General features: G+C 41.3%; 9 protein-coding genes and 2 long non-coding RNA genes across 34 annotated transcripts; 6 read left to right on the forward strand and 5 right to left on the reverse strand.

Moving 5' to 3' along the window:
• Nucleotides 1–208: 208 nt before the first annotated feature.
• UFSP2 (UFM1 specific peptidase 2) lies at nucleotides 209–22,124 on the reverse strand. Of its 4 annotated transcripts, none has more exons than XM_075421853.1 (13): nucleotides 22,017–22,091; nucleotides 20,575–20,685; nucleotides 20,404–20,482; nucleotides 18,346–18,526; nucleotides 18,197–18,263; nucleotides 11,091–11,248; nucleotides 10,101–10,293; nucleotides 8,448–8,594; nucleotides 7,836–8,000; nucleotides 6,358–6,482; nucleotides 3,514–3,590; nucleotides 1,901–2,025; nucleotides 209–470 (listed from the first exon to the last, which is right to left on the reverse strand). In XM_075421853.1, the coding sequence occupies exons 3-13, from the start codon at nucleotides 20,465–20,467 to the stop codon at nucleotides 384–386; spliced, it is 1,389 nt and encodes a 462-aa protein (XP_075277968.1). In that variant the 5' UTR covers nucleotides 20,468–20,482; nucleotides 20,575–20,685; nucleotides 22,017–22,091; the 3' UTR covers nucleotides 209–383. The 4 variants fall into 4 exon arrangements, with proteins under 4 accessions (XP_075277968.1, XP_075277969.1, XP_075277967.1 ...); XM_075421854.1 differs by having other exon boundaries at nucleotides 20,575–20,682; nucleotides 22,017–22,090; XM_075421852.1 differs by lacking the exon at nucleotides 20,575–20,685 and having other exon boundaries at nucleotides 11,091–11,245; nucleotides 22,017–22,124.
• A 229-nt stretch (nucleotides 22,125–22,353) lies between these two features.
• On the forward strand, nucleotides 22,354–33,872 carry CFAP96 (cilia and flagella associated protein 96). The gene is made up of 8 exons (XM_075420145.1): nucleotides 22,354–22,553; nucleotides 23,860–24,046; nucleotides 25,077–25,296; nucleotides 28,061–28,198; nucleotides 28,287–28,362; nucleotides 29,565–29,744; nucleotides 31,778–31,950; nucleotides 33,751–33,872. Exons 2-8 carry the CDS (start codon nucleotides 23,950–23,952, stop codon nucleotides 33,797–33,799), a joined length of 933 nt encoding a protein of 310 aa, XP_075276260.1. The 5' UTR covers nucleotides 22,354–22,553; nucleotides 23,860–23,949; the 3' UTR covers nucleotides 33,800–33,872.
• A 14,726-nt stretch (nucleotides 33,873–48,598) lies between these two features.
• On the reverse strand, nucleotides 48,599–73,361 carry PDLIM3 (PDZ and LIM domain 3). Of its 3 annotated transcripts, XM_075421855.1 has the most exons (8): nucleotides 72,960–73,340; nucleotides 66,690–66,841; nucleotides 64,862–64,946; nucleotides 58,226–58,293; nucleotides 55,413–55,676; nucleotides 52,634–52,761; nucleotides 51,404–51,515; nucleotides 48,599–50,586 (listed from the first exon to the last, which is right to left on the reverse strand). In XM_075421855.1, the coding sequence occupies exons 1-8, from the start codon at nucleotides 73,050–73,052 to the stop codon at nucleotides 50,397–50,399; spliced, it is 1,092 nt and encodes a 363-aa protein (XP_075277970.1). In that variant the 5' UTR covers nucleotides 73,053–73,340; the 3' UTR covers nucleotides 48,599–50,396. The 3 variants fall into 3 exon arrangements, with proteins under 3 accessions (XP_075277970.1, XP_075277972.1, XP_075277973.1); XM_075421857.1 differs by lacking the exons at nucleotides 55,413–55,676; nucleotides 58,226–58,293 and adding an exon at nucleotides 58,736–58,923 and having other exon boundaries at nucleotides 72,960–73,361; XM_075421858.1 differs by lacking the exon at nucleotides 55,413–55,676 and having other exon boundaries at nucleotides 72,960–73,343.
• A 16,534-nt stretch (nucleotides 73,362–89,895) lies between these two features.
• Nucleotides 89,896–336,367, reverse strand: SORBS2 (sorbin and SH3 domain containing 2). Of its 7 annotated transcripts, none has more exons than XM_075421859.1 (26): nucleotides 263,705–263,909; nucleotides 240,976–241,099; nucleotides 181,031–181,080; nucleotides 166,522–166,614; nucleotides 164,909–164,935; nucleotides 163,780–163,904; nucleotides 162,170–162,787; nucleotides 154,386–154,865; nucleotides 149,301–149,445; nucleotides 146,764–146,939; nucleotides 141,160–141,226; nucleotides 140,037–140,081; nucleotides 138,639–138,825; nucleotides 135,445–135,559; nucleotides 121,295–121,347; nucleotides 119,861–120,048; nucleotides 116,153–117,712; nucleotides 112,996–113,087; nucleotides 111,141–111,187; nucleotides 108,862–108,976; nucleotides 108,636–108,764; nucleotides 106,691–106,894; nucleotides 98,620–98,727; nucleotides 95,005–95,054; nucleotides 92,665–92,771; nucleotides 89,896–91,879 (listed from the first exon to the last, which is right to left on the reverse strand). In XM_075421859.1, the coding sequence occupies exons 3-26, from the start codon at nucleotides 181,038–181,040 to the stop codon at nucleotides 91,818–91,820; spliced, it is 4,803 nt and encodes a 1,600-aa protein (XP_075277974.1). In that variant the 5' UTR covers nucleotides 181,041–181,080; nucleotides 240,976–241,099; nucleotides 263,705–263,909; the 3' UTR covers nucleotides 89,896–91,817. The 7 variants fall into 7 exon arrangements, with proteins under 7 accessions (XP_075277974.1, XP_075277975.1, XP_075277976.1 ...); XM_075421860.1 differs by lacking the exon at nucleotides 263,705–263,909 and adding an exon at nucleotides 263,370–263,430; XM_075421861.1 differs by lacking the exon at nucleotides 240,976–241,099.
• LOC142361464 (uncharacterized) lies at nucleotides 101,475–106,677 on the reverse strand. The gene has a single exon (XM_075421866.1). It carries the CDS (start codon nucleotides 103,470–103,472, stop codon nucleotides 102,651–102,653), a length of 822 nt encoding a protein of 273 aa, XP_075277981.1. The 5' UTR covers nucleotides 103,473–106,677; the 3' UTR covers nucleotides 101,475–102,650.
• Nucleotides 336,368–365,296: 28,929 nt separating the features above from the next.
• On the forward strand, nucleotides 365,297–376,382 carry TLR3 (toll like receptor 3). The gene is made up of 6 exons (XM_075421867.1): nucleotides 365,297–365,462; nucleotides 367,523–367,595; nucleotides 368,312–368,760; nucleotides 370,176–370,367; nucleotides 371,983–373,808; nucleotides 374,463–376,382. The coding sequence occupies exons 3-6, from the start codon at nucleotides 368,317–368,319 to the stop codon at nucleotides 374,689–374,691; spliced, it is 2,691 nt and encodes an 896-aa protein (XP_075277982.1). The 5' UTR covers nucleotides 365,297–365,462; nucleotides 367,523–367,595; nucleotides 368,312–368,316; the 3' UTR covers nucleotides 374,692–376,382.
• A 19,986-nt stretch (nucleotides 376,383–396,368) lies between these two features.
• FAM149A (family with sequence similarity 149 member A) lies at nucleotides 396,369–413,872 on the forward strand. 6 transcript variants are annotated; one of them, XR_012764099.1, is made up of 13 exons: nucleotides 396,369–396,450; nucleotides 398,256–398,366; nucleotides 399,353–399,485; nucleotides 401,415–401,557; nucleotides 404,924–405,049; nucleotides 405,199–405,375; nucleotides 407,190–407,380; nucleotides 408,825–408,967; nucleotides 409,262–409,365; nucleotides 409,593–409,820; nucleotides 410,126–410,246; nucleotides 411,027–411,155; nucleotides 411,557–411,641. XR_012764099.1 is itself a non-coding variant. In XM_075421868.1 (13 exons), exons 1-13 carry the CDS (start codon nucleotides 396,392–396,394, stop codon nucleotides 412,569–412,571), a joined length of 1,698 nt encoding a protein of 565 aa, XP_075277983.1. In that variant the 5' UTR covers nucleotides 396,369–396,391; the 3' UTR covers nucleotides 412,572–413,872. The 6 variants fall into 6 exon arrangements, 3 of the variants coding, with proteins under 3 accessions (XP_075277983.1, XP_075277984.1, XP_075277985.1); XR_012764100.1 differs by having other exon boundaries at nucleotides 409,593–409,735; XM_075421868.1 differs by lacking the exon at nucleotides 411,027–411,155 and adding an exon at nucleotides 412,498–413,872 and having other exon boundaries at nucleotides 411,557–411,644.
• A 6,626-nt stretch (nucleotides 413,873–420,498) lies between these two features.
• Nucleotides 420,499–436,537, forward strand: CYP4V2 (cytochrome P450 family 4 subfamily V member 2). Its single transcript, XM_009940190.2, has 11 exons — nucleotides 420,499–420,802; nucleotides 424,020–424,132; nucleotides 425,123–425,208; nucleotides 427,344–427,534; nucleotides 427,955–428,024; nucleotides 429,263–429,389; nucleotides 431,199–431,390; nucleotides 432,745–432,847; nucleotides 433,199–433,333; nucleotides 433,506–433,685; nucleotides 435,449–436,537. Exons 1-11 carry the CDS (start codon nucleotides 420,592–420,594, stop codon nucleotides 435,622–435,624), a joined length of 1,584 nt encoding a protein of 527 aa, XP_009938492.2. The 5' UTR covers nucleotides 420,499–420,591; the 3' UTR covers nucleotides 435,625–436,537.
• A 3,342-nt stretch (nucleotides 436,538–439,879) lies between these two features.
• Nucleotides 439,880–443,574, reverse strand: LOC142361465 (uncharacterized). The gene is made up of 4 exons (XR_012764103.1): nucleotides 443,246–443,574; nucleotides 443,020–443,150; nucleotides 442,258–442,794; nucleotides 439,880–440,580 (listed from the first exon to the last, which is right to left on the reverse strand). It is a non-coding gene; the product is annotated as an uncharacterized LOC142361465 (long non-coding RNA).
• Nucleotides 443,575–443,644: 70 nt separating this feature from the next.
• Nucleotides 443,645–485,486, forward strand: LOC104334543 (coagulation factor XI). 8 transcript variants are annotated; one of them, XM_075421873.1, is made up of 15 exons: nucleotides 443,645–443,720; nucleotides 444,306–444,364; nucleotides 447,051–447,213; nucleotides 447,886–447,992; nucleotides 449,581–449,740; nucleotides 450,314–450,423; nucleotides 453,617–453,776; nucleotides 454,549–454,658; nucleotides 454,747–454,906; nucleotides 455,028–455,143; nucleotides 455,669–455,843; nucleotides 457,801–457,976; nucleotides 458,285–458,380; nucleotides 460,014–460,153; nucleotides 484,228–485,486. In XM_075421873.1, the coding sequence occupies exons 2-15, from the start codon at nucleotides 444,307–444,309 to the stop codon at nucleotides 484,240–484,242; spliced, it is 1,746 nt and encodes a 581-aa protein (XP_075277988.1). In that variant the 5' UTR covers nucleotides 443,645–443,720; nucleotide 444,306; the 3' UTR covers nucleotides 484,243–485,486. The 8 variants fall into 8 exon arrangements, 7 of the variants coding, with proteins under 7 accessions (XP_075277988.1, XP_009938490.1, XP_075277991.1 ...); XM_009940188.2 differs by lacking the exon at nucleotides 484,228–485,486 and adding an exon at nucleotides 461,559–461,913; XM_075421872.1 differs by lacking the exons at nucleotides 443,645–443,720; nucleotides 484,228–485,486 and adding exons at nucleotides 443,723–443,779; nucleotides 461,559–461,913.
• A 47,651-nt stretch (nucleotides 485,487–533,137) lies between these two features.
• On the forward strand, nucleotides 533,138–544,526 carry LOC142361466 (uncharacterized). Its single transcript, XR_012764104.1, has 3 exons — nucleotides 533,138–536,367; nucleotides 537,077–537,318; nucleotides 542,148–544,526. It is a non-coding gene; the product is annotated as an uncharacterized LOC142361466 (long non-coding RNA).
• Nucleotides 544,527–576,716: the final 32,190 nt, after the last annotated feature.

Raw genomic sequence — 576,716 nt, forward strand, 5'->3', positions numbered from 1 at the left:
GCTGGCTGTATGGAACCTGACAGGCACGGGACAGTTCCTCCTTTTGGCAAGAAAGAATTCCATAAAAATAAAAGGACTGGGCATTTAATCTGTAAATAATTTCGCATAATAAAAAATGCTACATAAACAAAGTTGTCCTAGCCAAAAGAAAACAGTATTAGTCACTTAATAAATATATTCGTAAGAAATACAGTTCATAGCAGAACTCTTATTTTTAGAGGGTTTAATTTAAAAAGTAAATTCATAATTTAAATTACTCAAGCAACATTTCTATTTCAGCTAGGTTTTGACTGACTTAAAGCATTATTCTGATAAACAACAAGACAGTTATATCTCGATCAGCTAGTATTCTGGCTTAGCATGTTCCACCGTAAGAGCAGAATTTAAATAGTTTTTGGTCGCTGAGGTAGGCACAGATTGTAGTAGGCGTCCTTGCTCCAGAACTCCGGGCCCTTCCATCCACACCAGCCCTGTCCAAGAAAAAAGCAAGACAGCGTTTAAATCTAATAGGAATTCTGTTTTTCCTATCTACTGCTATTGGATCTATTTTACTCATATTAATCTAAGATGTAGGAATTATTTTCAAGTATCTACAGAATGCAATGCTGCACCATGTTCAGGAAGTTCTCTGTGTGCCTGGAAACGCACCAACGGAAAACCCCGTACGGAGTCTCTCTCCCCCACCCTGGCTCACTTCCTAAGCAGCAGCAGCATCTCTTTGCCCCCCATCCCCCCACCTTCTACAGAGAAACTAACGCTATTCCGAAACTCTCTCATCCCCACAGTTTCCACCTCTCTTGTCCTGAAGGATCCTTGCCCGCTTTGGCAGCAGCTGTTGTTTCAGAGCCAGACAGAGCTCTTCATGTCAAAAGCTGTGCTCTGGATTGTGATTTAGCAGAACAGTCTAACCAAGCTCTCAGGTTTGCGGAGTACCACGTAATGGTGTGAGGTGTTTTTGAAGAGAAGACCCACAAACTTTTGGCCCACCTCAGTTCCTCCCCTGCCACTTCTGATGAGGAAGGGGAGTTCTGCTCGTATTTTATCCTCCTGGAGCATTCCTGAACGCCTCGTAGCTGAAACAGCCTTTGGTTCTGTGTGCTCTTTGGAAATGGTTTCTTTCTGTATTCATTTCAAGTTTTGATCATTACGGGGCTAGCAAAATGTTTCTCCAACAGCTTTTCTAGTTGAGCCCAACCCAAGGGTATTAAAAAAAGATACGAAATAAAAGTCTTACTTGCAACTTCATATGAAGAACAGAAAAGTAATTGATTACTTCACACCTACAGGACGATTTAGCCACTTTCACAGTTCCAGTTTCTGACACTGTTTACTGTTTTGTAACGTGCTACATCATCCCTTTAGTAGCTTTAAATATGGAAATAACATTACAAACCCTTTAGTTCTTTAGAGTTTTCCCAGATTTTCAAAACCACTCAGTACCCGCCCTTTAAACTCAGTTCAAGGCCTGATCTGAGAATGCCTTGTGTTGGATGTTTAAATTTTTTTTAAAAAAATTTTAAATAAATGGTTATCTTCTCTGCTTCAGTAACAGCATTTTACAGGCTGAACAGATTTTTCTGTTCCATTCAAAATACCAAATGTATTTATTGTATATACTACTGGGTAAAAGGCAACACTGTTTAATTCAGAGACAGTAAGGAGCATTTCTTTGTACTATAACAACTTTATGTAGTTGCTGACCAAACGTATCCTCTCCAAAGACATAAAGTTTCAGACACTAAGTAGCTCATACACAGGTTAACTGGGATCAGCACCTCCTCCGTGAGGAACGGAGGAGCAACAGAACAGCCAGGTTGTATTTGGCTGTACATTATTTCTTTAAAGCCAAAATATATGTATATACATACACGTGTATCTATATGCGTGCATCAAGCCTTACCTTTTCCAAAATAACATGCAGATCTTCTCCTCCAGTGTAATGTGGGTCTAGAATCAAATACTTGATGTGCCCTGTAACCTCATTCCAAGCCACTCCTAATATTGTGTGAGCCAAGACACCTCCACCTAAAACAGGAGGAACACAAATTGCTAAAGATTTTTCACCGAGATGGTCTAAATGTGCAAATCGAAAATAAAAGTACATCAACGCTTTCTATTAACAGATTAGCTTGGTTATCAGAATGATTCTGAAGCTGTCCTGCATGAGATTCTTCACGGTATTAAACTGCGTATCTTTACTACAGCTAGGGAAGATTACTTATTTTACTTTACTTACTACAGCTAAAGAATTTACTTTCCAAATTTCTTCTATGTCAGTAAGGTGGCTTAAATCCTCAACGCGTCCACCAGATGACGTCAAGAATATTTCCAACATCTGTTTTACTCGCTTTTTCTTTAAAGGAATTCAACTGTAGAAAAGGAATCTGGAAAACCTCCTCACTGTAAAAGGACTAAAATTCAAACAGAAACCAAAATTTCTGGATAAGGGTTATCTGCTGCTGTCTACTAAGTTCCACCAATGGATATTAGGGGCAGAGAAGTAATTTCTGACTCCCCTTCCTCTAAGCTGCAAACAGGGAAAGGGGGTGTTTCGATGAGCTGGCTCTTGCGGGTTTCTTTCAGGCAGCACGAGGAGCTGGCGCCCGTGGGATATTGCAGTAATGACTCCATACAACAGACAGGAATTGCAAAAACCCCCAACAGAACAGAAGCAAAAAAGAAAAAAAAAAATCCCCCAAACCCACCCCAAAAAGCCAACCTCGGCCGCTCCAACAAAAACAAAAATTAAACCAATCTACAAGAGAGCATTAGAGGGAAGGATTAAGTTACAGACCAAAACATTTTTCAGTATAGGATTCTAAGTTCTTGAAATTCAGACAGAACGGGTGCTGAAAGGCCAAGAATATTTCATACCAAAATCTGGACTTCTGGCACCTCTCGTTTGAGAGAGTAACACTATAGGTATGGAGTGCCAAATACGGATTGCAAAAATTGCCAAAATTAAAATTTTATTAAAGGTAAGAATGATATTTTCAATATTCTTCACTTTCTAAACCACAGATGTGTTGGAAAGAGTTCAATTAAAGTTACGGTGTTCTTACGAATGGCATTTCTGGTGTTACCAACATTCCAGATTATTAAGACTGGTCTTAAAAGAATTTGGATAATACTCTTCTCTTCAAAGCCAGATAAACTTCTTCCAGATGCTCTTCCCATGTAACTCTTCTGCGATGGGAAGTTTTGGGGAAGTGTATGAACTTGTGCTCTCGAGTTCTGACTTGAACAGCAGCTTTTAAGAACACCGAGACAATTAGGATCGAGTTTCATTACCAGGTTTAATACTGAGCTTGGGAGGAATTCTGAGTGAAAAGATACCAGCCAGACCAAACGGTATCGTTTCCCAGGTTCCTTTGGGAAAAGCATGATTTTTTAATTCATCTAGAGTTTTGATTATCTCTTGTACAGTAAACAGAATGAGTTCTAGTGGAAATGAAATTCAGCCTTGGGAGGCCACGCGCTTTCATTGGCATTCTTCGACACTCGAGCACTTACCGATCATAACTGGAGTTCCCTCAGTCTTGAAATGATTCGCAAGCTCTCTCCCCTGCAACGCTAGCTCAGAACCCTGGCTAGGTAAGAAAAACAGCAATAGATTGGTCATTCTCACTAGGCTTACTTCTCTAATGAACCATTATCAAAGAATCACAGAATGGTCGGGGTTGGAAGGGACCTCTGTGGGTCATCTAGTCCAACCCTCCTGCCGAAGCAGGGTCACCTACAGCAGGCTGCACAGGACCGCGTCCAGGTGGGTCTTGAATATCTCCAGAGAAGGAGACTCCACAACCTCCCTGGGCAGCCTGTTCCAGTGCTCCGTCACCCTCAGAGGTAAGAAGTTCTTCCTCATGTTCAGGTGGAACTTCCTGTGCTTCAGTTTGTGCCCGTTGGCCCTTGTCCTGTCGCTGGGCACCACTGAAAAGAGTCTGGCCCCATCCTCCTGACACCCACCCTTGAGATATTTATAAGCATTTATTAGGTCCCCTCGCAGCCTTCTCCTCTTCAGGCTGAACAAGCCCAGCTCCCTCAGCCTTTCCTCGTAGGAGAGATGCTCCAGTCCCCTCACCATTCTTGCAGCCCTCCGCTGGACTCTCTCCAGTAGCTCCTCATCTTTCTTGAACTGGGGAGCCCAGAACTGGACAGAGTACTCCAGATGGTGCCTCACTAGGGCAGTGTAGAGGGGAAGGAGAACCTCCCTCGACCTGCTGGCCACACTCCTCCTAATGCACCCCAGGATGCCATTGGCCTTCTTGGCAGCCAGGGCACACTGCTGGCTCACGGTCAGCCTGTCATCCACCAGGACACCCACGTCCCTGTCCACAGAGCTGCTCTCCAGCAGGTCCGCCCCAAGCCTGTACTGGTTATTATACTCGTTAACTGCATAGTTAACTGATTAGAAAGCAGCTTAGAGTTTTTCTGTGTAAACACCCTGGGGCAATCTGCAAAAAAGTTTAATGCAGTGTACAGCTTCTGGCTGGGCCAGTGAATCTGCTGGAAGCCTCGTTGCCACTGGAGCGCCCGGAGTCACCCAGCTCCCGCAGCTCGTCTCCCACCGTGGGGACAGCTGGTGAGCCCCAGCGGCTCCATCAGCATAGGGGAGCCTGAAGTAACAGAACTTCATCAGGAACGTAACAAAAATAAAATGCCCTTATCAGCGCCTGTAATGACATCTCTGAAGATAGGCTTCCACTGTAACTGCACAAGCAATCGCAGTACTCATACCCAAAGCTGGCTTTACAAATCAAATCTCCAATAACATTAGTAACCTGTTCAAAGCAACACCGAGCTTAGCTTTGTTATAGCCTTGCTGTCCTTTTCAACTCCAGGGACCAGCCACAGACAAAAGCACTCTACATGGAAGAGAAAGGCATGCACAGGCACGTAACTCCAGGAGTCAGTGCTGAAGACATAGGTCTAACGGAGACCGCTGTTCCCCTCAGAAGACTGACAGCACTCCCAAGAGTGGTGACAGACACTACACAAGGAAGTTAACACAGATATTTTTAATATCTTGTCTTTGTATTTCTTCATATGGTGGATAACCCTTTGAAAAGCCAAAGAAAGCCTGTGTGCCTGCTTCTCAAGTTCCTGGAGAGATGGATTAGATGCAGAACTGGAACTCTGGGAAACGGTGCATTTACAAGAATGGATTCAGTACCAGTGTTGCTGGTGCAGCTGTGAAGTCTTATTTCCATAAAGAGTTAGAGGTGCTAGCTGGAAATAAACCCGAGACAAAAATGCTCTCCACTGCCAGTGACCAGCTGAAGAAGCTGCAGGACATTTCTTCTGCTCAGCATGGCAGTGATGCTGGCTTTTCATAATCCTGGAAAAAAAAACAACTGGTGCTCCCTTGTAGCAGCACTACGAGCAATTCTACTCAGCTCACAAAGGAATCTATTCTATATTCTTATGCACAGGAATAAAAACCTTCATACTGGCAGGGCCTGTCACAGCTGCTATAAATAATAGGAGGATCATCTGTAAATATAAGCTCTGGAACAAAAAAGATTAAAAATGGCTATATCAAGCTTTACAAAATATTGAAGAACTGAACTATTTTCCTACCATTAAGAATCACCATGGTCACATGCTCTTTTAGAATATCTGCAGCAGAATTTACTCTCAATAAACGTAACTCGGGAGCAGTATTTTGTTTGACTAGCATTTTCACACATGGTAAGTTAGTATATATTCTTTATTTCATGACTGTGTTTATCACAACACATTCAGGGATTTGTTAGTTTGCTTAGTGCTGCCTAAATGGTAAAAATCCAGTGATTTTACTTCTGATAAATGCTGAACATTATTGTCTTTCTCACAAAAATATCTTGTAGGGTGTATAAGAGCGTCAGGTTGTCAGAATGGAAACAAATCCCTTGTTTTATCCATCACACGAACCCAGAAAGAGAACACCATTTCCAGGCCGCTCAGCGATTTGCCTCAACCCTGAACTGACGGGTCAGCTCTGTGGACAAAGCAGTCGCTCCCTGTCAGCGTGCACTCAGCTCGCTCTGACCGCCAGCCTGCGTGCCCACTCCACAAGTTAGGTCTGTGGTGCAAAGAAGCAGGCCAAATTCCACATCACTTTGCGTATCATTAAGCAATTTATAGCAACTGCAAACTGGAATCCCAAGCCCACAAGAAATTTAGCAGCACCTTCATTTGTAAGCACTTAGCACAACCACAGGCAGGAATGCAGGATTTATGAAGAAGGAACCCTTAAAAGATTTATTATCTCTTTTATTATCTCCATTATCCCATGTATGGTAATGGTAATTTTCATTTTACGGCCTTCAGTCTTTTTAGTAATTACTGAGCTATTAAACAGATATTGATTCTTACCTGACAAATAGTATTTTTGATGTTATTCCAAAAAGCTGATTCAAAACCAGCTGTACCTCAATCGAACCAATCCATTGCCGTGACCCAACAAATGCCGCAGGCTTGTCTCCAGCATCGACCAGTGCCTTTGCAGCATCACGATGAAGAAGGAAAACAAGTGTCAACCACGTATAGCAGGCAATTCCAGAACTTTTTGTGAAAAAGGTTGGGTTTTTTATATATATATATGGGAATATGTTTTGAACCTAGCCGGTTAAGAGCAGACAAAGAGATGTTGAACTCATTCACTGCGGTTCTGTTTTGGAAATGGCACGTGGCCACTCATACGAGTGGCCCACGAGCACAGAATGTGACCCCAGGTCCGCAGCCCGACTTCATGCTGGGACGGCGAGCACTGAGCTCTCTAATACCGGAGTGCATCAATTGCACGGCAGAATCCACCTCACAGACTGAAGTACCTGGATGTCCGTTCAAAGCGTCTCAGAAAAGGATCCACAAAATAGCGCTCCGAGGAAGAGGCCACTGAAGTACTCAGAAGGGTGTGGTTTATTTTAAACTATTCTCCTTTCTGGGGCTTATTGTTACATGTAGCCTTGAGAGGGGCCTTCTCCACTCAGGATACAAAGCCCACAAGGGCTCCTGAAGGCTACTGCCCTCTTCTAGATGTCTCAAAACACTCCAGGAGTGTATGGACTTTGGTTGCTTTCAGGTTTAGGTGTGGACTGAGAAACGTTCAGGAAATGCAGTTGTAACTACTCAAGTAGTTAAGCGATGGAAGTTGCTTTATGGACTGAATCAAACTTTGCAAAAGTGTTCAGTAAATAAATATAGCGCAAAGAACTATTTATAGAAGCCTGAAGATAACTGCGGTGTTTCTGGCTAGGCACACAGTATTAGCTGCCCAAGCCCACAGTTTTTCTTCAGTGCTGTTAACAGACAAACACATTCAGGGATTCATTCAAACCTCACAATAGCAAGACAAACGAAGGAGAGTTTGAAAACCAGGAAAAGCCCACTACTCTCAAAGGCAGAGTTGCAAAAGCAAGCAGTAAATTAACGCGTAGCATCTGGGGACTAATCCTACTGTCACTGAAGACAAAAGTCAGTTTTAAAACCAATTTACTAGGACACATTGGGTTCTTTGTTTTCTTTCATTTGGCAAAACCAGTGAAAGTGTCATAATCTGGGTTTCTTATAGAACATTAATCCAAGTAAATATTTAGAAGACTATTTTAATGAGTCTCATTTGTACAGATAACATCACTTGGCACTGATAAACATTTGGAGGCAGAACTCCTGTAATAAAGCTTGTTAAAAATAGTAGTTTGGAACTACTGTCGTTCAATTTAAGAGACAAATTAAAAACACCACACAAATCTGAAGTCTAAAATATATGAATTTGATATTTTAAAAACAATCAATACAAACTTTTCTAGACAAATATGCATAAAAAATTCATCAGCCTCAATGTTCCGTACCTGTTGAATTTCCCTGTGTGTCGGTATAGGTGTATCAACGTATCCTTGGTGCTTGAACCAAGAACAGATTGTCTGCAAAGAGCGATAGGCACAGCCCCACCCACTGTCATCGACCCGATCCTGCAGATAGTGGTGATAGCTGTACACACCGTGTACTAAATACACCTGCACAGAGAGAGATAACACCAATTAGTCTGAGCACACCTGCATCAGTTTTCAGAGAAGTTGCAGGGCTTGTCACTTGCACTGTGAAAGCTTTCAGCTGGAGATTGCAAATCTCTGGAAGAATTGAAGGGTTGTTATTCACACACGAATCCTCCCCCTGTTTTTGTGTCCTAAACATCTCTGTTCATAGATTTAGTTTTTTGTCTTGGCTCTGAGAGACTTTCGAAATACACTCTAAAAACGTCTACATCCTTTTCCAAGAAAACTCAGTTTCTCTGGGGCAAATACAATTACAGCAATGCCATTTTGTGCAGAGAAGCCCCTTTGCTCAAAAGGCCAAGTCATTTACTTCACTTTCTCATCTACACAATATTGACCATCTAAATTACTTAACAACAAATCTCAAGTAAAATAAAAAGTACTTTCTTATTTTCAATTTAAACTTACCATACCAGACTCCATACCAGGTGAATTAAGATGTAAATGTGGATTTCTGAGATATCCATCTTTATATGGCTCATCGGGAAAATGATAAGCGTTTGCTCTCTTGAAATACGGTCTGTCACAAGGCAGACTGAATAACCCGTGCAATTCCTACATGCAAGTTAGAACAAAAATAAACAGCACAATTCAAATTTGGGATTAGAAGAAATCACATTGTAAGTAACAACAAAGACATAAAGAATTTTAACAGCATAGTTTAGCAAATTAATATTCTAAAACCTGCTTAATTAAGCACTGTATGTTTACTACTAGACCTCGCCCCTCAAGGGCAGCTCACGCAGGCTCACTGCGTATCTGAAGGGCCCGCTATTTGATGCGGTCCTGTTACTTAACGCCTGCCGCTGGAGCCCCACCGCTGATATCCTGAGTGACAAGTGTCTTCGGACAGTATGATAAACTACACCATAACAGAAAAGGATTACAGTTTTACCTATGTAGTAGTATAGCTACACACATTCTGAATTATAATTTTAATATTGAAGACATACAAATACCACATACTGAGGCAAGGCAAAGACACTGAGCTTATGGTTTAAGCAGATTCAGTATTTTTAAATCTCTCTGTTTATGACTCAGCAGCCACATTTAAAGAGATATATTGTCTTATTTCCCAGACCTCACAGTGAAAGGAATGATGATCTCACCTAGGCCAGTGTGTGTAACACAGGTAATACATTGTACACAGATGACCCAGCACCAAACCCAACTACACCAGCTGCAGCACCACTCAGCAATCGGTGGGTAAGAGCAAACAGAGGACAGACAGCAGGAAAGACTTCACGTGCCACCAGTGCCCGAGGCCTCCACAAATGCAAGGGACAGATCAGGTTTTGTACGCCCAGTAATGCTTCACGTGGAAGAAGAAAATGACAAATCCCCACAGCTTCTACACCTCTAAAGGCAGTAGAAGATTCTCTCCCCACTCTCAGCATGCGTAACCGTGTGAGCCGAGCTGGTATCAGCCAGGCACACGCCTCGATCCCAAAGGACTGCCACATCCGAACGTTCTCCCACCTCATCCCTATTCCTTTTTCTAGATGAGCCAACCCAGAGGGCAAAACCCAACCAAACAAAAGCTAGCTAAGGCTGGTGGGTCAGCTGTGAGCCACAAAAAGCAGCACCCCCCAACACAAAGAAACAAAACCCCAACACCACGCAACCCCAAGAAAGAAACAAAACCAAACCAAAAAACCCCAACCTTTTCAGGACACATGTTCAAGCCTGAAAGCAGTAACATGCTACAAGTAATCTGATATTCTACCGTGGAAGCGGAGAAATTCAAAGAATACAGTACCAGAAGTATAATTTAGATAAAATCTATTTAAAACAAATCCTATGTAGTTCTAATGTTTCTGCTGTTCCCTTACAAAAATGAGATCTGAAACAATTTATAAAATAAATTCTAATAAAACAAGCTTCCACATTCCATATACTGATTCAGTTATAATAAAAATAAATTTTAAAAAAATAGCAGTATCTGTTAGTATTTATTCCACTTTGGCTAAATGAAAAGCTTTACCACTGCTTCAGTTACATTGATAATTTAAAAAAAAAAAAAAAAAAAGCGCAGATTCTGTTAGTATTTGTTGGCTTTACCTTTCTGTAACTTTCCAGTTGGTCATCTGAAATACCTGTAGGATACGAGATTGTTACAAGGTGATTTTTTCCTGGTAACATGAAATGAAACTGTTCCGGTACCACAATTGATGTTCCCTTCATATATTTCATGATACATCTTTCCATGTCAGTTAATTGCCTGTGAATTGCTTTCACCAGGAGATTTTGTACCCTGAAAAGTATATGGGAGAATATTTAAGAAGTAAAACAGCGATGGTGGATTTTTTTCTCTCGTAGCTCTGATACTAAGTTCATCAGACCAGGTACAAATATGCATGTAAGTGTCGTATAACTGTTTCCATGCTTCCACTCCCACAGAGAAAGACAGAACCTCACAGTGCTTTACTCAAAGCACATCTCTACTCCCTAGGGATCCAACCCTCAAAATGCAGGTTCCCTGGTCTCATACCAGAAACACAACCATTACGAGCATTTGCCAAAATAAAAGTTACACATATGACTCCACAGGGGTTTTTTTGCATTTTATTCACCGCATTTAGCATCCTTCAGAGTCAAATTCGACAGAATAAATGCAAGGAAAAAATACAGAGGAAGACTCTAACATTTTCCATGTTCACCTACCCAGCTGCAGCCCCTAACATAGTACTCAGACTACAAAGACTCATCAAATACACTCCAGCTCTCACTTTTATACACACTCACACGCTTACACAAGAATTTTTAGAACATTTTCCCAACCTTCTGCATTCCTTGCTAAGCCATGGTTATGAGTTATCAAAACTATCAGACATTGATAAACTGGATTTTTTGTAAATAGCAAAAGGATTGTGTCTCAAGATCATTAAATCTTACAGCTGCCTACAGGAGCTTTTATTTACACAGTTAAATTTCATTACAAAAATACTATGTGCTACTTCATTAAACTGATTAATGATATAGCTTTACCGCATTATTTCAAGAAAAAGCAGAAATTAAGCTGAAAAGTTACAAGTTCGGGATAACACTTACTTTCCCCATGTTTCTTCTGGAGAAACTGATACAACAACATCAACTGGTAACGTCATATTAATGTAGTGGTGTTCCTTATTTTCCCTTTCAATGACTGGAGCCAGAGCAGGTAGCGAAGACGTCATTTCCAACATGAGGTCTATGTTGACTATCTCCTGCTGCGGAGAATGAAGACACCAACAGTATGTCTCCAACACCACGTGTACCAGCAAGGCACAAGTAAGGCTTTGATACTAAATATCTACACTCAGTAATGAAATACTTGGGTTAAAAAAAAACTAGGGATGTTATAGAAACTTCTACTGATGTACTGTAGATGGATCTCTGCATTCACATTGAGTCTCAATGACTTTAAAATGATTCTTTTAAGTCACATCAATGTTTATTTGTGTACATGTCCTGGGTTTGGCCAGGACAGGGTTAATTTTCACCGGACTCCAGGAAGGGGCACAGCCAGGGGGTGGGGGCTGACCCCACCTGGCCAAACAGAGCAATACCATGTGACGTCACGCTGGGTTCTGGTGGGGGGGGCGGCGCGGCGGGAACGCACTCGCGGCTTGAGGGGGCGTGGCGCCGGTCCTGTTTCGGGAGAGCGGCTGTCTGGGTCGTACGGTTCGTTGTTGTGTTTTCTCCTTATTTGTATCGTTGTTGTTCCTGTTTTCCCTCTGTTTGCTGTTCTGTTAAACTGCCCTTATCCCGACCCACCAGTTTCTGCCTCTTTCTTTTCATTCTCCTCCGCACGCCGGCAGGGGGAGGGGCGGCCGCGTGGCGCTTTTGTTGCCGGCGGCAGCCGAAACCAAAACATTTAATTGGCGCCCAACGTGGGGTGGGGATAACGGCAGGGCTGAGCAGCGGGTGTTAAAACTGCTTTCTTAGATTTTGTTAAATTTTGTTATAGGCATTTTTCTGTGTTAGTTAAATAGTCGCCGGTAAAAATGTTGCTGACTTTGTTTAGATGGCTGTGGTTTTTGAACCCTTATTTGCAGTATGTGTTTACTGCCATGCTGTTCATCATCACTGGAAAAAGGATTAAGATGATGATTTTGCTGTACTGTACGATATCGACTTATGATATGATAACATCACTGTGCATGAAATTAGTCTTGTATTTGCATGCGGCACTGCGGTCATTTCCGTACCTCGGATCCTATGTCTTAGATTTGGTTAATAATCAAACCCAGTCTGTGGGGAAAACCGAAGGGGATACCTTCCCCCACTCTTTCGCCCCCCCTCTCTTCCTCAGGCTGGTCCTAACTGCTTTTGAGTACCGTGGGATGCTCAGGGCAGCACTCTCCTTTTGTTATGCCTCCTGAACGGGTTCTGGGTTTTGTTTAGGGTTAAGCAAGTCGTTAAGAACATCCTGCAGAGACCTGCCCCGGGGCTGGATAGCTGTGAGTGGCTGGGTGTGTGGGACAGCATGGGCAGATGTCTAGAGCAGTGGGCACCTGCGGTGTGTTTTAAACTCACCCCTGAACAAATACAGAATCTGGACAATCTGGTAAAATATCTGAAAAAAGTGTGCTGCCACCCTGGGAACTCCAGAGAGACACAGATCACCACAATGTGCTGGGGTCTGGCCCATGCCTACCGAGCCATGTTCAACACTCTTCAGTGCCTTAAAGGGGAAAGGGGGGGAAACGAAGCGGCAGGCGCTGCAACTGGCGCTGCCCCCCCCAGCCGGCCCTGCAGCCCCTCCAGCCCAGCAGGCAGTCACAGCCCCCCAGATCGGCACCGCCGCTGCCACAGCTGCAGGGTCTGCCTCGGTTTCCCTGGCAGGCACAGCAGCTGCTCCAGCCCCAGCTCCAGCTGCAGGCAGCGTGGCTGAGCCCAATGACCAACCTGTGCCGGTAGCAGTCGCCCCTGTAAAACTAAAGAAAGACGCAAAGAGAGCAGATCGCTCCGGGAGGGATGACGATGAGCCAGGGTCATCACGGGAGATAGAGATCATCACCCGGACCCTGTCCCTGGGCGAGCTGCGAGACATGCGGAAAGACTTCAGCCACCACCCAGGAGAGCACATTGCCACCTGGCTGCTGCGGTGCTGGGATAACGGGGCCAGCAACTTGGAATTAGAGGGCAAGGAAGCCAAGCAGCTAGGATCCCTGGCCAGGGACGGGGGCATTGACAAGGCCATTGGGAAAAAGGAACAAATCCTCAGCCTCTGGAGGAGACTTCTGTCAGGCGTGAGGGAGAGATACCCCTTCAGTGACGATTTTGTATGCTATCCTGGCAAGTGGACCAATATGGAAAGGGGTATTCAGTACTTGAGGGAATTAGCTGTGCGGGAGCTGGTTTACTGTGACACAGACGATGAGCAGGTACCCACAGACCCAGATGAACTCCAGTGCTCACAATCCATGTGGAGGAAGTTTGTGCGGAGCGCACCCTCCTCACATGCCAACTCACTGACAGTTGTAAACTGGAAAGGTAAAGAGGCACCAACAGTGGACGAGGTGGCTGTCAGACTCCGCCAATATGAGGAAAGTCTGTCTTCCTCCCTTGTCTCAGCTGTGAATAAATTGTCCCAACAGTTCCAGCAATTCAAAGAGGATATGTCCTACTCCCCACCTGTGTGGGCCCGCATCTCAGCTATTAGGGGCAGGCGTTTCTCTGCTCAGGAGAGGGAATACAGAGGCTATACACCCCGGGGCACCCTGTGGTTCTACCTGCGTGACCACGGAGAGGACATGAGGAAGTGGGATGGAAAACCCACCTCAAGTCTAGAGGCACGAGTACGTGAGTTGCGAGGTAAAACAATCACCAAAGGGGATTCTATTAGGAAAAGTGCCGCTCCAGTTTCCAGCAGCCAGCTCTCCAGACCAGGTAGACAGTTTGACCTTGATTCCAATCCTCTGGAGGGGACCTCCAAGTCATTTTTACAGCAGGTGAGCAGCAAATTCTCTGACGAGGATTAGAGGGGCCCTGCCTCCAGCCAGGTGGAGGAAAGGGACAACCATGTCTATTGGACGGTGTAGATTCGGTGGCCTGGCACGTCAGATCCACAAGAGTATAAAGCTCTAGTGGACACTGGTGCACAGTGTACTTTAATGCCATCAGAGTTCAAAGGGTCAGAGCCCATTTGCATTTCGGGAGTGACAGGGGGGTCCCAAGAGCTGAGTGTACTGGAGGCTGAAGTGAGCCTCACTGGGCAGCACTGGCAGAAGCACCCCATTGTAACTGGCCCCGAGGCTCCGTGCATCCTTGGGATAGACTATCTTAGGAGAGGCTATTTCAAGGACCCAAAGGGGTATCGGTGGGCTTTTGGCATAGCTGCTGTGGAGACGGAAGAAATTAAACAGCTGTCCATTTTGCCTGGTCTCTCGGAGGATCCTTCCGTTGTGGGGTTGCTGAGGGTTGAAGAACAACAGGTACCCATCGCCACCACAACGGTGCACCGGCGACAGTATCGTACCAACCAAGACTCCCTTCTCCCCATTCATCAGCTGATCCGCCAGCTGGAGAGTCAAGGAGTGATCAGCAAAACTCGCTCACCCTTTAATAGTCCCATATGGCCAGTGAGAAAATCTACTGGAGAGTGGAGACTGACAATAGACTACCGTGGCCTGAATGAAGTCACACCACCGCTGAGTGCTGCCGTGCCAGACATGCTAGAACTTCAGTATCAGCTGGAGTCAAAGGCAGCCAAGTGGTACGCTACAATTGACATCGCTAACGCATTCTTCTCCATCCCTTTGGCAGCAGAGTGCAGGCCACAGTTTGCTTTCACCGGGAGGGGCATCCAGTACACCTGGAATTGACTGCCCCAGGGGTGGAAACACAGTCCCACCATTTGCCATGGACTAATCCAGGCTGCACTGGAAAAAGGTGAAGCTCCAGAACATCTGCAGTACATCGACGACATCATTATATGGGGCGACACAGCGGAGGAGGTTTTCGAGAAAGGGGAGAAAATAGCTCAGATCCTTCTGAAAGCCGGTTTCGCCATTAAGCGAAGTAAAGTAAAGGGACCTGCGCAAGAGATCTAGTTTTTGGGAATAAAATGGCAGGATGGACGCCGTCAAATCCCAATGGATGTCATCAACAAAATAGCAGCTATGTCTCCACCAACCAGCAAAAAGGAAGCACAGGCCTTCCTGGGTGTTGTGGGTTTTTGGAGGATGCACATCCCAAATTACACCCAAATTGTGAGTCCTCTGTACCATGTGACCCGGAAGAAGAATGATTTTGAATGGGGCCCTGAGCAACGACAGGCATTTGAACAGATTAAACGGGAGATAGTTCATGCCATAGCCCTTGGTCCAGTCCGGTCAGGGCAAGATGTTAAAAATGTGCTCTACACCGCAGCCAGGGAGAATGGCCCAACCTGGAGTCTCTGGCAGAAAGCACCAGGGGAGACTCGAGGTCGACCCCTGGGGTTCTGGAGCCGGGGATACAAAGGATCCGAGGCCCGCTATACTCCCACTGAAAAAGATTCTGGCAGCATATGAAGGCGTTCGAGCTGCTTCAGAAGTGGTCGGCACTGAAGCACAGCTCCTCCTAGCACCACGATTGCCGGTCCTGGGCTGGATGTTCAAAGAGAGGGTCCCCTCTACGCATCATGCCACCGATGCTACGTGCAGTAAGTGGGTTGTGCTGATCACCCAGCGCGCCCGAATGGGAAACCCCAGTCGCCCAGGAATTCTGGAAGTAATCGTGGACTGGCCAGAAGGCAAAGATTTTGGAGCATCGCCAGAGGAGGAGGTGACACGTGCTGAAGAGGCCCCACTGTATAACCAGCTGCCAGAAGATAAGAAACAGTATGCCCTGTTCACGGATGGGTCCTGTCGCATTGTGGGGAAGCAGCGGAGGTGGAAGGCTGCTGTATGGAGCCCTACACGACAAGTCGCAGAAACTGCCAAGGGAGAAGGTGAGTCCAGCCAGTTTGCAGAGGTGAAAGCCATCCAGCTGGCTTTAGACATTGCCAGTCGAGAGAAGTGGCCAGTGCTCTATCTTTACACCGACTTTTGGATGGTGGCCAATGCCTTGTGGGGGTGGCTGCAGCAATGGAAGAAGAACAACTGGCAGCGCAGAGGCAAACCTATCTGGGCTGCCCCATTGTGGCAAGATATTGCTGCCCGGCTGGAGCAGTTGGTTGTAAAAGTCCATCACGTGGACGCCCACGCCCCTAAGAGTCGGGCCACTGAAGAACATCAAAACAACCACCAGGTAGATCAGGCTGCTAAGATTGAAGTGGCTCAGGTGGATCTGGACTGGCAACATAAGGGTGAACTGTTTATAGCTCGGTGGGCCCATGACACCTCAGGCCGCCAAGGAAGAGACGCGACATACCGATGGGCTCGTGACCGAGGGGTGGACTTGACCATGGACACTATTGCACAGGTTATCCATGACTGTGAAACATGCGCTGCAATCAAGCAAGCCAAGCAGGTAAAGCCTCAGTGGTATGGAGGACGATGGCTAAAATATAAATATGGGGAGGCTTGGCAGATTGACTATATCACACTGCCACAGACCCGCCAAGGCAAGCGCTATGTGCTCACAATGGTGGAGGCCACCACCGGATGGCTGGAAACCTACCCTGTGCCCCATGCCACCGCCTGGAATACCATCCTGGGCCTGGAAAAACAAGTCCTGTGGCGACATGGCACTCCCGAAAGAATCGAGTCGGACAACGGGACTCACTTTCGCAACAGCCTCATAGACACCTGGGCCAAAGAACACGGTATTGAGTGGGTGTATCACATCCCCTACCATGCACCAGCCTCGGGAAAGATCGAACGTTACAATGGGCTGCTAAAAACCACTTTGAGGGCAATGGGGGGTGGGACTTTCAAAAATTGGGATACCCATTTAGCAAAGGCCACCTGGTTGGTTAACACCAGAGGGTCCACCAACCGGGCTGGTCCTGCCCAGTCAAAACCTCAGCGCCCCGTAGAAAGGGATAAAATCCCTGTAGTGCACATGCGGAACATGTTAGGGAAGACGGTTTGGGTTAGTCCTGCCTCGGGCAAAGGCAAGCCCGTCCGCGGGATTGCTTTTGCTCAAGGACCTGGGTGTACCTGGTGGGTAATGCGAAAGGATGGGGAAGTCCGATGTGTACCTCATGGGGATTTAATTTTGGGCGAGAATAGTCCATAAATAAATTGTATAAAGTTAGTTGTTAAATAACCCTGTCACTGTCTGTTATCACTGTTATAATTGTTATATTTTGTACCAGTAGTAGCATAGTAAGAATTCTCCAGATTAAAGAAGGATGGACTTTTTCGATGAAAACCTAGCAGAGCACAGCAATGATGGAACTGGACCTGGTTTTCAACAACTGGCATCCAGCAACTTCATCAAGATCAACATCTCCTGCAGACTGTGGGCACGGGCCGCACCAGATACATGAGCCGTGAGCTCCGGATGCAGCAAGTGACCGCCCATCACCACACATCACCTCTCCTGCCACGGAAGACCATTACGACAGATGGAGCCTGAAGTCATGGATTAAATGAACTCAATGGACACTTTAGAGTGATGATCCATAGACTAAGGGAATGATATCTGGAGACAGGAGAAGTGGTGGTGATCAACTGGACAATGGGGGACTTGGGCATGACGTAGATGGTATGGAATAAGGGGTGGATAATGTCCTGGGTTTGGCCAGGACAGGGTTAATTTTCACCGGACTCCAGGAAGGGGCACAGCCAGGGGGTGGGGGCTGACCCCACCTGGCCAAACAGAGCCCGGAGTTCCATACCCTGTGACATCACGCTGGGTTCCTGGGGGGGGGGGGGGGGGGGGAGCGCGGGGGGAACTCACTCATGGCTTGGAGGGGCGCGGCGCCAGTCCTGTTTCAGGAGAGCGGCTGTCTGGGTTGTACGGTTCGTTGTTGTGTTTTCTCCTTATTTGTATCGTTGTTGTTCCTGTTTTCCCTCTGTTTGCTGTTCTGTTAAACTGCCCTTATCCCGACCCACCAGTTTCTGCCTGTTTCTTTTCATTCTCCTCCGCATGCCGGCAGGGGGAGGGGCGGCCGCATGGCGCTTTTGTTGCCGGCGGCAGCCGAAACCAAAACAGTACAGAAAAGCCTACAGAGGGCAGGTCTAAAGCTGCTTACATGACAGGCTGTGTGATATAATTTATTAGCATGGTGAGACACATACCGTATCTTGCAGCTTTTTATCCTTTTTTTTGCCAAGCTTCCGTTTGGTCTCATCATCTTGATCAAATCTGAAGTATCAACAGAAAGAGAAACTTCTATAATGCAAAATTAATCTATTAAAAAACCCCATCTATTTTAAATTATACTCACTGTATAAATTGTCTTATCTCCTTACAAGCAGAATCATCAGTCAGCTCTGGGACAGTGTTCGTACCATTGTTAGGCCACACATAGACTGAGCTGTGGCAAATTCTTAATACAAGAACATCCGAGGACAGTTTGTTTGCAAGATCACTGAAAACATATCCTAACGCCTTTTTTGTTGATGCCTCTGAAACACAACAAGGATACAATTAGCCTAGAAAACTCCCTCAGTTTTGTTATAGCTGCTGGGCATACGTTGTTAAAAAAAATGGTATGTTTTGACTTGGAATAAAAACATAAGCGCTGTTATGATCTGGAAAATAGCTATACAAACAAAAACAGAGATAAGATTTCACTTAGCAGGTCTGTCTCAAACATTCCCACTCCTACCTGACTGAACAAAAGCATAGTGTTTCTCTCAGATGCTGTCAAATATGAAACGCTGAATGAATTACAGAAGAACAACCCAGACTGTAGTCAATTCTCACATCACTAACTCTTAACCAAGCCCACAGCTGCAAACAAACTTCTATGTACAAACTTCTATATATGGTTATATTTAGTCTTTTGAGTAAATACTGGAAAGATTCAACCCAAGTCATACGTTTCTGACTTCATACCAGAAATACAAACCAAAAATGTACAATGTTTTTGGAAAAGCAGGGCCTACACTCCAGCTGCAGACCAAATTTTGGCCAACGCACATCTGTAACTGCAAGCCACACCCTGGTCGGCCTGAATCTTTACTCCCAGTACAGATGTCTGTCTTTTGGAGCTCGACTTGACTTCCTCCAGTCTCACCCACTCCTTAACAGCCTGAACCCATACTGGGTATGACAAAGCAACTTTTGCACATTACCAGCATTGTTTTCCTCACCGATGAGATTAACGACCATTACTTTGAATGCAACAAGCTATACAAAGCCTAACAAGCTATTAAAGACTATGCTGAATTGTATTTCTTTAACACATTAACTTAGATTTGGCCACTATTAGTTGACTTCTGTGCTAGCAGTCTATAAAAGCTACAGCATCAGAAAAATCAAACAAACCCCAATGTATTTAGCTAAGTCTCCTCCAAAAGAAAAACCTCACTGCCTTCACAGGAGTGCTGCGCCACATTCACGTACTATTCCTCTGTAGCATATTATGCTGCACTCGGACAACCTCAGTATCACTCTGCTTCGCTGTGGTTAAAATTCACTACACTGTAATCAAAGTCAAATAAATACTTTTTCTCTGAGGATGCAATTCACAAAAAGTTGCTTTGCATTAGGCCAAACTATTCAATACTTTTATTCCACATCACGAACTGAAACATTCCTTTTCAAGGTTCACTAGCAGTGAATTCAGAGTTTCTAGTAAAGACAGTGCCTTTAAACTGCAAAACGAGCCACAGCTGAGCTCAAGACACCCTCCTTCTGCACTCCACCCTGTGACAGCTCGATGGCCACCAATAGCCTTGAGCAGACCTTCTGAAATGAAATTCCCATTACTGTAAGGACTCGGGACTAGAGCAGCCTCTTAACGCCATATAGTATGGCCCCTTGTTATCCCGTGGAACTGCAGCAGCCAGTCCCACCTAAATTCAGCAACCAGTTAGCTTGTTCATCTTCTCCACTGCTCTAGAAAGACTAGGTCACAATCTCAAAACTGTATTATTGATATAATCCTGCTGTAATCAAATTTATTAAGTTATGCTGTTTGCTTAGAATTTCAGGGTCAATTTTGGATTAAAACTGAAGAGTGATCCCAATACCATACCTGTAAGCAGGAAAAATACGTAAATAAAATGACCTAAAAATGCCAATTTAAACTTTACTTCAAATTAAAATAAAAATCAAATATATATCAATATAAATCAAAAATAAAAATGGAAAGACTGTCAGAAAATTAATGGAGGTAAAGAGTAATATTTTTTGTACTTAATCTTCATGGGTTTGGGAAGAAGCACTTAACATCTGGTGAAATGCCAAGAAAATAAACATTGTAAGCAGTTAATTAATAAAAGCTTATTTATGTCAGTGTTAAGAAATCTGTTATATTGTAGTCTTATAGACACACCATCAGTAGTTGCCAGCTGAAATGCAAGATCCAAACCTCCTCTTACTCTAAAGAGTATGTCCATAGCTTCTAGAATTACCTAAGGAGGAAAAAGAAGCAATAAAAGTGATTAGCTGTTTCAGCATGCTTTTTCTCCAGTTACAATTACCATACTACAGCACGCAAGCATACCGGTAATCGCTGCAGTTGCTCGGGGTCTGAACGGCCAGCGAAGGAACAGGGAAGCAAGCGGCACAGCAGCGCGCAGTTGCCAGAGCTGGTACTTCAATTACATGAGTGCTGCTAGAAACACAGCCCATAAAACACACTTCCTATCTAAACAAGAAAGTCTTAATTCTATACTTGTATCATTTACAAATATTTTGGGTAAAATGTCATTGTTTCCACCCAAATTTCATGTATCCCATCTTATGAGTCTTCTTCCAGTCCAAGTAAACCAAGGACTGCTCCGAGCATTAGAGCAGAGATTAAGCACATGTGTAATTCAGCACATTTGTAAGTGTGCATTCATCCTGGTCAGGAAGTCACAGCTTCAGGGAAAGAAAACCTGCTCATCCTGATAGAAAACCGCCCTCTTATTGAGACGAGACTTTTTCAGCCAGATCAGCTCCCAGGGAAGTTCAACATGCCGCTACCCAAGGGGCTGTGCCAGGACGGAGAGGAAGAAAAGGCGACAGCCCAGAAGAGCGTGGGTATTGCTCAACCCAACAGCTCACTAAAAGCAAAGCTCCACAGCCTTAACTGCTCTAAAAAAATAACCCGCCCAACACCTGCAAGAATAATCACACCAAGATCCTTTGGGAAGAGTTACTGTGTAACTGTTTGGTAACAAAGCACAGGAAACTTCCAGGTGCAATCCAATTGTTATTCATGAAAGGAAAGCATCAAAATGAAAGCATCCTGCTTCGGTAAGGGGGTTGGACTAGATGACCCACAGAGGTCCCTTCCAACCCCCACCATTCTGTGATTCTGTGATATGTAGGGTTAATTTTCCAATCAGAAATACATAGAAAGACATGCAACGCCTGGTGAAAACACAAGCGTCAACACTCTTCGCTTTGGGTGAAGTACAGTTGGGTTTCCACGATTCTGGAGTGCCAAAGCTTACTCCAAGAAACCAAAAAAGGCAAGACAGCACGGCCTAACACTTCGGTCCCTGAGGCGCAGCCCCGGAACAGCTCAGACTATGCAGCTGTCCGCACTAACAGGGCCGCGGAGTACAGGTTCCACCAGTGCCAGCATGCAGGAAAAAAAGCCTGCCCGGGCTGACTGGAAGATGTTTTTTATTTGGACTATGACACAGTAAGAACAACGCCCGTGACCGAAAAGCCGAGCTCTGAAGGAGGAGCGGGCGACGATTCGGCCTCCCGACGGCGCCTTGCCACGGGGCGACCAGGTCTACCCACGGATCCCCGGCAAGGCCGCGCTCCCCGGGGGCTGGAGGCCCCGACGCCCTCGCCACAGGACGGGGCAGCGCCGCAGGCCGCTCCCCCGCGGCCGGCTGGGGTGTGAGGAGGAACGGCCGTGGGGCCCATGGGGCAAGACCCCGGCCCCGTCGCTACCCCGGAGCCCCCCCCCAGCCGGTGAGAGCCCCGGGGGCGGGGCGCACTCACCACATCCGTCAGCGCCGCAGCAGGGGCCGAGCCCGGCCGCATCCTCCCCACGCATGCGCGCTCCCAACTCGGGGAGGGGGGGAGCGGACAATCTTCCCCCCCGCCCCCCGGTAGGAACGTTCGGCGGGAGCCACGTGACGGCCGGCACCCCGCCCCCCCCCCCCCCCGCGGTGCTGCGCAGCCGCGGCCGCCTCGGGCCGTACCAATGCAGGGAGCCACGGGGGGGGGGAAGGCGGACTTGCCTCCTCTGCCTATTGGGCTTTCCCGGCTCCAGGGCAACCGGCATCAACAGTGGGCGGGCGGGTGGCCCCGGGCCCAGCCGCTCGGCCCTCGGCCCTGGCAGCGCCGGTCGCATCGAGGGATGTACCGGCTCCGGCAAGTGGGCTCTGCTCGGTTCCCTCGCTACTCGCCCGGCCGCCCGTGCCCCTGAGGTGCTGCCGCTGGGTCTCCTGAGTCGTGTCGGGCTGCCGAGGGCGCCAGGTCACTCCCGTTCATCCCTGCACCGGCGACCTTTGCCTCTGTAGAATTTAATTCCAGGTCTGTTCATTTTCGGTAAATTACTCCTATCCTCCCCGTCAGTAATGCCAAGGAGCTTCAAAAAAGAAAGAATTACTTCAAACTTTTTAAAACTTCTGTGGGCTGAGCATGAGCAAAACGTGGCTCGACCTTGCATAGCGTTCCAGCAGATTATTTTTTATAATAAAATATATAAAATCCATATTATTATACATATTTCCACTGCTGTGCCGCTGCTGCTTCCCGCTCTGCGCCGCCCTGCCACACGCAGCTAAGGCGTGACAGGATCTCTCCCAGTTCTCTGCTGCCTGGGGTATTTCTGTTCCTATTTTCCATCTTGCGTTTGCCCCCGTAGTTAATACCAACACGGGACTGATCGGCGTTGTCTTTAGTCTGTCTTCCACCTCGCTGTCTTGACTTCCCTGCTCTCTTTCGAGCTGTAGGGATGCAGTTACTTCAGGTATTTGTTTGCATATCCTTGTTTTTTTGGATAGTTCTTGTATTTCGTGACTTTCAAGTAGCTCTCCTACCAGATTAACCGATTTCTTCTACCTTCATTTCCATTCCTGGTGAGCTTGCCATATATTGTTACCTCCTCATCAAGGCAGTTCTTCCTCTCGCTGATTTCGGTTCCCATCTCTACAAGTTGTCACTTGGGGAATCAGATCCCTGGTAATCCTAGTGCTGAGCCGGCAATCTGTTCAAGCCCTTGACTCCCTTACGCTTGTTGACTGCGCATTTTCCTTAGTTCTGTCAGGCTCCAATGAGGGCGATGATGAGGAAAAACTAACGTTTACTGGACATCATTTGCATTAAAACCAAGAAGAAGCTGGAGATATTTACCATGACCGAGTCTTGGATTAGTTAGAGGGCTTCCAAAACTCCACTTTTGTGTTTTACCCCAGATTTGTCCATATGCTGACCTTCTCTACCATTATTAGGAAGTGACTGAAAACCATTGCCGGAGATAACCCACAAAATGAAGGAGGAGGCTGCTCGGAATGTTTTATTACTAGCTGATAACACCGCCGAAACCTCTCATCTTAGCACTCAGAGATACCTGTTAAAAATTTTGACCCAAACCACATAAATTCAGTAAGACTTGCACCAATTGTACTACAAATGCATTTGGTTTTCTCTCTCCGCTTATATGTTTGAAATTTAACAGAGGTGATATAACGGGGTCTAAATCCCACATAGTCTACATGTCCTATAAGCACTAAAGCTGCCAGTCATATTGTAGATTACTTCCTTTGGATTCCATTTATTGCTAACATTTTTCACCAAAACTTCTTGCATTTTACTTACATAAACTTTTTGTTTACAGTTGTGGACTGCTTATAGAATCTGAGGTAGAACACATAAACCGGAATACGTCAACGCTTCTAGTGCAGTGCTCTGTCACACAGATCCCACCATGCCTGTGGAAGGGAAAAGCGATATGGAGAGGATTGGCCTCTTCAGTGAAATGGGTTATATTACCATTGGAGATAAATATGTATCACATTATGTACGTAAGTATATTTAATTTTAATCACTGTTTAGTGATAGGGACCACCTCTAGTACCCAGCTACTTTCAGAATCACTATTTTCTAATATATATTTTTTTCCTATTAGAAGGAACTGCTTTTTCATGCATGGCCTTTGCTCAGGTCTGTATTATTAAGAGAAAGGCTTGATATGTTGCAATGTATATATCGAAGAAAGGAAAAATGGAGCAAAACTGAAAAATATGTATGCATAATAGATGGATAAAACCTTTTAGTGCATACAATTCTTTTTAATATTAATTATTTCCAAGTTACCAGTAGTCTCCTGCTTTTGCAAAAAACAGTAGTTTTTTGTGTGCTCTTTCAGCAGGTTTTTTGTAACTGACAGTTACACTGTCATTGTTTTTAAATTAGTGTTGCAATTTTTTTTCTCTTCTGATCTGACTCACATGTGTGAGATTCCTGTCCAGTTTTTTTAAAGAATATTTTCCTTTTCTCGTTGTTTAATAGGAATACTCATTGAGAAAGGTAATTTTTGTAATTAGTAAGGTTACAGAGGCTAACCCTCCGTAGTTGCTTTGAAGTGATAATGCAGAATAATCCTGGCTTCTCAATACAATATTGTCATTATTTTTAAATTAGTGTTGCAATTTTTTTTCTGACACATTTCTACCGCACTGAGCTGCTGGGGATTCAAAACCCAACTGGAGGCACTTAAGCCATTCTACCTGGTCTGTAATCAATGAGAGAGAGAGATGCTCCGCTGTAATATGTGTTACTCGTAGTATATGAATAGGCGTCAGCTCTAACTCGGATTGTAGTCTCTCCATTGCCTGTAAAGGAAGTGCAGGGATTAGAAAAATAAAACTAGATGCTTTGGATACCTTCTAATAGCATTGTCTTTCAGACACAATCATTTACATGCGTGATTTACAAGTTAAATGCTCTGTACTGCATTCTTTGAGTCACCCAGATCCAGACCTTAGTTTTTTAACGTAGGCTAAGAGAAGCACTAACATCGAACAGTTATTTACAGTGCTTGCTTTTTTAAAGGCCCTTTTAACGAAGCTGCGAGCAAGAACAGACAGATGTTACCTGAGGGGACCAAAACAATGTCAGCTCTGCAGGCAGGTTATTTTGAGCCTCAGTTTGTGAGGATTTTCGATGGTGAAGCCTACTCAGACCCTGTTCAGCTAAGGAGACGCTATAGATTGGCAGAATCAAAGAAAAATTTGGGCAAAGCTTTCCTTCCCACTAATGGAGACAAACTGCAGTAAGTGTTGTGAAAATGTTTTAAATTGACCTTTTTTCTATTCTATATGCTAAAGAAGACTTTCACAGATTATTTCTTTTAAAACCTGTAATAAGAGTACAATATTGTTGTTTTATACAGTGTAGTGTTAGTCAGTACTAAGCAAAGAATTTTGAGCAGCAACGCAGGGAAGGCTGAACACAGCTAGAAATCAGGTCCTGATGCTTGCTCTTAACTTCTGTTTTTTTACTGTAAACAGTTTTCTTACCCTTTAGCTTTGTATTTTCAATGAAAGTGAAGACGGCTATAGGAAAAGGGTGTGGATAATTAACAAATGAATATTTCATTTTAATTTAGGAGGAAACCTGTTGGAACTTGACAAATACAATATCTTCTCCCTCACATTTCTAAGCCTCCCAAAATAGAGATGGCATAGATATTGCATCAATAGTAGGGCCATTATCCAGGTGCAGCTTTTTCCTCTCAGAGAATCCTTATCCATTCTTTTTTTTGCTAGACAAAATACCAGTTATCCTATAGGATAATCAGAAGATGTTACAGAGTTGAGGAATATATGCAGAATATTAAAATAAATGCATCTCTGCTATTTGCACAACATTAATTGCATTACTATTAGTATTCACTTGTGAAAAACAGATAGAGCCTGATTGGTCATTTACAACTATAGAATTTGTTTTGTTCTTGTTGCAGCAATAAGAGACAGGACGATTCAGTCTGTGTACAGGGCCTAGTTCTTACAGTCTCATGGTTCTATTTGGTCATATCTTCCTGCAGCTTTGTTTTTGGAAAGTTTGGAGAGCAACCTCTTGTGTATGTTATATACATATATTTTAGGATGCAAGGATTAGCTATGTGCTGTTGCCTGTTACAGGAACATCTTAGCTTTTAATAGGAAAGTAAGACATGGTGTGTAGGCTTTCTGTTGGATATACGTGTGCTATATCTGATGGGACAGACAATGTGTGAGCCCTGTGTTCAAAACCTTCTTTCAACTACAACTTTATAGCAACCAAATTATTTATCAGGGTTTAACTGTTAGAAACACCTAGGCACTGATTTCAAATCTGTGTCAGTAAGAGTCTGGTTCACTTATGTTCTGGGTTCTGAATTCAACAGTGGAAGTCTTGCTTACAATGAAGACCTCTCTTCCATGTGCTGCCTCCACAAATGCACTTGTTGGCTGTGGGTGCAGCAGCTCCTGCTCTTATTCTTGTTGGAAGACTTTTGAATTATTCTAGAGAGGTACTTTAGGACAGGTTCTTTATTGTCTCTATCCTCCCCTAAATCTGTACTGGCAAAGTAGTACAAAGCAGAGGCTGGGAAAGTGGTTAGGTTGTCTTTTAATGGAATTCTGAAGCAGCTATGGAGAGAAATTACTCATTTCTTAGATCCAAAACTGGCTCCCGTTGTAACCAAGGAACTAGCGCAGAGCTCTGTTGCTGTTCATTGAGTTGTTCTTGGCTGCCTGAATGATGAACAGCTCTTGGGAATCTTTGCTTTACATTGGAGGCACATTTGTTGTTGGCTGCAAATGGAAAGGTTGCAAAGATACCATATTCTGAAGATGTGACTGAAACCTGGGCCTTTCTTCATATGTCTGTTCTCTTTTACTTTGTTACTGGCATATAAAAAGCCTACACACAGAAGTGACGTTTAAAAAATACGAGATAAAGCAGTTAAGAGCCAGGAAACTCCACGATGAAGGTTGTCTGTGCACTGTCAGTTTACCTGTTTTTTTCTATATATGGGTGTATGAAGTCCCTAATTAAAGGAAGGGCAGGTTAGCGTTCTGTGCAAAGATGACAGATGTTATCTTGGCATCCTAATCCTGTCAGTATTCATTAATGGCCCTTTTAAGTAGGAACTCATTGAGACACTTTACGCTCTCCCCACAACAACTGCAGACAGTACAGGCAAAGCAGATGATCTCAGCTATCTGGAGTAGTTGACAGATCTCATACAGTAGCTGCTGTTTATTTTTTTCTGTTCTGTTTTGGGTTTTTGGGGCGTGGGGAAGGAGGGCTGGTTGGCTGGGGTTTTGCTGGACCGCTGTAGCTGAGTGGACCAAATTGCCATTCAGCTATTTCATTAGTTTGTCTCGGTCCTTTTCTCCTCTAATGGCTGTACGATCATGTACTTTGAGACCATGTCATACACTTGTCAGCAAATACTGATTTTCAAGCTGGTCTTTAACAAGCAGTCTTTGTGAATTCCTGAACGTTTGTAGGCAGAGGTATTTCTCCTAAATGAGCTTTTACTTTCTTTCTGTGACAAGACAGAAAGTTAACTAGTTCTAACATCTCCCACAAAAAAACCCTTTCAGACAGGCACCCCACGTTGCCTGCCACGCCATGATCATACCAGCACTGACTTACTGGTCTCTGTAAACTTGTGGGAAAGCCTGTCTTCTCATCATCAAGCATCATGTCTGTTTAACCTGTTCCTCTGGGTCTCTGTTTGTGAATCTGCCTCTAACAGTGTTACTTCACCTTTTTGGTGCAAAATTAAAACAACCTCTGCTAATTATATTATGAAGATACCTTAAAACTTCATCTCTGCTGCCGTCTTGTTTCTTTTCTGTACATAACACGGAATCGCTGTAGTAATAGATCCATGGACAGGAGATCTGATCTGGTTTCGTATTTAGCTTTTGAGATACATGTATTGTTTGGGTTTTCCACTTACTGTCATTTTAGCACACTAGATATGGAAAGCCTGAAATACTTGCAAAACATTAATTAGTGTGTTCATTTGCTATTTTTAGGTGTGGACTTGGCAGCTATTATGGAACCATAGGAGGTTCGTATGCATACTTCAGTCCACAACTGAAAGCCAAAGGAAGATACATTCCTCCTGGAAAGAATTTTTATACTAATCCTGGAAAGAAAGGAACTGGATATGGGTAACTTCACAATATTGCTTCTTGCAGAGTATTTTATTAAATGTTTCTTGAGGTTTGAACACTTAAGTAATTCATTTTGGTTTTACAGTTATGCAAACGTTACCATAGGTGAACAATATCCGCATGAAGCTGATGGGTATGAAGTAGAAAGAATAAATGCAAAGGTAAAAATATTTGTCTTTATTATGTATTAGTGTTATGATTATTTATTACAATTTACATGAATGTTTTGTTCCCCGTGGTGTTTCCTTTAGCTTGAAATCACTAATGTCTATTTAGAAAGTGGAGGAAGGAAAGCAAATTAATGACCATCTTGTGTAAAAAAGATTTAGGTATTGTTCATTTATTATTTTTTCTTTGAGATATCTGGCAGTATCCCATACAAGTTCTACTGTTCAGGATTTGACCTTAATTTTTTAGTTGGAGATCTTAAGCTACAATGCAATAATGACCAATCAATGTCAATAGTGGGAATAATAATACTTCTGTGTTGTTGTCAGAAGAGTGCGACCTCATTATCCTAGACGCTGTGTAAAAAAAACCTGTTCCTTTTTTCATATCTATTCATAAATCTAAGAAACCTTGTACATTTGCTTACACTGATTTTAGTTATCCTGTGTATTTTCGTCATATGTAGTGAAAAATGGCAACAGGAGGGCATTTTTGGTCTGGGGTAAGAGCAAGATTAGAAGAAACAATTCAGCTACCTGCAGTTGAGACAAATTCAGAATCAAAACTAGGCATCCAGGGCAGAAAATGAGAAGAACAGAGAAAAGAGGGAGGCGGGATTGTTTCCACTGGATAGAAAAGAGGAATTTGCTCTGAGACTTTAGCATGAATTACCAGGCGATACTGTATTACTGATGGTACCTTTTATGCTTGTCTTTTAATTGCTTGTAATGTTTTAAACTATTTTATTTTAAGATGGAGTCTGGGAAGAATAGTCAACATCTCCCATGTTGATTGTGTTCTTTGTTCCAAAGAACCAATTCCTAGATAAGCTCAGCTTAGTAAAGTGCTCAGAATCTGGGAAACGTAGTGGCCAGGGTTCCCAAGTGTGAGCAGCTGGGATGCATGCAGGCAGAATTTTCAAGCCTGTATGTATGCATGTAAGCCCAAGATACAGGTATACAATACTGTTAGCCACATCTTAAATGCACAGCGCTTTTCCTGACATTTTCCTACTGTACTCTCATACTGATTGCTGTGCTTCCTGGTCAGTGAAGCTATGTTCCATTACACATGGTGGGTATATAAAATACCTCGATCATCGAACAAGAGCAAAGTCAATGTCAACATTTTTCTCTTAGAATAACATACAGTAAAAGTCCTCAAGACTGTTTCTTTCAATGTATTTGTTTTACAGAAAGAGCAAGAGAAGCATAAACAGCTGGTTAAAGGAGGGCCTTTCAGGTTAAATCTACATCCCCAGGAGTATTTTGACATGAATCCCTATTTCAATGACAAACCTTTGCCACCGGTGAAGAAACCACCTCCAGTGAAACGAGTTGCACCACCTTTCAAACCAAGTTCTCCTGCTAAAAAGGTTCGTTTGTCTTATAGCTACTGGAGACAAAAGATAAATATTCAGATATTTCCTGTTAAAAGCTTTTCTTACAGTACATAAGATAGAAATAAATGTTTGGTTTTGCTATTAATTTCTTATTTTTCTTACAAAAGATATTATTCCATTTAGAATCATGGAATCATAGAATGATTCACTTTGTTTTCAATTTACAAAGCAATGGAATCTTGTTTGACCCAACAACAACTGCTAACCAGTTTCAAGTAACCTAAAAAGCGTTTCACTTTAAAATCTCCAAAGTGCTGTTAATGTGCAGTTAATTGACTGCACGCACCACAAAAAGATATAAAGCAGAAAGTTACGCAATAAACGACAGTAAGACTAGATTGCTGTAGTGAAATGAAATGCTCTCCTATTTTGGACCCTGTCAGTCACTCATACCGTTTTTGAACCCACTAATTAGCCTATATAGACAAACATTGAAAAGATAATTCCTAGAAATGTCACAGGAATGGATAGCTGGGAGAAGCAGAAAAGCTCAGGTTAGTCCCTCTGCTCAGGGAAAGGCTGCAGAATAAACCCCGGAGTAATCTATGGCTTTTCCATCAGCAGACAGAAATTTGGGATGGGCTTTAGAATTTGCCAACTCTTCAGTAGTTAGGAGAAAAGGAGGAAAAGGATGGGAATAAATACACGTGGAAGGGCTTAGAGAACATAAGAAATAAAGCCTGGAGTTAATATGAAGGATATCTAGGAACACAGTTCATTAGTTCCAGTTGCTTAGTGTCATTATTTCTTAAAATCTAAATGGACATTTTTCCATTCCATAAAGCGTTCCATCCTGATATATTTTTTTGATATGAGATACTGAATTTATGGCATTCATCTTAGGTTAAACCTTAATTTCACTTTGAAATGGGTTTAAGATGCATAAATATCTCTCTGTCAAATGACTCCAGATACCCATGTACAGTAACACCCCTTACTCTTTCATTTTTCAGCTCTTCATTTTGGACTTCCAGTGTCAGTCATTTAATATTGTCCTGTGCTAACTACTATTTTCCTATTATTATGTCCTTCATCCTTGACTTATTTGACTGACATTGATTAATCTGAGGAAAATGATGGTAGCAAGGAAAATCTAACTGCTCAGAAAGAGACAGCAAAAATGCCTACGGACAAATAATTGTGTTGGATGTCTGGCCTCAGAGATGAGGCAGCAAAGATCTTTCAGAATATAACTCTGTTTAGAAAAGTTACCTGCTAGAAAGTCAGCACCTCGTCTGGCTGACAGTGCTGGTGATCCTGCTCCAGGCTTCCCATCCTTCACTCCATATATGCTTTCCCTGTATATTTAAATTATGTGTACTTCCCAAGCTACTGCACACTTTCCCTCTCTGCTCTATAAATTCTTACGGGAAAAACTGCTTTATTGTTGATTGAATCACTTACTGCTGCACTTTTCAGGAATGCAGCCTCAGCAGACTGTGGGGTTTAGCTGTACTAGGGGATTGCAAAGAATTAATCAGATCTCTGTGTGTTTTTTAACTAAAATTTGCTGCTCTTGTAGTATTAGTGGACATGATGTTTCCGGAAAAGCCAACGCTGTACTCAGTCCTATAGGTCAGAAAGCATATTGATAATAATGCCCAAGCCCTGCTGCACGTAGCAGTCCCTACACCAGTACTGGGCATGGAGGTGTACTAGTAAACTAGTAGTGACATAGGAATTCCCTTTTTTTGGCATAACATAGCTCATTTTAGTGAGTTATGTTTTTACTGTTTCTGTCACATTTTTAAGATCATTTCCTCAAAATCCAGACTTACAAAAGAACATGTAAAACTAACAATTCATCAAAATAATGACTAAAATTTTCTTCAAAGTTTCCATTGCAAATTAAAGGAATATTTTGGTTTTGCTTTTTTATATAATGTGTCTGCTATTCAGTATTCAGTCTGCTATTCAATATTCTTACTTGCTTTTGCATGAAAAATATTTTAATTAACTCAATTATATTGTAGATTGGCACTTGTAAAAGTTCTTCTTTTTTTCAGTCAGGGGGCATGAAAGGAGGTACATTTGATCCTTACCCAAGCCATTCCGCTGACCCGTATGTAATTAAAAAATCTGAGGCTGTCCCAACTAATAAAGAACGACAGATTTTTCATCCTTCTCCTGGACCAAAGAGCAGGCCTGTTACAAGCATAATAACTTTAAATGTTACAAGGTAAGCTCCTTTAATTTGAGTTCATGTTTCATGTATGCTGTCTACCAAAAGTCATTAGCACAGCTGTTTACTACTGTCTAAAATAACTGAATCAATGAAGGAACGAATTAATAACAAAAGGATAAGAAATGTATAAGGACCTTGGCTTTCGAAATTTGTTCCTACTCTCTTAAGTAAATTCAGGTTACTTTATAAGGCTATAAGTATCATAGTGACCTTCAAAATCATGCTATACAGATATCACTGAAAAATTATTATGTTTTATTCTTTTCTGACTTGATAAATGTAAAAAGGCCAGGAATGTTCCTGTTAAAAACAAAATCTGGTTTTGTTTTCCCTTGTGTTTATAGAATAAAATTGGCTCCCTCTGCTGGCAAACATAATATTAGGTAGTCTAAGCCTGTGAAGCTTTTGGAACGATGGCACTCAAGTTGGATTCCTAACTACAAACATGTCATTGTGCAGAGTTAGAAGAGAATTATAGTACACAGTGTATGTATATAGGTAGATAAGCACATAATTCTTTACTTTTTTGTCTCCCTGAGCTATAACCCTTGTCTTTAAACAAATTTATTTTCTGGTTTTGGCTCATAATTCAAGCAGAAAAACTGTGTTCTTTAGAGTTATTTAGAGAAATCAGTTTCAAATGCAGACTTCTAAGATTGCATGTAGAATAGTTGAGGCTATTATTTTGCATACTCCATGAGTAACATGAAATATTTTAGAAATACTTGATTAAAATTTGAAAAACTCTTAGAGGAATCTGCTTCACATTTTTGATTTGTCTTTTACATATCATATGTGAAGTCTAAGAAATACGTCTTCCTTATTCACCCATCGCTGTTCTATTTACTTCATTTCACCATGTATCAGCATTTGCATAATCACTTTTTAAGCTGCAGGGGTAGTTTACAGTTTGTATTTACACTGACAAGGCAGAAACAGAAGCTACATGTTACTCCACATTGCTTTTCGTTACTAATGGAAAGTAAGAAAGAAAAATAAGCAGGGTAACTACCAACACTGATGTAAGAAAGTAGAAGCTTCTGTGTATGCACTGGAGTTTGTAACCTAGTAAAAGGTAAAAAGAATGGTATGTTGATCTGAGTAGCCTTCTTATCGGTGTAATTGTTTGTATTATTGTTTTGTCAACAGAATAAAAATTAATGTTCGCAAATGAAATGCTTTTATTGGAAAAAACCCCTAACTGTGTGTGAAGTAGGTTTCAAAACTGAAAGGGGGGCACTGATTGTGAAGTATCACAATGTGCTCACAGATACAGTTATGATGGACTCATTAAAAATGTTTGTAAGGAACAACAGAAATTTCACAGAGAGAAATTAAAAATAGTACTTCAAATTCTCCACTACTGTTTTCCTCCTAAGAATTTTAAAGACTGTAATTATTTTTGGTTCATTATTCCTGGGTTTAACAGAAGGAGAATTATGAACTGAATTTACTATAAGTGTGAAGCTCATAGCTCACAGATTTTAAGAAATGTAGTATGACATTTTTCAAATAATCTGCTTCCCCACTGAACTACAGTTCTTTATGTACTTTGCAATGGAAAGCGTATCTTCTGATATTTGGACCGTAATCCTGTAATTGGATTTGCTAGTGTAGATTCCTGCTCTCATGCAGAGCTGCATTGACATAAATTTGACTTCAGGAAGATTCAAGTCATGAAATCTAATTACAGGACTGGGTGTACCACAGTTTTACATTTTTACAAAAGTTCTTGTAATTTGTACAGTGATATTCTACAAAAATCTAGTAAGTCTCTCTTCATTTACATTTCAGATCGTTAAATATAAAGAACTACAAGACTGCACAGCTGACATCTTATTAGGCACAAAAGGGGAAAAGAAGGGTCCAGTTTTCAGACTCTGTAAACTGTTACCAAAGCAAATAAAAATGTGAAAAGTGGAATTCAAGTTCATAGCGTAATCCAATCTCTTTAATTATTGAGAATGCAATCTTTTGTTTCTAAATGTAAAGCTATAATAAATAATTTAAGGTAATTTATTTATTAAGTCCAAGGTTGTATTTTTATATAAATTTTCATCTTAATGCTTAACTGGACTTTTGAAATGCACTTTTATTTTATTGTAATGAGTAATTTGGGTCGCAGATTGACTATATATTGCAGTGGAAGAAAGTACATGTATTTTAAAGTGAGTATCAGTGTATGTATTAACCAAGTTAGTCACATGTGGCCCACAGTGAAACTAAGGTCATTATTTCCCTTTAGTAGAATTACAACTTGTACTTTATTTCAACTATAATTTTGTGTAAGAACTGTCTTAAAAATATATAATTTTTAGTTTTGATGACCTTCTCAAACTGGCTAATACCAAGCACTGTTCAAGACCAGACTACAAGCAGGCTGTTATGAAGGGAGGAGTCATCCTCATTTATTTACCGCTGACTGGATCTCTTTTAATCTGGGAAGTGCTACAACAGGTAAATGTGAAACCTAATGTCACTTTAAAGGGTTTGGTGAAAAAACCCAACAAATCCCAAGAACTGCTCTGAGATGTGCTGGCTACACAGCAGCACGCTTGAAGTCTTATGGAGACGAGCCTGAGGTAATAGGGGCCAACAGGGAAACACCAGTGAAATCCCTCAAAGGAATGAAGGGGAGTTCCCCTAAGAAGGCGACACGGCTGACAGCTCAGCTGCAGTGCCCCCACACCAACGCACGCAGCGTGGGCAACAAACAGGAGGAGCTGGAAGCCACCGAGCTGCTAGAAAGCTATGACCTAGTTGCCATTACTGAAACCTGGTGGGAGGAGTCCTGTGTCTTGAGTGCAGCTACCGATGGCTACAGCCTGTTCAGCAGGGACAGAAGGTGAGGAAGGAGGGGAGGAGTTTTAAATCGTTAATTTGCATATTACATTTTGATCTTTCACTAGAAGCCATGCCAAGGCCCATGGAGGACAGGGAGGTGACTGGGGACAGCCAGCATGTCTTCACCAAGGGCAAGTCCTGCCTGACCAATGTAGTGGCCTTCTGTGATGGAGTGACTACATCAGTGGACAAGGGAAGAGCTATGGATGCCATCTATCTGGACTTCTGTAAGGCCTTAGACACGGTCTCCCACAATACCCATCTCTCTATATTGGAGAGAGAGGAATTTGATGGGTGGACTTTTTGGTGGCTATGAAATTGGTTGGATGGTCACATCCAGAGGGTAGTGTTCAATGGCTCAATGTCCAGATGCAGACTGGTGACAAAGGGTGTCCCTTAGGGGTCCGTATTGGGACCAGTACTGTCTAATATATTAATCGGTGACATGGACAGCAGGACTCTGAGCAAGTGTGCTGATGACACCAAGCTGAGTGGTGCAGTGGACACACCTGAGGTTCGGAATGCCGTCCAGAGGGACCTGGACAAGCTCAAGAAATGAGCCCATGGGAACCTCATGAGGCTCAACAAGGCCAAGTGCAAGGTCCTGCATCTGGGTCAGGGCAACCCCTGGTATCAACACAGGCTGGGGGATGAAGGGGTTGAGAGCAGCCCTGAGGAGAACGACATGGGAGTACTGAAGGATGAAAGGCTGGGCATAACCCATCAATGTGTGCTCGCAGCCCAGCAGGCCAACCGTACCCTGGGCTGCATCCCCAGCAGCGTGGCCAGCAGGGCGAGGGAGGGGATTCTGCCCCTCTGCTCCGTTCTGGTGAGACACCCTCAGGAGTCCTGCATCCAGCTCTGGAGCCCTCAGCACAGGGCAGACATGGACCTGTTGGAGTGGGGCCAAAAGAGGCCACAGAAATGATCAGAGGGCTGGAACCCCACTGCTGTGAGGAAAGGCTGAGAGAGTTGGGGCTGTTCAGCCTCCAGAAGAGAAGGCTCCAGGGAGACCTTACTGCGGCCTTCCAGTACCTGAAGAGGCCTACAGGAAAGATGGGGACAAACTTTTTATCAGGGTCTGTTGCGATAGGACAAGAGGTAATGGGTTTAAACTGAAAGAGGGCAGATTTATACTGGATAGAAGGAAGAAATGTTTTACAGTGAGAGCGGTGAAACCCTGGCCCAGGTTGCCCGGAGAGGTGGTCGATGCCCAGTCCCTGGAAACATTCCAGGCCAGGTTGGATGGGGCTCTGAGCACCCTGACCCAGTTGAAGCTGTCCCTGCTCACTGCAGGGGGGTTGGGCTACGTGACCTCTAAAGGTCCCTTCCAACCCAAACCATCCTACGATTCTGTGATTCTAGGATTGTGGGGTGAAAGTATGTAAGTGCTTGGTCTCATCACCGGAAAATAATTCCTGCTTTGTGGACAGGTGAATTAGATGTGGAAGCAAAATCTCACCTTGAAAAGAGAAAGTAAATAACTATTTTTTGAGAAAGAGTACCTATTCCAGGCCTCAGGAAGAGTATATAAAGTGCAGAGCAAGCTCAAATAAATGAAGAAGGTCATTTGCAAAATGTCTTTTTTGGATAAATACATGTACAAAGCAGTCAGTGGGTTGCCAGGAAGTTCCTCCCTTGATGGGTTTACCAGACACGAGCAGACAGAGGGAGGGGATGGGAGAAGCCTTTAGGTGTCATCTCAAAGGAGCAGAAAGTAAGGATCCATGTGCAAGCCATCAGAGTCTTGTCTGAACAACACACCAGAGTCATCCTCTCAAATATATTTGTATTTTGTATCTCACGGATTTTAGACTGTACCTGAAAAAGATTGAGACTGCTTACAGAAAACTTCAATGTAGAAATGCTTCAAATTCTCCAAAACTATCCTGTTACCCAAGAAGTTCTCTCTGAGGAAGGACAGACCAGACGGAAGTGGCGTGTAGGAACACGGAGTTGTTTATAACCAACCAAGTGTAAAGATAAATGTCCTTCCAGCATCTTTTATACAAAGAACCAGATAAAACGATGGCAGAAAAAACGCTCCTGGAAAGGTGGCTTGGCATTTGGGGAAACATGGCGGTTTGCAACAATAGAACAGGCTCTGCTGACAGTGACGTGAAGTGGCATTAACTTCTTCGCAAACAGCAGAGCTTCCTTGAGTTGGCGGTGATAGAAATGAGAGAAGGATCTAGTCCTTCCCTCCCTTTTTCTTCCTAACTTGGTTTTGGTTTTCCTCTTTTTCTGAGGTTTTATATAGCTTTTCTAAGGCCCCGAATGATACTGTGACTACGAAAGAGCAAAAACCTAGAAGTGAGATTGTCTTATCAGCTATTTTAAGAAGGACAGGTGATTAAATGTACACTTAATGTACACAGTAGATCTTACTTAAAACAACTATGGTAGTATCTGAAGTGCAGCAGGAGGCTTTTGGATTTTAAGAGTGTTTGTGTCCTACCTTTACCGTGTTAATATTCTCCAGAGTTTGTTGCCAAAATGCCTGAAACAATTCCAGCCGTTGCTGAAGAATCTAAAATGTATAAAATAAAGATCAGAAAACTGGTAGGCGGAGGGGGTTGTTGTTTTTTTTTTTAAATATCGTGATGAGCTGGGATACTTTGCTAGTCATTACTCCAGTGGAAATTGTAGCTTGCAAGCAACGCTGACAATTTCAGAATGCTTCAGCAAGCCGTGTTTCTTACTGAAAAACACCAGGAAGAAGCGAGAGCTCCTCCTGTACGGCCCGAGCCCTGCAGACAGGCAGAAGTCTCCTGAGACAACCCAATGTGTTTCCAGTCGCATGGACCCTCTGGCGTTTGTTGTGCAATGTAGAAGAGACTGGCTTTAAAGTGGAGAAGTCTGAGAAGTACCAGGTCGCCCTGGCAGCTCCTGCAGTGGGGCAACTGTGACCGGTGGCCATGGGTGGATGGACGGATGGACGGATGGATGGACAGACGGACAGATCACTACCATTACGGTCTCATTCCTGCGCTCTGCGTATTTCTGCCCGATGCTGGCGAGGCTGAGCCGCCCCGGCTGCTCTGGGCGGTCTGGTGCTGGCCATGCCCGTGGCGTTGGGGCACATCCACAGACTCCACCGGACCTACCCGAGGGACCTTTTGCGGGCCCAGACTCCTGCCGCCCCGTGTACCTGGAGGGGCTCCTGCCCGGGGGGCTACCCCGCCGCCCCGACCCCGCCGCCCCGACCCCGCTCCGCCCACCGCCGCTCAGCCCGGAGGCTCTGGGTGGGCCGGCTCTGCAGCGCAGTCGCATCCATGACACGAGGTTTTCTCCGATACCTTTTAAAAGCCATATTTGGCTATATGTTGTTTAAATCGAAACGGATCGCATAAGTGTAGTTTCATCGTGCTGGAAAAAGGAAAGAAAATAGTTTCCCTGCCCAAATAATCAGAGCTCCTAAACTGTATATGAAGAATATAAAGCAGGCGCCCAGTGGGAGTAACTGGCGTTTGCATGCGCCGGCTCGCTGCCGGACCCCGCGCGTGGGTCGGGGGCTCAGGCGAGCGAAGCCCCGAGCACTGGGTGCCGGTGGCGGGGCCCGGCTGCTGCTCGTAGAGCGCCTGCGAGGCTGATGGACGTGGGAAACCCTTGGTGGCAAAAGCAGCTGCTAGCGTATGTCATCAGCTGCATATTGGAAAGCAGCGCTCCCAGAGGTAAAGCGGGGGTTTTTTGGATTTTAATTTCGTTCTGTGTCAGGTTTGGAAGTTAAAGCTTGTGTAGCAGTGAGTTGGTGGAAGCTGTGTCGTGGAATCCTAGAATGGGTCGGATGGGACCTTACAGATCGTCTAGTTCCAACCCCCCAGCCATGGACCTGGACACCTTCCACTGAAGCGTACATTTTTCTAAGCCCAGTATTGCGTAAAAGCTAGAGACCTGCTGGGGTTTGTTGATGAAAGAACAAATTCAACCTCAACATTTTCACTTCACATTCTAATTGTGTGCAGTTTTTTAAGTTCTATTTTCCTTTTTTTGATAACAGGAAGTGGATGGAATCCATAATATAATTGGTTAACTAGTTTAGTGGTGGGAGCTGCTGAAGAGATTTAAGGGTTTTCATATTCAGTCATGGGACTTGTCGTTCGGTGCTTCTGCTAAAAGTTTACATGTGTGCTTGTAGCATGGGAAGATTACAGTTCCACAGCCGAACAACGACTCTGGCAGTGGTGCGTTTGGACGTCGCTGTGGAAGGTTAGCTTGCAGTTACGTAGGCAGAAGAGCTAAGTGGGGATCGTGACTCGCAGTCCTTAAGCATGGCATAGTGGTAATATTCGAGGTTTTCAGGCTCTCCAAATAGTTGTAGCGTGTTTGTGCAGAGGTACAAAGTTGGTGAAAGTGTCTGACACCTGTCGAGGGACAGCTGGGGAGTTTGGTGGCTGGAATTAACCCAGCAATATTACACAACACCAGCAAACAGAAATCTTATATTTAGCTGCTTCCTTTCCAACCCAGCAATAATTTTTTTTTCTTTTTTCATTTTTGTGGCATCAGAAGGGGAAACTCAAGTTTTGGCTTATGTTTGCAGTCCATAATTAATAGAACATAAAATCTGCCCCTGTAATCTGGCCCCGCTTACAATGTTTTGACGTTTTTTGGGATCCTGTTCTAACAGGAGTGGCAATGTTGTCTCTAGAGGTTTTTCTTCAGTACTCTTCCATGGACTAGAATCAGAGCCTTTTACTGGGAGTGACTGGTGGAGAAATTTGCCGTTAACACTTTGATTTTTGATTCAGGCATTTCAGCTGTCCTTAAGCTATGCTAGCAAATGAAATGTGATTTTTTTTTTTACATTGGGCTGTTTTGTCCAAGAGAACTTACAAAATGTTTGCAAGTTGCGGAAGCCCGTATTAGACCATGAAAGATCTGGAAGACAGCAGAAGGCTTTGCAGCCAAGGGAGAAGAATGAACTAGTGATGGAAGAGAAATTCACCTCTTGAATAAATGTAAAAATAATTTTCAGACTCAGCTCCTTCATGATTCTGGTATAAGCCATCCAAATTGTGTAAATTTCTCAGAATATTGCATCTTCTGTGTCAGTGACGACAGAACCATGAAGACCAGTGAGTTCTGCCGCTGATACGTGTAGGAATTGACATAGCCAGCACATGGAGTTAGTGTTACCGAGAGTCTGCGCGTGTCTGTCGGTCAGAGAAAGAGTAAATCCTGTGGTATACTACCAGTTAAAGACCAAAGAAGGGTTCTAAATAATGAAACTCTAAATCTACCCTGAAAAAGAACATGCACTTGGAAGATTCTTCGAGGGGTGTTCTGCTGCCCGTTTGCGCCATGAGGGGGTGCGTGTGCTGTGGAGACCGTTCTTAGTGCATCTGCTTTGCGATCTTCCTGGGTTGCTGAAAAGCCAGTAAGAACAGTAAGGACAGCAACAAAAGCCTTCTGGAGCTGTCAGCTCCTGTTTACAGTTAAATGAACCAGATCAGCTATTTGAAAAGGGAGAATAAAAGCTTCCTAAATAGAGAGAAGCATCTAGTCCCAAAGTGGAGACCAGTGGAGAATGGGTATGGAAGTCTTGGCCTGAAAACAATATGATCCTTGTTCGTGTTTATCTGAAACAAGACCAGCACCTTGTTTTGTGTAGAAATAAACTCTCCTGTGCACTTCACTGTATATAAACACTTGTCTGGAAACTGACCCATGAGAGGTGCCTCTGTATTTCTCCAGCAAGAAAAGCAGTGAAAAATAACAGATTGTTCTTTTTGGCTTTCTTATGCAATGCGCAGGAGAATTTTCCAGTGCAGAGCAGAGTGCCAGGACATGAAACATTGCACAAAATCACAGAAAACAACCATGGGCCATTAGATAACTGTCTGCCCATGGAGGACTTGTTTAGCTGGCTTGAGTTAGTTCTGTGTTAGCAGTCAGTGGAGATACACGTAGCTGTCCTGCCTTCTCTCGTGAGCTCTTCCCCGTAATATATTGGTTACCTGCTGTTAAGATAAAGCGTCCTCTAAACTGCAGCTCCAACACAACAGGCTTCTTATTAAAACTGCCCAAAAATCTTCACAAGAGATGTGGAGGGAAAAGAAACTGAAAACCAAGAAGAGGAGTGGGTAAAATAGAGCAGCCACTAAAAATTGAGTGCATCTGAAAATTGCCAGAAGCACAGCAATGAGTGGACGCAATTCAGGACGCGCCGACAGGTAAAAAGAGCAAAGGAGTAGTCAGGCTGGTGAGATACGGGATTTGTTCAGCAGCACGCAGTTACCTGTGTAAGGATAAGGCAATTAGTTCCGAGAGTGTATTACTAAGTTCAAGGAATAATGTAGTGTTTGAGGAGAAAAAAAATACTTCCAAAAAGTATCAATTTTATACTACATTTAAAAGATGAAGAAATTTATGAAGCATTTTTAACACTTTTCAAGCTGTTGAGTGGGCTTGGAAGAGCTGATAGAATCCATAATTCAGCCTCAAATTTTAATGGTGACCACAGAGTGAAAACCAGGGAAAAAGTCTGGTAGCAGAAGCCTAAAGTTCACTTTAAAGATGCTATTTTGGAATTTGCCAGGCTTCATAACTAAAGTTTATCAGTAGTTTATCAGATTGCAGTCTTGGGAGAGACAACAGAAAAGCAAACCTGCTGAAACATGCAGGGGCAAGGCAAAGTAGGAGTTGTAAGGAGGAGATGACATGATGCAAGCAGGTACATCGTAGGGAAGAGCTAGGCATGCACTTAAAGGCCGTAAATAAACAAGTGCAGTGACCAGCTGGTATGTACAAGAGCACAAACCATCTTACCAAAGCCAGCAACCAGGGCCAGTGCAAAGCTGTAAAGAAACAACGTACAGCACCTTGTGCAAGGAAGAGTGTTTCAAGGGTGACTTTCCAGACCTCCCTCCCAGCTGCTCATGACCTGGGCCATGGAGGTTCTTCAGAGAGCTTGCTGGACCAGGACTACTGTGGCCACCGAAGCAGGATGAGGGGAGAAATGTCTCAGCAGAACCCTCGTTGCACAGTCCCACTCCCTGCGTACAGGTAGTGGAGACCCCCTTTGTGCCCCGGAAGATGGTTCTGGCGTTAGTTTCTGAAGGAGGCTGTGTAGATGGCATTGTGCTGGTGTGGGAGCTAGGGTGGCCTGCTCACCTCATTCCCCACTGATTGCCCTAAGAGCTGTGAAGTGCTACAACAGGCGAATGTGAAACGTAATGTCACATTAAAGGGTTTGCTGGGGGAGGGGGGAGAGAGAACGTAAATACCTATTTTTTGGCAAAAAGTACCTATTCCAGGCCTCAAGAAGAGTATATAAAGTGTAGAACAAGTTCCAGTAAATGAGGAAGGTCATTTTCAAAATGTCTTTTTTGGATAAATACATGTACAAAGCAGTCAGTGGGTTGTCAGGAAGTTCCTCCCTTGGTGGGTTTACCAGACACGAGCAGATAGAGGGAGGGGGTGGGAGAAGCCTTTAGGTGTCATCTCAAAGGAGCAGAAAGTAAGCACCCATTGCATATTCCTGCCTCTTGCAGCTATAGTCCTTTAGCTGTGAACATCAAAACCTCTGTGATGCTTAAAAGAATGTGTATCTGTCTTGGATGAAAACATTCTTCTTTGCGGGAGGGGCAAGTGATAGATTGTGCATGAATATTTTGCCTGGGAAGAGTCCTGTGCTTGCTTGACCCTTGTCTGGAGTTACTCAGCTAAGCAGGACAAAGAAACTTTTGGAAGAGATTGGTAATAGCCGCTGATGTGAAGCAGCATTTCATCTTATAAGTTTTTCTCTTACCTGTTACAGGTGGTCATTTTATGGTGGAACAGACATTCTCTGAAGATGAAGGTAAATTGTTTCTGCTTGAAGATCTGAGAAGAATTGTGCTTTTCCTTTCTTTTTTTTGATGATTCCAATAAGCAGATATGATTAGAAGCTAATAGTTTGAAAAAAAACCAGTAGTGTATTATTAAAAAAATATGTTTATGCATTCCCCACCCTTAATAAGATTGCAAAAATACTGATTTATTTTACAAAACACTTCAACGTCATCTAATGCAAAACTTGAGAAAAATGGCAGGCATGACTATTTTAATTGGAGGGTGCAAGAAGTGCCAAGAATTGCTAGTGTTTTCCTTAACCATGATTTGACATTATTTCTTCCTCAAAGAGAGTTTTCACAGAAGGAGTCAGCAACAGTATTGACTAACTGTTTTTATTAAAAAAAAAGAATAAAAAGGAGAGAGACATATCTGGAAACAGTAATTGTTCTCATAACTTGCAGTATCGGATGCCAACCTGTCTTGAGACTGCATGGCTTGGGTCTTTATAGCCCCATGAATCTTCTTAGGGAAATGTGAGTTAAATATGAACAGCTAATTAAATCTGTCTGTGTCCCTAAATATGATAGAAATGTTATTATCAGCTACAGGGCCAGCTGTCACCTCTTGATTATTGTGAGACGATGAGTGGACATGTTCTGTGAACCTTTGAACAGGTGTAACCCAGACAGGTTTATTAAAACACGATAGCAGTAAGCGTACAAGTATTTGAGGCATTGAGATTTGACAGGGTGATCGTAGAGACAGAATATGTTAAATACTCAGAGATGTCAGTTTGGTTCTCTAACTGAAGAGGCAATGCACAAGTCAGAGCTACTGTCAGTTTATGTACATTGATGTCTTTCAGGGAGGTCTGAACTATCAAAGGCAGAGTCATTTAAGATATACATGCAAAAGAGGATTCTTTTATCACCACTGTGGCAAACGTGCCCACTTTTATGTGTAGGAATCTGTATGAGTGTAACTCTTACCTTGCTCTACTAATTCATTTTTACCGTGTATCCAGTATCCTCTGTTATTGGTATGCAAGATATAAAGTTAGACACTTAACATTTTTGCCTGACCTTGGAATCTGGGGGAAAAAGAGATTTTCCTACTTTCAGATTACTATATTATCTTTTGTATCGTGGTGAGAATAGGAGTTTGAGCTCTTTCAGCATTCAGGAGGAGAGGTTGTTCTCAGGAAATTTGATTGCTGTGAAAACCCTTTTGGCAAACAGCAATGAGATCCAGAGCAGCACTGCAGTCTGAGTGCTGCAGAGGTTTTGCCTTTTTCCTTGCATGCCGCCGTAGAACCAATTGATTTGACAGTTCGTTGTTTGCCCAGGTGCTACCACTGTAAAGCGTGTTTTACTCAGTCCTTACTTCTCCCCAGAGCAGGGCGATAGCTGATACAATTTTTGCAAACAGACATCAAAAGCTACGTACGTCTGTGTTCAGGTGTGACTTCCAGAGAACAGCCTTTATGTCACATGGTCGTTAGAACTCCACACTTATTAAAGGGACTTACCTCATTAGCGTTTTTGTGGACCTATGAGGAATGACAGCACAGTATCTCAGTGTGTCCTTTCTGAAAGGCGACACTTTCATACGCTGAGAAAGGTGAGAATAGCTCTTGATTCAGGAAGGCCAGTTGTTAATAAGAGGTCAATAGGAAGTATGTAGGAAAGGCAATTAGCAGAGCCCTGTGGTGCGTATATTCATAGAGAAGGGCCTCATAACAAGTCATAGTGAGAATGGAAAAGGACAGATGAATTAGGAGTCAGAGAAAAAATAAGTGAACATTTTTCGAATTATAGTCCTGTATTAGGATCAAAGAATCTCCTGAAATCCTTGAGACTGTGTAGTCATAAATTAATTTGTACTCAAACAGGGGTGGAAAGAACTAGTCCTGTTAACACAGTGCAGGATCCTTACCTGGTCACTCATATTTCTGATTCATTGGAGTTTAGGGAAGAGAGAAATTGTTATAAGCCAGCCAGCTACTGGATCAGCTCATAAAAAGATCTTGCTGGTGTCTTGGTGTATGACCAGTTTTTACACATTTTACTCTGAGTGTTCTTTATTTGTGCTGAATGGTTATTTGTGCCCTTTTCTCTCACTTTTTAACTCTTACAGCTTCTTTATTTCAACCTCATTCCACTAACCTTCTGTGAAAAAAAAGCAAAAGAACAAAGTGTTTATAAATTATTTAGCCATTTATCCTCATATTGTGTTGTTTCCCTTCCACAATACAACTGCCTTGTCTGCTTAGTCTGAATTTTAAACTGTGGGCTACCAGTTATATCTTATTCTCTATGCAGTGGCTGATACAGTTGGGCTGTCTCTGCTTCTGAGTGTTCTTGTAATATATGCTTTTCTTATAATTAATAAAATGAGATAAGGTAGACAGTGGAAGAATCTGACTTTGAAACAATTATACTTCTCACCTCATACATCCTACTTGCGTATAGTTTTGAAATGACTTGCTTAAGGAGGTGCAGGAGATCTAGAGCAGTGAACAGGAGCTCTCTGTAAAAGTGACCATGGTTTGGAATTTATGGGTGTTCTTGCAGTGAAAACAGAATGAAGTTGAGGGAATTTGCAAGAGGAAAACAGCAGAACAGGATGTAATTCTTGGAAAATATTAGAAAGCTAAAATAAAATTGTCTTAGTTCTAAGTGTCTCATATTTGACAGTTTTAACCTACTCCCAACTTGCTTAAATGTGCAAGCTGTAAAAGTAAAAATGTTGCAAGTCCACTCTCCACAAAGTGTAGCAGTGGTGAGAATTATTTGTGACACTGCCAATTAGAGAGATTTCAGTCAGAAATATGATTACTAAATAGATAGCGTTCATTTATAATTAATGGGTTGAATAAGTTCCACACACGAACTGAATAACCAGTCTGTGAAAAGGATGTTTTACCTGTAAGTAGACCGAAAGACTGATTGAAATTTGCTCAGTCACAGCTTCTCTTTGGGATTTACGCTTGCGCAAAGAAAACTACCTATGCTGGTGCTTTGTGTATGTACACAACCTGCAAGCACCTTACAACACACTGGCTGCAAAGCTGGTGCTGGGCAACTTCGGTTCCTTTCTGTATCCAAATGGACTGAATATTTCTGTGCCTTGTGGCAGGGGTGTAAGGTGTTGCTACTGACACCCCACAGGCTTTGCAAAACGTGGTTTTGGCCTGAATGTGCTGAAAAAATTTGGCTGCAAGTATTTCTTTTTTTTTTTTCCCTTTTTTTTTTTTTTGCCATTGAACATATTGTTCCAGTCATATCTCTTTAGTGTATCTGGTCTAATTAATATTTAACTTTTTATAGGCTGCTGGTTTAGCAGCATAATTAAGAATATACTGAGACATCCATGACAAATCTGGTTTTGAACAGTGTCTGGAAAAGAAAGATTTGACAAGCTTGCAAGAGATTTTTCCTCTTGCTCAGAATCCTCTTGGTATTTACTGAATATTTTGTTTTCTGAGTAATAAATTATAATCTTTGACTACTCTACTGTTTCTGTGTTTCTGGATTCGTCACTCCAACACAGCTGTAATTTTATCAGCACATGAAGTGTATGTAACAGTGTTTCTTGAAAGTTTAATTTTGGACAACAGTCCTAGCCTGTGCCAAAGAGAGCATTTTTTTTCCAGAGTAATATCGTATACAATCTTTCAAGACTCTCCTATAAGCTTTACTGGTCTTTGGATCATGCCCTGGTGTGGGGAGAGGGAGGATTAGGTAGACTGAGTGTAATTAAAAACACTCACTCAGTATGCTAAAACAAATGTGTGCTTTACCATACATAGAAACAAAATCCTTTGTGAACTTGGACATTGTGTAGATAATAATACTTATCAAGCATATACTGTGGAGACAAAGATTTTAGTTGGTGGTACTCAGTGTATGTTGAAGACTCGTGTGCGTTTTTTTTTAAAAACTTCATGTATTAAGAAAAAAGGAATAATTTCCATGTGGAAGTTTCTTGTTAGCAATTTCGAAAGAAGCTATCTGAATGCCTTACTTGGGTGAGAGGAGAGAAAAAGAAACACACAAGGGCAAATCTGCAGGGTATGGTTGCCTTTAGAGATAAAATTTGTCGTACGGTTGCCAACAAACATGTTTCATTTCCCACCATTTCGTTTATAAATGTATGAAACCACTAGGTAAAGAATAATATTGCCCTTTTGAATCCTTACCACCCTCAATAGAGTTTAAATCCGGTGCATGTGTTTTACATGCAAGTCAGGTCTATACCCAAATGCACAGTTGTTCACTTTTATATTGCTTATAGAAATTTGAATGAGAGTTCTTGATCAAGCACCTCTGAGCTTTGGAACATCTGAAGCCAGGTCCAAATTTTGAGACTGGGTATATGTCTAGTTTTAAACAGTCTATAATTTAATTTCTGTTACGAAACTTTTTCTCAATGAAGGTTGCAATAAATGCTTCAAGCTATGTCTGCGTTAGCAGGCAGCGTGGTGCAGCAGGAGCGGATCAGTCGGTATTGAGGACCTGGCATCCACCTCATGTGTTTGAGGGAGGGGCTGTTTAGCTCTGGTTTGGTTCTATGGGCTGAATTCCCATTAGTGGTTGGTGTGCATTAGCAGTGCTCCCAGAGATCATCTGCTAGTTGAATTTCGTCGTGAAGGAAACCCCTTTGTGCCTTCCGAAGCTGTTGTGTGATGTGAACCGAAATGCAGGGGGTGGGAGTGACGGGGGGTTTACTTTGAAGAGCATACTTCTGATCTGAACAGAAGTGCGTCTCATTTTTAAGTGCTGAAATGTGATTGAAAAACTGAAAAAAGTAACTGACTTGATGGGAACAATGTAGTTTCTTTTAACTACTTTAGAGAAGTTTTTAGGTTTCAAATTGTGGGCAACACTTCAGCATTACTTAAAAGCCCAAAAGCATATGTCTTGGAACAATTAATACAGAAGTACCATATAAATTATTCTGTGTGTTTTCAGATGCAATTCTTGTTTTACTCATTTTGAGAATTGCAGTTTCATATAGATTTTTACCATCTCCCAGGAGAGCCCTGCTGTTTATGCAGCAGTAGCCTAGCTGAGGAAAGCTTTTTCACACCTGTTGATCAGCGTCTGAAGAGTTGAGATTACAAGCATGTGAAGTCACACTTACTGTCTTTCTCTCCATCTAAAAATAAATGCCATGGCTCTCTTCGGCTTGTAATATATATCTAAAACAGCCTGGACACAGCTGAGGGGCATTGTAGCATTAAGCTATCATGATTTACTGGCTATGCCATTCTTAAGCCAGCAGATAAAGTAGATGACATTTCTTTAGCTGGATGCTTTGTAAAGACTTTGTGCCAGGAACTGCTGACATTCTACTGAGATAAAGAATTTGGCCTTGAGTATGCAATAGAGAGAATTGCTATATCTTTCTCTCACATTTAGATCTCTGTGTTCAATTCCCCGAGACTGAAGTGACCGTAGGATGAGATATCCTGTTTTTCTTCTCTATCAGGATCAAGGGTTTTAGAATCTGCATTAACTGAAAATCTTTGTTTCCTTATGTTATATCAGTGTAAAGCTTTTCATGTAGGTTGGTAGTGGCAATTAGATAGGCGTACCTTCTCATTCTATTGAAGTCATGCCCGACCTCAAACGTCTCAAAATAGATGATGCAATACCACTGAACTTTCCCCAAAGTACTGGCATCAGGTCATGTTCTGTGACTTTCTTTTAACCTAACAGTTCTTGTATCTACATTTCTGAGAGTTTCCCCACATTTCAGATTGGCGTGTTTGGCTTGTTGAAGAGAGATTGGTTTGGGGTCTTCAGTTTTGAAAGTACATGATCTCATTCAGTTTTAGAAAGCTAATTTTGCCCAGATTATATACTCCAGTGCCTGATACATTCTTGCCAGCGGTTTGATAAATCTGAAGCATACTCCTCTGTCAGGCTGAAAATGCCAACCTTCTATTACTGTCAAGTCACTTGACACTCACACTTTGTCATTTTTCATACCAGTTGAAAAGAAATACAGAATCTTTATCGTATGTAGTAGATTTATTTTTACCTTCAGTTACTCTACAAAGAAATGAACATTAAGCAAGTATTTTAAAACACCGATGACATTTTAGGTTTGTAAAAATAGACATTATGTGGACTCTCAAAAGGATTTTCAGATTTATTTTATGAGCTTTATCAGAGGAAAAATGTAAATGCTACACATAGCCTCCATGATACATGAGGAGCAGAATTATGTTTTGTGCCCAAAAATAATTCAGGAACTAAACTTTAAAAAGGTGCAAGACTTTTGTTATGTCTGCTTTTGATATGCAGACAGAAATTATAAATACAGTGACAAAAAAGTTTTTAAAAAATTTAAATTCTGAAATAATACTTTAAGACATTTTTAAAAGTCTTTGAATATGTGGACATTGTATTTCAAGCTTTAGGATTCATCCGGATTTTAAAAATAAATTTAAAGTACGTAGAGCTTCTTATTTTGATTCTATATTCTTCTTACATTTTAAGCTTCTTATATTGTAGAATGAGAAAAGTATATAAGATTGTTTGCCACTGAATTGTTAATTTCTGCTAGTCTTGTAGACTTGATGTAAAATTTTGTAGCTTTTTCTACTTTAAAGCAGGTTCAAAATACCCCAATAAATCAGTTATGAATAGTGTTGATATTTTTTTAAAAATGGTAAGGTTCGCTTTGTCGGTCAGGTGTGTGTATGTATGTAGCTGGCACCTACCTGAAAGCAATGTAGCCCATAAAAAGTTTCAGAAATGGATTTAAAAACTGTATTCTTTCAGCTTTTTTTTTTCCTTAGGACTTCACCAGGCCTTTTAGAAAAGATCTTTCCTTTGCATATTTTAATTAACATTTATTTTTAAAGTTGTCCAAGTTTTAATTTAGCAGTGATAAAGATATTATGATGATATTTCCCTATTGTTTCTATTATGGAAATTGAAAGACAGAGATGCAAGAAAGCAGTACCATTTTCTGCAGAAATGTTTTAAAATTTACTTTCAATTGGCAGTGAGTTTCTGTTTGTGTGGTTTGATTTTTTTTTTTCAAAAACTAGTGTATGTGTGTGCATCCCTTACAACAAATTTCTGCTAAGTGATGTGAAAGCTGATTTCACTGCAAATCATTAAAACAACGTAGAACTTCTGTTTTGCTTCTTACTAAACAGTCTTTATTACATGAGTCATTTTACTGTATGACTTGATATTTATTCCTTATCACAGTTGCTGCATCAGAAAATTAAGTCAATATAACCCCAAATTCAAAGCAAAGTAAGCAAAATCTATTTGGGGCATACATCACTGGTAGTTGAATAATACATGGTGGAAGCAGACCTGAACAACTGCTTGGTTTGTACTATCCATGTAAAATAGCTGCTCTTCTAATGATCTGTCAAGTTTCTACATTTGTTAGGGCCCAACCTGTAACACTTTGATGGCTTTGGTGTTTGCACAGATACTTGCACAGATCTATGTTAAAAATACTATCTTGATTACAGCACTTATGTATATGCTGTAGCAATCATGTAATACCTCAGCTGTTTCACTTTTTGTATTCCAGTACGGCTATTTTCATGTATAATTCATTGAGTGGTATTGGCAACTTCAAAGACAACATTTTAACAGAATTTTACTGGTATAATATGCTACTGGTGGCTAGCAGGGACTTCCACCTCCCTCAGAATCCCACACGAAAAGGTTTAAAAGCTGCTACTTTGGAATCAGGCAGAAGTCCTGACAGTTGTACTGCAGTTCTAAGCTGTTCATGGCGTTTTGTGTGCATGCATATATTCGTGTGTTAACAGAAGACTAGCATTTTGGGTACACGGTGACTGCTTCATATCCCTCTGGTGGCCTCATGCGAGCCCGTGCGTGAGCTTCACAGTATAGCTGGCCCTCCACAAAGAAGTAGCCTTTTTGTTTCAGGTTGAGATTGCAGTCAGAGCACACAAAACATTCTGGGTGCCGGTATTTATCACGGGCTTTCACCACTGTTCCTCTATAAGGAAACAATAAAAAGAAAAAAATAATTAATTCATATGAATTTAAACTGGGAAGAAACTACAATATGACACAAAGTAAGTTCTATGTTTATCTTAAGGCTTTCAGGTTGTTCGTCTGGTGGTTCTGCCAACTGCTGTAAAACTTAAGGTTGGAAGCTGAGTTTGAGTAAGTGACAGAAAATGCAGTAGAGTTGATCACACAGTTCAATCGTTCATTGGAAAACTAGAGTTTGAAAAAACACATTTGGTTACAACACAGAAAGTACAGTCTAACCAATCAAAATGGTGACAAAAAGAGGTTAAAAAACACATTTCCTCAGTTACTGTGTTCTCTGAGCTCATCAATGTCTGTGTTCTTTGCTGAAGTTAGTGAAGTCATTCAGATAGAAATCTGGTAGTTTTAAAACAGGCCTCCAGAGCTTTCTGGACACTGCCACGGGGTTGGGAGAAGGATCTTTGCACTACCAAGAAACTTTAGAGACTTCACAGCCTGAGACAATGCAGCACACAGGTAACTGCTGGTTTTATAGTGTATGTGTTCATGATTGACTTGCAAAAGGTCCTGAGAAATCTTATTTACAGCCTTGATGGTACATTGTCAAAACTGAAATAAACTGTAGCGAAAGTGTCTAAAGTACAGGTTAATAATTTGGGATTTAGAAAAATACATTTTTATATCTCTGTTCTCTAGAAGCTTTTTTCTACTGGTGGAGACGAAGACCGTCACTTAGAAAGCATTCCTGTAGCCTGCGGTGGTGTTTGAGGGTATGTGCTTGAGCTAAAGATTCTTAAAACAAAAAAGAAACGACTTACAGAATCCCATTCCCACACTTGTCGCACAGTGGCACTTTCTGGGCACCAGGCATGGCAGTAGGTATCTTTGTCACAGGTGCTTTCACACTTCTTGTACCCACAGGGCGTCCATCTGAGTACCAAAACAATCCGGTTATGCACAGACTAATAGAAAAGCATCTGATGCAGTTAAATACTTTTCCTATAAATATACTTCTGGATGCATTAATAGGCTTTCACTTATATCAACAATGAAGTTTCTCTATACAAGTTTAGTGGGCTAGATTCCACCTCTTTGGAATCAGGAAAAATATTGTGTAGCTGTAGCCAAAAAGCAAGGACAAAAGTGATTATAGATATAGTGCTCTCTGTCTCATGGACGTCGCCTGATTCTCTGATAGTAGGTCTTGGGTGTAGCAGGAGAGGGAGGAGGATTTGGCTTTAACATAGCAACAAAACATAGTCAAGACCTATTGTTAGAAAGTTTCTTATTTATATAGCTAACCATACAACAAATTTAGAAAGATTAGTAACATGATACAAACACAGAATTATAGCGAAACACAAGAAAATTCCAGGCAAAAAACCTACAATGATATTTATAGACAATTAGATGTATTTATCCCTTCTCTGGTAAATACTGAGATATAAAAATTAAAATTTTAATTATTTACCTTTTAGGTTAATTTTGGTTGCATTTTATTTTTTACACACTGTAAATATAACAAACTTGCAGCCTTTAGTAATGATATTTCAAAACTTCTTAGTTTGAAGGAAATATGACAGTAAATTATATTGTCCTCTTCAGATTTACATTTCAAATGAAGAGGACATGGGTGAAAATTATTTTAGGAGTTGGTTTAAATTTCTCTTTTCCTGGATGTGGAGGAAAGTGTTTTCTTTCTTGGGGTCATGAGTATATGCAGCTTGTCCCAAAAATTCTATCGCATAAAACTTTTTATCATTCAGTTAAAGTCAAGTTTGTATATTAACGATTTTAATATCTGAGAAGAAATTCTGAAAAGTGTGACTAACACCCCCGTTTTATTCACACAGGAGATTGCGATTGCTAGCTATAAAAGCAAGGAGGAAAAATGTTAGGAGATTGGTGTACTATCTGTAAGATTCAGAATGATTTGGGCTTTCAGAAATTCTTATAGCTCTGGTCTCTCATATTTTCTTCTCAGATTCCCCCTTCCCACAAACATTTAAAAATGCTTTGAACAGGTAGAATATGTCATTATTAACCACCTTCCTCGGAGACTAAATTCTGGAGCACCTTAAAGGAGCCAGACTGGCGAGGTTGAGTGGGCTCCTCCTGGTTGGTGTGCAGCATCTTGTACACGTCCGACTGAGGCACTGAGTTGGGAGCTGGGTCACTGTGTCACAGGGAGGAAGAGCAGATAAAGCGCTTTAACAAACACGACTTTCAACCAAGAGCTCTACCAGGCACAGAATATGATTCAGGAAACAAACGTAAAGACCATGTGTTTCTGCAGCTACCCAGGTAGCATTGCTTTATGTAGCCTAGTCTTGATCTAAAAAGTGCTGAAGAAAATACCTGTGTGATTGTTGTAAAAACAGATCTACACACTCATGAGAGTATTTCTGCAATGACTGTTCCGGCTCTAACGGCATTTGGAAGCAGGCCAGTACCTGTGTTTCACCTCAGAGCAGTTGCATTCCTATAACTGCTGTGTTACCAGGTGCTCTTTGGTACGGCATCCAGAAGTTCCATTTTCACAGCGGCTGGCCTCAAGAATGTTGTGAAAATCCCAGCTCATATCTTTACATATGTCAGCCAAAACCGAAGCAAACAAATCTTTTGGGAGAAGATCATGACGTGAAGGTGTTTTTACTTTTCTGTGTTGGCTCGATCACTAGTTCCTGTAGTGATTATTTGGCTAAGATAATTGTTACTTATTTAACTTACGGAGATGACCAAAAAGAGTGAAAGAGGCATTGTATAGTAGGAAGCATCGTAAGGTGAACACTGATGGATGGAAATTCTATTTCTCAATTTAATTAGAGTGGGACATGGCTTACTTTTTGTAATGCCAATTTTATGATAAAAATATAAAGTAAATTGTTGTCCAAACAACAGCTGATGGTTGAATTTCCAATAACCCGTGAGTGAAGATTTTACCAAGAATATTTCATGGTGTTTTAAACTGTGCTAAATGTTCTAAATTGATCATGAGATCTGAGAACTAACAACTTGAGTCACTGAGAGGAAGAGTAGATGAGTATATGCACTGGCAGGAATTAGGCTGAGCGTGTGGCATCTGCAGATTTCAAACTGCTACTGGGACTAATTAGAAAGGCCTAAGTTTACATAAATATCCAGTTCAAATTTCCTGTTACAACTGGCCTCCTACTGTCTGTTCAACCTTAGGTAAGTTTCCACTGGAAATAAGCAACTAATTCCACAAGGAGTTAGACTGGGCTTTCATTCACATGGTTTGGTGTGTTTCCCAGGGCAGCATCTAAGCTGTCAAACAGCAGAGTAAAGGCAGTGGCAGCTGGGCACTGACCCCTGTTGCTCCTGTTAATTGTTTGCATCTTCATCAATCAACAGATTGCTCTGAGCCGTCTTTAAGCTGGTGAAGACACTACCACTTTCTTTTCCTGTCATAAGCTTTTAATGAATAGAAGGAGCTTAGTTTTTACAATTCTCACCAATAGCAAATTAAAACCTTGATTCTCTCCTCTACTAAAATATACTAAAATATACTAAAATATTTCTAAATATCAAACAAGTGATAAGACATTTACATACAGAATGCAATAAATAAGACACAAAGATGTGAGAGAACGTTTCTAAAAGCATACATACTGAAAACCAGTCCCATGATAAAAGAGACATTTCCCACCTGTGTAGAGAGTCAGTTCTCAAACTGGGAGTGCCACAAGCATATGTGAAATCTGATTACCCTGGGCTTAATCTATGATTTCAGAATAAAGAAAAAGCAAATTTTTCTTTTATTCTTCTGTAATTATAGTGATTGAGGATAGTATTCATGCAGTAGATTAACATCACTCTGCAAAGACTTCATGAACTACAGTATTCATCAGATAAGGTGAACTTAAATACTTCTATATAAATAGGAGTTTTATGGTTAGTAAGAGCCCAATTCTACAAGGTGCTGAAGAAGGCTTATTGGTGCCAGTGATTATTGCTTATTTAAAATATTAGTAATTAGCTTTAGTTTACACCATACATATTATGAATTATTAACTTAAATACTGTTGTAAAACAGAAAAATAAGTTGCTATTATAAAAAGGTAAAGATGAAGAAATATGAATGATGAATTGTCCCTTGAGAAAAATGAATAGTGCTTTAAAACTTTTTATTGTATAATCATTGTTGTTACCCAGATACATAAGGTTCCTACCTGACTTTTAGTTATTGCAGTGGATAAAATTCATAAGTCAGAGGTGGCTTAGCAGGCTGACAAGGAAAATTCTGTCTCTTTTTGGACAAGAGCTAGTGGTACTGAATGAATTGTCCTAAATGGGAGTTAGGTATCTACAACACTATAAAATTCTACAAGATGTCCTAAGCTTCATAACCTGAATTTCAACAGTTGAAATAAATTTGAGTTAATAATAACAATAATATTGTATAAATTCTTAATAAGTTGTTAAATGGTTATTAAATAAATAGTTATGATAACAATAATAAATAGTTTTGAATTTTGGAGGGAATCAGAATCGCTTGATTTGGAGTGATCAGTCAGCTAATAGTCCAGGTAGTATCATCTGTTTTTATTTATTAGCTACAAATACAAGATTATTTCCTATGAAATATTTATTTGTAAATTCTGAAAGACTCCTTTAATACTTTGGGTTAAAAATCGTAAGTTACTAATACTTTAATTGAAATATTGAATGGCTTTAAATGACTTAGGTTCTCTCTAACCCATTTACCCATTTTTGTAGAAACAGTGTGATATTATTAAAGCTCATGATTTTTGGTAAATTCTAAATTTGTATATCCATTAATATTAAAGATACTGCTCTAATTACCTTATTATGGGTGTTTCCCCCAGAGCTGTAGAAACTTGGCCTTGCAGTGTTTCCATGATATTGTCATCTGAGTACAACTGCATAGGTGTGTTAAACTGAGCGTGTACGATCTTGACACCGGGAAGCTCCATTTCCAAGGGAATGTTAGGGGCCATCTTAGACACTGCTTTCAGCTCGGTAGGGCAGATGGAGCTAACCGTGCTAATTGAAGAGGGGGTGCTGCGTCCACTGCCACAGTCAATCCCCGAAGGAGTGCTGCATCCACTGTGTTAATAGCCAGGTTACAGAAGAGTGTGCAACGCGTATCGGATTATAGAGAATAGAGAGAAAAGTACAGGAATACGGTGATGTTAACAGGGCTGAAAAGCAGAAATAGAACCGATACGGAAAAGCAAAAGTAGAGAAAGTAGAGAAAAGCAAAAGTATGTGTATTCACTGAAAAGTATTTTCCTGTAAAAAGTATCAATGCCAGTTATAAAGCAGTCCTTAAAATTCTGGCATGCATTTGCTTTCAAGATCGTAAAAATTCTTTGATAGATTGAATAATTCACAACATAATATTACTTCACATTTTTAATGCCAGATTTTGTTGAGGATTAACTAAGCCTCCCTAAAATTCTTTGTTCTAGATGAGTAACTCTTAACATCTGCAAACAGGCACCATACAAAGGTTGTGCGAGTTGTCCGTGCCAGTGACAGAGTAAACACCTGCAGTACTGGAATCCTAGACACATCGTCCCAACCCTGTACCTCACCATCATCTTAGTCCACAGTTGAAGAGACTGGAATGGTGTGAAGTAACGAATGTGACATTTCCTGTATTTCCTTAAATTCTACATTAAGACAGTTATTAATCTTTTAAAATTAGTTTAACAACACATTTCATGTTTTTAATATTTGTTGAACATTTCAAAGAAGAAAAGATACTAAAACAGCCAGGCATACTTTTGCATTTCTCAATCACACTGTTTCCAGTAGAATGTGAAGTGGTCCTTCACAAGAGCAATGGGTCTGTATTCAGAGAGTTAATTATACTGCTTTTGAAGTAGATTTTACATATAATTTATATATAATAAAAAAGATGTACAGTTTTTTAGAAATATTAATGTTGCTTGACGTTACTGAAGTAAAGTTACTGCACACCAATTTGACATCTCTGGAAAAGGATTAGTAAAATAATGTGAAGGTTAAGCCCAAAGGCTTCTTCAGTGTCACTGTTTTAACACTTCAGTCTTTTTTCTCTATAGCACCTCAGAGGCTTCCTTTCTTATGGGATATTTCTTTGCTGTTGCAGTGTAACAGCACATAACCCAGGCTTCCCACAGTCATTGGTCATCATTTACTTGATGTTCAGGGCTGTGAGATGGTAGATGCTTAATCTCTTCCTCCAACCTGTGTAGCAGGGTTGTGGTTAGTTCTTTGCAAGCTGAATGATTCTGTGTAAACCTGGGAGAATACTCATTTCCTAGTTTGATAGTACAGTACTCTGCCCAGTAGCTACTCTTGGGTGGAGAAGATGATCCAAAATTCTCCCTTTGATTCAGAGGGTGATTTGTGTAGGACCACTTTCTCAAAAATGTAGAGAGAAATACATACATTCAAAAATGCATTAAAAGAAAGCTAATTCCAGAAATTGCCTTAAAGCAAAAGTACAGTTCTGCATCACTGCCTAGCATGAGCCAGCCAAAAATTTCACATGGGGGCAACTTATAAATTTGTAGTCTTTTCTTTTAGAAGAATCAAGACCACCTTTAGATCCTTCATTAGAGTAAGTTTTGTCAGTGCTGGTAGTGTTAGTAAATGGAAAGTAGCAGGCAAAGGCCAGCACAACTCTTGCTATGAGCAGCCAAAGTAATGTTAAAACAGAAGAAATTATAAATATGAATAACATATAATCATAGATTAAATATAATTTCCAGTTAGTTTTGCCAGAGTAAAGTCCAAAATCACGGCTAATGTCAAATCCATTAGCTCAAACCCACAGGCCAGAATCAGCTCTTCTTTTAGTCAAAGTCCAAACAGTGTGACAACCAAGGTTTTCTAGATGTAATGCCCTCTGTCAGAGATTCTGCAGTTTGTAACCACAGACTGCTCCAGTGCTTGAACACCTGACAGACAATATCTCGCATCAGTCAGGTGCTGTTGAGCTTCCCTGCATTTTTAGCCTCAGAATTTGCATTGTTTTTTCCCCTCTGTATTTAATAATGTAAACAACAGCAGCATTTCATCCCCAGTTACAATAGAGGAATATTACACTAAAATGGTGGATCTAGATATATAAGCCTTTCTGCATTTTAGAGCTTTATGTGTCTGTGGCATCAGATGGTTCTCCTATTTTAGCTCTGCATTAGGTTGCATTCTGAATAGAGGTCTGCTGAAAAGCGAACGTAAAATCTCTGAATGGCCTAGATGACAACTTATACAACTAGCTATCTTGTCTTTAGCAAGTTAACAAATGACATGCATTTGCATTTGGACAGAATAATTTCAGAGTGCCACAGATTTGTAAGTGTACAATATGTGGTGCTACGCTGCAAGCTGAATCAGGTTCATGAATACAGTTATTTCAGACTCATATCTGTATAACTGAGAGGGGAGTGTGGACCCGCTTTCTTTTGGAAAGAGAGATTTGAATTTCAAGCCTGATCTCTGCAAGTCAACCATTTCAGGTTTTTTTTTCATTTCAGTGTTAGGCTACATAACTATAAGTAAGTTTCAAATGCATCAGTAGGCTTTATTAATGTGAATGGTGAATATCCATTAAAAAATAACACCATGCATCCAAATCCAGCACAGCACTCAGAGTTTATAACCTGCTTCGGCCTGAGACTACGAAAGGTTTGGGCCGAATATTATGCTTGTGTTCAAAGTAGTTCATATCCTGTAAAGAAAAGAGGGTTAAATTAACTTTCTTTGGCCTGTAAATGCTTATTTCTAGTTAAAAAACAGCTATAAAAGTATTAAAATTGTAACCATGAAGTAACCGTGTTTAATTTGTACATTCCTGGTACTCAAAATACAATCCCTTTAGTGTTCAGAAACATTTGGAGTAAAGTGCAGTTAGAAGAGAGAATGGTACGTAGTGTTGCAGCCCAACATAGAAGGCAAAGATTAGCTACCTGCAGCGTTGCTACTACAGGAATATGAATGGATAGTTTCCTGTGTTGGAAAAAATTGCTTCATTTATCACTGTTTTTTTGGATAATCAATAAACTCCTGATGATCAGAAAAAAACAGCAAGAGCTGGACTTTGTAATTGAAAACAGAGCATATAGTGATATACCACAGATAACTACGTATTACAAGTAAATACCAGTACTCACTGTTGCGATGAGTTGGGAATGAGACCCCTCAGTTGTCCGTGAAGCGCATCTTGAATATTGCCAGATGAATACAGCCCAATTGGAGAATTATAGGAGGAGCTCACTACCTGTCTTTTGTCATCAATATTTGCTGCTGCAACAAAAGGCTGGGCCCTTCTGTTGTGAGCTGTACCAATAGGCTTGAATTCCTGTACGTGATAGGCAGACAAAACACACAAAGCTACAATGCACACCAAAGCTAGTCATGAGTACAACTGACAACATCAGTATTGTTAATCTCTGCATTTTTTACTTTTGCGACTTGGTTATTTTTTAACTGGTGCAAGCATACTATATTTTTCCATGAATTTTCTATACGCTGCTGAAGCCAGACACATTCAGAGAGAATGATTTTCCTGCCTCAGGGCAAACAGAAGGCATTCCACATTTGTAAATAGTGTGCAACTTTAAGAAGAAATGAGAAAGATGAATATTATAGTAACCTGTTGGATTGCTCTCCAGGTTTTGCAGTTTGCGTGCTTTTAGAAACATTTGATGGACAGTTAGCTTAATTGCTCTCCTTTAGTGCTATTCTCTGGCTTCTGCTTTTTTGTTACATACTGATGGAGGGACTCACAGGTGTATGAAGATTTTATTCTAAATATCTTGTCTAGAAAACGTATTTTTTAACACTTCTTTTAGCTGAAATGGTCTTGAATGTGTATCAGATTGAGAACATTCTTCTGAACTTATTCCATATTTTGAAGCATACCTTCTTCATCAAAAATTGTGATGCTGTATAATTTAAAGACAATGTGAAATCGTCACAAATAATTAAAACCCAGAAATGGGTAAACTGGAAATAATTCTGCATATGTTTCTTTATTTCTGGAGTATGATTTTGTTTATTGTTGGCCCAGATAATTTCCTCTAGTTGTGAAATTCATAGAGATAAGATCTGGAAACAAAATCTCTGATGACCTTTCAGATAACTTTCAATGTTCTTCTGTAGTGATTGGCCAGGAATGATGAAGACTCTTGACTGTGTGAAAATTTACTTATTTGTATTGTGCATATTTAGTGCAGTCCCCGTCAGCTCAGGTCCATCTCTAATCCACAGAAACACAGACTGTGGAAAAAATAGTGCTGTCATCTGTGGAGGGTTGGTTTTTTTTCCTTCTGCACTAAGTGGGTGAGGAATGTTTGCTGCTGCAGTCCGTTAGCTTTTCCTGATGTCCTGCAGCGCTCTTTGGAGACAGTGCTGCAAGAGCACTTGAACTTCCATCCACATGGAATAAAAAGCTCTGGTTCCTAACGAATAGGTTTCTAGAATAGGAACTGGTCTCTCTTTAGAGACTGGAACTTGCAATGTTAAGATAGCAGAGATCACTAATACTGCAACTTTCATAGAGATCTTTGCCAATTCTCTGATTTGGCTTTGTTTTTGAGTGTGATAGGTGTACCAGGAATACATCTCCACTACTATAGACTATTTCTGTATTTATGTTGCTATCCCCCTGTGTCGTATGACCTGTAGGCAGTTTTAAATTCTGATTCTGCTGAATGAGATTTATTTCAGATTATTGAAGCTTGTATCTTGGGTACCAGAGCTTTTGGCTTAATTACTGTGTATAATTTATGCTGTCTGGTATTTGCTATCACATATTTTTAATGGTGACACACCCAACATCTTCAGCTTTAAAATTATTCAGGTGTAATTGTAGTCTTCCATTTATGTCTTTCAAGCTGCACAAAACAGTCTCCTTGTTCTACTAAATGAAACTCTAAACAAAGTGGAGTTTGATGCAGAAATGCCTCTTTTAGATTACCTTAGCCTTTAGGAATGCTAGAAAAATTTCCAGTTAGAACAAATACAACCTATAACCAAAAAACAAAGCAGATATTTGAATACTCAAATCCACAGAATAAATCAAGATAATAAGAGCAGATTAGGTAAGCATGGACCCATTTTTCATATCTGTAGATTTTCATTCATTCTCAGAGCATTATTTCATTTCTCAGACAATATCAAGTCTGTTCAAAGTTTTGGTGAATAATTTGCAAAAATTATGGAAACCTGAATGTGAATTGGCCCTTTTGTTTTCATTTTAAACAACAGCTTCAGAAATATATTTAGGAACAGAGCTAAGGAAAAGTCATGGTTATATAGAATGTGCAACCAGAAAACGCAAACAGTAAAAAGCAGTTTTGTTAAATGAAAATGTTTAGCAGCGTTGCACTGTAAGAGGCTACTCAAAGCAGCAATCAGATAAATGAGCACAAAGATTTTATTTGCAGTTCCTTATTTCTGTCCGATAGATGTGGGTTGCAATTAACAATATGTATTAGTAAATGTAAATGATCTTCTAGTGTTTAGGATCATGTCTACTTAATGAAAATTATTAATGTCAAAGTATTTAAGATTTATTTAAATCCATGTATGATACAAAACAAACAAAAACAACTGTCAACATTGTCATTTCATCCCCTATTTTTATTTCTTGTTGACAAATGAACAGCACAGAAGATGTGGCACCATAATAGCATGTTTACAATATAACAGTTGTGAAACAAATATTTGCAGTTAGTTAGACTTAAATTCCATTTTCTTTTTAACTCATCTATTCATATAAAATGTCAGTGACAGAACATACAGCAGCAAAAATAGTCCAGCTCTTGTGTTTATTGGATCTCACTGAATCTGTGAAAAGTCCTCCTTTAGTTCAGAAGCTAAATGAGAACCGGAGGTCGTTGAAATTCCTAATCAGGAATATTCAAGAATCACAGTATTTAATTCCTTAAATTTTTCCTAGCTTACTGATGTCCTTTTTGCATGGCTAACTACATTTGGCATTGATACAGGTGTCAGGAGTATAATGAATGTAGCCCCCAAAGTCTGTTGAAATGCATCCAGCACGGATCATGTGATGGCGTTCCCTGGGGATAGCTGCTGTGACGGAACACAGCTGTTTACATTGTGGAGGTATCATGGGACTAAAATCTTGATCTCCAAATGCTGTTATGGAAGAAGGGGTAGGTTCTTGAAACTAGACTAGCACAATTATGTTGTTTCAAAACTTGATTGTAAGTGGTAATAGACTATAAACTTACTTTTTAGAATAGTGTGGGGTTTCTCTCCATAGATTTTTATACTTACCTATGTGTACAGTATATTTATATCTCCCAGGAATGTATAATATCTTTCATGGCCAAAAGCCTAGCCACACTGAACAAAATGTTCAAAGGCAAAGATAGAAGCAAAAAAGAAAAGCCTAAATAAAAACAATTAAAGAAATTGTGGTAATGGAAATAAATTCATTTTAGATGAGGTTAAAGGGATTGTAACTGAGAAAAAAAGTTACAGGTCATAGTGTTGTTTTACACTGACAATACAGCTGAAAGGATTTTAAAAATAATTTTATAGGATACAGTTTGCCATTTAGATTGTTTTATTTTCTCTTCCTAATTATATTCTTTGAGAACGTTATGTTCTAAATTGTTTTTATACAGAATACGATGTGGTCGTATTAGTAATACTTCAAGTAGTCTGTTACTTCCTATTATTTATCCATCACTCTATAGGTTGCTACAGACTAATGAAATTAGGTGGCTGGATTTTATGTGGGAATGTGTAGCTTTCAAGAGTGGCTCTTGGTCAGCCACTTACTGCTGCAAGTTATTTACTAGAATTGTTGCCTCGGTTTCCTCTTCCCAGAGGACAAAATAGAGAGAGCCTTCATTGTGCTGTGGCAATTGCCTGTATCAGTCTCCAAATGACTCTTTGGAGATGCTCAACCTAATGCAAAAGTTCGCTGCAGTGTAAAGGTTCCTTCTTCCATAGCTGCAAGAAGATACGTATTTAGTTGTTTATCAGCTTTCACATAACCATTTCCAAGCATCTGTAGAATAATTTTCATTCATTTAAGCTAAAGTAAGCATTCTTTGGCCAAATATTTGGCCAAATTGCTGAACAATTTAAAATATGTTTTACTTTCATTTATAACTATCTTTTATTAGCTTGTAAATATAAATTAGATACTTACTGAGAAGACTGCGTAAGTCTAAATCTATTATTGTTATTTAGCTGGCTTATAATGTATTTTAAATTATCGACTTTCTTTTGTGAAACTTTCTTAGTGAACTTCAAAATGTCTATCTGGCTCGAATGAAAAAATCTGACTACATTTATAGCATCTGTGACCTTTTGAGTAATTTTAATTTTTGTATAAATGGAGGAAATGCTTTTTATAGAACTCAGTGATTTTCCATTTCTGCACACCAGTCAATGTGTACAATACTTTTGGATAAAAGGGTTTCAAATTTGAAGGACTACTGTACTGCTTTTGGATTTTTTTGCATTCATTTGGGCTTCAATGCCTTTATTTATTGTTGGATTTCAGCAGACTCTGATACAACCTAAAGAGCACAGATTATAGTTGTGCAATAATTTGTCATCTGAGGTTAAAGAAACTTTGATGTTGTACAGTTTTCACTACTGGTATACACACTGCTGGGTCTCGTGTGTTGCGACTAAATATGCAGTAAAATTTAATTTAAAATTTCAGCAATTGTAGAAAAAAAGGCTATACTTTTTTCCACAGGGACATCAGAGTGATGGATGTTCTTGGATGGAAGAATTTAATCTAAAATGTAAATAATTCCTAGAATGGTTTAGCATATTTTTTTTTTACAAGCATTGCTACTCTCTGGGGCCTATTATTTATTAAATATACTCAGTATTCCTGATTTTCCTAGGAAGGAAAGAGGGAGACATACTAAAACAAAGAGGTTGGCTATTTAATCTAGGAGAAACAGTTTTTCTGATTGCCCAGTGGAGACTGCTTTTCGGTAGCCTGCCAAATAGCACTTAGGGAACTCTTGTGATTTTTTCTTTTTGAGTAACTATCTTTTTTAGGAACACAGCTTTCATTCAAAGGGATTACTCTTCTGTCATACATGCCTACATGGTTTTCTCCATAGTTTTTTTTAGTGATTTTGTTCCATTGCTATTTATTTTATGTATATCCTAGCTATTCCACAAAAATATGCATTTAAAATAGTTTTGTTTCTTCCCCATACTATCTCCTACTGCTGAAGAGGCTATATTATTTCTGATGAAGTTTGCTGTATCACTGAATGCAAGTTTCTAAATTGGAGAGAAGAGAGAGAACTGAAACACTGAAATGCCATATTCATGTTTGGGAGTGTCTGTGCGAAAGCTGAATTGGTGGAAATATTTATTGCGTAGGATTTACTGAAATGGAATCTGCACTTACGTTTTTCTTGGATAGCACAGAAAGAAATACTTTGACATATTTGCTTTGATCCTGGAAGGCCAAGATCAGCAGAATGCTCTTCCCTTCCCCTTCTTGAGAGAACAGCAAATGTTCAAGTAGGTTAGAGAGGAATGACAAAGAAATAAAGCTCTAGTTGTAGGCAGTAACTAGCTAATTAACTATTAACAGTACTGAGACTTCGGCTCATAGCTTTGCACGAGGGGCTGGGTGTGAGTTTGAAGAGTGAGGAGGATTTCAACTGGTAGGATTTGCTTTGTGTATACACAAGGCTCAAGACTTTCCTGGTCCGAAGCGGTGAATGGCTTGCTTATTGATCAGTAAATGGGTTTTGTAGAAAATGGTAACTTTCAGCTCAGTGGGGTAGTATAGAAATGTATGGAAGTAAAGAGACCCAGTATTAAGGGATCTCGCTGTTTAACTGACCGTTACATGAAAATGGCTTTTGTGACGTGAGGAGTGCGTTGCTTTGGCACTTGACATTTATTCCTGGTTGAAGAACTTCCTCATATGATGAAGAATCTCTACAAGAGTTGAAGTAACTTAAACTGTATCAGAATAAAAGGAGATATTTTCTTTCCATAACAAAGCTATGGTGATACGTACAGTTGTAAAGGAAAATGGGAATCTGTTGTAACTTGTTAATGTTTTGTTTCAGTTACATGTGAAAAATCAGAAACAGACAGTCAGATAAAGTGATGTTCATACATATCATAACTGTGATGGTTAGTATTAGCTTCAACTGGCCGATAATGGATGAAGTGCTATTCAAAGAATTTTAATGACCATAAAGGAGATCATTTAGAGTGTAAAAAGGCGAACGGAAATGGGTAGGTAACTTAACAATCCATACCTGTGGTTCAGCTTCCAAATTTATCTTGAAAGGGTGCGCTTTGCCATCTTCTGAAACTTGTGGGGACCATAATTTAGTTCCTGCCCTAGAAAGAAAGGCAGAATTTAAATAACTTGAATTCTTATAGAGTTGCATGCCTCCCTGTAGAATACAATGGAGCTTGAAAATCTGCAGTTTGTTCTATGCTTTTTTAATGTTTTGGCATAAAAATACTTCAATGATACATAATGTGTTTTATATGTAAACAATATATAGAAAGTGTATTTGCTTTTTTAAAAAATACATATACTGTGAACAATTGGAAATAACTTGTTAGTAGTTATCAAATGCAAAGGGAAAGGGAAATTAGTGCTTTTCTGACCTGAGCTGACCAAACTTTTTTACAGGGCTTTTTTTTAATGGTTGATAGAATGAACGTTGGGTCCTCAGAATATTTTGCACAAGTAAGTGAATATATTAGGAATAATGCTAAACCAAAACAACATAATTTTCTTTTTTTATGACCACAATATCCATACAAAGCCTGCTTTCCTATGTAGGAGGGGTGCAATCTAGGTGTGCAAAGTGTATGTGCAAGCATAAATAGAACACATGATTCTTTCAGTCACTGAAGCAGAGATAACAAACATGGAAATATCAGTTACAATTCTGTTTTCATTGACAAAGTGAAATATGGCAGCAAATTTTGAAATAGTGTAGTGTTGATGTTAAATATTAATCTAACACTGTTTGTTACATAAGTACAAATATTTAGCATTTAAAAATATGCACATATTTCATAGGCACAATTGCACTTACCATATTTTGAAAATTGCTTCCTAAGAGAGTTGCTAAATGGCACATATCCATCTGTGACAGAACCTCAAATTAACTTTTTTTAAAAGTAGGAACTTTTAACCACAGTGCATGCTCTAGTGCTTAGACAACGCTCCTCTCACAGAAGCCCCCCCTTCTGTGTTTGGAAAGCAGCATTGTGGTCAGCTGTGACGAAGGGCTGTGCCTCCTTGAGGGCCTTGGGTCAATCAGAGCTGTCTGATTCTTGGGGACAGCTGAAAGAGTGCGCTCACTGATTCTGATTAAAGGCTGAGTGATATTGGGTTGTTTCTCTTGCTGGCTTTAGCTGAGAGAAATAAACACAAAAATTTTCTGGACTCCTGCAGTTTAGGTAAGAGATGGTTTTTTTAGTTTTGTTTTGTTTTTAAATTGCTTTGAGAATCCTGTATTTGGTTTAATACATTGTGACCAAAGAGGTTGGCTTAAACCCTTTCCTTTGTCTCCCCTTACGAATGTGTGACGTGACATCGCTGTCTTTAACTGGGAGGATGTGCTAACAGCGTTGTCTGTGGCTTTCCTGAACTGGGAGGATGTGCTAGCAGCCTTGTTTGTGACTGGGAGTGGGAGGCAATGAGAAGCAGCTGTGGCCACGGGACCGTTAGAGCAGAGAGGCAGCTTTACAAGTGACAGCTAGCTGTGGGTTGTATTATTTCCCCAAAAGATGGAGAACTGTTTGATTACTGACAGCAAACATAGGACTTGTGGAATCAGTAGGTGGTATGGTTCAGAGCTTGGAGGCAGTAGGTGGTGTGGTTCAGAGCTCAGAAAATGTGGTGAGTAGCCTGAGGGAAGCTATTCTTGTGTCTGTGAAGTAACGTTCTGAGGAGTCTTGCCTGATCTGGAGTTGCTGAGGTGGGTCTGGGTGCTGTAATTTTAAAGGTTTTGTGAAATTTGTAAAACTACTTAAAATAGTTATGCTATGTAGTAGTTGTACTGTATCATCAGTTGGTTGGGTAGGATCTTCTTTCAGAAGTAAGCAGACATACACGCATACCTCTCTATTTTCAAACAGAGCTGATGTGCAGCTGCTTTAATTCTCTCCTGGGCATCGTTATGTGTCATGTTCTCTGTGCTTAGACCATCAATAGCTACAATAACATCGCCAGGGCACAGGTTGGCAGCTGAAGCCTTGCTTCCAGGTGTAATCTGAAAAAAGCAAAATTTAACTGCATAAGCACCATGCATACCTTAAAACTGATAGAGAAAATAAACTTCACCATGCTTCCCTATTTCCTGTTGGGCTGTGGAGGGAGGGAGTGGGCCTGTAAACAGCTTGATGATTGCTTACAGAAAAAGTGAGCTCTTAATTCTGCCAGACCCTCTGCAGTTCTATTGTTGGATCACCATATAAATGCTTTATTCATCATAATTTCAAATTAGATGGAAATTATCTTCACAACTCTACATTAAATAGTTTCCACTCTGACTTCTATAGTCATTGTAGATTGTCTTTGAATCTTCTGTCTCAACTGTTTTTTTTCAAGCAAATAACACAATGGCAGTTAAGTTTTTCCCTTACAACTCTAGGCAACAGCAGAAGAATAGAACTGTTAAGAAATTGTGCTACTTGACGTTCAGTGTGTGATGTGCCATTGACTGGATAATGTAGAAAGCCACTTGTGGCCTTATCACATTTAAGGACAAATACAGCAGTTGGTGTGTTTTCTGCTAGCCTGGCCTCTCATGTTGTATCGTTGAGTAATCAGAAATATTCTAATAATACTGAAATGACATTTTGCTCTTTATTCATGTGTAATCCAGACCCTGAACTCCTCAAAGTGTTTCGATTTAAGCCCCATTGCATTTGAATAACAGTGGCCCTGATCCTTCAAGGTGATCTGTGTGGTGCAGTTCATACCTCACGGAAATGTACCAATGTCAGTGATATTCACAGAAATTGCCCAAAGCTTATCTTTCTATGCTTGCTTTTTTTTTTTTTTTGTCTTGTTGATAATCATTCTGCGTCATGGTTAAAATAATTGAAATGCAACATAATGCTGGAGAGGGACTTTTTACAAGGGCCTGTGGTGATAGGGCAAGGGGTAATGGTTTTAAATTGAAAGAGGGTTGGTTTAGATTAGATATAAGGAAGAAATTCTTTACTCTGAGGCTGGTGAGGTCCTGAAACAGGTTGCCCAGAGAAGCTGTGGCTGCCCCCTCCCTGGCAGTGTTCAAGACCAGGCTGGATGGGGCTTTGAGCAGCCTGGTCTAGTGGAAGGTGTCCCTGCCCATGGCAGGGGGGCTGGAACTAGATGGTCTAGAAAGTCCCTTCTCACCCAAACTATCCTAAGATTCTATGATTCTCTTTGAAAATAACTGTTGTAGAGAGGCCATGACCTTAGCTAAAGCTTATTCTAGAATTGCAGGCCTTTATGTGCAAACAGGGGACTTCTCATACCACCACACCATTTAAACAGGTCTTTGGTCACTGAGTGGGATTCGGGACCCTTAGGTGTGTATTGCCATTTTGGGTGACCCTCGATAACCAAGACAGCAACATGAAATCGATGGATGTAGCACATAAGGTTCTGGAATTCAGCTCTTCTGGAACAGCAGATCAAAGGGGACAGGTTGATTCACCTAAAATAACACTAGCTGCTTATTTTTAAATAAATGAATCCTAACGTGAAGGACAGAAATGTCAATATAGTCTTATAAGAGCAGTTCTCTGATCTGTGCTGTGTATGAAGTAAAAAAGCTATTGGGAAGAATTTATGTCACCATGGATTCTGTTACAGCCAAAGCCAGTGCTATCTCAATTATTAAAAGTAATTATGTGTTATGGACAACTGGAACATATGCTGTGGAGATGAGAGTAAGCTGCCCAGTATACCTCCGGTATGTTCTGAACCCCAGCTATGGTGAACCTGGTACTAACTGTCAGCATAAAAGCCAAATAGAAATGTTCTTTTTGATATGTGTTGCACTGTATTAGTATTGACACAATGGCAAAAATCAGCCAAATAGTCATTCTCTCCTCTTTCCAGCCGTCCTTCTCTGTTAGGCGGGTCTGAACGCTCAAAGAGTTTGTTTTGTGGGCTTTTTTCTGCGTTCCAGCACGCAAACTGACTTTTGATTTCACTGTAACAAACTGCAATGCATGTGCTGTTAGCAAGTCAGGCAAACTTTCCCAATGGGTACTTGTGGCCAGCTGGAGGCTTTTACCCCCTCACCCTCCAAAAGAATTGACTTGTGTATCACAGAATCACAGAATAGTAGGGGTTGGAACGTGCTTAACATGTGTGCTTAACAAAGTGTTAAGGCGCCTAAATAATCTGTTTGAGTATAGATCGAGGAAGTTGCTCATAAATTCTAAGCCTGAAGTCTCCATAATTGTCTGTTTGTCAAACTTCAACAGCTGTAAGTATGAATGAACTACACTAACACCGCTGACATTAGTGTAATAAGACAGGGGCAGAGGTATGATTGCGCTTCTCCCGTTTACCTGGAACGGCTCCTGACTTCGCTTAGCATGTTGTGGACGCACGTGGAATGACAAACTGCTGCAGAATTCCTAGCGTTCAAGTGTGACTGTTGATGCCTTCATACCCAAAATGGGCAAAACCAGCCGTTCTTGGTTCCATCTCAGGAGTAAGCTTGCATGAATAACCCTTATATAGGTTGCTTGGTAGGTTATGCTTTTTACATAACACAAATCATCTTCTGTATCTGTGGCATACTGCAGCAATGCACTGAGATAACGATCCTGCCTTATAAAGTAGCATATCTGCCTAGCATGGTACGTTCCCAGCTGTGCTGCTAGTTGGACCTGTCCTACTCTGTGTTGCTGGTAATACTGCACAATTCCTTGGATTTTCTTAGTGTATTGTCACCAGCTGCAATGGTACCGCTAAGTGGTTGGACGGGGTTACCATTGTTTGGTGGGAGCAGGGATGGAAAGGGCCAGGAGTCTGTATTTCCTGTTCCTTAGCTGAATTGATTATTGCCAGGCTTCTGGGACACGTCTGTTGGGCCTTAACACCGTCATGGGGGTGCTGAGCTCCACTTGCCCAGGCTTTCTGGGGTCCAGAACTGCCTGCCCTCGTGTAATACTCTCCCTCATCTGCCTTTCCTGGGTTTGATGGAAAGAGCTGGAGATCTGCTAGGATGGGGCAGGAGCAATGTGGCTGAGTGCCAGCTCTTCTCTCCCCTCAGTATTTCAGGGGGAAATCCTGACTGTTGCTTGTGGGGAAGGGGGGGCAGACACAAGTGTCGCAGCCTGCATTTCGTAGAAAGGGACTGGGTTGTGCATTGCAAGATCCCACCTTCTCATGGGTATAATATTGATATTGTGAGTACCTCAATAATGTAAGTGATACTGTTTCTTAAGGAACTTACTAGTGATGAATTAAATGTGTAACACTTAGGATCATATGGTGACTGTAGTGTTTGTTGCTTGCTCACCCATGCTTCATGAAGCAGATTCCATTTGCCTTGCTATTCAGGACATGTCTGTATGGTATGCCTGTTGATCCTCTATCCTACGTATCTCAGATTTGGATGAATACAAGGAGAAGTGTTGAGCATTTAGATGTTGTCAGAGACTAGATAACTATTTAACCACATGAGGGGCAATGTCTTCTACGAAACTTTGAAGAAAATCTCTCTGCATCTGTTAATCGACATGCGAAGCCCATCATGGCATGCCTTCAGAAGTATTTCAGGCTCTGTGTTTTCTGCAAAGAGTTATGAATATTTGCGTACAGAGTGGCTAAATATAAAACTGAGTTCATATAAATACTTGCGCTGTGATCTGTAAAGGTTTATATAAAAATAGAACTTAAATCTAGAGTTGATAATATTTCTAGAGTTGATAATATTTCACTATTCCCTCCAACCTCTACAAGTTTTAATTATTTCTGTAACACTTTATTCAATGTGACTTAAATTCTAGGACTGCATTCCTCTAAACACTTAACCCAAAATATTATCTTCTGGTCAGAATAAACTGAGATTACTGTTTCCTTGAGGCTAGGGTTTTGATCAGTGTCATTGATGTAATTTCTTCGCATCTATGTAAAGTTCCAAGGATTTCAAGAAATGTTTTCCTCATTTCTAGTTAATTTGTTGTTTCTGACCCTAATAGAATCCGAGTAGGTCTATTTTTAGTCCCCTCCTGTTCTTCCTACCCTCCCAGTGATTATGATCTGCGGTTTTTGCATTTGCTTGAAACCGTCAAGAGAATTGCCTTGCTTGGGAAACCACAGATGGGTTTTTGAGATGACATCTGTTCTTTAGACAGGTGGATGATGATGTCTTATGTTATCTGTCTCTCTTGACAAGTCCTGGTAAATGCTTTCTCTTGTTGAACAAGGACTATAGCCAACCAAACTGAACACCTGTCCAATTATTTTATTCAAAATGTGTTTGAAAAGAGTTTCCATTTATTGTTTTAATGGCTAATATTTTTTTCTTGTCAGGACAGTTAAGCCAAATGTGAATGGGCTGCTGGTGATACCTTTTGTGAAGGGAACACCGAGGCCCCAAAAACCAAGGCATATGAATCTTGCAAAATATTCACTACTTCTTAAGGGGTACTACATGAATGCTTATTTAGAGACTCTTCTAAAGTTATGCTGTGGCAACAAAAATATTAATTTTAAGTGAATCTACCATTAATATTCTTGAACTTCAGCTAAGCAAACTTAAACGTGACATTTTTCCTTATATATATATTTTATTTCATAGTTCTACTTGAGATATGATTTTGAGCATTTCTGTAATATACTAGAAAGAAATGGTTTATGTCTTGTGAGGCATTTGGTAGGTATGAGTCAATTGCAAAATAATTTATTCTTTAGAAAGTTACATTTATAGTAACATCCTTTGTTACTGCAGTTTTAAACTTCATTGCACTTTAAATCTAAACACAAAGAAAATACAAACCAGACACCGCTAAGATATTTTTCATGAGAGATAATGGAAACTATTTTTCTTTTGGAGGCCCATAAAAGGTAATGAAGGCCCCAAAACATCCAGAGATTTTTTTCTTTTTTATGCAGTGTTTTTATCTCCTGTTTCTCCAAAGGTTTTGCTGTGTCCTATGAGTATTTGTTATGAAGCTGAATACAGCTAAATAATAGCATTTTGGTTTACTTCTGTTTAAAGTAAGTAAAATCTTTTATGCTTATATAGACCTGGAAGAAGTGATTAAATTAAATGAGTTTTTACTCGTATTATATGTGAAAGGTTGGTCCTTAAACTTCCTATAGACTCTTGTTTAGAAGCATATTTACTGCAAGGCATCACCAGCGGTATCCATCCTTCAAGGCTCTTGATGTTTACTTAATACCAGGCATAGTGTGTGGATTGAGTCATAGTGCAGGGCTTTAAAAAAATAAAGGCACTCGGTGTGTCTGAGGTTCTGAAGAGCAGCAGAAGTATAAGAAGAACTAATTCTAGTCTGAGGTGCATTGAACACGGTTTTCAAAGTGTACAAATGATCAATATACGTGTCCTGTCTTTTGAGTAGATCTGTGTCTTTAGATGTAGGGCAGCTGACAGTGTTTTATATGCTCCATTCATTGGGTAACTGTTTTTTTGAATAAATTGCAATTAATAGCTCAAAATCCATTAACAAATGAAGGCTGGGATTCTTGCCCTTAATTAGGGGGTAAGGTAAATTTGTCTGTTTCTGAATATGGCAGAAAACACCAAAGAATTATCTCCTTCATGTTCAGGACTGGATAACTTTCTAGTAATTCACCAATTTAAAATTCATGAAAGTGAAAACCTTTACAAATGTAAAAAGAGGTGCCATTGCCTTTGCTGCCAATACTTAGAACTTGATTTAATTAAACGAGAGTCAGATTAATCTTGTAAAGTTGGCACAGAGTTTGCAAGGCACAAACTTCCAGACACGAGGAGCTGTTGCCAAGCAGTCTTCTCCCCCAGTGATCACAGAGGCTAGTCATGAAAATGATAAAAACGGGGTCTGGCCTTTAGTAGGCTCAAAACTAGTTTTCTCATCTGAATGCCTGGGGAGATCATGCCAGAGTTTTTCTGCGGCCAAGGCACTTAAATTCAATTTTTGAGGCGTAAGTAGAAATGCAGTTAAAGTTGCTTAGACCAATAAAGCAATCCCAGAAACGTGTCACACAAAACTTGTAAAAGCTGCTAGCGTTCAGCTGGCTCTCCTCCGAACTAGCAGCTACTTGCTAATCTACTCACAGCTTTGTCCACACCTCTGAACTCCAGAAAAGGGCAAAAATCCGAAGTAACTACTAAATGTAATAAATCGAAAGGAAAGGGAAAGAGTACCTACCCTGGTTATGATTAAGGGTTGGTTGAAATCTATTCCTCCAGAGAGCCTGAATCCCCAGGGTGCCGGTCCTTGGAGAATAACGTTTTGTGGCATTCTGCAGAGTTTTTTTTTTTTTCCTCGGCTACTGTTCTTTTTCCCTTAGGTCTGTGCGAGGAGCTGAGCTGTAGGAGGAAGGGTGCTGTGCGCAGGGCACCTGCCAGCCGGGGCAGCCGACCTCGTGTACCTCTTGGGAAGCTGTACTCATCCTGCAGCTGCGGGCACCGTGCTTTATCCCTGCGCTTTGGGTGACGTCAGCCCGTCCCTCGGCTTCTCCACCCACAGAGGGGAGTATCAAACTCGGACAAATAAAGCCTGGATGCTGGAAAGTTTACAACAAGTACATCAGCTTTATCTGCTGCTTCAGCGTCCCCCTCAGCCCGGCAATCGGGAAGCTTTAGTCCCTCTGGTTTCTTAAAGCAACCCTGTTGCTCGTTTGGTATCGTGCTGATTGCACTGCCGGTGCTTGTGTCAGCCTTGCAATGCGCTGCTCTGGCTTTTGTACACGATTCTATTTGATGTAAACAGAAATATTGACAAGGAGATTTCCCTCTCAAGCTCTTGTTTTACACCTTGTCCTGTTTGTAACGTAATAGTTTAATGCGCTAAAAAAGTCCTTCCAGCCCTTCGGCTGAGTTTTTCGGCGACAGTCACTTGAGACCATGGCATGCACCAACTCTAGTGGCTTGAAAAATCTGGACTGATGTCATGCATAGTTCTCATACTGAGGGAGAGAGACGCAGTGTTAGGTGATGATGCCTCTTCTCTTTGTAGAAATCTTTGCTTTTTTTAAGGTAGTTGCAGATACCTTCTGATTGGTCTTACTGAATAAATACTTTGCATTCTGTTTGGTTTTCTTGTATCAGCTTGATCAGCTTCATTCTGACATCTGTACCCCTAATATTTTGTTCAAAAAGATAGGGAGAATTTTTCAGTGATGGTATATGTGTTTACTCACTTTCTTATCACGGTGTTACAGATTTTTCTTAATATGTGATATTAGCAAAGTTAATATATGCATGGGTAATGTTCTTTAAGCATCTCTTTGTCCAAAGTTTGGCCTGTTCTAGGACTGTCTACAGCTCTCATCAGGCAGCGTGGTGGGTTGTTTGGTGTCCACCCCCCCAAAGGAGTCAACAGCAGGTCAGCGGGAGCTTTGAGAGAATACCAACTGGTGACTTGGATATGTATTTTGGTGTGAGAACAGTACACATAATTTTTCTGCCTTTGAGGAAAATTTCTGGTTGGTGGTTTTGTGTGTTTTGTGGCTTTGCTGGTGGTGTTTTGTGTGTTTTGCTATTTTGTTTTTTGAGTTTTTTATTTTTTTGTTCCTTATGGCAGAGGACTTACCCGCTTTTGTTCACTCTGTGTGCTTTCCTTTCTTACTAGCTGTAGCTTGCTTAGAAGTCTCTGATGGACAAGAAAGAGCAGTAAGCGAGATAGAAGAATAAAATGCAGGTTCATACCATTCATATAATTTCTGGTATGGGTAATTCATTTATCTGTAGATTTCGATATAGAATTGGCTTCCACCTCTTTGGCTTATTGAATGTCCTTACGTGTGTCTGCTGCTAATGTCTGTGTGGTTAAAGTTCTTCCTGGTAAGATATCCTGAGTTTTGGTGACGTTTTGTTGGATTCTTGAAAAAAATGTTTTTTTTTTTTTAGTTTTATGAAGGTTAGCCTCAAACTTTTTTTTGTGTTTGTCCTTTATTTGTGTCTTGCTAGTAGATAGTAGTGTTCATCATGGATTTTTGTATTCGTGTTCTTGCCTAGAATATAATATAGCATCACAGAATGTTCGGGATTGGAAGGGACCCCTGTGGGTCATCTAGTCCAACCCCCCTGCCAAAGCAGGGTCACCTACAGCAGGCTGCACAGGACCTTGTCCAGGCGGGTCTTGAATATCTCCAGAGAAGGAGACTCCACAACCTCCCTGGGCAGCCTGGGCCAGGGCTCCGTCACCCTCAGAGGGAAGAAGTTCTTCGTCATGTTCAGCTGGAACTTCCTATGCTTCAGTTTGTGCCTGTTGCCCCTTGTCCTGTTGCTGAGCACCACTGAAAAGAGTCTGTCCCTGTCCTCCTGACACCCACCCTTCAGATATTTGTAAGCATTTATAAGGTCCCCTCGCAGCCTTCTCTTCTTCAGGCTGAACAAGCCCAGCTCCCTCAGCCTTTCCTCATAGGAGAGATGCTCCAGTCCCCTCCTCATCCTCGTAGCCCTCCGCTGGACTGTCTCCAGTAGCTCTTCATCTTTCTTGAACTGGGGAGCCCAGAACTGGACACAGTACTCCAGATGGGGCCTCACCAGGGCAGAGTAGAGGGGAGGAGACCCTCCCTCGACCTGCTGGCCACAATTCTCCTAATGCACCCCAGGATCCCATTGGCCTTTTTGGCAGCCAGGGCACACTGCTGGCTCATGGTCAACCTGTCATCCACCAGCACTGCCAGGTCCCTCTCCGCAGAGCTGCTCTCAAGGAGGTCGGCCCCAGCCTGTACAGGTGCATGGGGTTGTTCCTCCCCAGGTGCAGGACCCTGCACTTGCGCTTGTTGAATCTCATCAGGTTCCTCTCTGCCCAGCTCTCCAGCCTGTCCAGGCCTCGCTGAATGGCAGCACAGCCTGCTGGTGTGCCCACCACTCCTCCCAGTTTGGTGTCATAACATTCTCTATCATTACAGTGTATTTCACACCCAGATTGGAATAAAATAAATAGTAGCAACTCCTTCAGAGTAAACTATCAGGAAACATCTGTATCACAAAGAGCTTGCAGTGTGACAGCTGTCCTGAGCTGGTGGGGACATAGCTTACAGCAGGGATGTGAAGGAAGATGGGCACAATTAAACAAATAAGGCAAGGCATGTCTATAGCTCCGGGTGTATCAATCGTGGTAGCTCAAATATTTTGAAGCTGAGGAAAAAAACCCCCTCTCGTTGCTTGTGAGCAGTGTGTGTACTGTGGTATTTTCTGACATGGTTTGAGCTCGATTTGATGTATGCCTTCAATGTATTGACGCTCTGTTTATGCAGTTCATGCTGCTAGATTCCATTGTGTGCTCAAGGTCAGAATTTATCACTAAGTAGTGCTTCAATTTCCTACCTTTTCTCTTCCTCCCTGATACCCGTTTTGAGTGAAAACACTCCTGTATTTAGCAGTGCTTTTTCCACCTCTTTTCCTAGTGAATCCTGTAATTTCTTTTGATTAGTAGCTGGAAATGCATGCGTACATGTATTAGATGTATTAAAGAATTCCTTCATGTGCAGTTTACATTTTCTTTTTCACTGAGTACTGGCAATCGCAAATAGTGAATCCTTCAGTGCTCTGTAATAGAAGAGGATTCAGAAATATAAAATTTCTGTATTAGGTCAAACCCATGATCAGACTATGAGTTTCCAGTATCAAAAATTAGATCACAGAATCACAGAATGGTAGGGGTTGGAAGGGACCTCTGTGGGTCATCGGGTCCAACCCCCTGAAACTTGTATTAAACTTGTTCCCTTGGGAGGTTTTTTCCAAATTCCTATTAGTAAGTTCCTGGTTTATATCTTAATATTAGGCTTTCTTTTTTTTTTAAGTGCTAGTTGGTGAAAATAACTTGAGATTGCTTAAGTGTCTGTAAAGTTTGTTCATGTCTATTATATTGAGATCTGCTCCTATGTCTTTTCTAATCTTGTTAGATATACACATAGGGGGAGGGCAGGCTTCACCTGTTTCTAGGCAGGTGATTGCTCTTCATTTGGGTGGAAGTCATATGCTGGTGTGTTAACTGAGCTCGGGATCACAGATCTTTTCCTGCCTGGGTTTCTGGCAGGGCCCCTTGCTCTCCAAGGTGCTGCTGTTCCAGGCAGCGGCTGCTCGATCCCCTTCCACTGGTGTGTCAGGGGTTGAGCTTCAAGTCTATGCACTCTTTTTTATTTTTTCCTTCCCCCCCCTCCCACTTTCTGTAATTCTGAGAAGGAAAAAAAAAAAAAAGAATTTGAAAGGCAGTACTGAATTGAGACTTGTGACACAAGGCTGTTTCCTTGTTCCTTTTTAGTGACTCCTGTTAAGAAAGTCCTTCACCCATTTAGAGACTGTGTACGTTTTTTTTTTTTAATCTCCCTAAGGCCTTTGTTTTGTTTTTTTTCATACTAGACCAAAATGACCAGCTGAGCTGGACTGAAGCTAGAGCCTATTATCCACTTAATAAAGGTATATTTCTGTCAGTGAAATAAAGGCTATTTTCTTTTCTTCTGTCTGGTTTTAAGGCATCTTACATAGAAGAATACTGTCCCAGGACAGGCTAGACATACTGAGCAGCTTCTAAGTAAGCAAATCCTGAAACTAAAGATTCATTGTAATGAAACAATACGAAAATGAGTAAGATGAGCCTTCCAAGATAATGATGGCACAGATTTGAAACTACATACCTAGCTACAGCTTTCTCTGCTCATCATTTTGGCTTCCATAATAGCTCTAGCTATAGAAATGGATTTTTGTAAATATGCAGCAGTGTGACATTTAAAGTGGTGTTTGTTTTTTTTTTTTTTCCTTGTGCCATTGAAGCTTCCATATAAGAAAACACTTGGGCATCAGAGCAGTAGCACAGTGCACAAACCCGTCCTTGCGTACCACCCCACCTCGCTGGCTGTGGGCAGTCCAACTCCTGTGCCTGCGGCGTGGGCTCATTTTCCCCAGGCCGTAGCGAAAGGCACGCTTCTGAACTTTGTCAGAGCCTTTCTGGATGTCAGCTTCCTATTTTCTTTCCCAGCATATCCCTGCCTTGGTGGAAGGAAATGTTGCTTTCCTGACAAGTTGGCAGACCGAGAGTTGAAAAATAAGTTATAAGTAACGAATGTTTAAAACCAGTTCATCGCTCTGTGAACTCATGGAGTGCTCTGTTGCAGGCTGCAGAACTAAATAAACCCTGGTAGAGGCACAAACAGAATAAACCTCTTCAGACTACGCATTTTAAGTCGTAACTCTCCTGTCCTATTTTGGAGCCTAGTCTCTGTCATGATAAACTGTACTGACTGGGCCACTGTTGGTGAAGTTCAGACAGTAACAGCCTGGAATACGAACGGGAGCTTGAAAATCCCTTGCAGATGTGGAACAGCGTGTACTTAGACTGGCTCTCCGTAGGCGAAAGGCCAGAGTATTCCCTACTGCACAGCCTGTTTGCTACTTCAAATCACGTGAGTAGATGGGAAATCTCCTTATCATAAATGCTACTTCTTTAAAAACTGTTTCCCAAAGCAGTAAGATATGACTGTTTATGTGCAGTTTGAAGTTTTTCCTAGCTGCACAGCCAGGGAGCAGGAATGGTTAATGATGTGGATCCTGGTGAGATTTTTGTGTCAGCTTTTGGTTCGTGGATGTCTGATTAATTAGCAGTACCCTTTCTTTTCCTGGCAAAGGAGAAATCCTCTTTCTTTTTCCTAGCTGGTATGACAAGCAGCTCTGGTATTTTTCTCGTGCACCTGGCAAAGAGAGGAGGAGTGAGGCTCTAGTACTGTACCCTTCTCCCCGGCGTTGGAAGCTTCTAGGCTGGAAATACATGTGAGGTGGAGCAGGACATTCCTACAACCCCTCCCCACCCGCCCCAGCTTCGTGGCTGTTTTGAAACAGCGATTTGGCTCAACTGCCCTCTCATTTTAAATGTTTGGTTATCTTTTCACATAGGTCTGGTACTTTTTGCTGCTGTTTAGGTTCTGAGTAGTAAAATATAACTGATGAGCATTTTATTAAACTTTCTGTCTGCAGACTCAGGAAGCCAGGAATGTACTGTCTTGTGACTTTTTTTTTTTTCCCTTCTCATTAATCTTTCAAGGGTGATAAATTTGTTCTGAAAATACTGCAGAAACTGAAGACTTAAGCCTACTCACCTTCTCCAAGAAGCTTCCTACTTAGCAAGTGGGGCATAGGTGTTTTAGAGCCTGTTAAGCCCTTTGTTAAGGACCTGATCTAAATCAACAAGCAAATAAGTGAAATGCAATTTTTTTTTTTACTGAAATTGTATATTTCAGAACTGTTTCATAAACTTCTAAGCAAGTTGAAGGTAGAAACTGGAATCTTCTATTCTAAAAAACTTACTTCACTAACTACAGATGTGCTGTTTTCTTTCCATCTTTGGTGAAACTCGTGCACTGATTTTACTTGTTTTCCTTTTGCATTTTAAAAATTGGGGGTGTATATAAGATAATGACTGGTGCTTCAAAGAAATCTAAAGAGCCTTTTGCATGGAACGAGATGCTTAAGTCATATTAAGGCCTTGAAAATACTGTTCACCTTCATTTTGAAAACTCATAACTTGTTTGCAAACTGGCATGTGCATGTATGGACTTTCCATCTAAGTTGCCAAGATTCTGATTAGTGAATGGGCTACCTGGAGTGGTGCTTCTGTCACAGTATTTCTGCCGTGCCTTTGCCTGTTTTACAGGGGTTAGATGATGTTGTGACTAGGGAAGGAATCTGTTATCTTTTATTGGACTCTTTGTGTGCCCGCCGCAATGTCAGCTCATATTTTAATTATGGTTCCTAGCCAAAAAGCAAGTTGCAAAGCACTTCTCAGACTTCGTGCTTAATTGCTGCACTTCTCAGATTTCATGCTGAAGTATTTTTATGAGAGTTGAATGTTTTCTGAAAGGATGTGTTTTCCTGTTGTGTATGGCAAAGGATTTGCCCTTTTGTTCTGACAGCCTGTAGAAGTTCTGATGGAGAATCTCAGCGCTGACTGTGAGGAAGGAGTTGTTTTTCTTTTGAGTTCGCTCACTCATCAGTGGTTCTGCTCCCTTTAATAGCTGCAGTCAGACGTCACCTCCAGATCTGGCAAGCCGATGCCTTATTTGGTTGAAAGTTAAAGCCCATTTTGGCACTGGAAACTGAATAAGCTCATTCCAAAAGAGCAGAGTTGGAATGAAGTTAGCAAGGCTCTGTGCCAGTAGATAAGTCCAGTATGCTTCATAAATTAACGTGCTGATGCCTGCATAATTTTTTAAACAATATCAGCCAGCTGTTAAACAACTCTCTGATGTGCTTGCCATTCAACATCACCTGAACAAAGAATGCAGAGAAGTTGTTAGATTTATGAACTCTCTTTCATGATACACAGTACAGAGCAGCATGCAGGAAACAGTTAAAATACTTCCTTAGGTGCGTAATGGCATGTATCTACAAGAACCACAACAGAACTCTTCAGACACCCAGCAGTGCCTCTAATAAAAGCAAAGTCTCGTTTTGTATTTCTACAATTAGTCCTATGTCTTGATTTCCTCTGTGGTTGTATGCATTTAGCTATCATTTAATCTTTTTTTGCTACATGGAAACTTCCTTATCTTTTCCGGAGAAAAGCTTGTCATATTTATTCAAGGGATGGTGAAGAGATCAAGTGGGATCAAAAGGCTTATCTCCTGTTCTTTCGAAACTATAGGGGTACAATGTGGACGTTACAACTGAGTTATTTGCAGTAGCTTGTGGTGATTCTTACAAATGAGCTTTCCTCTGGCCGTGCCTATAAACAGGCATGAAGGTGTGTCCTGGCAGCTTGTTGCCCCATATACCACTAACAAGCAGATGTTGCTACCTTGCCTGTGGGCCCTGGTGAAAGTGGATGGCAGTGCTTTTTGGTGGCTTTATTACTGCTTGTCTGAGACACTTTGGAGTAGTTGGGGCAGTTTTCCACCCCAGACGTCTTAGGAAGGCAGAGACTGTAGAGCATCAGCTGTTGTTGTGCTTTTCCTGGGTCCATGGGCTGAAAACACGAGGGGTGCCTGTGTCTGTGTAGGCCAAAAGAAGTGTACGAGTGCTTTGAGTATGCCAGTGGTAGCTAACCATACATCTTTTCTTGTGCTGGATTACATGACACAAATCGAGTGTGGGCAATGCACAGAAGAGAAGAGGCTGTCTGATGGTCCTTCTCGGGGAAGTGAGGTGGTGAGGTTCAGGGCAAGGGGCGGTGGAAGTGATGGAGGTAACGTCTGCTCTTCTGAGGGGGTATGTTAACTTGCAATTCAGAAAATAGCAGTCATTTTGGATCCTGAGAAGCTGTTGGCTGACTGTGTTTCAGGTGTGACCCAGTCAGATTCTGCTGTGTACATCTTGCTTGGACATCACATCCTTTCTCTTCAGACAGAGCATTTTGCCATTGCTATCCGAGTCTGTCAGGGGACATGAATTACTGCATCCGCACTATTCAGAGACTAAAACTGGTACAGAACGCTGTGTTATGTCCCTGCTATGTTAGTTTATAGGAATATATGCTGTAAATGTAAAAGTGTGATTTTAATGTGGAGTGGCTATGAGCCCTGCAGAATTAGCCACTTTTTACTCCTTAACTAATCAAGATAAAAGGTGAAGTACAGGAAAAGGAATGTTTGTGTGGAGATTACCTATGCTGCTACTAGAGAAGGAGATGATTTTATTCAGTAGCACTTGATGTGACAAACATTTCAGAGAATTTTGCAAAGGTCAAGGCTTCAAGAACAGATCTGTAGTACAAATGTGTGACTGGAGAAACCTGTCGGGCAGGAGGTAGTAGCAGTGCTACTTTAGGAAAAACTGCTTTTTGAAGAGATCAACATTTCTTCTAGTCATTAATGGATGATAAGACAAAGCTTGTCCTCCTCAGAGGGGTAAAACTGTCAGCTCAAGGTCCTGTGTGTAGTTGTGTGTCCCTCCCCATGGAAACACTTGCGTGTGTGTATGTTTTCTCCCTTCTTCTAGTTTATTTTTGTCAGTGAAAGTTTATATCTGGAAAAAGATCTGAATTGAAGTGTCCAAAAAAGAACAGCGATTTCTTGGTAAAGAAGAAAACACTTATGCTTGTATGGCTGTAATTTGTACTTTATTCCTGGTCTAAGCGTCAGCCTTCCTCTAGATGATTTTTAAGGTAGATTTTTTTTAATTTTCCTGTCTATAATTTTAAAATTATTATCATACTTTTTGACTTATTGAGAATGTCTTCCATTTTAAATAACAGATAATAAAAGTCTGGAGATGCTACTACTCCCTACAAAGGACCTTTATGGAAGACAGAAGTGAGGTATGAGGCAAAGCTGCCTATGCTGTCTGGAGCTTCTTCTGAAGTCTCTCCCAGTTTTCATTCTAAGTAGTTTTTTTTTTTTTTGGTTTTTCTTTTTTTCAGTCCATGTCTTTATCCTCAGCTGTAAAATAGTGACCTTTGATAGGGCTGTTCAGATTTAGTGAAGCAGAGCAAAGTGCTTATGTACAACTGTGTGAATGCCATTGAGAGTGTGTCCCTGGTGTTTCCCTTGGACTTGCTGCAGGTTTTTGGAGGCATCTAGGCAATCGGAGGCGGTAAGGACTTACAGTATCGTTCATGGTGGTTTATTCTGCATCACTGAAGGTGACAGGTTTTTCCATTGACTGCTCTCTGTGCGTTTGTGCATATTTATGTCTATGAGAGAAAGATACCTTCAGTAATAGATATTTACAATTGTTTTGTATTATTCTACCGACCCAAAACATCTATCTGGGAAGCTTAGAAGGAAGAAGGGAAAAAAAAAAGTTTATTCTGCCTTAAGTCTGAAAGAATACACGGATTTTTCTATGTACAGAGCAGTCCAGGACTTCTCCAAAGCATGTGTCAAACTTTTAGGTCAATACCTTGATCTATTTTGTGATCTCCCGAGAGATGAGACTTCATACACAAACAAATGATGAGACCACAGTCATTTGTAGTCCAAGTGCCAAAAGTTGTGAGCATTTCTCTCTAAGAAAGAGGCATCAGAATTTCTTTTACTATACAATCGTTGTCTGGCATTCCATAAAACACTGTATTCATTATCTATTTCTCTTTCACCTTGTGGCTTGGGTTTAGCATTTTAACAGCAGTTGCTATGGAACAGCGAGCCATGTTTATTGGGTCATGACAAATGGCAGCAGCTGAAAGGCCGCCACAGCTGCTGTTCCAAGTGTAAGGTGGGCCCTGAGCCAGGGATCGGCAGCTTCAGCACGCAGCTCGCCGCAGAGCTGGAGCCTCGGAGCCTGACGCACGCTGGCGATGCTCAGGCGTAATGCTTAAATTTAGCTGATACTTCAAGTATCTTCCTTGGTGCAATTTTAATTTTTTTGTACTTGTTGAAAGGATGCTGTCAGCTTGTCCACGCCGATGAATTAATTTCTTAATAGTGAAAGGAAATACTGAATGGAAGTAAACTATTATGCCCTTCACACCTTGCCCTGACTGGACTTGTTGCTTTCTTGTGTTCAGGGAGTGTGGGAGTAGGTGCACAGGTTTGAGAAAACATTTGCAAAAGCTGGCTCTATCGTGAGAAAGCAGCCAACCACAGCAGGGATGAAGCCAGCAGAGACTGAACTGGGACAAGCTTCTCGGTTTTATTGACATGTAATTACTGGATCCGAAATCCATATATATAGTCCGGTGTGTGGGGAGTGAATAGAGTTCATGCCATTGCTGGGAACTTTGCTCTGGAAGTTTTCTGGTACTGTAGAAATCCAGGCCAGAATTTGAGTGTAATCTCTCCTTAGCTTTTCAAAGGATAATCCTCTCTCTACGATGTGAAGACAGGTAAACCATGGTATATACAGCTAGTGCTTTGAAGTGTGAGTAAACCTCTCCTGAAAAAGATCTGTCTGGAAATAAAAATCTGGAAACTCTCTTGCTTTACAATCCTGACCACCACTCCCCTCAAAAAAAACCCAAAGCAAGCCCCCCAGAAAAACCTGAAAACAAAAACCATCCAGAAAAGCAAAAAACCCACACATTTTCAATGAAGGCTGAGTTTTGATCTGGCCTGTCCCCTGAGTTTTAGCAGTTTGTGTTTTGCACTTCCCAGACCTTAAAAGTAACCTGCCAAAGTCTCCTCAGGTGAGGGAATGTCAGGGTGTTTAAAGTCAGGACCTTCGAACCAACACCGCTCACATGCTGTGGGAGCTGATAGCCAGCACACGTTTTATGGCCTGAGGCAGGAGGCCTCTTCTGTCTTTGGAAGTACTGGATTTTCAGTAATGACGACTGAGATGCCGCAGGTGATGCTTTTGGTAGACATACGGATAACGTAAGGCAAGAGCCAGAGCGCAAGACCTTGAGCAGGTTAAAATAGACTTGCGATATTTTTCAGTTGTAAACATTTTCGTGCTTCCATGGCGGGCTGCGTTTCCTGCGGTAGTCCTCTTGCCTCCGGGGTGGACAGGAGGAGAAGGGGTCTCCGTCTGAACATGAGGAAGAACTTCTTCACTCTGAGGGTGACAGAGCCCTGGCCCAGGCTGCCCAGGGAGGTTGTGGAGTCTCCTTCTCTGGAGATATTCAAGACCCGCCTGGACGCGGTCCTCTGCAGCCTGCTGTAGGTGACCCTGCTTTGGCAGGAGGGTTGGACCAGATGACCCACAGAGGTCCCTTCCAACCTCGAACATTCTGTGATTCTGTGGTTGGTGGGACAGGAGGGGAAAGTAGGACAGGCTGCCCCTTCAGGGCGGGCAGCAAGAAGCCCATGGAGCCTGGAGAACTTCAGAAATGGCTTGACTTCCGACAAGCTTGCCATAGCAGTTTGCATCTTCCCCTGCTGAGCTTGCTCTTGTCTCTGCGTAGCCTGGTCTGACTTGAGCAGTTGCTTTACTGAGGCTTCCTGGGGGAGACAGCATTTGTGGAAGCACTGGGGTGTGGTGAAGGAAAAGGATTGGCAAAGCTGGCTCTGTGAAATGGGCGAAGTATCCCGTTTCCAGGGCCTGAAACAGCTCTCCCTGGTCTCGTCTGCCTCTGGCGTGCCAAATCAATGGCTCTTTCTCCACCAGTAATCACCCTGCCTCTCTGGTTTTGGGGTTTTTTTTTGGGGGGGGTGGGGTGGGGTTGGAAGACTGACTTCACCTGCATTTCTGAAACATCTGCTGTTTCTGTATCTAGGTGCAGGATGTGCCTGTGAACAAATGCCTATAAGTGACACAATTTATTTTAATCTAATGATTCCACTCCTCCCCCCCCCCCCCCCCATATTAAAGCAATGGCTAAGACCTTACAGCACCAAGGTCCTCCTAGGATGAGTGCTGTATCAATCAGCTGCAGAAGGCTGATTCCTGTCTCGGAGCCTGCATTGCTTACGACCACACAATGAAATTAAGGAAGGAAGAGTGTGTTTGCAAAAAATGAAGAGGGCTCGGGTAGTAGGCAGTAGTTTCAGGAAGCCACCATTTCTCAGTGATATGTGCTACTGAAAAGTCAGTTTTCTGCAACAGCATAAACCCCAGTGGTTTTGCAATTAAAACGGTGATGATCAGAAATGATTATCTGATGCTGACGTGGGTTTGGGCCAATTTCTTTCTCTGCCCACTCTTCTTCAGAACTCCTTTTGACTTAAATGGGAGGTACGAAAATTTTGCACCCCTCTATAGCGGTCTGCTGGCTTCAGAACATAGGTATGGATTGGTGGCTAGCAGAGGGGTTTTTTAGGTGTCTGAGATGTTTCCCTGTGGTTTTGGTGGCACATGGCTGTCATACTTCCCGCTTCAGATTGTGTGTAGTGCTGCTCTGTGCCTTGTATCTGGGGGCTGGCTGCAGGAGCAGATGAAGTGGATCTATAAATAGTTCCTAGAGCTCTTCAGTGGTGTAGAAGTATTGCCCTCTCCTGCCTCAGGCACACTGGACACCTCCATTTGTTCTCTTTTATGGTTTAAGGAGGGAGGGGGTGGATTCTCACCTGTCCGAATACTTCCAGTTACATGTGAAAAAAAACCGCTATCTATAACAGATGAATCAGTGGCAGTGTAAGAAAAGCCTTGAGTGGGTCTGGAGCCAGGCAGTGTTTGTACCTGTTTCACGTTACAGTTTGTAGCGTTAACCTGGGGAGGCACCAGCTGGGCCGCTGCATGCTGGGGGTTTAGCCAGCAAATCACAGCGACAGAAGCAGGGTGATGACCCGCTTAGAACGACATGTTCCATCTCGCCAGCGTTCCCTCTCTGCAGTGCTGGTTTCAGTTGTACGCTTAACCCTCTGTCGAGAAAAAAAGTCTTGATGCAAATGGCTGAAGGTTTGATTATTATTTTAATATGACCATTGCCTTGGTTCTCAAGTGGCACTTGTAGAAAGCCTTGAAATAAAATGTCGCTGTTCTATTTCAATGTCAGACAGACAAAAAAGTCTTAAAGAACCAGATCCTTTCAGATATTTAAGTAGTAAACTGGAGAGGGGACTGGAGCATCTCTCCTATGAGGAGAGGCTGAGGGAGCTGGGCTTGTTCAGCCTGAAGAAGAGAAGGCTGCGAGGGGACTTAATAAATGCTTATAAATATCTGAAGGGTGGGTGTCAGGAGGACGGGGCCAGACTCTTTCCAGTGGTGCCCAGCAACAGGACAAGGGGCAATGGGCACAAACTGAAGCATAGGAAGTTCCAGCTGAACATGACGAAGAACTTCTTCCCTCTGAGGGTGACGGAGCCCTGGCACAGGCTGCCCAGGGAGGTTGTGGAGTCTCCTTCTCTGGAGATATTCCAGACCCGCCTGGACAAGGTCCTGTGCAGCCTGCTGTAGGTGACCCTGCTTCGGCAGGGGGTTGGACTGGGTGACCCACAGAGGTCCCTTCCAACCCCTGCGGTTCTGCGATTCTGTGATTCTGTTCAAATCGGTAGCAGCTAGAGCTAGGCACCCGAAGCAGACCCATGTGAATACAGGACCCTGTCCTGCAAAGGGAACTGTGGCTTGCAACAGAGAATGGTACCTTCATCTTTTCGGAGGGAAGCATGAAGAGTCACTGAGTGTAACACTCTGGTAATTCTTCACTGGTAGAAATAAATAATTACATGATTCTTGGGGTATTTTTTTGAAGTGGTTTACTCATTTCTCGGATGGATGGAAAACGTGGGAGGATTACTTTGTTATGTGTGTATGTGGGTGATGAAATAATGGCTTCCAAGTTTGTTATTTGTGTTGGCAGCAAGAAACATAAATTGTTGCGATGTATCTGCACTGAGGATAAACCTAGCAACGCGTTTCTGGTTGTCAGTCAACATCCCCCCCCTTCCGGCCGCGGTGTCCCGTGTGACGTAACGGCGTCCTGCTGGAGCGACCCTCCGCGTGCCGGCTCTGTAATTAGATGTGACATCACTGTACGAAGGCTGCTCAAAGAACGGCTGCGCGGCAGTTACGGTGGGCGTTAGAGCTGCTTCAGTCAGAGTGCTTTCTGCTTTCTGACAGTATTAAATAGCCTGTTAACACAGAACCTTGCTCCTTCCCTATGACTCCCGAAGAGACAGACGTTGAATACTAGAAGGTGTCATTCTGTAACGCTTTGTGTGTGGGATCCACATTGATGGAAATGAGAAAGGAGCTGGGAGCTTTGGGTGCAGAACTGCGAAAGAGCAACAGCGCAGTGTAACGAAGAGTTGTGCCTGCGGGATTGTTCAGGCTCTTCACTGGTTTCATCGCTCCCAATAAACGAGAAACTTCCGTTATTCTTTTTGTCACAAAATGCACGAGTGAGAGCCTGTGTGCCACCAGTATCACTTTAGCCTAAATAGGACCTGACTCAGGGCAGTGCAAGCAGGAGTTCATTCATTCTTTTGTTTCCCTTTCCGTGGATTTCTGTCATATTCTGCATAGATATATATATAAATATTTTTAATTTTCAAAGGAATATAATTTCACTTATATTGATGGGAATAATAGATTCTATTCACTAATTTTTAGCTAGGACTTGGGAACTTAACTATCTGGCCATTAGGAAGAGGATAAAAGTAAAATGGCATTATTTTCATCCAGTCAAATAAATAGTGTGATATTGATTGATTACTCGTAGAGCTGCAGAAGGAAGCCTTATAAATCCACCTGCCCTGCTTACTGTGTGTGGACGAGGTACCAGTTTCTCCACGTTGGTCTGGCAAGTTCCCTGTGCTGTGAAATGGGTGAATTCCAGTCTTGGTCTGATCGAGATTTGCTGGACCTAACAAGGGGTTTTGCTGTATAACCATGTTTAAAAATTGAATTACTGGCCCTTTCAATATGCTTTTGCAACTTCGGAGCCACATATGATTTGACTTTCAGTTAGCTTGCCAGTGAGGTGCTAGAGGAGGGACCGATCTGCTGTGCTGTGCAGCGGGAGCAGGTAGAGCAGCAGTTTCTGGTCTCTTCCTGCGCTCACACGTTTCAATGTAATATAATTAAACCAAGCCAAACTGGACATTCAGGTGTTTCAGCGCTTCTCTTGGGCAGTTTTTTGGTCAAGCTAATAGAAACAGCATTACCCAGAGTGTGGGATCTGTTGGCTTCCCTGCAGGTTGCTGTTAACTGGAGCACAGGCCGGGTTTTGCCGCGTAGCTATAAGCGCTGTAAGGGGATATACTTAGCGATGAGCTCAGGTCCTTCTGGAGCTGCTGACCGCATGTTCCTGGCCTCCCGCTGGCACGGGCACTGCTGTGCCAAAGGCGTAGGAAGCACCTCGTGTTCCTGCCCGGGGGCTGCACGGCAGCGTTCAAGAGGCAGCTAGTAAATGCCCGGCGTGGCAGAGCGACCACGTGCTTTGCTTTGGCGCGGGTGGCAGAACGCTAAGGCTGCTGGGGTGACCCTTCGCTTAGTTTGGGACAGAGGTCGTTACCCTGACCGGCTCATGCTTGGTCTCCCTCGCTTGTTGGTGTCCTGGAGGTTTGCTAGTTTTGGGAGGCCTTCGCCTCAGCCGCAAACACAGGGCTCGCTGCAGGGTGGGCAGTGGGATCTGGTGCTGTTTAGGGACACAAGGGCTACATTACCTGTTTGTCTGTAACGTGGCGCAGCTCTGCCACGTTTCGTGTGGACTGGCACAGACTTTTCTGTCTGCCAACGCGGCTGCCGTGTCACAGCATTAAAAGAAAATCCTAACAGAAGTCGAGATGTGTGCTACATATCCTGGCAAGGTAAAAGGAAACTGGTTTGATACGTGGTTTTCTAGCAAAATCTGTGACTAACCGAGGCTTTTAGTTGATTCGTTCTGGCCTCTTCCTAGGAATTCAACTGGCTGGCCTCTGATTCCCAGGTCTCTTCCTCTGGCCTGAAGGATGAAGCACTGCCTGGCCCTGCGAGGTCTCTGGCATTAGTTTGTAGGGGAGCACACAAGGAAGCTCAAACAGTCCCTCAGTCTGTTCCTTAAATAGCGTAGGTGGGATTTCAGCAGGCTTTGCCATTTTCAATATATTTGATTTACTGGGATGTAACGTTACTGTTTCTCTACTTTTTGGCTAAAACATTACTGCCACAGTTTTTCCTAAAAGTGTCAAAGACTTTTCATCTCCTTTGCACTTAGCAAGGAGGATGCTGTTTCACCCTTTAACAACTCAGACCCTTAACAATCCAGATTTTTTTTTATATTGGAGAGACTACACCAACCAGTTGAAGTTACTAGGCTGGCTGTTACAGAAAAAGGCTGTTAAAGCACAGCACTTCCTACTTCTCACACTTCCTACGGCTATCTCTGGCACAAAGCAGTGCCTCAGTGGGGTAATTCAGTTTTGCAGGCAGAATCCCCAGTGAGCTGCTCCCCAAATATCCGTATTCTCCTTAAATCTGGATTCTATGCTGTCACTTTACAGAGCCGTTCTTGTTCTACTTTTGCTGGAGGATCAGGGTGTGGGAACTCCTGCCAGGTATAAAGGGCTTACCCTTGTGTGTTTTACCTCTGTGCTTTGGGAGTGAAGGGGGCTCTGGCAACAGAAAAATGATCTCCAGCTGGTACTGGCAATGCAGAACGTTCCAGAACGTTGGTTTTGGATTCAAGCACTTTAGGGGTGGAGCTGGGTGGGCAATGCTCACTGCCCTGATGCGTAACCAGTCTACGTGTGCTGGTGGGGAAAAAATCTCCGTACAAGGTAAAACTATTAGCATATATGCTTGAAGAGTGAAGCGCTTTGCAACACTGAATTGGTATGTTATGCGTATTGTATGTTATGTGTCTTGTGAGAAATGATGGGGGAAACAGTTTTGTACTCCAAGCAAAATTTATTAGAAGTCTATTCAAGAAAAAAAAACCACAGAGACCTTTTGCTTGTAGGAATTCAAAGTCAGTTACCTGAAAGCCAGGTATGAAAAACCTGTATTCTTCTAAAATCAGTTACAGAGTAGAAACAGTACTTTTTAAATATCACAGGCAACAGATATTTAAGTCTTCAATCATAAATGGCATCAAAGATAGGTATTAATCTCACAGCAAAGCTGCATGCAGATCTAGTTTAAAATTGAAAGCCTTTGAATATAAAGCTTTTGCCATGAAATCTGCAATAATAAAGGTATGCTGCACAAAGATGTTTCTTTACCTTTGTCTTCATGACATTTCTCAGTAATAAAGACATATGTACATTTAGATTTGGCTGGTAAACCATATTTAATTAATAAAATTTTGCATAAAATGCTATCTTACAGAATTGCACTATCCAGATGTGCTTATGGTAAATAGAGCAAGAAAAGAAAAATGCATTGAAATGTTTTGTATGTGAAGAGGGCAAATATCAAATAAGGAACTTAATTTTTGTTAAAATCAACAACCAAATGGCTCTGTACAAAAAAGCAAACATATGTACAAAATGCTACAGAGACTACATACATTTTGACAGTTTCAATCCTTTACCCATGAGAAATGCAGTAGGAGCTTTTGCCATCTATAAGGTGCTGAAGAAACCAAATCTGAATTTTTATTTTTATAAAGCCATAGTCGTTATCATCCTGTGCCTTAATTTCATTTGCTATCTATGCTTACCATTGCTTATGGAAAATGTATGTTTTTCCAATACTTGTTTCATTCAGGGGAAAAAAACCACCCCACCTCTAAAATGCATCAGATTTTAATACTTGTGACTCTTTTTTCTGTACTAAATTCCTAAAAAGAACGTGTAACTCAGGTTTCGTTAACATACGTGTATATATAGCGAAGTAAATCAGTACATGATACTTGTGAATATTTTTCAGGTGGCTATGTTAGGAAAAAAAGAACACCCAACAACCCTTTGCACTAACACTGTTTGCTTCCTGCGTCTTAAAACTCCTGTGATACGTAAAAACACCAGCCTCTCCAATTTCATGTTACGTACTCTCACGTTTTGATGACAACCGTTTAATGCCAGCCATCAGTAGCAGGTTCCTGTTGTCTATGCTTATGTGACTGCCTGTCTCGTCGCTGAATCCTCTTTCCTGAGGCTTTGTGCCTCTGGCACTTCTTGCCTTTTAACAGAAAACGCTACGACTTTATTAGGGGAAAAAAGGTTGAGCCGATACCGTCGCACCCGCTCAGGACGCTCGCAGTTCTTCCACCTTTCACTACGCTTGCTTGAGGTTTTACAGTCACTGGGCATATGTTACAACAGACAAGTGCAGGCAAAAAATCCACTTCGTAATTTGTCATACATCGTAAACCAGTACAATAGGCAAACGGCAGAGTGAAAGCAACAAATGTTGCCAAGCTAATAAGAATGTGGAAACTCAATTTTTAAAAAAATAGTAAACAGCAACCTCCCCCTGCCTTACACGCATGCTGAAAAATCCCACCAGGCTCATGGTAGTACCACAGACGTCCAAACCAAGAACGGTTTCTCCTCCTCCCCGCCCCGCCGTGGCAATTCATCTGCGTACCTGGCACCAGGCTTTTCCTAGCGTGTTTCAAAGGAAAAAGACTTTAAAGCGGGGAGGACTGAAATGCTGCAAGGATTCCTCTTGCTTCAGAAAGGCTCAGTGACTCACACCGTGGCCGCTGCTGTAATACTGCTGGAGCGGGCTGGCGGGTGGGATGGGATGAGGATGAGCTAGGTGGCCTCCAGCTGAGACTGCAAGCATGACAACGGAAGGCCAGCGTAGCGTGTTTTCTAGCAGCTTTATGCAGATGTGTTGCGGAGATGCAGCATAAATAAGTAGGAAAAAAAAAAATTCACAGGCTCTTGACATAGTTTCCAGGGAAAGTACCAAAGAATTTGGTTCTTCTTGAGGTTCCTGAAATTAGAAGCAATAGATGAAAGATGGGAATAACAACAGGAAATCACTGTGTAAGCATGGCTGTTAAATTTTTGCGTCACAAATGGAAATATCTACAATTTCTTATAACTTTAAAAAGTTCTTTTGAATTTCACTTGCAAGTTGTGAATTTCAACAAATTATAACTGCGGGAAGGAAAAAGCAAATAAAGAGGCAGAGTTGATTAAAGTGTTAGGCCTGATTCAAATCGGTGCTGAAACTTTGACTTGGTACGCAGAAATAATTAATTTCAACACCATCAAATCTTCAAATAATTTGAATTTTTGAAATGCTGAGGACTAGTCAGATGATTAAATTAGCCACTGTGTGCATGAAGGTTTATGGAATGATTAAGCCACCTTATCTAGGCCTAGTTCTGAGATCTCCGTTCGTTCGGGAATACCTGGCTCTCACAAGGGCTCAGTTCTGTAGATGGATCTGTGCAAGCGCCTTTCTCATCACCTGGTCTTTAAGAAAAGAGCAGCACTGCACAGCCCATTCCGTGGCACGCGAGAATGGGAACGGTGCTGCACAACCAGCTGGAGGCACGTGTTGGGTTGTGCCCGGCCATTCCAAAAGAGAAGTGAAAAACTGCCTGCTCATTTCAGTGCATTTTTGGTTGGGATTTCTCCTGATAAAGCCAGGTTCAGGTTTTTTTATGTCGAATACCAAAAATTAATTTGGTTGAAGGGCACCAAGCAAAGAGGGCAGCAAAGGTCGGGTGGGGGAGGACGGGGAGAATAAGCAACCAAATGAAAACATACCCACAAACCATCCATCATCACATTTTTCCATCACATCAATGACATCTCCCTCTCTCAGCTCCAATTCATCTTCGTTCCTAGGAGTATAGTTATATAGAGCCTGAAACCTTAAATAGGACAAATGATGCATTTTAAAAAGAAGTAAGAGATTTTTGCACCTTTGCTGAAGTAAAGGAGCAGGTTTAAACATTAACTAATAAGTAACACTTCTTGCAAATATAGGGGAAAAGGGTTTATTTTGCCTGGGGGACTTCAGGGCTAGGCACAAATTATAGTAAATAAAACTTTATCGGAAAGGTAACTCATCAGACACTAAAGACTGGGGATGCAAGGCAAGGCTGATGGCTCCTCAACCGGTTGCTCTGAACACAGAATTCTAGTAAACTTTTTTTTTTAGCATCATTTTATAGTTGAATCACCGAAACTGAGGACTTCTAGAGGGGAGTCTGTAGAGGCGGTAGCCCTTAACCCCTCAGTCAGCACCTGAAACTGTGGCTCCGACAGCTGAACCCCACGTGTGTGTATGGGTTCTCTGCCCCGGTGGGACAGGGTGCCCGGGAGAGCAGCTCTGTATCATTCAGGCAAAGTTTCCATGGCTTAAATTAGGTCTTTTTTTCAGCAAAAAAATCCCTGCTCCTGACAGTCTGATTTGAAAATCCTACATACAGACTGGTGCTAGGCTCAGTGTAATCATGGTCTTTTTCAACACACCATGCTTACTTTTCACACTGCTTGTCTGGAAGAAGAAAAGTCACTGTTCCAAGAAAAAAATTATTTTAACTTAATTTCTCATGACTGGCAGTTATCTCGCCAAATCTGAAAAGCCTAATTTCATATTGTAATCATCCTAACAAAAGGGAACAGGACTGGTTATTTAAGCAATTACCTTTGGTAATTTGTGTAGCAGGAGTAAGAACAATCTGTGCCAAAATTAAACGGCAATAACATTTTTTGCCATGCTTATCATTATTCCAGGAAAGCAGAGCTGTGATGCTGTTCCAAAACTGATTACACGTAGCTTCCAGGGGTGCAGGAGTTGCAGATGCCACGTGTCACGATTAGGGTTCAAGCCAATTACTCAAATACAGTAACAAGGTCTTCCCAATTAGCACTCTTTGTACTTTAGAAATCTAACCTTAGTAATTTCTAGATAATCCATTTTAGTAATTCCTCTGTAGTCATTTTGTTCTCTCTGTGCTAATCAAAGAATTTCTTAAATATGAAAACTCAACTACCATTTACAACACTAACAGGATATTCAAGACAAAGAGTGGCCGGTTGGCAACTTAAAGATATTTCTATTTTTAATTTTAGGAATAAGTAACTTCAGTCATGAACTACCTGAACTGTGTTGAATTACTGCTTACAAAACAGAGTTTGATGCTTCAGCATGCCCAAAAGAACCAACAGGAGCATGTGGTTTTAGTGAGACTGAAGCCACAGTGTCCAATTTTCATTATGTATTATCTGTGGTACAGTTATTTGGTGACTTTCTGCCCCTCTCTTCTCTCTTGCCATTTCTTCCAGTGACTAACAGGTTAACTTTTAAATATTTTTACATGCTGAGCCTTAGTTACGTTTAGGAGAATTCATCTCATGGGGCATACTCCAAAGTGCTCTGATGCTAGAGGAGGAATGGCTCCTGGTTTCAGTGACCACTCAAGCAGGAACCCAGTGCAAGATTGAGGAGAGGGGGAAAAAAAAACCACACCAACCCCCCAAAACCTGGAGCTTGCATTTTAGCAGTCAGTACTGCAATAGCCTTCCACGCCCGACATGTTTTATCCCAGGTGCTTGCATTGTTTGTCAGAATAAGACTTGAGAGCTAGGTTCTTCTCCAGGTTTCAGAAAGGCTTTCTTGTGGCTAGTTTTTAAGTTGCACGTGTAAATGGCACCAAAACGCATGAGCCTGTGTTCCTGCGATCAGTGGTGTGACGTTCTTTTTTTCTCTCTATTCACATCCAGAACTGCTTCTGAATAATTTGTGTCAAGTTAGTAAAGCCGATGAATTGAGTCAATGTTGAATATTTAATTGGCATTCTGCTGAGATGTAAAAATGGAGAGAATAAAAAAGGAGAACTTTAATTTTACAAAATTATTATCCCTTTTCAGTATAAACGGTGGAGAACTGTAAGTTGTCACGTCTGCCTGAGTTTGATGTAAATTAAACAACCAAGGCTTTGACCTCTGGGACCTTCTTGGACGTCTTCCTACATCATGCGGTTATCTGCAAATTTCTGAAATCTCTTCATAATTGTACTTGGCAGGTTAACAAATGACGATGCGCTGGCTCTTGCTTAAATGTTAGGTTTTGATTTAGTAGCCAAGAAGTATACTTACGGTTCCCCCCCACTGTGTATGTTTTCATGAGCAAGCACAGGGCGCTGTGGCTGAAATGAAATGGTTTGAAATGTAATAAAGATTTACAGACTAAGACCCAAATAGCTGGACAGGGGCACGATACATCGTTGCTTGAGAGTTCACATTCTACCTTGTGTAAAACAGCACCTCCCTCGCCCCCCTCCCAACTCCCAATAAATTCTTAAGAGACAGGGCAAGCAACAGAATTTTGGCAGGATTAAAGATCCAATTTTTGGAGGACGTAATAAAAACTAAAACAAAACCGTGAACTTTATCAACAGACCATTCTATTTATAGTCTAGGAGAAAGTTTGGAATAGAACCCTGCTGCCTCTTCACTGTGAAACAGAAATAGCATTAGAAAAATCAGATGCAACTGATGAACATTGTACATTCCTTGGGTGAAGTATATTTTTAGATAAGCAGAAATAAAATCTCCTATACATAATGGCAGAATTTAGAATATTCAGAGACAAACAACATACCAATTTACATTACACACACAGAGTACTAACTTGGCAGGCACAACATGCTAGGCTTTAATGAATTCTGTTTCATCTCAAGGAGGAGCACAAAGCCATGCAGGCTCTTGGGAGGCGAACAGCAGAAAGAATTTTTGAACGAATGCATGTAACTGTGTGAAAATAACAATTAACACTTTTATTTCAGAGGAAAAAGTAGTTTGTATTTCCAGTGCAAAGCTTTATGAAAGGAGCCACTTTCCTTCTTAACGGAGTGTTACCCACCACTACCCTCCAATACATCTGGACGGAATGGAAATGAAAAATATTAGCGTCCTACAGAAACCATACCCTGCTCAGAAAGACGCTGACTTACACCGATTAGATCTGGCGGGCGCAGGAGCAGCTGCTGTGGAGAGCCCCTGATGTGAGCAGGGATGATGCTCTCTGACTGGGGCTGCCCTGTGGTCTGCTGTGGAGACATGCTTGGGAGCTCTGTCTGTCTGGGAGCGTGGGTATCGAACGCAGCTCACAGCATGATCTTGCATGAGTTACTGAGTAAGCTGCGACCTGATCTTGAAGCCATGGGATGTGTCTTATTGCACCGCGGTTCTCTCTTTCCCAGGTTTGACTATTTCAGTACATTTGGCTTCAGTGTACTCTTGAAGATGACACAGGCTTCCATGACAGAAGGCTGTGGTAAAGAACCTACAGCCTGATGATACCAATCGGATGTTAAAATCCACTATATCGTGTGTTTGTGTGCCCCCCAATGAAACTGAAGTAGTTAAGCTTCATCATGTTTGTATGTGTACCTGCAGAAAATATTGTGAACATTCTCCACTTCATTTTTACAGTCTGTAGGGCCTAGTTTTAAAAAGGTGCCTAGAGATGCAGGCAGGTAGATTACAGAGCTTTTATTCATATTAATGACAGCTAGGTGAGAAAGAGGTTTTCAAAGTCCAAAAAAAATTTGTTTATACTCTTTTGAGTCTCGTCTCTTCCTCATTTAACTCTCCTCTGCCAGTGTACAAGAAAGATGGATAACTTTTACTGAAGAATCCAACAATAACGATTGCAAATTAGACATTTCAGTTCTCAGCAAGCCCCCTTCAACAGTTGGCTTGTCAAGTTAGAAGACAGTATTCCACTGGGCAGACTGCTTGGTATTTGGGTTGGAATCTGACCTGACTCCCTGCTAATCTTTCATCGGGTCCGAAACCGAGCTGAATGCCAAGGGTAGTCAGAGATGCAAGAGAACTCAAGCGGGGTTAAGGACTGTTCTTGCAAACAATAAAAGTCAATGTCTGAAACAGCACTGCACATGACTTAACGTTTAGAACATGCTCCAAGCCAGGAAGAAATTAGGTAGGTCAGTATTATCTTCTTTTCCTGCAAATGATTCAATGCTTTAAAATGTTTTATTGCTTGTTAACTACTGTAGAAACCGATGATAGAAAATCAAGGCGCGTGAAGATTTTCAACTCTGCCTTACTGCTGCAGTGAAAACTTTAACAGAATTAGAACCTGGGAAAACCAGGGTGAAGTAATCTGTGCTGTGCCTGAAGAGGGAGACCTCGGAGGTCTCCCTCTATCCGAGCGCATTCCTCAGTAGTACCCCGGCTGACATCAAGAAGCTTTCTCCCCGTTTTCTTTCCCTGAGCTCTCAATCCCCCGTACAGTGGCAGTGGCTAGAGTGAGGGCTGCTGCTTGGTCTGGCTACTTGTGCTGAAGAGATCTCACAAAATGCATCACCCTGCGGGTAGCTCTTGGTGCTTGGGATTTCTAGTTTCCAGCTATGGCTCAGTTCACTACACTATCCTGTTTTCCTGGGAAAAAATGTAGGGCCTAATCCCAAAAAACATTAAAAAGTGTGCAGTCAAGGCAGTGGTCCCAGTTGTACACCTGATTTTCATGCATGACTGATATGTGCTTGTGTAGAACAGTTCTGTACAGTCCTGAATATGCAAACTAGGTGTACGATTTGTGCTCTTGTAGTTCTGGAATTAAAGACATAAATGCACTAAACATTGAGCAGCAGAGTCCTCTCAATATATTGACTACATGCCATTCATTTGGAGTAACATGCAAAATTAAAATAGGGCTAAATCCCTTCTTTTAATGGGTCCTATTCCCAGTAGGACTTTCTTTGGGATGGTGTTGATCCACGACTACAGGAATCCTGGCCTTCCTAGGACTGAATTTTCTCTCTTCAGTAATGAATAAAGCACTGCCCCTCACACCTGGTAGCAAACAGAGGCCTGACAAAAAAAACCAAGACTTGGAAAAGTTAAACAAACCTGCATATCTTAAATTAAAATTTTAAAAAGAGAACCACCAGAAAGATGATAATCTAAAATCAGCAAAACCAGCACGGAAAACAGTTCATCCCATTATCATTTTAAAGAGCCAAATGTTAAGAAACCAATGAAAAGAATAATTTAGTCCTAAACTGAAAGCAAAACATCACAGCCTGTAAATTCTCATTCTCATATGGTTTAGGTTGGTATTTTTTTAATAATTTAGATCACCTTTTTGAGTGAAACACATGCAAACTCTGAACAACCTGACTTTCTGGCTAGGTAAAATTGTTACAGTTATGTTACTGGTATGCTACAGGTATGAAGGGAAAGGCTAAGGAGCGTGTCTGGAGTAACAGTGCTTGATAAAGAGGACAGTATTGAGAGAGTGTAATAGAGCAGCAACCAAACTGTTTGAGAAGAAGGACATGGATTCAAAACCAAGAATTGAGCCTGTATACGTGCAATGAAGTATAAACTTTTGACTCGTAGAAGCTATGGTTTTAATAAACTAGAAATGCTTTGAAACAGAGGAGTAATTTAGGAAAAACCAGGCTAAATATAAAGACCTTTTATCTCTTACATCTTGCAGCACTGGAAATACTACGCAGTAATGCAGAGATACAATACGCTAATGGGTTTATAAAATAAGTTTTGGCGCACACAGACCTGTTGGCTTTACTCAGACGTAGCACAGAAGCACAACAGGAAGAAAACACGGCATACAGATAGAGTTGAGACACTTGGGCAAAAGCAAAATACCAACAGACTAGACACTTGAGCTCCTTTTCTGTGGAAACGCTGTGACTGCACCCCGGGCAGCCGGTACCATACCCTGTGTGAATAGCTGTGACCTCTGACAGGGGAGCTGCACGATCTCTTAGTCATCACTGGGCTACGAGGAGGTTTGCCCATAACAAATCTCTCTCTCTTTAAATTAGCCTAGAAAAACCACAAAAACTGTGTCAAGCGAGAGTTTAAGAATGAAGCCTCCCGGGATTTTTGGTGCTCCATTCCCACATGCAAACTGGACATGCTTTTCTGGGTAACAACAAGCAGGTGTGTTACAGGTGCACACAATGGTACCATCAGTGTACGGCGTTCTCAGTGTTGCCACCGTAATCTTTTTCCAGGAGTTTGCTGCTCTGGCACATGCCCTTACACATTACAGTTAAAAGATGAAGCACGCACAGTGTGTGGAGCTGGGGTAAGAACAGTTATCGCAAGTGTACCCACTGAAGCAGCCCAGTTAATAATACAGAGAAAAGCTCAACAGCACAGAGGAGAAATACTGTCTTAGAAATACCAATGACAAATACTGTAATTCCTTGCTGTTAAACAGAACATGGACCCTGAATTTGCATTTAGAAAGGAAGTAAATGCCTGATGGGAAGTACTTAAAGGAAAAAAAAAAATCTTTGTTTCATTAATATCACTGTAAATCAGCTAAATACTTGTCAGAGTTCGGCTCCTAAGGGGGCGGTGTACAGAAAATGTGCACTCTCAGGGGCAAGTCGTAGGGAATGTCAGAGGAATTGGAAACCTTTTATTTGCTATCTGTGACTGTTTGCCAGTAGAACGTGGCAAGAGAGAAGAGCCCCCTTTAAGGAGCTGAGAGCGTGAATAACAAAAAAAAAAAAAAAAAGAATACTAAGGAAGGTCAAGGAGGCATGAAAACATCAACATTTCTCCTTGGGAAGTGTCTTCAGAGTTCTTCCTTTGGAGGACATGTCCCTGCCACCAACATGGAGCAAACTGATGCTTCCCACCCACAGCTCCTTGTATTCTACTGCTCAAATTCCCTGGCCATGCTTTAGATTTGAGCCACGTTCCAAATATATACCTACACACATATACATATGTATGTATATATTTTTGCATCCACAAAAATTGCCAAAGTATCAGTACACAGTTTCAAGAACTCTCTGAAGAACCTCTCTTCATGTGTGATACCTGAGTCCTGGAAATGTCTCACGTTCATTCTGCTGTAGCAGTTGAGAGGAGACTTTAATCATGGACAACATGCACAAACAGCAGAGGATAGGAACTGCCCCTGCTCCTCAAGTCCCGTCCGTAGACTATGTAGTAGGAAATCGTGACAGCCAAACCTGGCTACACGTCTTTGAATGCGGCTCTCTATCCTGGCAATGCAGTCAGTGTTGACTGCTGAAAAAAAGGTTGCTTACCTTTGGGAGGAAATAAATCTTTATCTCATTTTGGAAATACTGTGCAAAAAATCTGTTGTCAGTAGGAGTGTATCTAAGAATATCAACAATTTTCAAATAGCTAAGTCTATACTGATGAATGTTACAAAGGAATCTGTTCCCTAGACTTAAAAAAAAAAAATCAGATTTGAAATGGTTTGAAAATAATTAAGAGCTAGAACTCTGTAACAACCTCCCCCACCTCTAGCTCTTCTCGGTACTCAGGCTCTCGCGTCTGCAAGATGGAGTCATCTCCTTTGGTTACCTGCAGCCCTGCTTTCTGCCGTGCCCAGGGAAGAGCAGCGCGCTGGCTGGGAGGTTCCCAGGAGCAGCTCTTTTAACTCTCGAAACAGAAGTTCCCTTGATTTATTTTCAGCTGGGATTAACATGCCTTGCTCAAACAAGAGCAAGAAATATCAGGGTCACTTAAAAAGAATTTCAGCATAGATGAGGAATTTTCTGAGTTTTGTCAGTTAGGCTAAGCGAAAAAGTACCCACCAAAAGCACTGCACAACTGAGAAATTATTTAAGTGGCAGAAACAAGTGCAATACTCTGTTTTACCCCTTCTTTGAGGTGAAACATGCCTAAGCCCCTGACAGATTCATGCCCTGGAAAGAACCCTTACGTCTCTGCCCTACTTCAGAAAAAAGCAGCAGGTCTGGTGGACCTTTAGCCTTCTTGAAGCCCATTAGGTCTGGTTTCCCATGAATACACACTGTAAGAAGTGGATTTTTTTTTTTTAAAAAGGTGTCTTTTTGTTTGTGGGGGGTTTTTTTTTGGCCATAGATGTAATGATCACTTTTTCTAGGATAGCTTCCCAGACTTTTTACACGACTTTTTCTCCTTTTCATGAGCAAATGTACTCTCTGGAAGTCAGCACTGGAAAATGACTTTGGGTCTAAACTGCCCTGGGAACTGACGTTGTCCCTCTAGAGCAACAGGCTTTCCAGATGTCATTCTTCTGCCGTGGAGCTGCAATGCTGACACAAAGTGTAGTCCTGAAGAGGGAACAGTCTTTTTCCAGTCCTTGACTGGCAGAACTGGTACTTAGAACATGACCCTCTGCCGTGGTGCTTTATTGTGAACCTTCTGACTGTTCTCCCAGGCTTTGGACTGAAAGTGAAAACACTTCTCAACTACTAAGGTTACTTAGTTTCTGTGTGCTTGAATACGAGCCAGTTTCTTTCAATTAAAGAAGAGTTACTGATGTCCTGCTGTGGACTTGAAATTGAGCTGAAGGCTTTCTGCTGTCCTGTCACTGGTATCTTCTTTCCATTGTATCATAATGGCTGTAGTTTTACCTTGCGTTTCATTAGAAGGCGGCCTATCTTAATACTCCATGTGCTACGTTATTTAATATTAGTAAAGGAAACAATACATCTGAAAAGACCAAACTCAGTGTTAGCCTTGCAGTTATTTAATATGCACAAAGATTTGCAACAATCCATGCTCAAGAGGTGCAGTTACCTTTAACTTTGGTGAGTCTCTCTCCGAGTGGTGTAAGGCTTTAGGAAGGAGAGGAGGTGAGGGGGAAGCAGCAGACGGGGATGTTGTAGGAACAGAGTGAGAAGTTGGTGCCTTGGCAGAGTGAAATGGAAGATTAGAAGAAAGGTGGAAAGGAGGATCAGTCTCCTGATGTTCCCATAAAAAGCAGAGCTGGCTTAATTGTTTTGAGAAAATTGAGAAGTAATTGTGCTATAAAACCAGCTGTGAAGGACATAAAATGCTTGGAAAAGAGTCATGTAACTAACCTGAACAGCCAGAAATATGATGCTAATTTTATAATTAGTAAGTCTGCTATTCTGGAAGAAAATTCTTCCGCCAGAAATCAAACCAAGTTGCTGTTTGCGGCAGAGGATTTCACCTCTATTCTTACGGTTTTCTCCTGTGTTTTTCAGGTCAATTCAGGGCAGGGGCAGCTTGCAAAATCTTTCTAATTAACTAGTTCTACATTTGGCCTGAAACATATCGTCCTAAGTATCTGGTTTACATGTTTGCATGTAAGCCAAAGCAACTGCCTGCACAGCCCGTTGAAGCAAGTACTGGACAGAAAAGGTCTGTTCTAAAACTTTGCCTAGAAACCACACCAGCTGCGTAGCGGTCCCGTGGCATTCAGTGGCCAGCGGACATTTGGGATAGCTCGGTGCCGGACTGTCCCGAAGAGGAACTGCGGAGGGCTTTAGGAGGAAGCATTTGTTCAACTGCCAAACATAACCTGCTCTGTTATTATTAGTCACATTCTCGTAACAGAGTCTGCTGTAAATACGTCAGCTGGTGCGGAGACCCCGGTGAAGTACCAGCGGCTGCGTCTCTGCCGGAGGCTGGGGACAGCATTTGCTTGCTGGGGGCTCTGGCTCACAGGGGCTGGCATGCAATGGGCCAGCGAGGAGAAAGGTTCACCAGCTTCTCCCATCACAAGCTGGACGGCAGCTAACAGGGGCCACAGGGAAGGGACCAGCAGAACTGATACACCATAGGACTTGCAGTGGTGTATACGGCTACTTCTGAGAAGGGACTGTCCCCTAATGCTGACAATTTTTATCCAGGGCAATGGTATAAAACTGTGCCTGTGCACAACACAAACATGTAAACACAAGAAAAGGCAGAGGATAATTATACTGAGTAAGCTATCTGAATACAGAAGCCATTTTTTTCAGAAATTAAAATACCTTATCAGTATTTGGTGAAGAGTGTCCTCCATAACATACCGTGGAGTGTCCTCCACTTGCTATGGGGAATTCTACATTGTCATGTCCCAGATCCTCCTCTATATAGAGTCTTGTCAGTTCCTCTGTTGTGTCTTGTGCTCCTCTGCAGACATCTGATTCCTGAGGCTCTGACTGATCCCCTACATTAACCAACAGATCCACAGTACAGATTTCCTCTTCGTTTTCAGCAGTCACAGCTAGTGCTCTGGAGTTGGAGCCACCTCCATGTGCTGAAGGGATATTACTGATAGCACCAACATGGTCACCTTCTGTTGTAGTATCTGACAGGTCTCGAGGTACTTCGATAGCTGAAGAGTCAAGTACACTTCTCAAGTCTTGATCTTTTCCTGGTTTGGTGTTGTTGCTGGTATGCTTATATGCTGTGTCGTGAGATGAGCTGGCTGAGGATGAGATGGGGGCAGAAACAAGAAAGGGCAGAGGAAGAGCTGTAGGAGAGCTGAGGGAGACCTCTGCATTTGGAATAAAGTGATCATCCTGAACTCGGTGAAGGCTGTTACCTGGGGAGATTGCTACAGACTGGGGTGCTGTTAATGCCAAAGAACTGAGTTCTTCTAAGTCACAAAGAAAACTGTCTGGAAACGGTGGAGGAGGTACGATGCACATGCTTGAATGTGAAAAACCATCAGTCCTTGAAAACCAGTCATTAGTGGCAGCCTGGAGAACGTTTTGATCAATGTGTGACCAAGAGGAGGAAAGGTGTCTGGAAAGTGGGGACAGTGCTTGGGAAGGAAGCTTCAAAAATAAGAAGAACATGGGAATTTAAATAAATAAATAAGCATGACAGAGAACTAGGAGATGAGTAGACTGGAAAAGAAAAAATGTCTGTGCCATCATCTGGATTACAGGGTATCATTTCAGTGAGCACGGGTGTCTGAAATCACTACTACATGAATCAGAATGGCAGGAAAGACATTTGAAAAATGAAACTGTATCAGGTTTTGGCCTGGGCCTTAAATGTCAAACATGAAGACAGATCTGAATCATTACATTCACGAAGGCGACCTGCATTTGATCTGCGAACGTTATGTTACTCGTGGCGCTCTGTTAGTGAGCCTGTCACAGGCTATTAAATCTTACAATTAATATTAACGTAACTTTCCCCAAACCATTACTGTTATCTTCAGAACAGTATTTTCAGAAGTACGCTTCAGGCGTCATTAAGTATTTTCTTTTAAACTATAACAACCGAGGTGATTTCTAGTTATCCTAATGTCAATACTTCTACTTTTTCGTAGTCCTTCTGAGTAAATGCTTAAGAAACATCTTTAATACATTGCATACTTTTATTAAGGCACGAGCAGCTACAGAATGCATTTTTCTTCAAAAGTAACCCTATTAGTTCAAAATGACAGCAACATTTGTGAAAGGTGGGCAGTCAACAATGCTTTCAAAATAGTGACAGCACAGCACACAGCAGTATATTTCAAGTACCGTTACACAATATTGATTGAAGTATCCTTCTGGTAAAAGAAACGTCCCTTTGTAAGAATCAGAGACTGGTGAGTCATACGTACACAGCATCAGTAGATATCCATTGCTTCAGTAAATACTGAAAATGCATTTTTGTTACTATTAATCCTCAAAATTAAAACTGCATGAAAATATTTTGATCTCATTGTTAGAATTAAACAGAGTAATTAGATGTACATCTCCAAGTTACCTGGACTACTTCAGACTTTAAGTATTACTCTAGAATAGGAAAATAATTTCAAAAGGCTAAATTAATGTCGCAGAACGGAAGGTTAATTTACTTACCTTCTGCTTGAGTTTTCTTGAGGCAAATAGCTTTATTTTATAGTTAGACAAACCTTTGTTACAGTCCCTTTTGTACCAGAGTAAACAGTCTATAGACTGATGCAATGCAGTCTGCTCAAACACAGCTAGGCTGTTTCAAGCCGTACGCGATGTCTTCCCCTCACCTTTCCTCTTGAACAGGGGCCCCTCACCTGTGCTTCTAAGGTCAGTAACACTGCCAAGGAGCTGTTGCCATTTTTAGTTTCCTGTGGCTACAGGCTGCACTGAAGTTAAAGATATAGATGGTCTGGGACAAGCTAAGGAGAGCAAAGCTTGCTCCTGACTGGCATTGCTCATTTATTGTTATTGCCATTAGTCCAGAGAAGTTTAGTGCAATGCTAAAGAACTCCAGAGGAGTAGGAAAAGTGGTATCGGTAGTTGTGGTAGACTCCACAACACCTTCGGGACTGCTAACGTCCTTCTAGGTAGTCAGGAACAAGATGTCTTCTTACATGGCACTGCCTTTTCTGAATAAAACTGAATTCAGAAACAAGATGTCTGTTTAAGAGTGGCAGTGGAGGTCCTTTTTTAAGTGACTTTTTATTTATGCTAGAACCACGATTGCAAAAGTTTCCTATGTTACAAAGAAGGCTTCTTCCACTTTCCTCCCCTGCAGAACTAATCTAATAATAACTAACTTAATAACAGTGGCAGGACAGTTTTGTAGTCTGAATGTAAATGGTCTGAAGCATCATCTGTGCTCATCAAGGGCTACAGGGGTTACAGGAGCCACAGCTTTGGCTGCCGGATGCCTCAGAGACAAGCCTGCTCCACAGAAAATGGGGAGAGAGGCATCTCCAAACACGGGGCACCTAAGCTGCCTGATGCTCTTGAGTTGCCTTCAGGAACCTCGGGATTCTGTAACAATAAGGGGCCCTGGCTTACGAACACCTCACTCTGCAGCTGCAGAATTTAATGCTACTCCAGTTCAACAGTTTTGCTGGAGTGGAAGAGAGAGGATCTGGTTCTCTGTTGTGACGCATTCTGGAAAACCAGACAAGACCTGTTCTAGCAACTATCCGAAACCAGCTAATATTCTTTAGTCATAAGCAGTATTTACAGAGGCCACTGTTGTCTACAAATGACATCTTTTGGTAGCTGTCCCCAAAGCTGTAAATAAACATGGAACTTGTCTCAGAGCTGAAGGATCTAAATGAACACCAGAATGGAAGTATATTAAAGTAGAAAAGGGGGCAAACCCAACTGAAACAAACAGAGGTTAACAGCAGGATAAGAAGCTTATAGTTACACAGAAAACCCACCGCCCATGCTGAAGAGACAGACAACAAATGTAAAGAGGAAGATTTAGGAAAGTTTCCATGTTGAGCATTCAGAATCATCGCTAATACATTAATGCTAATGACTGTTTGCATGCAGAAATTTTCTTAGTTTCTGTCACTGCCAGAGAGGCTATGTTCCCCACATGGGTGCCTCTGAAACCTCACGAGTGAATGAGAAATTGGAACACAGGAGTCTTTTTGCAACATCATGTGGTCTGATTTGTGGTGATTAGGAAGGAAAGGAATTCAGAACCTGCGACAGACATTTGGTGTGAAAAAACACAACTGTAAAGGTCTGAATCCAAGCTCATTGACAATGTGATGAGATTTGCCTCACTACTAAGTGAAACAATGCTGTCACACCACGCCAAAGAACCTCCGTCGTACCAGCAGGCTCCTTCCAGAATGGCGAAAGGAGGAAGGTTACAGCACAGAACGGTGAGCTGTTCTCCTCTACTTTGAAAGGCACGGAACTGCTCCTGGCGAGCTGTGCCCCCACGCACGCTGCCCTCCCTTGCCCTCTGCGCCCTTGCGGGACTGCAGGCTTTTAGGACAGCTGCGCTGCTAAGAGTCTGCTAGATGTTATCCTTGATGCTCAAAGGCTGTCTAACACTCCCAAATAAATTCTGTTCTGTTGGTTTGACTTTTCTGGCCTGGCCCCATTCTCAATAATGTAAAAGCTAATGAAGAAAAGCGCAAAAATCTAGTGGAATGTAAGAGACACACTCAGCTATTAAAATACTTCAATAACGAGTTAGTAGTGCAATTCTACCTATGCAGGAAAGAAAATGTAGTGTAGTTAATGCATAAATTATGTATTATCTTATGTTAACAAAAAAATTACAAGTCCTTCTAAACCCATTCTAGGGGTGATAGCAAAGAAAAAAAACTCCTTACCTTAGTTGAACTTAAATGGTGTATTCTGTCACTAGAATAGCTTTGGGGTATCGGAGGATCAGGGTAGTCATCAACACTTTTTGATGCATTCTTTTTGATGACTTCTACGTAGGAAACTGGGAAGATGCCTTGTCTGTTGGTTCCGGGTATTTTACCTTCATACCAGTTTTGATCAACTCGCTTAAGAAGAATTACTCTGTCTCCCTGAAATACATTATGAACAGGAGTTATCAGCAGATACACTGTAAGTTAATTTTTTTGATAGCAAATATTATTTTAAAGCATAGTATTATCTTCCCTGCAGTGCTGTTTCCCATCAGCCTTGAGAACTGTCTCCATCGTAACACTTCTCCTCTGATTTATAATAACCATGTGTAAAACTACCGTTCCAGCAAAATGGGGGACCAGTCACGGACTGCAAATGCTATTTTTTCATCAGAGGGGAATCTCACGTGGTCTCCTACTCTTGTTTGGGGGATTAACATTCAAACTTTTCCTGGGAACATAACCTGTTTTAATTGTTGGCCAAAGTACTAGCTAACACCCTTAACTGTAATACGCAATAGCGACTGCTGTGCCCATTTTTCCTTAAAAGCGCATGAAATCCGTGCAAGTGCTTTGTTCTCAGTATAATTGGAATAAGTGGAGGTAGAAAGCTGAAAAATGGCTTCATTGGAAAGATGAAAGAAATGCTTTTCCTGTGTAAAAAAGATGGGCAGTTGCTCACTTACTGTTTTGAGAGAGGTTAGCGACTGAAATGGAAAATAAACAACTTTCAATTAATACTTCTCTCTGTAGTGAAACTTCATGAGCTACCCCTTCTTTCTTTTACATGACGTGCTTTTTACAACAAATCCTTCCCTATTATTTTTGTGTTCTCCTGGGTTTCTGTAATTTTGTTTCTGTAGTTGATTTGTGGAGTGCCCTACAATTATCTACAGCAGGCTGGAACAAAAGAAAATCAGTACAAGTTAACTTTTAAAAACAAAACAAAATGGGGCTGTCAACATTATGACCACAATAAGCACAAAAGAGAATTTTAAAACGAAATAAATCATCAAACTACCCCCAGCCCTTAGTTCTCTTCAGTTGCTATTCCTGATTTATTTTTAGACCTCTTTGATGTTTACCAATCTCAAATGAGTGGAAAAACTCCCATTATCTTCAGTGATGCTGGATTAGGCTCTAGGTCAGCATCAGAAAAACTGTATCCTTGCTCTTATTTCGAAAGAAAAACAAACCACTGAATAACTTCTATGAATTCTATTTCTTTAAAAAAAATAAGAGGCAGAACTTTCCAGTGGATGAAAAGTATACACTACTTACAACTAACTATATAATATCTGCAATAATAAAGTTCCTCTACAGTGGTAATATTCCAGTGTCTAACAAACCTCAGAAATTAAAAGATCTATTTTGCTCATGTGCAATGAAGTATAACTACCAAGACGTGCATAGAAATATAAGACAATATTATAAAAAGCAGACTTACTAAATGAAATATTGGCAAGAACTAGTGGTACACACACAAAAATGTGTCTGAGCCTTTTTCTCTGTATTTTTCTATTTTCTGTATTTTTCTATTTCTTCTGCATTAAAAACCTTACCATAATAATTGTGACAGCAACAAATAATTATTAAAAGTAGAGAATGGATAATTGAAGTGAAAACTAGAAATTTAGGTGGGCAGTTAGCAGATGCTTGCATGTGGTCATCTACCGCAATCCAGTTTACAGGCACAACACATCTGAAGTACTTGCAGGGAGCTGTGAAGGACTGCAAGCCCAGGAGCTGTTCTGTTAGTAGCTTCCTACCATCACATTGCTTTGTGCGTAGCAAATACTGAATGCAGAGCGCACGACAGCACAGTATGTACCTAGATATTAATTCTGTGCAGCAGTTGACGCCATACTGGTATTTTGATAAAGATAGTTCTAAGCAGTACCTTTCTAAGCGATAACTCCACATTTGTGTCTGCGCTGAAATTGTATTTGGCAAGAGCTTCTCCAATCTCTCCAACCTGTGCAGGGGGAGGTGGCCTGGCAGGCTGTGCTTTTTCTGGGGGAGAAAGTTTCTAAGGAAAAAGAAAAAAAAACAGATTTTCATCATTGCCATGCAGTTTGTGGACCTATTACCCAAACTAATTCAAGGAATTAAGACAGAGAACAAACCTCGACATATGAAATTGGGAATATTCCAACTCTTCCGTGGTGCTCACCCTCATACCAGTTTTGATCAATTTTCCTGAGGATATAGACAGTATCTCCTTTCTTAAAGGACAGCTCTCTGTAACAAATTGATTTAGATCAGATGTGTACAGCTTTACATTTAGCTCCTCTACCTGCACGGTTTCTCAGCTCTTTACAGTTTGGAACTGAAACAGAATGTAGCAGCTAAACATTTGAAGACGAAGTGTCACAGCTGTGGAACATTTACCAGTTGATTATACCATATAAAATGAAATGATGCCCATTTATGAATCCCAGGTACTGTCTGTAAGCTATGCAGGCCTGCTTCACACTTTGATTCCAAGAAAGCACTGCTAGTTATTACCAGATCACTCAGTATAGGGGCTGCATGCAAGCATGATGTCTTCTGGATCACCTGTTTAGATGCTGCTTTTACGACAGGCATCTGAGGGGTATTTGATGTTCTTCATGAAATCAGTAGGGAAAACAACAGAACATATCCTATGTGTCTGTGGCCTGTTCGTACCTTTTTTGCAGCAGCACAGCTTGGTGTGCTTCTGCTCTACGCATTTTTCTTTCAAGGTAGCTGTTCAGAAGCATGAACACAGGATTATGTTTTCATTATTTCTCATACTCGGGGGCTGTGACATGCTGAATGTTGGATACCAAAAAGGCAATTATCCAAATCACAGAATCATAGAATGCTTTGGGTTGGGAAAGACTTTTAAAGGTCATCTAGTCCAACGCCCCTGCCATGGACAGGGACATCTTCAACCAGACCAGGTTGCTCAGAGCCCTGTCCAAGCTGGCCTTGAACACTTCCAGGGATGGGGCATCAACCAGCTCTCTGGGCAACCTGGGCCAGGGCTTCACCACCCTCATGGTGAAGAATTTCTTCCTTATATCCAGTCTAAATCTGCCCTCTTTTAGTTTAAACCCATTACCCCTTGTCCTGTCGCATCAGACCCTGCTAAATAGTCCGTCCCCATCTTTCCTGTAGGGCCCCTTTAAGTACTGGAAGGCTGCAATCAGGTCTCCCTGGAGCCTTCTCTTCTCCAGGCTGAACAGCCCCAACTCTCTCAGCCTTTCCTCACAGCAGAGGGGTTCCAGCCCTCTGATCATTTCTGTGGCCTCCTCTGGTCCCACTCCAACAGGTCCATGTCTGCCTTGCGCTGAGGTCTCCAGAGCTGGATGCAGGACTCCCGGTGGGGTCTCACCAGAGTGGAGCAGAGGGGCAGAATCTCCTCCCTCGCCCTGCTGGCCACGCTGGTGGGGATGCAGCCCAGGGTACGGCTGGCCTTCTGGGCTGTGACCACACGTTGACAGGTCGTGTCCAGCTTTTCATCCCCCAGTACCCCCAAGTCCTTCTTGTCAGGACTCCTCTCAATCCCTTCATCCCCCAGCCTGTGTTGATAGTGGGCGTTGCCCCGACCCAGGTGCAGGACCCTGTACTTGGCCTTGTTGAGCCTCATGAGGCTTTCATGGAGCCTGTCCAGGTCCCTCTGGATGGCATCCTGCCCCTCAGGTGTGTCAAATCATTAAGAACATTTTCAGGTCCTGGCGTGGCAGTTCTTTGCCGTACCATCCATTTGGTTTTTCAAGAGCTAATCTGCTGTTCTAGTAATTGAAGTTGTGAGTTTTCTACCAGACACAGCTAATGTAATTCTAGTGGCAATGTCTGGCCGCGTCTAAAGATCATTTAAATGCTCTGGATCATCAGAACAGCAGGAATGAAATACAGGCACTCTGTTGTGACTCTCTCATATCCTAGAACAGTGTTTCCTGATTTTGTTTCTCTTATGGACCACTGTGGTTTGTCTTGGTATGGGGCATGTCACATCCTGCAGAAAGCCTGTGTATGTCAAGACAGACAGGAGGATGCTGGAGCATTATACAGAATTTGCTAAGCACACTATTTATGACAGTATTCAAAGCGCTGTACCTTGTGTAACCTAAATACAGTTCACAACAAACGCAGAGCATTCAGTGGGTGACCCTCAGGACCCATGGTCTAGAAAGCTGAAGATGCCATTCACATGTTCAAACAAATACAATGGAGAATATAACAATTGAAGACATTTTTATTACAAAATAACTTCTCACACAGTTTGCTAATGCAGAGACTACGTGACAGCAGGCAGAGTCCTCTGCTGCCATGGCATTTCCTTTTTAAACTGGCTAGAACAGCAGTGAGCTGCCACAAGTGCTAGAAAGTTTTCTCGAAATATGAATTCTTAAATGAACAAAAGTCTAGTACTTACTTAGAAGTCTGAGCTTTAAAGTCATATACCGCTCTAGCTGGCAGTTTCTGAAAAGTACGCAAAGTGATTAATACATTCAGGTAATATTACTATGTGGTAAACATCTTTCAGCTTTTGAAAAGGTGACCAGGACCCAAACCAGAAAGGACATGGGCCTTACAGTGGTTCTTGCAGCAACAGGCAATTAAATACACAGCTTCTCTTTTAAAGGCAGGTAGGTGTTTGCGACTTAGTGTTTTAAAAATAGAAATAGCAGCTAAATTTTAATACAGACAGCTTTGCAATTTTATGTTTAAGAGAACTACAAAAGTAAAAAAAAAAAGTTAACTAAATGCCAGTGTGACTTCTAGGCAACTAGAGCTCTAGGTACAAGGGAAACTCACATGCTTAATACTCTCTAGTACTTTCGATGAGTCTTCTGCTACACTTCTTATCTTTAGGCTAATTTCATCTGCAAATACTGCATCACTTTTTTCATTTTATATATATATATATATAAAGGAAAAATTACTTTGACAGCTGAAAAAGGTTGGGAATATTTTAAATTTCTACAACCACATTCATAGTTTTAAGAAAGTCTGAGAAAGGCAGGACTGGAAGTGATCTCCTGAGTTATCTGTGCAGATCTCCTGCTGTCACGGGCAATCACATCATAACTTTTGTATATTTACCAAGTTCTATCACTGAGTATCTGTAGGCTCCAGATTTTTTTCTTGGTTGCACTGGGTACTTCAGAGGAAGGTGCAAGAAGTGATTAGCAGTATTATGTGAGGATATTTGGCAAAGGGATTTAGTCTTTCTCTGGAAGTACTTGCGCAGATGAGATTGCTATATTTCAAAAGTCTCTCTCTAGGATATACTAGGGACTAGAATGAGCTGACTGCGTGGCTTCTGAGAGAGACTATTTGTAATGATGCAAGGGCACGCATCTTTTTAGAACAGGAATAAAAAGAGACACTTGCAAGTTTTCCATTTTACCTGGGTAGATGGCCCAGAACACAAACTTAAATATTAGCTATTAAAATACAGTACTCTCTGATGCTGCCATTATTTCGTGCAATATTTTAATAAAAAACAATGGAAAATGTTAACAATCTATGGTCTGTAGATGTTGGTTAATATAAATGTATTTACTTTATGATTAAAGAAAATCCCTGAAGCCTGTTTGGAGGGCATTTATAGTTCTAGATCTGGAAAGATTCTTAAGACACAGTATGATGTACTCCATTTTTCTGTGTACACTTTCCAGTGATACTTTGTGTTACTTTAAAGGTTGTATGCCTGCTTCCATTTCCTCTTCCAAAGCATGAATATAATATACATATACAATTACAAGCACCAACTGTTATGGAAATTAGAGATTGCTCTCAGGAGAAGTAGCTTTGTCTAGCACACTAACAGCAGTGTTTTTAATTTTTATGAACAAAAAATAATGGTGAAATACAGATGTTCTTTATAGCAATTTTGAAACTACTGAGGCAGTTTCTTTGTGCAATGCTCTGGTTCTCAGCAGAGCCTTTCCCCAGCACATTTGTCATTTTCCTCTGTCCCAAACACCCACTCCGGTCAACTCTGACGGAGCCTATCGATGACTGGTAAACTTCTGCCCATATCTGTTTAAACATAAATAGAAGATGCAGCTTATCTTACAAAGCTTGATATTCTTTTAATTTCTTGAAATACTAATCTCCTTAATGAAAAGGAAGGATGCTGCTCATCTGATGCTACGGTGGTAAGTAACCGTTCCTCTGGTCTGCATCATTACAGTGTCTTAAAACCAGCCCAGATCTTGTCTCAGATATGTTACCAATTTTCCATATGGATATTCCTCCATTATTCATTGCTGTTTCACTACCTCTTTATCTGTAGCTCCTCTTCTGTCCCTTGGAGTACATCGTCCCACATCAGTGAAAGCAGAAGAATAGCTTCCAGGAGACTCCTGGTCTACTGAAAACAGAAATAATGTGAAACTATGGTAAATTAAACAAAATCCTTCAAATCTGTGATGCTGCTAGGTTTCATTTAGGGGGGTGAAGATATATTGAAATCTATTATATTACTTTTAATAGAAAGAAAAGCACATGATATGATGGCTAAAGTGCACCTTTAAAGAAAAAAAAAAAGATACTGACTCTGAAGCAAAGGCAGAGGCTGTCCTCTGATCCACAGCAGGAGAACATATGAGAGAGGATCGAGAGAGCAAAACTACGCCTCGCTGTACGAAGGGGTGCAGCCCTGCTGCACCAAACGGGAGACATGACAGCAGTACTGGGACTTCACCAGGTTGCAAGACACTGTTTCGGAATGCCAACAATATAAACACATAATTACATGCACAAAACATGATTAACGCATGCTTCGATGAGAAAGCAGTGAAGAAAAATTGATTCCTCCTAAGTGATCTAAGATGCATTTCTACTCTACCAGGGACACTTGTTAGGCAGCACAAGGGAATATGACAGGATGTTATTTCATAAAAATAACACTGTCTAAGAGATGGAGTACAAATCATTACTCACCAATCAATGTGGCAGGTTTTCTCTAAAGCACAGTTTACCAATGTTTATTACAGAATGGTATATTATAGGACAGTGAATACATCTTTTCATGATTTAATATAAATAAAATCAAAATCTAACACTATTTATAGCTCTGCAAGTTATTAATGTGAAATCAAAATGTAAAAGAATTATTTCAGACCAGAGGGTGACATGAACTGCCTCTTGGCTTCTGAGATTTACTGTTTTAGTCTCCTACTGCCACAGTGCTACCTGCTAGTGGAGACATGACCGATGTTTGTCTTCCTTTGACTTCATTCACACAGTCTGTTCTTACCGAGCCCACACATTTCTAAAGCAGTACAAATGGAAAAAGAAGAACTGAAAGCATCTTGTCCATTATGTTGGGGTCTTACAGAAGAAAGATGTAAATGGTCTCCAGCGGGCTGTAGGCTAAGCCACAAAAACTTGAGGCTATTGATAAATACAGTGGACACAACAAATGAGCTAACTGTAGTATTTACGTCACTGAATGCAAGCACGTCATCCCCAACAAGTATATCACAGCCCCAGTTCTGGACAGCTTTCCTGAGATGACACGTGTCTGTGAATAGAATCTACGCTCACTGGATAAACCTAAAGATATAACGCCTCCAAACACATCTATTCATTTTTTCTTTACACTCTAGCTGAAAGAGAAGGAGATGGGAGGGAAGGAGTGAAAACGTAGCAGCTTTTGGAAGAACAACTTCCTTTATTTCTATACAGCTCCTTATGCAGTCAATATTGGTAGTTTTGGTGGTTTTTTCTATGACCTTACGGTGTCTGCGTGGATAGTGGCTGTAAGAGACACACAGAGATCCAACAAAACACGGAACTTTATTAGAAGCAGCGCTCAGCCATGACTGGTGCTGATGGAAGTCAATGGAACATTCTGCTGTCCTCAGTCTCCACGCTACGTTAGGGATATTAATGTTGACAGAGTGCACCACCTTCCTCCTGCCAGACTCCTTCGCAGCTGCAGAAGCTATTAGGAATCCACGTTTACTCTGCACGGTGGATGGCCTTATTTTCTGGACTGGAAAATTCTCATTTAGCAACTGTGATAGGTGACCAGCGCAATTAGCCACGACTTCCGTCTCGCCGTGCCGTACAGCCTGACAGGGTTAATCATGATCAGGCCTCAAGTATGACTAACGGAATCCTGAACTGCGTTTTATAGCTTTTCTTGTTACCAAATTCTCTGTTCTCAATGTGTCTATTTTAACTAGTTAAGAAGAGATGGTAACAGCTCCAGTTCTGGTTTCTGTTGACATACGTATGTACTAGTATGGTACTTGCAAAACTGACAGAAAAAGATGCGAGATTATCAATAAGTAAGATGGGTCTGATCAAATACTGCCTAATTGATATATAAAGACATTCTCTCTTACATGCATTTGTGATTTCAAGAATAGGTTTGTAATGTCATTAAGTTCTCACAGACGGTCTGTCACAGAGGACTGTATGTCTAGAAGCAGAATTCTTTAACACAGAAATTTTACCATTTAGAAAGAGAAATAAATGACAGACTTGCCAAAGATATTAAGCTAAATCATCTGGGATACACCTTTGTGCACTCCTGCTATGAATCTACTTTGCTTCTTTTAATATTTCAAGGTTAAACTTTAAAAACATTTTAAGCTCAAGCAATTATTTTTGAGAAAAAGAGCAGCAGTGCAACGAACAACTCAAAGCAGTCACTTTAAAACCAGATCACTGTCAAGACAGACTTTTTTACAAGTTACACTCACCCTGACAGTTTTGTTCAAGTTTTGATTATTGAGAATTTCCTTTCTATGAGGACAGGATATTTCTCAAAAGGTCACAGATACGTTAAAATTCTATCAGAAGAACTAATTTTTCTGCCACAGAAATTGGAAATTGTATTGTTTGAACAATGGAAATGGAAACTTCCTAAAATGACCTTAGGGTCTATTCACAAAAAGTAATATAAAGCAGAGGAATTGGTGTATTTTCATAAGAAAACAAAATCAACTTTCTATTATTCTGGCAGAATTAATAAGATTTTTATCATTTACATGTAACAACACTATACAGTACAACATGTTTTAGATGCAGGGTTTTTTTTTAAATAATAAAGGGCTATTTGCACATTGTTTTCTGTTTGACCTGCATCTTATGGTGCATGCATTCACCTTCTGCAAAGTCTTTTTCTTGGGGAAACCCCCCCATTGCCTAATTTAATAACTCCATTGTAATTCATAGCAGTAATAATCTATTAGTTGAAATATGCCATTACTCCAGTTGTCCAGATTACTGTGTTTTGTGAACAGACAGCAAATTTATCTATCCTCATCATCTATGTAAAAATGACATCCTACATGAAGACTTTTGTGGGATGAAAGCTTCTTACAGACGACACGAATAAAAATGGAATGAGAAAGGGTGGGAAATACGGGGAGGAAGGTTGGATAAGTGAATCACAAGGACAGAGGAAGAAAGTTAATCCACCTTGGAAACACAGCGCACTATCATTGTTGTTAGTTGCGTCCATGTCTGGAAAAGAGGCACTAAGAGGTAATCTTCCACAATCATTCTGGTAGAGCGGGCAATGGATAGCACCATCTGGAGGCAGTGGATGAGAAGGCTGGTGCATGGGACTCTTTTTCAGAGCTTTGAGAGATGAATTCCTTTCTGGAATGTCTGGAAGCAGCTCAGTAATAAGTCTGTGTAATATACTGTTGTCTGGCAAGCTTCCCCTTCTTTTCTCAGCTTTAATTTGGTCACAGATGTCTTTAAGTGCAGAATCTAGTGCTTCAAATACAGATGACTTGCACTTTTTCTTTTCAGTTTGTTTTTTAGGAGCTGCACTTTTTTTCCTCCGGAAAGGCACGGGACTGACGAGGAAAGCTATCTTAGAAAGGCCAGATTCTGCTTCCTGTCTCCTGGGATCTTCAGCGGTTTCTTGTTTAGCCCTTTCATGTTTTAGCATGGTGGTGAAGCGGGTGTAGGACGCCGGGCATCGCCCTTTGCAGGAGCTGATGAGATGCCTGTGGTGGTGGTGGTGGTGGTGGTGGTGATGGCCTGATCCATAAAAGCTTTCAGAGGATGTGAAGGAAAAGTGGTCAAAGTCACTTTCACTACAAAAGGATGAGCCCTCTATCTGGATGAAGTCACTGAGGTCAGAAACCATTCCATCTTGATCACTGTCTGAAAAATCCATATGCGATCGTTGTGGCTCATCGCTGGTCACTTCAATATGAATTGGCACCAGGGTTTTAGACTTGTAGCTCCGTTGTACCTGAGAAGGATGTCTGCCTTGATTTTCTTCTTCCAGCAAGGATTCGATAGAAAATCGCCTCTTTGGACATAAGCCATTTTTAGGAGGCTCTAGCGTAACAGTTGACAACATTTCATCACCCAGGTTCGGCATTGATTTTGACTTCTGAATTAATTTTTCAAATTCAGATATTCTGGTTGGCACCATGTCTCGGGGCACCTCTTCAGTAGAAGACTCTCTCCAGCCTTGAAGAATACCTTTGTGCTGTTCTTTTTCATACTGCAGTATTCTGGACTTCACAGAACAAATCATCTCAGAATTCATCAAGTCCTTGCGATTGATGCGGTGCATCTTTTTGTACATTTTTAGGAAACCTGGGGCATCGTGTGCTGATCTGTGACGAACTCTTGACCTACTGCTGCCACGGCCCTCAACATATGGGGAGGCCCAGTTCATTGAGCAAACTTCTTTGGAGTCCTCCTCACCTAACAGAGAGCCCATGCTTTCAGACTTGGCCTGGGCATCAGGAAAGCTATCGCGATCGTCTGTTAACAGATCATCACAGCTGCGAGATTTTCTCTTTGGAGAAGCATTTTCTTCTGTGCTGCTCCAGACTTCTGCATTTTGACGAGTCATTTGCCAGCCATTCTTGTAGCTGACTGCCCTTCTTGAATCGTTTGGAACAGCCAAATGTTGCCCGTAAGTGCTACAGTAATCTAATTCGTTTGAGGTGTTGTGGTTGTGCACTGAATAACTTAAAAGGGATGGATATACTTTGCTAATATCCCCACCTTTATAATCCATTGAGCAGCATGGTAAAAAAGAGACATTGCCAGAAATTAAAAGATTCAGAAAGTTGGAATTAACATCAGTAAGTATTAGAAAGACTAGAAAAGAGACAGAAATTAATGCATCTGTCAGCTTAGGTCAGTACATAGGTTGCTACAGCAATCTGAACATCAAAAGAATTCCTTACGAGTTGTTAGCCCCCTCCCCCAGCAAAAGCAACATAAGAAAACAAGCAATACTGATTCTGAAGCAGGTCAACAGACAAGAAAAGCTGCAAAGGATTTAAAGATGAAGCCAAACAACAAATCTAGACCTCAGTCAAACACTGACTTTTCCATCTGTGCATTCTGGAAGAAGCCATTCAGAATTTTTGAGCTGAATAATAGAGAGTTCACATCAACTGCGTATTCTAAGACAAGATAAATCTTTTTATAAGATGAAGTGGGAACTTTCTCCCCCTTGTTGACAGAGCATAGGTAGCCCGCTCTTTCCCTGCCTGATGGCACTGAAGGGAGTGGTGTTTTCTGCAGCTTGCTGAGGGCAGAACAAGGTGGCTGAGGAACTGCTGGACGGGTGTAAAGGCAGATGTATCAATTTGCTGAGCCTAACCAGCACGTAGCAGAAACAACAACCCTTAGCTGGACTTCCATAACAAAGCCTGAGTTTTCAAGCAAGTTTTAAGACATATTTGTATGCGTATGCTAGATCTAGATGTCACTATGAGACAAATTTGGAACTGTGGTCTCTGACACTTGCACTGAACTTTCAAAAACGGTCTCAGGTGGCAACGTTCAGTTCAGGACACACGCTTCCAACAGCTCAGTCTGCTTTCTAGGGGAACAACCTGAATTTGGATCAGAAACTGAAACACTCGAGTTCAAAATCCACACTGATCAGACAGCTTCTGATGTGCTGCTTCTTTAACAAAATGGTTAATTCCAACCAAAATTAACACTCTAGCAGGTTTCGTAATGCTGGGAGAGAACGGAGTGACGCAGCTAGCTCACCTCCCGAACGTTAATTAGCTGTGGCTGGTGTTCTTAAGGGAAGGATTTTCAAACGCAAGAAGCATTTAAGTTATGGTCAGTGCTCATTATCGTGATGTAGTCAAAGGTAAACGCAGGTAAATGGAGTTACCGGCTTTTCACTGCCTGGCCTGGTACACCAAACGGATGCATTTACCCACTTTTTAACTGCTCTAACACTGGGTTTCAAATACATTTGCTTTTCTGTTACTTCACTCTTAATATTCCTCACTGCTTTTCTTTGTCTGGTGTTTCTGTTGCAGCCTGGATATTACATTCCTTCCAGTGGGAACTGACTTTTATAAGGGTTTATATAGTCCCTAATACAGGTATAGGCTGATTAGAAAGTATAGCTACAAAATACAGCAATTAAGTGAACAAAATAACTTAAATAGGAGACATACTGTATATGATATTACTCTATTACTTCCATCTTATGTTTTACGGGAAATTTTTTTTCTTGCTAAAACAACCCAGCCAAAACCCCAAACCCAAACCAACAACTGATTCAATTATCTTTTTTCTGGAGAGCCATGAAGAACAGTAACGGAATGGTGAGTTACTTGGAAAAAGAAGCTAATTAGATTGTATATCCTGTACTAAATGCTTCAAGGATTTACACAATCAAAAATCAGACTACGGATGTCTGCTTGATGAAATTGGGTCCTGATAACTGACAGTGTCTAAGACATCAGCTGTAGATTTGAAAGGTCTGCTATTCTGGAAACACATCTTTAATCTTCCACGCTATTTGTCTTGATGTACTTTCTGTATATACTGAAAACAGTTTTAAAATCACAATAATCTAGTAAGAGAGTAGTGGAGTTGTTAAAACTTTATGGGCTTATATACTGGGGTACAAATCATGGTCTTCATTTAGTCAATTTTCTTTTGTTAGAATAAGCAGTTGAAACTGGAAAATCCTTGTTGCAAATCCTGCTTTTCAGTTCAAAATGACACATGTAAGAATAAACAAGTTAGCCTTTCACGAAAGGCTTAAGGCTCAAAGCTGCTGCTTCATACAGTAAATCTCCCAGCGAAGTGCACTGAGCAACAGCAGACAGCTGCACTTACTACCAGTGTATTGTACGACGCCTCGTCGGGAGTTTCCTGCTGTCCTCTTACCTTTTGCTCTTGATGGAGAAGAAGGAGACGAGCTAGTCAAAGGCTTTCTAAGGGTGGTATACGGGCCTTGCATATCCATACGGCCCAGGCTAGGCCTGTTGGCGTTCTGATCGCTGTGCACCCTCTGATGACTCACAGCAGGTTCCGACTTCCTTCGTTTTCGGTAGTCACTCGCCGTACTTGCAGAGCTACAGAAATAAGCAGTATTAGCAGCAGTATAATCCTGAGGTCAGAATTCAGCAATTTAAAAAGTAAGCTTATAATTATAGCGTTGGATAATAGATTAAACAATGCCAGAAAAAATACATCAAAAACACGTAAAGGGGTGGAGCACTGGTCTCAGACATCTTACAGCGTATTTCACAGAGAAGAGCTAATTTCTTCTTCAGCTGACGGTTTTAAAGTTTTACACAAAATTGCTAATGTCATTTTCACAGTGAAGGAGTTGAAATAAATGCATCAAGTTTTTTTCTGAAATACTCTAAAAATATCAACAACAAATGAAATAGTTTTAAACTGTTTCCATAACCATTTTGCTAAAATAGCAATAACACATTGTATTTAAAAATCAAATACAGTTGTTGATTGAAAAGCCTTTTCATTCACGTTTTTCCATACTCCTACCGTTTTTAAGCATTTGGCCTTTCCTGTTTTACCACGGGCTGGCACTCTCCCATCCTCCTGGTACTTTAACTGGGGAGAAGCCCCCCAGACCTGGTACTGACACAGCACTAGGTGCTGCCTGGGCAGTGCGACGAATCTCGTCTTTTGCTGGCCACAGACCTTGGGTGACGCATCAGTCACAATGTAAATCAAGATGATAAACATTAAAGAAAATCCTTGCGAAAGGGCAGGAGATTTGGCTACCAAGATATGCGCACCATAGTGGGACCTACATGGACATGTGACACAGCCTGGTTGGTCAGGATGCTGACTAGCTTATTATGGGAGTTACTTTTATGAGTAGGCAATAACCAAGTAAGTAGGGGCTATAGAAAATAAAAAGGCAGCTACAGAGAAAAGTTTGAGTGCTAAGTTGCCTTTAGTACTAGAAGTACTAGAAGTTCAGTCCAAAGATAGGAAAAAGAGAGTGAGAACAGCGGAAGCAGCGAGCTTAGGGAAGTGCTGCCGGCAGTGAGGTGAAATGAGAGATTGCTGCAGCGGAGACGGAAGCCTGGGGACGTCAGTGGAAAGACCCAGCATACAGCATGGCTTACTTTGAATGTAAACAGCAAGTTCTTGTAATACAAAAGGAAGAATTGCACTTCGGTGTCAAAATACGAACGCCCTCTCCATGCACCTCTCTGTTTTGTCAGTAGCTCACAAAGTGAACAGTAAAATCTGACTCTGCAGCATCCGCGGGCTGCAGGTCAGAAAGAAACCCCTCAGGCTGTATAATCTGTGTCTACTGAAATCACGGATCGTACTTCTTACCTAGAGGGCCTGTCCAAGCCTCTGTCTGTTGAATAGTGATGATATAAGGAAGTCTGTGAAAACAAATACATCAATCTGTTATATGTCTGTATTTGAAAAAAGGGTGATGATCTCTGCTTATCGTGTTTGATTATGATTGTTCCTCTGTGGCAAATCCTATAAAAACAGACCACGATGACTGACATCCTGGGCACTCCAGCACAGATACTGCAATATTTCATGAGAATAGTGACACAGTTTTTAAAAAGCATCACTAGATTTAATTTCATATTCTACTTCAGCAATGTTTTTTTCTTTTAAAGCACCACTAAATAACAACCCAAAGTCATGTTTCTCTGTACCCTTTTCAAAAATAGATACAGAACAGCTGAAATGAACTTTTACTACGAAAACATAAAAATCTGAAAACAGTTCCTTCATGTGCAAATGAGGTCTGCAGAGCTTCTCCTCCTGCCCAGTCACTCATCAAAATCCCACCATCAATTAGAACTTTTTGTAAAACCCATGATGTCTGCGGCCAGCTGTTGACCACCTTATGTTCCTGGGAAGAACAGAACACTAACACAGGACATTAGGCGTTGGTATGGACTTACAGAAGTAGCTACTGGATGAACCATGGAAGATGGAATGGAGTACTGCTCCATAATTTATTATTAACACAAAGTCAACCTTAAATGACCATTAATTATATATCAACCATTTCACACATTTCAAGCCTGCAGACAGAATTAGGCAATACTACACTTCTGGTAACTAGGTATGAACCTGGAATGGACGGCATGGTCCCTGGGGCGTTTCTTCACGGGTACAAAGCAGCGTGGTTCAAAGGTTAAATTGGTTTTACATTCCTGGCCTGTAATTTCAGAGCTAACCTGAGGGACTGGCAATAGAACTATCGTGCACCTTTGTAAGCAGCAGGAACGATTCTTCTGTGTACAGAAGCCTTCTAGACTTTCTCTGTATGGAAAAATCTTTACAGACTTTTCTCTGTGCAGGACTACAGAAGTAAGAGCACTCGTGGCCTGTGTAAGTGCTTTTTTTGTCAGATATACTCTTTTTTCCCAGTCATGTGAATTGCAAGCTCATGAATAGGACTTCACCAGATTTGTTAACTGACACTTATGTACACTTCTAGAAGTCACACTAAGAATATTTGGGAGCAGTTTCATGAGACTGTATACTTTAATGATATTCCAGAGTGACTGTTGAAGCTACTTTTACAGGTGGGGCACTATGCAGACAATACGATCATTCAGTTAGAGTTCATTTGTCAGCAGGCTTCGTTATTTAAGACCTCCATCACATACTAAGTGATGCCATCAGGACATTGAAGTTCTGATTTCTGGACTATACTGAAATTTTTTCTACTCTGTGGCATGGAAAACCCCATTGCTTCAGTCATTTCTGTGTTTCAGCTTGCTAGTCTTTGCATCTGCTCAGAATGGATGCAATGCAAGATGCGGGTAACACCTCTAAGAAAGAGTCACATGCTCTAGAAGTGATGCGTCTTTGCAAGGTTTTAGTCTTTTTTTTTTTTTTTAATATTCTGTCACCACATTAGATGCAAAGCTGAGGCAGTCTGCGGCTGCTGCTGCAATTCCCACCTGATGGACACTGTTACACTGTTCCTGTCAGAGCTCAATTAGCCCCAAACCTCTGAAACAGTTCTAAACAATGAATGTGATGCTATTGTCATGTGCTACGTTGTTCTGTATGACAAATACTTTGCTTTACAATAAAAGGGGAAACCAAAAGAATAGATTTCCTCTTTTTCCCATCCTTATCCTTCCACTGCTGCACTGGATTTCCAGTTGTGGAAACTGATGCTCAGGTTCTGGCAGCACACAGCTGCTTCAGTGACTGACGCTGTGGATGAAAGAGGGGAGCTCGATATAAAAGCTCCAAAAATTATTTTAGTGCTACGCTAAAAAACAAGGACTACTTGTCAAGCAGTCGTTTTCAGCTCATCCAATACACCCTCCAGACACAGAGAGGAGACAGGTGGCTTTCTGTGCAGTGGTGCTCCACATACATATTTTTCCATGATGGGAGAGTATACAAGACTGTGGAATACAACTAGGTTTTACCACAGCATCTGAATTTTATTTGCTGAAACCAACCTATTTTTCTGCAAACAAAAGTGAAGTTGTTTCTTAGAAGTTTCATTTTCTCAGCAAAACACATATTTCAAAGTTTGGGCTTTTTAAAGTCATCTGTCATTGCATTGTTCTTAGGTGATAAACAAACTGTGCATGGCACTTTAAAATGAAAAACTGATTGGTGGATTTGTATGTGAAGAACAGAAACTGGTAATTGTTGACTGAAGGATTTTAAGTACTGTAACCTAGCTCATACAGTCAGTGGACTTAAACATTAGAGAGAAGGGGTACGGTGAAACAAAACCGTACCATCTGCTCTAGGAAAGGAGTGAAGGATCAAACCTCCTTTCCACAGGCAGATTAAATAGAAGCCTGTGTTTTGGAGCCAGTTGTGTTATGGAGATGTGCTGATGACCACCAGATCTTCTCAGGCAGACATCAAACCTGCTGCTATCACTCAGCAAATTATCTCTATTATAATTTCTCAGTATTTGGAATGCATATGGGACTCATGATGACTGCATTAAAGTTAACCTATTCTGTCTAAAAAATATCATGGTATTCATTTTTGAAAAACATATTCTGAAGAAGATATTTATTCCCGAGTCTTTACTGTTCATACAGTTCATATTTTCAAGTTTTCCTCTGAAAGCTGAAGACTACTTTATGACAATTCTCCCATCACTATCCAACTTCAATGATTTTAAGATAGATGTCTAATATTATGAGTCTGTCTGCAATATGACCATAAAAGCCAGCAGCAGAGCTGCTCACACCAACAGCTAGTGTAACCACAGTTCCCCTCGCACTTCTACGCAATGGTGAAGCAAAGGCCTCAGGTCTATGTGCTTCTCTACACTACTCACTAAACACACACTGAGGCTGTTCTGGAAAGTGTCAGAGTCTTATTTCAAGACTTGCCACAATTATCAACTTCATCGTTGTTGACCAGTCACCGCCACGGTCCAGAACCAGCAGGGGAAGGAAACTCAGGCTCACAGGTGATCTCTGTCAGAACTGTTGCATGAGGCGATGCAAACATTGATGATTAATTGTCATTGTGGGGTTTCTTGCACAGGTGCCAACCCCTTCCATTACCAACTGGACTGAGACCATCTGCCACATGATACTGGCCAAACAGCCATGAGGCAGTGACTACTTTCCACCACTTGTAATGGCTCCAGGGCTCCATCACAGCCCGCGGTGTAAATCCCATGGGTGATGCACGTCCCCATTGCCTCCTCTGGCAGGCAGTGGGTAAATCACGCAACTGAAACCAAACCGTAGAGAACTTCTTTACCCACAGCATTCCCTACGCCATAAATAGTGTGTTAGTGAGCAGCCGAAGACAGCAAGAAGTGTGTGTCATGCCAAAACTGACTGCTGGGTTACTATATGGCTTTTGCTTTACGTCCTTTAAGATACTCTTATCATCTTGAGTGTAACTCGCCCTTTTGCCCTTTCTTTGATGCCTTCTTTTCAGTTCTTTCTATATGAAAGATACTGTATGTTGCACATTCCACAATAGTAATTTTTACCACAGGCATACGGTATTACATATAGGCTGTGTGGAGTTTATACCTTCTACCCACAGGCAGAGCCGCACCGACACGGCGTGTAGCAGAAAGGTGAAAGCAAATGGCGGATATGGTCAGTTTTTGCTGCCAGGAGTGGATACCACTGTTTGCAGCTGTCCTGTCAGCTCTCAGCTCATGGGCATTTTGACCCATGAGCCCTCCAAGCCCCTTCCAGGTGGCCCAACAGAATTGTAGAATCATAGAATGGTTTGGGTTGGAACACATCTTCCCCGCTCCCTCACCTCCACAGCTAATTAGGCATCTTCCAGAATATTCAGCACTGCCCTCTATTGATAAAGGCTGCTAGATAAAAATAATTCAATATTGGAGACAACCACCCCAAACTACCAAATACAGACTTTGTTGAATTCGGTTCTACTCAAAAAAAAGATATATATTTACAATGAATGCAATGTTTTAGCTGTTTTCATGCATTACGGCTTTAATGGTGACTGAAAATGAAGTTAGGAAAAGTAGGCAAAAGTTGTAGTTATCAAACAAGTTTGTTTGCATGATGGTTCTAATATTTTAACAAGTTATTTTGAAATATTTCCGCCTCCTGGACAAATAGTTAACTTGCTGTAATTTGTGAACATGATTTATCGTATTTAAAGATTTTAAAAGTTTAAAAAGAAAAGATAAATGTCTTTGTAAATTAAACAAAGAGAAAACCAGTATTACTTACCAGCCATTTTACCCAGACCTATTGAATATGGTAATATTTCAAATAATCATGCTAAGACTTTTAAAATTGTCTTCTCCGATACATCGAGTACTCTCACGCATTAGTGAAGGCCTAGAAGCTTATTGTCTTGGAGAACTGGGCCCAAATTTCACAACCATAAGGTTATTCCAGATTCATAGTGCTTAAAACCAAACCAGAGTAACTTGCAAACAGTTAACAATTTAAGGCCACGCTTTGCATTTAATTTTTGGAGCGACTGCGGAAGATGAGAGTGAATCACGAATATGAATGAAGTAAAGCCACCATGTGAAGTCAAGTCGTCATGACAGGATTCACTGCCTTCTGCCCTAACACTCTAAAAATGGGGTGGAAGGGGACAGGGGATGAACGCCTGAATCTCTCCCGCTCAGAGCAGGGCAATGACAGCCTGCTGCCTGATCTTTGTGCCTTTTACTTGGAGTAATGACAGTGACTGCCAATCCTGCAGTTATAAATTTACAACAGCATTATTAATTGCTGTATTTCCTGATTAGCAACCTTGGTCATAAATACTTCATTGGAGAAATGATAGCTTAGCCACAAAGGCTTTCTCTTGACGTAAAGAATTTGCAGTCAGATATTTTAATAATAAAATATTACTGGGTTGATGTATTGATTGTGTCTGAAAGCAATGCACTTGCCCAACTCTGAAGAAGTGGGAATTTGTCACAGAGTTAGAGACGTATGGGCTGTTGCGTAATTCTGAGTGTTAATCTCGGAGAAGTTTTGGGGAGAAGGACTCACAGTTCCTAGGATAATAAGATCAACATCCAAATGCACTAGTGATCTGGAAAGATACGAAGACAAAGATACAATGATTGTGAATTAGCAACACCTCATAGCTATCAGAAGGAAACCACCAAATTTTAACAAACTTCAGACATAAATGGCGAGCGCTCCAACCCTTCTTCCCAAGAGAACCATCCAAACAAGAATCAGTCATTTACCTCATTGGAAACACCAGAAGAACTGTCTTGAACATAGTCCAAAAGCTTTTTAGGTGGCTGCATCATAAAAGCAGAAGTGCAGAGATGAAATGGAGTAGAATCAATGGCAGCAAGGAATGAAGCATGTGGAGAAGGTGAGATGGTTAGAAACTAAGTGTTGACAACGGCAGATACAAAGAGTGACACGTATGGGTAGAATGGAAAGAAGAATGTGTCATAATATTTTTTAAATTATAAGCATCTTCTTAAAACGTTAGTAACTTTAGGTGGTAAAATTTACAACTGGAACGGCTGAATCAATACTAGCAGTTTTTAATACTGATGAGAGAGAAGAGTGTAAAGCGTCACAGTTCTGTTCTGCTGGGCAAATCTCAATACACTTTATCTTATAGGAGACACTGTTCTCAGGTTATCACTATCAGTAGAATACTGTTGACACAGAGCTCATCAGAAGAATGTATCTGGACTGTTTCTGCCCACCTAGAGGGAGGAATGACAAAACAGCTTGCGTGGCTAGATAAAAGGAGATGAGAGGGAATCAGTGACAATGTGATACACTATAGATCACTGGACAACAAATTAAACCCAGATACGTTTAACTTTTTTTTTAATTTTATTTTGAGATTCTATTCAATGGGCAATTTTTTGAAATGTTACGATTAAAAAGTCAAGGTTTTAAAAGAAGTGGTTCACTTTCTCTTCTTCTCTCGCTGAAGCAGCTGGGAGTTCTGACTTTGGCTTACGGCTGGCTACAAAAAGAGATGAAGGCACCTGGTTTCCAGAGAGCCCCCCAGGGCCCTGTGTCCAGCGCTCCGGCTCCTCGTGTAGCCTGGCACGCCAGCAATTAGCACGCTGACGGGGGTCCAGAGAATTGCTAGCTAACAGGGAAGGATAAGGATGGGAACGTTTTAAACCCTGACATGCTCAAGCTCGGCTGCCACATCTGTCTGGGATCTCCTGCCTGCGGGCAGGCGCTTTTGGTTTTTCCCTCAAACTGCCCAGGGTCCTGGGGAGGTGTGAGAACGGGGACTGGAACTCCCACCTTCCACCTGCCTGGAAAGTACTCTGACCACCATGTTAGACATCTGTCTGGGATGAAGACATTTCTTCTCCTTTTTCCTAAAGATGTTAGAGCGTGCAGGAAAGCTTCTGAGCTCCACGGAGCCAGGGAGGGTGTGTGCCAAAGCAAGAGCAGGTGGCATCTCCAACCACGTCACTAAGGCACGGTGCAGGGAGGAAGGGAATCCTAGTTCTCAGTCTTGCTTCGAGGACAACATTGCTGTTTTATCCGTGTATAAAATACATAAACAGCCTTTGGGGCTTGCATCCAATTAAGGCCGTGGTATTTGCAGGAGAATTGCAAGTGCCTAGGCAACCAAAGGTGAAAAACGGAGGTATCTCTGCTGTCTACGTGTTTCAGCCAAATGGAGCTTTTCAGGTTTATAATTTTAAATGTAAATTCTTGCAGTAGGACTAAGGTAGAACCTATTTGCCTGAGTCTTTTTTTTGGACCTGGCTATTTGTAAAAATGGGAGCGGAACTGAAGTCTGTTCGTTCAAGCAGGTGTCCAGCTTGGAGACAGAGCAAACCTGTATCTCTGTGTTCAGGTACAAAATGCGTATTCTGCATGTATGCATCTAAGAGAGGGAAAAAAGGAAAAAACTTCCAGTATTTATTGCCATAAGCAATTTGTACATGGCTGCATGCATTTAAATTTAGACACATTCCTTCAAGTAAAATACATGATCTGTAACTTCGCATCCCTAATGCAAACTGACATGTTTTTCTGTTGTGAAAGACAGTTCAAAAATAATCCAGCCAAATGCAAAATATTTAGGGGGGACTAGTAAACATCCCTGTTTAACATGCAATTTGTCTTGTTCTCAAATATTTACAAACTACTATTTGTCTAACATGTAGTCCGTGTTAAAGCTATTAAAGCCAGTACTCTGGCTGGTCAAGGGCCCACTTGAAAAATAATAGTTATATGCATGAGATGACTTTATTGACCTTTCTTAAAAAAAATCGTATTAACTTTACTGGCATACATTTGCTGAATTTGGTAATTTATCAATTCCTCATTATAAAAATATGTTTCCTAATGTTTAAATATTAATAGTCTGTCCTCACTTACCGGACGTCCAAACTCCAGTTCTGAAAAGAATTTATACCAGGGTTCGTTTTCTAAATCTATGTCATCTGGGTTTATGCGATCAGTCTGGAACAGTTGTGAAGGAAAAGGGAAGGAAAAGGCACACACTGAGCAAAGTGCTAGCACCGCCATGTCACTTTAACAGCAGACAGACACAAACAGAAAACAAATATGGGGAAAGGAATGGAATAAAATCAAAGAATGAAGATGGCATTTAAGATAGAGAATATTCTTGTTCAAGAGCTGTCACTGACTGGTAGCTTTAATATTTTTCTTTTTGTCGCTGTTCTTCCAATGACTGGAAGATGTTGAACATTTTAAAACTACCCTTTTAAAGCTAAGAGGGCTCTTTGACCACTTCTGTAAACATCACTGCATTACTCAAGTACATTTAACGCTACTAAAGACTCCTTGTTAAGAAGATGGATTGAATGATTGTCATCTTCAGCACAGGCAAGAAATTGTCCATCTGCTCAGCAATAAAACCATAATTTTATCAGTATTGCTTTTGGTCATTCCTTGTCTTCTCAGAAAGCATGTTAATTCTGGATCTTGCTGTCTTGAAGCAAGCGCTGAGCAGAGAGAAACAACAAGCATCATGCAGGCACGACTATATTAAAAAGCCACTTCAGCATATGACATGGAACCAGTATATCTTAAATCCTACTGTCAAAAATTAAGGAACAAAAAATTATGCATTCTATAATATTAGTTTTAGCAGTATTTTGTAATTCTTTCTCTCTCAGAGACTTGTTGACATAATGAAGCACTTTTTCCACAGTGAAATACATTGTTTTCATCTGAAAATTCTCACAGCAAAGGGATAAAGTAGCAATTGAAGATAGCGTTAAGAAAATTTTTCAATGAACAGAAGAATAATTGACAGATTTATTCAAGCAGCATGAAAACATGACAGCGCAAAACAGTAGAGCTCCCAACGGGATATCTAGTCAGCTGTAAATTTGGCTGCATTAATTATTTTCTAAATAGCTCCATTTCCTTTGTAGGATCTGATGTAAGCTGTCATGCAGCATAGAATGACAGTGAACTGTTGGCTTAAAAATCTCCGAAACAGAGAAAGCCTCTTGTTAAAGCTATTTCTGAGTTTAAAATTTGGTCCTCTACAACTGTAATTATCAGAACTTCAACACTAATTATGGTGTGACCTAGAAAGCAATCCTCAAAGAAGACAACAGGGTCCTGCATAAAGACTGATACTGGTGCCTAAGTATGTAACGCTTTTTCCTCCCGAGTCAAGCTGTCACCAATACACCACAGCAGTCACATACAGCTATTTCTGTTTTCTGCAAGAGATAACAGCATACTTTTGACCATTTCAGGTAATTAAACATCTCACAGCACTTTTCTTGCTGCCTTTGATGTTAGAGGAACAGACTGCCAACCTCGCTCTACCGAAAGGTCAACAAACCTTTCGAACTACCTTGGTCCTCACATATCTATGAGCTGTTCATGCAGTATCTGGACACCAAATGTGGTTTTACAGATTTATCTTCATGATGCCTCTTTCCAGTAAGGGAAGTACCACTCCTGTGAACAGAGTGGGAAGTGAACGCCAGCGAGGAACAACTTGCCTGCATGCCATAGCAGGGTTAGGAGTCAAGCTGCTTTGGAGTTTTGCCCCTACATTTCCACCATCCACCGACATAATTCAGCACTGCTAATGGCAACTGTTTCAACTCAACTGTACATACCAAAGTCTTTAGCAGAAAAACACCACGGAAACTAGTTTCATGAACTGACCAGTAAAGATTTGTGACCTTAATAGAGACTATAACTGATTTAAGAAAAAACACGATTCTCTTCTACAGAGAGATGAAGGCATGAGGGCAAAAATTGACAGATTGACAATCCAGAAGATAAGTTCATTACATATCAACTTGCTTCCCATTACAGAGAATGCCTGAAGTATTCAGAATTTTTTGCTTAACCTAAAAAAACCCTCTACAATTTAAATCTGGACAATTTGAGAAGACAGCACTAAACAATCACTTTTTCATCATTTCCCCAAACTAAGTTACAGGATGTTGAAGTATTTATAGCATGTTTTCATCTTTATATGATACCAGTGAATTAATTTCCACAGACAGGGATGTTAATATCAACAACTGGATGCATCTACATAAAATAAATCAATAAACCCCTTGAAATGCAGATGGTGTGGGAACCGTGGGGCTGTTGGCACCACCAGTCCAGGGCCCCTGACACGGCTTGCTCGGGCAGCCAGCGTCAGCCGTGGGAGCCTCGGGGTCCCCTGGGGAGCAGCAGCCCCACATGCGCACACTGATGGACTCCTGTCCCTTCTTGCAGGGAGCTTCCACCCAGCTAGGCAGGGAGACAGAAACGGGAACGGGAGCCGGCTCCTCTTCTGTTTTCACATACTCTTGCAATTAGTTGAATTGCAATTAGTTGAATTGCAAGATTTCTGCTTGTAAAGAACAAGCTAGAAATAGTGTGTTGCACGTCGTTTCAAAGTTTCCGAGTTCTTCTCGTGTATCAGTGTGCAAATAAAATGAGAGCATAAGAGAGTGTGCAAACTCCACGCACCCAGCTCGAGCCGCAGAGGGCAGCAAGCGAGCGGAGCTGAGCCCCGGGCTCTGCAGGGTGCTGCGGCCGGGCAGCGCGAGGGACGGCCGCGTTCCCTGCCACCGGGATCACAGCCAACGATTTTGCTCGGCTTTCGGATTCAGTTTTGCTGATGGACCTTTCTCTATTATCTCCCCTTCTAAGAGACTTAAAATGAACAAATCATTCTGACTTAAAAAACTGATCTTGGCTTGGTCTCGCAAAGTATCTCCCAAACTGCTTGAACAGAGGCTAAAAGCAGTAAGAAGGTACATTCCCTTTTTATGACTTGTCAGTCAAACCAAGTCACTTCCTATACTCTTAGCCTTTATCTAGTCATTTAGCAACATTACTTGTAGAAAATATACTACTAACGACCATTAAGGAGCTTCACTCTTTTTGCCATTTGCATCAGATGGTCAGTGCAGCGCTGCATCAACATACTCAAGTATAAAAACACACTGATGTAGCTTTAAAAAAAATACATCTACAGTGCTACAGGCAGCTTTGCCTGTGCTTGATTCGATACACCCAGGTAGGCATTCACAGGCAATAACAACAAGTGTCCATTTAAACTGGTGAGTAAAATGGGTCTTATACAACCTGCATAATCAAATTAATCTTTTGCATTTGCAAGCTCAGACACCACACAGAAGCCTCTTTGGAACAACAGACTGAGACGTCTGTCGTCTGTTTGGCTTTGGCATTTTATGAGCTCTAAAGAAGATTGCTTTTTCCTTTTCCTTTTTTTTTTTTTGGCTACTTTAAAACAGTTGTTCTAGCTCCAAGTCCACTAACAGATTGATTAAGTGTCTCCATATCTTAATGAGAAGACATATTTTTAATGTCCTATCAAAACATAACTAAATGTGGAATTCCTGATTTCATTTTAAAACACCATGAGAAAATTGTTTAAGTTAACAAAGTGTTCCTCGAGTAACTCAACTAACACTGCATGGAATATTCTGATAACCAGCTTGAGATGTCAAAGGAGATCAAATTTGCATATTCTAAAGGAAACTTCAAATTTTCTACTAAAATAAAAAACCCCCAAAACCCCAACAAACAACAGATGTACATCATGATGCAAGCCCAGTCTATTTCTGCTATTTGACAAAACAGTAATGTTTTGTAATTTATTCTGACCATGAAATCCTCTTGCATATAAAGTCAGTAGAAAATTTGTATATGGAACATATATAAAAAAATCTAGAACTAAAATGTAATATGACAGTTTTAGGTGACTAGCACGTGTGTACTTCCATGCTTAGACTAAAATACCTAATGACAATAAACGCATCTATTGCTTGTCCCAATTTCACAAATTCTTTCTTTACAGCAACACCAAGATTTTTCCTTACTTGCTTTACTGCAGAAAGAGAGAAATGTACAGGTGCGAAGGAAGTACTTCCCATATACAAGGTTGAAGCTGGTAAAGAATAAAAGTTTGATTTCATATCCCTATGAGCAGGATTCAATTATTACACTGCAATTTACTTATTTACTGAAAGTAAACACCCGTTTTAGGAAACAAATCCACGGTTCAGATGGTCTTAGAGAAAAAGAAGAGCGTTTTATTGAATAGCAGGCATTGGAGATGGAAACATTCCTCACAAAAAACTTATGTACCACCTTGTAAAATGGTAATCTCTTATGGGCTTACTGAAATGGGAAAAAAGCAGCTGCCACATCATTGCTTAGAAGAGTATTCAACAGCTTAATGTCCCCTACTTTTAGATATAATCACAAAGCACCAACCTCAAGCCCCTCCTTTTTGTCAACGTTTTATACACTTACAAGTTCAAAGAAGAAAAAACATTAATTTCCTGTTTCGTGGCAGAAGGCTGCTACACGATACTGCAACGTGAAATTACACTCCTCTTGTTATATCCACGACAAAGATAATAATCTATCCCTAACCAATTTATCCATTTCATGTTTATTACTAGGTCATTTTTTTTTAGGTTTATTATTTCTTACATTCTTTGGATCTACTGAATAATAGTTCCCACTAAATGTTAGTTTTACATTGAATCTCATTTTACTATATTCTTCCAATGTTTCTAATTTCCACATTAATCACAACTGATTCCAATGTAGTATCTACATCAATAATGGGAATGCTGATCTTTCAAACCTTATCTGTCCTGTTTAGTATCATGTAAGGTAGTTGCAAATATTTTTTCTTTTCTTTTCAGAACATTCTGCCATCAAAACTGCATGAAAATTATTTAATTTCAGCAAAAAATTTTAAGATTTGGAATGTTGGAAAAGCTCCCTATGACTTTTCTGGTTTTAGCAAAATTGATAAAGTAAGAATTTCTAATTCAGATGTTAGAAATGCTTTTACAATATTAATAAACTATTTTTATATTCCATATTTTGATTAATATTTTCTTTCAGTGACGTCAGAACAATTTTTTAGACATTAAAAATCAAATCTTTTGAGATTATCAAGTTGAAAGACTTAACTCATGCAGTACTGGCACAGCTGAGAATTTGGAGTTTTCATCTGACTCATGAACAGTCGGCCAAGCTCACTTTTTGTCATTTCATTAGTTTGATGAAATTGAAAAATTGCATCTATCATCATATTCATCAGCACTGTAATTCCTATACATATTTTTTTTATATTACATTAGTAGGAAATGTAATTTATTAGAAAAGTGAGGCCATTCTTGAAACATCACCTTAATTTTCTAATTTTTAACTTGAATCTGCTGTTATTCTTTGGTGTTGGGAGACTGGTAAATGGCCGCAGTGTGTATAATCCAGCTATGGCAATCAAAAAAGTGCTCAGAACAAATGCCATCACCTTTTAAATAAAATTATTTGTTAAGTTCAGCTTCACAATAAATACAAAGTCCCACTTAATTATACTGATTTAATAGCAGTTCATCTAGAAATGCAAATTTCCTCTTCGAAAAATGCATCAGTTCTGCAGGAACTTAATTTCACAGAAATGCAGGTTAGTATTTCCTAGCTAACAAAAACTACTTTCCTGAGAAATCCACAAAAACACAAGGCAAAGGTGCTTAGTGCAGGTGTTTCACACTGTTGACATAGTACATATTCTGGGATTCGATTATTTGCTTAATTTATTTTAAATTAGTAAAACAAACTGTGTGAACAATCATGTAATACAGTAGCAAATAATAATCCCATATTGCTTACACAAACCCCTTCTTTAAAACTGGACTCCCTCAGCCACTTCAACCTCAAAGTAAAAGTGCAAGAAAAGAAAATATTGCCATTGATACATAATAGTCTTCTAACAGACTATACTGAGATAGCATAAAGGTAAATTAGAAAGGCTGGGTGAATGTGTCTCAGCAAATAACAAATTCCGCTACTGGTCATTTTGCTTGCATTAAGTGTAGCCCTGTCAGACACGCTTGTGAAAAAATCCACAATGGCAATCATTATTCAGAAAGCAGGAATAAAGACTTCTAATTACACGTTAATGTGCACTCGTTAATCACAGAGTAATTGAGGCTGGAAAGGACCTCCAGAGGTCATCTAGTCCAACCTCCTGCTAAGAGCAGGTCTAATCAGGTCAGGCTGCTCAGGGCTGATCCAGGTGAGTCTTGAACACCTCCAGAAATGGAGATTCCACAGCCTCTCGGGGCAACCTTGACCAGTATTTGACCAGAACCTCCTTAAGTGTACAATTAGGCACATCCTAAACATGCAAAGAGTTTATTTTTATGCATTAATTAATCAGATATCATATGTGCTGTTAATACGACTGCAAAGGAGTGCTGGACACGCATGCCAGTTAGAAAAAGCAGTTTCCATTAGTTCACAGTTCTGCTCGTCATCTGTTAGGTTTGCAGAGTGGTGGTTTGATTTCTTGGAAATGCCAGAAGATCTAAGTTTAGCAAATAAGCCAAACTCACATTTTCAACACAACCATCAGGATATAGCAAAGACAAATTGCTGTCAAATCATATTTGAAAAAGGACCTTCAATATTCCTCTAAGTAGTCATAATCCGTAGTACACAACAAACAGATGACCTCTCACCAAAGCGCTCTACTGCGTTACCCCTTTCCCCTCTGGGCCTTACCGGTCTTTCGTGCTCGAGGATTGATGACTTTCCCGGCTCATATTCAAAAATGCTTCTTGGTTCGGAACGGAACTTGCGGGTATCTACCTTTCTGTCTGGGGGATCCCACTCATTTCTAAATAACAAATAGGACAGATTGAGTTAATTACCGTCATTGCCAGCTGCTTTCCAGCTCCGTGCAAGAGACACATGCAGACCCGAACGAATTTCAGCATGGTGTCTCTTTCCAGATTTCAGCTGCGATATGTCTGGCCTACCACCCCGATGTTTTAACCACTGCATCACCTTAACCTGCTTACAGCAGGGATACGCAGTACAGCAGGAGAAATGCTAGAGATGTGCAGCCTGTGTGATCGCTCAGACCTCTGTTCTAACTGGTGGACCAGTTTAAAATCGTCCCTGACATACCGTGTCAAAATACCATGACACAGCTTCTCCAGCTGCAAATTTACTGTACTTGTTTTATGCACTGTACGAATATAGGCAGTGGTAGATATTTTCGTCATCATACAATAAGACAGTGAGTCCGTATTGAAAAAGTTATTAAATTTTCTGAGATAAAACCCGAGGAATTATTTTAAAAGACAGTGTGAAAGTCAAATAGATGCTCTTTAACCTCATCTGTAGTAGAACTGCTTCTGAATATCCTTGTAAGCAGTACTCTCTTTCCTCGGAATTTTGAATAGATTAACAAGAACAAGAATTTGGCACTTGACTTTGGGACAGAAATTTATCCATTTTCTCTATAATTATAAATTTCCTTTCAATTTAATAGTGCAAAGAACAAAAAGTAACCCCTACTACTATATTTTTTCAGTCATTTACCATGTTCTATTAATAGGTTCCTATATGTTTTTGGGGGATAGTTAGTTAGTTACCATCACAGTGAGAGCTCCCTTTGCATGGCAGTTTTTGTAGTCATTGCCTACATTGCAGTTGGAAAACTGTAGCTCACACATCTTTTTGTTTAGCTCTGTGTAAAATGACTCACTAGTGACTCAAAGAATGTGGGAAAGGAAAGTGGAAATTGTATCATCTATTGTCTGTATTTACAATAAGAAAGACTATACACTGATTAAATTCTATCAGTTCTATCAGCCTTTCTGATGAGACTGGGTTTGATGTGACCTGATATAATAAGGCACATGCCATGTGTCTTAAAAAAAAAAATCTATGGGGTAGCTTGTGTTTACAATTTGTTTGTGAGTGCAATTTCTGGGACACAGGCACCTCTATCTATAAATTGCCCTCCATTTCACGCGAAGTAGTTCTGCATGGCTCTATTGTTTATTTCCACTGAGGAAAAAACGAGTTGCAGAGCAGAGAAGGTTGTATTTTTTGAGAACTGAATGGGAAAATGGGAGTGTTCTGATCAAGCTGCATTATACTGCAAGTCACTGAAGAAAAAAGGATGCTGCTGAAATTCTGATTCACGCTCAGTTCACTTAATTTACAGCCTTCAGCCTGTAATCCCTTACGGACTATGTTTTTGAACCCAACTATTAATGCAAACCGTATCTTGCCTCCCAGCTATGAAACTGTGATACATGTGGACCTAAGCCTCTTATGTGAGATTTTAAATACCCAGGCTTTATAGGCAATTAAAAAAAGAATCTCCCAATGGCAGGAAAAGATTGATGAGCTATAGCTGTCAGCAGCAGGCAAAGCATAACTAACGTGTTTGGCATCCCCTGGCCTGGAGAACACGGATTTCCACTGCCTGTCTTATCGTGCAGGAGATTAAAAAGAGAGGCTGAACATCCAAATTCAGCGCTGAAGAAGTTATTTTCAAGCTTGACAAGAGGAACTATAACAGCCACCAGTTTCTGTGACCAAGGCATTTGGCCTAGCAGAGGATGATGACTCATATCACCTCAGAGATCAAACCTAAGCAGATCCGCATTTTGGTGCCTTGCTAACAAAATCTACGCTTCCATACGACTTGCTACCAAACTCCCAGCCTCATGGCCTTTGGGAGGGAGCCCAGCTCTAACCCCCAGCATCTCCTTTTGACAGCCTGCCCGCAGCAACCGGAGTAGTCCAGATTAACCACCAAGCAATCTCATTTTTCTCTGCAATATGTGTATCTGCTGGATTGTGTTTTGGATTGACACTACCTACAGATTTTTCAAAAAGCCATGGTTATAGTCTTCATTTTAAACACTGACTATGGTCTTTTCTCATAATATTTTACGCAAACTGCAAATTATTTGAAACTGCCTGGTGTAATTCAATTTCTACATATAAAAATGTTTACAGTGTCCAAGCTGACAAAATGGGCAAATTCGGCTTTGTTGCTTGAGTGTAACCTAGAGAGGTAGGCTTGTAGCCACAAACGGAATAAAAAATGACCTTTTTCATACATAAAATATATGCGTACGTAGATATACATGCACATACACATGTGTAATAATACAGTATTATATTAACATGTAGTATTCATTCACACTAAAGAAAAAGCTTTTGGTTTGAGCCAGGAGCTACAGATACGCTGAAGAATCTATAAAGTTTGTGCACAGCGCACTTTGCATGTCTTTATCAGAAGAATAAGCACGTCTTTCCTGAGTTAAGCGTTAACATTTTCCAGACTGGACTCTAAACACCGGGACCTGGTTTTGTGTAGCAAGTTTGAAGCTGGAAACCCATGAGAAAACTGAAATGCCCCTTTAGTCTGTAAACACCTTCTTGGTCTACCAAAATGGAGAATGGGATTTAAAAACCGGGGATATAAAGTGCTTCTGAGCTCTGGGGAAACGTGGGTTGACTGTTACACACTTACAGTTTTGCTATTCCTTGAATTTCAATTTACAACATCATTTAGATACTTTTTCTTTGCTACTGGATACCGTAAATGGCCTTTCCTACTCAGAGACTAAAATTCAAGACAGCTGCTAGAGCACAAACTGCTCTGAAACACAACAAGCAGGGCAATCCTACTAATGAGAATTAAAATCTTAAATGCTCGCAGCGGTATCACTTGTAAGAATAAGCACTTCTCTAGCACGCTGAAGAACTGGCAGCACCACGCATGACACCCACACTACTGATCAAGATCACTCCTCGTCACCTGACTGCCCCTTGAATACAGCCCTTGAAGTCCTGGTGTTCTACAGCTGCTATTTTGTCCTCTGTGACATCCTGTAACGGGGTTACTATAGGTACCAAGAACGCTTTTTGAAAATATGCTGACTTACTTTTCAGGTGTAGACCTGTCCCGCAGACGATGTGGTGGTACTGGAGGTGGCACATGTGGAGGTGGCAATGGGGATGAGACCTTAAAGGCATCAGAGCTGCTGTCGGAGGCGCTTTTAGACAACGGTCTGTAGGTCTGCGTCTTTGCAGCTGGGTGTGCCTGAGCAGAGAAGGACGGACTGTAGCCACCTAACATAAAACAAAACCAGAAACAGTCACAGCGTGAGAATGACTTTTAATAAAACTGAACACAGAGCGCTACAAGGAACGCAGGCTTACCCAATAAAGCTCACAACAATGCGCAAATGCATTTTTAAATGTACATTGCTGTATCCTATGTAGCTCAGTAGAAAACTTTTTATATATTTCTATATAAAAGCCCAAACACACAGATAAAGTCCAGTATAGTTAAAATAAATTAAAGATGAATTTGAGAGTGGGGGAGAAGTTCACTCTATCCATCAGAGCTGTTAATGACAGCCTGGTCTGAATCCCCAGGCTCATCCTGCCTTTCAGGTGTTCTGTGTTCAGAAGGAAGAGAAGAGGCAGGCAATGCACATTTTTTTCATTGTTTTAGTAATTACTGTTAGTTGAGGACAACAAGGCCATAGCGTATCTCGAAGATGATAACAAGAGTCCAGACATATCTCCCACAACTGACCCACAACAAATGCTGTCAGCAGCACACAAAAAGGCGGTATGAGAGCATGCCGAGTACAGCAAACACTGAGATGGAAGAATTTGGAATGGCATTTTTGCACCAGGCACTACAGGTTGGTTATTTTTTTGCACGTATAGTCTTTCACACTTTCACTTTTGCTCTTGTAAGCAATTTTACCACATGCTTATAATCTTCTGAAAGACACAATAATTATGTATCTATGAGATGAATATGTCTTTCTTGCAGCGAAGTAACGTCAACACCAGTGCCTATCGCAGAAATGAACACGTTCATAAAACAGAGACATCTTTATTAGGTGCTCTTACTGCATCTTTTAAAAAGGTGTTTTCAGTACAACCTTTCTGTCTTCCCATCTATGTAATTAGCATTTGTACTTTCACACAGCAGTTCCCTTTTCCTTTTGATGAGGAAAGGCTGCGCTACTCACAACCATTAGTGAAAATAAATGCAAGGTAATCAGAAACTGCAGTATTACAATGTGTCCCATCTGCAGTAAGAGGCCCACAGCTGCAATTCATTTCTGTGGTAAGAATGAAACCAAAATTAAACTTTGTTTCCTTTTGGGAAAAAAGGCACGAAAAAACTCCAACTGAGATCAAACAAGACAACAAAAAGTGTTTATATAAGCATTATAAAAGCAAGCACGAATAGTTAACTACCCCTGTTACTTGCTGACATTAACAAAAGACTCATTTTGAAGTGAGGGAATGATTCCTACCAGTACTGTATGCATATGCAGTATTATACATGTCTGTGTCGTCATCTACAAAAAGAAACGTACAGGTTACAGTAGTGCAATATGCAGCTTTGGCTTTGCAAAGACAAACAGAAGACTGGCAGGCAATCAAGCGCTGTATTTCTTTTCCTCATCTCATAGGTGTTTTCTGAAGACTCTCTTTTCCCATTATACTTACCATAGGCTCTTTTTACCATCTGACTGGTAAAATGGTATCTTCTTGTCATGTCACCCATATTGTGTACTTACTGGTTAGCACTGAATTACAAATTACAGCTTTTTGTCTGTTCTTCTCCCTTCCCCAAGCTCAACTGCTTCCTTTTGTCAGCTCTCCTCTACTGGAGACTATTAAAGTTGTTGTTCCTATGACAAAAAGCAACCTCAAATACCTGCTATGTGACTAATGTTCAAAATAGATCTTGTACGCCAAAATTTTCCCACTTAGATTTTTTATTCTCTCACTAATTCTGTACGCCCATACTGAATGCAAGCTCTACCTCAGGCGAATACAGCCTCCTTCCTTCCGGAGGTGTAATGAGCATAATTACGTTTATACAGCTTCTTGGTATCCTCGGGGACAATCATGATAAAGGACGTTAACTCCAAAGCTAGTAATGTCTCCAAAGCTCCATTTCAGCCAAACTTAGTAAAACATTCTATGGACAAAATGCAATTCAGACAGGAAATGTATCCTCCAACCAGGCTGTTCATGAGCCTGTGCCGTTCCAACACGAGCTCTCCGAAAGCAAGCTGGTATGGTAGGAGACTTACAGTGGCAAATCCCTCATCCCTCAAACTGGAGATGAGGATCACTTCGCTGAGCTCCCCAGTGACATGGAATCATACTGGTTGCACACCTATCCTAACCACGTCAATTTGTATTTAGTTTTAGTAATAAAATAAACCCATTAGAAATTTTCAGCGTTTAGCAGAGAAAAATAGCTCTCTCCAGTAAAATCCATCGTCAGATTTACCCATTTGATTTGATTCATTACCTGACCCTCGGTGAACACCTGTATTTTCACACCGTAGACAATCAAAATTCAGCAAAGTGCATTTTTTAACACCACTGAGAACCAGCCAGCCAAGACAAAAGCAAACTTACCAGGCTTATGAACCATATGGATTTGCTTGAACATCGTCTTGTACCAATCCTTCGGCCTGTCAACTGTCTAAACAAGACACAGTTTATAACAATTAACAAAAAAATAAATATACCTGTGTGTACAGATCTGATCAGACATTTGATGTTCTTCTAGACACAAAGGCTATTGTGTTTTGTCCCCTATTTAATATAAGCATTTTCATAGCATCTATTTGAAATGGTGCATTTATGCTTTTTATCCAGGAATTCCTGTAACAAGTTCTGGAAGACACTGAAGACTGAGTCAGTTTTGGACTCTGACCTCGGAAGGTGCAATGGTTAGGAGCATAGGAATTAGTGCCAGATCAGGAGTTTATCTTCTTAGCGCCCTATATTTGACAACAACGAATGCTAGATACTTTACAGGAAAATACAAACAGCTCAGCAATTACAAGCATGTGAGAAGAGCTTCTTTGGAACTCCTGGCAATTTCCAACTTCAATTATCTTCAAAATGTAATTGTTAAATAACGCAGAAAAACTTTGGAACTTACTACCAAGGAAAGAATTAAGACAACACTATATGGAAGAGTTAATGTTTGGATTGTAAACAAGCAGTACTTCCTTTCATCAGTTTTAAATTCCCTTTCCAGGCAACGTAATTTTAACTTATTTTTCTATTTTGAGAAAAGTGAATACAATACACCTTTCAATAACCCCTCATTAAATTATACCTACCCTTATTTTTGAAAACTAAGCAATCCCAAAGTTATCAAACTCTCCTCATATCAACATTTGCTTGTGCTTCTACTTATTTTTATCTCTTACCCTTCTGCACTTTCTCTTTTGCTGCATTTTTCTTTGAGATAGGATGATAATATTTCAGAAAAGAAGACAACACAGACAAACACGTTTTCAGTATTCTTCTTAAGTCCGAAAATCGTACTTGTTCCACATTAGTGAGAAAATTAGAAGTTTTAATGCAGATGTACAAAATTATCTTCAAACCTCATGGCGCACAGGGATGGTTCACAGGACCCCTCTTGATGTGCATCACCTTGCACTAGCTAATACTAAACCTGCAATCGCTCTGCCCATTCCTCTGTGCCATGAAAAGTGAAAATCCACAAATTCCTCTCTACTAAATAACCAACAGATCTAATGGTGTTCACCTGGCTCCATGTCATCTTTAGTGAATCACACTTTTGCCCTAAATACTTGTTACAGTTACTGTACATAATTAATCTGTTTCGTAACAAAGGCAAACCCTTACTCTAAGGGACTAAGCAGAAAATGCTCCTGTATTTTGAGGAATCAATATGAGTTCTCATAAAATTGCTCCTAAATGACATTAAAAAAAAAAAAAAAGTTTAAAAGAAGAGCTGACCATCAACTGAAGGACTCGGGGATCTTCTGGGGAAGAAAGAAATTTAAGCAGAAGGTGATGCTTTTTACCCAGACCTGCTTTCAAGATAGAGATGAAGGAGATGGCGTTTTGTATCAAGATCAGGTCCCTTACCCCATCTACCATCATCCCTGACTTCTGCCAAAGAGAAGATATTCAGAAGCAGATATGGACCATTTTAACATTGTTTCCCTAAAGGTATTAAATATGTATACTAGTGGAACTCTGGTAAGAATAATTTAGCTGGATTTCAAGCAAGTATGCTGTTTGGTGGTCCAAGATCATCTATGTTCAAAAGTTTACAAGGAAGTCTGGAAGGTTTGAAGGAATTCATGCTGATGGGCATAACCTCCAGGGTAGTCCTTGCTTCCCACAGGAGTAGAAACCTGCAGTGTTGTCCCATGATACCGCAGCTGCCTTTTGGATCGTATTGGCCATGAAGAGTCTCCCAACAGAGCTCCAATCAGTGGCAGGTGAAGAGATTCAAAACGGCGCATAAATATTGCTGCTACGACCATACCGCTTGGCAAGTGACAAAGGTGCATGTATATCTCTGCCAGGTCCTCCTCACCTGTCAGGTCCTCCACAAATCCACAGGAGGCTTCCACATAGAGGCCAGCTGTGGAGACGCTCCCATGGGACCAGAGAAGGTCTCCCAACATCTTTCTGGACATTTGAACATTTTTCTCTCATCATCTCCTCCCCAGCCCCCACCTTGGGGTTTAGAACCTCAGCCAATAATTTGGCTTTACATTATAAGCCAGATAGGATTAGTTAAGGAATATAATAAATTCACTTTAAAATACATTTTCTCAATTTACATTCACTAATCCCACATACCAACATTTGTTTGAGGAATGAGCAGTATTGACAATGCACCAAGCCATTCAGAATCACCGAATCACCGAATGTTAGGGATTGGCAGGGACCTGTGTGGGTCATCTGGTCCAACCCCCCTGCCAAAGCAGGGTCACCTACAGCAGGCTGCACAGGACCTTGTCCAGGCAGGTCTTGAGTATCTCCAGAGAAGGAGACTCCACAGCCTCCCTGGCCAGCCTGTTCCAGGGCTCCGTCACCCTCAGAGGGAAGAAGTTCTTCCTCATGTTCAGACGGAACTTCCTGTGCTTCAGTTTGTGCCTGCTGCCCCTTGTCCTGTCACCGGGGACCGCTGAACAGAGTCTGGCCCCATCCTCCTGACACCCAACCTTAAGATATTTATAGGCATTTGTAAGGTCCCCTCTCAGCCTTCTCTTCTTCAGGCTAAACAAGCCCAGCTCCCTCAGCCTTTCAGATGCCATTCTGCTTTGCATACATTATAGCTATTGCAGTTACACGTGGGAACATGGTATCATCATATGTGAGCGAATAATCAGCCCAATAGCACTAAGAGTATAGGAAGTACCTGTGGTTGGTACTTACGAGAGTCCATAACCATTGCAGTATTCTAATAATCCATCAGAAAGTATGCATTTAAAGGAGGTATTTATGACTTTTGGTGGACCTTCTGTGTTTTTTCTTTTCAAGCTGAAATATTACATCACTAAGTATGGAAAAGAACTCTGGTGGACTTGACTATTTTTCATTCTTAGCAAACAGAGGCCTTTTCAGTCTACAGATTAATTCTGATAGACTTGAAGCAATCTTTTTGGACAGTCTAAAACAGTGCAGTCATACTGCTTTCTGTGAATCTGTTTTTTCCTTTCCTAGGACCCTGTCGGTGGTAAACTCTGGTGGTGCCATTTGACTGAAGGCTTTCCTGAGCGAACAGCATTTTACCCTCTCTTTTCCAAAGACTTCATTTTTAATGTCTTGGAATTTCACCATCTTTGGGGCAGGGCTTGGCACGGCGGCAGAACTTAACAACGATCTGAGTTTTCAGGCTTCAGACTTGCACTTCCCAGAGCTGGCAGGATCCCAAGTGGTATGGAGGGAGCACGCTAACATGGGATGGGGGTTCTGAGAGACAGAAAAGCTTTATAGGAATCCTTCCCCTCTCAGCAGCTCTGGACAGAGAGGGTTTGCAGGAACAGACTGAGAAGAGAACATTGCTCTGCTTTCCTTGGCTAAACAGCTGTCACGAACCATGTTCTGAGAGTAAAGACAGACTTGGAGGAGATAATCACAGCTTGAAATACCTCTCTTCCTGAAAAGCACTCCAAATCCAGAACACAGATAGTCCCAAATTCTTACAAGCTTACCTTTGGGTAGCATAATGTTTCAGAACATAGTGTGTATGTTACCTGTCACCGTAAATCTGCATTTACTGCTTTTTTTGATAGACTGTTGCCATTTTCATAAAGATGGAAGAGTAAGAAACTTAACTTGCACGATAATTAATCTGAAAACTTCTTTCTCTCTCCAGATGGAGCGAGGCTGAACTTTCTGGGAGGAGATGCCTGTTTGGATTGCTCACTGACCTTGGAGAAAGAGCAAGTGACACACCCTACCTTCTACTGTCCATTGGAAATGCAGTTCCAGCACTTTCGCACGTTTCTGCGTAGTACTGCACTTCTGAGAGGTGCCAAGGTGCAGCACGTTTTGAGTCTTTTGCTGACAGCTCTGTCACCTTTGCTCTTACACGACCGGGGTACATGGGGCTCAAATACACTTGTGCACATTTAAAACGTAATCTCAAATCGGTGTCTTGAAAACAATCTCACTACCAGCTAAGTCCTAAGGAAGCAGAATAAGGACACAAAGTGGCACGAGACACACGCTCACACACACACACACATGCTAGCGTAATCTTTTAACTCATTGTGAGAATCATTTCTGTAATACTAAGTTTAAAAGCTATAAGATATTTTGACGTTGAAACATAACAAAATCCAGAGCAAATCCAGCTGACATACATCCTAATTCAAATTATATTATGTTTTTAGGAGAAAATCTGAGAGACTCAGACCATAGGAACCAAAAGTTAAATATAGGTTGGCAGATTGCCAACTCTGTGAAGCACACTTGAGGGAGATTTCTGTTACAATCTTGTATAGCTGATATGAACCCTATTAGAACAATCTGCAATTAAAACAACAGAACAAAAATAATTATCTTATATAAAAGATAGGGACATATTTACTTAAAAAGAGGGTAGGAAGCTAGAGCATTGTGGCAAAGAAATTTCTTAATTTTTAAAAGATTCTGATCATATTCCTTTTTATGCCAAAAATAAAGCAAGAAATGCCAGAGTTTCCCCCCATTCTTATCAAAATCGTCCCCATCTTACCACTTATTTTGAACATCTCCTATTGCTTTTCTCCATCAATTCCTGATTTCCCCCTTAATTTTTCAATCCACTGAAGCATTTCTTGGCAACACAACACAGCCCCATCTGTCAGTACGGGCAGAGAGGCCACATCCCACAGCTGCTACATCCTTGCACCTCCCAAAGACTTCACCTGCAAGGGCTCTGCCGCTTTCATCCTGGCTCCCAACTCTTCTCACTCTTTCTCCGCCTAGCAGAGAGCTGCTTCTCCAGCTGGGAAGGCCGGCAAGCGCTCCCTTCGCAGAGCTAGGGCAGCTGCCACCGCGCTCTCGGGACCAGCCAGAAGAGGCTGCCCTGACAGCAGAGTGGAAAGAATGCTTCAGCGTAGGGAAAACAAAACGCTTCAGTTCGGCATCCCGGGACCGCTCAGGCAGTCACTAGTGGCAGATGATCAAAACTCTGCTGGGCACAATGAAAGGGTTTCCACACTGTGCGTTTACACGTCACTCAAGGGCACAATGATTATAGATTGCACTTCCATGAAAATGCTTGTCACTTAGATTATGATCAGAACAAAACTATTCATTTCTACGCTACTCTGATGACATGAGAACCACTGCCCCCAAAAATGCAGAAACATGAGATTTTTATACACACACACACACACATATGTATACATGTATACTTGCATGCAGGCATATGTGTAGTATGTATAAAGTAGAAATAACAGAACAAATGCAATTACTGCATACCTCCAAAAGGCAAGAACTGCAAGCGAAGCAAGAAAGAGACACGGAGTTTTCACTACCTCTAATTAAAACTAGAAACATGAGGGTGCCCAATTATGCTCCCATCAGCATTCTCCTTTTCCGTCAACACACAATATCATATTCATGAGCTCGCTGCTTACGCACACTGTATTCCGCATTATATAAGACCAGAAGAATGTGAAAAACCCATTACCAACAATCAATTCATTGTATGAGTTCATACACAGATTCCCCAGAATTTCCTACCGTTCTAATTGCTGTAGGGATTCCAGATTCATCTACCGGGCCAATCCCTGCATAATGTGGAGCTTTAATGACTGTAATTTTTTTTTCTTCTTCTGAGGATCTACAGATTGGTATTGTACTGGTGGTGGTCATGCTGCCAACACTCTGAACATGCTGTGAGTATGTCTCTGTGGACTCTGTAAAGATAACACGACAGAATATTGTATAATGGTACAGTAATCATACTTGGCAGTTGCAACATGCTTCCCCATTTCAGCCTGCTGTACAAAGACTGACAACAATCTTAACCACATACATATAAAACACTTAAAAAAAAATTATCTTAGCTGGGGCTTTGCGCTACTTAATGTTACATTAACAGAACTATAAACTTATTTAAGGACCAGACAGGCTATCCAACTCAAATCATCTTATATCAGAGGTACTTTATCACAGCATCTTGCTTACAAAAAAAAACCCCTACAAACCCAGCAAAATCTATTGAGAAATAGTGACAGCAGCCTTTTCCCTATAAATCAAACTCTTGCACCTTTCCTATACATTCCTTGAAACTAATGACATAATTTCAAAACTTCTCCCCCCCACCAAGAGCAGCAAATTATAGAAAATTGCTAGTAAATTCTGTAAGCACAGCAACAGATTCCAAATAGCCCTCCACAAAGACTTACGTGATACATGTCTAGAAACATCAAGTTTTGATGCATGAATATTTAAAAATACCCATATTCTCATGTACAATTTTCATACCTTAAATTAATGTTGGTATGTTTAAGACCCTCTACATAGAATCCACAAAAACAGAGCTCAGTAACGTGGCATCTGCAGAGCAATCTGCTGACCCACCTACAGCACTTTAAGTGAACTGTGCGGGCTGCTACTGATTTGTGGTGATTTGGAGTATTTCTACCCCTCTCCCCCAAATCTTCCTTTATAATTAAGGAAAGTAATATGTCACTACTACCATTTCCCTCTAAAATTCAGAGTCATTTATTTAACAAAAACCACCTCACTGCTGGGACGTGTTGTGTGAGAACTTGTACTGCTGCAGACGATGCACTTCTCTGCTGTCTGCAGGGAAATGAGCCCTGCTCCTTCAGGCAGCACGGGCCAGTAAATCAGCGGCCTGCTATCACAAAGTAGCTTGTTTTGCAAGAGCAGGTACAGCACTGGTGAGACATTTCCACCACCAGATAAATGAGTGTAGGGAGTAAAAATAAATATTCTGACACTACAGGTGAAGATTATAATTGCCTTTTGTGTGACATTAACATTCGTTGATTCCTCTGAAGGAAAATGTATGAATTGTAATATAAATCAGAAAAAGGTGCTCTGGCGACTGAAAGCTCTAATTTTATTTTGAATATTCCTGCTCACTCCTGCTGCAGAGAGCTGGATTTGGCATGGATGTTTCAGCTGTTTACTCAAGTCTGAAATCCCGTAAATAATCCAGTGCTACACATATATGGCGAGGGGCAACTCTGCATGGCAAACGTCTGAATACTTGGGCCTTTTTCCCAAAATGCATGATGTTAAATTTAGAAAACATTTTGGATTTGATCCTTCATTCTTCATAGGCCTCAAACTGAGGCCATCAGTGGGATTTTTGCATGAGCAAGGAGAATTAAATCAGGCTGTTATTGTGGAACACAGAACTTCAGCATCACACAAGAGTAAAAGTCACTGGAAAACACTTTACCTACTTCAGGTATATGCAAACCAGAATTGATAGGCCTTTAGATCAGGAAACTGGAAGCAATCAAAGAATCCAGAATTCTGGCATGTAGAGAAACCCATGTATACAGTTTTTGTACGCTATGACAGGGATAGCAGCATTTGTCTAAGCCGTAAGTCTCAAACCGAGAACTGTCACCTAATTTCCCTGCATGCACAACAAAAAAATAAACTCCAGGATCACATTCAAATTATTTTGCATATATAGTCTTCTCTGAATATGCAAAACACTGGTAGAAAAAGCAGCAAGCAAACAATTGTTCTGGAAAAACTGGATTATACAGGCAACGCGCCTTTCTAAGGCTGATCATGTATTTAAAAAAAAATGATTAACAATGCCCTACAAAAAATACGTAAACAAATTATAGACTGACATGGCTTTAGGTGTTTAAAAGCCCAGAGTCCCTCCCTTTGTTGGCAGTATTTCTACTGAAGATTACGGAAGCTGCGGGGAGAACCAATGTAGAAAGTTGGCCCTTGGTTTCTTAAAGAAGGCAAAACCTGAAGCGGCTGCACAGGTTGAGCTATTTTGATATATCCTCTTTCCTTGGTAAAGCTAGTAGAAAGGTGGCAAGAGGTCACTCTCACGTGCATAAGTAATAAAACTTAAGAGTGACTGCAGTTCAGGATCACTACTGTATCTAACAATAAATGCTATTACGTTTTTGCATTTACTTCCCAAGATAAATGAACAGACAATATCTTCATTATGGCTGTGAAGCACTCTGCAACTGTTCGCAATCTCTGCCACATCAACTGGAATATGTTGCATAATGTATAAAGCAAACATTCTGTGTGAGGCTTACCCATCATCCTGCCATGCTGCATGATAACAATGTTGGAATTGAGCGAAGCTGGTGGAGGGTAAGCTGAAGAAGGGGAAAAAGGCCTTTGAAAGTGACTCACTGGGCTGGCAGCAGTGCCAGAGTTCCCATTCACTGTGATCTGAGCCTGGGAGAAACAAAACAATATCCCATTAAACGACACACAAAGCCCTCCGACTGCCATCCCAAACAAAGAGCGATGCAAGGCTGCAATCCACACAACAATTACCAGTTGTCAGGTACCTAGCCATAATGGCATCTGCATTCACCGAAACACAGCACTCATCATGAGGGGAGCAGAACGTGTCCCTTATCTACCTTGGACCTCCCCTCTTTTCTCCTTGTATGTGCTGTCTGTGCAGCATGCTAAAGTCATGGGAAGGTGAAAGAAAGATCACGGTCAAGGCAATGAAGATAGCACAAACAAGGTCTGCAGAGGTCCGAGAGCAATATAAAACGAAGACGGCAGTAAAAGTTCCTCTTGTTGTGTGACAAAGGCTGCCTGCCACAGACCACTTGCTCCAAGAGACACGTTCCCTTAATGCACATGCTCAAGCCCTACTGGTATTAATGGGAACTTCTGTGCAGACCAAAGGGAGAAGTGTCATGAAGATCAATCAAAGAGAGCAAGCCAAAGCTGCTTTAAAAAATGGAAGCCAGCTGGAGTGACTATGGGATGCTGATACGTAATCTATCACAATAAATAGCGACACTAAAAAAAACCACAACCACAAAACAACAGAACAAAATCAAATAAATAAAATGGGAAAGCTAAATAAACTGGCAGTATGGCAGGAGCACAAGCCATTGAGGCTTAGTCACGAGAGGTACTTCTGAAACCATCTGCTTCCCTGCCCCCAGGTTTAGAATCCCCCATATCTGGGCTGTAGAACTTTCATGCGGAGTATTGAAAGGATCAAAACAGAGATATTGAGAAAGCCTTGAATGAAATGAGAGGGTAGCGAATATTTCAGCAGAAAAAGGAGGGAAACTGTCCTTTTAATGCAGAACTCTTTTTTAAATCTGAACAAAATCAGAAGTGTTACAAACTTTGCTTGATTTCATATAACAAAAGAAAAGAACTAAACATGCTGTAAATGTAAAACATGAGCCTATTTGAAGCAGCAAAAAATACGTAAAAAACGTATTAAAAGGCATATTTTAACCTTATAAAATCAAATGGTTCATGACCTCTTGTATACATTTGTATTTTGGAGATTACTGATTTGATTTGAAATTTTTAATGTCTCGGCCTCCAACAGCTAGGACAGCAAAACAAATTCTGGCTCCTATGCAGACATCGTGTGAACTCCTAGATGGATTCAGGGGTTTCTTATATCACGGATGCCTTTTTTCAGAACTGAGCTGAAAAGTTTGTGTTGTAGTGACATCTCCATTAAAACTTGTGCGTTTAGATGTTTTCTCTCTCAGTAAAGTCAAGAACCAAAAACATAAACTAAGTTGGCTTTTCTCACACCATCCTCCCCTCCAAAAGAGCTTGGAGCTGTAAGAATACAAAAACTACATGAGCCCAATGACAGCATTTCAAGAGGTATGAAGCCATGCTTTCAGATGAGGTTCCCAGATGTGGCCAGCCATCTCTACCTGACTTCAGGGGTTCACCCCTTCTCTTTTCCTGCCTGTTGTCTTTTGGGGAAAGCTTGTTTCTAGGGAAGGCAGGGTGCAACTACGTCCAGAACCTTAGACCTTCTTACTCATTTATCATGGCTTTTGTTTTTCTGAAGAGAGGTCAGTTCTTTGTAGACTGGGAAGCTACTCCTATGAATTTCTGTAAGAAAAAATTAAGATACTCCTACGATGAGCTTTACCAAACAGCTAGGTTAGATGGTAAGGCTCTGACACTAAGTAGTACACAATACTATGAAAACAGGATCCACACAAGTAGCTGATGGACATCGGTCATAAATGTATATGTGGTGTGTCCATATATGACATTTTTGGGTTTGCTTCTAAAGGTTTAAGGGAGGCTATCAGCTCAGCCATAATTTCTTAGTTCCTAATGACTCTCTCTTTAAGGAAAGTTTCCATGAAGGTGCCTATTGCATTTGTTTATCTGACACATCTTGCACTGGTGAGAGGGTTAGCTGTAACAGTTAGTTTTGTGAATTTTCAAGTTCCAAAGGCCTTTCCTGCCCTTGGAATCATTTGAGAGCTATTCACATTTCAGTCTGAGAATGGGATGCTTTAGTTCCAGGTGACAGAGTTTGTTCCCACGTTTTACAAGGACGTGAAATCTTTAAGATGCCTATTCAGGAATCAGACCTTTTGCTTTCCTAGGTAATCTCCTTTGGGGGAAAATATGATGATACAGAAAATAACTATTTCACCCAAATGCACTTATTTCCCATCTTAATGGGAAGATAATCCTCATCTCTTTCATGCTGTTCACTTCCCTAGGCTCCTCCATTTATTTTTTTTCTCCAGTACACTTTACCTGTGCTCCACCACTAGCAGACCCACCTACTTCTGCTGCTAGGCAGTCAAACTCTTGTAAAGATTCCTCCCAGGTACCACATTTAACCCTCCTTTAATTTCCCTGAGCATCAGAAAGAGCAGCTCTCTGGACTTCCGAATCAGAGCAGAGAACAGCATCCATTCGGGACAGGAGCTGCTTTCTAACTGTCTCTCTGCTCAGGCAGGCAGCAAAGGGAAAGAGGGCCCCTTACCGATGGGCAGCAATGCTGCACAGCACACCTCAAGACATTGAATTGGGCTAAAATACTCAGGATCAATTCTTGAAGCTCAAGACAGTCCTGAAACTCGGGAAAAGGCAAAAATCTAATGTGTACTTTCATTTCCAAGTTTCCATTAGATTCTACAATTTAAACTGCATAAACAAAAAGAACCCATGAAAATTACTTTATAAGGGCAATGTTCATAATTGGAATAGAATCACAAAAAATAGTTTCCAAAACCAGATGTTCTCCAATTTTAAATCCAATTCTAAGCATAAGCCCAAATAAGAATTATAATTCTCATACTTCAGGTTTTCAAAAAAGCTGTAATCTGTCATGAAAAGTATGGCAAATTAACCACAGTTTTATGTTTAGCTCTGCCTTTTGCCTGGAATATTTTATAATTTTGTTGATTCAGCTCTTCCTGATACTGTTTCTTCTTCTCAGAAGATCCGCTGTAAAACCTTTTTGCCTACGTTCTCATTAAGGACCTCAAGAATAAACAAACATCTCCAATGTGGACATAATGTCTTTGATAGCACGGTTCCATCTTGTGCGGACACAGTGCTGGATGGCACAGTCCTATAATACTTTTATTCTTCTCTCAGTGGTTTTCATCCATGAAACCAACAGATTCTTCTCTGAGAGTGAAGATCAGTCCAGGAGCAGAGCCACCAGAAGCACACGTGTGTGTGCCACCAGATTCCCCAGCATTTTCTCATTTCACGGATACGTTTATAGTTACCTGGCCCTTCTCTACAGAGAATGGGAGATGAAAACTTTCCTACACTGCAGAGGTGGGTCTTGCTAGCAGTTTAATTTATGTGGGGCTCTTAGGACTGTTTGGGGATTTTTGCCCTTTGGTGGGAGACTCATCCTTTCTCTTTGTCCATTAATGGTGAACAACGGTTATGCTCATCCCTGCCACGTCTAAGAGAGAAGGCGGTGGTCAGACCTGACCATAACATACCCCTCTACAGGGAGACTACTTACAAAAGGAAAGAAGGAAGGACTGCTCACGTTAGCTTACAAAAATGGTGCTCAAAGAAAACAAATACAGTTAGGTCATTATTTTTAAAATAGGTTAGAAGAAAATATAAATGTTCCATGCTTCCCATAGCTAGTAAATGGTCACGTAGTGATTGTGCCGTATTTACATGTACCAGTCTATGTTGGTGGCAGTCTGTATCTTTGGTTACAACTCCTGGGCTGTATGCAGATTCACAGTACTGACTCTTTAGGGAAAAAAAACCCCACACATTTCAGAACTGTGTTACAAGAGTTAGGAATGACAGCTTTTACATGCTTATTATTATTTTTTTAACAGCATCCAGAGCACTGACAACAGATTGTTGCCTCTCCAGGTGACTATGTGCAAGTTTGGGCTCCAAATACTCTTTATAAAATATACAAGAAACTTTAAAAATATATACACTGTTTGTTCTTTTCAGACTTGAAAATGATAGCATGCTACAGTATTTGTACAAAGTCTGAACACTGTTGTGACCCAGTAAAACTTTGGTCTCAGAACATCTCTTTCGTAATTCAGCAACCAATTGCTCAATTTAAATGAAGGCTTTGTTCTGACTCATTTTAATCATGCAGATAATCTCAAAAGAAATCAGAAGTGATCTGGATTTGACCCAAATTCCATACCTTCTTTTGACCCATATATAAGCCTACTAAGGTACAGAAAAGTGAATGTACATATAAAATGTCTAATTGCATGCTGGTTTTTTCCATGACTTAACCAAGAGAAAAGTAACAGGACACTTGGGTACTACAAGATTATTTATGAAGTTCACTCCTGTAAGAAACTGTGCTTAGGAGAGGAAAAGGTTAGTTAGAGGAGAGAGAAAAGTTTCGTGCAGTCAGTGGCCATAGCTGGGGAAAAAGCTGCATTAAATAGTGCCAATATTTACTACGAATTTACAACTTATATTATTGAAATCTGTACCTCAGAAAAAACCAAAAATGGCGGTAGCCCAGAGGCTACAACCTCCACAAACCCGTACGTTGCTAACAATTTTTTAAACAAATCTCTTCAAACTCTACAGACCGCTTGCTTTTAATGTGTTTGGAACAGACGTTTATTGAATTTATTTCCATTCATTTTAAGCCAAGTGTTCGATAGACCTTAGCTGACCACACAACCGTGCAACAACTTTGCACCATCTTCCTATTGCCAAATCTCTTATGTCAATGATTTTGCTTTAAACAACTGTTGCAAAATGTCCTGTCACTGCAAACACAGAAAACTACTAACGGAATGCTTCTCTGCGTAACGGGATAATGGACAAGTCTGAATTCTTTTCCCCTTTGACAACCTGTTCAAACAAAATGGAGGAGGAAAAAAAGGAAGCATAATTACATGAGAAGTGGCAGCAGTGTTGGTTAAGGTGGTGCCATCTGACACAGCAGACATCTGGCTCAAGGTTGGGGAAGGTGTTTCAGAGCAGTCAGTAGTATCATAGCTACAAGTCTGCAGCTCATCTAGAATGGCTGTGGAGGACTCACTCACTGTGCGGGAGGAGCACTCACTCATGGCAGAATCTGTGCTTACAGAGGCCGTTTCGTTCCTGTGGATAACGCTTTCAGAAGCTAGGTATGGGCATTTATATGAAAACTGGGAAAGGGCTGGGGTTTTATAAAAGCGTGAAGGCAAAAAATCATCCAGCGTTGGCAAAGAATATGGTACTAGATGGGTGCCACTGTCTGGTGAGAAAGAGGCTCTGTTAACTGGTACCACAGGAGGAGGAAGAGGCAGTGGAGAAGCTTCTGTTGCTGTTTGTCTGTGTGTCTGTGAAGCATTTACCTCCATCACAGGGGCAGTTACTTTCTGGTTTCCAAGCTGAGATTTGAGGAAAAAAAAAAATAAGAAAAGAAACAGATTACCAAATGAATAAAAAACTTTTCCCTTTGCCTCTTGCTGTGTGTAGGAGAATTACAAAAGCGTAAGTTTTTCAGCAGCCCGAGGAAGTTCACATTCACATGGATTAGGAAACAAATCAACCACGCTCTATATTAAAGTAGGAAAACACGAAAGAAATGAATGCATCAAATACTAGTGGAAGCAATGCCAGAAACCATAGTGTGCTGGGGATGAATATTCATAATGTACTGCACATATTAATGACCTCAGTTGTGCATTGAGAAGGTTCATGCTATTTTATCCTTTACATAAATATGAGGCTAGAGAACATCATGTTCATTTCTATCGTAAAAGTAAAAAAGGATCTGCAAGTCTGATCTCCGTAAATGTTGCTCTCTCTTTTGTCAAAGGACAGGTATAATTTTGAAATTAACTGTGATATAAAGATGGGCAGGACTGCAAGCTAAATGGAAACACTAATATCAAATGTTCATATGACCTGCAAGCCATAGGTTGTGGAGTTTTTTGCCTCTTGTGACTGAATACATCTTCTCCACTGCCCCTCTAATAAAAATGTTTGGATGACCTTCGAATTTCCAAGCACCCTGGAAGCACCCTGTCAGCCCACTGGATAAGATGTACGCATGGGAGCCTTTTCAACATTAGAGGACACAAGGATTCTTAGGGTAACTGGTACAAATCTGAGGAACAACAAAGACTGGGAGCAGAACAACAAGACAGGGATGACTTCATACTGAAACAAAACATGCCAGCTGTTAGTCTTCAGTATAATTCCTTAAAAATATAAGGGAATGTCCTCATGAGAGTGCTTCTGAAAACTGCCACACCATGCATCAGCTTTATGTTCTGTTATTTCAAATCAGATACAGGACACTGCGTTTAAACTAGTCCTGAATCTGGCTTTTTGCATCTGCTACTTCTTTTTGAATGCAAGATACATAAAAAGCATGTTGGCATCCAATCTTTGTTAAACAGCTACACAAATCCTTCTACATGGCCTATCAGCCACAAGCTTTCAATCAGTTCCTGAAGTACATCAAAACACTGCCTACTTCAGCACCAATGGTTTCACTTTTGATAGGGCCGAGGAACTCTGGAATAGCTGCAGGGAAAGAGTGCTTGGGATTTAAAATTGACATAAAATAGAGGACAGTAAGATACCATATGCAGTAATTACTACTTAAAAAAGCCACATTTACTCACAGGTGTTACCAATGATATTATGGTTATTTCCTATGCTCAAAATAGGCAGATGTCTTTAACTCTAATCATTCAAAAAATGTTTCAAGCCATCAGATTAAAATGCCACTTTGGCATTTTAATCCAAAATCAGAAAATATCTTCTAAAGCCCTTATGGAAGACTTGGAACACAACCCAGATTGTGCTGCTTATGAGAGGTCACTGGGGGTCCAGTTCCATAATTCTTGCTGAGATCAACTAGAATTTAAACAAATAACCTTACTGAGGTCAATGGGACCGTCCCTATGAATAAGCATTTCAGAAAAGAATCTTAAAACATGTGAACAGATACCCGTCCCTTGTTCCAAATGGTTCGAAAGAACTCTTTGGCACTACTGGACATCTGGGGTACACAAAAATAGCCAGAAGCTGCTGTTAAAATTTGCAGCTAAAACAGTAAAGAAACTCGGTCAAACAGCTTAAAATCCAAATCTTATTCGCAGCAAAGTTTCAAATCTACGATTAAAAAACAAAAAAAATCTTTCCATGGGGTAAATCTGCACAGATTACTTCTTAATCAGAAAATCAATAATTCAGTGTATGACTATAAAAGGAGATATGATTCTTAGAGATAACTAATTTGCCAATGAAAAACTTTAAAAGAACAGTGAAATACTATTAAAATAATTTCATGAAAAGCAATCACATGCAGATGTGGAACAGCCGGTTACACAGCAGAGCATATCAGAGGTTTAAGATCTGTGCATTGTTGTACACATACAAGAAACAGTAATTTCACCTCACAGATACAGAGGGGCAGGACAGAACCACTATCCATGGTGAGTTTCATCATCCATGTCATAATTCAAGATCTCCAGCAAAAGACATGAACCAGGAGATCATAATGCAATTATGAGGCAGAGCCAATGTGAAGCTCTGAAGTTCTTGAGACCAAATACCCTCTCAGTTCCCCTAAAAGAAAAGTTATATACGACTGAGCCAAAATATGTAAACTGATCTCTAAATTCTTAAAAGAACAGGAAATTTTGGAGACTTGAGAAACTTAGTAAGCCTTCTCGCTTTGAACTGAGGAGGTTGCCTGCATGCTGGAGAAAAGAAGGGATGGACAACACAGGAACACATATTCAGGGTGCATCCAGAGAGCTAGTGAAATTGAGTTGTTAAAGAATTAAATTCACTGTGTTTGGCAAATAATAGCTGATTTCGTCGAACCAAATTCTTAAAAAGAACATAAAAGTTATCATTCTTACAACGTGTGTAGAAGGAATGCATCAATTCTAGGTACTGATTCCCAACATGAAGTTTTTCAGCTTTGTAGGGTAAAACTTGAATATTCTGCCTGGTTCTAGAATTCTGTCATAGGTACAACCAGCATTCTGAGAAAGAGTGGCCGAAATGGTGATTTAAAACAGCATTATTTTTGAAATCTGATTCCACCATTTAAAAAACATGGAGCGCTGGTAAACCCTAAACAGATGCGTTTGGCTACTACTGATCTATACATTTCATCAGTGTGAAAAACAGGAGAAGGACGAGGCTGAATGCATTCTAGAAAACTTTTAATACCAGCTCCATTCAGTGTGCTTCAGATTAGGTTTGTAATTGTTATAGTGCAAGAAATGCTAGCAGAAGTCAGGCAGATTAAATGCCAAACAAGTACTTAATAGATTAGAATGATGAAAAACTAGTTAGACTACGCATATAATTGTATCTTGGGTTGTGGAGCAATGCTTGAGAAATAAATGTCATTACAGCCCTGAAGTGAATTGAAGGTCTCAAGTGCAGCTTTCTGCTGGTCCTTAGAAATGATCACCTTCCATGAAACAGTAAAATATCAAGCCTGAAAAATACAGTTGCTACCCAATTCACATGAAGCAGACAGGTGACCCTAGTACAGGTTTCAAAACCAGTGATCTATCATTTTAATGCAAGATCTGTGGGGAGTGCTGTGAGATTGCAAATGACACCAAAGTGCTGGCCTTGCTTCAACAGTCAAGACACAGATAAAGAGACTCAGAGATAAGCGAATAAACTCATTTTGTTAATGCATAGCAGAGTTTAGTAGTCAACAATCAAATTACACCCACACGCTTGCACAAATGGGTAAAAATACCTCTATTTTTGTTAAAAGCTGATGTCAGAATCTCCAAACTGATGCTGCAAGTTCTACTCCCATGTCCATTTTTACTACCTAGCCCTGTAATTCTAAACTCCATATAAGCAGGTGGAATTCAGCCCTTGTGCAAAACCAAACTAGCGATACAGAAATTAAAATGAAAATTATGTGCTCTATCTTCTTTGCTGGCCGTCTGTCCCCAAAACACTGAAACCTGTCTTCTCTCCCTTCTACATCACTCAATGTATTGTCAATACCTAACAAACGGTAATGTATTAGATCAACTGATTCAGAAACAATTTTTTGAATTCCAGGCTTGTTTCCCTTGATTCACTTGTCTACAGCTGTAAGGCTGGCAAAAGAAACACTTTCATGAACATCAAGTACAGTAATTTTTCTTCCTCTAGGACACCAGGACTAGACCAAGTCTTCACTCCTCCGTGGCATTCAAACAGGGCAAATGTTTTGCATCCTCAGTTATAGAGATCAGTATCTATAAAAAGAGGACACTTATGAATCCAGGAACGAAATGAACACAAAAATACCAGGTGTTTATTTCAGAAGATGCAGATCAGAATTCTTCACCTGTTCAGAACTTTTTCTTATAAGAAATTTGGACAGCAGAATTTACCTCCATCAGTCTCATACTAACAAATACTAATTTCTCTGTTGAAATAGGTTATTTCTTCCACATCTGCAGTATGGTACAGAGCAGCAGCATCTCTTGAGACTGTAATAATGTAAACTAATGAAAATTAGTACTGAGTAACTTGAATGCTCCTCTTTTCATACATACTTTTAAGGGGTTTAACCTGTCTCAGTAGGAGTGTTTACAAAATGTTACTTGGTGAGTCACACCACACTTCTGCTTGCTCCTGAGGTTTCAGCAGATAAGCTCTGAAACAAAGTGCAAATAGGAGCACAAACATAAAAAGATACATTACAAAATACTGCAAAATTGTTGTGCATGAACTTGGACCATACAAGCTCTCTCGGCTGTGTTTTTCCACGCTTTGTGACATAACACAGTTGTACATGTTCCCTACACACATGGATACCCACACATGCACAGTATTTCTCATTCACCACCTCTGAAGGAGTGACAATTAGCCAATCTTACCTCATTCCCCTCCACATGCATAAACTGAGATTCAGAGTCGTTTGTTTTCACAGTGCCTTTCTAAATGTATTTGGTTTTTGAGAGTTTTTGTGGCAGCTTTGAACGTTGCTGGTGGCCCTAATCTACAGTCTGAGAGCATCCTTAGAGGATATAGCTTAACATAACAACCATGATCTGCATATACAAAAGTATTTTAAGTAGTATACAAAGTTCTGTAGAACTTGCAAGTCTAAAACAATTTTAAAAATAAAAGAACTATCTTGCATAGTATACTGAAAGTTAATTTGTCTATGTGAGAGAAATCATGAACTTTGCAAATACCATGAGATATAGCACTAAAGGGGATAAAAATTTTTGGCATTAGTTAGAACAGTTCCAACATTTCAACCAGAGATCTGAGTCCGAAAGAAATCTTTTTAGACATATAGCTATAGCCTTTATTTCTAATCGTTGCCCATGGCATCTTGGCTTTGGGACCTCCCCTGATGCAGAAGTTTACACCACCTCACAAGCTGATTTGTACTCTAGTTTTAGTTATGTATTTTAACACAGAGCTAGCAAAACCCACTGGCTCCATGACTCGATTATGATGCCTGATACACCTCTTCATCCTAATGTTTAGAATTTATTTGAAAGTTGAACATCAGGGAGGATGCCAGCTGAATTTTGCAGCCAAGACCAATAAATGGATGCAGTCTGAAAACCTGGCTACATTCCTTAATGGTTCTTGTAATCAACTGAAATTTTCATCATTTTGTTCAAAGAAACCTAGTTACCAAATTTCTGATCGTTCTTCCCACACACTGAAACCAAGGAGAAGGCAGAAAATAAGTGCAGAATTGCCAAACAAATCACAGCTACTTTTCTGACTTTTGTCAGCTTGTCGTGAAACTAAGATTCTAAAATAAATTCTAAAATGGGCTTTGACTTTTAAAATAAAAAAAAAAAGTAGCTAGAATTTTTAGTCATTCTGATTACAGTTTGAGTATTATTCTGGATACTAAAAAAAGGTATTTCTCCTAATTCTTGTTAGCTGTCATAAAACCACTTTCTGTTTGAGAGACACTTTGATTTATCTGGGTATATATAATGCATCATATTGCTAACAGGCTGGACAACTATTTTTAAGTAAAAATCAAACATAGATGCATAAGTTGTATTGGCCACACCTACACGTGTTCTACTGTGACCATATTCCTTGATGCTGATATTTAAAAGGCTTGCGAGCCTGCCTCTGCTAATCTTCATACCTACCCTATCTACCAGAAAAACCTCTTGCTCAGTCTTCGTTACTGTTTCCGACATGATTTCTTTTCTGTGGCTCTTGCTTCAACTGACTTGCTCTACTTGACAAAAATCACTGAGTTGCAAAATGGTTCTTATCAAGGGTAAAGCAACTTGTCTTTTTCAAAATGTGCTAAATTTTAGGTAGCCTAATAGAAGGGTTTAACATGATAGTTTTGTCTCTAATCTTCAGAAGGACGAATGTGATTACTTCTTCTGCCCTCCCATTTGTTAGTGCAGTGAATTCAAAAGGAGCACTGCAAATTGTTGCCACATAATTTCACAGAGCTTTGCTCTGATCAAAACTTTTACTTGGAGCTGACAGGGGGAACTGCCATTACAGCTCATAAAGCTATCCTATAGGTAACGCAGATACCTGTGGCTTCCAGAGTAAAGACCTGGTTGAACGGGATGCTCTGAAAGAACCACAGGCTGAAAGAGCAGATGTGTCACCACTATTGACAACAGGGCTCTCAATGGATTTTACGTGTGCAAGATTGTTCCGTATTTACTTCCGAGTAGCCCCATTGATTTCAGCAGAACTAGATGAACACATATCTGCCATGATGGGACCCTCGCTCAGACAAAGCTCTGAGGCACGTACGCCTAGACCTACAGCAATCCCTGCCTCCAACTGAAGGGCCTTCAAACTCAGATAAGCTGGTATATTGGTAGATATACTAGAATAATTAACTTTTAAAATAGAAAAATCTTAATGTGACTAGGTAAAGCAGAGTAGAAATTGCAACATTTACTGGGAGCTCTCCTTTTGCCTTGTATGTATTTGCCGCTCCTTTCTTGCTCCCAGGGTTATTTTATTTCACTCAGCAACTTTCTGAATGGCGATAAACCCTGCTCAGACTCCTCTGGTCCTATACTGTGTGCTTGTTCTCCTAGATGACATCAGTATAGTTAACAAAGAATTTTCATCTCAATAGGCACAGGGTATAGGGGAAACAGAGGGACTTAAAAGTTCAGTGCCTTGTGATGTGTCATGTAGAGTGGCTGACAAAAGATTTTATCAAAATGTCTTTAAAAAGAGCTATTGCCCAGGAGACATAGGAGACAGCAGTGACTCGCCTTGCAGCAAGCACCAACTGAGAAAATATATTTTTTGGTGGCCCTAGCAAACTGGCAGAACTAAATTTGTAGAACTCCCCCAACCCAACCCTTTTCTATCCATATTTGATCATTCCAGAACCTACGGCAGCATAAGGCTTTAATGCAACCCTCTCCAGGAAGAGTCACTTAAACAGATGCATTGTCTACAATTCACTAATCTCCTATTGTGCATTTGCACTTCATGGAGTGCTCACAGAGGAACAAAGAAGTCTACCTCCCATCTCAGCTGGGTTATTTATCATTTTTTTAAATACCCTTCCGAAAACTTCAGGTTTTGTTCAGTTCTGTTTTGATCCATGTGACAGGTAGTTTTACCCAGAAAACACAAGGTCTAACTTTGATAGTGTAAGTATAACTAAACAGAGGGTTAAAGTAATCCATGAATGATCTAAAATAAAAGATGGAAAAATTAAATATACCACATGGCATTCTGCAGCCTGTGAAGAAGGAAGAACTGTAGACTTTTGTCCCAAATCCTTTGAAGACATCTTTGAAGTGTCTGGAGAAATACTAGGTGGATGTTCTTGGATTTCAGGCTCTGCTTTACTGTCAGGGGTGGGAGCTATCTGAATGGAAAGAGATGCTGTGTGTATCTCAGGCACGGGGTTACAGGCAGGTGAGACAGGCCTTTGTGAAAACACCGGCACCTCAACAGGCTGGAGCTGCTGCTGTGCATTACAATGAACGCTACTCGCTGGGTCACGGGTCCGGGTTAATTTCAGGGTAGATACCCTACGTTTCTGAGACTGCTGCCTTTGGCCTTGATGGAGAGTAGTACTGATACCAGCTGCTGTGCTTGTGCCTGCACTGGAGATTGAGGTCAGTGGTTTAGTGATTTTTTGTGCATAGGACACACTGGTGTTAGATATTTGAGAAGACATTGCCTTTTGGACAGACTTCTCGTTAGTGTAATAGGCAGTATCTGTGGGAAGGTGTTTAGCTGGGCTGGTTGTTACTGCCTGGAGATTAATTTCATTTTTGTGGTTAGTTACTCTCGCTTTCTGAAAACTTTCTTTTCTAGGGGGTGGCAGAGGTGCCTTAGTTGCCAAAAGCATCCACACACAGCAAAATAACATTGAAGAAGAAACAGAAAGAAAGTAAACGTTAGCAGGAGATATAACTCAGTTCAACTTTCATCTTTAAGCAAAGGAACTAGCATCTTAAGAGGCTTCATCCCAACATTCCTCAATTCAATGGACAATTGAATTGGTCAGGTTCCCACCACCTTTTGCCGTGCAGGGCTGTACAGCCTGTGTTTAGAAAGCCAAGATGTTCCATTTGCTCTGAGTAATCCGGGATCAGAAGGGAGCCCACAATAGTCCATTTTCTTTTAAGAAAATAATTACCACACTGAATAAGAATTATTACTGTGAAATTGTTCAGATATGTAAGTAATTTCCAAAATGTACTCCATGATCTTAGATAACAAGCTATTCTTCACAGGTAACACAAATATATAAAACACACAAAGCCTCTTAAACCTTTGAATTAAAATAGTAACAGAGACAGTATTGACATTGGTATGTTGTTCTTTTTGGACAGACAAATAAGTTTCCAAGTTAAGTGCGTTTTTTTCAGTGTGCTCTAATTATATTGTCTGTAAAACAGGCAGAAACATTGTCTACCTTGTAATTAATAAACCTTTACCCTTAGATATTATTTTGATGACCGATGCATTTCTCCAAGTGTAAAATATCAATAAATACTCTTTGAAGTCTGGGAACACTCCTAGAAAGCTTTTATTTGTGTATGACCTACTTTTATTTAGCTGGCTGACTTGTTCATTGAAAGCAGTTTCTGGGAATGAACCTGCAGGCGTGCATCCTGTGTGGAGTATACTTTATCTATGCAGTAAAACAGTTTGTAACAACCCCTATCAGGTCGACCTGTAATGACCAATAGGTGATTCACACTATCTGAAAGACATCAGGACAATGTTCCATAGAGGTATCCCATCTATATATGCTATCCTCCAAGAATAACCCATACACAAATGCCAAAGCATGAAACTTTGTGTGTTCACTTTTACCTGAGTTGGTGATTTTTTATCCTGTAGATTTGGGCGTACGCTCCTAAAACCTTTTGCTGTAAGAGATGAACAGCTAGCATCTCCATTCAGCGTCTCTCTACTTCCATCATTGTAAGATCGCCAAGCTTTTGTGAGGAAAAAAGAATCAAACCATTTTTTTTGTGATTAGCAGATCTCTGTATTGCTGTCATCATAGCAACCCAGCTATTCAACAAACTGTGGAAAAGTTTAGCTACTACACAACCAACATTGATGCGGTTATCACCATGGAAGTTGTAAGAACAGGGCTAAAGCTGCCACTTTACAAAATATTTATCTTTAAAATTTAAAAAATTCAAGCACTGACAATACGGATGGCAGCAGTTTGATACTTCCCCACAACATTCATTTAGAATGCGGATTTTAACCTTGGGAGTCCTTCTGAGGTGTTGGCATTTCAGCCCCTGTATTAAGCAGGCTGAGGTACTTTCATCGATTAGGCTCTTGAACTTTACAGCTGCATTGGATTTTGAAAAACATGCCAGCTCACATAAAGTTAATTGGTCATAGCAGTTTCACCAAAATTCACCACAATATCTGATTACTTGTTCCAATAATGCAGCTTATTTCCAAATCTGAATAACACCTTGATTTTCCAACCAACCAACCGTGTTTTGTCTGTATCCTCAGAGCTGAAAAGCCCTCGAGGCATGGTCCAAACATAGAGGGAGATACTATCCTGCCTCAATAAGTTACAGATTTGAAGACAAAATATTGTAAGAGGCTGGGAAAAGTAACACATTATGTGAGCAGGCTGCTAAGTGGGGTGGGCAGAACTTGCAATCCTGAGTAAGGGACTAAAAATGAAACAGCAAGTGCCACTGAAGCTAAAGGTGGCAAATTAGCAGCCTGTATTCTCCCACACAATTCGTTTTCTGACAACAAATACTGTTAAAGGAAAAACTGCTTTCAAATGAGACCTGAATTTGAGGTCTTACCCACTTGCAATTATTATTACCATTTCAGTGGTGCTTTCCTTAAATAATGTGGATGGTATGGAGTAATCAAATCAAATAAATGGAAAATTGTTATAATTCACCCACTTCCATGGTATTACACTGATGCATAAATAACACAGTGTTTTAGTTACCTGAATCTGGAGACTGAGAATCCGACCCTGGAAAAGAAACATCCAATATTAACTTGTGTTAGAAATAAAAACATGATGACACAACTTGAAAAATATGTAGGAGTCTCTTTGTTCGGTCACCTAATTCCCTCCTGTTACCCAAGGACACCTCCGAATATTAGACCCTAGGTAACTGCGCAATGCTTATTGCACAAGTTCTACAGAAGGCTACAGTGTGCTGCAAGTTACTGTTATTTAATCACTGCTATTTCAGACAGCCAATAATAAACAAACATTTGCTGTGGATTTTTTTCCAGTAAATACTGTGATATACTGCCATCTGAAATCTAGATATCAAAAGAAATATGATTCCTTTAAGATGAGCTGGGAAGGTTTAATTCAAAACCAAGAAAGATGCCTACAGATTCTGTCAGGATTTTCTCTCCCCCTTCGCACCAGAATGTGTGATGCTTTCTTCATCGCTTCAAAGCAAAACACAGAAACTGATACATACACACTCCCAGCACAGAACAGATTTGAAATTCTGGTGTTTTTTCTGCATCACTTGTAGATATATTAGTGATTTTTCTCCTAACAAAACTAAAATTACACCATATCTAAAGAAATTAGAAATATTTTTAATGTACAATAATTATAGTACTAAGAGCATTCCTTATCACCAATTTTAAGTGCAACAAAGCAAGACATGAAGAGGCTTGTATTGAAGGCTTAAATGATAAAAATTTGTTAGAAGGGTTGCTAAGAAATAAGAACCCAATGTTTTCTTAAATTTACATACATAGAGTACTATCCTTACGAAGAGTAGCAATCAAATTTTTCACTTGCTTCATAATTTCTAACAGTTCTTATTTCTTTTCTTCTATTTGAAAAGATCTATAAAACAAAGACTTCATCTTGCAATATTTTCTGGCTCATTCTTTATTCAGCTTCCTGTATTATACTTGTTTGGTGTGAACACTGCATGTTCAGAGTGGTGTAAATTAGTCTACACCACTCAAGATTCTTTACTGATTTATACCTACAACTACTTAATTCACCAGTGAATCCGGGCAGCTGATACTCATTAAGATTTAATTTTGCAAAACCAGGCATGAGCATTGCTGAGAAGCACTTCTGCCTGTCTGCTGAATATTCTGCATTTTTTATTGTTTTAAACATTTTTAGGAAAACATGCCTGATAAATGTTTTTTAAAAAGGTAATCTGGCTTCTGACGATTGTTTTAGAACAACATTCAGATCCTTTTCCTTTGAGAACAGCTTTTAAAGCAAGTTGCAATAAACAAAGTTTGTAATAAACAAAAGCTACTTTTCATGCTGTGTTATCTTGAAAAAAAACCAGGGGATTTGAGACCCAAAATATGTATCGAGGGCAAAATTAATTTAGAAATAACTGATTTTTCCTACGCCTTCCTCATTTTTGTCATTAATGGCTACTAAGCATAGGCAGAGAGAAATTCAGACTACTTTTCAAAGAGCACTGCAGAGGTAACAGACCTGTCAGTGGAACAGAACATACGGTTACCCTTCTCCTCTTTGCCGAGTAACACAGCAGGAAGGCAGAACCCTAGAGAAAAGCCTTTGGGGAGCAGCGTCTCACTGGTTAGCGGTTATACCTGAGGCCAATAGGTTTGGAGAACTCTGAACTCTCTTCACAGCTGTTAATGTGACAGACATTGCAGCACGTTTGCGAGCACACCCACCGCTATCTGGAAGCACAAAACAACACAGACAGCAGCGCAGACAAAGGGAGCAAGCCCATGCAACGCGTCACGGTGTGAGATAACGCCAAACACACATGAAAATAAGCGTGCAGTTAGGGAACCGCTGCAGGCACGCCCACGTCTGCAAGTGTCGCAGATTAGCACAATACATAACATTTCACAAGCCTTAAACAACAAGAAACCTCACAGAAAATAAGAAAGCAATGTTTAATACTTAATCCACTAGGGAAATATATACATTCTGTTACCTGAAAGACTGCTTAATTATAGCTAATTAGTAAAACCAAACAAGTAATTAAGATGAAGGATTAAGCATTCCAGAGTAATATTAATCAATAATCTGCAGTGTAAAATCATTCCATTGTATGCATTAGAAAGACACCATTCATAAACTAAGCTTATGTTTGATCAGCTGACAGAGTGCTTTTTCTCAGTCTTTCAGATCCTTTAAGCTCAAGAAACAAAACTACTAAGGATGGCATAATTGTTTTGTTGTTCTGGTGGAACATCCTTGTTCTCCCTCCCCCTTCTTCTTTTTTATCTCACATAAGATTAAAAAAATGTATGGCTGGAACCCAGTAAGATCCTGACGGAATGACTAGAAATCCAAAATCACTCCAAACAACCAGGAATGGAAAAAAATCATTTTTCTGGATCTTGCATGACTCCTTTCTTTCCTCACTCTCTGCTCCTCTCTCCATTGGAGCTGTCATTCTCTTTTATAAATATTTTGTTATTATTAGACGGTAGCTTTCCACAACTTGGCTTTTTAGCAACTCTATCATAGTTGTAAAAGCAAGTTAATAAATATTCTTCCTGATTATATTTAACTAGAATATTTTTCTGCTCTTCAATATAATAATCATTTTAATGTTCATATTTGATATTACTGACATTTCATACAGGGCCCCACTGAAGTCAAGCAGAACTACTACTACAATAGAGGCCCTGACGCGTTTTGTGTCTGTGTCCTACAACAGGGAGTTCTATAAAAATATGCTTAAGAAAGACCTGCAACCTATCAGTAGAAAGGATTTCCTGTGATAGCAGTAATTCGAGCCACAGAGACATCTTCAACCCACGCCTGCAAGAAAAACGAGCTCCTGGTATTCCTTAGCTGGTTCCAACGCTCCCCAGAATAGCAGAGCCCCCTGGCCAGGTCTGGCAGGCTGCGCACTGAGGAGCTGGGAGCGCTGGTGAACATCAGAGCCGCTGCCCCGGGTGCAGGCGGCTCCACGGACTCGCTGCCAATGCCCCGTCCCACGGCAAGAGGCCAGGTCGAAAGCAATCCGTTACCTGCAACTACCTGCTGGTGTTGTACGTGTGAAACGAAGACAGTGGCTGTCCAACCTGCACATCTGTTTTAGTTTGCTGACATAAATAAGGAATGGCAACAGTAACTGAAATCACATTTTCCATCCCCATGCACCAGCAGTAATTCCAAGGAGATGTGATGACGTGTTGATATTGAGGTTCTGCTCTTATCCGAATACCGGCAGACTTTGATAGCATACTTTGTTTGATTAATGCAAGCTAACAGGCAAACAATTTTGTCACACTGTCACTTCTTCTATTCCAACAAAGTGATGCTTTATTTGTATTTTTTCAAGAGCTAACTTCCTGAATTTCAGGATAACAAAACTGAAGTGGGAGGAAAAGACGACGAGAAAACCAACTACAAATATTTCATCACTGTCACTTCACAAAATTCTGCTTCAAATTAATTTTTAATGTAACTGAACTGAGTCAGAGTTTTATACTTAGTCGACCCATTATCTAGCAAAGTGTTTGATGTGGCTTCACACAATATAGCTACAATAGACGTTGTGACTATATACATACACACATACAACATTTACCCCTATGTACAGAAGCCCATATGCCCGTCTGTACCTGCAATAACATTCTCAGTATCCGCACATAATAATGAGTGTCAATTAACACTCTGTTAAGACATAACCACACAAATATACTATGCTGAGTTGTGCAAGATTTCTAATACAATACTCATGATTGTGGGCAAGCGCATATTTATGCATGATGGACTCCATCTTCTGATCTTTGTTCCCATCAAGTCACGGGCATCATATCTGAACGGGGATCAGAAGCATCTGCATGTTGCCTGATAGGAGGCAGTTTTCAAACTGCTTCCCTTATCTGCACAACCTCAACTTCCAGGGGCTTATTCCAGCCTGTATTCCTTTTTCACGTTTGCCAGCAAATACTAACTATATGCACCCAGATTCTTGAAGTCCAAATAATACCAAAAAGCCCTAAGTCTAGTGAATAGAGAATTCAAAAATAGTAAGGGAGGGTGAGTTAATGATCAACCGCTCATTTCACTTGCAAACTATAAACAATTAATATTGCACAGTTGTTACTTAAGGAAAAAATGTGGATATGTGAAACAATCTATACGAAACGTATGCAAACGTACAAAAATGACAGGTGTGCAAATATGTATACACACATGCACAATTCTCTACGCTTTTGATGTGACAAATTCTTCAGGAGTGAGTGTCCCATCTTCCCAGGCATTGTTTTAACATTGGAGCAAAGCGGACCTGAATCAGCTAAGGTCTGCAGGCAATAATGGAATACAAAGTTGGGCAATAACAGCTGCCTAAAATGCAAGTCCAGCTCAAACCAGGACTTCGCATGGTTGGTGCCTAGCTATTCTTTTGCAAGCCCTACATCCTCTCATCAAATCAGGAAAAGACAAAAAACCCTTCTTAGCAGGTACTGCAGAAAATGAAGGAGAAAGGGGAGGTAAGGAGTAGCTGGTGTGACATGTTTCTGATATATCTTGCAGAGCGAGGGCCATACAGGGACGAACTCCTGAATGCCAGGATCAGTGCTGCAGACTTCTCTTTAAAAAGAGAGAAACAGCAAGAGTCAGACAGCGACTGGAAAAGACAGGCGAGGCGGTGGCTTGCCCTCCAGCTAGGAGGATGTGGGTATTTGCGGATGGATCCCAACGCTTGCTTCCTCTTGCTAGCTCACCATCCCGCTCCTCTCCTTTTGCCAGTTCCCCTCCTACAGTTTTTCTCTTCTGGCTTTCTCCATTCCTCACCTTTCCTCACTTCTTTCTCTCTCCCTCCCTTAATTCTGTTTCTCTCCACAAAAAAAGTGCTTTAACCCTTTCCCCCTAAATCTACAATCCCAACAACTGCTGCCACCACAGACAGCATCCCTAAGTGAGCTGTATCTCTATTTGACAAACAGCCTGTTGGTCAGGTCCCGCTCCAAAGCAGAATGGAGGCAATTCAAAACACCACTTTCATTTAGGAAAGTGGAGTGGTCTGTTTGTTTTTTTTTTTTTTTTCTTTTTTTTAAAGACTGTTTCAGAGAGTCAGTAAAAGCAATGGCGTAAACTAAATTGGCAAAGATGGAAGGATGGTGACCTCTTGTGAGGAGGTGAGAGAGAACAGACAGGGGCAGGAAATCTTTAATAAGCTCTTCCAGCTCAAAGAAAAGAACAATGGCACCCAAACATAATGTTTGCTGATCATTATTCTACCTATCGTACTTGTGCATCGTACGATTTTCCCCTTTGCACAGTGAGTTCAAATTTGGAACTCTTTAGACTTTAGGGATTCTTACCCCCTATTTGCATTCTGACCTTCTGAGGCAAATATATAGTGCTGGATCCAACCGGCCAAGACAGATGAAGCTGCTGCCTCTCCATGTCCCCAGGTCCAACCAGAAGTGGGCCTGGAGATGTGTTCCCAGCAGACACGTGCACAGGAGTACATGTACACACCACATGCGTGTACGTGGCTGGCCACACAGATCCCAGACACTCAGAGCACTCCCACTCACACAAACATGCACGGCACAATGGCCTCATCCCCCTCTCCTCTCTGGCTGCAGGACGACGGTCCACTAGTGAGAATATACACACACACACAAGTACAAGGTGGATCCCCCTCCAGTAACTGGGCTCAGACATTGAGGCTGCCATTCATTCCACACCTGGACTCCAGGGCTGATGCTCTCCTAGGACAGTCCTGGGAGAAGCCTGGCCAAGGGAGGCCCTTGTGCCTCCCTTTGTTCCTTGGGAGTCCTTAATTTGGGTTCCTGCCTGCTCTTCTGCCGCTGCACTCCTCATGGCTTGTGGAGATGGGCCTTTGATGGCTCCTGTGATGGGCCCGGGAGCAGCCTCACAGGGTAGGCTATTCTTTGGGCTTCCCCTCCTGCCACTCGGAGGTTCTCCGAGCTCCTCTGTGGCTGGGCGGATGAGCTTTCATCACATAACCCAACGCTGACTATGCAAGCGAACCTACTACTATTTGTTTCCTTGATGCTGCTAAAGTACCACAAGTAATGATTGAAAAGTAATTTTTTTGTAGAATGCCTGAAACACTCAAGCCTACCTAATTTGCTTTAGTGACCTAAAAGTGGCTTCACAATCTATTCACAGCTCTGCAGGGTGTCCTGGGTTTGGCCAGAACAGGGTTAATTTTCACCGGACTCCAGGAAGGGGCACAGCCGGGGGGTGGGGGCTGACCCCACCTGGCCAAACAGAGCCCAGTATTCCATACCATGTGACGTCACGCTGGGTTCCGGTGGGGGGGGCGGCGCGGCGGGAACGGACTCGCGGTTTGGGCGGGCGCAGCGCCGGTCCGGTTTCGGGAGAGCGGCTGTTGTACGGTTCGTGGTTGTGTTTTCTCCTTATTTGTATCGTTGTTGTTCCTGTTTTCCCTCTGTTTGCTGTTCTGTTAAACTGCCCTTATCCCGACCCACCAGTTTCTGCCTCTTTCTTTCCATTCTCCTCCGCACGCCGGCGGGGGGAGGGGCGGCCGCGTGGCGCTTTTGTTGCCGGCGGCAGCCGAAACCAAAACATTAAATTGGCGCCCAAGCGTGGGGCAGGGATAACGGCAGGGCTGAGCAGCGGGTGTTAAAACTGTTTTCTTAGATTTGCTTAAATTTTGTTATACGCATTTACTGTGTTAGTTAAAGTTTCCGGCAAAAATGTTTCTGACTTTGATCAAATATCTCTGCTACGTAAATCCTTACTTCCTGTATGTGTTTGTGGCCGTGCTGTTTGTTACCTCGGGAAAAAAGATCAGGATGATGATTTTGCTGTACTGTACGATATCGACTTATGATATGATAACATCACTGTGCATGAAATTAGTCTTGTATTTGCATGCGGCACTGCGGTCATTTCCGTACCTCGGATCCTATGTCTTAGATTTTGTTAATAATCAAACCCAGTCTGTGGGGAAAACCGAAGGGGATACCTTCCCCCACTCTTTCGCCCCCCCTCTCTCCCTCAGGCTGGTCCTAACGGCTTTTGAGAATTTCGAGTACCCGTGGGATGCTCAGGCCAGCACTCTCCTTTTGTTCTGCCTCCTGAATGGGTTTCAGCTTTTGTTTAGGGTTAAGCAAGTCGTTAAGAACATCGTGCAGAGACCTGCCCCGGGGCTGGATAGCTGTGAGTGGCTGGGTGTGTGGGACAGCATGGGCAAGTACCTAGGGCAGTGGGCACCTCCGGTGTTTTTTAAACTCACCCCTGAGGAAGTACAGGATCCGGACAAACTAGTAAAGTATCTGCAAAAAGTGTGCTGCCACCCTGGGAACTCCAGAGAGACACAGATCACCGCAACGTGCTGGGGTCTGGCCCATGCCTACCGAGCCCTGTTCAACACTGTTCAGTGCCTTAAGGGGGAAAGGGGGGGAAACGAAGCAGCAGGCACTGCAGCTGGCGCTGCCCCCCCAGTCGGCCCTGCAGCCCCTCCAGCCCAGCAGGCAGTCCCAGCCCCCCCGACCGGCACCACGGCTGCTGCAGCCACAGCTGCAGGGTCTGCCTCGGTTTCCCCAGCGGACACAGCAGCTGCTCCAGCTCCAGCCACAGGCACAGTGACCGAGCCCAATGACCAACCTGTGCAGGTAGCAGTCGCCCCCGTAAAACTAAAGAAAGACGCAAAGAGAGCAGATCGCTCCGGGAGGGATGATGATGAGCCAGGGTCATCACGGGAGATAGAGACAGAGATCATCACCCGGTCCCTGTCCCTGGGCGAGCTGCGAGACATGCGGAAAGATTTCAGCCGCCACCCAGGCGAGCACATTGCCACCTGGCTGCTGCGGTGCTGGGATAATGGGGCTAGCAGCTTGGAATTAGAGGGCAAGGAAGCCAAGCAGCTGGGATCCCTGGCCAGGGATGGGGGCATTGACAAGGCCATTGGGAAAAAGGAACAAGTCCTCAGCCTCTGGAGGAGACTTCTCTCAGGCGTGAGGGAGAGGTATCCCTTCAGTGACGATTTTGTATGCTATCCTGGCAAGTGGACCAATATGGAAAGGGGTATTCAGTACTTGAGGGAATTGGCTGTGCGGGAGCTGGTTTACTGTGACACAGACGATGAGCAGGTACCTACAGACCCAGATGAACTCCAGTGCTCACAATCCATGTGGAGGAAGTTTGTGCGGAGTGCACCCTCCTCGCATGCCAACTCACTGGCAGTTGTAAACTGGAAAGGTAAAGACACACCAACAGTGGACGAGGTGGCTGTCAGACTCCGCCAATATGAGGAAAGTCTCTCTTCCTCCCTTGTCTCAGCTGTGGAGAAACTGGCCCGGGAGGTGCGGCAAATCAAAGAGAACATGTCCTACTCGCCACCTGTACGGGCCAGTGTCTCAGCTATTAGGGGCAAGCGTTTCCCTGCTCAGGAGAGGGAATACAGAGGCTATACACCCCGAGGCACCCTGTGGTTTTACCTGCGTGACCACGGAGAGGACATGAGGAAGTGGGATGGAAAACCCACCTCAAGTCTAGAGGCCCGAGTACGTGAGTTGCGAGGTAAAACAATCACAAAAGGGGACTCTGTTAGGAAAAATGCCGCTCCAGTTTCCAAAAGCCAGCTCTCCAGACCAGGTAGACAGTTCGACCTTGATTCCGATCCTCTGGAGGGGACCTCCAAGTCATTTTTACAGCAGGTGAGCAGCAATTTCTCTGACGAGGATTAGAGGGGCCCTGCCTCCAGCCAGGTGGAGGAAAGGGACAACCGTGTCTATTGGACGGTGTGGATTCGGTGGCCTGGCACGTCAGATCCACAAGAGTATAAAGCTCTAGTGGACACTGGTGCACAGTGTACTTTAATGCCATCAGAGTTCAAAGGGTCAGAGTCCATTTGCATTTCGGGAGTGACAGGGGGGTCCCAAGAGCTGAGTCTACTGGAGGCTGAAGTGAGCCTCACTGGGCAGGACTGGCAGAAGCACCCCATTGTAACTGGCCCCGAGGCTCCGTGCATCCTTGGGATAGACTATCTTAGGAGAGGCTATTTCAAGGACCCAAAGGGGTATCGGTGGGCTTTTGGCATAGCTGCTGTGGAGACGGAAGAAATTAAACAGCTGTCCATTTTGCCTGGTCTCTCGGAGGATCCTTCCGTTGTGGGGTTGCTGAGGGTTGAAGAACAACAGGTACCCATCGCGACCACAACGGTGCACCGGCGACAGTATCGTACCAACCGAGACTCCCTTCTCCCCATTCATCAGCTGATCCGCCAGCTGGAGAGTCAAGGAGTGATCACCAAAACTCGCTCACCCTTTAATAGTCCCATATGGCCAGTGAGAAAATCTACTGGAGAGTGGAGACTGACAATAGACTACCGTGGCCTGAATGAAGTCACACCACCACTGAGTGCTGCCGTGCCAGACATGCTAGAACTTCAATATCAGCTGGAGTCAAAGGCAGCCAAGTGGTACGCTACAATTGACATCGCTAATGCATTCTTCTCCATCCCTTTGGCAGCAGAGTGCAGGCCACAGTTTGCTTTCACCTGGAGGGGCATCCAGTACACCTGGAATCGACTGCCCCAGGGGTGGAAACACAGTCCCACCATTTGCCATGGACTAATCCAGACTGCACTGGAAAAGGGTGAAGCCCCAGAACATCTGCAGTACATCGATGACATCATTATATGGGGCGACACAGCGGAGGAGGTTTTCGAGAAAGGGGAGAAAATAGTTCAGATCCTTCTGAAAGCCGGTTTCGCCATTAAGCGAAGTAAAGTCAAGGGACCTGCGCAAGAGATCCAGTTTTTGGGAATAAAATGGCAGGATGGGCGCCGTCAAATCCCAATGGATGTCATCAACAAAATAGCAGCTATGTCTCCACCAACCAGCAAAAAGGAAGCACAGGCCTTCCTGGGTGTTGTGGGTTTTTGGAGGATGCACATCCCAAATTATAGCCAGATTGTAAGTCCTCTGTACCACGTGACCCGGAAGAAGAATGATTTTGAATGGGGCCCTGAGCAACGACAGGCATTTGAACAGATTAAACGGGAGATAGTTCATGCCGTAGCCCTTGGTCCAGTCCGGTCAGGGCAAGATGTTAAAAACGTGCTCTACACCGCAGCCGGGGAGAATGGCCCAACCTGGAGTCTCTGGCAGAAAGCACCAGGGGAGACTCGAGGTCGACCCCTGGGGTTCTGGAGCCGGGGATACAAAGGATCCGAGGCCCGCTATACTCCCACTGAAAAAGAGATTCTGGCAGCATATGAAGGCGTTCGAGCTGCTTCAGAAGTGGTCGGCACTGAAGCACAGCTCCTCCTAGCACCACGATTGCCGGTCCTGGGCTGGATGTTCAAAGAGAGGGTCCCCTCTACGCATCATGCCACCGATGCTACGTGGAGTAAGTGGGTCGCTCTGATCACCCAGCGTGCTCGAATGGGAAACCCCAGTCGCCCAGGAATTCTGGAGGTAATCATGGACTGGCCAGAAGGCAAAGATTTTGGAGCATCGCCAGAGGAGGAGGTGACACGTGCTGAAGAGGCCCCACTGTATAACCAGCTGCCAGAAGATAAGAAACAGTATGCCCTGTTCACGGATGGGTCCTGTCGCATTGTGGGGAAGCAGCGGAGGTGGAAGGCTGCTGTATGGAGCCCTACACGACAAGTCGCGGAAACGGCCGAGGGAGAAGGTGAGTCCAGCCAGTTTGCAGAGGTGAAAGCCATCCAGCTGGCTTTAGACATTGCCAGTCGAGAGAAGTGGCCAGTGCTCTATCTTTACACTGACTCTTGGATGGTGGCCAATGCCTTGTGGGGGTGGCTGCAGCAATGGAAGAAGAACAACTGGCAGCGCAGAGGCAAACCTATCTGGGCTGCCCCATTGTGGCAAGATATTGCTGCCCGGCTAGAGCAGTTGCCTGTAAAAGTCCGTCACGTGGACGCCCACGTCCCTAAGAGTCGGGCCACTGAAGAACATCAAAACAACCACCAGGTAGATCAGGCTGCTAAGATTGAAGTGGCTCAGGTGGATCTGGACTGGCAACATAAGGGTGAACTGTTTATAGCTCGGTGGGCCCATGACACCTCGGGCCACCAAGGAAGAGACGCGACATACAGATGGGCTCGTGACCGAGGGGTGGACTTGACCATGGACACTATTGCACAGGTTATCCATGAATGTGAGACATGCGCTGCAATCAAGCAAGCTAAGCGGGTAAAGCCTCAGTGGTATGGAGGACGATGGCTAAAATATAAATATGGGGAGGCTTGGCAGATTGACTACATCACACTGCCACAAACCCGCCAAGGCAAGCGCTATGTGCTCACAATGGTGGAGGCCACCACCGGATGGCTGGAAACCTACCCTGTGCCCCATGCCACCGCCCGGAATACCATCCTGGGCCTGGAAAAACAAGTCCTGTGGCGACATGGCACTCCCGAAAGAATCGAGTCAGACAACGGGACTCACTTTCGCAACAGCCTCATAGACACCTGGGCCAAAGAACACGGTATTGAGTGGGTGTATCACATCCCCTACCATGCACCAGCCTCGGGAAAGATTGAACGTTACAATGGGCTGCTAAAAACCACTTTGAGGGCAATGGGGGGTGGGACTTTCAAAAATTGGGATACCCATTTAGCAAAGGCCACCTGGTTGGTTAACACCAGAGGGTCCACCAACCGGGCTGGTCCTGCCCAGTCAAAACCTCAGCGCCCCGTAGAAGGGGATAAAGTCCCTGTAGTGCACATGCGGAACATGTTAGGGAAGACGGTTTGGGTCAGTCCTGCCTCGGGCAAAGGCAAGCCCGTCCGCGGGATTGCTTTTGCTCAAGGACCTGGGTGTACCTGGTGGGTAATGCGGAAGGATGGGGAAGTCCGATGTGTACCTCATGGGGATTTAATTTTGGGCGAGAATAGTCCATAAATAAATTGTATAAAGTTAGTTGTTAAATAACCCTGTCACTGTCTGTTATCACTGTTATAATTGTTATATTTTGTACCAGTAGTAGCATAGTAAGAATCGTCCAGATTAAAGAAGGATGGACTTTTTCGATGAAAACCTAGCAGAGCACAGCGATGATGGAACTGGACCTGGTTTTCAACAACTGGCATCCAGCAACTTCATCAAGATCAACATCTCCTGCAGACTGTGGGCACGGGCCACACCAGATACATCAGCCGTGAGCTCCGGATGCAGCAAGTGACCACCCATCACCACACATCACCTCCCCTGCCACGGAAGACCATAACGACAGATGGAGCCTGAAGTCATGGATTAAATGAACTCAATGGACACTTTAGAGTGATGATCCATAGACTAAAGGAATGATATCTGGAGACAGGAGAAGTGGTGGTGATCAACCGGACAGTGGGGGACCTGGGCATGACGTAGATGGTATGGAATAAGGGGTGGATAATGTCCTGGGTTTGGCCAGAACAGGGTTAATTTTCACCGGACTCCAGGAAGGGGCACAGCCGGGGGGTGGGGGCTGACCCCACCTGGCCAAACAGAGCCCAGTATTCCATACCATGTGACGTCACGCTGGGTTCCGGTGGGGGGGGCGGCGCGGCGGGAACGGACTCGCGGTTTGGGCGGGCGCAGCGCCGGTCCGGTTTCGGGAGAGCGGCTGTTGTACGGTTCGTGGTTGTGTTTTCTCCTTATTTGTATCGTTGTTGTTCCTGTTTTCCCTCTGTTTGCTGTTCTGTTAAACTGCCCTTATCCCGACCCACCAGTTTCTGCCTCTTTCTTTCCATTCTCCTCCGCACGCCGGCGGGGGGAGGGGCGGCCGCGTGGCGCTTTTGTTGCCGGCGGCAGCCGAAACCAAAACACAGGGATCCAAGAATTTCTATTCTTGTCTCCCAGACAAAATGTAAGAGATCAGTCTGTGTGATGACTTCCATTAATAATTTTAACAAACACAAAATATTTGTAGTCTTCCAGAACTGCATACTTTTTCGCTCTTGGCTGCTCTTTATGTGCTTCACCTACTGCAAACAGCTAACTTGCTTAATAATTTTAAAATTAGATGCATTTACCAAGTATTATCTGTGTGAAACTCAGCCAAAATATTTACAGATGGACACTAAGAATCTGTTTTAGCATATTAGTGTGTATCCATTCATTATTCCTCAATGCAATTACCTCTCCTCCAACGTCAGTTATGCATGCACACATACAATATGAACAATAAGCACATTTATCCTATGTTTTAATCTGCTGTGAGCTTCATGGGTTGCTCAGGTTTTCTGTGATCTGGTTTCTCATCAAACCTGTAAAGTACTTGAAGACTTGTTGATGAAACGCTGTATGTATAGTTTAAAAATATTACTATTGGTGCTTGCTTGGTTTGGGTTTAAAAAGGCACACTTTCTGTTAGACTACTGTTTGTAAATTATGACAGCATTTGAACACCAAAAGGAACTATGAGCCAAAGTACCTCTGGTCCTCCTAAAAAGCTCCCCTACATCTTACACCTATTTCTTTGCTTTTGCAAACATATTTCACTGCCTTATGCCGTTCAATATTCCTTCCTAACATGTGGTACAGAATTAACCTCAAATGCCAAAAAATCCCTCCCATATATGGTAGAGTATTGAAAACCAAAGCTCTTCAAAACATTTTCTCTGTAGACAAAAATATCTTCCGCAGGGCTGGCCGAGACAGACTGCCAAGTCTGCAGCCACAGGGAACACTGGATTAGAGGAGCCCGCTCTAAGCAGCAGATTTACTTTTTCTTTTTAAAGCTGCATATATGCTAGCTTTGCGACTTCAGCAGTCACTGGTATCAAACTAGAGTGTTCATTTATCTGTAGAAGTAATTAATGAAATGTACATTTTTAAAACAAACTAGTGGCAAATCAGTAGTATCTGGGAACTTCCAATTATGTCATGCACAAATACGTGTTATGAAACAGTGAAATATATATATAAAAAAGAACTGCAGTAATCATTTTTGTTCAAAGACAACTTAGTGTAAAAAAAAAAAAAGAAGAAAAAAAAGAAAAACAAAACAACTAGACCAGAACACCACACAGAACAGCTTCCACCTCAGTCACTCTCTTCCTTAGTAAAGTGATGCTTTGTCAACAGATAGGTGCAAGATGTTCACTTTTACTCCCTACTCGCTGGATTTTTAAAAAAATTTTTTTTTTTTCAGTCAGGAAACAATCTACGTCAATAGAAGTCATAGGAAGTACCAGTTTTACACCCTACTCACTGGATTTTTTTTTACTTTTTTTTTTTTTTTTTAAATCAAGAAACAATCTACATCACTATATAGAACTGATAGGAAGTACCACATTTTTTATCAAAGGTACCACATTTTTTGTCAATACCTCCTTTTTAGTGCAGTGGGTAACATGCACATTAATATCAAGCATGCACAAGATGAAAAATGTTTTCGCTGTGTAAGTGCAGAGTACATTAAAGTTCAGCTTGCAATCATGATATTCTTAGGTAACTGGAAAGGATTTCAGGTGTGTTCAGGTATTTTAAGTCAGTTTTCAAGGCTCCTGTGTGATCAGAAGACTCCCAATCCCCAACAGAAGTCATTCAGCCACGTAGATAACTTAAATTTTATGTCTATTTCTCTCGAGAATTTCTAGCTTACATGAAAAATCACAGAGCAAAGTCATACTTCAGAGCCGCAGTAGCACAAACTGGCAATTTACTGCTCTGACACTATCCACATTTTTCAAAGTAGAAGCAATAAAATGACATCTATCATATGATTTTAGCTCATATGATTGCAATGCACAATGTAATCACAGTCAAATGTATGATGATTAGCTGAGTTACTTCTGAAATTACAGTTCCATGAAGCAAGCAGAATTTCAGTACTACCTTAAGTATACAGACTGACATGTTTAGGAAAGACGTCTTCACTAAAAATGCAAGAGGATAGGACAAATTTGAAATAGCATTTCCATAAATGAAAAACACCCCACCCCGGTTAGTGTCTGTAAGGTAATTAAGAACAACCAAAACTTTGGGGATAAAATCCACAAACTCAACTGAAAAATTTCATTTCTCCTGCTTATTATATTTACAAATGTAGTGCTTTCAAGCAAGCCAATATATTTTTCTATGATTCCACATTTTAACTCTGTATTAAAAAATCTATTCAAGAACGCAATCCTACTGAGTTCCAGTCATTGTCTGAGACAATGGGAAGCCCGATTCATACGCTGGTCTAGATAATGGCAGCCTATGTGATGGAAAAGCTAATCCCTTCGAGCATGCCGCTCAAACACCCAAACTGGCTTCAAAGGTAGTTCAGGTCCTCAGGTCCCACATAATACGTTTTGCTTATTTTAAGTTGCCACGTCAGTTGTCATGGTGCAGCACCACGGTCAATGATAAAACCAACTGGTTTGGAAGGGATGGATATGCCTCTCCTTGTGCCACAGTTAATCGGCAAACCAGACAGTTCACCTACGGAGTATAAAGAGTTGACTGCAACTGAAAATTTACACCTGACATGAGCGATGCCAGGATTTCACCAGTCTGCTTTCGAGAGGCCGATTCCCACTTCCAGCCAAAACAGCAGCACTACCGACGGACTTCAGTGATTCACGAGCAAATATCGGTACGTTGTCACAGAGCGTGAAGATAACTTCCAACAGAGCGCTTTGTTTGGGCAATACATCTGTCACAGCAACTTGCGAGAAAATACTAACCACTCTAAGTACAAAATAGTTATCCTCATGTGATCGTGCACGTGTAGCTAATGATACAGGGTAGTATTTATGTGCCCCTTGATTTAATGACAGTAGAGAATGAGAACAAAGCATTTTTATAGCATGTGCATTTTCACAGGGAAATGTGATGCTTTCACACCACTTTTCCATAGCTGTTCTGTCCTGATACTACATATTTTTGCACAAAACATACACATACAAAACTCATAACTTAAGCACAGAAAGCTACACATGCACGTATATTTCACATATCCATATATATATCCACACATAGAAAAACATGTATGTAAATTTTATATATGGACTAAAAATGCACATAAGCAGACATACTATGAAAATATCTTGCTTAATTTGAGTTCAGCACCAACTAAAGTACAATTTGTTCATGAAAATTTAAATAAATTTGGGACCTTCTCTGCTTACTAAACAACATGTAAGAGTAAAGAAAAAATCTCACAGAAGCAGCATACCTGTGTTCATTCTGACACTGGAGGATTTGCTACAAAAGTCTTCAGATTTCCTGTAGAAAATAAAACGATCTATTAATTTGCACAAGACAAGAATGCGTGGTACAAAATGGCAGCAGGACTTCTCGGCGGGGTGGGGAATCACTGTGATACAAATGACAGTCCTATTTTAACACAGCTTTAATTAAATTGGTACCGCTTGTCCTTCCAAAGTTAAAGATGAGCTGTCGCTTCCATTATAAGCTACTCTATTTTCAAGTGTTTAGTATCTCTGTGGTAAACATTTGCTCTAGGATAAAAATCTAGCGATTGATTTTTGGTTTTGAAACTATGAACTAAAAATTACTCCCGTAGATGAACGGGGAAATATTTTTAAAGGCTGCTTATAAGCTTTATTTACTCCTTTGTGCAAACTGAATAATATAAAGGGTAGGTCTCTCCAAATATGTGTTAAGCAGCCAAAGTTACCAGGTGTTTTTCAACAGTTTATAAGCAAATACTATGTAATAATATATATTATATACAAAATAATATAATATTATATATAATATATATAATACATAAGCGGAGATGTGGCTGTTCTTGTCCAGGATTTAACGTGTCTCTGCAGACAACATTGATGCTCTTAATGTTCTTCACTGTATTGCTCTGCACAGAATCAGAGCACGCGCCTTGGCACCCACAGGAATCCATTTCAAAACTCCCACAGGAGTCAGCAGGTAGGGAATCAGGTCACTATACATCAATGCACTTTTGAAAGGTAATAATTTGCAACAAAATGCTGTAAAATGCACACAAAAGTTGAATCTCTTTATTTAGATAACCCAGCTCTATACAGTAATTACAAACAAACAAACAAACAGTAAAACCTCACAAAACCAAACTACAAGTGTAGCAAAAGCATGGCAGCCGACATTAACAGGTGACTTGAACCTACTGTGGGTATGTCACAGGACAAGCAGACAGTATTTTCCACCTAATGCCAATTTATGTCACAGCTTTATCTTAGGATCAGGAGCTTTAATACCTCCTCAGGGTTTTCAGAGATAAAAAGCTAAATGCAGAAGAGATTTCCAATGGCATTCTGCATACTGGCCAGTCTCAGCTGTATCATTACATGTGCTGCCCACTATAATTTACTTCACTGACTGGGCAGACACACTGGAGGCCAAAATACTGAGGGCTAAAAAAAGTCATTCTCCCTCTGCACTGTTCCCACATCAAGTTTAGGACAAAACAAAGGGAAAGTAAGAATTTTTAATGTAATACAGATTCAAAAGGTAAACTAAAAATATAAACTGCCCGCCCACGATGGAGTAAGTTGGAAGGTATGCCTGAAGGACCCTTTATAATGGGAGACTCAAGATACTGATTAATACCAGTAAACAAAATATCGAAACAGGATTCCAGCTCCATTCAACAGGAACCCAGAATTAACCATACTTCTGAGGTAACATGTACATTGCTGAATTCTCTTCTATTCATAAGGAGGCCACGTTCTCTACTGCTTGAAAAACTTAGTTTTTCAGAAACTATGTGAACTCTGCTGCAAGTCACAGTCACAAATTTTTCAGTCAGTTTTGTGACAAAAATCCATACATGTTAAACTTCTTCAGAACTATGGAAATGGATATGTGGCAGTGAATAAAGTTTTATTGCGTTATTGTTATGCGGCAGCTATCCGCAAACTACCTCTGAGAATTTCTAAAAGATCTTTTAAAAATTAAAGCAAATTCTATTTTATTCATTTTTTGATAAATTGACTGAAATTTTGGACTTCTGTAACAGCTACAGAATATTCTTCAAGCCTCAAATTCTTACAGTGTTTTCAGGCTGCTAGAGGAGACACCATTTTCGAGCCTTCTTTTAGCTTGGAACTGAATCACTGATGGTACCACATGCAAGCTACGAAATGCAATATGTATTTACTTTCAGACCCAACAAGTACAGAACTCCTGGAACACTGCAGAGCCAAAATGATTTCTAGCAGGTGGCTTTGATATATTTACTTAAAGCGTGCTTAACTCTTACTCAAGTTTTAACAGACGACACTTAATTTTAGCACTACAGCTTTGTCCTCCTAAGAGTTTTTCTATCTGACCAGCTTAGGCTGCATTGCTGACACTCAGCGACGGATTGCACACACATCACTAACATTTCCACATCATTCTCATTTTGCTGAAGAATGGATTATTCTTGCATACCTGAAATCTATGTGTGTAAATCAGGAAATATAACTGGCACTCATGCAAACAGGAAACCTTCCATTTAATACAAAAATTATTTGGAATTCTCTGCTTCAAAGGAGCTAAAGTAGCATTTAAATACTCAATGGCAGTAGGATCCAAATGAATGCAATGAACTTAGTCATATGCCTGAAAGCAATTTACTCAGCATTGTTTCAAGCAGTCTTTAAGATCCTTCCTTCAAGAAAGTGGAGGGGAGCGGGGAGAAAAGGGCTTTGTTTGCTTTGTACTTCTGTTCCTACTTCACGGCCTCCTGCACATTGCTTTGTGAATGGATTTGTAAGGAGCTCTAATACAGACGCCTGACAGAAGTGAGATAAATGTTCCCCTGGAAGCATCAGACACTCCTCACTGCCAAAAAGGATGCCCAGCGATCAGCTAAGACACCCAGCTCACAGACAGCTAACACTGCGACGGAAGGAATGCCTGTCATCATTGTGCAGACACAAAGCGCTACTGGCATGCGTGAGTTTGCAAAATCTGAGACTGCTGCTCAGTTACCTAGATCAGGCAGGTTTTCTACTAAGCTCACTCCTGATCTTAGCTGCTGAGGTACAAGAACACTAAGTTTAATCACAGTAGAGTGCCTAACTTTTGCAGAGGGAGATCCAGGATTAATCTTGATGGCATTCTTCTATAGTTGGCTTCATCTGGCAGAGGTAATGCAGTAGGAAATGAATGACTGTGCTAACGCATAAAAAGGGATCTGTCAGGTTGAATACAGCTGCAGTTACCATTGCTATAGTTTCACCAATTTATCTTGCTGTGTTATTTCTTGGTAAGTCCCTCTATTTCTTGATAGCGCTACAAAGATTACCTCATCTCAGCACTGCTTTGCATTGAGAGCAGCTACTGAAAAGACGTGTGGGAATCTCACGGACACCTGCTCTGTTTTCTCCAAGAGACCCTGATAGCTAGTTGTGATCACTTCTTCTGTTCCTGCTAAGTTCTGAAGTGTGGGGGGCTGCAGGCAGCCATTCTGTCACCCCTTCTGTTCCACATTTATATGGAGCTATAAAAAGGGTTAGTGAGAAGTCAAGGAAGGTTTCCCCGCCCTCAGTTTATTCATGAATACAAGACGTGTGTCTTTACTGATAGAGGCTTAATTCCGTCATTGATCAGATGTTAGAGCACCTACAGCCGTAAGGTAGGAGCTCTAACATCCAACCAAACATCAGCTAAATAAATGTGAGCAAGTGCTTTGTGAATCAAGGCCTAAAGGAGTAGTAACATGCTACTACCTGCTTGTACCTCATTCAAAGAATTAAGTCAAACATTGTTGATAACCATAATCCATAACTACCTAAGGATCGAGACCATCAGAAGTCAGAACATCCTTTGCATGTAAAATTCTGAAAAGAACTGGGAGGCAGAGGAAAGGAGATTTTGGTTTTTTTCTGGAAGCACATATAGAAACTCCAAAAACTATTGTTACAGTTTTATTAGTAACTTAATATATTGCAAATCCCTAAATGCCACATAGGAGTATCAGATCAAAGGCATCCAAGCTCATGGATAACTTTCGGGGTCCTTCTAGCCCCTGCTCTGTAGCCATGGAGTCTAGAGCCCTTTGAAATCCCGGGCCTGCCAGCTGCGTAGCAAACCGGGGGCAAACTCCAGCATGCTGGTTGTCTGCTTGCTTACACGGGTTTTGAAAGGCTCTTGAAGAACAAGGTGGTAAGTTACCTTCTCTGGTATGTTTGGAATCAGAGCATACAAACTCTATTGCTGTTTCAAAACAAGCTGGCAGTTTCTACATAGATTGTGTCTGAAAATATTTTTGACCTATTCTACTTAATATAGTCAGAGTACGAAAGAGGCTCAAAGAGAAAATATTTCTTAGTACAAGCCCCTTTCCCACCAACAGCAGCCCCTACAGTTATATTACAGGCATTCTTGTTGCCATGTACTGCAGGGTAAACCAGGAGTCTGATTGACTTGAACCAACTAAATGTTTTCCTCCAAGGTATTCAAGACAACTTTTATTAGATGCAAGAGATCAACGAGACAGTGTTAATGGACTAACGACTTTTTTTTTTAACAGATTCCAAGTTACCTATTATTTACTCGTTTCCATTTCACAAGCAATATTATAAAAAGCAGGTTTAAAATGTAATTTTCTGATACAGTATTTATATTAATTTTAAAAGTAATTTTAGTATGTGCTCTTTATAGTTACCATCCTTTGTAATGAATTCTACCCCAAGGAGCTTTGGTGAGAGGAGCAACTGGTTTACAATACAGAGCGCAGATGGCTCAACAGCAGGATAGATGTGTGTGTGATCTGGCTGGAAAATGGTGGATTTTCACTGTCTTAGGTAGAGAGCAGTGCCCAGACATTGGGAGAGGATAGAAGCTTTCCAGATTTGTGTGAGAAGGAGTGTTAGACTTGCATTAATGGTGTTTGCCAGCTTCATGGTTTAAGGTAGAAGCAATAATCCACTTGAGACAATATCTGTAAAATTAAGGAGCCAAATCAGTCACTGATTTTACTCCAAGGATTGTTTATTCAGGCAGTTTAAACTTGGCAGGTTCTCTACAAACACTTATTTATTACCAGGCAGGATTCTATATCCTAATTTGCATCTGGTAGCAAATTCTTTTAACCCAAATCATTAAGACTCTGCAGAGCATTCCTACTCTCATCTCTGCAATAGGCCAACATACTTTATAAGTCAACTCATGGATTCAGTGAAGGAGGGGAAAAAAGGTATGAAGCATTGGTTCTGGAAAACAGTGAAGCTAACTATTTTATCTCTCTCAGCTTTTAAAAGAAATTGTTTCCGATGTTTAGCTGCAGCAGGACGACTATAGCAATGAGAATGCAATGAGAGCTTGACAGACTGCAGAATGTTTAGATTGTGGCAACAGTGACTCATATGCAGAAAAAAACCTGTCCCAAAGCTTCCTTGGGAGCAGAGGTCTCTCCTGCGGAGCCCCTAAGCAGAAGGAAGGTGTACATGCAAATGTATTGTTCACATGAAAAGACATTTGATGGAGCATAGCTAGATGGGGCTTATAATAAAAAATTGAGAAGGTACTGAAGAAGGTTCCACCATGTTTCAATTTCATTAACATGCAACGAGATGACAACAAAATGGCAGGAGACTGTACTAAGATCCAATCCAGTAAGGCATATGCTGAGCATATGCTTTATGTAGGCCCCACAGACCTATGTCCATCCTTAATGTTAAACATGAGCATAAATACTGTTTGCCCCAGACCATATTGCCTCACCCTATGAGGAGCTGAATACTCCTGTTCTAACAAAAGTGTTTTCAAATAGACAGGCACACAACTGCCACCATAGTTTCTGCAATTTTAACTTTTAAATTTTGCTTACGGGATTGCAAAGACATCCTCATGGTAAGTGCAGTGTCATCGTACACGTTACCTACGCAAATCACCTGCAAATGCACTGATCAAGTCAAACAATTGGGATGTCCGAGTAACTTGTACATGGCCAGCAACTTCTACTGGAAGGCAACAGATAGGCTGCATCGTGGTCAGCAGCAGTAAGTGCATGATCAGGGATATCTGTACAGACAAAAGCTCTGTTTACTGGATCATCTGGGGAGACACAAAATACTAGGAGACATGTCTGGGCTGCAAAGAGCATGAGCTGGTTTAACTGACGAGGAGAGGCTGAGCAGATCTGTGTCTGCAGAGATTTTTTCAGAAGTAGGAATGGGATGGGTAGTTACCCTGCTTTAGCTGTTGAGAAATTTTTGTTATGAGTGATATTTGAGTAGAAAACCGCTGATTTCTGAGCAGTGTGGAAAGGCAGCAGAACAGACATGGAATTGGGATTTATGATTTTTTGCTGTGTTTGTCAGGTTGTAATTAGGAATAAAAACTTGAAGATATTCCAACTGCCTACAGTATTATTAAGAAACTAACTTAGGTGGATATCTAACTTATGACACATCAGACTTATAAGCCTACTTCCCGTAGCAAATACAATACTAACAAGGCACTGGTAAGGTCTTGTTCTGAGAAAAATCACGAGTGGTTCTAGTTCCCATAAGCAAGAGTTCAAAGAGCATCAGGTACAGGAGAATCCATCACAGGAGTCTACGGCTGATCATTCTCTATAAAGACATGAAGAGATTGGACAAAAGTGGAGGAAGTAAAGGAACAGTGTTGGCACAAGAGCTATTATTAACCGTTTCATTCATCTAAAATGTAAGTTGAAAAATCGTAAGGTAGTTTCTATCCATGACAGTCATTAAGGTCTAGAGCACTTTCACCAGGAATGCTGTGGTCAAACTTAAGAGCCTGAACTTGACAAGCGTATGTGAAAAATGTGGCTCTTTGAAGGCAGGGGAATAAATCTGATGACACAGGAATTTCTTTCCAGACCTTGGATTCTTTTCCTAATGTCATTTTTCTGGGAATGCTATAAATGCAAGATTAAAAGAAACTGCTATTATGTCCTCCTTTCCCTCTGTTTCTACATGAACTGAGAAAATTAACTAAATATCTGACGAGAGAGAAGAGCAAAGACTACATGTTTCTAAACACAAGGCTCCTTACAGCAATCTGTGCTATTGCATACAGCATCAGTAGAAACAGTTCAAACATTTGTATTCCAATCGGTATCAACTTAAAAGTAAGCTTCTCTAGAGAAAAGACTTGCAGCCTAAAATTTCTCCTGTTATAGGATGATTTTTACTAGATATTTATTCTTTTGACTAGCTATGCACTGAAAAACAAACTTAAGTTAAACTTCTGCGCTTAGTTCTAAATAGATACTTGCTGTTACCTCAAAATACCTCTCTTACGCTTCAGTATCAGAACATTTTCCTAAAATGTAACTGCAAGTATAGAAGGATACCAAGAAAGCTGTTCAAGCTGACAACATTCTGTACATATTACTGGTTATTTTTACAGCTGCAAAAGAAAGGAGGAGGACAGACTGCTGCTTTTATGTTCTGCATCTCCTTAAAACTAAAGGAAATTTTATTAATAATTCCAGTCGTGCTTGTGGTGTTTGTGATTTTTTTCATTATTTTTATTGCTGAAGTATAAAGACAAAAAAAGTCCCCATAACTGCTGACTGTATTTCGAATTTCTTACCCTTTTCTCCAGGCATCTGCTATTGTATTTAATAACATAAAATTGTAAATTACTAGCCTTTAGTGGTAGTTATTTTTGCCCTCTGCTTTTGGCTTCCTCCTTTGCCGTTGCCTTACAAGAACTACGTTTGTTCAAAGTAAGCCATTCTGCAGGCTGGAAATGATTGACAATTACTGAGTGAGAGCATGTCACTGAAGCAGATACGCAGTAGTTCAGTGTCCACAGACATAATTACAAAAAACTCCACACTCAAGACAGAGTGCCTAAAATACATTATGCACCTTCTCAGTCCTCCTGGCAGTTCCCTAGCCGGGTGAACACAGGTGTTACAGGCGCACAAAGGAGCCCGTCGGGTGGCCAGAGCCCACACAGGGGACGGGTGCCTGTGGCACGCATTTACACGTTGCTTCGCCTTGGGATGGGTAGCAAGGCAGTTCTGCTCAGGCACAGACACCGGGGGAGAGATCTCAGCATCTCAGAAGACAGTGGCGTTCACTGTGCCCCTGGCTTAGTACTCAGGTATCCACAACCTGCCCAATTTTCTCCCTGGTGGAACAGGGAACTCCGGAGCACCACCAGTATAGCAGCTTTCTAGATCACCCTTTGGAAACGTAGAAACCAGTGACAGAAAAGAAGCCTGAAGAGGAAGCGCCAATCGTTTCACCATGATGAAGTATCTGTCTTTCAGTAAACACACTACTTAGCGTTGGTACCGAGAATTCATCTTACTGCCAATATTTTAGACATTCTTTAAAATTTTACCTCTCATTTTTATTTCCCAGAAGATCCAAATATTCCCAGAAGATCCAACTATTTCTCTATCTTTCTCAAGACATGAACCACAAGTATCATCAGAACTATGTTCCTGTTTAAAATACATCATTCAAAGGTTAAATTTGGGTTCATTAGCCTTCAGTAACTACTAAAGACATTAGGAACATAAGCAAGTTCTAGTTTCATCACTCATTTCCAGGACTTTGCAAACTACTGATCACTTGAATACTTCAAGTATTGCCAAATTTTCCATGTTTATACAGTATGACAAACAATGCATTCCTGCTTCTTTCTAGCAGGTATGTAATACGTACCAATTTGAGAATGAACATGCATAAGTCTCCACCTAAACAGAATTCCTTCCAATAGGTATTTTCTTTCATGAGTCAGTACCACTCCCATCAGAATCAGTGGGAATAGTGTTCATTCATGAAAGAAAAATTCTTTTCTGTTTCCTTCCATTGGTTTTGTCTTAAATACAAAAATATGCTTCCCTGAACTACAGTTAGGTAATGTTACATCTAGCTGACAGAGTCAGACCAATGTGTGGGGTGATAGAAGACTCCTTAATATAGTCTTAGTAAGAATGCTGAAGCAGCAGGATTTGGTTTCAACTTTTTGTAGCATGCTCATAAAGACAGAAAGAATCCCTATAACTTAAAAAATTAACCAAGAGGATATTCAATGGGATATTTTAATCCTTATTATTTTCTAAGATAGAAGTTTGATGGGATCACACAGGGAAACTGTCAGTACCCCTGCTAAGTACTTAGAACTTTCAGCCAATTTTGGCTGTTTGACAGAGATGCAGAGGTCTCGTAACATTGAAGGCTTACGAGTTTCATAAGGAATTCCCATGGAGAATACAGACCTTATTGAGGCCAAATGGGCAACATACCCTTAGTGTCATTAGATATAAGTGAATTCATACAGGAAGGAAGAGTTAGGAGCTATGTGTGGATAAATCCACAGACCTTACAACACCAGTCACAAAACTCCCCCACTCCTATCCCCCCAATTTAATTTGCCTTGTTAGGCACCAGGCAATCAACAAAAATAACCAAAAGGTTTCTGCTGTCTAAAAAGGTGCATACTGGAACCCAAGCTTTTCCCATTATGAAAGCATTCATGTCAAGCTCTGCATGGATTCGCTGATGACTAACACGGTTTGAACTCACAGAACAGCCTTGGTGTGATGCAGTTCCAAATGGTGTGACAACATTAACAAGTAGGAGCGACTTCCCACAGCAAAAGAGTAGGTGTTGATGCCTGACATCTGCAGCGGGGCTTGACTTCAGACCAGCTCTACTCCAGTCCTGCCAAATGGGTGCCTTTCAGCACAACAAGCATGTCAGCCACCTTGCCTGAGCCCACCTTCCCGTTTAGCTTTGTTGGTAGGTGTGCAGATCTACTCTGTGAACCCACAATGACATGAAACAAAGAGCAAAAAAATGGGGACTGACCAGAAGGTTTTAGTTCAGATTAAGGAGCATAGTTGTGCAGCAAAAGCTAGAGCAGATTTATTCACTGTTGATCTGAATAGAAGTAAGGTTTCTTCAGTTCTGCTGCTCAAGGAACTACTTGCAGTCTTTCAGTCTTCATACTGTCATGTATCGGACTTCAGTGACAGAAAGATCAAGAAACAGTTAAGGGACACTGTACTTAAAACACAAACCAGTAAGACTCATCACGAGTCACAAGCTGCCTTTTGGAAGAGTAAGTTCTTTCAGCTTCTGTTAATATTAAGACTTCAGATACCTAAATGACTTGGCACTTAAGAGGCCTCAAAGCAAGTCAAATGCTATAAACTTCCATCCTCCTGCCCTGCTGCAAAGCCTGCCTTACACCACGCTGTTCATCTCATTAACTCTTAGCACATTTTCCCACTTCTGAAGAATTGTAGCACTGCTGTACGTGACTGTAGTCCCATTAGAGACTTAACTGTTTACAGGAAAGAAAATATTTAGCAGCAGCAATACTATGTGCTCTCAAAACAAAGGAAAACTCCTTATGTACAAGACACGAAAAACAGAATAATCAGCTTTGCAAGCTTGCATTTGTATGTTTTGCTGATACTGTATTTTGCCCTTTGATCACCAATTTTCATTTCAAATAGCTTCACTCCCCTTCTCCATATAAAGCGCATCAAAATAATGCAGCTTCTACTCTTTACAGCTCCAGTATGCGCACTGTACTGTCACCTGGTTTCATACCTAATGAAGTCCAACATGCCTCAATGTTATATACAACAAAGTTACAATTTTTCCTAATATAAATAGTCAAAGAAATAACTACTGACCATTATAACTGGGAACACAGTTAAACTCATGTGATTAAGAACTGCTACCTCTACCTACTGAGTTTCAAAAGTTCTAGAGACTTGGTTAATTTTTCAAAGATTGGATGCTTATCTTTCTCCCTCTCATTTCTTAATTGTCCACCAGCACATTTAAGATTTCTGCTACTGAGCTCATCCTGTACTGATCCTAGAGCAAGTCAGACACAGTATAACATTAAAACTCACAAGAGTTAAGCAGAGTGGTATAGAAACAATTAGGAGAGAAAGCATACAGAAAAGCTCAGTCTTCAGAGAAACGTGGGAAGAAAACAAATAATTTTAAAATTGGGACAAACCTGGATTTGACAGAAACAGCTGGAATGAGAACAAGCAAGCACATAAGAAAGCGGAATGATACTCCCTGATGTCTGAGGGGCTGTCAAATGACTCAACAGCAAACGTGAATCTACAAAACAAACTCAGAACACACTTAAGAGCACGAAGGAAAAAATATAGTAGTTCTTTTCCACATGCCTTTCATGCCACTGCACCTTGAAAATATATTAAATTGTCAATGCGTTTTATTAAAATACATTGCAGAGATGTATACTACTGACAGGCAGTTATCAGGCAATCTTAATTCCAAAGGCAGACTGCTCTACCTTTCTTGGTTCTGATCATGAAGCAGGAGTCACTGAGATAATCTGGAAAACTTGAGGACCTTGAAAAGAAAACGTCAAGCTTTGAACGGGAAATGGAATCTGCCTATATAGTGGGAGAGAGACTATCAGGCCCTTGACTGATGGTTATCAAATCCTGCTGCTGAAAACCACTAATGGGAAAAGGTCCCACCTTCTCAGAGCTCTCCAATGATCCACTAAGCAAAAAAAAAAAAAAAAAGAAAAAAAAATCAGGAAAACAAAGGAAATTTATGCTTCCATTTGCTGCAAGTTAAGATCTGTTTGTGGAGGGGGTTTCATGAAATGGGTGCACTATTAAACCTATTAAAGTTACAGCCATTCTCATGACTTCAGATGCCAATTAAATCTACTCATCTACCTAAAAGAAAGAGCATTGGACTTGCTTATTTTCAAGAATTCTACCCATTTCCCTGCCATTTTAACTTCTCAGTGGCATTTCAAGGACAGAACTGAACTATTTTTTCACGTAGTCTTACATGCTCTGAGGCTTCTTTAGGCCAGGTGCCATATGGTATAGCGGATTATCCCCTCTAATAAGGCATTAACATGTGGTTTCTACACCTGGCTCCGCCACTGATTTTCAACAGATCATTTCACCTTTGCCAGCTCAGTTTCTCTCACCCTCCTTTGATGCTATTGCAGAGGGACTGGCTCCACTCAGCTGTTTCCACAGACACAGCAGGATGGGATCCCAGTCTCTGCTAAGGTGTCGCTCTTCCTCAGGGGCTGGAGGCTGCTTGGGACTATTGCCAATAAACACTGCTTCCTCGTATTTCAGTTGTTACCTTCCTCTGTTACTTTTTCATTTTAGACTATAAATTCTTGGGAAAGGAGACCAGTTTAGATCTGACTCTGTATGCCTTACAGAGTAACGGGATGCTGGTCCTTCATTAGAGGTCCTTATGTACTGTGATAGCATATATAATAAGGCACAGTAAAATATACCATAGCAATGTTAAGTTAGAAGATTTCAAAAGATCAGCCAAACCAAGAGAGATAGTTTAACCAGAGAACATGGGTTCCAGATATTTGCAATGGTGGTCAAGAAACTAACAAAGAAAATCAGTAAACTATAGAAAGATTTTTTTGAAAAATGTTGATCAAATACAAAGGAAATGTCAGAAGTTTCACTAACTATACCTGTTCATCGTTTTGATTACAGGATAAATAGTAGCTGCTAATGGCTACCAGCTGCTAAGAGAAGACATTCACGAGTTGATAATAAAATCACTGTAAAATTCTACAACTACAAAACTGTGCCAACACTACTGAAATAAAACTTTGTTTAAAACCAAGTTTTTAAAACTAATATTTCCCAAGATTATTACTATTACTGTTCTTTAGATAAGAATTCATCTAACCGTTACTTATAAAGTATACGGTTTCTACTACAAAAATTGATATCCATACACCCATACAACTGTTATCTGTTAGAACTTATAAAGATTGTATTTTCTGCCTGCAAGAAGTATTAATTTCTGTAAAGGCCAAATTTACAATTACCAGATTTAACTTCAGTAATCAGAGGACTAATTTTCCCCCTCTCAGTTTTCTCCAAGAATGACAGATAGTATATTCTTACTGATGGGGTAAAATATTAAATCACTCGGTTAAATACGTTAACCACTAATCATGCTATTTCATTACCCCTTGCTCAGTTCCTGCTTCTGTATGCACCTACCTGAGCATATTACTCCAACATCTGATTTTCCAGCATGGGGATAAAGTATTAGCATGTGACTCTCACTCTTGCTACTCTTCCTGCTCTTAAATGAGAAAGAAATCACTCAATACATTGGTTCAGCATTCCAGACAGTGAAGGTCAGAGACAAGATCATCCTGCCTCAACACAAGATTGCCTCTCCTCAGTTCGGACTGTATAATAACAATAGGCTGAATAATAGATAATTCTATGAGCCATATCATATATCCATAATAACCTCAAGAACATTTAAATGGAATTCTCATTCAGCTCAGAGAGGATGTAATTGCACTGACCACACACATTCTGCAAAATGAAAAGACTTGTCTCTAAGGAATACTTCTTTTTCTGAACCTAGTGTAACACTCCGTATTTCTTAGTGAGGAAATGGGCTCAGGGAAAACACGTACAGCCAGTGCCTGTACATGTACATACATATGCACATGCCTGCACCTTTCACCTGCAATCTACACATCTGCGTAACTTTGAATAATGTATAATTAAAGAATTTCAGTGGTGTATTTTGACTGCTTTAAAAAAGACCCACAATTAATTTGCCTGTGTACAGAAAGAATTCTTCCTGTAAGGAGCTATGCCATGTTTGACCACTATCCAGCACGCAGCCTTCAGCCTTACTTACAACTGCTAGTTTCTGCCAAGGTTTTACTTAAACATTGATCACTGCAATAGCTACGCATGTCAAACAAGCCACTGTACCCTCACTGAAGTGACAGACAGACTGAATATGAAGATCTCAGTAACTCTGGGTAACGGACATGAAGATACTTTGGGTCCAGCTGGTCAGAACACTCTGAATGTTAACAGTGCTAATCAAACCCACCCTTCACTGCAACTGCGGGGATGCGTGCTTAGCGCTTCCGCAGACCAGGCGTTGGTCCCAGGTGTGCAGCCAACACGGAAGGAAGTTAGGGAGCACCCGAGCGGTGGCCGGGCCCCTGCGCAGCACTGCCCAGCACGGCCACGCAGTGGGAGCCGAGCTGCCCACCGGCCAGGCACAGGTGGGAGCTTTCCGTGCTCCCCCACAGCGATGCGCAACACCTACTGCCACAGGAGCGAAGCAGCAGGGTCACAAACCAGGACGAGTAATCGGTCTCCTACTTCATCCCCTACTCCCAACACAAACTGGGTCAGCAAACAGAAGAAGGGTCCTAAAGAGTCCACAACTGACCCCGTTCCTTACCCAAACCTACTCCCACATCCCACGAGGAGATCCAGCCTGTGCTCTGGATGAGGCCACAGATTTGCAGAAACAAGTGGATATAAAACTATCGAAATGACTGCATCCACACAGAGGGAACAAACTGAAGCAGCAATGGTAGCTTTAACTGGCACTTCCTACCCGCAGCCTTCACAATGCTAATGTACATCTTTCTCAAGTCACCTTCTAGATTTTCTTTCCTTCTGAGCGGAAGGGGAAAAACTGGAGTCTCGTTTATCTGGCACCACAGGGACACCTGAATCACTTTTCTAGAGCCACTAAACAAATTTCCGCCTTTTCAGCCAGAAGTCAGGCCGCCGCAGGAAGCCTGCAGCTCTCAGCCCCGGATTCCTTCCTGGCCAGTCTTACCTTTATCTGTTTAACTTGCTGAAATCCCAGTTCTCCTGCCACTGCCCTCCAAACCAAACTCCCCCTTCCCCTGCCAGAGGCAATTTGTCACAGCCTACTGCTCTTATTCCCTCAGTCTTCAGGCCAAGCAGCTTTTTCCTCTTCAGTCTATAGTGGGTCTGAAAGAATAACAAACACCATCAGCTTATTTTCAGCTTGCTCTAGCGCTCACTGCAGTAACAATTACATGAATAGTTCCCTACACTACCCCCAGCACTCAGAAGTATTCAAGCACTCAATTCTAATTTTCTGTTTACGCGCAAGGGAAGGGATCTTCAGATATTCTGCTTTTGCCAAATCTCCGCTGAGCATCTACACACAGATTTCTCAGAGGCACACAATTTTGGTAACGGGAGGTAAAAGTCACACTCCTAACAAAGCTGGGTTAAAGCTGACGGCTGTATTCCTCACACCGAGCCCTAACCTTGCTGAACTAGAGATGACCAGAATTTTTAATGCGAACAAAACAATTACATTGTAGAATCATGGCCTCTAGCTTTTGACAAGAAACTTGAAAGAGGATCTGCAAACAGAGAATGACAAGTGACTTCATTAATAATAGGTACTATCAGTCCACACCAGCTAGTTTACAGGGTTTAATAACGCAGCTCTAAAGAAAATGCTTGAATATTTTGAAGTTTTGAGACGAGGTTTGTTTCATTAGCATCACGCCATGTTGCCTGTTTTGCTTTCTAAACCAGCTAGTGAAATTTTGCCAAGGGTACGTCCCCAGGAGCGCTGACGCCGACAGGATCCTTAATTGCCTGAGCGAGTTCAGTACCGGTCCCATCTGAAACGCTGCTTCGAGGTTACCAGATCAGTTTAAACGCACCTGCAGCAGGCACAGCGCTAACGCCGCCACGAGCGCGATTCAGGGCTCGTCGTTCTGCACTGCGAGCGTCGCTCAGCTAACTCACGGAGTGCCAGCACACGAGGTGCTCTCTGTTGCACGAAAACACGCAGATCAGTTACACACCGTGCTGTAATACCAGCGACTCAACCGCATCAAGTGCGGCGTGAGTAACAGAAAGAGGACAGGTAACCTAGCGGAGCATCACAGAGTATTTTCCTTCATGAACCACCGCTCAATTTACTTAATATATTTATTAAAACTATGTCCTCATCTTAACCTGGTGTATGTAATATTTTAATGCTATTTTTACAGCATTAGGCTTTAAAAAAAAAAAAAATTGCAGCAGTGTCATTCCCTTAGCAGATGTTCCCACACAATTATAGTTTCGTAACTGCAGTCACCTACCATACAGTGCACTGCATTGTGTCATTTTAGAAGTCTGTTACTTGTTCATTAAATTCCTCTATTATGTAGAGCGCAACTGATTTCAACTGTATGCCAGCCCACACTCATGTAACAAGGAGACAGGCTTCACCTTCAACACGTGTTTCACAGGAATGTACACATGCTACCACACGGATTTTGTTTAGGAATGTTCAGAAAAAGAAAATATCGTTAGGGTAAATGACGCTCCATGATTTTAATTCATACGCTGGTGGTTAAATGATATAACAAGTTACAGTAATTTTTCCTCTGAAAAGCTATTTCAAATAGCTTGGAAAATGGAAATCTAACTGTGAACACATTTCACTGTCATCAAACTAGAGGGACTGGGAACGATGGGTAAGGTTGTTACCTTTCTGTTGTTTTCACTCCCAACTGTATGAAAACCAGACATTTTAAACAGGATCCAGACCTTATACCGATCACTGATGGAATCAGTGTTGGCTTCAATACCGTCACAGCAGCCTGTCGCCTCCTCCTTTCAGCTCAGCCGTACGAAGAACCACGGGGTTTTGGTCAGGAAGAAGTGTCGGGGAGCTCTGGCAGCTCTCGGTTTGCACAGCAGATTTCTGGGGGGATTCTCAGCGCTCATAAATCCCAAAGGCTCTCACGCTGAAGCAGCAGCCCAGCGAGCCCCACAATGGAGTACAGCATCTGTAGTGTTACCATTTTCAGATTTTTCTGCAGACCGAAGAGTAATGCCAAGATCTGCAGAGGTAATTGGTAAATTTTTTATTATCTTGCAAATGGTGGTCCTATACAGGAGATTGGTGACTTTCTAAACGTCTTTTAAATATCATGAGGCTATAGGCAGGAAAATATGGTAACTGTGGGACTCGTCAGTAAGTTCTACTCCTGCTTTTTTATGATTTTTATACTGAACAGTCCAGCTTATAGCAACGTTATTTACAACTTTGTTATTTCACAGTCATTCAATTTCAAAAACACATTTTTGAACTTTATTTGCATTTAAAAATGCATAAATATTCACAGGAAACTGTAAGACAGATCTGTATGGCAGATGGATAGAGAAGCAAGCTTCTCCTTTCTTAAAGGACCAAACCAATCACTCAGCATTTAAAGGGCCAACATTAAATAAGATCTAAGGAATTTAGAGTTCTCAATATTTTACCTGAACTTTCTGAAGGAAAGGGAAAAGGGTTAAAAACCACACCGTACTTATTTTTAAAAATGTATCTTTTTCCTCCAGTAAAGAATTATGCTAACTAGCCTTGAAGTTTCCTGAATTCATGACATGGCTATCCGTGAAAAGCTGTCAAATTAATAAAGGTAATGAACTGAAAACACAATTGCTTTTTCATTTCTTGCAGCAGTTACTGGTGCTGCTTACTGAACACAGCATATAAGAATCCAGAAGCCTAAAAAAAAGGATTTTAAATGTAAAAAGCTATTTAAATATCCCCACAAAGCCGTCACCTTACAATTGGTCCTAGGTGATGTAAATACTTCATCTGAAGATCAGCAACATTCGAGGTAGTAAGATGTTCTTTCCCACATTTACATAAAATGGAATCAGAGTGCTTCCAATCAAAAACCAAGCTCATTCGGAAAGTCCGCACATAAGCAAAGCATAGAACATAGGAATTCATCTGCTTTTGAAAGGAAATTCTTGACCAAGACAGTCTAATGTTCTGATTTCTTTTTCAAATCATTAAAAATGAACTGATCTACTTCTTGAGAAACTAACAGCTTTAGAGAATAAATGATCTGTATTATCACTGCTGCATGCCTAGTTGTTTCTTTGTATTCCACATTCTTGCTGAAATTCTCTACTTCCCTTCTTTCAGTGCTATAATCCTTTTCGTACTCAGTTTTCACCAATGCCTCTAACCCCACTTTGTCTCACTTTCCCAACTTATCCTTATTTCTGAAGACTGATCTCAGATAAATTTGCTCATCTCCACTTGCTCTAAGTACCATCAACAGCTTGAGTAGACCAGTTCCTAAGTAAAGGCCTTCCATCTCAAAGGTATGGCTGTGAACTTCTGATACCTTTCTGATACTTTCTGATATCTCGGCTATAATGTCATCCCATTCACTCCTACCCCTTGGAAGCCACCCTTGCTTACTCAAAATCCCATTCTTCAGCACCACCTCTGTTGCTAAAGAATGGACACTTCTTGTTTGTAAGATTAGTGCTAATAAACATTATGCGTGTATCTCTCATAAACTTGATAAGGTCAGAATTATCATCCAAAACCAATGTTTTGTAGAAAAATGCTGTTTTACAGAAAAAGTAGTGTAAAAATAGTAGCAATTCTGGTAAACGGTTTTGCACATAAGTTGCAAAATTGTTGAGGGGTCCTGTTTTAACTTTCCTTTTTTTTTTTTTTTTTGCAAAATGACATTTTTTGGCCAGTCTAAGTTGATATTTAGAAGTAAGTTAGTTTACAGTAAATTGTCTCAAAAGAGCAACACAAACTAAGTGTTTGAAAAAATGATCTTCATCTGGTCTTTCCATTTGCAGAAAATTGACATTGGCATTCTGGTTTTGATTTGTTTCGGAAGTCAGGAAGACTTCCTGAAATTTCAAAACAATTCCTGTAAAGTAACGATTTCCCATGTAACCCCGCTCTGCTCTGTAGCTTTGCCCTGTGATTCACCTCAATTTAAATACCCATTTGGCAACAGCACCTTGCCTTCAAGCATGGTTTAACATAGCATTAGGTACCTTGCAGAAACCACAAGGCAAACACCAGGTTTAAGTGAAGATGAGCTTTGTGGTTTTCTCCTAGTCACTTCTGCTCTCTACCTCTTCTTTATAACAATTTCTACCTACTTGAAACTAGCTGCTGCAGATTGTTTTTTATGTTCATGCTTCATTTTTAAAGACCTTCTACACGGCTTCCACCTGTGGTAAATCATTTTGAATTTGGTATTTTTTGAAAGAGCTCAGTAATCTAATTTAACTCATTACTTGCTTGGGGAAGGGACGTCTGCTTTCTATGCACTTTCTAACTCATTTGTAAGTGTCTGTCACACTGTTTTGCAGTGTAATTATTTCACTGTTTCTTATTAAAGAGACACTTGTGCTCACCGCTTACAAAATAATGCAAAAACTGTCATCTCAACACAGCCACTACAATGAAAGGCAGTACAACAGATAAATCATTCTTGCTAGAAACGCTTGGTAAGCCAATGCTAATACCACAAAACTGAGTATTTTGAAAATCAACACTGTCACTCTGAACTAAATAGGAAAAAAAAAGGGGGGGGGGGGGAATACATGCATTCTTGGTTTGCTTTGACAACTGACATCAAATTTGATCCATTAGTCATGCCATAAAAGCAAATAACACTGCTGCATAAAATTCTTACTGTGGTGTTAAGCCTCGATATTTTAAAACATTTACTCCATCTTATTAAAGACATTAGAATATATGTCAGATAAAGAGAATTCTACTTCCACCTTTTGTAGTTGTTCAAAAACTTCTAATGGTGGTAAAGAAGTACATTGTACAACCAAATATATATTGTCAAACTTTTGTGATATACACAAACATTTTGTGTCCTAAATTGGGCCACAGAACCATAAAAAAATGAAAAGTGGATAAAAAAGACTTTATTCCAAATTTAAATAAACTGTAAGTAAGTACACATTTGAAAATGAAACCATCAGTAGCTATTAAAAATGACTGTCCAGACGCAAAACCTGCTGTAACACACTCCTAAGCTACTGGCAACTGGAAGTTCAGGGGAAATACTGGCGCAAGCATCACTTCAACCCTTACACCTACCTAAAACACGCGCTCCTAGACAGAGTCACAGACAAGGTACATGAGTAGATGGAATTGATCCAAAGCACCAGAATTCTTGTTTCACATACATCGATGCTTGTTTAGAGTTAAATCCTACACCTTCCTCGCAATGAAAGGGTGGAAAAGTTTGCATTTCCATTTCACCCTTCAGCATTCCAGGATGGCAACAAGCTGCTGCACTGCAGCGAAAGCAGATGATGAATTCGGTTTTATGCTTTTATTGGGGGTGGGGGAAGGGATGACTGTGGAAGCCATACAGAGTTCTCAAGTCTTTCTCAATGGTCTCCTTCTTCGTATTTTTGTTTTAAAGTTCTCTTGATCCTAGGTGAAATACAGCTGCAGGACAGATCCCCTCAACAGAGTAAGGAATTGATTCACATAGCTTCAGCAAAAGGATCACGTATATTGGATACACACATTGCCCTTGAAGAGCAGAGATCTGAGAAACTTAGAGTTCTCTCGTTTGCAGTAAGTAAACGAAAGCAATAACAGCCAAGACTCCCTAGAACCTATGCTAATGGGAAGCAGGTGCTCTAAGAACGACCGCTTCACAAAACGCTCTGTTAGTGATCAGGTCAGTGAACTTCTTGGACATCCTGAGCTTTCAGAAAGTGAGCCAGTCAGTCAATCAATTAAAAAAAGGGCACAAAATCAAGTTTCACATAAAATCGTTTTAGTGAAAAATGTCTTTATTTAAACAAATCTGTCCCCTTCCTAATGCTAGCATTTACTAAGCACCAGTTCAAGATGTTTGGATTTATTACTCACTCTCCCAGTAAGAAAACCTGCTATTTTCAAACAACAGTCACCTTCAGGAACACTCCATTACTAGACATGGTAGTAGGTGTGGTTTCCTTTGTGGGTGTCTAAGGAAAGCTATAAGCTGAACCTGTGCTCTAGTGCAGGACTGCTCCGTGCTGTCTTCAGCTGAGTGACATCCACATAAACAAAAAGTAGAGTGGAAGAGAAGGCCTAACAAGGGGATCATCAGTGAACTATCAACTAAGGCCATGCCATCCAAAAAACACTGAATTTTTATGAAGTGCACAAACTCTGAAACAGCAAATGCTTCCGAATATTAAGTGAACCACAACTGTAGGTTTCAAGAATGATTATCTGCTCCCTTGTGCCCTTGGCACTCCTGTTTTATATTGAACATCCTATTGTCTTGCATGGCCCCAGTGCTTGTTGTCAAGTACAATTCACCCTTCCGCTCCATCCAGCATCTTTCGAGATTGGATGATTTGATTCAGTTCAGCAGATTTTAGAAGTACTGATACCAGATGAAGCTATGACCCAGTAAATGAGCAAGAAAGACACAAATACGTACCTCAGTCATATACTCCATGACAATTAAGTGGCTGTAGAAGGCAGCTATTATGTACCCCATTTCTAGTGAATATCAGGCAAACATCTCCCAAATACCTGCACTTGGACAGAAGCTGCCCATGCATGCATAAAACCTCTTTATTTCCGTAAGCATATAGAAATAAATGCTACGTGCTAGATTCCTTGAAGGAGAAACCCTGCACTTAGTGTAAGCACGCAGCACCAAGTCCTCTGCTTTTCTGCTAAAAAAGTAAGGAGGCTGTGCTTAAACTTGATGGCCTCAGAAGTTTTGCACAAGAGTAGTGTAGCAGTCTCATTTAAATGGCACCCAATCAATGCTTAAATGAATTGAGAGTAAAAAGCGAGTCGGAGTTAATAAATGCCTATTTGGATAATAAGAAAGAGTCCTACCCAAACTAAAACTAACCATCTTCTTTAACACTCCTGTAAATTTTTCTGTTTATCCTCCAGTCACAGCTCTTATCTCTATACTGTAGTCTTAGAAATAGCGAAGAATACAAACATTTCCTGCTGTTTCCTCAGCTGCTATCAACCAGTGCAGTTCAGCTGAGGTCAATGCTGCCCCTTTACTCTAGTTTTGGATTCAACCCCTTAATCATCGCACATTAAAAAAATGCTTCAGACGAAAACAGCCCTGTGTAAATAGACACTATATGCTTATGACATTGAACATAATACAGGCTTTTACAGGCTTGCTTGTTTTTTTAATTTAAGCCTTAAGAGACTACAGAAATACAAACTACTCCTATGCATTAGTAAGTCACCTACGCGCAACCACTGAACTACATGGCTACCCTTAACGTTGTTGGGTAAATCAAAATTTGTAGTGGCCTGTCAACATTAATGGGGAACGATCTATACTGCTGTATTACCATGCAGCAAGTGGAGCGTGACAGAACAACTATTACGATACAAAAGGTCTACCTTTCTGCCTATAGACAGCAGATACAAGGTGTATGTGCAGTATTTTGAACACTGCCATATGAAGACTTGCTTCTTGAAGCACCACAAAGCAGACACAAGATGTTTGCTGGCTCTAAAATAATTATAAAATATATATAAATAAAAAAATATATATTATATATAAATAAAAATCAGATAATTCACAATTTTGTTTTGTGATAAATACCCTTATAACAAGGGACCAGCATTTGTCTTAAATTATCATACACAGAGCATGCTCAGTGATTTAATACAAGTTCTATACTCATTTTTATGCAAAAGTCTCCAGAATATCACCTTATTATGAAATTCAAGTGACCTATGCCAAAAATGCTGCAGCTATCAACCACTGCCAGAAAGCAATTTTGTCACCTTTTTTCCCTACGCATCAGTTAAGGTTTATAGTATGGTTTGCACGTGCAAAGCACATTGTACATATCAATGATTATCAAATCCACGCAAATGTCTTACGCTGGTTTAATCTTGTCCCATTACAAAAGTACTATTTCCACACCACCAAGTATATCTAATGGTTTCCTGACTTCACAACATGAACACAGCCTGATTCAGAGGCAAAGCATTTTTGTTTGTGCTATCTCCAAGCAACAAAACCTATCACTCATTTTTCCCCACTAAACATAATTCCACAGCTAAAGATTTATATTCTAAAAGAGCAAACGATGCAGTTTTTAACTGAATGTAGTGAGCGCAGCTGTAGACGTACCTGAAACAGATGAGCAAGGCTCCCGCATTGCTGCACTCTGTCGGCTTCTGTGCTCTGAAAACCTAACCATAGCAGCTTATTTTAAGAACTTCACTTGTACTTTTAATATACAAATCCACTCTCTTTAAGAGCTAACCATTATCAGCATATCTATAAATCTGAACCAGGTCTTGAGGACTTCACAATATTATTTTTATTTTAAATATTTATTTCACATTATAAATTATTATAGTATACTTAATAATAATTTAATATTATATTTATAATTATTACTATATTTATATTATTTTTATTATGTTTTTAAAATATTTTTTATATTTATTTTTTTAAAGGAACCAAGACTGTTCTTGTCACTTGTTACATAAAGATCACCACATACGCAAGTAAACAATACTGCTTTTTTTTCCAAGCCTTGTTCCAAGACACAGGAGGAGGAAAAGCCCTCCCTCCACTGATCTCAATCTTTTATCTGTGAGAATTTCTGCACTATACACGAGCTGATAAGCTTTATAAGAAAGTTGCTACGTTAAAAAGCCTCACAACATCTACCAAGCTAGAGGACTCTAGGAAATTTGAGATGCAGAGTCACAGAAAAGCAGTCCTACCTTTGCCAAAATGATACTCTCTAAATTTTTCTTATAAAAAGTTACGCACCACAGGACTTCAAGTTTGTAATTCATCCCCACAGTGGTGCGAAGGTTATCAAACCACTTGCTTCTTTCTCCAAAAATGCTAGGCTGGGTGAATACAAAGCTAAATTCTAATGAACTGCCACACTCCAGTGCCTCTCGGCTAACTATGTTTAGCACTATTTAATTCCACGCAGCTTTGCACGTGTGACTCCTACGTGAAGCGGATGGACATTAACAGCGACAGGTCATGCCGTCGGCAGCCGCTACTGCTGGGCTGCCGCAGCCCGCTTTGCAAGCCGCCGGCCCACACGGAGCCGATTTCCTTGCAGCCCGGCAGCAGGAAAGGAATCTGGGTGTAGCTGCGCAGCCACGCATTGTTCGAGCTTCCACTGAGTTAGCGAGTCGCCCAGGGGTCAGGGCCCTCGCTGCGTCCCACCAGCTGGGCACTGCTGCTCCGTCGTGTTTGATTCACCTCCGCGGCTCCAGGCAGAGGGACACGGGAAGCGCTTAACGCCAGGGAAGGCAGGCAGGGGTCTGTAACAGTCATTTTCTCTGCGTTGCTCTCGAGGAGACTTTTAGAAGGCGTCTGAGAGAAGGCTGGGAAATTCGTCCCAGGGGGAAAAAGTGGTAATTTTGAGACATGAACTAACTCACAGTAGCCACAAGGGACAATGTGGAGCACATGCTAATAAACTTTTCACTGTGTTAATTTAGACTGCTAAGGCTTCCTTTAAGCAAATTATCTATAAAAGGTCTCAGTGTAAATTAACCGTATGGTTTTAGGTACTGGACTGCACCTCAGGGTACCTGGACCCATTTCTCAATGTGAGAACAAAGAATCAATATGAACTCAGGCAAAGTGTCATTTTGTTAAATATATGAAACAAAATATTCTGCAAGGGAGCAAGACAAAATGCTTGCCAGAAATTCTGTATGGAACTTTCTGGAATCTCATCTAAGTTTGGCACAAAAAGACAGGTTACTAGTCTTATAGTTTGGCCCTTTATTAAAAAAAATAAATACTCCTTAAAATAAGTGTAGCTGGCTTTTCATGGGTCATTAGGCACCTTGGCAATAGTACCAAACAAATTCAAGTTCATGGAAGTGACCAGACTTTGGAAGCTCCTGTTACAGTGGAGGGACCCTTCAAACACCAGAGGAACAGGCTGACAGGAACCTCATGGAATCCAACAAACGCAAAGTCCTGCCCCAGGGATGGAATAACCCCATGCAGCACATCCAGCCTGCGCAGCAGCTCTGCAGAAAGGATCTGGGAACCATGGTGGACATCAAGGTGAACTGAGTTAGCTGCATGCCTTTAGAGCAATGAGGTTTACCCACGTACGAGCTACACTAGCAAGAGCATCAGAAGCAGGTCAAAGGAAGCAGTCATTTCCCTCACACCATGTCCTGGTGAGGCCACACCTGCAGTACTCCATCTAATTTTGACCACCCCCGTACTAGATGGATACTGAAAAACTGGAGAGAGTCCAGCAGAGCCTGCACTAACAAGCTGAGGGCATGAAGCACACAACACATGCAGAAAAGCTGAGGGAACCGTGGGTGTTCAGCCTGGAAAAGAGAATACCCAAGGGACCTAACTGGTGTCTTCGCTCACTTGAATAAAAGCTAGAGAGAACACAAGAGCCAGATTTCTTCTTGGAAAGGCCAGCGAAAGGACAAGGTGCAACAGACATGCTGCAACACAGGGGATTGTGAATCTCCAGCTTGGAAAAGTGAGCTTCACGAGAGTAGTCAAGCACCAGAACGGGGCCAGCCATGCAGTTCCATGCGTAGCGACAGCCAAAGCTCAGCCACGCAAAGTCTTGTGCAACCTGATCCAACTTATGTTGTACTTATGTTAGCACAATATGGAAATATTTTTGCTGTTGTTCTTACCTCAATTTAAGACGCACGATTATAAGAACATGAGCAAGTACCCCTGCTCTAAGTGTATAGGTCAGCTTCAGTTACACTTCAGCTCTCTTCACAGAGAAAACCCTTTTGAAAAAAACTTTGATTTCACCAGCCATTAAGTGAACTTTACTGTCATCTTCTGAGTAGTCTTTTGAAGTCATGGGGCTTGGGGAGATCAGCAATGAGACATACCAATAAAAGTTACAGATTGGGCCTGCATCCACATAGTAACTCTTCCGTACATTCTACCTCCGTGCTTTGGAAATACAGGTGGGCAGCCCGTCTGAGCTCGGGAACTTCCAGAGCTTCAGGTCTGAACAGCATTACTCCACATATCAAGAGAAAACAGGCAGTGTTAAAAACAAGGGGTTTTGCCCTTAAAAATAAAAAAAAAAAGACTGCAGGAGATGAGTGAATAGCACAAAATGACCTTGACACCTCACCAAGAAAATGGCAGTCAGAAATAAACGAGCTTGGGAAGAAGAATGGGTTTAGCCATTCCCTAGAGTGCATCCTGAGCAACTGCACTGTGTACCATCAGCGGAGCGAGAGTGAACGCTGCATAGATAAGGGAGAATTGAATTTTCTGTAGCTCAGCTTTAGAGTATAACTTCCAAGTTTCATCTACAATAAACTGTACTGGGATCTGTTTATAGCGCATTGACACAAAATGTTAATATGCACAAGCTCATTTTTGGCATGCGCTTAAGTCTACTGACGATGTTTTTTTCTTAGAGCTGTTTTTGCATTAGCCAACTAAAGTTCCTACAAAGATGTCCATAAAAAATCATGAAGCAAAAGAATCAAAATCTTTGATTACAGATTGGTTTTTTGACAAATGGCTATTGGCCTCTGCCACCACATACAACCCTACCTGGACCAATGTGAGCATTATAGGAATTTTAGTATTCCAGCCCTCCCGACAGAAAGGCCATACAGACATACCCAGTCAGAGTAAATTCAGAAAGATTCCCATTCTCCCCTGTAAAAGTACATAAATACATTGGCAAATAGCTTTTGAGACTCATGTTCAAGAGCTGTAGCTAATTTGTTACCTGCCAAAGCTACCACATCATGTAACCAGCTCACAGTGCAGGTGGTAACACAGGCAAATGGCCAGGGATACAACCGTCCTAGTTAGCTTTTCACTATACGCTTTCACTGGGCATTTGTGATGACAGGAGGTTGGTTGATTTTTGACAGTAACTATTTCCTCAATTTATTAATATAAGTAGCAAAACACCCAAAAAACCCCAAACCACCCACAAATTGGTAGCTGAAAACAGATGTAAGGCTTGAGTCAAGGCAAAACATGACTAAAACACAGGCCTGAAGTTGTTCTCTTCGTTTCCATAAACACATCTAAAGCACTTATTAATTATGAAGATAATTTTGTCTAGCTTTTGAAAGAGACCATGTTAAGCCTGTTTTTAATGGGGGGGGGGGATCACATTTTTTCAATCTGCTAAAACAATGTTTCATTTAAGACTAAGGGCAGACTAAACACATCACAGATTATCACATAGATTTGAAAGCAGCAAAGACAGAAATAGGTAGTTTAACTACATTTCCTTTTTCTCAGTAGAACTGTCAAACGCTTTAACTCACAGTTCCTCTACCCACCAGCTGGGATCAGTTTGCTCATTGATGTCTGATCAAATTTCTTTTTTTCATGGGACCTATTTGCTGCCACATGTTCAGCTTTTACATTTGCATTCTTCTGTTGCAACTAAGGTTTTCTCTTTTCTAAGAGAGAGAAGAATTAACATCCAAAGGCCATCCCAAATCTCCCTGACTTCTCTATTTTTACATCTATACTTAGCTATCTAAAAACTGGACGAAGAGCCAACTATTGCAAGGACTGCATTCCAAGATGTAAAAATGATACATACCTATATTAATTTGCTTCTTATGACTTAGGATTTTCCTGTGACTAGGATTTTCAAAAGCTCATAAACATTGACACGAATGGCAGCTAGAAGGATAGGCACCTTTTGAACATCCCATTGTGTGGCTATCTGCATCTTTAGCTAATCACATAACTTGAAATAGTAGTCCCCATGCACTCAGAATAAACCTTTGTGAAACCTCAAATATACCACCGGATGCTATCAGTAATTCTTCAAAGTTTTATTCTGGTTTTGGGCTGCCTTCTGAAGTGGTCTCCCTAACAAGCACGAGATCCTGCTCGACCGAGGTGCGCTGATGCGGGTGCAGGCTGTGCGCGGCAGGAAGCAGCAGCTGTCAGCCATCCCCTGGGCAAGGACCAGCACCTCCGCAGTCCAGAGACCGTCTTCCCCAACTTTAAAAGGCAGCCTAAGGGCAACAGTCCTATGACTGTACCTTGCCATTCATGTACTGGCTGGAGATGGGAAAATCATGTATCTCTGCTAGGTCCAACTTGCAACAACCGTTTGGCTGAGAACCCATACCGTACCGCATCCCATGTATTCTGTTTTTCTGTTCCAGTCCTTGCTAGGGCCTCGAGAAGTAAGTTTAGTTTCCATCCCACAATTCTGAACGCCATTTGAGATCCATTGTTGTTCCTCAATCTGGAGGTGCTTTCCCCATCAAAAATTAAAGCTACTATTTCAGTAACCATGCTACACACTCAGCAGAAAGGCAGTATAAACAGCCAAAGCATATTTCACACCACTCTTTCCAACTTCTCTCTTATTCCTGGTATTACCAGGTGCTGCCAATACCATCTCACAATCATGTGAGGCTTGTAACAGAACGTTTTCACCTGTGCACACTATCTTTCTCTCATTCCCTTCATAACTCAGCTACAGCTAAGTCTTTACATCTCATCCTTCAGAATACTGACGGAGAATAGCAGATTATTTCAACAGTCAAAATTCTCATAAGCAGCCTGTACCCCCTCCACTGAGCCCCACTGACTTTCCTGAAATTCACTATACCTCTTTTAGGTCCTATTTAAGTTTCATGGTAGAAGTACTCCAGTAATCACGCCTTCAGTTGCTCTCCAATCCTGGCTGAAAATGTGCAAATTCCTCTTTAACTCTACCCAGTTTTAGTAACTCACACTGATGTTACCAGTCAGGGTGATGACAACACTTTAATTCACTTAACAGCCTCTTTCACAGTAACTGATGTTTTATCTGTGCTGTTTTTTGGGTTTGATTGATTGATTGGTATTTTTTTTTGTAAACAGAGCAGGCTTTTCCCACCTCGCACACAAACCAGCCGTCTCTTCGGATCAGCTCCTGTTGAGGGGCACACCAGCACGGACAGTGTTCTCAGCCTTTGTCGTGTTTTCACACGGCTGAGCCCAACAGCGTGCCGGTGGAGAATTAAGATTCCCAGAAATCTCATCTTAAGGAAAATCATGTTTGGAACCTGCTGGTACTGGTAACATATAGCTAGCTACTGTAGTTATTAACTAACCAGATGTAGGTCTCTCATATTGCAATGCAAAATATGAAACAATTCATTAGTATATACCAAATGTTCAATTCTACCAGGATAATCAGATAACAAAACATGTCATAAAACTATAAGCAAAGCACCCCTGTTTTGAATTTTTCACAATTCCACAATCACTGCCAGCACGATCAGTTCTGCTACCCAGGACAGAAAACTTATTTTCTAGTTTCAGTCTTTTTAGATCTAGATCTCAGCATCTAATTAAAAACAAGAAAAATTTAGGCAAGCTTTTTAGCAAGGCCTTGTGCTAAGCAATTATCTTTTTAATGGAAAATTTTCAGCAGGGATCCCTTGTCTGTGGACTAGTCCTGTGAGTACTACAAATGCCTCCTGATACCATGCGTGTCTAATTAGATGACTGTGGGTCCTGTTCAGAAACATCCCCAGCCCGCATATGTGCAAATAGCTTTTTGTATGTAAACAACTGTTTCACGAAATTCATTAAACCCTTTCATTAAAACCTTGTCACCCTGCATGTTCTAAGAGGAAATGTTCAGACCGTACTTGAGAAAGGTGTATCAGAAAGTCCCAGCCTCGCACAATTTTAAAAGTGCACAAAAGCAGAGGAACATGTTTTGAATGTCTGCTTTCTCATGAAAGAAGGAATTTAGCAAATGCAGAGGAAGGCCACAAGGCACCAGAAGCAAGATTAGCAGCCATGCTAAGATAGGTATGCTTATTATTTCATAATTTGCTTTTTTTTCCAGAGTAAATACTGAATCAGAGAAAAGGTATTAAATTCCAAGTACTACAGAAACTCTACAGCGTCACCTGACTGTCTCAATAACGGAATAATTTACACTTATTATAGCAATTTCCAGGCTTTCTTGTTTCTTGGCATACAGTCACTTCACCAGACATTTTCCGTAGGCCAGCGTCGGCCAACAGCGCAGCGCTTCGACACGCCGGCCAGCGAGAGGTGAGCTGTCGGGAGGGCAGCAAGGCACTGCTCCTGCCTTGCCTGCAGTCGGCACGGCTCGCCAGCACAGTTCCTAGGCGGATTATCCCCCTGCAAAGGCATGGCAGCCCCAGCGGATCTCAGTGCTCTGACTGCAGGCATCTCCGCTGAAAATCCGTCCTCCCTTCCCCAGGACAGTTACAGAAAGGGTCCTGCACCTGGGGAGGAAAAACCCCATGCATCAGTACAGGCTTGGGGTGGACCTGCTGGAGAGCAGCTCTGCGGAGAGGGACCTGGGTGTCCTGGTAGATGACAGGTTGACCATGAGCCAGCAGTGTGCCCTGGCTGCCAAGAGGGCCAATGGGATCCTGGGGTGCATTAGGAGGAGTGTGGCCAGCAGGTCGAGGGAGGTTCTCCTTCCCCTCTACTCTGCCCTGGTGAGGCCTCATCTGGAGTACTGTGTCCTGTTCTGGGGTCCCCAGTTCAAGAAAGATGAGGAGCTACTGGAGAGAGTCCAGTGGAGGGCTATGAGGATGGTGAGGGGACTGGAACATCTCTCCTACGAGGAGAGGCTGAGGGAGCTGGGCTTGTTCAGCCTGAAGAAGAGAAGGCTGAGAGGGGACTTAGTATATACTTACAAATATCTGAAGGGTGGGTGTCAGGAGGATGGGGCCAAGCTCTTTTCAGTGGTGCCCAGCGACAGAACAAGGGGCAATGGGCACAAACTGAGGCACAGGAAGTTTCGTCTGAACATGAGGAAGAACTTCTTCCCTCTGAGGGTGACGGAGCCCTGGCACAGGCTGCCCAGGGAGGTGGTGGAGTCTCCTTCTCTGGAGATATTCAAGACCCGCCTGGATGCGGTCCTGTGCAGCCTGCTGTAGGTGACCCTGCTTCGGCAGGGGGGTTGGACTAGATGACTCACAGAGGTCCCTTCCAACCCCTACCATTCTGTGATTCTGTGATTCTGTGGAAAGAGTGTGCATGAGAGCTGGATAAAGGAAAAGCCTGAAGCAGGTTTCCTTCGCTGTCTTAAGACAGATGAGGCCATTACACATTTTAGAAGCCATACCTGAAGGATGCAAAGGTCCCAAAATAAACTCTGATTTCCACAGGTTCTCAAATGAGGCCACTGTAGCTTCAAGGCTTTGTGCTAATACTATGTCATGTTGCTGTGTTACGTTACGATGCCACAACATTACAGCAACGCCACAGCACCGAGGCCGCATCTGTTCTGAAGCAACCGCCGCAGAGCGCTGTCTGGGGCTCCGCGCACCCCCCGCCAGGCACCTTGTGCTCCCACCACTGTGCGGGCAGGGTACGTGGAATGTGGCACAGAATCCAGCGGCCACGGGTGAGCTTTGCTTCCAGAGTGGCAAATAGAATCAGCAGCCTAAGAACTGCCTACTTATCAATTTTAGCCTGATTAAAAAAGCTTAGAGTGAAATAAGAATAACTGTTCCATATGACAACAGTTTGCTAACGTAAGACAACCTGCAAGAAGTTAAGAAATTAGGAAAATCAAAGCAAAGAACCCCTACTGCTTTCAGATAACTTTTTTTTTTCTATTAACAACTGTGTTGATGTATTCCCCGTTCCAGACATTGTTATGGCGTATTTTGTAGACACGGATGCTGTGCATACTGTGGAGGAATTCAGTTTTCTGATTCAAATATCTGAAGCTGTAATACTGGCTAATACCAGACCTGCAGCAGGTTTCCACTCTTCGCTTTCTCATTAAAAACATTAGGGCTCTGATTCAAAGTCCTTAATATATGCTCATAACATCTGTGGTCTGTGAGATATAAGCACATGCTTTTCTGTATAAGGATGGGATTATTCCCAAACTAAAAGTAAACACGCGCTGTAGAGATCTGCTAGATTTAGGCCTAAGGAAAAAACCTCCCGTTAAACAGATTTTCAGCACTGATTTTGCATGTTAGAAAGCAGACATTTTCTGCTTGCACACTGTTAACTGAGCACAGTGACCTTATCTTAAAAGGAGCCTAAACAATTTTCTGGCTACCGTAGGAACTGGAAAAGCAGTTTTAACTCTGCAGTTTTGCAATGGAGCAAGTTCAGGGATATTTTTATACTTTCTGCTTTGTCAAGCATTTTATACACACTATTTCTTTTCTTTAATTCCTTCCACAAATGTCCACTCCAAATATTTTCACCATATCTAGCCACAAGATGTTGTTTCTTTTCTAAGAATAAACAATATTTCAGTTTACAAAAATGTCAGTCAAACTCCTTGACGTGAACATATCTTTATATAGTAAAAACATCCAAAAGCCTTCTTGTCTGGTATGTGGTTACAAAGGGGCAGCCCTAGTAGGTGGGAACCTATAAAGTCAGATTTCCCTACATACCTGATGGGTCATACTTCCAGAAATTCCTAGTGGAAGCCACAAGATTATTTTTCCTTTGCTTCTTTGCTCTTTTTTCCTCCTTGCATTAAACAAGAACTCATTTATATCTTTGACCGCTAATACACTGAATATGGTTGCTTATGCAAAAAAATCCTTTCGATACCATGTCAAATTTGCATTTCCAGCTGGAGTCAGAGGATTCAGCCACCAGAAAATTAAAAGTTGTAGCATCACATGAGGTGGGGGGAAGGGGCTTGCAAATTAGCTGTCAAGTTGAATAAAAAGAATAATAATTTAAGGAGCTTGCAGTTAGCATTTGATACTGCATTACTGATCATGCCTTATGGTAAAGATTACATTATGTTAATATTGAAAAACTGCTTGCATCTATTGCAATACAGAAGCAATTAAAAAACCTAAAACAAGTCTAATGCACCTCTGAAGTTAGAAAGGTGCAACGGTCTTCCTCTCAGAGTAATAAAAATGTTATGCATTAAAAAGTTAGCCATTTATTTTAATGCTATTAAACATTTGGCACATGGCACAGCCTAATAGATGGTTTCTGAAGCCAGGCATCATGCATATTGTGGGCTATTTACGTGCTTATAGCTATGCTCTGCTGACAAACTACTACTAGTAGTTTTAGAAAAGAAGCATTTAACGTATACAGGAAAATAAAGGAAAATTATACCAAATACTATGTAGATTCTTTTATTGGTATATTTTTGCCCAAAGGCTCTCAAACACAAAAACCTTTGCTACTGCTTTACATGGTTCTGTCTCACTTCTGTCTTTATAAAGTACATTAAAGGTTGTATTTATGGTAATAGGAAAAGAAGACAGCAGATGTAGATGAGGGTGTCTGGCTCATTTGAAGAGCTGACAAAAAAATAATTTTCTTCAGACCCTCCCCCCACCTTATTTCACACATAAAGTATCTGCAACACCAAGAAACTCACAACATCCATGACAAAATGACAAAACCTCAGAGCTGAACAGGGATGGCTTGCTAAGATTTAATATTCTCTGCCTTTGATAAATTCCAAATGCCAGATTTTGTTGATACATTCACTTTTATCCAGCCTCTTAATTTATCCTTCCTATCTTACATGCAAGAATTGCTCATTATACATTTAAATGCCATGCTCTGTAGACACTTTACTGTATGTTTCAAATTAAAAAAATGTTAGCAGTATACATTTCATGAGATGAGCAAGCATCCTGATGGCTGCAAGAAGAAACACCACCCCCACCTCCCCTCTACCCTCTGCAATGGGTTAAGTAACAACACTTATAAAATATAGATGACAGAAAACTCAAGCCCTTGAGAGAACAAGATGATGGCATCATGTGCAGCTTACACTGTTTGCGGGAAAAATGCACATAAACGCAGTTCATTCTGTACATTTAGTATTTTTGTATCGCATAAAAATATTTCACTAGCTGCTCAAAGAAGAGAAATAAAAAAGGGTTGTTCATTTTAAAAAAGAAAAACAAATAGTTATCTATAAAGTTAAGCATTGGGATAATTTCTTGCGTGTCAGTTATGGGGGGGAGCTGGAGCTGTTAGATACCTTCTTTTTAGAATGCTTTCTGTAACTGATCAACGTCACAAATATCAGATACGCTTGCGAGAGAAACCAAGGGGCATAAATACACAGACCACTGAAAAAGTCTTGCTGAATAAAATCAAATTCAGAACACAACAGCCAACAAGAGTAAACAAATATTTGACTAAACTTTTAATAATAGTAACAGAGATACAGTGCTGTCTGTTAATGAGACAGAGCACACAGCAGGAAATTCTCTTTAACAAGAGATGTATGTGTGAGCCAACACCTGCTATCCAATTTCTTGCAGGATTCCCAGGGAGGCCAGGCACCTAAGTACAGAAACAACAGAACTGGGATACAACCTTTAGACTGGGATTCCAAGTCACCTGAAGAACCCAGACACATAATAACTGAACTGCTGAGTTTAGCGTGTCCAGCTTTCCAAGCGTACGTTTGTAACATGCAATTGCCACGGCGCAGAAACCTCCAGCTGGCATCACTCTGAACTCTCAGGTTTCTAACGCACACTACAACACAAAATATAATTTAATCCTAAGAGTAGCATAGCTCCAACATTTTGCCCATGCACATCTTGCAAGCTCAGGCACGGTGCCATGTCTACATGTTGTCTGTTCTAGAATAGTTCCGTGCTGCTTGTTCAGGTATCTGAATCCTCATTGCACATATGCTTTTATTCCATGGGCCCTAAAGGAAGTTCAGAAATTTCAAGCTCACTGTCCCGTCTCGGTTCCCTATAGCATACAGCAGAGGCTGGATTTCTAAACTGAAGTAAATTATGGCAGCAGCAACTTGGACCCTGGCTCTGTAACATTTTGGAAGCAGCTTGGCCCAAGTCATGCAGTGAAGAGTGTTTCTCTACCCTGAACAGTCAGAGCGGTCTCAGGAAAAAGCATGCAAATGCGTCACAGCTAAATTGTAGAGCTCCTTTTGCTCTTTATTTACATTTTTCGCTAAGGCTAAAGATGCAGATGTTCTAGCCAAATTCTTTAATAAGATTATAGAATCAAAGGGAAAGCTATGAGTTTGGACAAGCATTTTTAAAATAAACAAAATCCGCAGGTCACCCATCTTCTTGCACTGCACAACTTTGTGAAGCCAGGGAAAATTACACATCTCCTTGCACACGGCAGAAACACCAAAATGTCCAGGAATGTCAACAAACATGGACGATTCCATGGATTCATAACAGTGAGATTTCACCTTAGGGTTTTGAATTTGGACTCCTTACAAAGTAAAAAGGAAACTAGTTTGTGTTTAACAACTATATGCAATATTCAGTGTAGTTAGCCTTGCTGAGTCTCAATAGGGTCCTGCACTTGGGTCACACCAACCCCACGCAATGCTACAGGCTTGGGGAGGAGTGGCTGGAGAGCTGCCTGGTGGAAAAAGACCTGGGGGTGCTTGTCGACAGCCGGCTGAACATGAGCCAGCAGTGTGCCCAGGTGGCCAAGGCGGCCAACGGCATCCTGGCTTGGATCAGGAATGGTGTAGACAGCAGGAGCAGGGAGGGGATTGTGCCCCTGTACTCGGCACTGGTGAGACCCCACCTGGAGTACTGTGTTCAGCTTTGGGCCCCTCACTACAAGCAGGACATTGAGGGGCTGGAGCATGTCCAGAGAAGAGCAATGAGGCTGGTGAGGGATCTGGAGAACAAGTCTGATAAGGAACAGCTGAGGGAGCTGGGGTTGTTCAGTCTGGAGAAGAGGAGGCTGAGGGGAGACCTTATTGCTCTCTACAGCTACCTGAAAGGAGGGTGTAGTGAGGTGGGTGTCACCACATAATAAAGCTATAGCACAAGAGGAATGGCCTCAGGTTGCACCAGGGGAGGTTTAGATTGGACATTAACAAAAATTTCTTCACTGAAAGGGTTGTCAAGCACTGGAACAGGCTGCCCAGGGAAGTGGTGGAGTCACCATCCTTCGAGGTACTTAAAAGATGTGTAGATGTGGTGTTCAGGGACATTGTGGACTTGTTGGTGTTAGGTTAACAGTTAGACTTGATGATCTTAAATGTCCTTTCCAACCTAAATGATTCTGTGGTTCTATATGACTACAGTATCTACATGCACCCTGTAACTCGAAGCATATAAACCATTTACAAACATTTTCCACGGAAAACATGCATATAAGCAGTATAGTAAATCTATATGCAGCATACCAACATCAGACTTGCCTGAAGGACCAGGACCACAGTCATGATTTACCTATTATAACGCACATGGTATTTTTATCCAGAAGACAAAGCCTCATTTAGCATAGTATTGGAGAAAAAAACCTAAAACTCCCCAGTCATCTTAGGGAAATCTCTGGATACAATTCTAAACTCTAATTGAGGTTTTAACACTGTTACAGCACGGAACGAGTTAACATGTCACATATGTTCCAGGCCAGGGCCAACACACAATCACTACCACTTGATAGCTCCCACTCAGGGGAGGGCAATCAAATCTCACAGGATGGTTAAGCTCAGGATTAACCTCTCTTCTGACTCTAAACTGCTGAGAGATGAAAGTGGTGAAAAATGCCAAAGTAATAGGTCACCTAGTGCACAGGTGAACAGAGCAACTCAGAATTGTTTTCAGTTGCTTTTTTAGAAAAAAGATCTCAGAATGAGGAGGAGGAGTAAAGTTTGCTAAAGAGTGAAAGACATCACGAATCAGAAAAGCCAGACTCAAGCCTTATCTAAGACAAAACGAAGACTGAGGAAAGAGCTGATGAAGACACCTGTAGGCATTTTGGCAAGATCTGTATATTCTCGGGCTAGCTCTGCATCCTATTAAGACCAGGAGACATTTAAGAGCATATTTAACTTCACATAATGGGATAGAAGTATGGTAGTATAATACGAGCCTTAGTAGAGCTCTGCTGCTGTAGCACTCTCTGGGAAAGTAACAGAACCCTACACACACTCAACAGTGCCTATGGCAGGGGTTTGGACTAGATGATCTGTAAGATCCCTTCCAACCCAAACCATTCTGTGATTCTATGAACAGTTTTCCCTGACAGCTCTTCAAATGCATCCAGTTAGGCAAAAGAGTTAAAGCTGATGTCTGCCAAGCAAACGCACAGACCTAAAGTCGTCACCCAGAAGGCAGTGAGAAATACACTTAAAACAGCAGCAAAAACCAGACATTAGCTATTGCTATAATAAATGCAAAGATCTCAACTAACAGCACGGCTAAGGTAAAAATACACGTTCAGTTCTGAAATAGAGACAAGAAACACAGAACCACAGAATGGTAGCAGTTGGAATGGACCTCTGTGGGTCACCCAGTACAACCCTCCTGCCAAAGCAGGGTCACCTACAGCAGGCTGCACAGGACTGCGTCCAGGCAGGGTTTGAATATCTCCAGAGAAGGAGACTCCACAACCTCCCTGGGCAGCCTGTGCCAGGGCTCCGTCACCCTCAGAGGGAAGAAGTTCTTCCTCATGTTCAGCTGGAAATTCCTCTGCTTCAGTTTGTGCCCATTGCCCCTTGTCCTGTCACTGGGCACCACTGAAAAGAGTCTGGCCCCGTCCTCCTGACACCCACCCTTCAGATATTTATAAGCATTTATAAGGTCCCCTCTCAGCCTTCTCTTCTTCAGGCTGAACAAGCCCAGCTCCCTCAGCCTCTCCTCGTAGGAGAGATGCTCCAGTCCTCTCATCATCCTCGTAGGCCTCCACTGGACTCTCTCCAGTACCTCCCGATCTTTCCTGAACTGGGGAGCCCAGAACTGGACACAGTACTCGAGATGGGGCCTCACCAGGGCAGAGCAGAGGGGGAGGAGAATCTCCCTCGACCTGCTGGCCACACTCTTCTTAATGAACCTGAAGATAACACTGGTCTTCTTGGCAGTGAGGGCACACTGCTGGCTCATGGAGAAAGATTTCACCTCTGGATTTTTTTTTCTTGGTTTTGACTGATCTTCTAGTTTGGAAAGGAGATTAAGAATCAAAACCATTGACACAAATTGGAGGGAGGCATGTAAACAGAGGCAAGTTTTTAAAAAAGTCTATTGTCTTTATCTTCTTGACCTATATAACTTTTGAGTGCTAAGAATTCAAACTTAATTCAGCTATAAACCATACTGTGGTGTCAAGAATTTTGTTTAAAATTACCTATTTCCATCACAACTAATGTACTACCCTGTCATTCTAGGAACAGAGGCACACTTAAAAAGATCAATATATTCTATTTCAAAACTATCCATATGATTTGCAAAAGTATCTCAGAACTGAACTTGTAAAAAGACTATTTCAAACAATAAGATTTACAATGAGTCAGCAATTTCCCAGGAAAAACAGAAATGAAAAGTTAATGCACTACTCCAGGGTTGCTCTCATTGTTTATTGTAAGTTATGAGCAAAATCAGGACAGATACAGGCCTCAATTTTTAACATCAATTGCTCTTTTCCCCAAATTTTGAAGCAACCTCCTTCGAGGAGAACAGGAAATTATCCCACAAAGGTAAAAGGCATTTCAAACGAACTGTGTCTTGTCAGAATCAAGTTTTTCTAGAATATCTAGCATACACTTGCATCCATGCCATTAATCACTTGAAAGGATTGTCCAATCATCTCAATTTATAGGTAACTTGCCAACAAAGGGTGTTTTGTACAGTAGTAAACGGAAATTTACCGTTTACTTGGACATATTAAGAGTGGTAAGTCACTTTACTCTTCAGCTTTTATTTCGCTTTGTGTTTGGGAACATAATGCCTCTGTGACTATACAGGATTGCAAACAGTCGTCATTTCCTATTGACAAGCTCATTGTGCAGCTCAGAGCATGTCAAGGTCATATTTTTATGCCAAGCCATAGCCCTGAAGGTAGCACGCAGTGCTTCATTAGCCACATTGAGTTGTACAGAATATTACCAATACCTAGTTGACAAATCTGCTTTAAATCAATGCAGTACCTGAGATACTTTTTCTGGAATGCACAAGAACTGAGAAAAAGAATAATTTAAAACGTTATGGTTTGGCTATGCGAAATATTTTGTCTAATAATTTTTTTCATAACCAAAACATATACCCTTATCAAGTTGTAATAACTGGGTATGATTTTGAGACAACCTTGACCCAGCCCGTAGATGAGCACAGCCTGGAACAAACAACGGCCCCTCGCTGTGTTTCGGATGATTGCGTGAAAGCCACAAAATTTGCATACGCACAAAGAAAAGTCATATATAAATTGCACACTTGGGTAAACATGAGAACCAGCATGCCAGAAATTATGTATGCAATTAGTATCACATACATGAAATGGTGCGTATAATTATAGGCCATGTTTGAAAATGCATCCTCTGCCTTGACAGGCATTCTGTGTGCTTCTGTGCTCCCTCTCTGCTCACCAGGACCTCAAGTGCCGGTCCTCGCAGAACACTGAGCGTCACTTTACACCCACTGCTCCAGCTGTCGCGAGCTTTGCCTTCCAGCTATCATTCTCCGATACTCATCAGACACGCTTATTCCAATTTAGTCTACGGAGTGTGAGCGGTTCAGCTGCTGTCCTCAGTGTGGAGCTTTTAAGCAGCAGCAGCTGTTAGAGCAGTGATGATATTAAATCTATATTTCTAAAGAAAAAATTGACAAGTATGCTTTGTTTTACAAAGGTCTCAGTTCTCACATTTTTCTGGTCCTAAGGCTGCAATGTCAGAAACTTTCACACAGACTTTTCTCACACAGAAGAGGGAAAAGTATGTTCACAAATGTGGAGAAGACAATTTCCTCTTAATTTTACACCAGCGTACAGTATCTGACATACTGTGTGATTCCAGTACGTTTTGCTTTTTTTTTTAAACAGTGAAATAAGACTATAACTATTATCTACTAAAGAGTACTTTCACCATAACACCAATCTCAATGTTAAATTTACCTGTACATAATTCTATTTAAAAGTTCTTTTTGGACAGTGTTTTGTATGTTTTTTTCTCCTTGGTAAAAACTGTCGATCTTGAACTTAAATTCTCTTTAGAGGTCAATACAGTATGGCATCTTGTAACCCAGCTTTAAAAATAAGCGTCTAAGCTCTGTAACTAAGCCTCCCTCAGAATTACCATCCTGAACTGCGCTCTTGCTGATCACAGCAATCTGAAGTTTGCTATAAACAGAAGTTTCAATTGAAAGGTTAATTAGAAATGAACTTTCTCCAAAATCACTGAGAGAACTGGAGGTCTCATAACCAAATGTTAGTAAGAAGAAATTAGGAAATCAATAGCAAGCACGCTCCACAGAGAAAGTCTCCCATGAGATTCACTTTGGTAAACAGTGAAAGGGAAGGGAATACGGTTGTATACAGCATTAGGCAACCAACACCACCAAAATGAGTAGCTTCCAGTTAGACACCAGAAATTCTCAGATTTGAGGCATCTCCTAAATGGGCTCTTCATCCCCAGACTGAAGATGGTAGAGAAGCCACAGGAAACTTCACATTTCTGTGCCTGTCTTGCCAGGCCCACAGTACCCCAGTAAATGAAATTCTTGCGATTACTAGTAAAAAGCAACAAGCTTTGCATTGACCTGTTCAACTGAACTTAAAACATCAACAGACTAACAATATGGGCTGCATCCCCAGCAGCGTGGCCAGCAGGGCGATGGGGCGGATTCTGCCCCTCTGCTCTGCTCTGGTGAGACCCCCCCAGGAGTCCTGCGTCCAGCTCTGGAGCCCTCAGCGCAGGGCAGACATGGACCTGTTGGAGCGGGGCCAGAGGAGGCCACAGCAATGATCAGAGGGCTGGAACCCCACTGCTGTGAGGAAAGGCTGAGAGAGTTGGGGCTGTTCAGCCTCCAGAAGAGAAGGCTCCCCGGAGACCTTATTGCGGCCTTTCAGTCCTTACAGGGGGCTTACAAGTAAGATGGGGAGAGACTTTTTAGTAGGGTCTGTAGTGACAGGACAAGGGATAATGATTTTAAACTAAAGGAGGGTAAATTAGAATAGATATAAGGAAGAAATTTTTTACAGTGAGGGTGGTGAAACACTGGAACATGTTGACTGGAGAGGTGGTCAATGCCCCATCCCTGGAAACATTCAAGGCCAGGTTGGATGGGGCTCTGAGCAACCTGATCTAGTGGAAGATGTCCCTGCCCATGGCAAGAGGGTTGGGCTAGATGACCTTCCAACTCAAACCTGTGATTCTATGAACAAATTCCTGTTTCTGCACCTTTTGTCTGAGAAAGTAAATCGTAAGTATGACACCAGGAACCATGAAATATTTGCCTAGGTTGGTAAGAGGTGGCAAGCTTCTGAGTAACTGCTGTTTTGTATTATCCAAATACTGTCCCCAGATATAATGAAAATTTCCACACACAAATCTCTACCCCTGCTACCAGCACTCATGTAGCTTCTGCATTTTAATAGTTTATCTCCTAGACAAACTCCGAAACTCCATATTGAGTGGCATCACTACTAAGTTACAAAGTAGGTATCTGCTGTATCTCAGGTACAGTTTTCCAAGTAGAATAAAATTTGTATAAAAACAAAAATGTTCTCGTACTGTGACAACTTTTTGGAAACATCCTTCCCTCAACAGCCACAAAAAATTTCCCATGCACATTTTTTCTTAGAGCAATTACCTTATTTTACCTGGTTTTGTTCTGAGGAGGTCTTAACGTCACTAACCTAGTGCACTAGGAGAAAGTTAATACAATTAACTGGAAAGCACTCAGGAATCAGACTCAACAGGATGAAAAGCACTACACAAAAACTTGGGGCGGGGTTTCTTGAGCATCTGGGAACACCTAGCTAACATTAAGAATTCTCAGTGACTTAACACCGCCAAGCACTTCTGTTCTGGCTTCTTTACAAACACCTTGGGCTAATATTATGCCTATCCTTGTGCTAAATTAGTTACCAAATTGCATGCATTTGGGGGCTCTGAATGCAAACAGCTAGGCTGCATTCACAAATAGATCACACAAATCATTTACCCAGAGAGAAAACATCTATGGGTTTGTATGCACTGGTCCATCCAAAGATAGCACTTACATTACAGTGCCTTTACTAAACCTGAAAAACTGCAGTCTCTTCTCACTTGTTACTTCAGTGCTGAACAGGGTGGCTGTTGGGATCACAAGCGCTATTCACCGTGGGTTGTTGACAAACACAGATTTTACCCAGAGAAGAACTTAACAGCTAGTACTTCAGTGTCTTTTATGTGGACCCTCTAGTTTTTGAACTCATCACTTTACTAGCAGGGATGAAACTACCCCATTACCTTTTTAAGGATGATTAGGAGACTGAAACTGAAATGTCATCAACATGCTACACTCACAGCCATCAGGCCACTCTCAGAGAGCTTTCTCCTTCCACTATTCCTCAACAATTTTAGAGGGACAGAAACAACTGCTTTCTATAGCTTCAGTAGTATACCAAGCACCACTAGAAAAATATAGCCAGAAAATAGTTGACCCAATTCCAACCCTTCCATTTACATTTAAAGCTTTGAAGGGGGTGCCACAGGCTACAATGCTTAATTTTATCTTCATGAGTTTGCAAAGATAATTTCTTTGGGGTTTGGAGACTAAGCACAGAAACCAACTCCCTTTAAGCAGTGCTTCTTGGTTTTTCGAAACAGACAGCCCTAATCTTGAAATATCTTCTTAAAAAGAATTCAGATTGCCCTATGATCACTGCTCGTTGGTACAAATCTAGAGATCTGTCCCGAAACCAAAACAAGATCCTATTCTAGAACTAAGACTTGACAAAAAATTGATTGCAACTCTTCCTTCTAAATCCTGTGACATAGGTAAAGCTTTGGCATCCATCTAGAGAATGTTAAACAGCTGATGAGTAAGTCTGGACCACTGCTGGCTGAAGCATTTCCTCCGTTCAGCTTATCCACACCATCTTGTTCCTTTATACTTGATTTTATCTGTTTATCTCTACCGAAGATGCAATAAAGCACTGCAGCTTGAAAATGAGACAATTCTGAACTAGAGTGATAGTTCCAGCCCTCAGTAAGAAGAAAAGAACAGTGTTTGTTTAAAACATTGAAGGTCACATCTTGCAGCTATACAACAAAGTTTTATTCTCAATAGTGACTGACTTCCAGTAAATCAACAAGAAACATGTCTTAAAAACAAGGGACAGAATTTAGCCAATAGGCTATAACACAAAAAGCCTAGGCTATAATTCATATTTAGTTTTCTTACCTGGGTTCTTAGATGTTTCTTGTTTGGTTCAGCACACAAGCTCTTCATGGGTTAACCACTTTCTCATCATCTCACTTACCAATTTCCCCATACTTGCATTTACTACAGATGAAAAACAATACTTAAGAATGTATGAGGAGATACAATACCCTTAAACACCCTAATCTATCAATTTAACTAGACAGTCTTCAAAAAAATTTTTGATGCAGGTATCTGAGAACGATGGAAAAATGATACACTATGTAAATCAAACTTTTACTCTAGCTGAAAAATGATCCACAAGGTAAAAAACTCCGTGCAGATTTATTCAGTCATGCATGCCTCATATGTTACTACTACAGCACATTACCCACAAACAATTTCTCTATTACTGAATACACTCATCTATCAGTACTTAATAAATACTTGATCCTAATTAAACCTAATGAATTTCTCCACTCCCGAGATGCTGCTACAGATCAAAAAGAGACTTTTTTTAGCACAAGCCTTGATTTAAAAGCAAAATTCTGAGAATATGGTGTGAATTCTGTTTAAAGATAAGTCAATATGTAAAAAGTGTGTTTTGTCTATCAAAAGATTCTAAAAGTGGAAAATTAGTTATGCAAAGGTGTTGCTTTTCAGAAGACTGCATTAGATACATCCCTGCCACCAAAAAAACTGTAACTGACAATCAAAAGCCACTCAGCACCCTTGGGCCACTAAGTCTTCATACATAAAATAATTTCTCAACATATTCTATACTTGATTACAGATTTATAACCAGAGATAGCTTGTTACTTTGATCTGTTTTGCCAAGTTATTTCTTTAATTAAGGAAGAGATTTTGGATTTTGCATGTTTATTTCAGCATCCACTCGCATTTTTCTATGTTCTGTTGGATCAGAAAATTAAGGATGTTTCCTTTTTAAAGACGTCTGCCATTGCATAAAGAGGATTCTTGCATTTTCCTTAAAAACAGAACATTCCACAACATTTTTTTAAATTAAAATCTTTGTTCCAGTTTTGTGAAAATTCATCTGCTTCCCTCAGGAATTGAAAGGTTACCATCAGGACCAGAAAGTTCATTCCACCAAGCCAGGCACACAGGATTTAGGGTGGCCAGCACTGCTTGGTGGAGGTAGCAGTAGGGAAAGAAATTCTCTCGTCTATCAAAAGAAATGTTAACATATTGCTTTGAACACTTCCCAGGGATGGCTCTGCCATCCTGAAGTCAAATACGTTGCAACAAGTAAAATACTGTCATATTTTAAGCTAATTTCACAGCTGTTCCTTTGCTGTTATTTCACACCTCACACTCAGGTTCAGAATCTTTCCTTCTGAGCAATTACTGACACCTTCCCCATTTTACAAAAAACCTCACAACTTCTCATACTGTGGAATGGATTTGTTTGTACATGGCTTATTTCCTAGCTATCAAAAAGAGAATCATCATCTTAACTGGCACTGATTGGTGGCCCCAGCACAGATGGGATTTGCATGCTTGCTTAGATAGAGAGCTTCCCCCGAGACACGCTCCATAGAGGTGTCATGCCAAGGGAGAAGCATCCTGTGCTTCTGCGACTTCTGCTGCTGCCTCAGAGAACTTATATTTTGGGGACTCGATCCTTTACCCTTCCAAGAGGGGACATTTCACACATTATCCTCCAGCCTATCAAGGAAGAAAGTCAGATGATTTGTGAAGTCAATATATGGAGCCACTTTAATGTTTAACAAACATGTTAGGGTATAGCAATTTGAGATGCACCCATTTTGGGTAAGCAATTCCAAAAAGTCGACATAAGCTATGGATATTTTACTTTCTAGGAACACTCTTGATTTTTAAAGCTCCAGTGCAAAACTATCAAAACAGTATTTTGGATCTGTTTGTTTTTGCTGCACAGTAAAATTTAATTTGAAGTTTGAAATTCACTGCTATCTCTATTTTTTTAATTTTATATTGAACACATTCTGCTTTTTAGGGCATGGTAGCGTGGGGTTTTTTTTAAGAAAACAATGGCTAACCTATTATTGCATTAGTAAGTTATATATCAATAAACTATACAGCTAAACACTGGTTTTGCATAACTATTATATGATTTGACACAAAAGCTGGCTAAAACTATGTTTTTAAGGAAGCAGCATAACAACGACCACATTTATGACTAAATAGCAGCCTTGTAACCAGCCCAGTATATGAAGTAGTACAATTGCCTTGACAGAAGAGTAAATGGGTACTTATCTCTGCTCAGGGAACTGGGAAAGCTGACAATCATCTGTTATCTAGTGTGATGAATATCCCGTTGCTTACCACATGTCTACTAATTTTTAATGTGCAGTGATGTAAAATGACTGTCTAGACCAGCTTTTCTTCCATCGTATTAGTTCACTCAGAGTTCACCTGAGCAGCTTGAAGAAGGCACTGCATAGTAAAAATCTCTTTGATCACTTTCAATTCACAATTACAGCAGAAAAAACAGGGCACTTTAATAATGTGTGAAGATGTGGTTTCTTTGGGGGACTTCTCTGTGTACTCCAGGGTGCTTCTGTTGACTTTCTGTAATCCTGTACCTCGTGACTGCTTTTATCTGAGCACTGCTCTCCTGCTGCCTGTGCTGAAACAGAGAAAGGAGTTGAGCTGGCAATTTCATTGATGTGAAGGTCAAGCAGTAGAGGTCATCATACCCAACTAGATCCCACTGAAGAGAACAAATGAATAAAAGCACCCTATATAAAACCAATTTACTCCATATTTCTTCAAATACAATCCTTCGGGAAAAAAATTATCCCAGCAGAAGAAAAAAAAGATAGAGTTAAATAATGGACTCGTTTTGGCAGAAGAGCTATTGAAGAGCTGTCTGCCTTCCCTGTCAGTCCAATCCCAGTGCTAGAGTTCATCACCTTCTTGACTGGTGTAGCATAACTTTTTACGAAATAAGTTACAAACATCACTGATACGAGCTGCATTCAAAGTACCGCACAAGCAGTTACATGGTGCAAAACCAGCTTGTACTGACAAAACTTTAACAGCATTAAGAATTACTACTTTTGAAACATAAGAGCGAAAAATTTGGAGGAAAGGGGAAGATTCAGATACAGCTTTGGCAGTAGAGAAAAATAAAATATAACCTTATAACTGTCTTTTTTCTTATTTTTTTAAAAAACAAAACCCTAACAAACAACAAAATGAAACCAAACTCAACACTCTGGGACTAATTGAGAGTCATTAATGACTTCAGGTGAGAGGGATTCCATAGCTCAAGAAAAGCAAAGAGCTTGTCTCCAAGTTCCTGTGTCTCTAACTACAGCACAGGGCATATTCGCCATGGTACACCCTGGTCCCCAGGTCATCCAGACACGTGCAGATGGTGGGACAAGGCAAGTCCCACCACTAGACTGCAGTTCCATGTGCCAGCCATGAAGCATCTCATGCAGTACCCTGCCCCACCATGCAGAAAAAGCCTCTCAGGTGGAAGATGTCCAAGTAGTAAAGATGTCCAGATAGTAAAACATACAAGAAAACTTGCACTTAGGTGCAAGGAGGTTTCATATTGCGTATTTTAAATTCACACGGTTGCTTGGGCTCAGGCAAATGTATTTTCTGCCTGACAGTCATGGTAGCATATACTACATAACAGTGATTTCTTTGAATCTTTAAGTCATCTGTTCTTCCTGAGGTAAAGGGAAAAGCAGGTTTGTGTGGGCCATGCCGTGGCACGAAGGGAAATAACTCAGGCTAACTTCTGGTGAGGACAGCTAGTTTCCCCAGGTTTCTTCCCTGTCTGTGGAAAGAGACTCAGCAAAGCCTTCTACAGAGGGCAACCACAGACAAACATCAGAACCTGCCTGGTCCTTTGACAGCCCTACTCTTTCACACATTAAAGCAGCCACCTGGGGAGAATGGCCCAAGTAGGATAGAGTTCTTATTTCTTAACACCACCCTTTTCTTCTGCTGTAACAATTAATGGTATGAAGTATTCAAAAAATACTATTGGAATCTAATTCTTACTCCTCAGGATGCAGACTCTGTCAAACTGTACATCTCTGCGGATTCTTACAATAACACTCCGTGGTGTATACATATGGTTAAGATTACTCATCTGAAACTACCAGGGCATATTAGGTCTGAAGGCTGTGAACAAAAAAAGTCATTTTTATGTTTCCTACAAAGGCTACCGAGGACAAGTTCTCCAGTTCTAAAGATGGTTCAACTCAGTCTAGGACCATGCCTTCACCACAGGAAAGGTGCATCTCCTTTCCCTGTCCCTTCTGCTTCTCCTGTGACAGATCTACTAATTACTCGATACGGAGTTGAGTTGGACTCCAAATATGCTCCAAATATGAACTCATCCTGCAACTAAGATTAAAAACTAACACCTGTTTTTGCATATACATTTTCAGTTAGGTAAGTATTAAACTGACTTAAAACTGATAGTGCACACGCAGGACTAGTTGGCCTGCAGTTCATATGGACTTCATATATGCAAGCTGGTCATTTACAAAGACTAAGAGTTCACTACTTCTCTAGCCTAATGTGCATAATTACACCACTGAAAAAAAGGAACTACTCAGACAGCAGACCTTGTCTGAGACCTTGGTGTCAGCCATCAACCTAGAATTTCTGTCTAGGTCAGGACTTCTTCATTCCAAAGAGTCAGCAAGCCAAGGAAGCCTAGGAAGGACAACTGAGTAGCCACATAAGTTGCTTCATACAGTGATACAGCACTGAAAATTTTTCAAAGGCAGTTTTCCTTAATGTTACAAATGATACCATCTCCTGTAAGAATGTTGTAATAATTTTTTTTTTCTAATGTAACACACTGTAGCCTGCAGCTTCAAGCAAATAGTAATAAAAAAGGTGACAAAAGCCTACTATCACCTGCTATTTACAGAGTATCAGAAAGTAATAAGCTGGTTCTGCAACTGAAGATCATCTTAAGCAGACCTGAGTCATCTGGATAGTTCATTTTCTGCACACCTGCTGTAATGGTGCAGTGAAACACTACCACATAAAACATTACAATTCACAAAATACTGTTCCAGAAATAAAACTGTAATATTTTTACACGTTATACCAATTTCAAATTAAGGATTCCAGTAAGCTAAAGCCTACTTTCCCGTCACCACTAGAACTAAAACCTACTTTGGTATAAAAGCACAACAATGAGACTACCAAGATCAGCCCAGTGTAATTTCTGTCATTCTTCCCTCAGATTTACACATTCGCCAATTCAATCAGTGGACTCCTTTCGAAAGAAAAGTATTCTCAGTATGAAAACTGCAGAACTGGACAGTATTTTGTTTCAGAAGGTATAAAGTGAATGAAGTTTATTAACATGCATGGATGACCACCTTCTCCCAGTGTGAGAAAACACAGTTTTTGCTATTGTTTCTACAGCTTCCTTACCTTTAACCACACAGACGTGTTACGAGCAAGTAATTTGGAAAAGAAACAGAAATGTAACTAGGAAGACATCTGCACTATTTGCTACAAGGGCTATTGAATTTAATAATGATTCGTGGCAGAGGAATGTCACAAAATTGCAATTATCATGGGCAATTTATACACATATTTAGACAAACTGATAACATTCCCATAGTAAAGCCAGGATACCACTCCCAGAATGTAAGAACTTTCCTTTCCTGGATTATGTTGAATTTTTTAAGCAGGATCAAGAAACTGCATAAAGCAACATGCAGGGATGGGAGGAATAGTTTTTTAGTGTCTTTAGCAATTTATCATAATAATGTTCAACTCATCCCTGGTCTTATTCTGCTCTTAGCTATACAGCCTTTATGCTGCTCTAGACATCGATTTCAATAATATTCCTACTGCTCTGTAACAGCAAAAGGAGGAGGCTGGGAAATGGGCACAAAAGTGAATAAAGGTATTTAAATAAATTCTGACATTAGGAACAGGGACAAACTACATTACTCAGCCATACTCAGAAGAAAAATCCACCTCATGCTTCCAAAGGAGAATGGTCTGTGCATTTATTACAAATACTATGCTCTGTGTGGAAAGGGCAGTACAAAGCCCAAAATAGTACTAGTTTTAAAAACAGTTTTCATCATTGGTATTGACAGAAGATACATCATTGCTGCATTAAAGCTACTCCCAATCTCTAAAATACAGCAACAAGAAACCTAACAACTTGCCAAATAAGGTCCAGTTTAAAAGGTAACTTGAAACTAAGTTACAGAGTTAGCAGTAAGAAATAAGTTCTAGTATCCTGCCTGGTCAAAACAAATTCCCCACAAAGACTGTTTTAATTCCCACTATGAAGTATCTGTCGATGTGAAAGAATACTCTTGAAAAATAAATATTGACTAACATAGGGTCAGTTTTTCTAGACTATCAAGGTGCCCACAGCACAACACACAAACATGGCAGCAAATTGGAATCCTGCACCTGCAAGAATCAAGCAATTGAAAGCTTTAACTGACAAAGTCTACTTCGCAACTGTTTCTGTTCATCCAGGTATCCCTGAAGTATCTGACAAATTCCTTCAGAGATCAGATACCATGTCCACTGTAAGGTTAAAATCCCCTTAATTTCAACCAAGATTAAACCTGGTCATCGGTGCTTCAGCCATGGGGGCGGAAGGGAGGAGGAAATTAAAAACATAAAAATCACACTGTATCAATACTGCGAGAATCTCTCTGGCTTATGCAAAGGCTTGTGTTCACACATATACGTAAATGTCCATTTGACAAATGCTGAAATCCCTGCACTGTTAAAAAGTCTGAGACAATTTCCCACTTCCTTCCTTCCTTCCTTTCAATTACGCTTTCCCCACACTTTACAAACTTTACCGCTTAGATACTGACGGCTGCTGCAGGACTTGCGATGAGTCTCACTGCAAGGTTCCCTCTGAGGACGTGCTTGTATCCCGAGGCACCACAGCTGCCGAGGCAGCGGCCCGCTCCTCGCCTCTGCAAAGCAAAGCAGCTTGTCGCGTCCCAGCGTTCTCCCAGGCGCAGCTCCCGAAAGCCACTCTGAAGCTTCCGAGATGACAGACTGAACATCAGTACAGAAAAACAGATGACCATACCAAAGGTTTTAATGAAGCTAATGAAGTTCTCCATCTTTCAGGCAATGAACTTTCATATTTGATGGTACCACCACAGTGTAGTTTAGTCTTTCCTAGGACAGGCTTCCATTACAGAAACAATGGATTATCTCAAAATTAAAGATGACTTAGCCTAAAAACTCTAATTGTCTAAGATACAGAAACATCCTCTGCCACAAAAGCAGCCAAAGTTCTTACAGTCATGATAAACATTTGTCCTACTTCATAACCTTATCGGTATCAATCAAGTCTGTCAAATCACACTGAAGTACAGGACAGTTGTTCTCAAGACTGACTCAATTTTTAATCCAGATTTAACAGTTCTTATAGGACTCTCTTGTTACAAATACGCATATTTCAAGAGTCTTTATTTTGATAACAAGTACATGTAATTTTAGCATGTTTAAGCAAAAAGCAAATTTTTGCACTTGTGCATTTTCCTTCACAAACAGAATGACATGCACGTATCAGATGAACAAAAAGAGCAGACACAGTTTCTAAAAAATGATCTGCTAATAAGCAGTCTCATTGTCAGCTTTCTTCATTCTCCAGTTCAAGCATTAGAGATAACGCACAATTAGACAACTTGACCTACAACAGGTTAAGTTTATTGTCCTTCCTACCACCTCTCTAGTGACAATCCAACACCGGTAGAAATGAACTACTAGCTAAGCATACCATTGCCGAACGAAAGGTTTGGGATCCAGCTCCCTACCTGCCTGGTTCTGCAGCACTCTACCAATTCAAATAAAGCAGCTAGCAGTAACATCTCTGGTAAAATGCTTTCTCAGAACAGTGCATTTCTCTTGGTTACAAGAAAACTGTTTCTCTCTAGAATCTTGGTAGGCAGGCACAGCAGACATGAAAGTGAAGGAAACCCTTTAAATGATCAAAAGAATGCTAAACACATTCTCACTGGGAGCTGAATTGTGAAAAGCCAATTATTAACAAGCTAAGATCTGTGGTAGGCTTTCTGGGCAGGTAGTGTACTTGTAACCCAAGGACTGAAACTGTTCCTGAACACTGACCAATAATGGTAGTGTTGACAGAAAATGATGAAGTCAGCGCCAGAGTTAGGGCACTGACTTGCCTCTAGACTGGAAAATCGAGAGACCTAGTTTGATGTCTCATAGCTCTCAGGAAGAACACAGACAAAGTATGAACATTGCAATATGCACCTGCAATACAGATGAGAAAATGCAGCATGCGTTTGAGTAACAATATTTTAATAGTCGAAACAGTCCTCAAATTCATCAGTAGCTAGAAAAAAAAATTATTTAGGGAAGATTTTTTTAGTTTTCTGTTTCACTCTCATGACTGATTTTCTATTTCCTCTATTTGTCTAGCTATCACATCCACAGAATGATAAACACCGTCCAAACAGCTGAGCCTTCACTGCATGCCCTCAAATAATTCTGTCTTGTTATGGCTCCAGCTAGTCAAGTTATTTTCAGCAAAGGTCATCAAGTTCTGGAGTCCATTAGAAAGCAAGAAAAACAAAAAATCCCAGTATGTCAGTTTTGTATCTATTGCAGCTGTCAAGGCACAATTATTCTAAAAAGATATTTGATGAGCAGTCTGAATTGAAGTGTTGAGATAAGCCCATTCTTTTGGAGAAACAGATTTTTGTTGTTGTTATAGCTTGTTGTCCTTTTCTCTTCCCATAAATCTACATCCACAGCTAAACCTATGACCTAACTCAGAAATCAGATAATTCTCATGCAAGTCATTATGGTCAGAAACACAACTATTTAACAAAAATCCAAAGACATCTGGTTCAAAAGGAGGTCTTTATGTCGCAAATTTTGAGGTATGACACATCAGGTTAGTTCTCCCTACTCTGACTGTACCTACACTTCTTCCAATTGAGTGCAACTCTAGTGTGAAGCTTTACTCAATCACAATTAGTCTAACGTGCCTTCCTGTGAATATGCACTTGGATTTTGGAATGTAATTATGCCTCATACATTGCCTAGAAAAAAAATTAAGTGCTGTATTTTTTCCACATAAAATATCTGGAATGAATAGTAAAAACAAAACCATCCTAGCTTCACTTGATAAATATACCTTGGGCTGACCCCGTAGGGACAGAGAGATAGAGTAGTTTAAATTCCTTTCTTATTCCAGACACAGAAGAAAGAGGTCACGGCCAGACTGGAACACCATGAGGTCTCATCTCAGGAGATACTGCTTTGCCAGCAGAGAAGTAGCTGCGTCAAATAGACTAAAGCATTTAACTGACTTCACATAGACCAAATTGCTGCGCTACCGTAAACAGTGCGCGAGCATTACTTTCCTAGATTAGACTGAAACTAGCAACCTAGGCCTATACAGGCTATTATCTATTTTTTTGGCCTGATTACTTCCCCATACATTGTTTGCAGTCAAAACTTTTATTAGTTAAAATGCAGCAATCTATGGTTAGTAATTCCTTTAGTCTCTAGTTCAGAGTAACATGATTTGTCATACCTTGCTTCTATGTGGAATAGAACAATTTTACTAGACAGTACATGCAAACATTATACAGAAGATAATCACACTGCGACTTTTATCAGTGTCCATGTGAAAGGCAGTGACACTTAGCCAATAACAGCATAAAATGGAAGAAGCTGTCGAAGAACTGACTGAAAAACGAAGGTTTGACATGTCACAGTTCCTGTCAGTAGCACAGCTACATCTGAAGGGCCAAGCCAGCTACTATGGTCTAAACTGAATGGTCTTACACTGAACTTTGAGCTTGTTTTCTTTATTTGTCCACTTGCCCAAAGCAGGACAGTGATTTGCATGGTTACGCTAGCAGTCTTGGTATTAATTATTAGAACTAGTAGCTCTCAGTGCCAGGGCTGCCATCACTGGACAGCACCAAGTCTAATGAAGCAAACAAGAGCATACCAGTTTTCTTTGTTCGTCACCTTTACAGCAGTGACAGATAGGGTGGACTTGTCCTTAATTTTGTATTATTGCAGATTTCCAGGAATAATATCTGTTTCATATAAGGGATAGGAAAATTTCTGTATCATTTGGCTAACTATACCAGAATCAATGCATTTCCATTGACTTAGAAGTGCATTTAGGAGATATGATCACAAATGCTCATTCCACAATTTAATGAAAAGTTAGCCCATGCAATCATCATCTTTTTCTCACTTGAGGAAGACAGTTACTGCTGCGATTTTTCAGAAAAGAATATACAAGTGCTAAGCATCAGAGCGTGTAACTCATGCAACAGAATATGAAAGTTATTTGCAAAAATTATAAAATAACACAGGGTAACAACAGAGAAAGAACTATACATCAAACATGTCTGCTTAAGATACTGTAGTTACAAAGGCAAATGAAAACAGGAAGGTTTACACATGGAAAGGTTATTGCCAGAAAAATCAGTGAATAGATCAGGTGCACGCACTCCACGCAGGATGTTGCGGTTTTAATTCTGTTGAGATTTCCTGTTTTGTTCGCCACAGAACACAGCCTGCTGCTACTGTGCATGGTAACGCACTGGGATGTAACAGCTTTCATGCAATTCAGATGGATGCACCAGAGCACCAAGTGCGAAACTGAAAGGGGGAGGAAACGAAAAAAAACTGAGTATGAGAACAAAACACAAAGTATCAGTCAGTGCCTACTCTGCCAGAATCAGAGGGGTTACTTACGAAGGATCCAGGTTTTTAAATGTATTAAGTGGTTCATTCCAATATTATTACGGTTGTATAACAGATGGCAAAGATGTTCTCTTTGCAGAAAGAGATACTGATTTTAAAACCTGCCTCATCTCTATTTGGTGAGGAGTATGTGATCAAGGAAAGCACATATGATCGCAGAAACAAAAATAATCCTGAAACCTCAAAAGAAAAACAAATTTAGAATTTCTTAATCAGCCTAAACTTTTTTCTCAATCTAAATGAGACAATTTATGCAAAGGCCTACAGACAGTAGTTTGGGTTCATACTCAACAAGGGAGTAACATTTAAAATAACTTAAAAGACTTACACTACCTATCACTTAGTGTGATTCCCAACAAACATTTTGTCCATGTCCTTTTGATTTTGTCAGCGTTTGTTCATCCTCAAAGATCAGACTAAACATCAGGTCGTGTAATTTGTGACCAGACAGGTAGCCAGTTTGTAGCACTGAATACTCAAGTATTCTGCAAGGGAGTAGTAGCAGCTGTTTGTGACAGTCCAGTGGGCCCAGGCACATACATGAACCTTGTAGAGCCTTAAGAGTAAGAACAAGCTTTGTCCAGGTCACTCTGCTTTGCCAGATAATTGACAGAAAAGCTATTAAATTCAATGAATAAACATTTTGTAATAAGTAGTTCAACCAGCTGACTCAGAGGTCTTACAAACTTGTACTGTTGTGTTTGCTGGCCTGTAAAGGACTTCACTCAAAGGAGCCCAGATGTCCACTGGAAATGGTTCTCCAGCTCTACATTAACATTTTGGTCAAGCATATACTATTGCTAAGAGTGGAACTAACTTCAAAATTTAGAGCTTTATTTTGATTACTGCTTTTTATTTCACTTGGGCCCGAGGAACACAAAGATCTGAAAGTTTAACAAAAGCATGCTCGTTACCAATGTCACATAATAGTATTTTCAATCTGAAATAAGTAGACAAGTTTTATTCAAATTCTGATTAGAAGTCAGCTCTTGGTTCATTTCAGCTGTTCTACCCATTCCTTATTACTACTATATATATTTTAACACATATCTAGACAGACACAAACATTTCTTGACCAATCATTTGGTTTTACAAGCAAGTATTTGGCACATCTCACTACAGAAATCTAGGCACTGGAAGTCACTTGGATGAGACTTCCAAGACCACAGGAAGATAGATCAACACCATGCTGACCTGCCGCCTGTCACTTAAGCGTTTTGCTAGGAAACCACCATGCAGTCAGCTGCTACAAAGCAAGAAACCACACAATTATTTCCAAGTCAGTGGATTTACGTTTATCCTATTTACATAGAGGAGGGAAATCCAATAAGTGCGGGGAGGCCAGCGTACAGCAACCCTTGCCCCTAGCATATACAAACTTCACAAGACATCAGGTTCTGGAGTTCAAAGTAATTCAGTACGGCCCCTTTGCAGTATAGCTATACACTCCAGAAATTCTGACATGTTTGCCTAGTTCCATTTTTTGAGCCTTTGAAGTCCAAGTTATTTTTTTTTTTTAATTAAATGGGCAGCTGATGATGGTGCTTTTCAGAGGCATCATCCTTAAGACAAAATTAAATTCCAGTTCAAACAGTAGATTAAACTGTACATCTGCTCAATTTTAATAAATCATCCTTCGTTTCATGCAAAGACATGACTGTAAAACACTTTGTGTCAATGTATTACTGTTAGCTACTCCAAGAGGTATCAGTGTGAAGAGGTGATCTAGCTTTAAGCATGCAGAACTTAGATTGCGGGTAGGCTTCCAGGAACCTGCCTGCAGATACAGTTGGGACACACATTAAAGGAAAATTCTTTGAAAGCTTTCAGTATTAGCTTAGTTCTCTTCCAGAAGTCTAAGGTAAGTTTTAATCACTGTTTCTGTCACAGGCAAAAGCAGAGTCTTTAAGTACATCGCAATGTTCCCAGACTTTAAGTGACAGCATCTAAGTTTTTTGTTTAACACACACATTTCATATCCTCACTTTTAAAAAAGTGTTACAGAAGTTTTATTCTCACTTTTAAACTGTTACTTTGGGCTTGAGCTGTAAAATTCAAAAAAATCAGCCATCAGCTTCCCTTTTCAGCACTGGAAAGCTTTGTGCCGGACCCGGAGGGAAAGTAGAAACAAAAAGGTCATATTACACCATTTGGAGATCCAGTGGACCTCTCACAGCAAGTTCCAATTGCCTTTATTTGGCAAACCATCACTGTGGAAAGATTGACTAGCTAATTCTATATATTGAAGGCTATGAAAACGATTGAAAAATTCCTTCTACTGATAAGAACTTAACTGAAAAACTAAGAGTTATCAAGACTGAGGAACTGGCTCTCCAAATCAACTGTCCCTTCACATGAGGAACACAGGTATCTTCCCATTCTTGCCTCCTCCGCTTCCTTCCCTCCCAGGAAGTAAATAAGATAATAGTATCTTATTAGATACACACTATTTATCTCCGCTGTTCTCACTTCTACTTCCTTTTATTTTGCAGAATAAATCCGCTGCTTTCCAGAAGATCCAGAGACCTGACAGAGATTCAGGGTCGCACATACAGTTCTGCTGCAGCCAGCTGCACCACACCTCTTAGTTCACATAGATCTATTGAGATGAATCACTTGGGTGAGTGAATCCTACACAGGTGCCTCGTGGAGCACTTCCCAAGGTTGAGAACCTTCTTGCACACAGGAACTTGTTGCTCGGGCATACTTTTAACTTCATAAAGATGGAGCCACTAATACATTTGTTGTTTTTGCACAGGCTAGGGAAGATATACATGTTAAGAGTCTCCTTTGCACCAGGTTATTCCTTTTTAAATGCCTTTTGTATTAGATTATTTTTTTATAGGGAACAAAAAACCTTTCTGTGGGACAAGTCATTAGCAGTCTCAAGTGTGGAAGCAGCCCAAACGCTGAAGTTGCCTCCGAGAGTAAAGACAACACACCCTTCTGAACAGCATTAAGCATTTAGGGACATAAGTCACTAATTAAACATACTAATTCTTAAGCCACTAATATATGCAGACAAATACAGTCTTACACACAAACATAAGCAGGTAATGCCTTATGTGATTCAAAATGTAGATGTATGGTTAAGTGCTTACTTAGGAAGAGACAGTGCATGAGCACACTTCTCTCTTTAAAGTACAAGCACACAGGTGACTAAACAGGAAAATTCTCTACTATATATTATGCAACTTTATTACCAAGTAAGTATTTTTCAAACACAAGTTAGAGTCAAATGAAACTCAAAAATTGAGGCAGAAGTAAAAATTAATCTACTCCTGTATGTTTCATATGCAAAAAATACCTGTCAACTTTTTTTTAAATGGAAAATTAATAGTTCTGAGGTTGCAGAATCTGAAAAACTTCTGTCTTAAAAGACAGCGGGTTTTTTTAGAAAGGTTAAGCAACTAAAAGCTTGGACATTACAGTTAAAACTAGTAACCTTACAGTCAAAACTAGTAATCCTGACAGAAGATGCTCATTGCTATACCTAATTATTAATGAAGTGATTAATTTCACCCTCTTCCCCAAACTGCAGGTCAATGATGACGAGCAAAGGCTACTGTGAGAATCTGGGAATCCCACCAGTTCCTAGTTCATTTGGATCTATCAGAAGGTCAGAGCACAGCCTAAGCCCCGGAGCCGATAAAGAGGCATTGCCACCTTTCGTTACTGCAGACAGAAGCTAAGCAGGATGCCATAAAAAACTGCACCCCGTCACACACAGAATCACATCATAAACTTTTTCCAGAGCTATCTGCTGCCATTTGAGAACAGCACATGGCCAGGTAAGTCCAGTGCAGACACAGCTCATGGGCCTCACATAAGAATACACACACTCTCAGCACCTCCACTTCGGGGTATCCCCAGTTTGAGGCTAACGCAAGGAAGAGGCACCTGCATGATGGCCTTCCACTCAGATTAATTTCCTCTATCACCAGGTCTTACTCTTCAGTTTTCAAAACACCTTTTTATTCTCTGCATTGTCACATATTAAACCCACACAGTTTCAACATATTACTATGATCTGCTGATATAATCCTGTCACTTTGGAATTCTGCTCATGGATGAGAATCCCATACAGAACCAATACCATAAAACCCTGCTGCCATCAATAAGCGAACTGAACTTAGACCACACAGTGGAAGCAACACGGACACATTGTGACTAAACAGCATAGTAATTTAAGATCTTTATCAGTATGATAAAGCTCATTATGATCAGCTCTTACTTGACAAGAAATCCAAGCTATCACGACCTGTTGTTTCTCAAAGTAACAGTTCAGTAACATTATACATTGCTTGGAAAACACTTCTACCGGCCAGAAGTAAACAGTTGCTGAGACACTGATCAAATAATTCCATCATAAAATGCTTATAGATACACTTTCCTCCCACCCCTCTATCTGAGCTCGCAAAGGCAATAAGGAGGGAGCACATTTATTTATGTAACCTGAATCATTCCAAGTGAGCCTTTATTCTTCACATCCAAAGAATTACAAACAACAGTGTTAGGCCATTCCAGACTTCACGGGTTCCCTGGGACCATATCACTAAGTAAAATGAAAAATCCAAATAAGAAAGTTTATTTTTTTCAATGTATTTGACACCACCTTTGGGAAGTGAACAAAGACGCACTGTGGAAAGCAGAAACCTGCACAAAATGTCACTGTTTGTTCCCCGTGAATGCAGAGGTATACTTACTCCAAGAAAGAAATTCCACCACTCTCCGGAGATTTCCTCCCTTTAGTTGAATCTAGTGCCAAGTTCACTCGGCTAAAGTTTGAGTTGTGTTAGCACGCCAGATACCAGTTCCTGTAAGTCAGGTCTGTTACTCAGCCAAAAACTAAGTGCCAAGCAAAAACTTGGTCTTACAATGTCACTTCAACGTTACATGAACTAAAAAATGACCAGTAACAGACCATCCTTGGCCCTTACTTCACACAATTCAGGCACTGCTTTTAACTGAAAATACTTGGTAAATATTTTATCTATTATGCAGCCTGATTTTTGTAATTTCTCCTCCAGCTATGTCTTTTGGACATGTTAAGGGAACACAAATTTCTGCATTGCTCAAGCAGTAACTACAGTATGGCTGCTGAAGTGTCTAAAGTTCCTTCAGAGGCTTCAGCTTCTTCTGAAGTCAGTCTCAGGTGACAAATTCTTGTTATACGAAAGCCATCAGTGTAAGACAAGTATTCATTAAAGTGTGGTCAAAAGAACTTAGGAAGTACAAGGACAGGGTGACTGATCTGCAGTCAGGAGGGAAGCAGCTACGTATGTGACAGCAAGAGAGGAACAGGGAAGATCTTAAACCAAAAGCAATACAATTTAATTAAAAATGAGAGGCAAAAAGAACAAATTAATTTGAAACAAAGTACGCCTGGCACCGAAAATCTCATGGTTTCAAGAGGATACATACATTACACTATCAGCATCTGCTATTGTAAGGAAGAACAAGCAGACTCAGATCCATGATTCTCAAATATCAGAATAAAACACCACTGCAAACATTACAACTGAACCAGACTTGGTTTTACTTTTTCTGAAAAACTGTTAAAGAAAATTCTTGATTTTTACACAAAATTTTTTAACAAAAAGATCTGCTATACGAAATGTATACATAGACTTCAGATCTTGTCTCTTTAACCAAAAATAAGGTGGAAAGTTTCCTACTAAAATATCAACGAATTGGAAAGATCCCAAGCAGCTTTTATGTAAAAGCACTGATCTGTTTTTTTTCCCCTACGAAAATATAATGCATAACTACTGCTTTACATTAAATGTACAACTACTTTTAAATCGGACATGAGTTTTCAATATATTTTTAAAATAAACGAACGTTAAGGCAAAGACTGCAGAATGAACTATGCAGAAGTAGGGCACGCAGTACATAAGTACACAGTAATTGTGGTAAGGCAAAGCACCACAGCATACGTGATCAGATGGAGCAGGTATATATAGGCTGCCACTTAGTGCTAGCCAATTGCTTAGAAAAGCAACACCACTGAGTAAAAATCTTTTGCTCTTCATAGATTCTCTTGATTTGAATCACAATAAAGAATAAAAATAGAAGGTAGAGGACAAAACTTTCTTTTGTTTTGGTTGTACTCAGTTAACGCTTCATATTCAAAGAAAAAGGATTTGTTTGAAGCAGTGCAATCACAACCTGAAAAAACTCTGTAGGCCACATATATCTTTAATAGATCTGTTACAGAATTATATTGTCGAATGAAAGACTACTGACAAGCATTCTTACTGTCCTATGAAACAGGCACATCAACAAGAAAGATACACCACTGCATCAATAACATGAACCTCTTTTAGCTATGCAAGACGAAACCAGCAAGCAATGAGACATGAATGAATTGCTGGCTGAGTTTATTTTTAAACTCTGACTTGACACAGAATATACTTTGCAATAAAAAGTCTGAAGTTAATTCATTAAAAACTGCAAGACAGAACAATCACCAGTTTTGCTTTAAAACATTTAATGATTTCATTACAGCAAACAGAATAAACTACTAGATAAACAATTAAAACCCCATTTATACCAAAGTATCAGATAGAATCATAGGTACTATTTTGAAGTTTGCAAAAGCAGCACATTAATGCCTTTGCCGATTCGTCTTCATACTTCATGCAGAGTACGCAGCAGAACTACTAGCAAACAGAAGCTGCTTTTCTCTGAACACTGATTAGAAACTCAAGAATGCAAGTCATAAGGGAAGGAAGAAAGGCAAATCCTTAAGAAAAATACGGCTTACCAGACAGACGAGTTTAGCTGTGTCACAAGTGCAGAAGAACAACTTTCTGTGTATGTAGAACTTGTTTATTTAGCCCTTTATGAAAGTTTCTCTCAAGAAATTAATTTAAATCACATGCAGGAGTCTGCAAAAGAGAAAGAGAAAGAATCTGAGCTGCTGAGCTGCTGGTTTTTGTTCTAAGTACATTCGAGCTATTTTCAGCAGCAATGGGCTTGCCTACAATCAAAATGAAAATGCAATACAGAATAACCAGCCTCCCAACTCCAGCTCAAAAAAAAAAAAAAAAAAAGAAAAAAAAATCAGGAAATCCATAGCAAAAAAAAGACAAACCTTGTTCATTGTCCAAATTTTTATTTAAAGAAACAGAAAGAGCAGGGAACAAGCACTGTGGATGATGAATGAGAATCCTGTTAAAAGGAAATCTGGGACCTTGAAGCCTATTACCTGTATCTCAGGAAATGAACCACCACAGATGCTTTGCCTTCTTCACACAAGGACTCATTTGGGATGGAATTTGCATTATATTTGCATATAAGTGCATCATACCTGGCTGATATACACATCTGAGGACCGGACAAACCAATTTACCACGACAGAAGCCAGTAGTCTGTTTCTAGCTTGCATTTTAAGTTTCCAGTTTCAGCACCAGTGCTATTCTGGAAGCTTAGTGACCTGACGCTGCTGGCACTCCCTTTTTTCTACCAGGGCCATTCAGTGACATGATGAAGATCTCACTCTGTTCCGCCACATCCCCGACAGCCAGCTTACCCTGCCCACAATGTAAAAATACTGGGAAACATAAAACACCAATACAAATTATGACTATAGGAAAAGACCCCAAAACATCTTGATGGGTACACAAAAGCTAATTACTTTGAAGTTTCAGACAACACAGGTGAGTTAAGTCAGTGGAAAGCTGCCTTTGTTATTCAACTTCTTGCAGCTTCTGCTGGTAGAGGAAGAAGCTTCCAAGATGTCCCTCTATGTATCTCAGCAATTCTGACAGACATAACTTTGCTTCACCAGAACAACTTTTCATATACGTCCACACTGTTAGGCACTGCCACTGCAAAACTTGTTACTTTTGTTCAAGGAAAAATTATGACATTTGAAGTTACTCTCTACTCAAAACCTTGAACAGGCTGGTGTGGTGAAATTACAAAATCTTTCAATATCTATTAAATTTCCAATCATGTCTACTTAAGCACAGTCATTTGAAAATGTTTTAGAACATCATGGGTCACCTTAATTTCTGATTTATTTGTGAACAGTAACTATTTGAAAGTTGTACTGACACATAAAACAGGATGCCAGACACACAAGCTTTTTCGTAAACTATTCAAATAGTAAAGCAATGCTCATTGTTAAAAACAAACACAAAAAGCATATTTGTTCCTGAAGACTCCTATAAAACTCATTAGCTATAATACACTTATAACAATAATGAAAAAGCTGCCAAGTGTGAAAATACAGCACAAATTCTTTCTGCATCAGCTCAAAGTCATCCATTTCTTTTGATCCCAACTATTTTTACTAGTTATTTAGTGTTACTGTAGTTAAAAGCAGCTACAACAAAAAACACCACCACACAAACTCTACATACTATCATTAAATGCACTTGGCATTCTAGCCAGGTTACTTCTTAACACATCCTGATCCCCTATGGCATCATGCATACCTCAGCCTCATGTAGTGGCAGTAGCTTAAGAATTGTGACATTAGAATAACAGCACATGACTACAAATACACATGCATTTTTCTTTAGTTGGATATGTATAAAAAGGTATTTAGGAAATTTTCTAGACCATCATCTGAAAAAGAAGAACTCCTGAAAAACCTTCAGCATTAAAAAACTCACATAAACAACATATCCTGAATTTCAGTCTCTGCCACAGTTTCATTTGAGCTACACATTGAAGGTGGATCATCTATTGAAAAACAAGTTGACTCATGCTTTCAGAACACAGGATTCAACATTGCAGGAAAGAACATGTAGGCAGCCAAGTTACTGTGATAGTTACATCTGACATTTCTAAGAAGCTAAGTTACCTCAGTGAACTACCCATGGTGACAATGTTAAAATACTTCAAAAATTCTCCCAGCGTGGCTACGAAGCACGTCTTGCTCTTACATACATATCTGTCCCAGCACGCATGGCAACAGACTCTTTGATCAAGACATTTCAAGAAGTGGGAAATTACCTACATCCCTCAGGGACAATGAATTGCAACCTGTGTGGATAGTACAGAAGTGACACACGTAGCATTTCTCACTGCTTTGTGGCTTCATAATCCCCACACTGAAGCTCTGGTTAGAGAACTCTCATCTTTAACAAAACTTTCAAAGGAGAGTGAAGTTTGTTGAATTACATGCAACAGAATTTTTTTTTTTTTAGTTGCTCTGTTGGCACGTTGGTTTCACACATAAGCAATTCTGTTCTGCAGTATCTCAGTATATCCTAATTAAGCTCTCCACATTAAAAAAGCAGAGCACTCCACCCCAACTAAAGAGTTTTCCCCATCATTTCCTTCAAACAATCAATGGTGGATGGGCCACCTCACTAATAATATTAGGTAATAATAAAGTAGCTAAACTTTTCTCTCCAGGTTTGGTATAACAGCGTTTCACCCCTAAATAACTCATTAGAAAAACTTGGAAACTGGGAAGGAAGACCAAAGAGAGGAAGCCTGGAATTGTGGGGTTTTTGGCTTGTGTTCCTCAGAAAGCACTCAAGAGCCAGCCAAAAGCTATCAGGCAATCTCTGATCCAGCAGAGTATCCACGAAGCCTTCTGAATTTGTTACAGAAGCACTTTATTGATAACTCACACATTTGATAGACAAGACATCAAGTATGAAGAATCATGCTCTCACTTCTTTAACACCAACTGATGTTTGTGCAAAATGGCAGATGTTTGAGGAAGAGATGCCTCTGCTGTTGTTCTTTCGAACAGCAGATCTGTGTTCTCTTTTAAAAGACACCATTTGTCGTTAGCTATATTCAGTTCTCATTTTTGATTTTGGAATTTATTAAGTCTATTCCTTTCCTCCCTCTCGCTCCCCCAGTTATAATAAAATTTTGTCTGGTGATAAAAAGAAATTATGTAAGACTAAAACCCATAGCCAGATTTTTGTAGAAGAAGTTTTGTAAATAAGCAGTTCTGCTATCACAGTAAATTGAGTTTACCATACAACTTAAAATGTGCTTTTCAGGAATCCTGATATATATGAGAACTTTCACAAAAGCTACAAAGTGTCACTGTCTTCATCAGTTAGATGTTTCTGAAGATGTACAAGGCTTTGACAGAGAGTCAGCATCTATGAATTTGTGACCTTCTTTATGCTTGAGATCTAATATATTAAACCCCAAACAATCCAAGATGCTTATCAAGACAATACATCTCTGGAAAATCAATCTGTTCTCTAAACAGAAGTTGGAAATGGCTAGCTCCAGATTCTCTGCCAGTCATCTTCGGCAAAAACGGACTGAATTTCACTGCTGCAGACTTAGTTTGATATCTACGGACTCAAAACCAACGTTTTGTCGGTCATTGAAATGGTTATAATTTTTAATACGCTTAATACCAGCATTATATAATATAGACTCCTTAAAAATTACAGTATCTTTGACCACCAAATAAATACATTAAAACACAAGGAGACTCTCAAGCCTGAAGTGAAATCATGTGCATTAAAACCCCCAACTACTAAAAGCATATTATCTAAAGATTTAAAGCCTCTCGGTCATCTGTTGTAACCAATTCCAATACTTACACCAATTTCCTATAACTGGCAGCAAACCCTATAACTGGTCTCCTCATGGTGTGAAAAGTGACTACAGTCACTGCAGCTATCACAGTGAAACCGGACCAAGAGAATGATCTGCTTGCTAAGAGCGCTATTTTGCTAGTAAAACTAACTTCCTCTGTTCCAAGAGTCAACAGTTAAAAAAGTATGGGGAAATAAATACGAAAAGGCCTTTTCAGGAAATGGAGAACAGAAGCATATTGTTTATCTTGCTCTTGATACACAATGCTAGTCCATTGTTTCAAGAACTTTGTACAAGGTTATTTGTCTTTCAGACTAATTTTCTGCTAGAATGTGTTGAACTACTGTGTAAGACCAGGGGGATTTTTTGGGAGGCTGCTGGGGGCATCAGGGAGCTGGGTTTCCCTGAAGGCCTAAACTTCGGACATGTAAACAAGCCAGGACTCTAAATCTGCATGCTCATTGTGACTTACCAACTCAAATGACTGGGTTTGTTGAACTAGCTGCTCAAAAGCATTTCTGAGCCCAAATCCAAAGCGTCAATCTTGAAAATACCCATTTTACATATACTCAAATTCCTAAGCATCTGTATAACTTTTAACAGTAAAGTTCCCAGTTATCAAAAATTCTCCTGATGGACCAATTAAGTGGTGTCTCATCTCGATGAAACCACTTTGGTGACTGCTGTCATGTACCATCTTGTGTTTTATAAACCTTCCGTCTGAGGCACAAACATCCATAACATGTTCTTGGGTTACTTTCACTCTTCACAAAAACTGTGAAAGATGGTGTTACCCCACCACATATGATTTTTAAAAAGAAACACCTTACTGATGGTCATTAAAACATTTGCCACAGACACTGAAAAGCTGGATTAAATTTCCGGAAGGATTTACAGTCACATCTCCCACTTTGCTGACAAAGAACACTAAGCATCAAGCTACTGTCTGGTCTTTTGAGGACACTGGCCCATCTTTCAGGTTAATTACAGACTTCATGCGGCTCACAGAGCAAGAGCCTAACTCTCTCTCTGTAGCTTAATAAAGAGAAAAATTTGAGTTACTCCTCCAGTTCCTCTGAAATATTACCACCCGAACAACATACAATATTAACATCTTCAGGCAGTTGGCCATGGATAGGACTCCGTCCCCTTCCCAGGGGAGAACTGCCATTGCTAGGCTCTAAGGCCATGCACGCTCCTGTGCACAGCTGCCCCTCAGTCTCAAGCTAGCCGGTCCATGCAAAGCAAAAGAAATTCATAGAAGAAACACAAATCCCATTTCCCTCCTCTCATTTCACGAAGATTAATGTTACAGAGCACACAAGGCCTAATGCCATTCTGTTCTGTCTTAAACCACCAGATTTTGGCCAGGCCAGCTTTACACCTCCACACTCCGCATTCAGTCTCTGTTCCAATTACCAGGAGTAAATCCACACAGGAATTCAGGCTTCTCAATAATTAACACAATGGTGTTCAGCCAATTTGCTAAGCTGCCAATTTAGTAAAGAAAAAATAAGATGCTTATATGAAAAACAGTTCTTAGCTTTACCAATCCAGTAATTTTAACATGTTCTGCTACTCACACCACAGAAGGTAGGGAACAGCAGACCTACGGCAACTGAGGCTTTCAGGCACTGAACACCAGGGTGAAGAGAATGATACTTGTCACCTCAACTGAGTACAAAACCTCTCATTAGAAGTCAAACAGGTAAAAGCAGTGTAGAGAACTGTATTTCCTTAAATTTTCCTTTAGTCAGTTTATCCATTTTGCTGCTATAATCCACTTCACTGAAAACACAACCTAAAGACATAAGCAACTGTGCAAAGCTTTGAAGGCTTCCAGCTATGGGTACATAACACTTCAGCATTACAGAATACAAGCTAATACTGACAGTCTGATATTTTTCTATCTTTTTTTTTTTTTTTTTTCCAAGAGACTGAGCTCACAGGCAATGTCTGGTTTTCAGCAAAACCCAACATTTGCATTTGGGTTTCCTACCTCTAATTGCAGCATAGGCTATTAACATCATAAAAAAAAGCTAAAGCCAGCCAAAGCTCATTGAGATATGATTGCCTCACCAACTCTCAGTTTGCTGCTCACATTTTCACACAATCATGACAGTTATTAACCCTCCAGGCTGCAAAGAAGGTAGTTATTTCAAGAGCTCAGGTACGTGCCCCCACTGGACTCAAGCCATTTGCAGCTACACTGCCTCCACCTTTGCTCACTACCATGTTGCTTATTGGTGAGAGAAGGTGCTGCCAAAATGCCTGAGCCTATCAAGCCAGCTCCTGCTCCCAGCAAGGACTCCAAGCATGCTGCCACCAAAACCTGAAAGAAGGGCTACAAGCAGCATAAGAATAGCAGAAAGAAGAGTTACCGCATCCATCAGTACAAGGTGCTGAAGAAGATCCATCCTGATACCGGTAATCTAACCAAGGCCATGGGCATCAGGAACTCCTTTGTCAATGACGCTATTAAATGTATCATGCTGAAAGCATGTCGTCTGGCACATCACAAGGAATTCTTGACCATCAGTTCCTCAGAGGTGGAATCTGAGCCATCAGTGTGCACTCGCAGCCCAGAGGGCCAACTGTATCCTGAGCTGCATCCCCAGCAGCGTGGCCAGCAGGGCGAGGGAGGGGATTCTGCTTCTCTGTCCCGCTCTGGTGAGACCCCACTGGGAGTCCTGCATCCAGCTCTGGAGCCCCCAGCACAGGGCAGACATGGACCTGTTGGAGCGGGGCCAGAGGAGGCCACAGCAATGATCAGAGGGCTGGAGCACCTCTACTGTGAGGAAAGGCTGAGAGAGTTGGGGCTGTTCAGCCTGGAGAAGAGAAGGCTGCAGGGAGACCTGATTGCAGCCTTTCCGTATTTAAAGGGGGCTTATAAGAAAGATGACAGACTTTTTAGTAGGGCCTGTAGTGATAGCACAAGGGATAATGGTTTTAAACCAAAAGAGGGCAGATTTAGACCAGATCTAAGCAAGCAATTTTTTTACAGTGAGGGTGGTGAAACCCTGGCCCAGGTTGCCCAGACAGGTGGTGGATGCCCCATCCCTGGAAACATTCAAGCCCAGGTTGGACGGGGCTCTGAGCACCCTGGTCCAGCTGAAGATGTCCTGCTCATTGCAGGGGGGCTGGACTAGATGACCTTTAAAGGTCCCTTCCAACCCAAAGTATTCTATGATTCTGTCTGCATGACATTCTGGCAGAACCTGAAATCAACCTGAACTGTCCTTATGACCACATTCTTTCACCCCAAACCACACATTCTTATGCCTTCGCATGAGTTGTTTCTATAGACTGATTCTGAAGGGATTTTTGCTGGGATAGCAGCGACAGGCTGGTTATTCACGAAGGGTGTGAAAACAAATCTGGCTACAAACCAAGCCATGTCAGCTTACAGGAAATCACAACCCATTCTGACTTTGGGCAATATCAGAAGCAGCAGACTGAATTTGAGTCAGTTCTCCTATGGTCCCTCCCAGCATCAAAGAGAAGGGATCTTCAGGTCATCTTGTCCATCTGCTTCATAACAGCAAAACTGACAGTAAGTGTGTCATTCCCCAGACTTCTGATCAGCCTGTTTCAGAGGGCTTCCAGCAAGAAAGATATCCCGACTTCTTTAGGCACTCCAGTACTTCATCATCCTTGGCACATTTTCCCTAGCTCTAACCAAAGTGTCCTTTCCTGTAATTTAAGCTTGAAATATAGCAGTTCAGGTGATTCAAGCTCAAATTCCAAACATGCACAAGTGTATGCCCAAGAGCTTCACAATTGTCAGCCTACACCTTCTTCATATTGCATGGCACACAGACAGCACAGCAAGTCTGAGGGCCTGCAGAGTAGCCACAGATATCAGTGAGGCTCACCCAACAGATAACACTAAAGGAAGTAATATGACTTAAAGAAAATACTACGTTAGATAGGGACCCAGCTCAAAATCTCTTACAGATGTAGAAATTACCTTATTCAAGAGTAGAGCTGAATCACTGCTTTCTTTAAAGGTGGCATGAACCCCCTTTATAATCAGCTCAGTAGGCCTGTACAGTAAAGCTGTTTCTCACCCTTCCACTTCTAATAAGCTAGAACTGGCCTGTCAAGCTTGTGGCTTCATGGTATTGGCAGGCACAGACTTAATTTATGAAGCTAGGCCTACAGAATAAAGGCAATAGATAAATTATACACAGCATGAACTCCGATTCCTGCAGAAGTTCAAAAGCTCTAGGGCTGCAAGAGCCACAATGGAAAGCCCAGGGCATCAGAGTGTGATCAGTATCAGCGTACCTCGTATGTAGAAACATCAAGGCTCTCATCAAGGCCTTATAAAATTGAGCATGACCCCAAAAATAGGCTTTAACATGTATCAAATTGATGGTGATTCCCAGAGAGATGCAGACAGTAGCTGCATCATGTTTTCTTTCCCACTCACACACCAGTAGATAAATGTCAGGACTGAACACGTCAGTTCATCTCTGTCGTGGTTTAGGCTGGCTGGACACCAGGTGCCCACCAAAGCTGCTCTATCACTCCCCCTCCTCAGCTGCACAGGGGAGATAAAACAGAATGAAAGGCTCAGGGGTTGAGACAAGGACAGGGAGAGATCACTCAGCCATTACCGTCAGAGGCAAAACAGACTTGACTTGGAGAAATTAGTTTAATTTATTGCCAATCAAATCAGAGTAGGGTAATGAGAAATAAAACCAAATCCTCAAAACATTTTCCCCCCTCCCTTCTTCCCGGGCCTGACTTCACTCCCGAATTCTCTCCCTCCTCCCATCGGGCAGCGCAGGGGGACGGGGAATGGGGGTTATGGTCAGTTCATCACACGTTGGCTCTGCCACTCCTTCCTCCTCAGGGGAGGACTCCTCACCCTCTGCCCCTGCTCCAGTGTGGGGTCCCACCCACGGCAGACAGTTCCCCACAAACTTCTCCAGCATGAGTCCTTCCCACGGGCTGCAGTTCTTCACAAACTGCTCCAGCGTGGGTCCCTTCCACAGGGTGCAGTCCTTCAGGTACAGGCTGCTCCAGTGTGGGACCCCCAAGGGGTCACAAGCCCTGCGAGAAAACCTCCTCTCCCCACGGGGCCACAGGTCCTGGCAGGTGTCTGCTCCAGCACAGGCTCCCCATGGGGTCACAGACTCCTTCAGGCATCCACCTGCTCCAGTGTGGGGTCCTACCTGGGCTGCAGGTGGGAATCTGCTACACCATGGACCTCCATGGGCTGCAGGGGCACAGCCTGCCTCACCACAGTCTGCTCCACAGGCTGCAGGGGAACCTCTGCTCTGGCGCCTGGAGCACCTCCTCCCCTCCTTCTGCACTGACCTTGGTGGCTGCAGAGTTGTTGCTCTCACATACTCTCACTCCTCCATCCTTATGGATGATGGAGATGGGCTCGGTCTTGGCCAGCAGTGGGTCCATCTTGGAGCCTGGTGGTACTGGCTCTATTGGACATGGGGGAAGCTTCCAGCAGCTTCTCACAGAAGCCACCCTTGTAGCGCTCCCACTACCAGAACCTTGCCACGCAAACCCAGTACAGCCTGCACCTGATCAGAGCAGTATCATCAGTGGATGTGTACAGCTGGGTGTTTTACACAGCAACATGCTCATACTGTCTTGAAAGGCCAAAGCTACAATCTTGTTAACTGCACACATTTGGCTCAGAATTCTACAAGAAAGTCTCATGCCCTGGAGAACTGGCACCTGATTTTTTGGATTTGAAAATCTTGACAACCCCAATTACAGTATTATTGAAACTCATGCTTTCCAGACTATCCAAATAGAGACTGTTGTAACTTTGAGGACAGATAAGTTAGAGAAGTATGTTAGAGAAGGGGAATGATATAGCAGCAAGAAGCTGCTAAATGATGTTTCTTTTTTCAGTGATGGCAAATCAGCTGGGCAATCTCCTCTTCTGCAGTATGATGCATCGTGATTGGCAGGAAGCCCCTAAAGCAGAAAACTGATCTCTTTCTGTTCAAAGGTCTCTGTTCCTGAAGATCACTTCTCTAGATTTGCCAGTTCCTCACACTAATATCCTGGAGGGAATGGAGGACTTGGTTTCTAGAAAGTTCTTCAGCTTCCAAAGGTGAAGTTTTAGCACAATGCCAACATCCCCCAGAGGATACTCCATATCCAAATTAGCCCTAGCCCATGGGGGGCATGGCTCAGGAAATCAGTGCTGAGTTTTGTTTGTTTTGCCTTCTTGTTAACAGAAGCACATTAGTATGTAGTCATTTATCATGTATCGCTTCAGCTAAGAGAAAATGAGAGATGTTCTACAGTTTTGTTTGCTATTTGTGTTCTCTGTGGTACCATTAATTGCAGAACAGGCTATTAGTTTGAAACACTCGTTTGAGATATATTCATGCTTTTCCCAGCTGCGGAAAGACAAGCTGATGTTTGCTGTGTTTAAGGCAACACCAGATGTTACACCTGTATTGCCAGTCAGTTGTTCAATGTTGAATTCTTTGCGGGCCAGAACTAATTTTTCACCTAACAGATCTAGACCCTCGTTTAAGTGGCAGGGCAGAAGTTGTTGTTGGTGATGTTACTTAGAGGATTTTTAGCAATTTCCTAATTCTCCTCCCTCAGTACACTTTCATTGCTGATCAGTGGACATCATTAATTAATAAAGAATCTACAACTGCAGACGTTTTCCACCAAAGGTTTTCTCCCTGCGTAGAAAAATTCCTCCACATGCAAGACAGTCTACAGGCACAATTCTAAAATAACACTTCCTTGCTATCTGCATTTTTGGTAGCCAATATGACAAATGCTGAAGGGCTACACACACTTTTCAAGAGATGCAGGGTATGCTTCTTATGAAAATCAGGCCTTTTAAGACATCCCAGTTCATATAACAAAGGCCAGTGCCAACTAGGAAGGTCAAGACAAAAGTCCTCAAAAATATTCTCAACAGCAACAAACTGACAGTTGGAACAACACGACTGTATGTATTTTGCACTTTGGGTAAACAAAGCAGCACCTGTGTCCATACCATAAACCAAAATCCACGGCAGTTGAAGTTCTACAGAAGGCAGCCCAAAGAGCAGAAACGAAAACATCACAATCACATTCAGGCAGCCCTTAAGCTACGTGAGAACTGGAAGTCAAAGGTAATATAATTTGAAGTAGCTATTTTTTATACCTGAAGTGTTACACTTATTAGGTAATTTCCTATTTTGGAAAAGAAAACATATGGAAAGGCGGATTTCCCTTCCTAGAAATTGTTTTACTTCCTCAGAACTTTAACATCCTCTGTTTTTCAGAGTCATCCATCTATTAATATACAAAGCTCAAAAGACCCTTTTTTGCCTCAAGGTTTTTCAATTTTTCATGAGCTCGGTCTGGTTCAAATTCTAACCCTTAGACAAAGATCACTACAAGCAACAATGGACTAATGAATGTTTGCACTCGAGAAAATCAAAGGATGAAGTCAGCGACTTCTGCTATCCTCTGCTTCTAAAATGGCTTGAAAGCTTTACATACATGGAAAAGCAAAATTGAGAAGTTAAAAGGTAAATTTTCTCTACTATATTTATACCCGATGGTTAATCATCCCAGTTTTCTACCTTACCTCCTGAAAGAGAATGTAGAGATAAAAAAAGTTGTCAAATTACAATGGTGTACATAAAAAGCATTAAAAATACAGACATATATTAGAAATATAATTATTACAAATGCAGTGTCCTGAACACATTAAGCTCCTTACCTTTCCTTGTCTTCTACTATGCACTTCTTGACTTGCAACTTAAGCTCACAGACATTTGATTCCTACAGCAATTACACTAATTGCTCATAAGGCAAACAGCAGAAAAGCATTTCACATTAATTTTTTAGCCTTTGCATTTGATCAGCAAGGTGAAAAGAAATGACGTGATCGACAGTTATCTGAAGGCTATAGTTTGAAACCAGAGTACAACAAAAGAGTGGGGGAAATCACTAATAGTTTTACGTGTATCTGTACAGTTTTTGGTTATTTATAACAAAATCAGCTTACGACAGACTGATAGCATGAACCAGAAACGTGAGTCGAGATCAAAGTCTAAAGTGTCCCTAAGTTGAGTACTTCGAACCGTTTTTATAGTACTTTTTAAAATACAAATAGCAATGAAATATAAACAGACCAAGACTCTCTGCTAACAACTATTATGTGATCTGTACCTAAAGAAGTCAACATATGAAATCTTTCTATGATACATATTCAAATATTGCTGCCTTTGTAATGACAATAAGCTATCTCTATATCCTGATTCATCCTCTTCAGGAAACTAAGTTGACTCCTTACCTTGATTTAGATGGTGACATTTCAAACTTTCAGGTGTGTCTGATACAGACAGCAGAGAAAGTTAAGCATGATAACCCACCAAAACTACACTGACCTCAGTTTTCAAGTCTGGTTAGCCTTTGTAGGATCCCAGTTTGAAATGCACAATGTAATTTGAAAGCAACTTCTGATGTTCATCAAGTTTAAGAGTCATAACTATGTATCTACCTTGACATCCAAAAAACACGATAAAATTTGTGTGTATACACATGTAAAGTCACTTCCAGTAATAAATATACTATAAATAAGGCTAGTAGATTCATTCAGATGGTGCCAATCTTTTCAGCACAGATCTTACCAATGATAATAAGACTTAAATGACTATGCGAATTAAACCCCCCACCCATTATTTCAAGTAACAGAAATAGGCACAAGTGCAACACTTTTCATCTTTTATTTAAATCTTCCCAGTATTCTCCAAGAGGCATTTACTAGGCACTTTGAGCTGAACGTAAAACTAGAATGGTAAAAAGCGGGATACTAGCTTTTTCAGTGGGATTTTAAAAGCATACAAATTTCCTGTAACTATTTTTATTGACAGGGAGGACTTCCCTCATTCCCTTCAAAGGGAGAGCTGCTGAAAATACTATAGCAATCATTTCATTTGTAAGCTTTATTTTGCTAAACTTCTATCTGTCCTTTTCAAATAAGCAAATATTTAAATAAAATCTAAGTTCCTTGTTTAGAATGCGTCCTTGGAAAGAATACCATACACGCCCAGGTTTGAGGTAAGTCACAGAAGAATGACTACCTTGAAGTCATGACCTTGCTTTTAAGAGTCTTACTCAGACTAGATTCTTACAAGCCTAGACTTGAATTTTAATTTCGGCACTTACAGCAGGAGATACTAATTTAGGATTATGAGAAACAGGAAATAAGATTTCACAGTTTTGCAAATCTAAGGGTACAAATTTTACAGTCGGATACTGTACCCACCAAAAGGAGGTAGGGGCCTCAGAGTATAGTTCCAAACCTATCCCTAAGGAAGTTCATAAACAAAACTATTTGCTTTTGGGCACTGATAAGCTAAAAATCCTTCTAGCTCTTTAAAAAAGTCCTCAGCAGAAACTATCCACACGCCAACACTAGAGAAAATAAGTCCAATAACAAAAGGATTGGCTTCTTTTAAGACGATTTAATTGACACACATGATTAGAATGCTTTTATTAGAATCTTTTGGGTATTGAATGTGAAGCTTTCACAGCATTATCTGCAATTAGTTCAGAAAAAAACCACACTTTTAATGAATGTAAAGAGAAACTGTTCCTAAACATGTTGGAAGATAAAGTCCATAGAAGTCTAACTAAAATTTACACAATACTAAAGATGACAGCAGAGTTACACAGATTTCCGAGAGGACTACACACAAGAAAGCTTGCTACATAATTATTCTTTTAAGCCATGTCTGAACTCATGCCACCTTCAAACTTCCAGCTCAGCTGATAATTTGAAAACCAGGTATGTGCACTGGACACCTTCAATAAAGAATTTGCAGTCCTAATACACAGGTCTGAAAAGCAAAACACACAAGATCTCCCACTAACATTCTAACCATTTGCCCCAGTTAAAATAACTCGGTACAAAACCAATGGACAGGAATAAGAATGGAGGATTGTCCGCAGAGATACAGAGCAGAAGGAGCAGACAGCTCAGAGTGTAAATAGCTGGTTTCATAGTTGTTTTGGGGTACTGATTTCAGAACCAGAGAATCAAGATCCCTCTTCTACAGCGGCCAGCTAAACTGAGAACCACAGCAACTTCTTTCGTGAAGTGGCCTCCGCGTTACTCCATTGCTGGTGGAGGACAGCTAGAGAGAACCCTGTTCCCATAATCGATATTCACATATCTATTTGAAAACATGGGTCAACCTTCTAATGCTTCATACAAAATACTCAAAAACAACAAAAACTTCACCATGTGGGTCGCCCAAGAACAAAACTGAACATAAAGAATAAAACCACAGAAAGGAATCCATGTGTACATATGAACAGTAAACACAATTAGAAAAACATCTGTGGGAAGTCCTGACACACTGTGTATAGGTTAGAAATTAGACTAGAATGCAAATACAATTACTTTTTTTTTTTTTTTTAAAGACTGCAAGAGACCTTGGATACTCAACCATGTGAATTCCTCAAGGACCTGGCTCATTTTTCCTCACACCTGCTTCCCCTTCGCTCTCCTAAGCAGTGTGTTGTAGCTTTTCCCAAGAGGCCTGATTTCTCCATGGCATTTTTGAAATCGGATTTTTTTTTTTTTTTAATGTTCCCCATCAGGAATGCTATTGTTTGGGCCTCCATCATCACACAATTTAACTACAGTATCTGAGCCTGCATATTTTTAGGTAATGCTTTCTGATCTATGTAAGATGCACCCCATGAGACCAGTCTAGTGTTTTGGTTTTTTTTTTTCCTTTGAAGCCATCATACCTGTCCAAGCCTCAGAACAGTGGGCACATACAGCTGGCTCCTTGTCTTCTCAATGCCACAGTTATATCTTTCTCCTCTTCCCTTTCAAGCTCTTTCATAATTATCTTCTTGTCTCCTTTTGCAACTCCCAAAAACTCTCATCACAATTTTGGACAATATCTGCTCAGATTTTCCCACGTAAGTTTCGTAAGACAGAGTAGCCTTTTACCATAAGAACGCTTCCCAAATTTATCTACAGAGCTACTATTCGCTTGTTCCTCAAATCCCTTTTAAATCTTCATTTCCGCAACAGGAAATCTGGAAACCACGGGTATCATGGTCAAGTAGTGGTCAAAGCCATCCGTTAATAAACGTGCTCTTCAGCTTACCTGTGCACTCAAGTGTGGCCCATCTTTTACATTCAACACCTACTACAAAGAGAACTTGACCCCAATCCTTTCTTCACATGGTGATGATCTAATATTGACAGAAACAATTACTTAAAATCAAGAGCTTCCCTTCAAATAGCAACTCAGATGACAGTCTTTTTATCCATTCATTAGGAAATCATTAATCTGCCCTTTCTCTTCTGCTGGCTAGCGACACAGAGAGTGAATGCCAGAACTGAAAATGGAATGCATCTACACAGAAATAGCATAACACCTATTTGCTCTTGTACTGTAACACCTATTTGCTGTTGTACCTTCTGTAGCTCTCTCTTAGTCATACTGATATGTTTTTTCTCATTTGTGTTTTTAGCCAAGTAGTGACTTATTTACACTTTAGCAAAATGTATTTAAGATGATTACACCACTAAATATTACAAAAAGTAAACAAACTCACACACCTGGATTAATTTAGCATAATATCTCTGCAATTATTTTTGTCTTGCTCATAAGAAAACTGTTGCCTCAAGCTGGAAGGCATCCTCCTAACGCTTCACTGTGCTATGTGTTAACTAGAATAGGTGCAGACTTCCAAACAATTTCTACAGAGTTTGCAGTCCTGACAATAAAGTCTGTCCTGAATCTGGCCTTTGCTCAAGACCATTAATCAGTCACCTGTGAATCAAAAGCCACTGTCAGAAGCATGTGAACGTGTAGATCTACAGCTATGCAAATAAGGAATTAAAAACCTCTCTCGTGCACTTGTTTAAAAGTAGAATGATAATCTGCAAGGCTCAGATTACATGATCCGTATCAGTAAAGTGACCCTTATAGAAGAGGTCTTTCAAAAGACTTGAATTTGCCTGATTATCTGCATGTATGTCAAAACAAAGTCTTTGGTTTGGTCTTTATTCTACTGTCAAACCTGTCAGCGTCTTACTTAGCTCTCATACAGTAGCACTTCATTTGATTAGCCTCTTTTGTATTTTACTTATTCAGAGTAAACCCTTCGATTGCATCAGTCACACTGAAATTATTATTTCCTCAAGCTTCCTAACAAATACAGATTTCTCCAAAAGAAAAACAGTGCAATCACCATGAATTTGATTATCTGGGAGAATGCCACTGCTTAGAGTTCCACATTCATTAAATATTCACTAGAAATTAAACAAAATAAAAATTGTGCTGGCTTCTGTCAGAATTTGCTTATTAAAATGTATAAAATGCATAATTGGCTAGAAGGAGCAGTGTGATGTGCATGATCAATATACAACTTAAATGATACATACTGAGTGTTCTCCACTGGCATCCCTTTGATTTGCTACTGCTTGCTCATCTCTAAAATCCTTACTACTAGTAGTAAAAAATACAGGGTTCATACCTAAATCAGACAACAGCTGCTTAAGGTTTCAAGAAGTGTAAAGCACAAACCACACAGCAGTCGGTAGCATGACCTCTATGTTCAAAAGGGAATTATTTATTATACACTTCATCTAGGCAAATTACTACAGTTTAGGACTGCCTCAAAAGGTACAGTCTTTTTGAAATTCAAAACTTACATAGATATCTTATGATGTTTAAAAACAGCAACTGAAATACCAAGCCAAAGCTGGGGCCACCTAATCCATTAACCCACCCCTCACAATTGCCCATACTGGCTGCTTCACATTCTGTGCTAGAGATCTACAAAACAGCCTTCCTAAAATACAATTCTTTGTCACTCTCACCAACTAGTATTCACCTCATGCCAATTATTTATTCATCCTTATTTATCCTAGTTCACAGAACTACAAAAACTCTAATTACCAGTGTAACAGAATATAGAATTTGAGGTTCTCCAATGAACATGAAATTCAGTGAGAAACAAGCATTTAGTACCTTACAAATGTCGGCACCAAGTTTTCAAGCAGCTGCAAAAAGACAATATCTTGATTTCAGATTATGTTTATGCTTACAAAAAAAAGAAATATTTTTGGTTTTATAATTGTGTCTGATTTTTTGATATTAAGAGAAAATGAACAAGGACAGATAACATTCAAGCACCCAATTTAACTGTCTACCCCACACTTTGTTCTGTTGCCCTGAATCACTACTTTTCCCTTATGGTCACTTTAAATAGTGCAAATACTGCTCATAGACATAAAGACTTCTCTAGCAATGCGTAATTTCTAGTTCATGTGTTTTTTTCAGACATCATAACTGATCCAGACAACTGAATTATGGACAGTAACCCCCCCCTCATTTGCTAAAACTCAACTTCAGCAATGTACTAGCTTTTAGGAAGTCAGTCCTAATGGATATCCTTGTTCTAGTCATATTCAAAGCAGTTTATGAGGTTAGCTGGAAACACCCATGAGATGTTTTGTTTATATTTGTATTTTATTCTAATCAAAAGACCAAAAGCAGTCTTAATCCTGTTACGAACTGAAATTTGCACTTTTACAGGTTTTGTGTTATAGTCTACAATGCTTTTGCACTTCCTCTAATTAATCATAGTAAAACTACAAATCTGACCACTCTGCTGTCATAACTCATTCTAACTGTCCTGTATGTGATAAACTCAAGTCCTAACATCTCTTCTACAATTTACATTTCAAAAATCCATACCTCCATTCTTTTATTGGTATTCCTTATTGCTAAATCCAGTGACAGATCACTGTATTTCATCAAGAACACCTCCCAGATCTCTGTAATTAGCTAATTGGACTTTCAGATTCTTACCTCAGGTACAAACATTTATATCCTGTTGACACAGGAAACCTCGTTGCACCTTCTGCACCTTCATCGCTTACTACTGACGTGAAGTTTTAGTAGTATCTGTGCCTTCTTGGCACACTGCTTTCTGTGGCTTTGCACAGTTGTGCCTATCCCACCGAGAAATATGTGGCTTTATTAAACACGGTAACACTCAAGGTACACTATGGTGATGAAGCTTTACATTCAGGCTACAGTTAATGAGTCCTCAGACAACATGGCAACGCACTGAAAAGAACACTCTGTGGCTGCTCTTGACACAGTCCCTATCCCTTCTCATCATGGGCTACCCCATCCAACCCCAAGCCTCTCCAGAAGCGTTACGACGACCTTTCAGCCTTGCTGCAGTTGAACTGGGGCCTCACCTAATGATGCTGCTAAAAAAAAAAAAAAAATCAGTAAGGAACCAGACCTATTTGTTTTAAAACTGTTTGAAAAAACACAAAGACCCTTCTACAAACAAATGTAACCTTTAGAAATCAATGCACTTTACTGCTTTCATAAGCCTTGACGAATTTGATTTTCATTTATGAGGACTGCAGTTACTGATTCCATTTCCCTTGGGTTTTCTTATGCATCCTTTCCTTTTCTCTTGGGTCCTGAAGAAGCACAAGAGTAAAAACACCACACCTGTGGACAAATATAGCTAATCAGCAACTGCTGCTAAACTAAGGATAGCTTTAGTTACACATCAAACAGTTCAGTCGTACACTGCTTTAATACTTGTACATTAAATGCAAGACAAGTGCCCTAACAATAAGTAAAGCTTTCATTATTCTATGCCTCAGCATTATTTAACAGCTATTTTTTGAAAAGGCTAATGAAAGACTTTACTGAATAGTTCGATCATAGCAAATATTAGAGAAAGAAGGGTTGCTTCTCCTTCCATCATATTTATTCCCCCATCCTTTGAGGACTGGGATCTTCAGCACCAACTCTTAAAAAAAGCATACTATGTTACTCAGGTTACTTAAGAATACAGAACCACATCTGTGCTATTCAACCCCCTGATGGTGGCTGGTGAGGTTTTTAAGGGTGGATGAATCAGAACACTATCTTTATTCATTACAGAAAGATGAAAAAAAAAAAAAATCTATTTAGGGAAAGAAGTTAGAAACAACAGAAGAAAAGGCTCAGTCTTCAGAATTTCCTGCTTTACAGCAGCATTAGCTATGATGTATCACTGTTATGGAACAATACATCTGAACAGAAAAATACATTTCATGCTTCAAAAAAGCTGAAAGCAGGAGTAGATCTAGAATGTGGTCACCCAGCATGTCTTTACTCAAAGACACATGCTGTCCTCATAAGTATTTACTTCTCTCCCTTCTCCCTCCCATACATGAGGTTTTCCACTATATCGGTGCCTTTGAAAGTCTTTTTAGCTTTTCTTTTAGTCCTCAAACATTAAGAAGCTTCATAATTTCAGAAAGGTCAACTTTTGTTAAAACACTTTCATGAAAAGACGCCACACTATTTGAAGAAATGTGAACACAGACAGCGTATCTATGGTACAGTCACCTCTCAAATAGGAAGCTATACACCGCATCCACTAATGAAGGAAGAAAACACAAACTGGCAATCAGTAACACGCTTAATGCAATACTGAAACAGTGACATAGGAAAGGATCGATGTCAGGGTAGCAGGACACAATACCAAAGTGTACATTTGTAAAATTCTAGTTTACAAACAAGCAGGAATTGTCAACTTTCATTTCCATGTTTGTGCAGACAGCATCCCTGGAGCAGAAATATTGTTCCAAGGTCACATCTGATGCAGTTTGCCTGCTCCAGATGCAACTTCATTATTTGTGTATTGTATTCAATACCTGATCCTTTCGATCTAGAAGTGACATTTGGCCATTGCACAGTGTAATATTCTACTGTGTACCCTAATTTGATATATGTGTTCCCTGGGCACGTGCCATCTGTATTGTTACTCACACGTTGGACATATATGTAAGTCTGCAGAGAACAGTCCACAGGCTGAGGGTAGATAACATGTTCCCACACTAGCTTCCTCATAAGGTTACTGTGCTCCGCAGACCACATGACTGTTTGATGCTTATCACTGTTTGCTCAAAGCTGATTATTTTAAACAAACAACATACCAAAAACTGTCACACCGCTTGATTCTACCTTCTTTGGTCATCCTGTTCTCTCCTTTCTCTTACTATTTGCACCTGCTACTGTGCCACCGCGTTCTAGGATTCATCTGCCTGCTTTTGCTTTGTTGGTATCCTGTTTGTGAGCACAACACACGGGCCCAGAGTCACCTTCGAAGGTCATCTGTCTAAAAAAATGTTTGAAGTGACTGTAATGTTAAAGCATGACAGCTGATGTTATTCACGTCACTGCTGACCAAGAGAGAGACTGAGTTTGCATAACCTATACACTTTCAAATCATGTATAGTCATAGTCATCTCTTGGACAGAAACCGTGCCTTCACAGAAAGCTGAAAAACTTCTAGACTTCAACCGGAAATTGATGTCATCTTTACCAACGCAGAAATACCCAATTTGTCCTGTGTCATATTATTGTCAAGGTCTTCTTTTAAATCTTCTGTTTACAAGTACACTTCAGTTTACCATGAGCTGAAAAATGTTCCTCTCCCTCCATGCCTATTTGATTCCTACATCAGTGACCCAATTCTATGCCTATATACCTTACATCTTTTGGAATTAGTTCATACTGGATACATTCTTTACTTAGTTGCTGTTTCTTACCTCTAACTCATTTAAATTCTTCCTCCACAACATATTCTATTGCAGCACCTCCATGGCCATTACTGACAGTCACCAATTTGATTTACAAATAGCTTTGAGGGGATCAGATGTTGTCAAAGAGGCAGTAAGGAAACAGAGGGAAGCTGGAATTGATATGAGAAAAAAGACAAAGGGAGAATAGCAGAATGGAGAGTACAGAATATTGCTTTAAACAATAGAGACTCATAAGATGCATCTACCAGCACCCAATGGGTGCACGCTGCTCGGTGATTAGTCATAGCTAGTCTTCACTAGTCTTCTTACCCTATAAATTCTTCATACTGAAATTATGTCCAGCTTGAACTGCAAAATCCTTCACTTTTTCCATACTGCCATATCCATATTCCTTATTGTTACAACAAAAGCTCTCTATCTCTTTGTTAGAGGCTTACAAACACCTTAAAGGAAATGCCAGCTCTGCTTGTTTATCATTTTCATCATAATTACAGACTCAGTCATAAATATTCATGCAGTACTATGCTGTAACTGTGCATTCCACTTTATAGAACACAAATGAAAGCAGTTCTCTAAAGAACTTACTGTGTGACCCCTACACAGAGGTACAGAAACAGAAGCTGGGGTGTGCATTCACCGAACAACAAAATCCTGGAATGATTCAAGTAAGATGGAGCTTTTCTAATGGAGAAAATGCATAGTAACAATCCATTTAATATATTGCTGCTTCCAAATGCAGTGTCTCATTTGGGGGATAGCTGCTGAACATGCTTGTCCAAATACCTTTGCAGGACATATATACAGAAATAACACACTGGAATTTGGCTCCCAATTACAGAGCGCTGGTTACTAATTTAACTATAAAGATACCAGACCTCAAATTCTTGATTTCATGCCCATTCAACTGTCCAAACAAATGGCTCATTCTCAGTGTGATTTAAATACACCTAATTTTTTAAATAAGAGTTAAGACTGAAATATCATTTCATTTTGTATAGATGCAAGGTGAATCAGAATGTATGGTTTAGTTGTCAGAATAATTTAACGCGTTTCAGTATTAGCTAATTAAGAAACTACTTTTAATACAAACGTTATCTGTTACTGAGGGATTGTGGTTTTATTGACCTAGGTCTAACTGTGATTTTAATCTGTAAAGTAGACTATTCAGAACAATTCATTTCACACTGAAAATCTACAGCATTGACACAAAGTCCCTCTCGGAAGACGTCTCCCATTTCAATTACTCCCTGACATTTGTCCTGGTGTTTTTATTTTCGCTACGTTCTCTAGCCTATCTCAGAATCACTGAGACCGTTCAATAAAAGTTTAACCGTCTCGTGCTGTTAATGTGCTCGTGCTCCGTGCTGAGTGCTGGTTTCCTTCCTTTTACTGAACGCCACACGGAGGGACACAATGGGCGTGTTGTGCTCCGTCTCGCACGGTATGTGCGAGATCTTTAAAAAGGAGGTGTGAGCTGGCTGCAACACCACTACTCTTAACAGCAGAAGTACCACCAACTAACCGACCGCAGCACTGGGGCATGCAGTCCATTGAAAGCCGGTGAAAAAGCTGCTTTTTATTATGACCTACATACTGCACACCAGCAGTTGGGCAATTTAAATCTAGTTACGTTGAGGCTGAACACAATGAGTGAATTCCACTAACGATCACCTCGATGATTTCAGGCTTTTCAAATATGCTCATAAGTTCGATAATGTTTTATAACCCATGCTAGCCTGATGGTAAAAAGCACAGTGAAAAATAAAAAAAGCCTTTTAGCAGAAAACAGAACTATAAAATTTTATCAGCTACTGGAAACACCATCCTGTGTCAGCAACCACATGGAACAGCACACTGAAATGTCTAAGCGAAACGCCATCCGCCCGATCAATTCCGCGACCGCTCCGAACGAGCCACTGACCAAAGCCGCCCTCCGAGCGCAAAGATCCCGCAAGCAGCTGATTTCTGGCACGAAGCCTCGCTCGGTTTCACCTCGGCCACCCGACAGAGCCCGCGCAAAGGCGTACCTCTCCCGCACAAGCCGAGCAGCTCCCGTTCGGGCAGGGTTCCGCGGCCGGGGCTGCCGAGCCCCCGCAGCAAGCGGCCCCCGCCCGGCCCCGCCCCGCCCCGGGCCGCGCACCTGCCCGCCCGCCAGCGCCCGCTCCCACCCGGCGAGCTGCTGAGGTAACGCTGCAGAGCAACCTTGCCTTCGGCAGGCACAACGCCGCTCCGCCGCCTGACAGCAGACACCCAGCGTTATCACCCCGCGTTCCGCCGCCTCCACCCGGCCAGCAGCGACGGCGGCCGCCAGCTCGCCCAAAATGGCAGCCCGCGAGCCCGCGACGCCGCGGCGATTCCTCACCGATGCGCCCCGCTCCTCCCGCTTCCCCCGACGAGGCTTTCGCTCGTTCCCCCGGTGCAGCAGCACGGCGCAGCGTGTCACATTGTTTCCCGTCAGCAAAATGGCTGGTCCCCTCCGCGCCGCCGCGCCCGGCTGGCGGGGCTCCCCCGGCTTTGCGGAGCCATGGCAACAGCCAACGGGCCGCCCGCCCGGCCCCGCCGCCCCCCGCGGGGCTGCCCCGAGCGCGGCGGGGCGGGAGCGGCGCGCGCTGCCGGAGGCTGCGCCTCGCCGGGCCGGCGCGTGCGGCCAGGCGCTCCCCTGAGGGGCTCGGTCCCAGCACGAAAACCACCGGCCCGGGGCCAGCGACCCGCCGTGCCTCGGACCGGGGGTCACCACCGTGCCCCGGCCCGCCGGCTCTCCAGCTGCGCAGCCCGGACCCCGCTCGACCGCCAGCAGCGGGCCCCGGCGTCACCGCAGCTACCGCCGGTGTTCACACACACCTTTCGGGGTCCGGGCGGGTTAAAGGGGGCTGTTCGTGAGATGGGTGTCAAAGACCGTGTAAATCACCACACAAAGCAGTTCTCCTACTCAGAATAACGCAATTCTCCATTTCAATTAAGAGTAGGAAGAAAAGGAGACATTTGCGAACAATGCAAAACTGCTCAAAAATCCCCGCTCTTCCAGAGCTGTCATTATCTAATACTTCAACTGCCCGAGGAGTCAGGAATAAAAGCTAGAAAGCACACGCAGCACTCTCCGACCTAAAGTTCTCTGAAAAATCTTTTAGAAACGTCAAACATCTAACTGGGCACACCGCATTTCACACAGAAAAATTAGGAGTATGGGTTTGAGGAAGATTTTTCTGTCCCTTCTGAGCCATCAGCAAGGACTGGCTTTGCGCGTATAGCAGATCACAGAATCACAGAATGTTCAGGGTTGGAAGGGACCTCTGTGGGTTACCCAGTCCAACCCCCCTGCCGAAGCAGGGTCACCTACAGCAGGCTGCACAGGACCTTGTCCAGGTGGGTCTGGAATATCTCCAGAGAAGGAGACTCCACAACCTCCCTGGGCAGCCTGTTCCAGGGCTCCGTCACCCTCAGAGGGAAGAAGTTCTTCCTCATGTTCAGACGGAACTTCCTCTGCTTCAGTTTGTGCCCGTTGCCCCTTGTCCTGTCGCTGGGCACCACTGAAAAGAGTCTGTCCCCGTCCTCCTGACACCCACCCTGCAGATATTTATAAGCATTTATAAGGTCCCCTCTGAGCCTTCTCTTCTCCAGGCTGAACAAGCCCAGCTCCCTCAGCCTTTCCTCACAGGAGAGATGCTCCAGTCCCCTCATCATCCTCGTAGCCCTCCGCTGGACTCTCTCCAGTAGTTCCTCATCTTTCTTGAACTGGGGAGCCCAGGCCCAGAACCGGACACAGTACTCCAGATGGGGCCTCACTTGCTGTGCTTTTCCAGAGCTACAGCAGGTTTTCCACCTCTGAGGACAGCTTGCGGACAAAGCTCTGCTGCTCCACCACTCCAGGCGGAGTTTCTGTCCCTGGGGTCCAAGGGCAGCGGTGTCCCAGTGGAGCCCCAGGCAGAGAACCACGCTCTGCTGCGGTGGATTTTACACAGTTCTTTCCTCAGCATCTTCACCCTGCTTCCCTTGTGTAAGCGCTGGTGTCTCTGAACGCGAGTATCGCACAAGGAAAGTGGCCTGGGAAGGCTCACCAGGAAACAAGTAGGTGAATTCTGGTTAGATTTCTAACAAACATTTTGGTACATTTAAACAGGTGCTCCAATAGTCACATGAATTGGGTCTTGTTTCTTCCTCTCTCAGTCTTCTTTAGCAAGACCGAGGATGTCCACATCCCTCAAACTGTGACTGGGGCTAAGAATCTGTGCTAGCACCAGGCAGAAGTACCTCCAGCTCCCATTACCCAAACTTTCTGTGCCATGATTATTGTCCAACAGAGCTTTCTGATCAAAACATTATGTCTGCTGACTTGGCAACCTGATTCTGAAGCTTTTGGCTGGAAAACATTAAACTGCTGAACTAATTATTTACACACAAAGTAAGTGTTAAAACAAAACCAGTCTGCATTACAAGAATACCGTTTCACTATGATTAGTTCACTAACTTTTTTGTTAATAAGCAACACGAAACAGATTGCACATCCCGTCCCTTGCTTCTTCATGTATCAGTACAGTCACTGATTCTACAAAAAAGAAAAATCTTTTTCAGTAAGTGAAGACACAAGCAGGTTTTCTATCACTTTAACGCACTAACCTACTATAGTTACTCACTACAGGCAGGCTAAAACCTCAGCTTTTGAAAAAGTAGAGGTTATGAGTTTTTAAACAATAGGTTAGAGCTTGGAAAGGTGTTCAGATGTTTGTCCATATCTATGTATCTATATATAACAGGTATCTTAACAGGCAGTGGAAGCACAGTATTTTCATAAAAATGTTCTTGAAGATTTTGTGGTTTTTTTAAATAAAGAAAATCTGAAGACTACAGCTTCATAATTCAACCTATGTTTGTAAAGTAGGATCTCTGAAAAAAGGATCTATGTTTGTAAAGTAGGCACACTGCCATCCAGTTAAGACTGACGGAGCTCTTGCCTGCAGTGTGCACACGGGACTTAGCTGTATACATGCACATGAAACCTTTCCTTCTCCGCAGTGACGTCAGCGCTCAGGCGGACGAGGCTTAATCCAAGTGCAGATTACGCTTCCAATTCAGCAAACAATTAAAGCGCAAAGTGTGAGAACCGAACCTGTCTGACATTACCTAAAGGCTCCACAGAAGTCCTAGACACAGGCTCTGCTGCATGCTCTGTGCAGCCATAAAACTTCTCCTGGCAAAACCTACTGAACTCACGACATGGAGGATGGGAACTGGACCCACAGGGCAGCTGCCAGAGACTGCATACCCTCCGACAAGCCCCCAGGGCTCAGCTACATTGGTATGTCAGCGTGTCTAGGAACCGTCCAGAATCCGACAGCTGAAATGGTGGCTGCCAGCATACTCTCCTTATATAAAAATCTAAGCGCAAGGCAGAGTCAGACTGACCCTACAATGGGTATTTCAGTGCTTAAAGATAACCACTTGCCTGCTGTCTTAGAACAGATCTGAAAATAGAACACATCATTTGGTACCTTTGCTGAAATCCTACTCCCACGTTAATTCAAACGAGCTTCCTGACCTCACTGTAGTACCTGGAGGACAGCCGCTCACATCAAAAGCCAGCAGAGCTGAAAGAAAACTAGCACTCACCGATCATTCACCAGAACATTGCTAACAGTCTTTGGTTTTGAGACAGAAATAACAAGCGTTGTTCTCAGCTTATCTGTAGGTACTGTATGAACATATAATTTACCACTGTAATTTAGCCGTTCCTGCTATTTTCCTTCACAAACTAGTTCCCAGCTGTCTCAAACCAGCTCCACAGAATATAAAACTTACACCTCCATTAAAGGAACATTTCATTCTTATGACTTCTTGAATCGACTCAAGAACTGTTATTTCCACACCTTTCATTAAAATTCATTGTTTCGCAAAAATAAATTTATATTCTGAAACTGTTTTAAAAGCGTGAACTATAACAAATATTAAAAGATACTGGCACCCATGGACAGGAAATGTCAAAAGACCAAATCCAAGCTAAGAAGCAATTACTATATTCAAATCAGCATTTTACTCCCTGTATTGCGTTGTAATTGTTCCTAGATATATCTGACTATCCAAATAGGAAAACACCTTCTGTTCAGCCATCCTGAACATTATTAACAATTACAGATCTTTCTGATTCTTGTTCAATTTCTGTAATCACTTGATGGTATATCTAAATGAAAAAGGCTCTATTATGAAGGGAAATTGGACTGTTCTAATCATAAAGAAAGCATCACCTATCAATAAAAACCACCAGATGGTCTCCAATTTAAAGACTGAAATGTTCTTTTGATATTGGTTGGTCAACCTGCTTAAATGCAAAGCAGTATGTAAACAGAATGCATATTTGTAGGTTACTATGCCGAAGTATAGTCTAGTTAACATCATTTTTCCAAAGTTCCAGGTGATCACAAGCCTGACCCCCCCCCCGATGTCCCATTTGCAAGACCTCACTATCGCTAACTACCTGAGACACAACCTGTAGAAGAGTGAACTGGAATTCAAACATAAAGAGTTAATCTTATCCAGGGTCAAACTTGTTTGTAGCTCCTCCAGCTACTGAACACGGAGTACCAGTCCAGCCATTGGCCTTGTATTTTCAGGTTCTCACCAGTAACAACTCTGATCAATTTTCTGCACTGTGGATTCAGTCAGATACTTGGCAAAGACGCTGACAGAGAATTCTGTCTAGACTGTATAAAGTAATGGGTTGATTTAAGTATTTAAGTCTTAAGTATTTAAGACTGCTTTTAAGTAGAACAATCGCAAAAGCATTTTAGAAACGTTTTCTAAGGTGTATTTAGGAAAGTTTTATCACAGGAAGTCTGTCCTTTTTTCACCACTGCCCTTTGAGACATTCTACTCATCGCCAGTAGTACAGCCACAAAACGGGGTAGAAAAGATGAGAAAAGTAACTCTGATTTTCCTAAAAGCAAAAAAGCAAATATTTAAAAATTTAAAAGGAAACCCTGCAGCTCTTTTGTAATTAGAGATGAAAGTGTCTTAACCTAATAAGACTAGATCCCTCATGTCTTACAGCAGCGTTAAAAATGCTGCTGAAGTCCTGGAGCAATTTCCGCACAGTTTCCCATCCCATATTCAGCATTTTACTTTCTGATATGATATAGTAAAAAATGCAATAATGAAGGTATTGCTGCCTAATCTTAAATATGAAATATTACTAAAATTATATTAATCTGCTTTTTAGCTGTTTGTACATTCAGTTTTAGATTAACTTTAGCTGAATTTTAAGTAAAGATGAAAATGAGCCTGAAACAGAGACTCTTTATTTTTCTTTTTTATTTGCTTGGTTACCAATTGGATTTATTAACATTTCATGTATTACAGTACCTATATACTTTGTTGTCACTTATCCCAAGAAATATCTCAAATTTTATGATATATTGAGCAGACATGTGAACTAAAGTATGAATGAGTGTTCTGTTTTGCAGGTCTTTAGGACAGTATTTCAGAGAAAAAGGTGAACCTGAGCTCATGAAGACATAATGTACAAGATTCTCCCAAAAATGAATGCTTAAATGTCCAGTTTTAACAGAAAACAGCAAAACTCCAAAACAAAACTAACACACAGATGAGTAAGTGTCTTAAAGGTTACCCTCCCAATTCTTGAAATATCACAAAGACATCAACTGTAAGTGAAACAGAAAAACCCGAGAAACTGCTACTGAAATGCACTATGCTTTCAGAGTATGCCAAGAACATTGCCAAGACAATTAATAGTTTATCTGGTCGATTTGTACTTGAAAGTTTTCCAGTCGTGATTGTGTCATGTACTGACAGTCCCATTAAGCAGCTACATTAATTCATAGACCTAAGCAGGAATTCAGGTTGAGTTGATTTAAGTTCTGAAGAACACCCCATGCCACCTACCTTCCAGCACCTGCCAAAAATCAAGTTTTGTCTCCATTCTGAACTGGAGATCCCTACAAGCCTGAGTTCCTGTGAACATCAAATGTCAGTTTGAGCAGTAACACTCTGTCAAAATGCACAGAGGCCTGAACTCACGGTCCCTCTTCTTCCTTAAATCATTGCTTCGGATGCGCAGCTCCTTGAGCGCAGCTGCCGGAAAGGCTCAGGCCCAGGCATCCCAATGTGGCAACTTCTTACTACTGTCCCTTCATTTCAAAAGCTTGTTTCATATCATTTTTTTGCACCTTATTACCACTACATTTATAAACTACTCTTTCATACTGTAGTAATTGGGACATGCATTCTTCTTCTCCCGTTTGAGAAACAATTCTTAACTTCTAATCACTATATTTATAGAATATTGGCTGTGAGAAATGGAAAAAAAATTGATAGGAAGAGGAGTTCACTGGTGGGAAAGCGGAGCAGCAGCATGGATTTTCAAGTGTTGCCTACAATTTTTCTCACAAATGCTTTGCAAAAGGCTTTCACAACCCACCTGGAGCTCCTCATCAATCCTGCTTCAGGCCTGGCTGGAGCAGAGGCCCAGACCAACAAGAATCAATTCAAATCGTGTTATTTCCGTGCAGCTTGAAATATACAGGAATAGCTGAGTCATTGCTAGTAATTAGGGTGTGAGGTTTTTTATGAAGATCCATTTGTCCGTATCTATAGTCCTTTTTCCCTGAAGCTTCAATCTTTTTCAGCCACCTGCATGTTTTTATATTATTCTACCCCATGCACTACCACCCAACAAACTATGTCCGTTTCTTCATATGCCTCTTTGACCAGTTCGATTTTGTTCAATCTGGCATAGGAAAAACAAAACAGAAATTAAGTAACAAAATCCACCCCAAGTGATCTCTTTCCAGCTCCCCCATCCCATACTTTCAGCACTGTGTGATGCTGAGAGTCAGATAACCAGCTGCCTAAAAATAGAGAACACTTCCCTAGACACACAACCATACTTGTGGCTCTTGACTCAAAAAAATTGTTCTTGCCTGATTAGATTGGCTTATTAAGTGATAGAAAGCTTGTTGGGCTGGTCATATCTGCCTCTGACACTCCTCAGAGCTAACCAGAGTACGTTTAAAAGTGTGCCCTTCCTTATGGATTAGAACAGACACAACTTGCTTGCACAGTTTTGCTCTTCTGCGCAGTCCTACTGGAAAAATAGCTATCCAAAACCCAAGCTCAAAAGCATCTGCAAGAAATGCTATCAGCTATGATATTTGGGATCATCGGTTGTTAAAAGCAGCAAGATTTGGGAAGAGCAGATGGTCAAGAGCATCAGTAGCAAATAGATATGATAAAGCTAGTAAGCCATCGTATTTTCCAGAGTTCTTTGAAGCCAGGAAGTTTTAAATAAACTCCTTGTAAAGTGGGCTTACATTTTATCAATTCTGAGACCTTGGCAGCACCTCTCTATGCCAGATGAGGTCACAAATCAATCTCAGAACACCTCTGACAGAGCATAAATACCACAGCAGAGTATGTGTAAGTCACACTAACATGTCTGGCTGGCATAACTACAATAGCAAAGTTGATAAGGTACCAACCAGCTTATCCACAGCATTCTTTTCATGAAGAGGTCATTTCTTCTTTTGTGCTAGGAAGTGAAACAATGCCAAAGCATTCTAGAATGCTTAAACAAATAGCAGCAGCATCTACCTCTGCTTACAGGTTAACAGCTTGTACTTCTTTGGTAACTTTTTCATTTTCTTTAGAGTGTAGCATAACACAACAGGAACTTTAGCACTTCACCTGCCAAATACACCCTTTATCCTAGGAAGTAAATGAACTTGTTCTGACAAGACATCTAGATTCCAGTTGCCTTGTAGCTCGAACCATGATTGGGCTCCTTAAACTTAATGTTCACTTCCTTTTTTTCCTTCAGTGATTTTCTGCTCTGTCCTCAATTTTTGTCCTAAACAGTGTTAAAGCAGTACGTATAAAATTATGAAACAGGATTATTTTAAAAAGTCTGCTGCCACTTTTTCCATCAAGCACCCCACTTACATTTAAGGAAATTACTTATCATACAACCTTAAAGTAGATTTAGCACTAAAGAGGGGAAAGCTGAAACGTTCAAACAGCAACAACTTGATAGCAACATCAATCTTCACCTGTACTAGCTAGCAATGTAAGCTCGCAGCAAAGCGAGCTAACAGGGTCCTGGGCTGCGGCAAGAGTGCTGCCAGCAGGTCGAGGAAGGGGCTCCTTCCCCTCCGTGCAGCGCTGGTGGGGCCACCCCTGCAGCACTGCGTCCAGTCCTGGGCTCCTCTGTACAAGAGAGGCAGTGACATACCAGAGAGTCCCGCGAAGGCGCACAAAGATGATTAAGGCTCTGGAACATATCTCCTGCGAGGAAAGGCTGAGAGAGCTGGGACTGTTCAGCCTAGAAATAGCTGGGGGGGGAGGGGGGGCTGCAGTGGAAATCTCATTGATGTGTACACATACGCTGAAGGAAGGGTGTGAAGAAAACTGAGCCAGGTTACTTCCAGTGGTGCCCAGTGACAGGACCAGAGACAAAACTGCAACATAGGAGAGTCCGTCTGAACGTCAGAAAGCATTTATTTAATGTGAGGGTGACTGAGCACCGCCACAGGTTGCCCAGAGGGGCTGTGGAGTCTCTGTCACAGGAGATATTCAAAATCCTTCTGGACACAGTCCTGGACAAGAGGCTCTAGGTGGCCATGCGTGAGCAGGGAGGCTGGACCACACAATCTCCATAGGTGATCTCTGGCACAAAAACTTAGACCTTTGATTTCTCCAGACAGAATCAGACTCAGATCAGCATTAACACAAAAGGCAATATGAGAATGCTCGGATACTACAACCTCCTAGAATTTAACTTCAAGGAGGTAGCAGTGACGAGTTTGCTCAGCACCACTTTCTGAAACAAGCTGCAGATGAAGGGTAGCGTGGGAGGAAAAGAACAACTGTATTCACACACAAGAGGAAAGAAAACAAGACGACTCAAATGTGTTCACGATTTAGAAGCTCATAACACTGATGTTGTTTCCATAGTAACTAAAATACTTCAAAGCAGGGAAAAACAGGGAGAGGGATTCTAAAGGACAGCACCACATACAGATTAAAAGCAGATACTGTCCGCCAGATGATGGCCCGATGTCTGTATTGATGAACTTACACAGTTTATCACAAGAAGTATCACCTGTTAAAGAATGAAGATCCAGTGAAACTACCCTACTAACAAAATACGAGTGAACACTAAAAACAGCACAGTAAAACACCCCTGGTACTTGACAGCCTGTCTCCCAACTCTTTAGTGGGCTAAGCCCAAGGCGAACAGCACACCACCAGCTGATGGAGTTGTGCCTTATGCACTCGCCACTCACTGTTGAAGGCTATGTCCAGTGTGATCTCCCTCTTTGGTCAGAATAAATGACCTGTGTGACCCCAAGGAAAGACAGGACACAGCAGGCAAGAAGCAGCACGCATTGCACTAAGCTGAATCAGATGATCTACCTGGTTTGCAATGCTTACCTTCTAATAACTTCGTTGTCTTTGCAGCTGAGAGAGTTGATATAATTGGACTTTCCATAAAGAAAATACAGATAAAAGATAACTTATACTTACTGAGCTTAGGGAAGGCAAAGGAAGACAATATCTGTTCTAGAAATAATATTTAGCATTGTAAAAATGGTCAGTACAGAGAAGATGCAACTATAAATCTGCTGGATCAAGGCCTTAATGGGTCTCTTTCACAGTAAATAGTGACAGGCATATGACCCCAACTGTTTTAACACTCAGTTGCACCCCTCCCCCTGAAAAACTAAACCCCTGTACACAATCCTCCCATTTATCACCATTTCTAAGAAATGAAACAACATAATCCTATAATTTAAGTGCTGCTCGGACTCAATAAATGGCTTTGCACTAAAGGCAGAAAAATGTTATGAACTGTAGATCAGGCTATATCTGATGCATAGTACAACTTCAGCATTTTCAACCACGTAAAAGTCATCTGGGAGGCAAAACCCAATTTCAAGTTCTTTAGCCACTTAGTACAGCTGTGTGCATGCAGTTTCATCCTCGCACACAGCAAGGGAGGTGGCCAAAGGAATTTAGAATCAGAAGTGCCAGACTTCTACCCTTTGCAATGGACTTTTTCAAGAATAGGCTCACAAAGACTTTCTTGCTTATCGTGAAAAGGAAACGTCATGGAAAGATCAGTCTGAAGCTAAGTTTCAGAAGGGTGTTAACAACACTCTTGGGATCTCCAGAGCTACCCAGTTAATGTCTATGAAGTGAAATAGGTTCAGTATACTATTTTCAAATACTTGGTTTTGTGTAATAGTAATTTTCAAGTGTTGTGCCAATAATCAACAGGGAAAGTCATCTACCCAAGACCACTTCGGTTGATTTGTTCCTCATCTGCAATTTCCTTCAAGTACCTTTTCTTTTTTGTAAATCAGTACCCTAACATTCATGCAAGAGGTAGAATACCTAAAAACCAAAATCTACAGTAGTTTCCCCACTGATATAATTCAGTACTCGAATTATGCAGAAAATTCTGGCACCAGGCTGCTCATTTTACTTAAGTCACCAGAACAAAATAAGGAAAAGCAAGATGTTGGTTTTTTTTCCCCCACGGTGAAGAAAAGGATGTAGGTGGGGAGTATAATTGACACTAATTATTTGTAGGAAAGGTCAGGGTTACCTTTTACCAACTGCACGAGGCAGCTGATTATCTGTCACATCTCTGGAGTACAGTCACGAAACCGTCAGTGAGTAAAGGACAAACAGGCCTTGGCTAGCAATCAAACTTGGCAACATTCAGCAACACAGCACAGCAGATGTCTTTTTAAAATAGGTAAATTATAAGACACTAGATAGCATAACACTAGATATCTGCAACACTGAAAAAAACTTCAAAAACAATTACTGTTTCAGTACCTGAGAGGTGACTTGGTAGTACGATCTTCTCTCTTAAAAAGAGCACCTACATCAAAAAATTCCAACTCAGTTTTGAACTCCTTCAGGAAGTTTTCAGTTTCTACGTGACATGTATTTTAGATTTTTTTTATACAATAAACCTCATTTTGAGCAAAAACTGCATATAGAAAGTATAAGACAGAGAGCTGTGTCAAAATATCTGAAAAACAGAGAAGAGATTGTGTAGTTTTAAAAATTATAGTATCTCAAATATTTGAGAATTTGCAGTCAGAGTCTCAGGAAACACCCCTTTAAAAGATGAAAACTGTCATACCATATTACGATCATTATTGTTGCTGAAAAACCCAAACTGAGATCTGATACATCTTGTTTGATAACCGATTTGTTACAAGGTTACTCAGTGTTCCAACAAAAAAAATTGTTTGTTATTTGGTATGTCCCTTGAGAGGTTTGCTGGGCCTTAAGTGAAATGAACATTCCATCCCTGAGAACCACTCACTGGCTTTCCAGAATGTGGAATTTACAGGGATGAGGCAACTCAATTCCAAATAGCTTTGGCTTCAATTTTAATCTCAGACCTATAAGAATGGAAGAAATCTCTATGCTCATGTACCCTTACTTAGCAAGTTAGCTTTTTCTAACAAAATCCTTAAATTAAGCAGTATAATAAATAAGTGGGATTTCTCTTTAGGTAATTTTGGGCGTACACATTATAATGACTGCAAAACAAGTTTTTTAGCGGTTTTCCTGTCAATTATTAAGGTACTGCAGGAATATTCTGTGTAGACTTAGTTTTGTTTCGGAGCATAAAGGGTGAATTTGCAGTTCTGCTAGGCAGTTCTGCAGCAGCCAGTTTAAATGCTATCAGCTCCAGCTTTTGCCTGGACACGCATCCAGTATTCAAACAACACAGAGACTGTGATGGGGGAGCCCTGACACCGCCGCCCTTGATGCTGCGGAGCGGTGTGTCCAGGGGATTGTAACAGCCATCTGAGCATTTCCATTCTCTGAAATTCTTTAAGTAATACCACAAAAGTTTCACTCTAGAGCAGCAGTTCTGGGGAAAATTTCTGGTTTCCTCAAACGATTTAGGGTCATGTCTCTAAAAATGCGTTTTGCTAGGGAAAAATCAAAGGCTTGGGCCTTCCAGATAATGAAAACCGTTTTCATTAGTAAGACTTTAGGCTAGCAAAACAGGGAGAAAAATGATTATGCATACTAGTAGTCCTGGTGCATAATGGTTGTTAGCTTCTCTTCCTTTCTTGCTTAAGTACACTGCATAACTGTGCTGTTCAAGCTTCAGAAAGTGCATTGAACTCTGGCTCCCATTTTTTAGTAAGCATCGGTTTGCAAAATGATACTCCTGAAAGAAAACACTGCATCTTTTCTTGGTCCTCCTTAGCAGAGACTCAAAGATAGTTGTGAATCACTCCACAAGTGCAAATCTCAATAACTGCAACAAGCAACCTGAAAAAACCCTATGCTACTATTAATTTATAACTGACCACCTTTGGGTACAGTATTTTCATTGCTTATTGTAAGCTATAGCACGCTCCTGCTTATGAAGTAGAGTAACTAACTCCAGTGTAACAACGTTAAAGGTTAAAAGGCAGAAAGATTAACAAATCTTTCTGGTTCAGAGGATAGGACAGCGGCACAGCATACACTACTGTTTCATGACAGGCTGTAATTTTACCCCGAAAAATATAAAACTGGCGATGAGTTACCTGGTTGCTATTGAATGTATCTGAACAAGCAGGGAGTTATTACTCCTCCTCTTCACAGAGGGTCACAAAACAGGAAAGGGAAAATGAAAATCTTGATATCCTTTCCAAATGGCTTCTCTTTCATTCAGGAACACGGAAAAAGAGATGTCTCAGTGCCAAAAATGAGCAGAAAAGCTTGACTTTAAGTTTTACGGCAAGAGATGATAAGCAGGATGAAGGTACAAGGTTTCTATAATATTTCTTAAATTGCAAAGCCAGCTGTTAAGTATGGGATTCACCAGAGCCAGGGTAAACTTTGTACTCAATGTACCAAACTAACATAAGGATTTCACTAGTGTGAAGATATACGATCTATCTACAACACGCTTTTACCTTCAAATACAATTTTCAGACTAGCTATCGGTGTGTGGGACTCAATTTTAACATACATTCAGCCTATTTTTTAGCTAGCTAGCTAGTATTAATACAGCTCAAGATTTCTAGAGCTAGAAATTTTCAGTAACTTCAAAACACCTGAAGCAGAAAAATAAAAATTAAAAAATGGAGAAGCACTTCAAAGACAAATACTGACACTTGAGGCAAGTAAGCAAGCAGAGAGAAGCAATTTTACCCAAATCATCTTATCGATCAAAACTGCCACAATGACAAATCTCAGCTTCCTGCATCTTTCATCATTTCACGCAAAATCACAGAATGGTCAGAGTTGGAAGGGACCTCTGTGGGTCATCTAGTCCAAGCCCCCTGCCAAAGCAGGGTCACCTACATCAGGCTGCACAGGAACTTGTCCAGGTGGGATTTGAATATCTCCAGAGAAGGAGACTCCACAGCCTCCCTGGGCAACCTGTTCCAGGGCTCCATCACCCTCAGAGTGAAGAAGTTCTTCCTCATGTTCAGACGGAACTTCCTCTGCTTCAGTTTGTGCCTGTTGCCCCTTGTCCTGTTCTGCTCCCCAGATAATCCCTGCGATTTGACATCATCCCAGTGCCAGCCTCAGGTCCCTCCATCAGTCTGCACAGAGAGCTACATAACTTACACTATTACCTCTTTTAGTCAGCATCCTGGCCAAGGACTTAATCAATAGTCCCAGTTGCTTGCCTCCAAAACCATCACTTCTTCCAATGGCAGCTCTCTGCATTTTAACTTCCAACCTGAAAACTCTGACGTACAGTCAATAAACCTGACTTCATATTCAACATGACTAAAGTAAGTATGCAACAGATAGGAGAAATCTCATTACATTCTAGTCTGGAAGAAAATTCCAAATTATTTTCCTCGCTTTTAACTATTTATTGAGTTATCAGAAAGCTTGATGACTTATCTCTTCCTCCTCTTCCCAGTGACGTATTTTTCTAAATAGAGAAACTCTGAATACTCTATCACTTTTACAAGCAGCAAGTGATTCACAGCATAGAGAACAATCTTAAAAGTGATAGTATGGCAGTGATTTTTTTCCCTATGAGAAAAGCGTTTTCCAAGAGCCTGTGGGAGGGAGTTCACTGTATAAAGCTGAAAATTTCCCTCTTTCTGATTTAGAATTTAGGCAGAAGTTCTAAATTTGGGGGGGGGGGAAATCATTCCAAAGCTGTACCCTGCCATCAGGTCCTTAATTTATATAAGTCTTCCTACCGAAATAAAAATTGAAAGCAGCAAAGGTTTAAAGGGTACCTTGCTAAATAATGACAGGTGTGGTTTTGGCTTTTTTTGGTTTTGTTTCTTTTTGTTTTCCAAAAACTTTTCATTAAATCCCTTGAGTTCTAGTCATTTGATCTCCTGAACTATAATAAAATTAATTTTCAAAGTGCCAAGAAACCTCAGCACAACATTCATAGCTAAATTTTAAACAAACCCTTGTACTACTTCATAGACATTTATTTATTTTCGAAAGAAGTAGCTACAGTTAGTAAATGAACAGATGAACCTCCATGTTTTGCTATAAAATGACATGTGAAAAAAAATTTAAGTGATGTACAAGCAGCCATGATTTTCAGGATTCTTCTCCAGTTTTTATATTTTGTTTTACACTTTATATACCTTTATTAATGAGAGCTGGTAGCAGAAATAGGTGAAGTAATACAGACAGAAGTTACACTGACATCATATCTGATGTATGTATTAAAATAAAGGTCAAGACATTCTGCATTATAGATGTTTTCATAAGGCATCAGGATTTGTGTTTCAAAAGTACTGTAAGTGCAACTTCTGTTCAGCTAGAATAGTTGTGTGAACTTTCATAGTTCATGATAAAAACTTTAAATTGCAATTAGCAGCTACAATTGAATTACTGATAACAATTCTGAACAGAGCAGTTACTCTGATTCTGAACAGTTAACACCTTCCAAGGGAATACGAGGTGGGTATAGGCGTATTCCCAGGCTCCAGATAAAACTCTGTCTGGCGTTCCATGCTGATGCAGGATAATTTTCAAAATGCTGAGAATTTGCACTTCTCTCTTGTGAAGTAATTGAAACCCTAAGCTTAAGAGAGAGTAGACTGTCTTTGAGGCAGCTGCAAGCATTTTGCCAGAGGACCCTCTAGACCATTGCACTACAGTTACCAGGGCTCTTTCACTACTGCCCTGAAGTATCTAAATTGTTCTGGATAAGGCCACATCAAAATGGGTTGCTGTCTATGGATTAGCCATATCCTAACACATAGGACAGGTAAATGATAGGAGAAAGATCGTGTACCAAACAACTAGATTAAGTTGAAGATAAATTCTGTTGGAAAGAGCTAAAGCTTCTTGTCTCAGATGCACTCATAAGAAGGCAAAGGAAATCACTGTATTTCCAAACATGAGCTCTTTGCACCTTATTTCCTGAATAGGAACAGCTAGCATCAGAGCCAGCACAAAATGTATGGAGTGTGAATACAGCCATTCCGCCTCTACTCTTTCATATTCTACCAGTAGCAGGATTGTGCCCTAGGTTCCACCAGCAGGACCCCAGTGACGAAGCCTGCCTATAAGCATCTGCTTTGAGAACTTGAAGATATACACTGCAGTAATGTACATACACTTTGAGAACACTGCTGAGAGTCAAAAACTTGCAGAAACACAGCATCTAGATGCTCTTTTAACCCTTCCAGTGAGAGCTGAAAAATATTCAGAGCTAGTTCCTTGGCTTAAGGACTCCAACAAGCATTCTACAATGAGGGCATAAAGTTTAAGTGAGAATGTATACGCCTTCATCGTAAGGAACTCCAAATCTGTTACTGTGGTCCTTGAACAAATGGAAAGCTCTGGTGTCTGGAAGCTTAAATAAAAGCAACATGAAATTTAGTGATAAACAGAAGGAATTTAAGGAAACCAAAGTCTGTCAAGTAAAATTCCCAGCTTTGAAGAGTTAGCTTTACTGAATAATTTATTTTCTTATCACTTACTGTCACTTGCCCCACACTGATGTTCTTTTAGAACACTAGCTGTTTATGAGAAGCACCCGTTCATTCCTCGCCACATGCTGAGGAACGTGTGGCCATTACATCAGCTGAGCTAAAAGCTGACACTGCTCTCAAGCACTCGGACTCTAGTGAACAGTTATTTCTTTGAAGATTTTCCTACCTTTCCCTCTTGAATTCTTCTGCAGTCAGAACTTCATTTCAAAACTTTATAGCACTTTTGCTGCCAGAATTGGAAGTATTCAAAACCACAATTTATGTTAATAATACTGCCATAAAAACACTAAGCCAAACATACAGTCTCACCTTTGCTATTTGGAATACTACAAACAGAAATCGTAGTCAGAAGTGCAGTTTATTTGATTGGTCATCAGTGATGTCACCTGTTCAGCAAGTTACATAATCACATACTGTACATTCCAAACGAATGAGCAGACTCCCATTTTTTTAGATGAAAAGTTACAATTTCACACTTTGTCAATGATTTCACATTCATTGAAGGTCTGTAAACAAAGTGATATGTACATTTCTGAGACTCATCAGCTTAATTTATATATAGTCTGTTGAAAGACTGGCTTGCTAAGAGCATACTTTAGAAGAGAACAGAAAAACAACCGAGCCTCTCCTACTGCTAGGGCTCCCACCTACAGGAGATGCCAGAATTAGCACTAACATTTGGTTAAGTGGTAGGTAGGAGCCCTAACTGGGTAAGTAGCTAGATCAGTGTGCAGCAAACTGTATGACGAGAAGTCAGTCTGATGTGCTAAACTCAAAAGGACCTATTCAGAATATCTACAAAAGCCTTGCACTAATTTTAGTACCTTCAAGTATCACACAGTTCAGAATAGTGTTAAGTGATGTTTATTGTTTGACTCTCATGAAATTCCTCTCAGCACCATTTCAGCAAGAGAAAACAGGGTCTCCTTTTACACTCACCTGTAAGTCTTCCAGTTCCTGTAAAATGGTACCATCATATTTGCCTTTCATAATTTCATGCTTATTCACATATCACTATAAAGATGCTCAGCCTATAGCTGACAAACTGATCACACAGTTAAGATCCCTTCTGCCAGTTGTCAGAAGCTATTGAAGAATGTCTACTCTCCTTAATGGCATCTTCCTATCATGAATTGATGGTCAAAAGTAAATTCAAGGGCAGAAAAGCACTTTAAAAAGAAGCTTAGCTATAACAAAATCTTCTTATAGTGCCTCATCTGTTTTAACAAGAATTTGGTTCCATCCTAATTAACTGTCTATAAAGTTACATTCTCACACTTACGTTTTTAGAATCTCAAAGCTTGCAGCAAATACAGAAATATAACCAGATGTCTTACCATTTTGACAAGTCTTGCCTGTTGCTTTTTTTTTTTTGATTGGGGCAGCGCACAAAACAGGACAGGACAGACTTCAGAGTAGCAGTCAAACTGAAGAGCTGGTACCAGCACGCTAACCTTTCCCATCTATGTCAACTTAAGCTAAGTTAGCAGTAGTCAGCCAAAGAGATGGTACTTCTAAAATTTCTAAAGCCATTTACCTGCTCTAAAGGGGTTATCCAGATCTCAGTGTACCAATTCTAAAACTCCTTTTTATAAATAAATTTGCCTAGTCTTTTCCCTCAGGGGAGTTCTGCTGTCCTTCAAAGCAGTAGCGCTTGTCTTGCCTGCACTATATATGGTCTGCGGAGATAAGTCAAAATACTGGTGGTATTTTTGTTCATTGTCTGTATTGAATCTGTCTCACTTATTTTTAAGTGTTCCGAAAAGTAAAAAGTGCAGATTTTTTCGTAAAGAAGTTGTACACAGTCTTATTATGACACTCCCCAACGATTTTTTTTAAAAATCAGATTATCATCCTATTCTAGTTATTTGGTTGTATAAGGTAAGACAAAGCACAGGCTGGCAACTTCTTGCACTGCTGTTAATTTTAACCACCATATCAATTATGAGCTGCCATTCAAGTTAATCAAGAGATTCCATTATTATTATCATCAGGTTAAGAGAATGAGATCATTAGCACTAGTCATGCTATAAAAAGCTGTGGCATAACTGAAAGCTGATGCAATCCTAAAACATACTTAGAAATAAGTTTGCCTTTTTCCAAACGGATAATTTAATTCTCTTAAATATCATTACACACACACTTCAAACACTTCCAGTTCCATTTAAAAAAAAAACCTGAATCATTAATACAATGAAAAGCATTCACTGGGTACCCAGAAATCATAATGGTAATGTTCTACAAGCAGCAGTTATGAAAAATACCTGTAAAAGTAATATTACAAGGTTTCATTTTTATTCTGGATCACTTCCACCACATTTTACCGCTACATTTGTTTTTTAAAATCCTAGGTCTTATGTCACAATGAGATTGAAAGCTACAGTTATGGTCAAACAGATTTGCACGATCACAGAAAACATCCTACAGGTGAAGTATCAACCTATCTGTGCAAAAACACTGCCCTTAGCCAGTGCAAGCATTTACCCTTTTTCTCAATAGCATATAACAAGAGGTGCAGTTTAAAGCAGGGGTTTTGACCTAGGTATTACTGCAGTTAAATACATCAATTGATTTAAGGTGCAGAAGAAAATTCGCTCCCTCACAACACCCATAGCTCAAGAACAACTGTAAATAAGGAGAGTATTTAATCTGTATAACAATTCCATACTAAGCCTGTTGTAACAGAAGAATGCCATTGCATTCTGTAGTGTATGAATACATTAGGCTACCTGAAAAGCCTCGATCAATGTATTAACAAAGCAACAATGACATGGACTGAAACATCACAAAGCCAGATTAATTTAATCACTTTAAATCAGTGAGTGAGTTTGGATTTGTATTTTTCATCACTTGCTTGCTGCATAAGGAATCACCACCTCATTTCAGGGAGGGCTTGTACGCTCAGAATGAGCTGAAAGTGAACATAAACTTCAGCTCTGAATTTAGTTCTCTTTAAAGCAATTAACTCACTTTCTTGCTCCCCTTCTCCTCTCAAGCGGTAGGACCCAAGCCTTGACAGAAGACAAACACATTTAGCTGTTAGAAATTACAGAAAATTTGAACTAAAATTCCCCTTTTTTCCAGGCAGTACAGCAGCTGTTAAGGGTCAGAAAACTAAGATGCCACAAAGCTTTTACTGTTAACGATTTCTAGCACACCAAAAGATTTTGCTGAGCATCCCTAATATATAGCATTTCTCTTACATGCACTGTACCTTTCTGTGCTTCAGGGAACAGAATTGTTTGGGAAAGACTAGCAAAAAAAATACCAAATCTTTGATCTTTGAATAACTTTCAGCATAAGGGTGTCACCCCCCTCACTGATTATTTCAACCTAGCCAGTCTTGAATCTGAGTTAGAATGTCTTAATCTGAAAGTTAAAAAATACACGTAAAACATCACTAGAAAAACCCTAAAGTGTGTACCTAAACTTAGTCCTGCTTAACAGGGACTCCCCTCAGGAGTTCTGTATTGCCAGTGTAAAATAATAAAGCAACATGTCCCCTTCCATGAGAAGAAAGCTCCATCTTTTACAGACTTGAGGCAATGGGATTACTGATTACGATTACTGATACAGCCACACCGGTACAATCCATCACAAAGATGTCTACTTATGATTTTTCATTAATAAATTTTATTGGCAGAAGCGATGAAAATTGGAAGAGCCTTTCCTCAGCTGGAAACTGCCCTGGCCATGGATTCTTATCTCCACTCATGTAACTGGATTACTGAAGTTATAGTTTATGACAGGTAGCTCTAACCAGTGATCATCATAAATCATGGCCAAGACCCCTTTGTCTACGGCTTAGCATTGTAAACCAGAATACTGACACAATGTTTAGCAGTTTCCTCAGTCAAGATGAATCATTGTGGCTCACCTCCAAACACACTAATATTTTTAAGAACTTTATTAAGAAGCATTTTCTGGTCAACCATAGCTGCTATTTCTAAGTTAATCTCATCTCTCAGGTACATTCACAAAGAAGCTTCAGTCCTCAGCAAGCTTCCAGTGGTGAGAGATGTGCATGGAAATTAAGCCATCCTGAAGGCTTCCAATAATCACTACCACACAATGACATTATACCATTCAAACCATATTTTAAAAAGAACAAACACATTTCAAAACACTGAAATACAAATATTAAGTGCACTAAAATCTGTGTTTGTTTATGCTCAGGTGATGACTCATATGAACAAGTGCCTGTTTTGCCTTGCATAGCATCAGGCTATTTGGATGTTCGAGGCAAGACAAATATCCTTTATGCCTAGTGAAGCGAACATGAATTGAGGGAAGTCAGCATGTACAGAGAAATATCCAGCAACTTTGTAGGACTGAAATTTGGCTATGTAGGTCTAAAAGGTCCATAGTCATGTCAGACCTTTTGACACATCAGTTTCTTTTCACTTTTCACTGTTTTATTTTAACTATGCAAAGTGCGTTGCATGTCCATGGGATAAATATTTAAGTGAGAAACTGACAACTGGTATTAGACTGCTTACTACAAATTCTTATCTGTTTTAATCTGCATCCCTTAAACACAAAGGCAGCTTTTCTAGGGAGTGTATCTCTGTGCTGGGCAAATCAGCATTCCTAGCTGAGCAGCTCATTCCTGCCATTCTCAGAAGCACAGCTTTTACAGAAGCAGTTCCAAGAATGAAGGCAAACTGTGCCAGGTTTCACAGCAGGTAGTTGCTGGCATGGCAGCAACTCCACTTCTCTACTCCTGATCCTGAAAACACCACCCACACCTAAAAAAATCTATGTGTATTTCTATGTGTGAGTGCCTCAGTGAAAATGTGAGAAATCCATTGAAGTTAGTTTGAATAACAGCAGGTGAAGTGGACTGCATTTTTCAAAACTGCATTGTTGTTTCAGCTTTAAAGCATACTAAATCTTATTTCCCTTTCCTTAGTTATTGGATACAATATACAACATTCACTTGCACCAGCAAGTTAGATTTCAGGGACAAAATACATCAATACACCAGCACCCATTTTACTATCTGCTAGGTCCATCTCTAAGGTATCCTGTGGTGATACAAGGTTTCTGTTTGCTTTTAGGTTTTGGCTGTTATTTTTATGCACTGTGTAATCTCAAAGTACAACATTAAATTTACAGTCTCTGTATTGCAAGTCATTAGAAAAGAATGTGTTGTAACTGCCTACCAGCTCTACCACAACCAAATACATCTAATATTCTTGCTAACACAATTTGAGATCAGATTACTAAACGTAGTTTTTCAATTTTAAAAGGAACTTTCTTAATTGCATTTTGTATTTGACTTAAACTTTTGTTCTGCTGTTGGTTCTTAATATGCTGAAGCCACTTAGACATTAGCCACGTGCTAAAAGGCACACATACTGCACACAGATGTAAATTAGTCAGCTATAGTATCTGTTGGTTTCAGCGTACTCTTTACTGTGAAAATTTTCAGGGTAGAAATACATGTTAATATGCACCATTTATTTTGTTCATTTGTGTGAAAATGTTCTTTTCCAGACTGAAAGTTGCAGGTTATGGGATTCAGCCAAAGCTTGCATAAAAGCCTACTTTACACACTGTGCCCATAGGCAGCTAGACATGAGCATTGCAATCTTGCTGACTGTAAAGAACTCTACAGTTCAGGACCCTACCATCAGAACACAGATTCATGACATGCAAAAGTATCTACATCCTGGCCTCCAAACTAGAAAATGTAGTAATGGTCTTTGCTGTGATGGTGAGTGAAAGAATTCGCTTGCATTGCAGCACAGGCATTGCTCTTCACAAAAACCCAAAGTTACAGATTTCAGCAGGTGTTTCATCATAACAACGAAGCCTGCATCCCTGGGATAAAATGGTCGGTTGGCTCTACAAGACAGAAAGCACTGCACTGGAAGTATTTAAGACATTAAAGATAACTTTTGTAAATGACCATTAAAATACATAAATGTAACATGCATGGTTTTGAAAAACAAGGCTAAGTTGGCTAAGAATATGGTTGCAGAGAATATGGCTAGTCAAAGCACCGAAGTTGAAAGACATCTCAGTCTCCCTTCCCCTTGTCTTCTCAGTGGTATCCAGTGAAAGAACAATAAAGCAATAGGCACAAATTGAAACACAGGAAATTCCATTTAAACACAAAAACTTTACTGTGATTGAACACTGGAGGAGGTTGCCCAGAGAGGCTGTGGAATCTCCAACCTTAGAGATGCTTAAAATCTGTCTGGACATGATTCTGAGCAGCCTGCTTTAGCTCAACCTGCTTTGAGCAGGGTGGATTGGACTGGGCAGTCTCCAGAGCTCCTTTGAAACATCAGTTATGTTGCAATCCTGTGATTCTTCAGGTTGCATCACTGCAGTACTGACAGAAAACAAACAGAAGTTACTTTGGCATTTGCTGTACTAATCCAGTTGTATGGAATGTCCGATGTGCTGGGAAGCCCTGAATGACTGGTATTCCAACACCAGCAACAGCCTTAACAGAGTGCCATTTTGTCAGGGCAAGCAAGAGGGCAGACAAGGCCTGACAAAAAGCAGAATGACTCCATGTTGTTGACAGTAAAACAGTTCCTCATTTCCTTTAAGAAGCAATCAACCAAGCAAGTCCAGCTAGTCGATAATAAAGGTCATGAACTACGTTCTAAGCAGAAAAGAAATAAACAAACAAGACCTACTAAACAATCAAGAAGCACTCCTAATTTTTCCAAAATATGAATACCACTGTCCCGTTACTTAGTGTTAAACATTCTAAACAACTGTTTTGAGACACGAGGGGAGAAGAAATGTCCTTATATTTAAAGAATCAGACAGCAGTTTAACCAAACTGATAATAAACAAAGACAAAACCTAGATTTACCACATCTGTTGCAAATGTTTGTGGTCTGCAGGTGGTTATCTAAGTTGCCAAAGCAACATGTCCCACAGAAGTAATGTAGAAAAAGTAAGACTGCCTTTAATATTCCACAGCAGTCCTAGCCAGATTTTCCTTTTGTGTAACCAGTAACAGTGTATTAAGTAGTAAAAACTGCTTCCGTGAAGCTAACACCTTTTACACTTCTATTTTTATATTTACATTAGACAGCAAACCAAAGATAGGCTCTTTCAGAGAACGAGCTTTTTATCAAGATTGACTACAGGTCAAATTCAGGAGAAGTTTCAGACAACGATTCTCTCTACTTTCTACTAAACCAGAAACCCCAGTATTAACTGGTTATGCTGCTTTTTTGCACGACAAAGTCAAGATTTAAACAATTCTTGATTAATCTCTAAAAGTACATCAAAAGTCTTTTAAAAAGAAAAAATATACTGCAGTTTCTAGCATAGCAAATAAGATGTGCCTACGAAAAAAACCAACGTCCGTAAGTGGTCATTTGATGTTGAAGCACTGCCTTTACCTTTTTTTTTAATAATTCTGAACCTGAAGTACTAAAAACGTTAGTTAACAATTTCTGATCACATACATAGTGTGAAGCTTGATATTCAAACAAGTATTTTTGCCCTTCGTAGTTTTAAAAAGACAAATTAACTAGTTTCACATGAGATAGTAGGACACTTCAAGACCCAATACAAGCAATAGGGCCCCATCCCACTTCCTTGCCCAGGAGGAAGGCATTCCAAGTAGTTTAGAGTAAGAAAGTGGGATTTCTGTCACATGTTCAGAGAGCAATTTCTAGCTCAAACTTTACTGGAATCTTCCCTTGGATTAAGAGAACCTAGTTTTTGAATTCTGATAATGCACAGTACACAAGTTAGACAACTACACAAAAAAGTTGTTGCTAAATGTCACCAGGGAAGACAGACGAAGTTGTACCGACCAAGTTTTACTGTGGGCATGGGAAGAGATGTTCAACACATTCGAGCAACCACAGTTAAAATCAGCTTTCTGGCTAATGGCTACCCAGTATAATTACAGAAAATGTAGGTATTTCCTCAGTAGAGGGATTCTTCATTGTAGGAACATATTCCAGTTCAGAGACAGAAAGTTCATTAGGTCTTGTGACTCCTGTGACTCAAAAATAGAGCACAACTTTTAAAAATTGTAGCCCTTCCTGAAAGTATTCTTTTCTTTGTGCTCATATGGTATGCTCAAATGCTACTGGAAACTGCTAAGATGTCAATTACTAGTCCACAGGAACCCACATTAAAGTCCCCCATCATAAGTGACTCCTGAGTGTGGGAATAAGGCACTCGGAGCATCTTTGTTATCTACACCCTTCCTGCATTGTCACAGTAAAGGTAAAATACTCAGCTCAACAGAAGATTTGGTCTGGTTACCTCAACCTAATTTAGGGAAGAAAAAGCAGAGAGAAAAATATGAGAATGTCTAAATTCTAGAAACCTCCTGGTTTTTCCTAATGGAACTTGAATGGTTTGTTTTCACTATGTTAAGGCTCTACAGAACATTAGAATATGACTGCAAGGCAAGAGATTGTTTTTCAAAACTCTTGATATTTTTCTCACTCCCCCTCCTTCCCCCCAAATAATTGGAAGTTTCAAAATGGTCCTAGTGTTCTAGAATCAGTTGGCTTTTTACACAGCTTATAAAATACTTAGGCCAGATAAGGCACCTTACAACAGGGTTCACAAAACCAGGGTACTCTGGTACCAGAGATACCCCTCACCCCTGTGAAAAATCCTCATATTCTTTGTTGCTCCCAATTGCCACTGGGCCTTAGCCAGGACAGAAAATATGCTTAGATTACATACTGCAAACTAGCACAAAATTACTCAACTCACGATTCAAGCTGTGAAAACGAGCTCTGTGATTGTCCTAGCATAGTCTGAACCTAATCGGATTCAGTCTCAGTGAGTTTTACTTGCTTGGGCTAGTGATAAACTAACCTGCTCATCTCACTGATGCTACAAGGCATTCTGATACTTGTACTGCGTCTGTCATTCCTTACGAGCACAACCTGGGATTCATCACAAGTTTGTGACAAATGCTATATTGAGCTGAAATACATGACACTGGATAACTAGCTGCTTTCACTCAACAGCTTAATGATCTAAAATTACACATAAACTCCGTTCCTGTGGTAAGTACACTGCAGAGTGGCAGCCAGCCTGGAAATAGGTGTTCCCTAAGGAGTCCCTACCACAAGTACCACACTTCAGCCTGGAATCTATGTATCAGAGGGACCCAGTGGATTCACTTACGACCAAACAATGGTTGTAAGCTCTCCACATAGAAGCCTTCGAACTACTTTAAGACTTGCTAATTCTATCCGGTATCTTGTGCTATCCAGCCCTTTTTAATTAAAACAAAATACAACAAAAAGGAAGTATAACCTTGGAACTAATCACACCACCAATAATTCTAGCTGCAGTGCTCAAAACTCAATTTTACAAAGTAACTTTGTTTCTTAGGCTTTTGTAGGTTTTTCTAGGTCTCATTTTAAGCTTCACCACAAGTGACAGAAAGCAAAAAATTGAATTTCTTTTCCAAATGAACACTGGTATTCTTACAATCACCACACATAAGAAACGGAAACTTAAAAAAAAAAAAATCTAAACACTAAGCTTCAGAAGAAAATCAGAGTTAGTACTAAACTAGGAAACTTAAAAAGGAGAGGTCTTAAAGAAATAATCAAAGGACTCTTCAAAGAGCACAATGAACAAAATTAACAAAACTGCATGATACAATGGAATTGTCTCCAGATGTTGATCACTTGCAGAACTTCAGGCACGTTATACTTAAAAGTATCAAAGCTTCAGAATTCTTCGTAGTTATTTACATAATACATAAATCACAACTCTTTCGGGTTTATTGAAACAGCTGTAAAAGTCTCTGGTACTTGATATTGCCTCCACAAAGGCAGCAACATTTGCTAATGTAGTTTGTCAAACAGGCAACTTGCCTTTTTCATCTAGATGCGGAATGTTACCCTGCTCAAAAATACGATTCACAATAGCTAGGTTTTTAAAATGAATTAGTGTGTATTGACTTTGAAATTAATTTGTTTTAAAACGAGCTATTTATCTTTACAGTGAAAAACAAATAGTTGCAGTATTACAAGGAAATCATCATGATAACTCTGTTGAAAAAATTTCTCCCCCTCTCCTCTTCCTGCTATTACTCCTTAGCTCTCATGACTGGATGCCGTTGAGCCCTGTGTCAGATACTGAAGGACCATGAAGTCAGATGGCAGTATTTAAATTTAGACCTTGATCGAGAGTATGGAGATGGACTATCTGCATGCATTGCATTTATCTTGAAATACATTCATAAACAGAAACAGAATTTTAAGCAGAAGAAAACTAATAGCATGCCATGATTAGTGCGTGTACACACAATTTACCACGTTTCCACCTGCCTCTGCTTTGTACATGGGACACGGACTAAACTATCCCTGTACTCAAATGTTCATTCTTACAATACTTACTAAATGTCTAGTGGTGATTATTGTAAACTACACATCTGGTCCAAAAAGATAACAAGTATCTGTTTCCGGGTTTAACTGCTGAAGTCTCTGTTACCCATAAAAGGTTACTAATTACCATAACTCCTTATTTTTATTAAGAAATTGAGTCCTTGAGCATTTTGATGAGGTAGATAGGTTTTCAAAAAGTGTTGCTTACTACAGAAGCTTTAGAGCTTTTGAGTTCATAACTGAAAACACTAAGTTGACATAACTAATTAATGAACTGAGGAAAGGAAAAAAAAATTACTTTTGTGAAAAATAAGCTCAAGTCACTAACAGGAATTCCAATTAGCTACACTAATCAGCATGAGCAACAGAAATGAAAGATTCTTTGGCCTACAGAAATAAAGCTACCACTTCAGACAAATAACTGTAACCATAAGCCTTGGGAAGTACCATCAAAGCCTGAGCAAGAAATTACCAACTCACAGACTATCAAGAATAGGGTATGGACAGTGAGTATTCTACTGCACCCCTGTGCAAATGTATGCAATACCCTCTACAGAATCTGTACTGGAATACGGGTAAACACGGCACTAGCTGCCTCACTTGGGAACCATTTCAGCTCAAACAGAAACAACATTTGATAACTGTATTTTTAAAGCATGGTAAATGCTCGCTAAAGGATTTAGGCTTTATGAACTAGAGGTAGAGCTTTTCTGGAAGGAATGCATGTTGTACTAGTGAATTCTTCAGTCTATAACCATATTCCTTCAGATGATCAGTGCACAAAATCCCATTTCTGGTAATTCCTAAAAACCTGATTTTAGTTCATTAGGAGCAGAAATATAACTGGCAATGTATGTACTTCTGAAAGCTGTAGAGAAATAAGTTTCTCAAGCAGCCCTACTTAAACTGGCTAAAGTTTGGTCCAGTCATTTAGATACTAAAAAATAAATTGTTTAAATCAAATTAATTCTGGTTCTGTTTTAATCAGTCTTGATTAAAATGAAGACAAATAATGTAATGAAATATTTAATTTAGCATATATAAAATGCTGACTTTAAGTCGACTAGAAATTCAAGTGTAACTTGATTTATTAGATTAATGCTCCCCCATAAATACGCATTCAGACACACTCCAGAGAAATAGCTATGGTCACAATATTTCACTAGACCAAACCCTTTTGTGGGTAGGGTTGGAGTATTTCACTACGACAACTGTTCTTTTGCTGTTAGAGCCCAAATAAAAGAATTTCTCAAGTTGACCAAAAAGAACCCAATAGCAAGGTCACCCTACAGAAATCTATACCCAACAACATTTGTAAATGTATTTACAAATGTACTTTGTAAAATTAGGACCTACTTAAAGAGTGTAGTTTTTGGGCTCAGCATGTTTGCTATATGGAAGGTAAATTCAAATTATTTATTTCTATTTGCAGAATTCTAGAGTGATTCTTGAAGGAACCAACACAACTGGATCTGAAATTTGTCTCACTATACACTAAAACCAATAGTTTAAAAATGGCTGACCATCACTGCATACAAATCCTTCAACTTCGTGTCTTCTTCACAAGTGCTCTAAAAAATAAGCTTGAACATACTCCAACCAGCTTGTCTACACTACAAGCCCTTAAAGATTAGTTAACTTTGAGTTTATGCAGATTACCAAGTACTGAGAACATGCTTGCTATTGTACAAAACAAATGGTCGGTGCCTTCCCCTAGAGACAAGTAACGTAATTTAGATGAAGTACTAACAATGCATCAAACACACTGTCAAAAACATCTAGTAGTATTACATTTTGAAGTTTGGTGCATAAAGAAACAAATTCCAAAATTGCCTTTAGAAACTAGAGGCAATGCTGACAGTAACTGCTTGAAATTCGTAGGCAACAAAACAGCTAGAAAAACAAGATGACATGATTTGAAAATATGAGCTCAAAGGAGTAGAAAACTGAAGAGTGGTTTAAGTAATTTCATTTCCTGTGCAACATTTTTATTATTGAGTATTCCCTCCAGTGAGCCCACAGCTTGTTTGAGCTGGAAAAAATTATCCTGGAGCATACTTTACTATTACAATTCAAAAAGTACATTGCAACCCTTGAGATTTTAAGGATTATCTTTGATATCTTTAAGTTGTAAAATTCCAGTATAATATGAAAAGTCTGTGTAGAAAACTTCCTGCAATGCTTAAGATCATTGTAGGTACAATGAAGTTCTGTAGTTACCAGTTTTAAAGTTGTTATAGCTAATCTTTAATAATGTTGTCTGCTCAGAAACAAAAATAAAATCAGTATCTGGAAGATAATCTGCTATATTTTTCTGTCAAACATTACCATGAAATTCATCCCCAGATGAAGATAGTGCAGTATTGGCTTTATTCCCACATCAGCTGTACTCATTTTGTTTCTAGCACTACTAAATTTTTGAGCAAAAGCAACTACAGGAGCAACTAGATGGAAGAACTGCATTTTTTTGATACAGTATATTCTTTTTTAGTTCTCCTCTGCTTCCTCATCAACCCTGCAGATCCCTATAATGTATTCATGGAATCACAGCAACAATGAGGTTGGAAGGGACCTACTTCTAGAGCTCACCCTGCTGAAGCAGGGGCAGCTAGAGCAGATTGCCCAGGTCTATGTCCAGTTGGGTCTAACACCTACAAGGATGGAGATTTTACAGCTTCTCTGGACAACTTTTTCCAGTGTTCAATCACTCTCATTCAATAAGTTTTCTTGTATTCAGACAGGATTTCATGCATATCAGGATGGAATAACTTACTCCATTAGTTATTTACACACATTGATAAGATCCTGCAACACTGATCATTGTCCTCTCCTGGCTAAACAGTCCCAGCTCTCACAGCCTTTCCTTACATGAAAAAAATCCAGCTCGTTAATCTTCATGGATGAGCTCTACCAAGTCCACACCTTTCATGTAACTGAGGAGCCCAGAATTGGACCAAGTACTCCAGGTGTGGCCTCACCAGTGCTGAGCAGAAGGATCACCTACCTCACTCTACTGACAAAACTCCCCCTAATGCAGCCATGGACATTGTTGGCTTTCTTTGCTCTGAGTGCATACTGCTGGCTCATGATCAGCTTGCTGACCTCCAGGATCCCAAGGTCCTCTTCCACAGAGCTGCTCTCCAGCTGTTTGGCCCCCACTGTGTACAGGTGCACGTGGTTATTCCCCCACAGGTGCGGAGACTTTGCATTTCTCTGTTGAACTTCATGACGTTCCATCTCTGTCCAACTCTTCAGCCTGTCCTGGTCCCTTACAGCTTTTCCCGAGAATCACAGAATCACAGAATAGTAGGGGTTGGAAGGGACCTCTGTGGGTCATCTAGTCCAACCCCCCTGCCGAAGCAGGGTCACCTACAGCAGGCTGCACAGGACCTTGTCCAGGCGGGTCTTGAATATCTCCAGAGAAGGAGACTCCACAACCTCCCTGGGCAGCCTGTGCCAGGGCTCCGTCACCCTCAAAGTGAAGAAGTTCTTCCTCCTGTTCAGCTGGAACTTCCTGTGCCTCAGTTTGTGCTCGTTGCCCCTTGTCCTGTCACTGGGCACCACTGAAAAGAGCTTGGCCCCATCCTCCTGACACCCACCCTTCAGATATTTGTAGGCATTTATAAGGTCCCCTCGTAGCCTTCTCTTCTTCAGGCTGAACAAGCCCAGTTCCCTCAACCTCTCCTCGTAGGGGAGATGCTCCAGTCCCCTCACCATCCTCGTAGCCCTCCGCTGGACTCTCTCCAGTAGCTCTTCATCTTTCTTGAACTGGGGAGCCCAGAACTGGACACAGTACTCCAGATGAGGCCTCACCAGGGCAGTGTAGAGGGGAAGGAGAACCTCCCTCGTCCTGCTGGCCACACTCTTCTTGATGCACCCCAGGATCCCATTGGCTTTCTTGGCAGCCAGGGCACACTGCTGGCTCATGGTTAACCTGTCGTCCAGCAGGACGCCCAGGTCCCTCTCCGCAGAGCTGTTCTCCAGCAGGTCCACCCCAAGCCTGTACTGGTGCATGAGGTTGTTCCTCCCCAGGTGCAGGACCCTGCATTTGCCTTTGTTGAACCTCATCAGGTTCCTCTCTGCCCAGCTTTCCAGCTTATCCAGGTCACGCTGAATGTCAGCACAGCCTTCTGGTGTATCTACCACACCTCCCAGTTTGGTGTCGTCAGCAAACTTGCTGAGGGTACATTCTAACTCTTCATCCAGGTCGTTGATGAAGAAATTAAACAAGACTGGGCCCAGTACTGACCCCTGGGGGACACCACTTGTTACCAGCCTCCAACTAGACTCAGCGCCGCTGATGACAACCCTCTGAGTTCTGCCATTCAGCCAGTTCTCTATCCACTTCACCGACCACTCATCCAGCCCACACTTCCTCAGCTTCCCTAGGAGGATATCATGGGAGACTGTGTCGAAAGCCTTGCTGAAGTCAAGGTAGACAACATCCACGGCTCTCCCTTCATCTACCCAGCCAGTCATGTCATCGTAGAAAGCTATCAGATTGTTCAGGCATGATTTCCCCTTGGTGAATCCATGCTGACTACTCCTGATAACCTTCTTTTTCTCCACTTGCTTCATGATGGCCTCCAGGATAAGTTGCTCCATCACCTTTCCCGGGATGGGGGTGAGGCTGACCGGCCTGTAGTTCCCTGGGTCCTCCTTCTTGCCCTTTTTGAAGATTGGAGTGACATTGGCCTTTCTCCAGTCCTCGGGCACCTCTCCTGTCCTCCAGGACCTCTCAAAGATGATGGAGAGTGGCTCAGCAATGACATCCGCCAGCTCCCTCAGCACTCGTGGGTGCATTCCATCGGGGCCCATGGATTTGTGGACATCCAGATTACTTAAGCGATCCCTCACACAGTCCTCCTTGACCAAGGGAAAGTCGTCCTCTTTGTAGGCTTCTTCTCTTACCTCCGGGGCCTGGGATTCCTGAGGGCCAGTCTTAGCACTGAAGACTGAAGCAAAGGCGGCATTCAGTAGCTCTGCCTTCTCCGCATCCTCCGTCACCAGGACACCCGCCTCATTCAGCAGCGGCCCCACATTGTCCCTAGCCTTCCTTTTGCTGCTGATGTAGTTGAAGAAGCCCTTCTTGTTGTTTTTGACATCCCTTGCCAGCTTCAATTCCAGGTGTGCCTTGGCCTTCCTCGTCGCATCCCTGCATGCTCTCACCACGTTTCTGTACTCTTCCCAAGTGTCCTGTCCCTCTTTCCACATTCCATGGACCTTTCTCTTCTGCCTGATCTCCGCTAGAAGTTCCTTGTTTAACCATGCAGGTCTCCTGCCTCCTTTGCTAAATTTCTTTCTCAGGGGGATGCATTGCTCCTGTGCATGGAAGAAGTGTTGTTTAAAAAGCGACCAGCACTCATGGACCCCCCTGCCCTGGAGAGCCCTGGCCCATGGGATTCCTCCCAGTAGCTCCTTGAAGAGGGCAAAGTCAGCCCTCCTGAGGTCCAGGGTTTTGATCCTGCTTATCGCCCTGCTTCCTCCACGCAGGATCCTGAACTCGACCATTTCATGGTCACTGCAGCCGAGTCTACCTCCAACCTTCACATCCTCCACCAGTCCCTCCTTGTTTGTTAACACGAGGTCCAGCAGCGCGCCTTTCCTTGTTGGTTCCTCCACCACTTGCATCAGAAAGTTATCATCGATGCTCTGTAGGAACCTCCTGGATTGACCAGCTCTTGTTCTAGACTGAGTTTCTGAAACTGTTGTAAATAGCTAGTTTAGATCTGGCATAACATATAGCACTGAAGTAAACTTGCCTGTTGCTGGGGTTACAGTATGCATATGAGAAGTTAAATGGCTTGACTCAAAATGAAGTGTGGGCAAAATTTAGTTGTGACCAGAACTGTCATCTTTACCTGTCTTCTAAGCCTAAAGGAACCTAAACTATCTAATAATCTTAGGTTTTGCCAATTAAAGACTCACAGGCACCTAATAAACCTCTGGAACTGATCAGAAATCTTGGCAGCTGAACAACGCAGCATTTCTGTCACAACAGAGTTTAGTCAGGATTCAGTAACTAAGTATTTCTGTTTATTACCTGTGGGGCTGGAGACAGTCAGCATGCTCTGAAACATGCCTAACACAGCTAGCTGAGGCCTGAAGTGCAACGCAGTAGCACTACCTTCCGAGGTGTCAACCTTTTACAGAACAGCTCAATGGTTAGACATAGGCTGCGGGACACTCCCACTTAGCATGTTCATTTACATAAGTAGTAAAAACTACGGTATTTGCCCCTCTCTTCAAGCAGACTGAAACCTGGGACTGGCCGTCCCAGATAAGTGAGCTTGCTCTTGTTCCTTTGTTGGCCCAGGGAAATGTGAAAGGCCGTCTTTGGAATACAGAAAGGTGCACTTATCTTGAAGCAGTCAAAACTCAATCATTAGATTCTTCTGTAAGACAAAACAATAGACTAAAACCCATGGCTAGGGGAGACTGAATCCAGTTCTTTCATTTCCTGACATTTCATCCTGCTGCTAGACAAGAAGGAAAAGTTCTATTATTTAACTGCATTTAGTCAAATGTCCACTACCAGAAAAACCTCAAAATTACAAGGCTTGAATATCGCACTGCTCAGAACAAGCATGGCCCTGCCCTCAGCATTCCTTATTGGGTAGCTCTCCCTCACTGAAGAAAACTATACCCAATCCTTTGGCTGTTCTAGCATATACTGTAAAATTGACTTCTGTACACACTTATAAATTGATTTTTTTCAAGTCTTACTGTTTGTTTGGCCTTAAGGAGACCTAATAAATGCTTATAAATATCTCAAGGGTGGGTGTCAGAAGGACGGGGCCAGACTCTTTTCAGTGGTGCCCAGTGACAGGACAAGGGGCAACGGGCACAAACTGAAGCAGAGGAAGTTCCAGCTGAACATGAGGAAGAACTTCTTTCCTCTGAGGGTGATGGAGCACTGGAACAGGCTGCCCAGGGAGGTTGTGGAGTCTCCTTCTCTGGAGATGTTCAAGACCCCCCTGGACGCGGTCCTGTGCAGCCTGCTGTAGGTGACCCTGCTTCGGCGGGAAGGTTGGACTGGGTGACCCACAGAGGTCCCTTCCAACCCCTACCATTCTGTGGTTCTGTGATTCTGTGATTCTGTCTTGTTTTACTCACCCTGCTGATTCCCCTTATTCACATTACAAGCTAATGAAAGCTTGCCTTTCCACAGACCTAGACACAAGGACACGGCAAATGCTTCTATTACTGGTTCTGCTAAATAAATAACTGAACTAGAAAGGCTATTTCTCCTTGTGTAAATAATCATATTGATCTGTATAAAGCAGACAGAACTTGCATTAATAAAAATCCAGTTTACCCCAGAGACTAAGAATTGCTGTACTTAAATGATGGAAAAAGTGTATGACCAAGAGTTTTGGTAAGCGATTCTTTGCAGCAGTGTAAAAAAAGCAGTACTCAATTAGACAAATCACAACTTCAAGAAAAGTCCTGATTTACATCCTTCTTCAGGAGGATAATTTGTGTATATTTAAATAAAACCATCATCATTTAGTCTATTCTTTAGTTTACTGTAAGTTTACACATATCAGCAGGTTCTGCATAAGCAACTGGTCCACAACTGTTAATAAAGAGATTTAAACATGACTTATTTTCCTCATGATAGAGAATGTTATCCACATTTTGAGGAGACCACTATCAGGTATTTTCTTATGATTTTGATATGTATATATGTTCAGAGCCCATATATGTCTATACACACACTCAAAGCCTATATACACAGGCTCTGAACAAGACACAGCTTCATCTTATTTTCCAGTATTGCAGTGTATTTAAAAATCCTCTTGGAAAGAAAGCTTTGTTTTCAAACCATATCTAGTTTCAGCATTACATTTCAAGTCCTTCGTAAAAATGTAGGCACAACTGGGCACAGCATTCCATGGTCTTTGCAGTACAGAGAAGTAATCCCATCTATTATTATCAGAACCTAAAAGGAGATGAAGCTTTTAACCACAACATTACCAGGGAGTTCACGCTCAGGTCATTACTCATCAAAAACCCAGGTCCACTATCTAGTCAACCTGTTAAGTAAATATTTTTCACTGTTTTTTGGTGCAGTTTTTCCTCTTCATCTGAGCTTTTGATTTGACTATAATAATAAATCATTTAATTCACCTTCATTTTATGAAGGGATGTGGATTATCTTGTAGAGGTGATCTCATCTTGATAGTACTCAAGATGAGATTCAAATGAAATGAATGTTTAGTTTTGATATACAGAAGGTTTTCCATTCTTCCCTGTATAGCTAAAAGCAGAGGGCTGTGATGTCTGTAAAATACATGTGTGGTAATTGGGATGTATTTATTTTTTGGGTTACAGGCAAATTAGTGTTAAGTGTACAGAAAGTATAGCAAACAGCACACAAGTATCTTGTAACATTGATGACGTAGCCAAACAAAAACATTTTATATCATTATGAGCAACAAGACCCCTCAAAGGGTAAAGAAAATTATATAGTTGCATTTTGGAGGCATTACAGTGAAAACTGCAAGATAAAGAACATAAGCACAAAGGTCTGCAAAGAAGGACATATATATATGTCTGAGAAAGGTGATTGACAAAGCCATAAGCAAGACAAACAGTATTGAAGTATGCAAGAGCCTCCGTTTTAGAAGGGTGGCAAGAAGTATAAAACCAAGAATGAAGAGATGAAAAAGAAATTCACTTTAGTTTTGAATTCTTTCAGACTAAAGCCCGATCACCTCGACCTCAGAGATTAAGGGCATCAGGAACCACAGCCACCAGTTCTACCTACAGAGCTCATCAGTTCTCAGCTATTGTACACTTGCAGCTAGCGCAAGACATGATTAAAGACCAGTTTGGTGCGTGTAGTGATTACACTGCGATTACAGGCAAGAACCAACCCTATGCCATGTTGTTAACAGTTGAATTTAGTGAAGTTTTGTTCTAGAGTTTGAATCTGGTCTCACTGAACAGTTTCTCAACTCTCTTACCATAGCAATCTCCAGTTCATACAACTACACACACATTTCAGTTCTAATACCAAATTTCCCACTTTCCTAAATAAAACAAGGCTCTCTTCAGTGTCCAACTGTATCCATAAAAACAATAGCCTGAAAAGAGGAATGTTAGTCTGTTCTAGAGAACCTGATCTACATCTCATCCAGGGATCCTGCTGATTCTTCCTCACTGCTTTGCACTTTCCTGTCAGTATCATCAGTGCAGGAATCTGAACTGGTCAAACACTGCATATATGCAGACGTCTCCCAAGGCCAGGGTCTTTGCTTGTCTTTCCATCACAAAACTTAAGTCTACTTTAAAGTAGAGGACAAGGCTATTGAGAATCAGTCTAATACACCATAGTGGCTTAATTAAATCTCTGCCAAAAGCAAGTTCAATGGTATCTTATGAAACCTATGTCCTTCATGGTGCTCATGGAGAAGGTACAACAGCTGCTATTTTGTAATCAGCAGTAGGATAAAGAAATCAGCATTTTCTGTATTTACCTTTGTATATTTTTTTATTTTTAGAGTGTGTTTTTTTTTCAAAGGTCTTTTTAGAAATGAGACCTGAATTTATGAATGTCAGCCTTCTGCTGTGACTTTTGGTTACCCTTACTAGCACGTTCGCTATATTTTGCACAGTACATCCAAACCAATTTTGCAACAGTGCTCTGGTCCCCATTGTTCTCTGGGATTCTTTAAAATCTGAACCACTAACAAATATCAGCCGTCATCAAGAAACAATAAATCTCAGTTCAGCATGTGATCTCAGGTCTTGGGTACTAACAGCCACACATAAGGCTGTGCTACACATTGGAGGCAAGTGACTTTGTCCACTATGCTTTACACTGTGTCTCTTCTAGAGTCTGTCCATTCTACTTTAAGAGCTACATGAAATACTTTGTGACTGCCCTTGGAAAATCACCTGAACGATGATTAGGTAAAAATGTCTCAGCCCATGTGTTCACATACTTAAAATAGTTACAGATCAAAGTTCACCTCCTTAGTTTTTCAGAAACTAGTCTGTATTTTTGATGTTATGAATCATTCTACTATTCTGGTATTTGAACTCTCATCTTTCTGTTCAACTACAGACCCACATATGATGCAAGGTGTAGTCATGCTATAGCTGGAGACTATTTCAACTGTATACACACCAGAAGCATTACTGGCTTTTCTTGGACAGTAACTCAGGTTTTAAAAACATTATTTTCAGAAGATACAGATAAGATTTTGCATAAAACAAAGTTTAGAAAGCCCTCACCATCACAGAAGTCATCAGCAACTCAAGTTTCCATGCTCACCACTGACACTCTCTTTAAAAAGCTGTTGATGTGAACTGTACAATTTATGAAACTCAAGTCAGTGCAGCCAAAAAGAAGAGTGAACATATATTTTACTCCAATACCAATAGTACAGCTTTCATATTACTTTCCCAGAGATTTTAGGACAAATAAGAACAAATTAAAGCGATAGCCAAAGAACTGGTGGATAAAAGTTTAGCCTTCTGAAGTTAATTAAAAAAGCCAAAGGGAATATTATAGTAGTGTAGAAACCACAGATGAAAAGAAAGTTCTCCCATTTATTTGAACAAATGGGAGGAGAGAGTCATGGAGTGGAATACACAGACTGTTCAGGCTGGAATAAAAGTGCTACACACTGCCAGAAGCAGAGATGTTTGACTTATGATAAAGAACAAAGTGTAACCTTGCAAAGTTTAGTAAATACAGAGAATTAGTTCTTTAGAAAGAAAATTGGGATGAACTATGAAGTCAAAGCTTTTAATGTAACTAGCTGGAAAGCAATTAATTTGAATTCAGGGTAGTCAAGCATAAGGCATGAGAAAAAGAACAAGAGTCATACATATTGTAATAATTTCTGAAGAATTTATATATGAATACTTTAATACACTCCTCTACATTCCAGCACATTTTCCAGTTAGTGATGCACTTAACGTTCTTCTCCTGTCTTTGTGTCCTGGTTTTGGCTGGGATAGAGTTATTTCTTCTCCCAATAGCTGCTGTGTTTTGGATTAAGTAGGAAAAGAATTTTGATAATACACTGACGTTTTTAGCTGTTGGTAAGAAATCAAGGACTTTTGTTTTTCTTCAGTTTCCCATGTTTACAAGAGCTGGGAGGGACCATAGCCAGGCAGATAGCCTAGCTGGCCAATGGAAATATTCTATACCATAGACGTCATGCTCAGTTTATGAAGGGGTTTTGGGTGAAGGGCAGGAACACATTTTTCCTGGGAGTTCGACCCTTTTTCTGTGAGTTTGGCCCTTTTTCTGTGAGTTCTGTGAAATCTGCATGCTTTGGGAAACCTGCGGGTTCTGCTGTTGCTGTTTGGGGACTGGCTGCACAATCAGTCAGGCAGTGAGAAAGTTGTGCTCTGTATAGCTTGTTTTGCATATTCTTTATTATTATTATCTATTATTATTTCCTTTGTTGTCTTATTAAACTGTCTTTATCTCAAATCCATGAATTCTACTTTTGTCCATTCTCCTCCCCATCCCACTAGGTGCATGGTCCTAGCTGCCAGCTGCTGGGTTAAACCACAACACTTTCTTATATTAACCAATTCATCATAAATATTAAGCCAACCAGTACTGTCCCATTTCTTGAAGCATCATTCCCCATTAATCACAAAACTCACTGAAGGTATTTTGTAGTGTGCTCTGAATGTCAAGCTGTGTGAGTGATTTTGAATTAAGACAGCAACAACATGCAAAATTGCTCTTTTAAATACCCTTTTAAAAGAATTTTTACCAGGTTAGGAGCAGTTCAGTGTTTATCGATCAGCCAGAGATCCACAATTTTGAAGAATGAAATAAAATACAAAAGTATTTCGCTATTTCATCTTCCAGCCACTTTCCTCAATCCACTTCACTTTTAGTTACATCTTCAGCCACTAAATCCTCCTATATAGTCAACAAACCAGGCAGGAAATTGAAATAGCTAATCACTAAGCAAATGGTGTAATACAGTGGAGTTTGAGTGCACAGAGGAGAGAGCACTTATACTTGCTCCATTTATGTTTTTAAGCATTTACAACTGCAGACTAAGTTGAATTTCAGTAATAAGCAAGCCCTCTATTCAAACTTGCATCTGCCAAGATTGAGGGGGCAGGAAGATAAAAGGGGACATAGAAATAAGAGGAAAAGGGAATGCATGTGGCAGTAAGGTACTGAATGTTAGAGGCTTGAAGGCAGAGCCCAATACCTCCAGAAAGCATCTGAGTTACCCAGTGGTGCTGCACCCAGAGACATGACCATGAGGGATGGAAATCAGCACTGTACGCCACACCGAGCTTGTTCCTGTTTGCGGTGTGAACACAGTTTGGTGGGGACATCTTGTGACTGTGGATCGACCTCAGACGGAAAGGCAGTGGCAAAGCACAGCCAAGACGGTCTGCCACATCAAAAAGCTGGATACTACACAAGGTACATTTTTGGTTTGATTGAATATGCTACATAAACCTCTAACTCCTCCACAGATTAAAGCACAGAGCACACAGGAGAAGCACACAGAATAAAAACACAAGCATATACAACCAACTGCTTGCAGGTGTACCTTCCAGGACAATGAACGTTTGCACAAAGCAGCTTTTCACGTTTAACTTCCTTGCTTTAGCTAACCACAAATAGCAGGAAAGATTGTGTGAAGGGCAGTAAGAAAACACCAAAAGCTTTGTGTTGCAGCAGTGTTTTTCTTTGTACTCCGTTTAGCAAGGAACACCTGGGAACTGTTTGTCATCCCCCAGAATCCCTTTCTACCAGTTGCCAAAGCAGGTAGAATGGTATGCGTGTTCATGCACACTACACAAAGAACCTCCTGAACCGCTTCCTGCTCCGTAAAAGCAGCAACCCTCCCAGGACAGGATCTACAGGTTCACATTTCCCACATTTATACATATTACCAGCCAAACAAGGTTATCTAAGTCTTCAGTACTAGTTCCCAGCTGTGTTAAGGGAGCATGTTAGTCTGACCTGGATAATTATGTCATTACAGCAAAGTTAGCTGAAATGTTCCGAGTCCAGAGTAGCTAAAATATTTTCCTGCAGCAGGTGAGTAATATTGCAGAAAACCAGCAAAGTCCTACATCAGATTTGGTAGCTGTGGAATTTCAGATAATGTTATGAAACCATTCTATCTGCAAAAATTAATTTCTTTATAATGCTGATCATATTGCACTTTAAGCTAATTTCTGCATGTTCAGAGAGCTGAACGGGCATGAGTTTGACTCCTAGAATTTTACACTGCAGTTTAAGTGTAAAAGTTTTATGGTGCAAAAGAAAACACATTTATACTGTTAAATATCCATTGTCAGAATTTGCTAATATTACTAGGTTTTTAGTATATCATCAAGACAAAGTCTTCTAAGAAATATGAGTGTACCTTTCATAAAGTACAAAGTTAATTAGCTAAGGCCACCCATTTTTTTGAATAATAAGCCTTAAGAGCCCATTTCGGGGAAACTCAGCTGCTACAGGTTTTATAGAGTCATTTTCATTTCCTTCTCATTGCATCTCATGAACTTCTGAAGCCAAGTACTATTTTTACAGAGTGACTTTTGGAATATTCCCCAAACACATCCTGTATCATTATGACACTGTTCTCAAAAAGACTGCACCTAGGCACACCCATCTGGGGATGGGAAAATAGACCAAACACTTAAACTGAGAGCTTCTACAACACAGTCCACACACACAACGGTGGTAGCTTCTTGGTGAACTCATCTTGCCCTATCAGCAAACAAAACACTCGGGACAAGAGTCGCCTCATTGCGTCTTGTGCATCTGTATCTCTCACAAGTACTGTCTGTTCCAATTAACAAACAGAGCAGCAACCTTAAACAAAGCTAGAACCGCATGGTAGGCACTAGTAACTGCGTAAAACTGCTCAGCTCTCATGTGTATAATCACACACTTGACTATATATTTACATCTGAAAAATTTGAGTACTTGCTTGAATAAAATCTCCATTAGAGCTTTCTTTTGAGACAAGAACAATTTATATCTCCTCAATAGTTTAATTTGCATGAATAGTCACTTCCCTTTAATAACATCCTGTATTCAAAGTAGAACGCTCAGTATTTTGCCATATTTTCTTGTTAATAAAAAAAGCTGATGGACAAATACAAACATGAGTGGCGCCTAGGTATACACCATTAGACTATTCCTTACATGGAATATGGAAAATTCACTTATTAGCATTGAAAAAGTCAGTGTTCAACAGGCAAAAATAGAAAGGACTAAAATTAAGAGTAGTTAAAATTAAAAACTTAAATGACATGACTGCTGAGAGTTTTCCCCAAATTTTCTAATTTGTCTAAGCCTAAGTAGATTTCCCAGTCTGGAAAAGGCATATCTTTGATACAAATGCTACAGGCCTCCCAGCTTTCAAGTACCAGGCTCCAACATATATCCAACTAAATAAAAAGGCAACATGAACAGAGAGCAGGACTCCTTAAGTCTCTAGAAAAGGTTGATTTTTTTTCTTTGTGCCCAAAACGTTGTACAGCCTTGCACCTTGTGTATAAAATTTTCGGGACAATCAAATAACTGAAGTACAGCAGAAGTCTTTACCATCCAAAAACAAGACTCAAGTATTGTGAATTTTTGTCTGCAGGAGCACTGCAAGCTCAGCATGTAAGTGTTACAGCATTTAAGCTATGTACTCTAAAAGAATCTTATATAAAACTCCACAGAACTATGCCATAGGATGCATTCCTGAACATTTTGCACACTGAACACAGATCCTTATTTGCCAGTTTAATTCAACATTTACTTCATTATCTATTTTAACCCCCTGGTGGTTTTTCCAGCATTCCCAAATTACCCACTTGGCAATAACCAGCTAGAAGTACTGTTTGGGCTGTCTGGTTATTTGCATGCCCTCCTAAGTTTTTCAAGCAACAGAAGTATTAGCGGACTTTTTCACCAGCATTTTTTCCATCCCTCAATGGAGCAATGAAAGAACTACAAGAAAAGAAATCAGTAAAATTCTCATTGGAGGGTACCTTTGGAGGTCATCTGGTCACAGTCACAGATAAATGTAGAGGTATTTTCAAGTTTTGGAAGGGGAAGATATATATTGATGAATAAAGGGCTGTAAAATACCAATACTAAGAACATTTGACAAGCTTCTTCACAACATAACTTCAATTGGGTCTTCGAGGCATCTCAGGGGACACTAGCAGGTAGATAGATGGTAAAACAAGTAGATTACATAAAGGAACTCGCACTGTTTGTGGTGCACTGTACCCATATTAGCTTCACTTGTGTGAGGTGTGATTGTGGGCAGGATTAGATTTAAGCTTTCTTACTGAAGCAGAAGGAATACACACCTACAGAACACATGTAAACACCGAGGTTTCTTGATACTTAGACGTTAGCAAAAGCTCTGATAATCCAGGACAGTCAGGCAACATGCAAATTTGAGAGCCATATAGAATAAAACCAGTTGAACTGTAATGAAAAGTGGGAAAGTAGGAGAAGGAAGCAAGAGATCACCAAAATGTGTGACTGTGAAAGGGGCTCCAATTTTTCACGAAATGTAACTTAATATGCAATACAAAAAAAAAAAAAAAAAAAAAATCCAAGGCCAGATTGTGGAACAAAAGCAAAGTGTTTATTTAGTGAATTTCTTGTTGGTGGTACCCCATGTCACTGATTTTAAAATATTTTAAGGTAAATACATTTTTTAAATCCCTGGCTTTTTAGTTCACTTTTTACCTCCTATGCCATTTGCCAGCTATTTCTCATGTTCTCTCCTACTCATATTGGTAAGCATAAATATATTTGGTCAAACAAAAGCTTACTTAACATTGCTTCCTACCTTCTCTTAAAGAGTAACAGAGCTAACAGTACAATGTATGCCATTACAAAACTAGCTGTGTCTTTACATATCACACTGCAAGATCAGATATCACATTGAAAGGAAAAAGATGAGTAGTTTCTGGCTTGCTTTATTTTCTACAGCAAAAGTGAAGAGCCTCTGCAGCAAATAATCCCTTCACAGGATTAGTACGTCTGTGACAAACCTAAGTCAGGGGGAAATTACATTTCAAATTACTTTGTGAAAGTAATTGGCTGGTTTCATTACTGTATTAAAGCCAACCTAATGAAACCTGAAGTTTACAGAAAGGGAAAACAAAGGAGGTTTGAATTTTGGCTGCGAGACACCAGCATACAGTTCCTTCATGCTATCAATGTTATTTAAGTTATAAATGTGCCCAGCAGAAACAGAACTTCAGCTACCCTTGATAGGAATTTAAATTTTGCTCATCATTCTACAGAAAAGGTATATTCCTTCCGATATACCTGTAAAAGTTCAGCAAACATCAGTCCAAAATGAAAAATAGCATCAACTTTTTTCCTCCCTGGATTTTCTGCAGCCTAAATACAGTCACACAGGATCGCTTCACACTATGTACACAACCCAGGCTAGTACAGTTCAGACATCAATAACGTTGACAATACCTTCTTTAAAATCATAGGAATCAGATTCCTTGAAGTGTTTCTATCTTCAAACTTTATTCGAAATATCTTAGCTTCCTTACTTTTCAAACATATCAAGGCTAATGTGATTTGGAACAGTCAGCGTGGATTTATGGAGGGGAAAATCATGCTTAACAAATTGATGGCCATCTACAACTAAATGACTGGCTAAGAGGACGAGTGGAGAACAGTGGTAGCTCTCTTCACTTTATCAAGTCTTTGAGACTCCTATAAAACCTTCACACTCATGAAATCCAGACTAGGCAAGCGGTCAGTGAGATGGACTAAAAAAACTGGTTGAACTGCCAGGCTCAGAGGGTTATGATCAGCAGCATGATGACAACAGGTCACCAGCAGTGTGCCTGTGGTCAACCTTCACTAATGGTCTGGACAATGCAACAGAATGCACCCTCAGCTACTGTGCAGGCAATACAAATCTGGGAAAGTTGCTGATATTACTAGCTAACTGTGCTGCCATTCAGAGGGACCTCAACAGGCTAGAGAAATGGGCTGAGAAGCAGCTAATGGAGTTCAGAGGGAAGTGTAAGGTCCTGCATCTGGGTAGGACTAGCTTCTTGCACTAGTACACACTGGGGGCCAACCAGCTGGAAAGCAGCCCTTGGGATCCTAGTGGAAAACATGCTAAACACAAACTAGCAAGTCATCCTTGTGAAGAAGGCCAACAGCATCCTTGACTGCATTAGGAAGAGCACTGTCTGTAGGCTAAGGGAGGTGATCCTTCCCCTCATCACTACTCAGGCCACATCTGGACTACTGGGTTCAGTTCTAGGCTCCCCAGTTACATAAAAGTTAGGGACTTAATAGAGCAAGTCCCACAAAGGGCCATGAAAGTGATTAAGGAACAGAAGTGTCTTTCATATGAAGAGTGAGCTGGGAGTGTTCAGCCTGGAGAGAAGGTTCATGTGGGGGATCTTAGGTATGTAAATACCTAACGGGGTAAGTAAAGATGGAGCCAGACTCTTCTTTGTGATATTCAGTGATAAGGCAAGAGGCAAAGGGCACAAACCAAAACACAGGAAACTAAATTTAAACATAGGAAAAAAAACCACACCCATACTGTATTCTAAAGGTAGTCAGAAACTGGCACAGGCTACCTAGAAAGATCATGGACTCTCTAGCTTTGGAGATATTTGAAACCCATCTGAACACAGCCCTGGGCAACTTGCACTAGATGTGCTTTCACAGCAGGAAAGCTGGACCAGAAGATCTCCAGATATCCCTTCCAACACCAGCTATTCTGTAATTTTATCATACGTTCATCTTCTGGAATAAACAAATAAACAAAACCCCAACAAACCACTTTTTGGAAATAAAAATTATGTCCACTGAAGATTCCAGAATGCTTTTCCCTTTAAATTTGTGGAGCTCATTCTGCAACAGACCAATCCACACAACAGTGATTTGGGTATTTATTGCATCCAATAGGGTGAATGAGAGGTAAGGAGTAAGGAAGAATGGCAGTATGCAGGGGCATGTGGTGCTACCGGGTAGAGACAATATTGCCTGTAACTTTATGTGACATTTTATAGCTCTGTTTTGCTGTGAAGTATCTTTGCGGACCGGCTACTAATGTAATCCACTGTTTTCTTCTAACTGTAGAAAGTACAAACCAGTGAACTCTTGACACATTAGGTCTGCTCTTACAACAAAGTTGCGATTTAGATTCTTTTCAGGACTCACTTTCACAGGTTTGAAAATCAGATCTATGAATTTCAGACTTCACTGCATGAGAATAAAAATTAACACAAAAACGCTGTAAAGTTACTTAGAAGTACTACAGAAAGGTTTTATCACTATTCAACCACACTATGAAGGAACCCTACTGGTGCGTCACAGAGCTTTTTTATTTAAGTATCTGTCCTCACTTGATTCAGTATTCAAATGCAGCAAGGGCAAATGCATCAAACCATCAGTCTGGTTAACCAGCCACTCTTCCACATGAAAGCTCTTGCCTACCCTGCAACTTTTTTTTGTTAGCCTTAGTGATCGTTTCTTCCTCCCAGACTCCAAAAACTTCTTTGTACCAAATCCCTGCAGCAACACTTGGTGAACAGGCCTTGACTGGAGCAACTGCTTCCTTGACATGTTTTTACTTAGGAGCTACTTTCATTATCCAAATCATGGCTCTTAAGTGAGCAAAACTACTTTTTTCATTCAATAAGCAAAACAATTCCTCAAGTATACTGAAAATAAAAACACTTACCATATGCTTCACAAATGGGTAACTGCTCAGAAGAAAAATCCAGCCAACTAGCAGTGGTAGTCATAGCGGACATCTATGCCCCTCAGCAGCAGTTCTCCTGTCGTAAGGCTTGCTCCTTCTACGCACACTGATAGCTGTGATCTACCCCGTGAAGAAGCATGCATTGGCAAATCAGTCATCTTGCTTGAAGTGAACTGTTTCTATAAGCTGTGCGCAAGAGGATTATTTTCTTCTTTGAAATTTGCACACGAGCTGTAACAGTACACAGCTGGGTCAACATAGCCAAGAACATACTTTGATCCACTGATTATAAGCACAGCTGCCAAGTCCAGTGCATATGTATACAACAAACAGTTTAACTGAAGCTGGCCAATTGTTCTGTCAGCTTCATACTTTCGGTTAAAGTAATTGTGCCCTAAAACCCCAACTATTGAAAGCTCCTACTTTTTCTGCGCTGGATTGCAATTCTCTACAAAACACAGCATCAAAACTTTTCTAAATGCAAAAATTAAGTTCTCAATAATGTAAAAAAAATTTTCCACAGTTTAATAAAAGCATTTTCAAATGTCCTACAAAAAAGTCCTGAACTTTTCCATCAATGTAAGAGTTTTATGTAAATGTCATAGAAGTCTACCTACACCTACACCTAGAATGACCACTTTGGGGTGGGGTTGGAGGTGATAATAAAAAAAATAAAACCAACCAAACAAAATAATCATGTACTATCTGCTCTAGCAATTGCTATGTTTTAGACTCTTTTGACTGCCAAACCTGCCTTTTACATGCTGTGAACTCTGACCTGTTAGGCAGATTTCATAATGCAGATTTAAACCATACATTACATTTCTATTTATGGATAATATTTGATTAGATGAATTTATGGGATAACACAGGAAGTAGTAACTTCTACTGTGAGACTTCATTTCACATATGAAGCCATCAAGCCCTTATGCTTAACATACGTCATTTCTTAGAGCAACACAGGGAAAATATTAAGGCTTTTGTCAAAATTCAACTAAATTTTAATTTTACATGCATCCTGCTGTGCTGAAATTAAGCTCATTTGAAAAAGCAGTCAAAACTTTAACAAGTCAGAATCTGATTTTTTGAAAGAAAAGAGTTACAGTAAAAAGCTGGCATGATTATCAACTTGAAACCAAGTTCTGGACAATTTCTAAAAAGCTAAATTGCTAAATCACTGCAGGAGCTGTACAATAAACAGAACATAAAAACACTTGTTTTGAATCCACTATTACACTAGAGATGAATTAATTCATGAAGATGAGCAGCTACCAGTTATATCCAACAGTTACCCAACGCAGAATTAAGTGGGGTAGCTTTTCAGAAGTCCTACATAAAGCAACACACAAACTCAAAGCTACAAATATCAGCCAGTAAATACAACACACTTGGCACCCAAGAATCTTTTCAAATACCTGTTTATAAACAGGTTGTATGAAGCTAGAGTGGCTGAAAGTTTTCTAGCATAATTAGTTTATTATTCAAAAAAGTAGATGCCTCAGTATTTGCCAATAGTAATCCGATTTTGAAGAATTTCTCCAAATCAGAGTGAGATCCTGCCTAGTTCCCTGCCAGCAGCTGTGGAACACAAGGTTCCAGCCACTCCAGCCAGCTTGAAAGTCTGCATTCCTCTCATCTGCTGGTTAAGAAGCTCCAGATGAACATTTGGACTCCTAACTATACGTAGCTGGAGAACCTGGTAACTGGGGACTTGGCCTTTGTGGGCTTCTGGGTTATCATTACTTATGGCTTCTTACTATCATTCTGTTTTGCAAGTCCCAATACAGTCAACTGCTGTGTCCACGGGAGGGGGAAAGAAGAGTTTTGATTCCTCTCACTCTCCTGGCTTTACCTTCATATTAAGCATTAACATAATATCCTTTTTTGAGGACAATATGAATTTATCCCTTTATTTTGAAATGGAAATACTTAAAATACTTTAGTGAAATGGAAACTGAGTCTTAATCAAGATTAGGACAATCAGGTAAGAGGCAGAAAAGCTGCATTTCAGGAAACGTAGGTCACATTAAATGAAGGACAGACTTTTTTCCTAAACATACACTGATGCTGGCAGAAAAAGCCACAGGTGAGCTAGCAATAATAAAACCAACTGAGATTGCTTTATACCAGTTGTGCAAAAATACAGCAGAAAAATCTTTCAGATAATACTAAGATGAGATCAAGGAAAACTCACAGACACTAAAAACATGCTCACTGTTATGTAAGACTGGGTCATAAACATGAAGTTTATCCCAGGATAACCAAAGTCACAGAGGACAGATAGCAAAGATGGAAGAGAGTAATGAGAGCATCAAAACCAACAGAAAACACTGATTCAGGTTGATCATAAATTTGAAGATTCAAGAGAAGGATACCTGTTTAGCATTATCTATCATCTAGTTAATCCCTGAAGCAATATGCTACTGATGACATGGGGTTTTTATGACTATTTATGGATCCCAGCTTGCTTAGTGCTATGCAAGATAGACAGAAAATTGTAAATTTGTTGAAAAAGTGCAAGTTCTACAAGCAAATGAAACCCCTTCCCTCCCTTTCCCAACATTTCCGTGTTAGGCTACTATGACTACAACTCTCCCAGCCTTTTATCTCTTGGGACTTGTTCACACTAGGAAAAGGGTAGGTTCTGACTAATTTGGAAACATCTGAACTGGGGAACTGACTTTCAACCTGCCTGCCAACTTCTGTTAAAATGACAAGGCGCCCAGTTTCCACTAGGAATTTACCTTATACTGAAATCACTGCACGAAAATGACCAGAGAGGGGAAAAGGCCATACAGGTGGCTGCTACTGTTTCTATATGTTTTCACAGATTCTGCTGTATTTGCATTACCATCAACAGCAGAAGCCAACATAATCCTGAATGAAGTTACTAATGACACAAAGTCACTCCATCTTTAACAGATGCATTTTCCAGTTAGTGTATTTGAATGGTCATCATCATAACCAAGTAACCCTTCTGGAGAGAACACCCAGGGGAAATGAGTCTCATGACACCATTGATACCAGCTTCCTTTAAAACCCATTTCCCCTAACTGGTGCTGCAGAATTCTGAATTTAATTCTGCTACAGTCATCTTTTACATGTAATTATGAAGGTACACACTCCTCTGAAGAAGAAAGAATGAAAAGTAGAAAGTGTGCTTGTAGTGTGTCTTACGCCCTTTGCAGGAAACAACCCTCAGTATGAATAATACGTACTTTCAGGTTTTTTTAAAATCAACTCCTTTAAGAATGTTACAATTTATGACGAAAATCCAAATTTTATGTTAGATTTCAGCACAAACTATTCTGAAAAACAGATCTAACTTATAATCACAGCTTTCTCAGTCACACCCTGATGTTGAAATTCTGTCAAGATTTACAGCATTGTAACTTGTATCAACATATGTTTTGTTCCTTTGTGCTCTGAAGATAAACAGATTTATAGACACCGCTTCCTTTTTGAACATCAAAGCCTGCATAAGACTTTATTATAGAAGAAAATGAGGTGTACTGAATCTTGACACTGAGGTGTGGTGCTGCACTTAACTCAATACAGTGATGTTATTCAGAAGCTAGGAAGCACACGGCTGCTACAATGTCCAGCTAAATAATATTGCTACAATTAAGCTAAGAAAAATCTATATAACAGCCATGCCAGGTGTCTTGCATATCAGATTACAAAATCAACACTCCTAGCACCTGACTCACACCAATAAATCTCACAGTCAATACACATTTCCTACAATAATATCCTAATTCCAATAAAAATTTCCTAACATAAGCACTGTTATTGTCAGAGTCAAATTTGTAAATAGTCATGTTGACACAGTGGGAGCAAAGTGCAATGCCTTCACATCTCTTGCTAAAGACAATTCTGAAGATTCCTTCCTTGCAGAGGAATCTGACTCATTAAAACAAATCTGTCACATGTAAATACACAAGTCTGCTTAAGACTGCAGACTTAGGTTAGCATTACACCTACCACTTGGATTTTTGATGTCCCTACTCATTGCAGGTCAGTTGGACTAGATGACCTCTAAAGGTCCCTTCCAACCCAAAGTATTTTATGATTTTACATACATGTAAAGGTACCTGTTGGTTTAAACCATTTTAAAGAATTCATATAACTATATTATGAAGCATAGTTTATATTGCTTTCTTTGCACGACAAAATGGCTCACTTCCTGAAGTATTTGGAAGTTGTTTATGCTCCAAAATAAGATACTATTAGTCAGCTACAATGACTACTTTTAGTAGTTGTCAGCAAGTAAAACCTCATATTATTTCCTACTCTAAGTAGAAAGAAAATAGTTGGGTTTGAGTAGCAAATAACTGAAAATTAGTATCTCTGTGTTACTCCCTTCAAATATTTGCCTATCCCCTGACAGATACTCCTATGTGAGAAAGGGATACTTGATATCCTTAATCTCCCGATATGATTCACTTTGAAAACTGCTAAGTTCTTCTGCCCCTCTACTCTGGTGAGACTCCACCAGCAGTACTGCGTCCAGCTCTGGAGCCCCCAGCACAAGAAGGACATGGAGCTGTTGGAGTGGGTCCAGAAGAGGGACACAAAAATGATCAGAGGGCTGAAGCACCTCTGCTGTGAGGAAAGGCTGAGAGAGTTGAGGCTGTTCAGCCTGGAGAAGAGAGGGCTGCAGGGAGACCTTACAGCAGCCTTCCAGTACCTGAAGGGGCCTTTAGGAAAGATGGGGAAAATATTTTCAGGGGTCTGTTGCGATAGGACAAGGAGCAATGGCTTTAAACTAAGGGAGGGTAGGTTTAGACTAGATATGAGGGTGGTGAAGCACTGGAACAGATCGCCCAGAGTGGAGGCCCCATCCCTGGCAACACTCAAGGCCAGGTTGGACGGGGCTCTGAGCAACCTGCTCTAGTGGAAGACGGCCCTGCTCACTGCCGGGGGATTGGGCTAGATGACCTCTAAAGGTCCCTTCCAACCCAAAGCATCCAATGAGTCTGTGAACAGCAAAGTCAATAGGAAAGACAAGTACAATAGTTGGGCAGGTTATCTACAGGTCTCTGGAAGTTCTCACCTTTTAAGAAGTGGAAAATGCTGTCCTGGTTGCAGCTGGGATAGAGTTAATTTTCTTCCTGGTAGCTGGTGCAGTGCTCTGTTTTGGATTTGGGATTCAAATAATGTTGATAACATACTGACATTTTTAGTTGTTGCTAGGCAGTCAAGGATTTTTCAGCTGCTCACACTGGCCTGGCCTGCCAGGTGCTCAGAAACTGGGACACAGCTGGGACATCTGACCCGACCTGTCCCAGGGAATATTCCATACCATATGACATCATGCTCAGTATATAAACTAGGGGGAGTCGGCCAGGGGGCAGCGATCACTGCTCAGGGATAGGCTTGGTATCAGTCATCAGGTGGGGAGTAACTGCATTGTGCATCACTTGTTTTATATTTTATTACCTCTTCTTTTGATGTCCTAATTAAACTGTCTTTATCTCAACCCACAAGTTTTACTTTTTTTCCCATTCTCCTCCCCATCCCATCGGGGGGTGGTGGTGGTGTGAGTGAGCAGCTTCATGGTGCTTGGTTGCTGGCTGGGATTAAACCACAACACACGCAGACAGCACTTGATCTCAAGAGTGTAGACATTCATGTTCCAGGAAGGCAGCCAAGTTCAGCAGACTTGAATAGCGGCAAGAGCAGCAAGTGTGGAGACTCCTTCATACGCTCACAGTTGCACGTGAAGTATGTGCTCATCCACTCCAATTCACACTACTCTTGTATAACAACGGTGGCATCCCCAGTTCCTGTCAGGCCATGCATCACAGAGTGGGGTTAGTTGCTCGGATGGTATGTGCTGTGCATTGCATAAACTACATTTCACCATATTGTTCAGTTTGAACTTTGAACCAAAGCTTTAAATCCTTCCTGCTTTTCAGACAGGACTCCATCAAAAGCAACTCCTCATTTGGGTTCCCAACACCAGATGCAGAATTTCACATTAAATAGTCCGATTAAAAAAATATGCACACGTATCTTTTCTGCAACTTAGGAATATGATAATCAAACTGAAGTGATAGATATGAGTATTTCTGTAGTGCTTCTGACTGAATTTAGTCATGGAGTGACATACAGGACTCCTGGCTCACCTGTCCGGATGTCTGTAATAAATACTTCCGTTACTGTATAGAACTAAGCTTTCTATGTACAGCTTCAACAGGCCAGGATTAGACACTAGGTATTTATAAATCTTTACAAACCACAGAGTTATTACATACCATCTAATATCATAAGCTGAAGCCTGAAAAGCAGTTATTTCCATGGGCTAAATATATCTTGCTCATCTAGCTCCATGAATAACCTAGGTGTTAGATCAAGATATTCAACTGTTTGAATTAGCTTCTAAGACTTACACCTGTAACTGATACACTGTTCCTATCAAATCCTCCCCACAGAGGCTGTGCTTGAAGAGATATTAATGCACTCCAACCTTTCACCTATGGGACATCTTTTTGAAACATTCTGTGAACTCCAATAACAACAGGTGTTTTCACATTTAACTGTGTGTTGAAGTGTCAGTACAATCAGAATCCAGTATAATTAAAGATCCCTTTCAGAAAATCTGTTCTGAGAAAACTGTTTTCCAACATTTAAATTGTTTTCTTTGTGGACCAATGCATTACATAACAGACAAAGGTAAAAATGCAAATGTATTGGGTTGATGTAGTAAGGTTTTGGTAGCCAGGGGCCTGCAGGGGTGGCTTCCGTGAGCTGACACCAGAGCCTGACCCCACATCAGACAGAGCCAGTTCCAACCATCTCCAAAATGGACACACCACTGGCCAAAGCGGAGCCTGTCAGCAATGCTGGTGGTACCTCTCAGATAACATATTTAAGAAAAGGTAAAAATTGCTGCGCAGCAGCTGTGAGAGAGGAATGAGACAGTGTGAGAGAAACAGCCCTGCAAACAAGGATGGGGAAGAGATGCTCCAGGCACTGTGAACAGAGATTCCCCTGCAGCTCCTGGAAGACCATGATGAAGCAGGTTGTCCACCTGCAGCCTATGGAGGACCACATCAGAACATAAATCTACACTGCAGCCCATGTAGGGGCCCCACCACAGCAAGTGGATGTACCCTGAAGGAAGCTACAGCCCATGGAGAGCCCATGTTCTACCTCAGGAGGCAAAAGCATCAGGAGCAACGTTGAGCCTGGGAAGATGGGGGGGTCAGATGTTTTTAGTTTTGTTTTCATCTCTCACTATCTTACTCTGTTATTAATTGGTAACAAATTAATTTTCCCCAAGTCAAGTCTGTTTTGCCCATGACACTAATTGGGGAGTGATCTCCCTGTCCTTATCTCCTTATTGGGTCCAGAGGAGGGCCACAAATATGATCTGAGGGCTGGAGCACCTCTGCTGTGAGGAAAGGTTGAGAGAGATGGGGCTGTTCAGCCTGGAGAAGAGAAGGCTCCAGGGAGACCTTATAGCAGCTTTCTGGTACCCAAAGAGGTCTTGTAATAAAGATGGGGAGGGACTTTTGAGCAGGGCCTGTAGAGATAGGACAAGGATTAATGGTTTTAAACTAAAAGAGGGCAGATTTAGACTAGACAAAAGGAAGACATTTTTTACAATGAGGGTGGTGAAACAAAGTGCATCTGACTGCTAACATAAGGCTAGAAGATGCTTATTACAATCAGTCCCAAAAGCATGTGTATTTTCATTCAATTATCTTAATTCAATAAATCTTTATTCATATTTCCATACCTTCTCAATAAACCATTGACTGCATATAAAAGAGTTGCTCTCAATCTGTCCCTTTCCACAAAATATGAATAGACCAGAACAAAACCCTGAATGCAAGCCAGTTCCCACCATTTCTGATGTTAGCTCAGGTCTTTTCAGGCGAACAGTTTGATAGAAGCTGGAGAATATCAGTTTACTTCAACACACAGTACCTTCTGTCCTGGAATCTGTGTATCCATTAGCACTTCACCTTTGCAACATACTACATAGCTACTTCAAGTAACCCGAATCCAACAATTCACAATGCATTGAAAGCAGCACATTCTTTTCAGCCTCAGCTTTCCAATATGCCCTTTCTCATTTAGTAAGAGCCTGCAAAATATTATCTCTGTCCCGTCTTTTAAAGTGAATTAACCATAGGAAATTACAGCAGTTACAACTACCCTAATTTAAAAAAGCAAGTGTGAAATTTCAGGGGAGATCAAAAATCTGAGTGCAACAGCTATGTTAAAGCTTAAGTTCTAAAAATAATATTTTTTTAAAAAAAAAAAACCAAACTGAGCTACTGAGAAAATACTAAGCATTACAATCCAGTATGTACACATTAATGGATATTATTGGTGCTACTAGTCATTGATACCATTAAGTTTCAGCATTTGTATTTCTGCTCAAAAAATCCTCATCAGTTTTACATTATGTTTATGATGCATTTACATCGCTTTCACACTTTGGCAAGATGCTGAAGATATTTGTTTTAGATAAAACCATTTCTTTTAGGCCTTCAGAAAAGGTTTCCCACCCCCACCTCTTAGTTCTCACAATTGTAAAGCAGCCTTTTGGGGGCATGCCTTATTTCACAAGTCAAGATACCCTCCTACCCCCCTAGGAAATGCTTAACTAATAGGTCCAGGCAGCAGCTCAATGCGTTGTCCAATTTTAGATCTACTTCTAAGGCCCCAAAATCTCCCTTATACACTGTGAAGGAAGACTAAGCACAGAGCACTAAATGTAATGGCATTAGAGTAAATACTAGGGTGTTTAGTTTTAAGTAACAAAGTCCTTTGTGGGATTTTAATCCTAAATGGCTTTAGGTCCAAAATTCCGCAGTAGAGGTGGAACTAAGCTCTATATTCTTCTACAGCATTATTCTAATCAACGCTGTCACCTAACTTGATCTTACAGGATCCTTGAAGAGACAGTATAGGGTAATTGGTTAACATGCATTCCTTACTTCATCAGAAAAACTGAGCATTGCAGTCATATATGTGTTTATAATGATCTATAAAGATTTCAAAAATAAAACTACCAAATTGTAGATAAATCAGTGTACATGTACATAGCATATTCTATTTCATTTATGCTCCAATTTAGTGTCTTGGCCAAATTCTTCACTGAAGACACACAAGCATTAATCCTGAAATATGTAAAACATTACCTACATTGCAAAAACCCCCTATACTAAAAGGCATGGTGACATCAGAGAGGAGCAAGAACTTAAAACTTCAGTGTCTGTGCTCAGCCTGCACATGGCCAATGCACACTACACAAAACGTGTATGTACATACATAACGGAACTCAGCATATGTGTGAGCACCATTCTGAATCACTTTGATGTTGGTATATCTAACAATGTGGCTGAGATGACAAGACATTACTACTTTGTTTGTCTGCCTATAGTTCACATCAACTGATAATAGACCCCTGCCAGACCAGGATTCATATATTTTTGAACATAGCATAAGGAAAAATTATCATCTGGGAAAATGCAAAATAAATAATAACCTGATTATTAGGATACTGCAGAAGAGCATTTACCATTAATTTGACAAGATGTGATTATATTCTGAGTACAGCAAATGAACTATAAAGCGTATTATAATTATATGGTACAGGTTCAGTTTATTTTAACTTCTCAGCAATACTGCAAGGATTGTGACTATTTCAGTAAAATACTCATTTCAGTTATTTCGAGAGTCTGAGCTAACAAAGTAAGCTAACTCAAATGATATCTCCTCTTTGTAGTGGAGATTGGTTAAAATTTTCTTGTTGCAGAGAACTGAGGTGTGTAGTGAAGGAATATATACCTCTCCCCCATATTGTTGAAATCTAGTATAAGAAGCAGCAGCTTTTCTTTTTCACCATATTTTGGCAACACCTCATGTCACATTTGAATCATTTTCCACACTGCTTATGGCTCAGGATAAACTCATCAACTTTCACATGGGAAAACTGAAAGATCTGCTACCCCATTCATCAACACCATTCATTCACTGCTCCTCCCAAATATTCTTTTGCCTAACCACTTCAATAGAGCAAAGTGATCCAACAATCGAGAAATATTTCGAGAATCCCTAGACACAGTTCATTTTCTGACCAATACTGTCAAGCTTCCTCATGGTTTTATCTCAAGTAGGACACAGCACTTGCACGGACTACTAAAGCTTATGTGTTCTTCTAGATTTCAGATTATTATATCTACATCTTCAGGATGCATCTAAGTTTTCAGTTGTATAGTGGATAGCAATATTAATATTTGTATATTATTCCTAACAGTTATTCCATAAACTAATTGTCAGGATTAATTCCATGATACCGAAATGCTATTTGGACTTTTAGACTACTACAGTCTCACAAGTGCCAAATGTAAACAGGATTCTGTGAAAGGACTCCCTGAAGCACTAGAATTCTAGGTCTATACAAATATTATTTGCATACTTTTGTGAAGTATTTGGTGTGTTTCACAGACTTTTTGGCAAGAGCTACAAACCTCTGCTTCACCACGTCTGTCGCCATGAATCACAGGGCCCAGTTTTCAAGCTTTTATAACGCAGTTGTAAGCACTACCTTCGTACAAAACCAGCTTGGCACATTTTGTATGCCATACCAGTCAGACTTGCAAGCGATCACGTTTCTACAGAAAGAGAACATGTGTTCGATATCCAAGTGAGTATACACAAAATGTGTATGTGTCTATAAAAACCATTTTCTGATTTTAAGTCTAATTTGGCTTCATCTTAACTGAGGTAATGTATTTATGCGATCTTTGAACAGAACCAGAATGTCGGGAAATTTGCTTCTCCCCTCCAAAATGAGTAGGCATGCCTCAGTATAAGTTACTTCTGCAGAATCTTTTATAATATACATGCATAGTCAGCTTAAGTACAGAGCATAATGAGAATGTCCATGGCATTACATTTAAAGGAAAGCTCGCATTTTAATTCCAGAGAAAGATAAAGCTTTGCTATGCCAGACATCTAAAGAAAACCCATTGCAGTACAATTAAGATCTGATCAGCAGCTTGCATATACACGGGAGACTCATTTCAGAAAATAGATATTTACAAGGCTATAGCCACTTTACAACATATGCAATAGGAAGTGAATGAAGGCTCAACACATGAAGCTATCCTAAAGAAATGATCCTTGTGAACTGGCAGAGATGGGAAGAAGCAAGTAAAAACAAGAGAATTCATCCCACTATTTCCTTAGAGGCCCAGAAGCAAGTGCCTGAAAGAGCATAGGCAAGAAAAGTAGCTTAACAAAGCTCACTAGAATGAAAGGAGACGTTTGACTGATGAAGATGTTGCACTCTCACTCTGAGGGGCAGGTTCAAAAAAGAACAGTCAAGACAATCGTTCAAGGAAGTGCTTTGTGGAATCCCGACCATACAGGAACAGCCTATGAGCTGAAGAAGCTACATCTAGAAACACACACCCATAGGAGGGCTACAAAACAATCACTTCCTAGTTTTCTGGAGTCTACTTCATTAACAAGGAGAGGTATGTCACACTCTTTGTCTAAGCTCACCTACAATCTATTTGTCTTCTGAACTTCCCTGAAAGTAACTTCCCACGAACCTCGTCTCCTTGCCAAGAAAAACATTCGAAGAGAAACACAATCACAAAATTAAATGCATTAACTTTTCCGCATAGTATTGGTACTTTTGTTTATTTTCTCCCCTTTGTTCTTCTAAAGAATTCATCTTCACCCTTACCACATCCACCCTGGGGAATCAGTTTTCAGGCTCATGTGTGGCTTTGCTTAGTGTTTATTTAAGATCACGTTCTCCATTCTGCACAGGGCCAAAGGCACTTGGTCCCTAGAAAAAGTTGAACAATCCTCTATGTAGAAAAGTATCAAGGATTGATTTAAATAAAATGCTTTTCTTTCACATAAATATGTGGTTCAAAGTTACTTAACCTCCAGAAAGTCCCTCCAAGTACTGCTTTTCTGAACTGTAAATCATTGATAACTTTTGTTAATCTGGTACAAAAAAAATAGAAAAGCTAAGGTTCTTGCCCAGTCCTTTTGCTATCTGAATGTCTCCAATAAATATATTCTCATATATAGGGGAAACAAATACTCGTTAGTGCCACAGAACAGCTGGAAAAACATTGACACTTTTTTTGTAATTAAAGATGTCTCAAGGCAAGGAATTGACCATTTAGGTTTCACTTTCTAATTCAGTTTGATAACCTAATTTTTAGATATTAGTTATCTGATGTCCTGTGTATCTCTAACTCTTTGTACTTTTGCTATCATCATGAGAAGTTCCCCTTTTTTTTTTTCTGTAGAGAGTCCACAAACCAAAATATGTACAAAGCACGAAATATTTGAACATGAGGAAATGAATAGGCAGCAAAAGTAAAGCAAGGTAACAAAAAAGTGTGATCCCAGCATTGACTGGCAAATAAACGGAATCGTTTGCGTTTAGCAGTTCAGCTAAGAACACATGATTTGTAGACTGCATGCCTACATTTTAGGGACAGTAGTTTGTTTGGAAGCCTTTAAAAGGCAGTATGGCATCTGGAACTGCAAATCTATTGTAGCGATTAGTGAGCTTCTGACGTAAAACATGTTTTGACCAATAACACAAGGTATAACCTGCAACCATTAAACTTTAGAGATGCCAGCGCTGTGGCAAAAATATGGAGTTAAAGCAGTTAAACAATTTGTTCCTGCATATCATATATCCACAAAACAGACTAGATTAACAGTAGGCTTATTAGAATACTCTACAGCCTCGGTGCTGCAGGTTTTGCTGTTTGTACAAAGAATACTTCATTTCCTCACCTTTGCTCAGCTGTTCTATAAGCTATTCACTAACTGGAGCCTGTACAGAAGGAACTGTAGGGTACAAAACTAGATAAGCTTACAAGATGCAACCATAACAAGTTAGAAAATATCAGTACTCCTATTTGTTATTTCATAACATGCTGTCAGTTTCTGTATTATACTTATGCTTGCTACCCACAATCCCATGCTGTGGCACATACGGACTGACTCAACATAAGTAACCATATATCACATTTTATTTATGAACACTTACATTAAATACAATTGTTACTGCTCTCCAGTGTTGCAGCAACAAAACTATCAGAATAAGCAATGCCAGCCACAGTTCAAGTACTGTCCTTATTCACATGCACTACACTTGTCTGTGCTGATAGATGGATGCTACAGACGGAAGACAAAAGATGAAATTTACCAAGAAAAAAAACACGCTGTAGCACTCCTGGTCAAATGAAATTCTGCAGGTCTTTAGCTTCAGCTCATTGAATTGCGTTTTGAATTGTCTTTTAAATTTTCCTGGAATGAACAAAAGTATTCAACACGCCAGTATCTGCTTGCTCATTGTAACTCTGCACAACAACACTATGACAGTCCTCATGCCCTCACTCAGTGTTACCATTGTGCATTTAAAGCAGTCCACTTCCATAGAACTTTCATTTGCACTACTGCAACCCCACTGCATAATCATGATGATTCAACTCAGCTGTCAGTCCACAGTTTACAGTCCTCCTTTCACCATTTCTTAACTACACTCACACAGACCAGCAATAAGATAAGGCTTTTCGCACCAGCAGCAGTTTCTTTTTGATTCTGCTTACACATTTAAGTACCCTAGTCTCACAGCAACACACAAAACCAAGTTACAGAAGCAGGAGAAACAACAGACTTCTGTGATTATCCAGCTCTTCCAGCCTTGTTTTAAATGAAGAGATAAAATAGTCAATGGAGAACAGTTAGCAATACATGTAATTTAGCGATTTAAAAACCTGATAGTTTACATAACAGAAGTGCTTCCTTGAAATACATCATTTAAGCTAATGCATCAGTACTATGGCAATCCCTACAATTCTTCTATTTTGAATGAAGTATTCAATTGTAATTAAAATATCAATACCTTGAAATGAGACCACTCCAGCCCAGAAATGTTGCAGCCTGCTTGCCAGATGCTGTATAGGGTTATACTACAGCATATGCTCATGCCCCTCCAGTGTTGCCCTTTCTTCTCTGCCCTGCATGGTAGACTTTACTAGCACATAAGGCATTTACAACACATGTTGCATTCACACACAGTGAAGAAGCATAATCAAATTCATTACTAGTTGGGAAGTATCAAACCTTTACCTCCTTGCAAGTGTGACCGGATGGCTGCTGAGCTCAGTGCTCCCCCCACACCCTTCAGCTGGGCTCAGTTACTTCCCAGGGGACACCGGCAGAATACTGACAGTTACAAGAACAGTAACAGGTTAGCAAGAGCTGGCTTGGGGGAGGGGAAATTCCAAACCAAGAAAAGCTTCTCAAAAAAGGTTAATAGCTTTCCAAGCTTACATGTGTACTAAACAAGGACAACCCTAATAAAATGAATTAGCTTCACAATACCAAGATTTATGTTTCTGTTCTGAAAATACTATAAGCTGTATCTGCTTAAAACAATACTGAAAGGTCAGGTGGTTTCCAGTTTTGAGGCATGTTAGCATAATCAGCCTTAAATTAAAACAGATGGGAATGACAGATATATTAAGGTTATTAAAGACCTCTAGAGGATAGAGTTAAATAAGGTGACCTAATCCATCTTAGAAGGGTATTATGAATTGCATCACTTAAGCAAGAATAGCATTCTTGCATCTACTTTAGATTTTACAAGACTAAATAAAATTATCAACACAATATAACTAATGGCATGCACGTAACCTGTATCTACTAGTTTCAGTTTTTGAGAAACCACCAGAATGCATTTCCTGATGTTAACAGGCATTCATATAGATCTTCTAACAATAAAGATTATCATTCTCCTGATGTTGCAGTACATTGTGAATTCTCATCAATAAGCACTATATACCTGCACATTGTATCTATTCAGAGAAGAATTCTGCTAAGACCGTTAAGTATTCTGGTGTAGACCTCTCAGAGGTTCCTCTAAACCAAACCCAAAAAACCAAGCCCTTCAAAGCTTGCAACGCATTGCTAATGGGCACCTGTGCAAAGTGTAATCCAAATTTAAGTTAAAAATCTCATCTTCATACACATAACAGTTATTAGCACACCTTTTAAGGGCTCATTCTTGCCACAGTAGCTATGATAAAAACATCTATGATAGCTGAGGTACATGACTAGTGGAGCTGGAACCGGGACCCAAGCCTCCACTCCTGCACTGATACCGTGTTTCCTGCCTGTGAAACATTTTTCAGCTCAGTAAAGAGTTCTTAAAATTCAGCCAAAACAGTTTATAGGCTGCTAGAGCATGGAATCACGAATGAAGTGGAAAACATGGTTAAGAGCCTCCTCACATTAGAGGGAGAAAAACCTCAACCCACGCACACTAGGGAAATTCTTAACACCAGGCTATGTTGCAAAGGCACCTTTATGCGCCTTTCCCTATGGAATATAACTGGATGTTTAGAAACTCAACCAGGTAGCAGTGTTAAACATGCTTTCAGAGCAGAGATGCCAGAACCAGCTTCCTGGCAGAGAAAGAATTTATTAATCCTGTTTGGGTTTTGGTGTGAGCTGGGGCTAATGTGCTGAGCCTTGCCAAAACTACAATGCTTCCTCAGTATATACAAAAGCCGCATGACAACCTTTTTTAACCCTTCCCCCCTCCACTTCATAATCCCCAGACTAACAAATCCCAGTTCCCAAGGTTAACTGAAGATCAAGTAACAGCTGAGCTCTGCCTCCCAGAATCACTTTTCTGAGTTTAGATGCCTATACTCAAATAAAACCTGCTTTGCAACCGGCTTGGAAATTACTTCCCAGGATTCCCAACATCAAGGTGAGAAGTACATTGACAATTTAATCCAGTGGGAGCAGAAATATCTAAAGTTCCGTGCTTGTAAACATTAGTTTTGAAAGCAAGGCTAAGGCTCTTCAAAATTCTCCAATGTCTCAATTTTTAAAAATAAATTACCAACACCTATCTTTAAAGTACAATTTACAAATGACTTCAACATCTCTACTACTATTGCTGTACTGGAAAATACAAAGGTACCAGGGATCAATTTGTTTAATTCCTTGCCCTTTTAAGATTAAGCAAAGCATTTTACTTAACTACAAGTTACACTCAGCTATTCAAAGATATCTACAAAATTGCAGTTTTTGTTGTGCATTTATGTATAACAAAGCTGTGTTAGGTCAACCACCACCAATTTAAAACTTTGGCTATGTTTGCCCAACCGCAGGGCACGGACAATAGCTGGGCACATTCTAACCATCCAGCAGGATTAAAAGCAACTGAAGTGAAATCTAACAGCAGCACAATTTGCTAAAACTAAATTCAATCAGCACCCAGAGGGAACAGGGATTAGAATTGGCATTCTAAATCTGTGTTTGGTAGATTACATATACACTTTCTTTTCTATTCAGTAGAGAAAGTTGCAGTGCAGAATATGGGGTGGAGTCTTCTGCAGTGACAAAACATGTAATGCCAAAGCAAGTACATTAGGTGAAATTAAAATGCATAGCTCAGGTAACATCAACAGCTACAGAACCAGAAGAAAAAGTTAGACTCACAAGTTCATTCGAGAGTTCAAACATAAGACAAAAGACCACCTTTATCTACGAAAGACCTACCCTACCCTTAAATATAGAAAGAGCTAGTATATTGATCTCAGTACACTGCTGCTTTCCATTATTCTACTTAAAGATATTTTGCAAGCAGTTTCACATATGCTAGAAATTTTGTCACAGGTATTCTGTAGGCATGACAGATATATACCAGTTTGCAAATAGCCTAGGCTGACTGAGAAGTGACTTCTGACAAGCTATGCCAGTCTTCGCACACAGGAAACATCCCTCCAGTCAAAACAAATGCATAGCAGAAACAAGGAAGAATATGTGCCACAATTAATTTTTCTTCTATTATTAAATCAAAATCTCAACCTTAAAAACAAAGATCAGCTGTCTCCCTTTGCCAAATAGGCCAACTTAATAACCAGAGTGCAATAACTCAGATAGTCTTTGCACTACCTTTACAGTGCACTTTGGTTTGCATTTTCAGTGTAGTCATAAAACCAGGAACTCCTTTTTAAGATACAAACCAGGAGTGTCAAGTGTCATATGATTCTAGCAGCTTTGGCTGTTAAAAAAATAATTGCTTCCAGTAAAGCAAGATTGGTCATAAGTTAGCAAGTTGCTGAGTTGAAACAAACCTTGATCAAGTAAAGATTACAACTATTTTACAGTGTAAAAATGATGTTGTTTTCCCCATTCCACTATTTTTGTGGACTCTACTCTTTTTCCTTTAAAAATGTTACATGCTAATTAAAGGGCACTTGAAAAATACCAGCTAGTGTGTTCACGGGCTAAAAGCTAGTGGTACCAAGACGATACTGCTATGTGAAGCATCAGTCCTGCAGCAGACTCAGTTTTGCATGGAAACTAGCCCTATCTGCAGGCCTGGAGCACCATGAGAGCTAGGAGGCAAAGAGGCAGCTGGGCTTCAAGAAAACATAGACCGATCTATCTGCACCACATTTGTAGCGGAGAATGAATTGCCTCCATGCTCTGCTGTAGCCTTCTCTTGCAAGCTCAGTCCCACAAATCAGTTTGATCTCCCACATTCTTAGGCTACTAAATGCTAAATGGTACAATTCTTAAATGGCAAGCTTAAGCTCTTCTAAACAACTGTCACTTACTTTCATAGCACCTACCGTTCAAAAAATTAAATAGCTTCTGGAACTAGTGTCCTACATTTAAATACAGTGTTTCTGTACATTATCCATAGGACCCAGACTCAAAGTACACCATACACATAGCAGCCAAATTTCAACACCACTGAAATGCAAAGCCTTGAGCAGAGGTCTGTGTTAGTATCCTACACATCAAAATGAAAAGTGTCAGAAAAAAACAGCAGCTACTTCAATGAACGATCAAAAAATACAAGTTTGAGACTAAAGAAAAAAACTAAGAGGTGCTCACATCCTCCGGGGACTGCCATTTTCTCCAATCCTGTGCAAGGCTACATTGTAGAAAGCAAAGTTGACAAAGATTTTAATCTCCATTAAAAGAGCTTAAGAGTACAACATCCATTTATTTAGTCTAACCTGCCAGAGTTTTATGAATTCATAATAAAGAGGGCTTTCAGAGTCTACCAGCCAATCTGGAAGGCTGCTAGGGAATTACGATAGCATTGAATATATTTGAGTTTATATTGCCTATAGCACGCTGGTTTGAATAACACTATTGTGCAAGCTTCTAGTTGTCCATGCTATCCCACCACTTATTAGTCACAGCTCAGTACTGTAAGGCACAAGGCAAGCAGCTGTCTAGGGCAGAAAAAGCACCAGTATCTTCACTGCCTACTTCAAATTTGACAGAGCCTTGGAAGAACTTGCAAGCTGTTGTTGTCTCTGAGAGGAAAAGGAAAGAAAAGTCTGGAACACAAAGATATACAGAAGTAAAACTGTCCTGCCTCAGAAGCATGTTTACCTCCCAATTCACCTGGCAGAAGCACCAGACCTGACACTCGCTCTCCTCCCAGCTTTGCTTCTGCTACATCAGTTTTCCCTTATCACTAAGAAGCTTTGGGGTCACTCTAGATAAAAATGCCCTGGAGTTAATAAGGAACGTAACTGCAAAGTGGGTTACTACAGGAACAGCAGATGGACTACTTGTAGCACTTCATCCCAGTTAAGAACACCTTGGCAGTAAGTCAGCTGCGGCCTGTGGCCAGTTGTGTTGAAATAACATTTATACTACAAGACACTTGGCATTTCTTTTGCCCAGAACTGTATTTCCTAGCTTAAGAGCAGAAATATCGTTCCATCTCTTCTCTCCCCAACAATGTCTTACATGGGAAGTTCCTGGGAGACAGGTGATGTTCAAAAGAAGGGCTTAATCAAAAGCAGTTTATCAGAAAGCATTATTTGTAATATTTAGTTACATTATTAAACAGAAGTGGACTACCTGAGGCTACCAGAACTGCAAAGTCTGCTGTTGTCTCTATTTTCACCTGTCAGCAGATACTACGGCAGATTCCAAGACTTGACAGTAACTTCTTATACTATCACATCTAATTTGGAATTATTTTACCATTGTAGTTTTAATCCTTGCTGTCTCCAGTCCTCACTGTAGATTGTACCAAGACAATTGTAACTCCAAGGCTGTACCCCCAAGCAGTGCAAAGCAGGCAGCTAACTTTGTTACAGCGTTATGACAGAATCGGTATTCCCAGTGAAGAGCTAGAGAATCTTCAGTTAAGTCACATGCACACAGAAATACTACAAATACCTACTCTAAGTGCTACTACAGAGGCTTTTCACTTATCAGCTGGTTTTTGAAAGGTCACTTTCACATTTCTTGCAGTACATGAGGTTGTAACTATAGTTTAGTTTGGCTTCTAGTTGGTATTTGATTGGCTTGATATTTTTACACATACATTCCACTTCAAAATCTGCACTGAAACAGTTCACTGTTCCCTCAAAAAATGAAAATATTAAAGATGCAAGACTTTCTCCAGAAACTGAAGTTCTGTACCTCTGCCAAAGTTGATACTGTTGCCGTGAAAAGCAAACTCCCCTCTAGCCGTGTGCCAATAAGACTGTGCAAATAACTCCAGCTCATTTCTCCACTCCACTAGGATTTAACTGCTTCATAATAAATGGGCTACACACTAAGTCTTGTGCCTTGCCCCAGCAGCGCTAGGCAGAAGAGTTACCCTAAGATCAACCTGGATGGCTAACTTCTACCTTAATTTATGAGCCAAACATAGCACGTTTTTACTAACTTGCCGCCGTAGAAGAGTTAGTGTGCTGCTAGTTTTCCCTCACTTTTGTTTTAAGCACCACAAATGCATAAAACATTCTCTCAACTACTCCATAGCCACAGGCGCTATGAGCAGTTTACTAGCAATAGTCGGCTAGGTTTTAAGACACGTTTGTCACAGGACTTCAAGACTAGTTCATAGTAGCAAAACTAAACTCTGTCTACAGATCCTTTGTCCAGAGTCAAGTCAACTGTAGTTCTTACTACAACTTTGGCTATTTCTTGACAGATTACAGTGATTTTATCTGTACTAATTTCTTATTAGTGTGAAGCCTAGTCTTGTTCTGTGCAACACTTTTTTCTTCAGTATTTGGATTACTGTATTTTGGTTTAGTTAACATCCCTTTAGTGGTATTTTATTTGACTCTGTTGTCTTTAATCCAATATTTTGACAGCAATAAAAGGCTTAGAAAAAGTCTAGCAGAGATACAGAAGCAGTTCTTGTCCTCATTAGTAAGCATACAAGCCACACTTGTTTTAAAACACAAAAAGACACATCTTGACTATGTTCTCAACCCAGCTCAAAGCTTCTACCACTAATTCAATTCAACACTGAAATGAAAATTCACAGAAATAATTTCTCCATGGTTGACTTCAATAAAGCTTTTGAAAGTTAAGTAGGTGACAAATTACCAGAGCAAGCAAATTAAAAACTTTATATGGTACACATTTAACTTTTTATTTGTAAGGCTTTTCTCCTTCTAAGGAAAATAAGACTCTATTCAAGCTCACCGGCAACATGGTTAGGAAGGTGTGGTAAAAAAAAACAAGATAAAAACCACATAGCTGCTTAACTTGAAAAATCAGGAAATAGAAGGAAACTGGGCAGAAACAAGCTTGCCCCATTCACTTCACAGAAATCACTTTTAGCAACAGCAAAAGTTACATTTTTAATCACACCTACCATTCAGTCCAGAGTTTTTATAGTTTGAGAGCAAGCTTTCATAGCTATTAGTGCTCTGGAACGCGTGCCCTATTGGGCAGATATTACAGTGAACACCTGAGCTCATTTCCATAGGGAACAAATATTGCCAAGTTAAATGCTCTGCTTTGTGGTAGACTAGAACAGGGCCTCTATTTTAACACTGCAGCAACACCCACTAAGTTCTCACTGACAAATTAAGTTTCTCTAGGGGTTGAGATGTTGGTCTTTTCCTCAAAGATACCAAAACTTCACTTCCCTCATTTTGCAGAAAGGATACACTTAGATTATAGAAATTGGTGTGGCTCTATCTCAAACAATAGCTGTATGCTATCTTTCTCCATCTTCAAGTTTCTCATAATCCTAGCCCCTCATATCACTACTAGAATCAAACTTTTAAGCAAGGTATGAAAGGTTAGAAAACTAATGCTTTCTAACAGAAGCCAGTGCTCTAGCCTTGGCACATGATTGCTAAAGAAATAGTCGAGAAGTTGACAAGAGGAAACAAGCTATAAAATAAAGCAATGTTGGGACTTCTCTATGAAGTAAAATAAATCATTCTCCAAAACAAGCCTTCACTGTCTATCCTGATTGCTTCCTTGTAGCTATTACCACACCTAGTAAAGCAACAGCTTAGTAACAGTCATCAAGGAGCTACCCATCTCCCTCTGAAGTTCTTGGGCCTATAGTAAAAGTTTTTAAGGGGGAGGTGTGAAACATTAAGAATTAATCACCAGAACCCCAAAAAGAGCTGAAAATAACCAGTTGCACTGCTTCTTGTGTTTGTGTAACTACAATTATTTTGGAACTGCACACACAGGCAGAAACAACAAAAAGCCCTACACAACTATTTTGCTTTCAAGCAGTTCCTCAATGTCTTCAACAATCCGGGCACTAAGGCTGGGAACAAAACATGAAAAATCCATGAAAAATAGCTGTCCAGTTAAGCCAACAGTTTGGGGCTTTAATTATGATTTTAAATTAAGTCAGAGCCACAATCATAGGGCTGTAAGATTAAGGTAGCTCTAAGAAGCATAGCTCCAACAACCATAACCTTTTTTACCACAGATAGTCCACCTATTTACATGCAAAAAATAAAAAGGGAGGGGAAAATTTTTTTACCACAAATGGTACACATATTTATATGCAAAAAATAAAAAAGGGGGGGGGGGGAGCCAACCCAAACTCTTTTCAAGTAAAACCACCATAGACTCTGATACCTTTTACTGCCAAACTATACGGAACATAAAACGCCCTACACCACTAAACTCACATCATACACCAGCAAAAGCTCCCCGAGACTGGGGCAGCCGTGAGGAAGCCCCTCAGGACACAGCTGTGAGAAAATGTGACAGAAAAAAGGGCGGGGGGGGGGTCAGGAGAAGCCTCGGCCACAACGGCGGCGTGTGCAGCATAGAATCATAGAATCATCAAGGTTGGAAAAGACCTCTAAGGTCATCAAGTCCAACCGTCAACCCAACACCACCATGCCTGCTAAACCATGTCCCAAAGTGCCACATCTGCACTTTTTTAAATACCTCCAGGGATGGTAACTCCACCACTTCCCTGGCCAGCCTGTTCCAAAGCCTGACTACTCTTTCAGTAAAGAATTTTTCCTAATATCCAATCTAAACCTCCCCCGGTGCAACTCCCATTTCTTCTCGTTCTATTGCTTTATTACTTAGGAAACAAGATCGACACCCACCTCAGTACAACCTCCTTTCAGGTAATTGTAGAGAGCAATAAGGTCCCCCTTCAGCCTCCTCTTCTCCAGACTAAGCAGCCCCAGTTCCTTCAGTCGGTCCTAGCAACACCTGTTCTCCAGACTCCTCACCAGCCTTGTGGCCCTTCTCTGGACACACTCCAGCCCCTCAATGTCTCTCTTGTTGTGAGGGGCCCAAAGCTGAACACTGTTCTTGAGGTGTGGCCTCACCAGTGCCAAGTACAGGGGCACGATCCCCTGCCTGCTGCTGCTGGCCACACCATTCCTGATCCAAGCCAGGATGCCGCTGGCCTTCTTGGCCACCTGGGCACACTGCTGGCTCATGTTCAGCCGGCTGTTGACAAACACCCCCAGGTCCTTTTCCGCTGGGCAGCTTTCCAGCCACTCCCCCCAAGCCTGTAGTGTTGCGTGGGTTTGTTGTGACCCAAGTGCAGGACTCGGCACTTGGCCTTGTTGAACCTCATACAGCTGGCTCTGATGCATATAGCCAGGGTCTTGCCTCACTAAATGAAGTACCTTCAGAAGGTCTTGTAATAATGCAAAAAGGCAGCTTCTTGCGGAGGGGAGCTATGCCCAGGCTTGGCGGGTGCCTTAGAGCTCTGCATCTGTTTGCTGGGGACATGGCAGAGTTGTAGCTGGGTGAGCTTATAGTCGTGATGGGAGGGTGCAGGGCTGCTTTTGAGGCCTTCAGCTGGGCTTATGGAACGCACCAGGTGGGGGGGTGGCATGAGGGGACATCTGCTTACAGAGGGTCGGATGCATGTGGACATCTCCTGTATGCTGTGAAGGTGGTGGGGAAGCGGGAGGGTGCGGCAGGAGTGGTGTTCACAAAGAGCATGCCTGACATTGGGGAGGGGTCTCGGCAGCTAGGGTCTTTGCAATCAGGGCTCTGTGGTGGGGGGAGCCTTTCCCAGCAGTGGTAATTGACCTTGAGAGTGGTGGCTGTGTTCTTGAGCTAGGGCCCTCTCGTTGGGAGGCACTGTGTGGGCAGGAGTTATGGCAGAAGGAAACCCTAAAGGTGGAGGGCGATACAAGAGGCAGGAGTGTGCAGTGGTGACAGCAGCTTGTAGAGTGTTAGGGTTGTAGAAGGAAAGGTGGGGGAAACCTCTGTGAGCAGTGGTGCACACCTGTGAACAGCTTCTGTGGGCTGTGGGAGGTGCAAGGTTATGCAATGGCATTCTAAATAAAGCGCTTCAAGGCTGGTGGGGCATATGGTCTGGGGAAAAGGAACCTGCAGGGAAGCAGTGGCTTGCTGGGCGGAAGCAGATGCCTCATATGCAGTTTGTTTGCTGTGTAAGGCTACAAGGATGGTGAGGGGACTGGAACATCTCTTCTATGAGGAGAGGCTGAGGGAGCTGGGCTTGTTAAGCCTGGAGAAGAGAAGGCTGCGAGGAGACCTGATATATACTTACAAATATCTGAAGGGTGGGTGTCAGGAGGATGGGGCCAAACTCTTTTCAGTGGCGCCCAGCGACAGGACAAGGGGCAATGGGCACAAAATGCAGCACAGGAAGTTCCATCTGAACATGAGGAAGAACTTCTTCCCTCTGACGGTGATGGAGCCCTGGCACAGGCTGCCCAGGGAGGTTGTGGAGTCTCCTTCTCTGGAGATATTCAAGACCCGCCTGGACAAGGTCCTCTACAGCCTACTGTAGGTGACCCTGCTTCGGCAGGAGGTTTGGACTAGATGACCCACAGAGGTCCCTTCCAACCCCTACCATTCTGTGATTCTGTGATTCTGTGATTCTGAGGTGGCAGCAGTGTCTAAATCATTTTTGTCCAGAAGGGTTTATGGCCCTTTTGAAAGGAACCCTTCTGGGCAGGGAGGGACAGTGCGTGTGTCCAGCTTCTGTGTGCTGTGAAGATGACATGAAAAGGAGGAGTGTGGGGTGGCAATGAGCCTTGTCATTGAGGGGAGCTTAACATCTAGGGAAAAGTGATGTGTGGTGGAGGTGGGTGAGAATCCTTCTTAAGGGTTGGCAGATGCTTGTGTGGGCGTCACAGGTGGAAAGAGTGTATGGAGGTATTCATAAGGTGAGGGACTAATTTTCGGGCAGGCTTGCACTCTTGTGAGAAGTGAACTGCTAGTGAGGAGTGCAGCCCTGCCCAAGAGTGACACATGCTTGTGAGCAGTTTCCAGTTGCTGTGGGACAGGTAGGAGTGTGGCTGCAGTAGTGTTCGGAGGCTGAGTGTCTTCTGTCTGAGCAGACTTGTGGGTTAGTGGAGAAAGTATCCACTGGAGGACGACAGGGAGAGCTTTGTGCAGGAAAAGGTAGGAAATGCTCAAGGGATGGGGAAAACCTTGCCCAGGAGTGGCAGACGCCTGCACGGCTAGCATGTGCTGTGAGGGTGACGGGGTCAGCAGGAGAACGCAATCGCATTTGCAGGCTGAATGCCCTATATCTGGGTGGCTTATGTCATCAGAAGGGACCTGTTGCAGGTGTTGGAGCCTTAGCTGGGGAGGGGGCAGAAGCCCGTGTGCTGCGACCATTTGTGGAAGTGGCAGGAGTATGGCTGCAATGATGTTTGTGAACTAAATAGTGGTTTTGTGGGCTTGTATTGTGAAAGTGTCCACTGCAGAAAAGATTAGCCTCCCCAAGGAGGGGGCAGATGCCTGCGTGAGGTTTACATGGTCTGTGAGGGCAGCAGAGTTGGCAGGGATGTGTGGTGATGGTGTTTACTAGCAAAGTGCCTTGTACGAGAGACATTTGGGTGAGCTTGCAGTCTCTGGAAAAGGGAGGTGTGGTGGGGGGAGAGAGAGGGAGATGCCTTTGAAGGTGGCAAGGTGAAGTGTGCTGCGGTCGTGCAGCTTCATGGGCTGAGGTGTTCAGGCAGCCTTGTGAGAAGGGAGTTGCTGGGGGGAGGGCAGCTTTCTGTAAGACTGGCACATGCCTGTGTGCAGCTTCCATATGGTATGAGGGTGGTGGGGGTGGCAGGAGAGTGCAGTGATGATATTCGTGAGCCGAGTGCCTCGTGTTTGAGCAGGCTTGCCTTCCAAGAGAGGACTTGTTGTGTGTGTGGGTCCTTACCCATGAGCTAAATGCCTCATATTTTCGCAGGCTTACTGTCTTGTGAAAAGTGGTCCTTTTGTGGGGGTAACCACCCCTAGGTGAGGCAGGAGCCTGTATGTAGTTTCCATGTTCTGGGAGGAACCTTGTCTAGGGGTGGCAGGGGGTTCTGAGGTGAGATATGGGGAGCAAGACCTTGCTGTGTTGATGGCATCATGAGCAAAGTGAACCCTGTTTTGGCAGACCTAGAATCATAGAATCATTTAGGTTGGAAAGGACCTTTCAGATCGAGCCCAGCTGTTAACCTAACACTGCCAAGTCCACCGTTAAACCATGTCCCTAACCACCACATCGACAAGTCTTTAAAATATCTCCAGAGATAGTGACTCCACCACTTCCCTGGGCAGCCTGCCCCAATGCTTGACAACCCATTTGGTGAAGAAATTATTACTAACATCCAATCTAAACCTCCCCTGGCACAGCTCAAGGCCATTTCCTCTTGTCCTATCGCTTTACTACGTGGGAGAAGAGACCAACACCCACCTCACTACAACCTCCTTTCAGGTAGTTGTAGAGAGCAATAAGGTCTCCCCTCAGCCTCTTTTCCTCCAGACTAAACAACCCCATTTCCCTCAGACACTCCTCATAAGACTTGTTCTCTAGACCCTTCACCAGCTTTGTTTAATCTTGTTTGGATGTGCTCCAGCACCTTGATGTCCTGCCTGTAGTGAGGGGCCCAAAGCTGAACACAGTATTCAAGGTGCGGCCTCACCAGTGCCGAGTACAGGGGCACAATCCCCTCCCTGCTCCTGCTGGTCACACCATTCCTGATCCAAGCCAGGATGCTGCTGGCCTTCTTGGCCACCTGGGCACACTGCTGGCTCATGTTCAGCCGGCTGTCGACCAGCATCCTTAGGTCCTTTTCCGCTGGGCAGCTTTCCAGCCACTCTTCCCCAAGCCTGTAGCGTTACATGGGTTTGTTGTGACCCAAGTGCAGGACCCAGCACTTGGCCTTGTGAAACCTCATAGAGTTGGCCTCGTCCCATTGATCCAACCTGTCCAGATCCCTCTGTGGAGCCTTCCTATCCTCAAGCAGATCTACACTTCCACTCAGCATGATGTTGTCTGCAGACTTAGTGAGAGTGCACTCAATCCCCTCATCCGGATTGTTGATAAAGATATCGAAGAGAACTGGCCCCAATACTGAGGCCTGGGAAACACCACTCGTGACTGGCCACCAACTGGATTTAACTCCATTCACAACTCTTAGTGCCTGGCTATCCAGACAGTTTTTTTATGTAGCAAAGTGCATGCCCATGCAAGCCGTGAGCAGACAGTTTCTCCAGGAGAATGCTGTGGGCAACAGTGTCAAAAGCTTTACTAACATCAAGGTAGACAACATCCACAGCCTTTTCCTCATCCACCTTGCCATAGAAGGAGATCAGGTTAGCCAAGCAGGGCCTGGCTTTCATAAACCCGTGCTGACTGGGTCTGATCACCTGGTTGTTCTGTATGTGCCACATGAGGGCACTCCAGATGATCTGCTCTGTAATGTTCCATTTCTCTGAGGTCAGATGGACTGGGCTATAGTTCCCCGGATCCTATTTCTGGCCCTTCTTGTAGATGGGCATCACATTTGCTAGCATCTGGTCAGCTGGGACTGTAGCTATGCAAAAAGGCAGATTCTGTGGGGTGTAAGGGGAAAGCCTTGTCCTGGAGTGACCTCTGTCTTTGGGCAGCTTCCATTTGCTGTGGGGGCCTTGCAGGCAGCAGAAGTGCATAAATGCAGTGATTTATGTTTGGGGACATCATCTTGAAAAAAGGCCATTCCAGCAAGTGGGGATGGGTGTTGGATGGACCCTTGCCTGTGAGTGGCAGACGCCTGCAGTGGTGGCATAAGCTGCAGGAGGGATAACTTGAACTTCTGTTCTTGACCTCCTTGCAAAGGGGTAGTTAACTTCCCACCTGCCCTTCCCACATTTTAGGTTTATATACAGGGAAAAGTAAAGTAAGCAACAACCACAGCAACAGTTAACATCCCGTGTTATCCTGCCCTCTGTGGGCTTTTTCAGTGCTGCCTCTCTTAGCTGCCTCTGAGACTGAGGCCGCTTTCTTTGGAGCCTTCCACCCACTTGAGCCCCACTGCAAAAGAATTGCACAGCGAACTACTGTAGCCCACCTCAGGCTTTAGCTTCTACTCTTACTGTTTTCTTCTCTCTGCTGTAGAATACCTGTTTTAGGACTATTACACTTTGATTTGTCATTTCTCTTTCACACCCTTCTCTCACTGCCTAGCAGAGGCACAAGCTCCACATTGCCCAACCATCTCGCATCCCCCTCTCAGCACCTACCTGTTTCCAGCCTTTTCAAATCAACAGGATTTCTGCTCACTGTTGCCTTTATGCCACATCCAGATAGAACCAGGAGGATGAGCCTGAGCAGTTGGATTCTCTGAAGCTGCAAGCCCTTGTGGTGCCTGGAAGGCTCTTACTGGTGTACTATGGCTGGCTGTAATTCCCAGTTTAGGAATCCCTGACTTTGTTCTGTCTAATGATGGTGGCCTTTTTAGAATTTGGACTGAGGTTAGTCCGGGTTATAATTTAACTTGATTGGTATGAAACTACTTTCGTTCCAAATATTGCCCACTGTGCCAAGCACGCTGTTATACTTGGGATAGTCACAGTCAGGGCAAAGGTGACTTATTAATGTCCAAATTTTTCTTTGCTTTAGAGGAAAGAGGTGGTGGGCAAAAGCTGAAATGAAGAGAAAGGGAAAAAAATGTGACAAGTAACCGTGGTACTTTAACACCTAAATCCTCTTTACTTGAGCTGTAGGTTATAGGTTCATCCTTCTAAAAACACACTAAAAATAATAGCACTGGAGGAATTGTTACAAAATATGTTTGTGTGGAAGCTGCATTTCATAATTCTATGGATTTATTGGTTTTGAAAGATACTGTGTATGCTGTTGTAACAGTTACCTTAAAAGATAATATTGTTTTACATAAAGTTATTTTTCATGGCTGTTTAGAATTCTTGGATGTAATTACAAAAGTATGCTGCAGCAACAGATAAGGATGTGATCTGCCTACTGTTACAATCACTGATTTTTAAGAATTGAGTTTCAGTGTTCTTGTCTTAACAGTACTATTCTGAAGACTTCTCTCAACTATGCTGTTACTTAGTTGTGCTGGATTTGTAGATCTAGGTTCTGAATTGCAGATACTGACCCAGTTTATTGAAGAAGAGAACTGTCCTGTGAGGTGCTAAGCTTGATTCTACCTGGTGTTGTGCACTCTGGACTGCTGTGGTGTTGGCATGCACTGCTAAATTTCTGTTCCACCAAATCAGGTTTATCTTTAAATGCCTTAAGGTAGTACTTCTGGGAGCTGTAATTGCTATGGTAATTTTGCTCATACAGTAAGCCTGTGAGTACACCTACGCTCACATCAACTTTAGTGGCTGTGGATACAGTTCATGATACAGCATTCAGTAGGAAGATATGCAGTGGTTTTGTCGAACTGAGAAATTTTCTTATGGAACAGATTCCTATCCTCATCCAGAGTTTTATTTCTGAAAAGGAGCAGAGTGAACACTCTATTGCCTTCATTATCACAGAATCATAGAATGGTTTGGGTTGGAAGGGACCTTAAAGATCATCTAGCTCCAAGCCCCCCGCCATGGGCAGGGACATCTTTCACTAGACCAGGTTGCTCAAAGCCCCATCCAACCTGGCCTTGAACACTGCCAGGGAGTGGACATCCACAACTTCTCTGGGCAACCTGTGCCAGTGGCTCACCACCCTCAGAGTAAAGAATTTCTTCCTTATATCTAATCTAAATCTGCCCTCTTTTAGTTTAAAGCCATTACCCCTTGTCCTGTCACTACATGCCCTTGTAAAATGTCCCTCCCCAGCTTTCTTGTAGGCCCCTTCAGGTACTGGAAAGCTGCAATAAGGTCTCCCCACAGCCTCTCTTCTCCAGGCTAAACAGCCCCAACTCTCCCAGCCTTTCACCAGCCCTCTGATCATTGCTGTGGCCTTGTCCAGCCCTGCTCCAACAGGTCCATGTCTGCCCTGTGCTGAGGGCTCCAGAGCTGGATGTGGGACTCCCCGTGGGGTCTCACCAGAGTGGAGCAGAGGGGCAAAATCCCTTCCCTCGACCTTCTGGCCACACTGCTTTTGATGCAGCCCAGGATATGGTTGGCCCTCTGGGCTGTGAGTGTACATTGCTGGGTCATGTTGAGCTTCTTGTCAACCAGCACCCCCAAGATCATCTTGGCAGGGCTGCTCTCAATCCCTTCATCCCCCAGCCTGTATTTGTGCCTGGAATTGCCCTGGCCCATGTGCAGGACCTTGCACTTGGCCTTGTTGAACCTCATGAGGTCTGCACAGGCCCACCTCTCAAGCCTGTCCAGGTCCCTCTGTATGGCACCCCTTCCCTCCAGCGTGTCAACTGCACTACACAGCTTGATGTTGCTGGCAAACTTGCTGAGGGTGCACTCAGTCCCACTGTACATGTCACTGGCAAAGATGTTAAACTATGCCAGTTGCAATACTGATCCCTGAGTAATGCCACTTGTCACTGGTCTCCACTTGGACATTGAGCTGTTGACTGCAACTTTTTGAGTGCGACCAGCCAATTCCTTATTCACCGAGTGGTCCACCCATCAAATCCATGTCTCTTCAATTTAGAGATGAGGATGTCATGCAGTATAGTGTCAAATGCTTTCCTTAAGTCTAGGTAGATGACATCAGTTGCTCTTCCTTATCCACAAGGGCAGTAACCCCATCATAGAAGGCCACCAAGTTTTTCAGGCATAGTTTGCCCTTAGTGAAGCCGTGTTGGCTGTCACCAATCACCTCTTTATTTTCCATGTGCCTTAGCATAGTTTCCAGGAGCATCTGCTCCATGGTCTTGCTGGGCACAGAGGTGACACTGACTGGGCTGTAGTTCCCTGTGTCCTCCATTTTTTCACTCGTTTTAAAAATAGGGGTTATGTTTCCCCTTTTCCAAACAGTGAGAATTTCACCAGAATGCCACAACTTCTCAGATATAATGGATAGTGACTTAGCAACTTCATCTGCCAGTTCCCTCAGGACCTGCAGATGCACCTCATCAGGTCCCATGGACTTGTGCACCTTTAGGTTCCTGAGATGGTCTCGAACCCGATCTTCTCCTACAGTGGGCAGTTCTTCCTTCTCCCAGTCCCTGCCTTTGCCTTCCACAACTTGGGTGGTGTGTCTGGAGCACTTGCCAGTGAAGACTGAGGCAAAAACATCACTGAGTGCCTCTTATTATACTCTTAAGCGTTTCACTGAGTCAGGTAGAAAGCTGTAAACCAGCTGTTGAGGGTCTACTGTTGCCTGTTAGGAAGACATCAGTCTGTGTATGACTTGCTTGGAACCACAGCAGAGGAGCTTATGAAAAGGAGATATTGCTGCCATCAGCAGTCCTGTCTTGGTGAACAGTTCAGAGGTGAGGCAAATGTGTAGTGCTGAAGATGCCCAAATGCTTTCTTAATCTCTTCTGAAGCATAAAGTGCAGAGGGCACCTTTTAACCTCATTCAAGGCAATTTAGAAATCTATGCCATTTTTTAAAGGTCTCTTTCCTTCTCCAAGCAGCATGTTTTCTTATTTTTCTTGTGCTACCATTTGCTTTGTATAAAAGTAGGCTCTGTTTTGTCTTTCTCTGAAACTGGTTTGGTTTTGTTGAGACCAAGCAAGATTAAAAGAATCCTTTCTGAGTTGGGCAATGTAGACTTTGAGATCCTTTGCATATGCAGTAATATAGCTTACAAAGAAAGCTGCATTTGGGCACCTTCTATTTTAACTGAAACATCTCCTGTGTTCTGTCCTGCTTAATCTCTTAGCAACATTTGGATGAAAAGGTTGATTGCCCTCAAGTGTATCATATATTACTTTTAGCTTGACCTTTTTGTAGCACAACTAGTGACTCACCTAAAAAGCAATGACTGATTGTATTGCACTGTGACAAAGTTTTTGCTGTCTGACTGTTCAGTGGGTACCGTGCCTTATACACACAGGATTTCAGGAGCTAATAGAATCAGCAAGTGGCAGACTAAATTTTCTGTTCATACAACAGGTGTTTCTGCATGATTAAAGATCTTTACATTGCAATTGAATAATATTTTTGTGTAAGTTTCGTAACGGAAAGGACGGATGCAGTGATGTGTTATAATTACAGATAAAATCTGTAGATTGTGTTTAATTACACATTTAGAAAGCAATGGACCCTTTGTCTAGAATTGGAGATTACTTTTCTTGCCTTTGCTAATAACTGCCACCTAGTGTGAGCAGTAATGGGAGAGATACTAAAAGTACACAAAGGAGGAAAGGTGAGTAAGCACACACTGATTTAACCTATATGTTGCTATCCCTTTTCTTTACCAGGACTCCTTTTGTTGTACTTTGCCTTTGAAAGACAGGGTAAACTCTCAAACAGATATAATGTTTACTTAACAGTTGTAGTGCTGTGTTTTGATGAGATATGTCTAAAAATGTGATACTTGGTTCAGGGATGTTTAGACTAATAACGTAAGTGGCTGGTGGTGATGTATTTGAAGACAATTGACCTTCTCACTATGAAAGATACAGGTGATTTTGCTGTAAGTGCTTGTCTCAGTAAAACCTTTCTATTGATGATGGATTAATCTTGAATGGTGGCTTGCAAATGTCCCAGCAGAAGGTGGAATAAAGAATAATAGGACATTTAGTTCTATTTTTTGTGCTGAGTTACATTGTAATTTTACCTCTTGTCCATCTTGACTCCATTTAGTAGCTTCATTTGCTTTCTTTAGGAAACCCGTTGGGGCTTCCATATTTGACTCCTTTGAGTTTATGAAGCAAGCCCTTAGGCATGACTCATAATATCATTTGAGAACAATATCTTAAATTATTATGTAATACACAGCATATTATCCTCAAAATGTTTTCCAAAATGATTATTGGCACAGGACAAAACAAAATTAAGTGTTTTATGATGTGTTGCTTAAAAGCTGTTTTGAGTTTTTTAAAGTGTTTTGTCTTATTTTTAAAGTAATCTACCCAATGAGAACTGAGATTAATTTAACTAAATAAAACGGTTTTTAAGACTTGCTTCTGGATGTAGTTGAATGCCCTGAGAGCAGGTATGTAAAGTTCTGGTAGGGTGAGATACCTTGTAATGTGTATCTTTATGCATGAGCAATCTGTTTCCATTAAACTCTTCTTGGGCAAGATTTGATCTGACATCAAGCACTCTGAATGAAATGTAATCATCTTCAAAGACAGAAGTAGCAGGCGAAATATGACAATCCAGTAAATTTATGTTAATACATTTTGGAGAGGATTTTTTGGACTTTTTTAAACGACACTTTTAGTTTGATAGATGCTATATTAAATGGAAAAATTGAAGTGCCTTAAGAGTAATGGAAAACAAAAGCTTTTTCGTAAACTTTAGTACTAAAATCTGGAGTATTGTAAATAGTTTGGGTAATGGAAAAATATGAAAGCTGTGAGAATAGCAAAAAGTGAAAGATCTTGTTAGCTTTCACCAGGCTTTATCTATGCTCAGATGTTTGCTTGCACTCTCTGCATGACGTTGCACTTGCATGAACATAGTGATGTAGTAATCTGTGGGCCGTATCTCAGGCTGCCAAGGCAATTCACCTGGCCTGCACCCTGCTTTTGACCACCCAAGAATTTCTTGGCCTGGCAAAGGAATGAGCCACAGGCCAGATCAACATTCTGATGGCAGCTGCTTATTTTTGTCTGCCATTTTGAGAGAGTGTTGGTCTTCTCTCCCTGCCAAAGACCAAAAGGAAGTTGGGGAGAGTTTTGTGATCTTTGCAGCGAGTGCATTGCTTCTGACAAGTATTATGCCTACTGTACCTACCTAGTAGTTTGTGTCATGATGGGAGGCAAACTGAGGTATATTATTCAGATCTCCATAAATGGCAAATGTAGAAGGAAGATGGGAGCTCTGGTAGAACTCTTTTATCGCATTAACGCTGTGTTCACAATAAGGGAATATACCTATGCAGTACTCTTGGGGTGGGAAGGGGGCGGGGAGTTTATACACACCTGACAGTGAAATAACTAATATTAGAAATTTCCTGTTTAGACTAATGTGATATTCTGAAACAGATTTTTAACCTGCTTCTAAGCCAACAGAAATCCGCTGGAGTATCAGTGTCTGAATTGCACCATAAACTAGAAGCATTATTCTTTATCAGGATTACAAAAAGATAGATGCCAAGGAAAGGACTGTTATGTTAACAGAGATGAGAAGAAGCTTTAAGGCCAAGGAAGCTGCCAGTGCTTTTCACCTAAATCCATGAACCTACCATGTTCTATTGAATGTATCTAGAGGCTGAAAGCCAGACAGCAGGGATCACTAAGCCGCAGAGGTGGTATGTAACTTAGCCTAGGTAACATTGTTCACATACTAGAGAGACTGGCGAAGCAGCTCATTGAAAACTAAATGTCATCTCGTACCTTGTAGCAGAATTTTTCTTCATGGCATGGAAGCCTGTGTTTAAAATGTGGAGCAGGTGGGCTGTTTTATGAGAATTTTCAGTGGAAAATGCTAATTTTAAAAAGTTGAAAGGGCTGCACAGATTTTGTTCTTCAGGAAGCATTTGAGTGACAAGCAAGGAAGTCTGAGAGCCAAAATAGCACTGGAGTCAGAAAAAAAACAATGGCTGATGAGAATATTAATCTAATTTCAAGCTATGTTCAGGGTTCTGGGATGTTCAGAGTTAAGTCATTCCTGCTGGGAACGTTTAGTAATTTGTACAGGGAAGAATAGTTCCAGGAGAAGACATGGGGAGAAACCCTAGCCAGGTGTGGGGCATAGGAACATCCTTCTCTGTGGAAGGTGTAGGTTGCTGCTCTAGGTGATGCAAAAATTGAAGGAAGAACTACTTCTCTCTCCATTTCTTCTGATTTAAACCCCCTTTCCCCAAAAGACTGGAAGTCTGATTTATTCTTGTGCTTAATGAAATACATAGACATGACCTTCAGACTTAATTTTTGACAGCATCTTCAGCTACTGTGAGGATTAGCATGAAAAATTACTCCCGCTGAAATCCTCTGCAGTATTGCTTTTAAGCAGAAGTATTTTCCAGATAGACTTTTCATGTCCACCTGGCTTGTAATATTGTTCTTCATAGCAGATACTGAAACATTTGTCAGGCTTATTAGAATCTTACAACTAAGTTTTTATAAACCTTCTTGCAAATAATAAGTAAATGGGGCAGTATGTGCACCGTAATACCATAGCTGCATTGTTGGTCACCAGTTCTTTCTGTGCTTGGAAGTGTGTGCATTTCCTGAACATGCTGTAACTCATCACTATTCTATATTGCTGCAAATTCCTGGAAGTCAAGTGAGCATGCTTTTTAAACAGAATCCTTGGCAACAAGAAGAAAGGAGAAAAAAAATCCAAAGGGCTTATTTTTCTAAAGATTGACAGAGGCTACATGTTGAGAGGTGAATCAAGTACGCTGGATAATGTCCAGAAAGTGAGATTAAGAAGAAAGAAAGACTCTTAGGCTTAGGCAGCAGAATGATAGAGTAATTTTCTAGGACTTAATAGTGTGACACCAGTGAGCCTTTTAGTCCTGTCTGCCAGTGTATTTGTTATTTCCTTTCTAACTTAAGTTCAGTTTGCTTTACTTTTAATGCTGTCCCCAGCAAAAGAATGCGTCACCTCTTACAAGTAGATCCATGTTCCAGAACAATGCCAGTTTTTATACATGAATTGAACAGTTTTCAAAGTCAGGAGAATGCAAAACAAATAGAATCTTTAGAATATACTTGAACTGCTGTTGATCACTGAATAGTTGCAGCCAGATCCTTTGCTGATGCAAATAGACATAAACTTCATGGATTCCAATAGGGCTGTGTTGAGCCTTTACAGTACAGCAAGATATTCGGTAGGGATCTGTTACTGTCCTATTTTCAGGTTCTGTTGTAAAGGAGTCTTGCAATATTTTGTCTTGAATGGCTGTCATATCATTGCTTGCAACAGGCTTTAGATGCTGAATAAATGAAATTGTTTTAATTTTCCTCTGCTCGGTAAGTAGTGTCAGCCTGGTCGATATTGCCAGTTGCTTGAAATGAGGCTCTGCATTTGCTGGAGCATCCATGAAGTTCTAGATCATGAGAGCCCCAAGGAAAACTCAATTTCCTGTTATTTTATTCCCAGGTCCAGCGTACAGAGTCAGTAGCTAACATCAGCTCGGACAAGATGGAACAGGATATGTCCTAGCTCTAGGACTGAAAGGAAAACAAATGTTAGATTTCCTGTGCTCGTGTTGGCTGCTTAGCCCTGCGTGGTAGACTGGTCAGAGTTAAATATTTGCTGTTGAGAAAGAAGGCACCATATGATGGTTGTCTGTGAAGGATTTAATTTATCACTTTCTTCAGAAGGAATAAAAGCATTTGGAAGTAAGGAAAAGTTCATAGTAAACATGGTTGCTTCTATTGAAAAATCAGGTGTCTAAAGTTCATTATTTTTTTTGGTTTTGTCAATATAGAGAATTTTACTCAGTCACACTATCATATCCTACTTTTCCCATATGTGCATCATTCAGTATATATAATAAGGAGAAGAGTGTCAAAAATTAAAGGTGTTGCTCGTAATTTATTTCAATACATTTGAAAGCCAGCAATTTTCTAATTTTTTATTTTCACCTATATAAAACTAATAAAAATCCTAGTCTGCTAATTTTATAATGTTGATTTACATATACTAATTTTATGGTTTTACTGTTTATAGTATGATTTTCCCTGTATTTTAGTTGAAAGCTAAAATGGCAGTGGAGGAAATGGTCTTGCCCCCTCACCTTTTTCTAGTGCAAAAGCATTTAAATTAAGAAAATGACAACAGTTATTTTCTTTTAGTAGTGTTTATTTTGTTTTAGTAGTGTTAACTTGTATGTTCTTCAAACTCCTCAACAAAGAAATTCAATTAAATGTTTAAGACCTCTACGCGATGGACAGTGTAAGGCAAAGAACGTTAATGAGTTTGGGAATTTGTACTCACAGCAATCTCCTTTAAACAGAAGCTGTTCTAGGCAAAGGAATCTTGGACTCAGCACTTCCGACAGAGATAACAGAGACCCTCATTTCAGCACCTCTTAACTTCTTTGGCTAATGAAACTCCAGCATTATATAACTTATTCCTTCTTCTAGTCCGTACAGAGCTCTGTGAAGCAGAGAATACCAGAGTCTAGGTCATATCTCTGGTTCTTACCTACTGACAGGCACTGGAAGGAGTTTTTATTTTTCCAGTGTAGGCCACCAGAACAGTACAGTACAGTACAAATGGGTTACAGCAAAATGTCAGGCTCCTTTGGAGCAGAAGTTCCCCCTTGATTTCAAAGGATCCATTATTCCTTGTTCCTGCTGGAATATGACCAACTACATTTAAAGTTTAAAGTTTAAATATACAGAGATAGCCTGCCTCTCTGCACCGATTCCTTTTAGTCTGCTGCAGTATTGCATAGTCTACACTAACTCTGCTTAAATGCATGCTTGTTGACATAGGGTGTTTCTATTTCCCCACTAGCACAGTGTAAAGATCTGTGGTTAAGGCTCATGGATTTCTAACAATGCTATCAGTGAATGTTTTCCAGTATTGTATAAAATGTAAATGTAAAGAGAAGCCTGAAACTGGCTTTCATTCTGAGTGGTACATTTGATGCTTTCCTTTAATCAGACTCGGAGACATCACCAAGTGAAAACCCGTTAAAAGGAAGGTAGGTTGGCCTGAGCTCTTTGAAATGGATGAGGTAGTCTCTGATTCTTTGTAGAATCATAAAATAGTTGAGGATGGAGGAAGAGACCTCTGGAGACTGTTTAGTCAATCCCCTACACAAGGAGGGTTGCCTAGAGCAGGTTGATAAGGGTCATGTCCAGTCTGGTTTTAGGTATCTCCAAGAATGGAGGCTTTACAACATCTGAGCAACCTGTTCCAGTGCTTCATCGCCCTTAGAGTAAAAACTTCTGTTTAAACAATTTTCAGTATTTCAGTTTGTGCCCATTACCTCATCCTTTCACTGGGTATCACTGAGGAGGGTCTGGCTCAGACTCTCTACACCCTCCCATCAGATACTTACACACACAGAGATCCTCCATGATTGTTCTCTTCTCCAGGTTGAACAGTTGTAGTTCATTCTGCCTCTCATATGAAAAACCCTCCAACAGTTTAATTTCTTTCACCGGTCTTGCTCTGGTATGTCTGTATCTGTCTTGCATCCAGGGAGCCCAGAATTGTACACAGTGGTCCAGATGTGGTCTCACCAGTGCTGAGTGTAAGCAAGGAACTGCCTCCACCAGCCCGCTGGCTAACGCAACCCAAGATGTTGGCTTTTTTGCTGCACAGGTGTATTTCTGGCTTGTGTTCAACTTGTTTTCCATGAGGACTTCCAGGTTTTTCCCTGCCATGCCACTTTCTGTCCAAATGGACCCCTGTGTGTTTGGGTACACGGGGTTACTCCTCCTCAGGTGCAGGATTTTTGCACTCCCTTGGAACATGTTGATTTGTCAGGATTAGCCTTAAAAAGTACTTCTAATTAAAACCTGTGTTTTTCCTTGAATTTACACTAACCTTCATTGGAAAAATGACTTGGATTTGGGCAAGACTATGAGAATCAGAAAAACAGATCATGCCCATGCCAACTGTAAACACTGCAACATTAAATCAAAGCTTGTGGCTAAGTATGGGTGTAAAATGAGTTTATATGGATTTATAAGCAGTCACTTTGTCCTAATTTTGCCATGAGTTTGCTATTACTGCCTTAAAAATGGGTTTTTCATGTGAGAGCTGGTAGTTTTGTACTAAGTGCCTCTTTCAGAATTTATTTTCTGAAACCTTATTTGTGCAGTGCTGTAAGTGGATGACATTGGTGGTGTGTACTGGTGGATGCTTGCCTTGACCCTGACAAAATCTGTTCAGGCAACTATCTTTGACTACTTCTTTCCAACCAATATGCTGTTTTTTTTGCTTCTACAAAGGTTATATTTAACCAAACACCACCCTTAAAATTCGCTCTTTAGGATATCTAAAATCAGTTTCTCATGTAAGGTGTCTGCTTCCAAACAGACAAATCTTTGAACAACTAGGAATGTACTGTTTGGGTGTGCCCTAAGGGCCCTTTCCTGTTATGATTGACTGCAGAAATTTGTTTCCTGTGTTATATAGCATATAAAATTATGTAACTTTCTTATAAAGTTCCCCAAGCTTTTGTACAATCATGTTTTTCCAAGCTGCTGGTAGAATGATGTATGTTGTATTTAGACTTTTTCCTTCGGAACAGCCTGTTTTTTTATGCAGCTGTTGGTAATGAGGTTAGGCCATGCTTCCACTCTGAATCATTAGCTGGAATGTCACTGTTCTCCTATTTTCACTTGCCATATTTGTACTTACTCCTGCTGAAAATTGTTCTTGTGTACATGCGTCTATAGAGTTTATTTTTTTCCCTTTTACTAATGCTTGGTAGTATTTTGCCTAGGTTGCTTTACAGTCATATGCAAAGGCATTCCTTGCTGTATGTCATTGCAAGAGCGTCAATAATATCAAAATGAAAGTTAAGAGTTTAAAAGCCAGCTAGTTAAGCAAGTTGCATTTGACACAACATATGTATTTGTTGTGAAGATAGATTTGCACAGGAATTTTGGGTAAATGCAGAAGACTTAATATGGCTGCATTGCTGTTAAGAAATGAGATGGCTGTTCTTCTCCAGTGCCCTAAATTCTTTTCAGTGGGTTACCCATTGAAAAAAGTATGAAAACTTTGGCTAAGTAGCTATTCCTGTGGAAAAACCTACCGAGCAGTAAAAAAACTATGCAGCCCCACTTACTGCAGTCCAACAAAAATCTATAAAATCACTATGCAAGCTGCGAAGAAGTTGATTCTGTTCTGTGGCTCTGTCATCGGAAGACAAACGTGGTCTCATAACTTTGGTGAAAGCGTCTTTTCTAGATAATTCTGAAGTCAAAAATTCCAGTGGTACTAAGAAAATGGAAATTTTCAAGCAGTGTTTTAGATGCAGAGGAGAAACTTCCACATTTTTAGCAAGCAAATGGACTATATTTACCTTAGTTATAAGCTTATTCACAGCATGAGGCTTACTGTGATGGTCTTCTGAAGTGGAATAACTTGAAGGTGCTATGCTTTGAAGTTAAGGCTATGTAGCTCCATCCCTCTTCATGACCTGTGTTTGTAGCAGGGTTTGTTACAGCACAAGGTTGATGGCGAATAGAGGTGATGGCAGGGGTGTCTCTTCAGCGTGTCTCAAGGGCTTGCCAAAGATGACTGCGTCCACTCCCCACCACGCTCGTGGGTACCGGGGAGGTTCAGTGCTCCTGGTGCTTGGCAGGCCGGGGCTGGGGAGGCAGCACGGAATACCTGCGGGGCCTCCTTGGTACCGCTGTGCACCCTGCAGTGTCCTGAATCCTTCCCTTAGGTGTGCTCAGCTGCCCCTTAGCAAAGGAGCCTGCCTTCCACTCTCCCTTCAAAGGATTTTGGCTGCGTAAGGGATGCAAACATAATTGCTCACACAAGAAGTAAAAAAAATGTATGTGAAAACCAAAGCAATCAGCATAAGAAGTCAAACCCTGGAAGAAGATGTATCTGGATGTGTACACTGCAGTAAAAAATGAGTGATATCTAACAGTGTCTTTAGTGCCTAGCTTGTTTTCTTGTCTCTTACTGAACCTCAAAAGCCACTGCATTGCATTAGCTTTCCCTTTCAGTATCATTTGACTTAATCCAAGTGAACACTTGGCCATAATTTATGTGCATTCCTTTAACTAGCACTTAAAAGTAATTTCATATGGATGAGTGATTTACGTTGCTAGTTTAATGACTGCCCATGACTACATTAATGAATTTGTTACGCAATGAAATAAGGAATATAATGTGAATACTGAAGTGTCACAGTCAAATTCTATCTTTTCTCAGTTCCACCTACAAGAGCAGGCTTTGTACTAGAGTACTGAATAGCAAACATGCGCAGGGGAATGCCCAGGGCTGCACTGCGCTCTGTGCAGAGTCATCACTATTTCCTATTTCACAGATATAAAGTCTGCTTTTTATCTTAGCAAGTAAACATTTTGCTGGTTTTCATTCCTTATGTTTATCAGAGCACTTATGCTTTTGCATAAATCATTAGGATTAATTTTTAATGTAACCTACATAAACAGAATCTCATTGTACAATGTAAGAAATTTCAGGTTAACTTCCTGTATCATGAATACCTGCATTCATAAGCTACACAAATATAATGCTCATGCTTGTCACACTCATTGCTTTCATGCTTTCAAAGACAAGTTTGGGAAGGTACGCCTGAGAAACCTACTGCTGAGACCTGGGGTAGCAAGTTTCCCATAGCATTCCTAGAATGCCAGAGGAAGAAATATGCAAATCACTTCAAACGCAGACACTTTGGGCACAGCTTACAAATTAGTCTTTTCGGCATAAATCCTAGTTCAATAGCTTAATTATTCAACTGTAGTTTTGCCCTCCTACAAAAGGAAGGAATTTCAAGCACATTGTTTGTGAGCTGCTTACAAGCCCTCCCCTACGAACCTTGGACCTTTTTCTTAACTGCAGCAAATCAGGCTGAGAACATACCACAGAGCAGTATGCTGGAATAGTTTTTAAATGTTAATGAATAATATGATCACTTTATTAGAGAACCCTTCTGTGATGTGTTTCCAGGCACTGTACAGGAATGTATTTGTGCACACAATGTTTTATTTGCTTAAGAGAACAAATCACTCTTTTTGATATCCTTTGACCTTCCTTTTTCCCCTTTTCAGATTTTAAAGTTGTTGATGTAAAACTTTGCTGAAATAGGGCAGGGTAACTGGCAGAGAACAGCACTAGAATGTCTACTATAAGTATTTTTAGAGAGCCATGAGCTGTTCTGTATCCAAATGATTATGGAGATTCTTTCTGTGCAGCAGCATTAATCACTCCTTCAATTACGTCCCTGAACTGCTTTCAGATCTCTGATATCTCTTATTTCTTCATCTCATATTACGTGTGACAGGAATGAAAAGTAGCTGTAATTATATAAAGTGGGCACTACTTCCAATTTTAGTTCATGGGATATATAAAAACACAATCCTATTTATATCTGGCGTTAAAATCTGGTAAAGTTCTCACTTATGGAGAGGATACAACAAAATTGACGGGAATAATTCAGGTTCTTCCTTAAAACAGGTTAGCAACTTGAAAAAAAATGGGCTGTAAATTAAAACCGCTCATCCAAGCAGCTGTAAACTGCGTGACTAGCACTTAGTCAGCAAATGACTTCCTGTGGACCTCTCTGACCTTGTCAATATTGTGAGGAGCATGGCTTCAGATGGAGAGAAATTGCTTTTGAATAGTTGCTCTGAGAATGTACAAGCAGGCATCTCTGTAACGGGAGGCATGAGGTAATTAAAAAACTTATGAGAAGTTTTAAAACATAGGAAAAACAAAGATTTTCTGTATATTTGGTGCTTCTGATTCACAGCTTGCTTGTCTCACAGTTCTGGGTTTAAGGCTATAGCTTCAAGAACTGTTCTTTTTGTAAAACAATCTCAGCTGTTTGGAGGGAATGTCATTAGCTGTCACAGAATCACAGAATCACAGAATAGTAGGGGTTGGAAGGGACCTCTGTGGGTCATCTAGTCCAACCCTCCTGCCGAAGCAGGGTCACCTACAACAGGCTGCACAGGACCTTGTCCAGGCGGGTCTTGAATATCTCCAGAGAAGGAGACTCCACAACCTCCCTGGGCAGCCTGTTCCAGTGCTCCGTCACCCTCAGAGGGAAGAAGTTCCTCCTCATGTTCAGACGGAACTTCCTGTGCCTCAGTTTGTGCCCATTGCCCCTTGTCCTGTCACTGGGCACCACTGAAAAGAGCTTGGCCCCATCCTCCTGACACCCACCCTTCAGATATTTGTAGGCATTTATAAGGTCCCCTCGCAGCCTTCTCTTCTTCAGGCTGAACAAGCCCAGTTCCCTCAACCTCTCCTCGTAGGGGAGATGCTCCAGTCCCCTCACCATCCTTGTAGCCCTCCGCTGGACTCTCTCCAGTAGCTCTTCATCCTTCTTGAACTGGGGAGCCCAGAACTGGACACAGTACTCCAGATGAGGCCTCACCAGGGCAGTGTAGAGGGGAAGGAGAACCTCCCTTGTCCTGCTGGCCACACTCTTCTTGATGCACCCCAGGATCCCATTGGCCTTCTTGGCAGCCAGGGCACACTGCTGGCTCATAGTTAACCTGTCGTCCACCAGGACACCCAGGTCCCTCTCCGCAGAGCTGCTCTCCAGCAGGTCCACCCCAAGCCTGTACTGGTGCCTGGGGTTGTTCCTCCCCAGGTGCAGGACCCTGCACTTGCCCTTGTTGAACCTCATCAGGTTCCTCTCTGCCCAGCTCTCCAGCCTATCCAGGTCACGCTGAATGGCAGCACAGCCTTCTGGTGTATCTACCACACCTCCCAGTTTGGTGTCGTCAGCAAACTTGCTGAGGGTACATTCTAACTCTTCATCCAGGTCGTTGATGAAGAAGTTAAACAAGACTGGGCCCAGTACTGACCCCTGAGGGACACCACTTGTCACCAGCCTCCAACTAGACTCAGCGCCGCTGATGACAACCCTCTGAGTTCTGCCATTCAGCCAGTTCTCTATCCACTTCACTGACCACTCATCCAGCCCACACTTCCTCAGCTTCCCCAGGAGGATATCATGGGAGACTGTGTCGAAAGCCTTGCTGAAGTCAAGGTAGATAACATCCACAGCTCTCCCTTCGTCTACCCAGCCAGTCATGTCATCGTAGAAAGCTATCAGATTGGTCAGGCATGATTTCCCCTTGGTGAATCCATGCTGACTACTCCTGATAACCTTCTTTTCTTCCACTTGCTTCATGATGGCCTCCAGGATAAGGTGCTCCATCACCTTTCCCGGGATGGAGGTGAGGCTGACCGGCCTGTAGTTCCCTGGGTCCTCCTTCTTGCCCTTTTTGAAGATTGGAGTGACATTGGCCTTTCTCCAGTCCTCGGGCACCTCTCCTGTCTTCCAGGACCTCTCAAAGATGATGGAGAGTGGCTCAGCAATGACATCCGCCAGCTCCCTCAGCACTCGTGGGTGCATTCCATCGGGGCCCATGGATTTGTGGACATCCAGATCGCTTAAGCGATCCCTCACACAGTCCTCCTCGACCAAGGGAAAGTCGTCCTCTCTGTAGGCTTCCTCTCTTACCTCCGGGGCCTGGGATTCCTGAGGGCCAGTCTTAGCACTGAAGACTGAAGCAAAGAAGGCATTCATTAGCTCTGCCTTCTCCGCATCCTCCGTCACCAGGACACCCGCCTCATTCAGCAGCGGCCCCACATTGTCCCTAGCCTTCCTTTTGCTGCTGATGTAGTTGAAGAAGCCCTTCTTGTTGTTTTTGACATCCCTTGCCAGCTTCAATTCCAGGTGAGCCTTGGCCTTCCTCGTCGCATCCCTGCATGCTCTCACTACGTTTCTGTACTCTTCCCAAGTGGCCTGTCCCTCTTTCCACATGCCATGCACCTTTCTCTTCTGCCTGATCTCCGCTAGAAGCTCCTTGTTTAACCATGCAGGTCTCCTTCCTCCTTTGCTAAATTTCTTTCTCAGGGGGATGCATTGCTCCTGTGCATGGAAGAAGTGTTGTTTAAAAAGCGACCAGCACTCATGGACCCCCCTGCCTTCGAGAGCCCTGGCCCACGGGATTCCTCCCAGTAGCTCCTTGAAGAGGCCAAAGTCAGCCCTCCTGAGGTCCAGGGTTTTGATCCTGCTTATCGCCCTGCTTCCTCCACGCAGGATCCTGAACTCGACCATTTCATGGTCACTGCAGCCGAGTCTACCTCCAACCTTCACGTCCTCCACCAGTCCCTCCTTGTTTGTTAACACAAGGTCCAGCAGCGCGCCTTTCCTTGTTGGTTCCTCCACCACTTGCATCAGAAAGTTATCATCGATGCTCTGTAGGAACCTCCTGGATTGCACCTGCCTAGCTGTATGGTCTTCCCAGCTGATGTCAGGGTGGTTGAAGTCCCCCATGAGAACCAGAGCCTGTGACTGTGAGGCTGCTTGCAGCTGCCTGTAGAAGGCTTCATCAACCTCCTCCTCCTGGTCGGGTGGCCTGTAGTATACACCCACCGTAATGTCACCCGTGTGAGCCTGTCCCTTAATTCTAACCCACAAGCTTTCAACTCCTTCTTCACTTGCCCCCAGGCCAAGCTCAATGCATTCCAGTTGCTGCCTCACATATAGAGCAACTCCCCCACCTCTCCTTGTTGGTCTGTCAACAGTCATATTTATGTAAGAGCTTCCAGTTGTCAGCTTAATTGGACTAACATGCAAAAGTAATAAGGCTTTCTTACCCCACAGTTTTAATCTTGACGGAAGGTCAATTTAAAGCCAAGTTCAGGTTTTCCGGGAATCCAAATCATGTATGCATAATGGTTGCAATCAGCAATACTGGTGAAATGTGCTGCTCTGCAGCAGCTTCTTTTTTGTGCTTGTTTAACTTATAGCAAAAATTATTGTTGAAAAGACCTTATTTCAAGGCAGAACACTCATTTTGGTTTTAAATCCCTAGACTGTGAAATTTATCTTTTTTTTGCTGGTAACTACTTGTAGCAAAGATCATCCAGGTGACTTCATAGACAATTAAAAAAAGATTTTTAACTCCAAGTTCGTAAATAGTTTGTCTGTCTCTATTTTTTTTTTTTTTCAGTTTTTGCAGTTTCACCTGTGACTTGATCTACAAGGAAGACAAGTTAACGGAGCTGTACTGTGAATTGTCTTGCTTCTCGACACAAGTGATTTTATTTGCAATTTGAAGGATTTGTAACGTCTTCCCTACTGTTTCCTGAGTATCTACAGTAATGGCCTTGGTAGCAGAAATGATTTGGGGGTTAAACAGTGTAGCTCAAAGAAGCACCATTTGCTTCAGACAGTTTTGCTATGTGCATAGATATGTCCAGCTATCCTAACTTAGGTAAACCATCACAGTGCTTTTGCACACCTTGAAGCGTTCTTGGACTCGAGGACTATAGAACTTGCCCTCTGGATCTTTTGGAGATTTTTTTTAAATTTCAAATTTGAATCTTTCAACCAGCACGTTAACCCTATGATAATGCCCAGAATTTAAGATTGTCTGATGCTATATAAATTCAGATACCATCTGCGCTAAAGGACTTATTTGTTTCACACAATACCCAGCTGCCTGTAACAGCCATTTCAATGGAACAAGACAGAATGGAGAAAATAGCAATACAGTAATCTGCTTAGGGAAGCTGTTAAGGCTACAAATTTCATAGTCAGTTCATTTCCTATACAGGTGGCAAAAACTCATACGAAGAACCAAACTGAAAAACTAGTGAGATTTCAGGCTGTTGATTCCTGATTGCATGCACAAATGCAGCTGATAATATGCAGTATGTTTCATCTGCAGATGCCCAAGTTTTCTCTAAAAGTGAAAAACAAATTTCACCTTCACCTATTGGATAGGAAAAATGATAGAAGGGTAGTATAATAGCCTACCCACGCTTATAGAATCACAGAATGTTTGGGGTTGGAAGGGACCTCTGTGGGTCATCTAGTCCAACCCCCCTGCCGAAGCAGGGTCACCTACAGCAGGCTGCACAGGACCTCGTCCAGGTGGGTCTTGAATATCTCCAGAGAAGGAGACTCCACAGCCTCCCTGGGCAGCCTGTTCCAGGGCTCCGTCACCCTCAGAGGGAAGAAATTCTTCCTCATGTTCAGACAGAACTTCCTCTGCTTCAGTTTGTGCCCGTTGCCCCTTGTTCTGTCGCTGGGCACCACTGAAAAGGGTCTGGTCCTGTCCTCCTGACACCCACCCTTCAGATATTTATAAGCATTATTAGGTCCCCTCTCAGCCTTCTCTTCTCCAGGCTGAACAAGCCCAGCTCCCTCAGCCTTTCCTCATAAGAGAGATGCTGCAGTCCCCTCACCATCCCTGTAGCCCTCCGCTGGACTCTCTCCAGTAGCTCCCCATCTTTCTTGAACTGGGGAGCCCAGAACTGGACAGAGTACTCCAAATGGGGCCTCACTAAGGCAGAGTAGAGGGGAAGGAGAACCTCCCTCGACCTGCTGGCCACACTCCTCCTAATGCACCCCAGGATCCCATTGGCTTTCTTGGCAGCGAGGGCACACTGCTGGCTCGTGGTCAACTTGTTGTCCACCAGCACTGCCAGGTCCCTCTCCACAGAGCTGTTCTCCAGCAGGTCCACCCCAAGCCTGTACTGGTGAATGGTGTTGTTCCTCCCCAGGTGCAGAACCCTGCACTTGCCCTTGTTGAACCTCATCAGGTTCCTCTCTGCCCAACTTTCCAGCCTGTCCAGGTCTCACTGAATGGCAGCACAGCCTTCTGGTGTATCCACCACTCCTCTCAGTGTTGTGTGATCAGCAAACTTGCTGAGGGTACACTCTAACTCTTCATCCAGGTCATTGATGAAGAAGTTAAACAAGACTGGGCCCAGTACTGACCCCTGAGGGACACCACTAGTCACTGGCCTCCAACTAGACTCAGCGCCGCTGATGACAACCCTCTGAGTTCTGCCATTCAGCCAGTTCTCAATCCACCTCACTGTCCACTCATCCAGCCCACACTTCCTCAGCTTCCCTAGGAGGATATCATGGGAGACAGTGTCGAAAGCCTTGCTGAAGTCAAGGTAGACAACATCCACGGCTCTCCCTTCGTCTACCCAGCCAGTCATGCGATCGTAGAAAGCTATCAGATTGATCAAGCATGATCTCCGCTTGGTGAATCCAAGCTGACTACTCCTGATAACCTTCTTTTCCTCCACTTGCTTGATGATGAGCTGCTCCATCACCTTTCCCGGGATGGAGGTGAGGCTGACCGGCCTGTAGTTCCCTGGGTCCTCCTTCTTGCCCTTTTTGAAGATTGGAGTGACATTGGCCTTTCTCCCGTCCTCTGGCACCTCTCCTGTCCTCCAGGACCTCTCAAAGATGATGGAGAGTGGCTCAGCAATGACATCCGCCAGCTCCCTCAGCACTCGTGGGGCACTGTAAGAGAACTTGAAAGGATAGATTTCCTTCTGTCTTTGCATACTGACTACTTGCAACACACTTTGCTCTCACCCTCAGTTCTAATCAAACTAATAACATGAATCTCCTACTGACGTTGTTTGGGACGAAAGTATTAATCCAGAATTATTCACCACTCCTCCCTTCGATGCAGGTGCTCTTAAAGACAGAAATCTGTCTTGAAAAGTCAAAAAAATCTTCTACTATACTGCAAATTCAGAATTATTACCGTGTGTGAATCGACTTCATAACTTGCTTTGAGGAGCAGTGTGAAAGTCCAGATTCCAATACCAGTGTTCCTACAGTGGGGACTTTCGTATTGGATGTTCAGACCTGCCTGCTCCTACAAATAACCACAAGAATTCAGAAAGAAAAACAGGTTAAAGGCATTTTAGTAAGGCATTTATCCCCATGGAAGTAAGCACAGTAAGCAGATAGAAGAGACACTTAACTGAATCAGGAGAGAATTTCTCAGATACTTTGTCAGAGGGCAAAAAAAAATCTGAAGTGCTTGCAGCTTTCTGTTTTTGCATAATTTTAGTGAATCAGCCACTAGAAAATCATATGACAAATAGCTTCTGGACAGTCTTGGGGAAGGTCAAGGATTGTACCTTAGGAGCGATAAGCTGTTTGCCAGGTATCTCACCACAGTGATAATGATGCAATTCAATTTTGCAAGAATTACTCTGTTATAAAGCGGTTAAAATGCAGTTAGGTCCATATGTTACTCCTTATGTTCTTTAGATAAAATTCTGGTAAATTTGGTAGCAGCAGGCTCGTAAGTAGGGATTGCAGTACACATACCAGATTCTTTAAGGCTGTGGGCTTGGTTTTCTTAGCTGCAGCTGAATAAAATTGTTCATCTTATGTGTATTAAATGTTCGGTTATTAAGAATATGAACGTGGAATTTCTTTGTAATTATAAATTTACTTCAACACATTAAGCTGTGCCAGCTGTATAGCCCTGATGCTGAACTCGCTGCTGGATCGATCTTTAGGTTAAACGTTTCCCCGCAGGAACCGGGGACCTCAGGAGCTACCTTACAGGTCGGTATCTGTCCCCACGCAGAAATGACCCGGTCCATTTGCATTCTGCAGGCAGTTAACGCTGGCATCTAGTGGTGGCTTTTTGCACGTACAGAAAACCTGACAAATCTGCGGGCTCGAGGAGTAAGTGGCTGCTAACCTGATACTTTGATGCTGCCTTTTCAAAATCTAATAAAATGTTTTGGGGAAAAATAATACCAATAACAATTCTATACTTTTCAAATGCTTTTACTGTCTTATGTAGGAAAGATAAATTTGTGGTTTAATGCATTTCCCCAGCTGTCGGCCGTGTCACCTCTCTTAGGGGAACTCCCCTTCATTCCTTTGAGGGATTTCACTGGCGTTTCCCTGTTGGCCCCTATTACCTCAAGAGCCCCTGGCTCATCTCCGTAAGACTTCAAGCGTGCTGCTGTGTAGCCAGCACATCTCAGAGCAGCAAACTGAGTCTCACATCAATTCACTAAGTACTTCACATCAAAAGAGAACAATTTTCAAATCGGATTGCCGCCTTGCTATATACAGACATCATCAGTATCAAGTTAGTAACTATGAATACATACGCAGGTGTATTTGGCTAGACATCTACATATATTTCTAAAATCTGTCATTCTTCTGTCAAAACCAACTTTAGTTTTAGCTCAGAATTCATATTTTTTAAAAAACAACACATTAATCTTGTGTTAAGCAACCCAGCAACTCAGATTTGAGATCTGAGTGTACGAGCCCTTGGTGTAACAGCTGTAAGCAGCAGGAAGGCTGTACTACACAGGAGTCAGTATCTATTGCCATGTGACATTTTCTGATATATTTTCCAGTGGTTCAAAATAGCTTTCAATATTAGACATACCCGTGGAATCAGTACTACAGCTGAGTTGAAGCTTTTTACAAATTGAATGATTTTCAAGCATATCTTTAAACACTTGCAATCAGACTGGTTTTGTAGTAAATTGGGGGATGTTTTAATGATTCTGACTGTATCACACATTTGTGAACAGTTGAAAACATTTAGTATGCAAGACGTTAATTCCTTTGAGCAAAAATTGCAAACAAACTAGTTTCCAGCACAGGCATTCAGGTGACTTGAAACCGAATCTTTAAACAAAATAAACCCAAACTTAATTCTCTGCTTACAAATGTTTCTACCAGTAAGCTTTAATGTTGACTGGAAGGAATGCAGAAGAACGCTGCTGAACAGTCACTGAGAGCTGAGGCATCTGAGGCCTCCTTTCTCCAGTTTCTGAGTCATAACGCTTGTATTCTGAACTACGGGATCGTCTCATTTCACTTTGGAAAGGAATGTTTGAGTTTTAACTGAACATTAGAGGGCTTTTTCCTTTCTCTTGAGGCACTGTAGATTTGTCACTGCTGGGTTTCAGACAGGATGCACTGCTTTCATTACATTGAGTGCTCTCAGATACCAGGCTGGGGTATGGCAGTCACGCTCTCCCAGCTAAGCCCCGTGGTAAGCTGATGGGCTTTTCTGCCCGTGTTTGCCCTGTATGTGTTACAGGCAGTCCCAGAACAAGCTCTCTTCTTGCAGGAAACTATTACTGGCAATGTTCTCACTCCTGTAATTTTCCTCTGCAAGATACTGGTTGTTTTTCAATTTGTACTCCAGATTTTAAGTTCATTGCACTTAGTGTTTTGTGGTCTGTGGCAGTGGCATGTGCAGATGTTCTGCAGATCCTCCTGATCTAGACTGGTTTTGAACAGTCTGTAAAAGCAGGAAGCAGGTGTCAATGGCATGGACTGTCACTTTCTGTTTTATTTGGCTGTGCTGCCTGGCAGCATTCTCAGCAGAATGTAATATCTCTCGCAGAATCTTTCTAGCTCTCAGTATCTTTTTAAATTAACAATGATCAGCAATCAGTTGCATAATTTTAAATGGATGTTAACAACTCATTAGCCACACTTAAACAGTCCCTGTGGTGTCCTTCGTCGTCCAGTCATCTTGCATCTTCCCTGTGTTTCTATCAGTGAATGACAAATCCTTACTTCTGGTGAGCTAGGTCAGAATTCAGCCAGTGTAACCTGCTGTGGAGCAAGATGGCTGTCTTGGATGGGATTTTTCTGTGTGCTCCACTCTGACCCCTGGTCCTTATGCCTCCTAGGTTTCCATCTGCCTGGGGTGAAGTCTCATTACCACAGCAAGGACCCACATTTTAAGTGTATAATGTCTTTACCTCACTTTCCATTGTTTGCATAGATGCAGAACACACAGGAGGATTTCGTTTTGCCTTCTCTGCCCCTTTATACTATCCTGAAGAACCCCATAATACTTGGGAATATAGAAACCGAACTGATAACCAGTTTCCAGTGTTACAGGCACGCCGTTTTAGCTGGGCTGAACAGAGTGGTGACCCATACTTCCTTAACATTGTTCTGCAGCGTTAGCTTTCCCTAATGCCAATCAGGCTGAATGGCATACAATTTTTCTGTTAAATTCCCCACTGGGTCAAAACTATAGCCAAGTGACTGGGGCCTAAGGTAATTAAATCCCCTTATCCAGTATGGCTAATGGAGAACAGCACAGCTATTACCATGCCAGAGATCATATAATTTGTGTGCAAATGCTTGTCTGTATTTGCAAACAAATGTTTCCAAATGTATTTGGTGTGCTCAAAGCAGTAAGCCATAGGCAAAACAAATTGGCCCCAGCAAATTAATTTGGTGCAATACAGAAAAAATTGTAATAGTCTCTGCTTTCAAGATGATGAATGAGGCCCAGTGCTTTACATTTTGTTTATAAAATGTTTTCTTGTATTTCAGCTTTTCGTAGATGCAATTCCTGTCCAAAATAGTAATACTTCCAATACTTACATAAAACTTGCCTTACAAATTAAATCAAGTTGGAGACGTACATCAACTGTTAAAACTTCTATTTTTTTATCTAGCTAGAATAAGACATACTTCTCCATTTTTTTGTGCCTTTGTTCTGGCTAGGAGAAGGAATTGAAAGATATTGTTCCACTCTTTATTTATAGATAAAAGCTTTCACAATCTCAATCTGAACAGCAGCAGAAGCTTGAAATCTGCAGATGAATTTAGTAAAATGGGATTCAGTCCTCAGATTTTAATCTAACAAGATTATAGTTAAATCCTGGTAGTTTTGATAGCAGTTATAATTGACCTTTCTTGTTTTTCTTCTCTGTAAATCTTTTCCTAACTTTCACTGTTCCTTATAAAGAGTGTGGGCTATGTAATGGCACTGTTGACGATGAGCCTAAAAGAGCTGTTGATTGGATTCAAATGACTATTTTGTTCACTCCAATTCAGAAAAACTGGAATTTAACACACTTGTAGAACAGAAGTTTTGCTTCAAGAACATTGAATTGTGTTGCTTCATCACGATATACTTCTATTCAGCTTCAACATTTCTGTGTTATTTTTGTTACATTTAAAATAAAATGGGTCATGTTTACCATCTCTAAAATAAACTACTTCTAGCATTTCAAAATTGAATGAGAAAGTTGTAATGATTTGATATTTCTTCCTCAAAAGCTTTGTCCAAGTAGTTGTTCCCCTAAAACATCTGGTTTTCTAAAGACTGTTACAGTTGCTTTGGCTATGCTTTTAAGCAAACCAAAGGATACAGTGAAAGCAACATAATACAATTGTAGTTAATTTAAAACAAGTTAAAAAAAATCCTATTGGGGGCAATGCATAACTAGCCTTGGATCCTTCACAATAAAACAAAGCAAAAAATCCCACACGATTAAGCAGAATATACAGAAGAAGGATCATTTGTCTGAGGTGCACTGGAGCCATGTAAGCTGTGATATTTCTGGAAGGCTCACAATGAATATTCACTGCATTTAAAAGTATGTTCATGATTTGTCCGGTACCTTGTAAGTGAAGTTAGATGCAGCAACTTGTGTATATGGCTGTTGTGATACGCTTCAGAAACTTTTAATATCTGGCAGCTGTTGTGGTGTCCTTTCACATCACTGAAATTTGGTAGGGTTGAAAATAAATATATTTTGGTGAGAAAAAAAAAATGACCTGAAGAATAATTTAGTGCCACTGATTCCATAGTTTCAGGAGAGACAATAGAGAATGGGTGTGGACAAGAGATGGACCTGGGGCCAGTGTAAGGAAGTAACTTTGCATTTGAAGTTGGTTTTCAGCACAGCCAAATATTTCTTGGGGGTGGGGAAGAAAAAAGGGTGGACTATGTGGGTGTGTTTGTCTGTTTATTCACTTCTCTGCATCTTGCCAGATGCTCACCGAAGTGAGCTCTAAGTGAAACCGAGCATTTGGGGCTTTCAGGACACTGTGACTACTGAAGAAAAGATGCAATGCACAAAGATACTGGATATAACTGAATAGAGATTTTAGTAAATGGAAAGATCAAATGCAGCTGTGATTCTTTTGAATATAGCTTACCTTTAGAAACTTGAGATTACATGGCACTCAAAGGCATGGTCTTTAGCGGGGAAAATATTTCTAAGAGCGGTAGACTTATACCAGTGTTTGTTATCTGGGTTGCAAGCACGAGTGTAAATCAAATGCTGGCATTTCTACGTTATCATTAAAGTGTTCACAGTGAAATCATTTGGAGTGGGGGCAGTTGTATATGATCTGCATTGGGATATAGATTTTCTGTTGGAAATACATTGTGAAAACAAACATGAAAATGTGCCAGAAAAAAGAGGGAACAGCAAAAAAGGAAGGGATTCTGAAACCAGACAATTAGATAATATGGGGAGATGCTGGGAAATAGAAGCTACTGGAAATCGAAAATGCTTAATATGCATGGATAATTGAGAAAGCTGGTTAAGAACAAGATTTTAAGAAGGCTGTCACCTTTTGGAGAGAATTCCTAGAGGTAGAAATTGTCCAAAAAATATTTCCACAACATGAGAATACCCAAGTCCTAAATTCCAGCCTCTTTGCTACTTCAGTATGTAAGAAGCTAAAACATTTAATAGCAAAATATATATATACACACACACATAAATCCAGTGGTGCAAATATGAAACAATGTGATACCTCTTTAAAAAAGTGTTGAAATAATGAAGTGAAGCATTTTGACCTTTTCTAACCCTGACTAAAAGTTTAACTTCAAAGTGACCAACTCCTCGTTTCTCTAGCTCCAGGGTTCTCTCATTGCAATTAGAATTCCCCATATGGAAAGTAAAGACATTAACATAGCACACTTACTGGTTGCGATGCATCCTCGTTCTTGCCGGAGCAGTGGAACATGCAGAGAAAAGGGTTGCGAAGGCTGCCTTTGTAACTGTCCTAATACAGAGAGCAGAGGTGGTTTTGAGCAGTAATCCATCCTAGAGTTGAATTCTTCGTTCTCTAAATTGCTAGGCTAAGTAAGAAACGTAATTATACTCAAATGAGCTTTTGTGAATGCTCTTATTGTGCCAGAATTTTACAGTTAATGTGATTTGGTTTGCAGTTGATCATTACAGTCAGTGCAACACATCAGGAAATGTACACCACAGTGTGGAAGCTGGTGAGCAAATGCTGTAGAGTTTACCTGTGCAAGTCCAGTGAGGTTTTGCACGTTTTTTCCAGGCGAAAAACAGTTTAGCCAGAGCCACTGCTCATGGCTGGCTACTGGGCAGCTTAAATCTCAAACACTGTTTAGAGTTCTCAGCTACCAGGCCATGTTTTCAGCAAGGATTGAAAAAAGAATTATATGGAAGCAAATTCTCCTGCCTGAGCCCCCAGAGTTTTGGGAGACTGCTAATGAACGTAGTCCCCCTTACCATTGATCTGCATGTCAGTCCTCAGACGTCCTTCTCCACTTTTGTGTCCACAAAAAGCTACTGTTGTAATTCAATTTTTACAACCTGTAAATTGGCAGCGATGAGTGAGCTGCCTTAAAGGAACTACTGCACTCAAAAGGCAGCTGACCTGTTAGATTTTTCAACAGCACAGTTAAACTTCACTGAATTCATGTAATCATGACACAGAAGCATCTATTTTCCTGTCGCAGGAGGTCGATGCAAGCTTACTCTGTCTGCCACACCGTCCTCCCTTCCAGTTGCCTCAATGTTGCAGGATGTCCCTTGTCAAGACTTGCCTCAGATCTTAACTGTTCAGCTCTGCTCTTTCCTGTTTTCTTTCTGCTGGTGCTAGGGTCACTTCCAGACATCTTTAAATTCTGTTTGCATGAACCCATTCCTTGCTGCACGGGATGTCCGAATCCAACCACAACATATGACACTTTCACCAGTCATGGGAAGTGTCTGCACGTGTTCTGCTGTTGTGGGTCTTCCCCCTGATGCCTGCAGTCTGATCTGCAGTTTACAAGAACACTGCAGTCCAATCAGCCATTTGCTAAGTTAATACACTTGTATGTATCTGAAGATCAGGTGAAGATCAGTAGACTTCCTTTTTGCTTTTTTTCTAGGCTAAGTTTTGGTGGCATGTTTGCTCTGGGACTGTTCCGTGAGATACTGTGCTTACGTCCCCACCCCTCTGTGCTGATAACCTGGATAAGCTTAACCAGGTCTGTGCAGCCACTGGTTACTTTGCTGTTAAAGATCTATGTGAAATGACTACATCTCCAGAATTTTTCCTGACTGCCTTTTGTCATCATTCAGATTCAACTCACTCAAGCTGCTTTCCTTGACCACCATGTGGGAGTATTGCCTAGGTTTGTGCTGGGTTTTTTCCTAAATTATTCTCTAGACATATGGATTGTTTGACTTTCTCCTCCATTACGAATTTGCCATGTTTTTTCCAGCACTTGAATACATAAGTATAGTTTGAAGTAAGCTACACTGGAGTTATGGCAACTTGAGACCCTGGAGTGATTTCACACCACTGAAATAAGCGCAGATGTGTCCAGAAATACCATACTTGTTGGACTTGCACTGGTTATGTATTCCCTAGAGTCTACCTTGCACAGTAGTGCCTGCTGGTTTTTGTAAATCACACTGCAAAATGTCTACAAGAGCTTTGTTGCTTTGAAATATTCTGTAATAAAATAAATGTTCTTACCCCCAGTGCAAGTGCTGCACAAAAGAGTGGAGCTTTTGAGCACCCTTGTACCGTTGTCTCCCTGAGCCACTGACATTATTCTAAGGCTATAGCGGTGATAAGGCATTGCTGATAAAATCAGCAGTTTCATCAGCATCAGATGGTTTTCCTCCATTGTGCCTGGAACAACTCCAGCTTCGTCATAGTCCCCTGTGTGTACAGGGAAGAGAGGGTTGAGAGGGAGTGAATTGTGAGGTGAGATGAAAAAGCACGATTCATCTGTAGTATGAGTATGGTGTAGGGGGAGATAAGAGGCAAAATACCTGACAGTATTGCTATGCTGGAATAATGATCTGCACAGACTGTTAATTATTATGCTTCTTTACCATCAGTGCGATCTCTTCTGTTCCAAAGCAGCGGAGTTACAGGACACAAAGGGAAAATCCTCTTCAGAGTAACTTAATGTGACTTCAGGTGGCTGTGCTTATGATCAAATGACCTTATCCAGTGCAGAAGCACACAGGGCAGCATGGAACAGACATTTGCTCTTCCCACAGCAAGATGAAGGGGAGGATCAAGGTTTAACTGTGAAATGGGAATGAAACATGCCTAGTTCCAAAGGAGCTTGGTTCTGGTCTCAGTTTCAGTGTCCTAACTCCAAGAATAAATACTAATTTATATTAGTCAGTTGCTGAAAAAATTCAGAGAGCAGGAGTGGGAAGTGCCCTAACCTCTTTGCTAGCCAGCCTACCTCCCTGTGCTCCACAACAAATCTGTCAGTAGTCCCAAGATTTAATGGAGTATAGGGTAGAAACCAGCAGTCTCCCGCCCTCCCCAGAGCTCCTGGTGGGCAGACTGTGAGCACCTTGCTGCTCTAATGAAGAATTAGAGCCCAGGTTTACCCTCTGCTGGGTGAGTCTGCAGCTGCCTACCCGCCCCTCAAAAGGGCCAGCATGACTACCTAAAAATGTCAGGTGAACGCCGTGCTGTTGGCGTGTCCTAAGCATGGCTGGGTGAGCCCTGCAGAGGGTTCACCGATGCCAACGTGAGCCAGGAGCACCTTTTGCCACATCCAGAAGCTTCTGCTGAGGAAGTCCTCTCCAGGAAACTCTTGGTCAGGTTCCTGGGAAAGCAGGGATGTGAATTCACAAACTGTATGTATATAATAAAAGCTGCTCCTTTAAAACTTTTACTTGAACTTTTGAAAACAATTTGTTGCTTTTAATACAGTAGGAAACATTTTATTATCACTCTTAAAATTTTAATTAATTGCCCTCGCATACACCAGCTCCCTTGCCCTCCCCGTTTCGGGTCAGGGCAGTCCGGTGCCGAAGGGAGAGCGGTGGCCGCCGTGGCCCGGGGGATGCTGGCCCACGGCCCGCGCGCCCGTCTCCGCTTTCGGTTTCGCTTCTCCCACCTCTTGGCAGGCTGCTCGCTCACGGCCTTCGTGTGCGGAGAAAGTCGTGGGGTTCCCGGGTGCCCCTGAGCCGGAGGAGGTAAAGCCCGCAGCGGTGAGTGGATGCCGTTCGTCGCTTCTCGGTGATCAACGGGAATGCCAGAGGTACAGAGCCACAGCGCGGCTCGGGAGGTTGGGCGGTTTCCTCGGAGTTCTCTTGCCTGGCGAGGCAGCGAAGTCCGTGCCGCTGCTGTTTGCTGAATGAGCTGCGCTTTGGTGCTTGTGGTCGGCTGTGCTGTCCCCAGCTGGCAGGAGGCATTTTTGTGTTTTAAAAAAAAGGCAATATAGGTGAGGTGGGAACGTCCCTCTCTGGGAGATGTTGGAGGCTTCCCTGCTAAATTCTCCAATTTTCTAAAGTTCTTGCTCATAACATTAAAATGGTCATTCTTGCTTTTGTCTATTAAATATTATTCTGTAACACTGTACCATAAATCTGATAATGGGCGTGTGCTTGCTGCACTGGATCCCCAACTAAAGCATAAAGCACCTAAAGCTGACTCCACAGTTCCTGGAATGGAAAAAGCAGGAGAAGGCAGCCCTTCAGGGCTCGCTGGAAGCCAGCCAGAGAACTCCGATCGTGTTTGTGCAGTGCGTTTCTTGCGCCTTTCAAACATAAAGATGAGCTGGCAGCCACCGCCGAGGAGCCTGGCAGCTGCCTGATCTCCCTAAAACAAACCCTCGGAAGGACGCAGGCCAGAGGTAAAGCTTTTGTGACAGACAAGCTCCCCCTCTGTTTTCCTTAGCTCTTCCAGCAGCTGGGGTGCAGAGGAACGAGGCAGGACACGGGGTCCTTTATTGTCCTCAGCTACAGGGACACGGGTGCTGTGTTCAGCAGGTCAGGCTGTCTGCAGGACTATGAGGTCCTCTCTGTCAGTCTGTCCATCAGTCAGTCAGTCCAGCATTCACTGTCTCCTCCCCTTCCGTCTGCCAGTGGCAGATGAGTGGAGAGCCAGGCTGTGAGAGCTGCAGAAGATGGGTCAGGCCCGCATCCAGTGCCCAGCAGGGAACAGTTTTTTCATTAAGGTTTATTTTAATTGATTTTTGCAGTCCTTTGTGAATGCCTTTGGAGTGCTTTAGGTCCCTCTCTCACTTGCTTGACTCATCCCCCCCCCCCCCCCCCCGGATTTCACTGATGTCTCTCCGTAGGTGACCAGGTTGCTCCCACAGAGGCAGTCTCAGGGTTCCCCCTGGCCACTGTAACGTGGCTTTTTGTCACCTCTGAAAAGACAGGTCACCTGCGGAGCCAAACACTGCTGGGGGCTGCCCTGCTAAACTCCAGTTTGGCTGCAGGTTGCAGCGTCAGTTCCTCAGAGTGTTTTCTTATGGTAGTGAAAATTCTTCTCTTTAAAAGACATCAGTTCTGAAGGCTTTTTCTTTTTCTGTACAGATGTATTGGTTTAATTTCTTGTTTCATTGTTTGCTATTGAGCAATAATCTAATGTGCTTGAAGCTAGATCATGTTAATTAAACACAGGTTCCAAGCAAAGGAAAATGTGAGCTCCAGAACTGAGAAAGCTCATATTCCTGGGAGTTTGTCTTTTGGGAAGCTCTTCTAGATTCCTGTTAACCGTAGTAAGGTTAAATCCCTGTAGTGGGGCACCCACCGATAGTCTTCGCTACCTGGGAACAAATCATGCTGAGACTCAACTCATTGGTAAACTGAGGCTGACAGGTAGGTACCAAATTTTTTCGCAGAAGGCCATACAGATATATGTATATGGAGACTGGGGAGACACTCAAAGCTTCAGGGGTGAAAGTATAACCTTTATATTAAAAAAAAAAAATTGAAGTGGAGGAACCTAAGCTTACTGTTCTTTGCTAAAGCATGAAAAAATATTCTGGCAAGCACCCCCAAACTATATTTTCTCCCTCTACTAAAGATTAATTCAGTAAAGAATGATATGGAAGATACACTGAACTCTTCTCTTGATTAGCAGAAATGCTATTTAATTAGACAAGCTTGATGACTCAGCAGGCTAGTCACACCCTTCTGAGCTCTTACAGCTCTATTCTGATCAGAATTTGTGTGGAATTAATTTTCTTCCTTATCCAGTAAAGCTGTATTACAAGATCACCAGGTAAATTTAAATCTTATGGATACTAAATCAAAACTGAATAGAATATGAAAAAGTCTGACATTTATCAGAACTGTAACGTCTAAACAGGCAGAGCCATTGAAGATGAGTGCACCAGTGGACAGAAGCTGATATCCTAAAGGAAACGCTCAAAACATATGGGGTGGGTATATAAATTCTTAAATGTGTTAATTTTCCTGGAAGTATTTGGATAAATGTAATAAATCTATGAACAGTGTTTTCTCTACACCTTAGCTCTTCTCTGTTTCTTTCTCTGATCAGGTTGGTACTGATTTATTTTGTCAGCTCTTACTTTCTCATGCTCTGTTCCATAGCCTGGTAGTATTCCCTCTTTTGCTATGAGATGGAAAGACGGTTAGCGTTTTGTGTGGCTGGGCTGTAAAACAAAAACTGGCAAGAACTGTGCAATAAAGAAGTGGTATATTAGGCATTCTTACTGCATATAACTATAAATATTTTAAGTGTAGTTAAGCTCAAGCATAGTGATTAATATTGAGGGCTTGTTTATAAATATTTATCAGTGTGGTTAAGCTCAGAGCTCATGATTAACATTGAGGGGCCTGTGCACAAATTTGTTATATTTATTGTATTTTATGCTTGTTAAAGCAATGCAAAATTAATCAGAAAAGGAAAAATGGTTGGAATTTTGCATTGATACTATTTTTTTTAAAGAAAAAGTTTAGAGAGGTTTAGACATACCTTTTCTGCAGGAATGAATGCTACTTTATGGGTCAAAAATATTGTTTCCTCAGTATAAAAGTAAGTATTTTTTGAGCCTGGCTTGCTTAGCCTTGAGTTTAAGATGTAAGTTGTGTCAAAATGGTAGTAATTTGTACTGTGTTCATTTTTCCTTTGCAGATAAAATGATGGGAAGTGCTATTCTTTGGTGGAGCAGCTTATCCGTCAGACTGGTGTCTGTCTGCCTGCTGTCTGCATCAGTTGGAAAGCCGTGTCAGATCCGAAATGAAATGGCTGACTGCAGTCACCTAAAGCTGACACAAATTCCTTCTGATCTCCCAAACAATATAACGGGTTTGGACATTTCTCATAATCAGCTAAGACAGCTAGGTCCTGCAAATCTGACCATGTACAGCCAGCTGGTTTACTTGAACGCGGGCTACAACAGCATCTCTAAACTGCAACCAGAATTGTGCCAAAATGTGCCCCTGTTGCAGATTCTGAAGTTAGAACATAATGAATTGTATAAGCTCCCTGACAGAGTCTTTGCTTCCTGCACCAAGCTGACGGAGCTCAATCTAGGATACAACAGAATAGATATAAAAGATGATCCTTTCAAAACCCTGGAGGTAAGCTTCAGCAATGCACCTTTTCACGTAAATAAAGTATAAATGGGGAATTCACTGTATTTTCTAATGTTTGTACAGAACAGCTGCCTATTTGCATCTGAAAATACCCAGCCTATAATCTTCCTTTGGTGTTTTTCTGAAGGAAAGGCCTAGTGGCTTCTTGTGTTAGAGCACACCGGAGTCTCAGCCTTCCTTATGAGTCAGTGCTCTCCATCCCCTTTTCCCTACTGCATCCCATCGAGGCACCTCTCCCTACGGGTTTTGTGCTGAGAGAAGAACAGCAGCAGATGATGTAGAAGGTGAAGTGGACAGTGTGGAATCCGAGTTGCCTGGGGTGTAAAAATTGTAGCTAGCCTAAATTCTCAAGGTCAAGGTGTAATTTACTCAGACCGTGAAGGCCAGTACTTAGGCTGAATATAGTGTCTCCCAGGACTTCAAGGACTGAGAAAAGAGTAAAAAGGCTTTTACTCACCTTTGTTTTTCTTGGTAGTTTACATATGGTTAAATACTCTTCTGTGTGGCAGCTGTGAGGTTGGGGGACCAGCACAGGAGGCAGGAGAAGACTATTCCATTGTCTTTGCACCAAGCAGGGAATCATGCAAAAGGAAGGGCCTAAGGACAAAAGCAAACAGAGGCATGTGTGGGTCCTAACTGTTGTACAATGTGTGCACGTTGTTTTGAACAAGTCTGAACTTTTACACTAAACTCAGTATTCCAGTTCAGGTACATAAAATGTGCTTGCTCGCATCGTAGGACTGCTGATTCCCGACTAAGTACAACTGAGTACAGCCAGCTTTAGTGCTGGGAGCAGAACTGAAGTTCTGGCCTTCCTCGCCTTGCTGCTGCGCTGTTCCTGGTGGAGGCCAGGCTTGAGGCACCTCAGGGCACGTTCTGTGGAGTCACTTTTAGGGCAGCATCTCCTCCCCGGCAGGTGCAGGAGTGTCTGAGCACCTGGGCTGGAGCATTACAAGGCGCACAGCACCGATCTCTGTAGGCTGCTGCGGCACCCCCTCATTCCCATTCTTGGGGGTGGATGACAGTGACGGGGGTGGCACGCAAGGTTTAGTGCTGCAGTAGCTGTAACTGTAGCCAGCTGTAGGCTTTCTCTTTTTTTCACTTCATCTGGAGCAGGTGGGCTTTCAGTGAATTAAGGAATTTCAGATAAAGTAATTATTTGGTTTGCAATAGATATTTTAGCAGGTTAAGACACAATGAAAATTAGAGGTGTGGAAGATACAGAAGGCTTCTTCCTGCAGCAGCTTGAAAGCTGCCATTTCTCTATTACAAATCTATTTAAATTGTAGCGTTGCAACTAATTTCTAATCAATTAGACTCTAATGCAATATCTTAGTATGGTTTTGTATTATATAAAATAAAAAGAATTTTATACTTTTCTATTTGCATCTTCTCCCCAGAACTTGAATATTTTGGACCTATCTCATAATTTTTTGAAGTCAGCAAATTTAGGATCACAGCAACAGTTGGAGAACCTTCGTGAGCTCGTGTTGGATAGCAATCAAATCACCGAGTTAAAAAAGGAAGACTTCAGTTTTCTTAGCAACACCTCATTGAATAGTCTTGATTTGTCCTCAAATCCACTGAAAGAGGTAGGAAGCATTTCAACAGAAATTCAGCGGGTGTAAGTATAAAATGGAACTGTTGTGATTCATCCTTTATGATTGTGTGGCATTTACATTGCATTTTTGATCCGCTGAGGTCAAAGTTAAAACCATTCTACTGTATACAGCATTACCCCTGACCCCCAGCAGTGATACACATAATTATTTTTCTCCCACGGAAATCAGCAAGACCCGGTTCCATGTAGATCAGAGTTCTCAAGCAAGAGCTAGATCAAGTAGCTCTGTGAACCCTTACCAGGTGTTTTGTATGTAGGATTTTTTTTGTACATGCTGAAGACAAACAGCTTACATACTTTCTAAGTGGGGAGAAAGTGTGATATCATGCAAGGCTGGTTATACAGTCTAGGTCTCGCTTCCGAGTTAATCAAAGAGAACGTTCATTTGTGCCTGTGGGGTACCTCAGAGAAATAATCACGCAGAAAAGTATACTCACTCTTTTAAAAAAGCAAGTGGATGTTTTCTCCGCCACCTACCTCACTGTTCTCTCCGACCCGCTTCTCAGTGTTACAGTATGATTCTTTGAAGAGTGATGGTGAGTGTTGCAGCTCTAAACTGGTTGACCCTGAGCATACCAATACTGAATATACGTTGAATTTCCTTGGTTTTTTTCCCCAGTTGATTGATCTGTAAAGAACATGTATACTGAAGTTACAAGAATATTTTAAAGTGGCATAAACTTGTACCACTGCTGAGAGGCAATCCCACCGTCCTCTTTCCCTTGGCTGCTTCATCCCTCCTTGTTTCTAGTACAGGCTTTAATAAGGCCACGTACTGGATCACTGGAGAATCTCTACAGACTTTTTGGCTTGGTTAGCTTGTAATTTTTGGCTGGTTCCCTGTCTGGTTCACTGTGTGACTGCATGTATGGCCATACTGGCACAAGGATAAGTAGACGGGACTGGTCCTTTCTTGAGCATTGCTACTGTATGCTGGCTTAACCTGCTCTGATTTTACAGTACTGCTATCTGAAAAGCAGCCTTATGCATTGGAATCATTCTGACCAATGGGGTAGTGAATCCTTCAGCTGATATCTGAATCAAGATGAGGGGCCAGCACTACAACGGAGGCTGGTGATTTGTGTTGTGGAAGCAAGTATGTAGTATCACATTCCATGAGCGTGGCTTCTGCTCACACAGAGAAACTGGGTTTGTTCTTGGCTGTCTGAAGGCCTAAAAAACTTTTTTACAGTATATCTGATTTTGCAGCAGTATATTGATATTCCTAGCAGATACCAATAAAAGAAAGGTGAAGAAAGATATTATCTCAATTTCTGAGATACTTCTAGTGAAAGCTTTATTAGTTGGATACAATATTGTAATTAACTTGCATCTCACTAAGCAACTTTCTATCTTCTCCTGAAAGAGTACAACCCATAATTATGATAATCATGTTACAAATTTTAGAACTATTATCACCAAGAAGTGTGAACTCCAAGAAGTGCTTGTCTGAACTTGGATGTGGAAAAATCTGAGTGTAGGAGTAATATTCTGCTCGAAAATCTTGTTTGAAAACCTTTCAAAATTTTGGCTTTATGGGGACTTTCTTACATAATCCCCTTGTCAAAACTCTTTTTTCTTTTCAGTTTCACACAGGATGTTTACACGCAATTGGAAATCTGTTTGGCCTCATACTCAATGATGTTGAACTCGATGAAAATCGCACAAAGAAACTTTGTACAGAATTATCAAACACAGCGATTCAGAATCTCTCACTGAGCCATGTGAAGCTTTCATACCTTGGCAAGTCAACTTTCCAGGGACTGCAAGGAACAAATCTCACAGTTTTAAATCTTTCCCAAAATTCTCTGTCTGTGATAGAAGATGACTCATTTCAGTGGCTTTCAAGTTTACAATACTTAAACCTGAAGCATAATAACATTCATGTATCTTCACGCTTATTTTATGGATTATCCAGCCTCAAACATCTGAATCTGATAAGTTCACTTAATGGGAAAATTGAAGATTTTTCCTTTCAATGGTTATACCAGCTGGAGTACCTTATAATGGATAATAACAATTTTCCAGGAATTACTGCTAATATGTTCACAGGTCTGAACAACCTGAAGTACCTGAGTCTCTGTAACTGCAACATAAACTTACAAAGAATAACTAATAAAACATTTTCATCACTTGCTAATTCCAGTTTACAGGTGCTCAACCTCACAAAAACAAGGATTTCTACATTAGAAAGTGGGGCATTTTCCTCCTTGGGACACCTGAAAATTCTCGATCTAGGTCTCAATGACATTAATCAAGAGCTCACAGGTCATGAGTTTAAAGGTCTCGATAACATACTAGATATTTACCTTTCCTATAACAAAAACTTGACTTTGAGAAGTGAATCATTCATTTTTGTCCCAAGCTTAAGAAAACTGATGCTGAGGAAGGTAGGTTGCAGTAATCTGGCACTTTCTCCTTCGCCTTTTCATCCTCTACAAAATCTGACTGTCCTAGACATCAGCAATAACAACATAGCAAACATAAAAGAAGACTTGTTCGATGGACTTCACAAACTTGACATTCTGAATTTGCAGCACAATAATTTAGCCCGACTTTGGAAACATGCAAATCCAGGTGGCCCTGTTCTTTTTTTAAAAGATCTTCCCAACTTGCATATTCTTAATCTGAAATCAAATGGGCTCGATGAGATTCCAGTTCAGGTTTTCAAGGGTCTGTTTCAATTAAAAAACTTGGATTTAGGATCAAATAATTTGAATTTGCTTCCAGCAACTCTGTTTGATGACCAAGCCTCTCTGAATTCATTGAACCTTCAGAAAAATCTGATAACCGCAGTTGAAGAAAAAGTGTTTGGCCCAGCTTTCAAGAACCTGAGAATACTAGAGATGGATTCCAATCCATTTGACTGCACCTGTGAAAGCATTGCTTGGTTTGCTGATTGGCTCAATGGGACCCAAACATATGTACCCGGAATGACGTCCCAGTATGTTTGCAACACCCCGCCGAAATATCATGGTAGTCTGGTGGTGCATTTTGATAGCTCAGCCTGCAAAGACAGTGCTCCGTTTAAACTTCTCTTTGTGATCTCTACCACTATTGTGACGCTAGTCATTTTCACTGTTCTTACCATCCATTTTGAAGGGTGGAGAATAGCTTTCTACTGGAATATTTCAGTAAATCGACTACTCGGTTTTAAAGAACTTGACAGACAACAGGAAGAGTTTGATTATGATGCCTACGTTATTCATGCAAAACAGGACAGGAACTGGGTGTCTAACAATTTCATCTCTCTGGAAAAAGACAACCACTTTCAAATTAGGTTTTGTTTAGAAGAACGGGACTTTGAAGCGGGCATATCTGAATTTGAAGCCACAGTTAACAGTATAAAAATGAGCAGGAAGATTATTTTTGTTGTGACTGAACATCTCTTACAGGATCCCTGGTGCAAAAAGTGAGTAGGATATAAAATTTTATATGTAAGGGAGAAAATTTCTTAACAGATTTTTTTTAACAAGGTAATATTTTTTGAGGAGTAATTTAATCAAAACTACCATTTAATAAAAAATACCATGCAAATTCTACTTGAATATATTTACTTAATATATAATAACTTCAGGATAATTTCTAAATTAATAATTGCTCCACATGTACACTAGCGGAAATTTGAATTTCTTAGTCAATTTTTTTTTTTTTCAAAAAGTCAAGCTCTCACCTGTGCAGACTGCATTCCTTAAAATTACATGTCTGAAAAAGAGCAATAGTGGGTGAGATCACTAGCATCCAAGGATGATTTTTCTTTGTCTTTAAACAAATCTTTTCACCTTTCATATGTAGCCATCTTGAAAAGAAAGAAACTTTGCTGAACAAGGCTGTAACGAGACAGTAGACTTGTATTATTAGAGGACTTTTTTTCCTTTAGTTAGAAGGTAACTAATTTAACATGAGTAATAACAATTTTATATCACAGAGTAGACATTAAGACTCCTGTTTGAGTCGAGTCCTTGAGTTTTCATTGTGCTATTATGTGAGCTATTAATAGCACTATTTGTCATTTTTTTCCTTCACATGAAAGAAAACATGTATCTTTGTTTTATTTTTGCTTCAGTTTTAAGGTCTATCATGCTCTTCAACAAGCTATTGAACAAAGTCGGGACTCCATCATATTGATCTTTCTTCATGATATCCAAGATTACAAGTTGTATCATGCACTTCACCTGAGAAGAGGAATGTTCAGATCTCGCTGCATCTTGAACTGGCCAGCCCAGAAAGAACGAGTCAGTGCATTTCATCAGCAATTAGTGATGGCACTTAAATCTAATAGTAAAGCGCACTGAATTTTGGAAGTACAGGTTTGAATCCTGGGGTCATTTTGTCTCATATTTTCTATCATTGGAAAACTATCAAGCCTTCAGGAAAACCTGAAAAAAGTTTGTCACACTGGAAAGATGTGCAAGAGTCACTATAATTTAAATTGACTTGTCTGCATTCGTGTTCTTGCTGATATTTTAATTCACCTGCACTGAAGTGATGTGTTAAAATGGATCATAATTGATAGTCATTTCAGTCTGTGCATCAAAAATGTGGTAGAAATTCTGAAAAGCAGCGAGAATGACTGATGTCCTAGGAAAAATGTCCATCTGATGTAGTACAGAAAAGACATAGGCTCTGTACTTTAAAGGGATATGTAAGAGAGAATGCAATAATGATCAAATAGCAAATTCTGTGTCGAAGGTAGAGTGGACACTACTGCTTGCTTTCATGACACAAGGGGAGATTCAGTGAATTTAAAATTGGAAAGCTTTCCATGTGAAACGCAGTAAGTAACATGGAAAATTATTTCTGTAACTGAAACCAAGAAACATAGCAGAGTTTCAACATGAGCTTTAAAACTTTTCTTTTAAGAGAAAGCCACAGAAAGAAACTCGACCCTGTGAGCAGCCTGTTCAGAACACACAGTGAAAGATTGCTTCTGCCTTCTGAGTGGGGGTAGTGCTGGTAACTATCAAAATCATATTTTCAGACTAATGAGTCAACTGATTGAATCAGTGTGGTATGATTAAAAAAAAATGTTTACAGAAATTCAGAGAGCTGGCAGAAGGACATTTATACTGAGAGATGTCACCTTAATCCTTTGAATACCTTAAAATTATATACAGGCCTTTAAGTAGAACTCGAAATCAATGTGAAACATGGCCAAGGCACATACATTTCTGTAGCATAACCAGAAGACAACTTTGTGGGGGAGATGCTGCTACTGTAATTTTATTACCAAAATCTTTTTTACCGGTGAAACAACAACAACACAAAATAACTTCCCAAAAGGAATGGTTTTAAACCATATCAGAAATACTGCTGTGACTGCAGTTACAGGTAGAGTGGGAGAAAAACTTCAAAAGTGGATTAATTTCAAATTTTTTGTTTCCTTTTTCTTTATGACTGTGTATAGCTTTGCCTTTGATAACTAAAGAAAAACTTTTAAAGAAATGAGATAGAATTCTATAGTTTAATTTCTTGTATATTAATCTAATTTGTTACTTCCTTTCATTAAGGTTCAAACATAAGGGCTAGTAGCTCAATCTGGAGAGAGCTGAGAACCAGCAAAGTGTGCTCTGAAAGGATGTTCATAATGTTTGACGCTGGTTGAAATTTTATGGAGTGTTTGAGCACAATTTATTGTAAATTAGACACTGGACAGTGATTTGTATGTTTTGTTAATATTTAACGGCTGCTCCAAGGACCTTATAAAACATTGTTAATTCTTAGTAGGTGTGTGATCCTTCAATATCTCAGCTATATTTTTAAATTGCTTTTTTCCCCAAGCACTTCCCTCCTCAGTTTCAATCCCACCATTACTCCAAGAATTCTGTTTTGCTGCTTTAGAACACAGCTTTCAGACAGTTCAATACTTCACATTTTAAACAGCTTTTCTCGTGATTTGTTATATGCATAGATGAAGAACGTTGGTTTTTAATATGTTTGTATGTCCCATGATGATAAACATAAATGAGAAAAATAATTAATGAAACAGACTTTGCGTGCACTGGAAGAGTGAAGGGGGTGTAGGCTGTCTTCACTTGCTCGGGAAGTCCTGAGTGACAACAGAAAAGGCTTGGTTTACAGTTGGAGTGACAGATGATGATTCCCTAATTACAGTAATAGGATTATCCCCATTGTGATGCTTTCATCTCGTCTTTCTGGCCTTTTCAGGCGAAGTGACAAATTCTTTCTTCACGCTTAGGCCGTGAAAGTTGAGGAGGCAAGTCGGTGAGGATGGGGTGCCAGGTATGCACCATGTCAGTCGTTAGTTCTCTTGTTTAAAGACTAACATGCGAAAGGGTTCCTAGGTTTCCTAAATCTGTAATGACACATAGTAGCAGAATTTCTCATTCCACAGCAATATAAAATATTTAGAAAATATCCACATGGATATTAAAAATGACATAAAGATGCAGAGAATGCATGGAGAAACGCCGAGGTGAAATGTGTTACAAGAGGTCAGACCAGATGATCAAATGGTCTTTTCTGGCCCTTAAATCCTGACAAGTGATAGCGTGTCTAAATTCTATAAAGATTTTTCTTGTTGCTACAAACGCCCCCACAATTGGTCTCAGAACCTTGAGAAAATGCGTTATGGATGCTCAGTTTTCTAAAATAGCTAAGAACACAAACTAAATGTACTTGCTGATGAGTGAAAATAATTTTAAATTATAAAAATACGATGATGCATTCTAAACAGTTATTTTAGCACCTACATTCAGTTTAAAATAATTTCCAACAAAAAAAGATGTTGTAAAGGCTCACACTGGCAATTAGACTAATGTTAAAAACAAAAGCACAAAAGCAATAAGCACAGGGCCAGTGGTAATCATCAATTATACTAGACATGAACTTTTCATACAAATTTTCCCTCTTTGTCTGAAAGTTACCTACTTCTGCTCTGCTTGTTTGACAATATTACTGAGTGTAAATAAACAGGATAACTGTGGCGAAGAGTTGTTAAGTGCTTCCAGGATTAACAGCCTGTATCTGAGCTGGGCAGTGTCTTTGCAGCGGGCAGCATCAGGTTATATATTCTGCTGATTTGCTGAGGAGTTGGATAGCAAATAAATGAAAAATAGTTAAAAAATTATAGTGTCAAAGATATTACCTAGGACTAAAGAGGGATCACCTGAAAGCAGAATATCTAGAGGACATGAGCGAGACAGAATGCTCAGGTCTATAGACTGGGGGTGGAACCCGACTGTTTCTGTGGTTCTTGAATGGCAGGGGTGATGGACAAGTTACAGACAGTGATGTTCCTAATAGATTCTGTTCCAGGTCTTCACGCAGGGTTGCTCTGGGGATGCAGCTGAGATAAATATACTCCACACCAACATGCCCAATTACGTTCCTTCCACTGTGGCTCAGTCAAGGTTTTTTGGCATCATTAGGAATAAACGCAGATCGTGCTGGTGTTAGGTTTATGTGGGCCTACTCCATAAGGTTTGGTCAGAACATACTTGTTGCAGTCTGTAAGAAAACAGGCCAAGAACGTCCCAATTTCAAATTTCAGTCCCAAACTTGGAGTCGTGTATGCTGCGCCATGCCAGCTCATTGCACTCCTAGACCTGCTGGGAAGACGAGGCAGGGATAAGATGCCCCACTGTGTACCCTTGGTCTTCACCTGCTAGCAGCTGCCAGCTTTTTGTTGACAGTGCAGCTCGTGGCGTGGCGGGTGATCCTGGGCCCATACGTACAAAGGAACTGCACCATCTTTCAGCCTGCGCTGCCCAGTCCACAACATGAGCCAGTCTGCGGCTGCCTGACATGGCGTCAAACGGCGTGCTGGACGGGGGCGGCCTCGCTCCCCGCTCCTCTTTACAAGGGCAAGTGCAGGGTCCTGCACCTGGGGAGGAACAACCCCAGGCACCAGTACAGGCTGGGGTGGACCTGCTGGAGAGCAGCTCTGCGGAGAGGGACCTGGGTGTCCTGGTAGATGACAGGTTGACCATGAGCCAGCAGTGTGCCCTGGCTGCCAAGAGGGCCAATGGGATCCTGGGGTGCATTAGGAGGAGTGTGGCCAGCAGGTCGAGGAAGGTTCTCCTCCCCCTGTACTCTGCCCTGGTGAGGCCCCATCTGGAGTACTGTGTCCAGTTCTGGGCTCCCCAGTTCAAGAAAGATGAAGAGCTACTGGAAAGAGTCCAGCAGAGGGCTACAAGGATGGTGAGGGGACTGGAGCATCTCTCCTATGAGGAAAGGCTGAGGGAGCTGGGCTTGTTTACCCTGAAGAAGAGAAGGCTGCGAGGGGACCTTATAAAAGACTACAAATATCTCAAGGGTGGGTGTCAGGAGGACGGGGCCAGACTCTTTCCAGTGGTGCCCAGCGACAGGACAAGGGGCAATGGACACAAATTGAAGCAGAGGAAGTTCCAGCTGAACATGAGGAAGAACTTCTTCCCTCTGAGGGTGATGGAGCACTGGAACAGGCTGCCCAGGGAGGTTGTGGAGTCTCCTTCTCTGGAGATATTCAAGACCCGCCTGGATGCGGTCCTGTGCAGCCTGCTGTAGGTGACCCTGCTTCGGCAGGGGGGTTGGACTAGATGACCCACAGAGGTCTCTGCCAACCCCTACCATTCTGTGATTCTGTGATTCTTCAACCCCTTCCACACCGCACAAAGGGTGCGAAGCGGGGCCCTGGCAGACAGAGTCTGTTTCTGTCCCTCCATGTTAGGCGGGATTTCAGTTTACGGGGAACCGCCGCGCTGCACCGCCTTCACGTCGCTGCCGCAGGACCGGGGGTGGCGGCGGCTGCGGGCTGCGCCACCGCGCCGGGGGCGGTGCGTGCCTCGGCCGGGTTTGTTTGGCCTAGCAACGCCCGCCGGGCCGGGAAGGGAAGGGGCTGCGGCCGGCGGCCCGCGGCCATGCAGGCGGCGGCGCTGGGCCCGGCCGCCCTCCCCGCCAAGCTGCGCCCCGGCGGCCCGCGGCGACCCCCGTGAGTGCGCGGCCCCGCAGCCGGGGCAGGGCGGGCCGGGCCGCGGGGGGCGGCCGGGCTCGGAGCAGGGTCCCTGCCGCGGGGGTGCCGGCTGTGGGACTGCGTCCGCACCGCCTCCAGGCTCGGCCGTGGAGGTGTCTGCGCCGTGCTGGGGCCGAAGGAGCCCTCTCGGGGAGCGCCGGAGCGTCGGCGGGAGGTGGTTCGGCGGGGCGAGGGAGCGGTGGAGCAGAAAGTGGTTTCTTGGCGTGCGTGGAGCAGAAGAGCATGCCGGGGTCAGGAGTGGCAGCCCATGGTACTGCTGAGCTGTGCTAGTCTGTGACATTACCGACCGTCAGGAAGACATCTGGCAGGTGTCCATAGAAGTGAATATATGAATGAAAATGAAGTTTTTTAACTCTAGCACTGATACCTCTTTAGTACTCAAACTTCCGGACGGGTTTTAGAACCTTTCCTTTTAGTCTGAATTCCATCCGGCGTCGCATTTGAACGATGGTCCCCTGGCTTTCTGAGTCAGTTTCTGGCTGTTCCCTGGCAGAGGAGTTGTGCCACCCCAGCTGGTTCCCCAGCGTCCGCGGTCACTGGGGTGGGTACGTCGGAAAGCAGGCGCCTGGTGAGCCCTGCTGGAACCAGTTCATGGGCCCAACGGGTGTGAATGTGGCTGATGGGTTTTCAGTGTGCTGGTAGTGTTTGCTTCCGTAAGCTTTAGGAGCAACAGTGTGTTGAAAGTCACTGCCTGCTCTGTTTCGAATTAAAAAACCCAAAATGTTTTTCTTTTACGCCTGTTTGAACTGAGCTACTGATTTCAAGGAGCATCTCTAGTTCTTGTGTTGTGCAAGGTATAGTCATCATTCATCCATCTTCTAATTCATCTGCCTCTTCTATGATATTATAAACCTGAAGCACATCATCTTCATTTTCTTCTTCTCCTTTAAGCACATCATCATCATGTTCTTCACCAGCCTTCTCCAGGAGTCCCGTCCTTTTCCCCATTCCTTCTGAAGGCGGCTCTCTATTCCCTTCATCATGCTTGTAGCCCTTCTCTTACTCCGGTATGTCTTTCTCGGGATGCAGGGACGAGAACTGCGCGCAGCGTTCTGTTTGTGGACACAATAAGGTTTTACACAGCAGCAAAGTGATGTTTTCCATTTCTGTCTCAGTATCCTTTCTGCTGTGGACCAGTGTTTTCTTGGTGGCTTTGGCTGTCGCTGTACATCGAGTCCATGATGACTCAGGAGCTTTCTGAACTGTAACTGCCAGTCGCGATGTCAGCGTCATGTGAAGGTGCTTCAGATTGTTTTTTCCTGGATAACCATTGATGCTACATATTTGTCAATACATATTTTCATCTAGATACTTCTAAATTTATTTTAGCATCTAGTAAATGAAATATTCTAATTGCCAGATAACTAAGCTGTGTAACTCTGTGAAAATAATACAAGTAGGAACACAAACCCTCACTGACGTACTACTTCTGCTTCCCCCTACTCCCATCTAATTAATGTGTTTGGTTTTGTTTTGGAATAAATTGTAAGCTCTTTCAGGCTTAAACTTTTTCTCTGTTTGTGTAGAATAGTAGCCTTTCCGGAACAGGGAGGTCAGTCTGATCTGAAGTGTATCAACAGAATTCTGTTTAGAAGGTGCTTTATATAGACAATACTAGAACCAAATCAGGGTTGTTTGCCTATAATTTCCCACTAGTTGTTTCTTTTTTTAGTATCAGAAATAAAGTCAAGTATAATGCTGTATGAGCCAGTATTCCTGTTGAAGTGCTGATGACTTTTATCATTAAAAAAAAATAAAAGGTTGAAATTCACCCTTAAGACAAACGAATCGGTGGTATTGGGATGAAAAGTAAACCCTGTTACATTAAAACTCTTTGTGTGCAGCAAAATGCTTATTTTGGCTTGCTATTGAAGCACCTCTGACTGATAGGCCCTAATTATCCCCTAACTGTTATACCTTTGTGTGCATGGCGGCATTTCAAATATTTTATTCATAGCAGTCAAGCTTATTCTGATAAGGTATTGTCTGTCTTCAAAAAAACAAAACCAAACCAGAAAGATGTAGAAGAAGGAATAAGATACATCACTTTGACAAGGAAAGTCTATACCTCGGCATTAGCATTTTTTAATTAGACAGTTCCACTTAAGCTTTTAGAAGAAGCATCTTAATTAAATATTGAAAACTTTAGTATTCCTTGCCTAGAGTTCAGATCTGAATTTGTGAGTTACAGAATATGATACTATATTATTGATAGTTATGCATAGGAAGCTTTTGCTTAATCAAAGTTCTGCTATGACAAGTTTTAATTCTGTTTAAAATGTTTTAGAAGACATTGTCAATGACCAGTGTGCTTTCGTTGATAGCAGTTTCATAGAATCGTAGAATGGTTTGGGTTGGAAAGGACCTTTAAAGGCCGTCTAGTCCAACCCCCCTGCAGTGAGCAGGGACAGCTTCAACTGGACCAGGGTGCTCAGAGCCCTGTCCAAGCTGGCCTTGAATGTTTCCAGGAATGGGGCATTGACCACCTCTCTGGGCAGCCTGAACCAGGGTTTCACCACCCTCACTGTAAAACATTTCTGCCTTCTATCCAGTCTAAATCTGCCCTTTTTCAGTTTAAACCCATTACCCCTTGTCCTGTCGCAGCAGACTCTGCTAAAAAGTCTGTCCCCATCTTGCTTATAAGCCCCCTTTAAGTACTGGAAGGTCACAATCAGGTCTCCCTGGAGCCTTCTCTTCTCCAGGCTGACCAGCCCCACCTCTCCCAGCCTTTCCTCACAGCAGAGGTGCTCCAGCCCTCTGATCATTGCTGTGGCCTCCTCTGGCCCCGCTCCAACAGGTCCCTGTCTGCCCTGTGCTGGGGGCTCCAGAGCTGGACGCAGGACTCCTGGGGAGTTCTCACCAGAGTGGAGCAGAGGGGCAGAATCCCCTCCCTTGCCCTGCTGGCCACGCTGCTGGGGATGCAGCCCAGGGTATGGTTGGCCTGCTGGGCTGCGAGCGCACATTGCGGGGTCATGTCCATTTAACTAGGAGTAATAGGTTAATAAATGAAAGACACTATTTTATGTCTTACTATTTTAGGTATTGACAAGCTGATAGCGATTGAAATACACTGAGAGTGCAAAATAGTGAAAATCTGGCGCTGATGTCTTCCTAGGTACTGTGAATCTTCTGAGCTCCGCAACTACCAACAACTGGTCAGAATACTGTGTAGGGCGAAAGTATAGCAGTGCTTCATAGGATTTTACATTTACTGTTTATTTGCACAGTGATTTCATATTCTTCTAATCAAACTGAAGGAGCAGTAATGAATAAATTTGTCTTCAAATGGAGAAAAATATCCCCTTTTATTACTGTTGTTTGAAAAAATATATTCTGCTATATAAGATCATAAGATTCCTTGAGAGGACAACAAGATGCCTTATGCTACACTTACCACATGCTGGTGACACCAAAATACACAGATTCCTTTCTTGAAAAACATTATTATTGCTATCCTAACATCTTGCAGTAACTAGAGGGGATAACCCTTAGCTGATCTCCAGGTAAATTGGGCAAGGCTGAAGTTACGTTGTTTAGGAGTGGGTAATATTTTGTAGAAACCAGCTGCAGTGCTTCCCATTTTCAGGATAGTTCTAACACGTGGAAAATGTGCTTGTGAACTTGGTATGAGAAGGGTAGCTTTATCTGCCACGGAAAAATGTCACTGTCTACTGCCAGCTTTTATTTCTCGGTAGCTCAAGCTTTGCCTTCAATATGATTAACTTTTAAGTTGTGGATATGAGTAACTTGATGAGCTGCAGAAGAGGATGGAAACTTGGGTTCCCCGTCTCCTGTTCTAAGCACTAAGAGCAATAGATCTCTTTCAGGCTGTAATGCATGCTAACCTAGACAGAGCACCGCGGTGGTACTTAGCTGCTCACTTCCAGGGCTGTCCTGATCTAAAAGAGTAAATGTAGTAATGTGGTGCTTTGCCATGGTCTAATTTTTTCATTGTAAAGAAGTATAAAAGAGCTTACATGTAAATTCTAATTTCACACAGTACTATGAAAGTCAATATTGCTCGAGATGGCTGGAACTAAAACCAATTCCTAACATTTTATAATATTATATGTAACACAAGGTTTTTGGTAAAGTCTTACAGAGTTTCCAGCAAGTAGCTAATCAGCTAAAGAATAAAAGTAAAAAAAACCCGAAACTAAACCCAAAGAATCCTGTTTTTTCTCAAAGTGCTTTTATTGCTTTCAGATGCTAAGAACTTACTCTTGTGTGCTTTTACTGTTAGTCTGTGTTGCTTATAGGAAACTGAGGTGGTGTGTTTACCAGCCGGCATTTCATTTCTGAGCCGGCGCTTGGTGAGCAGGGTGACGAGCGTTAGCCACGGAAAGGAGAAGAGGAAGCACCCTTTGCCCACGCAGTTAATGCTTAACTGGGATTGTGAATTCCTCTAGAATCTTGGGAGCTGGGGGCTAGAAGTGCATTCTACTTTATAATGCCTAGAATGTATTTTTTTATTGCTCATTATTGTAGAATTCAGTGTGCAGTTGTTTGTGGGGTTATGCTTTTTAGTTTTGCTTTGGCCCATAGTGACACTAGATCAATTTTTTTTTCTCTGTACTTCTGGTAACGTAGAAGATTCTTTGGTCCTGCAGTAGTCTGTGGGAAGTTCATGGTCCTTTCGGTGGTGACGTTGCTCCTGTCAGCATGATCAACTTCTGAAGGAACTGGAGATTTCTTGTCTTCACAAAATACTGAGCTTGGCACTGAGCGAACCAGTCTTTTCCAGCTGTTGCCAGAATCTTGTTGGAAAATGTTTGCCGTGGTGTCTGCGTGTACACGTATGCTATATGGATAGTAGCGGTGGGGATTTCGGAGGTGTTTTGACGCCTTCGCTTGAAAACACATATGCATAATGTACACAAGTTGGCACACGGATTATTTTTACCAGAGAATTTCTTCTGAAGGGGAAGTCTCAAGTAACCAAAATAGGAAACAGTTGCTACAAATATTTTTTTTTTCTTACCCCTGTATTTTTCACAAAAGTACATTCTAGATAGTTCTTAAAAGCTCTGGAACTACGCGAGGATTAACATGTAAAGCTTTTTAGCATTTTTTTCTAAAAATATGTATATATAAATTTTTTACACTCCATTCAGAGAGCTTGGAATGCTTTTATTTTATAATAAATAAATCCTAAATAGTACGCTTTGAACAGCGCAACGAGATACCTTGCAATGGGACAGTTTGACAGTCTCTGAGAGTATCATTATGCTGTTTACATCCAGACAGAAATCTTCATAGAGAGGCAAAACGAAACACAGCGTTCAGTTGTATGGTCAGTAAATAACTGTCCATTGGTAAATAAAACAGAAGCATGTATAAAAGTGTTTCACAATTTTAGTAGATTAAAAATACAGGATTACATGTGTCAAGCCTGAACAAGTTCTACCTCAATAACCTGTACTTCTCTCTCACTAAAATGTGTCCCAACTGCCTAAGCAGTGCAGAAGTGAAACGTTAAATAGTGCATAGCCCTTGAGCTGTGGTGCAAGCAAGCCGTGGGTACAGTTTTTGAGGATATGTGTTTAGAGTTCAACATGTATTTACAATGTATGTCTGGCTTGTAACCAAGGAAGAGGCATTCTGGTAAAAATATTTAATGTGACCAATTGCCCCAAGTCATACTGATTGACTATTTTAATATTTTTAATGACATGACTGTTTAAACTCTTTACAAAGAGCATACTGGGAATTTTAATTTTCTTCACCAAAATGTAAATACCTGTGTATTGTTTCTTAGAGGTTATTATCCTGCAAGGGGTAATACAGAAGAACTAAAACGTAACACACAGAACGCAAACCTTTTGTCTTGCTTTCTATTTTACAGCCTATTTCTAGTGCCTTTGATATTCTCTCCGTAGTTTTAATCTCTTCGTCATGTTATTCCCCCTCTCCCTCTTGCTCACTGCCTTTCACAGCACTTTCGGAGTGAGTGGTAGTTTTTTACATCCTTACTCTTCCCGCTCCTGACTGGGTGCACTGAACTCCTAGTAGCCTGCAGAATACGTCCTCTTTTGGCCGTGTAGATTCTCCTGAACAGGTTGGTTGCTGTCTTTCTATCTACTATCTAAAACCATCTCATCTCAACAGAGAGACCTGATGCTTTGTTCAACACTTGCATTTAATTTTGGTTTCCTTATTATCTTTCTGTAACCTGAACTTAAAATGTACATCATTTTCCCCCACTTATGTTAAAAAGAAATGCCTTTGTCTGTTGGCCACGCAGCCCGAACGCTGCTGTGCCTGTTTGTTCAGTCCCTCGGTGCTGGCGTGGGGCGAAAGCTGGCCAGCTGCTGGGTGGTGTGGTGGCATCGCGCCGCGCAGGCGGCAGCCAGCGAGGAACAGAGGGTTAGCACAGTGACTTGGTCGCTCTTGCTTGGAGTCAGAAAGCCACGGTGTGCCTGAGGGATTTGTCCTGGACGCGCAGCGGGAGATTACCTAACTGTCAGCGTGTGGTCCCTCTGCTCCTGCTGATACACTTCTATTTCAGTGTGTTTCCACAGTGAGCACTTGTGCTTTAAAATGTGTGAAATATGCTCTTTATGCCTCTTGATATGAAAGAGAAACATTGAAATAAGGACATGCTGCTCTGGGAACTTACTGCGAGGTTGATGAGTACCTGAAATAAGCAGTACTGGCAGCATTTCAATTGTATCCTTATTTTGGTTACTAATGGCTACAGAATTGGAGGGAGAGGCTTCTGCCCTGTAGTATTTGGGCAAAGTATTGAAGCACTTGCTGAATTTTGATACTGAGTGCTATTGGCAACCTAATAGATGAAATAGTGTGTTGAACGTTAGCTGGTAGTTTAAGTGAACAAAAGTTAAAGTACAGCTTTTATCGTGTCAAAAGCAGGCTAGATGCAGTGGCTATATATATATATATATTTTTTTTTTTTAACATGATAAACTCAATGTCTTGACCTCACAGCAAAATTTTGTCGGGTGTTTAAAACAGAGATTTAAACAACTTAATTGCTTGAAATGAAAGTTGTTCCATTCTCTTTGATGTTATACTGATGGAAGAAGTCTGTTCTGAAAAGATATTAACTGACTTTCCAAATGTAACAAGAATATAAAGGGCAAGTCTTGTGGACCACTTCCAAGTGTTTTGTTAGGGTGCTACTCCTTCTCTGCCTGTTCACAGACACTTGATCCTGCAGCAGTAAATGCCTCCTATCAGATCCAAAGAAATAAAACACCTTCTCTAAGACACTAATTAGCATTCTTTATTATTGCAGTTAATTAAGATGATAGTATTTTTCTTAGTGTTAATTCATAATTTATATTAAAAAGCCAGATTTACTTCTATAAATAGAAGAGGTACTTAATATGCATATCTTGTTGTCAGAAATTGTTTCTGTTTCCTAGAACCAAGTACTATAGTTATATTTCCATTTTCACGGTGAACGAAGCTTAGAAATAGATTAAAAAAATACAATACTCAGCATGCTTGTGCCATCTTAAAGGTTTTATAATTTTGAAATATATTCAAAATTTGCGGAAGAATAAATTTATCATATATGTGTAGTTTAAAGAGCTAAGCCCAGCTTTAAAATCAGAACAGTTTATTGTTACTCTGTCTTGTAAAGATAGGAGCAGAACTCAACGCAGATCATGGTTGAAAAGCCTTAATTCTGTTTCAAGATGTATGTATGAAAATACCTAATCTTAGGCACTGCACTTCAGCCTGTGTAGTACAAATGTCCACCTAAGATGCTGTGCTGTATGCACAGGGTATTATTCTTGGAATCATAGAACATCTCAAGTTGGAAGGGACCCACAGGGATCATGAAGTCCAACTTCCTGCTCCTCGCAGCACTACCTAAAATTAAACCATATGACTAAGAGCATCCCCCAGATGCTCCTTGAGCTCTGAGAGGCTTGGTGCCGTGGCCACTGCCCTGGGGACCCTGTGCCGCCAGCCTGTGACCGACCACCCTCTCGGTGAAGAACCTTTTCTTAATGTCTGTTCTGAACTTCCCCGTGATGCAGTTTCATTCCCTTTCCTCGTGCCTGTCACTGGGCACCAGAGAGGAGATCAGCAGCCTTGAGGAAGGTGTGGACTGCCATGAGGTCGCCCCTCAGCCTTCTCTTCTCCAATCTGAACAAACCAAGCGACCCCAGCCTCTCCTTGGAAGTGTTGCCCTTGAGGCCTTTCACCATCTTGGTCACCCTCCTCTGCACACACTCTGGTAGTTTGATGGCCGCCTTATATTGAGGAGCCCAAAACTGCTCATGGTACTTGAGGTGGAGCTTCACCAGTAGAGTGCAGAGTCATTTGTGTATGAAAAATTATGGCCTGTTTTTCTCTTATTCCGCCTCTGTGGAAGTAGCCCTGAAGATGGATGCTGCACATGCACTGCTGTATGTGTTGTCAGTGGTTCAAAAGAAAGTTATGTTCACTTAGTCTTGATTTTTCTTCCCTCCAGATGCAGTATCAAGTGGAGACCTTAACCCTAAGGAGAGGCAGGGCTTGGGTAAAAGCAGTGATTTTGAGTGCAGCTAGCGAAGGCTCTGTGCAGAAGGCTGCCGCAGAGGACTAACAAGCTGCAGACGGTGATGTGGGGAAGCACCGAGGAACCTCTGTGCTCTGGGATTCAGGTTCTGTGACAACCTCTTGCTATCTGGAGGCAAAGCGGGGTGATGGTTCTGAGCTGCAGTGGGCTCTTCTGCTGGCCAAGATATTTTTTTTCCTTTCCTCTAGCCATTATACAGTTGCTACCCAAAACTGAGATATAAGATCAAATCATAGCCTTCTTGGAGACCGTTTGCCTACCTAGACCATAGTCAGTGCAGTGTTACCATGAGATAAGGAGGGTGTATATTGATCAGCTGCGTTGCACTGATGAGCAAGGATATTCCTTTGGCAAAGTCTTTCAAGATTATCTCCTCTCTGGAGCTGAAGGCGTTGTATTCTAAAGCCATCTTCTTTTAGAACCAAGTGCGGCCTTTACAATTATTTAGGAAAAGATTTTTAGCTACCTGTGAAGAACTTTACATTGTGGCAAATTGTGTTGATTTGGTCAGATCAAAAAGATTGTCACCTGAAAACTCACTAAAAGTTCAGCCGTATGAACGCTCACAGGGTAGTGTAATCAGCAAAGCATCAGTGACCCTTATATAGATTCAATGATAGTAAGTGCCGCTTCTGAAAAAGGAAGGACCCAGTCAGGTGGTATGAGAAGAGGCTAACAGGAGAAAAAGTCTGGTAAAGTTTCTTATTTTCAAACTTCAGATGAAGTCAGTACTTCCTTGAACAATAAGCAATATGACGGAAAGCAGTGAAATGCTTTTGACAATGCTCGTTAGATAAGAGAGCAAAATGAAAATCATCTCTGGGTCTGGGTTGACACTCATCAACGAAGACATGTGCTGTCTTCTTTTGGGGTGTATCTTTGCTAGCTGTCAAGTCTGCTACGCAGCCTCTGGCATGTGCAGTAATGGTAACGATAAAGATGTGCTGCTGGAATGTTTGCTGCATCTTCTTCCATAGCAGATTTCCTCCCCCCTCCTTCTTGAGCCATGTCATTTCTAAGCAAACAGGCAAAATGGATATTATAGCTGTCTTAAAATAATTTTCTGCTGAAGGCTAGATGAAAGATCTATTAAATTTCTTGTGATTCTGCTTCATTTACTGTGCACCTACTGAGGTTATCTCCGCTAAACTATTCCAGAAAGGACTTTTCAAGATATGGCACAACTGTCTTAACTTTGAGAAAGCTGAAAAATCAGGATTGTAAGCAGGAACAGGCATTGTTGTCATCGTCCTTGATGTCCTATGTATTGCCCTAATAAGTAATTAAAAGCTAAGGCAAACTGAGTGCTTTCAGCAGTTGTAAAAGTCACTGGATCTGTCTCGTCAAAGGTCCAGACTGCTGAAGGCAGAATTTGGTGCTGTTGTATTAACCACGTGTAAGTTTGCTCATCCCTGAGCACAGTTGCTACAGCAGAGTCTTCAGATGCACCTCCTCTAGAGTCTGCCAGCGAGGTTCAGTACCATCTGTCGTACCTGGCAGTTTGTGGTCACTGAAGATGTCACAAGAGGATGAAAACGCCCTTATCTTCTTAAAGGTCCTCTGAGTCTGAAAAAAATAAACAAACATCTGTCTTGTCAAGCAATACAGGGAGAGTGTGCCATGGTTGACCGCAACCAAGTTGGACAGATGACTACCTCACCTAGAGGGAAGAGGGGGGTGGTGTTTCCTATCAGCTTTGTACTTTCTGTGGTACAGATGATCAGCTACGATGCTGCGTTGTGTGCCTGGAACATCATTCGTCATTGGGGGACGTGTGGAAGGGCCCTTGTGTGCAGTGACGGTAACTCAGTGTCGTTTGTAATGAAGTTTGTATGTCTTGCCCTGTGAACAAGAGAGTGACCAGGAGCGGTCTGTTCACTTCCATGAAACCTCTCCTGAAAGGTGGGCACTGTGTTGGCAGTGACCCTTTACAGAGCGGTATTTAAGCAGGCTGGATTTGTGGAGTAACAACTAATGTTCATTAGATCATTTTGAAGAAGAAGCAGCAATAGGTTCCAGGGTAGTTGTCCCAAATCAGTGTAAGAAAGGATGGTGTGATTTAAAATTGATTTCTTCCCACAGATGTATACATTTATGCTAAAGAGAGCTTATATTTTTTTTAATAGTCTCACTTATATCAAAGTTTGCTATGAATCTGTTGTACAAGTGATAGTTCTCTCATGGTTTTACAAACGAAGTGTGGGATGGAACAACCAGCAGAAAGTGACAACAGGAATGAAATGGATAAAGTCAGGTTATAAGATAGAGCATGTCATGTTATGAGAGTGTGATGTATTTAGTATATTTACACTTGTTACAAATCATGCTTCTAAAATAGAAAAGAATGTGTAAAGTAGATGGGAGAGCCGAGAAAATTAATTCTCTTAAGACAACAAGGCAGCAGCTTTATCGGAGATTGGGATATTATACATTGTTGGCAATGGAGCAATGTGTAATACATATTTTTATCAGAGGCTGTGGCTACAAAATAGACTTTTACTCATCTGTTAGAGGGGTCTCCTGCGCGTGTATGATAGATAGTGTTAGCATTTTTCTCTGTTAATCAACTTCTTTAAGTTCCTCTGGTTGAATGCCTTTTAGTATCTCCTTTTATAACACTCTCCAGTTCCAAATTAGGGTGGTGGAAGTAGTAGTAGTAATAATAGTAATATAGTCCATAAAATGATGATTCCCTTGGTGGGAAACAGGCAGAAAGAACTTGGTTTAAGAGTAATGTGATTGGTATTGTGTTTTTTCCTATTAACGTTTTTTGGTGGTGGGGTGTGAGGGGTGACCGGTGACTATTTCTTGCAGTTACGATGTCAAACAAGCCTTCCAAAAAGCAAAAAGGCTACACAAAATCTATCTCTTGGTCTCAGTCCTTATGCTGACCGAATGTAGGAAAAGGTGGGAGATTGACTTAGGAGTGGCTAAATGAAAATAATGTGTTTAGGGTAAATAATAATCAGAACATACCTTACATAATGCTGCCCTCGAAACTGGCAGTTACGACTCAGGAATGAGATCTTGGCAGTGTCTTTGACGGTTCTGTCGACAATTGCGTCTACGTCTGGTGGTGTCCACAAAAGGCAGCAAGATCTTCCTTCGCAGCAGGCACAGAGGGGAAAGCACCATTTCACCGCAGCGTACTGCATCTTGTGCGCTGCGTGCGGTTCTGGTTTCACCTCCCGGGAAAAGCATCTGGGGTGTGTTGGGGGGGCATAACTACCTGCCTTCAGAAGAGGAATTATGAAGTCAAGCTCGCCAGTTTTGAGCAGAGGAGGCTCAGGATGTGGTCGCTACAGATGTGATGCTTACAGAACTGTGGATGTAGTGTGATAGACAGCCACGACGAGAACCTGTCACTCATGAGATGCTGCAATACTAGAATTAGAAGGCATGCATGGAAAACTAGTAGATTAGAATAATTTAGGGGAAGAGATACACTTTTGGGGGGATGGTGGTGGTGTTTGCTTGCTTGGGTTTTCTGCAGAATGGGTAGTAACTTCTGGAATTTGTTGCAACAGGATGTTGTAGAGGCAAATAGTATCAGCAGGTTCAGAAATCTTTTTGGGAAAATGATGGACAAGAAATCCTAAAAGGATGTGAAAGGACTGGGTGGGGATGTACTGTCTTAAAATCTGTTAAACCATGAGAGTGGGTACCGCTAGAGAAGGATGAAGTACACTACAGATGATAGGCAGATCTATGTGCTTCCCCTAAATAGTATGTCCTGTTGCTGCTGTCACACAAAATACTGGAGTAAATGGAGCATCATTTGGATCCAGTAGGACATTTCTTATGCTTTGCATTACTTAGGTAACTATTACAGCTAGGAGTAACCAAAATAAAAGACTTTATATGTGCATTTGGGTACATAGAGGTGGTGGAATAAGCTCCCAAGGCTAAAACCGATGTTCCAAGGCCAAAATTCGTAGAACAGGAGGTAAACCTTTGTAAAACGTGGGATGTTTTATGTCCTTTTCTTTTTAGAGGGGAGAGATGAGGTGAGTTGCACTCAGTGCTTGAAGGATGCCACACTGCAGGGCTTCTGGAGCTTCTTCTGGAGCAGAAAGGGGAGGGCTTTCAAAGCCTGGTGTTTATTTGCATTTCAACTTTTCTTCCTGACTTTGGAGGACACCTTTCTATCTAGCATATTTGATTTTCATCCTCTTTAATTACGTTTCAAACTAGCTGTGAAAATAATCTGCTACTGATGCATCTTATCCCCCTTCAGAACTGTGACCTCACGGACCACCTTCCAGCTCTTTGCCTTTAAAACCCCATGCAAGGTAATGGCTTGTGCATCTTGTCTGAGGTCTCTTCCTTCATATCCTCAACTTCCCTTTTTCAATTAATCTCAAAACATTTCTCCTTCCATATTTATCACTTCTCTTGCCTTTGTGTTCTCCTGAGCCTGGAACTTCTCTTTTAAATTTCTTCATATCAAGTTCTTCATGTGTGATGGGACATGGTTTTCCTGACTTGTAATGGGAAAGGAAGCCTGAAACTCTAATTTTTTTTTTATTTTTTTTTTATTTATTTAAGCTTTTTGTCCATACAGGCTCACTTTTTCTTCTTTAGTGTACTTTTCCTTGTATCTGATGTCCCTTTCTTCTTTTCTTCTTAATGTAGACCAAAGGGCTCTGGCTCTTTTAGCTCTGTATAGCATTCTGAGGTTGATGGTATAAACAATTCTGGAGCCCAGTTTCACCTTTAAATGCAACTGTGAATCTTCTGTGCTTAGCTGGCTTATTCTATCTATCTCTTTTTGATCTAAGGAGCTAGACAAATTTTGTGTGTTGCTTCAGGAATGAGGGGAGAAAAATCAAATGTTTCTTGCATGTCTTGCAATGAATATATAAATAACGAATATATAAATGTAAGATGGACCAAATTTAAGACTGTTTTCCTGGCCATGAGGCTCTACCCCCCCCATCCCTTTACGATACACAAACATAAAATGAAGATCTTTAAATTTGACTGAAGACTCAAGCTGCTTCATTTACTCAGGCCTTCTCTCTTTCTGTTTTGTATTCTTATTTTGCTCTCAGTCAAGATCCTTTTTTCAAATGCCATTCAAACTCACGGGCAGCCTTATATTTTCCTTTGTTTTGACACAGTTTTGTTTGAGACTATTATTTTCTCTCCTGTAAGAAAATGTAATGATTTAGAACAGTCGGGAATAAACAGCATGCCCAACAGTTCATACTAATTCAGCCTAGTATAGGATTGTTTTCGTGCCTTGGCTCTGTGCCGTGGCTGTTGTTTTTAAAAGAAACAAATTATACGCAGTAGAACCAGTTTCAACATACTTGACTGTTATGTGCCTGTTTATTAATAAACCGTTACTGGAAATCGCTGTCCCACAACGCTCTGGGGATTTAGGGTAAAGATCACAAGATTTCTTTCTTCTTTTTGCTGGGCTGTGGATGTGCTGCTTGCTTTTCCAGCCAGAAGAGGCTACCCCACTGCTGTGTTTGTGCTAACGCCTTCCCCTTCGGATACCTTTTGTTGGGCTTCTGGAGGTAACACAAAACTGGAGTTCTGCCACTGTGGAAATATTTCCTTTTTTTTAATTTTTTTTTATGTTTTGTAGTGTAAGCTGTGAGGCATATTGAAGGGAGAGGAAGCCGAGATGACCACAGCAGTCAGCTGGGGCACAGAGAATTACTGTGCGTGTCAGTCTTCCTGTGGCAGTGATTTTGTAGGGTAATTAACTATGTAACAACCATAATCGTTACCCTCGACACAAGGATTGGGGAAAAAAAAAAGTAATTGATAACTTTGTGTCTCCATTTTTCCTTCCCATCCTCTGCTGCTTGCATATGTGAGCAAGAGAAGTCTGCAAACTCGCATCGTGCCCGGACTGGTTGTTCAGCTCCCCGCTGCAAAGCTGGCCTGCCTGGACTTCAGGCTGGGGCGGGTGGTCTTGGCCCTTGGTTAGGCAGCGCGTTGCCTTCCTTTGAATTTGTTCTAGCAGATTAGAAAATAGCCAGATACTCTTAAAGTCTATTTTTGTACGAGTGTGGGTATGTCTTCAGGGCAGAAGTGACCAAAAGCTAGACGATCGTGAAACCCCGCTAGAGCCTGCACAGCACGAGGGCCTGCAGTTCCCCCAGGTCAAAGCAGGGCTTCGAGAGACGCAGTCTGAAGGGAGGTACAGAAAATCTTCAGGCGGTTTCAGAGAAATAGTTTGCCTCATGTTCTAAATATTCTTGGAAGCATGGTTACAATTCTCAGAGATCTACAGTGTTCTGTCCGTAGAAGTTGCGCTCCGTAAGCATAAGTATGCGCAGTGATTTAGAGTTAAAATTGGGTTTTCTTAACGTGGAGGTGACTTGCTATTCTAGATCTTCAGCTGCTTGTTGGATACGTGTAGCTTGGCAGAAAACTGCTTTTTTCTGTGAGTGTTTGAGATTTTGGACAAACCTCCTCTTGTAGAAGAAGAATGGCTAAGGACGAGGAGGATTGCTACAACACACACAGAAATAGAATCTTTCTTAATGTTTTACTGGATCAGAAGAATGTGGAACTTCTTTTTTTTTTTTTAAAGCTATGTTTGGCAAGAGTTCTTTAAATACCAGAGGAAAAATGCATAGCCATTTTCCATACACCTTTCTTGGTGAGTAGTATTTTGCTTGGCTATGAATCTTTAGGCCCCGTTTGAATGCCGCTGTCTATTTCCTAGTACCGAGAGGTTCCGCACGCCATACTTTTATCAGTCTTCATTTTCAGAGTTTTTAATATTGCTTTTTTTCTGCTTTCCCAGTAAGAATCACAGAACCACAGAACCACAGAATTGTAGGGGTTGGCAGGGACCTCTGGGGATCACCTGGTCCAACCCCCCCTGCCGAAGCAGGGTCACCTACAGCAGGCTGCACAGGACCTTGTCCAGGCGGGTCTTGAATATCTCCAGAGAAGGAGACTCCACAACCTCCCTGGGCAGCCTGTGCCAGGGCTCCGTCACCCTCAGAGGGAAGAAGTTCTTCCTCATGTTCAGACAGAACTTCCTCTGCTTCAGTTTGTGCCCGTTGCCCCTTGTCCTGTCGCTGGGCACTGCTGAACAGAGTCTGGCCCCGTCCTCCTGACACCCATCCTTCAGATATTTATAAGCATTTCTAAGGTCCCCTCTCAGCCTTCTCTTCTCCAGGATGAAAGAACACTTATTTTCTTCTGGCTTGTGAGCAGATGTGCTTCCTCTGCTGGGAGAGGCTTTCGGGCAAGACCCGGGGCCAGAAGCCCGCACACTGCCCTGCCGCCCGCGCCCCGGGGATCGCGGCGGGAGACCTCCCGTAGCCAAGGAGGGGCTGCGTCCTCCCGCACTGCTGTTACCGTCGGTCAAGCCGAGGGGCAGAAGGGCCCCGCACCGAGCTTCTTCATCAACAACGTGGATGAAGTGTTAGAATGTACCCTCAGCAAGTTTGCTGATGACACCAAACTGGGAGGTGTGGTAGATACACTGGAAGACTGTGCTGACATTCAGCGTGACCTGGATAGGCTGGAAAGTTGGGCAGAGAGGAACCTGATGAGTTCAACAAAGGCAAATGCAGGGTCCTGCACTTGGGGAGGAACAACCCCATGCATCAGTACAGGCTTGGGGCGGACCTGCTGGAGAACAGCTCTGCGGAGAGGGACCTGGGTGTCCTGGTGGACAACGGGTTAACCATGAGCCAGCAGTGTGCCCTGGCTGCCAAGAAGGCCAGTGGGATCCTGGGGTGCATTAGGAGGAGTGTGGCCAGCAGGTCGAGGGAGGTTCTCCTTCCCCTCTACACTGCCCTAGTGAGGCCCCATCTGCAGTACTCTGTCCAGTTCTGGGCTCCCCAGTTCAAGAAAGATGAGGAGCTACTGGAGAGAGTCCAGCGGAGGGCTACAAGGATGGTGAGGGGACTGGAGCATCTCTCTTATGAGGAGAGGCTGAGGGAGCTGGGCTTGTTCAGCCTGAAGAAGAGAAGGCTGAGAGGGGACCTTATAAATGCCTACAAACACCTGAAGGGTGGGTGTCAGGAGGATGGGGCCAGGCTCTTTTCAGTGGTGCCCAGTGACAGGACAAGGGGCAACGGGCACAAACTGAAGCACAGGAAGTTCCGTCTAAAGATGAGGAAGAACTTCTTCCCTCTGAGGGTGACGGAGCCCTGGCCCAGGCTGCCCAGGGAGGTGGTGGAGTCTCCTTCTCTGGAGATATTCAAGACCCGCCTGGACAAGGTCCTGTGCAGCCTGCTGTAGGTGACCCTGCTTCGGCAGGGGGGTTGGACCAGATGACCCACAGAGGTCCCTTCCATCCCCTACCATTCTGTGATTCTGAGCCGCGTCCCCGCTGCTGAGCCGGCCCCGGCGCTGCCCTCCCGCGGGGGGAGGCGGGGCGGGGCGGGGGCCGCCGCTGCTTCCCCCCCTCCTCCCCCTCCTCCTCCTCCTCCTCCTCCGCCTCCGCCTCCGCAGGGGCCGCTGCGAGGGGCGGCCGGGGCTCCCGTCCCCCCGCGCCCCCATGGGCAGGGCGCGGGGCGGCGGCGCGGCCGGCGGCGGCCAGGGGCTGCTCGTGGTGGGGTGAGCGTGGGCGGCGGGGCCGAAACCCCGCGTCGTGCCGGGGGCGGGGGGCGGCGGGGCCGGCGGGCAGCGCGGTTATCTTGTACCGCCGCCATCGAGCGCCTGCGGGCAGGGCGGGAGCTGGCTGCCGCAGTCCCCGCGTTCGTGGGTGTGCTGAGAGGAGGGGGTTTCTCCGTGCGTTTTATCGCATGGCAAGGACACGGCAAGTGAAACGGCGGAGAGGGATGTGCGTGAGCAGCAGGAGCCAGCTGTCCATGCAGGAGACGGGCTGTGAGCTCACGGGTATCGCCTGCGAGATGGATCCTGGCGTTAGGACACGGGCCTGGACCGCACCGCTGCTCGCGGGGCCGCTGCGTTTGACTGCGGCTGGGAGCGGGTGCCGAGGGGAGAGGGGGGAAATTCGGAGCAAACCCGTGGAGATGCTTTCCGCCGCTGTTGCCCCAGCCTCCCAGAATGTGAAATTCAGGGTCTTCCCCGGTGAGAAATTCAGGCTTGTGGTAGGTTTTTGGTGGCTGATCAGCCGAGGCTTAGGAGTGGGATGTGCGACGTGGCCCGTTTGAACGGGGGGTCAGATTTTGACGGGTGCATCTTTGTGTGAAGGCAAGAGAAATGGCAGAAAGGACAGGAAGAAGGCAGAGCAATCCTAACTGTTGCAGCTCCAACCTACGGTTCTCGGCTGAGAAACCTAGAAAATTCTTGAACTGTGAGCTGTTTCCGTACAGTTACTCATTGACAAGTGTGCTTTGATGCAGTCGTGCTGCCAGCCACGGTTATGACCCGAGGATGTCGTGGAATGAAAATAGAAATTTCCACAGAAGTAATCTGTTGCTGTGAAAGCGCTTCTGAGCAACACTTTGACACATCTGTATGTGTTCTGAAGAGATGGGTTTAACAGATTGATGGCAGAATTTAGTGGGATTATAGAAATGTATGATTATAAACAGTTTCTGTTTTTAAAGAAAAAGTCTGTTTCTTCATTAAAAGGTATTATTTTAAGGCTAGTAATAAAAGCGCAGGCATTCATGTACCTTACTCTATCTTAATATTCATCTGTGTGGTTTGTAAGACATGGCTTTAAAGTTTGAGCATGTGTTCAGGTATTTGGAGAACCAAAAAAGACAAGTTCTAGGGTTTCTTATGCTGGAAAAGCATAACGTTGGAGGGTTTGTGGCTTGGGTTTTAAGATGGTGTTAAGGAGTCTTTGGTACTGGAGGAACGGATGCTTTGTGGCCTGTGAATGTGTTGAGAATATGCCCGTGTTTCCTGGTGTACGAATGTCTTGATGTACTTAAAAGAGTCGAGTTGAGCGTTCACGGTTTTAGTAAAGGCCGCTGTTTGCTTGGCACCAGATCTGTAACTTCTTCCTGTGCAGAGAGACATCTGAGAAAATGGACTGTTAACGATTGAGCAGAAACACAGGGCTTAATAACTGCTGTATGGACCATTAGTGGCTTGTGCCTTTGCTCTGTTCCTGCATTGCTGACATACTGCTGCGTTTCTGTGCGCTTTGTGCAAATTTTAATGCGTGGAGTTGGAGGAGGATGCCTGTGGAGTAAAAAAAGTCTCAAATTAAATGTACATTTTTCTGAAAAATACTTGTGTAAATGAAAAACTATTTTAGAACAGGGTAGTTTATTTCAAGAAAATGTTTGTGATGATGGATAGGATTGAAAAATTCAACAGAGTTTTTGTCATCTTTCTTTTTTCTCCCCCCCCCCCCCCCCCCCCCCCCCCCCCCCCCCTCCAGTGGAGGTGTGAGTTAACCTTAGTTAATATTATGGAATGATGTGTTTCTGTATTTATAGGAAAGGACTGTCCAGAGGTTCCACAAGCCAGTGTCTTTCTGGAAAAAGTGGAGAGTCTCTTCCAGCAGTTTTTGAGAGAAATGTGCAGGAAGCCATCGACAATTATTCTTGGTACGCATTCACTTCTGAAATAGTACTTCATTAACCGACTCTTGGCTTAAATAGGTATTTCAGGATTGGTATTCATTTTTACTAGTCAGGCTTCTAGTCATTCTCATGGATGACAGCTATTGCAGGATATAATGTGGGATGTAAATTAACGTGTTGTTTAGAGGGCTTGAACTTTACTCCTTGTTTGTGTATGGATTTGTGTATTTTTAGAGCGTAGTGAAGGGCACCGATTAAGCCTCAAAGGGAAGTCAGACTTCATGGTTAAACACAAATAATGCTCACCAGCATAGCGGGTCAGTTAACTTTCAAGAAGTTTCATTCCAGCTGGCACTGGTTAGGCTTTGCCTGGCCTCTGTGTCTGACTGCCCTTGCTTTCACTGCATCCCAGGGTGGGCGGTAGCTGGCAGGGGCCACCTAGAACTTTCCTAGAGCTGGAATCCCAGAGCTCAAGGTTTAAGGTGCACCAGGTCTAACAGCAGAAAAGCCAGGGTGTGCAGATATGTAACTCGATGCTGTTTGAAACATTTGTAGAGATGTTATGCTCAGTTTTGCATAATTTTCTTGTGATAGCTTCTAATGCAGTTAAAGAAGGCTTATGTTATCTTTAATGCATTTTGATGTGCCCATTAGCTGAACTGGAGAAAACAAAAGAATTGTTAGAGGTGGAAATGCTTGGTGTGTGTGTAGGTGCATGTGGATATATTCAAGATTGCCCTTACAGTTGCAAGGATATATGTGAAAGTGGAATGCTGTAGAAGGAATTGCCTTTAAGGCAGGAAACGGTACAAATAGGAGCATGTACTCATTGCACTCTGCTTAAAAGCATACGTTTGCAGCTCTTCGCGTCGACTCTAACAGCGTGTTCTGAAAGTCTTCCATCCAACAAGAATCTGTATTGCTGTCCATTTATGTAATCAGTTGCATTATTTTTAAAATGTTTATACAGAAAACCGTTGTATTCTTCATTTTAATTTGTCCTTTCACAGTGAAACGCTTTCATCACTTTCATCTAGTGGTCGTACAACACCCACGGGGCTGAACAGGTCTTGGTCTGGAATAAACAGCTACACTACTGGTTTGTCGACTGAAAGAAGTTCCGTTTACTCCTGGAGGGATGATGTATGTCACAGAAACTTTTACAGTATCTGTAAACAGTACACTGTATCTAAATATTGTAGAATAGATCATTTTTTACAGAAAATGGACATGCAGCACATGTCCTGTAGGGAAGTTAACCACTTTCATTCATTATAGCCTAATGATTAAGTATATTAATTGAGCATTTAAAAGATAGCTGTGTTTGCAAGATGATACTAGTGCAGCTGATGTGTATCAGAGAAAAATGGGATAAAAATACGAAATGATGAATTTTGGGAAAACAAACCTGTTTTACCAAAGAAGATAGGCGTAAGTTTCTGGGTCAAAGAGAGTGATAAAATACATGTTTTCAAATACGACATAGTACAGGCAGTGGCAAAAGTGAACTATTCTCACTCAGTGTTTTGAGTCATAAAGTGCATTCATGAGCATGCGTGGAAATGTCCCAGTCTGAGTAAACACTTCGCTCTTACCTAAGCTGAATTCTGTTCTGTAGGTGGTGCAGAGAGAGCCTCTTAGGGAGGCTGACCTGGCAGGCGTGCCTGGTGCAGGCTGGCAGCGTTGAATAAATCCAAAAGCATCGCGGTCACTGCTGCTTTCGTTTTAAAGAGCCATCCATGGCTGGTAGTGCTAGTTCTGCCATACCTTTTGCATAATATCCTAACCTTTAGGATACTGGCCCCATCTGTCACTTCCAGCCCTGCAGGAGAAAGCCTGACCCTGGATCATACAATAACCTGAGCGAGAGTTATTTCCCCGTTCCTGTTTGGTGTGATCCCTTCTGTAGCCGGATGTGGTTGGGACACTCAGCTGGAAGTGAACAGATGTGATTTGGGCCCTTGGTGCCATCACTTTTTTCCGTGTCTAATAGAAGTGGCCAAATACCGTTAAGAACAGTGCCCCAGCTGAGGAACCCTCAGCCCAGTGCCCGTTTCCCTGTCGCTGGATGAAGTCAGGCTCTTCCTGTTACCTCCACGTGCCCCTGCACTTGCCCGTTTCTGGTCGCACTGAGCTGTAGCTTTAGTGAAGAGGTGTGGAAGGTGATTCCTCACACCAAGGGTTGCTTCCTAACCACCAGACTGTGTCGTGCAGAAGGAAGGTTCCCCCCTCTTGGCCCTCGTAGCTGGTTTACTGGGAAGGGGAGAGCCTTGCTCAAAAGCGCAGGGAGCTTTGGTGCTGTGGGTGGCAGAGGTGCAGTGTGCACGCATCACTCCGTGTTGGAGCTGGGGGGGGGCCGGAGTCCAGGCACCTTGTAACTGGTGTCTGCTGTCAGGTAATCCTAGGCAGCTGGATCCTTTTTGTTAAATCACCTTGCTCAGGCCAGCTACCTGGGTGGGTTGTTTTTTTTTTTTTTGCACTGCAGCATAGAAATTGTTTCTCCAAAGTGGATGGTCTGAAGGTTCATTCTGAGATGTTCAGCCAAATCAGAGTCACAGAATGGTGGGGGTTGGAAGGGACCTCTGTGGGTCATCTGGTCCACCACCCCCGCTGAAGCAGGGTCACCTAGAGCAGGGTGCACAGGGCCGCATCCAGGTGGGGTTTGAATATCTCCAGAGAAGGAGACACCACAATCTCCCTGGGCAGCCTGTTCCAGGGCTCTGTCACCCTCAAAGGGAAGAAGTTCTTCCTCATGTTCAGCTGGAACTTCCTCTGCTTCAGTTTGTGCCTGTTGCCCCTTGTCCTGTCGCTGGGCACCACTGAAAAGAGTCTGGCCCCGTCGTCCTGACACTCACCCTTAAGACATTTGTAGGCATTTATTAGGTCCCCTCTCAGCCTTCTCTTCTCCAGGCTGAACAAGCCCAGCTCCCTCAGCCTTTCCTCATAGGAGAGATGCTCCAGTCCCCTCATCATCCTCGTAGCCCAAGTTGTCCTGTTCTTTAAATATCATGGGGTTTTTAGTATAAATATGTAAGCGTATTTGCTAACTACTCTCAATTTTATAATATGTAGGAATTTGATAAAGCCAACACACAGAGAGTGCATCAGTTATTTTGGGAGATTGATGAAATGCTGTTTGAAGGAAAGGTGACCTCCCAAACTCAGAGCCTGCAGGCAGAATGTGCAGACTGGGTTGAACAATTTCCTCATCTAAGGTAAGGTAATTTCTTGCTGGTACTAGTTTTAACCAGTTACCACTCTAATTTGAATTTTTGGGGTACCTCATATGAATTGCTCTTCATGTATGGCGTCAGTAACACCTCTGCATTCAAATCCACATCTCTGGGGCTGAGCTGTGCCGTATTTACGCAGTGAGTCTGGCTGGTGGTGCACTAGCAGCTGATGCTGTTTGTTTTGCTTAATGCAGTGGTTGCAGACAAGGATATTGTAGCAGGACGTAAGGAGAAAATGATAGCGCACCATTTTCACAGAATCACAGAATCACAGAATAGTAGGGGTTGGAAGGGACCTCTGTGGGTCATCTAGTCCAACCCCCCCGCCGAAGCAGGGTCACCTACAGCAGGCTGCACAGGACCTTGTCCAGGCGGGTCTTGAATATCTCCAGAGAAGGAGACTCCACAACCTTCCTGGGCAGCCTGTTCCAGTGCTCCGTCACCCTCAGAGGGAAGAAGTTCTTCCTCATGTTCAGACGGAACTTCCTGTGCCTCAGTTTGTGCCCATTACCCCTTGTCCTGTCACTGGGCACCACTGAAAAGAGCTTGGCCCCATCCTCCTGACACCCACCCTTCAGATATTTGTAGGCATTTATAAGGTCCCCTCGCAGCCTTCTCTTCTTCAGGCTGAACAAGCCCAGTTCCCTCAACCTCTCCTCGTAGTGGAGATGCTCCAGTCCCCTCACCATCCTTGTAGCCCTCCGCTGGACTCTCTCCAGTAGCTCTTCATCCTTCTTGAACTGGGGAGCCCAGAACTGGACACAGTACTCCAGATGAGGCCTCACCAGGGTAGTGTAGAGGGGAAGGAGAACCTCCCTTGTCCTGCTGGCCACACTCTTCTTGATGCACCCCAGGATCCCATTGGCCTTCTTGGCAGCCAGGGCACACTGCTGGCTCATAGTTAACCTGTCGTCCACCAGGACACCCAGGTCCCTCTCCGCAGAGCTGCTCTCCAGCAGGTCCACCCCAAGCCTGTACTGGTGCATGAGGTTGTTCCTCCCCAGGTGCAGGACCCTGCACTTGCCCTTGTTGAACCTCATTAGGTTCCTCTCTGCCCAGCTCTCCAGCCTATCCAGGTCACGCTGAATGGCAGCACAGCCTTCTGGTGTATCTACCACACCTCCCAGTTTGGTGTCGTCAGCAAACTTGCTGAGGGTACATTCTAACTCTTCATCCAGGTCGTTGATGAAGAAGTTAAACAAGACTGGGCCCAGTACTGACCCCTGAGGGACACCACTTGTCACCAGCCTCCAACTAGACTCAGCGCCGCTGATGACAACCCTCTGAGTTCTGCCATTCAGCCAGTTCTCTATCCACTTCACCGACCACTCATCCAGCCCATTTCATAATGACTTTTTCTAAATAAAGAATACAGATTGTAAAGACTTTTTTTTTTTGCTGGAAATGAAGACATACTGTGAAATTTGAAGAAATTCAGTGTTAATTCTGTTACTAATTCTTCTAAAAACAAATGAAAAATGCAGGCGACCACATGCTTCACATACACTGCACAGCCATGTCTTCCTGGGCTGTGTCAGTCAGTGTAAAACAGTGTGTGACGTTAGCCTGGCAACAACTAGCTGAACAGATGTGAGAGTGCGTAAATGATTAATGAGAACGATTTTGCATGGGTGTGCAAGAAGTCTGGGCAGCCTGGTGCCTGCTGCTTACCACACAGGGGCCAGAAGGCAGTGTTGCACTGCGTTGTGCTCTGCTGCCTGCATAAATGACGGCATGTCATGCTTAGTGAGATGTTGTGGCTCTGAGCTGTACTAAGCATAGACCTGCGTGTGCCTGTCTTCTAGTCAATAGTTTGTTAACCCCATTAAAAAGAACGCTGTCAATAACTGTGGTGTGCTTTCCGTGCTGTTAGGTAATTTGCAGAGGTTTGTTAGTAATAAATAGAAACTAAAATCAACTAAGAAAGTTTGTCACGCTTTGTCAGGCATGAGAGAATTGTTAAATAAATCTGAGGCAATTTTCACTAGCAGTAAGCTATGCTTTGCCTTTTTTAGATACTGTAAAAGTTACTAGAACGTGCATAAAATGTAGACAGGTTTTTGTGCTACGTAATGAATTAAAATGTGAAGTCATTTCACCATATTTTTAGAGTATTTTTATTAGGTGAAATTTTTTTTTTTTAAGTAAATGACTCCTTGTACTTAGGATTTTCTGATTCAAATCTAGTGCAGGCAATACCAACCAAGTCCAAGAGGTTAAAAGTGAACAGAAGAAATCTGGGAGCTCTGTGTCATTTGGTACTAAGGGCTGTGGTACATCCTGTGGTTCAAAATGAAAAAAAAAAAAAAGTTATTTTCATTATTATGCTTAAACCTTTAAACTCAGTTTGCATTGAGTGGTTACTGATAAGAACAGCTTTTGGGATGTCATATTTATTTCTGAGAGTTGTACTTCAAATTGCTCTATGGCTGTCCTTTTTTTTTTTAATTTGTAAACCAGCTGTGTCAATATATGAATACTTAGCTCAGCATATGTGGGAATAAATATACTTGACAACTGTCATCAATCAGAGAAAGATTAGATCTATTTAAAGGGAAACTTTTTGTTCTTGGCTTACGAAATAAAGAGTAAAAAAGCTATTGCTTAGATGTTCACGTGGCATAAAGTGCTGTTCTGTAAAAGGTAACCTCAAGAAAATGCGTTCAGGTGAGTCTGATAATTGCTGCTTGCACTACAGCTGCAACTGGCAAATTCTTTTGAGATCCCTTGTGAATTCTGGTGAAAACCAGTTCTGTAAGCAGTGATTATTATTTACCTATACTGTCTTCAGATATTATTTTATAAAGTAATTTTGTGTGCATTTAATTAGAGTTGCTTTTACCTTTTCTCTCTGCCTCTGTGCATTATGCATGTTGGATTTTGAGCATTTGCTGAACACTAATTCTGGTCTTAACTATCCCTGGAAACATTTTGGATCAGGACTTCTGCTGACATTGATGGTTACTGGACTTGGATAAGTGAAGTCGTAGCAGATGTTATTTGTCTTCTGTATCCATTATGAAACATTTCTTATGGATTTTTGATACGAAAGGAAGTGTGTTTACTTTATCTGCCTTTAGAACAATCTAACAAGTTTGGCTATTTGCTCTTAAAAATTATAAGCTAGAATCTCATCTTGTGTAAATTAGCTTAACTTTAATGAGTTAAATACTAGGCAGTGTTAATGTATTACACAAGGCCCTGGCCCCTCCGTAAATTGCTCTTTTCAGAGCAAATGTATTGTGTGCTTTCGCATTGCCTACTGTTTGCAGGTATTTGTATTCTTGATATCTGCATGGGGAGGGAATTTTTATCTAAGATATCTCTCGCTCTCTCCTTTTTATCCAGGGTTCTAGGAAAGCAGCTCCTATTGCCGAAGGATGAAGGCTTTCAGCATTTTCAGAGCAGAAGTTACACCTGTGTGGATACTAAGTGTTTACCTGGCCTCCACGAATCTTCTACTAATATAAAAGAGTATGTTCATTATTTTAAGTTTTCTTTTTGGTCTTCCTTCTTCAGAAATATGTACAAATATTACTTTTGTATTACTGAAACATTTCAGTCTAATATGCACTTTCTTCTTTCTTTGAATATTTAATTCTCATTTTGTTGATATTTTTCAGGCTCTGCATTTCAGGCTCTAAACTGATCCCAACAGCATCTCCAATGCATAAATCACTAGATTCAAGTTCCACTAGGATTTCTGCCACTGACTCATCCCTATATTCATTCCTGGAAGAAGAAATATATGCTGTGGATGGAAAAGTAGAAGAATATCTTGCCTTTGACAACAAGGAGCTGTAAATAACAGATATATGTATTTTTGAAGAATATAATGAAAAATTGTCAGTGAATCCAGTCAGGATTCATAAAGTGTGTTTCTCTTCTGTGAAATACAGTTCCTTCTGTCCCTGTGTTGGGTGGCACAGTGGTCAGAGCGCTCACTGGGCGCATAGGAAGCTAGGTGTGTTGTCTTTCTAGTGGTTCAAAACTCACACCTCCCAGGTCAGAGGAATGTGTCTTAACCACTAATGGTTTTGAGCTGTTCTGTACGTGGAGGTTCAATAAAAAGGACATTTAATTTTCAGACAGGGAGTAGAAAGAAGGAATTCCTCCTCCCTGAGTGAGTGCCTTGACCACCAGCTTGGTTAGGGTTGTGCTGTGTGTGCTCTCATTGTGTGCCCTAACGAATCATAAATTCTTCCTGTGCAGTGTGTAACAGCTTTGTGAGGAGAGGTGTAGGATACAGCTTGTGTTTTGATCACTCTTGTGAGTGACAGGTACCATTCAGCTGTCTTCTTGCTGGTGCCGCCGAGGTTTCCCGTGAGCCAGTTGAATGTTCCAGCAGCTCGGCTGCTGGGTGGATGGAAGACCATAATGTGCGGTTTCCTGTAAGGCCTCTACGAGAGGGGGAAGCTTTTGGAGGACTCATGGGGCACAAAGCATAACTTTTTGTGCTAAAGCTTGATGCACTTACAGGAAAAAGACATGGTTGTTCTGAAAAGCTGAGGAACCAGACTGAGACCCTTTCAGTCCTGTTTTTGAAGGAGAGGCCCTGGGTGTCTGCCTTTTTGGAAAGGGTTTGGGTTTAAGAATCCGCTTAGGATTCTTCTCTCTTTGTTTTGCGAAGTAAGCAAACCTAATTTGGGAAAGAGACTTAGCTGAAGGTGCGTTTCTCTCCTTTGTGCTTCCTCCTTGATATGTTGTTTCTCGTTTCCTTCAGTTCTGAAATACCTTCTTCTCCATAGCTAAAACACTGGCATTACAGAGCCTGGTAGGAAAACAGCCTGGTCACTTTGTGAGTTGGACCGTTCACCCAAGTATTAGTTATAGTTACAAAGTTCGCAGTCCAGTTCAAGGGAGAAGTGACTGAGAAAAGGAGATAGTAGAAACCAGTGTGAATTTGGCATCATCCTTGTAATCTCAAAAAAAAGTCACATTTCCTTAGAAAGAATTATGATGGCATTAAGAAAAAGAAAAAGGTTAAATCTTTGAGAGTTGTATTTGAAGAAAAAGTTAGGAAATGTTGCTGCACTCTGCTTCCCTAAGGGGGGAGAGGAAAAAAGAAAAAATTGAAAATGCAACTGTCCACAAAGTAGTGGAAGGGAAGGAGGTGAGCGTAAGGCTACGGACTCTGCTATTCTTGTCAGGCTGCAGAAATCCTGTAATGTTGTTTGTCTCTGATCAGTGGTGGATGTTGCAGATGTCTGCAGGTACACAGGATGTGATGAAAAAGAAATGTTCTATGTGATAGTCCTTCTGCCAAATGCAACAGACAATAGTTCCCTTATGTTAGGGTAAAAAGCCTAGGATTTAGTGTAAGTGCCATGTATAAAACTGTTCCTTCTAGAGCTGCAGATCTTTCTTGTAATGAATGCCCTGACTGGATTTTTAAATTTTTCACCTGCAAGCAAAAGAAGAAGAAATCATTATATGTATTCAGGAGGTTCTGTTCCCATAGCTACTCTGTACATTTGAATTTGAAATTTTTTGTGATCTACAACTGACTGGCTCTGCTTCCGTATGCATGTTTCTATTCATTTGGTGTGTTAGAAGGAGGGGGAAAAGAAGTGAAAACCCATGGGAATTAATTTGAATTTTCTTCCTTTATTAGTGATGATGAGGGTTGGGAACAAAAGAAAATGCATCTTGCTGAGAAGAGGAGTAAGCGTGGCATTCCTCCTGTTTCGCCCAACGCCTGTATCAAGGATGCCGTGGCTTCTGAAGTATTCGATTGTATCTGGAGCAGTGTAATTGGAATATTGGAGGAACTGATTGAAAAAAATTTGGAAATGAGTATCACAGGTATTTGGTATTTTCAGATATGGTATTTGTTGAATCTAACTCAGAAATGTGATTTTTTTGTTTTTTGTTTTTTTTACACCCCCCCCCCCCCCCCCCCCCTTAAATAAGGCTTGGGAGATCTGATTATTTTAAGATAACCAGGTTGGTAGTACAGCACTGTAAGATATGTAATGCCTTGCCACATGTACACGCACCTAAACTAAAAACATTCTTACTAATTTACAGGGAGTTTTGTATGGGGGGGGGGAGGGTAAAGGAAAAATACTGACTGAAAGAGCTTCATTGCAGGAGAGCATGTTAAAAAAAATAAGAAAAATCTTAATCACTGTCTCAGCATGCAAATTGATGCTGTTGGCAAGGGGTCGCTGATGACGTGGTCGAATGTGGAACCTAGGAATCAAAGCCTCTGAGTCCCCATTGTCTGAACTTTGCTAGTAAAAAGAGCCCTTAGGTAGTCAGATTGTTAAAGCAAGATCGACAGCCTTGCTGGTGGTGCAGGAATGTGTGAATTTAATCTAGGAAGAAGAAATGGTGATGCACATGATTTTACTTTATGTTTTTGTGTTTTAACAGACTGTAGTGAGGAGAAGCAAAAGCTGGGAAAATTAAGTAGAGGTGAAATTCTTTTTAGTGTGCCCATGTCCTCTTTGGAGGCTGAGGGAAATTTCGGTTCTTCTTTCAATGTGTTTTAAGAGAACAGTAACAAAAGAATACCTGAGGGTGGGTTTTGGAAATTACTTCAAATGTAAGTTGTTCTCCACCTCAAATGTAAGTCTAGAACAAAGTAAGAAATTGCAAAATTTCTCAGAATACTTGCAGCACCAGAACTTATCATTTCAGGTGTTTCTGAAATACAAAACCCCACAGGTGGATTGCTTAGCTCAGTATTATAGTTTAGAGAGGACAGCTTAGCAGGTTTATGATAGGTGTGCCCTTTTATGAAGGGCATGAAGTTATGACAAATAAATACCTAACCAAAGTGTTTCAGCTAGGAACATAAAAGAGTATGGGTTTATAATAGAAATAAGATGGTGGTATATACCCAAAATGAAATGGTGTGTAGCTGCTGTCAGAGAAGGATAGGATCAATAGGCTGCTTTTCTGTATATGTATATATTTTTTTTGTGCTTTAAAAAGAAAAATCTTGGGATTTTTTAAGTTACATTACAAGAGTCTGAGCAGTGTCTCAAACACCCCCCTCCAACTCTACCTGTATAGACCAACTTGTTTGTCACTGTCTGAGAAAGCATAAACAAGTGGGGATGCTTTCAGAAAAACAGGATTTATGGTAGATTTTTAAATACCATGGAAACTTAAAACTATATGCAAGTCTTTACATACTGTGAGGTGTAACATTGTTTGAATCAAAGGACTGAAAACAAAGGATGGCTCATAAACATCAAAATACCCGTTATTCCCTCTACTTTTTTTTGCTGTTGTGCAGAGTGTGACAAAAAGGTGGAAAAACTGAAAGCTGTTACAACAAAACTGCCACATTTGCCGGTCATTCGTATTACAGCAGATGCTGGGAGCATTCCTCTTTCTAGAGGCTCTGAAGCACGAAGCGTATCGTTTGTTTCCTCACAGGTAAAAATAACTTTCTGTCCAGCAGTGTCCTTTTTTTCTGCTAACCTTGGACAGAGTCCTGGTGAAAGCTAAAAAAGGCTGGGGTTTTTTTTGTTTATTTCTTTTTTTTTTTTTTTTTTTTTAAACCACTTTGGTATACTGAAAATAAGCCGTCTCAGTTAAAATGAAGGTTCATTAAATGCTTATTCCTTGTTTGCTATCACTTGTTCTTTGGTCGTTCTTGAAGGTGCTGTTTACCACTAAGAGCTTGCCGAAGTTGGTTTACGAAACATGCATATTTGTTGCTCTTACTAGGTTCACCGTTTCTCCAGCAACTTCTGTAGTGATTTGAATGGTGTGAAGACAATTCAAGCAAAACCGCTCCAGCAGAGGCATGTTGTCACAGTAGAAAAAATACGGTAGGTGTTTGTATTGATGTTTTCAAAATGCAGCATAATTCATATTATATAAAACATGTTTTACAATTATAAAAAGGCAATAAGAAGGCAGTTACCTCTTTTGTGTGTATCACTGATGTGACAACGATTTGCAGAGGTTGCAGTCATACTCTGGTAAGAAATCCTTTTACTTTTTTTTTTTTCTCCCATCCTCATTCCCTGTCTCAATCTTCTTCCTTTTTTCCTAGGAACGAGCAAGAAGACAAACAGCGTAGAATTGGCTCCTGTGCTGCAAATTCAGTGCACACTAGGTTGGGGAGAATTGCTGATAACAGTGTTCTCTCATCATCTCGGGTACTGCTGGCATCTTCTAGGAAGCTACCAAGCCATCGTAGGTTACCTTCTCTCACTTCTGACCAACTCTCCTCAAAAGCTCCTAATAAGTACAATGATGAAATCCTTAGGGGGACTAAATTGTGAGTTTTTTCACTTTATTCTTTTCTTTCCTCAGAACTTACTGAAATTTCACCAGTGAAGGATTTTGAAAAATACTTGAGAACTAACCTGAGATTACTGATTTTAGAATTCAGAGAGAGAAAGCAAGCAGAACTGTATTTTTTGAGGAGAGGCGTTACTTTTTTTTTTATTGTTATAAGAGGTGCTGTTACTTTCTGTAGCTGAGCTCTGTAAAGAGATGTACTGCTTAATAAGTTCGTATTACTTCAGTGAAGAAGTCTTTAACATGAATTTTCCTAAGTGAAGAACCCTTAAAATTCTGTAGGGGTGCCAGCTCAGATCGTTTATCTTCTGCTCGTGCACCTACAAGCCGGAACAAGCTACCGCCAATAAACTTGGAGGGTGCTGAACAATGTCTTTCAGGACCTCGACTGCAGCAGAGCTCTGTAAGTTGTGCTCATTTTTGTGCTAGTGAAAAACTTGAAGCTATTTGGAAATAAATTGCTCTGTGTCACTGGTTGAAATGAGCAATTTTACAGTTTGTGTTGGTTCATATTTAATACATGGTCTTAACGTGGTAATGTGTATTACATTGGGGTGCCATTAGAATGCAAGAGAAGCCATTTTAATACCTCAGGTGACAAACAGATCAGGGTGGAAAGGCTTTCCTCTGAAAACAGAAAAAATCTTTTTTTTTTTTTTTTTTTTAAAAAAAAAAGAGAAAAACAACCAACGAACCAGACAGTAACCTTACACTTATACGCACCTGGATTTAAAGAACGTTTTTCAGTGTTTTGATCACTGATGTTAAGTTAGAAGTAGAAAATTGTGCTGACTAAAGTAGATAAGAATACTGGCTGAAAAAAAAGATGTCTTACTGATACTTGCCGATTTTTGAAGGATAGAGAAGTAATAAGTCACTAGAATGAAAGTAAATTGCATTTTGGTATTATTTTGCTTCTGAATAATATTTTGAATTGAGACACATCAAGTCAATTGTTACGTTAATTAATAAAAGCCTTTTGGGATTATAGGCTGATGGTAAGGAACAGTCTCAAATCTGTTTGAATACCCTTAAATTACCTTAAATTGGTGCTTTTCATTAGTGAAAACAGATTTGTCTTTTCTGCTTTTCTTGTGGGTTTTTTTTGTATGGCAACAGAAAAATTACTGTTTTACCCAACTCACTTGCTGCGTTCTCTCAATGCCCCTTTCAATCCCCTCAGCACCGAGGATGATATGCTCACAGCAGAGTGTCAAGTGCAGTGCCTGGTGGTACAGAGCGACGGCCACTCAGAGAGAGAACTGTTATTGTTGATCAATTTTCAAGGCCCAACACAACTCATACGTTCAGGGTATGTTACAGTGTGTGTAGAGACATGGAAAAGTGCAGAAGGTTCTGTTCGTGCCCGCTGTTGGCCTACAGAAGGTCTCATTGACTGGATCTCTCCGGATTTCTGGTGTACAGGGATTCCTGCTACCTGTAGAGAGCAGGATGTTAGAAGGCTTGGAGAGGGTGTAGGACCTTGAAAAGCAGGACTAGTGTATGAGGAAGAGATTTTTTTCCAAGTCTAATGCATCAGACAGTTCTTTTGAGGGTGTCTATGCACTAGAAGCATGCAGTTTTAGTACTGCTTGGAGCTTTGCAAGCTTGGTAGGACACACTCTGCTGGACTATATCATAAAAACAGTAATCAAACCATTTCAGTAGGTAAGTGTACCGTGCTAGCTAATAGTATGTCTTTTGTTTTTACAGGCAGACACACATCAGAAGAGATCACTGACTCCTGTGGATTTTGCTAACCACAGGGGGACAGGTCGAGGAATTTTAATGGGTAGGCAAAGTAAGAATCACTCGGATGACAGAAGGCCACAAAACCTACTAACCCATAGTACAGTCGAGAAGTAAAGTACTCGGGGAGAGCCATCTCGGCATAAAAGTGAGATTCATCCATTCTGTGATTCTGTGATAAAAGAAGAACAGATGTGCTTGGCAGGATCTTTTGAGTTTGGTTTTGATGTTTCTTCTCACTTGGCCCGAGGCAGCCCTAACTCTGACCATCAGGAACCTTGCAAACCTTCTTTTCATTGTTATGACATGGAAGGAAAAGGACTCCCACTCATCTTATTTTTTTTTTTTCCTTAAGATTTCAGCGTATTTACAGTTATGGCAAGAGTTTGTGGTATACAGGCCAGATGTTTTCCAGCTGTTAGAGTAGCAGCACAAATACATGCTTCTGAACTGTTCTGTGCCTTCCCGTTTCATAACATGAATTTTATTTTAGCCCCCATATAAATTCATCAAATTAGTAAATTTTTTTTGGAGTGAGGGAAAAATAAAATTGAAACATGGTTTTTTAGGTATAAAGCTCTCTTAAATAAATGAAAAAAATCAACATTGATTTGCAACTGTGTCTTCCATTTATAACACCGAAAAAGAGAGCAGCCCTACGGGGCTTATCTAGTTCCATTGTTACAATAAAACTGACTGGGTATTTCTGAGGTGTTTGAGTGCTTGTACATAACCTTTATTTGTTTGGAAGTTCCTTGAGTTTAAATAATTATGATAAAAGGTGAGGTAAGAATAAGGGCAGATCAGCAAAGATTGATCTGAGCAGGCTGATGGAAGTAACACATACATAATCTTGGGGTGTCTTTCAGATTCTACCAGAATTAACAATGTTTTGTCTTTTCTAGGCTCACAGCATTATTACAGACCCTTTCAGAGAAATCCTCCAGCCTCAAGGAAGAGATTTCAGATTGCTTCCTAACATGGCTGAGGAAGAACCAGAAACCTCCTGCGCTGAATGGAAGACTGAAGCGCTTAATTTTCCAGCTCATACCTTGTGTAGCAAAGAACACGTGCAGTGTGCTGGTTTCTGCTGAGCCTTGCAGTCCTCAGGATGCCTGCATTGCCTTCTTTTAACGTTGTCTCACCGGAGGTTGGATTAAAAATTAGAATGACATGAAAGAAATGGTTGAGATCCCAGAGTTTTGGGTGTCTGCTCTGTTTGCAGAGTCAAGACGCTGCTGCACTTTTCTTCTCAGGCCTTCCTCCTTTTTCAGTCTTTCCGTAGGGAATTGTTGTTCTACCTATAGAAGCAAATAAATTATGTTTAGGCCATGAAGTCCTGTTAGCCCTTTTTTGTGTTTCCTCAGTGTTAAAGACGTTCTAGTCTATTGAAACATCAGTCACACGTAAAATTTATACCTTTAAACAGGAGTTTGTGGTATCTCCTCTTTAACTCCTGTTTTATCATTTCTCCAATTTTCAGTCTGCTTCTTGCAGTTGCTCTTTTGTAAAATTGACCATCCCTACTTTTTCTTCTGTTAATTCTTTTGAGATGGAATTCATTCATTGCTTATACTTACATTGTTCTATTCATCAGTTATTGTGGGAACTGCTGGGATATACTCTGTATACAGGAAGCAATGTTTTCCCTGTCAGGAAACCCTGTGTTTGTAGATCCTGAGCAACTGAAACTGCATGTTTACAAGTCAGTAAGACCGTTCCCTCTTCTTGAGATTTCTTATAAAATATTGCCTGTTACTGTACAAATTAATAATATTTTTTAATATCCAAGCCTTCAAAGTTTTAATGTGAAAATGTGTACTTAATTGATGAAAGCATAATTTCGTACCTCTTTATGTAGACCCAAATGGGAAGATCAAAGGGGAGATTGCGATTGCGCTCTGCCTGGAGATCACAGCCCTGATCAGGACCCTGGCTATTAATACTGTGTGTGCCTTTGCAGTCAGGAATTCCTCCTCCCATCAGAGCACCAGCAGTTTTAATAGATGTGGTTGAAGAGCTGTTGAAGGGGAAAATGAGGAGGAGAAAAACGTAATTATTTGCTCAAATCGTGCAGTTAAGAGTAGAATCCATTGCTTCTACTTGGCAACTAAAATCAGTTCTCCTCACTTCCTGTAATGAATGTTCAAGGATTGGTAATCCAAGGCAAAAAATTTATAACGTGTGTTTTATATCTATACTGTTTATAACATTTCTGTTTTGTGTAAATGGTCATCAAACACTGCATTCTTTTGAGTAAATGAAAGCATTTTAAAATTACTTTCCTGGCTTAATGTTTTTCTCCTTTGGCTATGCTAAGTTTATTCACTGGTAGTATTATGATGTAGTGTCTGAGAAAGCAGCATGCTTTAGCTTTGGAGTTGCAGGTTGATTTCATACAGTTGCGGGTCAGTTGGCTGTGATTTCTTCAGAAGATCGACATGAAGTTCAAAATTCACATTTAAATTTTCAGAGGTGTGTCCAAAATGTAATTTTGCTCTCGTGAGTGCTCCTTCCTCCACTGTGTAGACACAGACGAGAATGCAGAGAAACGATGGCAGAATGTGTCACTTACCATCTTGTGGCACTTCGTGGCAACCCAGATCTTACGTCATGGACTAAACCAAAAGATGAAGATGTGCTGGTTTGGTTCTGTGATGGCGGAAGTGGGAACTGCACAGTGAACAGTGGTTCATCATCTGGCACTTTGTGAATGAGAGAAGACTGCTGACCTCTGTGAAGCCATGGAGCTCTGTCACTGGATTTCTGAATGGAGAGAAGAGCAGAGCAACAAGCACCTGTTGCTGAAGCTTGAAAGGAAAGGAAAGATCTGCTAGTTACTAGAGCTGCAATGGAACGCTCTCAGGTGGCAAGCGAGAGGGAAGAGGGGTGTTTGCTGGCTACCAGAAGTATTTTAACACTTTTCCCTTCTGGTCAGTTGGCAGGCACCTGACAGAATCATGGATCATCTTACATGCTGATTAGCAGTGGATTGGATAGCGTTCTTCACTCTTGATTTTTGTTTTTCTCATGGTTGTGGGACTAACAACTCTCACTTTGCATCCTATGTGTACACCCAAGTATTTACGAAGCCTGCTTGTGCACAGGAATAGTGTTGAAGTGAATGTCTTTGTAAATCCGGACCTCTAGGGCCATGATACAACAGCAGCTGCTATGAACTGGGCCCTCTACTGGCTTGGACAAAATCCTGAAGCCCAGAAGAAGGTTCACGGAGAACTGGATGAGGTATTTGGTACGTTTTCCGTTCCTCCTTTATCAAGGTTAAAGAAGTGGAGGTAGGAAAGTGTCTTGTGGCCCTTCTGGAGCTTTAAATAGCTAAGAGGTGGTTGGGCCAGGTGCTGGAAGATCTGTAGGAGATAGTACTGAGAAGGTTTCCCAAGGAAGGGCAGGGGTTTTCTGGTTTTCCCTGTGAGGCAGTTTGTAGAAAAGTCACTTAGTTGCTGTTGTTTTGACCCTTCTTCTCCCTTTCCCTTTTCTCCTCAGGAGATGAGATACGAAAAGGCACAAATATTCTTGTGGTTAGTTATGCCCTGCACAGAGACCCCAAGATCTTCCCTGACCCGGAGTAGTTTAGGCCTGAGCAATTTTTTTGTTGAAATTTGTAAGGGAAGGCACCTATATGCTTTCCAGATACTTAATGTTGTTGATAGTTTGCCTGTATCCATCCCTTTGTAGCTGATATGTCTGGTCTCATGAGAGGGTGGTGTGGAGGACATTTCATCCCCATTTGCCCAGTCAGTCTTGCAGTGGTTTCACAGCAGGCTTTTCAGCTGGGTGTAGGTGGCAAGGTGTTGGGTGCTGCTGGGGTGGCCTCTGTTAGGAAAAATACAGAGAAGACAACATGGCCAGTTCCTGCCAGCTCCGTAATAGACCTGCTGCAGGACACAGCCGAGCCCGTCGGCACTTCTGTGAAAATGTATTTAATGGCAAGGAAAAGAAAAAGACAGATAGAGGAGGAGAGGGGAGGAAAGAGGGAGTGAAATAGCAGTGCAGACACCAAGGTCAGTGAAGAAGTGGGAGGAGGTACTCCAGGTACCAGAGCAAAAATTCCCCAGCAGCCCGTGGAGAAACCACGCTGGAGCAGGTTTGTCCTCCAGGGCTGCAGCAGGAGAAAAGGGTGAAGACGAGTGAGCGTCAGAGAGGAACTTTTGTGTCTTAGTTTCTCACTTCTTAACTCTCTGTTTTTGATTGACCATAAATTAAATTAAATTTACCCGAGTTGAGTCTGTTTCGCCCATGGCAGCAACTAGTAAGCAATATCCCAGTCTTTGTTGTGACCCAGGAGCTTTGTCATCCGGTTTTCTCTCCCTGTCCTGGTGAGGAAGGGGAGGGAAGGAGCGAATGGGTGGGCTGAGTGGTTGCTGGCCAAGGCTAACCCCCCCCAGCTTCCCACAGGCTGTTCAGCTGTCGCTGTGTGTATGCGTGCACATCAAATGTGAACAGTGAATTTCCCAGAGCGGATCTTCTGTGTTGCAAGAGTGCGGGTGGGCAGATTTGCAGTCTTGTGTGTTTCTGTGGCCCACCAGCACAAGTTCTTCCAGATCTTAAAATGACGTTTTTATTCATGCTTCATGACCTCTGGCTTGCTTTATGTAACGTGTAGCATACTGCTAAATGCTTTCTTTTAACTTGCTAGACTTTAGCAAGGAGAAGGCCCTGTAGGATCCAGCCAAACCGCAGAACAGCAGGCACAATCTCCACCCATGACCTTGGAGTGGGTTGTGGCCATTTAACTTGGGAGTATGCTTTTTTCTTTGGCACACAGATGAATAAACATAGGTGCGATGCTTTGATAGCTCTTTGGTACTGATGATAACGTTGCTGGTACATCATCAGAATTCCTTTACGACAGAAGGCTGTGTTCTGGGCGATGGCTGGTGGCCCACGCTGCAGCCTGCTTCGTTGTAAGGCCTGTTACTATGGCATGCATCTTCCTGGCATGGAAGACTTTGATTTCTTAGAGAGGAGGGAAACTTTTGTATTCTGTTGGGGATAATTCACTCACGTAAAACTTCAGGTTACAAAGGAGTCCCAAATGATGGCTACGGAACAGAGCAGTTGTTGCTGTGCAGTGAGCACCAGGTTGCAGAGACCATAGCAAGGTGTGCTTGATGGAGGTGAGCATCACAGCAATCAGTCTGTCTCCGAACAACAGAGCTGTGGTCTCTGTCTCTCAAATGCAGTTAACCTCCGTTACCTATGTGAGGAAAGATAATCCACAGAAGGATTTGAAGCTCGAGTCTTCCTCAAGCTTTGGGCTTTGAAGCTTAGGTTTTTGGGCTACGGTGGTGTGACGTTCTCTGAGGATGGGGGAGATCTCCGAGCTGTTCAGCATTGGCGGTGTCTTTTCAGATCGAGACATACTGTGGTAGATTTTCTTTGTGCGGGTCATGGCTGTTGTGGACTACAAATGGACTTTTTTTGGTGCGAGTATCTTTCTACATGAAATTTAATCATGTAATTGTGTATGTTGAGAAAGAAGGATGCTCTTGCTAAGGAACACCCTCCCTGATAGCAAATTGTGGCGATTGCTAAGATAGCAACTGGTTAGTCTTGCTTATAATGGATGCTGTGTGTTTTGCAAGGGATGGCAAAAATGTCAGAGATGTCTTGGCTGGGGCAAAGGACTAATGGAAAGAGCCCACCACAGCTTTTCAGAATGCGTTGTGTACTGTTCTTCTGTCCTTCTGTTGAATCAGAACCGTTTTAGCCTTGCTTTGCTTTGGGTTTATGTTTTTCTTGCCAGTAACGATGATTTCATTGATTTCCTTACGGAAGAATCCGGACCCACGTTCTAGGGAGCAGCAGAAGCCTGTGTCACCGCCGTGCCTGTGGGCTGACACAGCTGCCTGACGGGACGCGAGCCTGCTGGCAGCACGGCGGGTAGGCTGCTGCTTGGGTGAGAGGCCGAGTAGTAGCGGATTTGCACTGTTACACCCGTTCACAGCAGCACAGCTTCACCAACCAGTGGAGTGCCCTCCGAAACCCAGCACTGCGCGAAGACCTCTCTGGGTGAGAAAGGAATGCAGACTGCAATCTGGTAGAGAACTCCTCTCTGACAGAACATCCTCCAAGGACTGTGATGACTGCAAGTCTGTTATGGGTTTGCGTGGCAAGGTTTTGGTAGCGGCGGAGCTATAGGGGTGGCTTCTGTGAGAAGCTTACCCCATGTCTGATAAAGTCAGTGCCACCCGGCTCTAAGACGGACCTGCTGCTGGCCAAGGCCAAGCCAATCGGCGATGGTGGTAGCGCCTCTGGGATAATGTATTGAAGAAAGGGAAGAAAAAACTTGGTGGTGAAACAGCAGTGAGGAGAGAGGAGTGAGACGATGTGAGAGAAACAACTCTGCAGACATTGAGGTCAGTGAAGAAGGAGGGGGAGGAGATACCCAAGATGTCAGAGCAGAGAGCCTTCCCTTGCAGCTCGTGATGAAGACCATGGTTGAGGGAGGTTGTGCCCCTGCAGTCCATGGAGGTCCACAGTGGAGCAGATCTCCACCTGTAGCCTGTGGAAGGGACCCCACGCTGGAGCAAGGGGATGCCTCAAGGAAGCTGTGACCCCCTGGGGAGCCCTGTGCTGGAGCAGGCTCCTGCCAGGACCTGTGGACATGTGGAGAGAGGAGTCCATGCCAGAGCAGGTTTTCTGGCAGGGCTTATGACCCCATGGGGAACCCGCGCTGGAGCAGCCTTTTCCTGAAGGACTGCACCCTGTGGGAAGGACCCACCCTGGGAAGTTCATGAAGAGCTGCAGCCCATGGGAAGGACTCACGTTGGAGAAGTTTGTGGAGAACTGTCTCCCGTGAGAGGGACCTTCATGCTGGAGCAGGGGCAGAGTGTGAGGAGTCTTCACCCTGAGGAGGAAGGAGCGGCAGAGACAACATGTGATGAACTGACCACAGCCCCCATTCCCCGTCCCCCTGCACCGCTCGGGGGGAGGAGGGAGAGAATTTGGGAGTGAAGTTGAGCCTGGGAAGAAGGGAGGGGTGGGGGGAAGGTGTTTTAATATCTGGATTTATTTCTCACTGTCCCACTTTGATGTGATTGGTGATGAATTAAACTCCCTTTTCTCCCCAAGCTCAGTCTGTTTTGCCCGTGACAGTAACTGGTGAGTGATCTCTCCCTGTCCTTGTCTCGACCCTGGAGCCTTTCACCATACCTCCTCTCCCCTGCCCAGCTTAGGAGGGGCAGTGCCAGAGTGGCTTTGATGGGCACCTGGCATTTATCCAGGCCAAACCAAAACAAAGTCTTAGTGACATAATTAGGCCTCAGAGATGCCAGAGCTCTCACTTCTTTCTTGGGTGTGTCTTTCACGTCTTGTTCCAGTGTAGCTGCTGCCCTTTAGTAGCAGCAGCATCACCTCTGCCCGCTGCTGGCAGGATTTTGAAATGCTTGTTCCGCTGTGTTCCCTACTGCGTTCCCCATGGCTTTTCACCTTGTCCGTGCTGTTTCACTGTATTTCACAGTTTTTCCTGCAGAAGGAATTATCAGCAGGCAGAAAAGCAGATTTTGACTCCGAATCACAATTTGCTGCTTGGTCTAATTATCAAGTCTGCGAAGGCCACGAACTGCAAGGTTTTTATAAAGAAGAGGAGTATGATTGCCCAGCTCATCTCCGTGTTACAAAGAGAGAAGATGAGCTGCTTAATCCTGCATGCTCGCTTCCTTCCTGGGACGTCACCTGGACAGCAGAGGGGACTGGTGGCCGTGTAGCTTGCCTTGTGCATTCACAAGGCAGGGTATGTATCTGCTGCTTTGTCACAAACCGTTGCAAACAACAGCAAGAGTAGCAAAGTTCATTTCTAGCTGTTTGCCACGCAGAAAAACGCGATGGTCAGCATTTATGAGAAAGGGTTTGCTGGGAGATTGGGGGTACAAAGTGCCAAAATTTACTGCCCTCTGCTGCCAAGGGTCATCAGCCCTGCCTTAGCTTCTGATGTTCTGAGCTTCCTCCATTTGCGTTTCTTACCTTGGTTGCTTTGTTTATGCCGTTTGTTGGCTTACTAAAAATGCTGGTGCAGTCAATTCTGGTACAAAACAGAGAGGAGAAATGTGACCACGGCTAGAAGAAGCTTCTGTGGTATATTCAGAGGGTGAATTTTTGCCAATTGGGTGTGAGCCGTGCTGTCTCTTAACCAACCTTCTGGTGGACCACCAGGCTTCTGAGTACTGGAGGTTTGAGGAGCGGGTGGTTGCCGCCCAGCAGCGGTGAGAAGAAGCCCTGGCTCCTCCTGAGGTGGGAAAGGCAGCAGGGTTTCTGGTGGATGTGGTACCACTTCGACCCAAGCACTTTGCAAGTTGTGACACAGGTGCTGGTGCTGCCAGTGGCGTTACTGGCACCTGTCAGCCCGTGACTGAGTGAGAACAACAGTTCCCAACAGTGAGAACAGCAAAGGGCATCTGAGCAGAGAAGCATCTGAGCTTCACTGTGCTGCTCTCGATCATGGGTCTGTGTGGGCTCTGGTTTGTGTAGCCCCTCAGAGCTACCAACCCAGTATAAGAAAGTTGCTCCCCGTCTGAAGGACTTGCAGCCCTGCACGCGTCGTGTTGGAGAGTGCTGGAGCAGCTCTGTATGGCCAGCTGGTGTTCCCTGGGCGCCTGGAAATGGATGGAGAAATGTGGTGTTGTGAAAAGCCATCCTCCCCCAATCACAAAAATGGTGGTTTTTTTTTCTCTCGACAGCGTTTTGTGTGTTTTCCTTCCGAGCTCTCGCGCGAGCCTGTGCAGAACTTTCTCGCTCCTTGGCCGTGTCAGAGGAGCCAAGCACGGGCGAGGAGATGGCACCGTGCCCTGTGGCTGCCCTGCCCTCCCGAAGCGCTCGCAGGCAGCCTCTCCGGGCGTGGGGTTTTTTTATAGCTTTGTTTATTTTCCCAGCAGGCAGCTCCACCTCCCGCTCCCGTGGCTGGGGTCCCCGCACACGCCGCTGCCTGCAGCACGCAGCGCCCGCTCCCCCGTAGGGATCAAGGCTCGGAGCAGGAGGTGATGGAGGTCGTGCGGGCAGCCTCAGGGGGACCCCAGCTGCTGCACTTGGGGGCTGGGGTCATCACTCTGCTGTTGACGGTGGTGGCCGTGTGCTCCCTGCCCTCCCTGATGGGTTACTGCAGGCGATGGTGGGTGATGAAGCTGATCCCGGGCATCAGCCCCTGCTACCCTGTGCTGGGAAATGCTCTGCTCTTGGAGCGGGAGGGAGAAGGTAAGAGCAGCTTGCGCCATAGCCCGGCGCTGGGCTTTATGGAGGAGCCAGCGCTGGTGAGGTGCTTGCCTGGCCAAGCTGGGGGTGGCATGCTGTGCCATTTTGGCTTCAGGTCTCCGGGGCAGCGGGCAACCTGTGCAGGGGAGCTGTGTGAGCGGGGCTGGTGGAGGGGAAAGGAGAGGAACGGCCTAAATGCAGGGTTATTGTCAGTCAGAGATTAGCTGGAGGGTCAGCCTGGCAGTGGCTTCCAGATGCTGATGCTGGACGGGCACCCGTTTCCAGCTGTTGGTGAGATGGAGCAGGAGCGCCGTGGAATGTGCGTTTGCGAGAGGGAGGCGAGCTGGGCGCGCTGGCGGGAAGCGCTGCTGCAGAACATGGAGCGCGGTCCCCACCGCCGTCAGCTGCGGTCCGAACAGCGCTCCCAGCTTGGGAAGGAAAGATACCATCTCTCAACAGTCATCTTCCCCCAGTGAGCGTGTGCAGGGGACTTCAGCGCGCTGAGCTGATGGATTGCTTTTGGAAGTAGCTGCGCCTTAGATGTGTGCATTAGCTACGAAAGAACTTGCTGAGTGTTTGCAGTACATCCCTCAAAAGCAGGCTTGCCTGTGCTCACGTTGAGCAATGGTACCTTCTTTTTGCTGGGTGCTGGAGAGAGCACAAATGTGCGACGTGTTCCCTTGCTGTTTGGTACTCGGTTTCACACAGGAGCACCTTGCCTGAGGAGTCCGCGGTCTGAGGGACCAGCAGGCTCTGCTGGGGGTGCGTGTGGTGCCTGTGCACGCTCTGTGCACGCTCTGTGCACGCTCTGTGCACGCATGTTCCTGGCTGGGCTGCCGGCAGGGAGAGCGGCCAGCTGGCTCATGGGAGTGGAGTGAAGCCGTGGGCGGCTGCAGCCTGGGTGTGCGCGCTGCCCAGTGCTGACAGGCACTGGGACTTTGTTTTCTTCTTCTGCTTTTTAAATCTTAAAAAAAAAAAAACCACCCAGAAACAAGCAAACAAAAAAAACCTCCCAAAACCCCACATTACAGAATCACAGAATCACAGAATGGTAGGGGTTGGAAGGAACCTCTGTGGGTCATCTAGTCCAACCCTCCCGCCGAAGCAGGGTCACCTACAGCAGGCTGCACAGGACCTTGTCCAGGCAGGGTTTGAATATCTCCAGAGAAGGAGACTCCACAACCTCCCTGGGCAGCCTGTTCCAGGGCTCCGTCACCCTCAGAGTGAAGAAGTTCTTCCTCATGTTCAGCTGGAACTTCCTGTGCCTCAGTTTGTGCCCATTGCCCCTTGTCCTGTCACTGGGCACCACTGAAAAGAGCTTGGCCCCATCCTCCTGACACCCACCCTTCAGATATTTATAAGCATTTATTAGGTCCCCTCTCAGCCTTCTCTTCTTCAGGCTGAACAAGCCCAGCTCCCTCAGCCTCTCCTCGTATGGGAGATGTTCCAGCCCCCTCATCATCCTTGTAGCCCTCTGCTGGACTCACATTGCTTCTCTCTCTCCAGAAAGCAATATGATGGAGACTTTTGTGTCTTGTGGAATCTCATAATCTTCTTTGTTAGCAGGAGTCACGTAGCCTCCATGCTTTAGTTATGTCGGTGACCATCCGCCTTTGTTCTTGTTTGTTGATGTAAGAATGAGTGAAGTTTGTGGTTTATAATATTTTTCATTAAAAATGAGACCATTCAAAAAAAAGAAGATAGCTTTTAGGAAAAAGGATGAGGTTTTATAGCAGAAAGAAAAATGTCTTTTCATCGGATTGTTATTTTATATATTTATTGATATCAGTAGACAAATGCTGGAAGATTGTGGTATTTTAATCGTGATGTTACAAAAAAAGTAGTAAAAAATATAAGAACAATGTGACACTCTTAAACCTTTTGGATGCATTGTCATTAGAAATTGATCTAAGATTAAGGAATTCAGTATTTGGGTGTCTGTTAGGAAACTAGTGTTTTTTCCACTTGTCTTTCCCTTTGGTTTGGGAACCTTTGAATTTTCAACTCTGCAGAGGCCTCGGAGGGAGTCATTTATTGTTTAATCTGGTTTCTGAAAGGGCAAAGGCATGTTTAATCCTTGAACATCCTGATAGCGGCCACCTCCTTCAGAACTGCAGGATGAACCCGATTGCCCTCTGTGAGGAGGTAACTGGATCTGTGAGCAAGGGAATAACAGCAGACGGTGTTTAATTTGATTCAGTGGGGTCTTTGATGCCATCTGCTGTGCTTTCTGTATAACTGACCTGGGGAGAACTGGACTGGATAAGTGGAGAATAACGTGGATGGAGAACTGGCTGGGTTGCTGAGCTTGCTGGTACCAAGTGCGTCTGGCAGGAGGATGATAGTGGTATCGCTCAAGTGATCTTTGCCATAAATGATCTTATGAGTCATTGTGCCCTTTGAGATGGGGACATCTGAATTGCCAGATCCACAGTGGCCCCGTAAGTGGTCACCTACCCTTCAGTAAGGTTTCTAAAAGGACAAGAGCGGAGTTTAATCCTGGAGTAGCCAGCTGTCAAAAGCCCCTGCTGGAGCTGCAAACTGTCACTACTGGTTAGGGCTGCGAGAGAGTGAGACCATGTTAGCGTGTTGGTGTAAGAAGTAATTTGTTTGCAGACAAACAACAACAGTCTAAGGGCTCCGAAGAATTTCTTAGGAGTGCAGCTGTCAGAAACTGGGCGTATGTCAAGCGATACTGGTTCCTGCATGGTGCTCTGCCGTTAATGTGCACGACGTCGCTTGTGGGTGCACCACAGATGCAGTACCTGTCAGTGTGGGCTCAGGTGGGAAAAGGCTCAGTGCTGTACTTGGAAAGTAAAGAAGCATCTTGATACAGTATTTTGGCTAGGGTCAGATGAGCCCAAACCTAAGCATAGCCTGGGTAAAGTTTGATTTGGCTCTGATTGTCATGAAGAGCATCGCAATGCAGAAGGCCCGTGCTGCAGTGCTTTGGGACTGCTGAAATCACGCTGCCTCATCTACAGCGAGGAGGGGTCTCTCTAGAATAGAGTGCCTTCAAGAGCGTAGCCGTAAAGCAATGCTCCTGCGGTAGAGCTAATACATAGGTCCAAAAAAATGCTGCTTGGTCGTAGTAGCAAGATAAAACTGCAATAAAAACGTGATAACAGGGCATACGATGAAAAACAGTTCATTACAGAAGTCTTGCTTATTCAGCAAAAAAACCTTTTTTAAAAATTCTAATCTGCTGATTTCATTCCAGGTTTTTTTAAACAGCTACAAACTCACGTTGAAGAGTTCAGGAGCTGGCCGTTGTTCAAACTTTGGATAGGACCGTTGCCTCTCCTGATTTTGTATCACCCTGACAGCGTGGAGGTGAGTGTGCTTGTCTCCTGCCTGTTCTACTGCCATGCAAAGCAGTGCTCAACCTGTTTAGTTTCTATCCTTTCAAGGTAATTTTTGCAGAAAAAGGCATGGACTGATTTTACTTGAGACTGTCCTCTGACTCCGTGCTAAAGAAAGGTTGAAAGTGGAACAATAGAAAAAGCTTAGTCTTGGAAAAAAAAGAAATACTGAAGATGGCCGGCAAATGAAAGCATCAACTCAGTGTGTTTGATACAGAATCACAGAATGGTGGGGGTTGGAAGGGACCTCTGGGGATCATCTAGTCCAACCGCCTGCTGAAGCAGGGTCACCTACAGCAGGCTGCACAGGACCTTGTCCAGGCGGGTCAAAGAAGCATCTCCTTCAGCTTTGTTTTCACATGTGTGAAAGCTTCTGCTCCGAAGATCAGAGCAGTTGAGCAGATAGCAGGGGAGATGGGACCACTGAAACAGGGGCAGAACGTTGTGAAACGCAGGTTGCAATGCTGGGGTCTGTCGGACTGGCTTCTGCACTGGAACTTGATGGGTTTGCCTCGATGCCATGAAATGGGGTTGTTAGTTTTGCTACTGACAATAGTTGTCCCTGAACTGGGAAGAGAGAGTTGTTTCTTTGTTCGAGTGTTTATTGCGGAGATGGTATTTGTGAGTTTGGTTAAGGCTGGAACCTGCTGGGTTTTCTCTCAGCTCTGCCTGTGACTTTGTAACACAGATTTTTCTTTTTTCAGGAAGATTAAAGGGGAGTGGGAGTGGTATTTTTTGGGTATTTTGTTGTTTCTCAGGATTGGGATATTTACTAAAAGACTTGAGGATGTGAACTCAGTGTTCCCCCTGCGCACCAGCTTGTACTGAAATATTGTGCACTTTACTGGGGCTCGGAGCACTTTTGTGGAGGAGCTGAGGTGGTGTGGAGTAATCTCAGCTGAAGAAATCTCTCTCCATCTAATAAGTGATGCTTTTCCCCCTCCTTTCATTTTTGTGACAGGCTATTCTGAGCAGTTCGAAACATATAGAAAAATCATACCTGTACAAATTCCTGCAGCCGTGGCTGGGCACTGGACTTCTGACGAGGTAGAGTGAAATGCAGGTGCATCGCTGTCTTTTTGAAATATTCGGGGGATACGATAGCAAGAGGGCTTCATGGCAGGAATGCCTTTTGTATCTCTGCACAGAGATGTGGATAATAGCTGTAGAAGTCTTATTCCTTAAGACAGTCTTGGTTACTCTCTAGCAGCTAAAGTCCAATAAAAATCTTTTGAATCATAGAATGGCTTTGGCATTATCCATTTCTTGGCAAATTTGGCCGTTGTTAATTTTTTGTCAGGAGGCTGGAAATGAATGTTAGTTTTGGGCAGTCGTATCCTGTGGCAAGTGGCGTGATTTAGCCTGCAGTGCTGCAAGCTGGATGTTTCGAATGTGGTGCTGTGTGTCGAGTGGCTGGACTGTGGCAGAGCCGTGACTGTGTGCATTGCTTGTCTCAGCTGGTGATGCTGCAAACCAGTTGGGTGGGCCTGAGGCTGGTGATGCTTTGGGGTAGGACGGAAGAGTATCTGCGCCCTGTCCTTCATTTCCCTCAGGAGTTAGAGGCTCATAAGAGGTGAGCCTGGCTAAGAGAACAAGTCGGGAGTGGAGAGAGGGAGGAATCATAGAATCATAGGCTGGAAAAGACCTCTAAGATGATCAAGTCCAACTGTCACCCCAACACCACCATGCCTACTAAACCGTGTCCTGAAGTGCCACATCTACACTTTTTTGAACACCTCCAGGGATGGTGACTCCACCACTTCCCTGGGCAGCCTCTTCCAATGTCTGACCACTCTTTCAGTAAAGACTTTTTTCCTAATATCCAGCCTAAATCTCCCCTGACGCAACTTGAGGCCATTGCCTCTCGTCCTATCACTAGTTACTTGGGAGAAGAGACCAACACCTGCCTCACTACAGCCTCCTTTCAGGTAGCTGTAGAGAGCAGTGATGTAAGGGTTTGGTGTCCTCCGGTCTTAGAACGGCCAAGAAAGATTTGGTCTGGATGATGCAGATGTTCAAGAGTCAGAGTAAGGTGGGCATAGAGCGGCTCTGGTGCTTTTGTGCCCCTTCTGTGTTTTCATGAGCAGGTCAAGGTCCTTCTGTTAGCAGTGAAGGTTTGTTGCCTGTTTGGAGCCCTCAGAGGTTAACTCCTTCTGCTTCAGGATGGCACCATAGTGTCATAAAAGCCAACTATCATCATGTGATGTGGGAGGCACAAGTTTATGTGAGAGACTGAGGAATGCCTTTTATCCAGAGTTTCATTCATGGCCCTTAAGAAGGCAGTAATCGGTAGCAAAGTGCGGAGAGTTGAGGACCATGTGTGTCAGGCATGGTGTATCCTCACTGTTAGTCTTCTTCCTTACTGGTTGTTTGTCTCCAGTAAACTTCTAGAGGCATTTTGACTTCCTTGTTCTTGCAAAAACGTAATGGAGGAGAATGTTCCAGTCTCTGCTGCTTAAGGACAGTAGTGGTAGACAGCAAGCAAATAAGCTGACCTGAGGAGTGCCCCAATAGCAGGTTATCAGGAAAAGTGGTGTGATGGCTTACGCTGTAAGCAGAGCTGCCAGCTGTGTCCCTGTTGGGCACGTGATTCAGAAAAGGCAAACAAACCCCCCCCCCCGGAAGCTGGTGTCACCCGCCTTTGGCTCCGTGCTCTTTCACTGTCATGTGGGGGGTGGTTGCCTGTCTCCGAGGAAGAGTTTTGTAGCCAGACCTCGAGGCAGTTGTTTTCATAATGTGCATGGACCCTAGTTCTCTGGAATCCTCGTTTCCTAGTCAGCGGGTGAAGGCGAGCATGGGTGGTGATTCACAGAGACAATGTGACAAGTTGAGGCCATGATGCTGACCAGCTGGTTTGTCCTATGTATGGCTTCTGCTTGACCCCTCTGAGCCAGTGCACTGAGCAACCACGAGGCTGTATTGCCAGAAGGCTTGTCAGCATCTCCTTTTGTTGAGAACAGCTATAGAAATGGTGGCTTGTGCTTTGGAGAGGGCTGGAGCAAGAAATATTTCCATTTTGCTGCTTCTGGGGAGTGCTATGGACAGCTTGAAGAGTCATCTACAGCTTGTCCACCTGTGAAGGGGTTCCAGGCTGTAGTTTTTACTGTGTACTTCTGTGATAGTGAGGGTTTTATCTTTGACTTGGAGGTTTTAACCCTTCCTTCTCCCTGTTAATTTTGCAGCACTGGAGAGAAGTGGCGGTCGCGGAGGAAGATGATAACTCCCACGTTCCACTTCACAATCTTAACTGACTTTCTAGATGTTATGAATGAACAAGGAGGTATTTTGCTGGAGAAACTTGAGAAGCATGTTGACAAGGAACCATTTGATGTCTTTCTGGACATCACTCTGTGTGCCCTTGATATCATCTGTGGTAAGTCCTCTGCGGTTATTGTAGTGGGGCTGTGAATGTCGCAGAGGCTCGTGAGTACAGCTGTGCCGTGTTGTGTGAGGAGCTGGTTGAAGAGAAATGTCCCTTCATACTGTGTGAAAGCATTTCCGTCCTCCCAAGGCCATCGTTTCTCCTAGAGTGTCTTGCATGTGTCTGAGCAGGTGAGTTTGTGGGATGGACAGGGCAGAGGTAGCAGTCTGAAGTGAGGTTGTGGTGAGGAGCAGGGTTCTTGGGCGTGGAAATGTAAAGCAAGCCCATCACCTGGAAAGGGATGTGTGCATTCGCCTGTTGAAGGGATGGTGTGGTGGCAGTCAGAACCTGGGAGCGGTGGTAACCTACTGGGTACAGGGACTCTGCATTTCACTTTGCACTCGTGAACCGTTGGTGACTTCCTCCACCTAGAAACGGCGATGGGCAAGAATGTATGTGCTCAGGAGAATAAGGACTCAGATTATGTTCGTGCTGTCTACAGGTGAGTGGACGTTTTGTTTGGCTACCTTGTAGTTGGGCTGGAGTTGATGCTGCTGGTGTCAGGAGTTCATCTGCTGTGAGTCAGGAGGCAGGGCCAGGGGGGTCACAGGTGGATGTAGAAAGCCAAGAAGGCGGGAAAAACTCCTGCAGATTTTGAATTGTTTTCTGGTATGAGTATATGCAATGGGTGGCTGAGACTTTGAAGAGCTGTTGGCTGCCATTCAGTTAATCCATTGGTACAGGAGGTTAAAGAAAAAAAATGGAGCTGCAGCAGTTCATGTCAGCATGACTGGCGGAACTGGGAGGGTGCTGGTTTGGATGGCATGCTAAAGCTGGGGCACTGCTGCTCTGCGGTTGGTGGCAATATTTACACCATTCAAATTGTATGTGACTGCCCAGTGGATCACCAAGAGTGTGATCTGTATTTCTGCCTTGCTGGTCTGTCAGCCCAGATGAGATACAGCTGCATGCGGTATCTCACCCCTAGCCTTTGATGGGGCTTGTTGAGACAGGAGTGCTACAAACAAGGGGTGGAATTAGAGGGTTCGATTGTCATCGGTTCCTTGGCCTTCCCTAAATTGTACCGCAAGTAGGACTGAATTTGGCCTAAATGTAAGAATTACTCCTCAAAGCTTCTTTCTGCAGCCAACGGTATGTGCAAGAGCTGAAGAGCAATGACAATCAGCCCTTCCAAATGTACTGCAGTTGCACTCCAGCATGCTTGAAGTCTCATATTCTTTATTTTAAATACTTTTCATGTGCTGTCTGGCATATATGGTATATAGACAGTCATGTAGGAACCTACTGCTTTCAGGTGGCTGTTTGAGGTCACGGGGCAGATATTTTGGGACCTTGGCATGAGTAATCTTTTCAGGCTGTATGTGCCTTTTCAGCACGATCAGTGCTTTACTGATGTGGAGTGGGACTGGACTGGGTGACTTAAGATGTGTTTCAAGAGGATTCCCGCTAAATGAGAATATGCTCTCCTTCTCAGAGATCAATGCTCAAAGATACAAATCGTGGTGATGCTGCAATAGGTGACAGAAACTTTTACATGATTTAAAATCAGAAAACAAATATGAACAGCCTTCCCTTCAGATGGATGGGTTTAAACCCGCACAATATGCCAAGTTCCACTTCACTGGGGGAGGTAGCACTTTTTTCTTTGGTTCTTGAAAATGTGGTGTAAATTTGTTGTTTGTCAAGAAGTGTTCCATGATGTAGTTGTTATGCCCCTAGGATGAGTGATCTAATCCAACAGCGACAGAAGAGCCCTTGGCTTTGGCCTGATCTTGTACATATGCTGTTCAAGGAAGGAAGAGAGCATGAGAGGAACCTCAAGATCCTTCACAATTTTACAGATACAGTATAAGTTATTTTAATTTCTGTATTTATTTATTAATTTATTTATGGTACATTTTAGTTGTTGAAGTCTTGCACTCAGCAGAGAGCTTCCAAATGGGGGTGAGGTTCAGCCCCCTTGATATGCATCTGTTAAGAGGAGAACTTTCTAACTATCTCTCTGTAGGGATGCTGGGGCATCCTCTGAAAAGAAGACAGCAGCTGCCTTCCCTGTCAGGAGCTTTGTCATATTTAAGCAAAGGAGTGTGCTGCTCCAAGGGAGTTACAAGACTTGTGGGTCCTTTACAACCAGAACAAGCAACAGGGATTCATTGAACTCTTGTTCTGCCCAGATGCTCCACATCTGGACAGTGAGCCACTGCAGGCGGTTCAGGTTGTAGCAGTAAGCACAGGGCTCTGCTTGGTCATGCAGCTGGGTCCAGCCCTCAGAAATTGAAGCCTGTATTTGTTTTCTGCTATTTGGAGCAGAACTGCTGAGATGAACAAACACATGCAGGTCCCCGCATCAGTTGTGAGACACTCGACGCAGAAACCATTTTAGACTGTGCAAGTGACAGCCCTTTCTCTCACCAAATAGTTCCCATGCTATTCTTGCAATGGTTGCCCTCCCAAATCTACTGTTAGGATCTTACCAGAGAGGCTGCTTTCCCTGAAATAGATGTATGTACCCCACGATGTCATTGTGTCAATGCCCACGACAAAGGACATAATCTCTACACTTTCACTACATGTAATGAGCTACATTGACTCTGTGCTGTTCTTAAGTAGTTCATGTTTTTCTTGCTGTTATTGGGAATTGTAGCAGTGAGACGCAAGAGAAACTTTTAAAGGGACCTAAGGTAACACTTGCTCTCTTCCCATGCTGGGCTGGTGCACTCAATAGAAGAAAACAAATCTTAGAAGATGACAAAGGAACAGTAAATAATAATATCACCTAGTTCAGGTGCTGACAGAAAGCACTGAGAAAAAAAGGTGTTTCAGAATCTATGTGTCTTTATATTTGTATGTTCAGTGAGGGGAAACAATATGTGCCTATATAACTGTATTTTTTCCTATTCAGTGCTTCCTCTGAACAGAATTGCATACTCCACAGCCTTTATTTTTAGTTATTTTGTTGTTGTGGAGAGCAATACCAGTTTATTGAAGGGTTCTGTTTTCCTGTTATGGCAACGGTCATGACAACAAGAAGTCGCTTGTCTGTCACTGGGGCTGTGCTTTGACCCTAAAAAAGGGAAGTTCAACCGTTGCTGTCATACTGCAGAAAATTTGGGAAGCTTTAGTAAAGTGGTTCCAGCCGTGCTGTGTGTAGTCCCGATGCAGGGTTGTGGGGTGCCGTGGCTTCTCTTCAGTCTCCTGGGTTCCCCGGAGGTTGGAGAGGTGATCCTTTGCTTAGTGATTGGATAGGGTAGAGAATATCTACTCAGTGATCAGTCTGTTCTAATTGTGGTGATGTTTTTTGGTTTGCTGTTACTATTCTTGGCACTCATGATTGGCTTGTTGCAGATATTCTGGATGTGTTTACGCTTCTTGATGATCAACAAGTTGTTTGTGTAGTTTGGCTAGCTGTTTTCTTGATCACACAAAGGCTATTCACAGTTCATTCTATTGCTTGCGACAAGAGGGGCTGGTCATATTTCACCCACTAACACCAAAGGACAGTTAAAGTTCATGAGATAATGCTGACAGCTATGCTAAGCAGCTAATGTAGATTGCTACAGATGGGCTGCTTTCATAAGCTGGGACAAACCTGTGTGATGTAGACTGTGTGCATGTGCTGCATGCATCATATCTAATGTAATGGTTCTAATCTCAGGTCATTGCAGAGAAAGCTGCAGAACTTGAAAACACCAAGCAAACGGAGCATGGAACTGACGGCAACGGTGAAGAAAGTGGCTCCAAAAAGAGAAAAGCTTTCCTGGACATGCTGCTGAGTGCAACAGATGAGGCAGGGAACAAATTGAGCTACAGGGACATTCGTGAGGAAGTGGATACTTTCATGTTTGAGGTACCCAAGGAACCCGTTGGTTTGTTGTTTTTTTTGTTTTTGTTTTTATTTTTTTTCCAGAACCTGAGATTCACTGTTTGCAGGTAGTGACTCTTCCTCTGCTTAGTTCAGGAAATTGCTGTTAATATGAAGTTATTTTAGCCCTGGAAGTCTAAGAGGAAATCTCTGTAGGATAGAAACTACTGCAGGATAGAAACCTTTGATCCAGAATTGTGTGCCCTGGCAAAATGCTGGGCAGTAGATGTGTGGCAGGTCCTGCCTATGCGAGCAGGCTCTACTTGTGAAAACAGGTGAGTAAGAAGAGCTTAATGGCTGATGTGGGCCATGGTCTCTCGACTCCTGTTGCAAACCTCATTAATGCTCAAAATAGCTCTAAATGGTTTAGGTATTTTGCCTTGCGTTTTGTGAGCTCTCCTCACAGTTAGTCCTTTGTCACGTTGGCTGTAACCTCCTGGTTCTGTTGTCAACTGTGCATTGGTGTACTGTCTTCTCATGTCTGGTTCCCTGTCTAGTGAAGAATCTAAACAAGACTTTCAAAAGTTTTCCACACACTTCCATTAGGTGGACCTGAATTCGATCTCAGAAGAGCTTAATTCAGGCAGATTACTGTCTTTGTAACCTAGAGAAACTCTCTTCCCATCTTACCATTCCTCTACTACTCTGTAGCTGCGTTTTGAAGAGGTGCAGCATCCTGAACTTCGCAAGTGCACCATTTTAGTACCAAAATCCTTTGTTAGTCAACTTTTCCTTTCTCTGTTCCTCTCTCTCTCTCTCTTTTTTTTTTTCTTTTTTTAGGGTGGGGGGGTTCCCCTTCACTTTGTTTCCTTGCCTTTCAAAGTTTGTATACAGAGCTGAGAACTGTGGTAACTAATCCTGTTTTCATAGCAAACCAGGAAGTATTCCCTCCTATGGCAAATATACTGTGTCTCTTTAGACCCTTTTTTTGGATAGTTTTGTAAAGGTTACAGATTGTGTGGTAGTTATTGGCCCCCAGATGTTACATTATTGAGTGAACAGTAACCAAAAAGATGAATATACCTCTGTTTCATTGTGTAGATACTTGATAGTTCGTGCAGCTTCAGGGAGGCAGAGGAGAGGGATGTTTGCTTGGGTTATTTCAACACTTTTTCCCTTTTGGTCAGTTTTCAGATACCTGACAGAATCATGGGTCATCTTATATCTTGATAATCAGCGTGTTGGATAGATTTCTTCACTCTTGATTTTCATTTTTCTTGTGGTCATGGGACTAATAAGCCTCACTTTCCATCCTACCTGCACATCTAAGTATTTATGAAGCCTGCTTGTGCACAGGGATAGTGTTGAAGTGAATGTCTTTGTAAATCTGGACCTCTAGGGCCATGATACAACAGCAGCTGCTATGAACTGGGCCCTCTACTTGCTTGGACATAATCCTAAAGCCCAGAAGAAGGTTCACAGAGAACTGGACGAGGTGTTTGGTACGTTTGCGTTCCCACCTTCATTGGGGTTGTGGCGGTGGTTGCATTTGTGAGTGGGCATGTGGTACATTATAAGCCTAGATGTAGAAGGGGAGGTAGGAACATGCCTTGTGGCTCTTCTGGAGCTTTCAGTGGCTCGAGGTGATTGGGATGGGTGCTAGAAGGTCTGTAGAAGAGCACAGCCAACCTTACTTCTCTGGGGCAAGGCATGCATGTTCAATGTATGTGTAACGCTTTCTCCTGTGTCGTCTTGGTGCGTGAGGAGAGTTTCTGAAAGGAGCTGGGATGAGTTTGTTTAACTGAAAATGGGGAGTTTTGGTCTTGCTCATCCCGCTATTCGTTTTTGGACAGGCGACACTGAGCGTCCTGTTACAATGGACGATTTGAAGAACCTTCAGTACCTGGAGTGTGTTGTGAAAGAAGCACTTCGGCTCTTCCCTTCAGTTCCGCTGTTTGCCCGTACCTTGAGAGAGGATTGCTGTATTAGTAAGTAGTGTCCTGTGTTTGCCAGTTCCTATCCTGCTAGCATCTCCTCAGTGGAGGGGTTTCCCAAGTCAAGGGCAGAGTTGTTTTATTTTCTTACTGTGCTGTGGTGTATAGAAAGTCACTTATTCGCTGTTGTTTTGACCCTTCTTCTCCCTTTTTCATTCCTCTTCAGAAGGATACAAGGTACCAAAAGGCACCAATGTTGTTGTCATAACTTACGCCCTGCACAGAGACCCCGAGATGTTCCCTGACCCGGAGGAGTTCAGGCCTGAGCGATTCTTACCTGAAAATTCGAAGGGAAGGCACCCATATGCTTACGTGCCCTTCTCGGCTGGTCCCAGGAACTGCATTGGTAGGTGGCTGGAGAGGAAGCCCCACTAATGGGACAGTGCTGCTTTTGGTGTGATGACCGTCTCAGAAATTTAAGTCTTGATGTGCCTGCTAGTCGTGTCCTGTCTTCCCCACCCCCGAATTCTGGGCGCTGTCTCCCCTGCAAGCCTGGTGCTTGAACTGCCACCTTTTGTTTCTTCGTAAAGAGTGCCTTCCTTCCCAGGGGCCAATGTCTATCACGCTGGTGTTTGCTCCTCGCTGCCTGCGCAGCCTTGCAGCGTGTTAATGGGCTCCTGTGTTAGGACAGGATTGCTTCCAGATTTCTGACCCTCAGTGTCAGCAAGACAGAGTGAGAGAAGGCAAATGTCCTGCACTTGTCTTTCTGTGGAAACATCTCATCTGTCTGTCTCACGATCTCGGCTGGGTGTCCCGAACATGCAGTCTGCAGCTGATGTGTTCTTTCCCTCTTTGTGGCACCGTTGTTGATCTGGTGTTTTCACTGTCATCCCAGAACTTGTTAGCCTTGCAGGTGCCACTGAGACGAATCTGTGCTCAAAGGAGAGGCTTTGTGGTTTATGTGGTAGGACGCATGAAAAGGCTGTTCCCTGCGCTGATCTCAAGGGCAGATGGGGACCGTTCCACACCAGTTACAGGGACAGGAAAGACAACTTCTTCTGGGGTTTTGGTTTGGTTCGTTTTCTTTTTTTGGGGGGTGGGGTTGGTTTTTTATTTGTTTGGTTTTGATTTGCCTCATTGGGATAGGTGCCCTTCCCATAAGAACAGCAGACTAGGTCTTCCCACGTTCCAAAGAGGAAACTAACTTAATACTGCGTGTCTAGCTAGTTCCTGGGTGTGCAGGAACATGTGCAGGAGAGCTGGTTTGTTAATATCACTGCAGAAAGACATCACTGTGTACATGTGTACAGACATCCCTCTGTGCAGATTATACAGAGGGGAGCACAGAAAAAGTTTTGAGCACTGGGTTTTTCGTCCTGTTGCCATTTTCAGTTTAGTTTGAGTGAACTGCCTGGATTGTGACACTTGATTTGGTTTCCTTCGTGTTTCTCTGTTATCCCCTTTCCTCTTCCACCTTTCTCTGAGATATAAATTGAACTTTGCCCTCTGTGCTGCCAAATCGTCAGGGTGTGTGATGCTTAGTGCTCGTTGACGGAAGGTCTGTCTGTCCTTCTGTTGCAGTTGTATCTCCTTTGCTCCTCTCTGCATGTGTAGAACAGTGGGATTTGTCTCTCCATTGCGGTCCCTGTGCTGCATCTTCTCCTGCTCTGGTCTGTCATCCATCCCTCCCTGCCTAGTTCATCCAAGAGACATGACAAGGCTGTGTTTTGTATTAGTTACATGTAAAGTGTTCACAAAATCACAGAGTGTTCGGGGTTGGAAGGGACCTCTGTGGGTCATCTGGTCCATCTTCTCCAGAGAAGGAGACTCCACAACCTCCCTGGGCAGCCTGTTCCAGGGCTCCATCACCCTCAGAGTGAAGAAGTCCTTTCTCATGTTCAGCTGGAACTTCCTGTGCTTCAGTTTGTGTCTGTTGCCCCTTGGTGTTGACTGTTTGCTGTTTGAGTTCTGTGTGCTATGGGAAGGAGGATGTGCTGTGGATTGTCCTGGGAAGGCCAGAGTTGTCATGCAAGGAGAAGTGCTAGTTTCAGTAGTATCCTGTCCTTGCTGTCATGTGTTCCTAGAGGTATCGCTCTGAGCATGGAAATGCAGCAACTGTTGATGCAACCTGACAATAACTTTTTTTTTTTTCTGCCCTGTAACTCATAGGTCAGCGCTTTGCACAAATAGAGGAGAAAACTCTTCTAGCCCTCATCCTGCGGCGCTTTTGGGTGGAGTCATGTCAAAAGCCCGAAGAGCTTGGTATGACTGGAGAACTTATTCTTCGTCCGAATAATGGTATCTGGATTAAGCTGAAGAGGAGGCCAAACAGTGGATCAGAATGAAAGGAAATTCAACATTTTATTTTTCCAAAAACTTCCAAGCTGTTTAGACTGAGATACATTTTTAAATCAGATATTTTGATGGCAGTCCAGCGATTTGTTGAAACTAAAGTCGTTGCTGATTATTTCTTTAAAGGAGGTGTTGTAATAGCCCTAAATTACTCTGCTTTTCTAGTACATGTGAACTCCTCATTCCTCTTTGAAGTGCCAGTCTTTAAACATCAAATCTTAGTGCTTTATCCACTTGGATGAAACTATTGTAACAGTGCAAAAAACCTTAAATTACGGTAGTAACAACAGTAATGCCTGTGATGGAGTGGTCTGGTTGTATTCCATAGCGTTTGCAAGGTAGCTTATAGTCTCAAATCTTTGTATAGTTTTCAGCTTTCTTTGCTTCTGAAAGGTACAAGTGATCAATTCTTCCACTTGGCCCATTTTTTCTGTTTTGGTGATGACTGTGTCTATGAAGAGAAAGTAAAAATTTCTGATAATTTCACTCCTCCTTTGTGAGCAGTTGTTTTTACGTAGGGAGTGCTCTGCATTATTTTTTAGCAAGGTGGGCCATAAACATTGATCTGTATAACTATACCATGTACTAGATTGTGTGCAAATCACACACAGGATTTCATAAGGACAGAAACACTGTATTACAGATTTTGAGAATGAACTTCTACTTTGCCTCAACATGGAATGAAATTACATCTGTAAAACTTTCGTGCCTGGGTGCAGTTAAATTACTGATGGATAATTATTTTGTATCATCAGTTCCTCTGGGGTGATCAATTGACCAGATTTTACTGTGTTACTCAAAGCTGAAACAATGTGCCAGTCTGCTCTTGCCTGCTAGGGTCCTGAAAGCAACATAGAGAATTTCTTGCCGATTGATGTTAAAGAGGAATTAAAGTGACGAAATGAAGCGTCTGTGAAAGTTTCTGACTGTGTGTACCTTCAGGACAGGTCAAAGCCTGCAACAAGCCACACAGCTGGAGAACAGACTCCACGACATTTGTAAGCAGTGAAGAAAAGGCTGGTGCTAGACCTAGCTGAGGTCCTCTACCTGGTTTGCTCATTACTTCTGCCCCGTGCTTCGACACTTCTTTTGGCTGGTGGGTGTTACCCCAGCGCGACCCCCGGCACTGTACACAGGAGGGTGCACACCGATACCCACACCTCCATCTCTATCTGCTGGTGCGTCATCACCACTATGCTTGGTGGTGGGGGTTTTAGGTGTGCTGGCGCCTTTGGGTTGTACTGGAGCTGTGGGCGACCTGCAGAGAGGAACTGGGTGAGCAGCTGGAGGTCAGAGCCGATGTGGCTAATACGGACTGGCCTACCGCTAACAAGTAATGTGATATGGAGCATCCTGGTTTCGGCTGGGGTGGAGTTCAGTATCTCAACCCTTCGAGCCCTGTGCTGGGCGACTGATACTGGCAGATCTGACCAGAGCATATTAAGGGGTGCTACTGCACACACCCTGCCTCTCGTAACTATCGAGCCTAAGAAAGGAGTAATCTGTCCTTGTTGGTTTTGTTGGTCTTTATGGATTCTTTTCTTTTGTCTGTTTCCTTGTGCCCTTTTAACAACACTTTGTGGTTTAACACCTGGGATACTGCTGTGCTTTGTAGAATATCAGAACAGAAACAAAAATAATTCCGAAGCTTTCCAAGTAAATTAGAGGTTTCCTTGAACCTGCCAAATGCTTTATATTCTGATAAATCTAGGTTTTACAGTTTCCTGGGGATCTTCTAAAAAGAAAGGATTTAGCTGCGTAGTTTGCATAAATGAAATCACAGACCTTGACACATAGTTTATTGTAATTGCTACCTTTCTTTTGCCACTAAGAAAAAAGAAGTCATGTAACAACGATAATATGGTTACATTCTTCAGCCTTCATTTGCAAATACAGGTTTCATTGCTAGATAATAACAAGAATTTAAGTTTACAGGGCTGATTTTAAAGATTGTTGTCTTTATAGTGACATAACTTTTGAGTCTACCCTCTTACGTTAATACACGGAAAACAAATGACACACATTGTCCAGAGAGGCTCGAAGTTAAGGAATTAGAGCTGTGGGGTACTTGCTAATGTGAGCTTTGGGGGTACACAAGATTTGCATGCAGAACGTGGTTTCTCAGGACATTCGGTATGTAGTGAAACCTGGAGAAGGTACCTCATGGGTTTTGTTAAACTCTGTCCTTTAACTGAGAACTATCAAAACTAGTATTAATTCCTTTTCTTCTGTGGGATCTACTTTGTGGAAACAGCTTTTAAAATTGACCAAACTATAACAATGCTCTCCTTAAGGAGATATTTTTTCTGACATCTATTTACAACGACCGATATTTTTGCTTGCACTTTGTTTTTGTACCACACTCTTCCCATATAATGGGATCTCAAGTAACCCGTAATTCCTTCATGCTCTCTGATGAGAACAAGAAAAATAATTGAGACAAAAACTGGATAAAACTGTGATGAGAAACTCATTATTGAAAGTGTATGGGCTCAAATGCTGGCACAGGGTTACCAGAGTGGATAATCCCTATGTAATGGTGCGCACAGAATCTTTGCCAAGATGAGCACTGATGTAATGCCGCCGTCTTTGTGTTCAGAGCTGTTCTGAGAAGTCGGTGACCTCCTTGTCTTTTGTTGTGAAAACTGGTTCTGAAGCAGTCTGAGGCTGCTAAGGAAATAAATATTCAGGAAGTCAATACCGAAAGAACAGGAACTTTCTTCCTGCAGGGTAGATTTTAGATACCATTCGTTGTGTAGAGTGTGTGCTTTTGGTAACCAGAGTCCTGTGGTATGTAGTTGCTGGTTGTGGTCAGCAACAACTATTTGTGTTTGGGGTTTTTTGGGTTTTTTTCTTTGTTTTTTCAACCCTGTAGGACTTAGGAATGCAGTGCAGCCTTGGCAGGTTCCCTGATAAAGTAATGGGACAATAAAATACTGTGTAATAGAAGCTGCATGTGCATAGTAGCTGTGATTTGTCCTGGTGGCAAGGTATCTGCTGATGGTATGAAGGCAGTGGCTGAACGCCAAGCCCAAATATGACTCCTGCATAGTGGTTCATGTGGGGTAATCTCAGTGATGCTAATCATGGGGAGGTGCTGGCTCAGTTTCTGAGATCCGACTGCCTTGCTGCAAGAAGTTGATAGCCTTGTCTGATGTAAAGATCCCGATTGTATGGTGACAGAAAGGGCATGACAGAGACAGAGTGCATGAGTGTTTCTGGATCATGGCTTACAGCTGTTATGAAGAAAACTGCCAACAAAACCTCTGTGTGACCTCTCAGGTGGTGCTGCTTGCAAGCACCTGCCGAGTTGCCTCAGAGGCTCTCGAGGCTTCCAGCCACCTTGACACAACTGGCTTTTTGGGCTTGGAAAGCTGCGTGGTTGGGACATGCAGGAGGTGGGTTTGTGCTACTTACCAGACATCCACCTGCCTGAATTTAACCCTCGTGCTGCAAAAGACAAACACTCATGTATGGATTATATCTATACTGCTGCATAGATATCCTCTTGCCATGCGTGCTTTAACATGTCATCTCACTGATACTCGTCTTCCAGCAGGTAAAAGGCTCAAAGAACCTTCAGAGAATCCTACCCTGCTTTCCTTCCTAAAAGCAGCATGGGTGCCGCCACCCCCAGACAAACCTCCCAGTGTCATACTACCTCAGTTCATAGCTGGGTCATATTTAGGTGGTCTTCATAGTTTGCATGGATTAAAAACTAAACTAACTCACTTTCTAAAAGAAAAAACAAAAACCAAACCAAAATTTAAAAAACAAACAAACAAAAAACCATCAAACAAAACCCCTCAGATTCTTCTGGAAAAGGGGGTTCTCTGCTAGATATAACTCCATCTTTTGCTCAACCAATGGGCTTTGCTGATCCAGGCCTGGAGTGTAGCATGTGGAGATGGAAAGTGTTCATTGAAAATGCAAGTTATTCTGAGCAAAGAGAGGCAGGCAGTTAGCAGAACACTGACCACCCAAACCTACAGACCTGACTCCAGGCTGGTAGCTCAGCGACACATACAACTTGCTCAGGAGTTCCTGTTTGACATTTTGCAGGGCCTGGTGAAGACACTGGAAGCCTTCAGTGCGTTGAAATGTTCTGTCTTCTCTGATGTCTAAGAGTAACCAGCATCAGGTGTTTTAGCTGCAAGAAGCAAGGCCTTGGGCAATTATGTGATTCTCCATTTATTAAAAAAAAAATCTATTTATAAGAATAGAAACAAAAACAAAGAAACCCTCTCACAAAACAAACCCAGAAGTGATTTGTTGTTTAATAGTTTTAATAGTTGCAACTGTCTTATTTTTTTTCTATGATTCTGAATTTGGTCTACATTCATTTCTTATTTGACATCAGATGTATTTCTAGGAAGACTATTGCAGTATATGGAACTACTATACTTCTTTTATGAAATAAAATATGCAATCCGGCACGGTCCACAAATCGGTAAATTCTTCTAGTCATCTTTTTGCAGCCATTTTGGGTGGAATCAATTCAAACACGAGATGACTGGCCTAGTGAGAAAGTGGATTCTCCACTCGGATAGTGTCGTCTGGACTCAAATGAAAGGCTCCAGACTGTTCATTGTAAGAAGCAAGGATCAAGATCTGATTTTTAGAACGTGTTTTAGCAGCATTTGGTGTTCCGCTCTGTCCTTTGTCGTATACATAATGCTAACCGTGCAGAAATAAAGATAGACAGAGAATACTTAAGAATATTTGTGTTTTTTTCTACTGGAGCATTCAGAACCAGGTTCATGATGATATTGTAGCATCCTCATTCAGATGGAAGGATGTCCACAAAGCCATATCGAGACGAGAACTTGTGGTGTTCCTGTCTTACTGGGACCTTCCTTCCCTCATTGCCTCTGCGATGCCCTTCCTCTTGTTCCGTGTCGTGACTGGCGGGTGTCTCATCACAGAGTAGATCCTCTCCCATGTTAAAGCTGCTTTTTGGGTAGGATTGCCATAGAAAATGTGGGATTTTGTTTTGGCAGGCAGAATTACACCTAAACCAGACTACTGTCCAGTCATTAATTTCCTAAGGTGAAACAATTCAGTAATTCCTGCCACCTTTGCAGGTGAATGATATTTTGCATAAGTCACAGTGGAAATCAGCAGAAAGCAGTATCAAGCTAGCAGGCAATTGCACTGCCAGGGAGATTTCATCTTAAAGAACTTGCTGACAGCGTAGGCTGAAGCAGCTTTTGGGTATTTTTGAATACCAAGTCAAAGTGAAACAGTCTCAAGACAGAAGCAAGGACTCCATTTTGTTTCAGATGATTTGTCTAAATTTTGTATCATAAAAAAATATTTCAATTTTATCAGAATCTCTTATTTTAACCCTACCATCTGAATTACTGAATCTTACTTACAAGATCCCAATTTAGTTGTCAGAATGTTGTTGGTAGCTAAACAAATACAGTGAGGGAATTCAGACAACAGTAAGCGTGCGTGTGGAACCCTTATGAATTTAAGGAGCGTTAGATGCTTTTGGTATTCTATGCATTTTGAATTTCTGGTTCTTCTCCTAGTTTATATCATGTAATCTCTTTGGTTTTCAGTGAAGCTCAGTAAAGTGAAACCAGCTGAGAATTTGTCTCAGGGTATTTTACAACTTGTCCTATAATAAATACGTCCTATAATATAGTAAACAATAATTAGTTCAGGAACACGGAGTTCGTAACACATTATTTTCTCTGTACAGAAGTACATCTCTTGATTTGAGCAACAGTGAAGAGGTGTAAACAGGGGAGCATTTGTCATGTGAGTAGCAGGCCCACAGAAAGAAATGCATACATTTATTTTCCAAGGTGAGTGTGCTTATTATGATTCTCTTTGAACAGCATTGGTGTCTTATTTCTCAGTTTCACCATCCAATCCAACTGATGCCCAAATGTGGTTAAAATGATGTATGCTTTTGGAAGGAGTGTGATACCTAAATTTGAGAACTGCTTTAAGAAGGTCTTTTTTTCTTTTTATTTTTCCCACTAGTTTGCTTATGAAACAAACAGCCATCACCAAAAGCTTCCTTCTCCTGAGACAAATTTCTAAAATAGAGATAATGGATTATAGAAATGAAATCTTACAGAAGCTTCTAATGAATGGGTGCAACTGCATATTGTGTGATGAGACACATGATCTTGGTGAAATTTAAGATGAATCTGCCCTGGTGGTTTTGCCAATTTGAACTGTGTACCTTATTTTTCCAAAAATGTGGGGTTGGAGTTTTGGGGTGTTTTTTTGTTTTGTTTTCTTAAGAAGACAGTAATGAACTAGAATAACTCTGCCCAATGTCTGAGGTGGAAAGCCCAGATGAGAAATAGAAAGTGAAGAAAATGAAAAGATCTTGGGGAGAAGTTCTAATCCCTTTGTGCCATCAAGTGAAATGCCCACACACAGAAAAAAAAGAATTCTTTTGACTGAACACTGGTGCAGGCTGAGCAACACAAAGCCTTGTAAGTTCAGCTTGTTTTGTTCATAAACGTTCAGATAGATCGTAGGTTTTGTGATTACCTTCAGTATTATGAAAAGTCTGAAACTGGAAGTAAAGGTGTGAATTTTTCCAGAGGTGTAAAAGATTATAATTTTATAGATGAGAAAAGAGAGACAAAGTGACATACCTGTCGTTAGGCAGGAAGGCTTCCGTGGGGGTGGCTGGGGACAGTGTGGTTTGCTTTCCCAGAGCTATGCTGCCGTGATACCTCTGCCCTCCGTGGCCGATGGAAAATCTCCTCTTCTAAGCCAAAGGTCAGAGCTGTACAGCCGTCGTCGTCTCGAAACACTTTGTGTTTCAGGAATAACCTATCAGTGCATTTTGCAGTAAAGTCTTCTAGCCCTCTCGCACTCTCCTGTGTCACTGTTACACATTTAAAACAGGGGAAAGCACACAAAAGTGAAAGCTGCTGTGCTGAAAACATTTGAGGCCTCTCCAACAAGTATGTCAGGGCAAAGTGAATTGATACACAGGAGAGCATGAAGCCGAAGCCTTTCTTTGAGACAGTTCTTCCCCTGTAAGGAGGAGTTGGAGACCTTCCTGGCCCAGAAGTCTTGGAGAAGTCATTTCAATGTCCAGGATGCTCCGAAGGGTCACAGCTGGGTGAATTGTTTTGATCTAGATATTTTTTGAGTAGGAAATATGTCTTTCCAGCTTATTCCATCTGAAAGAAAAGAGGAAAGAGAGTGGGGAGGAGGAAAGAGTTGTCCCTTTAGCAATTTCGCTGTGAAATGAAACACCTTTTTTTTTTTAAGATTTGAAATAATTTTTTTGGTTTGAAATTAATTTTACTTTGGTTACACATGTTAGAAGGAATTGCAGAAATCAAAACAAGTGACTGAGACCAGCTCTAAATGAAGTTTGGCTTCTTTTCATTGCACTTACTCACCTTTCATCAGTCTGCAAACAGGGTTTTCTTCCTGGCTTCTGGCAAACAGAAGATGCTCTGGGTGGCACCTGACAACAAGGGCCACGGTAAAATTACTTGGAAGATGTACACAGGATAATTTCTGCAAAGTGCTGAAAAGAAGGGATAAGAACTTGAACTGATGTTAAAGAAAAGAGAGCACAGAATACACAGCTGAAGAATACGGCTGTGTCTGCCAAGGGAATACCTCGAGAAAATGGTGCCATAGTAAGAAAACAGGTGACGGTTCTGTCCTCAGTCACAGCAGATCCATAATGGTGTCATTTACTTGGGTCTGAGTCACTGGTCTGCCTGATTTCACATGGGTTTTTCCCCTGCCCCAGCTCGGGATTTGCTGGAGGCAAGTCTCCAGCCCTCTTTGTGTGGGTTCTGGTGCCAGTGGCTGTTCCGAACCAGGGATTCCCCTTTGGTTTTAAATTCTCATCAAGAGGCAGATGCTCAACGGGTGTAAAACCTGGACGTGGACTTCGGTGCGGGCTGGATGGTGTACGCTCTGGAAACATGGCCCAAGGTCAGTTACAATATTGACAGAAAGAGCACCTGTTCAAAGTAAATATTAAAGAGGAGTTAGCATTGCAGGCACAGTAATATTTAACAAAAACTGTTGACTTTTTTTTTTCTTAGTAGAGCACAAACCTTATCCATTCATCCAGACTGTTCAGGTATGTAATCATGATTGCAACTGATCTTCAGTGAAAGATTTTCATAGCAACAAGACAGTGTACGTTGATCTATTTATGGATTGTGCGGGGTGGTTAATTTATTTGATCCTTTCACAGCTTAAGTTGTAGCATGTTAAAAAAAAAAGGTTTAAGATTTGTGGAACGTATACCAGAAGCAGTGAGTGCGAGACATTTTTTGGCTACATTGATCATGGTAGCCACAGAACTGCTGGGACAGTCAGGTTAAACCTGACATTTGGTGGAATTAATGACATTTTGATGCAGTGTTGTTCCCAGTCTAAGCAAGAATAAATATTCTGCTGTAACATGAACCAGAAATTCTCTAAGTGCTTATAAGCTTTATTGCTTCTCGCAACCGTAAGTAAAGGACAAACCTTTGTTGCTCTTTTATGCTTCTTTATACATGCCATAACTGCGTATCACAGCTGTAACTTGTAATTCTGAATGGGATTTTGAATTAATGGTGTAAGAGTACAAGTGTGAATCAGTGATTGTGGTATTTTATAAAACTAATTATACACCCTTTATTAAACATATCCTAAAGAATGATTTTGTGTTTTTTAGGATGATTTGGATTTATCAGACTTTTTATTTCATTTTCTTACTTGCTTCAGTTTACAGTGGTAAGTGAATATATAATTCCTAACATACACACACAGAACAACACAGCTCCTCTAGAAGGGGGATGAGAAGTAACTGCAGCCGGGTCCTGAGACAGCTGTCTTGATTCTGCGGGGTTGTGCTCGGTTGAGTTTGGGTAACTCTCATAATCCTGACGTGGAAGTTTCTAACGGGGCTTTACTGACATTGTCCAGCCACCCCTCCCGGGCTGTCACCTCACCCAGCACGCACAGGACCGTGCTGTGGGCAGTTTTCTCTGTCGGATGAGGCTGCATCCATCTCGTAGGTGACACCAGTCTGATGCTCAGCGTCCTACACCCACCAGCAAGGTTGGCAGCCGCTCGGGACAGAGCCCTGTGCTGTTGTTGGGGGTCCAGGAGGTGCAGTGCCACCCCATGCTTCTCAGCTGACTTTAGTCTAACCCAGTCACCCCCAGCACAAACTGGAGCCCTCTGAAGTTTGCAGTGATGTGTGCTGGGGTGAGCTGGCTGCCTCCACCCGGCTGCAGCGGAGCCTCAGCCCTTGCTCGGACACTGCCCGCGGGGCCAGAGGCAGGGCTGACCACCATGGAGCAGGACCTGGAGGCACAGCAGCTCAGCTTCAGTTTGGTTTTTTTCGATAAAACCCCGCCAGCCTTCAACCTTACTCACACATAGCCTTTGCATTAAATTACTGATTTAAAAAGTAGCTGTGTAACACCTACGCACCACCATGCTTGAAACACTTTTTGCAATAAGCGTGGCTAACTCCAGAACCAATTGTTTTATCGTACATATTTTTTTAGAATTCTCTTGATACACTGGAAAATTAGTGATTGTGTACGTTTTTTCAGTGTTGGTCTGCGTTAATGATTTACCTTGTTCAGTTAGCAGAAGTTAAACTGCAAAAATTGCATTGCATTTCCCTGAAGTTCCCTGTGCTGATAAACTATAACCAAGACCTAACGCAGGTTGGTGTTCAGTAATGTATTAACTGTGTTCTCAGAGGACAATTAGGTAACTCAGCTTTTCAGCATAATCTGTTTGATAAATGTGATATTATTTAAGGAAGTGTTTTAGATGGATTGAATTCTCAGCAGAACTAAAATCCTGCAACATTTCTGAGGCCTAGGAAACATTTTTATTAAAATATTCAGAACGGGGGTACTTTCACATGGCATGCAGTTTTGCAGCATAAATCTATTTCTTTGTGTGTTAATTTGCACTGGAAGAAGGTAAATAAGATCCAAAGTATCTCGTACAGCAAATAATTGCCATAGTCTTTGCTTTTGATTTTAAAATTTGCTTAGAATGTTCTAAATAATAGAAAATGCTTTTCTGTTAATGACAAAGTTGGACAAAGAAGCTCTACTGAGAATAATAAATACCAATTTTTAGAGAAAAATCTTGAAAGTATATATACTAGAAAACTTTGGTGTTTATAAAGTAAAAATTTTGTATTAACAAGAAATTAACCTTTAAAAGATATTAGCATATATTGCATGTATATCTAATCATTCCTTTTTCCTTTTTTGGGGGTAAATTATGTATTTTACCCATGTGCAGGAAACATAGAATTACCTAAGTATAGTTTATAATCACATTAACAAATAAAACTGACTTGTAATATTTTAAAACTGTAAAATCCAGTACGATAGTTCCATTTGTGTTCTTTTTAAACAGCTTTTGATACAGTACAATAGCTCTGTAGTAACCGATTAAGCAGCTGGATAAAATGTTTTCAGTTGGGTTTTCTCCCATTCTGTAAAAATCCAGTATTTTTCCTTTATCTTTTAGCTAATAAAAAAGCACTTTAGTAGACACAGGAATACAATTCAGCATATTTGCTGATTTGTCTTTTGGAGGGCAAAATATGAGAGTGGGCTCCTCTGCGAAGCCAACCCTCTTGTGTGTTTGAACGCGGAGATCTTACCAGTGCCTTCAGTTTGGAAGATGGGAAGAGGTTCTGCTTAGGTGTCTTCGCTGCACGGCTCTGCAGCGTGGGTGGGTTTCCTTACAGAGTTCAGGTGGTGACTGGTGGTGAATTCCTGCAGATGCAAGATGGTCGTTGGGCTCATTTTTATCCTGGACAGTTCCTGAGATGCTGCTCCTGTAACAGCATTTTGTTCCTTGTAAAGCAAGTCAGATGGGGTCTGAGGCAGCTTGTGAGGGAGCAGAAGGTTTATAAAATGCTGGAGGTCACTGAAGTGATGCACAGTGGCACTGCTTGTGACTCTGGCCTCAGAACATCCCTAAACAAAACAGGACTGTCTTCACAGACAACTTTCTAACTCTTTTTGATCTCTGCACTTCCTCCTCCTGGTTTTCCTCTGTAATGGTGCTCCGTACTGGTCTCTCTCTGAAGATGCTTCTGCCTCTCCCCGGATTTGCCATGAGGAGGTCCCTTTCCTCTCCACGGGGCAGGTTTGCCTTGGGGCCTGTCGTGCTGCTTGGGCTCCTGCCTTGGCTCAAGCTGCCCTGCTCCAGCATGGAGTACGAGGCAGGGAGCTGGGGCAAACGCCCCAGGGAGTTTTATTTCTGCTGGAGAGCAAAGATGAGATGTGGAGAAACTGCGCTACTCACGCTCTTCTCCTGCCGACGGGCTGCCTTAAAAGCAAGGTCAATGACAAAGAGGAGCAGTGGCTTCACCCTCTCCTGGTGAGCTGTCTCCCATCTCTAATAATTTACACATTTTGTTATTCCATATCAGAATGTGTGACTCAGATCTATGAAAATACATACTTCCAAGGAGGAGACCTCGCGACAGTTTTTACACCGAGTGCCAATTACTGCCGAGTAGTGTGTACTTACCATCCTACCTGTCTGCTCTTCACCTATTTGCCAGCAGCATGGACTAAAGATCCTGCAAAAAGGTAAGATGTTCATGTTGGTGTGGCTTTTGCTGGTCTCCTGTGATAATTTTAGGAACTCGGGAGCATTTTGACAGAATGCAGGCACACAGGGAAAGCTACGAGGTTGCCATGGAAAACGATGTCGTCTGTCTTTGCAACTGGTGACCTAAAAGAGTATTTGTTTAAATTCGAAAGATTAAATTTGGCAATGCCCAGTCTTTCACAGTCACACATCAGACCTTGCAAGGAACCAGAACTGACTGTGCACTCCTTCCTCTGCGCCACGTATTGATCATTGAGGGACAGTGTGAGCAATTTCACATCTCCGGTGGTCCCCTCTACTGTCCCCCACCCTCTCTCTGTAGCATATTTTTCTCATAATCAAGGACTTTGGTAGCCTGAGAGGATGAGGTGGTCCTCCCTCTCTATGCCTAGTGTATTTCTGTCCTCCAAACCCTGGGCTCTGCTTCTTGCTTTAACGCGAGCTCTTGGACCTCCCGCGTACACTGAGCAGTCGCATCTGCCAGCAGTGCCAATAAAGCAGATGCAGCTCTACCTGGTCCTTCTCCAGATTGCGCTGTCTAAACTTAATGTGGAGTGATATTGAACACAGCCTGCATGTCACCTGAGAAGCAATTCTGAAAGTCTGTGTTGTACTGCAAACGCTGTGAATTGCTGCATTGTAAAACACAGGTTTTCCTGCTACTTAAAAGACAGCGATACAGAAATGCTGCCGAAGGTGGATATGGAAGGAGCTATCTCTGGACATTCCTTGAAACAGTGTGAAGTCCAAATTAGTGGTAAGATACGGTTATTCACGTGTATGCGTTTTATGCTCTGTATCTTGTAGCAGATGTTAGAAATTAGCATTTTGGAAACGGGAATAGAATCAGGGAAGCAGCCAAGTAGTGATTTGTATGTTCTTCGCCAGATCTCTTACAAACACAGCTTACAAAATCTTCCCCTGGTTTCACCTTTCAGCCCCAGCTACCCACTGCTGAGCCTCCCCAGACAAGGTAACACAGAAGTTCTGCTCCTGCAGTCGCTGTTTTGTTAGGTAGAGGCAGATGGGAGCACGTGCTTTAACTGGTAGCTCCAGTTCTAAAGATTAATTTACTACTGGGGTTCCACTCCAGCAAGCTGCTGGCACGGTGTGTGTGACCCTGTTTTGTAACGTTGTAGAGCAGATGCCCAGCAAAACAGAAGTGCATAGTCATGAAAATGATGTTGCTACCTTCATGATTCTGTGTAATAATTTATTAGCTCCAGGTTTTAGTGTCCGTGTGCTATGCACAGAGTCTTAATGTTAGCATGCCATGCCTGCGAGTTATCAGCAGGCATATTTAAAGCCTATTAAATGTGTTTTAAACTTGCGCCATCATAATGATGTCATTAAGAGGAGATTTGCTTTAAGCATAGCCTGGTACTGGAGAACAACACAAGAAGGAAGAAGATATTTATCCACTTCCTGACTCTGAGGCCAAAGAGCATCTTGTGGATGTCAGGGTCGTTCTTTAGTTGTATTGGTACAGCATCTCAATATGCCAGGGCTAAACGGGTCTTCCTTCATGCAAGTTCTTCACTGCAGCTATTGACAAATCCGTTGTGCTTGCTTTTGCTTGCCACTTGCCTTCCAGAGCAGTCAGGACTGTTAAAAACCCGTTCCTGCTAACACCCTGTCGCATTTATATTTCTGTGTAGCTTTGGCCCAGCAAAACAGATTTCAGTGGGATGTTATTCTTTACGCTATGCAGACTCATTGGTATCATCGCTGGAGTTACTCTAGAATCAGACTAGTGCCACTAAAAAGAAAATCCACCCACATATGTTTAAAAACCCCACCAAAGTGTGACTGACTTGTGTTCTGTGGAGAGACCCCACTGACCATGAGGCAAAACCTGCAGCGTGCATGGCGGAAAGCTATTTCAACCCCCACCGTGCCAGTTCTCCCTCTGCGGAGTGTAAATTAAACCCGCTCACTCGAATGGGAGATATCTGTTGGTTAGGAGGACAGAAGCTGCCTTTTAAACTGCTTTGTGAATTTGTAAATGGGGAAGACCATTTTAGTATTTATCCTGAGTTCTTTCTTTGATTTATGTCGTCGTGGTCTCAGCCGTAGTGGTCAGAGCTCCTCTCTCAAGTAGGCAGAGGCATTGTCAAAGTCACCATTTTTTTCCTCTACCACAAGGTACTATACTGCGCCTACACTTGTGGTTTTGTTACTTGGAGTATTTGTGAAGTATGGTGTAACTGAAGTGAGCATGGGACACGGGACCTGGATGACAAGGGCTGTGTCATAGAAACTGCCAGCTTTCGGACGGTTTGGGGTGCAGGGTGGGGAGAAGAACAGAAGCACGTTTTCAGAACTTGGCCTCTCTTTTTTCACAGCTTGCAGTCCAGGTGTCCACACAGGACTGGACATGGAAGGGAAAATTTATGATGTTACGGTGGCTGACAGCTATCAACAGTGTCAAAAAAGATGTACCAATGACAAGCATTGTCATTTTTTTACATATGCCTCAGAAACATTTCACAACTCAAGCTTTCGGTAAGTACAGGTTTGATCCCTCTGCTTGGACAGCACTGTGCTTGACTAGAGTAAGTCTCAGAGCAGTCTAGGGTGTGAGAATTTATTCAAGCAGGTAATTTTTCCTTGATTAGTCATCCTTGCAATGTTTATTCAAACTTCCACATAGGAGAATGACTGTAGTAAATTAGCTTTCGTTTGTCCATCAGTGAGAAAGAGAAACTTGATTATCATAACACTGAAAAAAATTAAAATTCTCTGGAGATACTGAGATGCAAATTGTATTGGTAGGCATGCAGCATTATTACTCTGTTAAATCTTGCTCTGCTTATTGCTTCAATAATAGCATCATCAGAACATCCAGAGAAATTCTTTCATTTTTATCAGGCCTATTTTTGAGCTGTTGATCTGCTCAATTTTACAAGTTAAGCATTGTTCAGCTAGATTTGTTCCTTATTTGAAGATTGCTCTGGAGGTTGCTCTGGCCCATGGCCAGGCCATGCACCACGGTAGGAATTACAAGGCAAGGAGGATGGTGTAGACCAAGGAGGATGGCCTGTCGTCTTACCACTTTCTTTATTCTTTGTCACGCAGTAAAAAATGCTTCTTGAAACACACCAGTGCAGGAACTCCAACCAGCATAAAGGTGCTTGATGGGGTTGTGTCTGGATTCTCTTTAAAGCCATGCCAGCTTTCTGAAATCGGTAACTATTTAAAATCTCTAATTCAGTTTATTTTCAAGGGTTATGTATGACGAGGTGCAGTCTATCTCTGACGTGTATAAATGTTTCATTCTGTAAAATAATTTTAATATAAACTTATTCTTGCAAATAGAGTTAGTATTCTTAGGCACAAAGGGGGTTCAGATCTTTTTGATGTTTTCCTTTTTATCTTTTGTCTTACAAAAACAATTGCTCGCTTTGAAGATCTAAAGAATCCTTTCATAAGATTAGCTTGGTGAAATTGCATGTTTTGTTCGTACTGTGGATACAAAAACGAAAGATAAAAATCTCGTCAAAGATCAGGAGGAATATAAAGCTCTCTAAATTCTATTTGCATACTGTGTATGAGCTTAGAAATTTTCAATGAAGGGCTGCAGCTTTCTAATACAACTGGCTAATAGGAAGGGCTGTAGCCTGTGTTTTGCGGGTGATTTGTGATGAACGCTGTGTCTGTGCTTGTTCCTGCAATCATTACTCAGGCAAAACTATGAAGAGTGTAAGATCAACAGTGTGCATTATACCTTCTTATTCTCGATTGAAACCTCTTTCAATTTTTTCTTTTTTTTTATCCTTTCTTTAAATCTATCTCCACCTTGTCTTCCTGTGTGGTATTGTTCCTTCTTAATGGTGATGTTATTCTGCTGCTTTATAGCCTTATTTTAGCTCACAGATAATCTAGCTTTCCCAAAGGAATCACATTTTGTAAGGACTCCATCTTTTTTTCTATATATCTTTTCTTCAGACTCTGCTAGTCCTACTGTAGGAATAATATTTGGAAACTATTGAAAAAAGTAGTTGTGTTCAGACCTTAACAATGATGATACTTCAAGAAAAATGAAGTGTAAAGAGTAAAAAAAGGAAGACAAAGTTTTGTAAGGAGAAGAAAGCAATTTAGCTACTCCCTCACAGTGTATGAGAGAGAATGGAGGGAAGATTTTTTTTTTTCAAACTTACATGAAGAGATGCTAGAAAGACATGTATTTGTTGTTAGAAGAAAAATCACAGTACTCAGGAGGGTCCTGCTCACAGACTTTGAGAAAAAATCGGGGGACAAACAGTAAGATTGTAAATTAAAAAAAAAATATATATGAAAAGCCGTTTGAGACTTTATCGAAGATGTTTGACATTGATGACATGGCAGTAATGATCCATCACAAATTAAATGAGAATGTCTGAAAGCACTTGAAGGCCAATCTTGTTCCTTGCTTTTTGTGTCTTGTGAGAAAGGCAAGAGGAGAGAGAGAGAAGGAATAAATCACAGCATTGTAGAATCATTGACATTACTGTTGAATCAAGTGGCCATCGAAGGAAGTCATCTGTCCTAAATTCAAGATGTATCAGCTATACCTGTCCAGACAGACATTCGTCAAATGCAGTCATAAAATCTCAGTACCACCTTCTGCCTCGTATTGTAAATACCTGAAATGGGTTTATATTAATGTTTGTTCTAGGGTTTTTTTCTGACTGTGTTTAGGCTGGCTAGTCCTACATGTTCCAGTGTCATCATTTTAAAAACAGATACTTCCCCTTTCAAAGCTTTTGGAATCACAACAAACCTCTGTGAACACCAAAAAGCTATTTGTACCGAGAGACTTCAAGATCGCTTCAGTCAGATTCAGACCACTAAATTCATCAATATTATGGGATTTCTCTGTTCCCTGTTCTATCATGACCTCTTCCCTCTGCTCAGTAATGCTGATATTGTTGACCATGTAACTGCAGTTTTGTTTTCGTGAAGAAGAGAAAAAAATATAGGTAGTTCTTTAGCCTTTCTTGTGTCTTTTGCCATTAGCTTTCCTTCTGTCCTGAGCAGAAGCTGAGCTCCTTTCTCAGTGCTAATTGAATAGTACTGCACATTTTTCCTGCAAGAGTTTGTTTCTTCCTATTTGGCCTTTCATTTCGTGCCTTTGCCTTTCTGGTTTTGTCCTTATGAACACATGCTCTTACACATCCACAGCAATTTGTCTGTATTTCTGCCCTTTGCAGAGTGCCTTCCTTGAGGTTGGTGAATATTGAACAAACGATCACTGAAGATGACCACTGAGATCATGAGTTAGCTCCGCTAAACTTCCAGATCCATATTTGTGCTTTAGAAATAATTTCCTTTTGAAACTATCTATTCTCTCAAACTCTATTTTCCCTTAACATGGGGTCTTATCTACTAATTGTCAGTTAGTTGACCCTTATTTTCTAGTCTCCTGATTATTTTTTTTTTACCGTTCTTGTTGTCTAATCACTGTTCGGTATTGTTGTCCTTTCATGCTTACGTTTTTTTGGAAACCTCATCAGACTGACAGTCACATTAAGCTCTACCTCGCCCTCTTCCTGTTTTTCTCTTTCTGTAGTAAGATGTTCCCAGTATGTTTCTGTAACTCACTGGGTAGTGTCAACCTGGCTGCTGTACTTTCTCAACAGCTGAAGTTCTCTGCTGCCACCAAGTCCTGCGTTTCGGATCATTTCGCTGTTTTTACTGTCTTTACAGCTTGATAGTTCAATAAACATCCTCCATGTTGGTGCTTCTTTTTTTCTCTTATAATTGTTGCCCTGGGATTTTAACTAGGACTTCAAGAATATCTTTGGAGACGGCAACGGATTCCTCTATTTCTAATCATGGTAGTGCTTCCTGTAATTTCTGTATCCATAGCCTTGTTGTGTAAACTATCCTGCCGAGCCTCTGCTATGTTATTTTGGTCATGTCAGAGGGCAGACTGTACATTAATCCTGCTTGTTCAGCCTGCTTTTCAAATAACATTTAATAAAGTGTTAAGGGGATTATCCCATTATTTTTCTTCTAGTCTTCCCTCTTGGATATACCCATTACTGTATTTATTTAAGGCTTTGCCTAGATTACCATGGTTTATTCCTAGCTGTGGATTTGTATACTGATCTCCACTGTTCCTAATTAGAGTAGCAAATCTGGATTATAACGTGTCATTTCTCATCTTCTCTGTATGAACCTTATGCCCGCTTGGTAGTCCTCTCCATGAGTTTATACACTTAAAAATGTTCTTGATAAATAGTTTCTGGTTAAAATGTGGTGTTATCTTTCCAGTATATTAGTCACAAAGGAAGGAAAATGTGAATAAGGATAGAAGAGAATCATCTGTAAAGCTCAATATTCTGATGATATAATAAAATCTTTGGAATTTTGATGTTTTGTTCTTGTTTTATACAGATTGTCAAATGGACATTTTTGAAGATCAAGAATTTTCAGGAACAAATATTACAAGTTTTTTCACTCCTGATATCTCTGTCTGCCAAACTATGTGTACATATTTTCCAAAGTGCTTGTTCTTTACGTTTTTTACCAGGGAATGGCAAATAGAATCCCAAAGGTGAATATGACAACTAACTTTATTTCTAGAAGTAGATTTTTTTTTAAAGCACAGTATTTTTTTAACCACTGATTTCTTATACTTATGGAAATTTTAATTAAAATGTTATTTTCAGCTTTTTATTGTTTGTTTTTTTTTTACTCATAAGTTTATAATTTCCTATGGGCATTTCATCTGTTCTCCAGTGTGATCAGGGGTTTTGTACTGCAGCTGCGAATCTGATGTTAATCTGAAAAGGGGTATACGCATCGAAGGGACAGTGAGCCTCCAGGTTGCTTTAATGACTTAAAGCTGAATTTTATGAAATTATCAAAAGAGTCATCTGGTTTCCTATCAGTATTATTTACTAGAAAAGACTGTAGATAGAGTGAAGAGGTTTAATAATGTTTCTGTTGGGCTTCCTTCTTTCATACTTGGTAGTGAGAATAGTTAAAACTCTAAATTCCACACAAAACAGAAGAATAAAGTTTCAGAGGAGTTTCAGGGAGAAGCAAAGCTGAGATGGTATGTATCATCCAAAGTCACCTCTTCTATGTAGGTATAAATACTGCACAACCGTCAGTACTACAGTCATACGCCATAAAACTACGAAAGGCCCCTCAATTTGCTGTGAGCTAGTGAACTTAGTGAATGCATTTTCATATGAAATACTTTTACAGACAGAGACTTGGGAGGAAAAACACATTTAAGAAAGAATCTTCCTTCACTAGTAGCAAAACAATCAGTTTTAGGATGTGAGAACAGAGTTACTGTAAAAAAAATTTCATTTTAGAAATCTTTGCCTTCTGAAGACATCAACAAGTGGGATACCAGAGGCACTTATATCACGAGAAAATGCTGTGTCAGGCTTTGGTCTCCTACATTGCAGAAGATCCTTTCCTGGTAAACAATAAATTACAATGAAAATACTAATTTTAAATGAATCCAATTAATAGACTTTCTGATGCTTGGAATGCGCTCCTTCTTGCAGCCTGCAATTCCCGCACTTACATGCACATGAATTTTTTGGGAGATGAGCTCAACGTCACTTACACGAAAGGACACAGAGCCTGTCAGCAGGTCTGCACAGACCTGATCCGCTGCCAGTTTTTTACCTACTTTCCCCTCCAAGCTTCGTGCAATGACGAAAGGTGAGAAATATTTCTTAAAATGTTCAAAGATTGCTGAAATGGTCATTCCACAGTCTTGGTGTAGGTATGTTCACTGCATAGAAGAGGCACAAACTGAATTTTTGCATTGACTCCTTGACAGAAAGTGTGAGTGTCACCTAAGAATGTCCTCGAACGGATCACCAGTGGGGATAGTGCATGGGCCAGGAAGGATCTCTGGATACTCGCTAAGATTATGTAAAAAAAAAGCCAGTACTGGTAAGTAAAACTGCTTTTATGTAAAAGAGACTGTGCTTAACTGATTTTAGTAGAGGAAGCCAAAACCTTCTTATTTTCTCTTTTTCTTTTTTCTTTTTTCTTTTTTCTTTTTTTCTTTTTTCTTTTTTTCTCTTTTTTTCTTTTTTCTTTTTTCTTTTTTCTTTTTTTCTTTTTTTTCTTATTTTCTTTTTTTTTATTTTTTTCTTCTTTTCTTTTTTTCTTTTCCTTTTCCTTTTCCTTTTTAAAACTGGTTGGGTTGTCCCAGTAGAATGCCTTGTGAAGTGAAAGACTGTTCTGAAAAGGTGAAGTCGGCCAGGCTTGCACATTGGAAACACCAACAGTAGCACTGTGAACTTGGTTTTAGTAGACTTTATGCCCCTAAACCGTAAAGGGATTAGAATGTATCTTGTGTCACCTTCTTTGCAATAGATCAATCCCTATTCAGAGATCAGCAGTAGTCTCATCTTTGTTTTTCATCAGTGAGTGCAAACTACCTTTAAGCACAGGTTTAAATGATTTTTATAGTGTGTATGCAGCATTCTGCAAGAACTATTAGGATCGTTGGAGGGACAGACTCTTCCCCTGGCGAATGGCCCTGGCAGGTCAGCTTGCACGTGAAGTTGTCTCGCCAGAGACACCTCTGCGGGGGCTCCATCATCAGCAACCGCTGGATCCTTACGGCTGCTCACTGCGTCGCGAGGTGAGGCCTGAATCTAAATGCACACGTAAACCCAAAAATTTCACCCAGAGTGTGAGATAAGTTGAGATTTACCTTTCAGAAAAATAAAAATGAGTACTAGAATAAAATAAACTGGTTTAGTCTAACCAAAAGGTGAACCTCTAAGGTAGACAATTCACATTCTTAACATAACTGAAACCCCATGCTTTGTCCTTTTGTAACATAGTATTGTACTACTGATGCTAAATGATGTTAATGCATCTAGAAGATGAAATTCTAAAGCAGACACCAGATACCTACAGAAATTTAGATATGCTCATGCAATACAAGCTTTTTCTTACTGTAATACTGTATCATCTATCAAAAAAAACCTGTTGCTATTTTATTTGATTTCATGAACTTCAAATTACTTATCTCAGAGATTCCTCTGTGGCACTTAAGAAATGGTACTAATCTGATCGCTTCAGCAGCAGGGTGCTCAGCAAATTAATTTATTTGGCCAAGACACAAAGTAAACCTCTGTGGGGGACCACTTATGCAGCTTTTGGTACCTGAGCTACCTAGCTCTGCATTACATTAAACATCCAGATCCAAATTGTCCTGGTTTTCCTTTAACGGATTTCCCCCCCACCCCCCCTATTTTATCAATCAGTCAAGTATTACTCTATTTTTAACGTAGATTTCATCTGTAAGAAGAACATGTAAAGCAGCAAATGCCCAAGATGTTGCTAATTTGCATGGACACAGATAGTCTGCATTGTTAATCAAACTGCTGTCAGATTTGGGCCAAGAAATGACTTGTGTTGTGAAGAGGTGATTTAATTGTCATGCAGATGATTCATTTCCTTTGTCAGATCGTCATCACCTGGAAAGCAGGTTATCCTGTCATTTACAGAGTGAAAAGCGTAAGGCTATAATGCAGTCTGACGGCAGAAGAGGGACAGGTAGCAGACAAAATGCTTCAAAGAAGAGGATGTTGACCCAGCAACATAGTCCAAAACCCGTCACTTTTACTGAAGCCGTATAGTACATTACCCATTATTGCTTTTGCATGGAACAGTATTGCCAATATTTTGCCTCTGGTGGCAAACTTTATAAAAGTGGTTAAACTCTCTTAAAAAAACCTATGTATAAAAATAAATTACTCTCTACCTGCTATCCGGTGTAGAAGTTACCAGTGTTATGAAAGGCATAGGGAGAAGATAAACTTGAGAAATAAAAAGAAAAAAATATACTTTGTTAATTGGAAATAATTAAGCATAACTGATATTTATGAATTCAGATATAAAATCTTCAAAATTTTTAGAAAGTTTATTTAAAACAAAGTTTGCATCTTCTTCATTGCATGTAACGAATGCTAAGTTGCCTTAATGGTAGAATATCACAATGAAATATCCCTTGAACTTACTCAAAGTAAAATTGAAATCATAAAGTTTAACTGGAACTTTTAATCTGTGATATTACACTTTCTAATCTGGCTAGTGTCATTTTCCTAACAGTGTCAGAATAGACTCTACTTGAATTTATATTCCCAAGTCTGTTTTCATTAGTAGAAAAGCTGTTGTGTTGGAATGAATGAGAAGAATCTCATTTACTACTTCAGAGCTTGCATTAGGCCCTGGAAAATTAAAAAAAAAAAAAAATAGGAGTAGAGAAAAAGAGAAAATAGAAGAAGACAGAAGGGGAAGGAGGATGAAGATGGATCAGGACAAAAAGAGTCTGAACATAATGGAGAGAGAAAACTGATGTGGGGGTGAAAACATGAATAGGGAGGGAAACAGAAAGAAGGAGAATTGGAGGGAATGGACAAAACAAACTTTTGTTTAGTTTTGAGAGTGTGAAAATAAAAAATGGAAAGAATGACCTCAGTGCTGTTCACTGTACGCTCAGAGTAACAGCAGATGTTGGCATCTGCACGCAAACTCTAAATCAGTGCAAATCTTTTGCCACAGACTGACTGTTTGTCTTTTTCCCTCAGTCTTGAGAATCCCAACATTTGGCGTGTTTATGCTGGTATTTTAAAACAATCAGAGATAAATGAGGATACGCCCTTCTTCACAGTGGAAGAGATTATTGTTCACCCTCAGTATAAATACGCACAGACTGGATATGACATTGCTTTAATGAAACTTGATAAGCCTATGAATTTTACTGGTATGTAGTGTATTCCAGAGGAATTCTGAAAAATGTGCAGGATGACATAGGGCTGGTATTGGTATAGCAGTGCGTGACACCTGGGCTGATTTCCTTTAATATGCAGTTGTGGGGGTTTGAGGAGAATCTCATTCTGTTGCCTTTGAGAAGAAAATGGGTGGCTTTTCTTTATGTGACTGGAACAATATTTAGTGTAAGAGACAGGGCGTAGCATGGAGGCTATCATCAGGGGTCACGGAGGTGCCCACAAAACCTTGATGTTACAGTTGTCTCTGCTGGTCAAACTGATATTTTTAATTATATTTTAGATCTTCAGCTACCTATTTGCCTGCCATCAAAAGAAGATGCTAACGTACTCTATACTGACTGTTGGGTAATTGGATGGGGTTACAGAAAAGAAAAAGGTACAGAAAATTATTGAAATAGTGAGATATCGTGTTTAAAAAATTCATGTAGTTGAAAAAAACTCCAACCCCCCCTTTTTTTTTTCCAAAGAATATCCCCTTCTTTTTTGAAAGAATATTCTGCCGTGTTCTTGGCTACCATTTTTGCTATCTGGCCAGCACTGTAAGATAATTCTCAATTAGAATCTACTTCTATTAAGACATCAGAAAACATATATGAAAGATGTATGAAATATATCATTAATAATTCAGGGCTCTGACACAAACATTAGATATTTATAAATTGTTTGATTCAGTAGTTTGAAATGTGTAAGAATGCAGCCTTAAGTATATGCTGTACAGCCCTCAAATACTCTTCTTATATTGTAGCTTAATATACTGGCAAAACCCAGTGTATGTCTGGAACGCACGCTCCTTTTCATGCTCCCAGCTGCAAAAAGCCAACAGACTTATCACTGATTTGTGAGGTTTTGAATTACAGTCTGGACGAAACTCTTTTCAGTGGTGCCCAGTGACAGGACAAGGGGCAATGGGCACAAACTGAGGCACAGGAAGTTCCGTCTGAACATGAGGAAGAACTTCTTCCCTCTGAGGGTGACGGAGCACTGGAACAGGCTGCCCAGGGAGGTTGTGGAGTCTTCTTCTCTGGAGATATTCAAGACCCGCCTGGACAAGACCCTGTGCAGCCTACTGTAGGTGACCCTGCTTCGGCAGGGGGGTTGGACTAGATGACCCACAGAGGTCCCTTCCAACCCCTACTATTCTGTGATTCTGTGATTCTGTGAAACCCATACTTTTTTTTTAATGTGATTGCATTCATATGACTTTAGAAATCACAGATTGGAGTATGTTGCTTTTATGATTCTGAAGGTTGATTATAAACAATGCCGTTGACCTTTGCATTTTAATAGTAGATAGGATTTGAACTCTGATTTTATATGGAGGTAGGCCAAGTAGCTGTTAATTATCAAAGTCTGGTTTTATATGTGCTTATTTATTTATTTATATAAGTCATAATTATGTGTGTGTATATACACCACCACCGCAAATTTAAACAGTGTCCTTTCCTTTGTACACCTTCCTACCTGAAGACGAAATCTAACAAATTTAGGCAGATATTGTATAGGCTAATTTCTTGTGTTAATTTCTAAGCAAAGGCTGCTCTCAAATATTCTTATTTACTCTATGCGCAAATTTCTCAATCCTGTAAACTACTAGGGCGTGGAGCAGCGCAGATTTGGTAACTGGGAGGTTCCAAACTGATTGTAACACATTACAAAACCCAAACTGTTAATAACACAGCGCAATGCTCTTAATGGGAGGACAGGTTTCAAGGACCAATGTCCTGAAAGCCGTACTCGTGCAATGATTTATTGCAAATCACGAGGGAGTTTTGCAGCTTGCCCAGTCACAAAACATAAAATGGCACTGTAAAAACATTCAAATGAGCAGACAATTCACGTTTTTTACTAACACAAAAAAAGGAAAATCAGTGCAACGAACATCTAACAACACTGTAAAAGCAGTGGCCTCCAACTTTGTAACACCACCATATGGGGATTTCTAGAGTTTAATTTTGACTTTTATTTTGCTAGAGGCAAACGTTTCTCTGTTCGTACCACCTATGACATAGGTCGTGTAGAAGATATTCTTCAGAAGGCTACTGTTCCCCTGATGTCCAAAGAAGAATGCCAGGCAAGGTACCGGAAGCGCAGAATAGGTGAAAAAGTGGTCTGTGCTGGCTATGATGAAGGTGGAAGGGATGCTTGTAAGGTAATGAAAAGAAGTAGCGTGTAGTTGTATTTTCCAACCATTTGTTCAAATATATAATTGATTACTGTAATTATTTTTAACTGCCATTAGAAAAAAATGGTTATCAATAGAGCTGTTGATTAACCTCTCACTTTTGCATGTCCAGTGCACTGAAAATCGAGGTATGTAAATAACACTTGACATTGAAATCTTTAGGGATAGATTCCATGGATGAGGAACTCTGAGTGTGTGTGTGTGTGTGTGTGTTTATATATATATATATATATGTAAATTCCATTTAGGCAATAAATCAGTATTTTTTCAGAGTATCAGGAATCCAATGAGAGCAAGTGTAGTTTCTCAAAGCATTTCTTCCAATAAAAGCAGATTTTCTATGTGAAGGTTTTTTTTCTTGACATGAAAGCTTATTTTAAAGCATCCGCTGTCTGCAAACCAGAAGGGAGGGTGCTAGCAGTGCTATTAAAATGCATGGGGAGTTGAAAGCTAAAGACAACCTGAGCAGACAGGTCTGTTTGCTATTAGAATTGAAAATGTCACAATAGCGCGAGTTCAGTGAGCTAAATTATCTGCTGGTGTCTAAACCCATGCACTTCCATTAATTTAAATGTTCTGAGTTAATTAATGCAGGAAGAAAATAATCTGATTAATAAAATTAAATTCTCTACTAAATGCAGTATTTTTACTTTAGTTATTTAACAGTTAACATTCTTATGTTAAAATCTTACCGTTACTATGATCGGTATTAAGTAATTAGGTATAAAAATACTAGGAGCTGGGAAGTAATTTTTCCTCTATGCTAATTGAGCTTTCTTTGCCTGACACAGTGTACCAGAACCAGGAGATGCTGTTTCATAAAAATAACATGCTTGCTATTGTCTCAGCATAACAGCTACACTAAAGAACCTTACGTTTAGAAGGATCAGTTAGGAACAGGAAAAGAAGAGAGACAGGTGTTTTATCCTGAGGGTGACAGAGTCACTCAAACAAGATGGGCCATGTAGAGAACTGAGGCTGGCGTACTAAAACCAAGGTCATAAGTGAAAACGTTGGCAAATTTACCATTTTTCTCACTTGGGTGTGTAGTCTTCATTGGGGTTTAAGTCGGTGTATGTAGATAAATTATAAATACAAAACCAATAAACCCCCAACTGGTAGCTTTGAACCTTCATGGGAAGTGAAGATTATTTGCAATGACTGGAAAGTATTTAAAAGTCAATTTACTAGATAAACAGAAAACCTACTTCAGTACTCTGTTAATCAGCCTTAAGCATAAGTGAAATCTAGGCCGTTTTCTGGTGTTAACGCTGAATGATGCTGATTTTAATCAAGGCTTTCTTTGCGAGAGAATTACTCGGGAGCTCTTCCTTGCATGCTCTGTCTTCTGTCTTCTTCTCCTGTGCCACAGGGGGATTCAGGAGGGCCACTGTCGTGCAGGCACGAGGAGGTGTGGTACCTGGTGGGCATCACCAGCTGGGGCGAAGGCTGCGCTCGCCCCGGGCAGCCCGGTGTCTACACAAAAGTTGCTGAATATTCAGACTGGATTCTAGAAAAAACCACGTAGCATGGGAGTTACCTACTGGCTCAAAGTGATGTGGAGTAATAACCCTAGGAGCGATGGGATGAAGTGTATTAGCGTTTTTTAAATGGTGCTTCTTGTTAGCCTGGAACGTAGAAGACTTGATTTAAAAAGTAGAAAAGCAGGAATGAACGAATTTTGCTATTACTAAATAAAAAGCAGTAATAAAAATAAACTCTGTGGTCACTGATTTGGCAGAAAAAAAGAATAGGTCTGAACCATTGATTTCTTCTGTCCTTGCTAGCATAAAATGGAGGGGATGAGGTTACAGGGCATGTATGGACCTGAGAGCTGAGAATTGCTCCTCACTTCTGAGGTTTGAAAGCGGCAATGAAGAGCTCCCTCCCTTGTCCAAATTTGGCTGAGATGTGCCAACCTGCTGCAAACTTACTAAGGGGCTTGGGGAAGGGAAGCTGAGGCAGGGAGGAACCTATAAAGTTGTATAAACCTCGTTTCCCTAGGAAATCAGCCACAAAGGTGGCAGTACTAACAGAGAAAACAAAACCAGAGGCCTTGGCAAGCTCTTCAGCAACAGTTTTGCAAGTATGGTAACAATGCGGTCTTTCACTGACGTTATTCTGATTTCTGTTGAAAGTTTAGTGATAAAAATGATAATGTGGGTCTACTTCCCCTGAAGCAGAATATCCAGAAAGCTGGTTAAAGAATAATCCGCTTTAGAGATATCATATGTCATTGGTCTTTAGTACAATGGATTTTTATCTTCCAGTTCCCTAGCTTTCCTTGCTTAAAGAAACGGCTTTCTCCTTTTCCTTTTTTCTCCTTTTTTCCTTTTATCCTTCTCCTTATTTTGTGTGAGGTAGAAAATATGTTTTATAGACAAAATTAACACTAGTGTGAGAAACAGCGGTCAAAAATTTATTACTTTCCTATAGTAAAAGGCAGCATTTCACATCAAATCGGAAAGGAAGGCAGAGGACTTAGCGTTTTGCCTTTGCCAAACTTCATGGACTTGTTTCCTAATCATCCACAGTACCTTAATTGCAGAAAACATGTTCTGGAGCGCTGCTCATAATTACCATGCACCCATGCTGGGTATGTTGTGGAGGTAGACAGCAGGACTGGCTTTGTGAATAAATGAGGTCATGAAGATTAGAAATTAAACATATCAAATTTATGGAAGAAAACAATCAAGCTGCTGAAAATGACTTCTGCATTTAATTTTTTCGATGATTTCTTTGCAGCTGACACTGAGGAAAAACTTAATTCCACATCTACAAGTTTAGAAAAAGTTGAGGCTGTGCCTAAGTGTCCGAAGAGCCCCTGGAATCAGAGTGCTTCTTGGGGTGTGCGGTGCTAAGCTGACCGCAGTCAACACACCTGAAATTCCAAAGCTGTTTTCAAAGGCTGGGGGTTTGGTTTTGCTTGTTTACTCTTTAAAGAATCAAAATTCAAAGCAGGGGTGAAAAGAGTCCAAAGGTAACAGGAGGGGAGAGGGAACGGTGCTGCTGCAGGCACATCTCGGGAACGAAGGGCTCTGCCTTCCCTCTGCCCTGCAGTGGGCTCCCGGGGCCATGGGCTTGTTTTGCCGGTGGTGCACAGTGCTGAAGGTCTCCCGCTCTGGGAGTCCCCAGGCCAGCTGTAGATGTTCAGAGAGCCAACGGGCAAAGTCTGGCATGTGGTTGAGTGGATTGGCTCAAGGGGGAGAGGGAAGGTGTATCACTGTGCTGGGACTTTTTGCCCAGAATAGGAGATAAAGGTATGGGTCAATGTCGTTTTCATGCTCTGTTTAATCCACAGTTGGTTTAAAATATCAGCAAACCTCAGACATGTTGTCAAAAACCTAGAGACTTAAATAAGGGACTGGGAAAGAGTAGGAGAAAATAGAGAAAACAGCAAAAAAGAAAAGATTCGTGGCATTCAAATGTGGTTCTGTCCTCATGGGGAAGGAATGAAGACAGCTAGAAAAAAGCTGCTGAAGAAACAAAGGACTTGCTTCAGTATGAAAACAGAGACTGAAACTCTCTAAAGAAGAATCAGGAGACCATCCAAAATACCCGTCTGCCAATACTCAAGCTGTCTGTTTGCAAAAGAGCATATGCAATGTCAAACTGGTAACATGGCATCATAGAATTGTTTAGGTTGGAAAAGACCTTTGCGATCATCAAGTCATGCCAAGTCCATCCCTAATCCATGTCGCTAAGCTCCACATCTATGCGTCTTTTAAAAAAACACCTCCAGAGGTGGTGACTCCACCACCTCCCTGGGCAGCCTGTTCCAATGCTTGACAACCTATTCGGTGAAGAAATTATTACTAACATTCAATCTAAATCTCCCATGATGCAACCTGAGGCCATTTCCGCTTGTCGTATTGATAGTTACCTGGGAGAAGAGACCAACACTCACCTCACTACAACCTCCTTTCAGGTAGTTGTAGAGAGCGATAAGGTCTCCCCTCAGCCTCCTCTTCTCCAGACTAAACAGCCCCAGCTCCCTCAGCTGCTCCTCATCAGACTTGTTCTCTAGACCCTTCACCAGCCTCGTTGCCCTTCTCTGGACACGCTCCAGCACCTCAATGTCCTTCTTGTAGTGATGGACCCAAAGGTGAACACAGTACTCCAGGTGGGGTCTCACCAGTGCTGAGTACAGGGGCAAGATCACTGCCCTGCTGCTGCTGGCCACATCATTCCTGATACAAGCCAGGATGCCGTTGGCCTTCTTGGCCACCTGGGCACACTGCTGGCTCATGTTCAGCCGGCTGTCGACCAACACCGCCAGGTCCAGCCACTCTTCCCCAAGCCTGTAGCGTTGCATGGTGTTGTTGTGACCCAAGTGCAGGACCTGGCACTTAGCCTGCTTGAAACTCATACAGTTGGCCTTGGCCCATCGATCCAGCCTGTCCAGATCCCTCTGTAGAGCCTTCCTATCCTGAAGCAGATCAACACTCCCACTCAGCAAGATGTTGTCTGCAAACTTGCTGAGAATGCACTTGGTCCTCTCATCCAGATCATTGATATACATATCAAAGAGAAGTGGCCTCAATACAGAGCCCTGGGAAACACCACTTGTGACTGACTGCCAGCTGGATTTAACTCCATTCATTGCAACTCTTTGGGCCTGGCCATCCAGATAGTTTTTTCTTTAGCAAAGTGTATGCTCATGCAAGCCATGAGCAGCCAGTTTCTCCAGGAGAATGCTGTGGGAAACTGTATCAAAGGCTTTACTAACAACTAGGTAGGCAACATTCATAGCCTTTTCCTCATGCACTGAAGTCAGTGACCTTGTCACAGAAGGAGATCAGGTTACTCAAGCAGGACCCACCTTTCATAAACTCGTGCTGACTGGGCCTGATCACCTGGTTGTCCTGTATGTGCCACATGAGGGCACTCCACACGATCTGCTCCATAACCTTACTGGCACAGAGCTCAGACTGACAGGTAGTTCCTGGGATCCTCCTTTTGGCCCTTCTCGTAGATGGGCATCACATTTGCTAAGCTCCATTCAGCTGGGACTTCCCTGGTTAGCCAGGACTGCTGATAAATTATTGGAAGTGGCTTGGTGAGCACTTCACCATCTCCCTCAGTGCTATTGAGGGGATCTCGTATGGCCCCATAGACTTGTGTGTGTCTAAGTGTGTAGCAGGTCACTAATCATTTCCTCTTGGATTGTGGGGCTTCATTCTGCTCCCCATCCCTGCTTTCCAGCTCAGGGGGCTGGGTACCCTGAGAACAACTGGTATTGCTGTTAAAGACTGAGGCAAAGAAGACATTAAGTACCTCAGCCTTTTCTTCATCCTTTGTCACTGTTTCCTCCTGCATCCAACAAAGGAAGGAGGTTCTTCTTAGGCCTACTTTTCTTTTTTTTTTGCTTTTTTCTTTTTTTTGATTTTGTGCTATGAGGCTTTCTGGCTTGTGGCTACCGGAGTAATGAAGGGAAATGGCAGCTCATTAGTGCTCTGTAGACCTCTGGAGCTCCATGTTTTGTTGCTCAGAGACATACCTGGTGGCAGCAATATACCAAAAGAGACTTGCTGTTCCTGTGGAAAGGATAACGGATCCCAATGACCACATACATCCTTCCTGAGCAGCTGTTGACCAGGTAAAATACCTTATTCCAATATATTTTCACCTAGAGCAGATATTCTTCAGTGAGGTTTTGTATTAGTTGTCTGTTCATCCATAACACATTCCTGATAGGTGAAAGCAAGTAACAGGAATAGATATTCTGTGGAGAATGCAGGAGTTTCTGGTAGCTGTACAAACTCCTTGTGACTTCGTTTAAGAAGAACTACATGAGGGAACATCTGACCTCTCTGTGGATTTGTACAAGGGCATAATATGTAATTCATTGAGACTCAAAGATAGAAACACGTTGGTGTTATTAAGTATTATGTTGCTTAGGCTTTCTGGTATGAATAGGTAACTTGCACTAAATGAGAGGCACTTTATAACCTTTATTTATTCTCCCTTCTCCTCTATCTCCATGAGGAAAATTAATTTTTAAAAACCAACAACCACAAAACCTATCTCAATCTCATTAAAGAAAAGCCTGACCTTATCCTTTAAATCTGCCTCTGTTTATGTTGCTACGCAACATAAACATCAGTGCTTTAGTTGTTACTTTGATTAATGGCAAGTGTCGTGGCGGTGTCTTATATTCAGCTCTTTAGTTACACTGAAAATCAATGAAGCTCGTAAGCTTACTTAGCCTGGATGGGCAGAAATCTTGCAGGAGGCAAGCACTGCTGCTGCATTGAATAGCACCAGTCTGTCCTCAGATTTTGTACAAACAAGGTCCCTGATCTCAGAAATTTACAGTCTTGTCTAGGCACAGATGAAACACTTTATACGTGCTGTGATAGTCTGGAGAGCAATTAGTTCATTGTGAAGTACAGCATACTGTGGTGCTGCTCAAGTGGACCCTTTAACTTGTAATAGTCTTGTCTGTAGTCATTTTAATGAATCGTGAACCGAACAAAACCAGCTTCTCGTTAAACTGGTGATGCAGTGTGTTTCCTACCACTGCTGATGCTTTGCCTAATGACTGAGGCTGAAGTACATCTATTTGAAAGTGACCTGGGCTGGGAACAAGAAGACATGAAGCCTCTCATTTCTTTTGCCCCGGAGAATTAAGATTTCTTACAGTAAAGATGCAGAGAAATCACCAAGTATGTCCATTTTCTCTGCTTCCCCAGAAGAGGGGAAGGGAACAATTTGGTATAAGCTTTTAGTATAAGTTTTATTTGTTCTGTGAAAAAGTTATTCTTCTGCTGTAACGAAAAATGTATGTCATGCTGAAAAATGAGGAACTAGTTGGAATGAAAATAATTCATGATGGCAGTCTTCATAGCACGAGAACTCACTCTGTTGAATTAAAATGTGGATTCTTAATTTCCAGAATATATGGAAGATTCTTTGGAAAATTATTGCTAGCACATTTTGTTTTTGAAGTATCTATATTGTAATATATTTAAAATGCATTTCCACTTCAAATAGGCAATATTAATTTGCCTCTGAGCAATAATAGTAGACATGAAATAGTACATATTTATAGTTAAGCATTTCCTGGAATAGTAAATTTATTGTTTTTTCCTGTGGTCTTTGTGTAGTAAATCACGTTATAGATATTTATAGATCTATTGGCGTTGCCGTGGAATGTTGTATGTTACAAGACATTTCTTTGTGAGAGTTGTGTAAACCAGTCTCCATTAGGAGATCAAATCTTCATTAGGAGATCTCCAAAACCAACCTCCATTAGGAGATGTAAACTAGTTATTTTGCATCTTCTCAAAGTTTCTTGATTTTCATAGGATCCTAGAAAAGAGATCTGGAGAAGTTCTTCAGAGATTAAGTAGTGCACCATCTTGCCCTCATGCACAATTAAGAGCTCCTGTAGCGTTCATGACTAGAGTTTCTCTAGCCACAAATGTTCTACAGTCACTTTGCACAAGGCATTCTATTGGTCAGGGATCTTTACCACTATGAAGTTTTTCCTTGTCACTGAATTAAATAATCTTTCCTGCCCTGACGTGACTGTGCTGCACTGACACCTGAGCTTATTGTCACACACACCTCTGCTACAGTTTGCTGCTCCGCGTGTGTGTACCACTCTGAACTGTCAGCTTCATGTTGGCACTTCCACACCTTTCTCCACTGATTCTGCCGTCTGGTAGATTTTGTCTCCTGATTATATCTCTTTGCCCATTTTTGCCCCCGAAAGTCACATACAGTAGTGTGAAGAATGGTGTGATTTGAATTATCATCATAGGAAATCTGGAGAGATCACTGTTCTGGGATGTAAATGGGTGATGTGTTCTCCCTGGGGTCCATTGCATTGCATGTCCCTACTACAGCATCACTTTTTCAATCATTCCCGTTGGCTCAGTGCTGCTTATGGAAGGTACTTCTTATTGAAACATGATCTACAGCACCTCTGAAGCTTTTCTGTTTCTGCACTGTGAGTGATTCTCTTGTCCTGTGCATAGTTCACCATTTAAGAGCTTTAAGCATCATGAGTATTTTAGTTTTGAACTTTTGCCCAACACATTGAGTAGGGAAGAAGACATACTCAACAGATCACCTAATATGTCTGGGGAAGGAGGGAGGAGCAGTGATATTCCATGGGGGACAGGGGGAAGGTGTAGAAGGCAAAAGACAAAGGTATGTCAGCTTTAGAGCTCCTTCTGTCTTCTGGGCTTCCTGGGATTTGGCTGTTTTGGCAGATGACTTCAAGCCTTGAACTCATGGTTGTCATTGAATGCAGCCACTTGTCTGAACTCTTTTGTTGGGACGACTGTGGTGAGCAGTTAATAAAACTTTACTAAAAAATTTACATGGTTCATGTTGGTTGAGTTTACATAACCCAAAACTTTGTACTTCAAAGACTCAAAAACTTTAAGATGGGCAGAATGGGCTGGTGGGAGCACTGAAATAACTATAAACATGAAAAAGGAATGGAATAAAGAGATTTTATATTTTTTTTTCCAGTAAAGGTATTCTAGATATCTATGGAAAGGTTTGTACAGGTCTTGGTAAGCCTCTGATTTCTTTAACATTCACTGCATGCTAGCCTAAAATTTCAGGGAAAAAGAGAAGTGTTTTCATGTATTTTAAAATAACTTTCAATAGTTTTGTCACTAGGTGGCACTTTTGCTCTAATTTGTCTTGTGTTTAGTAGCTATGAAAATGAAGTTCTAGTATGGCTTTCATAAGAGTAAGTATGATTAGTAGATCTAAAAATTATATTTTCATTCCTATAGGTGAAAAATAATAGTAAATAACTAAATCAGCATCTTCATGAGTAGAACTTAGATTGTTCAAAGACAGTGGATATGTTCAGCTCCACTTTTCTGCGTGGCACAGGGATATTAAGAGACAGTAGGATGTGATGACTGATGAAATCAAGCTAAGCAAGTGCTGTTTGCCCATAGCTCCCTGCCTGTGGAAACCCATGGTATGTCACATTTTTAATACATAGGCATCAAAACCATTGAAAGCCACTGCCATGGCCCTGAGCATATCCACTCATTCCGGGGAGCTCGGCTTGAGGCCAAGTTGGCCACAGCATGGTTCTCTGGACCTGATTCAGCAAGCTGGGGGAGATACAGCTGGGGGAAACCTCAGCTTGGGGAGCTATGTATGAGCCTGGCCCTCACACACTACTGCACATTATAATCTGAAAGCAAATTTAGACTGTACTTTAATAATGCATGACCAGTTCTTACCACCAAAAATATGCCTAGATGTTGAGAATTCCTTTGTCAGATATTCGTGTCTGGAAAAATCTATAGTGAGATTGTCCAAAATGGATAAATTGCTCAGGATTGGACAGGGATGAAAATCTGAATTGCTGGTCTCCAACATTTGCTCTGGACACAGCCAAAGGGGACCATGCAGAATGATGTCCGGGGTATGACAGGTTGAATAGCAGAAGGGTAAATACTGTCTTGCTGTTCTCCTACACTTCTATTGTTTCAAAATGGCTGTTGATCTTCGTAAAGCTTGCACCAGTCAGGCAGGAGGAGAGAGATGTTCTTTATGTGCATCAGTGAACAAACCAAAGTTTTAGAGATATTTGTGGATGAAAGAAGAACTAATTGACTTAAATTACAGCAAGAAGGTTGCTCAGAAAAACTGTCTGGGGAAGAGAAGCGGTGGCTAGGAGGCAGTCAAGGAAATTGTGGAATTTCCCTGGCTGGAAGCATTTAGGGCTAGGTTACACTGTGGTGTGACAGAACCTGCCTTGCTCAGGGAGGTGGACTGGACAATCCTTTCCTGCTGCCTGTGATCAACATCAGCAATACAAAATCATAGGTCTGGGTTTTTTTCTGTAATGCATGTGACTTTTCAACTCTAAATATTATCAGAAGAATGTATGTATGTTTCCTCTTTTTTTTTTACCTAATCTTTAGCTGGTTCAGTCCTTTCATTCTCCTGCAAGAAACAGAATCTTTTATTATAGGCTTATTTGCCTTCCCTGCAGATTTTTTTGTTTGGAAAGCTCAAGTCCATTTTAAGTTGTAATAAAGGAAAAGGAATCAAGAAAAATGAGAAGATAAAATAGGCCTGAATGTGACTGGTATAAAGACATGAACTAGTTGTGCTAGCCCAGTGAACATGTTTTTTGCCATTACCAGGACAAAGCACCAGGCTTCGCACAGACCTGGCAGTGCAGGGACTCGGCGCTTGTCTGTGCCTCGGCCGCAGCTGGCTGCAGCTTGGTGTAACAGTTGCGCAGTGGTCAGTGGCTGCTGCCTGACCTGCTTTAGCTTGAGCAGTCGGAAACCGTCTGTGGTAAAGGCCAAAGAGCCTCAGGGAAGCAACGTGCAACAAAAAAGAGGCCCCTGGAGTAACAGGGCTGGGGGGACCATCTTTCAAACTTCAGCTGGGAAGAAATGAGAAAGAAGCAGACTGTGATAAAAACCATGAAAAGATCATTTCAAGTGGACTATTGGGATCCCCATCATGAACATCATGCTCCTCCCAGTGAAGGACTGATCTTGCTGGAGTTTGCTGTGCACACAACACCCCAACCCTCCCCATCTCCCTGAGATCCTCTCAGGGATAATCACCTCAGGGATTCCCTGAGATCCTCTCAGGGAAGCCTGAAACCATTGACCTTAGGACCTAAGTGGACATGGGAAGAGTAAGAACGCACCAGAGAAAAGGGGTACGTAGTAGGAAAGGCTATTATCTTTCTACAGCAATTTTTCCTGTATTATTAATGAAGCTTTTCTGTGTTAATTAGGCAATGTGGACTAGCTTGACTAGCAATAAATTTTGAATGTGTGAGTGTGGTGCATTCCCTTTTGCCTACAGGAAGATTTTTTCGGTATGTCGTAAGTAAACGGAGATTTACCTTGGGTTATGGATGCATGCAAGGAAAAAATAGAATGCTATCCCAAGGCGGTAACAGGACTTCAGTTTGCAGTATTGTTAGCCATTGACTGAAAACAAGAAAACCACTCCTTGTTTTTGTTGCTTCTGAACTCTCTGCATAACACAATGGAAACTCATCTCAGTTAGCCTCCAGGCGCTACTGAATGACAAAACATTGGTAAAATAAAGAACTCATAGTGCGTTCATAAACACAGTTGATATCAACGTATAATGATTTGCACTCAGTTGGTATTGATTATTTTTTAATTTTATACAGAATGTCCCATGTTCTCTATTTCTTTTAAAGTTGCAGCTACTAGATTCATAGCACTGAGTGGGAAGGTCACCTTTAAACATAAAGAATACATTTCTGTCTCTTGTGGTTGCAGGGAAAAAAGCTAAAAAACATGACCTATGGCCATCCTAGAGGCTTACAAGCTACCATTAGTATTTGTAAGCAGTTTTTCTGAAAAAAAAATCCTCCTGATATGAAAGCTTTTTTTCATTGCTTTCAGAGATCTGACTCACAGCTGTCACACGTGTGGCACTGACACTACTATGTAAACCTTTCGACAAGATGAAGGGTAAATCTCCTGAACTGGAAATGTAGGCCACACGTTCCACCAGAACATAAATTGAGCAAAATATGACCTGAACTTCTTGCATTCTTTTTTCAATATAACACAGACTTCTGTAAATGATTGAAGTCAATGACATTGGTTCCCCAAAGGTCAACGCACACCGTTGAAATACTCCAAACCCGAGAACTCTCTTGGTAGACAGGCCACAGGTGATACACCGTGAGATTCCAGAACTGAACTTTCTTTATCAACACTGTCCAGACCTATAGGTATAGATAAAGTTGCCCTGGGAGAAGCACACTTGGAAAAGAGATGGGTAGGGTAATCTTACAATTAAAGAAGGGATTTGAAAGAGCTGATTGTTTGGAGTGTGTCACTAATTCTTTCTTTGCTTCAAGACCATCGCTTGTGATACCTCTCTGCATTTCTTTGCTCTGACCTGAGTGGGGGAAGTCTCCAAAGTAAATAACAATACTGTTTCATCATTAGGAAATTATAGCTATATTTTCAGCTGTTCTTTCTGTGCTTTGGTTGATGGAGAGAATCGTAATTGTGATGTTTCACGGGTGCACTTGTGACACTGTGATGACCATTTACAATGTTTCAGGGCAGACAAGATTAGAGAAAGATAACTCATGTTTCCTAAATGCATTGTGTGAACACAAGGGATACCCATGACAAAATGACTCATGCCTGCCTGGTGAGACACTTATTTTTCAATTAATTTCTTTCAGAACCTTATGACTTACAGTCGCATGTGACACGAAAGCAGCACATTTATTGGTGTAGGTTTTGATGCAGTGTAAAAGGATATTTTATAACGCATCTAACACATGCCATTTGATTTATTTGACCAAAATTCTAGATTATAACCTATGAACTTAACGGAAAGGATTTAGTATGCCCTTAAGAACATAATTTCTTGGTAGTACTAAGTGTTACAAGATAACCAGTCATGATGAATGCACTAAGCTTAACTGTTGGACTTGACCTCATATGGGGGACACTCCCCCAAGTCTGAAGAAATCTACATCTGGACGTGACTTGGGTACTCCATGAGCAGGGCTCAATTCACTAACTTTTATCACTTTGGTTCTTGTTTTATTCATCACTACAGCATTACAAAATGTTTTAAGACCAGCTGGATGGGCAGTGAAGGACTTTTGATGAGGTAAAAATGATGTTTCAAATAGAGGGGCAGTTATATTTCCTTATGATAGATTGCAGGAACAAAAGAAACAAGTAGATTTTCTAGACCATCATAAAATAGGCAATTCTATAGGAAATTGAATTATTTCTATGTAGATGAGAGTGAAATGACAGAAGAATGCAGAGGATAAATGTAGAGGTGTTTTGCGTAAGCATATATTAATTTCTTTTTCAGAAAATAAAGTGACTGCACCATGTATTTTCTTTTCTTTGGAAATAGGGTAAGAATGTACAGTAAACTATCAACATTAAAATCACCTGCTGACACCTTATGGAGGTATAATGCTGAGATGGATAGTGGACTTGTGTTTCAGATGCTATGGTCAGTTGTGTAAATAACAGGTCTGCTGTTTTGGTCAGTGTTCCTTATGCATCTCTGTAATGTACAGTCAACAGACATTTTTTACTGGTTGGGATCATTCCATTTTCCATTTCATTAACGTTTAGTGTATGAAACATTCCCCATGAATACAAAGGCTTCTCTAAGCATGGTAGAGACAGCAAAAATGGGTTATGGTGTTTGTAGAGTGAATGTATAGCCCAGACAGCTTTATAACAGCTGTGGACCAATTTCACTTTGAGAGACTACCTATTAAAGTTATAAGCACAAGAGAAGTACAAAGAAAGAAATCTCTTAGTAGAGACTAAGTATGCAGGGAGATATTAGTCAAATGAGTGTACCTGATAACTCTTCCAGATATGGCATTGTAAGAGCTTTTGCTGTTGTGATCTGTAGTTATGTTAGTAAGGCAGAAAATAAAGATAAAACACAAAGGATTTTTGGATGTTCTTTGTTTTAAGACTGCAGACATTTCTAATGAAGATTATGACATTATGCATATTAGGAAAGTATTCATCTGATATGAAGTTAGTGTTAACATTTGAGGTCGATTTTTTTTTAACAAGTTTTAATTTTTCAGGCCACTGGACAAATCAAGCCATTGAAAAAACATCATCGTATTTTTGACTAAATTAAGTATTCTGAAAATTTTGATGTCATTCAGTCATTTCTCATGATTAAATTCAGATTTACTTGTACAAAGACTCTAAGTGAAAAGAAGTTGGAATGTTTTGTAACATGAAAGCCTGAATTTTCAATCACAACATGGCGTCATAAAGGCCAGACAGTTCTGAATGTCGTATCATGAAGCAGCTGCCTGTTGATGGGGGTTAGCCTCTCCCTCGTGGATTGTCTCACAGCCTGCTTGAGAACGGCTCTCACCAGAGGCACGGGAGGCATAGACAGTGACGCTGTTCACAGCTGACTTCTGGCAGAAGGAAAAAAAACCCCACACCTGGGTGACGTGTGTGGAAAGTCAGATTCTCAGTGTGTCTGTCAGGTCCCAGCTTTGACTACATAGTCTTTATTTGGTAAATAGGATTCTTAAGCCATTGTGGTCTCTGATAAATTCCTCCTTCAGTATATATTCATGTAGTTGCAAGAATACAAGCCTACATCACTGCATTAAATAACCTTTCAATCTTCTACATTTGTATTTATCACCACTTTGTCTCCTGGCACCAGCATCCTCACCTCAAAGACCCTTTTTTTGTGTTATCAGAAATGTTGTTTGTACCATAAAGGCGAAGTCGCTTTCCCCTCACTGTATGAGTTTACAGAGAAAGTGAACAGGGTAGCAAAAAATCTTTGTGTGAGAGGATTAAATAAGTGTCTGCTGACATAATTATTTGTTAAAGATGAAATGGGAGGTCAGCAGACCTCTTTGACATCAGGGAAGGCGTGACGAGAAACTGGAAGATGTGCTGGTGCAGTGCAGGCAGAAAGACTGGGCCTTCCAGTGTAATTTTAAACCACAGAAAAGATTAAAATTTATGGCTCCAGGGAAGATTGATGAAAGAACTTACACCAAAAAAATTACCAATGAGAAAAAAGAACAGGGATAGACTGGGAGAGCTAAATATACTTTGGCAGTTGAAGTGTGCAAAGGTACAATAAGGCAAGCAAAAAGAGAAAATGAAGTACTGCTGACTTTTGGACTATTTGGACGTTTTGGCCTATTCCATAAGCACAAGAAAAAGCAATACTTTAAAAAGAGAGGAAATACAAAGGCCTGATTCCATCAATCAGCACTATAAGGTGATATACAAAAATATATAACACAGAGAGAAAATGAAAGAGTAGCGGTACAAATTATACTCTACCAATGGATGTTCAAAGTTCAAGGAAGATCAAAAAGGGAACACTGCTGCTTGTGGTTGCTCTGGCACTTTTTCGAAGTGTACAGATGCCAACTTTAACTGTCCTGGCTGTATTTCAGCCACAGCAACATTTACATTCTCCTCATCCACCTTTTACTTGCAGTTTCTTCTGAAGATTTTTCCTTTTCTTTCCTGTCTGAAAAACAGCCTTGAGATGTTGCAAGAATGAAATGGATGTCATGGCCTCTCAACCCTGAGGGTCAGAGCGTTTCAGTTGTTGCTGAGATGATCCATACACACTAAGCTAAAAAATCCAGCCGGAGAGACCTCAGAGGCAAAGTCTTCTGACTATAAAAGTGGCTGGTGCAGAGTTGAACAGGTTGGGACTCACGACAAGGAAAGGGAACTTCTGGGTGGTGCCGTGGGCAGTCCTGTGTGCTGCAAAGGCCCTGCCCGGGGTCTGGGAGCAATTTGGTGCTCTCCAAGAGTAAATTAGCTCTGCTGAAAGCAAGGCTAATTAGCCTGGATTCAGCCTAGTCCTAATGCAACAGAGTTCTTGCTCGTTTTGTTTTGGTGCTTATTCAGAGCTCGGATGCTGATTCGTGGTGCTAAATTGCACCGTAGGAGCATGCCTACAAAGCAGAACCTCCCCCACTGCCTCCACAAGTAAGCAGAAGCTGTGCTTGGTAAGTGTTTCTCTTCATTCCAGAGTGGTTTTATCAGCTGTCTTTCTCCGCACATGATTTTTCATCATTACTTATTCAGCAGAGCTTCTGTCTTTTATCAGACCTTGTCTGTGTTGGCTGAGGATGTTGGATGTTCATTTAGCTGAATGAGTGTTTGCTAGCTGTTGTAGTACATTGAAGTGCAAGAAACATTTTTAAGAATTCAGAGAGGCATGAATTAAATCTGTTCCTGAGTGGTATAGCATATGTCCTCAGTTACACATGTTTTTATCTCTTCTGTTCTTGATAGCCTAACTTGCCTTTGGAAATCAGGAAATTTATATCAATAGCTGCCTGACTACAGAGGAACTAGCTCTATTTCACCAGGTTGTATTAGTAATACTCTTAAGTTTTTTGAGTCTGTGCTAGAGTAAACACTTCACTAGGTATGGTATAACATTTACCTAATGGATATTAGCTCAAAGTCTCCATATCTCTCCAAGGTATTTTTTGTACCTGACCTAGGGACAGCCATCTTCTCTGAAAACCTAATTTCAGGTATTTTCCTTTGTGGGTGGGAAGACCATGAAAAACTTTTCTGAGATTTAGTGCATCATTAAAAGTACAGATGAATGTGTTAAGACTACCTAGTCTTCAAAAGTATGAAGAAACTTTGAATATGACAAACAGAGTCCTTGGACTTGAGGCTAGGACCAGGTCTTCAGTAGGTGGGAGGGGAATGGTTGGTCCTCAGGTCTCACCCGGACACAAGCTGAACCTGGGCTGCCCTTCCTGAATGTGGGAGCTTGGAAGTGCTTGTGGGGCCCTCAGATCTGATGTAGTATTGACGTTGCTGGCTTATCCTTTATCTATACTTATGCCTAAAGAGAAAAAGTCCAAAAGATAATTATGAGACTTGTGAGAATTTAATGAGATTTAGCAGCACTGAAGTTAGTGTTAGAAAAGAAGATTGCGAAACAGATGTTTTTGAGGGCTTTTTGGTGATTTCATTTCACTAAGCATGCTTAAAGATAATAACAAAATTCAGCTATGTAACATTTCTGATAGTATTAGAAAGAAATCTTAGAGGTTTGTTACAAGACTATGTGAATTATCAGGGGATTACTTTTTAAACTTCTTTGGAACAGTGGCTTAGTCTAGAAAAACTCATCACATGGGTGTTCTCTTTCTAAACTGTATTTTGAATAGTATTTTTAGCACTGCCATAATGTCTTGTTTAAAACTATTTTCCTTTGATAGATGCCTTGGAAATAACCACCTCAGTAAAAAGATCTGCAGCATAAATTCTTGGTCTTCATTTAATCTAGACATGTTTCCTAAATACATTATACATTAATACAAGACTGGTTTTTAAATACCTACCAATTTTGGATGGCTTATTTATGGCTGTTTACTTTCTCAGAGTTTTTCAAAGGCTCTTTTAAGCTTTTGGGGATCCTTATTTACTTTTAGCAGCAAATGATTTTAACTATATGAGTAAATGTAGCAACAGCCATGTGACATCATACAAGTTGTAACTTCAAGGTATGCTACATCTTACAGCTATCTAGTTTTCTCAGTGAAAGTACTTTTCTCCCCCTCCCCCTTCCCCACTTTTTTTTTTTTTTTTTATCAGAGTCACACTCTTAACATCACCTATCCCCATCTCTGTCTCATTTATTCACCACCCCCCCTGAAGCCAGCCAGTTCTGTCTGCGCATTTCAGCTTTGGAAATTACCTCATCATTTTAAGCAAAAACTGTGTTTCTTGTCAAAAAGTCCCCATCTCTTCTCAGTCCTCCAGAGAGAGTTTTATTTTTTAAGAAAGCTCCACCACTGTAGTGCTAAAACAGACCATCTTTTTGAGGATCTTCTCTCCTGGAAGAATTGCAGAGGCAATTGCGTGAACATCTGAAAAAAGACTAGCACACTTCTCTCCTGACTTTCCCCCCTTCTGTGCACAGCCCTGTGGCTTGCAGCGTATCTGACATCCTGGTGACAGCTGTACAGGCACACAGGACTCAGCAACACAAGCGCTGAGATCCCTTCCCTTCTCTAGCATCAACACAATAACAAGAGATGTGAATGATAATGCAAAAACTGTTGGGTGCCAGGGCTGGAAATCAAAGTGACTCCAAAGGATGTATTCTGTTTGCTTTGTTATCTTTACATAAATCTACATGTACCAAAAGATACATAAAACCCAAACCCAGTGTTTTTCAGCAAAAACAACAGATTATATATGTGTTGGCTGTTGTTCTTTCTGTCACATAGGACCTGTGGACAAACAGCAGCTATAAGAAGCACTGAAAAAAGGTCCTGGATGGGTGTGGGATTTTGGTTTTGTGTTTGCTCATGTGAGTGTTTGGTTTTGTAAATGAAGCAAGAGGTCTTGCATCTTCCAACCAGGAGTTAAGCAGCCTGCTTTTTTCCAAAGTCTTTCTGATCATATGAGAGAGGAACCCAGATGGTGATTCTTAGTGCGATAATTGAACTCTCACTACTTAGATATCTGTTTCCCTTACAAATCCCTTGGAATTACACATTCTGCAATTAGTCTATTTGAATATTCCCCAGCTATGCCGTACAGAAAGCTGTCCTTCCACTAATGAATTCACATTTTATTTGCCAAATGTGGGATCGTATCTGAATTACAATTAAGTATGTTTGCTTAGAAAGGAGTAGTTGTATTCACCCAAGCTACCTATTTACATAAACATGCAGGAAGACACAGACTTTCCTTCCTTTTTACAGTCTCTCCTTGGGTTCCTAGGTTTCTTTCTTTGCTAGTGGAAGAAACAGACAGTTACAAATTTAAAATATCAGAGTTGTTTGTTCCCTTCTTAATCAAATCTTAATTGACCATGACAGGGATCAAATGTATGAAGAACTGCGTTTTTTCAGCCTTTCTCGACTTCTTTGATATTTCTGGAGTCTGTTTTAGCTTCAAAGTGCCGAATTTCCTGAAGATACTCTTGGGGATGTGGGAAGTCCTTGACTATTACAACCTGAGGTAGAAAATTTAAGCTTGAATAAGCACAATTTTCAAGGCTACCACTTAAAATGATGTTCTTTTTCATTATCCTACAGAATGGCAGACTAGGGCAGGTTGAAAATAGGGCAAAGATTGTTTCATTTCTTAGCACAAGGGAAAAAGAATACCAAAATACTAAGGCTGGTTTTAAAATCAAATACTACTGCTTTCTTCATTTTGAATTTGGTTAATTTGCAATCTGTTATATGTTCATGTTTATATGTTTACCTGGTAACTCTAAATGCGAGGCAGTACTTGTGTATTGTTTTCATGGAAGCAGTTCTCACACCAGGACTCCAGCTTTCAGAGGAACACCAAATATTGGGACATCTGTGATTCAGGCTCTGAGACCTGCCCATAGTAGATCACAGTTGCGGCAGGGTGCACCCTGTGTACTTATTAATAGACAACTTTTTGGCTATAATTAAGATTATAATTTATATAAACAATTGTGACAAATCAGGCCCTGATTCTGCAGTCTCAAATTCAGTTGAATTTACTTTCTGCATCTGGAATTGTTTCAGTTAAGTATTAGTAATCTAAATCCCTTGATGAATTCACCTTGATTGCCTTGATCAGTAAATAGTTTCTTGAAAGTATAACAGGCATAGGAAAGATGTATTCTTTTTCAGTTATTGACTGAGAAACAAAACTTTCCTGCTATTTAGCACAATAAAAAAGGTCATTGAAGTGTTTGCAAAAGAGGTTGATGGTTTGCAATGACAGTTGATAATTAATTAAAAATCTGAGTGCCAAATAAAGTCCTTTACAGGAAAACAGACATTGCGCTGAGAAGTTCAGAATGAGAGCTGTGGATGGGTGGAACTGGTTTCCCATTACTTACACCTTGATAAACAAAAATGAAGTGCTTTAGAAGCCACTCTGTCCTGACAGAAGCTGAGGGCCCCTCAGCAAGGCTTAGGTTTAACAAAAACCTTAGATGTGCTTGAGGAACCTATATCAAAGAACTGTGAAAAATTCACACTTAAAGAGCCTGCCTGTGGAGAGAAATTCCCATGAGAAATTCCCTGGTCACAAACGGGGGTTGCTGCTGCTTCTCGTAGTGGCAATGATGGGCAACAACCTTGTTATAAGAGCACCCATTTGGAAAGCAGGAGATGGGATCCATGTCCTCCTAGTCAGAAGGAGTTCAAAATTACGTGTCTGATTTCTGTGAGGCACATCCTAAACATGTCACGGGAGAAATGCTCTCGCTTGCTCGTCGTAGATGGTGACTATGAATCAAAGAGTGTGAAGGAGGAGAGATGAGAAGTTCCTCTCCCTAGGCCAGTGGGAGGCAGAAGTAAGTTATTGGTTCCTGCCCTGTCTCTTGTTTACATGTTGTACACAATGAAGGGACAATGTAAAAGAGATGAGATTTTTTAAGATGATCTGATGGACGCTCTTGGACAAACAGATAGACGTGAAAAATTGGGACAGACTTTCAGGTACACAAGCCCTTTGTCAAATCTGACACAGAGAGACCAAATACCAAGCTAAGTAGGACCGAGTGTCCTGACTATAACCAAACTGTGTTAAATATATACACAATTTAAGGTAGGAGGAGGAATTTAGGATTGGGAGAGAAGAGGGTGGGTTAGTTGAAGTGAAAGAAAATACAATGGGCATAAAACATAGTTTACCTTCTAGTTCATGTTATTTAGTCAGAATTTTTTTCTCCTAGACTTTTCTTTGAAAAGTTCTGATAAATGTCTGTGTAGGTCCAGTTCTGCAGCTCTGGTTCAAGGTCTTGCTCTGGTTGTGTAGTCCCATCTCCATGATGGAGGCTGTGTTGTGAGAGACGTCGAGGGATAGTGAAGAGATAAAAACAAGAAGACAGAGATGGGGGGAAAAAAAGGTAGCAGGGGGATCTGGGTGGGTTCGGGGTCCTGTAACCTGAGAGGTCAGAGGTGGGGTGACTATTGTCTGAAGATTGTTCTTCTGGTAAGTGGCTGTTTGGTTGCTTCACTGGGCTGAAACTCTTAGTTATTTGTAGGACTTTGTCACTGTGTAAACCAGATATATCTTATTACCCTGGGAACCACTCAGGGACTGAAGATGTGCATGTTTCTCATGAAATGTGGGGGTTATGTCAGGTCTTTGGAACTGAGGGAAAAAATACTCATTTTTTATTTTTGGAAAGTTAATCACACTTTATGGTGCCAACAGAACTGTTTTGAGTAAAGCTGTGTGAATAATTGGTTTTATCCCTTAGCAGATGAACCAAACATAAAAAAATATTCAGGTCAAACTTCAGTGCAATTTTAGCAAGTTTCATTGGTAAATCAAATAACTGGCTAAATGGCCCAGCCCAGAGAGTGGTGGTGACTGGAGTTAAATCCAGCTGGCAGCCGATCATGAGTGGTGTTCCCCAGGGCTCAGTTTTGGGTCCAGTCTTGTTTAACATCTTTATCAACGATCTGGATGAGGGGATTGAGTGCTCCCTTAATAAGTTTGCAGAAGACACCAAGTTGGGTGGGAGTGTCGATCTGCTCGAGGGTACGAAGGTTCTGTGGAGGGATCTGGACAGGCTGGATCGATGGGCCGAGGCCACCTCTATGAGGTTCCACAAGGCCAAGTGCTGGGTCCTGCACTTGGGTCACAACAACCCCATGCAACGCATAAGGCTTGGGGAGGAGTGGCTGGAAAGCTGCCCGGCAGGAAAGGACCTGGGGGTGTTGGTCAACATCTGGCTGAACATGAGCCAGCAGTGTGCCCAGGTGGCCAAGAAGGCCAACGGCATCCTGGCTTGTATCAGGAATGATGTGGCCAGCAGAAGCAGGGAAGTGATCGTGCCCCTGTACTCGGCACTGGTGAGGCTGCAACTGGAGTACTGTGTTCAGTTCTGGACCCCTCACTACAAGCAGGACATTGAGGGTCTGGAGCATGTCCAGAGCAGGGCAATGAGGCTGGTGAGGGGTCTGGAGAACAAGTCTGATGAGGAGTGGCTGAGGGAACTGGCGCTGTTTTGTCTGGAGAAGAGGAGGCTGAGGGGAGACCTTATCACTCACTATGACTACCTGAAAAAAGGTTGTAGTGAGCCAGGTGTTGGTCTCTTCTCCCAAGTAATTAGCGATAGGACAAGAGGCAATGGCCTCAAGTTGCATCAGGGGAGATTTAGATTGGATATTAGAAAATGTTTCTTTACTGAAAGAGTGGTCAGGCATTGGAAGAGGCTGCCCAGGGAAGTGGTGGTGTCCCCATTCCTGGGGGTGTTCAAAAAAATATGTAGATGTGGCACTTTGGGACATGGTTTAGCAGGCATGGTGGTGTTGGGGTGACAGTGGACTTGATGATGTTAGAGGCCTTTTCTAACCTATGATTTGGTGATTCTGAAAGTTTCATTTTCATGCTGTCCATTTTTAACCAATCATGGAAAAAAGCCAGTTTGATCCAAAAGGATAAGTCACTGATGGAAGCTGCTGATCTGTCACAGGACAGGGAGGAGCAGAGACCTGACCTTCTTGGAAGGGCTCCAATATTAAACATCGTCAGAGCAGTGCTGTCTCCGTCACTTCAAGCATAAGCCATGTGATATAAATCAGGGCGTTGCATGGAGGAGTTAGAGAAGATGATTAAGGTTCTTGCCTGTGGCCTCACCTGCTATGCTTTCTATGTTCTTATCTCGGAGTTTGAACAGATAATAACACTGAACTCACACATTGTGTTGTGTTGTTATCCCCAATTGGCTTGTGTGCAAGGGTCCTATTCTAGTGAATGAAGCTTAGAGAGATATTGAATATAAGCAGGGAAGGAGTTTAGGGGAAGAATTCTTACTGTCTTATGGTGTTACTGCTTGCTTTTTAGTTCAGTTTTAATAAAGTTTTAAGCATTATAGGCATTCAAGCTCCTAAATGTGTAGAATTAATAATTTCTTCTAACTAAACTGAGAAAATCTTGTTCTTACAGTCTCAAAGGATTTTTTTTCAGTGTTTTCCTGAAGTGAAAGAAACAGTGTTACTTTTCACAAGCATGTAATCGTTGTAGATGCAATCACCTTAAACCTGTCATCCTCTGCAAATTTATTTTATGACCAATTTCAGTTCCCTGGGAATCATGCATTCAGTGTTTTATCAAGTTTTGTAATATGTGAAGTCTGTAGTTAGAATTTGGATAGAAAGCAGACCTTTCATTTTGTTGTAAGAATTTTCACTTGCTTTGTGGAAAAAATTCCAATGTTCTGATAATCCTGGAAGTGCAGTTTCTGTTCACAGTCTAGTGGAACAGCTTCAGAATTATTTCATACCACACAGCCTGTCTCAGCTGCTGTATCAGGGATGCGCAGCGGCTGCTGCTTGGACTGTTTGTGTTGGCACTGAGCAAGTAATAAGTTTTCTCAGCAACTGCAGTAGCTTGGATAATGAACGGCTCCGTTTTTGAGAATCAGCAGGGAAGGGCTTTAAATACTAAAGCAGAGATTTTTTTGTGGTGGAAGGGTGAATGTAAAACTTGCATTGACTCCTTTCTTGGATTTTAGATGGAGTTCCCAATTCTGTGTTGTATTGCATCTTTCATTTTTCTCACAAAAATGCATGAGAGAGGCAGAAAGTGGATCCCACAACTTTTACTTTAGCAGTCTTGAAGAACCATGGCCTGGAGATTTTAGGAAAAGCAGATTCTAAGGCTCTCAGCCACTCAGCCTAGCAAATGTAAAGTTGTCTGGACTGACCTCACACTTTCCAGTCTGGTTGCTTTCAGGACTGACCGCACAGCTGAGTTTCAAAGGGAGCGTAGCTTAGACCTTTACGCACAGCATAGCTCGCAGCACAAAGATCTCTGAACTTTTCCTTGTTGCATTAAATGCTCCTTCTCACCTCCTTTCCAAGGCTCCAGATTCAGCAGCTTTCTGCTCTATTTTATTCTTTGCTGCTTCTCTGTCTGCTTTGTAACAGAGAGGAGAGAGTCTTAATCTTTGAGGACACCTTTGTGCTACTATATGGTGTTAATCAAATGTATTTTAAATATTGCAAAATTGCATATTGGGTGTGTCTGGATTGCTGTTCACTGGCTGGAAATACTATTACACAAAAGGTAGTAAAGGAAGTAAATGTATTTACAGTTATAAGTATTAGGAAGCCCTTAAGCTGTGGGGATCATTGACTTGAAGATATTGAACGATTGATGTATACAGAATTTCTTCTGTGACAAAGGAGGAGTTGGTCATGCTGGAGGTGAAGCCCAGCCTTCTCCTGGAGCCAGGACTTTGACTCGGGACGTTACCTGGGGAAACAGAGCTCTCTTTGTTGCAGCTCACTGTCCCTTAACACCAGGTCAAGTGGTGCTCTGACTTCCAGCTGGGTAGAGAGACACAAGGATCAAAGGAAACAGAAGGGTTTGCAACAAAGATGGACAGAGTCTAGCACACAAAGCTGACACAAAGCCAGGATCAAGAGGAACCTTAAGCTTGAAGTTTTGAAATTTTTGTTTTATCTTACTATTTTTAAGACTTGTATGGTCTAAAACGAGCTTTAGTTGACTTTCCTGGGAAAATAAGCCACTTGGTTTGTTCCCTAGGTGGCCAGAGTGTGATTTGCTGGTTAATGGGGAGGAAAACAAAGATGACATTCTTCTGTGAAGATCAAAGCATATTCAATATATAATCCAGCTCTGACAAAAGCTGGCAGCACACATCACTTTCTAGTCAGGACTTTTTCTGTCCCTGCATCAGAGAGAAAAATGGAAACTTTTATGGTACCACCTCTTTTCCCTGCAAGAGAACTGTTTGAAACCTCTCCTGTGAAGAAGCATCATGCGGTTTTCTCAGTTATAGGCACAATGCAGGAAGGATTTAACAATGATAACTTTAGCCCTCTAGGTCGTTTCTGGTATGAATGCTGTAAAATTCATAAAGGGCCAGGGAAGACATCGGCTTAGTGCTAATATGAACCATCAACAGATGAAACATTCACAATGTGTGTAATACTTAAGACAGTGAGTGTCGACTTGAATGATTAAAAAACCTAAAGCAACTGTAATTAAAATTTAATAATTCATAGGCTACAATATAAAATGGCAATTTGTTTCAGTTTGTAATTTTCTATTAAATTAACTGTGGCAAGAAGACACAGTTCCCAAAAAGGTAAGTATATGGATTCTCAGCCAGCACGGATATGCGCACATTTAATTTCTCTCAAGTCATTAAGAATATTTATGCAAGAGTAGGACAGTGAGGAATCAATTTGAGTAAAGCACACTGTTGAATAACTGGGTGCTTAAGGTTAAGCACGTATCTAAATCTTTGCTGCATCCAGATGAAAGGGCATAAGGAGGTATTTGATACTGATCTTCAGTGTAAAATCAAAGAACATAACCTTTGCTGCTGGAAGGAAAAGAGGGGGCTGTTTCTGCACCCCACTCCCCTTGCCCAGCAGCTCGATGTTATTCAGTGCAAGACACTTTGTAGCGCAGGCTGTTTCCTGCAGGTCTTGTGGAACTGTGATGCTCGTGCTCTATATGCTGATGAAAAAGTGGCAAGGCCACCCAACGTTTAAATCGGAGCCGAATCTGATCAGTGAAAGTTATCCCAAAAGAGCAGGAGACAAAGGAAAAGAGAAAGGCCTGGGAAGAGGCAGGGGCAGACATAAAAAGAGTGAAGAGGAAAAGATGGGGAGTGTGGTGGGTTTGGTAAATGGTTATTTGGGAAACAGAAAGATACTTTGTAAAAGATTCCAAGAAAAAATACTATTTCTTTAAACCTGTTTTTTGTTGGTTTTTTTGTTGTTGTTGTTTTGTTTTTTAAGATACATTTTGCTACAATTTGCAGTCAGTGCTTGAAAGGATGTAGTCAATGAGACTTTTTTTTTTTTTAAAGTTAGGTAAAGGATATTAATGCTTCAGATGTTTGTTCTATTTTCTGGGGGAATAGAAATGAGCATGACTAATAATTTAGACATTAGATGTATATAATTTCATGGCTCTGACCACAAAGAGGAAATTGTATTCCATATTCAAAGGAATATTTTTGTGCAGTAAGATTCAGATAATGCAAAAAAGAGATTAATGACCTTTAATGCCGATGAATGGATAAGTGAGGTTATGTCTTGCAAGGCAAAGAACAACACAGTACAGCCACTGGATTTCCTGAGCGGATGGAGATGCTTCAGTCCCTGGGAGCACTGTGGTGTTTGTTTTCCCTTTGTTTTTGCATTAAATGCTAAAAAGGTAAGTGAATACTAAGTAGCTTTGTAATGAAAAAAAAGGACTAATTTCTTATGAGAAAATGGAGAGGAACTACATTTTAGTGTGTGAGCGAATGCTCAGTAAAACAGAGCTGTAATCACTGACTGGGACCTCTGTGTGGCAGTGTAATGAAGGTCAGCATCACAATGATGGGAAACACAGCTGATTGCTCCCTCCTGTTTCCCTTCCACAACATAGGGCTGTGTTATCCTAGAGAGACTGAAGGAAAAAGTCGTCTGCAGAATGACTCATTGAAGAGTCACTTCGATGTTTCAAGTAAATGTCATATTCTGATCCGTTCAGAGGGCTGCAAAGTAATAAACTCCTGTCCAACAGGAGAGTGTAAAGCTTCTGATAGAGCCAATGCAGTCAATCAAACTCCTAAGACAAACGAGTTGGGTATATCCACTGCAAAATGTATTTTTCCAATAGCTCAGTTTGTGGAAAGCTATGGAGAGCAGCATATGCAGATGAGTAAGAGCTCTCTGTGTGTGTGAAGCAGTCTGTTTTCTCTCACATGATTAGTAGAAGTCTGAATTGCCACGTTTCCCAAAGCTGGCAGACAAGGTGGTTTAATTCATGGTGCATCCGACTGAAAAAGGGTTTTAGGCAGTCAATTTTGTCATTAGAGCTCCACTTTCCATTTTATTTTACACATTTTTACAATTTTTTTGCCTTTCAAATGCTATTGGAGAAGATATTGTACGTTGTGGGTATCACTGCAGTTGTAACTCAAAATTCTGAATATTCCTAATGGAGGTAGTTTTAACATATGCACCACTTACTTAGTTACCGTGATTTTAAAAAATAATGTATTAATTGACTTTCAAGAATAAGCAAATCCTTATTGCTTCCTAAGTATCTATGTATCTCCATGCAAGATGTTTTGAGACATGCCTGCGTATGGATACATGTAAATAAATATATGTATTCGTTTATTTTTATGTACATGTTTATATAATGCTTTGTATGATTTTATGTAGGAGATTTGTGTGGAACTGAGTACATGGAGTGCTCAGTTTGCCCTCTCAAGCAGATCAGAAGAGGATTGGCTGAGGTACAAGTAGCCTGGTGGGAAGAAGAAGATGAGGTGCGCTAACTCTTCCAGGCAATGTCACTGAGAATAGAACTAACGTGGGCAGTCAAACATGATTTTTCACTTGTTTCATTGATATAACAGGTAAAAAAGTAGTGCACAGCTATGGTTTTCTAATCTGGATCTGAATTGTTACAAAGGTGAGGATTGTAGAAAGAAGATGAATCAGGTGACAGTAGTCTTTTTTCCTAGCAAAAATTACAAGAAAGGATAAAGTCAGTAAAAAAGTGATAATTTAAAACAAATAAATACAGAAGTTAACCAGAGTTTTGAATTCATTGCCTCAACTAAGCTAGAAAGAGGTTAATATAAAGGAAACCTATGAATTTTGCCTACCTCATCGGTCACGTTCGCCTAGGAGACAGGCATTTCACATGGGATGTCTCCATTTGTTACGCTGTCTCAAGCAAAGAGTAGGATCTGGATTTTTAGCTGAAGGAAACAGAAACTGGATAGTGAACATTTACTCCTATTCAAAGTGACTTGGTTGGCTCATGCCCTGAAGAGCGATGGTTTGTATTAGATAACAATAATCGGTTTTAACAAGTCATTCTTTTCTTTTGCTTTTCTTTTTTTTTTTATTTTTCTTGCCAGACAAAAACATCTGATATATCCCATAATGTCTGACAGCAGACATTAAAACAAAGTGTGGGCAAATTTAATTTGATTCTTTGAAAATTTATTTTATGGGGTACAAGAAAAAGATTTTTTTTTCTCTTAAATGCGAATTTATGACAGACAGTAACTGCTCATAGCTCTCAACATGCAGAAATTGGCCCAGCTGTCAGAAAGTTGAGTCACAAATAGGCTGGGTGTTGCCCTGTATGACCATGCCATTGGTTACAGCACCCCGCTTTTATGTTCAGATGCCCTTATGAAACAGATCTATGTTTTGAGAAATTGCTGATGTTGGATGTACTTCGATCTTGGTTTACTAACAAAAATGGGGGAGAGTGAGAATGACAGCTGGGTAGGAGATTGTTACAGCCAAAATAACTTTCAAATTTCTCCAGGCTTTTGATTTGTAGGAAAGCCCCTCTCTAGAGCAGAAGCAATTTCAAATACATTACCAGCAACAGAGATTCAAAAGGAGCAGTACTGAGACTCCAATCTGTAAATTCAAAGCACAAGTATGTTTACTCGGAAATTCTGGCCCCAGATAGTACAAATAAAAAGAAACACCGAAATAATTACAAAAGTATTTAATTTGTAATACAACTATGTGTATCAATATGTAAAATGTATGGCAAATAGAGTTTTTGGAGAGAGCTCTTGGACCCAGAAAATGTGGCTATTTATTTTCTGCTAAGCATTATAGGGACACTCTGCTGCCAAACACACAGCCTTTGCTATAAGAAGCCCCAGAGTTTGCCAGAACAGCAAAATACGATTTTTATTTTTAGTTCTGAACATATATACAAGATACATATTCATAATTAATAGCAGCAAAATCCATGTGTGGCTTTCTGTTTTTGATTTCTATTGCTGCTACTCTTCCTCTTGGAATAAGAATGTTATGTTCACATCAATATAGAATGTCTTTTATGCTTTGATGCTCCAGACATGAACTTAAAATTGTAGCTGTCTCCTCCCCTTCCCACCCATCCTCCATTTTCCAATCCTTCTCATCCCCCCAGAAAGAAAAATGAGGCAGAAACCTTGGTTTGGGCCATTTCACTCAGAATGGTTATGGCGTACCACCTGAATTAGATGTCAAACCCACAGCAAACTGTAGGATTTTCTCTGTTGACTGAATTATTTTATGGAATAGGCTCCGTGACTGGTATTTATCCATGCTTGTCATTTCTGTTCATGTTTAGACTAACACTTGCCCTTACCTGCACTCTTTACTGGCGCAGGCATGCATATGTATCTCTGCGGTTCATTTTCCATAGCCTGATCAGCCATGGGAAAAGCATGGGGCGTTTACCATTTTACCAATATCACGTTCTAATAATCCCTATCCAGGTGCTTTAATGTGCTTGATGGAGTCCTTTGTTAACAGAAACTGCAACATACCATCTGGTAGGGCCATGGAGAAGGTTGTCCAGGAACCTTCAGCAGTTTGAAGACATTATTTTCTTTTAGTCATCCGGAAGGTCCTCTGCGGCCTGCTGTAGGTGACCCTGCTTCGGCGTGAGGGTTGGACCAGATGACCCACAGAGGTCCCTTCCAACCCCTAACATTCTGTGATTCTGTGAAGGTATGGATTTTCGCAGCACTAGCAATCAGAAAGCTATAGCTGACCATCATGATTTCAACTATGATTAATGTATAGTTCTAGAATTATAATGTAAAATACAATTGAAAGTTAATTTAAACCACCACAAATAGCTTTTATAATGGAAAACATGTTGAAAGTAGCTTTCATTCAGAAATGAACAAATAAAACAAGGGAAATGGATGCAGTGGCCTAGAGCTTAAACTGATAATATATCTGCTACATGTGAATGATGGAAAGTTGTCTTAAAAGTAAATCTAAGGGAGCTTGACCTAAAAACTCAGTTATTGTCAAGTGCAGAAATGTACTTCAGAATTTTTTGTAGGGACGAAAATGAAATTCTCATGAGTTTTTGCCAAAGAAAAAGCAGAATTATTTCTGATATGCTGTTGAGCTTTTATGAGGTTTTAAATACTTGCACAGCATGCAACTTCTGCAGTCCTTTTTTCTCAAAAGAACAAGAACCGCAGACAAGATGAAACATTAACCGATTTCTTTTTTTTATTTTCACGTTTTTAGTAATGCAAGTTGCTCTTGAGGCAAAAACTAAACTATCATGGCACATCATCCACAGACTCAGACTGAGCAGAGTAGAAAGAATGATTAAACGTGAGGGCTCATTACTATGGAAGAAAAATTCAGCAAACCAAATGTCAGAAATGATCCTATTATTTTTTCCAATTAATAAAAGAAAGCTGTAAGTTAAATATTTCTCCAGCACAAAAAGCCCTTTGTATGTCTTGGTAGACAGGAGAAAAACAGAAGTCATGTTTTCAAATTTATTTGAAGTCTGCACACCTCTGGGCAAAGTGATAATAGCGTTTGTACCCCCGTCTATCTCAAAGCTCGTCTAACTATCTGCTGACAACCTGAGGAACACGAATGCCTCCGTCACGAAGGTCTGAAATCCAAACAGACTTGGTGATGAGTGTTCCTGAGGTAGCAGGGAGACATGCACAGAAGAAAGATGGGAGTTTACTTGCAGTTTCGAAAGAAAACACGGCTTACAGTGCTGCCGAAGAAAGCTGCCCAGTGAAATCATTGCAAGGCTGGGCGTGAGGAGGCTTTGTGGGGAGGCTGGACAAAACAGTTCATGTACCTCGCAGCTGAGGATGCCTAGGACAGAGCTCCAGGAGTCAGACCCCCTCCTTCCACTATGAGTTGCTAGCAATTTGTCATCTTTATTCAGGATCAATATTTTTCTAACAATGAATATATAAAGTCTTCCAATGCTACTGTGATTTTTCTGCATAAATTCAGTTGCAGAAACAGATATATGATAAAATTTGCACTGTCATTCACATATATTCTCTTTACTCTTGTACCAAGAGTGGCCAAGGATTTTAATTACATTGGCTCTATTACATTTCTTTTTTCTCTGAATTTTGCTTATTACGGTTAGAAGTCTTCTACTCAGTGACAGATATTTTTGTGTTTACATTATGAGAAGACATTTTAGATTGTTTTCTGAAGATAATGTTTGGCATTTTTCACATTGCAACATCTAGTTTGACTCTTTCAACGTCATTCACAATTGGCAATAAAGTCTCTACAGTCCCGAGAATATTTTGTACTTGAAAGTATGCAGACTTTTTTCTTTTGGCCATCTGTCTACAACTGCTTACTCGAATCAGTGTAGCCGAGGTCATCTTATATTTCTTGTCTAAGGCTGTCAAATTTATTTTCAGCCTTGTCAGGTTCAGCCTTTGCTTTTAATCTCTATGCGAAGGGGACATTTAGTGTAAGTGTGCTTCTGTTGGCATTTCTTTTTCTGTCCCTCTTTTGACATATTGCTTTTTGTGCCATTTATTGCTCTGTGACCATCCTTAGTCTATTTTAAAACACAGACTATTTTCTTTCTCGTCTTCATTGTGTCCCTTACGACCTCTAGTGCAACCTTAAAAACCCCTTACAGCAAAGCAGATAGTCATGGTATTTGGTTTGCTGTTCTTGTTTCGTGTGAACTGAACTCGGAAAGCCGATCAGCGTGTCTTGAAAAGAAAATTATGCAATTCTGGCTCATGTGGTGAGGTAAGTTCTGTAACATCTCTGAATGCCTGTTTAATCTCTGATTATTCTTATATTTTGAACAACAATGAAAAATCACCAAGGGAAAAAACCCTGTACTCTTAAGAATTATAGCTAGGATACTTAAAAACTCTCTAAGAAAAAAATCCAGACCAACACTTTGCGCGTCATGACGTGTATATGCATAATTTGTCTACTTTATTACTAAAATACTTGCATTACACTGTTTGTGCTGGTTGCCTGTAGACTAAGCTTGTCTACATCACATTGAAAGTGTCTTACTTCAATTTTTTCCTGTACTGTGGATCCAAAATAAGGTTGGGCCCAGGTTCTGCATACGACTGCAATGACCAGCACCCAGACTAGCACCCACTTGGGTGGCCCTTAAGGAGATGAGGTGCTGGCAGCTGTTCAAGCCGTGTGGCACGTAACTGGTCAGAGAGTATTTTCTTTACTCCTTGCTTTGTGGAATTTTTTGATTACATCTTCCAGGATGTTATTTCACCCTGAAAGTTTCGAATGGTGCATTCAACACAGAAGTTCATAGCATATGGTAGAGCTTATTAACCCACTTGAGAGAGATTTCAATAACGGTTTTGTCCTTGTTGACACAGAGTGAATAGCACATATTGCTACTTCTTTCTTTTTCACTATGTTTTCATAAAATAGTATTCTGAAACATCATGACTGACCTTGAAAGCATGGTTTTGCACTGAAGTATTTCTTTCCTCCTCTAGAGAGCTTTTGTCTCTACCTCAAAAGACCATTCATGAGGTGAAAAGTTGGAGATGTTTCAGGTGCTCCCTCCCTGGTTTGCACTGCCAGCAAGGTCAGGTACCACTTACTGCTGATGCGGTTCCTGTGCGAGACCATGACACGGAGAAGGGACACCCAGGCAGCAGTGAGTTTTAGGGGTCTGAAGGCACAGCCGGGCCCTGACCACACCAAGGAGCTTTGCCCCCATTTCACTCCCTAAGGAGCCTCACCCATCATCTCTGTGTCCCAAGGCAGTCACCGTCCCGCCCCACCCCACTCCCTCGTGGGAATAATGTGATTTCCTGCAACTTTGGGAGACTGCCCAAGGCGGGATGAAAAGCAGAGATGCACTGAGAGGGGTGCAAGGCAAGAGGGGTGCACTATTCCCAAAGGAAAGCAAAAACCTTGCAATGATCAGGTGATCAGACTGCAAATCCCTGCAGAGCAGGAGAGTGAGTGTTGGCGGAAAGAGACGGCTTTGAAAATGGGTCTGGATTTTGGTGCTGTTTCCTGATGGTGGGCAGCCCAGTGAGGCCAGTGAGCTACTGTGCCAGCATGGCAGGCAGCTCCAGGCTTCTCCGAGTGGGCTCAGGGCAACCCAAGGCAGAGCCAGAAGCCGCTGAGAGCTACAAAATTGTAAAATTCAGGTGTTTCGCTCAGTTGTGCCTCCCTTACGGGAGCTTAGGCTGCCGGGGCAGGGAAAGGAAGGCTATGGGTGCAAACCAGAGCGCTCTGGTGAGGGTCAGCTTTGTACCCTTTCCTTCCCAACCAGCACCAAGGCAGGCTGGTGGGGTGGTGCTCTCTGAGACGTGAGCCTCATCCCTAATTACTCCTTTGCTTGAGAGAACTGTTGCCTACTGTCTCTCTTCCCTGCAATGGTATTTTAAATGTTCTGGTTCAAAAAGACAGAGAGAAGAAAGGAGCCTGTGCCTGATTGTACCCTTGCGAGTCACCCAGATGGCAGGAGTTGCGGGAACCCTGGGGGTGTGTGTGATAGAAACCTGTGCCTGTGACAGGGGCTGCTTCAGCATTTTGCACCAGTCAAGTGCTTGAATGTAACTGATCGGCTGTCCAGGCAGCAGAGCCGGAAGTTTAGGATTGCCTTCTCCCAGCTGAGCACCCTAAAAACTAGAATGCTGTGTCAGATTCACGTTTTCTTTTCTAAATAACCTTTATGGATTCTTTTTAGTGTGGTACAATGGCCTTAATGGGAGAGAATATCCTTCTTTACTTGAATAATCCATAGGGATTTGTTAATTTTCCTGAGAGGAGGCTGCTTGCTTGTTTGAGGGGAATTGAGGTTCCTGCCTAAGGCTAGGCGGCCCTCTGGGCCCATGTCAGTGCTTTCCCCTCCCAGGGCAGCAGGACCTCCTGGCCACTGTTCCAGGGTGCTACAGACGCCCTGAGGTAGCTGTCCAGTCATTATGTGATAGGGATGTGGTTTTGCGTCTCCTGTTTTTGAATGAAATGTGGGCTTCTACAGTATGTTGCAAGTAGTGCAGTTCACCTGCTGTCTTGATTGTCTCCTGAGAGACAATCCCAGTCCCCTGGGACTTGTGCTGTAGGGAAGATAGGCTTTTTAACTCCAGCCACATCTATTTTTGCAACTAGTACTGCTGAGAGACCGTTTCTTAGCCCTGAGGGTAAGTGGATTGTTTTCCCTCTCTGCTTCAAAACAGGATAGCCCAGTCCAAATTTCCAGCTGGGAACAATGACCAGATGTGCTTTCCCTTGATCCATCTCCAAGCATTGTCTGTGAGCATTGTCATGGGCCAACGTTATGCCAAAGAGTATGCTAATGATTAAATGATACGGATAATTGTGGCCCGCTGTCTTGCTGCTGTTTAATACACTAGTACAGAGGTACTAGTATCTGTGTGACTTAGGGGCTGAACTACTTTACCAGTATTTAATTGCTTCTGCCGATTTGCTCTGTATCGTGAAGACCATTACAGCCATTGTGATGACTTTTGAAAAAATATAACAACATAACATCTAGGTAATTTGAAATAAAAATATTTTCAAGTGATATCGTTTGGGGTGGAGAATAGGCAAATCTCAACTTGGAAGATCTGAAAGGGCATCTATAATTTTAGGAGGAGTTCCTGGAACTGCCTGAGGGCAAAGGAAGTTTACAATGTGTTGCACCTACATTGATGCATACCTGCACCTAATGGTTCTACATCTCTTTGTTTACTTGCTTTTAAATTAATTAAACTGTGGAAGTTTTATGACACAAGTTCATTTCCACTTGGTTCATCCCATAACTACACTGAATTTCTAACTTATAGTCATACATGTGTTTGCTTACTTATCAACAGCTCATGATACTCTTTCATCATAAGATAAAACATTATGGGGCTCACTACCATTAGTTAAACTGGTGTAGATAGAATCCATGACGTTTTACCTTTTTAGAAGGCAGGTTTGTAAGAGCCAGAAGGCCATGCAGTAGCACATCAACAAAAGTAAATGGAAATTGTAGAAATTTTTTACAGAAATTCAGTGATGACTGTCAACCTGCATTAAGCTTTTCAAACTCTGGCCTCTTGGTAATTTCCTGTTTTAACTAATGATTTAGTGCAGGCACTGCTAATTCATTCCGAAATCATTCTCTGCTTGCTGAACTGAAACGGGATCCAAAGGCAAGAAACAGCATGTGAAACACATCCTTGTTTTTGATGTGAGCTCTATGATGCCATGTCTGAAGCACAGCTTAAAGATTACCACCTCGTTAATTTAAAGCAACACTGCATTTATTTAAATTAGCAAACAAACTTCCTAAGATATTATTCCTGTGAATATCACATCAGTTGGTCATATTGATTATAATAACCACTTTTCTACACCACTGTAAAGAGCTTCCTTTCCATATGTTTTCATGTACATCCACAAATTGATCTGGAGGGTAAAATTACACAATCCAGTGCTCGCCTGTTTCTGTGGAGACTTATTGATTTTTCATATATTCACTGGAAAGCATCGAGCCCACCTGTGGAGTTAAAAGTACCTAATGAAAGTGGTGCTAATGAATGAAACGCTACTCACTCACTCAGGCTTCTGCCAGACAGAGCCTGAGATCTTTGAAATTTGGAGCAATTTCTGTCAGGCAGAGCTGACGGTGGCCTTTTTCTGTCAATCCACTAATTTTGCTATTCTTTAGATATCTGCATGTTTCTCAGGTGTGTGAAAACAGGTCTCTGAAATAAGAGGGCATGGATAATCCATGAGTAGAATGTGCAGCTCTTTCAATCCGTGTTTCAGGAGCAGATGGATCAAGAATCAATTTATGGATGCCAATTTGTTTCATACATTTGTGAAAATGAATGTTTTGGAGCCTGAGCAAATTTTGTATAGGCAATCCTGAACTTTATAGATACAGCTGAGTTTTTGCACATCTTTTGGTATAATTGAGAATCAAATACAATTCATCATTCACAGATACCCTGCAGATTCATAGTTTTCCCAGGAATTTGTTGGTTTCCCAAGCACGTTTCTGTCATAACTCTGTCCTTGGATTGTACTCTTTATTGTCAGTATGCAAGAAAATGTGTAAGCAACCCAAATCTGTAGTGACAAGTTAGAGCCGTTTCTTGGAGACAATTGTGGCCAAGTCAGATGTCTTTCCTCTTTTCAGAAAAATGACCACAGAGGCCTGATGTAATAACTAATTTTCATTGAGGAAATGGGAGGTAAGCCCCTCCTGTAAATGAATAAACATTGGTTTAGAACATTTATAGATTTGATTTTCCGTACAGTCATCATATTATTTCTTGCCTCCCATTTCATTCTGCAGTTCTGGAAGATCTGCTAGTAGTTCCCAAGTCATTACCTTAAAACTCCCTCTGGCCAGAGCCTGCTGAATGGATGAGCTTCCACCAGCCTGTCCTTCTGGGTTTGCCTAGAGGTAGAAGGAGTTTTCACCACGTTCTCTCAGCACTGCTTGCCCTGTATCTGCTGAACCTCCCCAGGGACTCTGGCAGTCATCTTGCAGTTGTACAAAGTTGGCAATTGACCTTTCTTTCTAAACTAGGGCAATCACTATTTCACAGGAGATAAGAATGCATGTACAGATCCGTATGTTCACAATGTTATGTCACTCCCATATTTCTACTTGTGCAAAGCTCAGAACTTTGCTATGGTTCTGAGCTGCTTGTTTCCAGGTAAGCAAGCCAAAATTGTACAAGAGCTGATTGCTAATGTAGATGTCATGTTTTTAAATCTGGAAAAATGTGTTTGGTGGATGGTTCTTAAACCTCTTGCGGAGCCCTTCCATGTCCAGAGAAGAGTCCTACTTCTCAGTTACCTCTCAGCTATATGAGCTGGTGACAAGCACTATTAAATTGGGACACAAGTGTCTTGTCTTTTCCTACTGGCAAAGGCTCAACATGCTGATGAAAACAACCCAGGCTGATTTATCCCTAGAAAGTGCTAAATTAAGCATCTTCCATTTCTGACAGGACAAAGTATTCCCCATGTTGCTCTATGGGGATACCAGTCCACTGGTGTTCACTGGATGATGATCTTCAACATTAACCTTAGGTATCAGTTAAAAGTAACATATTTCACATGGTCAGCAGAATCAGGTGAAGGAAAAAGGGTTTAAGCATATTCCAAGACTGATTTCTCAATCTATTTCATTACTTTTTTATAAAATTTAGGACATTTTTTAACTTAATGCGTTTCAGGTGTGTTCTATCAATATTTATTAAAGAAAAAAATTTTTAAAATACATAGGGATGCTACTATCTGTCAATATCTTTGCAGTATCAAGAGACAACTTGGACAGCTTCATATTTTCCATGTTTCAGGTTTTTTTTAAGTTAGTGTCGTAACAGAATTTCCCAGCTAATAAGCAGAACTAAATCCTGTATTATAACCTGTGTTGTAACTTTAGTGCAGATTTCTTTAATCTAGGTACAGAATGAGGCACAACGGAGACTGATTATTAAACTGGTTAGCTGTCTCCCATAGTTTGATATCAAACATCCATCAGAGAATCAGGAGTATCTTTGATGTTGGATCAAATTAAATCTAGTGGTGGGGTGATGCTTCTGTTTCTTGGGCTTCCTTCTGCTCATGTTATCTCTGCTTTCATTGTCTGAAGGCTGGATCATTGGCTAAATGCAGTAAATTAAAATCGCAGTGGTACATTTGTAAAGTCAATGAAGTCAGTCAGGACAACGAAACTACTGTTCTACATAATATTCTACATCCACACCTTCAACTGAATGATACTGCTGATTTTTTCACCTGAGATGGTAATCTCATGTGTGAGATTTAATCTCATAATCTAGGGTAGTATAAAGTAATCTGGAGTTTTGATGTGAGAAACATATTCTTGTTACTATCAAAAACTTGAAAGAGACCATTTTGTGTCATCATGAAACTTTTTTGTTTGAAATTTCTTTTAGTACAGAGGCTGTTCATAATCCTTTAATCGCAGAAAGATGTAACAGTGAGATTAAGAGCTCTCACAAATTCCTTTTCTTCTCTCCAAAATCTGGATAGCAGGGGTAAACAGCCCTTCCAGGTAAGTAAATAGTTCTTCTCATGAGGTGTTCCTAACTCAGCTCTATCACAATTTAGCTTCCAAGAATGCTTTGAACTGTGAACTGGTCGCTTGGTTATCTAGTACTGAGAGTGGAGCTTACTGAAACACGCAACTAAGTAGCCCAAAAAGTGGCACTGGCAATTTGCAATGAGAAATTTTTAGAATTAAATTATTCATTGTCAAGGGATTACCAGAACACTTGCTCATAAAACTTCTATCATTTGAAAAAGTGAATAATAGTAAAAACGTAGAATTTTTCCAGATAAATTAGTAGTTTATATTCCAATGCTGTTCTCGATGTTGACATTATTAGCATGTTACACATACAAGCAGTGCTATTACCTGTTGCCTTAGTAACCACATATATTACCCTGGTAACACAGCAACATAAGTGAGCATGAGTTTATCACTTTGAAGAATCTAAACAAAATTTTTAAATAAGTGGAGGGAGTTAGGTCTGAAGCAAAGTATAGAGAAATCACTGGAACAAAATAGCCAAGTTACATTTTGAGTAGATTTATCTATGGTTTTCAGTTGCTGAATAGTCAAAGCGCAATATCAGGATGGTGGAAGCGAACCATGTCGGAGGGGGATAGCCCATGGAAGGCTGGCTTTACAAAGCCTTAGATAACTTAAATCAGTTTTAGGTACAGGTGACAACATAGCAAGACAAAATAAATTGCTACCTACAGAATTTTCTACAATACTGTGCACTTGAGTTTTGTGATGTAATTTATGAACAGTGCGTGACTTAGGCCTGGACAAATCTCTGTGAGCTGTTTGTTATTTTAAACACTCGGGACTAGAGTCAGGAAATCATCTATAGGACCATGCAAATTAAATTTTGCAAATTCAGTATTACTCAAACGTGTGCTTAAAGCTGAATACATTCTTAAATGCTGATCAGAGTAGAGATGAACTTAAGAATATGAGGACATCACTTCATGAACCTGAGTCAAAAGATGGGAAAACATAAGTGCAAATCCTCTATTCTGTACAACTGTTCTCACTGGTGTCATTAACGCTTTAAATTAATTAATGCCACAAGCTCCCATGTCCTGTCCACCTGAGGCTGTCTAAGTGAAGAAGAACAGAAGACTTGAAATAGCATGCAAAAGCCTAAGAAACGGTAAAATAACTGTGCTTAGCCCACTGCTTATGCAAATTTTTATTTCTCAGTATTTTAGTGATTTAATTTCAGTGCATATAAACCACACTGGCTTTCTTTTGTTGCTCATCGGATCACTGTTATGGAGCTGTTCTTTGGTAAACTTTAGCAAATTTCCATCTGTGTAAAATTATATATTCAAGTAGGTGTGAATTCCAAAGGAAATTACTTACTTTTACTGCAGCCCCTTTTGACACAATGTTCTCATTTAATTCTCTTCACTCTCTATTTTAATTCTTGATGCTGAGTGGGGTTACAAATATGGTAGAAACAATATGTGAAACTTGTTATTTGGGTAGCTGTGAAAAGTACCTCTGCAGCTACATTGATTTTTTACTTTACTAGAAAAAGAGTGTGTAAGACTACAAAGCCCTGGCTACATCCAGAATCCCCTTGTCATGAAGTGTTCCTGGCTGAAAGGACTTTTCATACAAATTTGATTTCAGTATTAATATTCTCAGGTCTTTATGTTTTTCATTGAATCTTTTATACATAAGCATATTGGCTCTGAGACGACATAGAAAATCCTCAGCTTGTCCCCCTATATTGCGTTTGTGGTTGCTGTGGCCTCCTGTGACTGTGGCCATAGCAGCCGGAGAAATAAAACACAAACAGTTTGTGGTACACAGACGCATTCTCACTCTAAGCCCCATTTTTATGAATTAATCCTGATAATGAATCTTGGGAGTGTCTACTCAGCTTTCTTCCCTGACTTCAGCTGGTATGCCATGTTTTCTCAACCTGTACAATTCATTGCAGCTCTGCTGAGTGGGGAAATGCTGACCTTCGTGGAGGCAGACTCTGGAGCCAGGAACACGCCCGTGCCACAGTGAATTCAAAGAGAGCTTATTTTATGTCCACTCCCGAGAAGAAGGAAAAAGCAGTTTCTGAGCTTTGCAGAACACTGCAGAAACTTGTGTTGCTCAGCCTTTTTTCCTTAAAAGTTCTCTGTTATTGAAGAAATTCCCAAATGCCATTGCCAGAATGGTAAGAAAATGGTGTTTTGATCATAACGAATCTTAGCCCTAATTGTCTGGAAGACCTTATAGCCCATCCTGGCTTGTAAAAGCTAATGATGAGTTATCCTCTGGGACAGGATCCATTGCCTTTGCGGACTTCACAAGATGAGGTGAAGCCACCTGGCTCTTAGAGATATGTTAATGTTTCAAACGCTACTCAGAAACCTTTTTCTGACGCCAAAGAGCGTCAGTCAAGGGCTTAGTACTGAATACCCCATTTTTAGATAAGTGAGCCAGTGGTGTGATACAGCTGTAGAACACCAGAGGCATCATCCATTACAAGGTTACGCTCACGTCCTCCTGTATTGTATGGTGATTGACAAGGAACAGGGATAAATGCAAAGTTTGGGGTTTTTTTCCTTTCTTCAATATCCTTCAAACCACGTCTTCTGTCACTTTTTGAAATGAGCATGATTCCTGCCTATACATCTTTCGGCTTCACAAAAAGGTGCAGGTATAGCAATTAAAAGTAAAAACTTTTTAGGCTGTAGGTTGTAAAGGTATAGGACAGTGCAAACAGCTATTCCACTAAAGCTTGTCTTAAACGTCTGAAACCCTGACATTCTGTTATGTGTTTGTCCTGCTAGGAGTGTTCTACCACTTTATGACACCCTGTGTCTCCTCTAAACAAAAATTTTTTTTAAAAAAAGGCAAGATTTTTATAACTTTCTCAATATGTCTTACCTCAGCTCAGCACTATAGCCTGGCTGATGAAGAGGAACTTTCCTAGCAGTCCTGCAGTCTGGAGAAAACAGAACTTCAGCCCTGCTAGCCTTAGGAGGGCAGCCGCAGGCCAAGGAGAATTTAGCTGCTTTTTGGCAGCTACATGCCTGTCCCCTAGACAAATCTAGAATCAGGGTATGGCTGACCTCAGGGACTTTCAGCACAACCCCTAAGCAAAGCTATTTTATTTTAGGTGAATGAGAATACAACAGTTCCCATTAAGTCACATAGGTCCAACCTGTCAAATCTGCTGTACCATGTGTATGCAGAGACATTAAGAAGTCTAACCCATGTACAATACGTTGAATGGGACTTTTTTCAAAAATAGCATGAAAATGAAAAGAGTTTTCAGCAGAGTTTCAGAATTAAAATTGTATTACTGCAGGTTTCTGCTCGTTTGAGTGTTCTCTATTCCATTCAAAGACAAGGGTTTAACAGCTGTACATAGCTGAGTTTTACTGACTGTCACAGCGTTATTCAACTAAAGGAAGGAAACAAAGCGGGAAACTTCCACAAGATGACAGCTCTGAGGAACAGTTACAATGTCGGTGAGAGATGAATACTGGTGTCATGAATGGTAAGTTCATTAAATAATATATGGTTAGATAGGACTTGAAAGAGGTGGTTCAGTTCATCCTTTCTGTGTGACCTTGGGCAAGGTGTTCATGCTGTCACATAGTAGACAAAGCCAGATTTACTGCCTCCCTCTTTCCATTTAATAAGCAGGGAATTGCTTTCCAAACAAGTTGTCTAATTAGGACAGGTAAAGCTTCATGTGGAGCATATTCCTTCTTTCAGTCAGTCTGGCTGTTTCTAGACTTTTCTCTTCATGTGTGCTCAGTGCTGCATCCTGCAGTCCCGATGCTCTGAATGTCTCACCCTCGACTCTTCTGATATCTTTGGAGAGAGACCAGCCACATCTGAATTGTACCTAGATTTTCTTTCAGCAAAATAAAGAGTGATCATTATCCCAGGACCTTCTCTGGGAGTATGAAGGTCAAAGGGGTGGACGTTCTTCCTGCTGGCTATATGGTCTGCCTGGGGTTATTTTTATACATTTTCTTGACACAGTCTGCTTCTTTCTCATTGCTTCCCAGCTGAAGTTTGAAAGATGTCCCCCAGCCTTCCCCAGCCCTGTTACCCCAGGGGCCTGTTGTTTGTTGCACATTGCTTCCTTGGCACTCTTGACCTTTACCACATACGGTTTCCCATCGCTGAAGCTAAAACAGGTCAGTGCAAAGTTGGTGCTTTCTCCTGGTAATAGCAAAAATCATGTTTACTGGGTTACGCGGTTCTGATGTAGAGCTGGGACTCCTGCTAAGGTGTCAGCTCTGTTCAGAAAATGGAAAATGTTCTTGGCTGCTGTAGGTTACACAGAGCCTCTCTGCTACCCTTCCTTCCTTTATTGGGTATCTCTGTCACAGTGACAAGTAGCAAAGACATAAAAACTAAATGGACATGTCTTGACTTATTTTCTAGAAAAAGATTTATATATTTTTAAATACTTTTAGCTGGCCTTTACCAGCAATTCATAAGGGTATATCTGCTAAAGTCTGCTGTAACTTTAGCCACAGTTTATTTACCAGATATATTGGATAATTTCTGACATAATGAATATTAAACAACAAGTTCTATTTCAGCAGAAATCAAACTTTTATTGCCAAGTAATGTTCTTACAAGGAATACATGAGTAGTTAAGATGTTGTGGGTTCAGTGGACATTGCTATAAGGACATTACTATAATAATGTGTGTCCATATCCATAACTAACCAGGTGACCCTGAATTAGTAAAATAGCTAGGGATGGGGTTATATTATTGTATTTCTCAGTGTATGATTTCTTTAAATTTGTTTGCATTTGTTAAGGCTCTTGTGGATATCAAAGCCTTTAAAATGGTGAAGTTAATCTAAAATTTGACTGCAAGAAGACTTTCTCATTTTTGTAGCCTGAAACTCAGTTAACATAAGGGAACTGTCCTTACCATTACCAAATTGACTCTTTTTTCAAGCTATATTACATCTCCAGTTTGCATTTATTTATGAAGAGAATTGTATTTGTTTATGAAGGGAAGTCTGTAACAGTGCTGCAAGGCACTGCTCCTAGCTTGTGCCCAGGCAATCCACTGACTCACAGCCATGACGGCTGAAGCAGAAGGTCAGATCCGATGCTGCAAGGGATTAGACTCAGAATTTGTGAATATTGTGATCTGTGTGTGTATCTCACTGAAAGCTGGGATCTTAACCTGTGCACTTGCTACCCTTGACCTTAGAGATCCCAAATGCCTAGACACCATTTGAAGTAATTTCCCCAGATGAATTTCGTTTTTGCACCCTCTCTGAACGTGTGTGGGTGGCTCTTAGTCACACGCCAAAGCCCTACTCCTAATGCTGTTGCAGTTCAGTCAGAATTGAAAATGAATGATTTCATACTTTGAAGTTACAAATGGTATAATCATCTTCAAGATATAGAAAATCTTCTGGCTACATTTTATATTATTATTATAAATCATAAATTAAATTGAACCTAAAATAGACAGCGCAGCCCTTCAGACAGCTTGCTGCACTTTACCACTGAAACACTTAGTGTTACTAACATTTGATTAAGAAAACAGCATTGGGTTTGACATGCTAGTTACAGCGTTAGAAGGATCTCCCTGGAATGTACCCAAGGAAACAGGATATTGCCAATCTCTTTTAACTCCATTTAATAAAAGAAAATTGTCTAGTGTTTCAGGCGTAAGAGATGCATCAATACAGATGCCATTACAGAATAAGCTGTCACTGATTATCACTACCTTTAATCTATCTTATTAATGAAATCATTAGTTATTTTTGTGTCAGCTGAGACAGAACTATGGCAACCTTCATTTTTTGACGTTGATCAGGAGAGTGTTTGTGTCCCAGGAATCAATGAGTAATGAGATGATCTTCTGAAAATTCTGGGTAGTGCTAAGAGCAATGAGGTATGTCAAGTTCTTAATAGGCACTTGTAATGTCTGGGAAAAAAAGAAAAGCAAATAGAAAAGGAAATAGAATACACAGAGAAGTCTGGAAGAAGAAGATGTCATTTTGCCCTGCAGTTAATGTTCTTGGCTATAAATGTTCATGTATTCCAAATATTCATCTATGAACTTGCAGTAAGGCTGTACACTCCTGGATCCTTCAGTCTAAACAATGGGAGACTTCTTCTCTTGGAAGACATGCTTGGAATAACATAGAAAGGTACAAACTCTGTCTAGAAACAAGTAGCTTGAGAGACAAAATGTAGATGACTGTATAGGTTAGAAAAGAAAGGAAAGAGGAAAGAATGAAAGAAAAGGATTTGTATCAGTTGTCCACCGATAGCATGCTTGATTCCACCATTATATGTATGTGAGAATTATCTTCAACTGGTCCATCATTGAAGCACTGAGAATTTCTTTTAAAAGAGCAGGAATGGGCCTCCTGTGGAGACATACAAGAGAGCAAAAGTGAGATAAAGGTTTTCCTAAAAATTCCTGGGGTATCTGCGGGAGTAATGAAAGTAATGTGTTAGTATTGCAGTAACAGTGAATGTGGAAAAAGAAGTGGAGGCATAGCACTGGATGCAGTGTGAAGAATTACGGTGGGTTTTTTTTTAATGAAGGAAAACAACTTTGAAAGTGCAAACAGATTTTTCTGCATTTTTGATGCTCTAATCCTGTGATAAGAGACGCCACTCTCAGGGGGTCTGAGAGTTTTAATCCAGAGGATTTAAAGTGTTATCAGTGAAGTTTTATAAACTCCACACAGACTTTTAGCAATGCTCTGAAGTGCAGTGTATGAGAGTTGATGGAGATGCTCCAAAGGGTGCCTTTCCTTGTTTTACCCCAGTTTTCACATGGATTGTGGAAACTCATAGCCCTCATGATGGCAGTGTGCTCATATTCCATTTCCAACATCTGGTTTATATATGGGCAGGGTCCTTTACATAGTTCCACTTTTCCTGGACACTTTAAGGAGAAATACGATCAAAAGGCAGCTGGAAGAAGGCATTGACCCTTGAATAATCTGAATTCAGAAACCAGAATTCTTCCCTTGCTTTTGCATTGATGAGTGTAATTTCCTGATCTTTCCATCTCCTCCACTGCTTGCATACATGTTTTACTTCTTTACCTACTCCAGGAGGAAGAAAAAAAAGTAAATTAGCAAGAGGCTTCCCTAAAACTTGTATATAAATTAAAATTTATGGCCATATCTACTGCATGGAATGCCCTGCATTTCCATTTTCTGGAAAAAAATGCCATTTATTTGCGGTGCTTAACCTGCTTTGGCAAAAACAAAAACAAACAAATAAAAAAAAGACACCCTCTGCACTTCAAGAGTCAAATTACCATCTCAATCTCAGAATTACAAGATTCTGTATACAATAATAGTCTTTTTTTATTTTTGGTTCTTTTTGGGTAGAGGTGAAAACCGACCTAAGCAAATGTTGATATGTTTTAATATTACTTCTGCGTTACTCTTTCAAATATGAAGTGAAAAAGCTTTAGTCTTTCCAAGACTACCACTTACCTCAGGTAATTGCTTTTTTTTTTTTCTAAGCAAGTGTCAGGACATTGACAAATTAGTAAGCTTTTTCATGTATTTTCACACCAAACTGCCAATTTCATTAATTTTCACATTTCACTGACTGGTACCTCTGGGCAGCAAAATGGCACAAATTTATGATCACCTGTTTATGGGATACCATCAACAAAGCTGTTATGTTTCATGGGTCCCTTGCTGTTAACTCAAATAAGGCAAGGTAGACAAATTTCAGCTTGTTTGACAGGTTACTCTTTCTTGTAAGTGTTTTCAGTCATACTAGAAAAATTAGAAGTCTAAGAGGTGTGAACTTTGGAAGAGCAGATATAACTTATATTTATACATTCTAAATGTGAGTTATACTTACTTACGCCAGTGTGTTTGATGAAGGTTCCTAACAGGAGTAGAGAACTCTTGTTGCAGTGTTAAATACAACTTCAAACTTTTCTTTGGGAACATACCCAAGGCTACTGCTGTCTGACACTCAGATGAAGTCATACACCTGCTGCGGAGCCAGAGGAAGCTGGATGTGTTTACAGCGACATAATTCCTACAGTGCCACTGGACACTAAAATTCGTATTTCTGCACCACATGGGCCCAAGCAACCTTTGAAGGTGCATTAACCTACGTGAAAGGTGGTAGCATTGTGCTTTGCCCAGCGGTTCGTCACATGCCTAATGGTGAACCTGAGATTAATCCCTCAGTCCTTCCTTGCTCTGCAGAGGATTTTCTCCAACACGACTAGCAGTAACTGGTGATCGAATGAGTTGGCTCAGCTGTGCCCTGCCTGGCCCATAGGCAGTGAAGAAGACAGGCTCATAGGTAACACCTGTGCCTTGCCTTGCTCCTCACTCAGGCTGGCCGTGCTACGAAGAAAGCAAGAGCTGGCTGGGGCCTTTTATTCCCATAGAGGAAAGAGCCTGGTCTTGCCTAGAAGCAGGTAGAATTAAATGCTTTAAATGCACATCACGGACAAGGATGGAAAAAATTACAGTGGAGTCAATGCTGCTATAATTATTCTTATAATAGCGCCAGAGGTGGAGACAGACATGGACGTTGAAAGTGCAATTATGGCAGGGACTGTGGTGTTAACAAATGCAGTGTTACAGCAGGCACACACTTGTTTTTTTCTTTCCTTTAAACTGAGCCATCAAAAGAAATAAAAGGTAATGTTTTTAAGGAGAAGAAAGGTATTTTGATTTCAATCACACATCCCCTTGCCTCTTTTTCCTTCCTTAAAGTACATCACTGGGAAGAACGTGATGTTAAAACTAGAGAGGCTCAGTCCTCTTACATAAGGCTGCCTGTATAGTAAATTCCACAGAAATCAGTCACATGGGGAAATGCAGACAACTTTTATTCAGTTAATGCAATTTTATTTTCTGTTTTTAAGGAGATTACCATGCTCAGTCAATTCACTACCTTGATTTGGGTGAGACAGACACGTGGAATGAGGTAATCTTTGGCTATTACTATGTTGGATTTGTGTTTATGGCCAGCTCACCTCAGGATTTTTCTTTTAACCACTTTCTCTAGCTGCCCTGTTTACTGTTTCAGATTGAACTGTGGGATCCTGAAACTGTTATTCCTTGGAGAGTCAACAAACCTTGGGAAGAGTAATACTTGATGTCCAAAAGCTCAAAAGAAGAATAAGAAAGTATGCAAATACTTCCTAAGTTCATCTTATGGAATTACTCAAAATGAGAACTGATGTCAAAACATGCCATAATTAGCTTCAACAGTTCACCACAGGCCTGCTTCTGCCTTGTGTTGGACATGAAGCACAAGAACACCGTTTTCACTGGGCACCGTTTTTATAATGGAAACTCTTTATTATGAGATTGGTGCTTTAAAGCAGCAACTTTTATACTTGGGAAGGAAGTTAAATCAGAGAATTGATTTTTCTAGGAAATGTGATTTAAGAGCTGGCAGATCTTTTTTTTTTTTTCTTTAGCTGAAGAACAGCTTTCCACATACATGAAAGAGGTAACAGTCTGATTGATTTTCATTAACTATGGAAGAACTTGCAGCTTCTGTAAGGAGATGAGAGAAATTACAGCTGAGCGTCCGTTATAAATAGCAACTGCAAAGATGGAGAACAAGTAGAAATGCAGCAATCTGTCTGGGGTAGCACATGGTCATTGTAAATGCAGCTAGTAGAAAAATGTAAGTGAGATTGATTATTCTTAAGTAGTTTGACATGAAAGTTTAATGAGAGACATTTGTGACTGGTTGATTGAATATCTGAGCACCTTGTAGGAAAGAGTTCAGCGTGACTTATTGGCCTGGATGGTTAAGGATGTAGCTGTGGGGATGCTGGACCTCCAGGTCTTGATATTTCTCTGTGGATTTTGCTAAGTCTGACCTCTTCAGCAGACCTCTAACCTAACTTTGTGGTTTGTGGCTAAAATGTAGAGTGTTCAGGAATCATGCGACCCTGAAGTTCATCCTTCTTAGCACTTCTGTAAGTCTGCATGAGCACAACCAACTTCTGGAGAAGTGGACATTTCTATCTGAAATTTCATTGCAAATGTAGTCTGAATTGCTTTTAGGATTTTCTTTCTCCATCAAAGGAGACTTCCAAGTAAAAAGCAATTCAGAATTCTAAAGGATATCTTTTCCAGTCATTAAGACTATTAATCATATGAATGTTTATTTCCCTTGTGGAATGTAAATCTTGATTAACTTTTAGGATTTCTGTGCAAATGGACTAATTTTTATGATTAAGTTGTTTAATGCTGAGTTCAATAAAGACACCTTGTCACAGTTTTTAAGGGGTGTCTGAGAAATAATATTCAGTATAGGTAAGAGTAGGATAAGCCAATTTTCATGCCTGACATTTTTGAAACTAATGCAATAGTTTTAATCTTACATCTTTTTTTCAGAGATTTTTGTCTAAGATGCCTGTGATTTTTGTGTAACAAGTAAATATAATTTAAAAACCACTTAGTAAGAGGAAAGGGAGAAAAATCTATCTTTTGTATTTTATTTAAAAATATCTTTATTTTTAATAACACAGAAGAGAATCTGGCAGAAACAGGAGGAAAAGGAATTATATACAGGAATTTTTAAAGAGAAAGTAATGAAAATAGGGTGGAAAATTACAAATCTATTGTTAAAGACTTGCTTCATGAGAGTTGTACATGATAACAACAGAAACCCATTCCAGTAACAGAGAACAGTCAAGTAAGGATTATCGTAGAATCATAGGTTGGAAAAGACATTTAATGTCCCAAAGTGCCACATCTATATGCTTTTTGAACCCCTCCAGGGATGGTGACTCCACCACTGCCCTGGGCAGCCTGTTCCAATGCCTGACCAGTCTTTCACTAAAGAAATTTTTCCTAATATCCAGTCTAAATCTCCCCTGATGCAACTTAAGGCCATTGCCTCTCACCTTATCGCTAGTTACCTGGGAGAAGAGACCAACACCCGCCTTGCTACAATCTCCTTTTGGGTAGTTGTAGAGACCAATAAGGCCCCCCTCAGCCTCCTCTTCTCCAGACTAAACAACTCCAGCTCCCTCACTAGCCTTACTGGCATCATCCTGTGAATGGGTAGATCGATGTAACTGTGATTAATTCACTAAAGTCAATTAGAAGTAGTAAATGTTTAAGTGTTACAATTAATCAACATTAATCATAGGAAAAGGAAAATTTGCAATTGATTGCAAAACCAGCAACTTTGACAAAATGTCATACTTTATGTCAAGTAGTAACACTTTCTCTGCACTGCAGTACTTAACTACTGTTGTACTTTTTTAACGTATAAACACATCCAGAAAATTTTATTTTAAGATTGGTGTTTTTATTACAGCATGCATTCTACTGAAGGCACTCTGCTGCACATCTTCTTACGAATGTTACAGCTAGCCTTGGGCCACAATAGATTGAAGGTAGCAAAGGCACTTTCAGAGCTGAACTTCAGACACCAGAGAGACCTGGTATTCGGGCTGTTCAGTCTCTCCTCTGCCTGTTCCTCTTTTTCAGAACCTTCATGTGCTGATGCGCAGCTTCATTCTTCTTCTCTTCAGATATCTCAGCGTGAAATCTGTAGTACGAAATTCCAGAGAAGGACATGTAAGTCCAAAGTCCCATACTTCCAAAAAAGGTGCCAGAATTTTAGAAATTCCTGAGTTCAGCAGGCTAAGGTGACATAAGTATGGTTAGGACTACAACAGTAGATGTGAAGAGGATGATGAGGTATGGGAGAGGGAGAAAGACAGTTAGCTATAGATGGTATCCAAAGCTGGAGCTTAGCTCTGAGGATTTAGGGTCTAGATGATCATTCTGCCTTCCCAAAGGAGGTAAGCAGTGGTCCCGAATTTTGCAGAACAAGCTGGAGAAGTCTGTGTAGGCAGAAAGTAGTCCCAGGAGACTAGTTCAACCACTCCTATTTTTCAGGGTGTGCAGAAGGATCAGCCTAATGTGGGATTAAATAGTTAAAGTTGTTCATGTTGTATAAATGAGTGGTGACTGATAGAATTATTTAGAGAATGTTGATTAAAAAGGACTTTTCTGTGATGAAAAAACAAGCATATACTTTGAATGAAATATCTGATTCTTCTAAAGGAAAATGAAAAGCACTTGCTGTAATTAACAGGGGGTAGATGCTTGTTGAAGTCTTTTTTTGTAATACGGGCAGGTTTGATCCATCAACAGAATCCCTCTGAATGGACACAGTTAAAGAGGCTCTCGCTGTGAGGAGATGGGATTATTGTATTTGTTTTCTGTCTTTCCGCTCATTTAGAGGGCAGATTTAGATTAGATATTAGGAAAAAATTCTTCACCATGAGGGTGGTGAAACACTGGTACAGGTTGCCCAGAGAAGCTGTGGCTGCCCCCTCCCTGGCAGTGTTCAAGGCCAGGTTGGATGGAGCTCTGAGCAACCTGGTCAAGCGGAAGATGTCCCTGCTAATGGCAGGGGGGTTGGAACCAGATGATCTTTAAGGTCCCTTCCAACCCAAACCATTCTATGATTCAACCATACTTTGAGACTTCACAGAGAACGTTACACAGTAAAGAAAAAATACAGCTGTGAACTTTCACTCTCTTTCCTTGACCTGGTTTTACACTGGTTAAGTGGAGGTTAGGACTTATCAGCAGCAGTAAATCTGGTAGCAAATCTTTCAGATGCAGCTGATTCCAGTAGCTTTATATAAGTAACATTGTGTTACATGCTATACAGGGTAACTGTCATAAGTGTTTGTAAGGAGCATAACTTTTGGTCTCTTAAACGAATGAAATCAGTGGAGAGGGGCACTTATCTGTGTTTCTGTAGAGAAAAGCAGAGAGGAAGGCATGTTCTTAAATTCCTTATCAGTAAAAATATCTTAATCCAGTCATGAATCAAATCTTGCTAGGGGATCAGTCAAGATCTTCAAGCACAGATTTTAGCTAAGGGCCAGATCTGGATGTAGATTTGTGTGACTGTGCATGAGGTCAAGAGGAAAAAATTTCCAAGTGCACTTCTTAAGCTTGATTTAATTACTCACTTCCCCTCATCGCAGGGGTGCTGCTCTGAAAGCAGACTCTGAATGCCATAGAGAAGGAAGAAGAGGGGGCGAAGCCTATAGCTTTTGCTCTGTTCATCTGAATCTGCCTCATGTAGCCATTGCTGCTGTGTGCCAGATAGACAGCACGCTTCTAACAGCACGGAACAACGACACGGAGCTTTATCAGTCAGCTACGTTTGAGTCACAGGGCTTCCCATGGTTTTCTTAGGGTAACACAGCTTATGCAAAGCATAAGACCACAGAGCTAAATATAGAACACAGTTATTAGCCTTGCTGCGTTTGCAACATTTCTGGGACTTTTCTTGCATGCTGCATGCTAGACAAGCTTTGGGGAGTATTCTGTAGGGGAATATCTTTTCCCTTTTATTTCTTGCACAGGGAACTGCTCTAACCACTTGGATGCTGTAGCATTAGTGAAATGTGTCTGCTGCCGGTCCATGCTGTGGAAATGAAGTAAATTTTCTCTCTTAAAAACTGCCTGCATGCCCACTGAAGGTGCTCAGGCTGTATGCTTAAGGGGTGGTTTTAGTTTAAGGATACAGATCAAGAGGGCAAAGTAAGAGCTGATGAAAGTTTTCTTTCCCTGACCTTCATTTTTTTTTTTTCCCCAAAGAACAAACATTTCATTCACAGTCTTCTCTGTACCTTAATGGTCTTTCTGCATCTCTGCTAAACCGATGAGTGGATGTTAAAGAAACTTACAAGTGTTTCCAGATGGCAGAAGTAAAAAGGAAAGGTGTGGGTAAAGTATAACTTCTGAAGAAATCTCTAAATGATATCTACAGGGAACTAAATTAAGACTTGCATGGACATAAAATTTTACTGTACAAAAAAGCAATAAGACAGAGTTCTGAGGGTGTCATACTGTGGATCAGAAATCTTCTAGTGTTGACATTTGATATTGGTATTGACATTTGTGACTACCATGTGCAGTTGGCCTAAACCAAGAAGTCCTTTATAACATTTTAGGCACTGAAGTGATTGTCTATTTTTAGAATATTATTCCTAACTCCAAAGGAGGAGTTGTTTTTCTTCTTTTAAGTAGAAATCACTTTGTTGATCCAATCCATCTCCTCCTACCTCCTTTTTTTCTCAGACCATACACCTCCTTTCTTGCTGGCTGCAGAACTGAGGAAGGATGAATTCTGCCTATGCTTTCTTGGCTCAGTCTCACTGGTTTCCATAGAAAAGGATCTGGTCCAACCTTCGGAGTAAAAGGGAGCTAATCTAGTGCTCTGCCCAGCTGTGTCTTGAAACCCTCCAGCGATGGGGACTCCACCACATTCCTGGGCAGGTTGTTCCAGTGATCAGTTGTTCTCACTGTGAAAAATTTCTTCCTTTTATCAAGATGAAAACTCTCCTGATGCAACTTTCACCTATTGCCCCTCATCCTCTCCAGGTGGCTCCATTCTCTTTATAACTGCCCTTAAAGTGCTGGAATATTGTGGTGAGATCCTCCCCAAGCCTCCTCTTCTCCAGAGAGAAATGACCTAACTCCTTCAGTCTTTGCTTATAGGGGAGATTCTCCAGCCCTTTGATTATCTTCATGGCCCTTCTTCAGACCCTCTCTAGTCTGTCTGTGTCATTTTTGAATTGTAGGGACCAGAACTGGACACAGTACTCCAGGTGTGACCTGGCAAGTGGTGAGTAGAGAGGGATGATCACTTCTCTATCTCTGCTGACAATGCCTCCATGGATGCAGCCTGGGATTTCGTTTGCCTTCACTGCTGCCATGGCACACTGCCGACTCCTGCTCGGCTTGTTGTCCACCAGGACCCCCGGGTCCCTTTCAGCAAGGCTGCTCCCCAGCCACACAGATCTGAGCCTCTGCTGGGCTCTTTGGTTATTTTGTCCCAGGAGAAGGACCTTGCACTTTTCTTTGTTAAGCTTCACACTGTTCTTGCTAGGCCACCCTTCCAGCCTGTCCAGGTCTCTGTGAGAGATGCAGGTCCTACAAGCATTGCACAAATACACTAGCATTTCTCTGAGCATGCTGGAGACAATCTGTTCTGTTTCTTTGGGGGAAGATAAACTTCCTTCGCCACTTGAAAGTTCATAGGAACAGAGTTTTGTGTTTGGTAAGTTTTATCCACCAATGACAAACAATTACTGGATTGTTATAGAGTTAATTTATCTGCCTTTTCTGGTCACTAGATGGAGGCAGGCAGCCATAAAGAGGACAGCTTTTCCTGCATCTTGTATTGTGAAAGGAAAGAGATGATTCTGTGCTGATATGGACAGCGGGGAGGGTATTTTATCAGTAGAATTACTATTTTGGTACCAAGTTGCTTGAGGACAGGATGACACCTGCACTTGCCAATCCACAGCTTTGTAGCAAAGCAAACTTTTTCACTGGAATCTGTTTTAAATGAAAAATAGAGCTTTGGTATAATTTAATCTGATGTACATTTTATTATCAGTAATCCACTTCTGAATTTAGACAAGTGTGAGCATTATATGATCATGCATATATGTGCGTGCACATAAATTACTTTACTACATGTCCTAAGAAAAGAAAAGGAACTTAAAAACATAAAGTTATTGTCTACTGTACCCTGGAGCCAAATACACAATGTATTATGCACCCCATTGTACAGGCAATAATGGAATGCAAAGATGTATGTTCTACACTGTGTTTGTGTATTCCCTGTGTGCTGCATCTATGTCACCATACAAGAAATGAAAATATAAAAAGCCTTCTCAGTACCAGCTTTCAGATATTGCTCACTTCTAGTAACAGTTACGGGATCTTTTCAGTAAGATCCCACCTCATCTTTACAGCTGAAGTTGCTGCTTCTTGTTGCTTAGTTTCTAAAAGAGGATTCATTTCTAGGGACAGTTTGCAACCAGTCAGAGATGGAACAATTCTGTTCCTTCAGGCTGCCCTTTAGCCGTGGACTAAAGGCTGCCCGTCAGTCTCCGACTCCTCTGTGCAAACGTACACAGCTGCAATAATGAAGGAAGGCTGGGTGTTGAGGCTGGTCTTTTGTTACCTGTCAGACAGAGCAGAGCTACAGCGCTGCATCCTGAGCTTCTTCGGAGATATTAGGCTTTACTTTTCTAATTTTGTACACGAAACTAGTTTATAGACCCCCCTTCTTCTGCTGAAATGACAAATTGCTAAACATCCTGACCTTTCAGAAACGCTGATAAATGCACCCAGGTAGTCTAGCTATGCATAATTACCATATGCTTCCAATAAATGGAGTTAAGCAGAGCTGTGCATTGGCTGCAGGATTATTTAGAATGGGGTTTGACGTATGAATCAGCAGTGTTTTTAATATGCAGGATTATTTAGAATGGGATTTGACGTATCAGTACAGGCTTGGGGCGGACCTGCTGGAGAACAGCTCTGTGGAGAGGGACCTGGGTGTCCTGGTGGACGACAGGTCGACCATGAGCCAGCAGCGTGCCCTGGCTGCCAAGAAGGCCCATGGGATCCTAGGATGCATTAGGAGGAGTGTGGCCAGTAGGTTGAGGGAGGTTCTCCTTCCCCCCTCCTTCCCCTAGTGAGGCCCCATCTGGAGTACTCTGTCCAGTTCTGGGCTCCCCAGTTCAAGAAAGATGAGGAGCTACTGGAGAGAGTCCAGCAGAGGGCTAGGAGGAAGGTGAGGGGACTGGAACATCTCTCCTACAAGGAGAGGCTGAGAGAGCTGGGCTTGTTCAGCCTGAGGAAGAGAAGGCTGAGAGGGGACCTAATATATGCTTATAAATATCTGAAGGGTGGGTGTCAGGAGGATGGGGCCAAGCTCTTTTCAGTGATGCCCAACGACAGGACAAGGGGCAATGGGCACAAACTGAAGCAGAGGAAGTTCCATCTGCCCAGGGAGGTTGTGGAGTCTCCTTCTCTGGAGATATTCAAGATCCTCCTGGACAAGGTCCTGTGCAGCCTGCTCTGGGTGATCCTGCTTTGGCAGGAGGGTTGGACTAGATGACCCACAGAGGTCCCTTCCAACACCTACCATTCTGTGATTCTGTGATTCTGTATGAATCAGCAATGTTTTTAATATACACCACTAACATCTTGTTGTTGTGCCATACGGAGTGCTGGGTCCTGCCTGGGGAGGTCCCCCCTAAAGAGTTAAATCTGGCTGGTACTGCTAGAGCTGGTGGCAAGAGCTTCAGGGAAATGTGTTGGCGAAGGGGAGAGGGGAGGAGACAGGGCTTATAAAAAGGACTGCTGTACTAGGTGAAACCACACATCAACTTAGCTAGGTACCTTTGCTCTGCTCTGTATTTGTGTGTAATAATGGATACTTTGGACAAGATTACAACAGTAGGACTAAGATGCACAGATGATTCCTCTTGAACGTGATCCATCCTCTGACAATTTGTGGGGTTCTGGTTACGAGGTTGTATCAAGTGTGTTCAATTGTTAGTGTATTTCTCTTCCATTAATTTAAACGTTGGGTTTTTGTTTTTTGTTTTTTTTTTTTTTTTAAATCCTTTTAGCCTTCACAGCATCCTGTGGCAATGAGGTTCATGGTTCATTTATTGCTGTATGGAGAAATACTGCTTTCTTCTGGTTACCCTCAAGTTTTCACACTGTAAGAAACAGGCAATTTTTTCCCTGTTCACCATCTTCATACCATTCATTATTTAGTGTGCCTCAGTCATATTGTTCTTATGGCATGTACATGGGTATGGGAACTGAGGACTAGAGATGGCTGGAATATGGGAAATGTGGAGAAATAGATTTATGGGTTCATGCATAAATTTTGGAAAAGGGATTTAATTGGAATCACTCTGATTAGGCACTTGAGAGGTGCTGGCCTTTGTAGGTGCTTGTGATCTGTAATCTGAAGGACATTAAGTTGCTTACTGACTTCTCATGGGGTATAAAGTACTCTGCAGTCAGGCTGAATCAGTCTCTGTAGAGAGTAATGGTATGGTGCTGCCTGAACTGTTGACAACCTTTTTTACCAAGGTTGAACCTTGATCCCTATAGTGGTCTGTAGGGTGCTGCTGCAGAACAGAACTGTGTGCACTGTGCCCAGAGGTTTTCTGAACTGTCAGAGAGAGAGTTTGCTTGCTCTTTCACCTACACATGCTGCTCTGCTCAAAGCCTAATGTGGTTTTACAAAGCTACAGATGCTTACTAAATTTCCCATCTGCAATACCAGCAACATGAACTAAAGTGGCAGTGAATGTTGCCTCCTTCTACTATTCTGTCTACAGGATATTGAAAGAATTTGTCTCAGCATAGAACAGAATCATAGAATGGGTTCGGTTGGAAGGGACCTTTAGAGGTCATCTAGCTCAAACCCCCTGCAGTGAGCAGGGACATCTTCCACTAGACCAGGTTTCTCAGAGGCCAATCCAACTTGATCTTGAATGCTTCTAGGGATGGGGCCTCCACTACCTCTATGGGCAACACGCTCCCGTTTTGCACCACCCTCATTGTAAAAGATGTCTTCTTTTTATCCAGTTTAAACCTACGCTTCCTTAGTTTAAAACCGTTACTCTTTGTCCGGTCGCATCAGGCCTTGCTAAAAAGATTGTCCCCATCTTTGCTATAGGGCCCCTTTGAGTACTGGAAGGCTCCTAGAAGATCTCCCTGGAGCCTTCTCTTCTCCAGGCTGAACAGCCCTAACTCTCTCGGCCTTTCCTCACAGCAGAGGTGTTCCAACCCTCTGATCTTTGTTGTGGCCTCCTCTGGCCCTACTCCAACAGGTCCACCCTGTGCTGAGGGCTCCACAGTACTAGCACTAGCTATTACTTGCACTATCTGCTAGTATTGGTATCTAGCTAGCACTATCTGATTAGAGTCTTTTGAGGAACACTGAAGCTTGCACATTTTTTTCTCTTCAGTTTTCTCCTTAATTTTTTTTCCCCATTTTGACTTTTCTGGAGTTTTCTTTGCTGGCCCAGTAGAACTGTTTAGACTGGGTGTTGCATTGCTTTGCTCTGTAAGATGCTGCTTTTTTTGTTTGGTCTAGACCTGTGCTTCCAGTCTGACATACACAAGCTCATGCTCTAGACCCAAGCTACAGACTTTTATCTGGCAAAGGAGGAATGTGGAATCTTGGACGTCCTTGTTCAAAGTGAGTTTCTTGAGTAGCATTTGCTCAAGTGGTTGTTAAAAAAACAGTCTACTCCTTCCTTTTATCCTCCAGCTCATGTCTGACTGCTCTCTCTGATTCCTGGTTTTCCTTATTTGTTCTGTCTGCACCCCTGCCTTTGCCTTCCCTTATCTTCATGTAAGTGGGGTAGGATATTTTCCATACACACAGCTGTGCACACTCACACAGGGAGCATGTGTCTTCAGCCTGGTGTTGCAGAAACTCTTGTAGGAGCAACACTGGGCTACAGCAAAACTGCCTTCATTCTTCTGGGAGGGCCACGGCATTGTAGGAGCTGTGAGAGGAATGAAGAACATACTTGGTTCAAAAGACAGTCCCAGAGAATTTGGCTTTCAGATGGTTTTCCAGTTACAATGTGTATACAAGATTTATGTCACAATGTTGAAACAATACAAGTGTTGCTGAAATGATACGCACTTGCTCAGCTTTTGGGAACTAGAGTCCAACCAGGGACAACCTGAAAACTAAGATTTTATCAGATTTAAAAAAAAAAAAAAAATCTTGCAAGTGAGTGGAAGGGCAGGACATGTCCAGTAGGACTTTATTTGCTGGGAAGAACATAGCACTACAAATTGTCAACGGCTACGGTAATGCTGACTCTATAGAAAAGTAAAGGAGCTCATTATTACTTTCTACGAGCTTCGAATTTTAGTTTTTAATGACAAAAATAGCCCATATATGAGAGTACAAGAAGAGTGGATTCCATAGTTAGTGTCATTAACCCAGTCCCTCTCTGCGGAGCTAGCTGAGGGCCTGACTGGCACATGTTCTCAGAGCAAAGTCCTGCAAAAGGCTGCTAGAGCCTATGAAGCATATCTAGTGCATTATGAGTGCTTAAAGACTCCCTGCCAGAAAGTATTTTTGTTGCTACCTATGGCTTCTAGACTAATTCAAGAAAGGATTTCAAAGAGGAAATTCTTTGGAAGCTTTACCTGATGGGTCTTAAATAGCAGCAGCAGTCAGTTAGTGCATCTTCATTGACTTCAATGACCCTGTGCAGAATTTATAGCAAGTTTGGCCTTTCTCCTTTAAAACCAGCATGGGATTAGAGAAACAGTATAAATAACACATCTATACTCTATTATAACTTCTTTTAAATTCTGCCCTTGTAATCCATGTATGCTCCATTTGCGTGGTGCAGACCCAAATGCCCTGTTTAGTTTCAGTATGAAATGGTAGAGGTATTTTATTTCTTTAAGAAACATCAAAATCATGCTTCAGATGCTGCTGGCCCACTGGTGTCAGTCTTGAGTCTGCTGCTTGCTTCTGTGAGTGTGCGTGTGTGTTTTAGGAGTTCCTGTGAGTTAGGAAGTGTTGTGTCACATGCTGTAACACAGACTGTGTCAATATTTGGTTTTCAACTTAAGCTTTTCCTTGTAAACACTGCCCTTTAATTTTCTGTTATTAAACAAACTAATAATCTGTGTGGATCAAGAACCTCTCTGACCTGCTCTTCTTGCAAGAACAGCCTCTAGATCTGCCTTGTGGGCAGGTGCCAAACTTTCTCGCTGTGCAGCAGTTTTGCTCTGAGGCCAACGTGAGTGATAACCATGGCTTCGGGTCCGGTCTGGTGCCTGCAAGGGGCAGGGGGAAGCAGTAATCCTCCTGCATTGCACTTCTCATGATCTGCTGAACTCTACGGCAGCAAGTTTTGCAGTCACTCTTCTTTTCAGGATGTGTTGTTTCCTGTTGTTCAGCATGTCTTCAAAGTTGGAATCATCAGATAAATTCTCTTTTAAATGTACTGTTACAATATTTTGAAAATGAGAGCTGACTTTTTCTAGCTAAAAGAATTTATCGCAGTTTTTAGCACCTTCTGCAACTGTTGCAGGGGTTTGATTAGCTGCTGTCATGTCTCCTCCCTTGTATTGTTGAAATACATGACAAAATATTTGCAAGCCTTCTGCTATTCCATCATTCAAATCTCTAAGAAAAACACTGAGTAGAGTCAAACCAGGAGAGACTTTAGGACTTGCTTTGAAAAGCCTAACCCACTCTGACAGCAAGCTGTGTTTAACTGGTCCTGCAAAAAATTTTTGTTGTTCAGTTGCACATTTACCCTATGGTGCTTTTTGTTCACTGTATTTTCTGAGTTGTTTAAGAAACTGTAATCTGGATCTGTGTCAAAACGTAGCTAATATCAATGTCCATCCCATGCACTCCCGCATTCTCACCCAACAGGCCACGCTCTTTGCCTGAAGATTCAGATTTTTAAAGAAGTTTTAGGTTAAGGACTGAAAAATTGAGAAATAATTTCATGAAAATTGTTCATACTTTCTAATTTTTTTAATCATTGTTGATTTTCTCTGGTTTATTACAAATGAAGCATATCTTTAGAAAAATCAGAATGTTTTTTATTTCTGTTTTTTGTAATTGTGATTTTTTTGTGTGTGTGTTCCCCCTCCTTTTCTTTTCTCCCTTCCTGTCCACCAGTTTGTTACATGAACTGTGTCCGGTGTGAACGGAGACCAGGGAAAAAGCTGGGGAGACAGGAAATTTTAAACATGGGAAAAAAAAATACCCCAAACTTGCTTTCTATCAAAAACAGTACATGAAGAAAAAAAATCAATGGAAAAACTTCCACTTAGAAATGTTTTAAACGAAACTTTTATCTTTTTAGCTATTCTTTCTGCCTTACTGGGCCATTACTGCTTTACTGGGGTATTACTCTCATGCTAAGACCCAGCGCTTTCCATCCACATTAACTCGATCCCAACCTCTTCTCCTGCTGCTTTTCATTATATCCCGGTAGTTATTCCCAGCCATCCCTGGCTGACAGTTTGCCTACATATTAGAATTTCAGTTTCACCTATACTGCTTACAGCATCAGAGGGCTCTTTGCCCTGTTCGGACCACGTTGCAGCTTTGGTGTATAGTGCTGTGTCTATTTTGTGTGTCAAATTTAGAATATTTGAGGATATTTCGTTACTTATTCTTCTGGTTTACTGTTCCTTAAATATTATAGAAATTCTCTTACATAGGGATGTTAATACATTTTTGAAATGTTCTATTTAATGTCAGCACCTGCAATTATTTAACATTTTTTTTGCTAATTGCCTGATGCTTTTACCAAACGGCCTTGTTCTGCCCTCATCCTAGCAGCTATGCTGTTGGCCTTATTCTTGTTTGGCTAGATTTTAGTTTTGCTTTTGTTTTTTTCTGTAAAATTCCGCTTACTGTTTATCTTCTGATATTTATGTGTGGGTATTTCTACTCCTTTGAGGGCACATGTACTTCCTTTAGGGCCCAATTAACATTTTTCCTTGAACTATAGGTTAGCCTATGAATATTGCCATATCTAGATTTTTGTATACCATTTAATTTTCTTTTTTTAGTAATGTATCAAAAAACATTAGAGACTTGTTTGGCCTCTAAGACAGAGGTCTTATACTCTAAATTAAAAATGCAAACTTCTTCAGTGATAGTACTCTCTGTGTTCCCAGAGCTGTGTCTCTAGCCTCTGCATTAGAGCTCAGATCTCTTGAATGCCAATTCTTGGATTTTCTGCTGAAACAATAGGTGAGCTAAGGCAGATGTTTTATTTTTCTGTATCTCAGTTCCTCTGTGTGCAAAAGCTGGGCAAAACAGCTGCTGTTTGCATTTGTATTCAAGATCTGGACAAAATATTCTAAACTAAATATTCTAAACTAATATAATTTTTTGGCTGTAGGAAACCTGTTTTATTCTTTGTGTTTTTTGTGACTTCTTACCTGCCAGAATAAGCATTTGCTCTCTGGAATGCATGGTCCCTAGTGCCTCTTTCACTGATTTTTAACAGTTTCTTCTCTTTCGCTGCTGTTCTGGGTTTGAAACACCTCGTGTGTATTAAGCCTTTGAGCATGATCACCCTTCAAAACCAGTAAATTTTTCTCACTTGTTTTCCATCTTATTGCTTGTGTGCATCTAATCTACCCTCAAAAATGCTGACAATCAAAAATGTTGTTGCATCTTTTTCAGTTCTCATTAGCATGTCTTGTAACGTAAGGCCAACTGGAGAGGAGGAAAGGGGATGGATGAGACGGGGTAGGAAGACACCATGTTTGTACTAGCATGAGTTTCACAGCTGTCATTTTTGTTTCTTCCTTGATCCATGTAGCCAGGGACTCTTTCATTATAATCAAGTCTGGGTCTTTTATGTGACCCTGTGAAACAAGTGGAGAAGTTAGGTGTCATTCATCTGTAGAAGAGCTGTGTCCAAAAAGAAGGAAGGAGAAGACTGAAAAAAAACCAAACCAACCATTGGACAAATGACATTTTTGCTCACCAGATGGAGGTTGTTGTTTGTCTGCAGTTTCATTCAGAATTATAACACACCACGAGGGTGTGTATCGATAGGACCTAGGAAGTTCTGCAGTTATGAGAAGAAATTTTTGTCAGCAAACTGTGACCCATAGAACATCTAGCTTGTTAAACCTTTAATAACACTTTTCCAATAGTTCAGGGGAGAGGACGAGGCCTCAAGGAGAAAATATATACAATTAGAAAGACGATACAATTTAAAATATTAATACACAATAAGGGAGGAGAGGTAAGCAAAGAGTATGCAATGGATAAGCCAGCAGTGTTTACAGCCAGTGCATCTGTGACCTACCTCAGATCTCCACCATTTTCATACTTGGCAACTAACTGTTAGCTAAACCACCGTTTCCACTGACAAATGTCTAATCTTGTATTTGTTCGCGTGCAGAAGAGAGTTCTCCACACTCATTTGTAAATGTTATTTCATCTTCTTATTTATTTATAAATCTTTGAAGTACATGCAGTAAGAAGAATACATTTCTACATGAGAAGGAAAATGGAATATTTATACAGTATAGAACCTGTATTTGGAAAAAAAATCTAAAGCATCGATCCTTTAAACCATAGACTTCATAAATAAATGTACAGAGCATATTATCAACACATATTAAGGTGAGTGGGAAGTTCCTGAGAAAGTAATTACTTTGCCGTATCCTATGCAGTATTATCCAATTTACCAGCATTAATAATTCTCCTTATGAGTCATTTTATACTTATGACCTCTCAGCTATTCATGTCATATAAAAGTGCTGCATAAAAAGGAAAAAGAGAAAAGGTTACTCTGATGGTTCAATAAAACACATGCCACTTAGAGAACTTCTGTCTGAACCCCATAATCAATATTTTCTCATTTCTTCCTTTCACCTTAAAAAAATCTTACCGTAATAGCAATAAAAACCCCAAGTGAATAATGTCATTCTCCATCACATTACTCTTAATTTTTCAATGGGAAAATACGTTCTAATTAATTTTAGGTTGTAGTTTTGAGAAGGATATAGTTTTTCATGTTTCTATCTGACTCTGCGTGCATGTGCCTGTGTAGGCACAGAGGTGATGGGCAGTGCGTCTTTTGGCCCCAGTGATTAAACCTCTCTCCAGAGTCTTGCTGTTGTCAGTGTTCGGGACAGGAAAAAAGGCATAGCAGATGTTTTTTAACTTCATTTTCAGAGACGGCCTCTTGAATGCAAGTTGATAATCTTGATGAGTTTATAAGTGCATCAGCTGTGTCTGCTTTGTAAGTAAAGTATTTTAAGACTTTTCCCATAACGCATGGATATGTGAGCATGTGTTTACAAAACCTTTTGGAGACAGTTTTGTTAGTCATCTATGCCATAGCTAAGACTTCAGATGATCATCCACAAGCCAAACCACCGTATTTTTGAAAACTTCTGCTGTTTACTTTTCCCGTTTCTAGCCAGATATAGTGATGGCTTATTTTCTTTTTTGGCTTTTTGGCATTTTTTTTTTGACTTGAAGTGCAAGTATAAAAGACAATCACTGCCCCAAAGTAGATATAACAAGAAAGAGAAGCATTTTATGGTGTGAATTCATGTACTTAGGAATTAACAGCAATAATTTTTGATGTAGTTTTGGGACTGAAGACTGAAAGTGTCAGTAAAAGCTTTGACTATTTGAACCAATCCCAAGATAAGTGTAAGTCATGAGTATAATGAAGCTTTGTGAAGGCAAATATGTGCCTAGATTTATGAGATAAGATATTTCTAGTAGGAAGAAGTACTGACCACTTTTTTCTCCAGTTGTCTGCTAGTACTGGGGCTGCAGGGACCTAAGCTGCTAACACATTTTTCCTTGCCTGCCAGCCAATAGCAACTGCAATGCCCCACTGATGCTTTGCCCTGCTTCTTGCCATCACATCAGCTCAATACTGTGTTTGTCATGAATATTCCTCATTTTGGCAAGCATAGTGTGGTAAATATATTGATGATCAGATAGCACATATATATGTGTCCAGCAGCATGAGACTGAGCCATGACTCCCCTTTACATACATTTAACAATTCCTTATTTTGTATTGTGTTTGTATGGCAAACACTTTCAAGAATCACTTTTTGAGAATCATTTTTGCTTGGTCAGTCCTTTATCTGTACACTAAATATACATACAAGCAGCAGACATTAACAGCACTTTGTTCAGTTCGTGTTATGAACCCTTTAAGACACTGATACGTCTTGATCTGTGCATTCACATCGCTGAATACACAGAGGTCCTCCTGAGACTTCTATTAGTCCTTTTATGGACTAGACACCCAACTCATCAATCTGTTATTTAGGTCCTCACTAGTCACATTCTCAAACAGCACATCGCTTCTGATGAACAAGTGAAGCAGTCAGGCTTTCAATTTCTCAGGCTTGTATGGTAATACTTTAGCCTGTAATGGCAACTACCAGTGTCAGTGTATAGAAGAGCCGTAAAGTTACTTTGGACTACTGTTTGCAGTTCTGGTCACCCATGTACGTGACCTTTCTTTGGAACAATGTGGGGGAGAGCTAGTTTCTAAGACCATAAAGAATATAGTAAGGCTACCCTATAAAAACAGAACAGAAAAAGTCTTCAACTTTTTGTTACTCGGAACAAGTTGGGAAAGGGCCAATAATTACTGTATCTGTCTTGCTTACACAGCATGTGTTTTTTTAAAAGCTCTATAGCTGAATATCAATAAGGGGAGAAAATTAAATACTCTAGGAATGTTTGACTATGACCTAATTCCACTGTGGAAAATCAATTTCTTGGTTAAGTAATATTTGCTAGCATGAGTAATAAAACTCATTACAGCAAAAAGATTGAAATTTCTTATCTTTGCAAAGCTGTACTAAGATAAGGAAAATCAACATTTATTTCAATTAAAATAAACTTTGCTATACTTAAAATATATTTTATTTTTTAAAAGTAAAAAATATTAAATATTTCCAGCATGTATTTTCTGTAGTTATTAACAATTAAATAAAATTAAATATGTCTTATTTTATATGCTTAATCCACAACCAGTGGAAGCTCTGGTGATGTACCACGAAGAAAAAATTATCATTTTCCCACACTAAAATTTGAGTAAACTTTTTCATTCTTCTTCTTTAACTTTTAAAGTAGCTGTATATTTTTATGTTTCACTGCAAAAGCAACCAGGCTGCGTATGGATATACTGTGGGAGCCATGACCTGAGGGCATGCCTTGGCTCCATCCCAGTTCTACATTGGGATGAAGACCTATCACACACTAGTCATTTTCCATGTCCTGGGTTTTGCAGAAGGGAAAACTGGGTCAAAATGTACTCTGAGAAAGGCTCCAGTAAGGATTTCATCACTCACTGTAGTGAGGGCTCCAAGCCAATGCCTGTGCATCTTATGTCGGGCAATGAAACTGTGGCTGTGAGAATTTCATGTGTGGCTGCCTCTGACTGAGGCTAGATGAAAAGCTGAGAGAGAGACATGATCTACAGGAAGAGACCGCAGGAGAACCTCAACTGAAAAGCTGAGGTGCTGTCTTCTCATATTTGTGTTCAAACAGTGGAATGAATGTATCTTAGGCTGATTTATAGGAGGAGATACAGGCAGGCTTGCCAGATGGTTAGGATCTGAGGGCTGGTGATCTGTTATCAGTGGGGCCTGAATTCTTCTTAACCTTCCCCTTTATAGACCCGAGCTGAAATTGGTTAGATGACTGATCTCAAGTTATGTTAAAATGTTTGGATGCCGACTGTGGCAGTTCAGGAGTGGACACCTTGCTCTTTAAGCAATCTCTGCTTTGGGAGTAGGAACCTCTGGAAAAGGGCTAGGACCAGAAACCGAAGGCTGCATCTACTTTAGCTGATCTGTCTAAATGAGTCTTCATCCTCAAGTCAACGCTGACAGACAGGTTTCCTGGGCAGCCTGGTGTTGAAGACATAGAGGATGCTAAGGTATTTCCTTTTGAAAGTGCAAATTCCAGAAGTCTCTCTCCCTTCTTTTCTCTTCACTCAGTGTTGAGCTAAAAACTACTAAAATCTCCGGAGTCAAACATTCTAGCAAATTTAATCTATTTAATTTATTTTTTTAATGGTTTTAACTGGACATGTATATAGTTTTGTCTTTAATCCTTGTCCACATCCTCAGCAACCTGTGTATTTAATTTCTGTAATATGCATATGTAGTCACATATGACAAGAAGGTGAATCCAATATCTGAATTTTGGTTTTCTTGTTCTTCTAACTTAGGCTTAGCTGTCCTTTACTTCCTTTCTTCCAGTGAACAGGGTTAGGTAAGCTGTCATTAGTTAAACTCTTCAGAATGTCCTTAAAACATTTGCATTGAAAAACAGTCATGGAGTCTCTCTGCACTGAAATCATAACTTTAAACCTTCCTGCAAATTTTCTGCCTTGTGTAGGGCTGCAGGAGATCGTGGATACCCTCCACAAGTGATGGATTCCAAAGAGACAATAGAGATGAGAGTACATTGAACCTGTGTGGCAGATACAAACATCCCTCTTCTCTTTTGTAGCTGAGCCCCTCAGGACCAGAGTAGTTCGCGCAGAGATCTGTTAGACTCAAGTGGTGATATCAAACTAGGCTCTAGAGTCTTCACTCTGAAAAAGCTTTTATCCTCTGCAGACTTTCTCCAAGTTTCTTTTACATTTTCACTTAACCTTCTTCCACCAAATAATCTTTCTCTTGCCTTCCTTTTTTCACTGGCTCCATCCCCTTCCCCTCAACAGACCTTATCTTATTAGCTAATAAATTCCTAACACAGATCCATGAATTTAAATATCAATCCTTTGCATGAACATCTAGGTTCTCCCTGGAACTAATCTGAAGTGTAGCAACTGTTATTCTTCTCAGTCTGTTCCTGTTTTACATCCTTGTACCTCAGAGTCTCCCAGGTTACTAAGCTCTGGTATCACCTTCGGAGGTTGTAATACTTTCTGGGCCCCTGCTCTTCAGACAAGTGATTAATTGAACCAAGCAGTTTCTGCATTCCCCTGGGCAGGGGAATCAGTGGTTATTCCTGACAATTGTAACGGAAGCCCATTTTGAAGCTCATGTAATCCTCATAACAGCTGGGTACAATGTAACTCTTAATTTCTTCTCCCCAATGTAATGTAGTTAATTGGAATGTATGCTGTTGATTGGAGCCATGGCTTTTATATTTTAATACAAATTCACTCAATCATAGTCATTAGCATGTCCAGATGACAACTTCAAAATATCAGTGGAACTCTTAACTTCCTTGTACGGACTTTTTTTTTTTAACTTTTTTTCCTTCTTCATTTAAATGCATCATAGTGAATACTGATCATTTTTTAATAAGTGTTGCATAATTCCATAATGTAGTTTGTTACACAGGTACTTCTATCTCTGTCTTGTTCCGGTATTTTGGTGTTTAACTTTGCAACCTTAGAATTTTTAAAATTTATGTGTAATACAACTACAGTGTTTATATGGTCATTATATTAACATGATGCTAAGATTGTACTCATAAGGTATAAGATCAAGAAACCCAGGACCTGACTTAGCATATGAACTGCATTTCAATCTATTACACATATGTATTAAGTTTCAACCTTTTATTGCTCAGTGTGACATTGTCAAGGAGACATAATACGAGCAGCACAGTCAAAGATCTTTTGAATCACTGTTCAATTTACTAACATTTTATTTCTGATATGAATGCAGCAGGTCAAGAAGAATTTTCTTTACATTGACTGCAAAATGAAGGATGGGTCTCTGACTTCTGTAAGTAAAAGCCTAGATGCAGATTAGAAATTAACTAAACTATAATATGTTATCCAGGTTCTTGTATTGTGTTTTGGAGTTGTCTGTGTGATGCTGCTTATTTTCTTGTGTTGGGTTTGTGCATATATACCATACAAGTTGTGCTTGTGCTGCAAGTGTAAAATAGTTCTTTCTTTCAAAACTTCTATGAAGTGGACACCTTAAGTTGAGAAGGCAGAGAGACCTTTTTTGCTTTGTCTGTTTTTTTCCAAAAATACCAGTATTTAGATGATTTGTATGTGTTTTCTCGATTATATTCACATAGTATAATATTTTTTCGGTGGAAAAATCAATAGGGGAAAGATATTGTGACTAGACATCTCTCAAATCTGGTCATTGAACAAGGGAACTTAAAGAAGTTTCTGTGCTTTTAATAATATTCCAATTATATAAAAATCACATCTATGATGTTTTTGATCCTGTTCTAAACATCATCTGTGACTGGAGATTGCATGTGGAATTTAGCTATTTGATACTTTTAGTGATCCCTAAGTCATTCCTCTAACACAAAGTTTGTTTTTCTTGGAAAATGCTTGATTCAGAAAAAGCTTTTGAGGACCTTTCTGTCTACCGCTGTTTTTTAGTCTCTGACTTCAAAAATTGCCATATGGTTCCATTGTGCCTGTGAAGCTGATTAATGAGTAGACCTAGCTTGTATTTATGGATGTTTATATCTTAGATCTTTCACTTGTTAAAATGTGAATTACATGTGATCACATGTAGAGAAGCCACAAAAACTCATTTTCCTTACAGTTGTCTTTGTCTTAAGGAAACAAAACCTTTTGTTTCCTTTGGACCTCACCTTTTATGATGCATCATGAGGGCTGGTCAAAAAGGTCAGCACAGTGAACCACGGGAGAGAAGAACAAGCGACCCAAATAACAGTCTTTATTATACCATTCAGTATTCATATACTGCTATGCTGTGGTTCACATGCTTCTCATCAAATCACATTTGATTTTAGATGAAGTCTTAATCCTTTTCTTTCTTAACCACAACTGACTAGTGGGATTCAGTCTGGCAAAGTCACTGGTGTTTATTTTATTGTTCCCATTCGGGCTCATATCTTAATATAGATTTTATAGGAGAAAATCTCATCTTGCCACAGTTGTATATAACTTTATGAAAGAATTGTAAAGTTAATGGATTAACATTTTTATCAGTCTTCTCTTTTATGAAGCCAAGGTTGTGCAGAATTCTTATACAACGGAAAGTTCATATTTCTTTTTTAATTAATCCAAAAGGAGTTTATTGGTATGCTATTGGAATACCAGTGTTGGATGACTTGATATTCACTACACATTAATACTGCAAAATAGGAAAAAATAACTTCAAGGCTGATCTGCCAGGGAGGATAAAAGATGCTTTTTAATTTTCAAAGGGAATATAGCCAGGGTAAAGGTGGAACAGTTTTCAAGCAACAGAGAATATCTGTTGTATAAATAGGAGTTAAATTTAACAGAAATTACTTACAGCAGGTCTTTAAAACGCTTACATTTTTTTTCTTTCACAAATATAACTATTATACTAGGCTCTTCTCGAGCAAATGTTTACATCATTCCTGCTAAGCCTTTGAGCCTAGTGTTACTTGATGGGTCACAATGATGCTTGGAGCCTGCCTCTTGGCACAGGCATGCAGGTGTAACGTAGGGTAGGCGAACACAATCTTCAGGCAGTAGCTAAGCAAATCTGTTTCAGTCTTCACTTCAGTGGTGAATATGGTACTGAAGAACATTTGCGATATCTGATATTTGAGCCTCTTGTTAGAAGAATGAAACCCCAAACTACAAGAACGATTGGCATGCCAAATAGGAGCCACCGGATTAAGCTGATGGGGAATCTGAGGACAAAAGAGTGGGTAAAAGAATTCATGTGGCTGTCTCACCTAAATGGGGTTGGGTGTCTGTTGTTTGATGTCTGGCACATTGTAGGAAGGTCTCTCCCTCTCAGAAAAATAGTGTCTTTCAGACCACATGTGCAGGAGCAGGAGGCAAGCTTGTCTTTAAAGGAACATCTCCTCCAGCTTTATTGTTAGGACAGTCCCTCTAAATCTGTGAGGTCTGGGCTCAGTTTTCTCCACCTGAGGAGACTCAAACCACTGCCTCTCTGCAGATCATCCAATGCTATTTGAAGCCAGAGCAACTGGAGTAACTTACTGCCTTCCCTGCTGAAGCAGACACACACTACAAAGATTTTACTTGGCTCAGCAGAGAGTCAGAGTAAGCCTAGTTTAAAGCAGTAGGGAAGCCTGAAGCCTCGTGCCTGCTTCATAGACTGTCTTTGTATTTTAGACAATGACATTTCGTTGTAAGGTCACAGTTAATGGTCACTGAAGATAAAGATCTGGATACCACGGGCAGGGCTGACACTGTCCCTTTCCTTTCCCCCTTTTCCCCATGCCCTACCTCGTAAATGAAAACATCTGATATTTCCTATTTTATGGCCCTATTTAACAAGCTTTTAATTCTGTCAGACTTCAACTGCATGGACTGAATTTCTTCACACAGTCAGCCTTTTGTGCTGGGTGTAGGCATTTGCCTCTTGCTGTGGAAACGTTTCAACAGTTGGCTTTCAAATTACCACGGTTTGTACATGGTCTGCAGTGGCTTTAGTAACCAATGTCTCTGAACAGTCATTCCTCGGTGTCTGTGCTGGTTCCTCACGATCCTGAGTGCATCTCGAACATCAGACAACGGCCAAAGAGTCTCTCTGACCTGCAGTTTTACAGACTCAACTTGGAGAAGACTATGGAGAGGACAAAGTGGAGTATATCCAGCAGGAGACTAGCAGGAGGCTCCTGGCAAAGCTGACAAGCACGGACCTTTCAAAGAGCACCAAGATCTAGGCTAGCCAGCTTTGCTGGGGATCACAGGTGTCCAGTCTTTACAGTTAAACATACCTACACGGTAAAGGACCACCTGGATTTGCCTTTCTGTTGCAACGATCATCCCACATCACAGTTTTTAAGCTTACTTGTACTTCCTATAGTGATAATAATTTGTAAAGCTCAGCAAGCCAGTTGAATTTTAAATTGATTTCTTCAGCCATACACTTAAAATTTTGGGGTGATATGGAAGACTCTGTATGAATTCTGCACCTATGTGGCAATAAGCATATTCTTGTTGCTCTACTCATGTACTTTCAGTTGCCGTTCACAATACAAGACACTGACGTTTATTTTTTCCCCCAGAGCTAAAAAAATCGAACACATTTTTGATTGGTTTTAGTGAAATATCATATTAGCTGAAATTATCACTGACAATCGTTTATTGACAAAGCTGATTATTTTGCAAGTGAAAACTTGTTTTCACAAACCCCAAAATTTTCTTTAGAGTCAATATTTTGGAAAAATATTCTTGTCATTCCATTAATTTTAATGTGAATATCCCAGCAAGTGAATTTAATAAAAGTGAACACAGCAGTACTTGAAAATACTATAAGTGATTAATAGGGTGAGTGATACGACTAGACAAATTTCAGAGGAAAAATTAGCATCATTGCTGTAAACAAAGTACCCTGGACACTTTATTTCAATCTCCAACTGCAACACATCTATGTTACACCATGGTTTTGTATAGTAATTGTACATCAACGCTCAGTAAGTCTACTCATTATCTTTGTACTGTATTGTTACTCAGTAGTCGAAACACTTTATAAAGTGCACTTATATACATGCCTTTATGTTTTCCAAATATCTTCATAGCAGGTTTTCTTTAATTATGTAAGTAATGCTTGAAGTTGCTCCTAGCCTCTGGGACTTGAGTCAACAACTTGCCTCTAGTTAAAGAGGACAAAAAACAAAAAAAAAGGTGAAATATGCTGGTTCTAATTCCTCTTTCTTAACCCTAGAGATATATTTGTTCTTTTCTTGCTGAACTACATAGCAAATCCCATGTTACCACAACAAAGAGATGGAAGCTTTCTTCTCTCTCTCTCTCTGAATATAACATAAGCTTATATATTATTTTACTGAGCCTTGCTTCCTGTCACCGTTCAGACAAGAGTAATGCTGGTGCTTTAAATCCCTGCTTTGATGCACAACACAGGACGATGCTGAACAGAGTTGAAGACATATCGGCCATTCTTGAAATATCTCACTGGATAACGACTCAGTGTTTGATTTTGTAGGATTTTGTTGGTGTTTGTTCTCTATCTGTCGAGCTACATATATGAAGAAGTTGAATTTTGCAAGAAAGATTTCATGACTTTTTAAAATTAATATTTCAAAAATCTCTATTTCTACCCCATAAGATGACATTCATCTTAAGTAACTTTAAAAATGAAAAGCTGGTTTCACACCTTAACTTAGTGGACTGCTGGTAGCACCTGGACAAGATGAGATGAATTTTAGTCTGGAGATTCCTGTCTTCCCTTACATCTGCAGAGCGAGTTCTAACAACTAGATTAGCTTTATGTAAAACAAAACTTTTCCATAGCTAAAGTTTGGTGAAAAAAACCATGTTTCTTCCCTTACACATTATTCACTGATTGCTTTTGTAGTTTTGAGAAAAACTTTTCCTGAGCTGGTCCAGTTAATCCGAGTCCTGTCAAGTGCTCGTGTCCCTTAAGTTCTGAAATATGGGCCAGTCACTGCTCATACTGTGTCTTCAAATTTCCTTCCTTTATCTTGTTTAGTTTATTTTTTCTCTTTGTAAAATGAATGAAGGTACGTTTTTGCTAAACCAGTAGCTAATACAATTTTTACAAGAAACTATATCCAAATAGTAAGTTCTTCATATTTCTCATTGGAGGATACCACAAAAAAAATAAACCCAAACCATTGTTCCAAAGTCACCATTTAATATTTCTGTGCTTTGCAGCTCTTCAAACAACCTGGCAGCTAAACTCTTGCTAAAAGTCCTACTTTGTGTCTTTGTACTTGCTTCTTTTTGTCAGATATTTCAATAATTTTTTTATAGGAATTTGTGAGTGAACACACTTAGCAGCTGTACTTTTTTAGTGACAAATGGTATTTTCATTCAACTCCATTGCTAAGAGATAGTTCTAGATATGTCTATTAATTTGAGGAGTTCGCAGCTGTTGAGGCAATCTAGTTATTTTTGTGTTGTGATGTAATTTTATTTTTCTTTTATTAGGCTTCTGTTGTAAGATGACAATTGGAAGTACATTCATATGAAAAATAGAAGCATTTAAGGAACAAAGACTTTTGTAATCCGTATACTCCTGTACAATATGTAAAACTATGCATTTTCGACTTACAGTGTTTTGCTTTTAACTGAAGCAGAAATCAATATGCACCAAACTTTGCATGGCAAGTTATTTTGTGGCAGAAAAGTTGCTATCTTGGAAGAAGTATAAAAAAAAACATTAAAATTTATTGCTTCTGAACAGCAGTTGTCTTGCTGGTTCACAGAGTCATCTCAGGCTCAGTTTGGTAGTTATTTAAGATCTCTATATCTATTTAAAATTATTAAAAGGACATTTCATTATCCTTGTTGGTTTGGTACTGTTTAAACTTGATTAAATTAAATGGCTTCATTACTGTGTTCATTGTTATTCAGGTTTTTGCTTGCTAACTTCAGAACTGCTATATTTAGATCAAAGCAGAGTGTGAAGACTTAGGACACATATATAAAGAATAAAAATTTGATGATCGAAATTCCTCTACTTCATATAAATAAATCTAGTTTACTATTTCCTCTGAAAAAAAGACACTACCTGGATACAAAATAATCATATTAGATTAATTGATAAAGTACATAGTTATTAGAGCTGTTTTTTAATTAATTAGTCCCGGATGCATATGAATGGAAAACACTGAATTACTCCAATTCTTCTGAGTGCGACTGTCATACAAAGTAATGGCTTCCTAGGAAATTTTAGTGTTGCTCCTTATATATAAAGATACCAATGATCATTAATTAGATGACCACAACTTTTTTAAAGTAACAAAGTGTTTCTAGAAGGCTGGAAACATCACCTGAAGTACCTGACTTGCTGAACCTTGCACTCAGCAATCCTGGTATCTTTACTATCACCTCCATTCTCTATCTCCTTCCTTTCCTTTGAATAAAAGCTGAACTGTAGGTGAATTAGTTAAGTGAACACTACACATTCTGTTTTGGTGACAGAAAATCCAGTTGAGTGGGATTAATTGAAATATAAAAATAGCCACATAAAATATGGACTCAATGCTGAGTTGCATCTTAACAAAAACTTGTCAGAACCAGAGTGGTTATCAAACAAGAAATGTTTGAGGTGTTTCAATATTTTTGAGTTTAATTTTAGACAAAATTAGAAACCTCTGTTCTACAGAAACATTCTGTGGAGGACCACTTTCCCTAAGAAAATGGTTTGGATATTTCATAGACACCTCTTCGTCCCACACACGTTTGAAGTTCTACATATTTTGGGAACCTGCTGTAGTGTTTATATGTATTTTGGCCCAAGGGTCTATATCAGAGTCTTTTTATTAGGATTTAGGAGGAAAAACCCCATGACCAATCTGAGCTTTGTTTACAAGTGACTATTTTTCAGTCTCAAAACAGGGTCTCCCAATATTGTCATGTCAAATTAATGGATATTATTGGTGCTTAAGAATGACTTCACTGCTCTGCTCTCAGTACCATCCTGACACGAGCAGAGATATTCTCTATCCTCTTGCATCCAATCCACTCTCTTCAACAGATGCAAATAAAAGTGTCTGAAATGAAGAAATTGTTCCTATCTTCATAAGTGTCTAAATTAGGAACTGGCCTTCCTGATCCTCTGATCTGACCTTCTTTACAGCAAGCGTCATAAAACTTCATCCAGTACCAACTTCCTTAGATCCGTCCTGAGCCTTTACAACAACGGTTAGCAGATGTCCAGACACTCAGGCAAGTAACAAAGCCTCCCTGGGCTGTCATTAAAATCATATCCTTTACTTTTCATCTAGCTACATGAGGTATAATGCATCATTTCAGGAGCTCCTGTATAGTATGCAGAGGAGATACATACATGTAATTTCTAGAACAGATATATTGAGCAAAAATCTAGAATTCTCAAAGTTAAGAGTAGAAAAGTGCTGATACTTTGGGAAAAAAATGACCCCTCAAGACTGTGATACAATTAAATGAAATTAAAGTGAGCACAGAGAGCACATGACTGAACTATAAAATATTTATCTTAAGCAATGCTACAAAAAGTTTCGCTAAAACTAAGCTAAATCTCACCAGAAGAACTAGACATCAGAATTGCTGGCCAATGTAATTGTAGTCAAAAACCCGAATTCATTGCTTTAGGTATAGCTAATAAAGGAATATTTTATTTCATCCAAGTCCTTTGATTTCGAAGTGTGATATATCCAAGTGTGAAAAATGTAATTTAGTTAAGTTTATTAACTTCAGGATCACACAAGCTTTGGTTGTGCCGCCTTCTGCTTATGCCATGTCGTGTTCTCTCCCCTCTGATTGCTGCAATACAAACGCAAGCATATACTGCAGAAAATGAAAGACTCCAATGTCTCTAAATTTTGGTGCCCTTACAAGACCTGAAATGAGAACGTAAGTTACCTGATCGTAACTCCCAAACAGCTGTGGATTTGTAAGTGAAGAACTTGTTAACCAGAGTACATGTGAAGTGGGAATACAGATGCAAATGATAATGTATTTTGTCACCAATTCTTGCTTTTTATTTTTTATTCCCTTAAATCTTTGCTGAATGCTTAGGCATAGAAAGGAAGTCTGATGCTTAATTCGGCCAAGACTACCTTGCAATAGCTAAGTCACTGAATGTGACAGAGACAAGTGTTCTAAACCTCCTAATTTTTTCTTGATATTTTTTTTAATATTGCTGTCAAGAGAACTACCTGGGTACTTGTATTTCAGCTGATGTGAGTTGTATCCTCTATTGTGTTTCATCCCCCAAAAAGCCCAGAAAGTCAACACTCCAACTGCATGGTATGATACATTGTATGGGTTAGACAGTAGAAAAAGCAATGATTCTGAAAACTTCAGTAAAAGAAAGGAAACTATGATGCACTGCAAAGTATAGAATTAATTGAATTGGGTGGGAGGAAGAGGGGCAACAGTTCTTAGCTAAATTAAAAAGAAACATTTTCTCATGGGAATTGAAATTTTATTTATAAACTTCTGAAGTCCTTATTTCTATGTAATTTGTCCTGTTAGTCAAATTTATGAATTCGTCGGGTCAGATAATACTGACCTGCTCACAGATCATATTCTTAACAAAGTTAAGTTAAAAGGAGAGAAGTAGATCTCTTGTTTCTGTAAAGCTATGATGTTTAAAACTACTTGAAGAGAGATTTTTGACATAGCATAAATTTGGGAAAGACACATAATCACTTGATGAACTTTCAAAGTTTGAAACTACTCAAGCAAATAACAGATCCTCTTGTTTTTATTGGTGAATTGCAATTTCCAAGATTTCATAATTATTCATGAAAATAGAAATGCAGGAAGCATAAGTTGATTAATACTTTTTACTTTGGAGAAAGAGAAATCTAAAATTAAAATGTAATCTGTTTAGGTTTTCTTTTTCCTTGCTTCTGCTCTAATGAAAAGAAGGTCAATACTGTTTTGCCGTCTGAGGAATGAACCTGCAATGTAACCAGCATTCTATCTGAATGAGTTCAGGATGTGTCTGAAGGTGAATGATTGTTATGGATATCTTTGATATTTATAAAAGTAAGCTAGTTGTCTTGGCAGATTCTGAAATGCTTTGGGTAATGAGCCTAAAGGCTCCTGTCAGAGACTAAAGGATTTTGTGTGTGTGTAATGGGTACAAGCACTGCTCAGCAACAGCCAAAATGTTATCTACACTGTTTTAGATACAAATCCAAAACACAGCACCACACAGGATGCTATGAAGAGAACTGAAGTCCATCTGAGCCAGACCCAATAGAGTATATTTTTATATTAGTATTACTGCAAGGTGAGAACCTCGATTTACTTTTGATTTTTAATGCTATGAAAGAAATATTCTTCTGGAATTAAGAAGCCATGGTTTTGGGAACTGAGCTTCTTCAACATTCGGGTTGTGTTTGCTCCTTGCTTTGTGTCAGTCTCATATGAACATTCACAAGAAATTAAATTACTTCTTTATACGTGAAAGTAGTATATTGCACTTCAGTCCTCAATTTTGTGCTTGAAAATGAGTGAAACTTTGGACAGATGATTATTAGACAAAGGGCTGAAAATGCTGGGAGAAGAGTCCTGCACGACTAAACTGCAGAGCATATCTGCAGGTTCTCACCTGTGTCTATGCAGCATCACCAGCTGTCTTGAATAGCTTTCTGTAGGCTGGGTAACCTCACCCTGAAGAGAATCAAAAGCATTTGCCTGGTTTGTTCCACCGTGACTCTTGTCAGATCAGAAACTTCCAACGAGGAGATTGTTATGAAAAGAAGGCTGGAGGTCCTAAACCATCTCAGGTAGTTCTGTGATCATCATCTGAAAATATTGTTGTGCATACCAACTGTATAACTGGTTAGTGCAAAATAGAAATGAAAGTGCAAATATCTTGTCAAACAGAATGGAGCATTGTCAGGAAAGAGAGGAGATTAAATTTTAGTAATGTTGGATAGTACATGGCAAAAACTTGTTCCTTCTGATTTCACTGTTCCAGAAACGGACATGAGCCCAGGAAATGCTATACATTAAAGCTGGCTGGAAAATAAGTTGTTTCAATTTGGTACATGGTGACTTGGAAAAGAAACCCTAAAGAAGTAGAGATAATTATCAAGGGTATGGTGGTCAAAAGTTGTTTATTTTCCTACACCCACTATTGTTCCATATACATTTCTGTAAAGTTTTTGGTTCTTCCAATGTAACAATAACCATATTACAGAAATATTATAGAGTTTCTGTAATAATCTGGATGGTAGATCATAAAGTGCAGCTTCTGATGAAACTATATAATTGATCTACATCTGTAGGTACTGTATGAATGGAATCAGAATGATTCACTCGGTGTTCACAATACAAAGTAAAAATTTCAGTGATTGCTTTTAGAACATTCAGAAGTTTTCTTTAATTATTACTTTTCACCAGCAAAGTACAGCGTAAGCAAGTACTGCATTGAAGGTCACTTACACAAATAGTTTCCACTGACACTGGAGTATAGAGCAAAAGTATTGCCAACCAGAAAACTTCTATCTAAAAGCTGCGAGATTAAAACAACCAAAAGGTTAATATAAAAAAAATAGCAACTTATGTTGTTCAGGCAATAATCATCTTTTCTTTCATTTCTGAGTTGCACAAAAGGCTATTACAAATCTTGGTAATTTAAAGTATTTATTAAGTCTAGAAAGAGAGTCTTCAGGAAATAAGTTTTTCCTTTTCTTACCAGAGAAGCCATAAATAGTCCACTTGCTTCCCCTAAACAAACGAGTCTCTCAGGAATGACCCAAATCTTTTGCTTCAGAATGTAACAAAAAGTCTTCTTCTTTTTCAGACAGAAAGGTCCCCGGAGGTTGCAGAAGTCTTCTGAACAAATCCCAGGGATTTACCTCTCTGAGGGTTTTGTACCTATTAACGGCCAAACAGAAGCTCGTTTTCTCCATTTCTTTTCACTCCTCTGCCCCTGTACTGTCCTGCTGTTTCAGGTCCTGTCTCCCCAGTGTGTGCCCTCCAGCTGCAGAGCCACAGAGAGATTACGGCAGCCCATGTGCTTCCTGGTGAAGAGGTTGTCCTCAGGTATTTTGCAGAGCAGAGAGAGCTTTATTCCCAGCAAACACTGTCAACAATGGATTTTTTTGCAGGTTTGGGTATCACATTATAGATAGTTCCTTTCAGATTTTGGGAGATTTTTCCCAATTTACTGTTTCTTTAGTTGATCCAAAACAGACTACTGTGTGTTTCAGTTCCTGCTCAAAGGAGACTTCTGTGGTTTCTAATCCTCAGCAGACTCCAAACTTTGTAAGACAAACAGATTGCTGCAGTACTTCACAGAATCATCAAATAATAGCATGGTTTAGGTTGGAAGGGACCTTTAGAGGTCATCTAACCCAACACCCCTGCAGTGAGCAGGGACATCTTCTGCTAGGTCAGGTTGCTCAGAGCCCAGTCCAACTTGATCTTGAATGTTTTTAGGGATGGGGCATCTACCACCTTTCTGGGCAACCTGTGCCAGTGTTTTACCTCATTGCAAAAAATTTCTTCCTTATATCCAGTCTAAATCTACCCTCTCTTAGTTTAAAACTGTTACTCCTTGTCCGGTCACAACAGGCCTTTCTAAAAGCATTGTCCCCATCTTTGCTGCAGGCCCCTTTAAGCACTGAAAGGCCACAGTAAGGTCTCCCTGGAGCCTTCTCTTCTCCAGGCTGAACAGCCCCAACTCTCCCAGCCTTTCCTCACAACAGAGGTGCTCCAGCCCTCTGATCATTGCTGTGGCCTCCTCTGGCCCCGCTCCAACAGGTCGCTGTCTGCCCTGTGCTGAAGTCTCCAGAGCTGGACGCAGGACTCCCGGGGGGGTCTCACCAGAACTCCAGGTAGGGTCTCACTTCAGCTTCATAGTTTTGTTGTTTAGCTGACTAGATATTGAAATGTTTGTTGAATTGAACAATTTTTTCTAAACCATATCATATCTAGTTTATTTTAAATACAACAAAGCACTGAATTTATCAGCATGAGGCTGATCTACTGTTTATCACTGTTGTAAAATAGCTGAATTTCAGATAAGTTTCTATTCAAAATTTAACTTTTAGGGTACGAAATTAGGCTTCAGTGCTTAAACTGGCACTTCTGATCAGACAGTTTCCTTGTATTCTAATGGCTTCATATGCCTTCTCATTTCTTTGGTTATCTAAAATTATAATGCACACAGCAGAATTTAGCAACTGAAATTCAAATTGCAAATCTTTCCTTCTCCAAGCATTTTCCTTTACCCCTGCATCATTTCCTAGCACAAAACTTTTGATATATTTTTCCCTTTGGTCCCCTTTCAGCACTGAGTATTTTTTCCTTCCCTGAGGGAAAAGTCCTGTCCTTCTTTGTGACCCTTGAAGTCTCCGAGCACCGTATGTCTGTCGTTTCTGCATTTCGTGGACAGGAATGGAGGTAGCTGGAAACTACAGGCCAAGTGCAAGGTCCTACACCTGGGTCGGGGTAATCCCCGCTATCAATACAGGCTGGGGGATGAAAGGATCGAGAGCAGCTCTGCTGAGAGGGACTCGGGGGTACTGACAGACGAAAGGCTGGACATGAGCCGGCAATGTGCGCTGGCAGCCCAGAGGGCCAACTGTGTCCTGGGCTGCATCAGGAGAAGCGTGGCCAGCAGGTCGAGAGAGTGATTCTGCCCCTCTACTCTACTCTGGTGAGACCTCACCTGGGGTACTGCGTTCAGCTCTGGAGCCCTCAGCACAAGAAGGACATGGAACTGTTGGAGCGGGTCCAAAGGAGGGCTACAAAAATGATCCAAGGGCTGGAGCACCTCTCCTATGAGGACAGGCTGAGAGAGTTGGGCTTGTTCAGCCTGGAGAAGAGAAGGCTGCGGGGAGACCTGATTGCAGCATTTCAGTACTTAAAGGGAGCCTATAGGAAAGATGGGGACAATCTTTTTAGTAGAGACAACAGTGACAGGACGAGGGGTAATGGTTTTAAACTAAAACAGGGTAGGTTTAGGCTGGATATAAGGAAGAAATTCTTTACAATGAGGGTGGTGAAACACTGGAACGGGTTGCCCAGAGAGGTAGTGGAGGCCCCATCCCTGGAAACATTCAAGACCAGGTTGGACAGGGCTCTGAGCAACCTGATCTAGTTAGTGGTGTCCCTGCTCGCTGTGGGGGGGTTGGACTAGATGACCTCTAGGGGTCCCTTCCAACCCAAAACTTTCTATGATTCTATGATTCTACGATCTGTGCAGAACACAGCTCCATTGTAGCTATCTGCAAAGCCAGCACGTAGACTGGGATTTTAGTTGTAGGTTTGTGATTACTTTCTTTGAGTGAAGCTACAGAGGATTAACATTCAGAATAGCAGAGAAGTGTTTGGAAGAGGAATATGTGTGTTTTGGGAAATGTAGGTAGCTAGTTAATGGTAAGAAAACTTTGATGCCTCCTCAAAGGCACAGCCCATGAAGGTGCCTCCCTAAAGAAGTAGTTTTCAAGAGTCAACATGAAATAAAAGAGTGAGACAGTAGAGCCCAGACTACAAGATACTCAAGATCATGGTAGCTGTCTTAAATGAATTATTTTTATTACTTAGCGGAATGTGGCAAAGGCAAAGAGCTGCAAGCTGTACTTGTTATTATAAACTTGGACAGATAATTAGTTAGGTACTGACCATTCACTGGGTTTTATTTCACCCCCTCCAGAAAAGTAATCTGTGGTGTTCAAACACAAGAGACAGAAAGGCTCATACTCTTCTGTTCCTTGACATTTCATTTTATAAGGATGCAGTTTTATAATGTCAAGATAATCTACATGCAGAGAAGTTAAACCAATGACTCTGGGATGCCAGTGGTGATATCTTCTAAGAACTCTCTTGCAAACTTCATAGCCCTTCTCACTGACATGGTGGTATGGCCACCTCCTGTATTTTGACAAATTGATTTTGCTGTGAGGATGAAGTGGATGGTGCTCATGAGCTGACTCATGGTAGGGAGGTGTTCAGGCAGGCTCGTAGGGTTGTGAGAAGAGACCCATTCTAGTGGCTCCTGTTTGGTTTTCGCCTAGGCCTGATGATTGTCATGACCTGAAGCTGCATGAGCATGTCCTGGAATCAGGTATTTGACAGTTCACGGGGTGGTTCATGGAGTAGGGAATATGCAAGCAACCGAGGATGCTGCTGGGGCATCTGTGCTTTTGGCACCTCCTGTACCAGCCAGGGCTGATGCATGTCTTGATGTTGTATTTATTAACAAGGAATAATGTGTTGGGATTGTGTTAATCAGTGGTAGCCTTGGCTATATCGACCATGAAATAGTGGAGTCCAAGATCCTGAGGGGAATGGGGAAGGAGGGTAGCAGCATACCGACCCTGGATTTCAGGATAACAGACTTTAGCTTATTCAGGGACCTGGTAGGTGGGATCCTGTGGGAGGCACCTGTGAAGGGCAAAGGAATTAGGGAAAGGTGGCAGACCTCTAAGGGAAGCTTCCTTCAAGCTCAAGAATAATTCCATCCTGATACTCAAGAAGACAAGTTAGATTAATCAGGAGACCTCTATGACTAAACAGCAATACAGAGGACGTAGGGAGATGCTACAGAGGAGGAATTTGCAGACCTTGCCTTATGGGGATATAAAGGTTGATGCTAGGAAAGCCTGGGGGGAGATAATGGCTGATCAGTCTTGTTGCCTTCTAGGTTGAAACCATTGGCTTCATGAATGAGGAGAAAGCAGTGAATGTTGCTTATATTGACTTCATCAAGGCTTTTGATACTTTCTTCTGTAATATTCTGATCTGTGCATTAGAATATTGTGGTCTGGATGGGTGGACAACCAGATGGATAAAAAATGGATGACTGGACTCAGAATGTGGTGGTTAACACATTACAAACTTTGCTTTTTTTCTGCTTAATTAGTGATAGACTAGGATAGTAAAAAGGAAAGGACCCATATCTGTACCCTCTTATGGACTTGTTTGACTTCAAATAAACTAAGAATACGGACCGATACTTTACAGAATGGTGTCAATGTTTATGGATGTCAATAGATTTATACTTATAGATAGCTTGATGCAGCTTTATAAATATTTCATGTTGGGGACTGTAACATGTCTTGATTATGAGACAAAAACAGACACTGAATTAACACTTATGCCTTGTCTGGTACCATTATGCCACTGCCACAATCACCACAGGTTCTCAGATCATTACCTAGTTTAGTTATTAAAACTAAGGGTTAGTGTTATTTAAAGTTTTAAACATTTTTAAAAATATAGTGCCAAAAAGAAGACTTGAGAGAACAGGAAGAAATAATTTATTTGCCCAACTAATTTTTTTGTAGTGAATTATGTGGTCTGGGCATGTATTATGTACCTTAACAAACCCTGTTGAAAGGTGGTAGCTGCCACAAAGTTCATAAATTGAAAGTGGAAAAAATCACTTTGTTTTGAAGTGTCCAAAAAGGTCCAGACAATTTGGTTGTTTTGGTTATAGTCTTGTGGAATAAATATCTAATATGCTGGACTTTAATCTTTCCTAATATGCGGAATGGCAAGGTGAAGACTTCGTCAGAGGACGCTCAAATGTCACGTTAAAAAATGTGTGACGTTGTAAATTCTGGGTAGTAACTAGAACTGGTAGCAATTCTTAGGGTGAAAGCTTGAAAGTAGTTTTCTTAAAAAAAGACCACTTTGATGAATATGGAAACAAAATAGATGGTTCAGTTCTCTTTGTCTTTCATTCTCTCCCATGTTTTTTATTTTTCAACGGGAGGAGAAAAAGAAAAAAGGTGCTTGCATGTGCATCTGAGTGTACAAGAATGACAGCAATGAGGGTGTTTTCAGAACAAATTTTGAGGTTTTTTATCGTTACCGCAAACAGAAGTGCCTTAAAAATCTTTCTTTTATTTTTTTTTTAACAGAGGTACAAAGACTTTAATTCTTAAATAACTGAGCATCCTTTCACTTTCATCAACAATACCTACCTTGCACTTACAGTACTTGCGCCTTAGACATGAAAGGCTGTTGGGGCACATGTGGTCAAGAGGACAAGAAGTCCTGGTTTGTGTAAGCTGAAAATGGTCCACCTCAGCGGAGAAGTGCAAGGAAGGCTTGTTTCGTGCTGTGCAGCTACACTAACGACGGAAAATATTCCTCCTGCAGATGAGCATAAGTAGCGACACATGCTGTGTGACTATTGAATGACCTGAAAAATCCCTTTGCTTCAAATGCAGCACCTTGGTAGAAGTCGATGGTATTGCACTGATGAATGAGTGAAGAACTTGCATATGACACCCCTCATCCCATACACGTTATTCACCAGTCTGCAGAGATCCGAGTCATTTTGACCTCAACAGTGGCTGCCTTTCTGTGAAAATGTAAAGGGAAAACTTGGTAATGCTTTTCCTCGCCTCTCCTCTGCCCCGCTCCCCTCAGTGATGACAGAATGCCTGAGAAACAGAGTTAAAGGGCTGGAAAAGAGGAAAGGGAGTCTGATTTGTCCCAGGCTGGACTTCTCTTGATTCAGGTGTTTTGGACTGTGTCACGGAGGTGAAATCACTGAGGACAACTTGGCTGACATCCTTAAAAGCAATCTACTTGATGCATTACAACCTTCAGCTCGTTATTAGAGTTCCACTTAACTTCTAAAAAATAATTAATTTGATAAATAGGCTGTATTATTTGTTGTCCAAACTGTAATTAACTTTGTTCACCATTCGGTTTGAGGACCTCTGTAAATGATGAAAATAAGTAGATTTTTACAACAAAACGCCTTTTAATGCACATTGTTTAATGGGACACTACTTTAGTGGTAAAGTTATGATATACAAAATCTCTTTTAAATGCACATTGTTCAGTAGGAGACTAATGTAATTTCATTTAATGGTAAAGTTCTGATATACAGTGGGGGATCTGGATTCATGTCATGTGTATTGAATAACTGCCTCTGGAGATAGATTTGTTGTGAAAAATTTGGGAGTGCTCTGATCACCTCTTGGTAGGGTCCCTTGTATTTGCTACCTGTTGTTTAAGAATGTGCACAGGAAGGTGTCACTGCTCTCATCAGCAAACCCATGGAGGAACGACCAGTAGAAGAGGTTTTAGGGGTAAAGTGCTAAGACATTCAACTCCAGTCTCAAAAGGTGACGTCTCAGCTCCACGATGATGAGTGGTCAGGCCCCTGCCAGTTCTTCAAGTCTATGAACAAGTACCAGGAGTGTTGCTTGCTGCACTTACTACATGGCTGTGAATAATTTGTGGAGCATCTTTAGGACAGCCTTTCTCACTCCCTCTTCCCTCTCCATTTGATGTTTTTCTTGTCTTCTCACCTCTACTCCACAACCAGCTGAAACAAATGGACCTGTATAAAAAGGATTTAGCTGTAAGGTTTCAGTACAAGAATTCTGAATTATAAGAACAGTGGGTTCACATTCTTTACGAGCCTCTTCCAGACTTCTCCTGATAGACTTGTCCATCAAATTAAAAGAAAATTCAGACAGGTGCTTTTTCTAACAAAATTTAAATATTATCTTTTTTTTAAAAAATGTTGTTTTAAGATGCTTTTAAGATACCCTAGAGCATCACTTTAAAAACGAAGTTGATGATGGAAAGTTGCTTTTTTTTGAATGTACTGCTATTCTTATGCATCTATTCAAAATGTTGCAGTGTGAATTATACCAAGGAACTGTAACAGGCAACCAAATGTCCATCTGATTTTCTGTAATTATCACCATTCTACTTGAGCTTTGGAAGGAGGGTAGGCTCAGTTACTTTGGAGCTCTTTTCCAACACAGTTTTCTAGAATCTGACGGCTTAGTGTGATGTTGTGGCTGAGCTACGTAGCCCAGCTTTTTTGCAGTTGCATGTGTCAGTTCATTCAGGATTCTGAGGTGCATTTTCTGATGTTTATTCTTTCTTGTGTGACAGCTCTGAGGTGAATAACTTGTATGGAATAGCTTAATATTCCCGAGGGTAAAAGCCAGTACTTGCTAGTCTTTCCATGTACGTCTAGTATTCTGTTTCTTTTCTATAAGCTGTTAATACAAGTGCCAGAAGATGGAAACAGAGAAACAGAGTTGTGCTGAAAATAAAATAATAATAACAACAACAACAACAACAGTGACGGAGACACATATTTTTTAAGTGCAAAGTCTGAATAAACAGTTGGGTTCTTACAGCTGTAACTTTGTTTTCTCTAAATACAATGTAAATTGATCTGCCTTTTTCACTACTTGGGTTAGAAAATGTCTGCTTCATGCATAGAATTATAGGACTTCTAAAAACAGAGGTACAGCAGTAAATATATGTACATGTATGTCCTATCTGCTGTAAAAGCGGGGCTTTTGCTGTATCTGAAGCTCTGTGGTATGTAGTTCTATGTACAATCAAATCACAACACACTGCACTACAGGAAAGAAGTAAGAATTGACATTATTTAACTGCTCTTATTCACTATTTGCTATGCTAAGTGGTTTTAATTTCAGTCTTCTTAACTAGAGTGAAATATAGCTTACAAGAATACCATACAGTTCAAACTTCAAAGATATTGTAATGACTTTGAACAAGAAGGTCTCATTTAAAAACTATATTTTAATCTAAATAGTCTTCTCTTGCCTTGGCATGTATGCTCTGGTTTAATGAGACTCAATTTTAACAGTGCACAAGTGTTTTATGGAAAAATAGAGCCCTAAAGGGGGAAAATTTGCTGGGCTGTAGATTGTCTGTTTTTTTCTGATAGATTTAGTAATTTCTGTAGAGATCTTACCAGCTCTTTTACTACATTTAGCATGAGACAAGGATATAAATAAATGATTTAACTAAAATTACTTATATGTTTCCCAGGCAAATCTGAAATAGAAACATTACCCATGGCCAGACTCACTACCTTTCTGGCATGTCAGAATTCTCTGGTAATTAGATTTTTAAAAAGTAGTCAATTTTTCTGTTATTACCTTTTAAAGAATTCATGAGCCCCATGACAAAACAAATACAGGGGATGCTCACTCAAGGTAGGCGGAGGATGTTCTGTGAGTCACCTTTGTGGCTGGAAGCAGGACACTGTCACTCAGCTGTATGGTTTTTGCACTCAGATTTGGAGCTTGCCTTCACCTGTGAAGACACATTGTTCTGCTTAAAGCTCATCAGATTAGTTTCAAGTGAATTGCTAAGTCTAGGCTGACTCTTGTACATAATTAGCGATTAACATGTGGATTGAATTTGCTGCTGACAAGCTGTTTTCTGTCTTTAGTCTCTAAGCATGCAGCTTTAGCTGTTTCTACCAGAGGAAGCTTTGTTTCGTGTGGCAAAACTTTATGAAAATTTTGCATCAGGTGAGACTAGGAAGGAGAGTGCCTATGAGCTACCCAGACCAAGGCTGTTACAGAGAAGTAAGTAACCTTTCCTCTGGAGAGAGCAGCTGATTTGGGTACTATTCTTCTGCTGATAGTCAAGCAGAAATTCCTTACTGGAACCTAGGGACTTAACAAAAGGTTAATGAATGTTAGAAATTTCCTGTGAAAAGTCCTGGTCCTGGAAAACTAGCAGCCTCTAAGAGAAGGTCATGATGTTGAAAACTTCTCAGTAAATGCTCTTCATGAATACTTTTAGACGTACTTCCCACGCTCATTTTGCAGCTGGTCCATGATGGGGTTTTTTTAAACACATCTGAGATTTTAATAGCTTTTTTTCATTGCATTTAATTTTAACAGAAGAGTTATATGAGTGCTTCTGGTCTACAATGAAGGCATACAGAGTGTCAGATATTTGGAGACTATAGGAATTTGTTCTGCTGTTTAGATGGAGGAGAAACAAGATTGTACTGTTTTCCCAAAGTCTGAGATAAAAGGGAACAAAAGAAAAATCCCCATCCTTTACTGAGACCCATTTTCTTTATATTGTTCTTATTCAGGTCTGTCCACCAATTTTTCCCTCTGTTCTACGTTGTGTTTCTTCTCTAGATAACATTACCTGCTCACTGTTTTCTTTTTTAACTAGCCTCCTGTTGTGATATGGCTGACAAAGACGCTGAGCTACAGTAGAAGGGAAAGCTTTGGGATCCACAGCTTAGACACGGTTTTTTAAATTCTTTTCGTCACTTGGCATAGCAGTGAGAAAGACCTGTTTCCGTGGTATGTGACATGTATCTCCATCAATAGGGAAGAAAGAAATGATGGCTTTTTCACAGATAAGTAGGTCAGTTTCCCAGTGCACTAACTTGGGATGCCTAAGAGGCACCTGAATGGAATTTTTTAGTTTGTTTGTGTTTCTTTCATAGAAAAGGCATCTTATACTCTTTACAGACAGTATGATGTAGTAATATTTAGATTTGTAAGAATTTACCTTCAACTTTTGAAAGAGCAGCAGATGGAACAAAGCTAGGATATGTTAGTAAATAGTGTTATTCAAGAGGTCAACCGAGCAGTCTTACAGTGGAGTGCAGGTGTCTGCAGGAGTAGACAGCTTAAGACAGTAGTTGTGCGAATCTAAAAATGTCAAGGCCATGATATTATTTAACGTCAATTTCCTTTCCTTAGTGAAATTATTTTTTCTTACACTCTTTAAAAATAGCCAAATGTATTTCTGTAGAAATAATAACTGAGCCAAGAATAGAGATCTGGGAAACAACTGGGCTTGGTGCTCTGTGTTACGAGACAGAAGTTGCTCCTTTTCCTGGTCTTCTTTTCCATACTCCACACATACCTCACCATCACATCGTCAGGCCTGGTTATACCAGCATATTTTACTCAAAACGAGAATATCCGTTGCTTGCAGATTTCTTCTGTCACCAAGTTCAGCCGCATCATATACTCCTGAGCTCAGGCAGATGCCTCACTTTTAGTGTACAGTTTGATAACCTTGTTCCTATGAAGGCTTTGCTCTATTCATATCTCCAGATGTGCTAATTAAAAGGAAAATATTTCTGCTCATGCAGATATACTGTAAAATAACTTCTGTTATTTTTGGTACCTTTGTTATCTTATTTCACAAAATATTCAGGCTTCAATTCCTCTAGTCTTGGTTTAGTGAGACATAGCAACAATTCCTTTTATGTTTAAAGCAGATGAACAAATTTAAGTCTGATTTCTTACAGTGCACTAGTTGACATTTGTGATCACTCTTTTTTCTTTTTTTCCCTGTCTAGAAACCTTGTAGGTAGCACAGTTTTGAAAAAGAATCAGCTCTAGGACGCTGTGGGCTGGAGTTGCTGAAGTCAGCGTCATACAGACCTCCTGCAGACATCCATTCAGATGGATGTGGTAGATTCAAAAGTGCCCCATTCCTAAAAGACTAAGTTCCCTGCTGCTTGTCGAATTATTTCTCTCGAACATTTGTATCAGGTATAATTTTATTAGAAGTAGAAACCTTAAAACTAAAGACAAACATGGTATTGGTGCTGTGATCACGTAGCAAAAAACTTCATGATTCCTTATAGTGAAAAAAAAAATTCTTTTCGAAACAGATGTTCCTACACCAGTTTGAGTTGTTGGATGCAGGTGTGAGTCAGTTATGGAAGCCCAGTAGGTCAGACTCAGGGTGGTTTGAATTTACCAAGTCTCTCACCTGTCGGGGTATTCAGTTCTCGCATTTGCTTCAACAGTGGTGTGCACTGCAGAGAGCAAGTGAGTGTGCACATATGCAGTGGCTCTTTGTGCAGACCCTTTGTGATCTGGGCTGCTGTAAATGAGAGAGCTCCCATTTGAAGTGAAAGGTGATGCATAGTAAATAAAAGCAATAGCTTCCTGACGTATCAGTTGAGTTAGCTGGTCTGATTAAGTGTCATTTTATCTGTGTGACTCCAAAGGCTGTTGATACTGCACAGGCAAGAGTTACATGTTTATGAACATGAAGAACAGCTTCAGAATGGCCATTTGTATTATCATTTCACAATGAGCAAATGCTGGAAGGAAGGTGGGTATTATTTTCTCCTGGTTTCTTTTAGATCTTCGGTGAAGTAAATGAATCTTAAGTTGAAATAAATTAAAACAAACCCAAAACCATTCTTGCCTGGTGGAGACAATCTGTTATTTCAGCATAATAAAGAGTTCAAGTGCAGTGATATGCAGCACTTGATCTAGGGGAAGTACTAATGCACCTGGGAGCTTTAGTGTATGCAGAGGTAGTACTGGTTTTTTAGCTCCATACTTAGGCACAGTGGAAATACATAGCATATGCAATTACACTTGAAAGGAAAGGGGTGCAGAGCTGAAGCTCTGCTTCCTGTTATCCGCGTGAACAAATTAGTCCTTTATGAATGACGAAGGAGCTGCTTCTCCTATTTGCTCCTTGCAGACAAGATCATTGACTGTATGTTTTTTTTGAAAGCAACTGCATGTAGTCTTAGCTATGTGAATCTATTCATAGGAGAAGGGTCAGTGGCTTTTTACTATTTTTTTCTCCCTGGTAATTCTTTTAATCTGGTGTGTGAGGTTCCTTCATGATAGCATTGGATTCTTGCTAGCAGTTTAAAATGATACATTTATGTGCTTCAGTTAGGAAAGCAATGGTCCGTTCAAATCGTCATTCCCATTTCGGTATGACAGCCTGCTATTTTGTGAATAAACACTTGCATCTAGACATTTGCACTTTGAAAAGAATCTACGTACTTCAATTTACATCTTAGAATCACCAACAATTGTGTGCTAAAAATGGGGAGGAATAAGAAAATAATTCACAAAATAGAATGATGAGTCTCCTCTTGGCATTGATATACTGCACGATGGAATGTTGCATCTCACTTCATTAACTTATACTCCTGTGAATGAGAACAAAGTCTCTACTTAGAATTGTTGCTACTTTCAGCCTGTAGTGTTTCTGGAATGCATGAAACAGCACAAAATTTTAATTAAGCTGTCCAAAGAATGTCAATTAAAAAAAGTGTCTTGGAACAGGTAATAGCTGTCCAAAATAAAAAAAGAACAGCTCTGGGGACAAAACAAAAAACATTAACATGGAAAGGCAAAAATTTAAGTCAATTGTAAGTCTGAACCTTAAGCAGATATAAACTGGAATATGTCCTTATGAATTCTGAAGCAGATGAGAAAGATTGACTGGCATATTTTGGTTGTTTACAGTGGTTCACGATGGTCTATTTATGTCAATAGAAGATCTGACATTGGCTTCCCTGGGGCCAGGATTTCAGCTCAGATATATTTGTTGGGAGTTGGAGATCATCAATTAGAAATAAGAAAAACTGGAATATATGTCCTTTTAGAATGACAGGTTATTTTTTATATGCATTTTCCAGCCTGGCAACTAAGCCATATCAATGAGACTGAAGTTGGCACCCCACATCAGCCTGTACTTTGGGAAGACATTCTGTGAAATATCAGAAGATGCAAAAATCGAAAATTCACCTTCTAAGAGCTGTATGTAGGCATCTAGTTTTACTCTGTGGATTTATCCATGCCACTGCAATAGTAGAAAAAACTCTACACATCGTACTTACTAGCAACTCGTAGGAAAAATACTCCAATGCTGTCCTGCCAAGCAGCTTCTATGTCCTCTTTAGGTCTGGGTTCAGTGAGAACGGCAACCAAATCTGTCATTACACAGTTTTCTTAATAGATCTCAAAATACTTTAAAAAAAGATATTGATAATATTTTCCAGATGGGAAAGCTGAGACAAAGTCCAGTGAAATGGCTTCCAAAGTGCATTCAGCTGGCAAATGAGATGTGGAAATTCAGGCTTGGTGTAGCGTATCTGAATCTGGCAATTATCACCAGCTCTTTCTAACAAAACATTTGCCTCTGTTTGTTTTTTGTATTTGGGATTTTTGTTTGTTTTTTTTTTTTTTTTGTGGTCAATGTCTTCTGGCACCTCATAAATATTGACACATTCTTAACTTTGCAGGTTCTATAAGAATATGAATTCCTCTACTTTTTATTTTACATAGACGATCAGACCTTGAAAAGCACTTGGATGCTTAATTCCCAGAAAATTGACTGAGAGATGCAACCAAGATTCCACAAAGAGCCTATGTCTAATCCAGCCATTGAATCTAGCTCTCCTGAGCTCAGTACAGTGCCCTGGGGCCAAACAGAGACGCAACACGATGTGACATGTCATAGCTTCACTATACAACATCGTGAAAGGGAGAATCAGCATCATTTCATAGTTCGTGCCTGACTAGTGTTCATGCAGCTGACATTTATTGTTGGCAATTCAAAGCGACTTACATTCACAATTAAAAAGCCATTTTGTGAATTGTAAGCAAAGACACTATAGCCTGCATTTTTTCATTCCTTGGTCTGAATGATCCTTCCATTCCTGCGTAACAGCAGAGCATAAGAATAATTCAATAATTTTGATATTTACATGACATAGAGTGAGAGGTTATTTAAAGATTACTGCAATGTCACTGTTTATTTTTTAATGAATAATTAAGTAATACCATCCTTTGAAATCCCTCGAGCCTTCAGAGGTCAGGCTTCTGCGTTTTAGTGCCATGTTCTATGGGTAAGAGGGCACAATTCATGTATAGTCCTTTAAGAAAAAAACAAAGGTTTCTGTTTATTTTTCTTTTTTTTTTTTTCTAAATCTCAGGGACTGATTCATATTTATTGTATTTTTTACAGTGCTTGCAGTCCAAAGTTTTTGCAAAGTTAATTCCTCCTGCTCCGCTCTGAGAGCCCAGTTCAGCTTCAAACTTCATAAACCTTCATAAACAATCTGAAAATAAACATAAAATCTCATTTTGTTTTTTTTAATGCTTCTAAAGAATTCCATAAGCATGCTCAAGGCAATTTGTTTTCTAAACAGGCCCCCCCCACTTAGTCTTTTGAGGCAGCTGATAGTATGCTGGAGATTGGTAGCTGTTACATAAAATAAAATGCTGTAAGTCTCACACCACTTTATAGAGTTTTCAGACAATAAAGACAACCAACTAAAGCCTTTTACACTAATCCACGGTCCATATTTCAAATCTAATGCTTCTCCGTTAGAAGACATAAATACAGCAATGAAAGCCCAAACTTCAAATTTAAGACAGTATTATTTAGTGTAACACACACATACCATTTGAAGTGATCATGAAAATATTATAATGCAATTAGCAGCTGTAGTGAGAAATCCATGAGGTTAAACAAACAGGGCAACCAGATGGTGCTCACAGCTCTGCATATTCAATCAACATTTTTCATATTGTATCAAAAAATTTATTCTCTGGTGCAAAGGCCCACAAAAGAGAATCTTGACCGGCTTTTGTGTTAGTATGCATTGTCAGGAGCTGCTGTTGTATCTCATGCACTCTCATTAAATAGACTCACAATATCACATACCATTCAAATGTCAAGTGCAAGAGATGAACCATCAATAACAAAAAGGAAGCAAAGGAAAGAGAAAATAGTTCTTTCTTTTCCTTTACATTAACTATGGGTAATCAACAAGCGCTGCTAAAAAATGGCCTAAAATCTCTGCTGTACCCAACTGCAATAGAGTCTGTGGATGTGCAGGGTCTGTTGGTTCAGATATTCAGAGGGTTGCTTTCTTTCGTCAGCTCAGGGGCTCATATATTTAAAAGCAGTCAATGCTTAGTATCCTCTCTCGCTCTTCTCATGCATTTTGGCACTGGTGAGGCTGCACCTTGAATACTGTGTTCAGTTTTGGGCCCCCCACTACAACAATGATACTGAGGTGCTGGAGCACATCCAAAGAAGAGCAATGAAGCTGGTGAAGGGTCTAGAGCACAAGTCCTATGTGGAGTGGCTGAGGGAAATGGGGTAATTTAGCCTGGAGGAAAGGAGGCTGAGGGGAGACCTCTCAATAAGTACCCGAAAGGAGGTTGTAGCCAGGTGGGTGTCTATCTCTTTTCCCAGGTAACTAGTGGTGGGATGGGAGGAAATGGCCTTAAGTTGCATCAGGGGAGGTTCAGATTGGATATTAGGAAAAATTTCTTTACTGAAAGAGTTGTGAAGCATCAGAACAGGCTACCCTGGGAAGTGGTGGAGTCACCATCCCTGAGCTGTTCAAAAACTGTGTAGATATGGCACTTGAGGACATGGTTTAGCAGGCATTGTGGTGATGGGTTAATGGTTGGACTTGATGATCTTAGAGGTCTTTTCCAACTTCAATGACTCTATGATTCCACGATTCTATTTTCCATCCCTGTATCACTGTTCTTTCTGTGATAAAGATACTTTGAAATGCTTCACCGTGTCACCAGCTGTGTTTTTTGCAGTCTGGAATAACATTTTTTGTTTGATAAAGACAATTTAATTCAACTAGATATGTTGAGTAGTTGCAGTCTGTATGTAGAAAATAATGAAATGATCAGTTTCAAAAATCTTTATCATTACTGTTCTGTAGACATCATACGCCAAACATATTTCTTGCCTTAAAAGGCAGGCTACTGGTGGGTAGGGCCTTAGGTGAACCCTGCTTATGATATTCTAAGGCTAGACCGGGCCCCTTATTATAGCTGTTTCTTATCGGTGAACCAGAGGTTGTTGGTTTCTTCTATGCTTGAGCAAGGGCTATGAGAGCCAAACAGACTTTTAGCCACAGTTTCTTTTCATAAAAGAAAAAAAAAGAGGAATTCATAAGTCTATAAGTATGCATATATAAATACTACTTTCAAAAGGTCTGATAATAAAACGAAACTCGTATGGCTGATTGATTCATCTTTAAAGATGACATTTGGGTACAAGTACCAGAGAGGTCTGACCATGAGAGTAAGATATCCAAAGTCTGCAGTGCTTCCTTTTTTATCGAATGTAAGTACAAGTATATGTTCGGAGTGTATATATCTGACCAACTGCATAAACTGCTTGTACAGGCTGGCGACAACTTGTTTTGCCATGCTTAAGGTGCAATTAACAATCAAAACTTGAGCTATTATACCACATAATATTGAAAAAAGAAATTCAAAGGAGTTACTAAACATATAAGCACGTGCTTCGGCAGGAGGGTTGGATTAGATGACCCACAGAGGTTCCTTTCAACCCCTACTATTCTGTGATTCTGTGATTCTGTGATTGAGGGTGACCCATTTGATAAGACCTTCCAAAAAGCTTTGGAAAAGACTGTTTGCCAAAAATTTTTAAAGACATAAAAAGTGTAAAAAATAACAGTGTTGAATTTCTCTCTGGCTACCAACTGGTAACAAACAAAGACAAGGATTGAACTGTCAGTTTTCACAATGGATAGATTTTATCAGCGAAATGCCACAAGGATCTGAGCTGGGGTCTGTATCATCCAATAATCTTGATATCATAAATTACATCATTTCAGGTAAGGTAACAATTTCCTGATAACAGCAAATTGGTCAGGGCATAAGAAGCTGCGAAACAGTCTTGAAAATCTCAACAGTGTGAAAGAGTAATTTCACTTGAAATTTAAAGAAGATGAATGCCCTGGAGGTTGGGTGGAAGAGGTGAACAATCAGGAACAAGATTTTGGAGTTACTGTGGATAGCTGTCTGAGGACATCAGCTTGATGCGTCGTAGCAGTCCAAAAAGCACACAGGAATTATCTGGAAAGAATAGAATACAAAACAGAAGATATCAGTATGATGCTGTGAATTTGTAGTGCTTTCATAGCTTGAATGCTGAATGAATTTTTAAACGTACTTTCTCCAAAGAACATGCAGTAGAACTAGGTAAGGTACAGAGAATTTTAAGAAGGATGGTCAGAAACAGAGAAAAACTTCCACATCACTTAAGCTGGACTGAGTAAGACAGCCAGCCTTCAAAGGGGATGAATGCAGAAGGAGCGTGATACAGGTTTAGATAATTTTGTATCATGTGAAGAAAATGAGTAGGGAATTATTCATTTATCTGTTTGTAGCACAGGACCTTAGAGTTGGCAAAGAGCAGAAGCTTTGGAAGGGAAAGCAGCACTTTTTAACACAATGTAGAGATGAAAGTCTTCTGTTAAGTAATTTCCCAGTTCATACAGGTCAAATTTATAAAAGAGTGAATAAATAGATGTGTTAGCAGCGAAGATGGCTCCAAAGTTCCTAAACTCTGACTGACATAACTTGAGGGAAGTGGAGAAATATGGAACAGAAGAATCCCGGTGCATCTCCTGTTTCTAATACCATTTTCCTAAAACTTCTGCTATTGCTTACTTTCAGAGGTAGGATACAAAGTCAGATTTCAGTCTGCAGGCTCAGACTGATGCTTTCTATGTAGACGAGCCATTGAAGTTCTCAGAATCAAATCTCTTTGCCTGAAGATCCTCACTAAACTTTAACTCCAGACTGTAAAATACGTGTACGTACTTATGGGGTTTAAACACACACTTTATTTTTTTCCTTAAAAACAAACTTACTGCAATCTCAGAGCCGGGAGATGGGTTCTGCTACATCTTGCATTGCTTGGGGAGCAGGGTTTTACTGGGGGACAGGTGTGATTCTAACACAGATCCTCTAACTTGTCATCAGCTACCCTTACTGTGAAAAAAACAGTTTCATTAATTCATTTGGTCTTGCCGTATCCTTGAAAAATCCCTTTTAAAAATGAAGTCTTCCAAGAGAAGGGGATTTAGCACACATAATGTTAGAAAATCCATAAAGTTTTTTTTAAAAAAACCTCATCTGTTAATGTAATGTTCAAGAATTACACTAGTTTGCCAGTTACACAGGTTTCTTCAGGCTTATGCAAAAGTTTATAGTGAGTTTTGTGACTGAAATTGTTTGTCATGTATTCTCTGTAAATTAACTATATTGTGGGCAGAGGTTCCCAAATCAGTACACCCAGAAATATTTCCTTCATCTTTAGGAAGTGAGTTTGCAAAACTGGCCCACAAGGGTCCTGCAACATTAGGCCCTGCATTCTTCCATCTCCAGAATGACTGAAGGGAAGTGCAATTTCAGAAGAGCTTCATATGTATTGTTACGCTCTCAGGTTAGACTGAGATTACAGAAGCTAATACTGAATTGTTTTTACATTGGTTGGTTAATATCTGAGCTCTGTTTCTGAATTTTATTTGTTGGATTATTGTAAAACAAATTCAGACAGGGAATAGCCATCTTGCAATAAAGACCTGAAACTATTCTTTGCTCTTGAGACTGCAGCCTGTTTTATCAGGCCATGTTAACATTGCTCTGTGTAACACCAGGCCAGGCGAGCCACCAGGCTTGGTGACAACCCCTCCCAAGATCCTGGGTAAATGACTAATGTACCCATCTTCTTAAATCTATCAAGTATCTATCTTACATGCACACGTCAGGCATTTAAATGTATTGTCTTTCCTGTTCACTTTTGCAGTTTATAATTAAAATTTCATTGGCCAAGGAGAGGAGAGGCACGGCTCCATCACTCTTAATCCTAATACTTAGATACTTACAATAAGCGGAGGGACAGTTATGGGTAGGATAACTTGGTCTCTGTCTCATTTCCGTGAGTATGTCAGTCAAATGACAAGTTATTGGAGGTTTTGAACAAGTTGACCTTTGTGTGAAGTGTGTGAACTGGGAGCTCTTTGTACACACAGGCAAACTATCACCAGAATTCCACTACTAAGTGAAGTGCTAACTTAGCTTAAGCATAAATCACAGTTCTTAGGGAATAAATAAGACATTTGTAGATTACTGTGGAAGGGCTCTCAGTGAGCAGTCCTGGAGAGTTAATTCTATACCTATGATGTCCTATCATGATTGTATTGCCAAATGAATGTGTATTCAGGGCTAGATGGAGGGGAAATCTTATGACAGAAAAGAGACAAAAACCCAACTGTTAAACCATTACTGTACCTGCAGCTATAAAATATATGTATGTGTGGGCATTCTCTTTGATTTAAATCCATTAAAAAGGGCGTATATAAGGAAAAAATTTGAATTAAGATTTTTAAAAAATTTTTATGATTGCAGATGTCGTGTCATAGTAAAGGTACAGTGCAGAGAATTAACTAGCTCTGAATGTCTGCATGGCAGTTATCACAGCATCTATAATTATTTGAAAGGCAGCTGGCAATTTTGAAGGTCTATTGATGAGCCATAGAACAGCAGGAGGAAATAAAAAGGAATATAAAGAATAAATTTTGCAAAGATAGTTTCATTTGCATATGAATTATTTAAAAGATGCTTGTCTACAAATATTTTTAATTTTATTTTTCTCCTCTTTTCTCCCTTGGAAAGGTAAAAAATATAAAAGCACAGAGATGTCCTGCTGCCAAAATTTATCTTTTTGATGGTAACTATGCTGCTTAGCAAACTTAGGAGAATTAAAGGGAACAAAGTTTTCTTTGGAAGTGGTGCACAGCAGAGCACGGTGTGTATTCAAATGTTTACTCTTCCTGATATGATTTGGTAATATTGTTACAAAGCTAAACTATTGATATAAGTCTGCGAAGTAAATTAACCGGAGGAGAGCTGTAATTCCTGAAAGTGGAAATAAAAAAAAAAATTATAAGCTGTTGTGTGCAATCAGGGTAGTATAATCACAGTAGGGGAGAATTTAAACTTGACAAGTCTATGTTATGAAAATCCATTTAAAATTCTTAACATAAATTAATTTCTGTAATCTATCAGTAATGACGCTGCCAAAATCAAAATCATATGATGCAACTAACGAATGGTATTTTGGGGTCATCTTCGTAGAGTTTGAGATTTGGAATAATAATGTCTACCTTACTTCAAGGAACAATTTATAAGAAAATATATTTCAGGAGATGATAAACTTATTTATTTATTTGTAAAGAATAAGAGTGTCAGAAGGAGGGGAATAGAGTCTGATTAGCCGTGACAATACATGTGCCAAATCCATGGTAAGGATGATACTTGTGTTCTATTGGACCATATTTCATAATAATAAACCTTTGTGTGCTTCTGATTTTCTCCACTAATCTGTGAGATGTCATCAGACAGTAGAGCAATTAATTTTATTTTCATAACTGTTTTGTGTTCCTATATTGAAAAACCCGGAGAGGTGTGCAAAGAAGCACCTAAAATCAACTGTGCTTTGTGGGGCACACTCAGTAGAAGGGAAATGTTCTGACTCAAGGGCAGGAAATTTTGTGTACGTATTATGTAAACTCATCTTCATTCAAGGTGTTTCACAGACTTTCGGTGAGATATATGAAGTAAAAGGCTTGCCTGAGCAAGCAAAGTGTTTGAGAGAAAGTAGCTGTCACTTCAAGACAGCTGCAAACAGAGGCTTGAATATTCGAGATTTCTACCAACCTCATTGGGAAGTCAGTGTATGACAGCTGACGGCATCGCTAGTTCGTGGTTTGGCTTGGCAAGAATGAAGTTCATCTTAGTTTATATATCTACTTAGTCTACTACTGAGAAGATACAGTAGTGTCTAAATTCAATGCATGAGTAATTCTGGTCCTGGCTGGAGGTAGAATATCAGCTACGGAGGCACCGTGTGATGTCAGAACGGCAGGTGGAGACTAAAAAGCTTGTTTCAAAAAATATTGCAGGGAACACTAGAAGGAACTTCACTGTCTCTTCCAAACCCACAGAGACTTTAAGTGGTGTTGGGAATTTATTTACAGAGAGGACAATTAGATACAGGTTAAAAAAAAAAGTTTCCAAAGTGGTAGGTCTCACATAAATGTATTACTATCAAAACCTAAGGTTTTCTGACTTGTCCAGCTTTTTGTTGTTGTGGCCTCAAGTTCAGAAGGGAAGTAAGAAAATCTCAGTAAGATAAACTCATACAATTATATTGGACTTGATCGTGTTGCTCCATGCTCACAGAATCATAGAATGCTTTGGGTTGGAAGTGACCTTTAGAGGTCATCTAGCCCGACCCCCCTGCAGTGAGCAGGGATGTCTTCAATTAGATCAGGTTGCTCAGAGCCCTGTCCAACCTGGTCTTGAGCGTTTCCAGGGATGGGACCTCCACTACATCTCGGGACAATCCATTCCAGTGTTTCACCAACCTCACTGTAAAAAATTCGTTCCTTATATCCAGTCTAAATCTACCCTCTTTTAGTTTAAACTCATTACTCCTTGTCCAACAGGCCTTGCTGAAAAGATTTTCCTTGTCTTTCTCATAGACTCCCCTTCAGGTACTGGAAGGCCGTGATCAGGTCTCCCCGCAGCCTTCTCTTCTCCAGGCTGAACACCCCAACTCTCTCAGCCTTTCCTTGTAGGAGAGGTACTCTAGCCCTCTGATCATTTTTGTGGCCTCCTCTTGCTCCGCTCCAACAGGTCCATGTCTGCCCTGTGCTGAGGGCTCCAGAGCTGGATACAGGACTCCCAGTGGGGTCTCACCGGAGCAGAGTAGAGTGGCAGAATCGCCTCCTTTGACCTGCTGGCCATGATCCACATGGATCCTGGTGCTTCACTGGCATACCTCATGACCTTAGCAGAGGCCATTTACTAGATTACTGTCACTTGCAGGCAAATAGACCAGGTGTAAAGTCACTATATGATGGTGCTGCAGGGGTGTTACTGTTTGCCCTGTTCCAGAAATCAGTCTACTGGACTGCATTATGCATTGTGATCAGTGAGATTTCAAAGTCTGAATCTGGACCTGATTTTGAGACTTAAATCATCTATGGAGAAGCAGATCTAACAACAATAACTAAGGCAGTATTGACTAGTTTTCTAGTTTGATAATAGTAACAAGTTTTTTCTGGTTCTTTTATTGTTCCTGTTTGGATTCTGAAGAGTTAAAGCTGAATTTTCCTTCACATTCACCTGAATGTGATCTTGCCACTCACTTGACTGACTCTTGCTAATTTCTTTATTGGTTAGTTATTAATTTGATGTGCTTCTTTCTATTATTTATAGAATAAGCTAGTTACTTCTTAAATTTCTCCAATGCTGTTATTAGTTTAACATCCCTTGGGCAAACCTGTCTCACTGGAGGTACCAAGCACAACCAAGTACAGACCTGGTACTGCTGTCAGGGTCTTACAGTGACGATCAGCAGAAGTCAGGACTGCTGCTTCTATTATAAAATAGAAATGTGGGAGAAACTGCAGTATCCAATTTTAAATTCGAGAGTTATTATGCATTTAGAATAAACCACACAGGCAGAAGCTGGAATATGGCCATTTCAGTCTTTTACTTACAGATTGTGAACAAAGAATGGAATGGAGCATTAAAACAGCAATCTAGGGGAAAAAAATCACTCATTAACCGGTGGCTGGATTAGAACACATCCCTTAGAATGACATGACTTTTTGATTTGAGAACTGCAACCACTAGAAAAATCATTGACCTATTTCAATGTTTTAGTGGAAAAGCTTTGGTGTAAAAAAACCCACTTGTTTTAATGTTAGAAGCTTGAACTGATACTTCCTTTATAAAAGGAAGAGTCTTTCATCTGTCTAGTCGTTCTTAAATTATTGAGTGAAAGGCATCTGCCTAGGCTGATATTAGATTATTTTAGAACTAACAAACTGTATACTGCAATTAGTTTTCAATCTTTTGTCTACAAGTAGAACAAATTTGTTTAAATATGTCTTACAAGATTTGTCATAATAAGCCCTTATTATATCTGTGAAGGATTAGAGATGTGCTAAAATATAGACTGAAGCCAACAAAATAGAAGAACTTGTATAAACTAGTAGGGAAGATAATCAGCCCCCCTAAAACAGTGCACTAAATTTGATTCTGTCTTTAGAGGTGGCATAATTTTGTATTTTCTCTTTCAAAATCACATTTCAGCATTTAATTTATTCACATTGTGCCTAAAAGCATAGCCAAGACTTCAGAATTTCTAGAAGGGCTTGTGCTATCCTTGTTCTGATCAGGTAGTTCCTTTGAGGAAAAGGCCTACTTAGAAATTGTGCAAGGACCATGGAAAAAGAGTATTTTTAACAGTTTAGAAATAGATCAAATGCTGCACTCCATGTAACCGACTGTTCTCACTTTCCAAGTGATTATACGTCCACCCACACCTCTCTTGGAAAGAAGATAACATTGTTAATTCATAAAAGAATTCATGTTTTGAGCTGTAGGCTGTGCTGACAATTTGACAGTGCCCACAACACCAGGCCTTACACCTAAAGCCACTTGGAAGTTTCAAAATGGAATGCTGTTGTCGAGGTATGTACTTCAACACTTCTGGTTTGTATTTGTGCCATTACTCTGACTACTTTTTATAAAATACCTGTCACTTGTTGACCAGCAGGCTCTTACTCTCTCTGTCTCTCTATCTCTTCCCACACCCCAACAAAAAAGCATAGCAAACATAGTACTTGATCTTCTTGCCGTCACTGGGATATAAAGAGAATTGCTAACTCTGAATTCATAAATAACAAGTAGTCTCCAGCTGGCAGCTTTGCCATTGCTGTCTAATTGCCATGAGAATGTAGACCCAAATTACACTTAAGAATTAACAAAATTATATTTAGGGCATGCATGGTAGGTTTTAATGAGACGGGAAATGGATGGTATTCAGGTTAGGAGGGGACTGAAGTGGCTAAAAGAGCTTTTGCAAATTAGAAACTTTGAACTATCCCATGTGAAGCTGTTCACAGTTGCTTTACTGCAACTGTGCTTGTTGGTGCCATTAAGGCCCTGCTATTAACCTTTGATGCGTGACCTGGCCCTTCATCGCATTGTCCTTCTCAGGTAGGAAATTGCAAGGGCAATTTCAAAGCTGTCTTCTTAGTGTCCAGTAGACTCTAAGTGTGGGGACTACCTTGGCAAGTCTTTCAGCATGTCATTCTAGCTGCTTCACCGATCTAACACAGGTTGAGGTTCTCACTTCAGGTTCTTGTAGACCGTTTCTAGTTTAGACGTGACATACCACACCATGTTAATACGTACTCCTATCCTCTATCGCTCTGGAAGACAATCTTTATTCCTCACTCTTGACAAAATGTTAAGCTGGAGACCTGTTTGTCTGTGCCTGCAGAATTACCCGCTTCCTGTTCCCCTACAACTCTGCAAAGCAGAGGTGGTATGCTAAAACGATAACATTTCCTCTTTTTAATGCACCCATATTTAGATATCTGTCATCTACTGTGTGAACTGCTCTGGCCTTGGTAACTTCAGCAGGCACATCTTCATGGTCACATGCCAACATTGTGGTGACTCCCAGTCTGCAGGGCATAAGCCAGCTCTTGCTGAACTCCTGCCTTCTATGCATGCTGTTATGTCTTCTTGGGAGGCAGTACATATTGTACGGTTTTTTATAATAAAGATGCACAAAGCCAGTAGTGACTTTTTGCCCATCTGCCCATGAGTCAGTGACATCTCTTCCTTCAAATTTGTAGGAAAGGGCAGTGTCACACACCCTGCTGTGGCAAAGGCAATTCTGAAACAACTGCCATGAGTACAGATAGCGCATAACTAAAAGGATTAGGGAGTGAAACTGAAATATTACTAGCATTTCCACTGACCAAACACACATCTGTACAACTGATTTTAGTGTACATATATAACAGGCATATCCTTAAGATTTTGAGAGATTGTATGGTCACTATCTAACTGGCAAAACCAATTTCAACGTTATGAAAATACCTAAAAATTATAAAAAATACTTAAAATTCAGTGCTGGTTTATTTTTTCTGCCAGGCACGTACTTTACTAGACACGTATATACAGTGGGTTTCAAGGCATTTACATCTGGCAAACTGACCTGCAGCTGCTCGGGAGACGAGAGCCTGAGGCACGTATGGCATTGTGCAAGTCCACTAGCGAATGTATTACCCTCGTATGTCAGTAGCTCAGCTGTGCTCCTCGTGTGGGAGGAAAGGCAGAGGCCACTCTTTGCATGCTCTGTAAGAAGGAGCAGAGCAGGTGCTGTGAAACACCAGAGCCGTGTGCTAAGCTATGCTGTGTGCTAAGCCGAATCCTTGGGAGCAGAGGAAAATGGTCAGTGTGATCTCCACAAATACTGGTTAATATAGGAGATTTCTAATTACTTAATACTGTTTAAACTTTGGACCCTATCTCCTAAATCTCTTTCCTATTACCTATGAAAATTGAAATTTCAGTTCACTCTGTGCATTTCCTCAATGTATATTAATTTACACTTTGCTTTTTACAGTGTTTGGTAGGTGAGCAATTCAAGGACAGTTATGTAGCAAAACAGACTTCTTACCGTCGCATGGATCAGATCTTTCAAAACAAGTACCTCTGCAAAACAGATGTATGCATATCAAAATTCGTTCCTCCTACCATGTCTTACAGTTAGCCAGCTAAAAGAAAAAAAACCCCACAAACTATAGCCTGTACCCCCAACATCTAATGGGCAAAGCATGACACACTGCAGGAAATAAATAGTTGACTAACTAACTGGAACTAGTTTAAGTGTAAACATTTATTGTAGAAGATGAAACACAGATATGTGGGTTTTAATATTAAATGCGTCTTCCATGAAGCTTAGAGTTGTGTCTGCAATGATATAAGATACTTCAGCATGACTGATCTAAGCTCTAAAGTATTTGTTTACGGTGAGTTATGCTGAAATATTAATGGACAGAGAGAAAGCAGTGAGGTTTAATTAACATGTCTGTCGGTTGGATACACAGATACGTAGAACAGCAAGAAGTGCAATAAGCTTTCGTTATGTACCTTGCAGTTATTGTCATTCTTAGGAGTAATCGAAATCTACAGGCTGACAGCATATCTTTACAGCTGGCTTGGGCATTGCAGTGTTTGCTGGGGAATGGGAGTGCGGGGTTGGTTAATATTGCAAATGTCAGTCTCTCCATATAAATAGACTTTGGAGTGAGTAGCGTTGGAAGAAAGGATTATTTGGTGATGAAACATAAAACTATGATTTGGAAAGTGGGGGTTCATTTCCTGGCTCTGTTATAGGTTTTCTCAGGCGGAAAGCATCTGATCTCTCTATTTTGCCTGTTTTCCAGGCAGTGAATCTGTCCCATCCTGCTCATTGAGAATAGGGGAAGGTGGTGTTTTTAATTCTCTGCACAGTACTGAGAGTCATAACAATGACCGAGAGGCTTGACTAGAAACGAACCTTTACTCGGAATGGCAGTGGGATTACAAAAGATTATAACTTTGGAACTTCATAATGTTACCATTAGCACAGTGGGGTCGGAAATGGATATTGACTTGGCAAAAGGTTTCAACAACACAATGTCTGATTTCACAAAACCACAGACTACAGGAGGTTGACAAACTTATACCAACATTACCCTTATGAGCTGAGAAAGCCGGAGATAGAGCAAGAGAAGAAATAAGAGAAAAGATATCACCACCCTTGGATCCAGCTGCGGTCTCTGCTGGTAGACAGGGTCTTCTGGTGGTGGGCGTGTGCCTGGTGGTCAAGATCTTCTGGTGGTGGACACCCACACCAAGGGGCTGGCCTCCCAGGCCTTTTATACACTTCAAGTGCCTGTGTTATATCTTCCCGAAAGTTCTCGAAAATGAGTCAGTGGTCATGGGGGGGGGAGTCTTGGTGGTCTCACATTCCTCCCCCGAAGACAAGTGCTCAGCTTCCTTGCCTACGTGACATAGGTGGGTTTCACAAGATGATACTCTGCCTCCACAGGGACTCACTTGGTCTTCCACACTCCCTTATCAAGATGAGCGAGTTCCCAAAGCACAATGCCTGATTTAGGAATTTGATTAATTTGAGCATCTTTGTCAGTTTCTCTCAAGGTGGATGTTTGAGACAATTGCCCACTCTGGCCTGGGGATGTTTGTGACAACTGTCCACCCCAGCCTGGGGCTGTACAGAAGTGTGCAGCAGAAGTTCCTCTCCCATCTTGCAAAGACACTGTGACACAAGCCTCAGAATGACAAAGTCTTCTAGGAATACAGCTTGGGTTGTTTTGTGTCCAAATAAAATCTGATTATGCTATATAATACCTAAGTGCCACATATTTCATAGCATGATCTCCACTGGGGCCTTGCAGCGACCATACAGTGCAAATAGAGATGATTCCAGGAGATGAGCTGGGCTTGGGCAATGTTTTGTAGGAATGCTACAGGTTGTGCTGTCTAACATCGTACCACCACAAACCAGATTCTCTCTGGCATTAATTTGTTGATATGTATTGTTTTCTGAATTATTTGTGCATTTTTTTTAACCTCTCCTTCCGCATTTTGAGGGCTTCTCTAACACTTCCTAAGTACATTTCTTCTGAAGTGTAGGCTGTATTTTAAAGGATGATGAAAATCAGCAAAAAGGCAGCAGCAACTAGACCAAAAACTCTGAGGCACATCCTCTAGTCAGTTAGAAAACCATAAATACTGTGGTGTAGTCATATCTTGAGCCCACATGAATATTAAAGGATGGGCACCTCTAGACAAGTTGAACATATACATGTCTTCAGCAAATAGTGCCTGCTGCACAATTAGGTTTAGTATCCTAGTAACATCTGCCTGTGCCTCCTGCAGCAGTGACGTGCAGTGAACTTTTAAAGGGCAGACTTCAGCATGCTGAATAAAAAGTAGCAGCAGAAGGGCAGAGTCAAAAACTGAGAAAAAAAGGCTGCAGGCTGTTCTGTGGGGTTTTTTTAAGAGCATTTCATTAAAGGAGCAGAAGACTTGTGTGCCTTCTAAGCGTTTAAGTAGTGGAGTGTTTACCTTAAAGAGGACAAGATGTCATTAGAGCCAATAACATTTGTTAAAATAGCAGATCATGCCTGAACACAACAGGTTTGACTGGAGCAGGGACCACAGTTCAGTAAGAAATTACAAGGGCAAAATGAGGATCAAAGAGCAAAAGCTGAAGGGCATAACTAGAAAAAATGTCTACTGATACTGTCTATTAGTACTGGTTTGCATACTCAAAGGCCAATCCAAACACTGTTCTGTACGCATCTGGTTAAATGCCAAGATTTTGACGTATGAAAATCTTCGGGCTGATGTCATTTCACTGCAGGACAACCCCTCACCCAAAGGCTAGTCGAATCCAGGTATGAAGTACAAGCAGACTTTGGATGTTGCCGAAGTCCTGAAGGTAAGAAACTTCTGGCATTCCTGTAGGAAATCCTGTATTTCTCACTACTCTCCTGTGCTTTGGCTGAGCAGCTATAGGGTGAGAAGCTATAGTATGTCCCTGCGGCTTTCAGCTGTGAGAGGTACAAAATACCTCCTCAGCAGGCCTGTAGCTGATGTGTTTGTAGTGGATCCCGCCACGAAAATAATATCCAGTGATAAATGCTTGGGCCCCACCAAAGTTGCCTGGTGATCTTGCAAATGACCACCCAGGTAGATTCTGTAGAAAGTGCCTACGGTTGGGGAGTTTTGTGTGCTTGCAGAATCTAAATGAAATCCTTCAGGCTCCAAGAACCTTGTCCTTCCTCTTGGAAATGCTTGGTAAATGCTTGCCACATTTTGCAGCACCTGCAAGATGATCACAGGTCAAATTGCATTCAGGTTTGGAAGCAAAGTGCTCACCGAGTCTGCTGAATGAATTAGGGGCTGCCTCCCATGCAGAGCATCACTAGCAGGATCAGGATTTACAAAAGAAAAGGGAAGGAGAGATTCTGCCCCACAACAATCTGTCTATCCATGCAGCTAAACACTGAGGGGCCTTAAGACAGAGCTGTGTCTAAGCCAAAGCAGAACAGCAAACCAACCAATTCATTCCCAAATACTGTAACTTTTTAAAACTTCTGAACTGTAGCGAGAAGAGGCTATACCAAGTCAAAACAACCCGAAGATGTCTGATACCCTGCAGCACATCTTTTCAAATACTTCAGTCTAACTTTTATCTGTTGATCAATACTGAAAACATTGAGACATAAAATTCGGGCAAGAAATGTATTTTACTAAAAATTGAAAGACTAACTTGTACTGGTGGCTGGTGTTATAGACTTCATATGATGTTTTTTTAACATCCCTTAATTTTAAGAAAATAGGAGTCAACATTTTGGTGCAAAATGTGTGCTATCTGTCAGCCACACTAGGAGCTCAACCCTTACAAACTCATGGTTGTTGAAGAACTACCCGCACTGAAGGATGGTCTGTGGCTCTATGATAAAGAACTCAAAGGGATTACTCCCTAGGGCCTTTTACAGATTACAGATTAGTCTAACTAATAACCTTACATAAATTTGAGACACTTGTTGAAAATATTTTGGTCAGAGAGTTTTATACTTTGAGTGCGGTCATCAGTATTCCCCATTGCAAAGCAGGAATTAATGTATCTGGTTGAGAAAACTTTTCAAAACAAACTGTTTAATTGGGTCACAGCATCTAATGTTACCAACTGATCAATTGTACATCAAGTAAGATCCTCCTTGTCATACACCTACTCTACGTAAAACAAGTTACTCAGGCATACACTGTCAAGTTCTAAAGTATTAATCAAGAGAAGATTTCTCTATTCAGAGCATTCTTACCTGGTATGTGTATGAGGCAAGTACTAAAAAATAAAATGGCAGCTCCCAAACCTGCAAAAATTACACACCTGTTCGGGCTTGGCTTTCAGAAATCCATCAGGCCTTGGTGTCTGCTCATAAGCCACTTCAGCCTAAGGACATTTTAAATTCAAATCACAGTATGGAGTAAATACACAGCCAAACTGAGACTTCAGATCTTTTGAAAAGGTCACACAGGGATTTTTATATCCTCATCAGTAGTTCAAATGCTACGTATTCCTTTTAGGAAATTATCATAATTTTGCTTTCTGAAGGCAAATGCGCTTCTAAAACAATATGATATGGTTTTCTCTTGGCTTTGTGTATGTGTCTATGCATATATTCCTTCCTAATCTTCCCTTCACCTGCAGTTCTTAGTTGCATATTTACACAATATTACGGTCAAGCAGTTTAATCTTCAGCAAACCTGATGTGACCACGTATGGAAAGGTCATGCTAGTGAGAAAACATGATTGGAACAGGTGATAGTTCTCGGTGTGTATCTCCTCTCGATACTCGCAGGAGAGGGAACTCACTGGAGTAGGACACAGCAAGCAAAAAGCCCCAAACAATGTCCTGCTGGACTACACTCTACGAATATTCAGTTCAAGATCTGTTCAAGACTAAATATGTACAGACTGTAGCGAACGGGAGAGATCTTCTGCTTTAGTAGTTATCTGGGGTGCCGCATATTCAAAATTAGTAGAATTTTAAGTGTCAGGCAGCTTAATTTCTAATTCTTCTTAGATTATGCATGTCTATTCCATCCATGAATACTATGCTTACGGAACATTATTTGGGTTGTAAAGCGAAGTACTTGAAAACCGAGACATATCAGATTTTTGATTGTGCTTTTAACTTTAATTCTGCCTCTCTGTCCACTGAGTGCAGTGAGTGACACAAGATCCTGTGGCAAAATATGTAATCATATAATTGTAAACTGCTTGTGCCATAAGCAAGCATAGCTGTGAGCGCTGAGACAAATACAAACCTGTTGTTTCTTAAATACAGAGTAAGGGCAAATTTAACATTCTTTTAATGTAATGCTTTTCTACATGTTAGTTTCGTGACTGTATTTTAAAAAGATTATGTGATTTAAAAGTAAAACCAAACTATCTTTTCTGTACAATTACACGTGTGTATATGATCCATGGAACCTGTCCTGGTAAGATAATGCCTTTTTACTGAGGTTTTAAACCCGGTTCTTAATAGCACACCACCACTTGATGGCTGCCAGCTACAATATAAATTTGGATAGAAGTTTTTCTTAGGCATATAGTTATTCATGGTCCTGGGCAACTATCGCTAGGTGGCCCTGCTTGAGCAGGAGGGTTGGACCAGGTGACCTCCAGAGGTCCCTGCCAACCTCAGCTATTGTGTGATTCTGTGAAGATTAATAGTGTATTTTATATGCTCTAGGATAATGTGCCAAATCTACTGAAAAATTATTGCTTGCTCATGTGGAGTCCCAGCCTGCCTCTGTTTTACTTTCCTTGTTAAAGAAATCAGTCTGAGATTCTAAAAATATCTGCTGGGTTTCTCTTCTTTCTCTTTCTTATTTTGTTTTTTGGTGTTTTTTCTTTTTGTTTTGGATAAGAGCTTTTGTCTTTCTATGGAGTCCTGGAACGACTGGACTGCCAGGCCAAGAACAGGAGGGGAAAGAAATGTTAATGCCTACCTGACATATATGTGAACAACAAAGTTAGTTTTTTTAGGATGAATTTTAACAAGTTCCATCTTCTTGGAGGAGTAGTTCTGGTTTTATTTTTTTGTGTGTGTGTTTCTGGCTAAGTCACTCTCTAAGGGTCCCAGGACAGCCTGATCTGACTCATAACAAACTCTAGCAATCAAGTTTCTTATGTCTGGCAGTGGGCAGGCAGCATCAGATACTTAAGGGAAGACCATCAGAACAGAAGTAGTACAGAGTGATGCCTTTTCCAGATTCTAATAATTCACAGTTTAGAAACTTTCTGCAATGGAATTTGTAGCCACATCTTGGAATTTAGTAAATTTTTAGATGTATATATACTCTCTCCTTCAAAGCATCCTGGTTCAAAGGACAATATAATAGTGCTATGCAAACAGAGAGGTTTTGCCCCTCTGAAACTATACGCATAGTGTTTTTGTCTGATGTCGTCTGCTCCTGTGTTAGAAGAACAGGGACTAATCTTTTTCATTTGCACTGATCCATACCATTCGTGATTTAATAGATCTCCTAATTAGCTGCTTTTACAGGGAATACTCTGCCAGCTGCTTCTCTGGCACATTAAAGTGATTTTCAGCTTTGATTTTTGCATTGTTAGAGAGTGAGAGAGTCCTTTATGTAGGCAGGGCCTAAATTATTATAAGCTCTACACAACAGTGCTTTAGGGAATGTTCCTAAATTATGATGATCAAGCAAAATTATCATTAACTTGATGTATTGTAAGATGGAAATAGGATCAGCTCTTTTCCATTTGTTGGTGTTGAACAATGTTTTAACTGGCCAGAGGGACTGCTGCTCAAAATGACATTCACTTTTAGTTCAATAAGCAAAACAGTTGTTACCTGGGAAATGTTTTGTGTGCTGGCATGTGTGTTTGAAGGCAGATCAGCACCTGACAATGATGCACATCATCTGGGACCGTAATGTGCTCTTCGCTTCTGTGGCTCTTCAGTGATAAAGAAGACAGAAAGGACATGCTCCCAGGGTTTCTGTCACAGGTACAGATGCCTTTCTTGTCCCTTAGTTCTTGACGACCTCTGTGCTGGTGGTCACGTCGCTGGATATCTGACGTTGATCACCACCTTGTGTCCAGACGCCGTGCACACCCAGAACAGAAGTTGCAACCTGGGAAAGATATCTGAATTTGAGTTAACCCTCAAGCAAATCTTTGTGAAGGCAAGTGTCAAAGTCTGTTTGCGTCTCTCAAATTTACAGGGTAACGTACTCTGTAAATTAAACTTTATTTTGTAGGCTCTTTAGGAGAAGATACAAACAACAAACAAGGGCTAACAAATCAGTTCACTAATTTGTCAACTAATTTATGATGTTTCTAACTCACAAGTTGTCTACTTCGTAACTCACAACTCGTGATTTGTAACTTGTACGCCTGTGAGCAAAATAGTTGCCAATCTGATGGTGAGAGTGCTTATTCTTCCTCCTCCATCATGGTGCAAGCATCTCCTGTATCACACCAAGAGGCACAAACGCCTTGCCAGCCCAGCTGCTGTTGGATCTGCCTCAAAACCCTTTTTTTGAGTAAAGTGATGTATTGCTACATTCCAACTTGGTTGTTTGGTCTATACCATTTCCATGAGTCAGTGGATTCTGAAGAAACTGTCAGACAATGAAAATGCAAGGACGATGGCTGAAGGAGACAGCAAGCTGCAGGTCATAATGGCTGCATATGAACATCTGGCCCTTTCAGGGCACTGTGTCCTGCCTACGTGTTACCCTCACTTTCACCTAACGATGCTGTTCCCAGCACACCTCAGGCCTTAGCATGAGCTATGTGTTAGCCAAAATCTGAGCAGGAGTTGAGTGGACAGTCCCGGCGAGGTATGAAAGATAGCATGCTTTCTCCACCCAAGGTTTGTGTGAATGCAGTTGAACGCTGCAGGGTATGTGCTGGTCTGCCTTGGGGAAATTGTGTAAAAACCCACAGCTGGGTGGAGACAGAGCATCTTTTGACTCGGAAACTGAGGAAAGTAGATGATGTGTGGATTACTGTTGAAAGATCAGTATCTACAGGCCATTGGTTAAGGTAGTTTCAATTGCTTTGGGGTTTTTTTGTTTGGTTTGTTTTTCTTAAGAAAGGAAGAATACCATTTCAGGCGTTGGCTACTTAAGATTGGCCATAAATCATTAAAAACTCTTTTGATTTCAATGCATTTTTTGATCTGTGAATGAGGTAAATCCTTGTTGGCTTTCAACAACATTAAAGATTTCAGAAAGAAAACCAGGTAAAACAAATAGTTTTCCTTTTTTTCAGCTTCTTATTTTTTTCAATTGTGTTTGCATCCTGAATCCCAGACAATAAGCATTGTGGTCTAGCTAACAAGAGCAGAAAACATTTGTAATAACCTTGATATTATTGCAGAAAGAATTATGTGTAAAAATTGCTGCCATTACACTGAGTGTCTCTCACTGTATACATATGGACTTGAAGTTCATGCTCAGATGGCTGAGTATTCTCTGAACTGTTCTTCTGTCTCCACATCTGGGCTGTTTATGCTTTGTTTAACAGAAAATAACAGTGGAGCCATATAAAAACATTTTCTGTCCTTCTTTGTCCAATTTACCTGTAGAAGTCTTAGTGGTAGTGAATCACAGCTTTTTCTCTTTAATGACAATTTCTTGAGGATTTTGTTCTGTCTGTTGTTAAGAATTGCGTCTGTCATGAAACATTGTCGGAATGTATTTACTTGTGTAAAGCACCGATTCTGGTAGTTTTTGAGCACTGTGCATGGATTAAGAATAAAAGGAGGAGAGGAGAATAACTGAAAGCTATATTGGATATAACAAGGTCTCTTTAGCTTAGAGGAATTTGGGAAAAAATTTTTAGCTCTGTCTGAACACCTGTGTTTGTATGTGCAAACACACGCAACCAAAGACAGCCTGCTCTAAAGCAATGGGATTAGACTCCTGTGTTTACATGGGCCACTAAATCTTCATGTTACTCAATGAATTTTTAAAGAAGTGATAGAACAGAAGACATCTTATTAAAGAGAGGTCTTGGCAGCAGTAAAACCATGATCCCTTTTTTTTTTAGGATTTTCTTTGTTCGGCAAGAGAAATCATGCTAATTGGACATGAAATTTCCTCACCCCTGGAGTTCCAGGGGCAGACATTTAGGCTCTTTTAAAATCTTGCCTGACTACCCTTTATCTGTGGCTAGTCTCTGTGATGTACCCAGTTCAGGAAGCCCTTCCATGGACACTGCTCTGGCCAAGAGAAAACTCACTCTCTTAGATAATGCAGTCCCGACCTGGCTAGTGATCTTATTCAGTGAAGCAGGCAGAGCCAGGAAGGGGATGCTGAGTGCTGATTGTCTTTGCACAGGATTATCTTTGCTAAAGCATACCCTTCACTGGAAGAAAACATATCTGCAGGTGTATAATAACCAGTGCCACTCCCACTGAAGTGAGCATATCTGACAGCAGCATTGTGAGCAGAGCTGGTGTCCATACAAGTACAAAATAATGAAATAAAACCATTCATTAACAAAAAGCAATTCCTTCTAAACTGTGTATTTTTCACACCATTCCAATGGGTTTGTAAGTAAGTAACTGCTTTATTGCTACGAAAAGATAGTGGCAATCCTATGAGGGAGATTTGAAGCAGAAGCAGAACAAAGGTAAATTTATAATGCCTATAAAACAAACCAACAAAGACAATGGAAACGAAACTCTGTTCTTCCCTCTGAGATAACAATATTTTCCGGGGCAAACCAATTTTTCAAAATATAGGAAATGAAACTGGGACTTTGTAATGGAAAGTGATTACAGTTTTAGTTCTAGGTAGCATGAAATCTGCTTCTTTTGCTGCTATTGATCAGATGTGGAAAATAAAAAAAAGAATAAACCACGCCAATAACCAACCAACCAAAACTCCAAACCCAGGAAGCTGATTAAAGGCAGCCTATCCCATAGCTTATCTAATATTCAAGAACAGTCTGTAGATACCCAGCACTACTGAGAATTTTGAAGATTCATGAATTGAATCTGAAATTATGAGAGAGAGCTGCTGGAGAGGTTTGAATAAGATGCCTGCAATCAGTGGGGAGTTCTGGAAAAAAGGGAGACCAATGCTTGCTTTCCAAAGTTACATGAAATTTTCTGGTGCTGGGCCCTTCAGGAAACGAAGAAAATATGAAAAGTCGTCCCCAGATCTGGAGGAGGCTCATGTCAACATATAGTTACAGCTTGGTCAGAAACTGGGACTGGGCACCCTCAGTGGAGCCATTCAGACGGTCACCTACCTGCCGTGGTGGGATCTCCACTGGAGTGGCTGCATGTCATCAGCAGCTGGGGGTATCATCGGGTGAGAGGGGCGGATAGGAAAAAGCACCCCATGTTCTCTTTTGCAGAAACTGTCTTTGCTGCAGATCCCTCCCCAGCTGGAACTCCCATTAGCTGGAGCTCTTGCAGACCACAGAGCTGTGATTCTGCAGAGCCAGAGTCTTCTTCCTCCCTAGGGAGAGAGGACAGGAACATTTGAAGTCTCCTTGTGAGTGTTTGCAGCATCTCGTGGAGCCTAGGTGTTTGACTCGAGGGACTTATTTTCTTCATCTAGAATGCCTGGTGATTGGGCTAAGTTTCTGTGAATCCTCAGACAGTAATAAAGATCAGTTCTTAATCAAATGACATTGTTTATCGTATAAAGTGCAGGCATTTTTAGAAAAGAGAAAGTGTTTTTTCTCACCTTAGAATAAGTGAAAAATTTTTATCATCTCCAAAATTAGAATCTATATGCATAATTTTACAGCATTTCTGGACGTAAGACCATTCATTGCAATACCTCTAGATGTTAAAAATGTAATAACTGGGTGCTAACTACAGCAAGACTATAAAGATATTTTAATCTGAAAAAAGAGATACTAGAATAATAGTATCTTTATAAGTATTCTTATAGTTTAGTTTAGGAAATCCTGTTTAAATCAAGTTTTTCATTGTTAAAATGCCACAATATACCTGGTAACTGTAATCACAGAAAGAAGATAATGTCACTGTTATTATCGAAATCCCACTTGCCTGTTGCAGTTGAAGACGACCACTGACCTTCAGGTTGTACATAGTGTTCAGGATTTCTTCACAGTAAATTTATTTTTTTTAAGGCCATTCACAACTCTGGAAATAGGGTAATTCATCAGTAATGATGGATTAGATTTGGTAGGAAACTTTCCGTACCAGTATCCTCTGTAAGCATCAATGGGCAGCTGATTATTGACAAAATAGCCTCTTGGATAAAAAAATATTATGTGCTTATAATCATCTAGAAGTGTGGCTTTTCTGGGAGAAGGAAGAGGAATCACAGAATCACAGAGTCACAGAATGGTAGGGGTTGGAAGGGACCTCTGTGGGTCATCTAGTCCAACCCCCCTGCCGAAGCAGGGTCACCTACAGCAGGCTGCACAGGACCTCATCCAGGCGGGTCTTGAATATCTCCAGAGAAGGAGACTCCACAACCTCCCTGGGCAGCCTGTGCCAGTGCTCCGTCACCCTCAGAGGGAAGAAGTTCTTCCTCATGTTCAGACGGAACTTCCTCTACTTCATTTTGTGCCCATTGCCCCTTGTCCTGTCGCTGGGCACCACTGAAAAGAGCTTGGCCCCATCCTCCTGACACCAAACCCTTCAGATATTTATAAGCATATATTAGGTCCCCTTGCAGCCTTCTTCACACTGAACAAGCCCAGCTCCCTCAGCCTCTCCTTGTAGGAGAGATGTTCCAGTCCCCTCACCATCCTCGTAGCCCTCCGCTGGACTCTCCCCAGTAGCTCTTCATCTTTCTTGAACTGGGGAACCCCTTCATGCTTTAAGTGTTTCAGGAATTCAGGATTTGTCTTTTTAATGTATTCATACATACATAGTGTTCATTACAATAATATACATATAGATAATTCATAATAATAACTATAACAATAGGTGCTACAAACTGAAGTGGAGAGGCCCTATCAGGTAGGTTCCTCTTTCAGTAATTTTGTAGGGCTGAAAGATTGTTTACTGAAATTTGGATCAAGATTATCTTTGAAACGTTTACTGCTTACCAAATTTCAGTACCCTGTCAGCATGCACAATAGCGGGATGTGTGTTACTGCCTGATTGTCTTGTCATTTTTGCTTACACCTGTTAAGAAGCTCATGAATACTCACTGGTTTTGGTGGGAAAAGTGAACACAGAGAACCTGGCAGAACCGAGCTGTTGCTCCAAAGGGCAAGATTGTTGTTGTAGTCATGGACATATTCTGGAGTAGCTGTTGTAAAATATTCAGCAGCTGAGAGATTTAGATAATCCACAGACAAGATTAGATGAGTAAACCCAGTGATTTTTAAATAAAAAATTCAGAGTATCACTTCATTTAATATTTTTTTACTTTTTATTTCTCTCTACCATGTTTCCAAGTAATTTATCAAAATGGAGTTGTCAAATAAAAACTAGCATTGTTTTGTCTGTGGATGATGGTTAATGCATGGAGGAGTAGGGAAAGGATAGAAACAAATTAGAATGGACCTTGGAAAAAATATGGATAATACCTAATGCGCTATACAAAAATATTCTCCACTGTGCAAACAATTCTTTATGAAATAGTAAATGATCTTTTTGCCTTAAGTGAAACTGTTCACATGTGCATAATAGTGCACTAATGTGAGTATGGATATGTACAATCTGTCAGTCATTTGGGTTTGAAAACAGGATAAGCATTGGGGTTTCTTTGAAATTTTTTTAGTTTATCCTTTATCCTGGCCCATTCATCTTCCCTTACCCCATTGTGCTAGACACTTTATTCATGGGGAGCTAAAGGACTACCCAATCCGAGGATTCTTTTGTCAATGGCGGAAGACAATTATTAATGCAAGAGAGCTATGATTATGGAATTGACTCAGTATGCTTGTAGGTGACAAGGCACATACGAATTTTGAGAGAAAAGAAAACAGACATTTTGTGGATGTCCACAGGTAGTTTTGTCCTTGCATGGCAACTGCAATGAGATCACGGAAGTGTCCGCGGGGAACATTCAGGCTGTCATTTTTAATGAATGAGAGCCCGAAACTTGATACACGATGGGGACTAGTAAGCTGGGTAGAAAGGTAGGCTACAAAAGTGACACGAAGTTGTTCGAACTGATAGCAGTGGAGGGTACCAAGGTCCCAGGCTGAATCCCGCTTAGATAATTGTTCACTTTGCCCTTTCCTTGAAACTATTCACTTCCATGAAGAAGGTCTTTCTGATGCATGTATAACCATGTTCATTTTCCCAGTGGTTGTACGTTGTGCTTGATTTATAATACACGTATTTTTAGCTGTTGTAGTGTGATGTACTCCATATTTTTGCAGTTATAAATATGTGTGTGGTTCTCTTGCATAAATGAAAAACTATAATGCCAGCTGAAGCCATTTTCTTACATGTCTTTAAATCAGGAAGTCACCAAGCACAGTAAGTCACTGTAACACTGAAGTTGTTCAGGTCTAGTCTAAATTAGTATCTACAATACATCACATTTACCAATAGGGCTAAGCGGTAAGATCTGGCAAAAGTGAAGCTTATTCAAAAGGACTCATCTTCGTTAATAGCTCTGTGTGTTCTGGAATTTAGAACACCTCATTTCCTGTGCTCTTGTGTCTCACGACTGGAACGTTTAGTGGGACTGGAACATCATAAAATGCACCTCCCTGTTTCATACATCTGTTCTTTCCCAAGCGGTTTATGTGATGTCTCATAGAGATGAGCTAACACAGTAGCCTTTCCACTAATTTAGAACCCTATTCTCTACTCTGCTGGTTGTTAAAAAAACTGTAGGAACAGTTTGGTTTTAATTTAGTTTGAAAGTGGCCACTGGATTCAGAATTTATCATGGGATACTGAAGGACAGGCAGGCAGACAGTGCAACGGGGAAATAGGGCTGAAAAGATAACTAGTCCTTAACTCACTGTAAAGGGAGTCTATCCAAATACTCTTTGATAGCTTCATACTTTAAATAGAGAAAGCTTTCCTCTGTCTCAGTATGGAAGAGATGCCTGATAATGGATAATTCTACTTTTAAAAAGGCATTTTAAACAGTTTCTGTTTCTGCATAATTCTTCAAATCATGAGTTGTAACTAAGCTTTTACTACTGATGTGTTCAATTCTGAATTGTCTTTGGGAAGTCCTCAGAGAAGGTTACTGCTGCTACCTTAGTGGTGAAATGGAAAATAAAAAACCTGTCAACTCTCAATGTGGCATTCACATCCAGCAAATTCCCCAAGACATTGCTGATACGTTTGGTTTCTTCCAGTGTCATCGGGGAGCTTCTGAGGTGTTTGTGCCTAATGGCAGTGACCTAAAAGGACTGTCCTCACTCAAATTCTACCCATTGTTTGTGACGGGGGTGGGGGGGGGGCATAAATCAATAACCAAGATGGTTTCTAACAAATTTCCTCTGATTCAACAGGGACCGCCCCACCCAAAGCCTGTTTTGAGATAAAGCTCTTGATATGCAGAGCTGCAAAGTTGTCCTACAGATCTAGAGAAAACACACAACTTTGAACAGCATATTTTCTGAACAATGTGTTGCCTAGTTCAGCATGAAGCTTTCCTTGAGAAGGAGTAATGCACATATCA

This window comes from Opisthocomus hoazin, chromosome 5 (assembly GCF_030867145.1).
Source record: "Opisthocomus hoazin isolate bOpiHoa1 chromosome 5, bOpiHoa1.hap1, whole genome shotgun sequence".
NCBI lineage: Eukaryota > Metazoa > Chordata > Aves > Opisthocomiformes > Opisthocomidae > Opisthocomus > Opisthocomus hoazin.

Coding starts and splice junctions, on each gene's coding strand:
- UFSP2 (XM_075421851.1), bottom strand. CDS start 22,058: ATGCGGCCGGGCTCGGCCCCTGCTGCGGCGCTGACGGATGTG. Junction 3,591..6,357: donor TCAAAAATACTATTTGTCAG/GTAAGAATCAAT, acceptor TTTCTTACCTAG/CCAGGGTTCTGAGCTAGCGT. Junction 471..1,900: donor TGCATGTTATTTTGGAAAAG/GTAAGGCTTGAT, acceptor TTTCTTGGACAG/GGCTGGTGTGGATGGAAGGG.
- CFAP96 (XM_075420145.1), top strand. CDS start 23,950: ATGCCTGTGGAAGGGAAAAGCGATATGGAGAGGATTGGCCTCTTCAGT. Junction 25,297..28,060: donor ACTAATGGAGACAAACTGCA/GTAAGTGTTGTG, acceptor TGCTATTTTTAG/GTGTGGACTTGGCAGCTATT. Junction 28,199..28,286: donor AAGAAAGGAACTGGATATGG/GTAACTTCACAA, acceptor TTGGTTTTACAG/TTATGCAAACGTTACCATAG.
- PDLIM3 (XM_075421855.1), bottom strand. CDS start 73,052: ATGCCACAAAACGTTATTCTCCAAGGACCGGCACCCTGGGGATTCAGG. Junction 64,947..66,689: donor CTCTGTTTGAAAATAGAGAG/GTATGCGTGTAT, acceptor CTTTCTTTCTAG/GGCAGGAACTAAATTATGGT. Junction 55,677..58,225: donor GTAGTCTCAGGCCGAAGCAG/GTTATAAACTCT, acceptor CTATTAACACAG/TGGATGCAGCACTCCTTCGG.
- LOC142361464 (XM_075421866.1), bottom strand. CDS start 103,472: ATGTTCTTCTTATTTTTGAAGCTTCCTTCCCAAGCACTGTCCCCACTT.
- SORBS2 (XM_075421861.1), bottom strand. Junction 146,940..149,300: donor GCAGCATGGCAGGATGATGG/GTAAGCCTCACA, acceptor TTATCTTTACAG/AGTCCACAGAGACATACTCA. Junction 140,082..141,159: donor CCATATGGTTCATAAGCCTG/GTAAGTTTGCTT, acceptor TTCTTTTTGTAG/ATGACGACACAGACATGTAT.
- TLR3 (XM_075421867.1), top strand. CDS start 368,317: ATGATGGGAAGTGCTATTCTTTGGTGGAGCAGCTTATCCGTCAGACTG. Junction 370,368..371,982: donor CCTCAAATCCACTGAAAGAG/GTAGGAAGCATT, acceptor TTTTCTTTTCAG/TTTCACACAGGATGTTTACA. Junction 373,809..374,462: donor CAGGATCCCTGGTGCAAAAA/GTGAGTAGGATA, acceptor TTTTTGCTTCAG/TTTTAAGGTCTATCATGCTC.
- FAM149A (XM_075421868.1), top strand. CDS start 396,392: ATGGGCAGGGCGCGGGGCGGCGGCGCGGCCGGCGGCGGCCAGGGGCTG. Junction 399,486..401,414: donor TTTACTCCTGGAGGGATGAT/GTATGTCACAGA, acceptor TATAATATGTAG/GAATTTGATAAAGCCAACAC. Junction 405,376..407,189: donor GCCTTTGACAACAAGGAGCT/GTAAATAACAGA, acceptor TTCCTTTATTAG/TGATGATGAGGGTTGGGAAC.
- CYP4V2 (XM_009940190.2), top strand. CDS start 420,592: ATGGAGGTCGTGCGGGCAGCCTCAGGGGGACCCCAGCTGCTGCACTTG. Junction 428,025..429,262: donor TATGTTCGTGCTGTCTACAG/GTGAGTGGACGT, acceptor TTATGCCCCTAG/GATGAGTGATCTAATCCAAC. Junction 432,848..433,198: donor AGAACTGGACGAGGTGTTTG/GTACGTTTGCGT, acceptor GTTTTTGGACAG/GCGACACTGAGCGTCCTGTT.
- LOC104334543 (XM_009940188.2), top strand. CDS start 444,307: ATGATTTGGATTTATCAGACTTTTTATTTCATTTTCTTACTTGCTTCA. Junction 449,741..450,313: donor TTTCACAACTCAAGCTTTCG/GTAAGTACAGGT, acceptor TTTGTCACGCAG/TAAAAAATGCTTCTTGAAAC. Junction 453,777..454,548: donor TGGCAAATAGAATCCCAAAG/GTGAATATGACA, acceptor ATTTCATTTTAG/AAATCTTTGCCTTCTGAAGA.